Raw genomic sequence first — 563460 nt, 5'->3', positions numbered from 1 at the left:
GCCTAAATTGTTTTAATTGTTAAAGTATTCAAATAATTTCCGCTTTTATAAACCTAACGAAGATTTCTTTAAAGAGATCATCAAAACATTGTTTCTCATGAAAATAAATGTCTATCTTTAGAGCATATTGTGTATTCATAGCATTTATTTTTTAAACGTACAAGAATTGAAGTTATTATTAAATTAATATCAGATTACATTTAATTTATGTAAAAAAAATAAAATTATTATATAAACAACAATAAATTTTAAATTTGTAACAAATATGTATACCAACATTATTGTTTCTATTCAGATTTCAGAAATTTTAAAATCGATGATTCAAAAGATTTATCGACGATTCAAATTACTTAAGAAAAAAATTATCTTCCAAAAAAATTTCTAATTATTTTCTATTAAGTGGCATTCTTATTTTACATAAAAATCGAGATATAGTTCATAAAAAAATAGCGTATTTTATTATTTTTTTTTGCTAAAAAAACGCGTTTAATTGCGTGTGCGTGGTCAGTGGTCAATCTATTGGATGCGGTCATGGATTATATTTTTATTTTCTCGCATATAGCAACATTTGATTTCTTGTGATAATTGATATATTACTAGTATTTCAAATATTAATCGCGAATTATAAAGTGTAAGGAACATTTTAGTGAATATTTCGCAACTATTAAGTAGTTTTTTTTCTTTGAAGGAAATGAAACATTTTCGAGATGTCGATTTTGGGTCTGTAAAAAAATGGGAGTATATTAAATATATAATATCTATGGTATAAGATTTAGTGCATATTGAAAGAATTCTATTTTGATTATCAAATAACATTAATATATTTTTTCTTAAAGTAATTGTTTCCTAATAGTAAACTGAATATTTATTTTGATGCAATAAACTTTAAGTTCATAACTATAAATCAGTACTCCGAATAGAGAACTCTGTATGAAATCACTGCAAAAGTAATAGAATATTTGAAAAGAGATTCAGTTATTACAATGAGAATTTCATTTTAAAGTATTGAAAATTAAACTTTAAAACAAATATTGAATATCCCGCAACTTCAAAAGATAAGATAAGATATCATAAATTTTGAAATAAATATCCGCTTAAAATTATAATACTGGGCAAAAATAATAGAAACATGATGTAATAGATATATCATGATGTTAAATAAATATTGTTAATATATTTCATACGAATGTAATAAACATAATTTCATTTATGTTTACTGAAACCAAATTTATTTTAAAGCTAATATAATTTGAGCAAAAATGCAAAAGGCTGAATATTTCTACAATTTAAGTTTCTTTTAACTAAATTTTTTAAAAATTAATTAATTAATCATCGGCTTATTAAACCTATACGCATTAAATATTTTTAAAAATTTGCGAAATGTCTCCTATTTTATAACACTAAAATTGAAAAATCAGTTATTAGAATGTACTAATCATCTGGGTTTCTTAATAAAAGGTAAGAAAATATTTTCCTCTCCAACAACGTCGGCTAAATAGCTAGAATATCTAATAAACATTATTAATATAAATAGCCTTTATCTTTGGAAGGTACATATTTGGAAATAAAGAGCGAAGTTGCTTGGTTTTCCTAAAGAAGATGCTATAGGAACTGTAGGAAATAGACAAAAACTTCTAAGCGTGGACCAAGTCATTATATACTTCCCATTTCGTTGCTTTTGACATCATTTGCAAATCACTTTCTTTAAAAGCGCAGTTTTATTTCCCTGAAAATGAAACAGTCATCAATTTCTTTGTTAGAGACGTAAAAAACTGCCTTTTAAATAAACCTTGAGTGCATAAAACGACTAACAAATATCAGCATCTTTTTACAAACTTGTTAAAGAATTGTTTCCTATTCTATTTGATCTTTCTGACATCCCATTGAGCACACAACTGTCATCAGTCAAGTACTGACAGTAAGAAAAACGGCTTATGTTAATATTTAAGAAACTATCTTCAGAATTATCAGAATTGATAAGATGGAATAGAAAGTATTTACTTTCATGTTTACAATTATTTGAAACTAATCCGTTGTTTCTTAAAGCTAGAAAATAAAAATAAAACTAATTTGTAATTGTCTTTTTTTTTCTTTTAAGGCAGAAAGCAATGAATACTGTAAAAGATTACTCCTCAAAATTTATACATTTATTCAATTGTAAGGCATTGAATTCATTGTAAGTCATAAACTAGGAAGTAGTCATTTTCTTAAAGAAATGGCCTTTTAACCCTTAATATATTATTGATCTTCTGATTAATTGCATTCCAGACGCTTATTAACATTAGCAGATTATTTTTATAATCTGCTAATTCATGAATGCAATAACATATTTCTTCTTAGAGATTAAAATTTCCATTAATGCGAAATTACTGGTAACATGAGAAAACTCCGCCAATGGAGAAATCAATTACAAAGTATTTAAATACATTTGTAGAAGCAATTAATAAAATGATTAACTAAGATTTAAAAGTTAGAAAAGGATAAAAAAATTCCTCTCATCAGGCTGGAAGATAAAGTTAGATTTTTTTTACATCCTGCAACAAAAATTGTTGATGTTAGAAAATTAAGGCTTTTAAATCACTTTTAAGCACCAAACTTCTAAGATATTGCAGTTATAGAAAAATTACAAATGCAAATTGTTCCTCTTAAAGAGGCACTAAATGTCTAACTGGGTTTATTTTTCTATCTTCAATATTAGAAAAGTTATAGCGAAATGAAAATTTTAATCCTCCACCATTATCATCCCCTTTGAACTAGACGGGCCATTTGCGAACTCATCCGATAATTTTACATTTTTAACAATATATTCCGAGCCAGTTAAAATCCAAACAAAATTACTCTAGTTATCCTGTTCACGTGATAACATGGCAAAGTGTTATACATGATAACATGGGCAAAAAGTTATATATACTATATCTTAATATATATAAATTACGTGTCACGTTGTTTGTCCGCGATGGACTCCTAAACTACTAAACCGATTTTAATCAAATGTGCACACCGTGTGCAGTTTGATATAACTTAAAAGATAGGATAGACCTTTTTTTGAATTTTTAATTAGAATTTTAATTATTAATTAAAAACTAACTTTCCCGGCAAAAAAAATCTTTTCATTTTCCCCATCGCCAAATGAGTACGGCTTCAGTTTTTTTTCCCAACAGTCATGAAGCTAGGCTTAAGATTTTTCGGCTGATTATTTGAAACGATTCTATTTATTTTCTTAATGTTTGATGCATTTAAAATTAAACATTGTTAATGAATCGATCTTTCAGATTCATTCTGAAGTACTTTCGAATTAAAATAAAACAAAACAAAGGAAATTAAAAATTTCTAATCTGCATAGCGTTACCCAAACTGGAGTAGAAAATTCGCGCATTTGCTTTAGCATAATTGGCGTTGAAAATTCACGCATGCGCATTGTTTTCTTATTGTTGACAAATATTTTCAACGGATGCGGATTTGGTTTTGATGGTTTAATATGTTTCCGACAGATTATTTCAAACGATTCTGTTTATTTTTTTAGTGTTTGATGCATTTGAAACTAAACATTGTTAATTAAACGATCTGTTTATGATGAATCTGAGAAAATTTTGTTGAAAACTTCTTGAGATATTATATAAATTAAGAAAAATATTCTTTAGTGGCCATAAGGTTTAAATACTCAGCGACTCTGTTTTCAGTACTCATATTTAAAAAAAAATGCTTTGTTTCAGTAAAAAAAAATATTATTATATTTATTGCAGTTTAATCATTTCCACTTTAATTTAAAGCATAAATTCTGCGGGAGCTAACAGAAAATTAGAGAGATACATATTACGTTATGGCTGAAGGCCTTTATAATAATATGAGTGAATTATATGACTATTAAAATTTGAAGTTTTAAAATATTTTAATGAAGAAGCAATTAAAATGGGAGTTCCATAAAATATTTAATTATTAAAATTTTAACGTGCATTAAGATTGGCGAACCAGCTGGTCGCCAAAGGCGGCTAGTATATATATATATAACTTTTGAACGAAGAAATGGTTTTAGGTTCTAGAGACCATGATCGGTGAAGAAGTGAAGAAATTTTCCCGAAGTCTTGTTATGAAAACCATGGCAATAGGTAGTCTTCCTATAGGAATCAACCTAAAACAAAATGTTATCAGCTTTTGCCGAGATACGTGGCTTATAGCTGAACTATTTGTACAACCATGCTAGAATAGATAATGAATGGAAATATATTGCGACTCTTAATGAAGCACGCGTTTACAACAAAATAACTGCAACAAAAATAAGTTTATTTACTATCGAAAGCAATGAAAAAAATATATACAAACTGCATTCCGTCATTGCAAAGGAAGTTTCAGTCATAATTGTCATAGAGTTCTCCTATTAGGGGGTACTGAAAATCAACTCAAAGTATTATCAAAAGAAAATTTTCACTTCGAAGAATGACGAAGTTCGCTGTATCCTGATGAAGAATATCCTGCATTCTTTAAAGAAATATATACAATACCGGTGTCAGTCTTCATATCTTTTCAGCATATTTCTGATAAATTAATACTTCACTAATGGTCTATTGTGCCTTTGGTCAGCTGAAAAGAGCATTTTCTAAGTGCAAATCCACCATTGTGGACTCTTGTGAATATTGTGGACTCTTGAAATTGTGGACTCTTGAATATTGTGGACTCTTGAATATTGTGGACTCTTGAATGGATTGTGGACTCTTGAAAATAGTGAAAGAGGAAGTGAAATTTAACGAAAAGGCTATCTATTATGTAAATTGAGATGCAGCCTTAAGATGCAGTAAATTAAAATGCAGAGTGTGATATCGAATATTTAAAAAAAACAGTTCTTATACCTTAAATATAAATTAAATGGCCCGCAAATCATTCTAAAAACATATAAATGCCCTCCGACATTTTTTCAAACGGAATTTGCAATAGATTGCAAAAGAAAAAAAATCACAAGGGCGTGATTATTCTTTGCTGAAGACGCATAGAATCTTTTCTTTTTTTTCTTTTCTGTATGTCTCTCTGTGATATTCGAAATATTTATCACTAAAAAAATGTCCGGGTGAATTTTTTTTTCTTTCAAAGTTTTATTTAAAAAAGGATGAACATAAAAACAGATGGAGGTCAGACACAATAATCCAACAATAGGAATAATGTATTATAATTTTCACAAATAAATCAAGATGGAATTTATTTTATCAATAAATTCTTAACTATCGCAAGAAAAGCTGTGAATTTTGAGGATAATTATTTTAAAACGCAGCTGCGGATTTTTTTTTTCACTTGAAATGGGAAGAAATTTATTTTGAAAGTCCCAGAATGAAAACTCATTATTCATTTCTTTCAGGAATTGATGAAAACTGATAGTCGTGAAATAAATATGACAACATTGAAGGGATTCAATTTGAATAAATCAAGACTTGTCTTAGTGGTTAATGATAGTTCATGATTACCGAGAGTTCGATAGAAGTTCGAGTTCGAAAATTTTCTATCACATAATGGATTTTACAGGTGCACGTAAGCGTCGGGGAACAATCAATTGAAATGATAGAACGTTCTCCTTGAAATGGTATCTCAATTTTCTACTATTAAATTGAACTAATTGTCCTAATTCCTTCTAAAATAAAATTTTGAATATTATATATTTCTTTTCTCTGCTCTCATAATATTCAGCTATTTCTATTTATATAAGGATTCGTTCCTTGACTTTTCTCGAAAAATTGGGAATAAAATCGTTATAAATTACTCTAAAGTGAAGATATTAAACATATTTGAGAATAAATATATGTAAGCATTATTTTATGTGAAGCAGAATGCAGTTTGAAGACAGTGAAGATACTTTTGATTTCGTGACGTCGTTTCATTTCATTTTGAAGAAGCAAGCATATGTACAAGCGATGAGCACACAGAACGACACAGAAACGGAATGAGGAAAAAGCTCTTGGACATTTTATCCCTGGTCTTATATAAACTGAGATTTTGATAGGGAAAATATTTCTTTACAGTGCTAATATATTATTAAGATTTCGATAGGGATTTTTGCTAGAGGGCAGGGGAAACACAGGGATCTTTTAAAAAAGAATTTGTCTCGTCAGCGGTATTTTGTCTCTTCACGCGGAGTATGGGAAAGTTAGGCTTTTAGCCGATTCAGCAATTTTACAAAGCTCTCCTGAATTAATTACGTAGAGAAAGTGGAATTGGATCACGAAATAAGAGAATATTTTAGAATGAATTTCTATGGGCTAAATGAAGATAAAATCTTGGAAATTAATTAAATTGAAATTAGAATTAAAATATCATCACATATATTATATTTAAAAATTAGAATCATCTATATTGAGGAACATTAAGAAAATATTATTTTTGGATACTTGAAAATGCATGGTAAAATAAAGGTAATAATAAATAAATGTAAAATAATAAATTACAAATCTATTCATTCAATCAATTCGTTTCTATGATCAGAATATGTATACCCCTTTATCCCAATTATCCGAGATTTTCTATTTAATTATGAATATATGGAGTATTAGTGAACGTTACTCCTTCTGAGAGTGGATAGTTAATAAATGAATTTGAACACAAAGGGATTGTTTACAGAACCTTCTTGTGCATGATGTAAATTATAGACTTGTTTTCCTTCTCATCAGAACATTTTCAATCACCTTCTACGATATTACTAAAATTAGTCTAAATGAATCTGAATTTTAAATAATTATATCATAATGATATAAATATTAAAGATTCACTTCAGAATCAAGTAGCGGTAATTTTCTTTAATAGATCCATTTTTAAGCTATACTATTCATCCCAGTGTTTTAATTAGGTGTTTAAGCGTAAGTAGTTAGTCCGATCTGCACGAAAGCTCACGGATTAAATGAATGAATCGACAGTACAGGCTGGAATTATGATAGAGTCCTAAGGGCCATCACTGGCACTTCTCGTAGAAGGTATCTTCCATCATCGGTAAGGGTATCAAGCCCCAAACCGTTTCTGTACGCTACTCATTTTCACATCTGAAGTCCTCGGAAGGGGTATAAATTAGGAGTATAAAGATACAAATAGAAAATTAGGGGAATATATGAAAAGTCTAAAACGTCTATTTAAGACTATGAAAATTTGAAAGTGGAAATATTTTGATGAGGAAGTTATTAAAATCACGTTGCAGAAAGAATTCAACTGAAATTTTTAGCTGCCATTTATCTCAGCCAACCAACCAACTGTCAAAGACGTTTAGTATGTAATATTGATAAATATGTCGCTCTAGAAACTGATACATAAAATCTTACAATTCGGATTTCCAATTTCCATTTTCATTCATATCCAAACAATATTTCTTCGTTCTCTAATTAGTAAGAATATCTTTAAATGTAAGATAAATTAAAATTCCTTAGAATTAAGAAAGTCTATATCGCTTTTTTGCTAATTGCAAATATTTGAAACGGATTTTTGATTTATAGGTTACCGAACTGTTTAGTCAAAGCTCATGTCTTCATTGTAATTTTACTTTTGGAAAATGAAAATTTATTTTGATGTTTCAAAGTATTAACTTTGAAGTTCAATATTCATGTAGTATTATAAATGCTATTAAGCTTATTCAAAAATCTATTAACCTTTCTTAATGTTTTCCTAAAGTTTTGTTTCAGACCTTTTCTGGTTTTTTCTGAGTGTTTGAAAATCCCGTATAGTTCATTTTTTCAAAAGAAACAATAATTTTCATAAATAATTTGCCTATTCTGATTTTTTTAAAAATCAAACATAAGAATTTTTGAAGTAGAAAGCGTTGGTCTAGAGATTTCATGCCAAGGAAAAATATGCTTTTTTTCAATTAAAAGGCACTGAATTTTAATGACATTTCTTACTGATATGCATGCAGGCATCCTGACATAGGGGTAGCGCGTTTCCCCGTGATCTGGGCTTCCCGGGTTCAGCTTCCGATTCGGGTATGGTTGTTCTGTGTTCTATCTGTGAAGTGTGTGAATGCACACCCCTGTAAAAAGGGACTGCGCAAGCGAATGTGATGCATGAAGTACCTAAGTTTTACTCATGGCCCTAGTTGGCACTACTGAAAAACCAAGAGACGCTCACTTGGCATAATTCGCTGACAGATAACTTTAGCGGGCTTATAAAATGCCATAAGTCACAACACAACAACACTAATATGCTTGGTAATCTTGGCATCTATTGACAATATAAGGGTGTGCCAAATAAATATGAATTTTTACACCAAACGATTTAATAGTAATGAAATGACTAATGAAAACTATAGTAATAAAAATAAGAGTGTACACTTTGTCAGACTAAATAAAAAATCTTTATTTATGTTTCAATAAATTCTTTATTTATGTTTTCAAATTTGAGTAGCATCTTAGCCGTTGCAGTTCCAATGAACTGTTCCGTTGCCCAGGGAACACCACGTGGAGGTGTGCTACTCTCGTTCCCCGCCCGCCAACCCTCCCTTCAACATCCGATGACAGTCCTGATTTTAAGACAGCATCGATATTACAGTTCTGATCTTAAACTGCATTCTGCCGCTGCCGGTATTCAGCCGGCAAGTCCAAGGCCATGCAAAGTTGGTAAACTGCAAATGACTCCACAACTGGCACTCCAATAGGAGCCAGTCGTGCTGGCAACTTTAACGCACAGCACATTTCGTAAACCATGACATATTTTACGATCGGAGTCTCAGCCTTTTGAACTTGAATTGGAGCCAATTCAACAGGTAGCTCCAGAGCTCGGTAGATCTTATAAACGACAAACGAGCGCACTACAGCAACTCGGGGTACAGGCGGGTCAGATGATACATCTGTATCAAGATCCAAAACTGGATTTGAATCTACATCCCCAATAGATGGCAAATTGGGGGTAAGGAAATATTCTAGTATTTCCCAAATCGTCATAAAGACGAGGAACACAATGATGGCCGAAGCCTCATTGAAGTTCTCGAAAAGCGCACTAAGCATTATAACTCAGCAAAAACAGTCGCACAACGTTTGGTTGCAAAACAGTGAATGAATTTTTACAGAAAGCAACAGAATAAGAATCCATTGTTTATTAAATGAGATTGTTTAGAATCTATAACTTTGTTAAACAGTTAAACTGTTACATTACTGTTGACAACAATGATAAAAGTCACTGTTGAAATATTTTGTATGTATTAACAATTGAAGAATGACCAATAATTATTACAAAGCCAAAAAAAGAATAACTGTAAATAATACAGATTTGGAAAGTAAGGGGAGGCTAAAATTGGGGGAATTAATACCTAAAATAATTCTTAAATATTTGTAGAATTTTTAAATGTATTAGAAATAATGTGCCTTTTTATGGGAGTAAATTTAAAATAACTTAATGAAAAAGTGTACGAGATTTAAAAATAATATTTTGATTTGGCGTTTCAAATGAAACAATATTCTTTTCTATCCTTTACACTGATGAAGAAAGTAAGGGATAGCTAGGAGGTAGGAAGAGCTGGGGAATTGGCAGTAAAAAGAAAGGGGGAGCTGGTATTTTACCAAAAAATAAAGCATTCGTATTTTGGAAGGTTTAATAATTTTCAAATCATTTCTAAGCAGCTTTATTCCTGTGATCAAAATCTTAAGAAATTGAATCGATGCTCATGTTACATTTGGAAATAACATTTTCTACCTTTTATTTTATGTGTTGATAATAAAATATCTGTAGTTTGTTATAAGTGTAACAAGTTAGGAAATGATTAGATAAATATTAATAAACAATGACTGAAATAACTTTTCAAATTTTTTAATTTCCTTTTTCCAAACAGTATTTCATTCTAATTTTCAAAATATCTCTAGACACAGTATATAATCAGCTTTTATAAAGTAAAAGTGTTCAGAAATATACTTACAGAAATTTATATAGAAATATAAATTTCCATAAAAAGTTCTGAAAAATATCAAAAATATACTTCGCAATGTTAAAATAAATGCAATATTGATCTGTAAATTCATATCAGAAGCATTTCCTAGTTCAGTTATATTAGCATCCCTTTTGAAGGCTACATTTCGGCTACTGGGCTATTACCACATTAAGGCTATTTTAGGGTAAGAATTGTAATTTTGAACCATGGAGACGGTGAGTCGATTAGCGACCCCTTTCAGAACTGGCCCCAATAATTTAGCACGAATTAGTCAGCGTCCACCTCTCCTGAGGTCCAGACCTTGCTATTTGGTCACTACGGACAGCATATACATTTCTTGTGTCTTAGAATACAACGGTTAAAAATAAGAATTTTTGTTTTTAGATTTCCTCCTGAGGAATATGCATCTTGGAATAATTTGGACAGAATGCCTTTAGCAACAGGCCTTTAATGTAATAAATTCCTATATTTTTTATTAATTTGGAATAATTTATTATCTGAAGAAAACAAATGAACTGATATAGAGGTAATAGACAAACGTAATGCTGAAATTGGAGATTGAACATAATTATTTTAATTTTTTTAAAATCAGAAATGGAAGTTGTGAATATGGAGGAAGTACTTTTTATTCAGAATCATTTCTTATTTGTAAATATTATTTTTGATTGAATGTGTTTGCAGATTACAGAATGAATGAATTATTAAAGCTTACGATTAATGAAAATTCATTAATCGTAACTTGATGCATTGAAAGAGTTCGCGATGATCAACTGAATATAACAGACTCAATTTGAATAAATCAAAATTTATTTTGGTCTTTAATGATAGTTTGAGATTTCCGAGAGTTATACAAAAGTATATCAATCACATTCTAAAGTTTAATCTCATCCCTTATTGAAATATTTTGAACAGTTTAAATATTAAAGAAAAAATAAATTGAATAGGATATCGAACGTTCTACTTGAAAGCTATGCATTTTACCATTAACTTGAACTAGTAATCTCTATTCATTTTAAACTGCTTTTATAAATCTTAGAAATTCATTCCTCATATCTCATAAAATTAGTCGTTTCTATTTTTATAAAATGGCACTCTAGACTTTTCTTCTACAGAATTGGGAATAAATTATTCTACAGTGAAGATTATGATAACTATTTAATATCTTCACTTTGGCATTTTGTCTGCCTGACGTAAAAAAAAACCATTTCAGCATTCTATCCGTGAACGCAGTATTGGAAAATGTTGAAAACTAGGCGAATGAAATTCGGCAGTAGTGATTTTAAACTAAATTCGTAGATGTATCAAATTTACAACGAAATCCATTCATATAACAACCAAACGTCTGTCTAATTGTTTGACTGCAAGTGAACTAGATAAAAACAAAACGCAAAGAATTAATCAGACAAATTTTGGTACTTGAGTTTAGCATGTAAAATGTAGATACATCAAATTTTGAACAAAAACGTTCAAATGGTTGATAATATATCATATATGCAAAAGCAATAATTCATAATGGCTTGTAATACTGGCATGTGATTTTGTGACTTCAGTTGTATTTTTCTGTGAAATTTCGTTTTCAATCGGTGGGAAAAAGAATCTTTAAAATACACAACAGTACTCTAAATTAAGCGAAACTGCTGAATTCTCGATAAAATTCTCTATTTCTTAACTATTGTTTTCTGTTGGGATATAAAGTGTGTCTAAACTCAAAATCCACAATTTTATGCCTTTCTGGGGGAGTAAGAGTTTTATTGGAAAGTATGCAAAAAAGTTAAAGGAAGATTATCCCTGCTGATTTCTCCATATCTTTAAAAGAGCATGTTACAAAACTGCTCTAGATCTGCGTACACAGTTCCTTCTGGGTGAGGTCAGATCTTCGATTCTTCGATCTTAAATCAGCGGCAGTTGAATAAATGGCACTAGGGCGACATAGAATAATCTCTAAATTCATTAGGTAAATTCTCTTCAATTTATTTCTAATTAAAAAGTGAATTAATAATTTGAAAATTCTTTTCTTAATAAGTTGCTAACGTCAATGTATCAAGTATCTGCGAAGATTGGTTGCTTCAGATCTAACGATTTGCCTTATAAATTGTTTTGGAAAATTTTAAATCAAGGCTGTTATAAATTACAGATATAATGCCAATCTATAAAGATTATCATGTGTGAAAGTAGAATAGATTAGATAATGAAAATGAATTGCACAATTACCATTGATTCTTTCGACAAGACCCTTATAACATTTGGTTGCATTCCACTTTTGTACTCCGTTACAGATTTCCAACTAGACAACAGCTTAGGGTGAACAGGATGAGAAAGGCCCCTCAATCGAACGACTTGTTTTTACTAGTTGCCAAATAAATAAATTTGTAAATATTCTATGAATTATAAAACATTAAAGTAATATAAATATTTTATTAAATGTAATTGATCAGATTCTTATATGTTTCATTGCATTAACTTTGTGATTAGGTTATTTATAAACACAATGTGAAACATAAAAGAGAATGCCAGGCAGTCTGGAGTCACAAAGGATAAATAAAAAAATGTATTTTCATAAAGTTAATAAGATAAAAAAAATTATTGCATAATGAAATATCAGTATGTCAAAAATGAGATGAAATGCGAAATTAAATTTGCCTGTTTATCAAAAAAGGTCTTGATAATCTGTCTAGGATCGCAAAATACTTAAATTTCCTTGCATTTGTAATTGAAAGCTAGTAAAATTAATTAAAATATAAATGATGAATGTCGGAAATATCTGCAATGATTTATATTTAAATTCCAACCCCTAACCCCAAGTAACAAGTAATTTCTCAAATTTCAAAATTCTCACATCCATCTGTTAGAGTACAGGGGTTATTCCAAAATAATGCGCCAAGACCCTGAACAATATTCTTCTATACTAAATGATGATCTTGTTTGCTTTCTCATTTGAACTGAGAATGGATTCGTTCCTCTTCATCAAAGAGACATTAGGATAAGCTGAGAAATTCCTCTTTATACATGCTCTTTATTTTCGAGAATGATATTATGTGTTAAGAAATGAATATAAAATTCGATGCACATTAGTATTCTATCAGCAATTAATAACTCAAATATTTTAAATAGAAGATAAAATGTTTGTGTAAATGAAAGAAGTTTTTGAATGCTAACGAATTGAGAATTGCATTCAAAACATACTGATTTGTAATAATTGCTGCTTCTGTTTTTAAAAACAAAACTAGTCCCTAATTTTTAAAAATTCATAATATTGAATGTAATTGTAATTTATATTATTTTATGGAATTCTTAGCATAAGAAAATTAATAAAAGGTAAGTGTTCGTCGTTTCTATAAAGTGACGTCGTTTTCAGATGGCGCTGCTAATTCATCGTTTGGTTTCTAACTTTTAATTAATTAATCTTTTAAATTAATTAAAATTCAGAATGTTTAATGTTACTTATGAATAAGAAATTCTATGAAGAAATCTATGCAGCATCCAACAGAAGAAACATTTTCATTAAAGAAAAACTGTATTTCTTGAGATAACTATGTTACGAAAATTTTTGAAAACTGATTTTCTTGTATTTATATGATCATCAAAGGGTATATATATATTTTTTAATTATAAAGATGCTTTTTTAAGCATGAGAGTTAATTTACTCTCAAGAAACAAAACAAAAAAAAAAGATAATATATGCATATATAAAATGTTTATTTGAACTGTTCTCAATTTTCAGATGCATTCTAATACTTCATTTCTATTTTTTTTTGTACCTCATAATGACGCATTTCTAGTAGAGTTTTTCAATTCATACACTTCCTCCTAAGTACTAATCAGAGATTCCAAAGATTTTTGTTTCATACGCATGTATTAGCTTTCTTATCAGAAGCACTCTTGGTTCAAAAACTCAACCATGTGTCATTCTTGATGGAGAATTCGGCAAACGCTTTCAATACGTTACTTTGTAGAAGATTGAGTCTTTTTTTTTCAATAGCAGCCATAATTTAGCAAAAGAGGATATTACTGAAACCTTGAGAATAAAGAGTGCTTAACCTTCACATATCTTCCAGGTACTGAGACCTCCAAATTCAAGAAGGGAACAAGTTTTCGAGTATTGAATCAGATTTCGTTTGAGCACCAGTATTGTTCCGTTGATCACATTAACTTCTTAAGAATCTTACCGGAACAGAAAGTCCTCGTGTTATCTAGAATTCTCGAAATATATCGAAAAGTAATTATCTCTTAAAATCAGATTTAATTTTGATTGTCTACAATGCTACTCATTAAGACAAAATTTTTCAATTATAATTATTTTTTCAGGAAAAAATATTTTTTGATATTTCAATTAATAATCTCTATAAACTGCATCTTATTTCCCCTTATATATTTGAATTTAGCTGTTAAAAAACATCATATCCAGTCTCATGATGGCCACAACATAAGGGTCTTGTATGTTTAATATTTACTAGATTTCTATTTTCGGGTTTTTACAGGTTTGAAGAAAACTTTTCTTCCTTACTTATTACTGCAATGGGCAATTCTGCAGATGATATTTGCATTCTTTTTAAACGAAATTGAATCAATGAATTATGAAATGAAGCGTGTTTAGCATTTCCTGAAGAATAACTTATTATGTCTCGAGCTTGAAGCTACTATGCTGCTCATACAATTTTCCATATTAAATTATCCACGAATTAAAGTGATGTAGTACCATAGGCATCTTGTCCTTTGATAAGAGACAGGCGAGAGAAACCGAAGGAAATCACAAGATACATACAACAGACTGCTGGGAAGCATATATTGTATTTTACTTTGCCCCACACAAAAGAAAGCATATAAAGAGAGGTAATTTGTTTTCAAGACACTCAGAATGATGTGTACCATTAAAGTCTGTTCTTAAGTTACGAGTTTCCAGGTGTACTAGAAACTCCAAAGACCAGCAATAGAGGTGGGAGTTTCTTCACTAATTAAAGCTAATTTTTCTCTGATTAACAATTCTGGACATATACATATTTGGAGAGAATAGAGAAAATGCATTTATCCCTCCAACATTATTGAAAAAAGACCAATTTGAAAATGGTGGGGGTTGTGGCCTGAAGATATATGATGCTGGATAGCAGAAAATATCTGAAACATGAGAAGATCAAGTCTCTAGTATCTACGTTTTGCTCTTCATGTATATCTCTTTACAGGCGTGATGAATCTTTAATAATTCTTCAGGGATTTTAAAGCAAAATTTTGAGAATTATATACTTTTTTCTCGTATCTCATAATATTCAGACATTTCTGTTTATATACGGGTTCATTTCTCGACTTGTCTCGACAAAATTGTGGATAAAATTATTATAAATTATTGTATAGCGAAGATATTAAAGAAATTATATAATATTTCAAGAAATATAATACCTTTTATTGACGAACATTAAGAAAATAGTTTTTTGGGGTACTTGAAAATGCGTGGGAAAATAAAGATAATAATAAATAAAGGTTAATAATTTCTTATCATTACAAATATATTCTTTTCAAATCAGTTCGTTTCTATGATCATTATCCCATTATCTACTCATTATCCCAATTTTCTGAGAATTTCTGTCTAATTGTGAATATACTGGAATAATAATGAAATTTTATCCCAGTATATTCACATGTTTTTGAGAGTAGATAGTTAATAAATGAATTTGAATACAAAGGGAATGTTTGCAGAGCCTTTCATAGCATAATTATGCTCTCAAAAATTATAGACTTATTTTCCTTCTCATCAGAACATTTTCAGTCAACTTCTACGGCATTCCTAAAATTAGTCTAAATGAATCTAGAATTTAAAAAATTATATCATAATGATATAAATAGTCAAGCTTAACTTCAGAATCAAGTAGCGGTAACTTTTCAAATGGGCCATTTATAAACACTGCTGCAGATTCCTTGGATGTAATTAGATGTATAACCATAAGCGGCTATTTTAAATCGCTCGAAGGCACAGGGATTAAATTGAATGCTTGAAACGTAGCGACAGCATGGGCGGAAACTATGATTGAGTCCTAAGGGCCATCACTGGACCTGTAGAAGGAATCTCAGGTCATCGATAAGGGTAGCCCACCCCACGCTTTTACTGTACGCTTCTCATCCTTGCATCTGAAATTCTCCCAAGGAAGGGTAAAGTAGATGTAGAAAGATACAAGCAGAAAGTTAGGGAAATGTATATTACAAGGCAGAATGATGTAAAATTACTAAAATAGTATGAATTACATGCTTATGGAAATTTGAAATTGTAAATATTTTGTGAGGAAATTATTAGGATCATGTTTCAGGAAGAATTCATTTGAAATTTTTAACTGAAATTTATCGCAGCAAAATATTACATACTGACTGTCAAAGGCTGTTAGTATGTAATATTGATAGATTTGTCACCCTAGAAATTACTTGCAGATGCATATAATCTCACAATTTGGAGATCCGATTTTCATTTATCTCATATCCAGATAATATACCTTCTAATGTCTTGATACTGTCCGATCAAATAAAGGGTAGCGTTTATAGACAATTTTCTTTATTTACAGCCTTATTTACATAAAAACAACTCTTTCACATCTAGGTTAAATGAATGATGCTATTTACAGCACGAAAATTAAACAAGAATAGTTCCTAGAACAAATTCGGAGAAAACACCTTCACAAGAACAGCTAACAGGCTATTGGTGTCTCAGGCAACTACAGGGGTAGCTCTCGGAATCCACCGAATTTCCTTCGTGTAGAATTTTACTCAGAAGTCCGATTCACACGAAGCTTCTCTGACCTTTCCTCCTCTCTTTTCTTTTTTCTTTCGAAAAATCACGCATTTTATTTTTCTCTCAGACTGCACCTCTCATGTCCACATTGGTACACTTGGGCTCCCTGATACCCAATCAACAAACCTGAATGGTCTCCGGTCGAACGTGAGAATGTCCGTTGATGATCCACCTTCCAAAATGGGAAAATGAAGTTTGACACTCTCCCCTTTCGAAGACACGATTTGTTTCCCTGGGAAACGCACGTGTGGTTTCTTATCTAGACTCACACTCATTGGCCAGATGACCATACATAAAAGGAGGTCCCCCCATCTGGCAATCTAGAGGCACTTAACAATGTGGGAGTTTTACACCTTGATGATGTGTGTATGATTTGAATTGTATTTTACTCTTATGTTATCCGTATTGGTAACCAGCATGTTCATCAAGAATACCGGCTATATTTAATTTCATTTAAATCACTTAGACATAATTTCATGTCCATTCTTCGGTCAAACTGTCAAACATTAAAACCATGTTGTTTTTATAGTGCATCTTATTTTTTTTTAATTCATTATGTACAAGAGCATTCCTAAGGGAAAATGGATATCAAGCCCAAGACACACAACGTTGTTAGAAAACGTAATTGCCCGATTCATCTCTCTTCGAACTTTCTTGATTTTGCAAATTCAATTTTTATTCGTTTTGTAAACTTCACGGATATGAAACAGATCTCTTTTTTGCTTTCATTAATGGATTAAACTTTTGAGATTAAATATTTGATAAATAATAAAAATCAGTTGGAATTTCATGTGAAAAATATAATCTGTTGTAGAAAATCAGGCACACAAATAATTTTTAAAAAATATTGAAAATCAGAAAAAAATTTCACGATTATTCAAATGGTATCATTAAAAAGATATTTTTTAAAATTTTTTAAATGATATCAAATTGATGTTTGAGCAATAAGTATTTTCTCTTATTTTGGTCCAAGTTTGGTAACTAACTCTAAGTTTGACGGTATAGTCTGTAGAAAGCCAACGTAGAGAGATACATACGCACTTATCTCAGTAGGGGTGATTTCCGTAAGAGCCTTCTTCTTCTTGCGTACAGCCGACCACCCCGCCACCACTGAACGTAGCAGTATCGACAGGATTTGTTGCGGCCGACTGCTATCTTGAGCATTGTCCATCCTTGCATTGACCGATTTGTCAAACTGACATTCTCCTCGAGGTAATTGGCCACAAAGTGGTCAATTACTGTCCTTCTTCCTTATCTACAAACTCTCAAATAGGTGGTAAAAAACTGACAATTTTTGACATCATGTCCTTCTGAGTTTTAAGATTACCTGGTACCATCAGTACTGTACTTAAGTCATCATTTATAATTTTCAGATTTTTTCTTAACTCCGAGATTTCAATATATTCCTTTAAATAGGGTAAACAGTACCGATTCCTCCACAAATGCATTTATTGTCCTGCATTCTTCCAAATCTTTGGAAATATGCAGGAAATCTCCCATGTCCTGATATAATTTGAATTATCAGTGGATGGTATCTTCTTATTTTTATTTCTGGATTAGGAATAAAATCGAAAGTTACTCTTCCGTTTTTGGACATATACCATCTGTCAAACCACTGCAGCTTTATTTCTTCTCTTAATTCCCATTTTAAGACACCATTTGATTTGGGGACAACCATATCAATACCCTCTTTCTGTGCCGCCAACTTTGCATATTGATCAGCCTTTTCATTACCATATATCCCAATATGGGCCTTAACCCAATTCAACTCTATCCACTTGTTAGTTTTTACACTTTTTATCTTTTCTTTTATCGTCCATATTTCCTTATTACAATTGTGAGATGACTGTATGGCTTGTAGGATTGAGAGAGAATCTGAAAAAATTGAGCACTTCTGTCCGTCCTCCACCCTTTCACAATATTCAATGGCCATCTTTAAAGCTTGCACCTCTGCCTGGAAACTTGTGGCATGGTTCGATAGTTTCACAAGACTTTTATCGATCTCTTTCCCATAGTAGTATACTACTATTGCAGCTCCTACTTTATTTTCATCTTTTGAACCATCTGTAAAAATTTCTATTCCATCCATATCTGGGATTTTAATTTGAAAACCGTGAATAAACCATTCTGCAGGATGTTGTTCGAATTTGTCAAAATACATCTCATAATCTTTTTAGCTGAAGCATTTGTTTCCTATTTTAACTTTATTACTAGAAGTTCTTATTTGAAATTTAGTGAAAATTTCCGTTGCTCTGAGGTCCATTGGCAAATTTCCCGTTATCACTTGAAGGGCTTCTGTAGAAATGGTTCTATAAGCCCCAGACATAATGATGAGAGGGCGCCGTTGGATTGAATTTAATGTTTCTCTGATTTTCTTTAGATTTAGCCTATGTCCCCATGCTCCGTGCCCGAAAAGAACAAATGGCTCAATGGCCCCAGTGTAGATTCTTCTTAGATGGTATTTCCTTTTTCCATAAAATTTATCCGCAACTGTCACTAGTTTATATGTTAATACATCCACTTTTTTCTTGACCTTATTAAAATGTGACGTAAATGTCAATTTACTGTCCCATGTAACTCCCAAGTATTTAATTTGATTTGACACTTTTATATTGTTATTGCCCATTTTTATGTTAGACGGATCTCTTACTTTTAAACGTTCTCCAAATGTAATAGGCATTTGAATTGTTTTCGTTTCATTAAACTCAAGTTTATGAATTTTGCCCCATTTTACTAGCCTATGAATTATTTGTTTTCCTTTAATTTCCAGTTCATCTTTTGTTCTTCCCGAGATTATTAGTAGCACATCATCGGCATACGCCTGTATAAAGCAGTTCTCTGGAAGATTGATTTTAAAGGCAGAATTCATAACCAAGTTCCAGAATAACGGTCCGCTGCACGAGCCCTGTGGCACTCCTCTATCCATTATAAATTCCCAATTATTCTCTCCATCTTGGTAAATACATTTCCTTTCATTTAAGTAATCTTTAATCAATTCAAAGAGATTGCTCGGGCAATTCATTTTTATAAGGGCATATAAAATGCTTTTCCTCCATACGGAATCAAATGCTCCAGCTACATCCAAAGATATAACTGTTGTTTTTAGTTTTTGATTCATCGAATCTTTTATTTTACTCCATAGTGCATTTTGGGCTGTTTCACAAGAGTGGTTATATCTAAAACCATGTTGATCATGATGCAGTCTATTTTGTGCCGTTAATAAGTGCTGTACTCTTTGAGTTATCAGTTTATCCAAGATTTTACTTGCTGTTGTTAGCAAACAAATTGGTCTGTAGGATTTAGGATCCTCAAAGTCTCTATTAGTTTTAGGAATTAAAATTAGTTTTGCTACCTTCCACTGATTAGGGAACGCACCTAATTCTAGGTACTTGTTGTATAACTCTAAAAGTATGAATGGATTCTTTCTGTTAATTTCAGCAAGCATCTCCATTGGGATGTTGTCTAATCCAGGTGTTTTCTTTTTGGCCATTTTATTAATCGTTGCTCTTATTTCATTTATTGTGAATATTTTATCTTTTTCTTTTGTTTTATATAACTCAATACTTTTCCTCATTTTCTTCTGCTTTTTAATTTCTTGTTGGGATTGTTCCTCTTTGAAAAGGCATCTCACAATAGTTTCAATAGTTTCTTTTGTATTTTTGGTTTTTGTACTATCCTGTTTTTTGACACCGTGCAAAACTGTTTTCCTTTTCATTTTATCTGCCGCTAATTTATAAGATAGCTCAAAAGGGTTCATTCTCGTTATTTCGCTACATAACTTTTCAAAGCATTCAATACTTTTCTTTCTTAACATCCCTCTGTATATGGATTCATTCTTTTTATAAATTTCTCTTCTCTTCATTCTCTCTTCAGTGTTTTTACATCGTTGGTATCTATGCCGCAAGGCTCTTGTCAGTTTTCTTTGTTTCTTCAGTTCAGTGTCCCACCAGGGGACCCTGAGATGATTTGTCTCATTACTGTTCGATCTTTGGCTAATTCTTTGAATGAATTCTGTAAATTCTACTACCCATACTTCTTAATCGTTTTTAGTTTTTATCCTTTGCATTGCTTCTCTTATATCAGCATATTTTTCAGCCACTTGAAAACTAATTTTTCGAATTTTCCACTTGCTTAATTTAAATCTTTCTGCTGAAACAACTTTGCCACCCATATTAATTTGTAAATCCAAAAAGCCATGGTCACTCAGAGTACTTTGGATTACCTTCCAGCCCATTACTTTGTCATGCAGGTCTTTAGTTGATAAGGTGACATCAATCCAGCTTCTTCCACGTGCAGATTGAAACGTTGGCAATGAGTTTGGATCATTCCAAATAACAAGGTTCTTCTTAAAAATGAATTCTATAAACGAGCCGGCTTCATCTTGTGGTCTATGATCGGGAATTTCATTTCCCCACAGACGACTATGAAGATTGAAATCTCCGCCAATAAGTATGGATGATGTCCCCAACTGTTCAAACAGATTTCCAAGTTCTTTGCAGATTTCTTCTTTATTGTGAGTCGGTGGGAAGTATGCCGATACCATAGTAATTTCACTATTTCCCACTGATAAATTGGCTGCTACTATGTTTTCGCTAGTAAATCTTGTCAAAACAGAAATATCTTGGTTTCTTACTGCTATAATCGCCTTCCCGTAAGGGTGAGAAATTATTCCCCATCCTAGGGGAAGTCCTATTATTTTTCCTTTCATTGTATATGGTTCTTGTAACAAGTAAACATCTGGAATATTGTCCCCAAACAAATTTGGGAGTTCCTTTGTCGCATATTTACCCCGACCTATATTATGTTGAATAACACGCCAAGAATTATCATTGAAAGGCTTATTATTCATAATTCGTCTGTTTAATCAACTGATCTCTCTCCCTGATAAATACAGGGCAATGCTCCGATGTTGCAATATGATCCGTTCGAATCATAATTTTTGTTCTTTTGCGATATTCTTTACAGTTTCTGCATTCTGGATTTTCCTTTGTGCAATTTTTATAGTTATGCATTTCCAAGCACTTGGAGCAGCTATCTTCTTTTTGCATACATTTAGATCGAACATGCCCAAATTTGAGACATTTGAAACATCTAAGGGGTTCCACAAATTCTCTAAATCTATACGATCTGAAACCACACTGTAATCTTGCTTTATCTTTAATTATTAAGAACGCTTTCGGATCCAAACTTATAACCCAGTGAGACGAGCTGCCTCTTCCTTTTTTCCTAAATAGAACCCGCATATTCCCTACTATGTCATTGCTTAGCTTGATTTGATTGAGAAAATCCAATTCCTCCTCCTCCCTGGGTCTCTCACTCTTTTCCACATCATATATAATGATTTGAGGCATTCTTATCTGTGGAGTAGTAGCCTTGCATACATTTTGCAAATTTGTATGACTGTTAATAGCATCTTTTAACTTTGTTACCATTTCCGGTGTTTCAACTTGAATCAGAACTCCATTTCCCATTGCTGGCTTCAAAACCATAATTTTAATTTCCATCCCCTTTGGGCTGATATTCGCTTCTAATGTCTTTCTCATTTTAATCGATGAGTCTATTGTCTCTGCAATTGGTCTAACCACCAGTGTAGGCAGGTTTGCTTTAGGTCTTAGCAATGGTGTTGTTTTATTATCGTTTTCATTCGCGTTAATTATTTTTTGTTGAATTTGATTCCTTTCTTCACCCAACAGCTTTTTAGAGGCTTGGATCCTTCTAATAAACGTTAAACCTGGTTTTAATGGAACTTTTTTTTCCACTATGCCATCACTGTTAAGATTTTTCACCACATTTGCGAATGTTGGTCCATGATTATCATCTGTTGAATTCATTTTGGTTGCTGAAGAATTTGACAAAACTTTCAAAAATAAGTCTCTCAATTCTTCAGCCGCGTTACCTTCAATCCTATATTTACTGATAATATTTTCAAATGTTTCCAATATTCCCAATGGTCCAAAGGGTTGCTTATTTTCCTCTGGTTTTTCGTTTTCACTTGCATCCACATTCTTTGCCTTTTTAGCATTTGCAATACCATCATTTCTTTCTTTCTCTTTGCCTTTACGAGGAATGCACGGTCTTTTATCTTTAGGGCGATTTTCCCCTGTTTTCATTTTTACATTTTTCTTTTTCCGTTTTGTGGCCATTTGTATTTTGCTGTCCGTCTGCATTGACGGTTCAATTATCTCATTTGAATCAGAATCCGATGATTTTTTAAAGTCTTTATATGTCAATCCTTTAATTGGAGTTGGTGTATCGGGGATTATCATTCCCGCTCCTTTTGGCGAGTAAAATAAATTCTCATCATCAGTTAGAATATCGCTATCATCAGCAAAGTGTTCCCTATCCGTCTTGTTTATGTCTGATTCCATTTTTCCCCCACAAAGTCTAAATTTCTAGTGCAACAGAGAGTAAAGCTTAAGCAAGCTTTTAACGAAATGTTTGGAAAGCTTTCCCAATTTTAAATTTGAATTATTAGAAAAGAATGTAAAAAAAAAAAAACTGTCCAAATAAAATCTCAATATTTTTTTTTTTTTTGCACTAAAAAACAATCTAAAGTGTAACAAGAATTTCTTCTAATTAGATGCACTAAAGATCTGATATTTTCCAAATAATTTTGTTGTCAACTAATATTCAACACGTTTATGGACACTTTCCATAAATTGGAATTAAAATTGGTAAAAAAATCACAAAATAAGAGTCTGCACAGTAAAGAAATCTTTCGATACAGAAGGACAATATCCGAGTCCTGCAAATAGTTCATGCATTGAACGCAGATATCGATAGCAGTTTCTAAAATAGTAAACAAACAACAAAATGGCTACCCAAACAAGTGGGCGTTTCTGCCACAACTACACTTCAGAAAGTCAAAACCTTCTAAGATGCTAAAGAATTTTGGAATAAAATTCAAAAACCTGTTACTCTAGGGTTTCAGCTACACTTGATTATCACATTCAACAGAAATTATCCATCATTTTTCATTTTATAGCCATATTTTGAAGAGCACAAGAAAATATCAACAACGCCGATCACCCTTGAAAACAGTCTCTTCCGTAAGAGCCATAGGCTAAACGATAGTGAAAAACCCAAATTTGCTTTGGAGTCACAAAACGCTTTCATTTCAAACCGGTAAAAAGAAAATCGAAAATCAGAAGTGTAAGATTTTTATTTTAACAATTATAAAAGTTTTTTTTTTTTTTTTTTGACGAGACACTGAAAAAATATTGAATTTCTCACAATTTTATGAGCTACAGTTTTCATTTGTGTACATTGACATTCTGAAATCGTATTTCAGCCTTTTTTTTTTGGTTTAAAAATTATTAATATTATAGAGCTAAAGAAGGTGGTATACGGCGTTATACTCACAACCGAATTCAAACAAAGTGCATGTTTACATAAATAAACTCATAAGAAAGTTTAACCATTTTATTTTAAATTTGCTTCTAGATTCACTGTTATATTTCTAAATAAATATTCATTGGAAATATAATAAATTCAATGATAACATAAGGATAATATCAGAAAATCGTCTTTGAATGGATTATATTCATTTACTTATATCTGATATCAAAATTGGACGTAACAACGAATATTTTTTCCAATACACTAAAACTCCTAATGACGATTTACCAAATATTATGTTTTAAAGAAGACTATTTTGAAAAGAAACTGAAAACAAATGATTGCAAGTTCCAAATATTTAAAGAACTCTATTGTATTATGGAAACTGATAGAAACTTGAACAACTGATGAATTCTATTGCCTAGAAAGAAGAGCATATAATGCAAATCGCTTTTCTTCAGTATTCACTCAAAAATTAACATTAATTTTGAGGTTTCAAAATTAATGTTAAATTTCAGTTGAACATTTGAATATTATAAATGATACTAAGCTTGTTCAGAAATCTATTTTTACTTCATAATTTTTTAAAGGTTTTGTTTTAGAATTTTCTTGTTATTTTTTGAGTTTGTAAATCTTGTATAAATTCTTTTCTAAAAAAATCAATAATTTTCAAATTCTGAATTTTTTTTTGGGCAAATATAATGTTTTTAAGCAAAAAGAATTGGTCCTCAGATTTCATACCAAGGAATAGTAAGCCTTCTTTCAATAAATCGGCACTAAATTTCAATAGCTACACTAACTAATGTTAATTGGAATCTTGGCATCTGTTGACAATATAATGGTGTGCCAACTATATATGAATTTTTACACCAAACAAGATAATAGTAATGAAATGACTAATGACAAATATAATAATAAAAATAAGAGTGTAAACTTTGTCAGACTAAATAATAAATTCTTTATTTATTATTTAGTCTGACATAATAAATAAAGAAACATAATAAATTCTTTATTTATGTTTCAATAAATTCTTTATTTATATTTCAATAAATTCTTTATTTATGTTTTCAAATTTGAGTAGCATCTTAGCCGTTGCAGTTCCAATGAACTGCCCCGTTGCCCAGGGAACACCACGTGGAGGTGTGCTACTCTCGTTCCCCGCCCGCCAACCCTCCCTTCAACATCCGATGACAGTCCTGATTTTAAGACAGCATCGATACTACAGTTCTGATCTTAAACTGCATTCTGCCGCTGCCGGTATTCAGCCGGCAAGTCCAAGGCCATGCAAAGTTGGTAAACTGCAAATGACTCCACAACTGGCACTCCAATAGGAGCCAGTCGTGCTGGCAACTTTAACGCACAGCACATTTCGTAAACCATGACAGATTTTACGATCGGAGTCTCAGCCTTTTGAACTTGAATTGGAGCCAATTCAACAGGTAGCTCCAGAGCTCGGCAGATCTTATAAACGACAAACGAGCGCACTACAGCAACTCGGGGTACAGGCGGGTCAGATGATACATCTGTATCAAGATCCAAAACTGGATTTGAATCTACATCCCAAATAGATGGCAAATTGGAGGTAAGGAAATATTCTAGTATTTCCCAAATCGTCATAAAGACGAGGAACACAATGATGGCCGAAGCCTCATTGAAGTTCTCGAAAAGCGCACTAAGCATTATAACTCAGCAAAAACAGTCGCACAACGTTTGGTTGCAAAACAGTGAATGAATTTTTACAGAAAGCAACAGAATAAGAATCCATTGTTTATTAAATGAGATTGTTTAGAATTTATAACTTTGTTAAACAGTTAAACTGTTACATTACTGTTGACAATAGCAAAAGTGACTGTTGAAATTAACAACTAAAATGTGATCAATAATTATTATCAAGCCAACAAATGTAAGACTGTCAATAATACAAATTAGGGATGTAAGGGGAGGGAGAAAGGGAAAAATTAATATCAAAAAGAATTTATAAATTTTTGTAGAATTACTTAATGTAAGTATTATAAAAATATGACTTTGTATGGGAGGTAAATTTAATATAGCTTAATGAAAATGCAAGCAAAATATAAAAATTATATTTCAATAAAACGTTTCAAATGGGACAATAAGAATTTTTTTTTCTGACTATGGACAAAGAAAATTAGGGATGGATTGGAGTTAGGCGGGAAATGGCAGAAAAAAGAAAGGGGGAGTTAATTTTAACCAAAAAGGAACATCTTAATTTTGAAAGGTTGAATATTTATCAGATCATTTATAAATAGTTTTTTTTCTGAGCTCCAAAGCTTTAAAAACATAATAAAATTTCATGTTACGGGAACAATACTTCCGCCATTTTGTTTTATGTGTTGGGAGAAAAGTATCTGCGTTGAGCTATATGTGTAAGAAGTTAGGAAATAATTGCAGAAATATTAATGATTTTAAGCTTCATAGGCTTGATTAAATTCCTTTTTCTCTATAGTTATTCATTCTAATTCTGTGAGACATTTCTAATTCTTTGAGCTAGATTTCTAGATGCTATTTATGATAATTTTTTTTAAAAATAAAAATGTTCCGAAATATGCTTATAGAAATTTATATGGAGAAATCAAATCCATAGTTTACAATGGTAAAGTATATAAAATGTTAATATGGAAATTCACTCAAGAAGATTTCATATAGTTCAGTTATATTAACATCCTTATTGAACAACGCTAGGGTAATTTTGAACCGTGGGGACGGTAAGTCGGTTAACATCCCTTTCAGCATTGATGGGTTCCAATTATTTAAAACAGAAGGATTTAGCTAGCCCCAATTTAGATAATAGTTGCATGTTGGAAATCCATCTCTTCCCCCCCCGCCTAGAGGTCCAGATCTATTATTATTTTGTCTCCGTAGATACCATATATATTTATATTTCTTGTATACTAGGATATAAAGGTTAAAGAAAAAAAATGAATTTCCATTTTTGATTTTCTGCTGAGAGATAGGAAAGGATTTTCAGTTACTCCGTACAATATGTATCTTGAAGTAATTAGGAACTTGCCTTTAATGTAATAAATTCCTATATTTTTCATATATTTGGTATTATTTATTATATGATTGGACGCCATATTCACTCTTTTCACTCTTAGGAACTCGGCAGCATTCGTGCCAGCGAATTATGTTCATTATATTATGTCAAATTAAAAACTAGCCCTTTTAAAATATCTGTCATGTGATGTACATACATATTACCTTGAATGAATAAAAGGTGATTATTAAGTTCCGTTTAGGCATTCTATCTGTGAACAAGACTTTGGAAAATGCTTTGAACTAAGCGGATGAAATTCGGCATAGTGATTTAAAACCAGATTTGTATATCTATCAAACTTAGAAGGAAATACATTCAGATAACAACAAACCGTCTGTCTAATTGTTTGACTTCAAGTCTCCGTAACAAAAAACGCAAAGCATTTATTAGAAAAAATTTGGTACTTAAAGATGTAAAATGTAGATACATCAAGTTTGAATCAAATCTGTCAAATGGTTAACAGTTTGACGCAGGCATGCTAACGCAATAATTCATAAGTGCAATGGCTTGCGATATTAGCAAAGTTCTTGTGACTTTAATTATAGTTGTGTGTGAAATTTCGGTTTCAATTGGCGGATAAAAAATCTTCAAAATACACACCAACACGCTAAATTAAGCGAAACTGCCGAATTTTCGATGAAGATCTCTATTTCTTAACTATTGCTTGGCAGTGAGATATAAATTGAGACTTTACTCATCATCCCCGATTTTATATGGAGGGGAGGGAATACGAACTTTACTAGTGATATACAAGAACGTTTCAGGGGGACTACTCCTACTGATTTCTCTATATCTTTCAATGCGCAAGTCAGCGAGATGAGTTTATAGTGTACTATGCCTGCGAACATAACTGCTTTTGGATGAGGTTAGATCTTCTATTCTCTGGTTTTAAATCAGCAGCAATTGAATAGATGGCACTTGGATAACATGGAATAATTTTTAATGTCATTGTTGTAAGTTCTCTTCGATTAATTTCTAATTAAAAATTGAATTAATAGTTTGAAAATTCTTTTCTTAATGAGCATCTAACGTCCAAGTGCTAACTATCTGTGATGTCTGGTTGCTTTAATTTTAACAATCTGTCTTGAAAAGTGTTTTGCAAAATTTTAAATCCAGCATGTTATAAATTACAGATATAATGCCAATCTCTAAACATTATTATGTATGAAATTAGAATATCTTAGATATGAAAAATAAATTGCACGAATGGCACTGAATCTTTCGACTAGACCCTATAACTTTCCGCTGCACTTCCACTTTTGTAATCAATGACATATTTCCAATTTACAGCAGAGGGTGAACAGGATGAGAAAAGCCCGCAATTGATCAATTAAACGACTCTGTTTTTTCTAGTTGCCAAAATAAATAAATTTGTCAATATTCTATTTATTATAAAATATTAAGATAATATTAATATTTTATTAAATCTCATTGATCATATTTAGGGATTGCAATACCGGACCAAAATTTCAATACCGGTATTCGAAATTTTAGAAAAAGAAAGAAAACACAGGTGTTTCTTTGTTTTATTTGCCAGTTTTGTTAGAGACTGTAAATATCACGAAAAATAATTTGTAATTTATAAATTATAACAGTATATAATCACAAAAAAGTATAGAAACATCTTATTTATTTAAATCACAAAAAAGTGCAAATATCACTATTCAGTCTGTGATACTATTACAAATTTTTGAAATGTGATCTTAAAACGCATAATGCATCAATGGTACTGTCATTAAGCCTGAAAAGTAATTTTGTGTAAAAATTATCATCTGTCTAAAACGATCTTTTGGCATCTGCGCTAGTTGGTGGTACTGTTAGCAATGCGCGATATACTTTTTCCAAGTATTTACCTCTAAATCCCTCATCTTCAAATAAATCGATTTCTCGTCGGATGGTTTTGGATATAGCTGATTTTTGTATTGTATTTTGGTTCGTTGAAATTTTTTTATTTATCGCTTATTCTTAGTTTAAGAGACGATTCCTTTTCGCTATCGACAGTAGTGATATCATAATCTTCGATAGTAGAACCGAATTCTTCTGAATGTGAATAAGTTTGTGCGTAAAAAATTTTAAGAAAATTTACTCTAAACTTAATCAGATATGAATTGGTTATTTTCTTTCTTTCTTTCTTTCTTTTTTTTTCATTTTCATTTTTAAAATCAATATAATTATGTAAATACCATAAGACATTTTTTATTTCGGTGTGCCTTTCTTCTGTGCGATTTTTCAATGTAATATATAATTCTTGAGATAGTGATGTGTGCTGTTCTTTCAGTGACTGCAACATGAAATTTATTGTTGCATTAGCTGTTAATAAATTAGAATCTCTCTGACAGAATGCCTCTATAGTCAGTTTTATTGGAATTAGAGCTGATATAGTTCTGGATATTAAGTCGAATTCACTATCTGAAAAATTAATTTACAGGTTTAAGTCGATTATTGCTTTTTGGATTGGATTTCTCAGTTTCAAAAATCGTTCCATCATTAGGAGTAAACTGTTCCAACGTGTTTTAGAATCTAATATTAACATATATTCTGTTTTATTTTCAGTTAGTATATATTTTAGTAATATATCCTTTTTATAGGGGAACGTTTAAATATCTTAACAATTTTTCGAACTTTATAAATTATAGGAAGCAATTCTTGATAGGTAAATATTTCATCCTCATTAGCAATATCTTCTTCAACAATTACATTGTCATTATCTTCATTGTCAATATCACTCTCACTCTTACTCTTTTCTAAGCTGGAATCCGAAGTTTCTGTATCCACAGTATTTGGATTCTTCTGTTCTTTATTTTTTTGGTATAATACATCTATTACTCCTAATTGAATTCCACGTGCATAGCGCAACTGCTGATTTGCACTAATCAACTTTCCAACTTTTTTCATAATTGTTGCTCCATCAGTCGTATGGATACAATATTTTCTTTCAGGGATAATCCATGTTTCGCTAATTCAGATTTAAGCAATTAATTAAGCCATTAATTAGCTAATTAATTTCGCCCTTAGGGAGACATAAAAACCAAAACGTGTACTATTTTGTTATGTTCGCGATACCTGAACATATAGTGGAGACGATTTTGAAAATTTCTAGTAAATACCGAAAAACCGGTATTTAAACTTGTGAATACCGGTATTACAAAATTGTACAAATGTCTCAAAATACCGGTATTGCAATCCCTAATTGTAGCTGTCTTTTAAAGTGAGGATGCAGACAATTTCATAAATTAAGAATTCTGCCGATTTTTTAAAGCGCATACTGGCAATTAAAAATTGCAAAAGAATAAATATTTTCTTTTCGTATTCACATTAAAAAAAAGAAAGAAGAAAATAACTTTTAATTATAAGCTTAACTTTCTTTATTTAATAAACTTTTAATTATAATAAAGAACAAAATATTTTTAATTTAACATTTTTCATAATATAGTTGTAGTTTATGTACAACTCCACCATTGCAAAAAGTAGTAAACAAAACAGCATTAGGGTTGCTAGAAGAACGTTCCGATGGGTTGCCATATTGGCGATAAACTCGGGGGCACACTATTATTCACTTCATCCAAATTGTAAACCTTGGACAAGATCCTAATGCCTTGTATGCCACCGGTAAACAATACATACGGAATATAGATTTTTGGCTTTACTCTAGCATTTTTACTGAATCTATATAGACGTCTTTTTTTAACGATTGAAATAAAAAAAAAGATACATAACTGCAGTTGTAACCACAAGATCATATACCGAATTTCATTGATTTAAGTCAGTATATTTACATGCATACTAGAGAATAGCATTGAACCCGTTGAAAGATTTGGCTCCAATTTGATAAAAGTCTACAAATTTGATATTAATTCCACATACCAAATTTCAACAGTTCATCTCCAAACGTTTTTCATTCAACGTGTCCACGGAAAGAGCGATATAATTTCAAAAAATATATTTTTGATATCCTCTGAATTATGAAGCGTGAAGTCTCGTCAATATTTCAAATCTTGAATTTTCTGACAATTTCAATACTTTCTGTTTGTATAACTTACTGCAAGAGAAATTAAAAATAAACGATCACCTGCCAAAGTTGACTCACTTAAATTGTAAGAAATGCTGATAAATTAGATTTCAGATTTTAATCAGAATTTGTTTCAAATAAAATTCCACAACACTTGTAAAATTTCTTTTTTCAATATAGCTAGGTTTTAGAAAAACAATTCTTATGACATCTAAGAAAAATTATATGTCGAAAAAAAGTGAAGGCATAAATGAACAAAAAAGAAAATCGATGAAAGAAATAAATATCTGGTGTTCCAATAAAATATAGGATTTCGAGCAAAAAAAGGAATTGTAAGTGCTCAACAGGTGTTGTTTACTATCATCCTTACTGGTTTATATCTCTTACCATCTAATCATATTCACATGTCCCTCACATAAGAGACAAACATCGCGCAGAAAACTAAAAGCAGAATAGAAAATACAAAGTAGGATTTAATGCATGCTCAGAGAACAAAACGATCACAGTCAGATTTTTTATCTGTACATATTCATAATATCAATAATAAAGAGGAAAAAAAAACACCCCGATATATTTTCTACATATTCTTTATTATTAACGAAAATAAATAATTTAGAAATCGAAGAATAAGAAAGGAAAGAATAAACGTTTGCAATATGTTTTGTAGTTAAAATAAATGTATCCATATTTATAGTATGAAAAAAAACTTATTTATCAATAGCTATGCTTCTGTTATTATGTATATTCAAATTTTAGTTCGCAAAAAACTGTTTTTCAGCAAAAGAAAAAAAAACCGTTTGAAATATTAGGAAGAAAAAAAAGTGTTATATTCTTTGAAATATATATATATATTTTTTGTCTCAGATTCTGTCATAACTAAGTAACAGATATCAACCGTATTTCCATATCTTTCTCGCAATTCCAGACAAGATTTTAAAGGAAAGCCCCTTTCTTGCAAAATTAATTTCCTAAAAAGAAGTTAGTACATCGCTTTTGTTGTCATTGCCATGAAAATGCAACTGAAATGATTAAAATGCCGAGAGGGAAGAGTTAAAATAACATTTGAGTCTAGTTAACATAAGGGAATTGAATAATGACGGTTGTGAAATAACTAAAGTATATGACGCATCTAAAGCATATAAATTCAGTTTTTGGATACTATTAACGCGTGCTAGAGATTAATCGCCAAATAACTCTCCAAGTATCACACGATGGATTCAGTAAATCCACGCCAAAAGTTTATATTTCTTAACTATCGAACCTCAATGTCATGTAAGGAGTTCTTTGGCATGACAAATTTATTAGAGAGTATGTGAGAAAGGTTTTGGAAGAACGCTCCCTTTAGTTTTAATAATTTCAAATATGCAACTTGGCAGTATACCTAAATGACCTTTTCAACAGCTCTAATGATATGTGGCCCCATGCTGTGATGGATTTTTCACTAAGCAGTTTAGGAAGGTACCTAGGTCCACCAGATTAAGAAAAGTCAATCTGGTGGACCTTTGGAGTAAAAGCAGATGGATTAAAACTTTTTATTTTACTATTCGTAAAAAACTGTTACCTATTCTTAAAACATTCCTAAAATATGAAAATTTTAGACATGATAAAATATTTAAATGATATGATCAATTTATCACGCATAATTGGTCAAGTTCTTATATGTGTCATCATGTTCACTTAGTCATTAGAATAATTATACAATCGAATATTTGCTTCAGTAATATTGTGTACAAACATGGATGTCCGATTGTTGGGAATCATAATAGATAATAAAAAATAAATATAACTTCACAAAGTTAATAAAATAAAATATATTAACCTGAAATAAATCAACAGCATGTCAAAACGGGCTGAATTAGGAAACTAAATTGACCAATAAATAAATGACGGGTTTTATAACGTTCACTGCCTAAGGCTAAAAAATATTTAAATCTGTCACTCGTTACATGCTGACAGTACAGCTGTCGGTTATTGTTGCGGTAATTGAAAGTAATAAATTAATAGTAGTAAGTTTTTCGAATGCAAATTCACTATTACTGGGATATTCTGGAAGCTTTTGTATGTGTGATAAAATTCAATGAATATACTGCAGCTTGGTTTTGAAATTATATTCTAATATTCACAACACCTTTACAGATTCTTTGAGAGACATTTATTATTCGTAAGAGTGTGGTTAGGAAATATACAAAAAGTCATTAAAGAATAAACATAAGTTACGTATTACAAGAGTGCGAAAATTAAAATTTCAAAACGTTCGATAACACCAAGCGATATTCTTGCGATTCTTTAATTGAAATTAATTAATTGGAAATAATTAAGATTAATTAATTAATTACTTCCAATTAATAAGAATAATTACTTATTATTAAAATTAATTTATTACTTCCAATTAATAAGAATAATTAATTATTATTATTAAGATTAATTAATTTTAGATCGACATGAATTAATTGAAAGTAAGAAACCAAATGATAAATTAGTTGCACCAACTAAAAGTGACGTCACTTCCCCGTAACGTTGAACAATAACTATTTTTAATTTATTTCTGTTATGTTGGTACCCATCATACCCATCTTAATGAATTTAATTCCACTTGCTTAAATTGCTAAATGAAGATTCTCAATGAGGTTAATATCAAAGCATCGGTTTGGCCATTTCATATCTTTGACATGTCAGAGTTTAAATCATTTTTTGATCTTTTTCAATGAATAGATTATTAATTTATCGTGTTTAAATACCTAATTAAATCCATCAATCAGCGGTACTTGTAGTAAAAAGTTATTTAAGATAAAATCATTTTCACTACCTTATTAACTAAGAATAATACGGTTGGTAATTCAACAATCTTTTAACTTTTTATCTTCTGTTAAGGAAAATGAGAGCAATTTTGTTATCCTTAGAGAAATCAAATTCCAATAACACAGAAATCCCACCAAACAGAATACTCTTTTTTGTCTAATAGTGCTTCAATAGTATTTAAGATATTTTGCACATTTGAATTGAACTTCTGTGTTTTTGGTGGTCATGACATGGGCTCTAATAGACACTGAAGTGTGACAATCTTGTTTTAAGGTTTGAGCTTTGGTTTAGCTTTTTTTTTCACTTTTTGCTTAAAAATTGTTAGAGAACTTATTTTAAAATCGATATCTTACATTTATTAATCAAAAATATAAACAGCTGAAAGGGCCTTTAGAAATGGATTATGTATGAAGATTCAGCATCGATTTCCTAATGGTATTTTCCAACAACTACAGCTGCTCTCCTCCACCCCAGTAAGCAAGTGGACCCTTTGCAATGTCCTTTATTACTCCTTGTGGACAAGTAAAGTAATTAAGCAATGGGTATTTCTAAGTGTAGTTAACATTAAATTTTTTGCCATTTTGTCGTTCTGTAGAAGTCATATCTTGAGATATCTCATATTTTTTTAAATTTTTATTTTCGGAAACTAGGAAATAATTTGCAACGTCTCATTAGAATAAGATAGAAAGAAACAAATAATTCTAAATGCAAATTTAAAATCAGACGATAAAAGAATTCCAATGAAATAATACAGAAGAAGATCAACACGAAAAAAGTATTATTTGAAATCAATACTAATGACAAAAGTCGTTTGCTCTATATTTATTTTTAATCTGTATTTTATCACGTGATACTTTTTGTGAGAATACTAAAGGAAAAACACCGCCAACAATTAACGACAACAATGATTAATTAGTTTTGCTTCAACCTTTTAGAACTTTTATTTTTAGTTAATTGTTTGAGACTTTTTTTGTGACACATAAAGGAAATAACAATCACTAATAACAATATTGATTACATTTACACGAACTATACAAATTGAAGGTAGTGTAATTATAAAAAAAATTCAAACCCAACATTTTCACGAATATTTTAACTTTTTTTTCTCCCTAAATCCGGAAAACAAATTTGGGAAATCATATCTCTCTGCCTGAGAATATGATGTCTCAAAAATACTTTTGGCTAGATATATGAAATTTGCTGTGTGGTATTTAAATCAAACTTCTAGATTACTATCTACTTAAATGAGATGCAATTATAGGACGCTTGTCTGTCCAGTTGTCCCAGTACGAATGAACAAGATTACTACAAAACCTGAAAAGATATATAAATAAAGTTTGGTATTCAGTTTTAGCATATTAATTATAAATCCGTATGAAATTTTAAATAAAATCCCTCAAAAAAAGTTGATTAAGTAACGATTATGCCTATTTGCATGCATGTAAACACGTTATTCAAAAGCGCAGTGAGATAAATGAAATTTGGTATGTTATTTTATTACTAAAATCGTAGATCTGTGTGGTTTCAATCACTCGTCAAAAGTGTTTAAAATATTGCAATGCATGAAACATTGATTCTGTAAATAAAACGCTAAAGCATTCATAGCACTCACAGCTTAGCTCAAAGTGGCAATTTTTATTTTGTGGGTAGGGTATAACACTTTTACAAGAGAATATGAAAGAAAATTTCGACGAAACCACTCCAGCTGATTTATTATAAAGCCAACTTCTTTGTACAAAAAATATCATAATAAAGAAGCTTGTAACATTGAATTTATAATGTCGTTCAGATCTCAAATAATGGTAAAATTTTAGATTTATCAATTTTTTAAAAATTAAATAAAAACATTTAATTTAATTTTTTATTTTATGAGCTGATAATACTAACTTTAGAAGTATTTTTTACTATTCATATCTATTTTATCAAAGCAATGTTAATTATAGTAAAAGTAAAGTGGAAATTTCAGGTTTTTGTAATTTTGTTCTATATATATATATATATATATATATATATATATATATATATATATATATATATATATATAAGGCATTATGTATAAGCAGGAGCGACACACAACACAGAACGACATAGTAAGAAATGAGGGAAAAGTTCTTGAACATTTTATCCCTGGTCTTATATAACCTGAGATATTGATAGGGAAAATATTTCTCTATAGTGCTTATATACAATGAGATTTCGAAAGGGATTTTTGCTACACGCGCCGAAAAGGTAGGAGAACCACAGGGATCTCTTAAAAAAGAATGTGCTTATTGGACATGTTTCTAGCCCTTAACGCGGAGTGTGGGAAAGTTAGGCTTTTTGCCGAGTCAGCAATTTTACAAAGCTCTCTTGAATGAATTAAATATAGACAGTGGAATTGGATCAGGAAATAAGAGAATATTTTAGAATGAAATTACTATGGGCTGAATTAAGATAAAACCTTGAAAATTAATTAAATTGAAATTAGAGTTTAAAATATCATTACATATATATATCTATATCTATATGGATATTTCAGTTTGAACTCAGTAACTACAAAAAGTTAAAAAAAAGTATATAACATTTAATAGACAGATTTGGCATTTAAAAGAAAGATTTTTTATCGAATTTTGGGCCGAATTTCTCAGATATGAATGACTGTCTGTCTGTCAGTTTCGCATGCATGCAAGCACAATAATTCATAAACTCAAAGACTTAAATTTATGAGACTTGGCATGTCATCTTGTGACTATAACTGTAATTCCATGTCTAATTTTGGGGACAATCGGTAGGCAAAGAAGCATCCAAAATACATATTCACCCGATAGATTCAGTAAAAAATGATAGATTGATGCCAATATATCGTAACTATCTCTCACCATGACACGAAAAGTGTTCGCAGCCTTATCCAGAGTCTATACTTTTACGCTGGGGTAAGCGAATAAAAATGTATTGGAAAATGTGTGTAAAATTTTCGGGGAATTATTCCCGATTATTTTTTTATCTGTAACTGATGGTGGCTTTAGAAGTAGTTCATGGCATTTCTACCACTATATAATGAATGTAATAATTATTTGATGTTTGTGGTTTTCATATATGAGTAGTTAAATTTTTTTATTCCCTTATAATAAAATGATAAATATTGCCACATTTCCGGTCATTTACCACAAATCGAGATATCAGAGGTAAAAACGCCCCTTCCGAAACGGCCAGTCTGTGGTTGGAAACTCGTTGAGTGCTACAAGTATTTTCTTAATTTAATTTCTGTTCAATTTCTAGGATTTTCTAGAAGTTTCCAATTTATATTAATATTCTTGATTTAACTATTTCTAGATTGTTCTTCTGTTCTAAAGCTGGGCGGCAACTCTCTTGCTCTTTCCTCTGTGTTCCGAACAAATCTGCCTTAGTTCTGTTCAACGTTTGTGTTCTTTAAGTTAGCTATCACAGTGACTCCGAGTTCTGCGCGACAATATTATTTATCATTTAAAATATTATTCTTATTTTGAATTTTTATATATTAAAAAAATCAAATCAAATTCTTCTAAAATTAATTGAAAGGGTTTTATTAAATATTTTTAATACTATCAGAATTATTCAGAATTTTTTTCATCAATGTAAATCGAATTAAAAATTCTGAAGCTCTTGATTGTAAAAAGTTGATCAAAAAATAAATCTGGAAACTGAAATACTGCACACTCTCTGGTGGCATGTAGGACAAATGCTCTTTACCATTCCCATTTCAACTTTTCACTAAAAGTATTTTATTTTATTTTTCAGGGGGCAAAAACCCTAAATAAAAAAATAAAAATAAAAAAATTGATCGACATCACAGGGGGTAATAAAATTCTTGACTTGCCGAGGAATTTGTTGAACGCGGTTTGCCAAGTAAATGAGTTAAAGTGGTTTTTTTTTTCTCTCTTTTTAGTGCTAGAATTTATTTATTTCCTTTTCTCCAACGAAGGTAAGTATTCAGTAAATTCCACGAGAGATCGCAATAAATAAAGGGAGAAAATTACGAGGGATCTTTCTTTTTTTATACTTCTGAAACGTTTCAGGGAAGATTTGTGGGGCCTAGTTTCCCTTTCCATTCAGTCCAGTAAAGTGAAGATTCCATTTCACAATTTAATGCATTTTTAATTTTACGAATAATATAATCATCAATAATTCTACTATTTAGTTAGGAATATCGAGAATGCATAGTACTGACTAGCGCCTTCTATGTACGAACTCAAGAAAAGACCAGAACAAGAAAAAGCGGTGATGGAGTGACGTGAGGATATGTGATGTTATGTGGTAAAACGATATGTGTGATGTGTTTCGTGGAAAATGGCCAGAAAACTGTTAACAAACGGCCTATTTAATACTGAAATAACTTTATATCTTTTATATATATGCACGTGATGCGTGCAATTAATTACTTATTAAAACATATTGCACTAAAAGGTTGTTGCTCTTAAGAGACGTCACAGCATGTTAGGCGAATGAATAGCAAGTTCTTCTTACGTTTGTCATGAGGATTGTATCACCCGAGGAAAGAGCTAAAAAGATAAATTACACCCGTGTTTAATTACATATTGTTAAGATTTAACACCGTTATACTGTTTCTCTACCTTGTTAATATTTGGATGAGAAATTTGCAAGGATTCTAAATGGACGCTAGCCAATGAACTGCGATCTTGACGACCACTAAGAAATTTGGTGATTTTGGAGGCAAAAATATTTTTAAAAATGCAAGAATTATGGCAGTATCTCTTTTAGAGAAAAATACATTGAGATTCTCCTGGAGAATTACATGTGATATGATACCTTGTCGGAAATCTATTTGTACCCGAGATGTTAACAAGATGTAAATCTCTCTAGAGTTAGTGAAACAATAAAAAATATTTTGTATATGGTTATGAGATGAGCGTTATTAATATCCTGCTACTGTCATTTAGTAGCAGGATATTAATTAGTGATTTAGTGATTTGCTTATGCTATTTAACAATTTTTTTCGTGTACATCTTATATTTTGGAATATTCGTTGATTGAAACGTTGTTTTTCATTATCTAGCTTGTTAGACTGCATTCAATAGCCTGGTTCGTAGAGCGTTGGATTCGCGTGCTTGGTGGCTGACGCGCGTATAAATCTATCGTGGTCACAAATTCCTCCATGTCGAGAGTAATACCACTGGGGGTACTGGATCAGGGTTGATCGTCCTTGATTCAGGTCTAAATCTGTGGATGAGTGAATGAAAAGTGTGAATGAAGTCCTCCCTGTAAAAGGAGTTGTGACGTATGTGTAGCTAAGTCGTTCTCTTGGCCCTAGATGGCGCTACTATAATAAACAAGAGATGCTCCCCCATCGGCTTAAAATCGCTGTCTTCGTAACAGTGGACTTGTCCATGCCAAGTGCCAAAAGAAGCAACAACTGTTTATACACTGGATGATTTCCGCTACTTTATTAACTGACAATTCAATTACATTAAACATATGATTGGTTCAATGATAGGATGTAATAGTGTGGGTGATAGAATAGGGTAGTGACACTGTCTTATCCTTCCTTTTGTTGGATGAATCTTTAATAGATTGCTTCTCACATGGAGGCATGAAGAAATGTTGCTCGCAATTTGGCAAAGAAAAAATACTGAAGAAATTTTTGAATTAAATGCTTGTCATTTCTTGAAGTGTCATTTATTAGCAGAAGTCATCACAAGCAGACATGGATAGTTCTGCCTACAAAATAACTTGTGGTAGTGGCCCCCAATAGAAATCTTGCTCTTAAATCAAATAATATGGTTCAGATAGCTTCAATTCACTTTTTTTCATTAAACATCTAAATAGGCTTAACAAGAGGAGAGATGAAACTACATTTTCAGCAAAAGGGTGAAATAAATAACTCTATTAAGATTACGCAATAGGAAAACCTTCCAATCTATAGCTATTCTAATTAACGGTACACATTTTTCACGAATATTTTTATGACATTTTTCTGGTTAAACTTCGTTAGGTATATTTAATTACAATTTCTATTTCTCTTAATTTTTATTGCAACGCTTTGAAATTTCTATTTCTTAGTAATATTTCTTTCTTCAATAATTGCAAAAATGCACTGGCATTATAAATTTCATGCACATTTTGTGTTCTAAAGCATAAAATGGTTTCTATTTTCCCGATATTTTTAAATTTCATTTTCTTTTATTTACCTTTTTTTGTGATTGTAAAGATAGAACTTTGTGATCGGTTTTTAACAATTCGATTTCGAATCTTTTTTTCGTTAAAGTTCTGAAATTTATTATTATCGTGTGCTCATGATAATAATACAGAGTTTTATTATCTCTAGCCCTTAATTATTAATTGATATATTATTTAAGTTGGATTTTGTCTTTGTTTTTGTATGGTTAGAAATTTGAAGAAAAAATGACAGCAAATTTCAAAACAGTTAAACTGAGCTAATTATGAAATTTATCAGCTAAAAAAATAGAAAACAATTATAAACGCTTGGAAGCAAATATTTTTATTTTTTATTTTATTAGCACTTTAGAAGTAGAAAATAAATTTTAGTAAAAATTTGAATGTCAAAGCAAACCGTAAGAAATTAAGGAATTTAAAACATTATGATAGAGAAATAAAGTCGTAACTGATGCCAAAAGAAAAAAGATAATTATCTTTATTAATTATATAGACGAATAATTCACTGTCTGTATGCTAATGCTCTATGGGGCAGACTATAAGCTACACAATTTAACTCAAATTTATTTTGAAAAGTGAGAGTGAAAATTTTTCAACGGTTTCGAAAACCACGAAGATTTTGTAAAAATAACTTTCAAAAGTAATACAACACAAAATTGATGTTTTTGGATCATTTAAAATTAAGAAAAAACTTTTACATGATAGTATTCTGGTTATAATAGTGTTTTTTTAAAGATTTTAATCAATTGGAAAATATTTTTTATGTCAAGAGAAGAAAATATATCTTAACGAAGATAAATTTTATTTTTGAATGAAATTCAAATACATTTGATTGCCGATACAAATATTTTATCCTTTGTTTTCCTTCTCATGTTATTACTAATCAGATGCGGAACTTGCCCTTTTGAATTTCATTTCGATATCTTTCAAAAATAAAGATTTCGCTTATCTTTTAACATTGACTAAGTTTTAATAAGTAAAGATAAGCAATAATGGAAACTTTCATATAATATGTGTTTTTCGAAACACTACTGCTTTTTCATTTTATATAATAATCTGAATGAAAATGTATTACAAGAATGCATTACATGTTTTTAAGCAAGAAGTTTTGCTTTCTTATTGTAGACTAATCTCATTTGGCGACCAGCTCGTTCGTTGAAAATATTAATTATATTCAATTTCTGTTCAATCTGTTAGATGCAACTTCATGATTCTGCAAAATCCTCAAATATCAAAGCCCTGCTATTTTAATAGTATTGCATGCGTTCTGTTCATTGTACATACGAATTTTTCTGAAGGAGACTTGTTCCATGTCATCATAGCGCTATTATGTCCGGTTCATTATTAAATTTAGCGATATCTTTACTTCATATCTTTTATTTGTTCTGTAAAAAACATAACTATTAAACAGGATATTATCTATTAACTTTCAATAATGGAAGAAAAGTACGCAATGAAATATTTGATGAAACATTGAAAACGATTTCGGTTTTATTCACGACAGTGAAAATATTTTTGAAAAACGTACTTAAAAATAAGTTTAAAATAATTTAATCTAGATTAAAGAATTTTACAGTAATTAAATTGGCATAGTTGAAAAAAAAATGACTTTTTTATTTTTGGACTTAAAAAAATTTTGGATTTTTTTTTCTGGACTTTAAAACGATGTAAAATCATTTTTGTTCAGGAATATTTTTGAAAGTTACAGCGAAATAATGTCAAAATCTAGTTTATTATTTAATTAGATAAAATTTCAAAAAAAGCGTTCAGAGGCGCATATTCTCACAGTTCAAATTAAATCTAGGCCGAATGTGAAAACTAGGTCGAACAGTCTGGCCTGTAGACCGCCAATACACGCTCTCTCTCTCTCTCACACACACACACACACACGCACGCACGCACGCACTCTCTCTCTCTCTCACACACACACACGCGCACGCACGCACGCTCTCTCTCTCTCTCACACACACACACACGCGCGCGCGCACGCACGCACGCTCTCTCTCTCTCTCACACACACACACACACACACGCTCTATCGTTCACACACACACACTCTCTCTCTCTCTTACACACACACACATACACTACACTATAAGTAGAGATTATTTAATTCTTTTTATTGAATCAATAAATATAACTTCCCTAAGATATTACAAGCATAGATTATCTCAAGATCACCAAGCTCCATTATATATAATACAATCATTTTGGCGATATTTCGAGTTTGCTTGAGATGAAACCCAAAAACCATTAACTATTCACAGGTACCGAATAGGAAAATTTTATAACGCAATTAGTAAAACAGGCATAAAACTTCTAAGATAAGGAGAAAGTTGCATGCCTATCAAAATTTGAAATTGAAAAATGGTTTATTGGAGGAGTAATGAAACCTAGTTACGCTTAGAAGATTCTATTGAATACTTTTACGAACAGTAATCAGATAATCGCCAAAGACTTCAAGTACATATTATAAATGCGATTTAAAATTCAATTTATTTGAACTATTTCTATCGGCGTATCAATCTTTTGTGTTCTGATCTCAAGATATTTCATAAAAATTATTTTCCTCTCTTGAGTACTTTAAAAAAAAGTGGGCTTAATTTTTTTATTATAGAATTAATATTATAGAATACTATTTTGAAATGGTTCAAAATACCTACAGGAAATATTATAAAAGTTTTATATAGTACTAATTTTGTAAGTTCGTTTCTAATTATTATAATTCCGAATCAATGCAATTATTCTAATGCAGCAGCAATAAAATGTTCAAAAACTATTAGAATGATCGCATAAAACCTTTGCTTTTACACGGAAAATAATATCTTAGATTTTTCCAATTACTTATATGTTTAGTTTTCGGTTCAAGCATTACATTGTTATTAGAAATATTAATGTACCCAAACACAATATAATGCGATATAAAACTTTAATTTGGCTTCTGAAAGGATATAAATATTGATACGCCACTGACTACTTGAAAACCCCATTTCCAGAGTCAGTTTCTAACTCAGCGATCGCTTATTTGCTGAGGCAAATGAAGGCTTAATTTGAGCCGCGGAATCATGAAATGAGGTTTCCATGGTTAATATCATGTCAGAGTTCTCTAGAACGTTCCATAACTTATTTGCCTAGAATAAATATATTATAAACGTAATAGAAGCTTCGAATTAACCAATGATATTTAACTAATTCGAATATGCTTCAATGGTGACTTTTGAATTACTGAAGAGTGCAATATTTTAAGCAGAATTTTCCAATATTTCAATGTATTGTTGAATAACCGGCTTAGCTTTCGATTTAATGCTTTTGTTTCAGATGTATTTCATTTTTTTTTTTTTGCATCCTTGATTTAGGGGTAATCCAAGGAAAATAACATGGTTGGTCGATAATTATTATTTTTTAAATAAAATTTTACCATCTCATTGATAGAGTCAAGTAATTGGTTATTAACATATTGTTAAACGGTTGGGAAAATTAAGGTTTGATAGAACTGACGTTATTTAGTCGCTGTGATGAAGTTAAATTTTAACCGTACGCTAATATGTTGGTTAAAATTGTGTTTAGTATTTATTGATAAGATTTGTGATCAGTTGTAAATGTTACGGTTGAAATGAATGTTTGAGGAGATAAATAAGAAAAAAAAAATTAAACTTTGTTCAGACTAAAGCTATTTTACTGCAGTGTTAAAACTTCTTTTGAACTATTTTTCTGCATATTAAGCAGCAGTTTAAAATCAAGTTTCATATTTTTTGCTTTGACAGATATTTGCTTATATAGATATGAATAATGAAATGAAATTTTTATGAGAACGAATAAATTTTTTTCTATCTTTCTTGAATAAAAAGTATATAAAAATTTTATCTAATCGCCCAAAATTGTGATAACCCTATATGTTGATGAATACTTCAGACCTCCTTGGACGTCCTCCTGCTGGTGTGATGCGGAAGTTTGGAGAGGGTGTGCCAGCTCAGATGTTGTCCTCGTCATCTGATCACGTTTCAAAATTACGAGGTCTGTCCCGAAATAGCCATAGTGCTGCTTTAAAAGGGACGTTAATATAACTAAACTAAACTTAGACATCTTTGAATTCGAAAAACATATTTTTGGAATTATGTTTGTCTGTCCCCTTCGTCTGTCTGTGAAAGTGATGTTTTGAGCTAAATTGATGAAATATGGCATGCGGTCTTTGTACAATATGTGTATACATGTATGTAAGCGCTTTAACTCAAAAACACAACGACATAAATAATCAAACCTTTATATGTGTTTTTAATAAATTATAATTCTGTGTTGAATTTTGGATTTAGTGGGTCAAAAAACTTTCAAAATGTATAGTTGCTTTACTTCACTGGGAAGGCTTTTTTTCTTCTCCTACGCTAAAACTGTGAAGCACAAAATGCTCATGTGTTGTCCTCGAGTGCTAAGAATTTTAGCACTGGAGGAGCTTACCGCCTCGTCCATCGATAAACAATTTTATCTGAGGAGAGGATGCGAGAATGTTTTGGATAGAACATTCTTTCTGTTTTACTTCTGGAAAAAAAGGACTCCAAAATCTGAAATTTAAATTTTGGGAGGCTATTGAAATCTTATAACCAGCAAATTGTCTGAAATATGTAAGCGAATAGATAAGAAAATAATTAAATTCCATTTTTGCTAAAAATAAACACAAAAACTAGTCATAATATATAGGTACAATTCCTGATTAATAAAAATAATTTCAATATTATGTAGTTTTAAAATTTATATTTATGTAACATTAAGAACATTTCAGATTTTAAATAGTAAACCACTAAATACAGCAGCTTCTGATATACATTGAAGTGACAAAAGTCATGGGATACTAATATGGAAATATACATATAGCAGTTGTATCGCGTACAAAATGTATAAAGGGGCAATGCATTAACAGAGCTTGCATTTGTATTCAAAGGAATTCACGTGAAAAGATTTCTGACGTGTTTATGACCTCACATGGGAATTAACAGATTTTAAACGCGGAGCTAGACGCACGGGGCATTCCATTTAAGATATCATTAAGGAATTCAACATTTCTAGATCCACAATGTCAAGAATGGGCCGAGAATACCTAATTTCAGGGATAACCTTCCACCACGGACTACGCATTGGCCGACCACCTGCCCTTAATGACCGAGGTCATCGACATGTTCTTGCAATTATTAGTGTTAACAGCTAAGAAACTTTGCATGAAATAACTCCAGGAATAAATATGGGACGTGTCCATTAGGACAGTGCGGCGAAATTTCTCTTTAATAGGCTATGGTAGCAGAAAACCGATTCGAGTGCCTTTACTAATAGCACGATATCGCCCGCAGCGCCTCTCCTGGGATCGTGACCTCATCGGTTGGTCTTTCGACAACTAGAAAACCATGACCAAGTCAGATGAGTCATGATATCAATTGGTAAGAGCTGGCGGTAGGATTCGAGTGTGGCGTAGACCCCACGAAGCCATGGACCCAAGTTCTCAACAAGGCACTGTGCAGCTGGTGATGCTTGCATAATGGTGTGGGTTATTTCTACATGGAAGGACTGGTTCCTGAAGTTCAGTTGAACCGATCATTGATTGGAAATGGTTACGTTCATCTACTTGGAGAATCCATTCATAAATTTCATGCACCCAAACAATGACGGAATTTTTTGTGGATTACAATGCGCAATGTTACCAAGCCATAAATGATCGCAGTTAGTTTGAAGAACATTCTGGAGATTTCCAAAGGATGATTTGGCCACCCAGATCGTCTGACTTAAATGTCATCGAGCATTTATGAGACATAATATAGAGGCCAAAATACTTCACCTGTAACATTTTTGCAATTATGGGAGTCTATAGAAGCAGCATGACTCAATAATGCTGTAGGGGACTTCCAATGACTTGTTGTGTTCATGCCATGGTGAGTTTCTGCACTTCGCTAGGCAAAAGGAGATCCGACACGGTATTAGAAGGTACCTCATATCTTTAGTCACCTCAGTGTAATGTGTTTTAGTTAAAAAACGCTTAATCCTTTTGGAACCTTTCAAGTAAATTAACTTAAAATTTTCACAAAGATTGAAATACTAAAAAAATAAAATAAAACAATAAATAAATAATATCAAATTTAAAATAATAAAAAAAAATGATAAGTAAAATCAAATGGTATTTTTGTGGTACATGAAAAAATAAGAACATCAATATATAATTTGTAGCATCGGTTGAAGTCGTTTTCTCTTTAATCTGTTGATTGATAAAGTGCAAGTACTAGGCACATGATTTATTTAAAAAAAGATCCATCATAATTTACAGAGTAAATTAATAGTAACTCGTATCTAACCTTTCATTTTGATTTGTTCCAACGATCCTTATTTATTCATGCGGCAACTCGAAAAACTTTTCTTCTTGTTGTTTTAGTCCACAAATCAGAAAATTAATTTTCTCCGAGTATTGGAGACAAGTTCGGAACATTCGTTGATTGAGAATGACCACTAGAACCAAAAATGAATTCTGTTTCTAAGAACGTGATGCCAAAAGAGAAAGCTAAATTGTTTGACTTTTACGAAACTTCATTTAAATAAATTAACTATTGAATAAAACACGACTGAATGATTTCTTTGTGCGGTTGGTTTGATGCATCTGATCAGGGAGTTTGCCAATGGATGTTATTTAAACTTCTCAATCTTAGCTTTTCGTAAAAGACAACAAAACATATAAAATAAAGTTGCTTAAAAACCTTAAGCTTGTAAAAGTAATATATCTTTTAAGGAAATAAGGACATTCTTTTATGTCAAAAAAAGTCGATTTCTTTAATCTTATTTTCACAAAACAGAGGACATTTTAGTTATTCCGGATATGTGTAAGTTTGGAAAATTGTAAAGTACGAATGGATGTTTACATATGTAATAGAAGAACCCCGTAGGATTAAATTTTATTGCTTTTTACATTTTCCCTAAAACATTCTTTTTTTTTTCAACTTTACGCATGCATATTTCAAATTGAATATGAATATCGATATAGCATTTTTTTTAATATATTGTTTAAAAAAGAACTAATAAAACTTATATTAATGGTATTTTTACTATAAAATATGAAAAAAAAGTATTTCGTTCAGAGCAGTAATATATTTTTGAGATGTTATCTATAAAGAAAAATTTAAAGATTTTTCACGTTTTACTTTCAAATTAATAATTTTAAAATTTCATTTTAAGTAGATTGAAATCAGAATAGGATTATAGTAATATTAAATCTTTACTTAGACATTATATTAATTTAGGGACGATTCTGTACAAAACTGACTTTTCTGAGCGCATTGGCTTATAATAATAAGCTTGCAGATAATTACTTAATAACTCATTTTTAATTTGAAAAAACAAACAAACAAACAAACGTAAAATATAATTATTTTCAAGTTATATTATTACGATAACAATTTTCTATCCACACGTATTGTATTTTACATCAGACATAATTTTTGATTGAACAAAAATATTCTTTTTTAATTCCAGTTTTAAAATTCTAATTGCCATTCTGTGATCTTGAAGTTCCAAATGATTTACGTCAAGAGCTTTTCTTCTTAAAAAATAGCATTATATTTGATACTGGTAATTGCATAATTATTCGGGTTGTTTAATATAGTATAATTGAATGTCTAAATTTATCAATAAATTTTTAAAGCTGAAAAATATATTTTATTGTAGCTACCTTCCAAACGAAATGATAAATTATTTCCATTCAAAATGGTGCTATAAAATTCTGTTACTATATCTGATCTCATGGTGATTTTATCATTAGATGAATTAAGAGAGAAGACACCACAATAAAATCAAACGATAATTTCTTCGTAATAAATATTTTATTGCTATATGTACTAATAGTAAATGTTCTATCAAGTATATTAATGAATTATTGATGCTTAAAGTGAAAATCAATGAATATCGATTAAAATTTTTTTTTATCTAACTCAAATATATGACGAATTAAACATACATTTTTACATTAAATTTGTTTGGCTACGTTATGCTTAGTTAGATATGTGAATGTCTATTATGAGTTCATAATAATCTATTTTCTTGTCTTTTTTTTTCTAGAAGAAATCAGGCACTCTAGCATCGGCAATTACCAATCTTTATTCTTTTGTGTTCTTCAGCATTTCGAGTTTGTAAAAATTAGGATTATTTTTTCCGTTATTTCCGATTCCGTTATTTTTTTTTTTTTAAGACGTTAAAAAAAACTAATCCAGAAAAGTCTGTTCTTACAAATTATTATTTGTCCTTAAATATGTCTTTTCTTCTTTTTTTCCTACCATAATTTTTTCATTACTTTAAAAAAAATCAATTTTATGTTTTATAATTGCACTATTCACATAAAGGTGCATTTTCAACTACTTGTATATATGTTAATCAATCGTCGATTAAAAAAAAATGAATATTGTTTTTTGAAAAAAAAAAATTCACTGTTATTTTTGAGAATTTTCTCTGTTTCTTCTCAAAGGTAATGGGGAAAATAGATACATATACATTTTATTTACATTTATGTTAATTATTTTAAACAGAAAAGTTTTTATCGCTGCCTCCACTTTATCCAAGAAATTCTTTTCAACCACGAGTATTATTAAAAAAGAGAAAAAAGAAAAAAAAATGAAAAATGTAATTTTGATTAATTATAAGGGCGAATGGAATTTAAGGTGTATATACACACTTGAAACTTCGAAAATCGGTCAAAATATCGAATATTTTTGTATTGCTTAATAATGCTTTCTGATCCTTTAGCTTTCAAACGATACCAAGACGTTGCAAATATTCCAAATATTTCTCGAGTTATAATTATTTTTCTTGAGGTGCTTTCATTGAATACTCTAGTTACGGTTTTTTTAAAACTCATTTTATGAAGAATGATATTTTTCCACTATGTTGCTTCATTCAAACAATCATAACTCAACAAGAAATGAACCAAATACAGTTATTTATATATCAAAATAATCTGTAGGAAATATTGGATGTTTTGTGCCTCAATCAAAGTTATATTTATAGAAATAAATTTTTAATAGCAGTTTAAAAGTTAAAATTTCAGAAAAAATCGCGCTTTTTCTATTCATTGTTGATGAAAAAATTGTTAAAAAAAACTATACATTTTTATAACTTGTTTGAGGCAGACAACATGAAGACTAATATTAGGCATCATTTCCAACTAGAATTGTGTGTCTGTACAAATTAGAATTTAAGATATCATGTTTCAAAAAATAGGCTAATTATCTCATTAAATATTATTTAATTAATTAATAATTAGTGTAATATGGTTTTTTCTTACTGAAATGAGTTTAAACATATATTAATAACCTACTGTGAATAAACTCCATTTTTAAAGTTAAAATTAAAAAAAATCTTCAAGTGTGTACGTACACCTTAATTTTATCGGGATTGGAAATTAATCGAATACAGTGGTATGAGTGAAATAATTCAAGTCAAGAAGGATAAGATGGAATAGAATATTAATAAAGTCATTTCACTTTCATGTAGTTAAGAATTTGCATTTTACTTTTAATACAATTATTTGATTGTATAAAATGATTCATAAAGTTAGCGATGATGGTGATAAAAAATCTTATTTTATTCTAAACTTTGTTATCTGGATTTTTTTCACTCAAAAATTAGGCAAGAAGCAAAATCGAAACAAATAAAAACTGTATATTTTCGTCTTGGTTGTACATAAATTTTCTTTAATGTTTCTATTCATGGTATGTTTCTTTTCAAAGTCTCCTTGTTCTTACATAAAAGAGATAATAGATAGCTAGCTGGAAAAAAAAAACACCCTCGCAGTTTTTAAATAAATGATATGCATTGTCATAGTAGCAGAAACAGAAACACGCTATTTTAGAATATTAAATTCTCTGTTTCTTTTTTTTTAAGAAATATATTTTCAAATAAAAACTTTTTTTTGGATAATAATTTTCGAGTCGATGAATTTTGCTTTTCATGCAAAAAATAATTTAGCTTGGTAAAAAAAAAATCAGATAAATGGATCCAATTTCTGTGTTAATTTCAACATTTTATGCAGAATTTCAAAAAATGAAGACCTTTTGCTCTATATATTTATATTTCTTTATTTTAGGAGAAAATAAATGGAAAGGAAAAGTATTTTTCTCTCTAACAGTTCATCCTATGTTGTAGGAGAATTGTAATACCCATTACAATTATTTGAAAGGTTTCTCCTTTTATGAGATTTAGTGTATTTTTAACGACATTTCGGTGTCTTATCGAATTAGAGATAAAAAAAAAGTTAATCATGCTTATAATCGCAATTTTGTAGTGAAATCTAAATTTATTCTAAAAAAAAGCTATGAACCAAGACGAAATGACACTTTAAGAGTTTTCTTACTGCATTCAAAATGCTTGTTTCAGAGCTCAAATCGCTTAAATAGTCAGATGGAATGAAATATAGAAAGGGTTCTGTATTTCGAAGCCCTTTGAGATTGCAGTTCTGTCAATTTCAGATTGCAATTGTAGCCCTTTCAATTTTGTAGTCTTGTCTTATTATGGTGCTCCAGAATTTTATGATTATATTGAAATTACTTCAAATAGAACACCTCTGCCTTGCAGTAAAGTTCATGCTGAAATGACTCACATGGTTGTCACTGGCTATCGGCTCATTAACAAAGCATACCATAGCTTTTTGTGTACCTCCATTGAGGCGAGAAACTGCGTACTTCTTCGGCGGTTTCTCATCTTCTTATTTGAGGTTCCCAGGGAATTAGATATATTATTGAATGAAAAGACAAGAATTGATAACTCTACGGGTAGAAAGGATACTATGAATATGAACACAGATCTTATCATTTCATAGATTGAAAAACAATTTCTTTTACTATTACAGGAACGTATTTCAAATGAGATAAATTGAAAATTCTCATTTATCCCTAATTCATTTGCAATAAAGTAATCTTTCGAATATCATAAGAAGAAATAAAATTATTTAAATTGATGCGCTGCAAAAATTAATTAAAGTACTTAGGCATCTAAATGAACAGTTAAAATATTGTTAGGAGAAATGATATTTAGATATTCATTAGATATATAAGATACTTCTTCTAATCCAACACACACACACACACACACGCACACACACACACACACACACACACACACACACACACACACACACACACACACACACACACACACACACACACACACACACACACACACACACACACACACACAAACACAAATATATATATATATATATATATAGATAGATAGATTATAGATAGATAAATAGATACATACATACACATACGCAAGCCCACTCACACACAGGCACATACATACACGCTCACACATACACACATGCACTCATATATATTCATGAATCAATAGATCCATGAATTAATTACTCATCAGAACATGAAATTAATGTGAGCAACGAAAGAATTTACTGCGAAGGAGTAGTATTGTTTTCATCCTCTTAGCCTCCCTTTTCTCATGTGTTTTAGGCATTTTTCTTCTTTACTCCGGCCTATTTTGGGTTTCCCCTTTATTATTTGTTTTCTTTTTTGATATTTTTTATTGAATGTATATCTTGTTTATTTTCCTCGTATCTTTATCTTGTATATATGTTTTTTTGCACGTTTATCTTGTATATATCACAAGTTATCTTGTATCATCACAAAGTTATTAAAAACGTTATCATTTTGACACAAATGTGTTAAAATCCGACATCAAATTGGTCAGTGAGATCGCAGAACATGTTAACTCATTTATAGGCTGATTGTCCATTCGTCTCTCTATGTTATAGCTTTCTATTCGTCTATGTTATAGCTTTCAGATATATATTTGTATATCTGAAAGCTATAACATAGAAAATAACGATCTAGAAGATCGTTCATTTCAACATATCTTTCCTTTCAATATCTAACCTTTAAAATTTGCATTCGATGCTTTCACTATGTTAGGTGGGAGAAATTTTGATAAAATTGTTCAACTGTTAGTTTATCTAATTGTTTTTCTTTCCGTTCATATGTTAATGCAGAAATTGACATTTTATACAAAATCTGGGCGCCAAAATTTGTATTGATTCAGTCAATAGCAAAAAAAAATCTAAAATACATATTCGAATCTCTTGACTTGAAAGTGAAAAAAAAGTACCATATTGTCTAAGTATACAAGAGAGCCGACGATTAACGCTCCAACTGATTTAAATGGTTCTCCTAACTTGAAAAAAAGAGCATTGGATAGAAGCGTGCCAGAAAAAACAATAAAAATGTCACTCCGCGGGGGAATTTGTTGAATAGGGTAAGTCACTTGAGTGAGTTAAAGTATTTTTCCCTGTTCCTGTTGTGAGCCAGAATTTATTTGTTTCTTTCTTACGGAAATAGCAAGTTTGCCATCATTTCGATGGTCCGACCTGAATAAATACAAGGCAAAAATTTCTATGGATATTTAATTATTTCGTAAAATTAAATTATTGTTATTACAATTATTTTTAGTTTTCTGAATGATACTATGATTTTTTTTGTTCCAGAGTTAATGAAGGGTAATTTTTCTATTCAAGGGACATTTTTACAATATTCAGAAAAGTCCAGGTTGTTAGGTGATTTGTATCAAACTGATACTTTGTATTAGATACACAAAACTGATATAGACTAAAGTATCAGGTGCCCGGAATCAGTCTCTAGATTCAATTGGTAGGGATTAGTAATCTCGATCCCATTCGCTTCAAATGATTCTGTATCAATCTGATACAATGTAGTAAATTGACATAGCCTAGTTCGCCGCACTGACTCATCGACGCAATCAGCATGTATGACAGTTTTTTAACTACATATATTTCATTCATGTCTATTCCTGTCGTTTATGTAATGTAACAGCACACATACCACTGAAAAATAACTACTGTCTCCTGTGCTAATCAGATGAGTAAATATTTCCCCCCTTCTCCCCCCTCATCCAACAAGGGCAGTTCAATGTCAAAACCAAGGCCATCCACAAATCATCATTAGTATGATTTCTAAAAATATAAATCTCCATTTGCAATCACATTCCTATCAGCATCAATTGAACATTTATTATTAAATATGACTTTTCTAAAAATATTTATAATGTTTGGATTGATGAAAATTTTAATACCACATCCGAGAAACCAATGTCAATGTCAATATCAATCTGATACAATGTAGTAAATTGACATAGCCTAGCTCGCCGCACTGCCTCATCGACGCAATCAGTATGTATGACAGTTTTTTAACTATATATATTTCATTCATGTCTATTCCTGTCGTTTATGTATTGTAACAGCATACATACCACTGAAAAATAACTACTGTCTCCTGTGCTAATCAGATGAGTAAATATTTCCCCCCTTCTCCCCCCTCATCCAACAAGGGCAGTTCAATGTCAAAACCAAGGCCATCCACAAATCATCATTAGTATGATTTCTAAAAATATAAATCTCCATTTGCAATCACATTCCTATCAGCATCAATTGAACATTTATTATTAAATATGACTTTTCTAAAAATATTTATAATGTTTGGATTGATGAAAATTTTAATACCACATCCGAGAAACCAATGTCAATGTCAATATCAATCTGATACAATGTAGTAAATTGACATAGCCTAGCTCGCCGCACTGCCTCATCGACGCAATCAGTATGTATGACAGTTTTTTAACTATATATATTTCATTCATGTCTATTCCTGTCGTTTATGTATTGTAACAGCATACATACCACTGAAAAATAACTACTGTCTCCTGTGCTAATCAGATGAGTAAATATTTCCCCCCTTCTCCCCCCTCATCCAACAAGGGCAGTTCAATGTCAAAACCAAGGCCATCCACAAATCATCATTAGTATGATTTCTAAAAATATAAATCTCCATTTGCAATCACATTCCTATCAGCATCAATTGAACATTTATTATTAAATATGACTTTTCTAAAAAAAATTTTAATACCATATCCGAGTTTTGAAAATTGTTAAAAAGCATATATACATGTTGCGATCCATGAAAAATTGACTCACGATCCACAATTGAAGTTTAGTACAACATCTAATTTAACCCTTAAAAGGGACATTTTTTTTAGTCATATTATATTAAAATATTTTTAGGCTTGAAATTAGAATAGGAAAAGGGATATATTTAGTTTATTAGATAAATTTAATTTGATTAATTAATGAATTTGGTAAATTAATAATGAAGTAACAAATCAAGACACATCATTTTGTCTGAGATAAAGAACTAAAGCATCTATGTTTCTGAATTACTAAAAAAATGTGTCAGAACTTATGCCAACCTACATAATTTCATACAAAGATTGATAAATTTGGTGAGAAGCATACTTCTCACAGCCCTTGAAAGGGTTAAGTAGTATTTTTTCAACCAATCAGAAGACTATAGATATTTAGACAAACCAATTCTTCTTGCAGACAAAATTAAAATAAAAATCAAGAAAAAAAAAATAAGCAGACTCCGAGGCTTAGACGAGAGGCTCAGTTAGAAATACATTCATCTATAAAATAAACTCTCTGATTCAGCTAATTTTCAATCTTTATTCTCCTCCTCTTACGCATTTATTTTATCACATTTTGGAAAATTTTACCAAAAACAGTCTTTTATGCTATAGAAACTAATTTTCAGATGCTTTTTATGTACCTTTAATTATCAATTTTTAAAATAAAAACATAAAAGAGTGAACAGTTGAAAAAGTTTGATGGCTTACCGGAATTCTTGGGCAAATTTATTCTTTTTAATTTCTTGTATTTGCATCTTAAAAAATAATCCTTTAATTAGAATATTTCACAAAGCATTTTTGAATGAGCATTAGGAAATCACAGAATGAATGTACTACGGTCTCCAAACTAATATCGTCTTTATACCTAATACTCATGCATAGTAGGCAGCTTGATGCTTCTTTCTTAATGGAATTCCCCTTTTACCGATAAATAATGAAACAACTGAATCAACAAGCCTGAATCAAGCAACTGAATAAACTGATATCGACTCAGAAAATTACCATAAATGATTTGAGAAAAAGATAACTAAAGTTCGAGCTGAAAGAGATACATTTTTTTTCAACACACTCATTTTGTATCAAACATTTCATAAGTAGTAGTAACTACTCTTTAACGCCGGCGACAGTTGATTAATTGGGAATATTGGTTCACCTAATTTCAATTAAATATCTTATGGTGTAATCTTATGGTTAAATAATTAAATATCTTAGAGGTGCTAATTTTAAGCTTTATTTAAAATTATATATTTAAACAAAAATAATTCAAATTTGAATTAATTTTTAATTAAAAAGTTGATAAAAAATTTTCTTAGCAACTAGTTATCACGAATTAATTATCGATCTAATTTAATAGCTTCAGTTTCAACTATCTGTTCAGTAGATCTTTTTACACAATTTCTGATCATGCATGAGCCAGCTGAATTTACAAATAATGACCTAAGAATATTATCATGCTAAAGCCTTCACAACAGAGAAGTGATGTAGGTACCATTTGTTTTTTCTGTAATCTCAATGTTTATTGAAAACAGCAATTTCAATATATTTTGATATTGTAATAATTTTTCTGCTATAATAGAATTTTTAATATGACTAAGGAAAATAATTATTTCAGCAGGAATTTTAAAAAGAATTCATGTTTATTTATTCGTTTTTTTCCTTTCTTGCACACGAGCGATTTTTTTCATTTATTATTTTAAGAAAAATCTTTTGCATTAATTGTTTGTGATCGTTTCATTTATCGTTTTGCCATATCGGTTGAAATTTTTTTTAGTTTGATAAGAATTAAGATAGGTAAGAGCTAAGTGGAATGCCATAAATTTTCCTTTGTTTCTATTTTGAACTAAATAACAGGAAAGTCTGCAATCTTATCGATTTCTTGTTTTGTTTAATAAGGGGTAAGTATTTACTTTTTATTTTAGTGCTATTCTCTTCCCTTCTAACTTTCCAAAATCGGACTATTCTTCAACGCGCTGCAATAACTTATATCAGAAGGTTTGCAGTTCCATTGCTGTTATTTGTTTATTTAATTGATTCACCAGTATTTCATTTTTTTGTTAAATATATATTACAGCTGGTTTTTATTAATAGCAATTGAGATTCATACTTGTAATATTATTTAATTTCCAAAATTAGTTCAGTTAATACTTATTGTTGATTTAGATGCATTTAATTCAGTATTTTTAACTTAATATTTGATTTTCGCTTACACGAGCATTATGAGCTAAAAATTGGAGTATTCTTTGCATACAGGATCTAGTATATGTATCTGTAGGGATACTTGGTTTTAGAATGATTTCTTGAAATATATTTTAATTTATGATTAAATGAGATATTAATTTAATGTAAATATGTAATCATTCTTTAGGATTAATTCAAGTAAAAATCAGAATATTTCGAAAATGAAACAAACTTTAAAATTGGGATCAAGGACCTTTAGTTAATAAAAATAGGTGTTAATTTAGAATAATAAGTGTATTATTCTAAATTTGTTTATACTTAGGTTTAGTTTAGTTATATTAACGTCCCGTTGTAAAGCAACACTAGGGATAGTTTGGGACGGATCTCGTAATTTTGAACCCTGGTCAGATGACGAGAACGGCACCTGAGCTTGCAACCCCCTCTCCACACCACACCAGCGGGAGGGCGTTGGGCCTCGACGGATTTAACGTGCAACAGACCCCCTTACACGACGGTTCTTGGTTAGAATCGGGTCTCAAACCTGAAACCCTACGGCTGACGAGCCGAGACCTTACCACCATGCCACCACGGCCGTTTATACTTAGGAGAAAGCGGGGTGATAACGTGTAGTGGACAATTCCTAACACGATTGTTTTCCGACCATGCAAGTAGATGGTCTTGAACCATCTATTTGCATGGAATGGATGAAGGTACATGGTACATGGATGAAGGTATATGTTTAAAAAAAGTCTTGCCACTTTCTAATTTCTCTTTTTTATTCGATATCGAAAAATAATCAGTTTTCCTCACAATTTCGAGCCTATTGTTTATAAAGTAAAACTCTTTTCTAAAGCCATAAAAACTACTTGCATCTGCCAATATTGTTAGAAATGGCATTTTCCATTAGAATAAATCATTTTTGAGTCAATTTATATATTTTTAATCGAAATAAGACCTATTGAATGAATAAATTCCAAGTGGAGTAGTTCTGCGCAACATTATAATTGGTACGCAATATTATTCAGTATAAAAAAAGCTTTACCTAATGGATGTTTTTTTAATGATTCGAAATAATATTCGATATATTTAAAAGGGATTTTTATTAAGGGATCTAAATCATTAAAAAAAGCTAAAACCGATATTCACAAACCAAGCCTCTGATTTAAAGAAGAAAGAAATAGGAAACTTATTTAAAAATTTACAAGTAATTAAAAAAATATACTAACGAAAAATGAAATTACAGTTTAGAAGAAATCGAATAATAACATAACTATAAGCCTGGGTGGTATTACTAGCCGTAGGGGACAATACCAAGCAAAGGTATTTTTTAGAAAATTGGTTATATTGAAAAAAGAAAACAAAAGGAATTGTTTTCACTTCGCTTTTAATGCTTGCATTAAAAGATATTGAAAATTGATCTAATTATCAGTTTAATAAAAACAATTCTAATTGTTCTTAGAAAATTAAAATTAGGGCATTTCTAACTTTTATAATTCTGATTTTGAATAAGAATTATTACTAAATTTACTATTACAAAACCTTAGATGCACGAAAACTGTACTTATTTTTTTATTTTTTTTGTCATGCATTACAAGTAATTTTTGAAAAGACACATCATACACATTTCGTGTTTAACGTGCCCTTTCTTTACAGCAAAATATTCTTTGGTTGGAATTAATTATTGAGCCATCTGCTGATTAACTCCTTAGAAAAGAGAGTTAACTAATAACGGCAGGATATATGACACCATAATAACGACATTTAAAGGCTCTGGCCATTAATTTTAATGTCAAGCAATGTTATCTCCGAATTATTTTATACGATCGTTTTAAATTAATTGGCATACTGCTTTCCTCATGAAAATCTGTGTAAAACAGTGCTTTATATTTTAATGAGGATTCTTTTATTATATTTTCTGAAGTTTATTCCTTCTTTCTAGTAATTAGGAACATAAATTACTGTGAAACTGCGTTTTTTAGTTTTATTCTAAGTGCAGCAAATTATTTTACTGAAAGCTTTCGAAGAATGGATTATAATAACATATAGATGTGTTGAAATGTTGAATTCAGAATAACATTTAATTTTCACTACTTTAATTTTTCTTTTCTCTTTTCTTTTTTTTCAAATTAGGAGATTTTTTTCTTTTTCCTGCCGATTTCGAAATAATAGCATTGAAATATTATGGGAAATATTTACATAATTAAACTATATTAAGATTAATCGATAAAAAAGAATTATGTTTCTTTGTAAAATCACAAGAGAATTAATTTTTTTGTTTGGTGAAAAGTGGGAAGAATTTTTCGTTACGTAATTACCAATTTTAAAATTCGAGAGTCTTTTGGCATCCACCACCAGATGTTTGGGAACATTCAAATGAATCATAATTGCTAAAGCAGAGGCTAGAAAAATCCACCATCTTCTCAGTTTTAAAAAGAAGTAATGAGCGTCAACATATGTTTCCCCAAACTTCTGTTAATCGAAGTTTATCTAAATAGAAACTCGTATTTTAAAGAAAATATAAATCAACACTGTATCTATAAAGAATAATTATTTGCAACAAAATTAAGTTTAAAATGAGTGGGAATGGTCTCCTCAAAATTTTCTCGTATATCTATACTTATAATAAAGCTCAATGTATATGTGTGTGTGTGTGTGTAGGCGCTCTAAAGACCAGATCGTTCGACTTACAGTTACCAAATTTGGCACATGCGTACCTTGGAAGTCGGGAATGTGCACCTGGGGTCCCGCCAAAAAATTCTTTCCCGCCAAAAAAGTCTTTTCATTTCCCCACCGCCAAATGAGTAAGGGTGCTTCAGTTTTTTCCCCACGCAAACGAGGATAGGTTTAACATATTTTCGGACGATTATTTCAATCGGTGCTGTTTATTTTCTTAGTGTTTGATGCATTTAAAATTAAACATTGTTAATTAATCGATCCTTCAGATTCATTCTGAAGTACTTTTGAATTAAAATAAAACAGAATAAAGGGAATTAAAAATTTCTAATCTGCGTACCGTTATCTCAACTGGCGTAAAAAATTCACGTATTTGCGTTACCATAATTGGAGTTGAAAATTCAAACATGCGCATTATGTTCTGATTGTTAACAACTCTATTTTCAGTAGCTTTGTTTGCCTGTTTCATTATTAAAATTTTTAATTATTTCATTACACATTCAAACTATCTTTTATAATTCTTTAAACAATGTAATTGATATCATCAACGTAATAAATTTCTAAATTCCAGTACCACTGAAATACATACAAACAATATACATACATACAAAAGAATATTAATTAGCTATTCACACAAGACATTTATTTTCAAAATCTGACTTCATAAGAGAAATTAATATAATATTCTTATTTACAACTTTCGCTTCATTAACGATATTGAGATTCAAGTACTCTAAATCTAACTATATAAAATGAAACAGAATAAAGTTTCTGAAACTCCGAACTCAGGAATTCTATTCAAGTCCTAAATTAATCTAATCATTAATTTAGAGTATTCTGTCTCAATATAAATTAATGGAGTTCCCAATGCAATTCCAAAATAATTCATTTAATTTATTCTAATTAACGAACTCTCACTGAATCTAATTTAATTTATTATGAAGTTTAAACTACAACTAAGCATCAGAAGCTACTTTTATTATGTAGCATAATCACTGTAATCATTGACACTGGAGAATCCAGATGGCTTTTGAGCTCTGAGGTCACTTTTGCTGCAACTGTTCGCTTTTTAAACATTACAATCCGCTTCAATATCCGTCGGTCTCTTTCACTGAGTTTCTCTTTCCGCCCACTATTTTGCTTTGCCGCGCTGTGTCTATGCTGTCATGACTTTAGACACCGTACCTCTAGAAACGCCCAAAAGTTGGGATGTTTCGGTCACACTTACGGGGGATCCGACAATTTGGTCTCTTAGAAAATTTGAGAGGTCCGACATTTTAAGCTTTCGGAAAAAATAAAAAAAAAACAAGAATTGCAGAGCATCAATAAAGCTAATACTTGATATATATTACTTGAATGCTATTTATAATATATATATATATATATATATATATATATATTGTTACCGATTTCCATAGCCGGGTTCTTTTGATAGTGGGTGTTTGTTGTGAGAACACAATCAGCAGGCTTCAATAGAAAACAATGACGACGTTTATTTACACGAAGACACAGACGACGAGCACACAGGCGACAAATATTTACAGCCGAGACGAACACAGGACAGCATACTACAGCAGACAGTAGCCCACAAGCAGTAATCGTCCACAGCACACGAAGCGACTAGACAGAATCCAGCAGGAGAGGGGATTCTCGGAGCTTCGCTCTAAGGTCTCTCCAATGGCTGAACTGTTTACTGTCTCCTCGCTTTAATTGCCGACTCACTACTTCTCATAACTGGCTACTACACACAAGATACGACGCTGCCTCCACAGTAGACAACAGGATTCGGCACACAGCAGTTCAGCACTCGCTCCACACAACGCTGGCATTTCGCTGTTGCTTCGCTATCCTCTCGAAGACTCGTTACTTGTCGGCGACTCCTACTACAATTCATGAAGACGCACACACACACAGCTTGAGATTGCCGGCCTTTTATAGTTCCCGGGAGGCGGGCCTAGAGTCTTCTAGACCAATCAGGCTTATCTTGGTTCTTAATGGACGGACTGACAAAATTCTCGAAATTTCGAGCATTATCCATTTTGTCGCGAAAGTCGCCAAGCTCTGGGATCAGTGGCTCGGCATCCGACAGCATTCAGTACATGAGGTAAAACGGTCTTTCTTATGATGACACTATTCGTTCTAGGAAACAAAATTACAGGTTTGTAAATATATATATATATATATATACACCATTAATTCATCTCTTTGGAACCTTAAAATTAATTAAAAAATAACAATAACCACTTGATAATAATATAATAATAGCCGTACTGGGAAAAGCAAGTTTATTTATATTATATTAAGGAAAAAAGAGAAAAGTATATCCTGAAGGTTAACCACAATTTATTTCAAAAACAACTATTCAAAAGCTTATTAATTGTTGCGCATTGACAATCATCCCCTAATAATTCACTTTTATATTGTTCATACTTGTATTATTAAAAAAAATTATTGAATGATACTGTATGGTGTGTTTCAAAATATCAAATTCTGGCTTTCATTAGAAGGTTGCGTTCATTTGCATTCGTTCTCATTAAAATCAGCAATGCGTGTTGCTTCGCCTTACTCAAGGAAAACTCACAATTTTTAAAACTTTTACTAAGAACTTGTAAAATTTTCAACTTCTCCATAACATTGTGTTGACTCATTTCAGGTAAATTTCCAAACTTGTTAAGATTTAAATTTTATCCTTTACATACAAACTAATTCTTTCTTTTTTTATTCACTTTGCGTGTTACGTCTCTTCAATAGATTTCAAGCCAAATCTAACAGCATTCTGCCAATTTAAACTAATACAGACCGCTCTAGTTCAGACAAATGGATGTGAAACTCAACCGATAAGGAAAAAAAAAATATTATTTCTATTTTCTTATCCCATAAGAAAGTGGAGTAATAAATTTCATGCACGTCATTTGTTAATGCAATAACATTGAAAATACGAATATTATAATGACGACGGCCATATATATATATATATATATATATATATATATATATAACTGTTCAACTTGATACTTTCTTGTTAAAAATAGTGGTCAAATCTCTGTAACAGTGTGCTTCTTATTATTATAACTCTTCTCCTTCCAGCAGTCCAAGTAAGTGATTATTTATTAAATAACTATTGTGAATTTATACCATCATGTCTAATCATAGGGCGTTATTAAATGGATATTGTCTCGACAGCACAAGAGAGTGAACTAAAGTTGAGTATGTATATTTTGAAGACGTCAACTTCTCTATGAGTTTCACTTTTTTAATTATTCAACTAAAGTTCTCATAAAATTTGATCGAAAATATGAAATACTTTTTATATCCTCGATTAAAATAATTTTCGAATGCCATACATTTTTTAAAAAAAGAAATGTTATACGCCATCTATATAAAAAAGAATACATAAAAAAGAAATGTTATAAGTCATTGAACTTCAAAAGTGCAATTTTCACAAAATGTTTTAGTTATTTTAAACATCATTCTTGCAAGTGAAAATTGAATGATCTATGCGAGGAAGAAAAAAGACTTTTCAAAGTGCAAATAAATAAACAGACAGCTCGATAAACTGATAAACTAAACAACGAACGAAAGAAATAAAATTTAAAAGATAAAGAAAGCTTAATGGTCTAAAAAAGAAGTTTTTTTTTGCTGTAAAATTGTTAGAAATATAATTATCTTATAGGACAGTATATAAATTTTAGCACAAGTCTTTCCTGTCTAAAAAATAAATAGAGACATGAACAACTTTCTTTTCACTTTCTACCATTTAGTTCCGCTTGAACCAACTCTACATTAAGATAGCGACTTCAACTTCGTGGCTATAACATTTACCAGATCTCTATTTAAGAACAATAAGTATCCTCTTCCAGTTCCGATTGCTTAATAGCGTGTCCGATGCTCTTCGGGTTCTTATTTCGAGAAATGCTTTTAACTTTGCAGAGTATCATTAGCTTCTTGTTGAGAGGAGGAGTTCTGCATCATTGGGGACATCGAGGGGTTGTTAATGCTTACTACTATGTCAATCGAGTTCGGATTCATGACAAATTGAATGAGTTATTTGGGATAGCCAGAAAATCAATGGTTAATTTTAATATATTTTAGATTCAGGGTGGAATTCAATGTTCTTTTATGAATTTATCTTGTTCATAAATGGATGCCCAAAATGTTATTTTGATATTTAAGTAATTTATATTGGAATTTATCTATTTAATTGTTTAATTGTTTCAATTATGCATTCTGTAAATAGGTTAGTTCAGTTATATTAACTTTCCATTTTAAAGGAAGACTTTGGCTATTTTGGAACGAACTTCGTGATTTTGAAACGCGGTCAGATGACGAGAACTACATCTGAGCTGACACCTTCTCTCCAAACTTACAAACATCACCAGTGGGAGGACATTTGGCCCCGATGGATCTAACACACATCACTTGGAACCCTTGGGTCCCGAAGAGGAGACCTTACGACTAGGCTCTCGCGTCCAGCATTGGGTAATTAATCGTCACTTAATGGATTAAGAAAATATTATTAAAATTGCACCTGTTATTTAATACAGAAACATATCCAATGTATAAATCCAATGTACATATCCAAAGTGTATGTGTAAAGCATATTGTTTATAATGTTATAAGTCATTTGGGAAAAAGTAGCATTAAACGAGTTTTTGTGAAAATAAGTATATCTCTAAATGATGCATTCGAAAATTTAATTTTGAAAACATAACAATAATATAACGATATCGAATCCTTACCTGTTACAATAAACTCTACGTTTTAGAACGGTTCTATTCTTTATCCGTCTACTAACATTAATAAGTTACAGGATAATCGAGGTTTCAGCAGGACTCACGAAAACTAAGTGCTGACATACCATTTTTCTCATAAAAGTACTAGTATACCGAAGTCCTTTCCACACCCTACATTCTCTTTTACCTTTTTTATCTCACATTTGCATCATCCGTCAGCGTTTTTCATTCATCTAGGCGTGTCGAATCATTAACAGTTATATAAAAGTTAAAATATATGTCCATTTTGTCATTATAAGCAATTCTGTTCCTAATGGGTTTAAATGTATTTCAAACATTTAGATTACATTTTGGTTTAATACAAGAACAATTGCTATTCTGAATAAAAGAATGTATTTAAAAAAGAAAGCTGCTTAAATTTCTGAGGTTGTTTTTTTTCTGAAAATGATTTATGTATATTAAGAAGTATTTCTTAAATATTCTAACGAAACTTGTTCAAACGCGTCGTGGACTGAATGGCTCAGTGGTAGAATGTTAAGAACTAAAAGTGACTGTTCGCGAGTTCATATCTGGCTGCAGATAAATTGCCTAAAAATTATTTTGTTATTGATTTACTTTCTGCTATTTCTCGTTTGTTCTAGATTGTTTCTTTCGTCTGTCAATTGAATGTGTCTTTCTAAATCTCTAAGATTCCAGTCATTTTGTCTTGTGGATAAAAACGGATGTAAGGTTTAGTTCCTTGCATAAAGTCTCGCCTTGAGATTAGCGAGTGGTATCTTTGACTTCAGTTAACACAGGGTTCATCTACGCGACATTATTAATAGATTATTGATACTATCTAAACTAAGTTGATAATCAAGAATTTTCGAACTATTGAGTGAAACAATTTATAATATCGATTTCCACTAATTTATCGATACTATTGTTAGTTTTCTCTTGGGCAATACTATCAGTAGCCGCATTTCAGTTAATAGTTAAAAAAATTGAGAGTTTTGAAATTCGTTAATTTGAGAATATTTATTAAAAATATTCGATTCTACAAGCTTCAGCATCGATTTTTCTTTCGGTAATACTATTGATTGTTCATAGCTTTGGAGCTATCCTTATAGTGGGACATATATATTGACAATAGGTGGTTTTGTCGAGAATGTTTAGAAATAATTGGAAAGTAAACTACTAAACCGAGTGATTCGCTCTTATTAAATGAAAAAGAATTGTTTTAGAATAAAATATGTGATATTAAAATCATACCTTAAATGTATTCATTTTTGAAATGAAAAATTTAAGATATTATTTTCCCCATCTAACTGTTATTAAACATGGGTAGACTTAAATATTCTAAATGATACATGATAAGGAAATATACATCAAATATTTAATCATAGCCTTTCACAATAATTTGTTTCAACGATCGTCATTAATTCAAGTATTAAACTGAAGATTAAACTTTTCCTCTTTTCATATGTTTGCTTTGGTACAGAAATCAGAAAACTAATTTTGTCACAGACATTTGGGAACGAAAGGTCACTTATCTAGGGTAGAATTTAAAAGAAATCATCCGTGATGTAAGAAGATTGAATTTACAAATATAGAAGTATTTGAAAACTGATTCTTGGTATGAATATTAAATCGCTTGAATCTTAAGAAACTGTCTCAGTGGAATAAAAAAGGACTAAAGAATAACTGGATTATTTAACTGCAATGTATTGTAAAATGGCTGCTCATTTTATCAGGCTATATTTCATGATCGGTGATCTGAAAATGCAATTTAAAATTTATGAGCTATTTGGGTTTCTTAGTAAACTGTGGGACGATTTTGTATGAAAAGACACTTGTTACATTATCTACGACGTAATCGATACTCTGTTCTAGCCCAAGGTTACTTGTGGGTAAAAAGGTTGGTCTTACACGTGAAGAGAGCGAATATATTGATGATATCATTGAGGGAGTAATGCCTGGTCCTTACCATTTTAAATAATGGATTGATTAACAATTTTAAGATATCTTTTGGAAACAGGGAAATGTTTTAAAAAGTTTGATATTTTTGTGAAAACATTGTTAAAGAGTCAAACCATATGGAAAGAACAAAAATTTGCAGTATTTAATAATACTTTAATAATATTTTTCCTATTAATATGGCTCTATGCAAGACATATGAAGATAAATATGTCTAAAACCTTGTCCTTCCTTGATGCGTTTTAAAAATATTACTTTAATTAACATAATAGATGACGTTTAAGCAAATGAAAAGCTTAGTATGAATTTCTTTGCAATTCTAAAATAAACAATAGATGAATAAATTTTTATTTAATTTCATCTGATTTATTCAAGATATGTCTCAGAAATTTATTGAAGTTACATTATAGTCTAAAAAAGGATTTTAAAGAAAATAATTTTTATATTTTATACAATTTTTAATTAAATTATGCATACATGTATATATATTGCATCTTAAATATATTTATCACAGTTTACGTTTACACACATTTGTTTAGTTTAGTTAGTTATATTAACGTCCCGTTGTAAAGCAACACTAGGGCTATTTACGGACGGACCTCGCAATTTTGAAATATATATATATAACTGCAAATATTACGAGCAATATAAAAATCAGAATTTATCATAAGACTTATAAAAATTGTTGAATGATTACGAATTTCAGGCTTTAAGCTGAATCGATTATGATTATACATGCAGTACACTCCTGAGTATCCGTTCGCGACTATCCGGCATTTCTTTTTATTTTATCGTGATTAAATGAGTAAGGCAAGGCAATGCATTGGCAGCAATGCCAAGGCATTGGAAGCGGACATCTACTACATTTTGTTACATGCCGTGCGAAAAATACAAGTTGTGACAGGAATAGAGCAGCGTTCTGCTCGTTGTTCATCATTTTGTTAGTGTGTATCGGAGCTCAGCTGTAACCGCTGTTCGTGATTATAACTGCACAGTACACAGTACGCACAGTATTTGTAAATTCACCTTCTACGTGGCTTGAGATAAATGGTGGGTTTAGTACTCAATAAGAAGTGAGGAAATATGTATTACAGCAGTGACGGTATAAAAACTTTGTCTTTCAGAAATTGGTGGGAATTCATAGAACTCCGATTTATCCGGCGTCTTTGTTATACGGCTTATCCTTCAGTGACATTAGGCCGGATACTCGAGCATGTACTGTATATTAAGTAACTTTCATGAGAGTAGGTCTGTTTTGATATAGATAATGTAAATAAAGATTCCAAAATCCATTTCTTAAATTGCAAAAAAAAAAAAAAAAAAAAAAATCATTCTCTAGTATTTTTTTAAATAATACTTCAGTTAGTTTTCTGATATGTTAGATATAAGTTAGTTTCTCCGTAATCTATTAAATTATTTATTCATTCTTTATTTGATGACAAATTTAATGTAGAAAGATCAATTTGAGGCCAAGGCAATCAAACAATTCAGATATTAAAACACAAACGAAAGACTTATTTGAAATACTGAGATCAAACTAAAGGTTATTTTACTTTGCATCTAAGATCCAAGTTTCTATATTAGCAGGAGAATTCTGAAATGACTTTTGCCTTTCCTTTCCATTTTTATAAATGCATCGCACATCCAATAATAGCATAATCAGCAATTTAAATGTAAAAGAAAATATCGTTAATAACGTTTCTGAGCACCAAGTCTAGAAATGCCTTTTTGATTGATAATGGAGTCAAATTTATCACGATAAAAGAATAAATAATAATAAATAATAAATACTTGCAATACAATAAAATTTGTTAGCAGTTTTATTTGGAATATGAAAAAGAAAGAAGGAAAGAGATAGCTGGGCCATTATGTTAGACTAAAAGAAAATAATCCCAAAATTTAATTATTTATTTTCACTAGCTTAAAACTTCTATAATAATTAGTGGGTATACCTTATAAAAGCCTTTTATGACTTAATAAAAATCATTATTTTAAAAAAAGGATAATTTTAGGAACAAGATTGCATACCAAACTTCTATATTTTAATTTATTGCGATTTTGTCTATCATATTCATATACATACGACTGTATAACCCGACGAATGCATATAGCCGTATTTAATTCGAAATTTGATTTGCATTTTAGATGGTAAAACTGTGATGAGATCTTTAGATTTTTGTGGTTATTGTATTCATGTTCACTCGAATAGGCAGACAGACAGGTAGACACATTTCAAGTGAAGAGATTTCGTTCAAAATTTGCCGGACAGAATTTGACAGAAAGCGATAAATTATATATAAAGACACATATCAAGCAAAAAAGGTTTGAGATATTATGGTTATAGATCGATATAATTCCCAAAGTGTATTTTTTGGGCTCAGGGTCATTTGAAGTGAGGGATTAATCAACATCTCGATGCCAAATTTTATAGTGATTACTTTTTCTTTGTATTTCGTATATGATAAAGTAATAAAATTGGATGAAAATTGATTTTAAAGTCAATGCTTTAACTCAGTTATCAACTTATCAGATTATTTTGTCTCATTTATTTATTTTTTTTCATTTATTTTGCAGAAAACATTCTTTTTTTTTCTACCTGTACGATAAATGCGACACAATGTTAGCTTCACATTTTATTTTTGTTACTTTTTTAAGGAATAACGTTGATACAGAAACTATTTAGAAACATAAAAAACATTTAATATAGAATTTTGTTTTCATTCCGCAATAGAAGGGTACTTTTTGGGCATGTATTCTTTCTCATATAGGTAGTGTAGAAAATGTTTAGTAATAGTCAAAAAATTCGAACTCGACATGTTGTAGAATCTCCAAGTTTAAGATCTCCTTGAATTCGAAAAACGCATTTTTGGAAAATGTCCGTCTGACTACACGTGACAAAGGTAACTCAAAAACGCTTTGATCTAGATGAATGAAATTTGTTACACAGTCTTTATATCAAATTTGCAAATATTAATCAAATATTGAGCAAAATCCGTTCTGAGGAAGTCTGTCTGATCGACTGTTTGAATATAATTTATGACGATAACTAAAAACGAATATAACCAGAAAGAAAAATTCGATTCACAGATCTATGGTCTAGAGAACTTTCAAATTTTGAGCCAAATATAACAAGGGATTGATTGTCTGTCGGTCTGTACTTTCAGACACATGTAAACGGGATAATTCAAAGACGCAATGACTTGACTTAAATACATCAAATTTGTAATGGGATTTTGTGACTACAGTTGTAATTCTGTGTCAAATTTTTGATTTAATCGATTGGGAGAAACGCGTTTAAAACACAAAATCGATTAACTGCAGACCAATGATTAATCGCCAAGAACGACACGATAGCTTCAGTAAAAATGTTATATATTCACGCCAAAGGTTAATATGTTTCGTAACTATTGTACGCCAATGGCGTGCAAGGCGTTCTCTGGGATAGCAGCTTTATTAGATTGTATGTGAGATAGTTTTGGGGAGATTTAATAATCCTTTTATCTCAGAAAGGTGTAACATTTTAAAAATAATGTCGATATTCATTCGAAATTCTGAACAAATATATTATCCTGTATAACACACACTTTAGAGAAATTTCAAAAAAAAAACTTTGCTTAATAACAATAAAACAACGTTAAAAACATTTTTTAGATTAATTCATAGCCTATTTATTTAAGTATTTGACAGCGCATTTCATAGGTTGTTTATTATGAATAATTTTAATATTAATGCTTTTTCTTATAGAATTATATATTATTTTCTTTAGATCCAAAACACCCTGATGTTATAACTTTTCCTTCCTCTATTTTTATTTGGTATGATATCTGAATATCTGAATATAATGGCACATTTTGGGAGATCAAATAAATAAGTAAAGAAATATAAATTTTGCTATGTATTTTTTTTCTAGGGCAGAAAATAAATTGATTCAAATATTAAGAAGATAGCGATTATTTCTAATTGCAGGCTTGTATTCAATTTATTTTGGATAGAAATACTTATGAACGTCCCATAGAATTAATTAGAAGCAATGTCTGAACCGCGGTGGTCTGGTGGTAAGGCCACGGCTTCGGGACCGGAGGGTTTTCATGTTCGAGACCCGATTCCACCTTAAGAACCGTCCTGTTAGAGGGTCTTGTGTGCCCTAAATTCTTCAGAGTCAACCTTCCACCTGCTGGTGTGGTGTGGTGTGGAAGTCTGGAGAGGTTGGTGTGCCAGTTCAGGTGTCATAACCCTTATTCAAGATTGTTTCATCCTCCCCAAAAATAGCTCTAGTGTTGCTTTAAAATGGGACCTTAATACAACTAAAATAAACCAAATGAAAAATATTGATTGAAATGTGTCTTATCTCATTTTGAATACATTAACGAATTAACATTTTACTTTTAATGCAAATATGTGAGCCCAGTTAATATTCTTTTTCGTGATTTTAATGATTGATAACTAGAATGATATTCTGAAATGACATGAAAGAACTAAAATTCGAAATAATAAAACATGCATTGAATTAGCTAAGGATTCGAAATAATTTTCTTTAAAATACGTCCTTGGGAAAATGCATTTCTTTTCAATTTTAATAAAAAAAGAAAGAATGACATTCTTTTCTGAAAAATTGAAACGTCCAGATTTTAAATAAAAGAGTCGCATTTATTATTAAGAACGGAAACACGTCATTCCATACGTATGTTAAATTTTTCTACTTTTTAAAATTAAAAGTATCTTTTATCGAACATTCATTTTGCTTTTTAAGGAATCCGCTATTATAGGTCGATAAAGATATCTGTATAAATCAATGTAACGAAAATAACGGATTGGATGTCAGAAAGTTGGAGAAAGTTTTAATGATTGATTTTATTCGGGAACGGCCTTTCTTCATGTTCATCATTTTTTTTACATGATATAAATATCATTTTCTTTTAAATTAGAATGTTCCTTAAATGAAAACCCTTGAAGAATTTTTGTTCTTTTATATTCTTTAATTTTAAAATTTTAATGTCAGCTTTTTTAAGTTAAATTTTTACTGCAAATTTATAAGAAATATTCATGACAGAAAGTAAAAAAGAGTGTTAAAGGAAGAAAGGAATGAAAAATTAGGCAAAGTTGCATGACTGACTTTTGCGTATATTTTTTCCAAGAGAAAATTTACAAGTAGATGAAAGGAGAGAGAGAGAGAGAGAGAGAGAGAATGTATAGGCTGGAGATGATTATTTCGTTATAATAGAAATCCTCACTTACCCAGTCTATTTGAAGGCTGCAAAACTGTGGATATGTTGGCAGGAAATATTTCATAATATTAATAACTAGCCGCTTAAGACGACCAGTTATTCCGTCATATTAATAGTATTAATTAGTTATACCAACTAATTTTGGGAAATTACTTCGTATTACAATCAACGAAAGTATTATTCTTCATAGTATATATAAAGCATTATAATTGACTACATATGCTGAAAAAGTGCTGAAATTAAATGGATAATGAAATGAGTGAGATCACTTTAATTATTAAGACCCTGAAAAAATTTATTTAGTGGTATATCTCAAAACTGGAAGAATATGGGAGGTAGGTAACCACGGTAACGTGGCTATGGTCACAAACTTTCATATAAAATCAAAATTGCCAAAATCAGGTTAGTTATAGGAACAGGGGGGCTCATTGTTTGGGTTTCCTGATTACTTTAAATATATAGAAGAAATATAATTATGAATCAATTATCTTTTATATTTTCAATTTAACCTTCCACTATTATTATTATTATTTTTAACTTGAAGTAGACCAAGTTCATTTAATTGTTGTGAATGTACTTAAATAATATAGCATAGATAGGTAACTGATGAAGACTTAAAAATAAAATTTTTTCCAATATGTTTGTAATAAGTAGTTTCACTTAAGTTGTGCCTATATATGGTTTATAGCCATTATTTTTTTAGTCGTGGATATATTATTATTTGCCAGTCTAGTTTGAGTCTTGCAAATAACTCATATTTTCATTTTTTTTACTACGCCGGAATTGCCGACTGAAAACATCAATATGCAATAATTTAATTTGTGTATTTCCAAGATACTAGTTCCAATTTTTTAAATTTAAAAAAAAGCTATGACACAAGATATAATTTTTTATTTTGTTTATTGGTCCTGTTTTTTTAGTCCTAAGGCACTTACTGGTTCTTTTTATGGAAATGTGACCAAAGACATTTAAATATTTTTTTTTGTTCTGAAATTCGAAAAAACAATAAAAATGTTTTTACCCGCAGAAATTTTCTACTAGTAGCACAGAAGAAATTACAAAACAACCATATCCATAACACAGCTAAAGCTACTTCGAGAAGTTAAAAAAAAAATATTAATGTGCATCTGCAACAATCAAAATTGAATAAAGCCATCTCAAAATGAAATAAAATCGAGAAATTTAAAGGAGAAGCAATTTTTAGACAATTAAAAGACATTTTAATTATTATTCATAAAATTTTCTGCGACATATTTTCCGTTAATTTTGCTATTACAAACCCTATACAATAAAAACAACTCGACGAGGGCGCATCTGCATGAGTTTCGAAATGAATACATCTGCATTGCACGCAAATGTGAAGCCTCTGAAGTCGCGTTTGAATAAGTATTACTATTATCACAGCACAATGATCATCATTAGTCTAGCTAACAATAATAATTTAACTCTGTGTTCTCTAGTTTGCGAAACGCAGTTTGTAATGAAACCTTAAGTGTTTATTTATTCGTGCATTTAAACTATGACTAGCAATTCTGTATTGTGAAAATTATAAGTACAAGGCTGGAATCGGAGGGTGTTCATGGTATTTAGTATATATCGGCCATAGTTAAACAGATTTATAATGACTCGGGTTGAATAAAGTTTTTGGTCCAATTACTAAGAATAATTGAAAGACTTTTTAGCCATAAATGAAACGAAGGATAAGACATTCAATATTTAGATGGGAAATTATTTTTCACTTTCATTGATCTGATACTTTAGCAGTCCATTTTTTCTTTTTTATATACGAAAAAAAAAATGAAATCATAAAAAAATGCTTGATTTCGAATTTTGATAAGTATCTAGGTTTTCTATGTCTAATGCTTTCTATCTCTACGATTTTTATTTCTTTGTCTTTGACTTTTCTATGTCCAACAAACTATTTCTCAAACTATATCTGTCAGCGAAATTGTTAAGAAGAAAATACAACGATTTAGGCAGATGCAATTAGAAACGTTCAAATTATATTTTTCGTGTGTCTTTACACGAAAAATATAGACAACATTGAAAGTTTGAAAACCTATCTATCTGCCCATCTAAATAATCCAAACGTATTGATCACAATATATGTTTCCTATAGGATTCCTTCCATGACTGTATCAAAATTTAATTACAAAAAAATTAAAAATGTTTCAACATTATTGGACTGCTATTAAACTCCATTATATGCAGTTGTCTACTTATTAACTAAATTGCAGATTTTAAAAAAATATTTTTATATTTATGCATTATTAAATTTTTGTCTTATTCCATAAATTACTTAAAAGTTTTAAAAATTAACTTAAAATAACTTAATCTGAATTAAAAGGCGCTTTCAGCAAAATACCTAAAAACCGCTAACGATCTAGGTAGATGAAATTTAGCACATTATTTTATCACCAGAATCGGAGGTATGTAAGCACAAGGGAGGTTGTTGTGCCTAGGTTGTGCATAACGGCCATCACTGGTACAGGCCAAGACTAGCAAGAGGTAATTGTAGAGGAAGTATACGAATCCCATACTATTATTACAATGTCAGATGAAATGAAACTCGCTTTCTTATTCCGCTATTTTTTATACATTGTACTTACGCATCATCTCCTCTGGGGGGGAGGGTGTGTGGCAGATACGTGTCAAATTTTGCAACGAATCTGTTAACTAATGATCATTTATCGATATATCGATTGAAAGGAATATGAATGAGATAACTTAAAATGACCACAATTTAGATTATTGGAATTTGTAATTTAATCTTGTGAAATTGTGTCAAATTTATGATTTAAATACCAAAAAAAAAAAAAAATGGCATCGAAATGCATACTTGATTTTCTTTATCATCAAACACGTACCTTATATTGTCTCAGCACATAAATCATATTGACTCAGTAAGAAAACCCTACTGACGCAATATGTAGAGCATATTGTTTCAATATTTTCTATTTACTGAGACAACATACATTCATTTTGAAACAAAAATGACATTTGGAGTATTACTTTTTTCTTTCTGCAATTATTAATGAATAATTTTTGGATAAAAATTAAATTTTGAAAAATAAACGTTATAGTCTCTGTTCCACTCACAATTAATGATCGATTAATTTTAAATCTGAATAATACAAATATAATGATTACGATGTATATTTCCTATAGGCGTCCTTTCATGAATATGCCAATATTTAATTATAAAAGATTAGAAACATTTCAACATTATCGGACTGTTATTAAATACCATTTTTTGTATTTGTGTACTTATTAGCAAAATTGCAGATTTTCAAAAATATTTTTTACATATTCATTTTTAAATTTTTGTCTAATTTTTTATATTATTTAAATTTTTTAAATTAATTTACTTAAAAGTTACTTTGTTTATATTCTTCAGAGAACAAAAACTGAACTTGTGGTGCCGCAGGATGGTTGTCTATTTTTGTGTTTTAATCATTTATTAAGCTTGTGGCAACACCCCCGTTTTCCATTATAAAAAGCTCGCACCAACATTTTAACGGCACATCGCAGCACCAGACTCCTAGAGCATTCTTATATTTTGTTATGGTGGAGTTTTAAGGTTATTTCAATAAACATTGTTGCTGTTGAACTTTTGGCTCGCCTTAATTTGAACACGCTTAAGCCACTTTACTTTAATCTTTCACCCCATAATAAACTTTAGATGCAAACTGAAGATATTATCAGTAAATACGATTTTTCTGATATTTTACTGCATGTCAAAAATCTAGAAGCGTTTATCGAAAAAAAAAATATAATAGTTACCCAAAAATATTTTTTTGAATTATATAATTTAAGTTTTAGTGAAGTTAAACTTCATGTAAGAATCTGACTGAAAAGATAAAAGCAATAATTGTATAAGAAATCAAAAAGTAATTTACACTTACAAATGCAATACATTTTAATTAAAGATGAAAAGATTAATATCCAAAGTATTAAATATATTTTGAATATTAAAACTTATTAATCTTCAAAATAATAATAATTTTTTCACTGAGGGAAAACCCTTGGAATTCATATTCGTCTTTCATATTATAGCTGGTTACTGAACAAATATTAGGTATCAAATGGATTGACTCTCTTAAACTGAATAAACTTTAGAACTGAGTTTCAGATATATACTGTCGGAGATATGGGGAAGAAAGTTATATATATATATATAAAGAATTATTAGTAAGAATATAAAGAAATCATTAGTAAAATTCATTGTCACGATAAATCTTGATACCGTTTGAGCTGAAAATGGGTCAATAAATACAGTAAACGTATGGAAATTGAATTATGCAGAATTTATTTAATCCGAAATAAAAAAAATATTTTTTAAGAAAAAAATTAATATTTAGTTTGAAATTCAATAAGAAAATAGTTTTTTAATAATCGCTATTTTGGTCCATCACCGAAACGTCTTTAAACGTTTTCAATTTGCCGACTTCCCAGTATACAGTATACACTTTTGTTCGTTTTCGGAAATATATTTTTATGTTGAGTTCTTAAGCTCAAAAGTTGATGTGAAATTTAGTTTTATTTTGTCAACTAAGGCTGTATGTTTTCAAACAGGAAAAATTATTTGTAGCCTAACAGTTGATTTATTAAATTAAAATTAAAATTTTTTTTATTTATTTTTGTTTACTAGTTTCATGTTTGTAAATTAGAAAGCATTTAATCGATTATGAAAATTTTAAAATTATTAGAATATTTATTAATTTTATGCTTATTATTATAATAAAAGAAATAGTAAATTTATAAACTTAGCTCATAAGGGAACTTTAAAAATATAACTAACAAGATTGTCTGTGATAAAAATTGGATTCCTATAAAAACCATTTTTTTTTTTTGCATTTTTTACAATACGTATTTTTTTTAAATTGTTACTTAAGTATAATATTCTTTATATATATTTTAATGAAAATTATGTTAGAATACGTTGTGAACTTGATAATGTTGTGTTTATTTCTTTCTTGGAAATGATATATTTTTAACAGACTATTTATTATGAAACATGTCTTGCATTTTTCAAATTTTCAAGTTCTTTGATATTCAGTGTTCTTTTTAAATGTTTATTTTAAATATATATGAGAATGAAAATTAATTCGTTGTAAAACTTCAACCTATAATCGTATATTATGCTAATGTTGAATCGATTTTATTCGGAATATTTTATTCTGACTGTATCGATTTGAGATTATCACCTTATCGCGTAGCAACAAATTTTAGATTTGCTATTAAAAATAATTACTATAAAAAAAAAACAGATATTTTCGTGCTGTTTTATAAGGAAAAATAATTCATTCTTTGTGAGTAAATTTTATATTAGATAAAATATTTCCTTCAAACATAATTCTTTTATTTGCATATTGAAATTTCAATGAATTTCATTGTCTAGAAAATCACAGTTCCCTTAACACATTTGCTTACAATCGAGCTCGAAATAGCACTCGTTATGGCCACCCAGTATACAAATAAAAACTTTTTGAATTTAAATGCAAGAGAAATATTATAAAGAAGCATATATATTCTGTTTTATAATTAAACTATTAATACTTCCTAATTAAATTTTACATCAGATATAATATTTCCTTGGAACAAATTTTCTTTATTTATTTACATGTTAAAATTTCAAAGAATTACATTATTGAGAAAATTATTCTCCCTTTAAGGTATTTGTTGCAATGGAGCTCGAAATAACTATCATTGTGACCACTTTGTGTATCAATTTATATATAAATAAAAACTATTTGGATTTAAATACAAGGAAAATAATATAAAGCCCAGAGCAGATACTTTTATATAAAACAGCAATTAAAAACGCATAAAAGTAACCGTTAATAGTTGTTTGCAAATTCCGCAGAGACACATAATGAGATTTCATTGTACTGAAAACCAATTGATATACCTCATTTAGAAACATTATTCTAATATTCTTGGAAGATGCATAGCTTTGTTTAAATCATGAATAACAATGCTAATCTACATACATTTTCTGAGAAGATTATTCTAATCTTTTCAAAGTAGTTTTAGTTATTTATTTAATTATTTTAGAATAGTCGAAGGTAATAAGAGGATTTAATGAATCATTCTGAATATTATCAATATTTATTCTAATAGCTACACGGCTCAGTAGATGAATATTTTAATGAAATACTCATGTGACATTCCTGTAATGACTCAAGGGGATATTAAATTCGCTGGAATGCACGGTTGAAATGAAATACCTTGTCGACGTCTCATAATTGGCAAGCTTGTATAGTTTGCTGAATTTAATGTTTCTGCATTTAATTTATTATGCTGATCTTTAAATTATCCTATTTGAAGAATTTGTAATGCGATATCGAAAACATGTTTTCGGATTTTAATTTTTTCCGAATTTTACAAATGAAATCAAAAGAATGAATCAAAAAACAAAAGAAGTAAGATCATGGAAATGTTAGCTTTAAATAGTTTGCCATTTCTTACATTCGAGAATAAAAGGCAGAAAATAATTTTTTGAATAAAAAAATATTTAATAATAATTATTATTTATATAAATATTTTCCATTGTGTATTTTTAAACTTCGAAACCAAAACTTTTCAGGGCAATCTATACAGGCCTCCGAGGAATTATTTCATATTTTTTAATCCGTTTTAAAAACACAATATATTGAAAATGTCTTTTTTTATTTAAATAATTACTTTTTTCATAAGTTCAAAGTCAAATATATAGAACAATTTATATAAAAATTCAATTGAAATACCATTTAGATTTAGAAAGATATCGGTATTGCACTTAGCATAATTACATTTCTCTCTAAGGGAAGTCATATTACGAGCTGGTTCCCACAAAGTGACGTTCTTTAAAATGGAATCTTCGAAAACTTGTATTGAATTCTCGAAAAGATTAGAAAGATACTAAATATTCTTCATATCTAAAATTTAATTACAATTTACTGTTATAAATCGAGCATAATCAATATCAGAGAATTTAATTATGTTATTCATTATTATTTGCACAAATATTAGATTTATTTCTAATATTATGAAATTTGATTCCAAAAATAATTTAAAGCATCCGGATATCGTTATGCTTGATTATTCTGCAGATCTATCAGCTACTAATATGAGGTAGAATTGTCAAATGCTGCAATGAAGGCTACTATTCTTTGTAAAATTAATTGTTTTTTTATTTAGAATGTTGCCACAAAGGTACTTACTATTCTTGTAATTAAAAACTAGAAAAAACATTGTGGCGATCCTGCTTCCATCAAAATGACTGTATTCGAAAAACTATTTTCCTAACTGCGCACCGGAAGTACGAAGCAGTTATCTACGATCAAGCGCGCAAGCTGTGCGAATTAAAAAGATAAAATTTCCGGTCTTTCACAAAATCTGTTGTCTGTCGATGTGTTAGCGTTAAAAATTAAAAGATGTTTATTTTTATATAAAAAAAGTCGTCGCTCATTCTTTATGTGTGGATGTAACTTAACTATCCCAATTTGCAACCTTCTCCACTAAAACATCCCACATTTGGTGACCCGAAAAGTGAAAGGATAACTTTCCCAGTTTTCTTTATGCATTTAATGGCGCCATAGCGCATTTCTTCCTAATGGCGGTAAGCGTATCGTTGAATATTGTTTCTATTTTCACAGCCTAAATAATTTCCATCGGAACTTCTGTTATATAATTTGGATTGGCATTTTCATATTATTTACTCTGATTATCAGTATATTATTTGTATTTTCGTATTTCAAAGCAGTTTTGTGAAATTATATTTATAACGTGCCTTTGATTTCTTGAATAAAACATGCCAGGAGATACTCCAAATTCCGCCAACAACGACGCAACAGTTTCTCGTGTTGGCGTCAAACTTCCGCCTTTCTGGAAAGCTAACCCTGCATTATGGTTTGTTCAACTTGAGGCGCAATTCGCCTTGGCGGGAATTACTGCTGACGATACAAAATTTAATCATGTTATTTCTGCCGTTGATTCTGATATTTTGAATTGTGTAAGCGATATAATATTGAAACCTCCTGATACTGATAAATATCCAACATTAAAAAAACGTTTAATTGAGTTGCATTCTGAAAGTGAAGCTTCGAAAATACGCACGCTGCTACAAGGCCTAGAACTTGGCGACCAACGACCATCTCAGTTATTAGCTCGTATGAAAACATTGGCGGGCGATACTGTTGGCGAGCCACTCTTAAAATCTCTTTGGCTCGGAAGACTGCCAAACAGCACACAAACTATTTTAACTGCTTTGAATGAAGATTTAGCTGGTTTAGCATCAGTTGCAGATAAAATAAATGATTTGGCTGGCCATTCAAACATTAATTCCGTTACTCCTCAATCTTCGAATAATCAAATAGCCCAACTTGAAAAACAAGTCGCCCATTTGACGACTTTAGTTGGCAAGCTTACTACAACAATGCGCCAATCACGCTCTCAAAGCAGAAATAGAAATCGACCTTTTAAAAACAGTCGTAGTTGCTCTCGTGATCGCTTAAAAAAATATAAAGAACCTGCTGATGGCATTTGCTTTTATCATACAAATTTTGGCACAAAAGCAAAAAAATGTAGTTTGCCTTGCTCTTTCAAGAATTCGGGAAACTAAATCGGCGGTCGTCCACTGGCCTTGGCCACGATCGCAAAATTAATAGAATTATACTGGCCGATAAAGTTAGTAAATGGAAATTTTTAGTGGATACAGGCGCAGACGTATCTGTTTTACCACACAATTATGCTCCTAAAGCTGATTCCTCTAATGAATTACTCCTCTTAGCTGCTAATGGCACAAAAATAGCTACTTTTGGTAAAAAACGCCTTACGCTAGACTTAAATTTACGGCGAAATTTTACTTGGTCTTTCATAATTGCAAATGTGAACCAACCAATTATAGGTGTTGATTTTTTAAAACACTATAATCTTTTGGTTGATGTTAAAAGTGGTTGTTTGATTGATGGCATAACTAAATTAACCACTCAAGGCAAATATACAAACACAGATTCATTAACTTCTGGTATATCCATTTTGCTTGGTGATTCAGAATTCTATGACATTTTATCGCAATTCCAAGACCTCACTAATCCATCTCAACCAACAAAAAGCAAAGTATCAACTAAAATACATCACTTTATTGAAACAACTGGTCAACCAGTATTTTCGAGACCTCGTCGCTTATCTCCCGAGTTGCTAAAAATTGCACGTCAAGAATTTGAATTTTTAATGTCTCAAGGTATTATCCGTCCTTCTAGTAGCCCATGGGCAAGTCCTCTACACATGGTGAAAAAGTCTAATGGAGAATGGAGACCGTGTGGGGACTACCGTCGTTTAAATTCAATTACCGTTCCTGATAGATACCCAGTTCCTCATATTCAAGATTGCACTCAAATGTTTTTCAATAAAACCATTTTCTCCACCCTGGATTTGATCCGAGCTTATCATCAAATTCCTATTAACCCAGCGGACATTCCAAAAACAGCAATCACAACCCCATTTGGTCTTTATGAATATGTTTATATGCCCTTTGGTTTAAGAAACGCGGGACAAACCTTTCAACGTTATATACATCAAGTTTTGTCAAATTTAGATTCCTGCATTCCTTATTTTGATGACATACTGATTGCATCAAATAATGTAGAACAGCACAAACAACATTTGAAAACAGTATTTGAACGATTATCTCAGCACGGATTGAAACTAAACCCTTCAAAATGCGTCCTTGGGAAGCAATCGGTAAAGTTTCTAGGTTGTCTAATTACATCTGAAGGCGTGAAACCTTTACCAGAAAAAGTTCAAGCCATTTCTGATTTTCCCAAACCTCAAAATATATCTGAGCTAAAGCGTTTCTTGGCCATGCTCAATTTTTACCGTCGATTTTTGCCTCATGCCGCTCAGACTCAAGCTAGCCTACACGAACTTTTAAAAAACTCTAAAAAGAATGATAAGCGACTTGTTCCTTGGACTGACCTCACTACAGAAGCTTTCGAAAAATGCAAATCTGATATTGCAAATGCAGCTACTTTGAACTTCCATTCACCTAACCAGCAATTATCTATCATGGTTGATGCTTCAGACTCAGCCATCGGATCTGTCCTCCATACAACTACGTCTAATGGTCAACAACCTCTAGCATTTTATTCCCGAAAACTTACGCCCTCAGAACGTAAATACAGTACGTATGATAGGGAACTTTTGGCGATATATGCAACTATCAAACATTTTCGACACTTGTTGGAAGGTCAAAATTTCATAATATTTACAGATCATCGACCTCTTACTTTTGCTTTCACCAAAAAATCTGACTCTTCTTCTCCAAGACAACTAAGATACCTTGATTTCATTGCACAATTCAGCACCGACATCAGGCACGTATCGGGCTCAAAAAACGTTGTAGCTGATACCTTATTTCGTATTAATGAAATACAGTTACCAAAAATAGACTTTTCTGCCATGGCGGAAGCACAAGCATCTGATGAAGAACTTCAGACTATTTTGGCAAAGAATGAACTGTCACTTTGTTTAAAACCTCTCTCAACCGACCCCAATTCATCTAAACTTTACTGTGATGTCAAGCAAAACAAAATTAGACCTTACGTCCCAGAAATTTTCCGAAAGAAAGTTTTTCTATCTTTGCACAATATTTTCCACCCAGGTATCCGTGCCACTAAACATTTAATTTCAGAGAGATTCTTTTGGCCGTCCATGCAAAAGGACATTTCAAATTTCACCCGTTCATGTCTAGATTGCCAAAAATCTAAAATAGCTAGACACACCAATAGTCCTCTTAAATCTTTTCAATTACCTGCAGCCAGATTCGATCATGTTCATCTAGATCTCGTAGGACCTCTTCCACCTTCAAACAATTGCGGATACCTACTTACCTGCATAGATCGTTTCACACGATGACCTGAGGCAATTCCCATTCCTGATATTTCTGCTGAAACTGTTGCGCGTGCATTCATAACTCATTGGATCTCACGCTTCGGTTTTCCTTCAATAATCACGACAGATCAAGGACGACAATTCCAAAGCAACTTGTTTTCTTTGCTCAGCAAACTCTTGGGTGTCCAAAAGATCCGAACGACCCCATACCACCCAAAAAGCAATGGAATAGTCGAGCAATTCCATCGATCTCTTAAACAAAGCCTCCGATGTCATGCATCTACGAAATGGACCGAATCAATTCCTTTGGTTTTGCTCGGACTCCGAACCGCATTAAAAGAAGATCTACAGTGCACATCGGCCGAACTAGTTTATGGCTCAACCCTTAAACTACCATCAGAATTTTTTGAATCCCCTTCAATTAACGTCGAGCCTCATGAGTTACTAATAAATTTACGGACCTTGATGGATCAACTTAAACCTGTTGCTACTGCACCTCATGACACCAAGAAAGTATTCGTTCATCCAGCTCTGGACACTTGCTCACATGTGTTCGTGCGCCACGATGCTGTTAAAAAACCTTTACAAGCGCCATACGATGGACCATACCTCGTACTCAAACGAACTGATAAAATGCTCACAATTGAAAAGAACGGCAAACAGTCCACGATCAACATTGATCGCTTAAAGCCTGCGTTCTTCGAGAACTCTCACCAGTCCTCTGCACCAGCAATATCACCACCAGTTGCAGTTCCGACTTCACCAAAACCAGTACCTGAACTGTCTCCATCGAGTCCTGTGTCACCTACAAATTCTACTCCAGTACCTTATGTGACCAGATCTGGCCGACGAGTTCGCTTCAACACTCGTTACCTCTAACTTCAGTGCCTGCTGCACTACTAGAGGGGGGAGTACTGTGGCGATCCTGCTTCCATCAAAATGACTGTATTCGAAAAACTATTTTCCTAACTGCGCACCGGAAGTACGAAGCAGTTATCTACGATCAAGCGCGCAAGCTGTGCGAATTAAAAAGATAAAATTTCCGGTCTTTCACAAAATCTGTTGTCTGTCGATGTGTTAGCGTTAAAAATTAAAAGATGTTTATTTTTATATAAAAAAAGTCGTCGCTCATTCTTTATGTGTGGATGTAACTTAACTATCCCAATTTGCAACCTTCTCCACTAAAACATCCCACAACATTAATGTCGAGTAAGATGTAACATCTTAAGTAAATGTCACATAAGATAAGATGTCGGTGTCTATGTAAAATTAGTAATTCAAATTCATCCAACAGATGTTAGAAACAGAACTTGTTTGAATACGAATAAATCTTAAGATTATAAAATATTTTGCTTTGGATAATAATTGCGTTTTTACAATTTATTAATTTTTGCATTGATATTTATATATTATTCACATTCTGAACATTTAATTTAATTTTTTCGGATTAGAATTAAATATTTGTTTGTGGAGTTCTTTCAATATTCCTTCATGATTCAGTGCAAAGTAATAAAAAAACAATGTAGTAAATAAAGGAAAAGAATATAAGCTAGTATCATATTACATCAAATGAAAATATATCTTAATAGGAAAAACCCATTGCTTACAGTCATATTACAGATTTCATACAATAGTTTTTTTGTTTGATAACAATTTTCATCTGCATTTGATATGTGATTAAAAAACTTGCAATTTATTTAGGCGAATAAAGAAAAAAAAAGAAATTTTAAGAAATTCGATTTTTAATATGATATTTAATTAGCAATGGGAATACTGTTTCTACATAAAATGAAGTTTTAATTATTTCGCAGTATTTCATTTTAAATTTCATAGTTTTATCTTCGAAATACTTGAATTAAATTTGATTTAGTTTTATTAAATTTATAGCGGATATCTTTTTCTTTTTTAAGTAATCAACATTTCCCTCTTTTTAATCAAATGTAAACAATTTTATTTTTAATTCCAAACGATATATGTCCTTCCATTTCTTTAAATTCGAAATAAAATTCTACATATGTCACGAATCAATAACATGAATCAGTAACAATTTTTATTTTTCAGTAAAATGATTTGTACAGTTACTCCTTAATGAGTTTTTCCTTCCAATTCACCTTTTGGAATTTCTTCTAAAAGCTAACATTTGCTCGCTCAGCTTATGTAATTAATGGCTTATCTAATTATTTTTAATATCCGATATGCAAATGAAAAGTGCAGTTTCATTAAAAATGTATCAAACGAAAAGGTTACACTTTTGAATTTCTTTTTAAAATAGATTAAAATATTCACATAATGTTTAGTATTAAAATGATCAAGATATGATTTTAATGGAATTCATTTGATTGTGTGGTATGTATAAATTAATTGAATTTAAAAAATGTATATTTAATTTATGAGAGATGTTTACATGTTAAAGAGCTTTACTGCGTAATGTATAATTATTTAGTGAAATCTTTCGAAAATGTATATTTAAAAAAATCATTCGTGCAAATGTGAAATAATTTGGGAAAGTTTGTGATGTTATTTATTGATGATTTTCACCAAATTAGGAAAAAATCTTGCTATTTAATACCTTATTACTTAAACATTTTTACATACTTTTTTTATTCAGGTTTTGAGTTTGGATATCTGCATGCTGCAAAGGGCTGTTATTTAGATTGGATCTATATCGTAGCGTCAATTGTATTAAATATATTAGATACAAAAAGATTAAGCCATTTAGCAACCATGAAATAGCTTAGGAAAGATTTTGACGTTATTTATTGATTGTTTTTGCCAAATTAGAGATACAAGTCTTGCAATTGAATATCTTTTTTTCCTTAGACATTTTTTATTCAGCTTCCTGCATGATGCAAAAGGATATTATTTGACATAATCTTTATTGTCGCATGAATTGTATCAAATATCATATATCTAATTATTTAGCCATTTAGATCTCATGTTGTAATAAACTTACTGTGATTTGTAGTTTCAATTCTTAAAAGAAGCGCTAAGGAATTTATAGTTTGTCGTAGAGAACATATATTTAGTGTTTAAACATTAGAGAAAATATGTTTAAATATTAAAATGACATGCATCGCTTTACAAGCAGCCCCATCTGTTCAGTTACCGAAATGTCTCTTTTTTTTTTCAAAATTCTTTCTTCTTTTTCAGGTAAAAAGAAGAAGAAAATATATATTTATTCAGCCAACAATGGATATTTATGACTTATTTTCGCAACGGACATAAATGCACGGTGTCTTCTTTATATTAGGTGGGAAAAAATTTCAGAACTATTTCTTGTTGTTTGTGAAAAAAATGATATTTTTCCTGAATGTAAAATTTGGAAAATTGAGATGAATGGGGTTGCTTGTTAGGCGAAAATGTAGTGTCATATCCTTAGAGGAAACTTTTTGGCTATAGTTTCTGTAATAAATTTATAAAAAATACTTCAATGACAGTATTAGATGAAACTTTGTCTCTCTATAAAAGACACTCAGATGAAATAATAATCAGTTGATCTGAACTGGATTATATAAAGAAGACTAATATCTTTAACAAAGAAAAAGTCTAGAGAGCAGATACTATATTTAACATTCCTCATAAATTGCAAGAGGAATTGCTTATATTCTGTACTGAAAAACCAAATGTTAGAAGTCACGTTTTGAAAATTTCACGTAATAGTAACAATTCAACTATTTTTCCTAATACATTTTACTTATTTTACTTTCAAATATTAAAAAAAAAGAATTGAAGTTGATTTTCATAATCACGTGCGTTATTGATATTATAAACAGCATTTCCCACCTTTTAAACATTAACGACTGAGACTCGAGAATGTAAAAATATAATTTTGTGGGAAATGTGTCCAATAACTATTTACTACCTGAGTACACATGTGATATATCGACCATTTCACTGTCAGAATACTTTTTTTATATCTATCTAATTATACTTACAACTATAACATATTCGATATAAAATTTATGGAATTACATACATTCACTCCAATATTACGTTTGAAATATAAAAATACATTTTCTTTTATACATTAAAATAATTCAAGCTTCTCTTTCTTATCTATTCTGTATAATTTGTATTAGATTTCGAATGGAATTGAAATTTAGTATTTATCGCTACTTTAAACTTGACATTTTTCCAAGTGAAGACAAGTTTGATATAATGCGTTGCTTTGTAGCAAAAGAAAGGCATTAGAGATACAACCAAGATTAGATTGTAAATTATCCATTAAATTATAAATGGAAGTAAATAGCTTCATATATTTCTTATTTCACATTCCTCTTTTGAATATAAGCTTCAACAATTTTTGTTAGCTTTTTTCTATCTACAAAAAGCTATTTTTTTTGTTCGAAATTCACCCCGCCGTTTCCCCTTGGAAAAGTAAGAGCTCAGAAAGAAAGTTTGAAAGAGACTGAAGAAAAATTGAGATAAGAAGCATTTTAGATACTGAAAGTTGAAGTTCTCCTTTGAGAGTCTAGCTTTTTATAATGCTGATCAATTCGTACGTATATACCTTTCTTTTGTAAACATAACTTCAATGAATTAAATTATAATAGGGGAAACTATGAAGTTCTGACCTTAGATAAGTTTCCATAATTGTGAGAAAACTGGCAGTTAATAATTCCCATCCATGTTTGATTTTTTTTGTCAATGGGAAATAATTTTATTTCTGTCTGTAATGACGGACTTGACGTAAATGTTTCATATTTTTTTATTTCTCCGTGGATACGAACCATACTCTAGAAGTTATATCAAAAGTAGGAGTTCTAACTTTTAAGTCATGTGTATTGCTTCAAGCTATAATATAACATACAATTAATTTCTTTTAATATATAAAGCTTAGGTCATTTGAAAAGATTTCATTTCATCCAAATAAAGGAGATTTGAATTACTATTCCCATGATGAAAATGATAATGCTTTAGACCTAATTCATATTTATATTATTTTTAAAATTTTATTCGTAATTATCTCAACAATAATGTGCAAAAAAATGTACGAGAATTAATTGGAAAATAAGGCCCGATTTTTTATAAAATATAAACCCTCAAATATGTTTCCAAAAGGATATTTTTCATTTAATTCCTTACATGTTTTCTATTTTTCCACAAAGTTTCCATAACGGATAAGTAATTTGTCACAGCTTCCTACAAACTTATGCCTAAATCAAAGAAGCATTTATGGAATTGCATACATTCCAGTCTACGATAATCACTCAAGCTAACCAGTCTATAACTTTGTTTTTTCTTTCGCCAAAGAATATCCCCGAAATTGGAATCTCTAGGATTCCCTGTCGGTTGAAAGGATATACGTGGGAATATTTATTAAGAAAAAAAAATGTTTTTTCAGTTGACATCATCAATACACATAAAAAGTAACTATATACAATATTATAAAGATGAAGCAGGTGTTCGGTGGGGAGTATGAGTAGATCAAATCTATTGAAGTTAATATATTTTGGAGAAGAGCTTGGTTGAGAAATGAAACGGAAATTTACACTAGGTTTGGGTCTGGAAAAATCAATTCCTCGTTCTTTTGTAGGAACCACACAAGATTTCTAATTTTAACCTTGGACATCTTGTTTCTCATAACGTTGGTCCACCAGATATTTTCTAGGTCGTCTGTGAGTTTTTTGAGATGAAAAGATGTGGTGAAAGGGCAATAAGTGACATAATGAAGAGGATCGCCTACTTCATTGCTGCCATATTGATCAGATCCTTTAATATGGAATCTCTTGAAATATGAAGGGAAAGGGCCATGACCAGTTGTAAAGATAATGTCAAGCCTGTTCCAAGATGATGGGTAAAAGGACACTTTGGAGATGATTTTATAGATGTTCCTGCTAGTTGAGCCATTGTTCCCTTCTTCTTGCCATCGCTGTAGGCTCAATTTATTAAAAATGCTTTTCAGATGGCTTCTAGGAGCTGGGTATTGAACGGGCGTACCTGTAGAAAAGGCCTGTTTGGTTAGGGAATTTGCAGCCTCGATTCCGTTGTGACCCACATGTGCTTTAACCCATTCTAACTTAATAGAAGATTGGGGAGCAGAATGGCTTGGGCTTGAGGTGGAAAATGAGATGATCGCTCTTAAACTGGACTCACTATCTCCCCATATTTTAGCATTATGATCGAATTTGCTAGCCCATTTACATGCTTTCTTAATGGCCAGAAGCTCTGCCTGAAAGACAGAATTCTTTTCGTTGAATTTGCCGAGCCACTGATGAGTGATTTGTTCGTTTTGGAAGACGCAGAAGGCAAAAGCCGGTTTTCCCCTCGATTTTGGACCCATATGTAAAAATATACGTCTTGTTTGTAGGTTGGAATTCTTGTTTTAGGGAAATTCTGTATTCAAGAAGATAGTCTGAGGGGAAGATTTTTGTATGAGAGCATTTCATCTCGAATTTCTCAGGATGGAATGTTATATTCTGAAAATGGCTAGGTAATTAAAGACGACTTACTATTACATAGGTTGCTTCTGCTTGCGCTTTGATGTGAAGTGGAAGAATTCCTTCGATAACTTTTAGTGCTGCCGTAGATGTTGTACGGAATGCTCCAGAAATACTCAGGAGAAATTTTCTCTATATTGAGATTAGGATTCTTTGTTGACGGGATGAGAGAGGATAGGCCCAAGCTGATGCTCCATGTAGGATCATTCTCCCGGCAACGGTGAAGTAGAGATGACCCCTGAATTCTTTTTTCAGACCTCATGTAGGGCCAGCAATTCTGCTGAGATTTTGATATAAGAGAGTCGCCTTTGTTTTGGTGTTGAGGAGGTGAGGAATCCAGTTAAGCTTATTGTCAATGGTAACACCGAGATATTTTTAAAAAGTTTCTTTTTTATTGTTACGTTATTCCATTTAATTGTTGGCCCGTTAACTAATTTGCTTATCAAAATATTACATGATTTTTCTACGGAGATTTGAAGGTGATGTTTGTCGATCCAACGCTTGAAGATTGAGAGAGCATCTGGGCGACTGATTTCAATTTTGCTCTTGTTGATTCGGCTACAACAAAAACAAAGTCGTCTGCAAATGCCTGGAGTTGAATGTTGGGTGGCCATTTTTCTGTAAGAATTTCATTTGCGATAAGATTCTCAAAAACTGGTCCAGACCAAGATCCTTGCACGTAACCTTTGCCTTGAGATGTTTGAAGATGGACTTCTCTATTTTCTAGGACATCTTTAAGTGTTTCTGTAGTTTTTGAATTAAATGTAAGTTTATCGAGGCTTTTGCGGATGGAAGAGAATTGCAGATTATCGAAAACTCTTTGGATGTCTAAAGAAATTACCAGGGTGTGTTCGTTTTACTGTTTGAAATTATGAATTTTTTCAGTTAATTGCTGAATTGTGTGATCTGTGGATTTTCCATCCCTAAAACCAAATTGGTTTGGATGGAGCAAGTCATTTATTCTGAGGTGATGATTAAGTCTCTGCATGAGGAGTTTCTCAAGGGTTTTGTCAATGGTGGGAAGAAGAGAGATGGGCCGATAAGAACTGATGTCTGTTTTGTTCTTACCCTTCCTGTGAAACAGTTTTATCATTCCTTTTTTGAGTGGAGCAGAGAAGCATTTCAGTTGAAGGCACTTATTGAAGAGAATATCCGGGAAATTCTTGTTAATTTCCTTCAATATTATATTGTCTATGGAGTCAAAACCTGGTGCTTTTTTAGGTGGGGATTTACGAAGGACTTCTTTTATTTCGTTTTTTGAAAATGGTGGTTCTGGAATGAAAGGGCTATTTGGGATTTCAGGAAGTGCAGTATCTTGGGCTTGAGGGTAAAGAGCCTATCAGTCTGTAACCGGTACTTTCACATCGTCATCGGTGATGAAAGTGTTTGCCACTAGGGAACTTCTTTAGTGAGCGGCACAAGTGAAAATTGCTCGGTGCCAAGCCTGAACTCTATGGTAGGTATTCAATCTGTTCCCATCCAAACGATTTGATCAGAGTTTGCGCGCCGAATGGTAGAATGAGGTAAGACATCTGACATTGTCATGCATCAGAAAGCCACATCACTTATTCTGTATTGCACGTAGAATTTAGTTAGGGTAGCACAGTAAGAGGATGAATTTATTGTTGTCCCCTTTTGCATAAATTCGAACTAAGACGATTCCGTGTTAGTTCAAAAACAAAGTTGCCATAACTTTGCATGTTGAGCTTGTTTGCTTGGTATTGGCTCTTAATTGGTGAAGTCGTGTGATGCTATTCCATTGACTGATGTTTAAACTTTGGGATTATGTGAGAAACCCACGTCTTGTCCCTTATTCTCTAAAAACTGATGATTCTCCTTAGGATATTGATTCAAAAATTTAAGAGGCAAGCCATTCTTCTGACGATGTTTCTCAGAAAGTAGCTTGGAAACCTAACATATGCACAGTTGGCGAATTTTCTGCAAATTTCTTCTACCTACATTCAGAAAATCCAATGCTAATTATGAAATTGTCAATTGAATTGTTGCAGGTCTTCACGAATTTTACATCCCCGGCATTGACTAAATCTTTTGTGATCACTGATGGTCGGTCTATAATCATATTTACAATGATAACTGATTATTGTAAATATTCAGATTCTTGATATAATTCTTCTCATTTCAGCAGTGCAAGTAAATTATTTTTTATCTAACCATATCAGAATTACTCCATCTTGTTTAAATATACGGTATTGTTGAATGGCGATTCTAGCAACGTAATGGAATTTTCAACTAAGGTGAAAATTTAATGTTTCATCACCATCCATGGTATGACCTCTGCAGAAGAAAGCACTTCCTCTCACTAGAGTGAAGATAAATCTATTTTACAACGTTATGATTTTCATCCGGGGACTAAGAACCAACCACTGAATCGGAAGCTTTATCTCTATAAATGAGATAAATCTTCCCATGAGGTATTATTTATCCTACCATTGAAGTATTTATTAAATAGGCATAAAAGACGTATTTTCAAAGAAAAAAATAAATAATTTATATTTATTTGAATTATTTTATTATTTATTTTCTTTATATTAGTGTGAATATAATAATGAGAATTTATTATGTGTTTGTGAATTTTAATGCATCGTCTCTCAGAGAAGTACTATGCTTCCATTAATCAAATCATCATTTTGGTTCACACTTTTCACTTCAGTTTATTGAAGTACAAATAATTCTTCAGAGTATAGATTATTTCAATGTTTATCAATGCTTGTTAAGTACTTGCTCATCATCGAGAGCGGATTAAGCCATCTAGGGTCTTTTAGGTAATCGGAGAAGCTCATTTACAATTTCCGAAACAAGGCATTTTTTGATTAATCTCTATATAAGTTGCTTTAAGTAGCAAATTTTGACAAATTGAAATGGAATAACATTAAATGCAGATCATTGTTAAGAAATTTCGTTTTAGTATATCATGTATAAAAGAAATGCAAATGTAAAGTTCAAAAGTAATTTTATAAAAAGTAGTTAAAAAATGGCAAAACTTTAATATATTTTAAATTTTAATTAACTTTACAATCTGTCAATTTTTTAAATTGTAAAGAAATTCATTTTTTAGATTAAGAAAGTAACCTTACATAAAATTTGCAAAAGAGAATTAATTAAGAATGTTGATCGAATTATATTCCAGAGTTTAAATGTTACTTGATTTTGATTTGAATTTATTCAAGTACTTGGCGTCCGCGAATTCAACAAGAGTACAAAATTATTTACTCTAAAAATACTTTTAGAAGTTTCGACATTTCGGGAGTCCTAGGTTGTTGCCTAATTTGCCTTTTTAATAATTCTGTTGTAGTAATCATGTGTTCAAATAACAGAATATTTATATAGCATTTAGAAGTCACTGCCACATATGGACAATATTCGACATTTTACTGCACTCGATGATCGACATTTTACTGTATCACATCAGTTCAAAATATTTATTAATTATTTCTTGTCTATTATTATTACAGAAAAATTTGACTGAAACATGTTTGAATAAATGGAACTTGTATGCAAAGTAAATAGAAGAGCATATTTATAGAACAAATATTCTAACTTCGTGCAGCAGTAATTTATAATACAAAATGTATCGAAATTTTGAATGCATTTGTAATATTTGCCCAAATAATAAAAAATTTCAATTGTTTAAACTAAATTTTTATTGTTTTTTGATTGATTTAACTATATTAATTAAACTACTTTCGTATTCTTTTTTTTAATTCCATATTTTTAAATTTTCACAAATTGACTGAATTCTATTTGTGTAACTGTAATCGAATTCATATTTATAAACCATGCCTATTGTTACATCTTACAATTCTTGATCTTGCAATGTAACCTGTTTTGCAATACTTTTTTCAAATGATAGTTAAAACATAGCTTGAGGGCTAAACTATCATTACTTATTCACCCTTAAAGAGCCATAAGGACAAGAAGTAAGTACTATTGTGTAAATCTGGTCAAACGGGGAAAGAAACCGAATTTAATTTGTAGTTTAACAATTAATTTTACAATTTATCAAACAGAAACAGTTTCAGAAAAGAAGTTAGTTGTTCCATATGTTTCAATTTTTTTTCCCTTTCTAACTATATTCTTTATAAAATTTATGGCCTAAAGTGTCTGTAATATATTCTGTAATGTTTTATGTCCTCGTTTAATTTAACATTAACTATCAATTTAATTGTATTATATTGCGAAGCTTTTAATGTTATCTATTAAATTAACTCTGCAATGATGTAAGCTTTCAAGATATTAGCCCCGAAAAAAGAAATGTTATGAACCCTCTAATTTCATAAAAATATCTTTCCCAGGAGGTTTAGCTGGCTTTTAAAATTATTGTAAGAATAATTAGATCTGTATAGAAAGGAAAGAAAAAAAATATTTCAAAAAGCGGACAGAGTAATAGATAAATTGAACAAAGAATGAAAAATACTAAGAGCAGAGAAGGGCACAAGGTATTAATGGATTTAAAAAAAAATCTTATTTTGCAGCCAAATTGTCAGAAATCTAATTATCTCACAAGATTCTGCAGAAGTATATCTACTTGTCTTTTAAGAAAAATAGAGACATGAGCAAATTTCCCTTTACTTTCTTCCATTTTTTTTCAGTTATGCTTAAATTACCACAACATAAAGACATGAAACCTATTGCACGGCTGATACATTTACCATATCTGTATTTAAGTGTTGTAACTGTCTTCTCCTAGGGTCGCTTTATTTTCGATAGACTTTGATTTTTTTACCTCTACAAATGCTTTTTAAAACTGTTGGTATTATTAGTTTTACATCTTGAGGAGGAGTTCTGCATCAGGGAGTTCATTGAAGTGGGGCAGTTGTTTATTGTATCAGATTGGACTATTTGCATCTATCTATTGTATCAGGTTGTGATGATTTAAATAACGTTCGCACTTATAACTTGCATATTTCCCATGCTAAGTTAAAATATATTTATCTGTTTAGAATGGGCATTCATGAAAAGTTTCTCCTCAGTAAATGAAATGTCAAATTTTTCTGATATTTAAATAATTTATATGAAAATTTAAATGTCTCCAAATAGTGTTTGATTTAATTACGTATTCAGCAAACCACAACTATCACTTAATTAGGTTTAACTATTAACATTATTACAACTGTGCTCAAAACTGAAAAAATTCTAACCCGTTGTTCAGTAGATTGTTTATTATGTATTCATTATTTTTAAAAAAAAAAACATACTAATTGAGGTGAAAATGATGTGAAAATTACGATTTATAAGATAATAATGCTCTCGGAATTGTAATTCTGATTAAATAACTATACTGAATTCTTACCTTTTACAAGTTTGGTTTACGAGGTTCTCTTGATCCCAAAATTTTTCATTATATGCAGCAATAGAACTTTATTTAACTTGAGTGTAAACAAAGTGGGATATAGCGAACAAAACATGTTATCCCCTGGGTGGATACACAATAACAGAGCCGTCGAGAGTTAGCCACGCCCCAAAATAAAGTAATAGCATTGCTCCAACCAGCTATTTACCATTTTGTCCAGTATGCTCTCCAGCGTTCTCATCTTGGGCGTGATATTCCTTTGCGTTCCATCATCTAAGAGAGCTACATCAATAATAACACAAATTGATAATTCAAATAAAATTTACAGGATGTATTCATTTTGTCATTTCAAATATAACTCATTATGAAATGAATGGCTTTAAAATCTACCTCAAGTATAATATTAGCATTACATTTTGGTTTTATATTGAGGAAGGAGTATTCCTACAAGGAAATTGTATTTGAAAGAAAAACTGTTAATTTTATGTATCTCTTTCTATTTAAGAATGGTTCAAGAGCCAGTGTGCTGCGGCAGTTTTCTTTTCTGAAAATAGTTTATATATTTATAAAGCTTCTTTCCTGTATTAAAATTTTTAGTGGCCAATATATTACAGTTGCAATCTTTTTATCTGGAACTGCCAGTGACCTAATAAAAATAGGTATATTTTTCAACACTAATATCTAAAAGACCACCTTTTTATTGCACTTTTACGGGCTTTTTATTTGCCTAATATATATATATATATATATATATATATATATATATATATATATATATATATGTAATATTATTTGTTGTGAAGCATGATGCAGTTTGAAGACAATGAAGATACTTTTAATTTCGTGACGTCGTTTTATTTCATTTTGAAGAAGCAAGCATATGTACAAGCGACGAGCACACAGAACGACACAGAAAGGAATGAGGAAAAAGCTCTTGGACATTTTATCCTTGGTCTTAAATAACTTATGATTTTGATAGGGAAAATATTTCTTTACAGTGCTAAAGTATTATGAGATTTCGATAGGGATTTTCATTACACGGGTGGACAAGGTAGGGGAAACACAGGAAGATTTTTAAAAAGAATTTGCTTGATCAGCGGTATGTTATCTCTTCACGCGTAGTGTGGGAAAGTTACATTTTAGCTGATTCAATAATTTAACAAAGCTTCTCTTGAATTAATTAAGTAGAGACAGTGGAATTGGATCACGAAATAAGAGAATATTTTAGAATAATGTTACTATGGGCTAAATTAAGATAAAATCTTGAAAATTAATTAAATTGAAATTAGAGTTAAAATATCATTATATATATATATATATATATATATATTTACGATAAAAATATTTATGCAATATAATACCAAAGATGTCAAAATTTGCAAAATGTTAGAACATTAATTTGACAAAATCATTTGTATTTTACCCTGATATAGAAATTCTAATATTTTATCAACTTTGAATACAGTTGTTTGTACATTTCCATTTAATGACAATTTAAGCTTGCAGCGACTGTATTGTATCAGAGAATGATGTAGCCTATGCTTTCCTTTATTAAAAAAATGAAGTGCGTGTGTGAAAAATGGCAAGCTTAGTTAAAATGAATGGGAAGACATAATATTGGGAATATTCTGTATAGTTACCGTTTTCTTACGAATGAATCACTTCCATGACATTTTAAAATGTTGAAATTTGTATCACTCATATGCTCGTTTCAATGTCCTCTCTCAATAACATGACTTTCGAATAAAAATATTTTTTTTTTTAAATTTTGAGTTTATTTTAAATAAATTGTCATATTGTTCTAATTAAAAAAATGCACAAAAGAATTAATGAAAGAATATCCAATAAAATGTTTAATTAAACCCTCCAATTAAAATGTATTAAAGGTTAAAGATTTCTTAAATAATTTATTTTTATTCATTCAAAGAGACAAATAATATCTCTATAACACTAAGCATTGAGCAATATATATAATTATTTACAAAGCATTTCTAATTAAAAAAACTGAATGAAAATATGAAGATTTAGATTCCGTTGTATATATAAGTAACGCTGAAAAATGCTTAAAAATTCATTGAAAAATAAACTATAGAAATAAGTGATTCAATCTTTTCAACAAAAATAAAATGTTTTAAGAATGTATGATGATGAAGACGCACTTAAATTCACAAGTTCATGGACAGAAAATCAATGATATCGATTCTCCCAATTAGTTCGCACAGGTAAAAATTCTTTAAAAATACTGTTCCGAAATTTCCGAGGTTCGTTTGGATAGTGGGAGTTATATGGTGTGGACAACACTCAATCAGCAGGCGGCAGTAGAAAATGAAACAACGACGTTTATTTACAAGAAGACACACAGGACAACACAAAGACGACAACTATATAAAGCACACAATTATCTTCAGCCGAGACGTGCAGACAACAGCACACAACAGACTCTAATGCAGACCGTAGCGCACAACTTAATTCAGCACTCGCTTGACTCCGTCGCTGCTCCGCTAATCTCTGGAAGGCCAATTCTTTCTGTCGATTCCGACTACTCTCCGACTCCACTGGTCCACGACTGACTCTTCTCTGTCGCTTCCGACTACTCAATACACCAGTGGTTCACCACTCGACTCACCACTACGACTCTGGTTCACTCTACTCTGCTCTGCTCTGTCGCTTCCGACTTCTCCTCAATTCCCCGCTTCCTTTTATAGGTCTCAAGAGGCGGGGCTAAAAGCCTCTCAACCAATCAGGAACGTTCGAGGCGTATCTCCGTTCCTACTGGACGGATCGGGAAAATTCTAGATGTTAGGGGAATAATATATTTTTGGCGCCAAAGTCGCGAAATTCGTCGGCAAGTCGCCAAGTTTGTCGCCAAGCTCTGGGACCTCCCATGGGACCAACTATGCTGGAAAGCGGCATCGCAGATTCGTAACAATACATAATATAGTAACTTATCTAATACTTGATCACATGTAGCCTTTCATGATGAGTAGGTTCAAAGATCTCATTATTCATTTTCTTAACTGAAAATCCTTTTCTCTTTCCCATGTGTTTGCTCTGATATCAATACAAAGAATGAATCTTGCTTCAGGAAACTCATTACCCGTCGTTAAATATGAAATAAGTGAATTAATAAATTAATAAATTTATGTTTGGTATAGAAAGTGCATGATTTTTATAAAACTATATGAAAGCTGCAACAAATGATTAATTAATAATTTGAATAATAATATATTGTATATTGTTTTCTGATTGTAAATTTTTTTGTTTTGCTTTTAAGAGTATGTTCCTTAAATTAAAAAGATTAACAAACAATACAGTCTCCTGTATACACAATTGCAGAGAAACTTCTAGTGCAAATGTTCTGATCTGTAATGAGTTTTGTTATCGTAATTTCAAATTTATGAACTATTAGTTGCACATCAGTGAAGGCTTAAATGATTTTATACAGAAATAAAATTACAATTTTTATTTTATTTACAATGAAAGCAGAATTCTTTTTTAGCATTTGTTTGATAGAATCAAGATTTCTTACGGTCTAGAATGTTTCAAATTTGATAATAGAACATTTATTGAAATAATTATTTATAACAAAATTTCTTCCAAGTCAGAAAATTAAGAGATCATAACAACTTCCTTTTTCGAAATAATGTTTGATTTGTAACAGTGTAAGTACTTCCTAGCTTGTAACATTGTAGTTACTCGTAACACTGGCAGAACATTTGTAGAAATTATTGTTTCCAACGAAATTTCTTCTAAGGTAGGAAATTAGAAGCTCTTAACAATTTCATTTGTCAAAATTGTGTTTCATTTGTAACAATGTTAATAGTTTGTCTTTGTAATCTTTTTGAAAAACTTGTATTACAGAATTTACAAACATCTACCAGCACTGGAAGATATATAGCTAATAAGATTACAGTAAGTTACAACATTGATAACAGAACATTTCTAGAAATAATTATTTCCAAATAAATTCTTTTAATATATTAAATTAAAAATCTATAATGAACGCATTTGTCGGAAAAATGTAATAGTTATGCTAATGTAAAAAGCTGTTTTCGATACTTTTCGAAATAAACGTATAATTCTATTAAGTTAATTTTTCAGATGACTGCCATTCGATTTTATTTCATTCGGATTCTCCCGATTTTGAGTTCGACATGACGTTACAAGGAACAAGTTTTGAAGAAGTTTTTATTCCTTGACCTCACAAACTTGCATGTCTTAGAAAGGAAAGATTATTTGTGGTCAATAAGGAAAAATCGATACCAGCTAGGAATATTTTTGTTTTTATTCTTTAGTATTCCAGAAACTGATGATATTGTTTCTCCATACTTGAGCTGCCAGCTGCATCCCAGATGTTCAAATATCCGGATTTGCTCCTAACGCTCCCAGAAAAAGTTCGAAAGGAGGAGTATCGATTGAATGCTCTTTGGAAAGTGAATCTGCTAGTACTGGACAAATCCCCAGAATATGAATATTCTGTTTTTAGAAAAAATTGCATGTACTTTCCGCTTTACTCTCTAGATATGCTTTCACTTAACGATTTATTTATATGAATAGGTCTTTATAACAAAACAATACTTGTACTTGCGTACTTGCTAGTACAAGTGCACTCTCAAGTTAGACTACACTATACTTATATACAACACTATACTTATATTTGCTTAAGAATATAACATTATACTTAACTTAACAATACTTATATTTGTACTTGTACTATACTTATACTTGTACTTATAAATATATACAACACTACTTTTACTTGCATTTTGTATTTGCAACTAATATTTTTAGAAGATATTCTTTTATAAGATTTAAATAAATGATATTCGCAGAGTAAAATGAATTGCAACTGAAAAGAAATTTTCACAGAAAATGCAGTAATTAATTTTTGATTCCTTCAGTGTTAGAAATTTTATTGTATTTTATGGAAATTGCTGTATTTTGCAATGATTTTCTTTATTCATTCAACGTCCTGGTGAATCAGTTTTTTTGGTTTTCAAGCATTGATTGCAATTGCAGGAAGAGAGCAATTCTGGCTGCGATCGTAGTTAAACCCTCTGCTTGGCACACTTTTCAAAAATCGCCAACTCGCCATCCACGAGCTTACGCTGTGTTTTTTGGAGGAGTCCTGGACTAGATAGAAAACGAAGGGGGTTAAACTACGCTTCACCTCGATTCAGCAAGGAGGCCAGAAATCATGCTGAAGTGAAGGAGTCGAAGTTTCATAATAAAATTTTTAATATTGCAGGAGTTTTAAAGATTCTGGAAAGATAAAAACAGACAAAACAAGTTTCGAAATATTTAAAATTTAATAGCATTATAAGAATTCTAAAATATACAAAAATATAATAATACAACTTTTCTCTAATAATGTAGGAGAACGTGTATGTGTGTTGGTGATCGATGAGAGCGATTGTTAGATCTAAAGCTATCAAATTTGGCCTAAATGTTCTTTGGAAAGTAAGAATGTGTTACTTAAAGCGAATGTTTGTGCTTTTAATTATAATTTTAATTTACCAAAAATTAGGTAAAATTTTGCAGTTTTTCCTCGATAACTCACAAAAATGTTATTTTAAAAAAAAGTTTTTAGACTAAATTATAGTTCAAACAATTAATTTCCTGATAAATGATATCGAATTAACTTGCGTGCTAAGTTTTCCTGAAATTTGGTCATAGTCGAAATGTGTGTCTTTGCGTAAATTACCTAAAATTGGCTTCATTTTTAAATTGAATACCTAAATATTTTTATTGTTCTGTCGTTTATTTAATTGGGATATTTCTTTCAAAGTTGAATGATATGTAAGAAGCTTTTTGTATATTTATATTTGTATATTTTACATGATGAATAGGAAATTATAGAAAAACTTAAGTTAACAAACATAAACCGGATCATTGCGCTTTTGAGAACTGCTACAATGTCATGGGACATGATTCTATTAAGATAACACCAGGGCGAGTATTCACCCCAAAACTTACTAGCGTACTCTAATAAATTTATCATTCCAAAGACTGACTTACATGACAATGGCGTACAGTGTTTACGAACTATTAACTTTTGTCATGAATTTTGCAATTTTACTGAATCTATTATATGATACTTGACAAATTATTTGACGATTAATCCCTAGCATGCGTTTAATATTATCTAAAAACTGAATCTGCGTTTTAGACATGTTTTTATCAATCGATTGATACAAAAATTTGACTCAAATCTGCACTTGTAGTAACAAATTCTCATTTCAAACTTTATATATTTAAGTTATTGTTTTTACTTATTTCTAAAAGTACAGACCGGCAGTCAACCCATAGTTGGATTTGGCTAAAAAGTTTACAGGTGTTTTTACATTATAGAAGTTAAATCTGCTTACCAAATCTTATATATCTAGTTCTCTTTATCTTATAGTTATCGTGGTAACTTACATTCGAACAGACTAATAAGAGAACTTCCTTTGAACAGATTTTATTCGAAATTTGATAGAAATTTATAAATTTGGTGTAAAGAAAACACACCAAATTTCAGCAGTTTAGCTCAAATCGTTTTGTATTTATATTTGTCACAGACAGTCAGACGGACATTTTTCAAAAATGTGATTTTCGCACTCAGGAAGGTCTGAAAAGTGGAGATTTTTCAAAATCTCTGGTTCGAATTTTTTGACGATTGCTATACTTTCTCTATAGTTCGCATACGAGAAAAAAAAACAGGAATTTAAAATTGACAGAGTTTTAACTTCTCTGATAATTTGATGCTTAAAAATGTTTTCTTGAAAGAATTCGAACAAAAGAAATAATTTAAATCCTTTTCAGAATTTCTCCTTTTTTCCTGGTCTATTTAAACGCTCATTTTATATCTTACTATCAATAAGTTTCTTATTTAATATTTTCTTCTCTTATTAATACTTTTTATATCAGCACTTAAAAAGCTATTTCGTCTGTATCTGCTTTCCTTCGCTGTATCTTCCCCGAAATAAGAATGAAAATATATTGTTATGCTTTGAATAATCAACCCAATAATTTAAAAGCTACAGAAAAATCTGTTATGTATTTTTTCCCATGTCAAATAGCAAATAAACTAACTATCAAGATAGGATTTTTAACGGCGAAAATGCAAACGATTTATCTTTATCAGATATAATTTTTAATGTTTAATATGAGCATAATGAAGTAGTTTAAAAATTACTTCATTTATCTTATCTCATTTTAAAACACAATGAAAAATTAATATTTTATGTTTTTAACGCAAATATGTGAATTAATTAAATCATTCGATCATTCCTTTCCGTGATCTTGATGATTGATGAATAGAATGGCACCCTAAAATGACATGCAAGAACTAAAATCACAAATGATAAAATTTGCTCTTCGATAAGCCAATGAATCGCATTCATTTTCTTTAGTACGGCCATTAAGGATGTGCTTCTTTTCAAAATTTCTTGCTTCGTTATAGAGGGAAGAATAATTTACTTTTCTGAAAAATTGAGAGACTAAGGTTTTAAATAAAGGAATCGCATTTATTATCGTAAGCGGTAAAATGTCATTCTCTATGTATGTTAGATTTTTCATTTTTTTTTTAAAGTTAAAAGCTTTTTAATAGGACATTCATCTTGCTTTTTAAGGAATTCGCATGCGAATAACGATCCCTATCTAAAGAAATGTAATGAAAATAACAGATTGCATGCCAGAATATTGACAAAAGTCTTAATGACGGATTTCAATTCAAGGTTGATTTTCTTGTTTATCCTTTTTTACAAGGTATAAAGATCATTTCTTTTAAAAATATTTTTTTTGTTGGTGAAAACAATTAATTTGCAAAATCACCTTTTCTTAAATTTTTTTAAAAAAATTTCTTAAATTTTTTCAAGGTTCTTTACCTCAGGACATAATAAGTTAATAGAGAAATGTCAGGACAATGATTAGATTACTTAAATGAGATTATTTATTAAATGGTTTTGATTACATTTACTTGAAAAGTCATAAGTTTTCAAAGAGATGTACGGATAAAATGAAATTAGAAAACGCATAGAATAGAGACGATTATTTCATTATAATAAAATCCACAACAGCCTAACGTATCCAGAAGGCTCCAAAACCATTGTTGGTATTGTGAGCAAATTTTAACAATATTAATAATTAACCATTTTCATCTACTACTTGTTTTTTAATTATATTAATAGCATTAATTTAGTTACACTAATTAAATTTAGGGAATTTTATCTTATCAGAATTAGAAAACGTACAATTTTAAGTTACAGTTTCAGTTTAAACACTAAGAGAGTAGGATAAAATAAATTTTTAGACAATGAAAACACGTCGTTCTTATTATTATTCATATTTTTTTTATTATTCGTAACATTCTTTATGATATTTTCTCCTATAAAAACTGTTTATATTGTGCAAATGTTTATATTTTAATAATATATTGTCACGTAAGTAGTCTAGTGTGGAACTCAATGACACACACAAGAAGTAGAGCTAAACTAATTTATTAACTTAACTCAGAACACAGTGACTGACGAATCTTCTGCTTTTATACTAGCAGGGAAAGTTCCAGAATACTTTTCTGGAGAAAGTAAGAAAAGTCCAGAACACTTGTCTGGTAAACTAAAGAAATGTCCAGAATCTTCTGGAACATGAAATAAAGAGAAACATAAAATCAATTAATTAAATATTTACACAAACTGTGAATCGCGGGATTCGAACTCACAATCCCTTGATTATGAGATAAATTCTATGACCATTCGGCCATGGAGAGTCGGCTAACACTCTTCAATGCGGCAATATACTTTTATTGTATTTTTGTGTATACAACTTATTGTTTTGCGTATATTTACTTTCAAATAGTCGCTTCAGACTAGATAAGATAATTTTTGTGCGCACAAACAGTTTATTTTTGACATTCAAGACGGGGACGACACATAAAATAAAAATACTGAAAACTCTGCTTGAAGCACAGTACAGGCTATGGATCTTTACTTAATTTTAAACAACGTTGTCATTCACAAAGAAAAAAATTTAATGGCATCGGAAATATAATTGGTTGCCACACAAAATATAATAAAAGTAAATATACACAAAAAGTAATAAAAGTAAATATACACAAAATGTAATAAAAGTAAATATTATTTAAAAGCAAACATTGTCAAAATAGAAACAAATCCAAAAAAATAACTCCTGTTACAATAAAAATAACTTGACAATGACACATCGACACGAGTTTCAAATTAAATATATCTCCAGAGCCACGTAAATGGGAAGCCTCTGAAGTCGTGTTTCAATAAGCATTACTATTATCACAGCACAATGACCATCGTTAGTCAAGCTAACAATTATAATTTAACTCAATGTTCGCTAGTTTGCAGTGAAACGTTAGGTGTTTATTTATTCGCGCATTTAAACTGTGGATAGCAATTCTGTATTGTGAAAATTATAAGTACTATGCTGAAACTCGGAATCATAATGATGTTCCTGGTATTATCAGATATCCGATGTCACACCATAGTTAAGCAGATTTATAATGACTGGAGTTATGGAAATCTGACAGTCAAATTGTTAATAATAACTGGAAAACATTGTCTACATAAATGAAACGAACGACAAGGCGTAGATCGTAGATGATTTTTCATTTTGATGGATCAGATACTTCAACGGTTCATTTTTAATTTGTCTTCTACGAAGAGAAACTATGGAAATTATTAAAAACATCTTAGTTCTATCATCTATTTATCTAAAACATCTATAATCTAGTTTTGATAAATCTCAAAGGTTTAGTCCTTTCTGCTCCCAGCAAATTATTTTCAAAATTATACGTGTATACCTGTATGTGTGCCATTAACTAGAAAATGCAAGGAGATAGACTGATAGTAAGTTATTAGCATTATCTAGAAATGCCGGAGATAACTGGTGCAGTATAACTTTGTCTGGCTCACGTGCTTTTAAAACCGACAAACCAAATCATAGAGCTAAACAAATGAAATTTGAATTTTGGAATATGGAGGTTGCGCAAATTTTTAAAAATATTTCTGAAATTTAGAAACCTATTTATGATATTTTTTTCTGTGTATTTGTCAGTATACATTTGAATAGAATAATTAAAAATCGAGAAAAGTAAGGAAGATGAAATTTAACATATGATTTTACCACAGAATTGTTGATGTGTAAACACAAGGTATCTATTCCTGTCTATGTATCTGGGATCATCTAATTGATAATCGGCATGTCTTTCACATGGAAGCCGAGTGGGAATAACGGATATCAGCAGCCATTGTCGTAGTCCTAGGAAGATATTTGGCCTATCTATGGTAGACATTTGCGTCTTCTCGTCAGTGTGCGTTTGAATCAATATTTAAATATTGGAGATATGGCCAAAGAATGTCCTCATTGTGAAGCTTTGAGCTATGAATCAAAAGTAGGTCGATCGGCAAATGGGAATTGTAATTGTAATGTGAATCGGCAATTGTAAAGATTAAGCCTTCAACATTGAATAAATGTCCAATGGAGTCTCAAAACTTTCAAACTGAAATTGGCGAACATCGCGTACATTACGGACAACATCAAGGTTAGTGAGCAAAAGTAAACAGCCCTCCCCCCAGTAAATTAAGTATATTATAAATTGCTGTAAATTAAGCACATTAAATAACAAAAACTTTTATTTTGTTTTTCATTATTATTTGAAGAAGCATTATACTTCTGGCATTACGTAACTTGATTGACAATATAATTTGAAGAATCCAGACATCATTATATGTTGTTTATCCTACAGATATAACTATCACTAATATTAGATAGAACTGCTTTTATACTGCTAGGTCAACTGCTATTCTTTGAGGAAAGTTATCTATTAGTTTTTCGGATATATATTTTCAGAAATCATGCCATTTTTTATAATGGAAAACTAAAAATTAATGTCGTTGATGTGAAGAGGTCGAATTCATACCTGCACTTCATTCAACACGTATTGAAGAATTCAGCTAGTCTGCTCAGAATTCTGACTGCTATTCTTTGATGAAAGTTATCTATTAGTTTTTCGGATGTATTTTCAGAAATCATGCCATTTTTATAATGTAAAACTAAAAATTAATGTCGTTGATGTAAAGAGATCGAATTCATAGCTGCACTTCATTCAACACGTATTGAAGAATTCAGCTGGTCTGCTCAGAATACTGATCTTAATTTTATAAAAACTTCGCTTTGGATACGAATTCCTTTTATACAATTCACTAACGCTTTTTTTAAGTGATATATTAACATCTAATATATGATTACCCATTGAAAGTGTTTTTAGTTTTTCGGGTTTGATTTAAACTTTCGTTCGGGTAATTGGTTTAATATTCAATCATCATACAGTACTTATATTAAATATAAAGAGTTAAGAATACAATGTAGCAAATAAACATAAAACAGCAGGCACCATATAACACCGAAGGGAAAATATATCTTATTTAATAAAATTGCCATTCTTAAAAATTACATTTATAATTTTGTCTATTAACCAATTTAATGCAATAATCTTTTTTTTTATTAAAATTTTCTTTTGCATTTGACATTCGATTAAAAAAACTTGCAATTTAAGAAAACGAATTAATTAAAAGTCTTATAAAAAATGTATGAAAAAGAAAACGAAACGAATTTAAACGAATATTATGAATTTTACTTCAATATAATATTTAAATGGTTAAGGAGTGCTGTTTTTTTATAAAATGAAACTTTAATTACTTTCCTGTGTTTGTAATTAAATTTTTTTCATTTTATCCTTTAAATACATTAATTAAGTTTAATTTGTTTTTTTTAAAACTTATAGCTATACTTTTTTTCGATTAAGTAATCATAATCTCCCATATTCTTAATCAAACGTAGACTATTTCATTTTAAGTTCTACACGATACGTTTCTTTTAGTGCTAGATGTATTTCTCATATTTTATGAGCCAATTATATGAATCAGAAATTTTTTGCTTCACGTAAAGATCACTTTATATACAGTTAGACCTGTGTTTGTGCACTCTTTTTTTTAAAGATTTTATTTTTGACTGATTTTTTTATGCAGTATATGAATTCTAACTTGTTGGCATTATAACACCGTTCTAATGTTTTCTACCAATGTTCAAATGTACAACATTTTATTGTGTATGGTTATGTACATATTACGTCAATTAGATCTAATTTCCAAAATAATATAAATAATATATCGAAACAATAAATAAATCCTAATGTTTTCAAATAAGGAAAGTGATTTTTAACCAGTTCATCACAATAAGATGAACGTTTTGGATTACGAGTAGTATTGAATTATGTGCATTTTAAAAACTTCTCCATGTTTAAAATCATAGATTAAATTTAAAAAAAATATTTCCATGGTGTGATTTAATTATTTATTTTATTTGGAAAACATTTTCTCATTACATCGCAAATCTTCGATAGATTTTCTCAGTGATATTTTTTTATGCGATCTCACTTCACTGCAATTTTTTCTTTAATATTTTGTAAAAAAAGTGTTTGTTATAGCTATTTATGAAGTTTCGGAATATTTTTTTGTGTGATTTCTTTTATTCGGTCCCTATATACTTCACAAAAACAAGTTTAGCGGTACTTACATTTTAATGAGATTTTACTTCCAATTTACCTTTTGTAAATTCTTCTAAAAGCTAATATTTGTTCCCTCAATTCATGAAATTACTGGTCAATTTAAATTATTTCTTCTTCATACTCAAAATCTAATATGCAAATAAAAAATGCAATTTCATTAAAAACGTATTAAACGGAAATGTTATGCCTTTTAAGAATTTCTTTATAATATAAAGTGAAATATTTACGGAAAGCTTGGCATCAAAATGATTTAGATTTGATGCTTATGAATTAATATTAATTGGATTATATGTAGAATCTTCAAATAAATTAAATTAATAAAAAATGTAAATGTAATTCATGGGTGATGTGTCTTCATTAAAGAGCTTCGCTGCATCATGTTTAATTATTTAATGGATTGTTTGGGAAATATTCTGTTGGAACTACATAATTTTTTTTTGTGCAGTAGTGAAATATGTTGGGAAAGCTTTTGCCTTTATTTATTATTTGTTTTAATCAAGTTAGATAGAAATGGCTTGCAATTGCTTATTTCATTCTTTAATTATATTTTGAATTTTTGAATTTGAATATCATGTTTTCATTTTGCAAAGGATCTTTACCAAGATTGAATCTTTATTACAATACCATTTTTTTGAAATATTATAGCCATAATACGGGCAAATTATTTTGAAACTGTTTTAATGTGGTTTGTAGTTTCAAGTTTTAGAGGAAATAATACCTGTGGTCATTTAGAAAACATATGTTTAAAATATATTACCGCAAATTAAATGTTTTAACAAAAGACAAATAGTTCTTGCATTGCTTTTAGGTAAATGGTGAAATATCGCTGTGTTATGAAAACAACGCTACCAATTTCAATTCTTAAAATATCATAAAAGAAAAGAAGCTTTTTGTATTTAGCAGTAAATATTTTTGACTGTTCTTTTACGTCAAATTTAAATACATGGTTTCTTGTTCATAAAAGGTAAGAGAAATGGTCAAAATTGTTTTTTATATTTCTTACGCGAAAATACTTGTTATTTCTTATGGAAAGTGACTATAGTTTGATATAAGAATTTTTTAAAAAATAATTAGATAAAATGGATAGGATTAGATGAAATTTTTTTTGCTGAACAAAATACAATAAAGTTAGATCATAATCAGTTGATCTAAGACGGAATGTTAAATAAAGGCGGATTATATCTGTAATAAGGAAATAATTCAAAAACTACTTTTTATTATATCTAGTATTCCTCATAAATTTGAAAAAGAAATAGTCTATGCTGAAGCTGCTATGCTTTCGATGCTGAAGAGGCAAATGTCATAAGTTATTTTTTGAAAAATTTAAGTGACAGCAACAAATCAGTTATTTTTTATGACACATTTAATTTTCAGATATTATAAAAAAATATTAAGTTGCTTTTCATGATCAATTGTTGCCAATATTATAAACAACGTTTTCACACCTTTTAAATTTTAACGATTGAGGTTTCAGAATTTGAAAATAAAACTTTTTAGGAAACGTATCTTATAACAATTCATTTGAGCTTACATTTTATATTCCTAAATATCAATGTCGGAGACTCCTTTTTTTAAATATCTATTGAATTACACGTATAGCTAGCTATAATGTATATCGATAAATATAGTGTTTATGAAATTACATAGATTCATTCCATTGTCACATTTGAAATTTTGGAATTGCATTTTCCATCACACTTTAAGATAATCCAAATAGACCTGTTCGATAAATAAAGTGTTTAGGAAATTGCATATATTCATTCCAATATAGCATGTGAAATTTTGGAATGCATTTCCGTTACACATTAAGATAATTCAGATATACTGGTTTGATAAATATAGTATTTATGAAATCTCCTGCATTCATTCTAATATAACATGTGAAATTTTGGAATGCATCTTCTTTTATATATTAACATAATTCAGATAGACCTGTTGGATAAATAAAGTATTTATAAAATTGCATATATTCATTCCACTATAAAATTTGAAATTTTGGAATACATTTTCCGTTACACATTAAGATAATTCAGATAGACCTGTTGGATAAATAAAGTATTTATAAAATTGCATATATTCATTCCACTATAAAATTTGAAATTTTGGAATACATTTTCCGTTACACATTAAGATAATTCAGATAGACCTGTTGGATAAATAAAGTATTTATAAAATTGCATATATTCATTCCACTATAAAATTTGAAATTTTGGAATACATTTTCCGTTACACATTAAGATAATTCAGATAGACCTGTTGGATAAATAAAGTATTTATAAAATTGCATATATTCATTCCACTATAAAATTTGAAATTTTGGAATACATTTTCCGTTACACATTAAGATAATTCAGATAGACCTGTTGGATAAATAAAGTATTTATAAAATTGCATATATTCATTCCACTATAAAATTTGAAATTTTGGAATACATTTTCCGTTACACATTAAGATAATTCAGATAGACCTGTTGGATAAATAAAGTATTTATAAAATTGCATATATTCATTCCACTATAAAATTTGAAATTTTGGAATACATTTTCCGTTACACATTAAGATAATTCAGATAGACCTGTTGGATAAATAAAGTATTTATAAAATTGCTTATATTCATTCCACTATAAAATTTGAAATTTTGGAATACATTTTCCGTTACACATTAAGATAATTCAGATAGACCTGTTGGATAAATAAAGTATTTATAAAATGGCATATATTCATTCCACTATAAAATTTGAAATTTTGGAATACATTTTCCGTTATACATTAAGATAATTCAGATAGACTGATTCGATAAATAAAGTGTTTACGACATTACATATAATCATTCCAATATCACATGTGAAATTTTGGATTGCAATTTCCGTTACACATTAAGATAATTCAATCTTCCTTTTCTTATCTTTCTTTCATAATATGCATTAGTGTTGGAGCTGAGTTGAAATTCAGCATTTATCACTTCTTTAAACTTGACATTCTTTCAAAGGAAGAAAATTTTGTTGTAATGCGTAATTCCTCAGCAAAAAAAAAAAAAAAAAAAAGAAAAAGAAAAAGGGAAAAAAGGCAGTAGAAAGGCAATCATTTTAGATTATAAACGGAAGAAAATAGTTCCATCTTCGTGTTTTTCTTATTTCGTGTTCCTCTTTTGAAAACTCGCTTCAACCACTTTTTTCCTTTGACCTTCTTTTCACCAGCAGAAAGTGAATCTTTTATTTCACAAGCACCCTCCAGTACCCCATGGAAATATAAAAAGTCAGAAAGAAAGTTGGAAAGAGACTGCAAAGAAAAACTCAGATAAAAAGCCTTTTAGACGATGGAAGTTGAAATCTTCTTTTGGGAATTTGGTGTGTTGTAACACGTATATAAATTCTTACGTGTGTGCATTTTTTTTTTTTTGTAAAATTGTTTGTATATAATGAGTTAAATGATAACAGGGGAAACCAGGGAAACACGGTCTTAGAAGATATTCTATAATTGTGAAACAATTAGTATTTCGTGAATATGTTCTCTTTTGCAATTCATTTTCACTGGAGTCAAATTCCATTCTATTTTGAAAAACTGTTGCCATTGTATTTAGGTAAATATATTTTAGACGCCTTGCAATAACAGTTTCATTTCTTATTCCATTTTGGATTTGAATCTTACTCTCAAAAGTATGACGATTTAGAAGAATTTTAGATTTTAAGCAAACTACAAGCTGTAATTTGATATATTATTTTATTCAATTTCTGAAATATAGATGATTTAATTTTACATTGTTTAAAAATGTTGAATATTAGAGAGATTTGACCCAAAAGATAAATTTAAAGGAGGTTCTGTCATCTGCAGTCCTAGATCTCATAAATGAATCCAAATTTTTTATGCTTTCTGTTCATCTATCTTTATTATAATTTTTTTAAAGCAATAATTCTTAATATCAAGGCGATGATGTGCATTCAAAAAATAAGTTTAATATTATTGCAAGGCATTTGTGTATAAATGCAGTTATTGCAAAAATGATAAGTTCTGTATTAAATAATATTTAAAAATACTTTTTGAGAAAATTATTAAAAATTAGAAAAAATATCATTACAAGGAAATAAAATTGATACCGCTGAAAAGTTAATTTTTTGAATTTTATAGGGAATAAAATGTTTTTTTATTGTAAAATAAAATGCTGTAAAATTAGTACGGAAAGATGTTAATTTTAAGCTGTAATTAAAATTAGAGAGTCCAACAAAAGTTGTTAACATTCCTATTAATTTTTAAATAAAAGTGGAATTATAATTTTGAAAAATCTTTTTTAGTAAGCATCATGTATCCAAGAAGTAACTATTACTTAGACACTAAATGGATACAATATGTAAGATACTTGGATAACAGATATACTTGGATACTACTTGGAAACAAAAAGAAATAACTACTACTTGGAATAACTACTACTACTCAGTATAGCAATATAGTAGTAGTAGTTTCAGTAGTGTCCTGTAGAGTGGTTTTATGTGAATTTTAATCATTTATGTCACATAACGCAGATTACATATAATATAGCCTATTAATATTATCATGCTGAAATCTTCAAAAAACAAGAAACAAATTTGTTATTTACTATGACATCAACAATCATTGGTGATAAAAGTGACTTTTATGTTGAGATAAGCTTTCTGATACTGCAAAATTTGTTGCCAAACTAACAATCCAAACAATCAAACCGATTGATTGCACTAACGATTTTTAGTCCTGATTATTAGTTAATTGCTTGTGATTTGGTGGTTGAGTTTTACGTGAGAATTATTATTTAAAAACAGTTTGTAAATAATAATTTAAAGAATAAATACCTTTTTTAATACGATAATTTGAAAGAATAAAAATAAAATTTTAGTGATATTTTTAAAAAAAAATTAAAGCTTATTTGTTCCGTTTTCAATAACTTTCTCTTGCAGTTCTTTTTTTATTAGTTGCTTTTAAAAATCGTTTGCCCGAACTGTCTTATTGCCGTATGATTTTATCCGCATGTTTTGAAATGTTGACTGAGGTCTAACTATTTTTAGTCTTCGGTTGATATTTCATAAAATACTATAACAGCCTAGTGAGTTTCAAGCTTTTCCGATTTCTTGTTTCTCAGATCAGTTCTATCCTAATTTTCCAAATCGAGTATTTCTCAGTGCGGTAGAGTAGTTTTTGTTAATAAATTTCCAATTTTTTTATTATTATTTAATTAATTCAGCATAATTTTATTTGTTTATTTAATTTTTGGACTGAGTTGTAGCTTCTTTAACAACAGTTGCGATTTACAATTACTTTATAACACAATCTTTAAATTTTGTCAAATCATTATTTAGAGATAATTCAGATAATATTTACTTTCTCTTATATCATGTACAGAGGATGAGATTTTGACGAATCTATATCTCTGAGTTCGAAGAACACATTTTTGTCATTATGTCTATCCGTCTCTCAGTTAGTCAGATTATCTGTGAACACAATAACTGAAAAATGCTTTGAGCTATAAAACTGACGACCAAATTTGTCTAAGTCAATTTATGGCCGAATTTGTAAATTTTTTAAAATCAAATTTTGTATCAAATCCATGCACAAGAAGTCGGTCTTAATGGCGATTGGTTACAAATGATTTTATTAACTCCAAAATGCAAAACGCCCGGTAGAGGGAATTTGCTACACAGATTTACATCTAAAATATAGATTTCTATCTAATTTTTGGCCAACTCTACTCAAAACGTTGCCCGTCTATACTTTCGTATGCTTGCAAATTCAATACCTCACAATCGGAATGACAAAAAAGAACAAATTTCGATATGTTACCTTGTGACTTCAATTGCAGATTCAAATTTTGGTTCCATTCGGTCCTCAGAAAGGTGTTCAAAATACATATTCGCATGATAGATTCTGTTTGGTTTGGTTTGGTTATATTAACGTCCAGTTTAAAGCAACACTAGGGCTATTTTGGGACGGACCTCGTCATTTTGAACCGCGGTCAGATGACGAGGACGACACCTGAGCTGGAACCCCCCTCTCCACACCACACCATACCACACCACACCACACCAGCGGGAGGACGTTTGGTCATGACGGATTTAACGTGCAACAGATGATGATAGATTCTGTGAAAATTCATTCCAAAATTGTATATTCCCTATATCCATTTTTCGCTACTGCTATGCTGGGTATTTGCAGACTTACCTTTGGTCTATAATTTTATACAGGGAAAAGCGCATTCTTTTAATAGAAAGCGTGCGAGAAAGTTTCAGGAACGCCACTTCAGCTATTTGATATCTGAATTTCGTAAAAGTATTATTGAACAAATGTGCGCTTTCTTTGCATATAAGATCAATATCTGTACATGTAGTGGAATTTGATCTCAGACGATTTCATGAAACACATATATATTTAAAAAAATAATAATTGAATGCAAAACCACATCTAAATCTTAATATTCATTACTTTTATGATGGAAACAATTAAAATATTGAGAAATATAACAAAAATGAAACCTCTATATTCAAAATTCTCAATGTATTAGGTGTATCGTTTTATTTGTGTAGAAAATATTCTTAGACAGAAACTAATTATTGATTCATTTTGGCTGCGAATGATTAACGCATTAGAGAAAGAAAATGTATTAATAATGACCAAGTATGTATCTGATGACATAATAATGATACCCGAACCTTGTCGTTAAATTTAACATCAGCAGTTTTATCTCCGGATAATTTTATATGATCGTTTCAGATTAGTTAGCTTGCTATTTTTGACTTGAAAAATCTGTGTAAAGCAGTGCTTTATAATTTAAAGCAACATTCTCCGAAGTTTATACCTTTTATTTAGTGGTTAGAAACATAAATTACTGTAAACATGAATTTTTTTAAACCCATTTACTGCCTCTTGCGAGATATCTCGTAGAAAACTGCGGTAAAATCAAGCGTTTATAATTTCGCTAATCGGGAACGGGTTAAAAAAAATTATGTATATGTGGCAAATTATTCTACTGGACTGGAACTTTTCGAAAAATGTTATTCATTAAAATATGCAATCTAAATCTGGAGAAGTTAAAAATTTTAATTTTATCTAGCATTTATTTTATTTTTTAATTTAATTTTTTTTTTCCACTTACTGATTTTCTTTAAAATATGTCAAGAATTTTCTTTACTTTATTTCTACAGAATTGAAATATTAGCGCTAAATTCTTATATACAATATTTATTTAAAAGGAATGACATTAATTCTTACCTTTATAAAATAATTACATATTTTTTTTTTTGAAAAATCAGAAAAAGGATTAAAGTTTTTTTTTTTTTTTGACAGAAGGAGGAAAGAAATGCTTTGTCTTTTATTCTCCTTGCAAAATTGTCCTCTTTAAATGCTAAAGGATTTTTTAAACTCAAAAAAAGTATCGTAAAATATGTAATACAAGCAATTTTTTTTTCCACATTTCTATTAATCTTTTAGTAGAAACTCATACTATAGTACAGGAATTAAATCAGTACTCTAACTACGATGGATAATATTTGCCACAAAATTTGACTTATAAAACAGAAAGTGAACAATTAGAATCATTTTTTTTATTAATCAATCAATACTTTTATTTTTGACATGAAAATTGACAAGAAAACCCGGGAAGAATACAAAGATACAAAAGAATTTGGAACGAACATTTAACACAGCACGAAAAAGAATACAAATAAAATAAAAATCAATAATAAATAGAAAATAATTAATAATAAATAATAAATAATTAAAATGAATATTAGAATAAAAATAAAATTTCTGGAAGAGTAAACAAAGTCTATTGTTAAGAATCACTAGTAAAGGTGAATAATTTTTTTGTTGCGTTTTTCAATCCGGATTGATATAACTATTAATGTAAAAAGGGATGACAGTCACTAAGTGGTAGGAATAAATTTTTGAGCTTAATAATAATAATACAGAAGTCCAAAAATATCCGGAAGTGGACCATTCTTCTCAAAACCGTAAATCTGCGAATTACGAATTTCTCACTATTTAAATTTACATTCATTCTTTATTTACGTATTTTATTGTTAAATATTTCTAATCCTTTACTCATACATTTTCAACCTGCCTTTTAGAATATTTTAAGCAATGATTTTGATTCAAACGATAAATTCTAGCATCACTTAAATCTTGTATCTATACAAACAAAAATTTACTGATTAGTTACTCATATAAGACATTTATTTGATTTTCATAAGAGAAATATATAAAAGATTGTTTCATACAACCTACGATTTCATTTACTAAGAGCAGATGCATGCATTTAATTAGATGAAATCAAATTACAAACGTAATTCCAAACTATAAATTCTATCCAATACTTAATTAATATAATCATTAGTTTAGAATACAAAAAGTCCCATCCTAATTTAATGAAACGAACATTGCTACTCCTAACCAATGCGCTTATATTATTCTGATTAATGAAAATTTATCTATTCTCGCTGAATCAATTTGATTTACTATAAAAATTAAATTAAAATTTTGTGTCAGAAGTTTTTTTTTTTATAATACAGAATAATGCGATTGCGAGCAATTCTATCATCGATTCAGTTAGAATTGATATATCAATTTAGTTATTCGATTGATGTAGTATTTTTGAAAGTATTTATTCTATCTACAGACTCAATATGATGGGATGCAAAACCTTCACTTGCTTACCGAAAGTAGACAAATATTGATCCTCTGCTATATCACCGAAACCGCAGTCCGGGGAATCAATATGACTCAGTGATTCATATATGTTTATTCCGATAAATTAAAAATTCCCTTAAACTAGAGTTTTCAGAACAATTTTCTATAGTTTATGCCATATATGCAAATATAAACATTTAAATAATATTATTGATGACCTTTAATACCTTTAATGATGACTTTTGTATAATTGTATATTGTATTTTGTATAATTGTATTTTTTACTATTGATGAAATTACTTTAAAATGTGTATACTCTTAATGATGACTTTTGTATATTGGATTTTAAGTATTTTTCCAAGCTTTACAATCTATCATTTTGATGTGCATTTTGAGTTAATAATATTGTTACGAATCTATGATGCGGCTTCCCAGCATAGTTGGTTCCATAGGAGGTCCCAGATCTTGGAGACCATTTGTTGACGAATTTGGCGACTTTGGCGCTAAAATAGATTATACCCGAAACATCGAGAATTTTCCCGATCCGTCCAGTAGGAACCGAGATACGCCACGAACGTTATTGATTGGTTGAGAGGCCTCTAGCCCCGCTTCCTGAGACCTATATGCCGGGGTGTCGTGGTGAATTGAGTCGAGTCACTGTCGGAAGCCGCAGACAAGAGTAGTCGGGATCGACGGTGAAGAGTAGTCGGAATCGACGGTGAAGAACTGGTCTTCCAGGGATTAGCGGAGCAGCGATGGAGTCAAGCTTGTGCTGAACTAAGCTGTGCGCTACTGTCTGCAGTAGAGTCTGGTTGTATGCTGCTGTGTATGCTGTTGCATGCTGCACGTCTCGGCTGAAGATAATCGTCTTCTGTGCTGTATATAGTTGTCGTCTTTGTGCTGTCCTGTGTGTCTTCGTGTAAATAAACGTCGTTGTTTCATTTTCTACTACCGCTTGCTGATTGAGTGTTCTCCACACCATATAACTCCCACTATCCAAAAAAACCCCAGAAATTTCGTAACAATATTCTTATTGCAATTTCATTTCCAATTTGTTGCGTATGATTGTGAAACAGTCATATCTCTTTATTATTTGCATTAATCTAATTATAATTTTACTTAACTTATATAATTTTTAATAACTTAATAATTTACTTCTCTTGTACTTTAACATTAAGAGTAGTTGAATAATTCTCATTACTACAGCATGGTTACGGGAACAAAAGTAGAAACTTAATGTGCAGCACTGGCCACGGTACAACCCCCACTGTAGGAAATATATACCGCTATTGAAATTGAAATAATTTCAACCCATAACATTCAATATCTATTAAGGATGCAACAACTCTGAATTGGAAGTATTGTATTCCTAAAACTGGGATACCTCCCCTTCCGTCCCCTTCTCCTCCAGTGAATATTTTATAAAATAAGTATAAAAGGAATACGTACAAAGATAAATGACATATCTATTTGAATAATTTCTGTATTGATCTGGTATTTAAAGAATAATTTTTATGATTTATGCAAATTCTCAAAAAGATTTTCAGTCAAAATTTCTTTTATTCATCATAAAATTCAGTTTTAGTTTTAATTTCTATAGGATTTAAATACTGTAAAAAATAATATTTTATTCCCTTTCAATCAATAAGTATACTGCTGAAAATTTTATGAAGCCAGCATTTTATCTTTCTTAAATCTTTAATCTTAAGGAATTATGGAATGAAATGTTCTTGACACTGCAAAATTTAAACAGAAACTAAAAATAATATTTTCTTTCTTCTGCGAACACATCTAACCGATTTACGAAGTTTTCAATAACAGTATTTTAGGACAATCCAATCCAAGACTGATTGACGTAAAATTCATAATTTTACGTCAATCAGTCTTGGAGAAAGTCCGGGCATTGATTTGCGTTCCATCTTAAAGATGTTCAATGAATTAGCCTAAGATCTTGCAATTTTATAAGTTAGTCATATTCAAATTTTCACAACTCCCCCAGGTTTAGTCGCAATAGAATGGACCTTTCATTTTATTTAAAATCATAGAATTTCAAAGTCCTTTTTCTAATTAGGACTAAAAAAACCGAGAATCTGTAGAAAACTATAAAATTTTTAATTCGTCAGAACATAGATTGAAAAAAAATTATATTTTTATTTTCTTGAATGCGATGTCATGCAAGGAGAAAATATTGTAATCGTCCAGAATTTCAAACTCTAGATTTTGACAGATCTCCACGAAAAACACATTTTTGGAAATATAATTGCCTGTTGTTCTGTTAAGCTGTCTCAGCAAAATGATACCAAAGATTTGAGAAAGATGGATGAAATTTAGTATGTGTAATTAACACTACATTTGTAGATATTTATAAAATTTTGAAAGTAATCCCTGCAGAGGAAATGTGCCATTCCAGCTGCCCCGAGTGCAAACGAGCTCGGTAACAACTAAAAAGCATAAATAGCCAGATGTATAAAATTTGGTACACATATTTAGTATCTAAAATGTTATATACCCAAATCTTTACCCAGATTTATACCCAAATCTTTCAAACGGTTGACTGTCTATTTCTATGTATTTTTGAATGTACGCGAGTGCAAAAATTCACGAGTGTCAAATTTTGGTTACAATACGTCAAAAAAAGGGAGGGCGTCGAAAATACATCTCCCCGCACCATATTCAATACAAATGTTAAATTAACACCAATGATATATATTTCCTAATTAAAATTCGCCAATGACATGTAAGTTATGTGTGCTTCTACAAAAGTTGCACGTAATTATGCAGGGTGAGATGAATATCAGCTTTATTAGAGAACGTGTGAGTGGGATTTGCAGTGACCACTGCCTCTGCTTTCTGGTGATTCGAGTAATCTGGTATATGTAAGCCCACAGCCCTAGAAGTAACTTCTGAATTTTTCAGCTTGGGATGAAATATTCGACCTATAGTGAATAATGTTTAATGATATACATATCGCTCGAATTATATGTAGAAAGTATGCATAAACATTAGCATGTTAAAAATGCCGAAATTAATGTTCAAGTATTAATTATTGGTTTCGTAAAAAAATTTCAAGATAATGGAAAAAAATTAAAAAATGATATCTAAGCAGTTTTAAAAGACGAAATAAAGGATCTTTATTGATATTACACGTTTGAGTAGCCTTTTAGCCGTTGCAGTTCCAGTGAACTGCACCGTTTCCCGGGGAACACCACGTGGAGGTGGGCTACTTTCGTTCCCCACCCACCAACCCTCCCTTCATCGCTGCAACCGGCAAAAGTTTTTTTTTTTTTTTTTTTTTTTTTTTTTAATAACAGCATTGAGATGTTGATAACATGCTTGTTTCATAGCTTTATATGACAGCCGACGACAGTTTTTGATGTTGAAAATGATATTAAACAGCTTCCAGAAGCACGTGACAGTTTTTGAACCAGTTTCCGGAGCAGTCTTTGAACATTTGGCGGCAGAGAATCTTTGCATCAGCCAAAAACAGCATTTGGAAAACTGCCTCTTAGCGCTGTCGGTATTCCACCGGCAAATCCAGAGACAAGCAAAGTTGATAGATGGCGTATGACTCCACAACTGGGACACCAATGGGAGCCAATCGGGCCGGCAAGTTCAACCCACAGCATATTTTATAAACCGTGTATGATTTCACTACCGGTGCATCAGCTTTCTGGACTTGAGCAGCAGCCAGTTCAGCTGGAATGTCCAATGCCTGGCAAAGTCGGAACACGGCATACGAACACACCACGGCAACTCGTGGTTTAGGCGGTTGAGATGGTACTACCGCATTTGAATCCAAACCAGAATCAGAAACAAAATCCCCAGAAGATGGTGAGCGGGGAAATAGGGAATATTTTATCAATTCCCAAATAGTCACAAAAACGATAAATCCACCGACGGCCATAGCCACAGTGAAACAGTCAAGAAACGCATCAAGCATTGCTCAGAACAAAAAAACACACACTCAACGATCGGTTTCAAAACAGTAAATGAATTTTAACAGAAAGCAACAGTGTATGCTTTCATTGTTCCTTCTGCTACATTGTTTGCACCTTGTAATTTTGTTAAGTATTTAAACAGTTACATTGCTGTTGACAATAACAACAGAAGTGACTGTTGAAATATTTTTTTGTTCGATAACAATTGAAATGCGATGATAATTATTACCATCTTAACAATCGAATATATGCCAATAATCAAGCACAGGAATTTCGATTGGGGACTAAAAGTGAAAGTTTTTTTCTAAAGGAATTATATGGATATAAATATAAATATTTATTGCAAGTATGATTAGTCATTAGAGTTTCTATGGACAGTTAAAATGATCTAATTTATCGAAAATGCACGTAAAAAATGAAAATAACATTTCTATTTCACTTTATGTAAGTAGGAAAGTAAACAACTTTCCTTAAGCCTCGGATGGACATAGGAGAATACAAGAATTAGGCAGCGAAGAAGTGGAAGAAGTGTGGGAAACAAATGAAAGTGGAATTTAGTGTTTAATTGAAAAAAGAATTACAACTTTTGTAAATTTTAATATAGCAATTTGTATATCTTTCGTAATCAATTCTTTTGTTGGAAAATAACTTATTACAACTGAAAAGAAGCACAACTTTTACTTCAAAATAACATTTTTCCATTTTACCGTATGCAGAGAGTCTCAAAAAAGTAAAGCTATATATATATATATTCACAAAAAAATTTCAGGGACCCCCTCACGGAGGAAAAATGTGAATGATTAAAACATTTTTCCTCAATTTATCGACAAGGAAGCAAATTTTTTTGCTTCTACCTATAAAATTTGCCTAGATATTAAAAGGCAAATGTATCGACTTGCATCATTTATCCATACTTCTGACCAGTTTTTGTGCGAGGATTTCTTTGGGGTTTCCAGGGATAATACGTCTTGCTTACGGAGGCCTGTGCCATTTTTTCCCTCTTAATTCCAGAACTAGCCTTTTCATTGAAACCCTGACTTGCATTGAATCTGTACAGCCGAGTTAATTTTATAAGCAAACTGAACGCATTCAGTCACACACACACATTCATTTTTATTATTGTCTGGTTTATTTTACAAGAATTTTTTAAATTCCAAATGGCTTGGCATTATATTAAAATTATTTGCAATCCATTCAATTTTTATTTAAATTTTTATGAATTAAAGATCTTTTAATTGAGTCAATTACTTCATGTGATGTTGATGACAAATATTTCTTATGAGAAGTTTGTTAATCTTAATCAATCACCTGTCAGAGGAAGGTTGTGTTTCCCTTCATCAAATAATTTTTTTTCCAGAACATTCGCTTCATTTCATAAGAACATAAATAATTCCTCTAAGTACTGAGAGTTTAAACGCTTATCGATGCATGATATGGGAAAACTCATGATCTGGGTCTGATTAAGCTATCAAGTGTTACGTGATGGGCGTTTTTTGTGACCTACTTCACTATTTCCAAAGAAAAATATTTATTCATTTTTATTTAATTTCTATGTAAGCATTTTAAATAGCAAATATTGATAAATCGAAATAGTATAACTCTGGATCATTTTTAAGAGATTTGGTTTCAATGCCTCGCGTATTAAGAAAATGCGAACATAAAATTCAAAAGTAATTTTTTTACAAAATATTAAAATATTAAAAAAAATTGCAAAATATTTTTACACATTCTAAATTCCTATTAAAATTCTAAATAAATTTGTTAAAATTCTAAATTTAATTATAGGATAAGACTTATTTTTAAACCATTAAAGAATGAAAATTTTATAGAATTATAAAGTAAAGGTTTATAAAATATATAAAACATAATTAATTGGGAATTTTGATCGAATAATATTCCAAAGTTTATTATTTCAATTAAACTAATAATTAATAAGCTCAGAAATTTTTCAATAAGAGTACAATATTAAATTACCGTGTAAATATCACAAAAGAACGAGAATTGAGGGCGTCTAAGCAGTTATTTAATTTGCCTATTTAATAACATGGGGCCGTGGTGGCCTGGTGGTAAGGTCTCGGCTTCGGAACCAGAGGGTTTGAGGTTCGAGACCCGATTCCACCGAAGAACCGTCGTGTAAGGGGGTCAGTTGCACGTTAAATCCGTCGTGACCAAACGTCCTCCCGCTGGTGTGGAGAGGGGGGTGCCAGCTTAGGTGTCGCCCTCGTCATCTGAAAGCGGTTCAAAATGACGAGGTCCGTCCCAAAATAGCCCTAGTGTTGCTTCAAACGGGACGTTAATATAACTAAACTATTTAATAACATAGCTCTGTTAATTATGCGTTCATACGTCAAACTGTTTGTACAGCATTTATAAGCTCCGGACACACGGTAAGACACGACATGATTGAGAGTTTGCTGAAATCTGGCAAATAAAAAAAATATTTTTTAACCTTTCTTAATCATTTCTCCAGCAAAATAGGATTGAGATGCTCGTTAGATTCACTGAGATCTGCGTGTATAAAAGAATGTCCTAAATAAGTGAGCAATAGAAAGTTGGAATGCGAAATGTTTTAAGGTATTGTATACATTTGTAAATATTTTGTAATCATAGATGGATTATTTTCTGAGTTTATCTTTTTTCATCCTTATTTTCAAGGTTTAGTAAATTCACAATATTCTCACTCTGGAGCTGTAAACAAATTCATGTTTGTAAATTATGTTATACTTCATATGATCTGACCTTGAGATGCAACCACTTTGTAAATATTTTTCTGGTTTCACTGATGGCTTTGGTGTTTTAATAATCTACAGTTTCTTGTCCACTCACAAAGAGACACAAAGTCAACAAGTTGTATCGTTTCATTCTGGTTCAGGTGGTAAAAGAAACTGAACTGAATTTATATTATCATAACTAAAAGTTGAAGCTTTCAAAATTGACAAAATTAAAATGTGTTAAAACTTATTTGTTTCTTTCATTTCATTTTTGTTCTTTATAAATATAGTTATTATAATAATTAATAGTTAAAACTAATCCAATTGTATCGTGCAACTTTCTATAATGTCGATTAAATTAATTTTTCAATTCGACAAACGTTTATGAAATTACTCCCAAAAATTTTATGGACTATCCATTTGCAGAAATATACGTTTGCCGGAAAGTTTATATTATTTTAACTTTGCTGTGATAATAAAAAATTCTATGTAGTGAATAAAACTATGAAAAAAATGCATCAAAGAACAGATGAAAAAGTAGACAGTCCGTAAAAGTGAAAAAGTGTGGAAATAAATAATATTCAAAGGACAGAGAAGGATAAAAAAGTAATAGATAAATAAATATTGTTACGAATCTGTAATGCTGCTTCCCAGCATAGTTGGTTCTACCATCGAAAAGAATGTTTTACAGTCATCTGTATTGGACAGAGTCCGGTGTCGCGTCTGAGGTTCCAGAGCTTAGTGACAAACTTGGCAGCCATTTGGCGACTTTGGCGCCAAAATAGATTATACCCGAAACATCGAGAATTTTCCCGATCCGTTAAGTAGGATTCGAGATACGCCTCAAACGTTCCTGATTGGTTGAGAGGCTTCTAGCCCCGCCTCCTGAGACCTATAAAAGGAGGCGGCCGCAGCTGCTAGGGCAGAGTAGTTGGAATCAACGGTAAAGAACTGGCCTTCCAGAGAAAGCGGAGCAGCGACGGAGTGAAGCTAGTGCTGAACTAAGCTGTGCGCTACTGTCTGCAGTAGAGTTTCGTTGTATGCTGCTGTGTGCACGTCTCAGCTTGAAGATAATTGCCTTCTCTATACTGTAAATAGTTGTCGTGTTTGTGCTGTCCTGTCCTGTCATAATGTAATCACTGTCTGCAGTAGAGTCTTGCTATATGCTGCTGTGTATGCTGTTGTTGCTGCACGTCTCGGCTGAAGATAATCGTCTTCTGTGCTGTATATAGTTATCGTCTTTGTGCTGTCCTGTGTGTCTTCGTGTAAATAAACGTCGTTGTTTTATTTTCTACTGCCGCCTGGTGATTGACCGTTCTTCACACCATATAACTTCCACTGTCCAAACGAACCCCGGAAATTTAAATATATTATATAATTTAAATATATATATTTAAAAAAACATTTTTTTTTGCTGTAAAATTGTTAGAAGTCTAATTATTTCATAGTTTTCTTAAAAGGTATATGGACAAATCTTTCTTTAAGGGAAAAAAAAAAAAGAAATAGGAACAACTTTTTCTTCGATTTCTCCCATTTTTAGCTCTGCTTGAATCTCCACAACATAAGCACATAGAAGCTTATTGCGTGGCTATAACATTTACCAGATCTCTGTTCAAGAGCTGTAAATATGCCCTCCCAGTTTCGGTAGCTTTATTGCGTGTCTGATCCGTTTTGGTCTTTGACTTCCGCAAATGCTTTAAAGCTGTCGGGCATCATTAGCTTTACGTCTGGAGGAAGATTTCCGCATCAAAAGACCCGACGAGGGAGTGCTGTTGTTTATTGCATCAGATTGAACTGTTTATGTTTTTCTAGAAGAGAGTGTAAAGATTCAAATATCGTTCGTGTTTATAATGAAAACAATTTTCATGTTCAAATTAGGGATAAATAAGTGTTTATTTCTGAAAGACGCAAAATTAAATGTTAAATGCAACGTATTTGTGGAATTAAAATGGAATTAATTCGTCTCTCATGGAATTTTTCTTGTCAATAATAAAAATCCAAATTTAATTAATTTATTTTAAAATGTAAACATCTTTAAATAGCATATAATTGATTTAATGAAGCATTCCACAATCTACAATCGCTTGATGGATTTAGGATGGATCATTAAAACTATAACTATATTCAAAATTGAAATAAGAACACCTCGTTGTAAGGCAGATTATTAGGTATTCATTCATTTTCGAAAAATATTTTATTTGTGAATCTAACGATATTTTTAATAATGCACTGGGAGTCGTAATCCTAGCTGAGTAATTTTATTGAATCCTTACTTACTGCATTATTTATTTATTTATTTGAAATAAGCACACTAAAGAGATCCACACCACTGAATCAAAAGCACACAAGAAAAACAAGCCACAAAGTAATTAAAGCACACCTAAAAATGGAATAGCAAAGAATAAAAAATTACAAAATTCTAAACCATATATATATAAAAATAAAAACAGCCAGCATGAATCAAAAAGTAAAACACACTCAAGCACAATACCAATATAGAAATATGTGTACGCATAAATATCACATTATGTATAGTTAAAAATAATATGCAGTCAAGAATAAGAAACAATAATAAATTCAGTAAAAATAGAAAAGAAGTAAGGTCAAGCAGGTAATAATTAGGATTAAAAACACTTGGAGTCTTGTGATGGATTTCATGTTCCTCAGAGATTCTATCAAAAGTATTATAAAACTTATGTAAAGTTAATCTCTTATTATAATTAAATTTAATAAACATTTGGAAAAATATTCTGTTTCCTTAAAGATTTTACAGGTACAGCGAGATTTATAAAACTCAGAATAGGCGCAACATCCTGGCAGAGATCCATTTATACTTTTTTTAATTACAGTCAATAGAATCGCCGGGAGTTGCATTGGGCTTTAATACTTAACACACCACATCTTTTTTTCTAGAGCACATGTGGCCTCTTTTAGGTTTGGTATAGATGTAGATGGACTTTATTAAAATACAAAAAATACACTGCAATCATCTGGAAATAAATATAAAAATGAGAAGACAGAAATACATATAATATAACAAAACAAAACAAAAACTAGAAATGAAAAAAATCTAAAAAAATGAAAAATATCTGGAATAAAGAAAAAAAAATCTGGATGAATGGAAATAATAAGGAGCAGTATAAGTGAAAAAATTAGGCAATTATAAAAAAATGAGGTACTGGAGGAGGTTTTAGAATATACTATGAATAAAATCGGGGAATTAAAATCTTGCACATAAAATTGATAAGGTTAAATCTAATTGGAATAATTCTCAATGATCAATTAATAATTTAATCATGTTTACGATTCTTTATTTGGAAGATGAATTATTGAGAACTCTTTTGTACCAAAGACTTTCTAGAAAAGATGAAGGTTTTTTGAGTTGCCATGAAAGAATTAGAAAACAAGATGTCGTAAAGTGGATGGGATCGCCGACTTCTCCTCATGAGCAAAAGTTATTTTCTAATAAGTGGAGAACAAGTCGCAAACTCCCTATCCAAAGCTTCCTCAGTTTGTCCTCTTCTTTTCATATTCTTGACCGTTACTCCTTTGTCTTTCAGTTACCCCTTTGTCTCTCCCATCTTAGCGGGCCAGATCCATAATAAGTAATAGTGACAGCTCAAATAAAAAAAAAATACCATATGTATTCATTTTGCCGTACAAAAGGATCTAAATATGATATTAATGATTTCAAATATTTGAATTGTGATTTAAAATGTATTTCAAATATTTGAATTAAATCTTGGCGTTGATTTGATGCAGAGATATTTTTAGTGAAAAACTGCATGTATTAAAAAAGTTGTTAATTTTTGAGATTATTTTTTTCATTTATAGATGTGTTAAAAAGCAAAGAGTGCACCCAGTTTTTACTCGTTTGAAAATGCTGACGTATTTTTCTCAGATGATGTATGATTTGATATTCGGTATCTGTCAGCATCTGTAGCACGAATCAGAAGAATTCATGGAAAGATATGATTTCTGAAATCGGGGATATTAATACGAGATCGGATGATAACGGAAGATTTAATTAAAAAAATGAATTCGAAAACTGTTTTTGAAAAAGAAATAGTGGTTATATTCTGTTAAAATTGTAAATATTTTTAAACAATACTATAATTACAGTTTATTAAAATTATTTGAATTTTATCCTGAGATGAATATTTCTATAGTTTCTAATACCATCCCTCTCCCCTTACGATGCAATTTCTTGAAGATTTTCACATAAAATCAATTTAAGCTTACAGGATCAGAAATGATGTTGCTTTCTTTTAACCCTTTCTAGGGCCATGGGAAGTATGCTTCCCACCAAATTTATCAATCTTTGTATGAAATTATGTAGGTTGGCATAAGTTCTGACAAATTTTTTTAGAAAGACAGAAACTTAGATGCTTCAGTTCTTTATCTCACATATAATGATGTGTCTTGATTTGTTACTTAATTATTAATTAACCAAATTAATTAATTAATCAAATTAAATCTGTCTAATAAGCTAAATGAATCTCTTTTCTTATTCTAATTTCAAGCCTAAAATAACATAATATATATTTTAACATAATATGACTAGAAAAAAAATGGCTTCTTTAAAGGGTTAAGGAAGCTAAGCTAAGATGAAATTAGGAATATTTTATAATGCATTTTCACTAGTCATAGGTTACTGGTAAATACAGAACTGGCCAGAATTTTTTGAAACAGTCACTTGAATTTCATTAGTTCTGTATCAGTTCCAAGAAGCATTATTTTGAAATGATGAATTTTTCATCCTTTATATATTTATTTCAATACCTTATTTCAATGAAATGATTATTTATAAAAAGATTTTCTAATCATTTTGATAATTTTATGTATTTTATTTTGTGAAATTTGTACAATTTAATCGAATATCAAAACAATCAATAAAAAAACTCAATAAAATGCGCAATTTCTACTATTTGATTGAAAAAAGTTTTTAAATATTTGATTTTTATTCGTTTTCTACAAGAAGTCAAATGATTTCGTAAATAAAATGGACACAATGAGCTAAAAAAATAATTATTTAAAAAGTGCTTCAAGTAAAAATAAATTGGATGAAAAAGTGAAAGTTTAGATTTTGTTATCATAGTGATTGCGCTGAAAATGTCTAAACATTTTATGAAAAGTGAATTAATAAGACGAATGATTCAATCTTTTTTCTAATCAAAATACAAATACTTAAGAATATATAATATTAAAATATTGCCCATTAAACTTATAATATTTTGGACAGAAAAAATCAATACATTAACTATTTCATTTAAATGTCATTGGCAAAATTAATTATATGAAAAAATACATACTATAATGACCTATATAACATGTGACCCCATGTGTCCTTTAATAATAATTCAATTTAATGAGAGCATTAATAATTTTCTCCTCAAAAAATTGTTTTCTCTTTTCTTCATGTTTGCTTTGATGTTCAAGTCAAAAAATAACCTAAATTCAGACAACTGGAGTCGTTGATAAACAAGAAATAAATTCATTAAAATATTCGTGAATTCATAGCAAGTGCATAAATTAAATTGCTTGATTTTTGTAAAACTATTTAAATGGAGTAACAAGTAATTAAAGAATCATTGGAAATTTTAACTTCACTACATTTTATAATGATTTATTAGGATTTCTTTTCAGTTTGATTATTGCTTTTACTTTTATTCTTTAGAAATTAATTCTGTCTGAAATTTACTATCGTCTAAAAAAATACATTTTCGACACATTTTATTATAGCCTAATGTTTTATTTTTTGTTTGTAAACAACTTGTTTTTGTATTTTGATGAGTTTGTTCCATAAATTAAATAAAAAATAACAGACTTAACCTCTTCACATATATAGATTGCAGAGAACCTTCTTCGACAGATATCTTGTAATGTTCAAACCATAATTTCAAATTTATGAGCTATTTGAAAGCTTAGGTCTCAGTGAAAGGTTTTGTAGGAGAAAATGTTTGCCATTTTATTTATAAAATAATCATTATAACAACTTTATGTCTTTTGCATATTAGAATCAAGATGTTTTCCTGCCTATAATGACCTAACATTTATAAGGTAATTTTTTGAAATAATTATTTCCAACAAAATTTCACCTTGTTAGGAAATTAGAAGTGCACAGCAACTTCATCGGTCGGAAGAATGTCTCAGTTGTACCAGTGAAAGTAGCTGTTCCAGGTAGATTTCTATGGGAAGACTCCATCGCTTTTTCACCGATCATATGGTACCTAGAACCCAAAACTACCCTTTGTTCTAAAGTTTATATATATATATATATATATATATATATATATATATATATATATATATATATATATATATATATATATATATATATATATATATATATATATATATATATATATATATATATATATATATATATATATATATATATATATATATATATATATATATATATATATATATATATATGTGTGTGTGTGTGTGTGTGTGTGTGTGTGTGTGTGTGTGTGTGTGTGTGTGTGTGTGTGTGTGTGTGTGTGTGTGTGTGTGTGTGTGTCACGCTTTGCTCATGTTATCTTAAGAACAGGATAACTAGAATAATTTTGTTTGAATTTTAACGGGCTTGGAATATGTTGTTAGAAATGTAAAAATCTCGGACGAGTCCGTCGATGGGCCATCTAGCTCAAAGGGAGTGGAAATGATGGTGGGATTGAAATTTACTTTTCGCTATAGCTTTCTTATTATTGAAGATAGAAAAATAAATCCAATAAGTTAAATTATTGCCTCCTGGAGACGAACAAGTTTTGCATGTAAAGTTTTTCATTAACTGCAATATCTTAGAAAGTAGGGGCTGAAAAGTTATTTTCACACCCTAATTTTGACTGTTTCTGCCATCAACAATTGATGTTGCCAGATAGTAATTCAGATGTAAACGAATCTACCTTTGTCTTTCAGCTAGCCAAGAGGAATTTTTTTTCGTACATGTTTCGAAGGGCTAAGGCTACATAATGTTTCGAATATGTTCCGAATTTGGACGATTCATAGTTCGTAATATCATGACATTGTAAAAACATCAACACTAGACCAGTTGTTGAAATAATTATTTCCCCCAAATATTCTTCCAAAATAAGAACTTAGAAATACATAATAGGCAAAACTGTCGAGAAACTGTATTAGTTGTGCTAGTGTTGATAGTTTTATGTACTTTTTTCGGAATAAATATATCATTCTAATAAGTTTCTTTATCATGTGAAGTTCTTATGCTTTTCGACTATTCGAATGCTTGTTATAAATTACACGGTTTTCTTACTGAATTTTTTATTTCTTGAACTCGCAAATTTGCATCTCTTAGAAAAAGAAAAATTATTTGTGGTCAATAAAAAAAACTTATACGTTAGAAATATTTTTGTTTTTATTCTTTAGTATTGAAAAAAAAAAAAATACACACAGATGATATTATTTTCAGACCCGTATGCGACCAGTATAATGCTGTATCCAACATGTTGACATATCCGAAGCTGTCCTTAGCCCTCAGATAAAGCTCGAAAAAATAAAAACCGATCGAATGTGCTAGTGATGGACGAATACTCAAGATCTGAAATATTCCATTTTCAGAATGACATCGCATGTGTTTTTCGCTTCACTTTCTCTTACGTTTTTATTCGACGATTTTGTTTATGTAACATATGTCTTTGTCATAAAATTGCAAGTATATTGCTATATTATATCTGCATTTAATAAAACTATCTAGTAATATTCTTGAGAGGATAATTTTTTATTAGCTTTTAGTTAATGCTGTTTCGCAATGCAATAACAGACTAAATAGAACAAAATTTTCATTAAACGTTGATATAATTAATTTTAGAAGAATAACTTTTTAGAAGATCTATCGTAATTTTTTTGGAATCTACTATCTTTTAAAATGAATTCTTTTTATTCATTGAACACCTTGGGGAAACAGTTCAGTCTTTTGGTTTCAAAGTATTGATTAGCCCTACAGAAGAAGAATATATCAACAAAAAGGAGGCCAAAAAGCAAGCAGAAGTACAGGAGTTGAAGTACTATAATAAAATTTATAATATTGTAAGGGTTTCAAATATTCTGGAAGAAAACCAAGTAAGTCAAATGTTGAAATACTTAAAATTTAATGGAGTTAAATGGATTTTAAAATATGTGAAATAAAATAAAGTATTCAAAAATATAATGTGCATTAAATATAATAATACAATTGATTTCACGTTATAAAGAGGATAAATATATTTTTTGTATCTATTCGTGTGATTGCTCTCTGAAGGAGAGACCATTAGGCAGAATTATCAAATTTGGTGCAATTATACTTTGGAAGATAGGAATGCAGTCCTTGGAACGTGTGAGATTTTTATTGGAATTTCAATTAATTAGAAATTAAGCGAAATTTTGAGGACTTTCCATGAGAGCTCCTTAAAACATTAAAGCGAAAAAATTACTTTTGTACCATTTAAAGTTCAAACAATTGTCAGAATAATGGTACCGATTTAATTACCATACAAAATTTCCTGAAGTTTCGCAATTTAAAAAAATATTTCTTTGCATAATTTTTAGTAAAATATGTCCTTATTAAAGTGAAATTCAAAACGTTGGCGATTTTCTTTCAAATTTGTTTCTTGTGATTTTCTTCCATTATCGAATGCTAAGCAAGAAGAATTGTGTGTAATATCTATACAATTTACATTACAAATAAGACAATAAAGTTATAGTATCATGAAACTCAGAAGGTAGAGGAAAAGGGCAATTACGTTTTTAAGAAACACTATGACTGTTGGTTCTATTCGGAGATTCATATACAAAGACAAAGAAAACAGATTTAAGTTATTTAAATTAACAAGGCCTCGGTTCTGTTACAATTTGATATTTAAATTGTTATCTTGAAGGAATAAACCTAATTAAAAACTAATTAAACTCTTTTTCAAATTTTGCTTCTTTTGTATTGGCCTATCATAATGTTCAATGAATTATTTTATATTTTTAGTAATGATAATTATCTTATTTAACTTTTTCTTATCTTATTAATAAACTTTTATTCCAACGGTGAAAATCTATTTTTATAATTTCTCCATTTTTCCTCTTATTATCTGGACCCAAAATCCAAATGTAAACATAGTGACAAACTTTGAGTAATAAAGCCAATAGTTTAAGATATGTAATTACATTCGAGATTAATATTTTGAAAAACGTTAGAAGAAGGATTATATTTTTGAATATTTACTTTAAAAAGATTTAAAAAAACATATATGGAACTAAAATATACCAGTTAGAAGGCAAGGTTTTTTTTTAATTTGGAAAAAGAGGCTAAAAAGAGGTATAAAGCAAAAGTCTTCTAGCTTAGAAGCTTTTCAAATGATTTTCTTAAAATTTTGCCGCTAGATTAAGAAATATATTATCTAGCTCCTGAATTGTAAGTAAACTGTAATTTTATCCGTTCTTTAAATATTTGGGTTCGGCTGATAAATAGCACGAAATTTTCAATAATTTCGCATTGTAAAGTATTAAAACAACTATAAAATATTTCTTAATATACAGATTACCTATTCTGTAGTTCAAGAACTGCAGAAGATATTTAGAAATTATTATGCCAGATTTGAACAAGAAATATGCATTAGATTTTAATTTATGAGTTTTTTTCGTAAGAAAATTTTATCATATTCTATATTTGATAAAACAGCATCTGAAAATGCAAAATAGCATTAAAACGTATGTCAATGCAAATATAAAAATCATTGTAACTTCACAAAAAATAAACTTAAAAATAAAATTCTAACGGTTTTATAAAGAAGCCTGCTCAAATATTAAGAATATTAAACAAAAAAAAAGAAATTAACAATTTCTCAAAAAATCGATTTTCCTACATAGTCAGTCACCTACCTTAAAGCTACATAAACTCTGTTATGTACTTTTTCCATCGGAAAGAGTCATTCCAGTGAACTATAACGACGTGATTTGTAAAGTAGCAGCACATTTATCTTCGTCAGAAATAATTATAGATATTTCATGTGCATGCAGTTCAGAGATTAAAATCGTATTACATTTATCTTATATAATTTTTAAACACACTGAAATATTAACATTTTACTTTTTTAATGCAAATATATGCAATATCTCATTTTTCATTAAATGATTCTTTTCCATGACATTGATAACTGGAATGACGTGCTGAAATGACAAGCAAGAACTAAAATCGAAAATGATAAAAGGCGCGCTAAAATGAGCTAAAGATTCTCATTCATTTTCTTCAATACGTACATTAATGATGCACTTCCTTTCAACTTTTCTTGCTTCAATGTATAAAAAGTAATAATTTGCCTTGCTGGACTGAGACGATCGAAGATCAAATAGACAGTCGCATTTCTTATCAGGGGTAAAAAATATATCATTGAAATTTTTCTGCTTTTTAAAGTAAAAAGCCTTTTAAAAAAAAAATGAACATTCGCTTTACTTTTTAAGGAATCCACAATGATACGGTCGATAATGACGTTTGTGTAAATAAATGTAACGAAAATAACAGACTGGATTTCAGAACTGGAAATTCTTAATGATAGATTTCACTCAGGATATTACCTTCATTCATGTTCATGTCTTTTTTTTTTTTTTGTACATGGCATGACGTATTTTTCTTTTAAAACAAATCTTTTCTTAAATACAAATGATTGAAAAATCTTAGGCGTCTCAGTTTCTTACATTTTAAGATGGTTATGTCAATTTAAATTGTTTTTCAATTTAAAGTCTTCTTGTCAAACTTGCATAAAAATAAGAGATTAGGAAATGGTAAGAATATTTTATTCTTCCCATTCTTTATATAGGGAAAGTTGCTTGATTCAACCTTGGAATCTCACTGGGATTACCTCGTAATTGAAGATGAGAAGCTTCCAGCGTGGTGGTTGATTCTCGCTACCCTTATGGGTAAAAGAAAAGGTGGGGGTCTGCTTCCTCCCTTTGATTCCTCCGATGACGGAACGTACTTCCTTAGAGAAGGGTTGTATCGTGATCGATGATGGCCTTCAGGACTCTACCATAATTAAGTATTTAATAACAAAACTAAAGAGGTACTTTCAACAACCAGTTGTTTGTCCAGCATACTAAGATTATTACTTTGATTTTGTGAATTAACTTTTGTAAATTACATCATATCACAACCAAAGTTTTATTTTAAATTATGCTTGTCCAATAAATATGCAGCATTCTGATTGGTCAGTTATGCTTTCAAACATAAATGAATTAATTTGGCTAAAAAAATTCACCAAAATTACTTTAAATGTTGAGGCACTGTTGAAGTTTTATATTGCAATTTCTCTCGAAAATAGAAGGTTGTAAGAGGCAGACGATCATTAATAACGTGTTTATGAGGTATGGAATTTCATATAAAACAAACCTGGTGAAATCGGATTACTGATTACTGGGGATGCTTCATTGATTTTTCTGATTATTTTAAATATATAGAGAAAAATAATTGTTAACTAATTATTTCCATTATAATTTTTAGTTTAATAAACTTTATTGTCCCTTCTTTAAACTTGAAATCGGGCTACTGATTAAGGCTAGGGGCGGCTTCTTTGATTTTTTAAAATTATCTTAAATATATAGAGGAAAATAATTTTTAATTATAAAAACTTAAAATATAATTTTAATTTAATAAACTTTATTGCCCCTCTTTTAAATTTGAAATAAACCAAATTCATTTAGCTATTGAGATAATTACTTAAAAATAAATAAATTAAAAACACTTAAATATAAAAGCTGCTAAGTCTTCAACAAGCTGATAATAAAAAGATAAGTTTAATTATGTATATGAATAAGGCAGACATTAATTTAGAAATGGATATTTCATTTTTTTTTCAATTATGGGGTAATATTTGGGAGAGGAAAAAAGAAGTTAAATTTTGTCATTCACTTTTTAGAAGTGTATTTCCTCATTTTCACATTGAGCCAGAATTCCCATCGGAAATTATCTACATGTAGTTATATAATTTGTGCATTTCCAAGATACTGGTTCCAATTTCGAAAACTAAAAAGAAAGAATAATATTGATCCCAATAGTTCGTTTATGTTCAGTCCATTAGTTCTAGAGCACTTTTTATTCTTGTTTGGGAAATAAGAATAAAAAGAGCTCTAATGATTATTCTAAATTTTCACTCGCCTTTTTTCTGTTTCCCAATCTAAATTCCGACAGTAGAGATTAAACAATTTTTTTCTTAAAATTTATCTGCTAATGCCGTAACAGAAATTGCAAAACACCAATAACGCCCACAATACAAATAGAGATCATTCGGAAAGTTGAAAAGAAAAGCTTTCTGGAACATCAATAACATCGACCATTCAATAAAGTCATTTCGTAAATAAAAAAAATGTCAAGAAATACAAAGCAGTACAATTTGTAGACAGTTAAAATTGACGATTCTTATTTGTATTCATGAAATTCACTGTAACAAATTCTCTTTTACCTATGTTGAGCCTATTTATCTTACAACATAAACGAGTAATATATATATATATATATATATATATATATATATATATATATATATATATATATATATATATATGTTTGTGTGTGTGTGTGTAGATTTATTTCGTGTATCTCGGAATCGGCTAAAACGATTTGGATCAAATTTTACTATTTAGAGAAGGTATGCTTTTTAAGTGTATCTATACAGGTGTCTTTCCTGAAGAAACGACACACACACAACAAAAAAAACCCCAATTTTTATAACTAGTAACAATTGGAGTCTTTTTCTATCTGCTCTCATGCTGACATTACCATACAGCGACATTTCGTAAATTTTTGTGGTACTTGCAATATTGCCATAGGAAAATTGAAAATATGGAGATTTAATCAGTATGTGAATTGTATCTAAATATTTTTTCAAAAACAATGCGACTTTAGAAAAAAACAAAAACCAACTGCCGAGCGGCGAAGCTTGTCCCCCAGGTATAATGAATATAAGAATACAATAGCGTATCTATATGAGTTCCAAAGTGAAATACATCTACATTTAAAACAATTGTGATGTCGTGCCTGAATACATATTATTACCTACCACCATTATGACATAATAGTGATAGGTCATTAGTTAATCTAACAATAACAATTTAACTAAATGCTTTCTGGTTTGCGAAACACAGTTTGCAGTTAAGCCTTAGGTACTAATTTATTCATCCATAAATAATATCGATAATAGTTTCGCATTGCAAAATTTAAAAGTACTAGACAAGTGCTTACATTTTTTGGTTGGACGCTTAACTAAAAATCACAATATTTTGGTCTGGAAAAAGATGCAAAAAATTGTGCATTCGTTTGTCTGTAAATACTGACCATAGAGATTCATGAATAAATAATTCAATTGGAATGTGCTTCAAGTTATAGGAAAATGATAGATCCAATTCTATAAATAAGCAGCGCAAAATCATAATCATCACATATATTAATGGAGCTCAAAAAATAGACCAATAGAAGTTATCACTTCAATGTTTTATTTATTTACTCGATTAGCCAATTTTGAGTAACGCGTTACATCGTTGTTGGTGAAACTAAATTATATAAATCAAAATATTACGGACAAAATTAATTATAGACCAGACTTATTTCCACTTGGTTAAACTGAGTTTTTACAAACGACTTCAAAACACTTCTTGCTATTTTATGGGTATTCTGTATTATGGGTATTCAATTTGAAGCCAGAAAAGTAATATTGTACCAGCAACTGATATTATTTCATTACAACAAATGGTAAAACATGTTAAAGCATCTGTTAACCATTTTTTACGAAGTTCTCAGAGAATAAATGTGTCACGTTTGGTTACCTTACCTTTGGTCACTACTTGGTTATCTTATTCAGAAACATTATTTCAATTCTTTCACAAGGTACTTGCTTGCCAAAGTCATGTGTAATTATGCAAATCAACATACATTTTTGAAAACATTACTCTAAGCTTTTCAGGGAAATTATAGTTACTTATTTAATTATTGTAGAATAGTTGAAGGTACGAATGAATTTAATGAATCCTTCTGAATATAATCACAATTTATTCTAATAGCTGCATGGCGGAGAGGATGAACCATCTTAATGAAATCCTCATATGACAGTCTTGTAATGATTCAACGGAATATTAAATTCGCTAGAATGTAGGGTTGACGCTTCATGATTAGCAACCATGTAGAATGAGATGCCGTTTATGTTCCATTTACTAAGATGAGTGTTACGTGTCATCATCTGTTTTAAGAAATAAAACCTGAATTTTCAATAATTCTTTAATGGAAGGGGAAATGATGATGCAATATTGAATATTAAATTGGTTATTGATTATTAGATCGGCTTTTGAATTTTTGTTCCATTTTGCAAATGAGACAAACTTTTTTTTCTTAGTAGAGATAAGATAAAATGATCAGGTATTCAAACAAGATATTTTATTTTTACTAAATACAGGGCTCCTCTTGTACCAGTGACAAATAACAAGAAGTTCTTTGGTAATAATAAAGGAAGGAAAATTAAGCGTAATAATATTTTGGATCTGTAATACTGCTTTCCTGTAAAGTTAGTAGCGTGGTTGAAAAGGGAGATTTACAGATCTTTTTAATGGACGCTCAATGAATACTAGGACAATAAACCACTACTTAGGCGTGAAGTCTGATAAATTTGTGGAGGCAAAAATGAAGGTTTTGGATCATACAAGAATTATGGTATTATCTCCATTTAGAAACGAGTTTGGGATAGCATTTTAGAAAACTCCATGCCCTATTAGAAAACAATATCTTGTTGGGAAATGAGATTGTAACGAATGATTCTCTCTTGGTGTATTGATTTGTAAGCGAGCTCTCAACTTTACAGCTGCTTCTTATTAGCGACTTTCTATCTTTCTTTATTCGGCAAACGAATTAGATATCTCATAGAATACCTAAAAATGCAGCAAAGATAAGGCATTTTCCTTTCAGTATAATATTTAAATTGTTAAGGATACTCTGTCTCAATATAAAATGAAACTCTAATTACTTTACAGTGTTTCATTTCAAATTTCGTCCTTTTAATCTCGAAACACTTTAATCAAGTTTGATTTACTTTCATTAAATTTATCTTTTTTTTCACAATGCAATCAACAGCTCCTAAGTAGATATAAGCAATTTCAATTTTAAATTCCTAACGATATATTTTCTTCCATTTCTTTTAATGCGGAATGCATTTCTCCCCATTTCAAAAATCAATGAAATGAATCAGAAATGATTTTGTTTTTCTCAAAAAGGATTTTGCATAGATGCTTCTTAATAACTTTTACTCCAAATTTACCTTTTGCAATTTCTTTTAAAAGTTAATATTTTGTCTCCCAGATGAAGTAATTAATGGCTTTCTTAAATTAATCTTTTTTTTTTAAATGTCGATATCTAATATGCAACTAAAAAATGCGATTGCATTAAAACGTATTGATCTAAAAGATATATTTTTGAATAGTTTCTGTTTAAAATAAATTTAAATATTCATGTACCGTTTAGAATGAAAATGATCTAGATTTGATGTCTGATTGAAATAATTTGATTGGATTTTATGTAGAATCGTTACATAAATTAAAATAATTAAAATTACATAAGTTGCATAAATTACATAAGTAAAAAAAGTAAACTTAATTTAGGCGTGATATGCATTTGTCCGAGTTTTGCTGCATCATGAATAATTATCTCAAGAAATGTTTTGAAAATGCATCTAATGGGATACTTAAAAATTAACATTTGTGAAATTTCAAATGGATTTGGAAAAATTTCTGTGGTTATTTACTATTTTGGTTTAGAAATAAATGATAAATTATTTAAAACTGATTACCTTATTTCTGAAACCCTCGGGGGGGGGGGCACCTCGAGATGAGGATGAGTTGCTTCCGGTATAGTGGTTCTGCTATCCTGGAAGGTACACAAAAAGGTGGGGATCTGGCTCCTCTCATCGATGTCGGGACATACTTCTTCGGGAAGGGTTGTACCGTGGCCAGTGATAGCCCTTAGGTCTCAACCACAATTCCCGCCAGTGTTGCTGTTGCTGTGGTTCGGTCATTCAGTTTTCGTTTTCCGTATGCCTTCGGGCGAGTCGGAGAGTCAGTGATATGAATTACTTTATTTCTGAATCATGTATCTTTACTTTCTTTTTATTTCTGAAGTACAAATTTTATAGAAGATCATCGCCATATTGAATCTCTATCTCAACTTAGTTCTTATATAAATTTTAGCCGTAAAACAAGCATCGTTATATAACAACGATGTAAAAATAGTTTGGGGTTTTAATCATTACAAGAAACGCTACATGGCCACAATTAGGAAAAGACATTTAAATATCATTCATTAAATATTTTTTTAAAAATTTATAATGTTTTTCATTGTTTTACAGTAAGTAGTAAAATATTATCATTTTTCGAGCAAAACCCTCTATTTCAATCTTCAAATTTCCGTATGAAGAAAAGAATAAATTTTTCAACCAACAGTGAATATTTTTAACTTTTTTTTCGTCAAACATAAACAGGGGATTTTATGTTCATACAAAAGAATTATTTGATGCCAGTTGCCTTTGGCGATCAGATGGTTTATTGGGGATATTGGTCATCTTTAACACTTTATGCGCCACATCAGCTGTTGGTGACTAACAGTGATCCTTCCTGTCGGACTGCGTCAATCACTGGTGATTGATTATAAAGTTTCCATCCGGACATCAACAATCGCTGGAGATTAAATGTATAATCTATACTTATAATAAAGCTCAATGTGTGTGTGTGTGTGTGTGTTGGCGCTCTACAGGCCAGACCGTTTGACATACAGCTACCAAATTTGGTACATGTATACCTTGGAGGTTGGGAATGTGCACCTGGGGTTTCTTTTTTCGAATTTTTAATTAGAATTTTAATTATTAATTAAAAACTAACTTTCCCGCCAAAAAAATCTTCCATTTTCCCCACCGCCAACTTTTCCGCCAAAAAAATCTTCCATTATCCCCAGCGCCAAACGAGAAAGGCTTCAGTTTTTTTTTCTCCCAACAGTAATGAGGCTAGGGTTAAAATTTTTCGGCGGATTATTTATATCGGTTCTGTTTATTTTCTTAATGTTTGATACATTTAAAATTAAACATTGTTAATGAATCAATCTTTCAGATTCATTCTGAAGTACTTTTGAATTAAAATAAAACAGAATAAAGGAAATTAAAAATGTCTAATCCGCATAGCGTTACCCCAACTGGCGTAGAAAAAATCACGTATTTGTGTTACGTAACCGGCGAAGAAAATTCACGCATGCGCATTCTGTTCTGATTGTTGCTATGACAACGTTATCAATGGATGATTTAAATTATTTTTGGGTTAGTTGCATGCTTTTGTAAGTAAATTGTATTTATGTTAGTTATATATTTTTTGTATATGCTTATAGTTTTAAGTACATCGTTTTTTAAGTAGTTTTTTTAAAACCTGTTTTCAACCGTTTATTTTAAACGATTCGTTTTATTTTCTTAGTGTTTGATGCATTTAAATTTAAACATTGTTAATGAATCGATCTGCTCATAATGAATCTAAGAAAATTTTGTTGACCAACTCTTGAGATATTACATAAATTAAAAAAGATATTCTTTAGTGCCCATAAAGTTTAAACGCTGAGTGACTCTATTTTCAGTAATCAGATTATAAAAAAATGCTTTGTTTCAGTAAAAAATATTATTATATTAATTGAAGATAAATTCTTTCCACTTTAATTTAAAGCATAAATTCTACGGGTGCTAACAGAAAATGAGAGAGATACATATTACGTTATGACTGAAGGCCTTTATAATATTATGAATGAATTATATGATAATCAAAATTTGAAGTTTTAAAATATTTTGATGAAGAAGCTATTAAAGTAGAAATTGCATAAAATATTTAATTATTAAAATTTTAACGAACATTAAGATTGGCGAACCGGCTGGTCGCTAAAGGCGGCTAGTATATATATAAAACAAAATTTTTTTTAATAAATAAATAAATCTATCTAAATTTTTCTTATCAAAGTATTTTAATGATTTTCATTGAAACATGATAAACATATTGTGTGTAAAAAGAATGTAAAAAATTGGCGGAGACCGTATGCTTAACGAAAAGGAAAGCAATTGTCAAAGTGACCCTTAACTTGTTGAATTCAGTCAAATCTTTTAGAGATAATACGTTATCTTAATTTTCTGACATGTCTTCTGCTTGTTGTCTATATGAAACTTTCTAATGACATCAAAAATGTAAATGTTCGTCTGTCTTCCAAATTTCGCGATATTGTAATTTCACTAGTTCATTCGTCTCGTAAACTACATAGATATGAAACAAACTTCTTACGGTTTGACTTTCATATCGACAGTGTAATTTATTTTTTGGAAATTATGCAAAAAATATTTTTTCAGTTGCTGAAATGCAATGAAGCTTCGAACTATTAAAAGTGCAATATTTTTAAATTTCGAAATGGCGAAAAATTTATTTTTTGTGCTGGAATATTTTCAGGAAGAGCTGTGAGAGAAATTTGAAAATCTAACTTAATTTTTAATTAATTAAAATTTTAAAAATATCGTTCCGAGGTACACATTTTCGTCTTTCAAATTAAGTATGTGCAAAGTTTGAGGGATCTAAGTCAAACAGTTTGGTTTGTAGCGATATAATGAAAAATTAAAAAAAAATATTCCATGGTGCACATTTCCACTTTTTCAAAGTATGTCTGTGCCATGTTCAATAGCTCTAAGTAAAATAGTCTAGTCTGTAGTGACACACCAACGTACTTACGCATGCACACGTACACCAACACCCACATAAATAAATAAACGTTTCTATCTTCTGTAATCAAATGTGACCGATTAATTAAGTTTAGAATATTTCAACATTAGAACAATTAAAACTGTTATAGTCTAGGCCAATCACTCTTGAGAAACTCTGGGAGATGATTGGCTTCTTTGGGACGGTCGATGAAGTGATCTATAATGACTCGTTTTTTATAGAATAGTAATATTGAAATGTTCATAAATCGGTCAGCTTAAGTGATTGATTAGTTGTTTGGAGCTCAACTCTTTTAAAATATTTGCGTCTCAAGAATATTTTGTTAAATATGATTCTTAAGCAGAGGATATATGTAAAAATTTAAAATTCGTAACTCATCAATATTTATTGACACCATTTACATGAAATATAATTATACAGGGTGTCCCAAAAAAATGTATACACACTTTAAATAATTGTAAATTTGGGGTTTATTATAATTCGAATAATTTTCAACATGTAAAAGATTCTACAAATATCATTCTATTGTCTTGTTATCGCATGTTCTCAAACTGATGTCCGTTCTGCTCCAGACTCTGCTGACAACGCGAAGCGATGGAATAGCACACATGATGGAACAATTCCCTTGGGATATTCGTACATTCATGTTCAATGGTTGCCCTCAATTGAACAACTGTTGCAGGTTTATGGACGTCCTGAACAGTTCCATCAGCTTCAAACTTATCTCTAATTCGAGTGATGGTAACTCGTGTAGGTGGTTCTTTGTTAAACTCCCTCTTAAATTGTCTTTGCACTTCTACTGCATTTTCATACTTCCAGTAGCATTTTAGAATAAATTTCCTTTCTTCAAATTCAAGTCTGTCTGCCATCACTCAGTTCAATGGGTTCAGTTTGTAAAGAAAGAAGAAATAACTTAGTTATGAACTGCTAAAATGTGTATACATTTTTTGGGGACACCCTGTATATTTTATTTAGTCTTTTTGTTAGCATATATATGTCTATTACTAAAGGTTTTCAAATTAGCTGTTGGGTTCCAATTAGAGAAATATCTTGTACATATTATACCACATTTACCTTAATAAAAACTATTTTGTTGCATTAGTAATATAGGTATTGTAAAAGATCATAGAAAACGTTTAATTGCATTTAAAAATGTCATATTTCATATTTATTTCATTTCATACAGTCACATACTGAAAATTACACTTTTATATGTTTAATTTGCGATGACAATAAACTTATTTTTTAATTTGAGCTTTGGTCAATATGATAGCAACGCATTGATAAAAGTTAATTTTTTCCTATTGATGTGCAACGTGCAGCTTAAATTTTATTTTTATTTGAAACCTGCAGCTTAAATTTTATTTTGTGCGAAATAAATTGTTGAAAAATATAATTAAATTATTTTTTAAAAAATCATTAAAAATAGGCATTTAATTTGTCGGTTAAGAAATAGTATCGATGAAAAGATTATTTTTTGAATTTATGATGTAACATTCAATTTTGTGCTGTAACATTTTCGGAATTTATAGTGGATAAACGCCAAAATTTCGCCTAATTTTTATTTAATTCAAATTTTAATTAAAAATTTTAAAATACACACATACACACACATTATACACACAGATTTGTAGGCTACAATGTACTATAATTATTTTTGTAGATGGAATTTAGTGGATTAGATGAAATTTTATTTTTGCCCAACAGTCTCTAAGATTAGGTAACAGACAATTGCTCTGGATCGGACTATTAAATAAATTACATAATATCTTGTACCAGAGGATTATTCCAGAAAAAAATAGCCAGAGCTAGGAATTTTCACTGAAATAACATTTTCTATAAAACTATTAAACGCGTACAATTTTCTTCTCACTAAAAACATGAAAGTATCTTTTTGTGGGGTGAAAGCGATTTTTACTTCATTTGAACTAATCCTTGACGTTAATTAATGCTACTTTAAAAACTGCTCTTTGTTAAAAAAAAAAAAAAAAGTGTATGTAAATTACTGCAGACAAGAAAAATAATATAGACAAAGTATAATTATTATTATTTATAGAAAAACATGTTTACCTGATGGCACAAAAATTCTGAGGTAAAAAATATTTTATTTAAGATCTTTAAAAAAATTTCTCAACTAGGTTAATCATCAGTTTTTTAGATTCATTTAAATAAAGTATTAAAGAAAAAAAATCAAAGCAATCATTTACAATTTAATTAAAATAAATTAATTACCTTAAAAAAAGTTTCTTAAAAACATAAATGACGGGCTCGTGCCTTACTTTTTCTTGCTTAATAAATATTTTGTTTACTTCTTCAGTAACTCAAGAGAAAAAGTAAAAGGGCCTCAGTTGTGTTCTTGTTGTTTCTAATGGCATTTGTCATAGGTAAGCCCACTGACATTTAGAAGTTAGTGATTTTAAGCCAAGGGTGCTTCTCTTGTTTTCTCAGTAGCGCCATCTAAGGCCAAGAGTACGACTTAGCTACACATACGCCACAACCCTTTTTACAGGGAGGACTTCATTCACGCATTTCATTCACTCATTCACAGATCGTAATTTAGACCTGAATCAGAGAACGATCACCCCTGATCCAGTACCCTTAGCGGTATTACTTTCGACGTGGAGGACTTTGTGATCACGACAGATTTATATGTGCGCCAGCCACCACACAGACGGAGAATCTACGGCCAACGGGGTTCGAAGTCGCAACTCAAGGGACGCGAATTCAACACCCTACAAACCAGGCTATACAGGCCCACTATTAGTTGCAAACTGGATTAATGAATTATTTTTTGCGAAATTATATGAAAAATTTTTTATCATTAAAATTTTTCGCACTTGCATTTTTTTTTTATTTTTGAAATAAAGTATTCGAAGAGAAATTATAGTAGTTATAAAAATGCCCGATTTAGAGGTTAGTTGAATTCCATTATGTATAGCTTTTCTATTTCCCTCCAAAAAGTTTTCCCAAAAATTTCCCGCTTGTTTACAAACACGATGATTAGAATATAGTAGGAATTGTTTAGAATAGTGCAAATTATGCTGACTTAGCACGAATATTTCAGGATCAGTTATAAATTTTTGACTAAATTCGTCAATGTGAAATAAAGTTACTAAGATATTAATTATAAAGAATAAATAACTCAGAAAGGGGAAAAGCTAGATAAACAGAATTTGCACTTTGCAGTTTTAATTGCAGAATTGTAGAGATGGTTAAATTTTGAATCAAATCCACCAAAGTATTGCTTGTCTGACGATCTGTCTGATTGCGTGTACATATAAACGATAATTTAAAAAAAAAGAAAGATGCTAGATAAATAAAGTTTGGTATGCTGTTTTAACTCTAAAACTATAGATATGTGTCAAAGATTGCTGCATTTTTGACTTAGTGTGTATTATGCATATGAAGGAATAAACAGACCTACCTCCTGATGCAGAATTTCATTCAAAATTTGAGATGCTGTCAAATTTTGGTTCAAAGTTTGACTCTTATCTTTCTAAGATCATTTTAGTTCAAGCACTTTAGAATACTGGAACTCCAGACTTTTTTTTTTTTCGAGGATTAAAAAAAAATATATATATACTTCCTTCCTTAAAAACTGCAATGACAGCTCGTGTTTTTAAAGAGTTGTTATACAAAAGAGGCTTATGCTTAGCTGATAACTTTAAGCAAATGTATATTCAGAGATCTTTTGAGAGTTGGGGTGAGCGTCTCTAACGTACTTAGCAAATGCCACGGGTATTCGATGAACCACACTTAACTAAAAGGGGGAAGGGAGAATATAGCAGTAATTTCTGGGTGATTCAGGCGGCCCCAAAGCTTTGTTGAAATGACGTTTAGGGTCTTTCCGCATTCACGGAGTTAGTCCTTCTGTCTCACGCTTTTGCATTATTATATTTACATACGGATTAGCAAATAGACATAATTCTGAAAATGGTTTTTCAGAAATGGTATTGCCGAGGTAATTTATTAAATTCTCGAAATCGGATTTTTCAACAATTCTATTTTGTTGTACTTGGTATAAGAGGTAGCAAAAAGAAAGATTTTCTAAGTACTCTTTAATTATCCTTTTATCTTATCAAGGTTACAATTTTTTTCCTGACTCTATTCCAGCTTCAGTACTTCATAACTCAACATGATTCATTTGGGATTTGAAACACTTCTGTCCTCTAAATGATGTTTGCAGATGCTTTGCTTCATTTTTACCTTTGAAGAAATGGATTATTTTCAGAGCGGATCACAAATTATTTTCTGAGTAGATCACAAATTATTTTCAGAGTAGATCACTAATTATTTTCAGAGTAGATCACAAATTATTTTCAGAGCAGATCATAAATTATTTTTAGAGTAGATCACAGATTATTTTCAGAGCAGATCACAAAATTATTTTCAGAGCAGATCACAAATTATTTTCAGAGTAGATCACAAATTATTTTCAGAGCAGATCACAAATTATTTTTAGAGTAGATCACAGATTATTTTGAGAGCAGATCACAAATTATTTTCAAGAGCAGATCACAAATTATTTTCAAGAGCAGATCACAAATTATTTTCAGATCAGATCACAAATTATTTTCAGAGTAAATCACAGATTATTTTCAGAGTAGAGCTCATTAATGAGCGGTATCTTTTTCATCAAAAAATTGTATTATCAAAAACTTGTATGGAGATATGGAGAAGCAAAATAAATAAATCGAACTGGGTTTTTTTTTGGATAATTCATAGCTGGACACATTTTTATTCCACTCATTTACCTTGACTCATATTGAGAAAATATTCCCGCCATATTGATACGAATTTCTTTAACTGCTTTTATAGCTTTAGTTTAAGAATTAAACCCTGCAACAAAATGTAAGGGTGACGCAAAACATGAGTTTTCCCATGGAAAAATATCTCCTACAAGCATATGTTCTCCCGTTGGTATGTTGAGAAAATTTGGAAGGGGCGATTGCAACTTTTGGTGTCATCCTCGTCATCTGACCATGGTTCAAAATTGAAGGGCCGTCTCCTAAATCCCTGGTGTTGCTTTAAAATGGAACGTTTATATAATTAAACTAAACTCCCTTTCTTATGGATGGTAGTAGAATAAAGAAATGCGTTTAATAATCTTCTTCTCTATCTGTTTGGACAGCAATAACTAATCAGTATGGATTCGGCACTAAAGGGTTCCAAGTTCAAAGCCCAGGAACCGTGCAAATGGATTGTGTACATGTTAAATCAGTCCGTGTTGAAAGTATTTCCATTTGAGTGGAGTGGACGTTTGGATACGTGGGTGCGATACAGGTGTCGTCCAATTCATCTGACTATGGCTCAAAATTCATCCCAGAATACAGTGGTTCAAATTCGTCCCAAAATACATCGCATTTAGCTTCGAAGCGAGTCATAAATATAACTAAGATAATAGTTATATTCGTTTAATTATATTTATGCCCCGTTAAACTATTACAAATCTGTTTTATGATTAATTTTGTCAATATGAATAGGCGTTAGGAAAACTTGAGACATGAAAAATAATTAATATTTAAAAGTATTTTATACTCTTATCACAAACAAATAGTTGAATATTAATAAGCTTAGACAAAATTAGGTAGTTAAAAGTCATTCTATTTTTATTTTGGGCTCTTCTTCGGAAAGGGAGGATTTGGTGAATCTTGGACAGGTAGTCAAAAACAGACGCCCTCTCCGCTAATGAGGAACGTTTTATCACCCTCGCATAATTAGTGACACGGACATTTACGTAGCGAAAATCAATAATATTTAGAAGATAAATGATAACGAAACACCATCATTCATTTAGATAGTTTGACCATAATCCCTCTATAATATATATTTGCTATAGATAATATTCCAACGAAAGTTTGTAACTTAAATTCGATTAATCTATATAATATTTTATAAAACCAGTCTTTTCTTTATTACTAACAAGTAATATATAAAAAAAAACATCGAGTCAATTCCTACTTAGGTCAATTTTTTTTTATATTTTAGTTACTTTTTATTAAATAATTACAATTAATATATATATGTATATAGATATAACAGAATTATAATATTAAATGGCAAAATAGAGCTTGGCGACAAACTTGGCAACCATTTGGCGACATACCGGTGGATTTGGGCGACTTCGGCGATCAAATAGAAATTACTGAGCAAATTTAATTAATTAATTAATATCTGAAAAAAACTATTAACATCAAGTGTCATCCACTACAAGATTAAAAAAATATATTTGAACTTTGATAAATATATTTGAGTGGATGAATAGAAAGTATTTTATTAACGATTGAAAATTTGAACAAAATATAAAGAAAGAGAGTGTGAGCTAATAGTAGGAAATGAATGAAAAACAGGAATAAACAGAGATGTTTTATTAAAATTCAGAGGATTAAATGAAAGTTAAGACAAAAATGAAAAGAAGGGAAGCTTAATCAATTTAACTATCTAAACAGACTTATGTAGCATAATCGTATGAAACGGCGTTATAACCTGATGATGTTTATAGGCTGGCACACTCTCTGTAAATTGCGAAATACGACATGCATAATCTGAAAAATGTTCAAACTGTTCTAGAAAACATGCATTCCGTAACCTATTATCGAATTTGACACGAGGTTGCTTCTTGATTAGTAGTTACTAAGAAAGAGCGTTGCAAAGTTTTTGTTGGTTTTTCAATTTAAATTTATTGGAATGTGCTATGTTTTTCTCAATCTCACTGAAAAATCTCACTAATCTCACTGAAAAATCGTTTTAAATTCATTTTAAAATTTGAAAAATAAACTTTTCAGTTATACCAACAATTTTCCAGTGTTTCATTTATATACGGTTTTTTCTTTTTAATTTTAACACATTTAAAAAAAAAATATTTCACTATTTTAGTTACTGGATTAATATTCACTCTATTTATATAATATTCAATACATTCTTTGTGAGAATATAATTCCTGTTATGAAATTTTAGAAATTTAAAATTAAAAAAATCAAAGAGTATATTTTAAAAATAAAATTAAATATATGCAAACGACAATCTAACTTGACAATATTTGTAGGCAAGCATATTAGCTGTAAATTGCGAAATATGATATGCAAAATGTGAAAATTGTTCAAACCGTCCTAGAATACAGACATTGGAGCTAGAGTTGCCTAATTTGTCACGCAGTTACTTCTTTGGTAGTAGTTACTAAGAAAGAACATTACAATGTTTTTATTTTTTTTCAATTTAGATTTATTAGAATTTGTTATATTTTTCTCAATAACTTCTAACATAATATTGCCAAAAAATCATTTTTAATTCATTTTAAAATTCGAAAATAAACTTTTCACTGGTACCATATAACTTTTCAGTGATTTATTTTTATACAGTTATTTTCTATATGGTTTTAATACATTTTAAAAAAATAGTTTACAAAATTTATTGCTTTATTTATTGGATTAATATTTATTCTGTTTAGATGATATTCAATGTATTTATTGTGAGCACATTATCCTTGCTATAAAATTTTAGAAACTTAAGATTAAACAATTAACTTAAAGAGTATATTTTAGAAATAAAAATAATATTTATGAGTAAAACTCAAAATATTATCATGTTACTTTGCTCCAAAATAGTGTTTCGAATCTTCTTAAATTATTTCGAAAACTGATTTTAAAATTCCTTTTCCCCACGTTAAGATTAAAAAATAGCTAAATTGTGAAAGATGAAATGTATTCAGAAATTATTCATAGAAACTTTTCTCGCAATTCTTTTAAATTTTCATTCGTGTAATAAATGCACCAGATATAAAAGTCGTATGGTGCTTTGTTTTGCATATTAACTGAAATAGTATACGCATAATTAGATACAAATAGGTCAGTTATTAACATTTTGTTGTCAATGTTAATAACTGATTTGTTAATTTATAGATTGTTAAACAGTATTGTATGTGCCTTACTTTGACACGGATTAACATTTATATCTCTTCGTCAAATTTAGATTTGTTGGAGTGAATTTTCGTCATATGTAATCATAACAATTTTTAATGCTGTTCCTTAAAAGCAATTCATGATGGAGTTATTTAGAGAGAGCGTACATTTTATTTTAATGAAATGTTGCCAGCAACCAATTCTTATGAATAAACTGACATCTGTCCTTTTTGTCAAGACCACACTTAAAATTTAATTAAGGATTTTAATTTAATGAAAATAGTTTATAAAAAAACCTTTATTGATTTATTATAAAGCATATTTTTATTTCATTTATTTCTAAATTAGGTTTTTAAATTTATAATTCATTACAAACATTATGGAATATTGAAATCAATTTTCCCCTTAAATTCTTTGTCAGATGAAGCTCTTAGTATATAATCAAAATTCAATTTAATTATTTAATTTTCATTAAATAATTAAATTTATAGATCATTAAAATCTAAAAATTATTATTTAATTGATAATTAAAGTCTGAAAATATTAAAATAATGCAATTTCATCACGATTGCACATATATGCAAAATTTCAGAAATATATTATATCAAGAAGTAAACGAAAAATGGATAGCAAAATTCTATTTTTACAAAATTCAAACTAAATAAAAGTATATAAAACGAACCGATGTTCACTTATTTTTTAATTAATTGAAGTAAAAATATTACGTAAAATAATTAATAACATTACAGTAATTAATTATACCTTGTTTAAGCATGAATTCAACGAAATATTTATGAATATGCAAATAAACTATTTTAGAAATAAACTGCAGAAATAGTTGTACTTTATCATTTGTTTTTAATGTTAATGTGTTATGTTAATGTAAGTGACAATTTACAGTAGAATTTCTTTATCCTTCATTGAGCTAATTAGTGGCAAATGCAAAACTGAATTTGTTTCGGAATTACATGAACCAGTTCGTCCAGCATTATTCTAATTCATTTAACAAAAACTAGATTTTTTTTACTGATTCTTTTTATACATGTATGTTTGTGACTAGGACATCAAATAAAAAACATGTCCGATGTCTTTTGCATGTTATGTTAAGAAAAAAGAAAAAAGGGTAGTCAATCTCGTACAAAGTATTTATTTATTTGTAACTTTGTTTTCGCTGATTAGCAAATAAACGAACTAAAAAGAAACTTTTACCAACAATTCTAAGGGTGACTGATTTTTATTTGAGCTAAGAATACATTTTACACAAATTTGCTCCTATCTTCTTTAAGTCACCGATATTTTTTATCGTGAAGATTATAATGAATGAACTAAAGAAAGAAAAGTTAGCTATAATGGAAATAGTTTTAAGAAATAGGAAGTCATTTAAGTCATTCTTGTGCTAAAATATAAACATTTTTTTCCTTTTAATTATTTTCTGCTTTTTGTTTTTGATTTATAATATTTGTTATAAATATTAGGAAAACCTTCAGCCATTTTTTTTTTTTGCACATTCGATAAAAGATAGCCCTACGAGTATGAACAGAAAATTTAGTTCTTTAGACATCTTTTTTTTATTGTTCTTTCTATAAACCGTTTTGTACTTATAACAAAGTTCCAAAAATAAACTTGAAATTTTCTTTACATTATTCATTATCTGAGAAATTCATTGTTTTATAATGAGGAATTAAAAATTATTGAATCATATGTAGATAAAAAAACAAAGTTTTGTTAATTTTATACCAGTATAATCATAAGTAAACGTTTTAAAAAATATAGGATTTCACAAAAATACTATTCATTCTCGGATTCGGAAAACCCTTCACCTTGTGTATGCGCCAGGAAGAGTTCACTTCAACTAAAATGGGTGAGAGGAAAGAAAAAGGAGATGTTTAGATTTAGTAATTGAGATTCGGATTTTTCGCGGAATCAGGAGGTGTAATAACTGCTAATCTTCCGACGTACCATCCATTAGAAAAGTACGATTGTCGAAACGTGATTGCCTCGGGAATCTGAAACGATAAGTAGATACTCACCTTTCGGATATATTGAATAATATTATGTTTAATATTCACCTCTAAGTATTGAAAAGTTTAAAGGTGCCATCGAAGTCTGTGAAAGTATGGTTAGAGTAATGTCCCTTTTAGAAACTACACAAAAGAAATTTTGGAAACAATCTTCTAACTATGAACCCAAATCAGATGACGACCACGTCATCTGGACCACGCTCACATTCTAAACTTTCATGCTTCAATAAAGGCAGGACATTTATTACTCAAAAACTTATTAAACATGCACCCACGCCCGTATATCTAGTGGGTCTTCAAAGGGGCCAAGTCTCGAGTCTGTTATTTTCCGATTTCGTGGCTGAAATTTTAGAATTAAACTACTGCGGATCTACTATAATTTGTAAAATTTAATAGATTATTGATTGATAGGTAAAAAACTATATGTGATTACCACTACATATCGGTGCTAGTTAACACCAATACATATCTTCCCTTTGTTTTATTTATGTGCATTTCAGGAAGTGATGGAAAAACTTATCGACTTTTTAATTGCTGTTGATTTGATAAATATTTCAAACAAAACCGATACACTCGTAAATTACTTGGAATCCTCATTGACAGTGAATATAAAAGGAAATTGATAATAATAAGATATTTTATTTAAGGTGTACGTACACACTTGAGAATTTTTTTAAAAATTTTAACTTTAAAAATCCAGTTTTTTTACAGTAGGTTATTAATATATGTTTAAACTCATTTCAGTGAGAAAAACCATATTACACTAATTATTAATTAATTAAATAATATTTAATGAGCTAATTAGCCTATTTTTTGAAACATGATATCTTTAGTTCTAATTTGTACAGACACACAATTCTAGTTGGAAATGATGCCTAATATTAATCTTCATGTTGTCTGCCTCAAACATGTTATAAAAATGTATAGTTTTTTTAAAATAATTTTTTCATCAACGATGAATAGAAAAAACCGAGATTTTTTCTGTCATTTTAACATTTAAACAGCTATTAAAAATTTATTTTTATAAATATAACTTGGATTGAGGCACAAAACATCCGCTATATCATACAGATTAATTTGATATATAAATAACTGTATTTGGTTCATTTCTTGTTGAGTTATGATTGTTTGAATGAAGCAACATAGTGGAAAAATACCATTCTTCATAAAATGAGTTTTAAAAACACCGTAACTAGAGTTTTTAATGAAAGCACCTCAAGAAAAATAATTATAACTCGAGAAATATTTCGAATTTTGACAACATCTTGGTATCGTTTGAAAGCTAAAGGATCAGACAACATTATTAAGTAATAAAAAAATATTCGATATTTTGAATGATTTTCGAAGTTTTAAGTGTGTACATACACCTTAAATCTTTTATATTCCTCCCCCCCCCAAAAAAAATCCATGAAAATAAATTTTAATTATCGCATAAATGTTATAAAAAAGTTTAAAAGTAGTTGTAACATGTGTTCACAAAGAAAACATTTTTTTTAATTTACTGCATGATTTGCTTGCCAACATGTTTTAAAAATTAATCATTTGGGCACATAATTGTTAAACACCTTGATGTCTTAATGGTGATATAATTTTTGTGCAAAAGAATCCCACTGTTGATTTTTTAGTCTCTACATTTGCTGTTTAAAAATTATTAAATAATTGTACAATGATTGAATGTATTTCTCCTAATATTTTATATCAAAAATGTTCCAGTCCTTTTTTAACGATTTTATTAATATATTCTTTTCTTCCTGAGATAGATTATTATATTGTTAACTGTTACCACTCCAACGATTGCATCTCAGTGAATAATTATGAAACGTGTATTATACGATAGTCGTTTTTTCCAAGATCCACTGATTAGTAAAAAAGAAAAAGAGGACAAAATGAATTAATTACCCAAAGTTACGATCAAATAAAGTCACTTTTCGTCATAATTACCTTTAAGATTCCGAAATTTGCCATATCGGCAGATCAGATTTCCGCTCCCCCTTTCGAAGAATGTTGCCGCCATTGATGTTAGATGAGCCTTAATGTTCTTTTGAAGCTGCTCATTAGTTTGAAAGCTTTTTGATTTGAGACTTTCGATTTTTTGAGGAATATCTAAATGTTTACCTTTCAAATTTGCAATTGTGACACTCTTGTAGGACATCTAATTGACTTAGTTTCCAGCCTGTTCCTTTCTTTCCATTTCTTTTATTTGTTCAATACGAGAAACAAACTTCTGTTGCGAGAGGCTTGTATCCTGGCCTACTTTTATTGATAATGCAACTTAGATTCAAATTATTTTCGTCCCTTCCCTGAATTAAAGAACTGATTTGGTGATCAAAGCATTAGCAGCTTCAAAGGAATGTTAAGACACATATTACATTAATGGTGAAATTATTTTTCGGACAAGGTATAAGAAACCTAATCCTCTGATGTAAAAAATGTCATAATATTCTTAGCGATTATATTGGAAAGTAAATATGTTTGTAGAGGGATCAGAAATTTAATTCGCTGATATGACAAATGCCTGAATATCCATGGCGATGAGGATGATGATGTCGTGTCCGCGTTACAACGGAAAAGAGATGCAATAGCTTCTGAGGGTAAAGACACCTGAGGCCAGAAGTCTGACTTCTTGTTCATATGAAAATGCAGTGCAAGCAAGTGTGCACTCACACAATCGCTTGCACAACCCCTTTTTACATGGGGGCTCTTTCACACACCTCACAGATAGGACACAGAGTGAAGAACAACCACGCCCGTCCCAGAACCCGAACCCAGAACGCCCAGATCACGGAGAAAACGCGCTACTCCTAGACCAGTACGCCGGAATTCATGACGATTATGTTGTAAAGTAACTATATTTGTACAGGGATCAGAAACTTAATTTTCCTATATGACAAATGTCTGAATATTCATGGTGACTATGATAAAGTAATTACATTTGAATGAAGATGAGAAACGCAATTCTCCGATTTGACAAATGTCTCAATATTCAATGCGATTATGTTGTAAAGAAACTATATTTCTACATACATTTTCATGAAAAATTCGCTTTTTCGTTACTGTTTGCTTTTTTTAATGGTTCATCGCAACTGAGGAAAAAAAAAAAAAAGAAGCCCTAATAATTAGTTGTATAATATATCGAATTACTAGAAAAATAATGTAGGATTACCAATAGCAATTTTAGGCTGAAAATCGCAATTTAATGGTAAACCGGTTTACGGGCACTGCAACTCTTAATTGCTGTTCTTTACTTTATCGTATACGTAGACTAGAGAAAGTATAGTATTCGTCAAAAAATTCGAACTCGAAATTTTGATGGATTTTCATATTTAAGACATTTTTTATATTTTTCTGAATTTGAATTACACATTTCTGGAAAAATGTCCATCTGTCTGTCTATGACAAACGATAACTAAAAAGCGCTTTCAGTTGGACAGTTGAAATTTGGTGTACAGTCTTCACACAAAATTGGCAATTTTCTTCAAACATATTTGAATAGAATATGTTCATTTGTTCGAATATAAGTTAACACGATAACTTCAAATCGAGGAGAGCTAGATAGATAAGATTCGGCACACAGGTTTAACATCCAAAATGTAGACACCTTTCAAATTTCTAGTCAAATACGGTTACAGGCTGATTGTCTGTCGGTCTGTACTTTCCTAAATGCATTGATTTAAATATATCAAATTTGGTATGGGATTTTCTGACCAAAAGTGCGTTTTGAGGCAAAATTTTGCTTCAATTGGTTGAGAAAACGTGTCTGAAGCACAAATTAGATTTTTTACTATCATTGCAGATTCGATAAACTCAATTAAGGGATTAATCGTTAAAAAGGATCAAAATCTGTAAAAGTGCTTAATTCACTCCAAAAATTAATATTTTGCAACTATTGTAAGTTATGCCATGCAAGGCTTTCTCTGGTATGAAAGTTTTTTAAATTGTATGTTGAAACGTTCTGCGGAGGCTACTCCAGCTGTTTTCCTTTTGTCAGAATCACACATTTGACAAAAAGTTGGGTTAAATGGACTTCTTCCACTCTTATCCCTCCCTCTCTTATTGCTATTCGAGGAATCAATAAATCATTAGATTTTAGATTAAGAAAACAATAAAGTTTTGCAATATTATTACAGAAAAGTACTTATCGCTTTCAATATTTCAAGTAAAGTCAATCCAATAAGATGAATATTTTTAAGGAATTCTTTACTACCAATAATGTTCGAGTGCTTTAAAAAAAATCATAATCAGACGAAGTTTCCTGATAAGAATAGTATTAAGGTAAAAAGCAACGAAACGGTACGATAATTGTCTGTCGTTAATTGCTCATTACTTCTCTGCCAGCGCATTTACTTAATTGCGAATAAGGAGAACTTTTATTGATTGGATGACAAGTAATCCACTTCATACAATTTCCAGTTCATTTAACGAAAATTGCATTCGCTTATTGGATAATTCGTCTTTTTTTTCTATAGGTTTAGCTGATGAGTAGGATTAAAAGGAATGAGCCGCCACTTGTTTAAAATTTCCATAATAGTGAGAAAAAAGGCACAACGTTTAATATTAATCCCTCTACAAATGAGTTTATCCAATTTAGATAAAAGGAAGCTTTCAGTGACACTTTATAAAATGAAGTTGATTGCTGATTGAATATTCGTGGCATTTGGTTGTTTGTCGTATAGAGAAGGTATTAAAAGGCATAATTATTTTGGAAAGGATAAAATATTTCTATGTTTTCAATATTCATTAATACACGAGCATTCTCTTGCACTGTGATTGCCTCTCATGCTATTTAATAAAGTGGAAAGAGTCTATTATATATTTAATTACAAATATTCAGTTATACAAATATTCATTCAAAAAATTTTAATTACACATTTCACAAATTTTTCATTGATGTCATTGATTGATCAACGATGAAATAAGTAGCATATTATTTACAGAGTAATACTACTTACTTATGTTTTTTTTTCATTATTATTGTATATTCGTTGTAAATCTTTTCTCGTGTTTTTATGATTTTGTTGTATGTAGAATCAGGAAGGATATTTGGGAAGAAGGAGTTATTGGGAACATTTAATGATTTCCTTTCTATCAGTGATAGAGACGATGAATTGAATTGGGAAGGATATTTGGGAAAAAGGAGTAATTGGCAACATTGATTACAGTACACATTGAATGATTTCCTTTCTGTCAATGATAGAGAAGATGATGAATTGAATTGAGAAGTGTATGGGAAGAAGAAGTAATTGGGAACAGTCACTCAGTACACATTGAATGATTTCCTTTCTGTCAATGATAGAGAAGATGATGATCTGAATTGGGAAGGATATTTGGGAAGAAGGAGGAATTGGGAACATTGACTACAGTACACACTGAATGATTTCTTTTCTGTCATTGATAGAGAAGATGATGAATTGAATTGGGAAGTGTATGGGAAGAAGAAGTAATTGGGAACAGTCACTACATTACACATTGAATGTTTTCTGTGATTGATAGAAGAGAAGATGATGAAATGAACTGAGAAGCATATGTTCTGCTTAAGACATTTTAGAGGAAGAAATTACTTTTCATTTGTATAGTGTTATCTGATGACGCTTGAGCACTTTAGTTGCAATTGTATTTAGAAAAAGAAAAACTAAAATTATTGTGATGTATGTTATCTATGTTTCACTGCGGTTATATTTATGATAAAGCGATTAAATATATTTCTTGCATCTGTAGGATAAAATGGTTATAAGAAAATTAGTTTATGAATTTCCTTTTTTGAAATTTAGTCTGAGAAACAAGCTGGCGCTCTAAAATTTCCCCGACAATTTTCATCACGAGGATTGGAAAAAGATTGCAATGCAACAAAAACATATATTTGGAGTAATTAAACAATAATGTGACAATACTCTATAGAAAACTAAAATTCACTTTTTTATGTGAATTTACTTTTTAAGAAAAATTTAATTTAAAAAAATGCGCAAGATATTTCAAATTTATATTAACATTACTTTTCATGACTTTATTTATGTTAGTATAAATTTTCTGCATGGACATTTTATTTAATAACAGCACTAATTTCAAGTGTTTTTTTTTACTTTGCCAATTGAAAGATTCACTTAAATCTCATTTTATGAAATAATTTTTTTTATTTTTTTAAAAACTTATCAAACAACTAAATTAATTGAAGTAATTTCAATCTAATAGGTAAGAAAAATCACCGTTTGCTAAAGAAAACGATTTGTAACAGATCCATCGTTTTAAATTCCATTCAATTTATTATTTTTGATTATTTATTGAAAGTACAATTTATATAACTCTTCTCTTTTCGAAAAAGCGAATTGCAGCATCACACTTATTGTTTATGGTCAATATGATGTTTGAGTACTACAGGTATATTTTCTCAATAACAAACCAGAAAAAATGTTTGAAGTTATGCTTAACATATTTTTCAATTCATATCGTATTCTTTCAAGTCATTTAGTAAGACGGTATTCATCCACTTTTCATTTCATCTTATAATTTTACTCTTCATGTTATTTATCGCTGAAAAAGTATGAATAAATTAATATTAAAATTATGTAAACAATAATGATACAAAAATAAATAAGTAGGTAATAAATGGAAATAAATATTTATATTTTTGAGCAAATATATTAAAAAATAACTGGAGCTTTTTTTTTTTTTACCACTTGAAATTTTTGAGTAACTTTTTATCTTTTAAATATCAGATTCTTAAATTTGTATCAGAGCAAGGAGAATGAAGTAAAAAAGATAAATAATTTTTATAGCCTTATTTTTCCTTGCACAATCATTAAATGAAACGACCAAAATTAATAATAATTTTTTTAAAGTGAAAAACCGAAATCATAACAATATCAATAAAATATCTTTGCAAATTTGTGAAACATGTAATATTGATTAATGTGTTTCATTCCAACAATATCAATAAAACATCATTTAAAAGCTGTGAAATATGTCATCTTGATTATTGTGTTTGCTTAAAAAAAAGGACATTAGTTTCCCTTTGTTTGCTGAGTGCACATATTCAAAGATATTACTGCCAATTTAAGGATAGAAATCTGATGAAATAATTTAACATTGAAATTCATCTTTACTTTCTGGCTCCCGAAAAGTGAACATTTACTTTACAATAGCGCTAATGGCCTTTTCCCCTTGTAGGAGGATCATTGATCATGTACCGATACTGTCTTTTCGAGTGCAAAAAGAAAGGGAAGAAGAGGTTGGTCTCATTTTGCTTTTTTCCCGCTTATCTGTATTAACAAATTTTACCAGACGGAAATCTTTCTTCGAAAACCTCCATTAAGATGATATATGACAGATAAGAATTACATATATATATATATATAAAGAATAAGGATACTTCTGTATGAAGAAACGGTAGACGTAATTTGATCATTTTTTACTTTGTCGTATACTAAATATAGAGGAAGTATTGTAATATACAAAACTCGAGATTTTGAGGAATCTCCATGTTTCAAACCTCTCTGAGTGCGAAAAACATATGTCTGTGACAAAAGATAACTCAATACAGTTTTGATCTAGACGGCTGAAATTTGAATACGATCTTTATACCAAATACTATCGAAGTTTGAGTAAAATATGTCCAGAGGAAGTCCGTCTGTCTGGCTGTTCGAATATAACTACAAAACGATGCGAGATAAATAGGTAAAATTAACCACACAGATTTAATATTGTTACGAAATTACCGGGTTCGTTTGCATAGTGGAAGTTATATGGTGTGGAGAATGCTCAATCAGCAGGCGGCAGTAGAAAATAAAACAACGACGTTTATTTACATGAAGACAGGACAGGACAGCACAAAGACGACAACTATTTACAGTATAGAGAAGGCAATTATCTTCAAGCTGAGACGTGCACACAGCAGCATACAACGAGACTCTACTGCAGACAGTAGCTCACAGCTTAGTTCAGCACTAGCTTGATTCCGTCGCTGCTCCGCTAATCTCTGGAAGGCCAGTTCTTTATCGTCGATTCCGACTACTCTTCCGGCAGACCGCCTCCTTTTATACGTCTCAGGAGGCGGGGCTAGAAGCCTCTCAACCAATTAGGAATTTTCGAGGCGTAACTCGGTTCCCAATGGACGGATCGGGAAAATTCTCGATGTTTCGGGTATAATCTATTTTGGAGCCAAAGTCACCAAATTTGCCCAGTTCCCAAATGGTTGCCAAGTTTGTTGCCAAGCTCCGGGACCTCCGACGCGACACCCGGATTCCGTCCAATGCAGATGATTGTAAAACATTCTTTCTGATGGTGGAACCAACTATACTGGGAAGCAGCATTACAGATTCGTAACAATATCTATAGCGTTGACACTTGCCAAATTTAGAGCTAAATCCAACCAGGGGTTGACCGCCTGTGAATTTGTACTTTCAAAAACATGTAAATGCTATCATTCAAAGCCGCAATGACTTAAATATATATCACATATGGTATGGGAGTTTGATACTACAAATGCAGTTTTGTATCAATTTTTTTATAAAATTCGATTGAGAAAAATGTGTTTAAAGCGGAAATTCAATTTTTGGATATTGTTAACCTATGCCAGGGATTAATCACCAAAATTCACACGACAGATTCAGTAAAAATTTTAAATTCCTGCCATATGTTAATATTTTGTAACTATTATACACGTTTTTGGAATTTCATTCGTTTGTCTATCTACGTTGTTGTTGTTTCTGATGGCACTTGCCATGAACAAGCCCGCTGAGTCGAAGCCAGCGGTTTTAAACCGAGAAGGAGCGTCTCTTGTTTTAGTAGCGCCCACTAGGGCTAAGAGTACTATTTTGCTACTCACGCATCACATTCGCTTGCACAGCCCCTTTTTACGGGTGGGAACATTCACACATCTCACAAATAAAACAGATGAAGAACAACCATTCCCGAACCGGGACTCGAACCCAGGACGCTGAGATCACAGGGAAGACGCGCTACCCCTATGCCAGGATGCCGGTTTGTCTGTTTATGAATACGATAATTCAAAAGCGCTTTGAGTTCGGAAGTTGAGAGAAAGTTTAAGGTCTTTACACCAAATTTATAGATTTCATTTAAATTTTTGATTAAATCCATTTAGAGGAAATATTTGTTCAATTATCAAAATACAAGAATAATCAATAACTACAAAGCGTTAGTAATTAAATAAATAATATTTCCCACTTAAGTTTTGGCATATAAAACGGAAATCTTTATCAATGCATGAATTTAGGCAAATAAAATTTGGTTTACAATATAAACGGGTATCAGATTTAAACTAAATCTGTCAAATGGTTGATCATATGGCGGTTAATAGTATTCAAAAATTGACTTTATGTTTTAGAGATGTTTATTCCATAAGAATGAAAACAGAATTTGATAAAGAATTGCAATTGTAGTCACAACGTTGCATGTCAAATTTGATGTATTTGAGTGTATTGTGTTTTTGAGTTATCTCGCTTTCAAGCTTCTGAAAGTACAGACCGACAGAAACTCTATTCCTTGTTGGATTTATCTCAAAATTTGGTAGATATCTACACCGTAGATACTATATCTGTGTAATAAATTTTATTCATCTACCCTTTTTCGTTTTGTAGCTATCGTGTTAAATTATATTCGAACAGGCGGACAAACGAACTTTCATATAATGGAATTTTCTCACATTTTGATAGAAATCTATAAATTTGATTTAAAGACCATAAACCAATTTTCATCCACTTAGCTCAAATCGTATTTTTTTTTTTTTCTCAGACAGACAGACATTTTACAAAATGTGTTTTCGAAATTAGAAAAGTCTGAAACGTGGAAATTCGATTCATCAAAATCTCGAATTTGTGATGATTATAAAACTTTCTCTATACTTCGTATACGAGAATGTAAAAAAGGTGAAATTTTTATTGATATTAAAATTAAGGGAATATCATCCCTAGTTTTGTATTACCTCACTTATACCTTAATATGGATAATAGGAATTATAAAGGGAATAAATAGGGATTATAAAGTCCCAATGGTGAATTATCTGATTCATCTTAATATGACCTGTTTATTTAAGAAAACGAGGTTCATCCCTACATTCTTTATGATTATTCAATCATCATCCCATTTAGAAACTACTCTGTTTATGTTTTTTTCAGTCAGATCTCATAAGTCGACCTGTTGGATGAAAAGTAGTTTCGTTGTTGTTGTTTCTAATGGCACTTCCCACTGACTTTTAGAAGTCAGTGATTTTAAGGAAAGGGCGTGTCTCTTGTTTTTTCAGTAGCGCCACCTAAGGTCAAGAATACGACTCAGCTACACACAAGTCACAACCCTTTTTACTTCATTCATGCATTTTATTCACTCATCCACAGATCGCAATTTAGACCTGATTCAGAGAACGACCACCCCTGATTCAGTACCCGCAGTAGTATCACTCTCGACATGGACAACTTTGCGACCACGACAGATTTATACGTGCGCCAGACGCCACACACACACACACGGAGAGTCTTCGGCCGGTGAGGTTCGAACTCGCAACCCAATTGACGCAACTCCAACGTCCTACCAATCAGGCTATCTCGGCCCTAAAATAGAATCACATCATCAGTACCAGATTTGAGGATCAAATATGCTAATTTGGATGTGTGAGATAGATATATAATTTTCTATATCATATGGCTCGCAATAAAACAGAAGTGACACCATTTTTGCTTAAGTAAATAGTCGTATAATAAAAAAAAAAATCACATGGATTGCTTGTGTTTGCCTTATTTCAGGAGCAGATTGGATCTGCGATATTAATCTCGTTATTTTGAGCTTTTGCTAAATGATAAAAACGTTGAGTTCCAAAATAATGATTAGTGAAACGAGTCGACAGATCCACAGGATTATAAATTGCATTAAGCAAGGAAATAATACATTCTGAGAAAAGCTTTCTGGAAAGACTGACTGAAGTTTATAAAGAATAGATGAATTATTGAAGACATCTGTAATACTCAGTATGGAGTGCTACTGTATGCAACAGAGCATCTTCCTAGTAAATATGACATTCTGGAATTTAACCTGTTCACTGCCACGTTTTTTGTCTCGGATTCAGATCTTTTATCTAATTAGATGGCCTCCTTCTTTGTTATCTCTTAATTATAATCATACTTATTATAACGGAACCATTATTATAATTATACTTAATATAATGGAACCATTTAATTAGATGGCAAATGCGGAGTAATTAGATAGCAGATGTGAATCACTGGCGAGTCAAAAGGAAACTAACATGCTAAATAGACAGATTAAGAGCAAGAATTCATGAGTATTTCAATACGTAGAATTTCTAATCCTAAAGTATTCTTCCTAAAAAAGTACAGAAATCTTTTTCACTCCATTTTCTCGTATGATTTTACTTTGAACTTAGCTTTATCATGCAGTGACGCTATGTTAATAACAATTTTGCTCTCTATCTCTTTTTGTTAGACCAATGAACAACAACAACAAAAAAAAAATGGACAGATAGCTACATTTCTTATGTAAATGCAATATGTCAAATTGTAAATATCTGTTCAATGACGTTTTCGAATACTATCCATTTCATATTTACACGAACGAATGAATAGAAGAGCAGTCTACTTTCAGGGAATTTTGACTCAGAATTTCATATTTGTTTACAACTTCCGTGTAATATCTATATTTAAAATTTAATCTCAGTTTTCGAATTATGAATCCTAAATCCACAGAGAGACGCTGAAATATAAAAAAGAGTTTTAAGACTGAAAGAGGTCTAAAAGTTGAAATTCTTTAAAATCTAGATGAATGGGTTTTTTTCCTTTGGATTATGACAATCTCTCTTACGCTCTTCCTTTTTAAGAAAGTAAATAAATATAAATTTAAAAAAAAGGTAAGAAAATAAATATAAATTTTAAAGAAAGATAAGAAAATAAATATAAATTTTAAAGACAGGTAAGTAAATAGATATAAATTTTAAAGACAGATAAATAAATAAATATAGACTATCAAAATAACTTTGTGTGTAACAGAACAATATATACCGGAAAAAAATGTAAGAAAAAAAATCAACATTATCCCCATATTCTTTTAAGTCTAGACATTTCTATAAACGGCCAAGGGAAATGACAGGCCAGACATATGTTATTCCTTTCCTTGAAGCATTTTGTCATATATGAATGAACTACCTCTCCTGTTGCTGAATACCCATAAAGATAGGATGCTCGAGACATCCTTCTCGAATTAGACCCCTGGGGTGGTCCTGCCAACTCCAAATGGTCACTCCCTCTGAGATTCACCTTACCAGAGAATGTCTGGATTTCAGAATAGATAGCTATAAACACAATGAAGCTATATCATATACACCCAACTGGAAATGCTGAGAAATGTGGGGACAATTTTGTTCACAAAGAAGATTCTCAACTCCATTCAACTATTTTGAATTCTTTTATTTAAAAATAAGTCTTTATATTACTAAGTTTTGCGTCTGTTATTACATAATCGAACCATTTTTCTCATGTGACTTAAAGCAATTTAGAGAATAGTCTTTAAAATCGGTGATATTTTTGTTGCATTTTTTTTTTTCGTTTAATAATTTCAGATTACACATTTGCAGCGTTGAAATATATAAGAATACTAATCGCCTTTTGCGATCACTTTTTTCGTCTGTTACATGGGTTATATTTGCCTGTTAAATCGTTAAAATAGAAATTTATGTCCCTGATTCCATTAAATTGCCAGACGTGTTAACTTTCTATATGAAGACGTTACTTAAAGACGTGTTACTGGAATTGTTTTACATTTATTTTGTTCATTGTGTGCATGAACCATTTAAATAAAGACCAGTCCCATGGTATCATAGTGCTTTTAAAAATATAAACACTCAGTTTATCTATTTTCTAACTGTCGCGGTAATGCATTTTCTGTTTTCTATCATGTGAGAACATGATGTTTTTTTGGCTTGAGGTTTTTGAAGCGATTTGAAGGCAACAAATTGTTGAAACCTCAAAATGCGTAGGCAACAAATTGGCAATTTATCCCTTTTTTATTTTCGATTCGGCTTTCATAGTGAAAGCTTTTGAAATATTTATAGTCTGCTAATATAATTTTATTTTGGAATCGGCTTTCACATTACAGCTTTTGAAATATCTATAGTCTGCTAATGTAGTTTTATTTTGGAGTCGGCTTTCACAGTATAGATTTTGAATTATCTATCGTCTGCTGTTGTAGTATTTCCCTTGGAAACCACAGCGTTATTGCCTAACTCTCTCAACGTTTTTTAAAAATAAACCAAACATTTTAAAATGTAGTTTGTTTAATCCATAAAGATTGTTGGTTCAGGGATAATTTCAACTAATTGAAAAAAGGTTATTAGAAAATAATGTAGAAGGTTGTCATATTTGGTGATTTATCGCCAACTAAAGTTACAACTTGGTTTCCAAATTATACATTCTCTGAATTCTTACGAATTGTCTTAATTAATTTAAGTCATTAACCAGTTTATACCAGTTTGAAACAATCACGAGACTTCGATATTTTGAAAAACGATAGTTTTTTTTTTCCTTTCAAAATCGGTCGAGCTCCCAAACTTTGTTTGCCAGCTAGAAAAATTAAAAGTGAAAGTTTAAATATATATATATATATTAATATACTTGAAACATAATTTTTTCAGTATTAAGATGATTTTTGTGTTTTAATATTTTTAAAAAAATGTCAAAATTTAGCGAAATTTTAATTAATTAAAATACTAATTAAAAAAAACGACCTGACGCTCACATTCGCAACTTTCAAAGTATATTTGTGACAAGTTTGGTAATTTTATGTTAAATGTTCCGGCATGTAGAAAGCTAGCGCACATATATTTATATTCATTATTAGTAGAGTTTATAACTTTACAGAGGAGAACCAATTCTTTTTTTTTTTAGAAGAACTTGCATCGATCCTCAAGCTTTGCATCTGTGTAATGGCTATGAAAACTTAACTTATCATATGGTAGAATCTTTTTTTACCCTGTTTTAAAACAAAATCAACGTTGCGTCTGGCCTCATAATCTTCGACTAGGATCAGATGGTAAGGATGGCGCATGAGACGATAAACAACTTTTGGAACTTCCATGTCAAACAAGGAATCTGTTTGCAGACTGTTGCATGAAGTTTTACATCCTTTTAGTAAATTAAAATGGTATGGGAAAAAAAATTATACCTAGGGAAGACATTTGATTTTTACAATGAAGTTTAATGTAGAGGTCAACATACGAGCTGAAGTTTTGAAGAAACATATTTTCGATCTAGAACATTTTGATTTGGTGATAAGACGCCATCTTATCACCTATTGTTGTCCCTCATCTCCACACCAAAATATTCAATGTCCCTTTATCTGACGATGAAGTTAAAATTATTGAAAAATTGTGCTCGTGGGCTGTAACTCTATCCCAATGTTAAAAGCAAAAATTTATATTTTCTAAAACATCAGTCATATTTAAAACGTTTATAATCTTTTGAGCTCTTAATTGCATCAAATAACCTCTGGAAGTCTTTGATAAACACTTGAAGAAGAAGAGATGATGAATTTTTGATATTTTAAAGAGGTAATAATCTTTTTTAGAGATGCTCTATTTTTTCCTTTTGTTACACACTCGTACTAAACTAATTACCTAATTAATAATTCAATGGTTATTTAGAAGTTAGACATTAAGATGTTTTGACGGATGGTGATAAGTTGATATTATCGCACATAAACTTGACAAAGATTACTTTGAGAAAAAAATACCTTTCAGACTGACTGAGAAGTATTAGTCAAACTATAAAATATCATAACTTTCGGTTTTCAAGAATGGGACAGAAATGAAGTATTAATCTTGAATGCAGGAAATCTGATACAATTAAATCTGAAGATCTGAGATTCAGAAACTTTTCAACTTATCACTTAGTTAAAATGTTGCCACTGAATGTCAATAATTTGTAATGTTAATTTCATCGAAGCATTTTGATGATAATTGCAAATTAAAAAATGATATTATCATTTTATTTTTAGGTTCTTTTCACTATATATTTTCATTTTCTTCCCTATTCTGTTATTGCAATTTTCTTTGTGGAGGGAAGAATAAAGCACGCAATCGAATACACGATGAGCTTACGCATTTTAATTTTTAAATTTTCGATTATGAAGACAAAATTTAAAAATTATTTGTGGAAAACAATATACTTTTCTATTAATCTATGAATAAAATCAACAATCAGCTTTTTTTCTTAACAGATGAAAAGCTATTTCTTTTATTTCTTTTGTAAAAGAGATAATAAGATAAACAATAGCAAATGAATATCTAACTAGCTATAATGTATTGTATACGAAATAAATTTTCAAATAAATCTTATATGAAATTTCCACAATTATCTTTTTGAAATTCAAACCCGGTTTCAATTGAGATAGTCTTTAGTCTACGTTCAATTTCTTAATAATTATTTTTAAGAAAAAAAATGTTTTGAATTGCATATATGAAACACAAATTTTATGATACATTATGACCAAAAAATAATGCTTTAAGAAGTTTTAAAATTTATTTTCTAGAATTAATTTCGGAAAAGCATTGCTAAATACTATTAGTAATGTACAGGGTTAGCATAAAATAATGACCAGGTTTCAAGAATTTATATTTTCAAAGATATTACTTATAATATAAATAGGTATGCATGAAACGTCTCAAAATTTGTTTTTTAACATCGTTTAACAAGTGGTAATTTTCTGGACATATTGAAAATATGGTTATTACCACAAATACATGAGTACACTGCGAAGTTTTTAAATCTTATGTTTCAAAAGGTGGTGGGGGGACACACTATCCCATTGGGGGTTTGGATGTTAGCAGACTATCTAAATCAAGAATTTTCACAATACTGGATTGGACGCGCAGGTAAACAAGTAGAGGTAGTGGACGCTACCCTTCGCCACATGATTTCTATATCGTACCTAATGTGATTTTTTTTCATGGACTATCAAAATTGCAATGATTTTGTCCTTATGCAATCATTTTCTTAATATGTCCCTACTGCCGAAAGTTGTTAATGAAAATAAATAACTTGACTTCGGATTTGTCCAGTCATGAACGGTTCACATTTAGAACATTTTTAACTAAAAAAAATTTTTTTTCTTTATTTCTTGTATTATTGATTATATTATGTGAAATTTTTTTGAAAATATAATAAGGCTATTCATTTATGTTAACTCAGTATTAAAGATATAAATACAAAAAGATATAGATATAAAAAGATATAGATATTCGCAGACTGTTATTAAGTATCAATACAGAATATTGGAAAATTCCAGCAAACTGATATAATTCATATTTTAGAGCAGAGTTACTTTTTTTTTGATTATATCAACCTCAAAACAAATAATTTAATCTAAATGCGTGGCATTATCTAGAACATAGATACATTTTATTTCCTCTAATTGTGTTTTATATTATGTAGGAACAAAAAAAACAGAGATACAGATGCTAAGATGCAATTCAATGTTTGTTTTATTGCAAAGATTATAAAATATTAAAATTCTTTAAAACACTAAGATCGAATTTTTTTACTATTATAATATAATAGAAATAAATCCTTTTTCTCCATTTTCTGCGAGAAAGCAATAACCATAGCAAGTCTACACTTAGCATTTCGAAATTCTTAATCTTCCACCACCTCCATATTCTCAGCATTTCCGGACGATACAAGATACCTAGTTACATCGCTAATGAATAGGGGGGGACCAGAGGGAAAAAAAGCCAAGACATCTTATAACAGCATTACTGCATTATTCAAGAAATAATGGACTTTAAAAAAAAGGCTGTTATATTTCTTTAGTCATCTAACCTTAAGGTGGAAGACAGAAAACGAGATACAATTCCTCAAGTTGAAAAGAAAAATCTTATATCCTAATTAAGTAATCATGAAGGCCATTCACAGATCTTTCTTTCTTTCCAACTCAGTGCCCGTTTTTTCCCACGTCTTTTAACAGTCCTCCACCCCCTCTGCCGGAGACCCCCCTCTCCCACAGAGAAAAGGTGGCGCTTTTGCGAATCGTCTGCTACCTTACTTCGCCGGCACAACACAGCCGACCGCTTCAGAGGCGAGTGTCGTGTTATTGTTTATGGTCTGCCAGCACGTCGGCATAGTGATTAGTCGTGTTCAGAGATTTGTATGACAATTCGGGATGGCCGAGTCCGATCCAACAAGTGATCCCTCCACGATGACTACGGATGAACCCTTCTCTTATCCGTATTATTTTCCTCCCTCCACACACGTGATTGTTGGATCTTACTTAGTGGTGATCGGTAAGTACAATAATTAATCGTTTGTTTTTACGAAATCATAAATCGGCAAACTTATATTATTTCTGCGTGAGTAAGTCAAAGTAAAATATATGTGGTTAAATTTTTACCTGAAAAAACTTTTAAAATAAATGTTTTTATGAAAATTTGTTGTAAATTTGTTTTTACGAAATAATATATCGCCAAACGATATTATTTCGATGTAAGTAAGTTTTTAAGTAAAATGTATGTGGTAAAATTTTTAGTTGCAAAAACTTTTAAAATAAATAAAAGCTCTACTGAATTTATTCTATATTATTTCTTTTTCTGTAAGAAATTATAACATTTACAAAGTTTTCATTCAGTTTCAACGAAGACAATAAATAACTTAAAAAGAATTTGCTTAGATGTTTTGGTAAGAATAAAAAATAGTATTTGGTAAATAAAAGAATTCACCGTTGGTTTTGAGGAAATAATATACCGACAAACGATATTATTTCGATATGAGAAAGTGAAAGTAAATATATGAGGTTAAATTTTACGTAAAAACTTTTAAAACAAATAGAAGCTCTACTGAATTTAATCTATATTATTTCTTTTTCTATAAGAAATTGCAACATTTACAAAGTTTTAATTCAGTTTCAACGAAGACAATAAATAACTTAAAAAGAATTTGCTGGGATGTTTTGGTAAGAATAAAAAAATAGTATTCGGTAAATAAAATATTTCATCGTTGGTTTTGACGAAATAATATACCGATAAACGATATATATTATTTCGATATGAGAAAGTTAAAGTAAATATATGAGGTTAAATTTTTAGTTAAAAAACTTTTAAAATAAATAAAAGCTCTAATAAATTTAATGCAGATTTCTCATATTATGCAAATATTATATTAATTTAAAAGTTTTAATTCAGTTTCTAAGGAAGGCAATCAATAATTTCAAAAGAATTTTTTTAGATATTTTGATAAGAGTAAAAACTCTTAAGTTTTATTTGCATTATTTTGTATTTACATCAAAGATAATATGGTTTTAAAAACTTCATTGCCGTAATTTAACCATAAGTTAATTTTGGATTTTTTTTTCTTCTTTTGCGCTTAACAAATACAGAAGAGAAACTGTTCAATAATATTTTTCTGTCTAAAATTTTAGTAATGTATATAAAGAAAATTCAAATTATTTAAAGATAATTAACTTTCTAAATATTTCGTTTGAAGATTTATATACAATTAATTCATATGGGAAATAATTTGAATCAAATATATCTAGTGGAATTTAAACGTTCAATTTAAAAATATATCCAATAATTCCAAGTTTGCTGAAGGAAATGACATATCTAACGAATGTTTTTTAAATGTAACAGAATTTAATACAAATATTTTTTTCTTGTAATTTACATCTTGTAATTGCAAAAATAGAATAAAATCGAGGCCAAAGTGAGTCTAAATTTTTTTTTCCCTTGAAGCAGTTTTATTGATAATACTAAACGAACTTTTTTTCGAACAATCATATTTTTATAATCCTTTTCTAACATGGTAAAATATTTTCGTTCTTATGGAAATTCGCATTTTTATAGTAACTAATAAAATGATTTATATTAGAGGGAAAGTTTTTTTTTTGATGTCTTTGAAAAATTATAGAGGAAAAATACCAGCAAGTTTAACTAAATGCAGAATACACCGAAATTTATTTGCGATAAAACTCGAGTAACTGGACTAATTACCCAAGATAAAATATTTTTTCAGCAACCACTATGTTGTTTTAAATTTTTCTTGAGTATACTTTCTTAAAACAAATAAGAAAATTCGTTAGATAAAGGATTTTTGAGTTTTGTGAAGAAATTGGGTTCGAATATTTAAGCCAAGTTTTAAATAAATAGATCATGCCTAAAATTTAATACTTTTGCCATCCATTTTTTTAAAAAAATAAATTTAATAGAGGAAGATATTTGATTCCTTGAACCATTAGTAGATATATAAATATATTTTATATTCATAACGATATAGTATTTTTATAATTACAGGTTAGAAATTCTTTTATTATTCGTTGGAAGAATTACATGAAATTGGTAGATATGTCAAGTATACGATGAATACTTAATTAAATCAACACAACATCATATTTTCGAAATAAGAGGTATCATATAACTTGATTAAAAAAAAAAACATCTTTTTTAAATCTTTCAACTGTATTGTTTTCTCTGCTATCTAATTTGACTTCACCTTTCAGGAACGGGATGTCTTATTGATCCATCTAATAAACTTTAGAGAAGTCTTAGTGAATACTTGATTGATTCTAGTAAATACTAGAATACTTGAGATGTTTGCGGGAAGTTTGGGTTTATTACAATTTTTGATGTGTTCAAAATGTTTTTTATCCAATTATAATGTTTTTGAATAATTTAATTTTAGCTTAAGTTTAAAGATAAATAATTCGATGTCCGTTTTGACGTAAGGGCATGACGGTAAGAGAGTTAACTCTGGTTCAGATTCTTATTAAAATGTTTATATGATCAAGGATAATTTCATCAAGTATCATCAATTACGATCAAGTATAAGATATTTTTCACATATCTTGAAGATGAAGATATAAGCAAAAAAAATCATTCTATATAATTGAAAATGTTTTTAAAGTAGAAAAAAAGTTAATATTGTGTAAGCAAGAACTAATCTTTTATAAACATCAAAATCTTATAAAGAAAATTTTTTTCACTATTGCATTTAGTTTTAAACATAATTAAAGCATTCTTTATCATTATAAGATTCCTGTAAAATTATATTTTTGTTCTGATTTGACAATAATGTTAAGTCTTTCTCTACGTATTTTGTGAACATTTTTCCTTGTTTATTTAATGGCTAATATGATTTAAGTTGAATTTAAAAAGACATGGACTATCATTAGGGTTCTCTTCTATAATGGAATCTGGGAACACATCCAAAAACAGTTTATTTTTTTCTGTAAAAGGGAAAAAAAGAAAAACATTTAAAGCATTTCAAATCAAGCATCTGCATGAGCATTTTAAGTTATTGCTTTTTGTTCTCTTTGGACACTTAACAATGAGCGTCTATATGGCGACATATGTTTAGTGCACGCTCTATGGGTTTCGATTTTCTGGCTCTTGTTTCTTTTCTTCGAACTGCAGTTCTCGTTTTAAGCTTATTTAATTTTCCAGTGGCCGCCTTAAATAGTTTTTTCAAAGTCTTTTCTTTTACTTCCAGTTTATCTATTTTTTTTTTAGAAACTAAACGTTTATGTGAGATTTTTTATTCATTTTTTTCCCATTTTATCTGTATTAATAAAAATGTATATCTATACGATAATACATGTTTTATATATGTACTGTAAATTTGGAGTTTTTGATATTTGTTACTCTTTTTTCAAACTGCTATTTCAATATTACTAATTATTAAGTCTTTAAAAATGGTTATAAAGATATTATATTTTTTCAGTGCCTCTCCTTTAACTTTCAATTTTTTTTTACTAAATGTTTATATAAGACTTTTTACTCTTGATTCCTTTTTACACATAATAATAAAAGTCTATATGACAGAATATGCTTTAGGAACGTTGCATGGTTCGATTTTTTGGTATTTGTTTCCGTATTTCAAACTGCTCACTCATTCAATTTTACATATATCTGATTTTGTGAATTTATATTGTGCCTCGTTTTTTTCTTTTCATTATTTAATGAAAAATAAAGGAAAAATACAGGAATAATTATTATGATATTCTTTTATAATTTTAAAACCATCATATTATAAAAATTTTAAATTCTTTCATAAATGATTTGACTCTATTTGACTAATATTTAATATACAAGTCATTTGACTATAATTTGACTAAATTTTTCAATTCACCACACTTTTTATGTAAAAAAAAAATTGTAATCTTTTTTTTTTTAGTAAAATTTTTTGCCATAATCACGTATTTGAAAAATAAGTAACAAATTGATTCATTGCTAAAAGAAATATCTTAACCAGAAATTTCTAGAAATTCAAAAAAAAAATTCTTTTTAAAAATTGTTATCTTATTTTATTGATTATTTATATTCTTTAAAAAAATGTATGTATAAATTTTCGTTAAAAAATGAATGAATTCTGGAAGTAGATACCATTTGGCCTTTTGGAATTACATTTTTTTGACACACTTACATCGTGGCCCATATTTTAACAAAATTTGTTTAAACGATTCATTTTGGAAATCTAAATTGTTTAATTTTACTTTAAGAAAAGCGACTTTTGCATGTTATATTTTTGATCATTATTTAAAATTATTATAAAATTTTATTTAAATATTGTTTTGAAAACTCTATTAAAAATTATGTGTAATATGATAAATGCTTTACTTTTTTACAGCAGTTTTGTGCTTTGTTGACTTTTATACTGCAATGAATGAAGCTCATTTTTAAACGGCTCGAATGCAACGATAAATCGATGTTTTAATTCATTCCCCTTTAGTTTCAGCATAACTCTCAAATTGAGATTAGTTTCTTCTGGTTCCTATAAATCGTTTGCAATGATTGAATTGTTAATAATCTTTAACTTTTATTTCAAATTCATTCAAAAAGTGTGCAAAACACTCAATTAAAATAAAAGCAGCGAATAAGCTTGTTAATTTAATTTCAAATCTTAGTTTCTCGATACAAATTCGACATCAAATATTTTTCTCATTTTAAGTTATTTACTTCAATTATTCTACAGTACTGTGCAAATTAATTGGAACAAACACAAAAATGTTCACTAATTAGTATAGGTTAACTTACATGCACGGTATAGCAACCTAACACAAAATATGCTCTCCTCTAGCTTGAATGAGATCCTGTACACGCTTTGGCATTGATTCCACTAAATTAGAACATACATTTTTGATTTCGTCATCACCAAACCAAACTTTTATAGCATTCTCAATCAATGTTTTATTTGTTGAGCATTCCATTTTACTCAGACGTCTCTTTACAATGCTCTACAAATTTTCGATGGGATTTACATCAGGAGAAATCAGGCCAATCCAAAACCATTATTTTCTGTTTTTGAAATGAATTCGTTGTTAGCTTAAAAGTATGGCATGGAGCAAGATCTTGTCGAAAGATACCAACACTACCAGCGAACGTTTGCATCATAGGCACAATTTTACTTTCTATTATAGAAATGTATTGTTTAGAGTTCGTCATCCTTTCAACTAAATTAGGGACTACTAAGCTTCCAGGTCCTTCAGAAGTAAAATAATCGCAAAACATCTGTTTCTGAGGATGCTTAACTGTTTGAATAAGATGTTGTTCTTTGATGGGTTCTCCACCACTTTGCCTGACAAATCTTGGTCGAAACCCTTGCACAAGAAAATGCGTTTCGTTGTTGAATACAACCTTCTTCCAATCTTGTGCAGTCCAGGATTGATATTTCCTGTCCCAATACAAATGTTGTTTTTTTTTCATTACAGGCGTTAATAACAGTTTTTCGGTTGGTTTTCTTGCAAATCTCCCAGCTTCACTAAGCCTTCGTCGAACTGTCGATGAATCTACGCTCACACCAGTAGCTAATAATTCTCTCCGAATATCTCTACTTGTTTTGTAAGGATACATTGTACTATTTCGTACAAGAAATTTGTCTGTTAGAAGTGTGGTCTTGCGTTTGCGTCCACATTTACTCTTTCATTCTGGAGACACTGTCCCAAAATTCTTTTGCTGATTAATGATCCTAGAAACACTGGATTTTCCAACTCCAATTACTGCAGTAATATCCCTCACAATCATAGAAGTATGCTGACTAAGGGTAACAATTCTAGTCCTTTTCCTGGGAGTGATATCCAATTTTTTTATACAGGTCAGAAGGAGAAAATTCACGCAAGCGACCACTTTTTACAGCAACTGAAGGGAAAATTTTCATCATGTCCTGATCACGTGGTCAAACCAGTTTAGACTAGTCAAGAGTTCTAAGAAAATGCAGTTGTAAACGGTTTGAGGCAGAAAATCCCTGAGAAAGGGACAATTTTCTTAAAAAATCTGTTTGTCCCAATTAATTTGCACAGTATTGAATTAATTAAATACGTACTTTCAATTTACAATTTAATGTGCAACATTTTATTGCTGAATTAATGTGAAGCATGATTCAAATAATTAGTTAATTAATGAATACTAGAAAACAATTGCTTTTTATTAAGAAAAACAGTTATATAAATATATTTAAATAAAAGAAGAAAGAAATTTTAAATACAATTTTTGAACTTAATTTTTAACCTATCAGTGGGAATGGTATCGAAACTGTATCACATATCCTGTAATAAAGATATTATTCCCATCTTCTGCATACAATTGTGAATGTTGTACAAGTCCATGAACACCACGGGTGCTCAGATTTTTATTTTTAGAGTCTCGTCCATGAAACTTACGTGTCTCATAATGTAATAAAGTAACTCTTTATTTGAGTATTAATCGTATGCCATTAGCCAAAGAGCCTATTTGCGGTGTTTAGCGATTTTTTTTTTTGAATTTTTTTTAAATCGTTTGCATTTAATCATTACACACTTGTCAGAAAATCAAATATTTATTTCTGATGCATTTGTTGAATGATTAAAACCAAAATTTGATACAAAATTGTAATCACAAAATCACTTACCGGGTTTCATTTATTTAAATCATTGAGCATTTGAGCTACTTTGTTTACATGCAAGCAAATATACCGATTGGCAGACGGTCAACCCTTAGACGAATTTAATTCAAAATTTCATCATGACCTGCATTTTAGATGTTAAAACTACGCACTTAATATGATCAATCTAGCTTTTTACGTTTCTTTATTATCGTGTTCTCTTGCACTCGGACAGCCAGACAAACTTTCTTCGAATGGAATTCGTTCAAAATTCAATATAAGTTTAATATAAAAAATAGATTTTAAATTTCATTTTTCTAACGTAAAGCATATTACAGCTATCATATTAGACATATAGGATTTTAAAAATGTTTATTTATTTATTTATTTAAGGATATCTAAAACATGATAATTCATCGAAAATTCGAGTTCGAAACTTTTGACCATAACCATACTTCTTTTTTGTATTTTTCACATATCAGAAAATAAAATTAAGTTAAAACAATGACAGTGTACTTAATGTTATTAAAACGCTTTCTCTATTAAATCTAAAAATGAAGCAAAATATAAGGCAGGCATTTATATGGCAATTACCGCAACCTGTAGTGAATGTTTTTAAAGTCATTTTCTTATTTAGGTGAAATTACATTTTTTACTCGATGTGGAAAGAAAATGAGATGTATTCGGCTTTCTCTCCTTGAAAATGTAGAAAATTGGGATAAAGGTGTTGTTCCTTAAGGGGCTATTTATAATATTATTTTTATGATTACTACCATATACTTGTGTGTTCGAAAATATTTTTTATAGATAATTAAAAACGATATTATTATAATCATTGTGAAATCAAAAGAAAGGAAAGAAACTTGATTAAAGTTACGGTTTAACAGCAACCCCTAGATCTAAAGAATAACCTAGTATATAAGTGTGAAAAAAATCAAAAAAGAGGGAGGTTAAAATACCATGTGTACAGAAAAAGTCTTAGTTGCTAATGAAGGCATTTAAAATCATTCATAGTTCTTCATGACGCTTTGTCTTTTCTTGTAAAAGCTTCATAATCTCCATTATTTGTGCCAAGGACATTTCATTTTGGGCTAAAGTGGAAATACTTTCTTCTACGCTTGGTGAAATAAGAGTTTTGTCATAGAGTTTTCAGTAGCGTAATGATCTGGATTCTTTTGTTTTCAATAACACTAAGATCATGAGGACATATGAGGAATCTGTAGGGATAGGTAAAAAAGGACAATTTTCTTGTGGTGAACTGATTGAATTTTTAGCTTAAAGAAGCTCGGTTAATATTAACACGGTACACGAAAATGAAAAATTTAACCTTTTGTTTTCTCAGGATTTTATCATCGATACTGCCGAATTTCAAGGAAATATTTAAAAAATTTTTTTTGAAGATAGGATTTAAAGAATCGATTTTTGTGTTCATAGTGAAATCGTGAGGAATCTGTCTGCATAACTGATTATAAAATCGCATTTATAACAACTACTTATTGAAAATATTAATGTTAATTCACAATGAATATAGCTTCTTGGTATTATTTTAAGGAAGAATTTAAAAACAATGTAAAAATAAGAAATACTTTCATCAATCAAAAGAATCAGAAACGATAAAAGACTCACGAAATTTTATAAATGAATAGTTTATGCTTACTCGATGAACAAAAATGTTCAAGATTTATTTTACACACTAAAAAGCAATACTGGCTCGGGAATCTATTCAATGACATATTTTACAATTTTCGGAGTAATTAAAAAAAAAAACAGTTTACTACTCACCAGCAAAGTTTTTGTATTCAATTTTATTTCTTATTTAAAACTTTGCCTTATTTTGAATGGGCAACCAAAGAGTTTGAAATGTTAATTCAAGGAAAAATACTGTTGAGAATTTATAATACAGTTTTTTGCCACGTTAATCCTACAGTAAGAAAAATAAATGCACAGAGATTTTAAATGGATACTGAATGGATGCCAGATTAATTGATGCTCGATGTTGGCGACAAACTTGGAGGATTAAACTAAAAGGAAGGAACCGACAAAAACGAAGGCTCTGGAAAATTTAAAATTATTTCTTCCATTCTCTATTAGGAGCCGAGATCTATAGATCCTTCTAGATAATTCCATGGAACATCATACTCTGGTGGGATACAACAGTTCTCAAAAGAGGATTCATTCTTTCGTAGGACTGATGATGGCAGAACGAGCTCTCTTATTATTACTATTGAGAATTGTTATCTTTCAGTAATTTTTTCTCTCAGTTTGTCTGATTATTGTCTACAAGTGGATATATCTTAACTATTTTAATTAGTTGTGATGATTACTCATGGAATAAAACATCGTTTTACCTAATATAGCGTTCTAGATTTGATATATAGTACAGCTACTGGATATTTTAAGTAATAATGTCAATTAATATTCAGTGGAAGGAGGGACACATGTCAAAAAGTAGCGTTTACATTATTGGAACGTTTATGGGGCATAATAAAAACAACGTGGCCTTATCAAGATCACGTGATTAAACAAGCTTCACGCAAATGCACTACTTGACGTTAAAGTTTATTATATCTTACTATTTATGTTACATGAAGCCCTTTGATTTATGTTACATGCATAAACAAGACATTGCAGATTTTTTAAATCGTCATTTTAGCATTCAAATACATGTTTCCTTTTAATATTTAGAGTCTCTTTTTCTTTACATCATTCCTCTTCTTCTTGAAAGTTTTTTTTTTTTTTCATTTTACGATTATATCTTTAAATGAACTAACACTTCCTACTTTTCATTAAAACATTTAACCTTAAGAGAACAGGAAAGATTAATATGTGGTACAATTTCATTCTACAAGAAACTTCTATTTAGAAAGTAAATGCGTAATGATCATGATTAAAATATAGACATTTAGAACACAGTGCTCCATCCCCCTTTAAAAATATATTAGGACAAATAAAAGATTCGTATATTTGCGTATATTTGACAAAAAATGATGAATGTATTTAAAAAAAATGGAAAAAATGCGTTACATTTGGATTGTCAAATAAGGATTAAGCAAAAAAGAGCCAGAGTAATTACTAAAATTTTCTCACATTTTATTCTAGTAAGAATATTACCCCACCCCCTTTCCCCGCATAAAATCTGCAGACTTTGAGCAAGGCTCTGAATTCTCTCACATTTTTTTTTTATCAATAAAATGAAAATCTAAGCACTCGTGACAAGTCCGCACTTGAGCTTTTTGTAGGGAAGAGTGTAGGGAAGAAAATCGAGTATGTATTTTAGAAACCCTTTTTCGACCAGTTAAAGCAAAACTTCAACCCAGAACTGATGCAGTATTAGTAATAAGAACGTATATGACTAATTAATCATAATCAACGCAAGTGAATTATTAATCATCATAATTTCAACATAATCAGCTTTTGCGTTTGTCTTTAAGTTTCTGCATTTATATACATTTAAATCACAGAACGGCAAAACATCAACTGCAAATGGATTAGGTTCAAAATTTGATATTGATCTGCAATTTAGATGCTAAATCAGTGCACCAAATTTCATTTGTATAGCCTTTTAAGTTTTACCTTTATCGTTTTTCTTATGTACTCGAACTAACTGATAAATTTCCAGTGAATGTATTTCTTTCAAAAGTGTTAAGAAATCCTCAAATTTGGTTTAAACATTACAAACCAAATTTCAGTAGTCTAGTTCAAAGCGATTCTGAGTTATCGTGTTTAAACCAGATATAATTCCTACATGTCTGAAACGAGATAACTCGACAAAATTTCAATGTGTCTGAAAGAGATAACTCTCACGTTAATTCCGTTAAAGCTAAAAGTCCACCCGCTGGTGTGTTGTGTAGAGGGGGGGGGGGTGCCAATTCAGGTGTCGTCCTTGTTATCTGACTGTGGTCCAAAATGGTGAGGTACGTCCCGAAATAGCCCTAGTGTTGCGTTACAACGGGACGTTAATATATAACTAAACTAAATCGAACAATTTTTTTCTTCGTGAATCGATTGATTCTTTATGGTATAAATAGTATGCATGTAAAACGATATTGCACTTGGCTTAGTATTGTCATTTTATAGGGACTCTAAATATTTATACTTCAGTTATGATCATGTTAGTTAGTCAGTTAATATTCAGTTATGTATATGCAATTAAATAAATAACTATATAAAATAAAGCTAGATCCGATATTGTAGTATGAAACATCGCAACGTATTAATTTTTTAAGCTGTCATTTTGCATATAAAAAATAAAATTTAATGATAATCTATGGTCTAGTTCGAAATATCGCAGTACAATAATGTTTCAGGCTTGCTTCGTTTTTCTTTATTTTATTTTCAAGATATTTTTATTTATATAAAAGTGCAGGTAAAATATGTAATTAGTATCTTTGGAGCAAGTGTGTATATAAATATAATAACTTAAACAACATAGTTTTAAAAAAGATACCATAAAATATTTTTAAAAATTATAAAAATAAAAAAGTATGCAAAAATTAAAGAAAAAAAAATCTCGAGTTTTTTTTTAACTAAAAAAAGATTTTTTCCTAAGGTAATTAGCGTGATGCTATTGAACCACAGATTGAGTACTCCGTCCCATCTGATCATAAGACAAACGGATTAAATTTGAACGACCGGACCCGCTGCAACAGCACAGAGGGAACTAAGGTTGAGCCCTATGAGCCATCCCCGGCCACGGCACAACCCTTTCCATAGGAAGCACGTCCTGTCGTTGCGGGAGGTAGTCGACTCTCCTCACAATTTCTGTCCCCGTCCGGGCGGCGAGAACCAACCACCATGCTGGAAACTTCTCATTCTTACATTTGAGGTGCTCCTCAGTAAAAATATGATGCTATTGAATTTTTTTTTAAATTTTGATGAAATATTATTAAAAAATCTAATTAAAAGTTTAAAATATCCATTCGTAGAAAGCATCTACTAATCAATAAGTAACTACGCATCAAATTTGGTAGCTTTAAGTTCAACAAAATGGTCTGTAGAGAGTGTTGGAGGACTTTTGCATTATATTTCATGTCACGTGCTGCAATTTTTGCTTATACGTCCCATGACAAAATGTGCAAATGATACGTCAGCTAATGCGCATTATCTTGTTACAAGAATCGGAATGAATATGTACATTCAAACAGATGCAATGTAATGAATATTTTAAATTTGTTGACTGTGCCAAAATAATCCTTAACCGTGAAAGCTCATTTAATTTGCATAATAAATAAAATATTCAAGATAAATAGATTAACAAGAGAGATAGGGAGTTGGAATGCATAAATATATTCATTGACTCATTAAATAATAAATTTCTCTAATGTGTTGATAGCTAAAATGGTTGTTACTAGAAAAAGTAAGTTACTAATGCGACATATTAAAATGAGTAGTGTTTTGCGATGTTCAAAAGTTGTAAATTAAAAATGTCGAATATTAAGGTAGTTAAATTTAATCCTTACATTTGTATATATATATATATATTGTCACGTAGGTTCTTTAGTGTGGAACTCAATGACACACTCAAGAAGTAGAGCTAAACCAATTTATTAACTCAACTCCGAACTGAGAACACAGTGATTGATAGATCTTCTGCTTTTATACTAACAGGGAAAGTTCCAGAATACTTTTCTGGAGACGGTACGAAAATTCCAGAGCACTTGTCTGGTAAACTAAAGAAATGTCTAGAATTTTCTGGAACATGAAATAAAGGAAAACATAAAATCAAGGAATTAAATATTTACATAGACTGTGAATCACATTGTTCTCTAGCGGGATTCGAACTTACGATCTCTTGATTAAAAGACCAGTGCTATGACCATTCGGCCATGGAGAGTTGGCTGCTTCGTTTTATTGCGGCAATATATATATATATATATATATAATGATATGACGCCCATTATAATAAATGAAACTTACGCTCATATACATCGCAATGCAAGTGCAAAATTTTACTATGAGATTTTGATAGGGAATTCTTTAACATGTATAGCCTTAGGGAAGGGAAATTTCGGTACCTTTAAAAGAATGTTGCAGAATTAGGGATTTTCATCCTTTCACTCAGAGCGGGAGCTGAGAGTGAAAGGATGCAGTTGAATTAATTAAATAAAAAAGTAGGAATTGAATGAGGAAAAAAGAGAACAATCCAAAATATGGGTTTAAGATTTAAATTGGTATTAAAAATATCATTACACACACACACACACACACACACACACACACACACACACACACACACACACACACACACACACACACACACACACAGATGATATAATGATATGAGTTTTATCATATATAATGATAAAACTTAGGAACATATGAATGAAACTACATCGGTAAAATAGAATGAAATAATTTATTTGTTAGTTACTTAAGCTATGTTCCTTTTATGCTAAATAGGTTGCAGTTTTTAAGTGTTAAATTCCATAAAAGGAACACATGTGTGTACAAAAAAAAATACGAAGATGTAACAGTAGCAAGACGATGTTCCATTCTATTATCTGAAGCATTGTCGACAGCCCTTTGAGAAGTGTTATATTGGGACAATGATGGATAGCATCAATTACAGTAAATAATTATCTCATTATACGCGGGATCTATTACTGAGCTTTACGGTTCTCCAAGAAACCGAAACGTCTTATGATCCATAATTGGAGGAATCATTCAGTCTCTTTTGATAGGCAACAAAGTATGGCATGTGAATGTTAAAAGGATTTCATTCTCCTACTCTTATATCCATGCAAATAATATTGGCAGGGGACGAAATAACAACAAAAAAAATTTTGTATTTTTCAACGATATGCATAGATTTATTTCTTGTATTTCGGAAACGGCTCTAACGATTTGGATCAAATTTTATATTTAGATAAGTTTTTGCTTTTTAGGTTTATCCATATAAATGTCTTTCCTGAAAAAACGTCATCTTATACACAAAAAAAAATTATTACTGATTATTAGAGCCTTTTTCTATCTGTTCTCATGCTGACAATGATACATAACGCCATCTCGGACCCGATTTCAACATGGTAAAACTGAGTGCTAGTACAAAAGTATAAGCAATGATAGATAATCTATAAAATGAATACTGTAATACAGCAGACTGTTTCGAATAATATATTAAACTAAGCTCACTTATGGTATTTTTTATTTTATTTAAATGACTATTTCATAAGTAGGTAAGATTGAAAAATATTCATATATAATCAGTATGCGATTCGTCTCTAAACATTCTCCCTCTCTCTTTAATAATAAATAAAAAAAACCCTGTCGAACGTAGCTGGTCTTCCAATTATTTGAATAAACTGTCCACATATCAAGTGTGATTGCACAAATGTAAATAGATTTCAATTTTTTTAAGGGTTTTGTTTGTAACTTTTTAAGACAACAATATATATAACTCCTTTCTTATTTTCGAAGATTAAAATGCTCTATTGAGATTTGGGTACAGCTTTATTTTTTATTTAAGTGATAAGCAATGTGTTGAGAAAACAAAACAAAAAATAAATATTTGTCTTACATTAACTCTTTGTACACATAAGATGTAGCATTTTTATCTATAAAATTTGCAAAGATATTTTTATATCTAAATTATTACAAATTAAGTAGGAAAAATTTATTTTAGGAACGCAAATTTATTCAATACAGAAAAAAGGGTCATATGTAAAATACTTGTCAAGTAGTATCATACATTCATCAGGACTTTAAATAAATTTTCTAATCATGCATAATTTTGTTCACTTGATCCACAACTCCAGATTTGACTTAATAAAGAAGGGAAAATAAACTTTAGAAATAGAACGTTCAAGGAACCTAAGAAAATGAAATGTAATTTCCAACAAGAAGATAAAACTCCTTGCTGGCATTTGTATAAGTTATATTAAGGTTTTCTTAAAAATCGCACATTTCATTAACGAGGGACGTTTTGAAATGATGAGGATTTTTTCTGTATGTAATCGCAATCCCAACAATGCATACATGTATACGAAGAATATTGTTAGAAGAATGTATATGGACATTTTCAATTAATGTACATCCCTTTAATAACTTATTATAATACGCATATTATTCCTGAAATGTACAACTAAGGGTTTGTACAGACACCAATCAAGTTCGAAAAAGCAATATAAGTCAATAAATGTGTGTTTTGTCATTTCTCTAAATTTTGTATACAGAAATATGAAACCTTGTGCATAGATAAAATACAAAATACACATTTTATGAATTGATACTTTTACTATAACGGGGTGCTGTGTAAAAATCTATTTTTTTAGCTTTTTATTATCAAACCTCCATAGAAGAAAAAGTGTTCGTACAATCATCTTCCTTATTCAACGAAACGATAACGGGGGTTGTATTAAAATCTAATTTTTTTAGCTTTTGATTATGAAACCTCCATAGAAGCCAAAATGTGTTCGACCAATCGTCCTCCTTATTTAAAGAAACTTTGAAATTCTAAGCATATGTCTAGGTGCAATATTTAAGGAGATAAAGTTTGCTCTTATTTTGGAGGGGGTAGTATTGTTTAAAATAGTTGGCTTATTTTTAAGAATTGGAAAAATTATAAATAATATAAAAAAATTTGCCAAAATTATAAAAACTTTGGCAAACTTTTATGTTAGACAGTCTTTTAAAAGAAATACAATGTTTCTATCTGTATATACGCGATGTAATTTATCATAAATCAAGGAAAAGTATTTATCTTTTTATCATTATATTTTTAGTGATACATTGAAATTCAGAAAAAAAATGCTCTTCTTCTTTTCCTCTTATGTTTATCAAAACAGAACTATATAAAGAACCTTTGAGAAAAATATTTTATAGATCAAGAATTTTTTATATCATGTTATATCAAATGAAATAATTTAATTCCTTTGAAACTTTGGATTAATTTTCATTTAGAGCTAAATAATATTCGATTTCTTTACTGAAATATCCATACAAAGCAGGCGAATCATTTTTTTTCTATCCAGCAATTATAGAATTTAATTTCGAATCTAAAGTGAAGTCTAAATTCATTTTAACCATTGATAATGGATTTCGAAATATTATTTTAATTATTCATTTATGCATTCTATTAAAATGAAAATAATTTTATAAAAAAGTAATTAATAGTATTTCATTATTTTTTAAACTTCAGTGGTTTCTTTACTCATTAAAATTTATAATTATAAGCTTTAGTATTAATACAAAAAATTCTGTTTAAAAATTTTAAAGGAAATTTAAAAATGGCCTCAGTCCAGTCAGTAATTTAAATGTAAAATAAATCTGAGTATAAAAGATATTTTTAATTAAGTGAAGTTTTATTCTCAAAGATTAATCTCATGATTTTTTATTATAAAAATTGTTTACGAGTTGAATTTTTTGAGTCTAGCCTTAACTATCACAAAATTATAGTTGTAAAATATATTTTCATATAAAAGTTGTGAGAACTTATTTTTTATATAAAAAACATTATTACTAAAAAGCACATAATTCTTTTATGTATGTATTAACAACGTTTTCTTTCTTTATAACAAAGAATTGAAATTTTTTTGATGTTAAAATTGCAAAAATTCATTTTCAAAGCTGTTAAATATGGTATCCGCTTTTGGATAAAATGTTTGAAGCAATAATAAACTTTAACTATTCTGTATGAATAATATGTAATGGTTAAGGCTAATACTTTCATTGCATTACAACGATATTTATGAAGCCATCCTTTCAAGTTTATTGCGAAAATAAATAAATATTTCTTTTCACTAAATGGAAATTTAAAGAGGCTTAAAATAGCTTCACTGTTTGTTTTTTTTAAATTAAAATATCGTCTGCGAATATGGTGATTATTTTTTTTAAAAACGATTTACAGAATTTACTGGGTTATTTATATATGCTGTAAAAGGAAACTATTTATGAAGGAGAAACTTAAGAATTTGTTTATTAAATTATATTATTTTGCAATGTTTATAAAGACAAATGATTTTTCTTTGCATGTCTAAGGGCAATAAAAATGTGCATATAAATTTTTCTAAATAAAAAAAAATCATATAATATATTTTTTAAAAGTTGAAATCCTGATAATTTAAATCTTTGTGAATGAGAGCAGGTTAAGGGAAAAAATACTGAAAACTAATTCTGTGGCAGTTTTAATTATAATTAGTTAACTGAAAACCTATTATTTAGTTAATTTAGTGAAATGCTTTCAACCTGTGGATCAAAAATGAAACTAGAAAAATAAATTGTATAATAATTGTATGTAAGAGAATTATAAACAACATATAATGCATAATGACGCCTTAATGCATTATATGTAACATAACATGAATGCAATATATAATGCATTTTGAAGAGTACATTTCATACTAATATATATTATTTTTATACCTAATGCTATAAATGAAATTTAGCCGTTCAATTCTAATTACATATTTTGTTGTAACTATTTGCTTGGAAATATTTCTAATGAATATATTATAACAATTGTAAACAGTTTTCTAACAATATTAACCTTATTGCTGTCAGGATGTCGAAGATGAATGTATGTTTGTGCATTTGCGCTTTCCTGGACAGATCATTTGGTCACAGCTATCAAATGGAGCACTGATATGTAATGATATCTCTTAATCTAATTTAAATCGTAATTAATTTCCTTTTATCTTAATTTAGCCTGCATTAACTTTATTATAAAATGTTCCATTATTTCCTGAGCCAATTCCCACATTTTTAAAATGCGATCTAGAAAACTGATGACTTTAAAAAATATAATGACTTATAATGACTTATAATAAATGACTTATAAAAAAATCTTCATGCTTACAACATTCTTTTAAACATACCTAAATTTGAGATTTCCTCAGAGTCAGAGAAATCTCTACCAAAATTTATTATAATCACTGAAGATAAAAATTTCGATCTCTTGCTCTTGTATCGCAATGATGCATCTTTAACCACTTTTTCTTTGTACAATTTATGCCTCTCAGGCATATATATATATATATATATATATATATATATATATATATATATATATATATCAGCATATTTTGTTTGAAGCTGAATGCAAGTTCGACAAGCAGTGAAGAGACTTTGTATTTTTAATTTCGTTTTATTCTCTCCCGGGAGACAGGCAAGATTTATTTACAAGAAGGCGCGGACAGGACATGTCCACAACAGTGCGGAACGAAAGCAGAAGTAAGGAAGGGACGAAACAAATGATCACTAGTCTTCAATAACATGGTATTTCTTGCCATGCGTCGATTGAATACTCGTGTTCACCTTGGCAAGGGCAACTGATGGCACAGTAATTTTTACACAGCTTCAGTTGAATTAAAAGTGGAATGAGATCAGGAAAGAAAAGAATATTTTAGAATGACTTTTACATGGGCTGAATTAGGCTGAAAAATTAAGAAATTAGTTAGGATTAAATTAAGTTTTAAAATATCATTACATATATATATATATATATATATTCCTAATTTTGTCAATTTTTTACAGATATTTTTTACTTGATTACCAACAATAAATTACATTGTTGCTCTGAAATTCAAACTACTTTCACTATTTCATTAAATATTGAATCGCCTGATTTTCTTCCATTGTGGAATCTAATAAAGAAAGTTTCTTTTTTTCGATCGATGTACTTTATAAAAAGAATAAAAGGTGAAGTCGCAATATCGCTAAATATTAGACAGTTGAACCAAACATTTATATATTTAATAATACCATGATTTCGTGAGACTAATCTCCATTAAGAAGGCCGAGGTGGCCTGGTGGTAAGGTCTCGGCTTCAGAACCGGAGGGATTCAGGTTCGAGACCCGATTCCACCGAAGAACCGTCGTGTAAGGGGGTCTGTTGTACGTTAAATACGTCATGACCAAACGTCCTCCCGCTGGTGTGTTGCGGAGGGGAGACGGGGGTGCCAGCTCAGGTGTCGTTCTCGTAATCTGACCGCGGTTCAAATTTACGAGGTCCGTCCCAAAATAGCCCTAGTGTTGCTTCAATCGGGACGTTAATATAACTAAACTAAACTTCATTAAGAAGGTTCATGAACAAAATAAACAGAACATATATAAAACATTTAAAATAATACGGCTTTAATGCTGACAGTTGATGGAATCATAGACATGAAGTTATATCTAAATGATTTAACTGAAATCAAATACAACCAATATCTCAGGAGAATCATATTTTTTCGCAAAGCAACTAATAATATATAAAGATGTCTTGTGTAATCAAAATGAATATACTTATATCGCGCTGTTAAAGATGATTGCATTTTCATTTATGTAGAAAACTGTTATTTACTGGCAAAAGCAAAAATCTTCAAAAATTTGCTTTTTGCAATGATCTTTCGCAATTTTTATTTCGAAGTTTTGATAATAGGATAGTTCTCGTCTTTTGAAAATTTTAGGAAATTCATCTTGTGTTAACTTTAATTCAAAATCTGGCCAATTCCTTGATTCCAGTTTAACTGCCTAGTAAATTCCTTCAAATTTTCGGAATTTTGTAAAACTATTGTTGTGAATCTGCAATACAAAACATGACATACATTAATGCTATAGATGTTAAATGAGTGTACCGAATTTTATACATCTAGTTATCTTCGTTCTGTAGTTATGCGTTAACTTGTATTAGAAAAGTGGCACAGGAAGACTTCAGCAGAACGGAGAATTTGCTCCAAATCTGGCAGAAATCTACAAATTTGATTTGAAGTTCATATATCAAATTTCATCCGTCTAGCTTAAAGCGTTTTTGAGTGATCCTTGCCACAGATTGACGGACATTTTCCACAGATGGGTTTTTCCGAACTCAGGGAGGTCCAAAATGTGGAGATTCGTCAAAATCTCATGTTCGGATTTTTTGACGAATTTGATACTTCCATATTAATCCTTCCTTTGCCGAAAATATGATGCCAACAAAAATTCTTATTAAATGCCAAGCTAATGACATCTAGCTTTGGCGATAAAAATGATTTTGGAAAATTTTAGAATAATTGCCCCTTTTTCTCTATTTGGAACCGAGATTTGGAAATCCTTCTAGAAAATTCCGAGTGACATTAGTCATTGCTGGAAATTCTATTTATTTAAATACTAAAAACTCAAATGAGTCAGTTTCTCTGGAGGTTAATACTAGAGCTAGCTAATGGGCTATTAAATATATGCTACTGATAATGCTGTTACTGTTATTTAATCAAAAATTTGTTGCTTGCTTGCGTTTTTAATTTCTATAAATGTTGTTCTTTTGTGTGTAACCTGGCTGTGTTTTATTAACTGTATTTTCTGTTTTCTCATAAGAAATTCTCATATTCCTAGACTGATGTTTTCTCCTTTTAACTCGTTGGACAAAGTTCGCCGTACACTCACCAGATGATTTTCGTAATCATGTATCAAATATATTCACGATGACAGTTTAGAAATTTTTATGTAATATTTTTCTTTACCGAAAAATCTCGAATCTGAATATTTTAACGATTACAATATACTTCGTATGCAAGAAAGTAAAACCATTCTCATTGATTATTTGGCACACTGTGTATGTGTTTAGTAAAAACTATGAGTTTCTGTTGACATTTGTGCTTCGTAATATGATACGGATTGTTATTTCTGCTATAAAGGCTACAGCTGACTTTAATGCATTAAGCAAATTAGGTTTGTGAGATATAGCTTTCAGATACACGCAAGTGCACAGATAAACAGACATAATTCCGTAAAAAAAAAGAAAAAAAATCCAAAATGATAATAACTTTTGAAATCGTTTTAGGCAATCTATAATACTTTCTTTATGTGCACTGTGTTCAACAGATCTCCAAAAATAACGATAGGGCTGTGCAAAACTTTATTTTCTAATATGATTTTGAAATATATGATTTGGAAAAGAAAACCCATTACTGAAATTTCTGAAAACGTCTTCTCTACCGATTCTATTAAGTTAGCAGATGTTTTTCTCATAATTCCATCAACAAAGAATGATTCAAATCTTGAAGAGATGGGTCGTTTAAAAATCGTGCCTATTTACTTACCGAGAAAAATAGACTGTTGCCACTCTATCTAAGGGTATTATTTCATAATATAAAAAAATGCTTTATAAAACTTTTTTTTGTTTGATTAATTAGCGAATTTCTTAGGAAATTTATTAAAGATAGTTGATATTTTTTTATATTGCACTCATTTCTTTAATTATTCTTTTATTTTCAACATTCCTGTTCGGCAATATCCTGGTATATTATGTTTTTATGAATATTGTTCTATTTTTTGGGGATCCTCAAAATATAGAAATAAATAAAATTAGGCATATTTAATTGTGGGATTTTTTTCAAACACTATCAAGAATCCGGCGTATTTTATATTAAGCATCATCAATTAATTAAAAAAATATGGAGTATAAATTTTGACCACTTATATTTGACATCTAAACTCAAAATGAGAGGTCAATTTACAATTTTAGAACCAGGAGTGTCTTTTTTTTCTACTCATTTAATTCATTCCATTTTTGAGTTAGTCAGCCTGCATATAAACAAATTGATCGAGAGACAGTCAACTAATAAACAGATTTGGTTTAAAATTTAATACAGATCTATAACTTGATAATAAAATTATATACCAAATATAATTTGGCTATTTGATACAGTTCAAATTTATTATGTTCACCGATAGGTACTTATAATTCTAATAAATTTAATAATATTTAAGAAAAATATATATACTTATTTTTGAATGCTTTATGTGAACAATTTTCTGTCCTTAATTTATTATTGTGGCTATTTTGTAATAATATTTTGGTCATGATGATTTCTTAAATATTTATTAAGGAAAGACAAAAAAAAATTATATAAAAAAATGGAAAACTATCATCGCAAATTTCATGTTATCATGTGAGAACATTTTTATTCTTTAAGTCATTGCTTGTCTTAATCAAATTAAATCATTAACCAGTTTAAGCTGGATTATGAACAATCACATGGCTATCAGATTACGCATGCGTCAATATTTAGAGAACGATGTTTTTTTTTTTTTTTCCCCTATCCTCAAAATCTTTCAAGTTTCAAAACTTTATCTCAAAGCCAGTTTTTTTTTTTTTTTTTTTTTTTTTAAAGTTGAAATCCGGTTTAAACTGATTTGGAATGATCACGTAACTGTTGTATTGCACAATCGTCAACTTTAAAAAAAATCAATGTTTTTTTGTTTTTTTTTCCCCCATCACAAATTTGTTCGAACTCCAAAACTTTTTTTCTAGCTAAAAAAATTGAACACTTTTCTAGCTTCTCGCTTAGGAGAATCGGGTACATGGCGGACATTCGCGTCAAGATGTGACATTTTGTTGGCGATAATTCGGCAAATGTGACAATCGTCTTTATCACTCCTAATATTCCTAAAAGAAAAAAGTTGATGCCTCAAAAACGATAAATCGCCAGTTTCCTGCTCGTGCATTTTGTGGATTCTAAAACTTCAAACTAAAACAACGTCATGTTATCACTTGATAATAATATAAGGTCACAATTTTGAATATCAAACACACTCAAACACATGCAATTTATGATTCTTTGTAGTGCACATTGTAAGGGACCTCTTTTAAAAAAATCAATTTAATTTTATATTTGAAAACATATTTAACATTTTAATGATTTATTTTAGATTTACATATCTTTATTTTAGTAATTTTGTGAAATATTAACTACTTGTTTGTTTCAATGATTCCAGAATATTCAGCGTCCAAGTTTGTACTCAATATTAATGGAGCATATATTCGATTTTTTTAAAAATATTCCAATAATTACGTAAATGTAATGTAGCATACAAGAAACCTCACCAATTAAACTTGATAAGGTGTTAATATGATCCCTTTTTTTATTATTCATAAAATTTATTTTCCGACTATTTAAATTAAAATATTTTTTTTAATCAACCTGCTTACCTCCCCTTCCTAGCCTAGTAGTCCTAGACATCGACCTAGTTGGAAATCCTCATTACGTACAGCTACATTTTCGATGAAACCTCGAGAGAAATAAATAAATAGCGTAATCTCAAAAAAATTCCAGAAAAATGTCTTGTTCGATTCATCCCAATACCCCTCCCACTAGTGGTACGTTTCTCAAATAATTCTAATAATAGATACTCAAAATATAAAAATACTTAAATTTACAAAAATAAAGAAACAATGTTGAAAAAAGAACAATTTATAAAAGAACAATATATAAAAGAACAATATATAAAGAACAATATATAAAAGAACAATATATAAAAGAACAATATATAAAAGAACAATATATAAAGAACAATTTATAAAAGAACAATATATAAAAGAACAATATATAAAAGAACAATATATAAAGAATAATATATAAAAGAACAATATATAAAGAATAATATATAAAAGAACAATATATAAAGAATAATATATAAAAGAACAATATATAAAAGAACAATATATAAAGAATAATATATAAAGAGCAATATATAAAAGAACAATATATAAAAGAACAATATATAAAGAACAATATATAAAGAATAATATATAAAGAACAATATATAAAGAATAATATATAAAAGAACAATATTCCATGAAATATTTTTCATGACATATTGTAACTTTTTTTTTTATTAACAGCTTTTCTCAGAAAAAAATTTCTGTTGGAGCATATTTTAATTTAATTACTTTGTTTTCCAACAATTCCTTCACGAAATGAAAGAAAAATAAATTCATATGCCTTGATTTATTGGGAGAGCTAGAGCTGTTAATTCCTTGAATAGCTGCTTGATAATTTGAATCTTAATCACAGCATCATTTATACTTTATTCAAATTTCACATCAGAAAATAAATTTATAATCACAATAATGCATTTAAAAATTGCAGAAATAACAAATAACTGAACTTCGCATCCTGAGAGACTAACACGCTTATGTTTATGACATATAGAGGAAATCAATAAATTATTTTATAAAATTACGCTACCAGAAAAGGGTTTACCATTTTCTGCGATTTTCCAACTATTCTCAGAACTAGTATTTAGAGCATCAGATTAGTTATCATACAACAATTTCTTGCTTATTGTGCCCATCAAATATTTTAATACTGTTTTAGTTAAGTTGTAAAGTTTCTTCTTATTTATGATTAAACTATGAAAGATAGATCCTTTCGAAAATAGTCATAATGTTGCTTTGAAAGGAAAGGGGCTTTAATATAATTAAACTAAAATTAAATGTGGCAAAGTTTGTATCTGTAATTTTTCTTCAATAAAATATTTCAGCATCGGCCCATTCACTACGAGTGGTAGCTGGGAAATTATGAGGAATTTCTCCTTCATGGAAAATTTCAAATACTTCATCCACTGATTTATTGCACTCCATTTTGAAGATTTTGGAGGATCAATATGGAAAATTTTGTTTTAGATCACTTCCTGTCTAGTTCATGGGCCTCCTAGCTGAAACATCTCATTCCAGAGAGTGGCACTTAGTTGCTCATTTGATATGAATATTTTTCAAATCATTGCCAGATTCAGTTTTTTCGATCTTCTGTTGGATCCATATATTTGCTTTTATCTCTTATGATTCCTGCATTTTCCTCTTCTCCGAACTGCAGTGCATGTAAAAACAAAAGTGACAGTTTAATGCAACAGCGTCAGAGCTTTTCTGGTTCTATTTTTTTATTTCTTTTTCTCTAAGAATATTTAGATTCTTTGTAAATATTATGCAGTCCAATATTTTTCGACTCAGAAATACCTGAATGTTTAGAGTCCAAATAATTCTGGAAGTTTTTATATATGGAGGTCCACTATTTTTAGATTCTCATCTGCTTGAATCTATAGAACCGAAATAAAGTAATTGTTATTTTAGATTTTCGGCTTCAAGCCACACAAAAGTTTTTTTTACAAAGATTTCTAAAGAACTATAACAATGCTCTTCTTTGTTATAATTCAATGTTATTATTGCTCTGTGTTATTTTGCAACAAGGCTTTGGTCATGGTCTTTTTTAGACGGCACCAATACTAAATTATTTATATATAAATAAATAACAAGTAATATAATTATTTTTAAAATTCAATTCCTACTTAGGTCAACGAAGAAAAATCTCACAGCTTGGCGACAAACTTGGCAACCATTTGGTGACGTGGTGACGAATTTGGCGATCAAATAGAAATTACTGGAAAAATTTAATTAATGAATTAATATTTAAAAAAAACTGTATTAACATCAAGAGTCAGCCACTACAAGTTTAAAAATATGTATTTGAACTTGAGCGGATGAACAAAAAGTATTCTATTAACGATTGAAAATTTGAACAAGATATACAAGAATCTACCACAACATTTTGAGCATCATAATAAAATAACACCATAGCACTAGCTGGTGGTAGATTTAAGTATTTTATGGCTCTAATCACTTTACATTACGAATCCCTCTTTTTTTTTTAAAAAAAGGTTGAATTAGTTTAATTATTTAGTATTTATTTGAAAATATAGATATTCATATATAATTGTTCTAATGACTTCAGAACACTCAGCATCCAAATTGTACTCAGTATTACTGAAACAGATATTTGACTTTATAAATATTCTAATGACTTAGTAAATGTGATGAAACATAGTGTAGCCTGGCTATTTGTACCTGATAAATTGCCAGTATTATACAATTTTTTATCATTTATATAATTTGTTTTACTAACTTAATTGAAATAAGTTTTTTAACCATCCTGCTCAATTCACCTTTCCAGCCAAGCAATCTTAAGACAGCTGCCTAATATTTTTTTGCTGTTGGGAATCCGCCATTGCATACAATCCGCAATGAATGGCACGCGTGACGAAATTGCGGTAAGCGTACTCACAAAGGTATTCATTGGCAAAAAATATTCTATTAAAATATCCGCTTGTCTTATCCTAGCAATTTTTATTATAATCATTAGGTATATTGTAATTATTTCACAATTCGTTAATTACTAAATAGTGCACTTCACGAAACAAAATTTTATTAATCGATGCATTGATTGTCAAGCTCTTTAAATATTAAAATAAAATATTCTCCACGAAAACTCATAAAAAGTTTTTAAAAATTCAAAACTCTAGAATGTAAGGAACTCGTAAAATCGTAAATCCTATCTTCATAAACATAAAATTAGACAAAGCTAGATAAAAAAAAAAAAAAAAAAAATACATAAAGATATGGAGCTCTTATTTTTCCTGCTCAAAATTGTCAAAAATATGAATTTTTAAAAAAATGTTGGCATTGAATTTCTTTTTACATACTCTGCGTTCCAGAAGGCAAAAGATACAGGCATAAAGTCAGAAAAATAAGAAAAAGATTTTTCCGCTGAGTCCTATTTGACTTACATGTTAAGGACTATTAAAGGATCTAGTTATTTCTCCCTAGTCACATTTTATCACATAATAAACGATGAACGGTCTATATCGTGAAGGAAAGTGTTCTTCCTTACCTCCTATAGAAACGGACATTTCTCACGAAAGGAAAAATCTTCAAGCAATTTTATTCAAATGGCAGCCATAAAATTAGGCACTTAGAGGGTGTTTTTAAACGCAAGGCTTCTCTTTAAATGCTAAGGTCTTTTTACTTTTTATTTTCTTCGTTCTCGTCTCAAAAGATTTGCTAAATTTCGATCCATCGCTACATGCTTTCCATTTTCATTGCTTTCATGTTTTGATTTTAGAAGTTTGCATCATGTTTTCAAAGGGTCATTAAAGCATTTCAAAAACCCTCATTTATTTTTGAGCATTTATTTATTTATATTTCCATTTTCTTTTAAAATCTGATTTAACCTACTGTATTTTTGTAAAAATGACGTTTTTTCTTTTTACGTTCTCGTATACGTAGTATGTAGAAAATGTAATTACAAAATACAAAAATTCGAATTCGAGTTTCTGATTAATCTCCATGTTTGAGACTTCATTGAGTTCGAAAAACACGTTTTTGGAAGATGCCCGTCTTTCTGTGAGAAATATAACTCAAAAAAGTTTTGATACAGAAAGATGGCATTTGGTATATGGGCTTTATACAAAATTTGTGGATTTTTATCAAATTTGAGCAAAGGCCACTGAGAGGAAGTCTGTCTGGCTGTTCGAATACAATTTAACGAGATAACTACAAAACGAAAAAATCCAGATAGACAAAATTCGATACACAAAATGAACATCTATATTCTAGACGACTATCAAATTTTGAGCCAAATCTAACCAGGAATTGACCGTCTGCTGGTCTGTACTTTTAGAAACATAAACGCGATAACTCAAAGATGAAATGAACTAAATATATAGCAAATTTGGTCCCCGATTTTGTGACTTTAATCGTAGTTGTGTCTCAAATTTTTGCTTCTGTCGATTAGGAAAAACGCATCTAAATCACAAATTTGATTTTCGGATAATATTAACAGCATGCCAAAGAGTAATCACCAAATAATTCGCTAAAGATAATACGATAGATCCAATGAAAATGCTAAATGTATATAAAATATTAGTATTTCGTAATTATTGTACTCCAATATCATGGAAAACGTTTTCTAGAATAGCACCTCTATTAGAGTGTACGCAAGAAAGTTTTAGAAAGACTACACCCGCTGATTTCCTGATGGGTTGAAATTTCGTACACGGATACATTTTAATGATAGTATGATATTTTCAGAATTTAATTATCAGTTAAATAATTCATAATTAAATATTGATTGATTCCATAAAAGTAAACGCCACCTATGGATGAACTTGAAAGTAGAAGTGAATAGTGACTATTTGTATTAATTTGTCGTGTAGTTTGTTTAGTACATATAGTTTCATAAAAGGTCTGTAGTATAATTAATCAATATGAAAACTGGATATTGATGTGTTTCGATAAGCAAAATAGATAAATCAATCAAAAGAAATAAAACGTTCTTCTCAAGAACTTATTGTAAAAATTTTGATGCATTTCGCTTATGGCAATGAAATATATCGTTCTATAGATGGCAGATACGATGCTTACATTGCGGGAGTAGATTTACCTTAATTCTTCTTTAAGAGGATATTTTCGTTCGCTAAGTTTTATTTTCTTTTGAAGGTGAAAATCTCCTCATAATCGGCAAGAGTAACGAATGATTTGTGATTATTAATATTTTGACATTGCGATATTATACTGGCTCTACTCATTCCACAAAAAGTGGAGGTGATGAGGTCAGCGTTTTGAGAAATATCATCACCAATTTATTTTATCTCCACCTGTGTTAGAGTTATACTATGTCCAGATCAAAACGTTTAACCTTTAGATTATATGCAGATAAAATCTCAAAATCCCCTTTTAATTTCTCGCGTACGAAGAACAGAGTAATTATAAAAAAATTGAATTTGAGAATTTGATGAATCACCCCATTTTAGACTTTCCTGAGTTCGAAAAAAACATTTTCGCCATTTTGTACGTCTGTCCGTTTTTCTTTCAATCTGTGATCAAGATAACTATAAAACGGTTTGAGCTCAACGGACTAAATTCTGAATATACACAAAATGTATTGAATTTTATCAAATTTTGATCAAAATCCATTCAGAGGCTGTTCGAATATAAGTTAAGATGGTCACTACAAAATGCTGATAAATAAAATTTAACTTCCAGTAACCTACACAATTTTAGCTTAGTTATATTAACGTCCCATTGTAAAGCACCACTAGACTATTTGGGACAGAACTCCTAATTTTAAACCACGGTCAGAAGACGAGGACGACACCTGAGCTGGCACCCCCCATCTCCACACCACACCAGCGGGAGGACGTTTGGCCCTGACGTATTTAACGTGCAACAGACCTCCTTACACGACGGTTCTTCGGTGGAATCAGGTCTCGAAACTGATACCCTACGGCTCACGAGCCAAGACCTTACCACCAGGACACCGTAGCCTTACACAAATTTAGCATCAAATGCGTAATAATCTATAAAATTTTGAGCCAAATTCAATAAGAGTTTGACCCGTCTGGTCTGTCGTTTCAAAGGTATAAAAAAGCGATAACTCAAAAATGCAATGATGTAAATATGTAAAAGTTAGAATGAGATTTTGTGACTACAGTTATAACTCTCTGTAAAATTTTAGCACTTATAGATTGGCAAAACATAAATTCGTCTTTCTGATACTATTATCTGCGCACCAGGGATTAATCGCCAAAAACTCCCGCCAAAGATAAAAGATAGACTTAGTAAAAAAAGCTAAATTCAAGCCAAAGGTATACGAAAACATTTTGGAACTATTATAAGTTAATGCCATGCAATTTTTTTTCCTTGGAGTGGGGTTTCACATCTTTATTAGTGAGCATGCGAGAAAATTTTGTAAAAGCCACTCCCGCTGGTTCAAAGGGCTGCCGTGCCCTGGGAGCAAACTCGGTTTCGGAACGGGATGGTTTCAGCCTCGAAAAACGATTCTACGAAGAACCGTCTTGTAAGCGGATCTGATGCAGATTAAATATGTCGGGACAAACTTCTTCCCGCTGGTGTGGTGCGGAAGTTTGGAGAGGTGGTTGCCAGCTCAGGTGTCGTTCTTGCCATTTGACCGTGGTTTAAAATTAGAAGGTCCGTCCAAAATAGCCCCAGTGTTGCTTTGAAATTGGACATTAATATAATTAAACTAAACCGAACCCTTTGGTTTAAAATGAGGGTTCTGAAAGAAAAAATAAAAATGGACTTTTTTTTTCTTATTAATTTCTTATATTCTTACACCTCTAACATTGCCTATTCTTGATTTCCACATTGGAGGTAAATCCTTCTATAAGATATGTGATGATAAAATAACACAAGAATCTAAATCAATCTAAAGATGATTAGAGCACAAACTGGTGAGTATTGCTTGGCGAACAAAATCTTATTGTTACATTTTTCAAACGTGAATTTCGTAAACCAACTGGAGGATTCAAGCCAATATCTCAATGAATGAACGGAAATTATGAACTGTTATTTGTTTAGGGTTAAATAAATCGAAATAATGAGAGACTTAACTGTAGCATCGGGACGAGCTCAAAATGACTTATGATATGGAAATCAGTATTAAATATTAAATTGTGCCAAACTGATTTGTTCTGATGCACGGTATTTGCACTGATCCACGCTTGCTATTAAAATGCAATAAGCTCCTTTTGATACAACGTATTAATGACAACCAAATTCAAATATGGGTAATATCTTCCCACCGAGAAATGAATAATTTTTGGAAAGGAATTTCCGTTCGAGTGGAAAACAGGAGTAACGTCGCATCCCTGGGAATGAAGCTCTGTCGTGCATTCTTCAGGGACAGAGCAGGCCATTAATATAACAGAAGAACAATTCATGGGACGAATCATTTGTTCCTGGAGAACAAATGGGGATCTTTATTGGGCTTTTGCGCCTGGATTATTATGTCCGTAGCTTTTTATTACGAAGTTGGAAGTTTGAAAAAATAAAAGAAGCAGGAAACAAAGAAGTAGATGAATGGATAAATGAGTTTTTGTATATGTTAAAGAAGCGTCTAAGAAATGTTTTTGTTGTAATTAGAAAAATTGTCGCAATGTGGTTGACTGTCTTGTTCGTGTTAATTTTTTTTCAAGCTTTGAAGATATTTATATTGGATATAAACTGGGTAGCTGCCATATTGCATTTTAAACAATGAATAATTCGTATTGCGCTTTGTTGGACACATAGTTGATTTTTGTTTAAAAGAGAAACAATGTTGTATTCTTCCGACTAGCTTCAATTAAAGCTATTATTTAAAAAAATAATTGACATCATGATTCATGATTTTTTTCATAACAAGTAATTAAATGATTCATCTCTAATACATCTTAACTTTTACAGAGAATAGGTCACTCATTAGATAGTCTGAATCACAGGCGTGAGTCACATAGCCTCAATGGGAGCCAACTAGTTAAGTACTCTCATAGTCATCTGAATGAACTATGGTACAGGTTACAAGGCGGTATCCACAAGTTTATACTAAACCGACATCTATTGATTTTTGTGATAAAAAGGATCGGGGATATTAAAATTGTTTGTGCAGAAGTTATGAAACTGCAAAAAATAATAGATTTTAATAATTTTGAATAATTATGAAAACTTATAAAACTATCAAATAACGACCTACTAAGAAGAGGGATTCCGAATTTTGAATTAAAACTTTATCCCTCAACATCTAGGAATAAACCCTTTAGGCAGCATTAGATAAACTTAGTATGATAATATAAAAATTATTGAAACATCTAGGAATAAACCCTTTAGGCAGCATTAGATAAACTTAGTATGATAATATAAAAATTATTGAAACATCTAGGAATAAACCCTTTAGGCAGCATTAGATAAACTTAGTATGATAATATAAAAATTATTGAAGCATCTAGGAATACACCCTTTAGGCAGCATTAGATAAGCTTAGTATGATAATATAAAAATTATTGAAACATCTAGGAATAAATCCTTTAGGCAGCATTAGATAAGCTTAGTATGATAATATAAAAATTATTGAGTTTGTGATACTGCAAAGACAAACGTTGTTAGATAATATATTAGCATGATTTAGATGAAATGGCATTGCTTAATTATTCAGAAAAATAGAAGTGAATGAAAAATGAAGCAAGGATATGCGACTTTGGTCTATATTTAGAGTACGTGCCTTTCTAGATAAGAAAAAAGTCACTGTTAATATTTCAAACCCTAAAGTTGATTAAAATGCAATTAATTTTGAGTTTGAAATATTAATAGTCATCTTTTTTTTTTATCCTGAAGAACATGTACTTTAAATTTTTAACGAGCGGATAAAAAAGATAAAAAATGCAGTTTTGAAAAAAATAAAAACGTTCTTTTATCTATTCATCTATATCTATCAATTTCTCTCTCCCTATATATATATATATATATATATATATATATATATATATAACATGATTTTAAAGGGAGCAGTCATTGAGTTCATTAATATTTTTATTCTTTCTATTTTTAAATGAATAATTCAATTTAATTTTTATCAATAAATCTTTCTCCAAGTATTTTGGAAGCAGAATTAGCTAACAGAATAGGAAGCAAGAAAGTAATAAAAAGCGACGGTAAGAAAATATTCTGAACTTATATTTTTTTAGAGAGGAATTCATCGACTCAGCGTATTGATTCCATGGAAAATGGAATGATCCTCACAACATAGAAGTTACAGTTATAGTTAAGAGCTGGTGTTTGAATGATTAGAAATTTATATTTAGAGAATAATTTATTTGAAATTAGTATATTTAAAATTTTAATATATATGAGTTCTGAAATTAATTTGATCCTAATCTTTCAAACTAGATTTTATTTTAACTTTTATATCGAAGTTGCGCTGATTTTTTGCCGTCTTATTCTTCAACCTGCATTTAACGAAAAACAAAAGCTGACTCCAATACATTCCCCTTTAAAAACTTGACTAGAAATTCGCTTTGGAAGTTATATGAACTCAAAAAATATTTTTGCAAAAAAGTCCGTCTGGTATGTGCGTGGTGCAAAAGTCCAACAGGCCCAGTAAAGAATGGTGACGTTTTATTCTACAATAAATCACGAATACACAGTAGAAAAATACATCTGAAGCACACACAAGAATAGATTTCGCAGTAAAAAACAATGCACAAGCAGCAAATCGTTACTAAACAACCACAACAGCACAAAGAGCTTAGGAATTAACACTCAAAGGTTGATCTTTCATTCAATTATAAGTTTAAATTTGGTTCTACTGTGAATCTTTGTTTTTATAATTCTTGTGATAAAGTACTGAATATTCTAGAGAAAATCCTGGCATTTGAGATCTTACGGAGATATTATCAATAATCTAGAATATTCGGGTTCCTTCATTTCTGTTGCAGCTTTTGATGCCGAATTCATCATAAATAACCGCCAGATCTGCCTCCAAACTGCAGGTCGTTCACTCGGCATTCATTCAGCAGCAATGAGAATATTAGTCTCGAATATTCGGGTTCCTTCATTTTTATTGCCAAATTCGCAGCTTTCAATGCCGAATTCTGTCATAAATAGCCGCCAGATTTGCCGCCAAACTGCAGGTGAGACAAACTATACAGGGAAGCAATGTTAGAGATTCGTAATAATAATCACACATTCTTTTATTCCCTTTTTTAAATTTTATTTCTTCGGACTACATCTCTCTCGTGCAGCTTATTTTGTAGTGCAGCTTATTTTGCAAACTACATCTAAAAGAACTTGGATTAAATTCAGCATTCCAAATTAATGTTATTATTCGTTGCATATCTTGAAAGATATGGTATTTTAGAATAACATGAAAAAACACCTAATTAAATTAAAGGCTTAATCACAGTTTTCACGTGAACTGACACTATTGTGTTTTACCAGGCCACAATAGGGTATGAAACTGAGAAGAAAAAGCTAAAAGGTTTAAATATAATTTTTTTTATTTCTTATTTTCTAATACTTTGTATTTTTAAAATTTGTTTCCACCACAAGTATTGAAATTTTTATTCAAATGTAACTAAATAATATCGTGAATCATTATGGATCCACAGTCTGCATAAAATTTCTGTCACAATTTCTGAAATTTTAAAATTATCACAAGTTTGAATAATTAGGGACATACTTTTATAAGACTATAATTTGAAATTCTTTTATCATTCAATTAAAAAACTTCAACATCATAATTCAAAATGCAGAATAATTTTAACAATATGATATGACATTGATATTTGTATCATTTTTCTAAAATTTGGTAGCGAAAACTTATGAAAATTTTCGGAATCGAATGGGAAACAGTATTGATAAATGATTACTGGTATAAATGCAAGGTTATCGATACGTAAAATTCATTTCAAAATGTTGCTTTGTAACTTTTGGGCTACACAATACAGTCGTTTGGCACTATCCTACCATGCACTAGTAATTTTCAAAGGAGGACATATAGTACTATCGAGAGAGAGTTCTGAACTGAAACTTTCGGTTTAAATGTCATTGACTTCAGGATATGAGTAAGAGATTTTAGATTAATGTCTCTTCTTTAAAATATTTCGAGATGCGACAATTCTTTAAATGATATTAAAAAATTTCGTGATGTGACAATTCTTTAAATGATGTTAAAATATTTCGGGATGTGACAACACTTTGAAATTCAGAATAGTAGGGAATTATGTTGAAAAAAAAAAGGGCTGTGTGTCTTATTCAGCGCCGTAAGTAATCCATAAGACAAATGTCAATCAGTAAATTTTGTATTTATGTCATTAAATTTCCTATTCTTTTACTTTGTACCGTATGGTTCATTTTAATTTAAGCGTCTATTAATTTTTTAATAAAAGTATAATATTTAAATATATTATTTAGATATACTTTTATAAATACATTTTTTTAAATAAAAGTATATCTAAATGAAGGGTTGGGATAGTCTGCTTGGTATGGCGCTGGATACGCGTCCATTGGTTTCCGAGTTCGAAACCCGCCGGCCGAAGACTCTCCGTCTATGTGGTGACTGGCACACGTAAAAATCTATTGTGGTCACAAAGTCCTCCATGTCGAGAGCAATACCACTGGGGTTACTGGTTCAGAGATGATCGTTCTCTGATTCAGGTCTAAATTACGAGCTGTGGATGAGTGAATGAAATACATGCATTTAGTCCTCCCCGCATAAAGGTTTGTGATGCGTGAGTAGCTAAGTCGAACTCTTGGCCCTAGTTGGCGCTACTGAAAAAACAAGAGGCGCTCATTCAGCTTAAATCGCTGGCAGATAACTGCCAGCGGGCTTGTAAAGTGACACAAGTCACAACACATACATATCTAAATGAAGTAAAAGGTAAAATTTCGAAAATTGTTTAGACCACTTTTATAAATAAACTTATAATGACAATTTAAAATCTTAACATTGAGTGGTTTATGGGACAAATAGTCCGACTAATGCAGTCTAGCTTATCAGGACAGCCAGTATGCTTCTAAAACAGTAAAAAAAAATCCTTAAATTAATTAGTTTTTTTTTGTTTGTTTGTTTTTCTGTTTTAAACGATAAATAACAATTTGCAGAGACGACTTTTAATTCGATGATCATTTTCAATTTTAGAGCTTACTTTAAGGCAGATTTTTAAAACAAATCATTTCAAATTTAAATACAAAATAAGAGCCTTTTGAAATTCACGACCGCATTTATAACCTTGAATATGCTTCTACTTGTTTTAGTTTATAAATTATTTGCAATTTTTGTTTGGCATTCTTGCTATTACTTTCAAAAAGTAGAAATGAATTAGAGGTAGTTTATTTTCTATTTAAAAGTTTAAGGAATTGTAATTTACTGCTTTCTGGCTTCACTTCTTTATGTGTTAAAATGAAGAAAGCAGATAAATATATATATTGAAACGAAACTACCCAAAATCAAAACAACATATTTTCACTCTAGAACAAATTCTCTCAAATGCCATAAAGTGGAAAATGAAAGCTGCTCTACTATCCTACTCTCATGGGATCGCAATTTTTGCAGAAAATCTGAACTAATAAGAGAAGAAGAAGAATTTCTGATCTAGCAAAGTTTTTTTGGTTCGAAAGAAAATAAATCATTTAAACAGATAAAAGAATTAAAGGCTTCTTTTCTATCCATTCTCACCATTAGAATTTTAAAATAAACGAACAAAAAAAAGTCAAGAATGTTTCCTGAAATAAATATTCTCTTGAAATTAGGCCTTTGTTTTTAATTTTGGTAAGGCTGTTAAAAATAATTATTTTCAACTCGGAATGTAAATTGCTTTTGGTAGAAAATGAAGAAACCGGAAATGGAAAATGTGCAAATTGGGATACACACTTATAGTTTCAAATAGAATAATATAGATAATTGACTGCGCCCTTCCATTTCAACTTGTACTCCCCACTAGGGAGATTATATTTTACGCTCCAAACCAGATTTAACTTGCACCAGGTCCAAAGATAAGATGGATCTTTGGTGAAGTTAGATTTCGAACTGAAGATCCTTTCATCTGTATTATCTTATTATTAGGTTGATTTAATGACTGCAATGACTGACATTTTGTTATGTCTTTAAAACATATTGTGGCTTATAGTGCAGTATATGACCTGTATATTATCAGAAGAAGCTGCCGGATACATACTAAAATATTTATTTATAAGCATAAATAATTAATTTAAGTAAATTATTATAACATTTAAAACATGCTAGACTCTCAATATGAAGATCATACAGATTTCCAGATACATAAATTGCTGAAAATATTGCAGAACACTATTACTACTAGAAAATGGCAACTTAAAAAGGGACCAAAGCCCAGAAAGAGAGTGAGCGAGAGAGAGAGAGAGAGAGAGCTATCATCGCAAGTAAAAATTTTCTTTATAAAATATTTAAAAGAATTTTATTTTATCTATTAAATATCGACTGCCGAAGCCTGATGGAGTTGCCAACAGAAGATTTCAAACTAGACAGGCAGAATAGGTGATGTTGTAGACTTTCAGAAAAGGTGATGATGTAGACTTGCAGAATTTATGGTGATGTAGACTTGAAGAATAGATGGTGATGTAGACTCGCAAAATGTCTGGTGATGAAAACTGACAGAATAGCTGGTGATGTAGACTCATAAAATGGTTGGTGATGTAGACGTAAAATGGCTGATGATGTAGACTGACAGAATGGATGGTTATGTAGATTGTCAGAATGGTGATGTAGACGGATAGAATGATTGGTGGTATAGACGTACCGAATGGATGGTGATGTAGACTGACAGAATGGATGATTATGTAAACTATCAGAATGGTTGGTGATGTAGACGGACCGAATGATTGGTGGTGTAGACTGACAGAATGATTGGTGATGTAGACTTACAGAATGGATGATTATGTAAACTGTCAGAATGGTTGGTGATGTAGACTGACAGAATGATTGGTGGTGTAGACTGACAGAATGATTGGTGATGTAGACTGACAGAATGGATGATTATGTAAACTGTCAGAATGGTTGGTGATGTAGACGGACCGAATGATTGGTGGTGTAGACTGACAGAATGATTGGTGATGTAGACTGACAGAATGGATGATTATGTAAACTGTCAGAATGGTTGGTGATGTAGACTGACAGAATGATTGGTGGTGTAGACTGACAGAATGATTGGTGATGTAGACTGACAGAATGGATGATTATGTAAACTGTCAGAATGGTTGGTGATGTAGACGGACCGAATGATTGGTGGTGTAGACTGACAGAATGATTGGTGATGTAGACTGACAGAATGGATGATTATGTAAACTGTCAGAATGGTTGGTGATGTAGACTGACAGAATGATTGGTGGTGTAGACTGACAGAATGATTGGTGATGTAGACTGACAGAATGGATGATTATGTAAACTGTCAGAATGGTTGGTGATGTAGACGGACCGAATGATTGGTGGTGTAGACTAACAGAATGATTGGTGATGTAGACTGACAGAATGGATGATTATGTAAACTGTCAGAATGGTTGGTGATGTAGACTGACAGAATGATTGGTGGTGTAGACTGACAGAATGATTGGTGATGTAGACTGACAGAATGGATGATTATGTAAACTGTCAGAATGGTTGGTGATGTAGACGGACCGAATGATTGGTGGTGTAGACTAACAGAATGATTGGTGATGTAGACTGACAGAATGGATGATTATGTAAACTGTCAGAATGGTTGGTGATGTAGACTGACAGAATGATTGGTGGTGTAGAGTGACAGAATGGATGATTATGTAAACTGTCAGAATGGTTGGTGATGTAGACGGACCGAATGATTGGTGGTGTAGACTGACAGAATGATTGGTGATGTAGACTGACAGAATGGATGATTATGTAAACTGTCAGAATGGTTGGTGATGTAGACTGACAGAATGATTGGTGATGTAGACTGACAGAATGGATGATTATGTAAACTGTCAGAATGGTTGGTGATGTAGACGGACCGAATGATTGGTGGTGTAGACTGACAGAATGATTGGTGATGTAGACTTACAGAATGGATGATTATGTAAACTGTCAGAATGGTTGGTGATGTAGACTGACAGAATGATTGGTGGTGTAGACTGACAGAATGATTGGTGATGTAGACTGACAGAATGGATGATTATGTAAACTGTCAGAATGGTTGGTGATGTAGACGGACCGAATGATTGGTGGTGTAGACTGACAGAATGATTGGTGATGTAGACTGACAGAATGGATGATTATGTAAACTGTCAGAATGGTTGGTGATGTAGACTGACAGAATGATTGGTGGTGTAGACTGACAGAATGATTGGTGATGTAGACTGACAGAATGGATGATTATGTAAACTGTCAGAATGGTTGGTGATGTAGACGGACCGAATGATTGGTGGTGTAGACTGACAGAATGATTGGTGATGTAGACTGACAGAATGGATGATTATGTAAACTGTCAGAATGGTTGGTGATGTAGACTGACAGAATGATTGGTGGTGTAGACTGACAGAATGATTGGTGATGTAGACTGACAGAATGGATGATTATGTAAACTGTCAGAATGGTTGGTGATGTAGACGGACCGAATGATTGGTGGTGTAGACTAACAGAATGATTGGTGATGTAGACTGACAGAATGGATGATTATGTAAACTGTCAGAATGGTTGGTGATGTAGACTGACAGAATGATTGGTGGTGTAGACTGACAGAATGATTGGTGATGTAGACTGACAGAATGGATGATTATGTAAACTATCAGAATGGTTGGTGATGTAGACGGACCGAATGATTGGTGGTGTAGACTAACAGAATGATTGGTGATGTAGACTGACAGAATGGATGATTATGTAAACTGTCAGAATGGTTGGTGATGTAGACTGACAGAATGATTGGTGGTGTAGAGTGACAGAATGGATGATTATGTAAACTGTCAGAATGGTTGGTGATGTAGACGGACCGAATGATTGGTGGTGTAGACTGACAGAATGATTGGTGATGTAGACTGACAGAATGGATGATTATGTAAACTGTCAGAATGGTTGGTGATGTAGACTGACAGAATGATTGGTGATGTAGACTGACAGAATGGATGATTATGTAAACTGTCAGAATGGTTGGTGATGTAGACGGACCGAATGATTGGTGGTGTAGACTAACAGAATGATTGGTGATGTAGACTGACAGAATGGATGATTATGTAAACTGTCAGAATGGTTGGTGATGTAGACTGACAGAATGATTGGTGGTGTAGACTGACAGAATGGATGATTATGTAAACTGTCAGAATGGTTGGTGATGTAGACGGACCGAATGATTGGTGGTGTAGACTGACAGAATGATTGGTGATGTAGACTGACAGAATGGATGATTATGTAAACTGTCAGAATGGTTGGTGATGTAGACTGACAGAATGATTGGTGATGTAGACTGACAGAATGGATGATTATGTAAACTGTCAGAATGGTTGGTGATGTAGACGGACCGAATGATTGGTGGTGTAGACTAACAGAATGATTGGTGATGTAGACTGACAGAATGGATGATTATGTAAACTGTCAGAATGGTTGGTGATGTAGACTGACAGAATGATTGGTGATGTAGACTGACAGAATGGATGATTATGTAAACTGTCAGAATGGTTGGTGATGTAGACGGACCGAATGATTGGTGGTGTAGACTGACAGAATGATTGGTGATGTAGACTGACAGAATGGATGATTATGTAAACTGTCAGAATGGTTGGTAATGTAGACTGACAGAATGATTGGTGGTGTAGACTGACAGAATGATTGGTGATGTAGACTGACAGAATGGATGATTATGTAAACTGTCAGAATGGTTGGTGATGTAGACGGACCGAATGATTGGTGGTGTAGACTAACAGAATGATTGGTGATGTAGACTGACAGAATGGATGATTATGTAAACTGTCAGAATGGTTGGTGATGTAGACTGACAGAATGATTGGTGGTGTAGACTGACAGAATGATTGGTGATGTAGACTGACAGAATGGATGATTATGTAAACTGTCAGAATGGTTGGTGATGTAGACGGACCGAATGATTGGTGGTGTAGACTGACAGAATGATTGGTGATGTAGACTGACAGAATGGATGATTATGTAAACTGTCAGAATGGTTGGTGATGTAGACGGACCGAATGATTGGTGGTGTAGACTGACAGAATGATTGGTGATGTAGACTGACAGAATGGATGATTATGTAAACTGTCAGAATGGTTGGTGATGTAGACGGACAGAATGATTGGTGGTGTAGACTGACAGAATGATTGGTGATGTAGACTGACAGAATGGATGATTATGTAAACTGTCAGAATGGTTGGTGATGTAGACGGACCGAATGATTGGTGGTGTAGACTGACAGAATGATTGGTGATGTAGACTGACAGAATGGATGATTATGTAAACTGTCAGAATGGTTGGTGATGTAGACTGACAGAATGATTGGTGGTGTAGACTGACAGAATGATTGGTGATGTAGACTGACAGAATGGATGATTATGTAAACTGTCAGAATGGTTGGTGATGTAGACGGACCGAATGATTGGTGGTGTAGACTGACAGAATGATTGGTGATGTAGACTGACAGAATGGATCATTATGTAAACTGTCAGAATGGTTGGTGATGTAGACTGACAGAATGATTGGTGGTGTAGACTGACAGAATGATTGGTGATGTAGACTGACAGAATGGATGATTATGTAAACTGTCAGAATGGTTGGTGATGTAGACGGACCGAATGATTGGTGGTGTAGACTGACAGAATGATTGGTGATGTAGACTGACAGAATGGATGATTATGTAAACTGTCAGAATGGTTGGTGATGTAGACTGACAGAATGATTGGTGGTGTAGACTGACAGAATGATTGGTGGTGTAGACTGACAGAATGATTGGTGATGTAGACTGACAGAATGGATGATTATGTAAACTGTCAGAATGGTTGGTGATGTAGACGGACCGAATGATTGGTGGTGTAGACTGACAGAATGATTGGTGATGTAGACTGACAGAATGGATGATTATGTAAACTGTCAGAATGGTTGGTGATGTAGACTGACAGAATGATTGGTGGTGTAGACTGACAGAATGATTGGTGATGTAGACTGACAGAATGGATGATTATGTAAACTGTCAGAATGGTTGGTGATGTAGACGGACCGAATGATTGGTGGTGTAGACTGACAGAATGATTGGTGATGTAGACTGACAGAATGGATGATTATGTAAACTGTCAGAATGGTTGGTGATGTAGACGGACCGAATGATTGGTGGTGTAGACTAACAGAATATTTGATGATGTAGACTGACAGAATGGTTGGTGGCATTCCAGTACGAATCATTTCTTCTAAAACAGTTACAATATCACCGCAGTTGAGTCTATGGATATACAAATTTTTTTAGTACTTACGTTGATTAATTAGTTCCAACAATTGAAATTATCGAAGACTTAATTACTTCACATAATAAGCGATTTCTTTTTTTAATGAATTTGCTCAGAAACCATTAGCGAAAGTCTGATTTTTCTTATATAAAACGCAAGCCATGTTCATAGCTTCGTATTGAATGGTCCTCATCCCCCCCCCCAGATATAGTTGCTATTCCATATTAAATTTGTCGAATGCATTGTGTCACTTTTGTTTTTGGAATACATTGAATAACCTGCAGTCTGATAGCGCACATATTTGCTTTTATTATGTAATTATCAACATTCTCAATGTGTCTTATTTTAACAACTGTTGAGTGAGTGCTGATATCTAAAAAGTAAAATAGATAAAATATATATAACAAAACTTTATTGCAGATTTTCGGATGCACAAACGATATATTTTTCTTTGTGGAAACAGTGCCAATTGGAATGGAAATCAACATCTGGAACTAATGCTTCTCTCTGTAGTCTATTTTATACATTATAAAATGTATTTTTACCAAACAGGTCGCCAAAAACCACTGTCTAGATAAAGAAAAGTTCTGAAAAATGTAATTTCGAAAGGAAATCCCAGGTATTGGAAAGAAATATCGTTTAAGAAAGTACAAAGTGTTCTTGAATTTTTAAATAAGTCTGATAACAAAATATAATATTAATAAAGCCACTCGCTTTCACATATTATTTTGTTACTTTTCAAGAATGGAGATTATAGTAATTATTTTCCTTTAAATCCATTAGTTATATATGGGCTCAGATCAATAATAAGTTTTCATTTTCTCAGAAAAGGAACGCTCTAACTATCCTGCAAACAAATGCTAAATTTAAAGCATTTTATTGTACCTGAAGAACAGATTCCAAAACTGTTAATTCCTTCTTCTGACAGCGTCATTTCACTGAAAACCCTCTTCCAGTGTTTCACCCAAGATGTTACAAGAGTCCCTCTTCATCGATAAAACGGGATATTAATTCCGGAAAGTAGGCTTGAAACTTATTTCACGGGGGGTGGATTGTTGAGCCGCTTTGTGAAGCTGGTGTAAATGACTTCCTGAAAGTATTTTCATTTCCTTTCCTTTTGGAGAGAAGCCAGAGTTTTTTGGAAAGGCAAATAGGGAGTCTTTTGATGGGACCATAAAGTTAAAGCATGCTTTACTTGTATTATCAAATATGGTTTTGTTGCTTGCAATGCGTCGAATTTTGCTAAAACTAAACATACTTATTGCCTTCATTCGATTCAATTTGACTGGAAAATATTCTATTTCTTTTAAGCGATCTTTTCTTCATATATATTTGGATATTCTTCTATGCTTTTAAAAATTCAAAATAATTTTAAGTTACTGGAATTGTAAAATTTAAAGTTGTTTGAAAATTCATTGAAATGACTTTGAGTGTAATGAGAGCTATTATTGTATTTGGCAATTCCGGGATTTTCAGCTATTCTTATAAAAAATGAAAAGAAATAGTTTGTTCAAAAAAAATATTTTAAATTTTTTAATGAATAATAGTTTAAATCTAATGGTGAGAAATTCTTATATTTTTGAAAAATGAAAAGGATGATAATAGAAAATAACTAAATATTAAAAAGCATTGATGCATTTTTCTTATTATTTTCTTGGAGTATACTTTTTGCAATGATTAATTTTTTTATTACATTTATAAAGATTTAAAATTTTCTAAATAATATCACTATAAATAAATGGTAGATATTTTTCTTCCATTATATTTTTCGTGCTAAAAATTATATTATTAGCTGCTTTGCAAGATGTTTTTGGGAACAAAAATATTTCCTAATTCTGAGGAATTTGCAGGGGCAGTAAAAAATTTACGATATCATTTGGAGTCTATTTTAATAAATTGGAAAAGGCACTTGAATCAATATTCACCAGATCTGATTGTGCTTAGCTGCTTCATTACCTGAAAGAGAAAAAAAATGGATGCTGAATTCCATACAGTCTTATGTATTACAACAGAAGATCAAGCGCTATATCACCAGGAGCATTCTATAGCTTAAGTAAACAAACTTAATTTTTACTCAAAGAAAATAGTAATGATTGATGGATGGTATATTTTATTTGTTTAGGAAACTAAATGGTATGAACAAGCATTGATAACAAGAATTACGTTATGATTTGAATAAAGAAATTTATTAATTGAGTTATTGATGGAAATAAATATTCCAAGCATCATTCGTCAATATTCATAGAATATCATTTAAGAATATTCCTTCCAAATTGTTCAAACTTCAAGTTTTCAGTGAATTTCTGCTTCAGACATTTATTCTGGAAGAATGTGAATAATTCACTCGAAGAGAAACAATGTACGGTGCCTCTTAAAACAATTGCAACTCTTGAATTTAATTTAATTAAAAGAGTAATTCGACTCGATATAACAAAAGATTGACAGTTCTAAAACAATTAGCTGCTGATAAATAATGCGGAACAGTAATTGATTTATGAGAATTGCAATGAAATACTAGGCTCGTTTGCGTCGAATTGTTTTATTTTAACAATTCTTACATGAGAGCTCTGAAATGGAAATTTGGCCATTTCATTAGATTTAATGAGTTTTAACGGAAACGAGTTTTCTTCCAGAATAATTTAATGGCAGTATTTCTAAACATTAAAGAGTCGACTCATCAGGACGGTGTTAGAAAAATATGAGAAGGGATGAAATTCAAAATAAAAAATAAAACTATGTTAAATGAAGAAAAGAATTATTTCAATTAAAAGAACAGAAACAAATGAACACATTTTATTCAAGAACATAATAGCAGGTAAATGAACAAGCCCAAAATTATTTAAAATTAAGTAATTATTAATAATGTATAAGTTATTAATAGTCGAAATTTGGGAAATTCATTGGGATAGGTATTTTTAAATCATATCAGGAAACGAAATGCATAGCCATAGATATAGCCATGCATTCATAAAGCCTTTTATATTGCTATCGTAAGCAGATGGACGGATTTTCTGAAGATTTTTCTTTCAAAATTTGAGACAAATTTATAAGACTATATATCAAATTTCACTTATTGTTCAAAGACCTAAACACAAGTGGACAGACAGACTGATAAACATAGTTCAAGATATGTTTTTTTTTTTCTGATCGGGAAGGTCTAATTTGTGTAAACTTATCAAATTCTCAAGAATTGTTTTTATGATTATAATACCGTCATTTTGTGTATTTCATATGCGAGAAAATAAAAGGGCAAGTTCATTCAAAACGTTTTCACAGTTTTTTTTTTTTTTTTTTTTTTTGTGAAACGTTTGAATGCGCCACAAAAATTAATTTTATTGTATAAATATATTAAATTAAATTATAATTCCAAAAGTTATTTTAATTTTTAATTAGTTATAAGAAAAATAATAAGAACTAAACAGTATGTCGTTAAATATAATGCGTTAACTGTTTGAATTTTATTTGAAATTTTCGCTTTCAATTTACTTATTTTTTTTATTTACTTATTCTATTACTTATTATAAATCCAACAATCTTTATATTTCTTTTTAGCATCGTTTCAATTATTTCAATTCAAGCTATAGCTTACGATGTGTCTAATACATTCAAACATTAATTTCTCTTAAAGTTAAATTATATTTTTAACTGATAATTCGATTTCCTGATGTTTTTAGTTGATAATGTCCAATGTTTCACTGTATTTATATTGTACATGATTCACCAGGCAAATATTTTACATTTTGTAACACATATTTGAAATCTGTGTCTCTGACTCTAATCAGAGGTAATTGAATGAAGTATGTGTAACTGAATCGCATTGCAATTCTCTTTCCAGTGAAAGCGAAATTTGCAAATACCAGAGATAACATCTGCGAAGTGCTTTCGAACTCCCTCATTGTTATCCAAACGATAAATATCGGTAACTATATCCTCATGATGAAGGATCGATTTCCACATGCCTGGATCTGATTGGATTCCTAATGGACAGCTCATACAATCGGTGCTTTGCGTTTCCTAATCCCTTTCCGAAATTTTAATAGGATTTACTGAAACGAACATTTCGGTCGGAGTGCATGCTGCAATCTGTTGCGCTGAATCCAGAGTTTTGTAGCTTTTCGTATGTGGTGAATAGTAATAAGAAAACGTGATTAATTGGAAATGACAGTTTCTTGGAGAAAATAAATCTGCTTTTTTTTTACTTTCTCGTATATGAAGTACAGAGAAAGTACTAAAATTGTTTTAAAAAAAATTCGAAATCGAGATTTTGACGAATTTCCACGTTTGATATTTCCTTGAATTAAAAAACACACACACATTTTTTGCATTATTAATGTGTGTTTATGAACACGCTCATCCAAAAAACACTTTGAGCTAAAAGGATAAAATTTTCTATATGGACTTATAAACAAAATTCTAGATTTTTATCTAATTTTGTATAGAACTTATTCATTCCAGACTCAAGTAAACTGTCTGACGTTTCGAGTACAATTTGAATTTGATAACTACAAGACGCAAAGAGGCAGGCTAACAAACATTAGCACACAGGTATAACATCTAAAATATAAATAATTCACCAATTTTAAATTCAATACATCTAACAGCTTACCCTTTGTCGGTCTGTACTTTCGTATGCATATAAATGGAATAATTAATAAATGAAAGGCTATGTTATCTTGTGACTGAAATTGTAATTTCATGTCAAATTTTGGTGTTAGTCGGCCGGCAAAAGTGTGTCCAAATTGCATATTCTGGCGATAAATTTAATAAAAATGCTTGATTCACGTCAAAGATCAGTATGTCGTAACTATCGTTCACCAATTCCGTGCAAAGTATTCGCTGCATTACACACTCATCTTGTGAGTGGAAAGAATATAAAACTTTTACTAGGAGTATGTTTAGTTTAATTATATTAACGTCCTGTTTAAAGCAACACTAAGGCTACTTTGGAACGGACCTCGTCATTTTGAACCACGGTCAGATGACGAGGGCGACACCTGAGCTGGCATCCCCTTCTCCACACCACATTACACCAGCGGGAGGACGTTTGGACACGACGGATTTGACGTGCAACAGACCCCTCTTACACGACGGTTCTTCGGTGGAATCGAGTCACGAACCTGAAACCCTCCGGTTCCGAAGCCGAGACCTTACTACCAGGTCACCGCGGCCCTTTTAAGAGCATGTGAGAAAGTTTCAAGGAGATCACTCCCATTGGTTTTTATTTATTCCAACAAAATTGGTTATTCTACAATCAGTAACAAATTAAGTAGATAATATGTACGTAATTTTGAACCGTGGTCAAATGACGACGGCGACACCTGAACTGGCATCCCCTTCCTCACACTACACTACACTACACCACACCACACCAGCAGGAGGAACGTTTGGTCATGAAGGATTTAACGTGCAGCAGACCCCCTTACAAGACGGTTCTTCGGTGGAATCAGGTCACGAACCTGAAACCCTCCGGTTCCGCAGCCGAGACCTTACCACCAGGCCACCGCGGCCCTTTTAAGTGTATATGAGAAAGTTTCAGGGTGATCACTCCCATTGGTTTTTATTTATTCCAACAATATCAGTTATTCTACAATCAGTAACAAATTAAGTAGATAATAGGAAAACAGCTTCGAAATACTAAATGAAGAACTGCAAGATCATTACGCCTGGATATGAACTTTTATAAATTAACATCAAATTTCAAAGTTACACATGGAATATTTTTAGATGGACCTGGTCATTTGGAATCATGATAGTAGGCGTCTCTAAATTTTATCATCGCACACATCAGGACATGATGACCACATGGTTATAGGGCATTCTATCCAGATCAGATTTTACGCAACATAGATTTTATATTTAAATACGGTATATTTAAGACTGCAAATTAATCTTTCTTTTGTGGTACAGTCAAGAGAACTAAATAAGTATTTTCGACACTATTTTTACAAAAGATTGGAACCAAAATTTGACACAAAACTGAAATATTTAATATCAAGATAATATACCACATTGCATTTATTCAAGTCCTTGCATTTTGAAACTATTGATTTTTACATGCTTGGAAATGCATCAACCATTATATTACCAACTCTAGAACCCAGATTTGTTTCAAAATTCGATAAGTATCTACTATTTGGATAAATCTGATTATTAAATGTGTCCATCTTTGTGTTTTCTGATTATTGAATTCACTGGTTATTGGACATACATACAGATGTACGAAATCTTCCTTTAGGTAATAATAACCTGCGAAAGAATTTTATTCAATTTAATTAAAATTTACAAATTTGGTGTAGAAACGATACTACATACCGAATTTCAATAATTTAGATCCAAGCAATTTTGAATCATCACTCCGACAAGCAGAGACAAGCAGTACATTTGCTGATTCAGGGAAGTCAGGAATGTGGAGATTCTTTAAGATCTCTAATTTGAATTTTTTAAAGGCTTCAGTATTTTCTCTTTGCACGCTATATATATATATATATATATATATATATATATATATATATATATATATATATATATATATATATATATATATATATATATATATATATATATATATATATATATATATTCTTTTTCTTGCTCTGTATCAGCATATCATATGAGAAATCGCATTTTGTAAGAATCAGTATCCTTTTTTTGTACATTTTAGAAAAAGAACCATATACGATTAAATTTCTCTTATTGAAGGGAATCCATTAGTTTTCGGAATCGGAGACTTTCGTAAATCGGATATCGGAAGATTTTGTAGATCTACAATATTTTTCGATACATAAAATATGTTTCGAAGACCACATTTCTTTGGAATAATACCTAATATTATTATTATTTAGATAAATACTATATATCTGCACATAGAATGATTCCGATAATATTTAAAATTTATTCAAAATGAGCAATATAATAAATTCTTATTTCTGTGAACTTAATGGTGAAATTTAAAGTTTTTGGTCAAAATTCACAATGTTTTTATAGCTTTATTTTAAAACCCATTTATTTGGGTTTCCAAATCTGTGTTTGTTTTAATTCTACGATGAATAGAAACCGAGATATGTGATTTTTTTTATAAACCACTGTAGCTGAAAATGAAATCGGAAGCTGAACGTTATCGAACATTTTATCAAATGCACGTCACTCTGAATTATAATTTATTTTATAATATATTCTATCACCAAGTCAAGCATATTATAATACGTTTTGAGTAGATTTTATGCTGAAAGTATTGGCAATTACATCTGCTTTTGAACATTGGTTAAGTTTACGAAGCATTTTTAGAACAAGACAAATGGAAACTTTGAATGAATTTTTTTAAAAATTTGGATTTCGTAAAATTTTTATCCTCTAAACATGATATCTTAAAAACTTATTAATATATTACGTTGAAATTTTGCATGTATATTGCCTTAAGTGTTCCAAAGGCAATGAACTGGGTATATAACCTTGAACTGAGTAGTTTTTGTTTTAAAGCTTCCTAATGTAATTTTGAATAATGAATTTTGTGAAATTTTCTATACAGAAATACTCGATTAGCTATGTGAAAATGCACATTTTTCTTAGATTCTAGCTCATTCCCTTCACCATAGCTGTAAGTATGTTGTGTATAAAAATAATTGGAACATGTGCAATAGAATTTTTGTGGAGCGTTTTGCTTTTTGCTGTAATTGCCGCTATTTTTCTACCCAAATTGTCGCATTTTGCAGAATCTCAATTGGCACAGAATTTCCTGATCAATATTTTTCATTATTTGCAATCACACTGATCCAGAAAATGAATTTTAATACCTCATTAGAGGTATTTTTTCAAACATTTGTCTCCAGAGGTAGACAGATACCTTAAATGGTCGAAACGTTGCAACAAAATAAATATCTGCTCTTTTTCTTTTAAGGAATTAGAGAAAGAGAATAGCTTCATCGATCAAATACGAAATACGAATATCGCTTCATCGATCCTATTGAAAATGATTTGATTCGTCACATTAATGCTCTATAATAAAATCATACACCCCACAGCATTTAAATAGAATTTCAATAAAACAGAGATAGATTTCAATATACAGATTCTATTCCCAATATAATTTCAATAAAACAGAGATAGATTTCAATATACAGATTCTATTCCCAATAGAATTTCAATAAAACAGAGATAGATTTCAATATACAGATTCTATTCCCAATAGAATTTCAATAAAACAGAGATTTAATATACAGATTCTATTCCCAATAGAATTTCAATAAAACAGAGATTTAATATACAGATTCTATTCCCAATAGAATTTCAATAAAACAGAGATTTAATATACAGATTCTATTCCCAATAGAATTTCAATAAAACAGAGATAGATTTCAATATACAGGTTCTATTCCCAATAGAATTTCAATAAAACAGAGATAGATTTCAATATACAGATTCTATCCCAATAGAATTTCGATAAAACAGAGATAGATTTCAATATACAGATTCTATTCCCAATAGAATTTCTATAAAACAGAGATAAATTTCAGTATACAGATTCTATTCCCAATAGAATTTCAATAAAACAGAGATAAATTTCAGTATACAGATGCTATTCCCAATAGAATTTCAATAAAACAGAGATGAATTGTCAATTTACAGTTGATAGAACAAATTTTCATTCTTTAAGCAGCCTAAATTATCGTTAGGAAAAAAAATAGACATACATTTTTTTAGATAATATGAATTTACAGTAGTGAAGGTCAAAATACAAAATCTCCCATGTTTACTTCTTTAAATTCTCTCAGATCAGCTCTTTATGGATCTTCTGAAGATAGTTTCAGTTATAATGTCCCGCGTTGAAGCAACACAAGGTTATTTGAGCATGGATTTTGTTATTTTGAACTGTGGTCCGATGATTACGGAGACACCTGAACGGGTATATCCCTCTCTAAGCCTCCGTACCACACCAGAGTAAAACAGAAGAGAATTTCAGTAATCTGTAAATATGTTACACTGCCACCATGTAAATAAAGCGGGGTTAAAATTATATTAAAATACTCTTACTCTTGTTTCTTTCTTTTATAAGAAGTGTACTGCGAGAAAATACTGTAATCGTCAGAAAACTTAAAGCTCATTATTTTGAGAATACTTCTTATCAGACCCCCCTCAGTCCACGAAATAGATTTTTTTGAAATTGGACTATACTATACATACACAGTATACCAAAATGTTTTCAGCTTGACAGATGAAATTTGGTATGTAATTTTTACTCCAAATTTGCAGTTCTCTATCAAATGTTGAAGGAAATCCACTCACAAGAAGTTTGTCTGTCTGGCTGTGCGAATGAAATGAATACGATGATTACAAAGCATAGAGAGAAAATTTGGCATACAATTTTAACGTATAAATTGTAAATCTGAATCAAATTTTGAACCAACTGTGAAGAATGGACCATCCTTATCGGTCTGTGCCTTTGCATTCATTAAAATCGAAAATTCGAAAAGGAAATAACTTAAATAAATGACATTTGGTGTGTTATTTTGTGATTCAAGTTGTAGCCCTGTATTATGTTTTGGTTTTCATCGCTGGAAAAATGTGCCCAAAATATATAATTGGTTTGTTTTACTATGCCATAAAATATAAAACTTTTATACGCTGAATTCTGAGAATTCATGGCATTCGTAGTCTTTTGCCAAATGCCATATCTTTTTTTATGTTATTTGAGGAAATGGAGAGGACGCTTTTATTGAAGTGTACCTGATGAAGTTTTGTTTAGACCATTTCCACTGATGTTTGAGAAAGCGACAATGAAGAAATCAGAAATCTTTGCAACCGTCTATGGCCATTCTCTTCGTATTCAAGCGATTTCATATTAAACAATCGGATCACAGTGGCTGCATTGTAGGGATGACGAATATTTTCAGAGCGGTTATTACGTAACCAATATCAAAAAGTCACAAATACAAGTGATCAATATTTTTCAAAGAGGGGTGTGATTCAAATCCTTGATACGATCTTACTGATGATATTTCGATTACAGGTTTTGGATCACGATAGAAAGTAACAATCGATACGATATCACTGAAATTTGCCGGAGCGGTGACGATACGATCTGTCCAATGGAAGCTCTCGAAAGAAATATGTGATTGGATGAAAAGTGAACGGACCGGTTATTGGAATTATCGTATCGTATCATTGAATTGTATATCACTGAAATTTATCGCAGAGGTGATTTCACCGAAAAGTGCGAGGCTGCACTGGAAAGTGCGAAGTCACCGATATTCGTATTTGATGATGCAATATTCCATACAGATCATTTTTTATTGCTCGTGACATGATTGACTTTGATTACATGTACTCTGTTTACTGCTGACGCTATCTATTGGTAGAATATAGGACTAAAGTAAACATTTTAAAGAAATGACATATATTTTTAACTCATCTTTTCCAGAAAATGGTTCACTCTAATAAATAAATTAAATAAATAGTTTTGAGAAAAAAAAATTTAAGAAGTAAGCTGGAACAGATAAATTAATTCAATCACACGTTAATTAAATTAGTAAATTAAGTATTAATTACAATTAATGAATTTTATATTTAATATTAAGTAATAATTTTTAATTAATAATATGATTGAAATAACAGATATTTGGAAGGCATATTTAAAAATAACAATAGCAATATTATTTGTTTTTCAAAAAATCGTGGATTATGCATCTCTACTGCATTGAAGTAGGCGATCCCCTTCATTATGCCTCCCCTCCTTCATTCTAGCTGCCCTCTCATCACCTCTTTTCATCTAAGCAAACTCACCCATGATCTCGAAAGAATGGTGGATCAACGTTTTGGGAAACAAGATGCCAAAAATCAATATTAGAAATTTTGTGCGGTTCCTGCAAGATAACGAAGAACTGATCTTCCTCCCCTGAGACCCATGCCCTGAATAAATTTTTGTCTCGATCCTCAATCAAGCCCTTTCTCCAAGAAATATTAACTTCATTAAAATTCCTCAACTCATACTCCACTCCGAACACATCGCTTTTCATTATTGTATTGTATGTAGTTATTATTTTGTGTACCGTATGTAAATGTTAAGATATTTTTTCTTCTTATTAACAGTTTCTTCTTAATAACAGTAATAATTTCTTCTTGACAACAGGGAATCCTAGAGTATCCATGTTCTGAGATATTCTGTGGTGAAAAGAAAAGAAAAGAGCCTTCATTCTTTTGGTCAAAATTTTAGGCCTTCACGAATGAACAGAACAAGTGGAGTTAACACTTTATTTACATTCCACTTCAGTGATATCTTCTTTCAAGAAAGAGAACTTCTTTAGTCGGCAATGTTGAAATATGACTAAGAAATATCAAGTTGAACCTTCTGATTTCCGGTGATAATAGATGCGTAACGGAAATAAGAAACCAAATATCGAAATCGCTTTCCATCATGTGACAGAACTTAAAACCTTAAGAAAGGGTGGTGAATATGGAGGTTCAAGTTTCTCAGGAAGTATAAGGTGCTATTCGAATAAAGTTGTCATGAAAAAGAGATATTTATTCTCAGAAGTAATATATATAAGGTTTATGATATTTTTATTGTTCTGAAGAGCAGTTGCGTTCGGAAGCTTCAGTTTTGCATGAGCAATTTTTTAAATAAGACATTCCATTTATTTCAAATACTAGCCGCCTTTGGCGACCAGCCGGTTCGCCAATCTTAATGTTCGTTAAAATTTTAATAATTAAATATTTTATGCAATTCCAACTTTAATAGATTCTTCAGCAAAATATTTTAAAACTTCAAATTTTGATAGTCATATAATTCACTCATAATACTATAAAGGCCTTCAGTCATAACGTGATATGTATATCTCTAATTTTCTGTTACCCCTCGTAGAATTTATGCTTTAAATTAAAGTGTAAAGAATTAATCTGCAATTAATATAATAATATTTTTTTACTGAAACAAAGCATTTTTTTAATAATATGATTACTGATAATAGAGTCACTGAGCGTTTAAACTTTATGGGCACTAAAGAATATCTTTCTTAATTTATGTAATATCTCAAGAATTTGTCAACAAAATTTTCTCAGATTCATCATGAACGGATCGATTCATTAACAATGTTTCATTTTAAATGCAACAAACACTAAGAAAATAAAATGAATCGTTTAAAATAATCGGTCGAAAACAGGTTTAAAAAAACTACTTAAAAAACGATGTACTTAAAACTATAAGCATATACAAAAAAATATATAACTAACATAAATACAATTTATTTACAAAAGCATGCAACTAACCTAAAAATAATTTAAATCATCCGTTGAAAGTGGTTGTCATGACAACAATCAGAACAATGCGCATGCGTGAATTTTCTTCGCCAGTTAGGTAACGCAAATGCGTGAATTTTTCTATGCCAGTTGGGGTATGCTATGCAGATTATACATTTTTAATTTCCTTTATTCTGTGTTATTTTAATTCAAAAGTACTTCAGAATGAATCTGAAACATGGATTAATTAACAATGTTTAATTTTAAATGCATAAAACATGAAGAAAATAAACAGAATCGTTTGAAATAATCCGCCGTAAAATGTTAACCCTAGCCTTATTACTGTTGGGAGAAAAAATAACTGAAACCTTACTCATTTGGCGGTGGGGAAAATGGAAGATTTTTTTGGCGGAAAAGTTAGCGGTGGGGAAAATGGAAGATTTTTTGGCGGGAAAGTTAGTTTTTAATTAATAATTAAAATTTCAAAAAAAGGGACCCCAGGTGCACATTTCCGACCTCTAAGGTACACATGTACCAAATTTGGTAGTTTTATGTCAAATGACCTGGCCTGTAGAGCGCCAACACACACACACACATTGAGCTTTATTATAAGTACAGATTATGGAAGCAGATATAAATTTTCAATTTTCTTTACAAATCGAAGAGTTCCGGATTTGAATTCAATTTCTAGAAATTACGGGTCTTTATGCTTAGCAATGGATGAATTATTTTTTAAAAAAAACATGTTGATGACTTGACATTTTTGAAAATCAGCTTTTAAAGAATATCGACAATCTTTAGACAAAGAAAAATAAGGTCATCATATTTTGATTAATGTCGTTTAATCAGTTTCAACTAAAAGAAATAAAAACAATAAGAATTTATTTTTATTTTTTTTTATTTTTATTTTTACTTTCTCTTATATATGGTATAGAACAAGTATAGGAATCGCCAAAAAATTAGAAAGAGAAATTTTGACGAATCTTCACCTCTCTAAGTTTATAAAACATTTTTGGAAACTGTTTGTCTGTCTGTCTGTGACAATGACATAAACACGCTTTGAGCTAGAATGATGAAATTTGGTATACAGTCCTTACACCAAATTTACAATCAAATTTTGTGTAAAATCAATTGAAAGGAAGTCCATCTGTCCTTCTGTTCTAATATAAGATAAGCATGATAATTATAGAACGAAGAACTAAATAGATAAAATTCTGAGATTTAACATCTATAGTGTTAAAACGCCTGCTAAAATTTGATCCAAATCCTCTATGGGTTGATTAACTATTGATCTGTCATTTCAGAAATATGTCATCTCGATAATACAAAAACGCAATAAGTTGAACATATCAAATTTGATATGGGATTTTGTGACTACAAGTACAGTATTGTTGTTTCAATCGGTTGACAAAAATGGGTCTGAAACACAAATTCAGATTTTTGGATGCTATTAACTGCATTCCAATGATTAATCGCCAAGTTTAGTTTAGTTATATTAACGTCCCGTTGTAAAGCAACACTAGGGTTATTTTGGGACGGACCTCGTCATTTTGAACCGCGGTCAGATGACGAGGACGACACCTGAGCTGGCAACTCCCCTCTCTACGCCACATCACACCAGCGGGAGGAAGTTTGGCATGACGGATTTGACGTGCAAAAGACCCCCTTACACGACGGCTCTTCGGTGGAATCGGGTCTCGAACCTGAGACCCTACGGATCACAAGTCGAGAAATTACCACCAGGCCACCGCGTCCATGAATAATCGCCAAGGATAACACTATAGTTTAAGTAAAAAATGATAAATTCAAGCCAAAAGTTAATATATCGTAGGCCATTGCTGTGTAAGAGGTTCTCTGGCATGAAAAGCTTATTAGAGATTAAAGGAAAGTTTTAGGAAGATCAGAACCACTAGTTTTAAGTTACATTATTTGAATTTGAAGCTTCATTATTTCAATATCTTTCAATTTTTCCTTATTTATTTATGTAAGTATCATAAGTTTTAAATTTTGCTAATATTCTCTACTCCTAATTATAGTCTAAATTCTGATTTTCGAAGTGTCAATCTGAAATTCTAGATACTTTACTTCTATATCTATACTTATAATAAAGCTCAATGTGTGTGTGTGTGTGTCTGTGTGTGTTGGCACTCTACAGGCCAGGTCATTTGACATACAGCTATCAAATTTGGTACATGTATACCTTAGAGGTCGGGAATGTGCACCTGGGTTCCCTTTTTTTGAAATTTTAATTAGAATTTTAATTATTAATTAAAAACTAACTTTCCCGCCAAAAAAATCTTCTATTTTCTCCACCGCCAACTTTTCCACCAAAAAAAATCTTCCATTTTCCCCACCGCCAAATGAGTAAGGCTCCAGTTTCTTTTTTCTCCCAACAGTAATGAGGCTAGGGTTAATATTTTTCGGCGGATTATTTTAAACGATTCTGTTTATTTTCTTAATGTTTTATGCGTTTAAAATTAAACATTGTTAATTAATCCATGTTTCAGATTCATTCTGAAGTACTTTTGAATTAAAATAACACAGAATAAAGGAAATTAAAAATGTATAATCTGCATAACGTTACCCCAACTGGCGTAGAAAAATTCACGCATTTGCGTTACCTAACTGGCGAAGAAAATTCACGCATGCGCATTGTTCTGATTGTTGTCATGACAACCACTTTCAACGGATGATTTAAATTATTTTTAGGTTAGTTGCATGCTTTTGTAAGTAAATTGTATTTATGTTAGTTATATATTTTTTTGTATATGCTTATAGTTTTAAGTACATCGTTTTTTAAGTGGTTTTTTTAACCTGTTTTCAATGATTTAAATTATTTTTATGTTTGTTGCATGCTTTTGTAATTAAATTATATTTATGTTAGTTATATATTTTTTTGTATATGCTTATAGTTTTAAGTACATCGTTTTTTTAAACCTGTTTTCGACCGATTATTTTAAACGATTCATTTTATTTTCTAGTGTTTCATGCAGTTGAAATGAAACATTGTTAATGAATCGATCTGTTCCTGATGAATCTGAGAAAATTTTGTTGACAAATTCTTGAGATATTACATAAATTAAGAAAGATATTCTTTAGTGCCCATAAAGTTTAAACTCTCAGTGACTCTGTTATCAGTAATCATATTATAAAAAAATGCTTTGTTCCAGTAAAAAATATTATTATATTAATTGCAGATTAATTCTTTCCATTTTAATTTAAAGCATAAATTCTAAGAGAGGTAACAGAAAATTAGAGAGATACATATCACGTTATGACTGAAGGCCTTTATAATATTATGAGTGAATTATATGACTATCAAAATTTGAAGTTTTAATATATTTTGATGAAGAATCTATTAAAGTTGGAATTGCGTAAAACATTTAATTATTAAAATTTAAACGAACATTAAGATTGGCGAACCGGCTGGTCGCCAAAGGCGGCTAGTAAATTAATAAAATCAAAATCAAAATGACATAATTTAAAATTATTTCGAGCTCACCTTATATGAAATTCTAGGAGATTAACCTCTGATTATAAACATGCAAGGCACTAGCAAGAAAGTATCAGTTTCGAAGTATCCTTTTAGGCCTAATGAGAATGCGATGAAAATATTTTTTCTCGGTACATAAAACTTTTTAGTGCTCTTCTTATATTTCATATTTTAAAACCACATTTCTGCTGATAGAATAAATGAAAGATTATTTTTCATCCTAAGAAAGGGGTTTCATAACTTACTTCTACATTTAATCATAATGATACATAACAAAACCCAAAATCATAAATTTCGAGAAAATTCTGATGCTAGGTATTTAATCTGCGGCTATAATAATAATCATGGTAATTAAACATTGTTTCTCCAGACAAATATCCCTACAAATATCTTTAGAAAAGCCATTATATTACCTACACGATTCTTATCCGAAATTTTCTCTGAAAAGGTTCCTTTTCTCAAAGACATTATTACTTTGTCGAAGGCAATGTTAAAGATGTTTCGTTTAGGAAATGATAAAATTGTTTCTTCCTTACTAGAAATAAAGGAAAATATATCATAAGCAGGAAATAAACACATCCATGAAAGCTTCATTTTGTTTTTACTTTTTCATATACGAAATATAAAGAGAAAGTGCCGGCGTCCTGGCATAGGGGTAGCGCGTCTTCCTCGTGATCTGGGCGTCCCGGGTTCGAGTCCCGGTTTGGGCATGGTTGTTCTTCTGTTGTTCTATCTGTGAGATGTGTGAATGTGCCCTCCTGTAAAAAGGGGTTGTGCAAGCAAACGAATGATGCGTGAGTGGCAAAGTCGTACTCTTGGCCCTAGTTGGCGCTGCTATAAAAAATGAGAGACGTTCCCCCTCAGGCTTAAATCGCTGTCTTCGTAACAGTGGGCTTGTCAGTGGCAAGTGCCATAAGAAACAAACAAACAATAAAGAGAAAGTATTATAGTAGTGAAAAAAAAAAAAGATTCAATCGCGTGGTTTTGAAGGATCTTCACTTTCAGACTTCTTGTAGGTTCATTTTGGAAAAATATATTTTAGGAATTCCGTCTGTCTGTTTTAATATGATAACTAAAAAAAAAAGCGGCTTTGAACTAAATGGTTAAAATTTGGTAAATCTTTTTAACATTCATTTCATAGATTTCTAAAAAAAATTAATCGAAATTAATTGACTTGTTGTCCATGGATTTCAGATCCTGCGCTGTCTGTCTCTTTTAACACGATAACTAAAAAACGCTTTGAGCTAGATGGTTGACATTTGGTATATGGCCTTAGCACCCAATTCATAGTTTTCCCCAAGTTTTTAATAAAATCCATTGAGAGGTTGCCTATGAATCCCTATACAAAAGAAAACGATACCAATAAAATGCAAAAAAAGTTAACTTTAGCTTTAACATCTAAAATGTTTTTTTCTCAAATTCTTTAAAGCTGTAGATCTGGTTTCAATCTGGCAAATAAAGGCATACAAAACACGTACTTGGTTCTATTCACTCTAATACGAAGCACAAAACGTACATCTCTGAGACTGTAAAATTAAGAATCTATGCACTTAAGGTTTCACGTCCTTGCCTAATTTCCGCAATCTGAGGGAAGAGCGAATGATACCATTATTAGATACTATGCAGTAATGTTTCAGAAACATTAATCCTGTTGTTTAATATACATATATATTATTGCCATAGGCTTACAAAAGGTTTAGTAGACTTAATTTCACGTAAGATCTGAGATTGATGTTAAAATATTTCATTTTGATATAATGTAGAAGTTTGGGGAGTAAGGCCATGATTAAGGTTTTGATTTTCTGACTTTTCTTCTTACCTGAATGGATATGACGAGATTTGTCACAAAAAGCACGCAGAGACGGAAGATTAATCTAGATAATGTAAATAAGATAAAAATATGACTTATATTATCACGTTCTATAACAGACACTTCATTTTCTCCACCTATTCTAAAGAAAGTGTTTACGAAACAAGTAACGATAATCAAGGTAATATTAAGTGAATAATGAGTTCCCTAAGAAAGAAAAACATATTTTGTATAAAATGCAATTATACTAATTAATGACTAACATAATTAATGTATTAAATATTAACTAATTAAAATTAATATATTAATTATAATTAATGTACTAACTACTCAATTTTTTATCTTGATTTTTTCCTACTTTTTAAACTTTATTTCATAAATTGAAATCCTTAATTGGGAGTGTAACCCATAATCATTACTGCCGCTTCTCCCCTGGAGGAGTATTATTAAACAGTCTTCACAGATTTTCTACGCAAACACTTTTCTCTCTCACTTCTCATTAAAATGAGGACATTTTGTGCACATTGACAATGTAAAAGACAAATATGGTTGAGTTTAATTGATTTCATTCTGTTCTTTACACTTAATTCAGTAGAGAGTAGAATTTATTAACACCTGAGTTTTCTTTTAATTCTTGAATATTTAAAATTTAGAGGACAAATTTAAAAATTACATAAAACTGTCAAAACATATTATGAAAGTGCAAGAAAAAAAATACCAAATCAATGTTTCAAGCGTTTTAAAGAGAACTCAAAAGTAAATTTATTTGGTTTTATTAAGAAAGCATTTGTGATGTCTCTTCTTACAAAACCAACTATCATAAAGAAAGCATTTTTAAAATATTAATAAAAATCCAATATTGATTTTCCTTTGATGCTTTCATCTGAATGTAGATCTGAGTGGAAATATTGAATATTAGAATAAAAACACACATGCATTTGCAGAGATAATCAATAAGACGATGTTTCTGCGAATTCTTTAAAACATTTAATATGCAAATAAAATTGAATAAAACTTGATATCGAAACTAGGCACTCAGCCATTTCACAAGAAATATATTGATGTACCTCTCTTTTAGCACAGTTATTATTTATTTTTCGTTTGCCGCTGCAAATTTAGCAACGTGAAACGAATTATTTCTCATTCTTTCTGGAAATCTTTCGAAACGTTCTGCAATTGATTCATTTGTATTTTCAACTTGTTTCCTTTCTCGTCCCGATTATACGAGGTGCATTTTTTTCCCATGCTCAGGTGGACTATAAAAATATAAGAGTAGAAAACAAAAATGAATTTATTATCAAAACTTATGCATAAACATAATTATTTTTCAACAATCCCGCCTTCAAGATTCAGACATTTGCCATATTGTTAAAGCAGGTTCCCGATTCCCTCTTTGGAGAACGTTACACCATTGCTGGGAGATGGACCTTAATATCCAAATTAATCTGGAAGACTTGGGATCGTTACACAGTTCGATAATTGAAGGAAGGTATGATCATTTCTCGGCTCTGACTCACTTCTCGATGCAAGAAGTTCAGGATGATTCGATAGAAACGAATATTGGAATTCCAGTTAACGAATTGGACGATCAGCATAACAAAATTGCGATTCTAGAGGGTAAATAGTTAGACATTACTGTTCAATTTTTTTTTTCATAAAAAAAATTAAAGAATTTATGGAAATATTAAGGCCAGTCTCATAGGATTGGCTGCAACGTTTTCCGAGGGGGTAATGGGAAAACCTGTCCGAACAGTATAAAATATCTTTAAATCTTTAATGGCGAATATGCTGAAAAATGAATATGTTTCTACATGACTGTTAGTTGTCAATTCAATTCTTTTTCTAGTGTTCTTGTTGTTGTTTCTAGTGGAAGTTGTCATAGACAAGCCCACTGACTTTAGAAGTCAGCGATTTTAAGCCAAGGGTGCGTCTCTTGTTTTTTAGTAGCGCCATCTAGAGTCAAGAGTACGACTTAGCTACACACACATCACAACCCTTTTTACTAGGCAAACTTCATTCACTCATCCACATATCGTAATTAGGACCTGTATCAGAGAAATATCACCCCTGATACAGTACCCCCAGTGGTATTACTCTCGACATGGAGGACTTTGTGATCACGACAGATTTATATGTGCGCGAGACACCTCACACACGGAGAATCTTGGGCCGGCAGGGTTGAAACTCGCAACCCAAGGGACGCGAATTGAACGCCCTACCAATCTAGCTATCCCAACCGTTTTCTAGCGCTGTTACTTTTTTGTGGACCATCCGAGCTTTATCAATCCGAATTTCTATCAATCGATTGAGATTCACTTTTGATTCATGAGAGAGTGTATGTATGGGAGAGAAAGAGAAGTATCATATCTAAAACTTGGAATGACAAACGTTGATTCATTACAGCAAATAAAAAAAAAAGAAAGAAAGAAAGAAAAAGAGGGGAATGCATCTTTCTGTTAAAGACAGTACCTTAGCGAATTTTCTATTTGTGGAGAAAAAGAAGTTTTGCCTTTGAAATTATCATATCTATCTGCATTGAGAAGTATATTGGAACACAAGAAAAGAAGTATATTTATTGAGTGAATTTGATACTGATATGATTCTGGAAACGTCAGCGATTGTTGCATTGAAATTCAAACCAGGGGCCTTTCCGAAACATTTTCTTAGAAAAGTGTCTATTCTGGCTGTTATCCCCCTTTTTTGCATAAAACTCGTTGATCTTTGGAATGACCATGAACGCCACAAGTACTCAGATTTTTATTTTTGAGTTATTGTGTTTACATGCATGTAAAAGTGTAGCTCGAAAGATAGTGAACATTTTTTTCGGATTTGGTTCTAAATTTGATGCAGATGAAATATCAAATGTTACATTTGTGTGCTAAATTTCATCTATTTAGATTTTTATGTCTTCTAGTTATTGTGTCTCTTACTCAAAACACTAGCTAGACAGACTTAATTTGCAAGAATTTCGTTCCAAATTTGATAGGAATAAATGATTGATTTACACAAAATGATTACAAATCTTATATAAACACCATCTACAAAATTTCATCCGCCCATCAGAAAGCGGTTTTGTACTATTGTCTTTAAAGATGATTCCAAAAATGAGTTTTTTCGATCTCAGAAAAATCTAAAACTGAGGTATACGTCATTCGACTTTTTTTTTTGTCAATCATAATATTTTTTCTTTTTATTTCGTATACGAAACAGCTAAAACAAGTCTTTTTTTGGCTGCATTTTTGTAAAAAATTATTTAAATAATTTTTTCTGTTACTTGTGTTTAAAACAAAGATTCTAATTGTGATATATATTTTTTGTCGCAGAATATTTTTAAGTGAGCCCTTTTAATTATAAATACCTTTTGAAAAACTATTTGCATCATACATTAATACATGCTTATGACTTCTTTTAATTGAAGGGTAGAAACAGATGAAAATTCCTTATTTGATAAACGTTGGTTATCTCAGAGTTTCAAGAATAGCAAACTACAATTCATATTGAAGTAACATTAATATTTATAATTCCTTATTTAACCAAAATTTATTCCAGGGTTAGCAGTTCGAAAATTTTTTTTATTAGTGTCTTCTCATTTTGAAATTGTCGATCTTTTAAACTAAAAACCAAACCAATACTATCACTTCACATCGTAACATGAATCCATAATCACTGCGAAAATTTAAACCTCTTTAAAATCAAGCAGAATAGGCAATTAAATATCTCCAAATAAGACACCCTCTTTTAATAATGATTTAAGTGATTTTTCATTGCCTCAGTAATTTTAATTCCCCTGATAATCCCCTGGTAATGAATTATGAAAGCACATTTAGGAAGCACCTTGGTGTAATTATTTATTGCTGTTATCCTTATGAACATACTCGAATGACATCACGTTCCAGCAATCCACTTGTTTGAATTTGTTCTCGAGATATCTGCTTTAAAGGATAATTTATTGATTACGATTCGTTAATTCATTTGACCACAGTATAATGTTTTATAAAAAAAATGAGAGTTTTGCTCAGTTTAAAAATGAAAATGAACAAATTATTGGAAACAAATAGTTTATATTAATGGTATAAATAAAAAGTGAAATCTCGTGGTTGATATTTTTGAAAAGTCGAACAGATTGTCAGTATCCAATTCTTGCCAAAAGTTCATCAATTATCGAAACAAAAGTTCAAAAATTTGGTATCTAATATTTAATCAGTTTCCGACAGAGCAAAAATGTTCTCCTTTCTTTTCATTTCTTTCAAAAACGTTTATATTTTACTACCAGACGTTTTCCTTTGCATAACATTATAGTTTATTGTGTCTATTCAATGATAAATACCTTATTCTTCTCAGTTTAATACATTTTATTTGTATTTTAGTCTGATGTAATCTGCTTTAAAGTTAACGTTTTTAAATAATAAAAAAATATTTTAAAAGGGTATTTTATTTTGAATACAAGTGGTTTTCTGTTATTAGCAAGGATTATTAAAAAGTAATATTTTATCTGTACTATCCCAATAAAATGCAAATATCATATATTATTTTATTTTATTTTACAATTTGTCGAATGCTAACATTTTCCATCGCGTCTCCATTACAATAATTTTAATTAATTTTGCTTCTTTTCTAATAAATCTGGAATTTTGAAAACTTAATATGAACATTTCTTCTTCTGTTTATATATTTTATAAGTGGTCACATTTTTCTATTAACAAAAGTCTCTGTTCTGATTTTGATCAAATAATTAATTTCTAAATTGATAGAAAAAGTACATTATTCCATTCGGTCAAGTGTTCTAACTCTATCGGTCCTGAAGAGCTACAAACAGCCGTTCAACGAAATTATGGTAGGCGCCCAGGGTGCCTTTGTAAACTCCCTTCCTCCTCGTTAGCTATGATTGAATATCTAAGCTGCTTCGTTGTCAAATTCATTCGTCCTGATAGTTTTGAGGGACAAGAAAGTTTTCTCTCAAAAGATGTTTGAGCATAATTTTATTTAATAGCCATTACTTAAGCGGAATCAACTTTTGTCCATCAGTACGTAAGAACATGGGCTGTCATTTCGGTTTTAGTGATGGTAAGGAATTCTTATCTCTGAAAGATAAACTTGCATGTTTCAGTCGTTTGAAATAAGTGGAGTTGAATAGTCTTAAGAATCAGAAGATTAAATTGCATAAAGAATTATATTTTATATCGTTTGGGTTAATAAATGAAATTCCTGAAAATATTTTGATTGTTTGGCAGTTATTTCAATTCTATTCATCCGGAGCAGACAGTGATCCTAATGTAAGCATCCGAATATCAGTCATTTTGATGATTTCAGACAATTTCAAAAGTTGAATCTAATGTTTTGTTGATTGGTTTAAAATAATGAAATTCAGAGCTTTATAATTAATACAGTTTTTTTTTTCGTAATTTTCAAATGAAAGGGCATAAAAAATGCTCAATAATTAAGAATGTTTGGCTAAATATAATGAATAGGGCAGGGACATTGTAGATATTTAGATTTTATAATTCATTTGGCAATCAATTTATTGATGCAAATTGCATTAAATATTTTTATACCATTTTAAAAATTCCTTCCTGTGAGAAAAATATCTGTAAAGGATATCTACAAAGGTTTGGAAAATTAGTTTCTGGACTTGAATGATTAGAATGGTTATTGTTTTGTTTAAATTTCTTTCTGGTATATTGTTTCACTTTCTTTCCTGTATATTTATTGCCTTGTTTCACTTTCTTTCCTGTACATTGTCTTATTTCTGTTTATTTCCTGTACATTGTGTTATTTCACTTTCTTTCCTGTATATTGCCTTGTTTCACTTTCTTTCCTGTACATTGTCTTATTTCTGTTTATTTCCTGTACATTGTTTTATTTCACTTTCTTTCCTGTATATTGCCTTGTTTCACTTTCTTTCCTGTACATTGTCTTATTTCTGTTTATTTCCTGTACATTGTTTTATTTTAGTTTCTTTCTTTATATTATCTTGCTTCAGTTTCTTTCCTGTACATTGTCTTATTTCTGTTTATTTCCTGTACATTGTTTTATTTTAGTTTCTTTCCTTATATTATCTTGCTTCAGTTTCTTTCCTGTACATTGTCTTATTTCTGTTTATTTCCTGTACATTGTTTTATTTTAGTTTCTTTCCTTATATTATCTTGCTTCAGTTTCTTTCATGTACATTGTCTTATTTCCGTTTCATTCCTGTATATTTGTTTGGTTCAATTTTAATAATTAAGATTTTTTATGTTGCCTTCATATGTCTTTTGTGGGTCAGACTTACGGCTTCAAAAATGATATTCAAAAACAGTATTTTTAAATAGCAATAGCAATTTTGGCGAAATACTCATTTTTGAATCACTTTTTCCGCATTTTTAAATCATTTTTCCCAACTCATTGCATTATCCTTTATTGATTTGGTTTCTCATTAGAATTGAAGGTACGCTTAATGAACAATAATTTTCCTATTTAAAATATGTAATTTTATAGTGAAAGAAAAATTATACTCTAGAAGTAAAGATGCAGCAAAACGAAGCAAATCTATTTTTACTTCCCTTATGAATAAAAGAAATTTCATACATTTTTCACGCAAACCATTTGATGGATGGCGGTTTGAAAGCTTCCGAACATTTAGAAAACATAATGCTTTCTTGGAGAGTTCTCAATTTAACTGCATCAAACTTCGAAAGGCTGCTACTCAGTAAATGAAACGAAGTGAAGGGAAATTCAACCATAATGTGTATGTAATGAAACCGGTTCTAATTTTAAGCACTTTTATGAAAATTGTTACAACTTTAAATGCATTCGCGTCTCCTTCATTATAACTATTTCTTTAATAGCTTAGTTATTTATTAATATTATACATAAAAATCATTCAGAATTTTGTTTTATTTTAGCTCTAGAAGGATCTTTTTAAAAATTAGATTGTTGTTACAACTTGCCCTGTTGCAGACATAAGGTAAATTGTAACAATAAAAAAAAGAGCTATTTAAAATTATTTTTTACCATAATTTTATTCATTACACTGCTTAAGACACTTAGTAATCATTATCACTTGGTATAGTAATAATAATAATAATTAGGTACTTTCTATTAAAATATGAAGAAATTATTTAATCTAACAGAGTAGAAGTCAGTCTGTAAAAAATTGCAAGGGACGCAGAAAAAGATGCAAACTGCTTTCTATCGTAAATATTTTGTATCCACATTTTTAAACCCATTTATCTTCCTCAGAAATGATATTTGGTGAATCATCGGTGGCCTGTTTGTAATGGATTCCATGACTGAATGTTCCTGATTCGATATCTGATTTCGCAGAAGAAATACAGTAAAAGCGGATTTGCACCACGATAAATCATTTGGGCATGAACGTCAGCGCTCTCATGCATCGTATTATTTGTATTTGTAAGATGATTTATAGTTATACCAAACAAAGGATAGACTGCTTCAGCACATTAAGCATTGAACATATCGGTCATTAAACTCGCAGGCAACAGCAGTACATTTTAAATGTTTTGGTTTTGGTGCCGGATTGTCCCTAGTTAGAGATCTGATTTCATTGACGAACTGTGGCGTAAGCTGATCTGGAATACGCAAAATTCTTCGGGACCCAAAGTATTCCCACTGTTGTAACGGGAAGACTTAAAAGCGAGGTGCCAACTCAGGCACTCATCCTGATAATCTAAACGCTGTTTAAATTACGAGTCTATCTCTAAATAACCCTAATGATGATTCAAAACGGGATGTTAGTGTAATAATACTCTAATATATCATCAGAGTTCTTGAACATATTTACACAAGCTAGGGCAAAAGCAGTTTTTATTTTTTAGCATCTTCTTCACCCTATTTTTTTCTTTGCTTTCTCTTTAGGGCATTTTTTTCTGATATATTTTTCTTAATTTTTTTTCAGAATCTTCTTCGTTCTTTTTTCTTTCTTTGTTTTCTCTAGACTTTTTTTCCTTAAATTAATTTTCACTTATCTTCTTTTTCTTGTTTTCATTCCTTATTAATGATGTTGTTATGATATTTTTTCGTTGATTCTTTTTCAAGTAGGTCAATTAGGAAGGAAGATTTTTTAAATATATATATATTAAATGAGTCTTTATTAGTATTCTTCTAAGATGATTTCTTAGGTCTTCGAAGGTACATGTTAATTTTTAAAGTAAAAAGTCTAATTGCATGAATCAAACCTAAATTAAGATAAATCTTGCAATGTATGACGTTACGATCTCACCCGAGATTTTATTACAAATTGCCTCAATCCATAGTTTCGGATATTTTTGTGGATTAAGAAAGAACTACTGCGATCAGAAAAACCTAAAACAGTTTTTTAAAAACTTAATATATATAGGTGAAATAAATAAATAATTATATTTTCAGTAAAAATCGAGTAGATTATCTTAAAAATTTTAATAAATAGTTTTCCCCATTAACTAGATAAACCGGAGTATATGTTCAAACCCTTCCCCTATTCACTTCGGTTGATCGCTATTAAAATAAGGTCTATGATAAGGATCATATTTAGAGAAAATTTTCATTAAAAATTTAAAAACTCTGTATATACTGTGTGTTACAACTTGTAACTTTGAGAATTAGTTCCACGCTCCCATATTATCTACGGACTGTAAAAATGTTTTTTTTTATTTATTTATTTTCTCGTGTATAAAATATACAAAAAGAAAGTTTAACAATAGTTAAAAAATTCAGACTCGACATTTCGATGAACGTTTCAGATCTGCTTGAGTTGAAAAAATATTTTTTAAATTGAATCTGCACTTCCACTTTATTTGTCCATAAAGGTGTTCATTCAAAAACGTTTTGAAATGAATAGATGAAATTAGATGTATCGTCTTTATGTAAAATGTGTAGATTTTCATCAAGTTTTGAATGATATTTATTTAAAAGGAATGTGTATTTCCGGCTGTCTGATTACAAGTGAATACGATGGCTATGAAATGCAGAATTAGATGAATAAAATTTGGTGCACTGACTTAGCACCTAAAATATAGATCTGTCTTAATTTTGGAATCACATTTGCCAAAGGATTGAAAGTTTGCCAGTCTGTCAGTCTTAGGTGCTTACATTCTCATGTTGATAAATGGAGTAATCTAAAGATACAATGACTTAAATAAAGAGAAATGGTATTTGATCTAATGATTACAATTGTAGTTACATGTCAGATTTTTGTTTTAATCTGTAGGAGAAATACGTCGAAAATGCATATTAGGTATTTGCTTTCCTTTTCTTGTATGCGGTTATACGTATGTGATAACCGTAAGTGAATGGTTAAATACCAAAATAAATAATAATAAAAAAAATTGCCCAAGATCTCACTCTGATAATTTTTTCATAACTATTTTTCGTCATCGGCATGTAATGAATACATGAGTACTACTTTTCTTTATTATACAAGAAGCATAGTACATAACCTTCATGTATTGGACTCTGAAAAGAAATATTTTAGTACTCACCTGTTACAGGTACTTTAGTACCTGTTGACCTTGCCCAAGGCTTAAAATTTTAGGTGGGCTTAGTGATTGGGGCAATACTTTCATTAAAGATAAGTTTTGTGAATTTCATCTCCATTGTTTTATATTTTAAACTGTTATAAAAATAATTTTGTGTTATAATATACTCTGGAGTTACCATGGAAAACATTTCTGATCAGTAGTCAGTTAAAAATCTAATAATATTTTAAGAACCTTTTAATAATAGCCACACATTATCTATAATTAATTACTTCCTAAACTAAACTATTAAAAATCTAATAGGATGTAAAACCTTTTCATAATGAGCGCCTATTTCTTATAATTAATTATTTCCCTGAGTATAAGGGTCTGTCCTATAAAACATTCCGTTAGTTTGTCACTGTTTCCAGATGGTATACCAGCTTATATACGTTGTTAGTTTGGAAATGTCAAGCCTACTTGATCGCATGATCCCTTTACATTGAAGCTATTGATAGCACGAACGTACCTTTAATGAAACTGTCTATGTGTTCGGTTTGTTATGAGCAATGGATTCAACTCCGATACAAGTCAAAACGAACTAACATAGGATATCCTCTAGTAAGACCGACGTTCATTTTGACTGACTGATCGCAAACCGAATTTATGTTTGATATTAAACTGAGAATAAAAGGTATACGGAAATTAGAAATTTAAACCATTGTGCATATAATTATTGTTCATAATGTGAATTTATATATATTTATTAAATGCAACCTTGGATCACTTGTTAAGTAAGGAGGCGAGCTAAAAATTATTCCACAAGAGTATGCAATTAAAATACTATTCTTAAAGAACAATAAAATAAATTATTGCATTTAAAAAAATTGATGCATTTTTTTATGTGACTTTCTAATAAAAAAAACAACCGAGTGTTTATTATTTGAGAGGAGTTTTTGTCGCATCAACTTGACAACAAACACAGAACAAAATAATAATGAATAGAAGAAAATCAAATCAAGAGAGCCAAGGCGAACTTCATATGAGAAAAAGAACTGAATAGAGAAATAAAAACGAATGAATAAAAATTATTAAATTGTGACTTAAAATCTAGATGATTGTAACGCTTGTTTTGCATCCATAACAGCCCAATGATTGCTCAATTCAGAAGAAGTCTATTTTCGTTTTCGGCTTCAATTGTTGCGTGTTGAGCAGACTTCGATACTTTCTACGGCTGTTTTCCGTGTAGCATCAATTTTTGCATCTCCTACTCATTAATTCATTGCTTTTTCTTTGCTAAATTTCCCCATTATTATTGTTTATCGAACTCTTAAAGTGGAAATGGTTAAAAAAAACAATGTTAAACAATTATAGTAAAAAAAACAAGATTTCAAAATAATTTCTGGGCTAGCTGGGAAAAGATATTAACATGGTTCTGACTGTAATGGAAACGAACCGCTATTGAATGACTGCGCTATAGACAAAGATAAATCTTGAAATTAAATAATATTTTAAAATTTGAAACTCTTCTGTGGTTGTAAGTACAGAGTCGCAGTGATCTTACTTATTAAGGAAATATGTACTTTTAATCTATACTTATAATAAAGCTCAATGTGTGTGTGTGTGTGTGTGTGTGTTGGCGCTCTACAGGCCAGACCGTTTGACATACAGTTACCAAATTTGGTACATGTATACCTTGGAGGTTGGGAATGTGCACTTTGGGGTTATTTTTTCGAATTTTTAATTAGAATTTTAATTATTAATTAAAAACTAACTTTCCCGCCAAAAAAATCTTCCATTTTCCCCACCGCCAACTTTTCCGCCAAAAAAATCTTCCATTATCCCCAGCGCCAAACGAGAAAGGCTTCAGTTTTTTTTTCTCCCAACAGTAATGAGGCTAGGGTTAAAATTTTTCGGCGGATTATTTCAATCGGTTCTGTTTATTTTCTTAATGTTTGATGCATTTAAAATTAAACATTGTTAATGAATCAATCTTTCAGATTCATTCTGAAGTACTTTTGAATTAAAATAAAACAGAATAAAGGAAATTAAAAATTTCTAATCCGCATAGCGTTACCCCAACTGGCGTAGAAAAAAATCACCTATTTGCGTTACGTAACCGGCGAAGAAAATTCACGCATGCGCATTCTGTTCTGATTGTTGCTATGACAACGTTATCAATGGATGATTTAAATTATTTTTGGGTTAGTTGCATGCTTTTGTAAGTAAATTGTATTTATGTGAGTTATATATTTTTTGTATATGCTTATAGTTTTAAGTACATCGTTTTTTAAGTAGTTTTTTTAAAACCTGTTTTCAACCGTTTATTTTAAACGATTCGTTTTATTTTCTTAGTGTTTGATGCATTTAAATTTAAACATTGTTAATGAATCGATCTGCTCATGATGAATCTAATAAAATTTTGTTGACCAACTCTTGAGATATTACATAAATTAAAAAAGATATTCTTTAGTGCCCATAAAGTTTAAACGCTGAGTGACTCTATTTTCAGTAATCAGATTATAAAAAAATGCTTTGTTTCAGTAAAAAATATTATTATATTAATTGAAGATAAATTCTTTCCACTTTAATTTAAAGCATAAATTTTACGAGGGTAACAGAAAATGAGAGAGATACATATTACGTTATAACTGAAGGCCTTTATAATATTATGAATGAATTATATGATAATCAAAATTTGAAGTTTTAAAATATTTTGATGAAGAAGCTATTGAAGTAGAAATTGCATAAAATATTTAATTATTAAAATTTAAACGAACATTAAGATTGGCGAACCGGCTGGTCGCCAAAGGCGGCTAGTACCGTAATAAAGAAACAATTAAATATTATAATTTCTTCACCAGCTTTTGGTAAAAGAGCTACATATAAAAAAGCTTTTAATTTAGACTCACAATTGCATAACTATATTAAACTAGTAGCATAATTAAATTAGTTAAGCATAATTAAATTAGTTAAATGTATGATAAATAGGTGTGCTGTTGCTTACAAATGTCATATAAACAAGAAAAATTATAAAAACACAACACACATTTATCATTTCACATTTTATTAAGATTGAAACTGAAAATATATTATTTATTACCAGATTATTTTATTTATTATATGTTTTTTATAATAAATGATATATGATTTTTTTTAAGGATTCGCTTTATTTGTATTTTTAGATGCCTGTATTATAACAAAAATAAATGCAATGTAGATAATCCATTTTTATTTGTCTAACACCTAATGAATATATAAAAACTTTGACCTTGTGTCATAGACAAGAGTATAGGAATAAAGCATATGCATCGTAAACAAGAATATGTAAATGTAATATACTATTTAATATATAAAATTCTCTGTACTTATATAAACAGATGCCAACAGACAGACGGTACAAAAAGTCTTTTGTTTTCCAGCAATTTTCTTTGGCCGTAAGCGCTTCTAAAAATAGTTTTCCTCGAATTAAACTAATTCAACAAACGCTGTTTACTGCATCCTAATAGAACCTAGTTGTTAGTTTTTGCTGCACGTTCATGACTACTGACATTGGAAACTCCCAACATTAACAATGCCTCTGTTGTCATGCGATAAAATCACATGAAAGTGATGGACATACTTTCTTAAGGATGTAAAACGAATAAAAATAACTACGAAGCGTTATAAAGATAATTATAAGATAAAGCGCTTGATTTATTTAAATCTTATAATATATTTCATGAAATATTAATGTCTTTATATGGGCTTCAGATTATTCGAATTTTTTTTTTATTTATTTATAATGTTCCCTATTAAGATTTCCTATCCCAAAGATTTGAATAAAAGAGAAAACGAGTAAGGACAGAAAGGATTTTTAAAAGGAAATGGGAAATTAATCGGGAAAATCTATCCATATTACATGAAAAAAAGTAAAATATAAGTAGATAAATACAAATTCAAGCCATGTAAAAGAACGATATTGTTCAATGAATTAAAAGATGAAAAAGAAGTCGGAAAGTCAATCATACAAGGGGTGTTCAAATGAAAAAGTACGAAACGACACTGTGGGTATAAATGAGTTTATTCAAAGTATACACCATAGACCTGAACAAAACAATCCCATTAATTAACGAGCCGAAGGATTCCTTGTTCCCAGAATTCCTGTGGCCGTGCGAGACCCAGTCCTTCACAGCGTTCTTGAGTTCGCCGTCCGAATTTAAGCGCTTCCTTTCCAGATGTTTTTTTAGAGGACCAAAAATATGAAAATCACAGGGTGACATGTCCGGACTGTAGGGCGGATGGTCTGGCTGCTCCCACTTGAACTTGGGCAGTTGACTTGCGTGTATGACCCTGAAGACGTGGGGACTCACGTTATCCAGGAACAGAACCACGCCCTCCGTGAGTAGCCCGATCATTTGTTCTCGTAGTCTTCGGAGTGTCTCACAGTACACATCGGATTTAATGGTTCTTTTATGCTCAAGGAATTCAACAAGTAGCAGAACTTGGACGGCGAATTCAAGGACGCTTGAAGGACTGGGTCTCGTCATGGCCATAGGAATTCTGAGAACAAGGAATCCTTCGGCTCGTTAATCAATAGGATCGCTGTGTTCCGGCCTATGGTGTATACTTTGCACAAAGTTTTCATTTATACCCACAGTGTCGTTTCGTACCTTTTCATTTGAACACCCTTTTTAAATTTGAAGTTATCTCAAACCCTCTTCAAGTTTTGTTTTTATCGTATTCACATTAGACTCAAACCTTTCCAACAGATACATTTCTTTACTAGTCAGGAGAAGTAGTCACAGCCGACAACTCTCGAAATTTCTTAAATTTTGGCATAATTGATAAAAATTCTCTAGGTTGATTGAATTTTTTTGATCAAGACATTTTGAACTTCTATTCTAGAGTTGCATGTTTAAGTTAATGATCCACAAAACTCTCTTTATAGTAAATATTTTTATTTTTTTTTTAGTAATGAAGTAAAATTTGATGTTTTTCTTTGGACGGATAAAAGATATTTCCTTGTATAGTCAACCTTCTAACTCTCCGACCCGCCCTAAGGCACACGGATTTAAACCATAAAACTGAATGACCGGACCGCCTCAACAGCAATTGGCGGGAACTGTGGTTGAGTCCTAAGAGCCGTCACCGGCCACGGTACAACCCTCCCCGAAGGAAGTACGTCCCGTCATCGATGGGAGGAGCCAGATCCCCCACCTATTAGTGTACCCTCCAGGGTGGCGAGATCCAACCACCATGCAGGAAGCATCTCATCCTCATTTCGAGGTGCTCCCCCGAGGTTCTATTTCCTTGTATATGTAGAATTCCCTAAAAATGCATATAGACATTGAAGGAGTATTGCATGGAGAATTAACCATATATCAGATATTAAGTTTCCGTACTCAAATTTAATGAAACTATGCAAATTTAGAATCTAGTCATTCATGGAAATGGCCGAAATGCTGGTTTTTATTATCCAAGATACTACTATAGAGTGACTCCGACTTTCATTGACAAAATTCTAGAAGCACTTATAGAAACATAAGACCACAAATACAAAGACTGAAACCATATCATAAAGAGTTACTCCTACTATACTTAGCAATTGAGGTAACTTGAATGATCATCGTTGGTTACTGTCGATAAGTATCGAATGATAACTAAAGATAAGTATTCATCGTCGAACTGACAATAAATACCTAGCGGCAATGACTGAAATTCAGCCATTGCGGTTAAAGCGAGATTCTGCTACTAATACGGTCACCAATCATCTTCATATGTTGGAACAAATAGGTGACTATACCAGTAAGTTAAATAAAAGAAACGGATATGTAATGAAATACAAATTCGCAAATATAAATGCAAATTCACCATTACATGAAAAATAAGATGCAAAAAATGCATAGTTTTGAGCATCAGTTTTTAAATACAACTCTAAATTCCCAAAGGTTGTTTGTACTGCCGCATTGAAAAGAGGCAGTCGACTCTCCATGACCGAAGTCATAGCACTGATCTCTTAATCAAGAGATCATAAGTTCGAATCTCGCTAGAGATAATGTCATTCACAGTCTGTGTAAATATTTAATTCCTTGATTTTATGCTTTCCTTTATTTCATATTCCAGCAGGTTCTGGACCTTTCTTTAATTTACCAGACAAGTGTTCTGGACTTTTCTTACTGTCTCCAGAAAAGTATTCTGTAACTTTCCCTGTTAGTATAAAAGCAGAAGATCTATCAGTTCCTGTGTTCTCAGTTCAGAGTTGAGTTAATAAATTGATTTAGCTCTACTTCTTGTGTGTGTCATTGAGTTCCACACTAAAGTACGTACTTGACAATATAATGTCCCACTTGCCATTATATATCGTATTGCATAGGATTTTTACTATTGTAAATCATGCAAATTTAATGTCGTGTTATTATACATTAGTGTTCCATTAAATCAGCATTTCGAATTTTAACTATTGCGTTTGCTTCCTCTACTTACTATGCAGTAACGAATACCTTTGTTTTGTTAATTTATGTTATGTTGCAAAAGTTGTTGACCATGAAGCACGAAAAAACGTCAAGTACATCGCTTGGTATTTGGATGTGTTGTGTTGAAGTAGTTCTCAATTAATTGGTAGTAGAGTGTCTTGAGTAATGAACTATTTTTTTTACTTGATTTTTCGGCAGAAAAAAGACTTTATTGAGGGTGATAATATGTAAATGTACGATGCCGCATGTTCATTCTAATTTTATGATCGATAGAATTCAATTAAATTTTTTTTAATGGAATCATAAAACAAACTTAATTACAAGAGAATATTGTCGCAAAAGGAAATTCTACACATAGTCAGCGTGGCTCAGTTGTAAAGTACGCGCATCCAACGGACAAGGTCAAGGGTTCGAATACCAGCCAAGTAGTATTTTTTATCGTTTTCTTGATTTTGGAAAATGCAGTCTAAATTCAGGAAGTAATCCTCTTAAACGACTGCACTATGAACGGGTACTATCACCAGAATCCACAGTAAAATGGGTTTTACCCGGCGGCTGTACCACACTTGTCACGAAAATGCAAAGAATCATAGGTCACAAAGTAATACTAAATCAAATTTATTAGTTCTAAGCAACTCGTAACTTGTAGGCGAAAAACAGATTCCACTGCTTGTGGAACTCAGCCTTAATAGAATAATCTAGAATTATAAAGAAGGTTATAGAAAGTTCTAGAACATAAACAAATGAATAATAAACAATTGAAATTAAAGTTCAAACTAACGCGATTTAGCAGGGATTCGAACGTTGTGCGTTGTGCGTTGCAAGCGCGTACTTTTGCCTCTGAGCCACGCTGACTATGTGCAGGCCTTCCTTTTAAGACAATATGCGATAGTAATTATTACATTATGAAAACTGAGGTTCAATTTATTTTTATTTAATATTTTATTGAATGCATATTTAGAATTTTTAAAAGGCCTCCTGAATATGAAAATAAATCACTACAAAATTTTATAACATTCACTGTATTAAACACACATTTGGACAATTATTCAGAGGCAGATAAAAACAAAAAAGTAACCTGTAAAAATATATTTTCCTCAGTAATTACCAGGTTACAGGCCTCTTATTCTAGAAAAATACAAAATTTCCCTCAGAAATTCAATTAAGTTCCTTCGGTATAGAACAGTTTTTGGCCCTTCAAACGCAAAACATTTTTGCAACAAAAGGTATACAGAAATGGCAAAAAGGGTTTCACCTAAAAAAATCAATTTTGTTCTTGAATTATATAACAATTATTTATAGGCCTTCAAAGAACAGCATATTAATATTAAGAAGAACAGCAGAAATGAAGATGTGGAAATGGGAGGACACACACAAACTTACACAGTCTATTTGACTACAGTTAACATTCTTGAAATTATCATTTATATCAAATAATATAGATTAGAAAATAATTTGCAATAGTTTTAAAAGATTCAGTACAAGCTTTGTAATATTTAAAAAAAAAAGAATTTTTCTAATTTCATGAATGAACAAAAATAAAATTAAAAAGGAATTAGAAGAAAATAAAAACAGGTTTAATAATAAGGTAGTTTTAATTAATAATTAGATCCAAATAGCAATATATATATTTGTTCCGAATGACTTTATTTTAAAATTCCTTAATGGTAACAAAAAGAGCACAATTTAGCTACCAAAAGGCAATAAATCAAATATTTAAATCTCAGGCAAAGTCTATTTGCAGTAACATAGTTTTTGTGCAATAATAATCAAAGAAGCTAAATAAAACTCTAAACTCAACATTTCTAATAAAAAAATATAGTATGTAAAATATCAATACGAAGGATTTACAAATACAAAATTTAAAAGAATGTAAATAAAAATGAATTAAACCGCATACTGTTTTTTTTTAAATTCTAAGAAACTTAAAAAACATTTCTAAAAGCTTGCAAAATGCTTAGCTTTCTAATTGGAATAAAACAAATTCATTAAATCTGAAATAAAAGAAAATATTTTGCAAATGACAGAAATCTTTTTCTTCCCCCAATGCACTAAGTAAATAATCAACGAAATCTTTGTTTGAACAGTTCCTACTTAATAGAATCGATGAAGCAGCAGAAGACAGAAACAAAAGAGTCTAAGTACAAAAAAGGATAAATAATAAGATGGGAGTCTGCACTTAACTTTTCAATAAATGCAATAGTAAAAAAATTCCATTTAGAAAGCAGTGGTTAATAGAGGAATTAAAGGTTGTTTAACTTCTTTGAAGCCTCTTAAAATAAAAAAAGAAACTATATGATGGAATTCAGCATGAAAAAACACTATAAACAAAAAAAAAAAAAAAAAAATTGATAAAAAGCAATTTTTCAAAAAGCAGATTTTTATCTGTTTACTTATTTATAATTCAATAATAAGATTGTTAAGAATATTATGGAATTTTTTTTATGAAATACATTTTTATTCGACATGGTATAAATATTTAATTAATTAATCGATTAGATGGTTTACAAATATTAAAATAATACTATTTTGATGGATTTTTCTATTGTTTTCTAAGAAAGTTTCAATTATTTTATATTATCATCAACGTGGATCTTAAATATTTAAACGATTTGGCTCTGCTAATGGTTTTTCTATTCCATAGAATGCTCTAGTCTTGCTTCAAAATGAGTCGTTTATGTAATTAATTAAAATGAAACTATTACGTGTGATCTAGTTATATTAATAAATAATATTATACCAAGTGATTATTAAAAATCTATCCCGATATATGAGATCGTAACTATCATAGCATTCACAAGAACGGAATAAAAAATTTTTCAAGGTATTTTGAGGTATGCGCTTAAGACGTATATAAAAGATAAAGTTAAGTTCTAACAGTTATAGTAATATAATTTCAAAATTTTCAAATAGCAATGACACTTTTTTTTATTGAAATGTGTTCACCATAGCAAAAAAATAATAAATAGCACTGGAAGGGTATTTGTAGCACTAAAATCATCGGCGAAATTAAGAAGAAAAGAGAAAACTGTGGTGTGCCTATCAGAGACTTGAAGTTCAACAGAATTCTTTCGGGAAACATGCTTTGGTTCTAGGCACCATCTGCCGAAAAGAAAAGTGTCTTCGTATATGAAGTAGGTCGAGTAAAATGGAATTGAAGGAAATGATGAAAATATGTATTTCCCAATCTGTCTTCTTCCAATTCAAAAGTGAGAGCCCCACAATGAGAACATTCTTTGCTGTATCTCCATTATCTAAATATTGAATCATTTTTTTCCACATTTTGCCGACAGCGTAGCAGCTTCAAGTTCAGCCTTTCTTTCCAAATTAGTAGATTCCCCTTCAGTCTTTCTTCGTATTTTTACTTCATCTCTTAACGCTGGACTCCTTTTTACTGTTTAAAAAACAAGGCGAGGTTAACAATTACATTGCTCAATATTCAGCTGATTGCTAACCGAGAGACGAAAAATCCCCGTTACATGAAAAATATAAACAAATCGGAAAGCTCATTAGTGTTGCCACAGATGGTATGCCTAAAAGTAGAATGAACAAATAATATTGCTGTAAAGTCGTTTAGTGTTAAATAAAGCTTTACTTTTCTTTTTCTTTGTCACCATTTCACTGTCAAGTGCAATATAAATACTTACTACAACGTAATAATAATTTTCCTTAAATCTTTCAAACAATACTGGCAAAACAAACCTCATATTTCATAAATCAGGTGGCTAGCTATCAATCACAAAGAGAATAAAACGTAATTTTTCCACAAAACTTCTTTATATAATAGAAAGACTAAAGCAGAAATATAATAATCTTTGTGGTCTCGTAAGTTTTGAAATAAGTTTCATAATCAACCATTATCTCTCTATATAAATAATAAAATGAGAAAATAATTTCGATTTTAATGAAAAGTAGTTCAAAAATAATCATTTCTGATAAACATTAAATAGAATAAAATTAATTCCCATCTTCTGTTTTAATTAGATATATTGCGCTTTCTATTCTTCCGTCCATCTATTTATTCAGAGATGAAAAATAAAATGTGGATACTCAAAGTCACACAGAATGTTGTTTCATTTAAAAATTATCTCTGCTCGTGTCAGCCCTCTTTCTTAACGTAAGAAGATGAAACCATCATCGAACCACGGGTTAACAATAGAATTTGCATAAAAATGCAAATGACAGAATGTAAAGGTGGAAATTGTGTCCGTTGGAAGAAATAAAACCAACGAGGATCTTTGCAAACTGCGGGGAAACTTTTTTTCCCATCAGTTCTAAAATTTTATTCTAATTGCTCCATCAAATATTCAAAACTACTTTCTGAACAAATTTGAAGTAAATTGAAGCGGACATGTTATAAAATTAAGAAATGCACTTGAAATTTAAAAAAAAAAAAAAGATGGTGCTGTGATATCAGAAATTTTAAAAGTTCCGAGAATTATCTTGTTACGAGGGGATGAAAAGGGAATATCTGTTTCGTATTTTCTCTGAGGTAACTGCGATTATTCATTTTTGCCATCTTTTAAACAAAGATGTGAGTGAGAGTTCTGTTTGGCACTCACTCAGATGGCAAAAGGAGGATTTTTTTGGGGTTATAAAGCATCAACTTAATACTTTACACATAAAAATAACATACACACAACTTAACATACATACTTTACACACAACTTAATACTAAATACACAAAACAAATGCAGATTAGGAATATCAGATGTTAGTATTTGGATTTGGATTCAACTAAGTGATCATCTCGTCCTCATTCGTTTTTTTATTAACGTTTCTATTAACTCGTTTTCTGATGAATAAAATCTATTCAGTACAAATTTTGCAATCGATTTTTAATGAACTTTCTGAAACTTTAAAGTCTCGAAATGTTGAACGTAGTTCGGCACTATGTTCAAAGATTTCTTTGAAAGTTAGTGTTCGTCAAACACGAATATTTGTCTATTTTCGAAAGCTAAAGAATTATAAGAAATTACCTCCTATCAGTATAGGCACATGCAATAGATTAAATGATTGTCTTCGCAACTCCACAGAAGTGGAAATGAAGTTTGGTTCATAATGGGCATCATGGGCCAGGATCAACCTCACTCGTAACAGATGCGTCCTGCCATGGGTGGAGCAATTCGAGACCATAGCCTTAACGTACACACACCAGTATATCCCATTACCAGAAATCCCATTCTTAAAGTGCCTCCTAGGTGAAAAAAAAGTCATTAATCATTAATCACACTTGCATCTCCTGAAGACATCAGAGGTAACATAAATGGCTGTCTTCGCATTAACACTGCGGAAAGACTAGGGTTGAGTCCTTGTTTCTATAATCCTCCATAGTACAAATACCCGAGGATGAAGTACGCCTGGTCATTGAAATGGGGGTGATTCAACACGACGCCATTGCTATGCTTATCAGAGAAACAACCAAAAAAAGCATAATGAATTTTTTAAGGCTTCTCATCCCCATATTTGTTTGATTGCTTGGTTAAGGGGGTTTACTGACGCAAAAACTATTTTTGATGATGCAGCGCCAACCATAAGGTATATGCAAATGTATGGTTCTTAAAAAAGAGTGTGGTTATACTTTAAAAGGTTAATTAAAAATTCTTGGTTAATGTTACAAATATATTTTGTTTTGTATTTATTAATCTGCGTAAAAAATTACTGTATAGACTTTAAAACATTAAAAAAAAACAATATTCATACAGAATAGAAGAAACCAACCATTTTTAAAATGGTGAAAAGATGAGGACGATGGAGGCACTTTATGAAGGTTGAGTTTTAAAATAATGCGAGAAGAGTGAAAACATTGAATTCGTTGAGAATTAAAACGTGGGAGGTATTCTATTAGAATACGCCGAACTGTCATTAGGCGTTGGCATATTTGTACGAGAGGCCCAATAACAAATATCTATTTGTCAGACTAGAATGGCCTTTTTAACGGGGTAATAACTGTATCCTATTTTCTGCCTTTTACAAACTGAGCTAAAAGTTCGACAGAGTATTTGATAGAATGAAGTTTATTTACTTCTTTAAAGTCCCATTCTTTTTACTATTTTAAATTAAGAATGGTTTATAAATATCTTTTGAATTGTTAAAAGGAACATGGTGGTGGCGGAATTCTCTACTTAATCAGCCAATTCATTGGGTCCCCATATCTGGAGTGATCCCTTCATGGTTCGTCAGAATTCTATCGAACAAAAAATTTCAACCCCTTACAATTTTATCTCTCTTTTAACTGGATGATTTACCTACAAATGCATTCAAAACTTTCACCTTAATTTAGCTTATATCTTGCAGATTAAAGTATAAAAAAAAAAAAAATTATCTACCTATTGCAATCACGAGATAGCAAAAACACAGTTTCTATTCATACATGCATGAACAAATAAACGTCATTTTTAAATGAAAACGTTTTAGATTCCAGAAGCCATGATCAAAAATACTCTGAAGAAGATTTCCGTAAAAAATGTCATGAGAACTATAGCAATAAATAGATTTTACAAAATTTAATCTCTCTAAAGATGTTCGATATCATGCCGAAATAAAAATTAGATTTCGTAGTTTATCAACTCTAATAAAATTTAAAAGCAGTTCGGCCTGGATGATCATTTTTTTTCAATATTTCTTTTAATTGCATTTTTTTCTGATATCTGTCATCATTTCCAATTTAGAATCATTATTAAATAGTCTAAATTTTATTTCCAATAACGAAAAATTACATTTTAAAGAAACTAAATTTCTTGCAATCGGTAAAAGTCAATCCAATAATGATACTTGATAAGTTCGATTCGAAGAAATAAAACTCCCGATAATTCAGTTTCAAACAGCAAAACAAAAAAAAAAGATTCGAGAACACAATTACAGAGAATCTAGTAAACCATTTCTAACTCAAAAGAAAAGACGGAAAGATAAATTGTCTTCGAAAAAAAAAAAAAAATGAACATTCCGAAAGTTTAGGACAAAGAATCATTGAAGTCCAAATTTGGTTCTTAGTTCTTTTTTCTTTAAAGATAGTTTCTATCCATTTCATTTCAGTTTTTCCGGTTATAAAGTAATAAAAGCTCTTTTAGAGATTTTGATGGCATTAGTAATCAAAAACAGCAAAAATGGAATTCAATGTAAGAATCATTTTCTGAAAATGGGATACGAGATTCTGCTATCTGACTGCTTTCTGAAAGGCAATTTATTATTGTATTTGAACATAAATTTTATGTTACAGGATGAAATGGAAAATATTACGTTTTTGGAAATCGAAAATATTTGGATGTGTGTTATAAGATGATTAGATATGAGCATATACGATCAGAAAACGATTTTCAACAGTTTAAATACACTTTCCCATTTCCATTTCTTGAACAAGAGTGGTTGTAATCACATTTCGTTTATAGATGTGTTGAAACTTTATCAATATTTTTTTTTAAAAATAGAATAGCAAATGTATGAAAAATACAAAGTTAATTCATTAGTATATGAACACAAAAGAAGGAATAATAACATTATATTAAAAAAATGCTTGAAGCCCAATAACGCAGTAAAAAATGAATAATTAATGGAAATTGATTTTAAAATCCAATGGAAAAATTTCTTCATTTTAATTTCTTAGAGATTCTTATTCATAATGCAATTCAAGAAGTCTTTCAAAAACATTTCTCATTGAAAGTTGGAACATCAAAATGAATTTGAAAAAAAAAATGTTTTAAAGCATAATTTATCAAATTTTTACTACTTTAAATTTAAAAAAAGAAATATATCCAAGCTGGGTGCTATGTGGCTTGCGAATAGACTTCGAAGTGTTTATTTAAGGTAATATTGTTCTGCAAAATATTATAGAGAAAATATTAATGCTTTGTATTTCCTAAATAGTGTTATTACGAATCTGCAATATTGCTTCTTTGCAATGTTAGTTCCCAATGTTGTTTTTTTAATTAATTTTCACCTTGTTAGTAATTAACAATAATGGGGAGAAAATAAATAAATTAGCATAATTATGTTAGTATACCATGATATTGCTTTCCTGCAATGTGAGACTCATCACTGAAAATTCAGATTTACAGAGATTGTTATAAAAGATGCCATGTCAACAATTTACAGCCTTGTTGATGATTTTGGCATTAAAGATAAAAATTCTAGAAAATGTTGTCACTATTTCTCTTAGGAGCCGAAATTCAGATTCATCTAGAAAATTTAGTAGCTTTTCACTGAGATCGCAGAGCGAGCTCTTTAGTTGTTTGTACTACACTGTCAGTTGTTTGTAGTACACTGTTTAGTTGTTTCTGTTTAACGATCAGCTATATTAGTGTGTACAATTACTGCTTTCTGAGTACGCTCGAATGTGTTTTTGCTGTACCTACTGTGCTCTATGCTTTTCACGGAAAGCATCTCGATACATTAATGACCCCACTAAATCACGCTTCCAGTAGACGATTTCCGTAACAATTTGCTATAGCTTTGCATGCAATATGTTGCTAAAAAATGACAGTTAATACTGTATGAGGGAAGAAACTATACATTAAGACAGTTTCTATACTGAAACTTAAATTCACAAAAATGTTTGATTGCATAATTAGACATATTTCTCAATTCATTTCTGTACACAACTTGTTAATTTAACTATATTGCTTGACTAAAAACATCCTGTTTAAAATTATTTTTTAAAATGAATATAAGTATTTTGATGCTGGAATTTCACTGTGTTCTTACTCAGTTGGAAAAGACTTTCTAAGAAATAGCACACTTTAATACTGAAAACATAGCTACACTGAAGTATACATATATTCAAAGGCCTTGTTATTAAAGAAGATTCCACCTTTCTAGGTTCCTAACAAATTATATCTTCTCTGTTAAGACACTAAACAACCACTCCAAAGAAGTAAAGTAATCTAAAATTGCCAGGAATCCTCTCTTAAAGTGTAGTCTCCTTTGTCTAATTAAAGACATGAAACAACTCATCAAATTCTAAACTATTCCCAATTAGCAGTTCATGTTTAGAATTAAAGGATAAAAAATATTTTAATTGGAGCAAGTGTCTTCAATTCTACTGCTTATTGCTTCATTAAAAACTGAAAGTAAAAGTCTGAAAAAAATTATCTAGGTAAATATTCCTATTAAAAATTTTGGTCCAATATGAATTTCTTTCATAATTTATTTAAATCTTGAATTTTCTTTTAATTACATTTAATTCGTTAACTAAGTTTCTATTTTTTGCGTTCAGCATTTAACTACATATAAATCCCCATTTGATTTTTGAGTTTATGTATTTGAGATAGTTTGTTAGATTCAAGAGAACGATTTTAAGAAGATAAGAATTATGATTTTATTATTGTAAATAAATGCATTGGATCCATTCAAATTCTATTCATTCAATAAAAGTAACTTGCAAAAGTTGGGACAGAAAAATAATCATGCTTATAAACAAATTATTTATCAATAAAATCCTTTTCGTTCAATTGCAAGACAGATGAAATTATTTCCACTCTTAAGGAGAAATTTGCGCTGTGCATACGGGTCCATCTACGTCTGTTTGCTGTATTTTAAGGATACCAGCGAGGGTGGTATCCCTAAAATGTTCTCGTATATTCTGCATTAAATTTATTATGCCCGAGAACGTCTTACATGATCGTGGCGTACAATAGATACGATATATTGACTTTTGACATGAATTTTGCAAATTTACTGAATCTATCATGTCACCTTTGGCGAATTATTTGACGATTACTCCCTGCCATGCGTCAATAGTATCCGAAAGCGAATTTATGTTTTCGAAATGTTTTTTTTCAACTGATTGAAACAAACTTTGACCCAAAGCTGCACTTCCCACGCATAATTTGATACATTTAAGTCATTTTGTTTTTGAATTATCGCGTTTACATGTTTCTAAAATTACAGAAAACACTCGGTAAACCTGCCTTTGAATTTGACTCAAAAGTTGACAGGTATTTACGTTATATATATTAAATCTGTGTACCGAATCTTATCTATCTAACTCTCTTCTTTTTTGTAATTATCGTCTTAACTTATTTTTACTTCTTGTACAAGCGCGTAGAAACGTTTCGATAGAAGAATTAATCCCTTATTGTAATAAGCACGTTTGATGAATTTCATTTGAATTCCCTCCAACAGGTATAGAATTTTAAAAGATTTAAAAAATTGGACAGACGGACTTCCATGGAACAGAAAGGAAAAAAGATTCTTCCAATTTTGTTCTTCAGTTAGTAAAAACCATTCAATCCATTCGAGCTTTGCGAAGGATTCATTTTTGTCTTTCGTAATCAATGAGTATCAATTAATTATCGTAGAAACTCTTCTCTGATTTATATTTTTGTTTTGAAATTTGTTATGTAATAAATCAAGTTAATTTGATTAGCTGAAATAAAGCCTTTCCCTGTTACGAACACCTGCATCTACAAATATTTAAATGAACCTGATTCGTAATTCGGTAGAATACAAGATTAGGAATCAGAGGATTAAAGCTAAACACCTGTCTGCGAAGATGTCGGATCTGTGAGTTTCATTAGCATGCAGAGACTTAATATCTGAGTTTCAGGAGTTGCTTTTAATCCAGCTAAATCTTGATCCGAGTCACTAAGCTGAGTTCTGTCCTTTATATGTTTCAAAGTTACAGAATTTCTTCAAACCATTATTTTAGCCATCGCATACAGAAAAGTAATTCTTTACGTTCTTTATAAACATTTGTTTCGTTTTACTAATTAAAATACAAGTAAAGGGATTTATGCTTCATTTTAAAGAGGCGCACGTGGCTTCAAATTAAGATGTTGTTTACATGCAACTGAATGGAGAGCTTTTAATCCCTTAGAAAGCTGTAAATGGATACGTGTCACCGTAATAATTTTAGAATGAAGCATCTCCGAGTTCGACAAGGGTTTTCTATTTACTCATTACTTTTAATCCTCTTTCAACATTAAATGCAAATAAGCAACATTAGTTTTTAGTTTTCGTAATAAAGAAAGACAATATTTTAGCAATTTAACCAAACAAATTAATTAAATTGAGAGTGATGAAAAGAGAATTAAAAAGAATGAAAGATGAAGGACTGTGTCACTTAATCCATTCTAATTGTTTGACAAAGTATTAAAAATTTATTTTTTGTTGAAGAATTATTAATATAAAGAATATTAAGAGATTGAAATTTATTTGAAATAAATTAATATATCTGGTTAATTCTGTATCAAATATTTTGGAAATATCTCGTGAAGATAAGGCATAGATACGTTCATCTAAACGAATTTTTATAGGAGTAAAACATGGAAATTAAGAAATAAAATATAGATTTTATATACAAATCTTAATATAAACAGATATTAACATTACTATGTATATGTGTATGTATGTACGTATGTATTGTATTATATATGCATGAATATATATTTATGTTCCATATTTCCTACTAAATGGAAGAGACGATTTCTGCCAAACATTGCATGCATGTTTTTCATGGCCAAAGGAAGAATACCATAAATTTTTCAAAGTGCAAAAGTCAATTAAATGGTCAATAAATTAGAAATTACTCAAAATTTTGAAATTTTGCAGCAATAACATCAATGTTTATAATGAGAATTAGTAACAGGGAGAAGAAATGTTAAGAGTTTTGAGCAAATGAAGCAATAGCATGTTCATAATAGCCGTTTCAGGTTGTGAAAAATTAATCATTATTTTGCCTTTCTTCTATTGAAAATTCAAATAGAATTAATCAAAGAATTAATTTTAAAATTAAGTATCTTACCTTTTCAATGATTCCAATCTTATTTTATAAGTTTTTTTTTCAATTTTTATTGTTTCTTTAGGAAAGTAAACGCAGAAAAATTTCAAGTCAGCAATTTAGTTGGTAAACTAAACTTGCTGGACAACTTAAAGATTTCTACCAAACCACTAACATTCTTTTTATCACTGTTTATTTTTTTAAAAAATGATTTTAAATTTTATTTCAATGCATAGTTTTCAAGATGGATTTGTAAATTATAATATTTTACAAAATTTATTCACTATATTAAAAATATTGTACATAAAAGAATTTTAATCTGAGTGGTATAAGTTTTTGTACAATAGAGGACATAACGATAATCTTAAAAACACCAATTTCAAATCAAAACTTTTCCAAAAGTATATTACATGAAGTCTAAAGAAACCATAAAAATGGAGATGTGTTTCTTTTTCCTTGAAAGAGCAAAAAAAAGTGTTTCATTGAAGAGGAAATTTGACGTTCTTTCCTGTTACATATAATTTTACTATTGTTTCCCTTCATTATAAATATTTTTAGACATTCTATTTATAATGATGCAATAAAATAAATCCAATTCGACTTTTCCCTTAAAGGTGATATAAATGTTTTATCAGTAGAAGTTTTATTTTTGCTTAATTGCTGGAATGACTTCTATATCAGTAAAAATATTAGATTCCTCTCCCCTCTTAAACTAATCTATTTCTTCTCTAAAATCGTTACTGATCATTTTACTTCCCTAACTTATTCAGTCACTTCCCATGAGTGATAGGTATTTGATTGCTTATGAGAAAAGTAAGAACAGAATTTCAATTTAAATTGTGGTCAAATAAGCCGTAAACATTGTTTTCTAAGTCTATGGAAAAGGGAAAAAAACCTTCCTTGTTTCTTTGTCGAAACCTCTGTATTAGAAGAATTTTTATTTTCAGATTTTCTTTACAAAAGTATAAAGCACTTTCTGTATAATAAAGATGAATTTCATCCTCTAACAAAACATTTGCAAGTTATCATTAAAATGCAAAAGAACAACATTTTCAAGTTACCGTTAAAACGCATAGAAATAACATTTGTAAGTTACCATTAGAAGCGTATTAAAAATAGTCTGTGATATTTGATACAAGGAATCTAATTATATAAACCATACGATATATCCTTAAGTTTTCGGCACTCTGATATCCACTATCTTAGAAATTTGGTGTCAATTTCAATACTTTTATTAGATACTTCGCCAGTAAATAGTCCAACAAGCTAACTGGAATAGAATATTGAAAAAATATAATGAAATCATACGATCTGTTCCAATTTTGTTTAATGTCAAGCTAAACTAAATTGATATTTAATTTTAAACACACCCAATTCCTTATTTTTACTTAATGAGGTAGCCATTTTTTAGTAATTAAAATCTCTACCAACTCAGCTCGATGAGATCTTCTGAAGTGAATATTTCCAAAGAGTATAGCATTTAATTACCAATTAAACTCTCTCCGTAAATAATTAAAACAGGTGCGTCTGAGTTGTACTTAATTTCATTAGGAATAAATAACTTAATTGGCCAATTATTTAATATTTTAGAAATGAAATTTTAATAGCGGAGTAATTTAGAAAATAAATGAACTCGTTTAAATACATAAATCCATTTCAGACGATTCTGAAAAATCGTCTGACAAATAATATGCCAAATTAGAAAAAAATGATTCGGAAAAGTATGCGAAATTTGTCCTAAATTTTATTGAATAATTCGAATTGTCTTACATTTAATTATAAAATTAACAGACTAATTTAAAATACTGACGGGAACTATTGTTTTAAAGAATTGAGATGAAAAAAGACAATTATCAGCTCTCCTCTTTAAAGTAAACATCGCTCTTTGTTAATCAGAATAATCCTGATATTCACTTTTTTACTCTAATTTATTGTGTTCTATTTTGTCTTGTTCTTTACTTACCATTGAAAAACTCATAATAATATATTATTGAAAAGAAAAAAATCAGTGCTCCTAGATTTATAAAATTACGTTATTTTTCAGGTCATTTTATCTCCAGCAATCTTGAAATTAAAGCCATCCAGTTAAAGTATTCTGACAATCTTTAAAACATCAATCATCATTAAAGAATTAAAATACAAATAATATCAAGTTTCTTTAACTTTTCATAAAGACGCTTCAGAGAAACAGAAAGCAAAAAGGGATAAATAATGTGTCAAATAATGTACCTTTTTTATATTTAAACATTAAGTGAGCAATTCTCCAATATGTGTTAAAGGCGAAATGAGTACTTTGAATTGTCCAAAAGAGCCAATGGAATGACTGATGATTTCTTAACGGTTTTTACAACATTTTAAATTTTAACTTTGTTAAAACTTCTGGGCCTATAACCAACTGTTATCCTTCTAGGCTTATAATCAACTCTGTTATACTTTAGGGTAAATTAACCCAAACTTTAGTAAAGCAAGCAGTGGAATTTTTGTGTCAAGAAGTCATAAAGATGAAAGCAGTTTCTTAAAAAAAATGACTTTTATTAGAAATCAAGAATAATGTCAATGTGCTCGTAACTGGAGCACTCAAAATAATAAGTTGAATAATAAAAAAATTAAATTACCAGAACTCAGATTCGAACCGTCTAAAATAACTAAAATGTTGAAGCAACATACAGTTGCGTAGCCAAAAAGTCGACTCTCTCTCTCTCTCTCTCTCTCTCTCTCTCTCTCTCTAAAACACATTTCTCCTACCCTCTCTTCTCTCTAAAAACTACGACACGAGCCGAAATTAAAATAGTCGCTCGATTTGCATTTCGATTGTTGCCAACACAAAACTCGCAAAAAAGGTCGGGTTCGAATCATCGGTTTGTTTACTTTCATTGAGATCATGGAACGGGATTGGAAAAACAACACAAGGACCATAAAATTCGGATCCGAAAATAACTTTCGCATGGTTTTTCTTTAAATGTCTAACAAACTTTTAAAACATTTAATACTTTCCAGATTTACTTTCTAAAAAATATAGGCAAATTAAGATGACCGATGGTATTTAATTGATGAGAGAGAGAAAGTATTAAATTAGTTGAAAAATATAACATTCGTGGGGCTTTTTTTTCGATTCCTGTTTTTAACATTTTTTTAAATTAGTTAAACAGTTTCTGTTTGCTTCATTATTTAATTCTTCTATATATAGTTTTGTTCAAATGCAGCAGTATCCCTATTCCTTTTCCTAATCAGCATTCTGTATAGGATTTGACGGTTTTTTAGAGTAAATTTGTTTTATTTGAAAACCGGTTTTTAAATTTAGAAAACAAGTTTTCCGGAAAGCCTGGATATTTTCTTTAAAAAAAATGAATTTTATCGGTTGGGACCTATTTGTCCAGAATCTGAAGGCTTAGGGCGACGAGATACCAGTTTATTAACAAGTGAAGGTATATTTGAATTTCTGTTAAATGAACTAAAAAATTTGAAAACTGAAATAAGTTTGAAATTATTATATGAAGAACGAATTCAAGAAAGAAGACAAGTGGAATTATCAACTCTTTTACTCTATTTGCAAAATCAGCAAATCATTCCTAGTTCAGCGAAGAAATCTAGTGTACTTTCTTTAGCTTCAAAAACCAAAATTATTAAGTTATCCGGAAATATATTGAATAGAATATTTTCAAATTCTTATGTGGAAACCAATTCTGATGAAGAGAAAATCGAAGAAACTACTCATCAGAGTAATGCTTTTTTTAAAGAAGCCACGAAAAAATCAATTCATAAGTTTTTTTAAGGCACTGAAGAAAAACTTACAAATCCAAAGACACTGAAAGCTGAATTTTCATTATTTGATACAACGAATAAAAGAACGAAAAACTTAGATTTGTTATTTGATGCCATGAAAACTGTAAAATCAAGCTCAGTAGTCAGTGAGCGCGTAGTTTCAATTTCAGGCAATATTGTGTCCAAAATAAAAACAAGACTTAGCCACTGTTACGTGGATATTTTTTGTTTTCTAAAATCTTATTTTCTTAGCAGAAATTAAAATGAGTGAAAATAATATAAATATGATTGGAAATGTTTGTTTGAGTTTTCGTTATTTTGTATAAGTAATATGTACATGTCATTCTTAATTTTTTTATATATATATATTTTGATTTTTGACATTGATTTCTTTTTTTGTTGTTGTTATTTTATATAAATTAAATAAAATATTTTCCCCTGTTCTATTTTTTTTTTTTTGTCAAAAATAAAATTTGAAAACCGGCTAAACCCGGGTTTTTGGAAATATTAAATTCGAAAACCGGTTTTTCAAAAAGTTTGTTTTTGTATAAACTCTAATTCTGTATTAAATCACAACAAATATCATCATGTGACACAATCGAATTATGGGATTTCAGTTGTGAAATGGAATGTTTTTGGATAAGATGACGTATGAGCTGCATCAAATCAGACGCAGCCATTTTAAAAAGTTAAGAGACAGTTGCGAATCAAAGCTTTCTGAATTTTTGCCGTTTCATTATATACAGTTGAAAAAAATATTATTAATGAGAATAAGGAAAAATATACGCTGAGTTTAAAAGAATCGCATTTATCATTATTATTGTTTTTCTGTGGCTCGTTCTGTCATAATTTTTCTTTTTCAAATAAACTCGTCTGTCTGAAAAAAATCAGCCGCGAGCTCGCCATAGCCATACTATAGATGAACTTGAATTTTCATTTCTCTGCAATAGTGACATTTTATGAAAATTGTTAGCAGTGAGATACAGTGCAGGTCATGCTTACAACAAATTCTTTTCCATCTCTTATTCATATAGCAACATAAATTATGTTGTCACCTTCAGCAACTAATATGTATATTTTAAAGCGGTCGTATAGTTTCACGAGAATAAATTGTAGAATTTTCTATGCATTTTTATTCATTTTTTGTTCTTTTCATAAAAATGATCCTTGTTTATTCTTTTCTCAAGGTAGATATTCTATCTATATTTGTTATGTGGTTATCCTTTATTTTTCCTTTAAACAAAGAATGTTAAAAGGAAGAGGAAAAAGTTTCTCCCAATTTTTAATAGATTCTTTTTTGAATCTTAATGTAGATGAGAAACTTGAAAGATACATAAATGAAAATACTATGCATAACTTTTTGAAAGCAAAAACTAAAAAATTAAATAAATTTTAAAAAGTTCTAATTCAATAAGTTACTAGGAAAATTATTCTTGTTGAGAAATTAGATTTAAATACAAGTTTAAATTTAAATAAAATTTTAAAATTAAAAGTAATAAAATTTAAATTTAAAATAAATATTATATATAAACTTTTGAAAGTAAAAAGTATAAGATTAAATATATTGAAAACATTTGTAATTTAATAAATTGAGCTAAAGGGAAATGATTCTTATAAAGAGAAGTTTATAAAAATTAAATACAATTTTCCAAAAATCAAGTATTTCTTTCAGATTTAATTCTCCCCAAAAAGAGCACCTTAAGTACAGTATATGACAAGGATATTTATTTTAAAAAGTCTAATCAGATTTAGAGAACATATTCGTATAACCAAAAATTTATACACAAAATATTGTATTTTTAAGTGTTTATTAATTTGATTGAAAGAAAGTTTCTTTGTCAAAATGAGGAGGGGTATTTCGTTTATTTCCTTCCTTTTCGAGGAAGGAAATGAAGTCTAGCATAACATGAATATTAATATTCATTATCAATGGCTCGTAAAATGTATGTTGATTGCATTATCGATTTTTTTAATTATCACGGCTTAATTAATATTCGCTTTAATTTATTTTTTACACAGTTTCAGCAATATTGGCTAGTTTTGATTTCTACGATAATAATTTTCAGATTGTATTGAAACAGTTAGTTGTTACAAATAGACGACAAATTCAAATTAATTCTTAACGAGAGTAATTATTTTAATGCAATTAACTAGCGATATGCAACATTAAATATTTGTTCCTCTCACTAAGCAAATGTTATGTGACTTTATACGATAAAATGTGTGGAAATAAAATGAAAGCTGATACTCGGAAATTGTCTTTTACTGATAATAACATAATGAATGCAATTTAAACAAATATATATATATATATATATATTCTTGAACATTTTTTTATTTCCTTCATTTGGCCATTTTAGTAATTATTTATCGTTTGGAAAAAATTCCTTTTGAAACTGTCATTTTTAAACTTAAACTTTTGTCATTTTTAAACTTAAATTTTAAGTTTGATGAAGCGTAGTCAAATAAAAAATATTCTTAACTGTATATTAATGCTTTTCCAAGTTTTTTTAGTAATAAAGTCATTTTTTAAAACTTTTTATAAATGTTTTTCTTTATAAATGTATTTTCATTCTATATGAAAATGCCGTGTTTTATTATTTTTAGTTTTGGCAACAATCCAACTTCAGAAAGAAAGAAAATACTACAGATTGTACTTATATGTAATTATTTGATTATTTGAGGATACCATTACATAAATCCTAGTTGCACATATTTTTTTTATTATAAAAAAATGGAGAAAACATTTATTTTTATTATTTAACATAAAATATTATTCTCAATAAGATAAAAATAACGATATTTAATGAAGTCTTCTTTTACAAATTGGGACATAAACCATGGCTTTAAAAATTGTAAAAAAACATGAAATAACATATATTTTTATTATAAAACAATATACGAAATCATAATGAAATACGTACTGTTATGAACGACAAAAATTCGATGCATCTAATTTAATTACAACACGCACTCATTAATGCGTTTTGATTTGCATAAATGTTCCACATTTATTTACATATTTGCCGTTTCTCTATAGCATTGCCAAATAATTGAAAAACTTTAAATAAAATATTGAACTGTATGATTGACAATATCTTAAACTTTTCAATGTTAAAATAAATCCATCGTGCATTGAAACATGAACAAAAGGTGGGGCAATTTTTATTCATCTTGTTTCAAAGAGTTAAGCAGCTAATTTCAAAGTATCTGTGTTGATTGTATAAGCATGGACTAAGTAAAAATAAGAGTAAAAATAATAAACTTGTAATATATATATATATATATATATATATATATATATATTATAAATACATGGTGTTATTTTTATTTTTTTTAAACTTTCAAGTTTCAAACGATTGTTTTTAACATTTGAATATTTTATTAATCTATTAACAACTAACCTTCTTTTCTGAGGACAATCTCTTTTACATTATCGTGATGAAACCGATTTTATTCTATAATTTCTTTGTTTCCCTGTATACTATAATTCAATATGCATTCTCTAACTTCTAAATAAGGTTTCAATTGAAATTTACCATATTTTGAGGTCAAAGTGAACTTGAAAAGTAATCTTTGAACCTTTTTTTGATATAGATTTTTATATATGTTACTGTGAACGACTGAAATCTGGAGAATGTCGATTTTTACAGGTGAATGTCAACATTCACGTAGTCGCTTGGTGTATATTCGAAATATTTGCTAAATATCCTTATTTCTCACTTACAGCGACAAATGTCGACATTCATCATGCAGTGATGATGAATTTGGAATATGGTGGAGACTTGCGTTTTCTTCTCCGTATTTCAGGTGCGATAATATGTCATAAGGGTGATGTAAATTTTTAGTCTTTCTTGCAGAGAAGAGTGGCCAATCATGAAGGGATGGATGTCGTCATTCTGTAGAGGAATTTTCACTGCAGGTCTAACCTGAAGAATTTAAATACCCTGATAGATTTAAAGGGCAGTTCAGGATTTTTTTCTTCTTTTAGACATGTAGCATTAGATTTTAACTTGAGGCGAAAAAAGGATACTCAGTATTACTTGCCTTCTTAATAATGATAGCAGCTGTACTTGATAAATGTTAAGCATTAAGATTTTAGTTTTAAGTTTAGCCAACAATGAATCAGGCCATTTATACCGTAATTGACTTTTCTGCTATAACCATGTCAATCACCTCCCCAGAATTACTAGAATAAAAATATTTTTGCTACGTTTATTAATCATATTTTAATATTAAAGGGTCATGGTATCCAAAAATAATTAATTTTTTTGTAAAAAAAAACTGTAATAATATTTAAACATTTATGTATCATTTAAAAAAAGCGGTTTCAAAACATTCCCATTAATTTTTAAGTATTCAAATTTTGAATTATACTCTTTACATTTATTTTTATATAACGACAAAACTTTAACAGAATATACCTTTGTTGTCACTTTTCGATCTTCACCAAAGCATATCTGTGCTTGTCGACATACGACCGTAATGGCTCGAATGTACAAAACTATAATCAAATCACCGACGGCCTTTCATCGACGCGTTTGGTAGGTTTTGACATTCACCCGTGAACGTCGATGTTATAAAATTTCGGTCTTTCACAGTATCATGTATTTCTAAATAGTTTTCTACCAATGTTTTTGGTTATTTTTCTTTTGAACAAGAATATATAAAGCATTTTTTCGAGAATCAAGTTTATTTTACAGATATCTCAATCCAGAAATTTTAAATATAATTTAAAAAGAATTTCTTGAAATTATGGCTTTTAATTTATTTTGAGCATTTGGGGGACAGCTGTTGATAAATATATCGTTACAAAAATATTTGAATTTATCATAATTTAAAGAATTTAAGAATTTTACTGAAACGAAAATCATAATTTTACTATTAGGAAAGTTACCAAATTCATAAAATTCCTTTAAATCTATATAATCGAATTACTATTTTTCATGAAATTTATCACGAATATAGAAACTATTTTTTATAATTCGGAAAATATTCACAATTTGACTAAGTTTTCAACAGTCTTCTGAAATGTTATGATTATTTAAATGTGACATTGCAAAACAATATTGAGTGCATTGATATATTTGATGAGATCAAAATTTGTCATCCAGCTTTCCATTTCCTTATATTAGAATTATTTATTTCAATTTTATCCAAATTTCATTTCTATTTTGAAAATTATATACTTTATATAGAAAGAACTTACTCAAGATTGAAATTATATATATAAAAAAAAACTACTCGATATTTATCATTTTCAAAGAATTACTTAATTTATTTGACATTATATGATGATATTATTAACGAATTTACTAAAATACGTGTAAAAAATAAAATAAAAAACTTCATAGCAATCTTATTCTAATAAGTCGCATATAAATTTGCGTTTTATAAATTAACAAAAAACATTTATTTTTGTTTGATATATTAATGATTATTTATATGAATTGTTAATAATTTAATTATTTATCATTTACACCTATTTCGCTATTATAAAAATTTGTACAATAATTAATTTCAAAAGTGAGTAAAGAATTATTACAATATAAAATGAGTCAATTTTCCACCTGGAGTTTTTATGCCAGCCCTCTTTACTCATAAATGGCACTGAAACTAGTACAGACGATTTGTCAACCGTTAAGTTTCATAGATCAATAAAATGTCTGCAACCGTGATCATATCTCATTAACCGTAGTACTTACTCTCTTGATCATAACTGTAACTAAATGTATCTATTAATAACTATTAAATATAATTGATTTCATTAGACTCAAGTGGTTCTGTTAATGGAGTTCTAAATGAATCCTCTGTTGCTCGTTCAAATTCAGAATTGATGAAGGAATATTGAAAATGTAATGTATGGAGAAAAATATATTTGCCATTAGTTATTCAGTCACGGATTTCCTTTTTAGTTTTCACAATTTTTTTGAATATGGGTTCTACAACGTCTGCAACATGACAAATTTAATTTAGGAATTTTTTTTTCCAAAACACAATTTGATTTACTTACAACACGCAGAATTATTCAGTCCGTAGTGTAATAGATAGTTTTGTAATTGTAAAGGTATCTCTGTAAGTATTTTTACATTCTATTTAGGATTACATTATATTGCGTATGATGTAAAATAAAAATTTAGAATTAACACAGAAGATTAGAATAAGTGAACAATGAATTATAAAAGAACCAATATTTCTATTATGAAAATGACAAAAAAAATATATAATTCCATTTCGTTTTTGACAATTTCCAATTTAAAAGTTTATTTAACATTTTTCATTAATTTTTAATCTAAAATGTGTATTCGGTATTTAAAAGCCAAATTGAATTTTATAAGAAATTCGGAATTTGTTATTAGATGTTTAATTTTTCTACTTCTTCAAAATTTATTTGGAAAAATTAACAATAAATGTTTTAGGATAAAATAACACGTTATATGAATAAATGCTTTAAATTTAATAAGTCTTTGTTGTTAATTTATTCTTTATTTTCTTATATCCTTTTTTTAAATTGAATTTAGAAGTGACTTTTTTTGACGAAAGTGACGTAAAGAAATTTTTTTACTAAGTGAAATAGGATAGCAATTCGGAAAATATATGATTTCAAAAATATTCTTAAATTTCATCTGAAGATTTTGATTATTTTATAATATACAGCTATTAAAAATTATATATATATATATATATATTTATTCTTTCTTTAAAAAAAAGCAAACTAACCAGTAAGTTCTTAAACCACAAAAATAAAATGATAATACTTAAAAATAATAATATTCAAATGAAAAATAGTTTTAATTCTAAAAAATTTTTTACAAATTTCTATTTTTTTAAAAAAATTATGAAATTCAGAACAATAATTTAAGTAAATATAGCCTGTATACTCAGAGGAATTCATCAAAAATCTGTGCTAATCTGAAATTATAAATAAATAATAAAAATATCATCACCTTTGTGGCGCTTGGCATGTTTGTGGAAACAGAGGTTTCTCTTCGGTGATTTGAGTTAAAAAAAAGAAACAATTGGTAGTCATATATTTTGTTTCATTGGATGAAAAAACCAACTGTGGATAGATTTGTTAATATTTTTCCTTAAATAAATGTTTTTTTACTCTTCTTTTCCCATATTATTCTCATAAGCCATGATCCTTTCCCATTTCTCATAAGTCAAGAAGCAAAACTTAATATAGTCGATTCCCTTGTATCTTTATTTCTTGTATTTTTTTCTCTAGAAATTTGTTTTTTTAAAAAAAAGTTTATTGTTCTAAAAAATTTTCTGTTTTTAATTTAATTTTATTTATTTTCCAATTCGTCTTCGTATTAAAACATATTTTGGAGCAAAAATAAAAAGAAATAATGATATGGATAACAAAGTGAAAAATGTATATTGGAAACAATGCAGCATGATAACGTTTTATGATTAATTTATGTATCTTTCAATTTCAAAATATACAAAAAATGTATTTAATATCAACACAATGTTAGAGTATATAAATCCAATATCTAAAACAATGAAAAGCATTATTAAAATTATTTTATTTAGAAAAAAAGACTTTATGAAACAAAGTCGGAATAATGGAAAAGTTTATTTATTTGAATTTTAAAGAGGTGTAGAACTGTTTTTATGCAATAATTTTTCAAAATTAATGATTAAAAACATCAACTGTTAATTCAATTTGCAATTAAAAATTTAATTAAAATTTTTTAAACTCTTTTTTTTAGGAACCTTTAAATCAAAAATTTACTGCCCACAAATTTTGATAGTTCTAGATCCAGTAGAGTATTTTGAAAGATTGTTCAACATACACTCGATATCACACATGTTACACGATATTACTTAACCAATAGTTTGCCATCCTATAAATATTAGCTGGATAATAGAAAATCATATTCATCTAAAAAGTGAAATATAAAAAATATAATAAGATATCTAATGTATTCATCAGAATAAAAGAAATTAAAATATTCCACCAGGTTGTTAAAACTTTTACTATTTTTATACTCAAGACAATATTGTTTGTGGGAATGAAAGATTAGAAAGCAGAGATTATGCCCCCACATATGTATTGGTAGAATCATCTAAAAGTTGTCTATAGTTATAAAGTATTCTTTCTATGACATTTTGTCACTTTATGTATATATATAAAAATTCTAATTGAACCTAATTTATCTAAAACAGTAGCACATATCGGAAAAGTAAAATATTAAGTTGAATATAAAATAAAACTAAGAGTAGGTTTCCTGGTAATATAACAATTTTTGAATGTTTAAATGTAACATATTACACAGTAATACTTCAAAAGCCAATTGAGTTTATGTCAAAGAATATCCAGACAGTTGGGTTCCCTCTTTGACTGCTTTAATTAAAAGATTGTGAAAATTATTCAATTTCATTCCTTATATCCCTGCTCATATAAAGCAAGCTATTAAACACAAAATGTATTTCCATTTCTAAATATATAATGTAAAGCGTTTAATTGACGAAATTTCGGAGGCATTAATAATAGTAAAACAATAATTAAAAAATGCATATATATTCTAAAACGACATAAAAGGATTGCACAATCTAATATTGCTTTTAGTAGGTAACAAATTATAAGAAGACATAACTGAATTTTTAAACTTATTTTCCTGAATTTTTTTTAAATTTAAGTGAAAAAAAAAGGCTTATGGTAAAGCTATTAATAAAGATACATTAACTTTTTTTAAATTATTTTAATACTAACTACCTTTGGTCATTAGGTACTTTCTAAGCACATAAACATTATTTAGCAAATCATGCCACCTAAACTATATCTTATCAAAACAAAAGAAAAACTATTTTAAATTAAACGAATCAGCAAATCATTTTGATTGGTTAGCAATGCTTGCAAATTGGCAGAATCATTCCAGTTACTAAGGCTAAGAACTGTGCCAAAGTATAATCCTGTAATATCTCTTAAAATTTCAAGACAATGGGAAGTGGACAGATGAAAATTGATGACATATTTAAAGATCAGAACTTTCATATTAACTAAAAAAAATTATATCAAGGCAGTGAATGTGACTGGAGAATTCTTTTAAAATTTTACTTTATAGAGAATGCACTCTGAACTAAATTTTTAAAATTTCTAAAAGTGTTATTTGTTGGAAGGCAAGTGACCAATGATGATGTATATAGGTAGTATGAGCATTTGTATGGAACACAGCGTCTTGTAACTTCAAACAAAAGTTGGTTGAGTCATTGTGACTAGGGGATGCTCTAAAAGTAATTTACTACAGATAATATGCAGTAAAGTAATGTTTTTGGAACTGCTTTCGAAGATGAAAAGTGTTAATATGCAGACGACCATAGATGACATATTTATATGCCATGGAATTTTATATGAAATAAAATTTAGCAAAATCAGGCCAGTGGGGAGGCTGGGAAGGTTAATCATTTCATTTTACATGATTATTTTTAATGTGCAGAATATTGTATTGTAAAGTATGTTTTACTATTGAGTCATAAATAGATAATGCTTATTTGTTTTTCCTGATATTGAAATCATTTATTAATTTTTTTTTACTTCTTGTCACTCTTTCTCTTTTTAATTTAAAGATTTTTTTAATCCAATGCGATAATGGTGCTAAGACTCTGCATTTGTTAATCCATTCCACAATTAGAAATTAATTTAAATCTAACAGGATAATGAATTTCAATTTATGCCGCTCAAATGCCCATGCTCATCCGCAAATTCCACCAAACGTAGAATTTTAGTGTTCCAATTTCGAGAATAAATTTCAAGAAACTCGTACTCTGTAGATATAAAATGGAACTTGCTAGGGGTGGGGGACATCTGACAAATCTGGATCATTTGTCATAAATAACAGAAGAATGATGCATTGAATCAATAAATCGAAAAAGAACTGCACCTTATTTTTTTTTTCTCTGGAGAAGAGGAATAATCTGGTTGGAAGAAATTTCTTAGAAGAACTGAAAGGTAATTCATTGGGGAAAATATTTATTCATATAAGCATACAACTGCAAGTAAAAAACTATCATTGAGACTATCAGTATTGACGTTTTCGGATTCTTATTAATTTTCCTCAATGTTTTCAAGAGAGCATTTAGAACTACGACATAGAGCAGGTAATTTTATTGATTTTACAATATTCATCTTTCTTGGGGCTTTTAAATTTATTTAAATTAATTCATGTAAAATATTTATCGTTGGCAATTGCTATAACCATTTGATTCATACCTGGGATTCATATATGGTACATAATTAGAGGATACTTCTAATCTAATTTAGATAGAAGGTATGAATCGTAGGTATGATTCTTGATAACGAATCTGTTAATTTATCATGTTGATGAATTTCTTATGGTTGATGATGTCACTTTTACCGGCCTCTAGCAAACGTCATCAAATGAAATATTTCTAACAATTCTTCCTTATATGTAAAAGTATAAAATATTCATCAACTTCCTCTGTGGAAAGGTAACGGATTGAAACGTGGAATTTTCAAGGGAAATATTCCATAATTTATTAGGAGACATTATAGGGAGTATTTTGTGATTATATATTATTAAAAGGATCGTACAATGAATTGAAGGAGGGGGAGGATCACTAATTGACTATCTGGGGAATACTGACAAATCTGAATGACCGGACTGACACAACATCATTGGTGGGAACTAAGGTTGAGACCTAAGGGCTATCACTGCTCACGGTACAAACCCGTCCATGTTAGGTATATCCCGTTATGGGTAGGGGTAGCGGACCCCATACCATTTCTGTAACTCCCAGGGTGGAGAGAACTTACCAACATACCGGAATTTTCTCACCTTCATATCTGAGGTTCCCCACTGTGGGAAGAGTTACTGTGAAAAGATCAACAAGCTTGATCACTGACTACAATGCTTTTGTCCGAAAAAAACCCCAAAACATTCATTGTAGAAGTTTATGGTTATGTAAAAACATCAATTGTAGAAATCAACTCACACTGTCAAACAACTATCTATTACAAAAGAGCAGCAAAAGCACAAAGCTTAAAAATGCAGATAGAGAGCTCGCTCTCAGTCAGCACTTCAGAGAGTGAATTTATATAACTGATTCGCCGTCGTTCTCGCATTTTTATGAACTCCGTGGAAGAGTATCGAATTTTCTTGAAGACTATGAATCTCAAATGCTAATAAAAGATAATCATTATATTCTTTCCATTTTTGATGCCAAAGTCGCCATATTCGATTCGATATCCTCAAGTGATAGCTAAGACTGTCGCCAAGATCGGAAGCCGTTGACTCGGAATCCTTTCTGCATGCATTATAGCATGCATCTGTAAATGTAGTATTATGAGATTAATTATACAGGGAAGCAATCTTACAAATTCGTAACAATGTGTCTGCGATAGTTGAAATATGTCTACTCTTATTCGCTAAATGATAAATTTGCTCATCTTTCTTTAATTTTTGTGGCACTTCATTTCTCGCTATAAAAATTCCCCTTCTACAACAGCGGTTCCCAAATGTTCAAAATCTTTGGTTATAAGAAAATGGAATCAATTTGGTTGATATCACATTTATCAAACATAGTTAGCCCCGCATGCTATCTAACATTCTAAACGCAATTCTTCGTAAAATGTTTTATGAAGTTTCGATATATTTTTTTTTCTTATAAAGATTCACAGCAGTTTCAAAAATTGTATTAGCAGAGCGCATTTCCAAGGTAACAGGTGATTCCATTAGTTTTTCAGCATACCATCCCTGGCAAAAGACTCAGTTAAACCACAAGTACCATTCCACTTAACAGTGTTTCTACTCGACAATTTTGAAGGCTCAGTTTTTAAGTTCTGCATTTTATCTATGCATCTGATTTCTGAATTCGCTAATTAAGGTTTTTTTTATCTGCATACAAATTAATTGTTACAAAAAGAACTCACAATTTTAATATCAAATGGACCAGCTGATATGGATCAATTGGATTGCTTGTCAGCTGTAAAATCTACAATATTGATTGTTGTTTTTTTTTTTTTTTTCCAAATAAAGCACAGAGTTCCGAATTTTATTGCTGCCATCGATTTAGTAGAATGTAATTTTCAAATAGTATAACAAAGAGAATCATTTAATTATAGTAATTATTTCAACTGGAAAGCAATTATTATTTTTTCTACGCTTTTTTTAGTTCGAACTTTTCTATAATTTTCTTACTGTACAGTGTCATTTCATTTAACTTGTTTTAACTTTCATTTAAAGATGATATTTACAAAAGAATTTTTTTAACAATTTCCTTATATACTGGAGATTTGATATTGTGTACATACATGTATGTATTCTAGTTAATTATATATTATTATAACATTTTAGGAACATACTTATCAACCATATGATTAACAAATCAAATTATAAAATTACACCTAAGCGCCAGTTAATAATTAATAAAAATTTATCTTTCTAAAATAATTATGTATAAAAATCAATAATAAACTTATTAAAGAAAGCAAAATATCTACTTTTTATTATACTGTAGTGATCGTAGCGCCATCTTTCATTCATGTCATCCTAAAGCGCTACCTATCTACTTTCCCTAATACAATCTATGTTTATACTTCGCCCGGGGAAATCCCCTTGTATGTATGTGTGAAGTGTTGTTCCGATGGTTGTTAGTGAAATAAAGAGTTTATTTTTATAATATCGATGAAATGCTTTATACAGCACTCTACATGAACATTATCACAATACTAATCAAACTGAGTTTTTGAAATCAATTTTTATTTAAATATTTGGCATCATTATTAAACAGTATTATTAAAAACATATTTATATTACTGTGATGCCATGGAACTTGAATCAATTAGGATAGCCTCTATAATGCACTGACCAGAATAGATATGTCTATTAAAATAACATGGTTTTGATATCTGCCATAATCTGATCCTTAAAAATATTTTCTTGGGAAAATTAAGAATGGACGGATAAATGATGTAATTCGAAAATAATACAAATCATTCTTCTCTGTTTACCAAATGGCAGTCAAAGGCGGCAAATAACTAAAACATAATTATTTACTAAGCATTGACGTTGGTACCTAATAAACTGATATCTGCCTTGTGTTTGTTTCCACTTAGTTATTTATTTTTAATAGCTGTAATTGAAATATTGCTATATTAACATTTTTCACTCAAATTAAATAAGTTTGATTTCTAGTTGTGGTTCTCTTTTTTTCTTTTTATTGTAAATATTTTTAAAATAAATTACAATTTTTTACTCCCTAGCAGAATTTTAAATATTTATTATATTCAATTTCTGAATTATGTATATAATGATCCTAAACTCTCAATTTTTTTTGAGTTCAATGATTTGCAAGCTATGAATAGGAAGATGAATTTAATATAAAACCTGAGAGAAAACATTAGCTGAAATGGATTGTTTCACAACACCCAGGAATTTTGAGTCTTAGGATTTGATTTCTTGTTACAATATATGGTTGCTAAAACTCGGCATTTTCCGAGTTCAGTTGCTTTCAATTTGTTAAAAACCAAACAACTCTGAAAGAGAACATTAACTGCTTTTATGTCCAACTGAAACTGCCTTATTTTAAAGTCTGTATCGTGACTGAAAAACACTTTCAAGGAGAGTGGCTGATCGAAAGTAATAACTGTTGTAAATTTTCACGAACGTTCTACTTCCACTATAATAAATCGAAGTGAGAAAGTAAAAATCATTTATACATAATCTATTTCCAATATTGAAGAATTTGATATTTGTCAAATGATTGCATCAAAGTAATAAATATATATTTATTGAATGAAAGAAAACAGAGAATTGGAATTCTATTACTGATTTTTATGTCAAATATATAGGCAGGAATAATTATGTTCTGCGGTTCTTTCCATGCATTACGGTATCTAAAAGAAGTACCTTTTTTTAACCTTCTTAACCTTCTTTGGGTACCTTAAAGAAGCAGTGAAATGCTTATTTTTTATTAACCATTTGAGGCGCAGTGTTCCACTACATGGAACACCTGAACACCTGACTTCTCTCGCTTCTAAAATCATTAAATTCAACTATAAATAGGAAAAATAGGTTTCAGATTCACTTTTAACCTTCTTTTTTTATAATAGATGGCAATTTAAATCAAGCTGATCAGTAATGTTTAGCTATAGCACGTTATGTAAAAACCTATTTTTTTCAAGGAATTTCGTTAATTTTCTCTAGTAAAAAATAATTGTTAAAAAAATAATTTCAATCTTATTTCGTTGGCTGCATCTTAAACTATTTTTTAGATATTTTTTTATAATAAAAATAGTCATTGGATAAAACTAGGTGTTCAGCTGGAACATTGTGCCGACTGTGTTACTTGGAGGATCACTATGCTGGAAAGAGAACAACCCGTATCTTCATTTTCTGTTCTTTTCTCTTTTTCGTGGAAAATGAACTCAATAAAAAAATAGTGTGTTAGAGGGTCAGAATTCTTGGAAATGACCACCCCTCAATATGGGCACGAGATTTTGTGGGGTTTTTTTTTCTATCAGCAGCTTAGTCAGAATTGCACGGAACTCCTGCTCTTTATTTTGAGTTTAAAAATTGTCTTCTAATAGCGAATCTGAGTCTGCCTCCTTGTGGTGAACCTTCGATCATGCTAAATCTGTTCCACGATTATAATGCAGTGTTTTTTGTTAAATTTAAATTGTAGAGATTTTGCTTATTTTCACGCTTTACTGCGATGCAAGTACAATCTTCACGAAATTTAATATGTGTACTCCTATAGTCTTAAATAAGTTATCTAATTTTTTTTTGTTTCAGTTTAAAATTTAAAGGGTAGTGTGCCGCCAAAGATTAATGCAGGTGAAGAGAAAGATTTTTACTGTATTGTCTAAAATGAAAGTAGAAGGATCACTTAGCTTTCATTTTGGAATCTCTGTTACAATGATTTAAGAAGAAAAAAAATGTAGTTACTACAGAAAAAATTACGCATTTTCTATTTAGTTAGTTCTTTTAATGGCTTTTAAATACTACAAATTGAACAAAGCTTTGTTAAAGAAGAATTTTCAACTTCTGTATCACTAAGACATAACACACTTAGGAACAATAATTAGCTGTGAGAACAGCTGTTAGTCTTCTCAATGTCAAGATAAAAATTGTCTAATTTTGTATAATCATAACTAAAGACCGTAATTCGAATTAAAGATTTGGATGACGCCATGCAGAACTGTTTCTGGAAGTGAAAACTAAGCCCACATCCCTAAAAAGGCATTTATACAATTGGTCACGGGGGAGATAACATTTCTGTTGCGTAAATGAGAGCATTTCTAGGAACTCCGGCAATCTTGAAAGTGGGGAACAAGACGTCAGTTTGTCAGTTGCAGACCATTCCTGGCTGTTCTGCCTTTCCATTATTATGGGTACAACGATCACAAAGTTGTTCCAGGGTACAAGTGTAATGGTGCTAACCAGGTTTTTTTTCTCCCTGAAAGCAGTCTAATGTAGTTTTATATGTTTAATTCAATTTCTATTTTCCCTAATTAAAGCAGGGTTTCAAATTTGTCTCATTTCTATTTTATGACATGGGTGAAATAATTCATAATAATATAAGATGCGAAATTTTATTTCTTATTATTATATTTATAATAATTATTATTATATTTATTGTTATTATTTATTAAATCATTCACAAGACATAAGTTATATTTCTGACATGGGTAAAATAAGAATAAAATATGGTATTATATGGGTAATAATTAATAGTTTTAATTAATCACTATATAATGATTGAAAGATTTATATAGTCTATCCCTTATTTTAATTTATTACAGTCACATGCAACAAATAAAAAATTATCTTAAATGTTAAACATTAATAAAGGATTCGGTCAACGTAATTGCATGCATACTGACAAACACGACTCAGAATTGTCTATAGTCCGTACTTCCCCTTAAAGGGGGTGCCGTTCTTATTGTGTTTTCGTATTTGATACAAGATTCAAACTTAAATTTTAGTTCATTTATTGATTTTAAATCATGCATAATTTGAAAATCAATTCTAACTTGCATGATTAGTTTTATAAATTTTTAGTTAAAGTCTTTACTGTACGTTATAAATATGTAGTTTAAGTACTACTCTACGATTTCATATCGTCAGGGTCAAATGATAATTTAAAATCGTGTTAATATTCATAAAAGTAATTTTTGTTACTTTCATCTTTGATTTATCTTAGAGTTTAATATTATCCACAAAAGTGAGTATAAAAAGCAAAATAAAATCTCTTCTAGGCAATATAAACGCTTAAAAACGACTAAAACTTAAGTGAATAAAACAGGAAAAGTGGTCGAATTTCTTCTTTTTTTATTTATCTAATATAAAGGAATATCTTCAAAAAAGAAACATAACTCTTTTTCTTATCTGCAGTTTGAAATGAAATGCTTAATAACTTTGCAAGAAGAAACACTGAGATATCTCCCTATCAGAATGAAATAAAATGTAGTAAAAAAACTTCAATTAACGAAGAATTTCTGAATAAGGTGAATCAGAAATATAATCAAATGGAAATAATTTTAATTAACGTAACATTCGTTTAAGCTAAAAAATGAATCAGAAGCAAGCAGCTTCTATTTTGATGATAATTATGCAAAAAATGTGATTAACTTTCTCATTCCTAAGATCGTCCGAATTTGGTCACCTCAGAATGTTGGAACACCCAATTTCTTTTTCGAAGGTAAATAAATAATACCTTACACTTCATCAAAAATCGCAATTATAGCACGTGCTGTTGTTGTTTCTAATAGCACTTGTCATAGACAAGCCCACTGACTTTAGAAGTCAAGGGGTATCCCTTGTTTTTTCGTAACGCCATCTAGGGCCAAGAGTACGACTTAGCTACACCTATGTCACAACCCTTTTTTCGAGGCAGATTTCATTCATGCATTTCAGTCACTCATCCACAGATCGTAATTTAGACCTGAATCAGAGGACGATCACCCCTGATACAGTACCCCTAGTGATATTTGTGACTACGACAGATTTATCCGTGGGCCAGCCACCACACACACGAGGAGTCTTCGGCCGGCGAGGTTCGAACTCGCAAACCAAGGGAAGCGAATCCAACGCCCTACCAATCACGTGTTGTTAAAGACTTATATATATAGAAAAAGATCTCGCTTAGACACTGATGGATACCTAAACAAAGGGATATGCTCCGACAAAATCTACATTTGTAAAAACCTCTATTTGCGGAAACCCTCGATCTATTTTGTTGAAGAGAAAGTAAAAATGAAACAATAGGTTGCCTTATAGAATGAATTTTACTGAAATAAATAATCTGAATGTACAACAATTTGAAAACCAGTAGCCACTCAAATATGTTTCAAATATAATAATCTAAAATGCATGAAATGCCAGAATTCTTATTTGTTACTCTTAAAATACATCATTTTAAATGAACTGCACATAGGGCAATGCATAGCTATGCATCTGAAAAACTAAGTTGGAATCTGTATGTCTGTTTCTAAATAATAAATTTTAACTATTTTTGTTTAAAATTAAGTAAGAGAAACTGTCAAAGTTAAGGTTATATTAGCTCAGAGGATCATCTTATTTGTTGATATATCATTGATGCCAGACGCACTTTTAATGAGAACGCCCGACCTATGAATCACCCGACTTTGTGACAAAGTAAATAATTCAAAATGAAATGATTGGTGCAATGATGGATATGTAAATGGTAACTACATTTCTGCAAAGTCTCAAATTGAAACAATCCTTTGTGCTTGAAATTTTAAATATTCATTTATGATAGATTATTTAATAAACATTAATCGTTAAAAAATTAGGTAAAAAATTCAAATACAATCATTACAAACAAGACTAAAATATATTTGTGTATTTCCTTGTTTATTATAATAATTACTGGGAAACGATGATAAATACCGCATAAAGTTTGAACATACTACTCTTGTGTCCATGTCTAGATCAAGTGTATTATTTTCATTTTTCAGAGGTATTTATAAATAATAAAAATGAAGCCGAAACGTGACTCAATTTTTATCCAATAACAAGTAAAATAATTATCTCACGAAAATGTTGAAAACGAGAGTCTTGTCATTGTCTTTCTAATGAAGTTGATTAAATGACTGATCAATGTTTTCTTTCATTTCCACATTTTTTTCAATAGTCCTAATAAGTGTGCAAGGTCATTCAAGGGTATTGAGTCCACTTCCTACCAGAAGACAAGATCTACGAAATAAATGAAAGAATATCATGCAATATTATTTCAAGGTAGGAAAATAAGAACCAGACAGAATGGTGCGTCAAGTCAAGGGAATAAAAATCATCATATGAATAATTTTTTATTATCGCCATTACAATGCTGGGCAAGGGAAAACAGAATCTCCAGAAATAGCTTGTAAACTGTATAAATTAGACTTCTGAATACATTTTTTTCACAAATACTATATACCAAATAATACCAAAGCATGAGAGTGTCTTTAATCTTTGAATCCTCAGCTCAATTTAGTTTGGTATCCCAGAATACTGAAATGCCCGAGTTTATCTTTCAATGATAAGAAACATCCCCCTCCAACCACTTAAACGAGTTAATCGGGATTGTTATGAAAAAAGCTTAGCTACTCCGCTTAGCTGATAGCTATTAAGCAAATATATTCTCGTATATCCTTTGAGTGTCCTTATAAAAAATCCTTGTCTTCCTCCTCCATTTGGAAGAGTCGTCTTTGACGAACAAAGCAAACATCATGGGTATTCAATCACACTTAAAGAAGGGGGGGGTGACAGTGATATCCGAGAAACTCTGACCAGCTCCGTTGAATGGGAGTTTATGGCTTTTCCATATTGATAGAGTTGATGAAAGTAAAAGCAATTCTTTTATAAATAGAAAAACTATTTTTTCCTTTAATGCTTCCAATCTTATCGAGAGAAAAGGATTTAAATAATTTATATAAAACAAACCATATAAGTATTCTGATAGATGTAATTTGGGATTTTTTTGCGTACATGATAAGGTTTTGGCTTTGGAGCCGTATGGTACTAGATTGGAAATCCGATTCCACAGAAGAAGCATCGTGTAATAGGTTTTACTGCACTTTTAATCCATTGAATTCAAATGTCTTAATGCTGTTGTGATAAGGAAGACTGTTGAGCAGTTTGTTGGCTCAGATGCCACCCTTGTCATCTGCTCAAGATGTTGTCATGGTGCTGCAAAATGAGGTATAAATATAAATAAACTATCTATGTCTTTTTTTTAAAGTGTCGAGTTAAACCAATTAATTATATATATGTGTTTAGTAAAGAAAAGTATTGTTTAAGTCAAATGTATATTTAGATGTTGATAATTATTAACTGATTTGTCTGAAATATGAACGGATGTTGATAAAACGCATCCACTCTTAAAAATTTTACTTTTATTCTATATAAAAAAGATTAATTTTACGGAATAAACAATTAAATTCATTCAGACTTCTGGAGAAAAACAACAAACATCTGTGAATGAATGTAATTAGGGAAAAAAACCAATTAAAATATTCCGTATATTTGATTGCAAAAACAATTTCTTGTAATGTTTCTTGTACGTTATAGAAACATTCCAAAAATATCCATTGTTCTAGTGATTTCTTTTAAAAATTACACAAAAGAATTCGAATTACAACCTAAAAAAACAAGTATCCCTGCCAATTACTATTTTACGGTTTTCATTTCGAAAAAAAGATGAGAATTCGTTCCTAAGAGTCGGATCACCATTTGAAAAAAATGTACATGGATAAAAATATCTTTATTTTATCGCTCGTTATTTTTTTAAAAAATATTTCATTGGCTCAAATTTGAAAAAATTTTTAAGGAGGAAGAAAGTGATAAAAAAATTTTGTGCTGAAAAAATATATTTCATTCAGTCTCTGGTATTTTCAAGAATTTTTGAAGAGACAGTATTTGTTAATATTCTTGTAAAAGCGCAAATTTCTTTGTACGAAATACGCAAACGATTTAAAAATGATCTTGGGAAATCCAATTATTGTTTGGTAAAAAATACATTTTTATTTTTTTTAACGAAAATAATGTTAACATCTTTTATTTTTTGCTGCTGTTATTATAATTTAGGATTTGATTGAAACTATCCATCGAATATATGTGCTTAAGTATTTCCTAAAATAAGATGCCTCTTATTTCCCTCACTTTAAGCGTTGAAATTTTTTAATTTATTTTCAATTCTATTTTAAATGAGATTTGTTCTAATATAATTGAAAATCCAAAACTCACTTAAGCAAAATTCCTTATTATAAGAAGTTTCCAAGATCAATTTGTTACTTGGCACCCTGATATAATTTAGGCCAGTGTTGGAGAGTAAGGTTTACTGGACATTCCTAGAATCACCGTGGAATAAATGTCAGTATTAATATGTTATAAATTTCTTATTATTACAAACTTTTATTTACTCGGCTTGTTTAATATTTATAAAGTTTAGCCATCAAGTTTTTACTCCAATCCTGCTGTGCTATATTTTAGAAATTTCGCCTACTTCTATATTCTTGATGGCAATATATTGTTCTATTATTTATAGAGCTTTTAATTAATAATCAATCTATGAATTTAATTAAATCGTGATTCCGTATTCGTGGCGCCATCTTGTAGTGAATCTGAGAAACATCAAATTTCAAGATTTCTTATTATTTATAATAATGAATAATGATTGAAAGACCAAAGAGTAAATAATGATTAAAATAATAAACATTTCACAACCGAGAGCGCAAATAAAAGTTCGTTTTTAAAAACTGATTTTTCTAAACTCATTTTTATGTGCTTTCCAATGGTGACATTATTCTTAAAATGAGCAAAATCCTGGATGTAAGAAAACTACAGAGAAAGACATTCATAGAGGGATGAGAGGTAATCCATAATGTCAAATTCTCCAGGAGAACCATCAGATTAGGAAAATAATGTTAAAATTATTTATAAAGATGATTTTAACATTATTAAAATACATTGAGTAACAAAAAAAAAAAAAAAAAAAAAAACCCCTCAAACCTAAAAATCATACCACCTCAAAATCTTTTCATGATTATGGATTCCCTGAACATCTGCCATGATTTACACGTAGTTTCATGGATTCCCTGAACATCCGCCAGGATTTACACGTAGTTTCATGGATTCCCTGAAATTACGTGTCCAGTACACTCACTGGCAGCTTGCCATTTCAGGTACAATCTGGGCTGTAAAATTATTTAACATGAGAATGCAGTTCTGGTGAAATAGATTTATTTATCTTATTAACCGGAAATTTTTGATAGTAATTATACTGAATTTTATTTTAGAATATTATAGGCATATTTTTTATGAGTATAACTAATTGTAATACAAAATGAATGTACAATAAAGCAGATGAAGCTGTGGAATAACCTAAACCAGAAGCAAATAACAGTAAAAATTAAGAGTATCAACAATTGGCAGAGTGCCAAACCTGGTCTGTGCTGGTCTTGCCAGATATCACTTAGCTTAACGAGAGGAATCTTAGGTATCATTACCTCAGTATTGCATGAGAACTTTCTCTGCAACCTCAGGGTGCATATCTTGCATTCATCGACTAACATTTTGGTTATTCTGTTTTTGTTTTTTTTTTCATTGTTTTTACTTTGCCATTCTCGTTGTACATCGATCTCTCAATGTAGAAAAAATTACCAAACAGACTTAGAACTTTTTTAAAAATAATTTCAGGGGTGGGTCTGTTCAACAAAACCCTCTGCGTATATATTAAAAACCCATTGATAATCAAACATGCGTCTGAGAGCGATGTATTGAAGTTTCGAGAGAAAGCTGAAGGCTTAGATGTCATCTTCATTGTTTCACCATTCTTCAATCTTATGAAATCCGTCACAAAATAGATTTTGATATTCTTCACAACGAGGCATTTTATCTTTCTAATGTCATAAAAAATATATTGAGCCAAAATTCCTCAATTTCTGTAGCAATACAATGCTAATTGTAGTCAATTATTTACATACTGTGAAAATTGCTAATAAGAATTAATAATTTTAGAAACCTCTAAGAAGTTATTAAAAATTTTAAATTCTTAATGTTACTTTAACAATTAAATTAACAATAATAATTATTTTGAGATAGTAGTACGCCAACTCCAGAGAAGTACAAAAAATGGTACACGTTTTACCTTTTTTGTGTACGAAAAAGGAATCTAAATATCTGAGTACATAATTCAAACTGCAGTGAAGTGATTTGACGATTAATCTTTCATCAAACAAATACTATAACAAATCAACTTAACTTTATCTACTAAACTAAAGTCATTTTCCTTCTTAAAGCAGACTTTAAAATCCCCTTTATACTATTTTTGTAAAAAATTTGCATGCTTAATAGGTTAATATGACTAAAATAAACTATATTAAATTAAACTAAACACGGAAGTTATACATGGCATTTAGAAATCATCTATCTGGAGGGAAAAAGTTTATTATCATGCTATTTTTAAAATAAAAAATGATTATTTTCCATTTACAGAATCATTGCTGATTTTTTCCCCACATCGAAATGCATTATTATAGATTTGATGATGTTTTAATTTTCCTTTTTATTGCGTAATATCCACTGAAATGAGTTTTGAATAATAGTAAGTTTACTGTTGCTAAATGACTGCAGAAAATTATAGAAAATCTATCTTTAAACAATATTTATTATTTCAGAAATTAAAATGTAAATTAATAATTAACGAAGAGAACATTCAAATAGAAAATTTAAAGCTCAACCTATATGAAAGCTTTTATATTACATAAAAATAGTACAAAAATATGCTAATATTCCCTGTATTCAACAATAACAACAACTCAAAACTATTGTAGTAATAATAGATCATTTCTTGGAAAAATACATCAAGAAAATATTTAAAAAAATATTTCAAGGAATAATAAATCGTGGAATATTAATTTTTAAATAATTAAGAAACAAGTCCCTTGAAATACAGATTTTTTTTAGATTTTTAATCATTGTCATGAAAGAGAAAATATTGCAAAGAATTTTCAAACACACAGTAATATTTCCGTTTGTTTGCTAAAAGAATGCAGTTTTTGTTTCAGCGTTGCTTGAAAATTAATCAAAATGATTTAATGAATAATTTTTTTAATATAGTACTTGTTTCTGTGTTTTTCCAGAAAATGAAAACCCAGATCGTTGAATAATTTATGATATATACAAAAAGAAAGAAAGAAAATTTCATTTAGTTTGTCTCTTAACTTGGGATATTTTTTTATAAAATATTATTATTTTGTAACTTATTTGATAAATGAATAATAAATAAAGGAATATGTTATATCAGAAATTACTTTTTAAATTTGAAATAAGATTCATAGTGATAAAAACATAAATTGTTTTGAATTAAGAAAGTTACTCATTTATTATTTCCCTGAAGATTTATAAAAAAAGATGACAAATGAAATCGTTTGTTTAATATGATCTTTAAATCTTAATTTCTGTACGGAAATTTTATTTTTAAAATACAAATAAAACATATTTATTCTTTTCAAACATGATTTAATAAATAAATGAATAATGTTATTTTAATTATTTTAAGTTAGCAATTCATAAGAACTGTTTTTTTAGAACTTATCGAATCTTTTCAACACCCATGTGGCGTTGTTTTCCACGTAAATAAAAATTATTATAGGTTAGATTTAAATAAAAAAGGATTACTAATTTTTTATTAAAAAAATTTATTTGAAATATATACAATTATTGGTAATTATAAAAGCATTAATCTGAAGGAGAAAACTGAAGCCATCTTGGAATACAACGTTAGATCAGAAAGTTACATGTCCATTTCATCGTGACTTTAACGTCACGTGTTCTTGAATGTAAAACAACAGCATTATTTCCCTGCAACATTATGGGGAAAAAGATGAAATTTCCTAGAATGCAAATGTAATCACTATGATTTTCAGTTGGCATGATACCTTAGAAACGGAAAGGCAGGAAATTATTTTTATTATTATACCACCGGAAAGGAACCTAAAAAAAGAAACTCGAACCTCTGATCTAGAACAGTGTAGCATGGTATTTCTCGATGATCGATTCGTCTGTCTCCGTGACTGCTCGTTAGCTAAAAAATAGGAGTCTGCAAAAATATTTATCATACAATAGCAATCAAAAACAAAGCTATTTCAACCAATTCTAGCTTAAAACTCTTAAAAGCTAACCATGAAATTTGATGTATCCCATTTATATTAAATAACTAATATGCGTTATAAATTCCTTACAGTTTATTCAATAGAAAAGATAATTCTGCATATACCAGTATCAGAACATTACTCCCCACACACAGACTTTCATCTTCGACCAGGAAAACTGATAATGCTTGTCTAAAAATTAATATCAAGTATATGTATTATGACGAATTAAAAAACTTAACCGTTCTTTTAAATTTAATAGCAAATAATGATAATTTTATTTATCCATTTGAAAGGCTGTATAGGTTGGGTCGTTTTTGATTCATAGTAATTCTTTCAGTTATAAATGTCCACTACTAAAAAAATCGATAAAATTTCAATGATAATTTTTAATTAATTTTTATTCAAGATTTTCCCATTTTTGATTAAAAATGAATCAAAAGTTTCATATTTTGTCTCTGAAGTATAATACTTTAGTATTTTATTATGAGGTCATTTCAAAAAATCATTAAAATTTCATTGATTAAAATTTTATTTCTATAAATTTTTTATTTAAATTTTAACCCACTTAAAAATATTTGTACAAAAAGCCTTTTCACTGTTTTAAATATCTTAATTATATCTTATGTTATTAAAATTATATTTAAGGTTATTTAATTATATTTATGTTTTAAATATTCATTTAAATATCTTACACGAGCTTCCCAATTGCATTAAACACATTTTTATGATTGTAAATATTATTACTACTATATCATTAAGATGAATAAAATAAAAATGAAATCTATGATCGCAAATATCAAGGTATCATGTGAGAACATTATTATTTTGTATTATTTGTCCTAATTAATTTAAGTCATTAACCAGTTTAAACTGGTTTAAAAAATCACGAGACTTCTCTTTCTGTCTCTCTCTCTCTCTCTCTCTCTCTCTCTCTCTCTCTCTATATATATATATATATATATATATATATATATATATATATATTAAACTTTCATTTTTAATTTTTCCAGCTGGCAAACAAAGTTTTGGAGCTCGATCGATTTTGAGATGAAAAAAACCCATCGTTCTTCTAAATAACGACGTGTGTGTAATCTGATAGTCTCGTGATTGTGTCAAACCAGTTTAAACTGGTTAATGACTTAAATTAACTACGACAATTCGTAAGAATTCAGAGAATGAATAATTTGGAAATCAAGTTGTAACTTTAGTTGGCGATAAATCGCCAAATGTGACAACCTTCTGCATTATTTTCTAATAACCCTAAAAGCGAAAAATGGATGCCTCAAAAGCGATAAATCGCCAATTTGTTGCCTACGCATTTTGAGGCTTCAACAATTTGTTGTCTATGCATTTTGAGGCTTCAAAAACCTCAAAACCAAAACAACATCATGTTCTCACATGACAATAAAAGTTTTTTAGTTTCAAACTATTATTTAACGACAGTGTTTTGGGACTAGAATTATGGACTAAAAGTTAGAATCTCTTATATATATATATATATATTTTAAAATTTTATACATATTATAAATCATTAATTTCATTGATGGATAATAAATTAAAATTTAAAGCACTTTTCTTTTTTCCCTTGTTGTGGAGAAAGATTATCAGAAATCCATCGTAAGAAACCCACATGTATTAAGACTTCAATAATCACGTCACATGATAAATTGGCATGGAATAACAAATCTTTCATCTGCGCCCACGAAACTATGCCGTGTGATTGATTACGGCTCAATCTTTCTGCGACGATTTTCCAAACAAACCTCCTACAATCTGAAATAAATGGAACAGATTATCAGACCCCCCCCCCTCCCTTGCGTCACTGGAGAAATGTTTTCTGGTAACATGACTCGAGAAAATAAATCTAGCGATAAAAGAGATTCTTCATGGAAATAAATGACCCAATAAGGACTATTTAATTCGAGTTGAAAAAAACTTAAGCGTAAGCATTCAGATGAATAAAAATTATTTTTTCTTTTGTACTAGAAAGATAGAATTTAGATAACACTGAGTAGTGAAAATGTAGAAATTAGATCATCATAAATCAAATTTATATTGATCCAAACAATTTTGAATCTACTACGATATTTTAATTTTCACACAGTTCAGTGTTAGAAGAATTAGACGAATAAAAGTCTGTTGATTACTTTATTCTTTAGTGTGTCGCAAAAATTGTCACAAATAATTTTCATCTAAATGTCTTTTATACAACAATTATTGCTTAAATACTGTTACAGTTTTTACCGCATCTCCATGAAATTTTTATTTATATAAGAAAGATAGAATTTTGATTAGTAGTGAAAATGTAGAAATTATATCATTACAAATCAGATTTACAATGCTCTAAGCAATTTTGAATCTACTACGATATTTTCATTTTCACACAGTTCAGTGTTAGAAGAATTAGACGAATAAAAGTCTGTTGATGACTTCATTCTTTAGTGTGTCGCAAAAATTGTCAGAAATAATTTTCATCTAATTGTCTTTTATACAACAGTTATTGTTAAGATACCGTTACAGTTTTTACCACATCTCCATGAAATTTTTATTTTTACAAGAAAGATAGAATTTAGATAACACTGAGTAGTGAAAATGTAGAAATTATATCATTACAAATCAAATTTACAATAATCTAGACAATTTTGAATGAACTACGACATTTTCACACAATTCAGAATTAGATGAATGAGATGAATAGGTTAGTTGATTACTTCATTCTTCAGTGTGCCACAAGAATTGTTTTTAATAATTTTTGTCTAAATGTCTTTTATACAACAGTATAAAAATATTTAGATAAATGTTACAGTTTTTACCATTAAATTTAGCCCATTTACTTTTCAAAACTAAAGTAACACGCCGAAATCCAAAAATTGCATTAAATAACATTTTAAGTTGTATCTTTCAAAAATATTATTTAACAAAATTTAATTTCATTTTGTTTTAAAACATAAAAATTTGAATTACCAATATACGCCATCCATTTCATTTTGCTAAAGAATTTTCTATAATTTCAGCTAAATTTTAAGGTTTTAATTTGATATACCATCTGTAATATTTTTATAATTATGATGAAAAATCATACTAACTTCATTTTCCCTTAATTTTGGTGCTATTAAAATTAAGATTAAAAAATTACTTTCTTTAGACATTAATTCCAAAGTATTTTAGTTTAATTTCACAAGAACTCTCACAAATAAATTGTTTTATTAAAAAAAACTATTAATTTGTATTAATATTTATTAAATACTATTAACTTTTATTAATATTTTTTTAAGTACTATTACATTTTATTAATATTTAATAAATACTATTAAATTTTATTAATATTTATTAAATGCTATTACATTTTATTAATATTTATTAAATACTATTAAATTTTATTAATATTTATTAAATGCTATTACATTTTATTAATATTTATTAAATACTATTAAATTTTATTAATGCATTTTATAAAAATACTCTAATTGAATAGAATGCTATCCAGTGAATTTCGAGTGAATTTATAATTATTGTCTATTTTAATTTATAGATTCTTGAAATCTATTTAATTTGTCAGAATCTGTTGATCTAAAACACTATTAAACTTCAAGTTCTACTATACAAAAAGAAAGGAACTAAATCAGAACTTGAAAAATAAAATGAATTCAAAATGTCTCAAAAGCAAATTTTTATGTCAAACGATAATTCGAATTTTAAAGGTTGTAAATCATAATTTTCGATATTTATTTGCAATAATATGCAAAAAAATAATAATAAAGTGAATCGTAGAAACTAGACTCTTACATAAGAGATTAACATTAATATAAAATTTATGCTTTGTGGTCACATAAATGCCGTCTTTTTCACATTTTAATGTAAATAAATAAAGGCGAAAATGGCTTTTAATGTTTTTCCTCATTCAAGTTTTTCGTTAATTAAAAAAATCTATAGATTTTTATATGAAGTAGATTCATATTTTGACTTTGTCACTTTGCTTATGCTTGTGAATATATGCTTGCATACCGGAAGGAACCCTACTTTATCTTTAGCAAGCGTCCCAGTATTCTTTTACTGGCTCTTCACGTGTGCAGAATGTTAATAACATTTCAATTAAAGATAAAGGTAATTGGTAAAATTAAATTGGTACATACATTCCTTTAAAATTAAAAAGCTAAAAACTGATAATTTATATATCTCATTTAATTAGTTCGTGTTGCCGAACGAAAATAAATGTCTTTTATATTTTCAATATACGTAAAGGTGAATGTTTATTTTTCCCATTATATTTTCATTGAAATTGTAAAAGCTAATATTCATTAAATCAGCTTAGAAGCTTGAAATTTAAAATTTAAGCTGATTAGACTCTTAAAGAGATTTAAGCGCTTTGTTTTGAAGTTTTCAGGTAATTACTTTATTTAGATCAAAAAACAAATTCCTGAGCTCTAGAGCTTTTGCAATATTTTCTTCCAATTGTCGAATGTTTTAAATGCTGAGCTGAATTCTAATTAAAATGTCGTAAAAAAAGAATTTCTAATTTTTTTCTATGCTTTTTTTCTTAAACTCTAATATCTACCATGAAATGAAAAAGAAAGTTAAAGCATTGAATAGATATTTTTCCTAATGCTTCTAATTAACGTTGTGTTAAAGAAAATGAAATTTACTGAATGCAGTATCTTTGAATCAGAATGAAAACAGCTTTGTTTGAGTTTAATTATTCCCTAGAGAACGTTTAATCGGTAAATTTGCTTGTCTCAAAGAACGTTCTGCTCATGACAGCTAATTTAGTTGTCGAATGCTTTAAACACGAAGAATTATTTTTTTCTTAGTATAATGCTTGCTTTTCTTGCTTAAGATGTTTAATATTTAACATGAATGATAAGATAAATATATACAAGTGATTCAGGATTTATTTTCTAAATTTATGAAAATTTATCTTAATGATAATTAAAAAGCAGCACTAATTATATGATTGCTTGCTGGATGATTTACTTTTTTATCACTTTTCAATATAAAAAGTGATTTAAGAATCTAAGAAACCAGTTTTATGAGTGCTTTGGTATCTAATTAAATTCAAGCAATTAGTTTATATTCTTGCATTTTATGTAATAATTTTATATTTAATAAATATAACTTAAATTATTTTTCAAACAAATTTAAATTTAGAAAATATTTTCTCAGCTATTACTTTATTTATTATTTTTTAAATTAATATTTTTTCTTCAGTTTGGTATTAGATTCTAAGCAACAAACGTGACAAAAACAGTGTATTAATATTATTGATTTTTCACCTGTAAATTGTTTTTAAAATTCGTATTTAATGTACTTAATATAACACTTTAATATTAGGGTATTTAAAATGCTTTGTTCCAAAATAGTTCAAATTCTAATAATCCAAGGAAGATTCTAATAATAAGGTTAGGTTCATTTTATTTTCTTTATTTCAAATATGTTATTAAGATGTCATTTTTATGCGTGTACAGATATTAGGTTTTTTTTTACCAGTATGAAAGGGGTTTGGGGGTGGAGGTTTTAATTTTAAATTTATTCTTTAATTCTCTTGTGTTACCTTGAAATTTATAATACATTTATTTTGTGCATCAATTTATGTCAATAAATTGTAAAGACATCCATTAACATATGTATTGCTATTTTTTTGTCACATATGAATTGTTATTTTATTTCTATTTCAAATTACGTTTTTCTAAGATTTAATTGACATTACAATGCAGTAATATAGGTTAAAAGTAAGCAGTAATTTATTGTAAATAAAATGCAGAAATGTCTTTTTTTCTGTTGAAGCCATGTGTGTATAAATATATGGACATACATTTTGAAACCAGGAATACACAAAATTTAGATTGAAAGAAGATTAATTGATAACATCTAAGATGGATGTCCGGTTTCTCTACAAGCATGCATAAATTGTGCCAAAATTCCAAAAACTAGCCAAACTCTGTGATTTTGGCTGACTACAATAGGTGATTGATGATTAAGATTATACAATATATGATTGTTTTAAAATGGATGCCCAATCTCTTGACAAGCATGAGAAAATTGTGCCAAAATTCCGAAAACTAGCCAAACTTTGTCATTTTGGCTGACTACAATAGATGATTGATGATTAAGATTATACAATATATGATTGTTTTAAAATGGATGCCCAGTTTCTCGACAAGCATGAGAAAATTTTGACAAAATTCCGAAAACTAGCCAAACTTTGTCATTTTGGCTGATTACAATAGATTGTTGATTAAGATTATACAATATATGATTGTTTTAAGATGGATACCCGGTCTCTCGACAAGCATGAGAAAATTGTGCCAATATTCCGAAAACTGGCTAAACTCCGTCAGTTTGGCTGACTACAATAGATGATAACAAATAGCCTTTAGGGTCCAACGAATCATTTTCACAGTTACATTTGGAAAAAAATCACATCTACAAATTCAGCTTTGGCAAATGGACATTAATAATAACTCGGCCCTTTTAATAATGTTTAACATAGGCTTACAGATGCAAAAAAATTAAATTATCTAATCACAAACTTCACCGAAAGATGATATAAAGTTATTATTGTTGAAATTATATTTAAAATTAATTAATATTATTCTTAACTATAATATTTATCGTAATTTCGTATTAAAATACATGTCATTTAAATTTATGTTGATGTGTTTGAAATTTTTCAATTTAATTAAAAAAATTTCAAAATTATTCTTTTTTTACATTCTAGTTTTTTATTTGCCTTTTTAACATTAAAATGTCATCATATGTATGTATTTGAATGTTTAATATGCGCCTCAGTCAGTCACCATTTTTGATATTTTTCAAATGAGAAACGACGCTGGCAAAGGATCGAATAATGCAGTTTTTTAAAAATCAAAAATAAGTAAGGCGATTTAAATGCTATTAGAAAAACCTGAGAAAATATTCTTTTTGTGAAAATTTTTTCTAGGAAGGTCCAGCGCTAGTTCTTACTTATTTTTCTTTTTTAACCCTTTCGTGCACCGTGTAGTCATTTGGATACATGTTTTTATTCCTGTTTATAAATTTCACATGACTGTTCCAAAGGGTAATAATGAATGTCTGGCGTTATGGAAATCCTTTTATCAATGCGTTTTGGTAAAAATTTGTAGAAAAGATTGGTGGATGGTAATAGAATTAAGCAGGTAAATTGGAAAAAAATACCAATATGGCTACTGTATGAATAGTTATACCATAAAAATACAATCAAGATACTTTTTTTCCTCCGTAAAAATATATTTAGGTAAAATGGGACTTTTATTTCTATTTCAGAATTGTTATAATGTGATTTGTGTCACTGTTTAATTTATAATTTAAACATTCGGCATATTTTTTTTTAAATTTCATGAAACAAATACTTACATTTTTAAATAACTTCCCTGAATTATATGCAACTATTCAAAACACACATAATTGTTTTGTTTTTTTTGTAAAAAAATTTTAAAAAGTCATGCATTGTAGGATTAAAAAAATGTATTGCTGCTGTTTCTGTTCAGATATATTTCCTTTTTTAAAACTGTAACTAAGTTCTTAAATCGGAAAAAAAGAAAGAGAAAGAAAAAAATTTATTTTCAAGATCTTTTGCATAAGATTAATTTGTTTACTTGCTTTCGTTTCTGTAAAATTTGCTTCCGTATCACGCTATTTATCTTCAACAAACAAAACAATTTTTTTCGTTTATCTTTTAAAAACATTTAAACACGTTTCTATTCGAATGCAAAATGTGCAGACGTATGTAGCGCATGAGTTACAATACAGATGCCGAAAGTTGCAAGTTTACGAATCTAAAATAGATTCGAGCTATTTTTGTACTCAGGAGATTTCTGAATTCTAACTACAAGATCCAATTTCATGCGGACTTACTGATTTTGATAGATTACATAAATCTTTCAGACTTACTGAATGGGCTAAAAAAATGTGTCAGTAAATATAATAAATAATAGGAGTGGTCTCTCCAAAACTTTCTCGCATACCTTCTCATAAACTTTTCAGGCCAGAGAACGCCTTGCATAGCATTGGCGTACAATAGTTACGAAATATTAACCTTTGGCGTAAATTTAGCATTTTTACTGAATTTATCATGTCATAATTTGAGAGTTATTTGATGATTAATCCCTGGCATGCGTTAATAGAATCCATAAATGAAATGTGTATTTTAGGTTCATTTTTCTCAATTGATTGAAACAGAAATTTTGTATAAATCTGCACATTTAATCACGAAATATTATAACAAGTTTGATATTAAGTCATTGCGTTTTTGAATTATCGCGTTTAAATGTTTTTGAAAGTACAGACCGACAGCCTGTAAACCGTAATTGGATTCGTCTCAAATTTTAACATGTGATTACATTATAGGTATTGAATCAATGTACCGAATTTTAACTATCTAGCTTTCTTCGTTTTGTAGTTAGCGATTTAGTTTAGTTATACAAATGTCTCGTTTTAAAGCGTCACTAGGGCTATTTTGGGACAGACCTCGTAATTTTGAACCGCTGTTAGATGACGAGGACGACACCTGAGCTGGCACCCCTCCACACCACACTAGCGGGAGGACGCTTAACCCGGACATTTCACGTGCACAATAGCCACTTATACGACGGTTCTTCTGTGGAATCGGGTCTCGAACATGAAACCCTCCGGTTCCAAAGCCGAGACCTTACCAGCAGGCCACCGCGGCCTTGTACTGAGCGGGCTCAATTATATTTGAATAGACGGACAGATGAACTTCCTCTGCATTGATTTTACTCAAAATTTGACAGAAATCTGAAAAATTGGTGCAAGGACCGTATACCAAATTTCTTCGGTCTAGCTCAAAACATTTTTAAATTATCTCTGACACAGACAGACAGACATTTTCCAAAAATATATTTTTCAAACCCAGGGAGAACTAAGACGAGGTGATTCGCCAAAATCCCGAGTTTGAATTTTTCGGCTGTACAATACTTTCTCTATAATGCGTATACGAGAGTGTAAAAATACAGCATGTAACTTTCGGGGGTTTTCTTTCTTACCCTGGAGCTAACCACGGTGGGAAGCAATATTGCAAATTCTTAACAATATCAGTTGGAAATTAAATGTATTAAATTCGGTTTGTCTTGAGTAAACCAGAAGGAGTGGTAATTTCAAAGACAATTAAACAAGAAAATATGACGCAAAGTATACTTTTTATAAATAGTCGCATATAAATTGGCCAGTCTAATCATAGACTAAAGCTACTTTCTTAACTGCATTGGATAACCAGGTAATATAATAATTATATTTTGTGCAGCTTTTGTCAATAAATGTACTGGAGAAAAAACACGAACTCTAAATTTTTATAAAATTTCCTTTAATTAGTCATATTCAGTAAGTCATATCACTGACTCTCCGACCCGCCCGAAGGCACACGGATAAAGAAAACTGAATGCCCGGACCACCACAACAGCAACACTGGTGGGAACTGTGGTTGAGTCCTAAGGCCATCACCGGCCACGGTACAACCCTTCCCGAAGGAAGTACGTCCCGTCATCTATGGGAGGATGACGGGACGCACATCCCTCATCTTTTTGTGTAGCCTCCAGGGTGGCGAGATTTAACCACAATACCGAGTGGTCAAGATCTAACCACCGGAAGCATCTCATCCTCTTTTCGAGGTACTTCCCCGGGGGTTAGTCATATTCAGTAAAACATTTTAAACTCACTAATATTTTTAACAAAATAATTAGTTTTACAACCAAAAATGATCGAATATATCTCTGTATAGTTTAGACAATCCAAGGTCTCTTCGAAGTCGCACGGTGATTGCGTATTTTCGTAAAGGCATCTAGATATAATTTATATAAAATCGTCTAAAAAAGTAAGATTCAAAACTTTTTAACTAGGTCAGTTTTAGACACAAAAGTAATAAACATTTTTAAAAAACATTAGTGTTTTAGGCAAACTTAATCGAACATGACTTACATGACGGGAAAACAATCTAAAAATTTAGACCTTCGAATTTCATCTTAGAAATACACTTACTAACTTAAACGGCACAAAATATTAAATTATTTAAGTCATTTAGAAGATCTTTCCAGTAAATATTATCGCTAAAAGGATATTAAACTATTGAACCAAGATTAGAATGAACATCCTGTCTGTGATAAAATGATTATTAAAATTTTGATTTTTTTAATAGCAAGACTAAATATTCAATATCAATGCTTAATATAAAGGTTGTTAGTCCTTGGAAGTTATAAGTAATATGAAAAGTATAAATAAAATGCAACAATGCTTTATTTTTTTAAGATATAATAAAGTATTTTTAAAAAACACCAAATTTAATGTCAGAAATATTGATATTCTAAATATCCGTTTCTTTAGTATTTGGAATATTCAAACATACTTATTGAATTGATGCCATTCCCGAATTTTGCAAAACTAAGCCATTATTCTATGCGACCAAAAATTCAAATTCTTTTTATATTACTAGAGAGGAAATTGCTGAGATCCTGTTTCTGAATGCCTGTGATGCTTTAATTTATTCGAAGCAAAATACAGATTCAATAGTTTACAAATATAATTATCGGAAAAATGTCAAGAACAAACAGCTCTCTGCTACTTATAAATCATGTTATATTAAAATTCGAATTCACAGACCTGCCATATAATTCACACTAAAAGTTGTATGTTTACAAATGAATTTTAATGGTTTTTAATTACAGGCGAAGCAAAAATCTTTGTTTCGCTTTGTCTGAGCGGCAATTAGCTGTCTAAAATCAAGGATGAAATATTTAATAAAACTTTATATAAACGTGGTTATACTTGGCTTGGGAGATTACATATATTTGGAATGTCAATTACATTTTAAATAGTCACTTATGTTATATATCAGAGATATTTTATTTTCGCACACACTTTTTGGCCCAATATTGAAACGAAATATGTATTATTTATTAGTAATGCATAAAGAAATTCTTTCATTGAGAAGAAATTAGAAAGTTAATTTTTTTTCCTGTTACATACGAATTTCCGTTTTCCGTAATAATTTTTTTTTCTGGTTCTTCCAGTGTTACTAAATGATATAGGATTATCTTTTAGTAACATTATTTTAGATAGCTTTCCTTAAAAAAAAAGGTTTTATTTAGTTACATTACAGTCTCAGCTTAAAGCAACACTAGGGCTACTTTGAGACAGGCCTGTAATTTTGATCCCCGCGCAGACGACGAGGATGGCATCTGCGCTTGCACCCTCCTTTCCAACCTTCTACACTACACATGCGGGAGGATATTTGTCCCAGAGGTATTTTAATGTACACCAGACCCCCTTACACAACGGTTCTCCGGTGGTATCGGGTCTCGAACCGGAAACCCTCCGATTCTAAAGCCTTGACTTTACTACCGGACCACCGGGGCCCCAGTTTTATTTTAGAGATCCTTCTTTAAGAAAATACTTGATATAAATTCAAAAGACTCCCAAATTAGTTAGTTTAATATGTAAAAATATTTAAATACACGAAACAAATATGAATATTATAATTTAATATTTTTAAAGTATTTTTAATCTTAAAGCAAAATAAATAAACTAAAATAATGGTTATTCCATTGAAGATGAATATCTGTAAAGTTCTTGAAAATTCTAAAATACTTGAGAGAAAAGAAGATTTTGTAAACTATTTCTGGGCTTCCAAAAACCAATCTACCAATTACGATTTCGAAACTGTTTTCATTTTGTTTTCATTTCTTCACCGAAAACTCAATATAAGCGGATTATCTTTCAGAAATAAATTGCGAATGAAATATAAAAACAATTTCAGTTCACTTCACGCTGTTAAGAAAATGCATTACAGCATGCCTTTCAGAAATTGTATTACAAAACAATTTGACACTGTAAAAGCATAGCTCATTGTGTTTTCTAACTCAAATTCTTAGGTAAAAAGTTTTTCAGTTACTTTTTTTTTTTACTTTTATTTTAAAGTAAGTAAATTGTCAGTTGGTTGCTATCACATCCATACTTATTGATTTATATTACTTACTGTAATAAGTCCATTGACAAAACTATGTAAAATACAATTTTATTCACTTAAGTGTGTAAAATAGATTTGAGTCATGTCACTGAAATGTCGCCAGCAAAGTAAAAGACTTTTATAGGGAAAAATTCGGTCTATAAATTTTGGCGTATCCCCGCATTTCAAGACTCCTTGAATTTGATAAACAAATTTTCGGAATTATGTCTGTCTGTGAACATAATTCAAAATCCCTTTCAGCTAGACACATAAAATTTGATATATATTCTTTATACCATTTTCCTATACTGCTGTCAAATTTCCAATGAAATCCATTCAGATTTACTCTTAACTGGGGAGGTGAAATTTTAGAACTTAACTGGTTAGGTGCGATCTACGAGACCGCATTTTCTTTACTCTCAAATTAAATTTTCTAATGAATTTATTAGTATGAAAATCTGCCAATATATTCTGCAGATATTTTTCTTGATATATAAATATTGTTGCGAAATTTCCGGGGTGCGTTTGGATAGCGGGAGTTATATGGTGTGGATAACAGGCGGCAGTAGAAAATGAAACAACGACGTTTATTTACACGAAGACACACGAGGACAGCACAAAGACGACAACAACCTTTTATAGGTCTCAGGAGGCGGGGCTAGAAGCCTCTCAACCAATCAGGAACGTTCGAGCACAGAAGACGATTATCTTCAGCCGAGACGTGCAGCATACAACAAGACTCTACTGAAGACAGTACCGCACAGCTTAGTTCAGCACTAGCTTGACTCCGCCGCTGCTCCGCTTATCCCTGGAAGACCAGTTCTTCACCGTCGATTCCGACTACTCTGGTTCACGACGACCCGGCAGCTGCAGACTGCTCCTTTTATAGGTCTCAGGAGGCGGGGCTAGAAGCCTCTCAACCAATCAGGAACGTTCGAGGCGTAACTCGGTTCCTACTGGATGGATCGGGAAAATTCTCGATGTTTCGAGTATAATCTATTTTGGCGCCAAAGTCTCCAAATTCGTCGCCAAGTCGCCAAATGGTCGCCAAGTTTGTCGCCAAGCTCTGGGACTTCCTATGGAACCAACTGTGCTGGGAACCCGCATCACAGATTCGTAACAATATGTTTAGAAATCTTTCAAAATATATTATCGTTGAAAAAAGTAATTGCGTTGGAACATGCATTTTCTACTCTAATTACATCTTACAACAAATAATATTCTTGAAAAAAACATATTACTTTTTACTTCTAAATCATAATTATTTTTCCAGTATACGAAGGTATATAGAAAACAATATAATGGAAAATTCAACAATGATATGGGGTAAAATTGATCCTTTTTTTTATCAACTTATGTGACTTTCGTAGCACGGTTTTCGAGTGCATTTTAAACATACAGGTTAATTATTAGTATAAAAATCAGCCTATAAATTCTGTAGATATTTCTTTCGATATATTAATATATTTTATAATTTTTTTCAAAATACATTATCACTAGAAAAATTAATTATGTTTGAACACACATATCAGAATCAGTCGAATGCGAACTTCCATCGAAAAAATCTTCTGCATAGTTATCCTCATCATCAAAACTACTTTCTGCCTCATTTAGAAGTCTCTGGAGCTCTGCTTCATAACGAGGATATTTCGAGGATCAAGTTTTAAAGCCATCTGCTAAGCCTCGTACAATACTGGAACACTAAAAGGGAGGTGCGGTCTGACAGACGTCGCACAAAGAAATAGCTGAAATATTTTAAAAAGCATCCGCTGAAACCGGTTGAAAAAGTGCACGTGTGCTGAAGATTGCGAAGCAGGATGCTACAGGGTCAATCCATTCGATTAAGTTAAAAATAGAATAGGGGTGACCGAAAGTCCATCATTAGCGGTCTGACAGACCACACCTCCCCAGTTAAGGGCTAAACCAGTAACTTTATATCTCCACAAAACTTGATATCTACAAAATTTAACGAGCTAGATGGATAAAATTTAGTAAACTATGTTAAATTTGGAATGCTGATAGACCACTATCAAAAATTGTATCAAATTCGTCGAAATGCTGACCGTTTCTCAATTTTGTCACGCATTTAAAAGCGATCATTCAAAATTGTGATGACTGAAATAAATGAAATTTGGTTACTAAACGAAGAGTTACTAAAATTGCGGATCTGCATCAAATTATATATTTAATTTTTTTGATGAAAAGAAGCCTTCACAATTCATATTCAGTTTTTCTTTTATATTCTATGACGGGTAACATTTATATGTGTGGGACTCTGAAAATAAAAATCTGAGTACTCGTGAAGTTAATGAGGATATTGTACCCAAATTCCACAAAACGAATTGAAGAGAATAACGCCTTTATTAAAGAGGGTGCGAGAAAGTTTCAAGGAATTAAGGATATAATCCAAGGATAATATAACTAAGCTAAACTAAAACAGTATCTCGTAATCTCATGTTTTCTGTATAATGTTTGGTTTATATTGAATCATTAGAAGTAAAAACGACTGATAGAATTAATTCCTATTAAATATATCGCTAAAAAATCATCCAGCGGACGTAAGATAAGAGAAATTCAAAAAGCAGAATATCATATAACTATGGTTTATACTACAAGAAAATACAAAATACAAGTAGCCTAACATAGGCGTATACAAACAAAGCACGTGCAGAAGTCATGCGTGTATATATATATATATATATATATATATATATATATATATATATATATATGCAAGAATCACCATCACATACGCAAGAATCACCATCACATACGCAAAAAGCAAACCGTTATTCATCAAATGACGTCAACAGCACAAATGCGTTCAGGTTATAGCTAGAGAACTGCCTCCGCGATCAACATTCTTAAGAACGTGTCAACTCGACTGACAAGCATTATTTCTGATCTGCTCCTATTGTTGTATATATGTTGTATATTGTTGTTCCTATTGTTGTATACATGTTGGTTTTCTAAAAGGTAATAGAATTTTCTAGAAGGATCAATTAATTTCGGCTGCCAATAGAAGCATTGCCAAAACTTCTTATATTTTCGTAAATTTCTATGTTTATAGCCAAAGGCGATAAATATTTCGCCAAGCTGCTAATTGCCGCCAATTTTTTCGCCATGGTAGAAATCATTGACTTGGCATGAATTCAATATTCATTACAAATGTCTGTAAATTCCTCTTCTTTACTTTGAGACTGGCTGCCCTGGAATACCATATTTCAAATTCGTTGTAATATTTATTCAAAAAATGTATTTGTTTTAATATAATATAATTTAATATATTTTTATGCAATTAAATGTAGTTTAAGTAAAGAAAAGAAACTTCATCAATTATATCAAGCATTTAAAAGAACAAAAGCATGTTAAATGATGCTTTTAAATACTACTACAAAAAAAAAAAAACGAAATTTACGATGAACAATTTATAATGACGAATGACTTCAGAAACTTTAGAAAATGAGAGAAACTCTTTAAATAAATTTGTTTCGTTGAGATATTTTTAACGGAGGGAAGTTTATTACTTTCGATACAATCTATACTTTTTGAGTCTTTAGATTAATAAGTTCGCCTCTTCAAAAAATATTATTTTTTTAAACTCCTACGCATTTTTATGTAAAAATAAATCTGAAAGTAAGATTGATAAATTTTTTAATTATTTTCAAACTTATGATGCAAAAATGAAATCTTTTCCTTTAGAAATATTTGCAAAATCTCATTTCATTTTTAAGTATAATGAATATTTTATTTTAATAGACGCATTTGGAGATTGCATATGACAAGTAAAAATATTTAAAAGGTCCAATTTCATAAGCGTGCATGTTTTTTTTTTTAAATAGATTACTTTAAATAATCATAAAAGTATAATATTCTCAATCAATTTATTCTTTTTTTATGTATGTTAAAAATTGGAAGAACTTGCTTGTCATCAGTATTTTTTTTTTCTAACAGCGCCAAGTAGGAACTAATCAACTTTTAAAATAAAATAATCTGCGTGATTGCTTTCATCATTTTGGATTGATAGCTTTTTTTTTCATGCAATTTCTAAGAGCATTTCGCTTTGCGCCGCGGTTCCTGGTGGTAAAGTCTCGGCTTCGGAACCGAAGGGTTTCAAGATCGAGATCCAATTCCACAGGAGAACCGTCATATTATCGGATCTAGGACATGTTAAATCCGTCGAGTCCAAACGTCCTTCAGCTGATGGTGTGTGGAAGTTTGGAGAAAAGGGTGCCACTTCAGGTGTTTTCCTCGTCATTTGGTCAAGGTTAAAGATTACTTGGTCTGTCTCAAAATAACCCTATTATTGCTTTGAAATAAGGCATTAATATAACTAAAATTAAACTAAGAGTTTTTCATATTTCTGACGAGAGAACGTTTTATTTCTTTTTTCATAATGAGATATCCAGTAAATTTTTTTAGGGAAATTCTATGACATTTTATATTAGCATGATATCGTCTTTTGCTCCCTTTTCAATAGAATAAGGTTAATATTTGATTGAATCATTAAAAGTTTTCAATAATTCATGTTCGTTATCATCTGAATTTTTTCTTTTTTTAATTTGAGAAAAACATTTTTTTAAAAAAATACATGTTTTAGATCAACAAGAAATCTAGAAATAAAATTCATAGGCATTCTAATATTAATTATTATAATATTTTTGTAGCTTTGCCGTAAACAGAAACAAAATTTTTTTAATAAACGCTGGTCTACAATTTTAATATTAATTGTAAATTGTAATAATTTGTCTTCTTCAGAAATGAAGCAAGCTAATTCTTAATAATTTTGCCACGATGAGTTTTAAAGTGACAATGAATATATTGAATTAGATCAGCTTCATTATTTATATTGATTATTACAAATTACAAATATGCATTTATGCGAAATTCACCAAGCATCAACCATTGATATATATAACTTTTTAAGGCTGATATTGAAATGGTCAAAAATTGATAAAAAAAAACTTATATTTGTAATTTGTCGTTTTTAATGATGTTTATAGTCTGATTAATTTTTGTAGGAGAAATAGAGCTTTATTTATATAAAGTGTATTGTTCCAAAACAGTTTTACTAAATGTGACTAATTGTATAAAAATTTTAAATTCGTGCTTTTTTTCAGCGTTATACTTATTGAATCAAATAGCATAGCATTTTTTTACTAAATATCATATAAAATATTTTTCTAGGTAGCAGTATGTGGGTATCTATAAGAGCTTACAAAATAACAGTCGGGTCTCAATGAAATTTAACGTCTTTTCTAAAGTGTACATAATTGGAGTTTTACTTTATAAGCAGTCTTAAATGAAATGCTCTGTGTCAAATACTAATAAAGTTGTAGAAAGTATCACAAAATTTTGTATCTTTGAAGGTAATCAAAATTAGTTCTGGCGTGGTGTTCATTTATATTAGCAATATTTGAAATCGAAGATAGTAATTTTTATTTTGGCCAGCAAAATGTAAGAATTTATTTCCCGATTCTTCTATTAGTTTATTGATTGGATTCTCGCAGAAAAAGAATAGAGAAAGTATAGTAATCTCCAAAATATTGGAATTCGAGATTCTGACGAATCTTCACAATTCAGACATATCCAATTTCAAAAAACACATCTTTGGTATTATGTATGTCTATTCTGTGAATATAATAACTCAGAAAGACGCATGAAAATTGATGTATCAACTTTCGGCAAAATTTATAGATTTCTTTCAAACTTTGAAAAAATTTGTTCAGAGAACAAAGTTCGCCTGGCTATTCGAGTACAAATGAGTTCTATAACTATAATGAGCCAAATACAAAAAGACACAAATTTAGTATTCTAATATATAGATTTTTATCAGAGTTGAGCCAATTCTGATAAAAATCTACAGACAGACAGATTTACTGTCTGTCTGTACTGTACCAATGACATTTGGTATGTTGTCTTGTGATTACAATTATAATTTGTGCCAAATTTTCATTTCAGTTTATTAGAATAGAGTTTCTAAGTTACATATTCTCTCAGTGAATTCAGAAAAAGAAGAAAGGAAAAGGGGAAAATATAGATTTCTTAAGAAATTTGGGTTTGATAGCAATTGAAAAATATGTTGTGATGATGTGATTTGCAATTTTGTAACCAAAAATCAGCATTCCAAGAAAAAACAAATTATTTGGAATAAAATTATTCAAAAATTAGAATAATATAATAAATCATTTTTAATTACACGATGGTTATTTTCACTTTAATATCTCAAAAAATAATAATAATAATAATAAAAATGTTTAATGGGACTTGAAGATCTGATGAATACATAATATTTTTCCGAATTAAAATATTTTATAAGTCATAGTTAAGAAAATAGTTTAGAACTTAAATATTTTTTATAATCATGTGTAATTATAAATGCTGTAGTATAAAGTTTCATATCTATGTAGTGTAATGAAATTCTACTTAATTTCTTCAGGTGAAAAGAAAAACATATGTGTTACTGTTTATATTTCTAAAAGCTTACAGTTTTCAAATCTTTTCAACTATCTTAAATAATGAAGTATCATTTAATTTCTGAGACTAAATTTTAAAAATCAGTTTTTCATAACTTTAATATAAACCAGCTCCTTAAAAAAAGATTCGTTTTGTAAGCCAGATTCCATAGTTTTTTCTGAAATTTGGGGAAGTTCCATAATTTATTTTAATTTAATATTTATTGATAATGAGAGAAAATGCTTATTGTACATTTATAGTCCGATATTTTTTTCTCAAAAGAATGTGTAGTAACCGAAATAGAAGTAATATTGGCTGTTCAAGAAATTGACACAAACACACTTTGTTAATTAATAAATAAATCCATTTATTTCGAACAATTTCTTTCCCCATTCAAATCTTTCTTTTAAATCAAAATTCTAGGAAATTCTATTGTTCAAATAATTCGTTTAAATGAATAATAAATGCAGTAAAAATAAAATTAAGAATATTATTCACCTGTTTAGTTTTAAATTAATTCATACCTTGATCCTTCTTTCCTTTGAAATACATATAGAAAGAGAAATCAAAAGCGGTGTCATTTCAGATTTAATATTGCATTTTTTTAAATCAAGAATTCATTGTTTGAACGGATTAAGATCGCTTGGTTTTCTTTTATTTTCAAGGAATTAATTACTTGAAAGCGTGTATTGTAAAACACATTGTATTATTAGGAAGCAGAAATGTTATGATGTTATTATTTCAATCTTGGATTCAAATTTAACAAGGAGTTAAACTGAATTTCTTTATTCCTTGTGCTTTACATATAAGAATATGTTTGTACTTTACTTATAGTTCAAAACTATTATTAATTATTATTACTTTTCTTTGGAAAAGTAACATTCGTTTTTATAACTCTACAATTTCATCAAGAAATCTGATAAATATAAAGATTCAACTAGAAAATTCTTTACTGAACCTTACTAAGACAAAGATAATATTAAAATAAATTAATATTTTCAGCTGTGTTTAAAGAAAAATATTTAATCAGAATAATAATTATAAAATTGCTGTGAAACATCATTTAAAAAAGAAACTAAATAAAAGAGAGAAAATATATACATTTATAATGCATCTATCAAATACATTTATAATGTATCAATTGGCACAAATCAAAATAAAAGGTTTACTAAAATCAATTCCATTACAAATCAGTTTAAAATAACTGGGAATTCTACTCAAAATTCATATACAGAATTTTAGAATCTATTCCTACAAAGAGTATTTTTTTCTCTATTTTACAGTAGAAAACAATTTGATAGTGGGACTTCTATTCATAAAATTGTATTCTGTTTTTGCCTCTGAAAACAACAGAAATTTAACATACGTTGTCAGTTTCTATATTCCTAGTAAACGAATTCCTGGAAAGGCTATTGATTCAGATTGTCCAGATTCTGACATGATTTGATCACCATAAAATTCAAGTCTATCGACTATGAATCTTCTCTCTTGCTTCTAATATTCTCTATTGGATTTCCTTCTAGATTTCTACTCTTGAGTCGACAACATATTCTCCTTTTCAGATACCTCATTGAATGCAACAATTCTTATTTAGGGCTGGATGCAACATTTCTTACTTTAAAAAAAATTATAAGTAAACATTTATTTCCTTAAATATTACATCTTGACGTGTGGTTCTATCAACAAAGTTTCATTATTAAATAAGGATAGATAGCGTATTATTTAATTTTAGTTTCTGTGGAAACTAATAATTAGAAGTTAAGAAAATTAAATTTTTACGTAGCTCCAGAGTGTAAAAATGTCAGTTAAACAAATGTTTCCGATTTTATGCATTTAAAAAGTTTCATGCTTCTATCTGAAAAATTTGGAAGAAAATTAAAAGATAAATTTATTGATTTGGATTAAATTCTCATACCCCAAGATAATGTTTGACGAAATCTTTCATTTCAAATTTGAAGGGTAATACTCATATCACAATAAGTAAATGATCAGAATTAAAAAATGATAATGCATTTATAAATTTTCATTAAATTTTGAAAAATATTGAAATAATAAATTAATTGAAGTATTTACAAAACATCCAAAAATTAATATTTTCGATATAGAGTTGCATTGTACTAATAAGCATAGCATACCTATGCAAATTCATCATGATTACATAAATAATCATTATTTCAGAGCAAAACGTTTCTCATTACTGAAATGTATCATTTTTTAGGAAAATTTAATTTCACTATTGCGAGCAAAGGATTTTATTTCCTGTTTCGGAACTGTACTACTTCTCTGAACTGTTTTCAATGCTGAGATTCTCGAGTTCCTCTTTATTTCTTTATGAAGTCGATGTTGAATTATCAACCATCAAATGTATGAGTGATTAGCAAAATTCTTTTATTCATGAAATGTTTCTTCACTGTTTTTAAATATTCAGAATACACAGATTTTACTTCTTGATTTGAGAGTTTAAACAGAATTTCAGGGCCACAATGATATTACAATAGATTTAGAACTGTCACTATCTCAAATTTTGCTTAAGTCTGAACCTACGCATACATTTTATAATTTAAAATATTTTTAAACTAATCCACATCTAGAGATTTGTTTTTACAAAACGTTTTATCAGGATAGATCTTTCATAACAATACCTTAATGAATTTATCAATAAATGAATAATGCAGCATCTCCATTTTAACATTAGACCTTCTGTTCATGATACTTTTTTTTAAATGTATGATATTCGCTGTATTATTAATTTTCTGCCGAAAAGTGATAAAATATACTCTTCTCATGTATTCAGCAAAAAGTTTTTATCGACTGCTTTTATTTTATACAAAAATATGGATATTATTTTCACATCAAAAGAAATACTTTCTTCGTTTTCTTTCTATAATCTTGAAGCACAACTTTCTGACAGAAATGCATATACACAAATTTTTAAAATCTTTTGATGTTTGTAGTTTTACAAGAATTGTTTTCAATTCCCTTTGGCAGGTTTCAAGAAAAACTCGGAATACTGAAAAAAATCAAGTACAACATGCAATGAAGTATAGTAGGCAAACATTCTTATATAGTTATTTTTTGAAATTTGTTAGTTTTTATTGAATTAATCAGTAAGACTTTCGCATTTCGCATAGACCAGGAATTCTATGGCTTGCATACATGAAAGAACAAATGCAACAAACATTCTGAAAAATAGTTTCGCAGTATACTATAAGTTAATTTACAAATACAATATTTATTGTGGATATGTTAGTTGATGAGAACGCAATTTTAAATATGAAAAAGGCAAATATACTGTGAAACATGAAATTTATAAAAAAATAAATTATAGCTCAAATAAGCTATTGTTGTTAAGATATCTTAATATCTTGCATATTAAGTATACAAAAAAAAGTGTTGTAACCGTCAGGAAATTTAAATTCGAGGTTTCGATGAATTTCCACGTTCCAGATCTCCCAAAGGATGCAAAAACACACTTTTGGAATTATGTCTGTCTATCACCATATCTCTTTGTGAACAGAATAACATAAAAACGCTTTAAGGTAGACGACTGAAATTTGGTACACACCAAAATTCTAAATTTCTTTAAAATTTTGTAAGAAATTAATTCAGAAGTTTGTCCGTCCGAGTAGTCATACCACTGAATCTGCGACCTGCCCGAAGGCACACGGATAAAGAATACTGAAAGACCAGACCACCGCAACAGCAACATTGGTGGAAACTGTGGTTGATTCCTAAGGGCCATCACCGTTCACGGTACAACCCTTCCCGCAGAAAGTACGTCCCGTCGATGGGAGAAGTCAGACCCTCACCTATTTATATACCCACCAGGGTGGATAGATCCAACCACCATACCGGAAGCATCTCATCTCATTTCGAGGTGCTCTCCTTCGGGGGTTTGTCCGGCCCAGTATACGCGGAAACTATAACACAAAACATTAAGAGCTTGATAAACAAAAAGGGGAACACAGCATTAGAATCTGGAATGTAGATCCTTATCAAATTTAGAACCAAATTTGCTTAAAGATTTGACCGTCTGTCTATCTGTTTCGTATCCATGTAAGAGCGATAATTCAATAACTCAACGAATCAAATAGATGGAATTTGATTTTGTGACTACATTTATAGTTCTATGTCAAATTTCGTTTTAGTGGGTCGGAAAAAATGTCCAAAGTACATACTCGATTTTCTGCTCCCTGTGTATTGATTATTATATATATTAACCACAGGCGATCTGTTAATTGACAAAGATCGCAAGCTAAATTCACTCCAAAGATTCGCATTTCTTATCTATTCTCCGCCAACGCCTTGCGGTTAATACACAAGTATAAATTTCCTTTAATATAGTACAAAGAACCAACTCTCATGTGTGAAAATAAAAAAAGTGATTAATTGTGATGTTCACGGCTTTGGGAAAGGTACCCAACTTTTACAGAAGGAGGAGGAGGTCTCAGGGGTTCATCAAATATTCTAATTATTCTGTAGAATCAATAAATTAAATTAAAATCTAAATGATCTATGGTTGTTAAATGTTTCGAAAACATTTTAAGTATTTGATAATATTATGAAAACTAAATTATGTTAAAATGTTTGCATCAATTCATGCTTACACGATTCACACATTCAGAACTTAATAACATTTTGATTTTTGAATCGTTCATCATTTGAAAGTAGAAAAATGATACCAGATCATCACGCATCACAAGAAAACTTGCAATTTGATTTTAAATAACAGCTAACATTTGCAGCGGGAGTTTGTGATTCATACCATTTGATAGTGAATAAATAACTCGACGATGCATAAATAATGGAAATCATGATTGAGTTATTTATTCATCGTTAAGTCCTGACTGATGTTATCACAGTGAATTTTTCTGTCTAAACAGAAAAAATGATGAGAGATTAAGAAAAAAAGATGTGTGTTCACGGCATATCGTAAGAAAAAAACTCCAGTTAGTTAAAGTGTAAAAAAAAATCAAGATATTTAATAAATAGCGAAAGAGAGAAGAAATTCCTGAATATTTAATGAAAAATATTATTGTTAAGATTTTGAGGGGCGATATAAAAAAAATATCTCCTTAAAAAAGGAATATATGAAGAATGATAGTATATTCAAATGAAATTTTTTTCTTTCTTTTAATTATTTTTTTCTTAAGTGGGGGGAAACATATTTGTCCCAAGGGACCTGAGTATTTCCTGCAAACCCTCTGTGACTCACGCCGCCATTTATTACCTTTACTTAACACTTTGAATGTGGCCTTGTCTATTTTTTCAGGGGTCTGGAAAATAAGTGTAATATGTATGACTGTGATAGTAATAGAAGATTTTCCTTAGAAATAATTTTTAAAAAGATTATCTCACAATCAATTCTAAAGTCTGATATCTTTTTATAGAATTTTGATGGATATCATATTCTTTGGTAGATTATAAAAACTATCCACCCGCAATCCATCAATAAAATCTTACCATCTTCAAGGGTCTTTTCGTTGTCAGAATATAATTATTGGATTCGGACAAAAAAAATCAATTTTAAAAGTCCATAAGTAGTTATTAATTTCAGTTAAATGCATCAAATGAAATAACTCTCCTTCTCAAGATATGCAAATTATCTACTATTACGAAAAGTAGTACATAATTTCTCTTGGATGCATTCAGAAACTCACGTGAGTTATGTGAGTATAAAATAGAAAAGAGGAAATAAATTTTCAAAAACAGCACAGATGACAAAATGAAATGAGAATTCGAATATTCAAAATAAAATAAAAAATATTTTCAAAAAGGGAAGAAGGCAAAACTAACAATATATTTTGGTACATCCTGAGAAATTGTAAAAAAGATCTTTATTTTGACAATATATATATATATATATATATATATATATATATATATATATATATATATATATATATATATATATATATATATATATATATATATATATATATATATATATATATATATATATATATAAACTAAAATATTCTGATTCATAAATTCACGAATTGCCCTATTGGTTGACAAATCTTTGAGGGATAGTGAAGCTGATTAATTCCTCATTTATTCAATTTCAATAATTAATAAGGAAATTTCATTTTTGATAAATTAATTATCTTTAAATATATTCGATTAATCTGAAAGATTTTTTTTGTGGGAAATATTTATCTTAAAATCCACTTTCTTTCACAACAAACGAAAAAATGGTTCTATAAAGATATACGTTTAAAATTATTTTCAAGATATTTTCATTAATTTTAAAAGTAGCTAGTGATTTGTTTTTGTATTCTAATTATTCAAATATCTGTTACAAATAATTTTTATTGTGGAAAAATTACAACACGATTATTTTAAAGTTTATTTAAAGTGTAGGATAAATTCGTCCCTCCATCCTTCAAAATATGAAACCATAAATATTAAATCAAATATTGGCTACATGACAGAAAGTTACAAAATACTTTTAAAATGTCTCACTTTTATAAGTTTTAATGAGTGTTGCATAACGCTGAAGAACCGTAATGTGATATTTTTAGTTTCACTAATTAACAAGCCACAAAATAAATAATTAAGCTGGAAAAGCTTCAAGGACATCAATTCCAGGGAAACAAAGAACTTTGTGGAAATTTAATTACACGAGGGAAGCAGTGTTTGGTGAACAGAACTCGTCTCTTTTTTCCAGCGTTAGTCCACTACAACTAATTTAGCACTGAATGACTTCGGTGGAAATGATTGTTGCCCTCCAGCACAACATTCGGCTCACTTCCTTTTTAAATTTATCTCATAACGAAATAGAAGGAGAAAATTTGCTATAAATAACCCCGAAAATGGGAAAAAATATATTAGTGCTTTAAATAATTCATGAAGTAGCCTTTACAAAATTGGAATCCAAAATTAGAGTAAAGTTAGTAATATTATTTATTTTTTAATAGTTTCTTTTTCCCCTCAAGGAAGCAGAATACATAATAAGAAAGATGACTTACGAAAACATCATGTTAAAAATTTCTGCATCTGATTCTATCCCCGTTTCATTTATTTATAGCAGGTTTTATTTCTTTTTGCTGAAACATTTCCATTTCAGCTGTAAAACACCCCTCACGGCGCTTACTGATAAAATGAATCTAATGCAAAAATACTCACAAATAATTGGACATGATCGTTCCATTTATTCCATATTCGTTTTTTATTTCTTAATTTTTTATGCTGATATAACATGAAGTATATAATAAATAATGAGGGAAAAACCACATTATTCAAAGATATTTCTGCGTGAATATGCCATTATTGTTAGTAATTGGGGGTTCTGTGAAGAAAGAAATCATTAAAATGAATTCTATTTGGACAGATTTTGAAAATGTTCCAATTTCTCATCTATTATTATTCACAGAAATAATGTTGCCATGTGCCAGATGTCAATAATTTGTGCCATCTAGAAGTTCACTTTAACAACTTTCGTACATTTCGTTAAGAATAAAAATGTGAATTTTCAATTTAGGACTTTTGTTTCTCTGACGGCAAAAGTCTGTATTATCTGCTTTGTATTATTTCTTACGATTCACCTTATCATTAGGGATTGCAATACCGGTATACCGGGATACCGAATACCGGTATTTTGAGCCATTTTACAATTTCGTAATACCGGTATTCACAAGTTTAAATACCGGTTTTTCGGTATTTACTAGAAATTTTTTAAATTGTCTCCACTATGTGTTCAGGGATCGCCAACATAGCAAAATAGCATACGTTTTTGTTTTTATGTCTCCCTAACTGGCGAAATGAATTGTCTAATTAATGGCTTAATTAATTGCTTAAATCTAAATTAGGAAACATGGATTATCCCTGAAAGAAGATATTGTATCCATAACGACTAATGGAGCAACAATTATGAAAAAAGTTGGAAAGTTGATGGGTGCAAATCAGCAATTGTGCTATGCTCATGGAATTCAATTAGGATGTATTATACCAAAAAAATAAAGAACAGAAGAATCCAAATATTGTGGATATAGAAACTTCGGATTCCGACATTGAAGACAGTAAGAGTGAGAGTGATATTGACAATGAAGATAATGACAATGTAATTGTGGAAGTTGATATTGCTAATGAGGATGAAATATTAACCCATCAAGAATTGCTTCCTATAATTTATAAAGTTCGAAAAATTGTTAAGATATTTAAACGTTTCCCTACAAAAAATGCCATATTACAAAAATATATACTAACTGAAAATAAAACAGAATATATGTTAATAATAGATTCTAATACACGTTGGAACAGTTTACTCCTAATGATGAAACGGTTTTTGAAATTTAGAAATCCAATCCAAAAAGCAATAATCGACTTAAACCTGCAAATTAATTTTTCAGACAGTGAATTCGACTTAATATCCAGAACTATATCAGCTCTACTTCCAATAAAACTGACTATAGAGGCATTATGGCGGAGAGATTTTAATTTATTAACAGCTAATGCAACAATAAATTTCATGTTGCAATCATGAAAGAGCAGCACACATCACTATCTGAAGAATTACATATTACATTGAAAAATTGAACAGAAGAAAGGCATACCGAAATAGAAAATGTCTTATGGTATTTACATAATTATAATGATTGTAAAAATGAAAATGAAAAAGAAGAAAAGAAAATAATCAATTCAAATCTGATTAAGTTTACAGTAAATTTTCTTACAATTTTTTACCCACAAACCTATCCACATTCAGAAGAATTCGGTTCATTTATCGAAGAATATGATAACACTATTGTCGATAGTGAAAAGGAATTATCTCTTGAACAAAAATTAGAATTAGCGATAAATAAAAAAAAATTCAACGAACCAAAATACAATACAGAAATCAGCTACATCCAAAACCATCCGACGAAAAATTGATTTATTTGAAGATGAGGGATTTAGAGGTAAAGACTTGGTAAAAGTATATCGCGTATTGCTAACAGCACCACCAGCTAGCGTAGATGCCGAAAGAGCGTTTTCGACAGCTGGTCATTTTTACACAAAATTACTTTTCAGCTTTAACGACAGTACAATTGATGCATCATGTTTTTTAAGATCATATTTCAAAAATTTGTAATAGTACCACAAACTGAATAGTGATATTTACATTTTTTCTTATGATTTAAATAAATAAGTTGTTCCTTTACTTTTTTGTGATTCTTTATATACTGTTATAATTTATAAGTTCCATATTATTTTTTGTGTTATTTACACTCTCCTATAAAATTGGCAAATAAAACAAAGAAACACCTTGTTTTCTTTCTTTTTTCTAAAATTTCTAATACCGGTATTAAAACCGGTATCCCGGTATTTAGATCTAAAAAATACTGAATACCGGTATTGAAATTTTGGTCCGGTATTGCAATCCCTACTTATCACGTTTTATTATCTGAATCTGAATTAATTCTTCTTATTTTAAACATTAAATGCATGCTAAAACACAGACGAAATGCGAAGCATAGAAACGCACTTTCTGTTTAATAAACTGTGAATTTCAGGCAAAACTTTTGTTATATATATATATATATATGTGCGCGTGTGTGTGTGTGTGTGTGTGTGTGTGTGTGTGTGTGTGTGTGTGTGTGTGTGTGTGTGTGTGTGTGTGTGTGTGTGTGTGTGTGTGTGTGTGTGTGTGTGTGTGCCAAAACGCAGATTCTGAATCTTTACAAAATCTGATCCAGTTCTTTCCTCCTCGTGAAAAAAGTAGCAAATCCTTATATAAAATGCATTCTTTTATATTATGAATAAACTGTAAAATCCACAGGAACATTTCTTATGCGAAATGCTCTAATATTCTACCCTAAAGGAACTCTTTTTTTTCTTTCTTATATCAGAATGCTTTCCAGAACAAATATCGTGAAAGATTATGGAAATCCTAAAGGATTTTCCTTTTCCAAAGCATTAGATAGTGTTTCTTAAAAACATTCTCTTTAGAAATAAATCCTAAAGGATTTTAGAGTTATTTTCAGAATACAATCAATCAATTCAACTCCTCCGATAAGCAGCTTTGGAAAGATTTTTTTATGTCCCACATGAAAAGAGAAGATTATGCAAGCGACGACGAACAATTTTATTCGTCACGGTCGCAGTTTTAAAGATTGACGGATTTCTGTTTAACAGCCAAAATGTTTTATTTACCTTCCGATGACATTTCACCCACATTTTTTAAAAGCCGCTTTTCTTTTTTATGTATTTTTTGGTTTATTTTCAAGGAATGTTTTCAGAATTTGGCTCAGATTTTTAATCCTGGAGATTCTAAAATTTGTATGGCATCCATAAGAATCTTTCTGATTATTAGGGGTTAATTACTGAAATCAGTGCAATAAAGGCTGTTATATTTTAGTCCTGAAATATTATAATAGGCCACATTGTGCTGAGACACATTTCGATATATTTGAACTTTTCCTTTTTAAAATATCGAATTTAATTTAATAATTTTCTTTTTAGAATATCGAATTTAATTTAATAATTTTCATTTTAAAATATCGAATTTAATATAATAGTTATTTTTTCTTTTTAAAATATCGAATTTAATTTAATAGTTAACTTTTCTTTTTAAAATATAGAATTCAATTTAGAATAACTTTAGTTAATGAAATGGTTATTTAGATTTATAATTAGATGTTTTATTTGTTTTAATGGAGAAATTCTAATAAACAAATATTTACAAGTGTTCTATGATATGCATGGCAGACATAAAAAAACTTTCTAATTATTAAGGGTTAATTTCAGAAATTAGTACAATAAATGTTGAAGCTGAAATGCGTTTCGATATATTTCTTTCTTTTTCTTTTTAAAGTATAAAATTTAATTTAATAGCTAATTTTTCTTTTTAAAATACAAAATAAAAGACTAAACATTTTTAGTTAGTAAAATGGTTTTTTAGAGTTTTGATTTGATGTAATATGAGTTTTAATAGAGAAATTTCTAGTGAACAAATGTTTACAAGTGCTGTTAATTTAATAGAATTTCATTTGGTACAACACAGATACTAGCTTCTAATGCTTGTAATCTTTAGACGTAGTCAGCAGCGCTCTGTTTTCCGGAGATGTGGAATTAGTGGAAAAAGCTAATAACATTTCTGCTGATCCATCAGATGGAACGGTTTGTTGATTGAGAAATTTCTGTACAAATCAACGACAGAATCTTTTTTTTTTCTCCTGGTGTTGTAACTCGATCTATCTATATATGAGATCATCTGCTTGTGATTTGACTCATAGAAAAGAAAACTAATTCGCGGCATACGTTACTGAATTACTTCATGGATTCACAAATCACTGGATATTTCCGTAACAAAGCATCGGTAGAAATGGTACTTATTTAGGTATTTCATTAATTCCATGTAAGAAGAAATAAGTTAAACAGAACTCTGATGTATCAGATGCAATGCCTATAGTCCTACGATATCGTAGGACTATAAGCTTTGCAAGCTGTGTGCATTGTGATGTATATTGTCGTCAATAATAATTTTTCAAACATTTTATTTTTTAATTAATTTTAACTAAAAATTCAGTTTTAAAGGGTTTTTTTTTCTGAATAAAATTTTTACATTCTTTATTTCCATTTGTTGAATGGAGCTTTCACCCTTATTCTGTTAGACAGCTTGTTGTTAAGAAAAATTCGATAAGGACGCTTGTAATTTAGGACAAATTCGATAAGGACATTTGTAATTAAGTATAAATTCGAAAAGAGCATTTGTTGTTAAAGGCAATTTTGATAAGGGCATTTGTTGTTAAGAACAATTTCAATAAGGACATTTATATTTAAGGACAAATTCGATAAGGATATTTGTTGTTAAAAACAAATTCGATATCTCAAACATATATTTGTTTTTTATTAAGCTTATAATCAAAAAGGAGTACCGAATATGGAAAGAGCATGGGATTATATACAACTATCAAGAATGCTTACAATGCCACGATTTCTAACGCTACATTTCGTAAATGTTATGAAAACTTTTGCAATTTTAGTTCACAAAAACAGAGAAAATAATGAAAGAGTAAAATAAATTCATATGCATAGACATTACATTCGCTGCTGCAGGTATAGTAGATACACTTTTAAGAAAAGTTTTGAAATTTTGGTGTACTTATTTGTGTTGAAAGAATTTTAACAAACCCCCATTTTTAAGCACTGTTTCTCTTTCTTGTGATATAATTGAATGTATAAAGATATATTCGGAATATTAAAAAAAGTAAAATATAACTTACAGGGTAAAATGATATCATTTATTTGTTTATGAAAATTTGAATTTAAAATAATATTTTGCTAAAACCTCTATTAAAAGCCAAATTATACAAGATACTTAATTGAAATTTTTAACAATTTTTACTTCAAGAAGTCAATTGTTTGATTTATTATTAATAGTACCTGGCTTAGATCAACAATTTTTTAAAAAAAATATTTAGATACGAATCACATATTGATTACATTTCAATATTTTTCAGTCTTGCCTCAACTCACACCCAGCAGCAAAATCTCACAAAATTTACAGGCACCATTAGGTTATCATCATTTTACAACAACAGGCCGCGGTGGCCTGGTGGTTAGGTCTCGGCTTCGGAACAGGAGGGTTTCAGGTTCGAGACTCGATTCTACCGAAGAACCGTCGTGTAAGGGGGTCTGTTGCACGTTAAATCCATCCTGACCAAACTCCTCCCGCTGGTGTGGAGAGGGGAATGCCAGCTCAGGTGTCGTCCTCTTCATCTGACCGCGAGGTGTCGTCCTCTTCATCTGATCAAAATTACGAGGTCCGCCCCAAAATAGCCCTAGTGTTGCTTCAAACGCGACGCTAATATAACTAAACTAACTATTCCAACAATGCAAGTACCACCAAAATTTACGAGATCGAGTTATATAACATTGCTAGCAGGAAAGCAGATAGAAACAAGTTTTAATAGTTAGTTATAAAAAAAATGTGTGTGTGCAAAATCGCGTTTTTTCAGGAAAGACACCTATATAGATAAACTTAAAAAGCAAAACATTATCTAAATATAAAATTTGATTCAACTCGTTAGAGCCATTTCCGAGTTTCACGAAATAAATTTATATATATACAAAAATTGCTCGTTTAAAGTTATAAGATGAACACTCAATACCACATTCAGATTCTTATTTGTTTTATCGCATTGGTTAAGCAATAACCAACGAAAGGTAAACCAGATTTTACCTATATTGGCAATAAATAAAGAAACAAAACGTTCCTTTTTCCTAAATTATCACCGCATATATGGAAACTTCAGAGTAGAGAAAGAATTCTTCCCTGACTTGAATAGTACTTTTAGTTTAACTTACTTCGCCTTCCAAATAAATATAACATTTCCAATCTATAATTACTATTTTATTTTTGGGGCTAAATATACTCTCCAATTTTGTCCTGAAAATTAACACCAAGCATGGAAACCGATGCCACTAACAACACCTTTATTACCAGAATTTCGTAACCTTGAAGAGTGCAAAAGTTTTTGCCAAATATATCTGTTTTCCTGCAGCGCCGAATGTCCTCATAAATCGGAAACCGTGCTTATCTCGGCGGGAATCGATATCTTTCTTGAGAGCAATTAAAGTAGCAGCTCGACTGATTTTCTTTCTAGATGTGAAACCTCATCATTCGCATTGTTCCGCGAATTTTCATAATCTGACAGACGATAGGAATTGTAAGAATTCCTCAAAAGTGCTGCGACATAGCAAACGATATTTTTAGTATTTAGTAAGTTTTTAAATATCGTTTTCGTAATTAGATTCCGCTCGGTGTGACTTTTGTGCGTTTAATATTGGCAACGATTGGTGCAAAGCAATTTTTTCATCTTGACTGAATGGATAAAGTTGGAGAAAAACTTTTCAGGCATCCATAAAGTAAAATTAAATGAATAAATAAATATTTCGTTTTATAATACTTTTAAATATAGGATAACTGCCGTATCAAGCATACGGAAGTTGCTGAATAAATTGTGAAGATTTTAAGGCTCCAAACAGAGCATGTTAGAAAACTTTTAGCTTTAGATAATTGGAAAAAACTATTTCAGATTGGTTATTTTTTCAATTTGTATATAATAAAAGTACAGAATTAAAAAAAAAGAATTTCTGGCATTTTTTAATTTTTACTTCACAAAGTACGTAAAGAGAAAATATTGAAGGCGTAAAAAAATTCGAACTCCAGTTTTTTTGGCAGATTTTCATATTTTAGATTGCTTAGAATCTGGAAAATACATTTCTTTGAAACTATGTATATGTTATGCATTTAATATTCTACTAGAAAAATATATAATTTCACTCGTAGTAGTAATATTCCTATTTTAAAGATTTTCTTAAATATTTATTTTTTACTACTTACTTTAATTACGGATTTAATTGAAAATATGGGTGACAAAACAAAACCTTAAAACTTTAATAGAAATGGTATAAGTAAATATGAATTTTAGTCTCATTTATAATACAATTTAAATTTGAATGAATGTTCAAGAATTTTTTTATGATCACAATGTATTTTAATTTCTTTACAATATTGACTCTTTTTCAATAAACATATTATTTCCTACTTTTTGAATTTCTCTCTCTCTCTCTCTCTCTCTCTCTCTTTTGAAAAAAGATAGTTAAAAACGTTTTTATAATTTTTTCTTTATATAATTTTATGTCATAATTCATGCTACAAATATTATGAAATATAAAAAATTATATTTCTACATTTAAATTCTGTACATGCTATATACCTGTTATATCAATTTTAGCTAAAAATTTCGATTGAATATTTTGTATTACTTGATCTTAAGGGCTTCTTCAGAAAAATAGTTCTAAACTTCAAACTTCAACAGATATATAACACAAACTTTTGTACAAGTCTTACGCTATTCTATTCGTTAAATTATGATTTTCTTTTTGTTTGGAGATTTATAGATTCAATTATTTATAGTAAAAAGCAGCAGTATTTTTTTATTTTTCACCATTTCTTTGAAAGCTAAGTCTTAAATGTAGATACAATAAAAAATTTAAAAATATTATTCAAAATATACTTTATATTGAACTCCAGTCATCACGGAAAATAAATCTAAACTTAACATCTTAATCATCAACAACTGGAAAAAAAACAAGGATGAAATAGTAGAATTTCAATAGAAACTATGAGAGTTTCACTTCAACAAGGATGCAACTTGTTGTAAAATATTCTTTATTTATTACTTTTTTTTTAAATTAACAATAAATTTGCAACATTGATGCATATTGTTGTAAAATATTCTTAAATTGTTTTTTTTTTAGTTAACGATTGGGAAAATATACGGCAAAAAATTTATATAATGAACAAGAAAGTTTTTTTTGCCCAGTAATATTTTTGACATATTACAGAAAACATTTTGTTCTATAATATTTTGGAATAATGCAAAAATAACTTAATTTTTAAATAATTTACATTCTAAATAAGATTTAAAAAGTAGCTTCAAAGTATATATATACACACATACACTTATCTTTATTAGTAGTAGAGGTTCTACTAATAATTTTTATATTTGTACACTAATGTGTACAAATATAAAAATGCTCAGAATAAATTTCAAAAATCTTGTATACGAGAATATGAATGAAAAATTAATTTAAAAAATTCAGTTCATACAATGTAATATAAGATGAATTAAATAAAATTACTTAAAATAATGTTTATACATATTGAAAAGGGTGATTCTTTTATGTATTGAATAAAAATATTTTTAGATGGCATGTTATGCTTAAATACCAAAAGACAATTAAATATGAACGAAGATACACCTCAATTCTGACTGCGATTCTCATAGTTCTGAATAATTTTCTTGTATTTAAATAAGAAAGTAAAAAAATATTTTTACAAACTTGCAATCCTCTTCTGATGGAAACAATTACGGTTTGATACGTTTCATCGTTCTCAGGAGAAAATTGCGGCCATCGCAGAAAACTCTTTATTATGAGACAGGCAATTCATCTCCGGAAAACTTGAAAATTCTCATCTGAACAAAGGAATTGCTCTCAAAGTTTCATTTCTGGAAGCATGCTTCGCGTTTGCAGATATCATTTCTCTTGTCTTAAAAATAGCGATAGTTTCAGAGGATGATGTATTACGAAATTCCGTAAAATAAATGGCTTTGAAATGGAGAGAAGATAAAACAGTATCTACTAAGAGTTCGGTTTTCCAAGATGACGTAATATTAAGGCTATCTGTTTTGTGTTATGCTACACATAGTTACAAAACTGTTACATTACTCTCTTAGACAGATAGTTTCACGCTAAAAAAGAGTTCAGTTTTTCAAATATTTGAATTGATTTCAAGTCAATTACATCTGTTTTTGTGACAAAGCGATAAAATGGGAAGAAATATGGTGATTTTTGGCGATGAAAACAGTTCAAGAAAATACAAGAATTGTTGTGTGTCACCATTAATACGCTTGGTTTCGAAGTTCTTTTAAATTTTTTGATGTCCTGTTCATAAAGCTATATGAGGTTTCCAAGGTGCTAAAACGATTGCTGCAAATCAAGTGATTTTTTCCTATAAAGAGTTTAGAGTTCGCCTTTTAGATAGATAGTAAAAATGCATTGAATGATAAAAAGTCAAATAAAAAAATAATTAGTCAAATAAATAAATAAGTCAAATAAATAAAATGCATTGAATGATAAAAAGTCAAATAAAAAAAATAATAAGTCAAATAAATAAAATGCATTAAATGATAAAAAGTCAAATAAATAAATAAGTCAAATAAATAAAATGCATTGAATGATAACAAGTCAAATAAAAAAATAATAAGTCAAATAAATAAAATGCATTGAATGATAAAAAGTCAAATAAAAAAAATAATAAGTCAAATAAATAAAATGCATTAAATGATAAAAAGTCAAATAAAAAAATAATAAGTCAAATAAATAAAATGCATTGAATGATAAAAAGTCAAATAAAAAAAATAATAAGTCAAATAAATAAAATGCATTAAATGATAAAAAGTCAAATAAAAAATAATAAGTCAAATAAAAAAATAATAAGTCAAATAAATAAATAAGTCAAATAAATAAAATGCATTGAATTGTAAAAAGTCAAAACATTGAAGCCAGACAATATAGCTAAACCATGGCAATAGAGTGCAGTCAAGAATATTGACGAAAGAATGACCTTTTCATTAAACTCTTATTTCAAAAGTTGAGGACAATATTATAGTCATGAATGAAGCCTATCTGAAACCAGTGAAAAATCTTCGAACTCAATAATTAAAGTACGAAATGTGGGAGTACAATAAAGTATGAAATGGATGTACAATGGAAACCTATTTCTGTTATCTGTGTTTCTTGGAATAAAACGTCGTTTTCCATTATTCTATGTTTTGAACTTTTTCCATTGTGCATCCATTGGACAATTTTCGTAACAATATTTTTTATTTCTATACATGTCTTCTTAGCACACATAAACTTCTTTCTTTGTGAAAAAAGCAGAATTACTCCCTTTGTTTCAAAAGAAGAGATAGGAGATATTGTTCATTCCAAGAATATTATGTCTTGTTGAAAATGTTTTAACTCCTTCCTATGTAAAGATTAAAAGCTGAAACGTGCTCTGGTTACCAATGACGGATAATGTCTTTGAGTAATCTATTTTGTCTTCTTTATCTTTTTAGATGAAGTATACTATTTTTTTAAATATTAAAAAAACCATCGAGACACTTTTCAGTATTGTTTGCGATTGCATTACAAATTGCACAGAAATTTTTTCTTTCAGTCATCTCGTAAATTAAATGGAGGAATTTCGAAATAAAAAGAAAACAATTGAACAATGGGGAAATATTTGCAGTATATATTACACTTCACCATAATATAATTGATTACTAGACTATAATTAGGGTTTCATTAATATCTGAAACATTTTCTTATTTATTCAATTTTGTTTTCTTGCTTATATTATCATCATTCGTACTCATTATCATTATTAGAATAATTCCAATCAATGATTATTAAATGAAGCATTTGAATGTGTGTCAGTGTTTCTCTGCTTTGTGCAGACAAATCTGAGAATCATGACATTTAGTTTACACGTAGTCCAAATAATAATTCAAGGCGCTTCAAGGTCCAAACTTTAAAATTTAGTACTAGAAAATACCTTGTTTGATATTTCACTTTGACTTGAGTGATTTTTTTTGTGTGGATTTACCTATAGTGTCTTTATTGATTATCATAGTAACAAATCGAACAGGAGATAAAAAAAAATAATTGTTGTCTTAAGGAAATTCTACCTGAGTTAATTTACCAAATTCTCAGAAAAAAATCAATTTGAAGAAAAATTTTAAAATTGAAACTGAAATCCTGCATCACACTTTCTAATCGCTTATTCTAGATTTTTGAAGTCATTATTCAAACTAATTAGTACAGAAATTAATTTATTCTCCAATTTAAAATCGGAATGATCAATGTACTTTCTATTATTGATTTAAAATTAAGTTTTACCTGATCGGTTCCGAAATTTCCATTCCTGAACCACGGCAGAAAAGCGGATTCGTGGACAAAGATTTACTTTTTCTCTAATTTGGCAAACAGCCAAATTACCAAATTGAGAACTATGAAAGAACTTAATATTAAGTAGAGATTCTTCGCTTTTTCTTTATTTTCTGCTGGAAAATAAAAGCAACATTGAGCATAAGTGCAGCAATTGATCGATTATATAGGAAATCCTAAAACCATTAAGATATTAGAAAAAATAATTATCAACTGAAAAAGATTAATTTGTCTTTAGAATTCAATGGCATTGACCCAAAGTGCGCTAACCCCAACTTGTTCGCTGTCATTAATCGTGTCTGGTATTCGGATTACTATCTAATATGTTTTTACTTCTTTGATATCTCTTAATTTGAATAGAGAAGAGAATGCCTAATTAGGTAACAGGTGTGAATCACAGACTATTCACATTGGGAACAAAGGTATGGAGCATTGAGATATAAACTACCACAGGAGTATTCTACTCGCATCAAATTCAGCACTGAATGAGAACTTTTTCCATCAACCAAATATGGGTGACTCGGCACTGAATGTGCTAAAGGAGTCACTCAATCACTCACAATGAAGGACCTTAACCTTGTCCAGAAGGAAGAAGGAGAACTATTTCAGGAACTATAGTAAGAAATACTGAGGGAACCAAATTATGCAGTTACTGGCCATACGTCAAAGCAATAAGGAGAACTCATAACCTAAATGATTCCTGCTCCTATTAGCATGAGAGGTAATATTTTCTGTCATAAGCCGACAACGTTTAATGGTCAGTTGCTCTATATTTCTACATTGTATATTTTTATGCTGCAGGAAATACAATATTGGCTCTTTATTGAATAACTAAATAAAGTTTGAATTCTTATTTCATAGAACCATATTAATTGTAAGTTCTGTTGAAAACTGTATATTCTGTTTCGTTTGTTGTTGAAGTTCTGAGGAGTGTCAAATTTTATGTTTCACAATCAATGTTATACGCTGTTACATTTATGTTATTATCATCTGTTGGAGAATCATAAATATATATGAAAGAATCGATAGAAATGAATGTATATTTATATCCTCTTTTATTGTTTTTTTTATAAAAATTTATAGATATTGCCAGATATTTGTAAAATTAGGTACGCTTGTTCTTAAAGATAAGAAGAAGAGCATTTTCAGTTTCACAATGTCCAAAGAATTATTGGAATATAAAATAAACAACAAAGCCGGCGTTCTGGCCTAGGGGTAGTGCATTTTCCCCGTGATCTGGGTGTCCTGGGTTCAAGTCCTCGTTTGGGGTAATTGCTCTTCACACTGTGTTCTATCTGTGAGATGTGTGAAAGAGCCTCCCCCCTCTGTAAAAAGGGGTTGTGTAAGTGAGTGTGTGAATATCATCTTCATTTGAGCTAGACGTCGGACTTCTCCCCTTGGGTGGTCAGGGGCCCTTACCCTCAGCTGCTACTGCACCTCCTTTACGTGGTAAGGCGGACACGGCTTCATCATCAATGAGTAACAAAAAAAAATTAGGCAGTTTCGGGTATTTCTCAGTTTTACCTTAATAAGAATATTAGCTCACAACGATAATTTTTACATCGTTTTATTCTTAAGGACTTTTAAAATAGTAAAATAAATTGATTTTTTACTATTTTTCTTTTCTATACGTTTGCGCTAATCATAATAATTTTTTTAAAAAAAATTTAATTTGAAAAATAATTGTAGTGATGTTATGTTGACCAAGTTTCATCGCATTCGGTTGAACGGTAAGGCAGCGCAAAAGGTACGAACAAACAAAAATTCATTTTTATATATTAGATTATAAGCAAAGATGAGGGGAGAATTTTTCCAATTCCTGACCTAGTTACGCACAAACATACAAAATATATTAAGAAAATATACGCTTTCATATATCATTCTTCATTTACTTGTATGATCAGTTTTACAAGTATTTAAGCACAGAAAAGAAATTACATTAGGATATTTATCCATTTTGTAAATGCACAGAAGAATTTATTCACATTTCTGAGAAAGTAAACTGAATGAACTTGTTTTTCTTGACAAAATTTGTGTAAAAGCACGTGGATCGATAAAACTAATATCTTAAATAGAATCTGACAGCGCAGTTTCCTTTCATTCAAACTAAAAATTACTTCAAGAATTTAAAATATGCATTTTTTCAAACGAAATTTCAACGAATGGAAACTGTTGCTGATTAGATGCTGAATTTCTGGGGGTTTTTTTTGTAAGTGAGTCAACATGTTATGCAAAAAATTTTACGTACCAGAAATACGTCGGTTGCCAATAGCAACCTGGTGTATGTTATTTACGTCAGTCAGTGTTGATTCAGTATTTGGTATTGGTTTGCTCTGACTAAAAAAGAAATTTTTGCTTATTCTCAACAAATAAGTTGTGCTGTTGCTGATGTTTAAATAAAAAAAATAGTTTCCTGGTTTTGTTTTTAACTTCATGTCAAAGAGATTTGATGTAAAATGATAAACTATTTTATAAAGTCTAGAACTAGTCTAAGAGTCCTGGTTTATTTATTACAGCACCAGTATTTTTAAATCCAATTAAGTTTAAAAATAAAATCTAAGTTTTATGAAAATTTCACTATATCTTTTTCTTTGTAAATATACCTGTGCCAAAACTCTCAATCATATTAGAGAATTAAATGACATATAAATAATTTATTAATTACAAAGAAAAATATTAATTAACTACCAGAACTTTATTTGTGCAGAGTGTGATTTCTAAAGAAATTAACTATAATAAAAACCTGATGGATGAAGAATACTGACAAAAGAAACTGAAATAACAAACTTGTAGGCGAAGCAAATCTCAAGAGTGATCTCCTGAAAGAAATATGAAGTGATTACAAGAATAACAGAAAACTCGCCAAAAAAAGGTGGCCAAAGCGTTTTTCATTACTCCTGAATTATTAAGAATTAGGAAAGAAATTAACTTTCTAAGATGAAAGACAAGTACTCTTTATGACCCAAATTAAATTTTTCAATTCATTTTTTCTGATCTACTCAAGTAATATTCTATGTTTCTTTCTGTTTTATATAAATCATTTTTTATTTATAGTTAATACAGATGTTATTCCTTTAAAAATGTTTTACCCTGTGAGCGAATACTGGTTCGAATATAAATGCTAAACCAATGAGTCATTAAAATTTGCTTCCTACCAAAGCAGCATTCTCTTAGATATTTTAATTTCTTGTTAATCATATTGTCACGTAGATACTTTAGTGTGGAACGCAATGAGACACACACAAGAAGTAGAGCTAAACCAATTTATTAACTCAACTCTGAACTGAGAACACAGTGACTGACAAATCTTCTGCTTTTATACTTGCAGGGAAAGTTCCAGAATACTTTTCTGGAGACAAAAAGAAAAGTCCAGAACACTTGTCTGGTAAACTAAAGAAATGTCCAGAACACTTGTCTGGTAAACTAAAGAAATGTCCAGAACACTTGTCTGGTAAACTAAAGAAATGTCCAGAATCTTCTGGAACATGAAATAAAGAGAAACATAAAATCAATTAATTAAATATTTACACAAACTGTGAATCGCGCGATTGGAACTTACAATCCCTTGATTATGAGGTCAGTGCAATGACCTTTCGGCCATGGAAAGTCGACTGACTCTTTTCAATACGGCAATATTTACCCATTAAAAATGGAGGAAGTTGTGATGGTCGAGAAGCAAAATCTCCCCTTCCAGATGGCATACAACCATTTTCAAAACTTGTTTCCCCTATAGCCCCACCTTGAATATGGGTTTCATTCATATAAATTTTACATTCAGAATTAAATATAATCCCACTCATAAGACGATTAGGTGTATGAAGGAAATTATGGTCTACCTCAATATCACGGTTCAAAATTACCAGATCCGTTATTTAATAACTCTTTTGTCATTTTAATACAGAACATTATTTGACTAAACTAAATTGATAATAAACCATTGTTCGTTTGTTCCACTGTATACGGAAAAACTAAGTGAATAGGAGATCTTAGAAGAGAAGAGTAAGTTATACAATAGGTTGCCAAGAAATCCCAGACCTCACAATCCAATTATTTGGCAATGTAAATAATAATAATTGGAAATGGAAGCTTCCTATCTCTTGGATTTCAAGAAAATAGAATATTATAAACATTAACTGAAGTTCTTTCAAACTAAAGGAATATCATGTTCATATATATTGTTAAGAATTTGTAAGATTGTTTTCCAACGATGCATATCTCCTGGTAAAGAAGATGAATTTATAGACAGCTATGATGATGTTCAATGCATGACGAATCAATGATCCGCTGGGTTGAAGAAAAATTTGGCGAAAAATTGAAGATCCTAGAAACTGCAAGAATCTTGGTGATAGCAATCAGAAAACGTGCTTTTGTTGACTATTTATAACCTTTTATGCCCTGTTACAAAAATTATAAAATGCTGAGTGATGAAGTTGAGAGTAATTAAGTTTCATTCGAGCAATGAGCATTGATTCGAACGATAATTGATTTCAACTCAAATGAGTTGCCAGCGGAGAGTAGCAGATCGACAGGCTCGAATAGTCCTACAAAGTCTCTCTCCCGAGTTCTGTTTGAGTGTTTTATGCTGCAATAGTTGTTTACTACAGATTTACGGTTCGTATGCATTTGTTTTGTGTACTCTTCATCTGTGTTTTATTATTCTGAGTTCATACTTGCATGTAAAATATAGCATATTTTACTGAGTTTGTCATGCATTGTTTATCATACAACCCACTATCCCGGATCTTAATTTTAGGATTTTGAATTTTTCGTAGCAATATTCATGTACTTTAATTATTTTTTTCAGACCTTACAATTTCGTAAATGTCCAAAAAATGTTAACTGCTGGGAAACGGTCAGTGTTAGAAAAAATATTCACATAAAAAATAGCAGACATAAATATTCTCTGGATTCAATAAGAAGGCATAATATTTTAATTTCTATTTTGAAACGTTCTCATTTAATAAGATAACCAATAAAGGATTGTGGAACAATAATTGACTTCTTTTATAAAGTCCCCTTCACTTCTCATTTTAGTTTCTTTAATTCAACTTTTTTTACGTTTTCAACATTTCTATATATTTTTCCTCTTACCTTTCGGAATTTCTCAGATATTCCTTATCTAACTTATTGATATATTTATTTATTTCGAATGGAAATTAAATTGTTAACAATACCGTTGTTCTTCTATCTTGAATAAACCAATTACCTATGCCAAAACGAACAGGACTCTTCGAAATGTTTGTTACTAAACATCTCACTTTCCTAATTGGATTAATCCAGAAATGTTGCGATTTCGTCTTAATTAGAGGCATTCAGATTTCCCGGTAAACATCTATTTGCCCTTTCAAGAAAGGCTGAAAGGAAACCCGCAAAGCGTAAAGGAAACCATTCAACTATCTCCAGAGGCAATTAAGCAACTTCTTTTTCAATTCCTTCCCAAACTCGAGAAAGTCGCCACTTTTATTTTCTCATTCGAATAATAATCAGCATTAAATGACTGCTTATATCCAATAAATGGAAATTAAGACAATAATCTAACCTTATTGGTTACAATTTGGTACATATCATGATTCTAAGACATTTTCTTTGCATGTGTTAAAGGAAATTTGTGTAAGGATTGTTGTTATATGTGTTACTTTGTTATGAAATTCATTTCCTACAATAAAGTTGATTAAGCTATTCATAGTCATATAGCAAATGTATTAGCATATATTATCTAACACCAAGCTGATTGTACTTTTTTTATGCTATTATGTAATGTAAGTTTTTTTCTGCAAGATTATGAATAAATCTTAAAATTAATTAGTGCAGTGCATTTCACTTGTATCATGTGACTATAAATTAAATAAAAATAGTATCTTTAAATTTGGTCATTTTGATAAAAGTGGATCAAAAAACGTATGTATTATGTAGTTTAAGTTATATTAAGTTCAGTTATATTAACGTCCCGTTGTAAAGAAATACTAGGGCTATTTTGGGACGGACCTCGTAATTTTGAACCACGGTCAGATGACGAGGACGACACCTGAGCTGGCACCCCCCTCTCCACACCACACCACACCATACCATAGCAGCGGGAGGAAGTTTGGCATGACGGATTTAACGTGCAACAGACCTCCTTACACGACGGTTATTTGGTGGAATCGGGTCTAGAACCTAACACCCTACGGCTCACACGCCGAGACCTTACCACCAGGTCACCGCGGCCCGTGTATTATGTAGATAAATGCATTTAATAAATTTTACAAAATGTGTATTTTATTCATTTTTATTTTACGAATTACCATAAAATTTGCTATAAAAATAAAAGCTAATATGTCCATACCTTTTGCCAAAAATGCTTTTGTGCCTTCTGGACTGTAGTTTTCGGGTTTCGTTTGGGTATCGCTGATTTTTGATATTTGGATTTTTAATATCTCTGATCTTGGGTTCTTGGATTGTCAATTGGTGAACCGCGTTTACTGTTCTATAAATATTTTTAAATTATTTTAGAACTTTTTTCTGTTGTCTGCGTTTTGAGTTGTGTAAATGTTTGGCATTTTGTCTAAAAGTACAGAAAAAAATTCAATTCATAAAGTTGGCATTGCCCACAGATGGTTCGAAGTGCATGACAGAGACTTCTCCTGGCTTAATTGGCCAGCACATTCCCTTGCTCTCAATCCAACTGAGAATTTGGGGAATGGGACCCAAGTGACCATCCGGTAGATGGATTTGATACCATCAAATCTTAAAGAATTGGAAAACCCAGTTCATCGAGTATGGTTTCAATTTCCTCATGTGACTTGTCAACCTCTCATCGAGTCTATACCAAGAAGAATCCGTGGAATATTAAAATCAACATGATATGCAGGGTTTCATCATAATAATTTGGCCACTCAGTGTATAAGTAGATAAAGGTGTTCTATGGAGTCGTCTCTAATACCTATGTTTACTCATTTGCCCATGTCCTACCATTGTAAAACCCCTAATATCTGTATCTATGGCGAATACTTGCATTGAATGGGTACATAAACATTTCTTTCTATATTTTTTAATATTTTTTTTTATTATTTATTTTTATTTTTTCGCTTTTATGATATATTTCTTTATTTTTGTTAGTTTACTGATTTTTGTTACTGTTATTACTTAAGTACTAAGCAATGAAAACTTCTGATTATATCGTTATATAAATTAATCCATTTCAATAAAAATTGTATGATGGCGTTCAATTTATGAAGTAACATATAAAAGAAAGCTTAAAAACAGATTTATGAACCAATATCTGGTAAAAAAAGATTCTTAAACAACCGAAAAAATGATGAATTCTTACAATAAAAGAATGACCGTTAAGGTGAAAACAGAAATTTGATAAAACAAGCTTATTGCCGGAGGGTAGACGTAAAACCTCACTAAATAATCTTTTAATCCCCTGAATGGAGCAATTTCTTTCTTTATCAGTATTTTAAGTCTACGAATGATTTTTATTAGTTCTGTTGTTGGAAGCGTTTCTTTTTTTTCTTCATGCCTTTAAATTAGTTTCTCATCACTTCAGTACTACCTTTAAGATGACTTATGAAATAAAAAAGCTGTTTAACTACTATTGAATGTATTTGAAATATATTTAAAAATTTCATATTCTGTAATTTAAAGATGAAATTATAATGAAAATGAAAACTTGAAATTGTACATAAATTGAAAAATTTTAATCTTTTTTTTTTCTTTTCCGTTGATATCTAATACGATTAAAAAATTTTGCAAGTTAAATTCACATAATAGCTCGAATTGAAGCCATTAATAATTTTAATAATAAAATAATCCTGTTTTGAAGATTCGTAAATCTGTCACCGTGCTATAAAGTAAAATATTCTAACAGAAGAACTGATTCTTTCTATCTTTCTTTTTTCTAAATTCAGTATATAAAGATATCTTTGCTATTAGATTAAAATTGCATATATTTTCCAGAATAATAATAAAAAAACCCAATTAATCAAAATTTAAAGAGTTATCTCTTGTTGATGTAATTATTGCGAATAACTTATTGTCTTTTATCAATTTAAATATGTCATTATAAGCCACTTTTCGCATTATAAATTATGCTGAATTTAAGATATTCGACTGTAAATCGCTGCTTAGGAGAATTCAGTTGTTCATCTATAACTATATTTATAATAAAGTTAAATGTGTGTGTGTGTGTTGGCGCTTTACAGGCCAGACCGTTCGACCTACAGCTACTAAATGTGGGATATGCATACCTTGGAGGTCATGATTGTGCACCTAGTGTCCCTTTTTTTGAATTTTTAATTATTAATTAAAAACTAACTTTCCCGCCAAAAAATATTCTCATTTTCCCACCGCGAAATGAGTAGGGCTTCAGTTTTTTTTCCCCGCTAAAGAGGTTAGGCTTAATAGATTTTCAGCCGATTATTTCCAGCGATTCTGTTTATTTTCTTGATGATTGATGCATTTAAAACTAAACATTGTTAATGAATCGATCTTTCATATTCATTCTGGAGTAATTTTGAATTAAAATAAAATAGAATAAAGGAAATTAAAAAATTCTAATCTGCATAGCATTACCCAACTGGCGTAGAAAATTCACGCATTTGTATTACCATAATTGGCGTTGAAAATTCACGCATGCGCATTGTGTTCTTATTGTTGACAACTATTTTCAACGGACACGGACTTGGGTTTGAAGTCTTAACTTGTTTTCGACAGATTATTTCAAACGACTCTGTTTGTTTTCTTAATGTTTGATGCATTTAAAATTAAACGTTAATTAAACGATCTGTTCATGATGAATCTGAGAAAATTTTATTGAAAACTTCTTGAGATATTATATAAATTAAGAAAGATATTCTTTAGAGTCCTTAAAATTTAAATACTGAGCAACTCTGTTTTAAGTACTCATATTAAAAAAAAAAAATGCTTCGTTTCTATTAAAAAAATTTCTTATATCAATTGCATTTTAATTATTTTCGCTTTAACTTAAAGCATAAATTGTACAGGAGCTGACAGAAAATTAGAGGGATACATATTACGTTACGGCTGAAGGCCTTTATAATGTTATGAGTGAGTTATATAACTATCAAAATTTGAAGCTTTAAAATATTTTGATGAAAAAGCTATTAAAATAGGAGCTACATAAAATATTTAATAATTAACGTTTTAAACAGCATTAAGATTGGCGAACCGGCTGGTCGCCAAAGGCGGCAAGTACTATAATAATTTTCAAAATTAATTCTAAAGAATTTTCAAAATTAATTCTCAAAAGCGTATGACGTCTTCCTATATCTATGTTAAGCGCCCATTAATGTTAAACCTTTCTTCGATTGTTGTGAGTTATAAATTAATTATAAAGCAAACTTTCAATTATTTTGGAGTTTGAAAATGAAATCTGAATATATATTTGAGTTCAAGAGGTTGCCAATACTTAAACTTTGCTTATTAACTCAATTTTATAAATAAATATATGATTCTCTCATTTTATCCATTTTGATATAATTATGTCTGAAAATAGTTAAGCATATGAAGTATTTTTGAACCGACATAAAAGTATCAGTTTTAGAAAATAAAGTAAGCGCATATAATAGCATTTCTATTAAAAATTTATTCTTACATCAAAGTTCAGATCACTTCCTTTATTACGCCAAAGGACAGCAAATGATTCAATCACCAACAATAGCCAACTGCCGTTTTTGATAAACACAATGCGATATTAGTCTGCAGCAGAATAGATTATAGTTGAGCTACCTGCTATAGAGACATACAGTCTTGATAAGAAAATATGATGCCATTCTAGGTAAAGGCGATAGAGACATACTATATTGATAATGCGTCAAGTAGTGACGTGTTTTCAACATCGATGATTTTACTTTGATATTTCCCTAATCTCTTACTGCACTAGAGTGTGCTCCATTTGCCAATAGTTTATAAATTTCCCTAATCTCTTACTGCACTAGAGTGTGCTCCATTTGCCAATAGTTTATAAATTTCCCTAATCTCTTACTGCACTAGAGTGTGCTCCATTTGCCAACAGTTTATAAATTTCCCTAATCTCTTACTGCACTAGAGTGTGCTCCATTTGCCAATAGTTTATAAATTTCCCTAATCTCTTACTGCACTAGAGTGTGCTCCATTTGCCAACAGTTTATAAATTTTGTTTACAAACTTTTTTTATACCTACGCATATCATTTGAAATCTTTGTCTCAAATGCCGCACAACATCAAGCAGCATATAATTAAAAAAGCAACAGTTTGTATAGAAATACAAGCCACATTATTAAAATAAAAATTCCACTCACCACATTACCTTCAAGCTTGTATAACATAGTCACTACTGGAACACTTTTGTGCTGTTGTAAGTTGACACTCTATGGAAAATTTTCGAAACTGTTTGATTCTCTAACCGTTTTTAAGAATAAAATTTTTCATATCTGAAGCTTATTTAGATGGAAGGTTATATTTAATTTAAAAAAATAATCAATACTATTTTGGTAACATAGATTATAAAGATGATGTTGGAGATTCATTAGAATTCCGTTCATAGTTGATAGTCATAAAATTTTCATTTGAATATCAATCTTTTTTCAATGTTTTTATTTCAATTCAGAAAACATAAACTTTAATTTAAAAGAGATAATAACAGGTATTTGAAACTCATATGATAAATTTTATTTAAATCTATAACTTACATCACATAAAATTGTAGAAACTATTGTTAAATAATAAACAATAAACTATTTTTCCAACTTTCAAAAGTGAAAGAAAAAATGAATTCTGCAAAACATTCCCGTTATAAATTCGTGTAAAATGAGAGTGCATCTGTGCGTTTAGTTCTGACAGTGATGGAAACGTCTGCTTCATATTTCCAATACAATTTAAAATAAAAGGAAGAAAACAAATATGAATTATCACAATTCTTCAATATAAAGAACCAAAAGAAAGCTCAAGTCTCAACAAGATAGAGATGAAAAGCGGTAAAATATTTAGTATTATCAGAATTCTCCATTATCTTCAATATCTGAGTCCATTGATTATAGTTAGGAACCTTCTCCACAATACTTTCCTATATAAGTAGATGCTCATATTTATTTGAGAATATTTTGTGTTCTTGCATCAATATTTTCACGTTAAATACCCAGACGTCTGGACTTAGACATTTTTACAATCCATAAAATTGAAAAAGATGCAGCAAATTCGTATGTATGTATATATATATATATATATATGAAGGTGGGATTGGAATGTACCTTCATGCTATTTTGGCCAAAGTTGAACATTGTTTTTTCATGGTATGTTGGCCATAAGTTTACATTTGACACATTTTTGTCACAATATTTCAAAAATAATGAAAGTCTGTCGACCACAATTCGAAAATTTTAGAATTGACCCTCTAGATCGTGTGATTTAACACCATTGGATTTTTTATGGAGTTATTTGAAGTCAAAAGTCTATGCCAACAAGAACGCGTGTATTGAAGGAGGAAATTCAACGCTGCATCTACGAAATTCTTCTACATTTATGCAAAATTATCATGGAAAATTTCGACAAAACAGTGCACATTATATATATATATATATATATATATATATATATATATATATAATTATAATATTATATTTAAATATCCGTTATTTTCTTATCTTATTGTCTTAACCCCAAATTTTTATTTAATTATTTTAATTATTTCTACCATGCTCTCCAAAAATTGATGATTATTGCAATTGTAGGGTTTCGGTCGAAGGGATAAAAATTCCACAACGCCAATGATACCTAAGATTTCCTTTCCTAAATCGACACATAATATAAAAATTCCAATACAAAATCTCTTAGTAAAAGCACTAAGGAAAAAAGTTTCACATACTTTCCACTTGTGCTCTGATGCGAACTGTCAAGTTCCTCCTTTGTCCCAATATATAAATTAAGTCCTCCAGTGGTTTGGTTTGAGGTTTTATAGCACAAGAACCAATATGAAGGTTATAGTGCGCCAAACAAGTTTATTCAAAATTTAATAAAAACAGTTTCTATAAAAGTGATATAAAAAACATTGGTAAAACGATGATAAATTACAAGAAGTCAAAACGAAGCCATAATGGTAAGATCAAATTAAGGAATAAAAACCTGTCGATTTTAAAAAGACAAAAAGGTTCCCATGTGGATCTCTACCAAGCAACAATGGCAAAGTCACCGCTGTTGTTTTGAAGTAAAATAAGCGCTGAGCATTAAAATAAGGGCATTCAACAAGGATATGATAAGCTGTTATTCCACAGTCACAATGTGGGCATGTTGGCAATTGATCATTTAATAACAGATTTCTATGTGTGAATCTAGTGTGGCCGATTCTCAGACGAGTTTAAACTGTGTCATGTTTTCGATAATTCAAAGAGGGCCAGTTTTCTATGGTAGGCTTGCAAGTATGAAGTTTGTTTAGAGTTTCCGAATCTCACTGAGTCTGCCAGTTTTTGTAAAGACAGATTTTTGCCTGATTCTTCAAATTGCATGCAGGTATGGGGGTTTCTATAAACGAGTTGTGGATTTGGCACTCCTATCAGCCTGCTCATTCCCACATATTCCCACATGGGATGGTATCCAGCAGAATATGACTGTAAAGCCACTAGAGACAATCTTATAAAATAGGTCTAAAATCTTTAAAATATTTGGAGCATGATTTTGGAGCGATTTTAACGACTGTAAAACACTTAAAAAATCACTGTAAATAAAATAGTTTCCACTACGTCTATTTAAAATTTTCAATAAAGCATGCAAAACTGTAGTGGTCTCAGCAGTAAAAATGGAGCAACCTGAAGAAAGTTGAAAACATGACATTTTATCTGAAAAGACCACAGCAAATGAGGCATGGGTAGATGTCTTAAATCCGTCAGTGTAAACCGGAATGAAAGACTGATAATGTGACCTGTGTTCGGGGAATAATTTTTGATAAACAATATATGCTGTGTCCGATTTGTTAAAGTTTTCAAAAGGATTAAGAAAATAAACGATATGGATTCTCCAAGGAGGGGATACTGTTTAATGGATGTGGGGAAAACTCTAGATGGTTCATATTGAGTTCTGATAAAACAGCGCGCACTCTGGTTAAAAATATAGGTTCAAAGTTCTTTCTAGCTTCTTGCAAACGAAGGAGAAAAGGTCGAAGTTTAAAATCGTAATATGGATGGCAAGGATGAGACTTAATTCTAAAATAATAATGTAAAGAAAGCATTTGTCTTCTAAGGTGTAAATCTGGTTCATAACACTCAACATATAAACTTTTTATTGGAGAGGTGCGGAAAGCTCCAGAACATATTCTAAGAGTTGCATGCTGAACAGGGTCTATTTTTTTCAGTATGCATTTCCTAGCTGAACCATAGATTGAGCACCCATAATCTATTTTTGAAAGGATGGTAGCTCTATAAATCCTCAGCAATGAAATTCTGTCAGCTCCCCAAGATGTATTAGAAAGAACTTTCAAGATATTTAAAGCCCTCTCACATTTTTTTTTCGTAAAAAAGTTAGGTGGGATTGAAACGTCAGCTTTTTGTCGAAAGTGATTCCTAAGAAACGAATTTCATTTAGAAAAGGAATTTTTTGGCCATATAGAATAATTTCAGGGTCTGGAGGAAGATTTCTCTTCCGACAAAAATGCACTCCCGCTGTTTTTGCCGTTGAGAAAGTGAAACCATTTAAATCTGACCATTGTTTAATTTTGTTTACAGCCGTTTTCAGTTGCCTCTCTATAAAACACATATGATTTCCCATACAAGAAATGTATAGGTCGTCTCCATAAAGGCATCCTTTGACATATGGTGGAAGCTGGTTTAAAATGCTATTAATCTTTATAATGAAAAGTGTGGCACTTAAAGCACTGACCTGTGGGACACCTTCTTCTTGGGTAAAAATATCAGAAAATCCATGTCCTAGTTTAACTTTAAACTGTCTCAATCGTAATTTTTTTTCTTGAGACATTTGCCAGTGGAGAAAGTTCCTTATATGTCTCGAAATTAATTCCCAATATGTCTTCTTACACTGCAAGTAGTGTAAAAATGATTATTTTTAAACTGCAAGTAATGTAAAAGTGAATACAGATCCAGAATAAATGTTGATTATACTTTTAAATTGGAAACCTTGAAAAAAGGATTAAAAAAAAATATTATTTTTATCAAAGGTGTTTTCAAAATACCTAATTCATAAAAGTGTTTGATTAAAATACAACTATATGTTTGAAATTAGTCAATTACTTTCATTAGATTGGTTTTTAGAAATATATAATTTTTGATATCATGATCATTTTTCAATAGGGAGAATTGTGAAGCGGTTACATAATTCTACTACCTTCCCTTTTGATACAACAGATGGCGTTACCTTATTAACATCAAGTTATATTTCCCATGATCCTTCTTGGGAATCATTATTAGATGGTAATCTAATTGAGTGCCGTGCATTTTCGTGTTCGTGGTTGTTTTGTCTAGTAAAATTTGGTGCTTATAAAATAAATATCTGTTCACAAAACTCATCTATTATCTTCATCTACCTCATAATGAAGTTATAAAGAGTCTCGTCTCTCATCAATTGCTTTGCAACTCAAGTTGAAAAGTAATTGTATTGGATATGTTTATATTGCAGACAAGTAAAGATTGATATTGATTAAAATGTGCCAACAATTTATTGGCATTATTTAAAATGAATAGACAAGAAAAATGTAAATTAGCAATTTTTAAGAATTTGGAAATTTTTAAATAAATTATAAAAATTATTATGAATGATAAATGAGCTTTGAGCTTTCATTATAAATGATGAATGATAAAAAAACAAAAAAAAATTCGATTCATTGTTCTTAAGTGAAAGGTTCACTTCACATAATTCCCCAACAAAATGAATGTGAGTATACAATCTCCATATGCAAGAAACAGAAACATCTGCTTCAAAATACTTGTTAATCTTTAATTTATATTACGTTAAATTTGAAACCACCATTTACTTTTCTAATACCAAAATGACACGAGTGAAAGTCATTATTACTCGAAGCAAACTCAAATAAAAAGTGTTTACTTTAGACTGTTGAAAGGAATTGGGAGAAACTTTTCCATTTTGCTCGCGATGTCGTAACTGAGCAATAAGTTGAAAAATATTACTTTCCTAATTAAAACTATGAACTATGGTTTTGACTTGCTCAAATACAGCTGTAACATTTCTTTGCTTTAACTGGTTTTCTAGAAGGCTGTTAGACTAGAACTTTTAAATTTTCATGGAGCAGTTTTCAATGCTTATTATTACTGCGCTTCGAAAAATAATTAGTTTGCTCATATATGGATAATAAAGCAATAATTCTTTCATGCAAAGTTAAAAGTTAACGAAAAGTAATGAAATAAAAAGAATTTTTTTTTTTATTTCATCCTTTATATTTATTTTACGTCATTTATATATGACTAAGGTGAAAAAAGTACTCTAACTTATTAATTGTCCACTGTATGTTTATTATGACACAGGTATTGTTACTAATTATTTATTATTCATGTTATAAATCATGTGAAATGCACATAAAATTATGACATATAAGATATTATATATTACGTAACTTTTGAGGCTATGTAATAAATTATTGAGTGAAATCAATTTTTTTTTATTTTTATGCAACTGTATATGAACAATAATTTTAGTCTTTAATAACTTTTTCAGAAAAAAATTAAAATATTTCCGTAAACCATCAGATATAAAAAAAAAATTTAAACATATAAAACATTTAGAAATATTATAGAATTTTCTTTCAACACTTTAATAGAAAACTAATAACTTAATACTTAATATTCAGCTATTACTATCTTTATTTACTAGATCTAAGAAAATAATGCAGCTGGTATCCTTTTCTATACATTATATCAAAATTCTCAAAAATAATTTAATAAAAAAAAATGCTAAAGTTTTTAGAAACTGTGAATATTATATGGAAGAAATTTATTTGATAATAGATGTTGCTTATCTTTATTCTAATTTTTGGGGTACTGCATATTAACTTTTTATTCCTCTAGTAAACTATACAGATATTAACCAGAATCTCTATTCCTTAATTTTCAAAAATGGCAGAAAATCCCAAATATTGTTGGAAATTATAATAAAATACATTTTTAAAAAATTGCTAAAAATCAAGAGAAGTTTGCATGAGTATTAAACTAGTATCAATAAAAAAATAATAGCTTTTAAAACGACGTATAGTTCATTTTTGTGCAGTACTATTTCTGAAAGTTATGGGGAAAATGCCGAAATTTCTGTTTAATTTTTAGTTAATTAAATTTTAATTAAAATTTCAAAAACATTACTCATTCACACACACCAAAGTATTTGTAGGCAAAATTTAGTAGCTCCGGGTCAAACAGTCTGTCCCGTAGAACATAAAACATTCTATTTTATTGTTAGTGAATATAAGCTCATTTTCTTTTGACGTGCGTACCATCAAAATTTTCCGCTCTTATGAAAACTGGGTTTAATCCTCTCTTCTATAATCTAAGAAGGAATATTAAAATTTTCAAAACATGAACATTCTTCTATAAGAAAAATAACAATTCCCTCCTAAAACTCGGCCTGTTTCAGAAAAAATCTCAAATGTATCTAATTAACAATGAAAGACAATCCTTTGTTTTTCTTCTCAGTGCGCGGAGTAGAGGAATTGTTCGATAGGAAACATTTTCCACCCATAAAACTCCCCCTCATGCGATGGATGAATCATTTATCATCGCCGGAACTGAAGATTATGTCATCAGTCATTTATAAACAAGAGAAAGGTGTATCTCCCTGCCGAAAGACCATCCTCTAAGATCATATTTAATAAGTTGGAAAAGTTATCTGAGAAGAGCTTTTGTCATTTCCTCGTCTTCCCTGCACCACAAGAAGTATAGAAACCTTTTCTCTCATATTTTCGGATTATATTTCTAACCATTATCTATGAAAAACTGAAGAATACGAGAAAGTATAAGGGACTAGCCATAAATAATAAAAATAAATATGTGCTTACTTAGAAATAAATTAATACCAGTGATGTCAGAATGTCAGCAGGTGGCTTGTCCTACAGTTACTAAACTAAGGTCATATATAATTTGGGAGGAAATGTTCTCCTCAGAGGAAGAGTTACTTTTTAAATTTTAATTAATTGAAAGTGAATCGAAATGTTAGTATTTTTCAAAAATAGCTTCTAAATTATAATAGACCAAAAAATTGATTTTCATCTTAAAAGTTAACATTTCATCTTTTCAGTAACACCAAATTTTTATAGTACAGTTTTTTCAATTTACAACAATGTATTTTTAATCATTTTTGCTAAATTCTGTGAAAACCAGCTTTCAAATTATTTTGTTTATCCAATCTTGGATTACTTGCATTTGTGCGTTACTCATTAACTGTCACCGTAAAGTTGATGTTTTTTGTAAACGTTTCTTTATTCAACTCTAGTGATGAATAAATGATTTGAACCGTACACTCGCCCATTTATTATGGATGTCAGATGCATTTTGATTTCTTAGTTTTTTTAGAGTTATTTTTATGTTCATCATATAAAGACGCATTTTGCAGTGTTATTGATATGCTGGTTACATAATGAATTATTCTAAACCAGAAAAATGGAACAATTCAGACCATTTTCATTGTTGATACTAAAATTTCGGTTTGATTTTTTACTTTCTCCTATATATACTATAAGGAAAGTATAATATTTGTCGAAAAATAGAACTTAAAGATTTCAACAAATTTCCATGTTTTAGACCTCCTAATTTCCAAGCGTTTTGGGGAAATGTCCGTCTGTTTGTCTATGACAAAGATAACTCAAAATTTGTTGTACAGTCTTCATACAAAATTTTTAAATTTCTATGAAATTTTGTGCAAAACCCGTTTAGAGGAAGTCTATCTGTCCAGCTGTTAGAATATAATATAATTCGATAATTATAGAGAAAGAGAGCTAGATAGATAAAATTCGGTACATATATTTAATCTCTATAGTGTAGACACTCATCATATTTTAAGCCAAATTCAATGAGTGTAGGTCTGTACTTTCTGAAGCAGGCAAAAGCGATAACTCTACATCGACTTTATAAAACTTTGTATGGATTTTGTGATTACAAGTGTAATTTTGGGTCAAATGTTTGTAACTATTGTACGCTAATTACATGCAAGGCATTTTCTCGGATAACGTCTTTACTAAAGTTTTGGGATGACCCCCTTCCGCTGGTTTCAATTGTTTATGATCGAGATAGGAAGAGATGGCTTATTTTTCCATCATAAGCAAGTTTCGGATAAGGCATACGTTTGATAAAATTTTGAAAATTTTGATGCATTTACAATTAAAAATTAACTTCAAAACCAAGAACTAACTAAGATGTTTTAAAGTACTTCTATTTTTTAAACACTGTTGATCTAATTCTGTGATATTCTTGTATGTATAAAGATATAGATAGAAAATGAATAAGATGTATAACACAATAATTATAACGGTTTAAGATTTCTAAAACAACATGCCACTTGTTTATCAAAATTTGAAGGGAAACAATATCTTGCCGAAGAAGCCATTAAAACAAAAGTTACCCAAAAATATCTACTTAAACTTTTAGCGCCATTAACTAACTATTCACCAAACGCCTTTAGATAGAAAAGTATACACAACCAAATAATTATCTGGAAAAGACAGCTATAAAATAATGAAATTACACATGAGAAAATACAATTGTATAAAATTAATTAAAGTTAAAAGCATAACATCCAGTTCCTAAAATAAAAGATATACAAGAAATTGCATCAAACTTACGCAAAGCGAAATAGTTGAAATTTTCACCAGTATCAAGTTACTATTTTTAAGCAAAAATGAGTACAGCACATATTTTATATATTGGATTAACATTTTACATTAAGCATTCTAAGAAAACATTTCTTCCTTTTAAGTATACTCAACTTAATCTTCTTATAGAATAGTCTTCGAAAGTATTCCTCCTTTTAAAACACTTATGTTTAAAACGTAAAGCAAAAGTGCATATTTTAATAGTATAGTTTTCTTATATAAGCCATCAAAAATGTATTAATATTTCAGTTGTTTCAAACAGTTCATCCGCATTTGCATTAAAAGCAGTCTTTAGATTAAACTTTTGGAAAATATATTGAAACATCTGAAAGCCATTTGAATCAGTTAATCCTTTTATATTTATATTCTTATTTTATCTTAAAATGGCTTCAAGAATTTTTCCCTTATTAATTCAAATGTAACGCTGCAATCTCAATGTGAAATTTTAAAGCTCAATGATTTAATTTTATTAAGTTAAGATTATCTCTTAAACTCATCGCAAAATGCATGTGGTAGTTAAATAATAATTTGTACCATTCAGAACTATTTATATTTTAAGAGATCTGGCCACAATCCTTACAGAAAAATTAGCAGCTGTTTTCTAGAATTAAAAATGGCTGTTGCTATGGGCTTACAGTTTATCCTTTACTTTTTTCATGCTCTTAATCACTAATTTAACCTGTTTTGAAAGAGATTAATGCGGTGATTACGTATATTTTCCGGTTTTAATTACTATCAGTAATAGTTATAGTAAGTTTGATAAATCTTTTCAATCTCCAATTAATTTCATTTATCACTGATAAGTTGAATCTACAATAAAATGATTATTCAAATATTTGAAGACTTGAGATTTTACAAATTTATTATCACATATTTTTCGTATTAAGTTTATATTTTGTGAGCTTACGTGTTATTTTATGAATGAATTTCACTACATGAAATTCATTGTTTATTTAAGCCAATATTTTTTGTTATATGTATTAATATTCATTATAACTTATTCTTTATTTTTATGTTTAAAATTTAACGTATATAATAGGGATTTATTTTTATGATTAAGTACCAAGTTATAAATTACTAATGAAGATTTATTACTACATTAATGAGTTATATTTTGGCATTAATAAATGTTATTTGGTCCTTAGTAAAGTTTTAACCATTTTTTATGTATGCTTCATTAGACTATCCCTATTTCCCATAATTGCCATTTTCTATTGCAATCACCCATATTTTCTTATAAATAAATTAATATTTTACTTTCACTAACCGCTCCAATACTGAAGCAATCGTGCTATAATATATATAAAATACAAATGTTATTGAATTTATATTAATTAATTTAATGATTTCCATGCTATTTCAGCGTCCTTAGTGATAATGTTTCTCCGCTTTGATTTTATATAAGAAATGAAACAATTTGAATGAAAATAATTATAACTTGTATCATTCATATTTTCAATAAAGATGAATTCATTCAAAGTAAATGTTTTACTGCCAAGAATTCTTAATTTTTTTAATATAATGTAAAGTTAATATATTGACTCACTATCCACTGTATTAACAGATCCGTATGCTTCGATTTATTTGTTCTATCTTCCTGTAAAAAAAGCGAAATATACGTATTTTGAAGTTGTAGAGCTTTTATATTTAATCCATAAGCGATTTTAACTTCAACCCTAATTAATTTCTGCCCTAAATAATATGGATAAAAATAATTTTATTTTCAGCATTTGGCATATATATATAAAAGTTTCTATGAGTTCTTCTTTTAAAATATAGCTACAAATAATTATTGATCATGGCAGATATTGGCAGATTTCATTACAAACTGTTAAAACTCTATTTAAAATATTAAAAATTAATAATATTTAATAATTAATGAATCAATGTCGGATGAATGTGTCATCCACTACAAGTTTTAAAAAAATGTATTTGAACTTGAGTGGATGAATAAAGAGTATTTTATTAACGATTGAAAATTTGAACAAGATATATAAATATATATATGGAGAGTGTGAACTAATAGTAGGAATTGAAAAGTTGCATAGCAAAAGCAAAAGTAAAAGTGACTAAAGAATATAACTTCAATATTTGCAAGGATGCGCCAGTCTTTAATGCAATTAAATATCGAAATGGGCTGAATATTTTACTATTTTTATAAAATTATAAAGAAATTATTATGAAATGCAATAAAATTAATTTTAAAAAATTGATTAAAATTAGGAAAATAGCCATTGATAATTGAAATTAATATAATCGAAAAGCTAATTTTTTGAATTTTAAAATGACATTAAAAAGGATTTTTTGCATTGAGTTTTTTAGAAGTTCTGGAGGAAGAATGCAAATCTTCCAATCCCATTTCACCGCCTTTAGAAGGCAAGGCTTATTTTTTATAATTGTTTTATTTTTCCTCTCATACTGTACATTATCTTCTTCATTTATCCAGTTTTTCTTATACTCCGGATATCTTTCATTCTAGTTTTTATAATTTTTCTATTAAGTTGTATGCACTCGTAATTTGTCATTTGAATATTTCTTTCCAATTGATTGCTGTTTGATGCTTTTCGGTTTTTTTTTGTTTGTTTTTAAGTTTACCTACATTCATATCAAACTTAAAATGAGCCACTCAACCTCTAGAAACGAGAGTGTTTGTTAAGATCTTAAGAAAAGTCTTTTTTTAATAGCTCCCCTCTTATTTAATACAAATCTAAAATCTTGGAATTCATAAGTAGCGCAGCTCCCATTCTCTCCTTATATCCCAATTTCAAGCAGATGAAATAGAAAAATTCTTGGCATCGTAATAAAACTGCTCATTTTGCAGTAATCATCTTTATGGTAATAGGAACTTCCCATGCAGGAAGAGTGCCCCTTAAAATCAAAAGAAACCACCAATCAGTCAGTTGTTGCTGTATGTTCATTGAATAAGAGTGACACGTAATTACTCGTGCTTCGACAGAGACGAAATGTTGAATGTGGCTGAGAATCAATGTGCAGCTTAGTGTTTTTGAATGTTTATGAGAAAACTGTTAAGAAGTATAGCTCATTGTTGAAGATTGAAAGAATTTAGTTTATCACCCAGGGGGAAATTTCGTAATTGAAGATGTGAAGCTTCAAGCATGGTGGTTGGTTTTCGCCACCTTGGTGGGTACAAAAAAATGTGGGGTCTGACACTTCCATCGATGAAGGAATGTATTTCCCAAGGGAAGTGTTGTACCGTGGTCGCTGATGGCCCTTAGGATTCAACCACAGTTTCCGTCAGTGTTGGTATTGCGGTGGTCCGATCATTCAGATTTTTTCGTGTGGCTTCCGACGGGTCGGAGTAGCCTGTTTAAGGTTTATCAACTGTAAACATTTGAAAATTGAATTCTGTTTGTGTAGCGACAGTTAGAAGATGCAAGAAGCGAATAGTTATTTTTTAATAGCGCTAAGATGTCTCGAAGCTTGATTCCATTAGAGAGGTTTATATGTACAATAGAGAGAACAAGTGTAAGTCTTTTAAAATAACAGGGCATTATTATCTGTCATCGCTTAATAGTCAAAAATATTTTCTAAAATATATCTTGAACATGAAGTTACGCATAAGAGATTTACATGAAAATAAACAAAAGCAATAGTCACCCAAAGCAAATTGTTGTTAATATTGTAAAGCAATTATTATTTCTATTATTTGTCTGAAAAATGTTCATCGCAAATTTATTCTTGATGCTACGTTGTCTTTGTATTTCTTCTGGTTCTCTGACTAAGAAAGGAGTAAATTAAATACGCCCTTAATTTGGTTATATTTCATAATACATATAATGAATGAACTAATATGCAGTACTTTTTTGTGTATGAAACATTTAAATTTTAATAATTAATGTTATATTGGCAATATTAGTAATTATTTCTTTCACGTGTAAAACGCAATAAACTTCTTATCGAAATGTATTGTCCAAAACGGATTGCAGTTTGTATGATTTTTTTAAAATTCACATAGACTATTAGAATGACTATCACAAAATATTTATTATTGCTCGCTTAGCCATTTTTTTTTCGATTCTCCCTTCTTTTTACCGCTTGAGAAAGATGGAACAACAACAACAAAAAAATCAAATTTTGCAACTGTAAGTTTTAAGAATTGTACCGATATATGGGATGTTTCAAGGAGTTCTTGAAATCAAAGGTTTTTAACCTCATAGCTTTGCGATTGATTGAAGAAAATAGCATTACAATTCAAGTAAATTGCAAAAATGGAAATAACTTAAAATTTACAGATGCATTTATAAATGAGGAAACCATTTAAGTATCAAATATAAAAAAATTATACTTTACGAACGTAAAAAATATGAAGAAACAAACAAAAAACATTTTAAGTAAAAAAGAAAACATTAAAGACGGAGATATTAAGCCGGAAGGTTTTACGAAAGATTTACCAAACATAAAAACAAATATTGCTTTTTTATATCTCAGCTTACTTTTTACCTCAGAGAAGAAAATTCGAAACTTTGTATAAATAAGCCAATTATCAGAATTGACGAAAATATAAAAATATATTTATATAAATAAACCAATCTATTAAAGTACAGTTAGTTTCTTATTTCGTTGTTATGGAAGCGGGGTATTCAGAGTTTATTACTAAATAAAAAATGAAGCCAGCTGTCTGGTAGAAAAGAGTAACAGCCAATCGAAGGATTTGTTTTGCTTTTAACCCTGTCGAAATGAGAAATCGATCAAAGATATCGATTTCGAAATGAATCAAGATCTCGCTATAAAGCGGTTTCATATGCAAGAGGTTAATTCCAAATCTTTTTTTATTACTTTTCAAAATAAACAGATTACTCACAGACTTGTTTCGAATGGACTTTTCGATTCGCGAATCCTTTCATTTGAGAGTAATCCCTTTGTTGCAAGTTTAAGAAATCGTTTTGACAAGAGAATTGCAGGGTTTTTATGTAAATGAGGGGTTTTTTTTGTTCGAAGCTCTTTAAGCAAAATCTGCTGCCGCTGTTTGTTTTTTTATTAATGTTTTGCTTAAATAAGAGAGGAAATTTTTCGAAGTATTGTATTCCAGTTTCGAAAACATACTGGGTCGATTCATACAATCGATTTTTAGCATTTGAATTGTGCTAGATGCTTCCATATAACTGAACTTTGTAACTGAAATTATGGATAAAAAGTTAACTAACTCATTTTGAAAATATGATTTCAGCGTTTACTAAGCATAAAGAAAAGAAAATATTGTTTATTAAATGTATCTTTTTTATAAAGAAAATAAATGTCTACTACTAATAATAAAGGAAAATGTATGTGTGCTTATGTGTGTGTACGTTTTGTAGATCTACAGGACATACCGTTTCGTCTGGAGACCATTTATGGCACAAATATACATCAAAGGGTAGGAATATTCATCTTGAATTAAAAAAAAAATAATAATAATAAAATTTAAGCAAGTTCGGGACGTTTAAAAATGTAATAAATATAGTGTGATTTTTAATTTGAAAATATTTATATACTGTGTGAGCAAAGAATCCGTTAAAACTTTAAAAATTCATAAAACCCATAAAATTAAACAAAATAAAAAACGGTTTGCAGATTTAGCATCGATAAGTCACAGAAGTCATTTTAGGTAAAAAAAATAATTCAAAAATCAACCGATAGATGGCGTTTTATACGTAAGTGAAAGAACAGACACGCAAATAATAATAATATTATCAAATCATTTGTTATTGCAATATGTGTTCAACATGTCATTACAACAAGTGATTACTCATTGCAAGCTTGTCACAAATCCTGCAATCCAGAGTTCAGCATGTTAGGCTGTATACATGACATCTCTCAGGGGATTGAATTTTTCAATTCCGACAGATTGGGTCTGGACGGGATCGATACACCGGGGATTTTAAATTTTCCCATAGCTAAAAGTCTGATGGTGTCATATCTGGTGAGCGAGAAGACCATGGAAACTTGCAACGTCCACTAATGATTCTCTTTTCCCCGAACGCCTGTATCGGAAATTCTTTGACAGGAATAGCAGTGTGACTTATTACTCCATCTTGCATAAATGTAACAGCAGAAAGCGCGTCTTTTTCACGCAAACATGGAGCAACAGTTTCTAGAAGAAGCGTTAAATAACTCTTTACTATCACCGGTTTCCACTCATTTACCCGTTTACTTTCACCTTTTCCACTTCTGACAATGTGTTTCAAAGAAGAGGGGGTCCTATTATGAAGGAACCTGTGAAACCACATCCACACTGTGACTTTGGGGGAATGCATTGGTTTCTCAGCGTGCACTCGTGGATTTGACGTCGCCCAGATGCGACAGTTATGTGTACTATCGTCGCCAGGGACCGAAAAATGAGCTTCATCTGTCCACAAGATGTTAAAGACCCTGGAAGGATCTTGTTCAATTTTGGAGAGAGTTCACCTCGCAAATGCTTCTCTCTCTACAGTTCCGATGCCAAAAGTTCATGTCAAGACTGTTTGTATACTGATTAAGAACTTCATGAAGAATATTGGGTATCAAGGATGGTGGTAATACCAAGCATCTGCCAGCTTCTCTTGCACTGCTAATCCCTGCCGCGGTTTCGGAAGCTAATATTTCCATTTCAGCTGCAAAGCGCTCCAAACGTGTTTGCATTAAACTTGGTCTTCCGAAACCTACACGATCTTCCAACGATCCAGTTATATCAAATCACTAAATAAGCTTTTTGAGGCCTGTCACTGTTAAAGGTCCTTTTCCAGTTTTCACATTTTTCTGAAGTTGGAATTTACGCAGTGCAACAGTCGCTGATTCCTGGTTCAGGTAAAACAGCTTCACCAACAAAGCTTTATCTGTTTCACATAGCATCCTTGTTTATTTACATAGCACGCAAAGGAAAACTGATTCTGGATCAAGAGCATAAGTATGTATAATCGGCTATCTCATTTGCATATTTCCCACTAAGTCGTTCATATCAGCGCCACATATCTGCTGTTTTTTGAATTAATTTTTTTATTTCTTAACTTAAAAATTCCCTTGATATGTCGATGCTAAGTTTGTTTTTTCTTTTGCTTAAATTTACGGGTTCTATGAATTTTATAATTTTTATGGGCTTTTTGCTCACCCGGTAAAAAACTAATTTTAATGTTATTTTGGAATTTAATAGGAAAATTAATAAAATAATTAAAAAATTGCAAGTCTGTTTCGTACGAAATTTTTACTGAATTTTGAATAGTTTTTAAAAATATTTTTCTGACGGAATTTTTTTAAAAAGTTTGTAATGTTGCACTGAAATGTAAGCCATTTCTATTGTTCCATAAAATATTTGATCACATATATATATTTTTTCATTTCTGAAAGATTTTGCTTAATACCCAAGTAATTGACATGATTTATAAGAAAGTTTCATGAAGATTAGAAGATGGATAAGTACATTTTTAATAACACTGTGATGTGTTGGGATTTGACTCTATTGGGATAGTTCATGTACAGAGTAAACAGAATGGGTGCAAGATCATTAGAATAACACGACTTTAATGTATATGATCGTCTGATCTCGAAAATAATTTGTTGGTGGAACCATGAATGAAGATTCTTGCCCATGAAACGCTCTCGTCATCTGATCTGGGTTAAAAATTATAAGGTCCGTCCCAAACCAGCACTAGTATTGCTTTCAAATGGGAAGTTCACATCATTAAATAATAATTCAACAATGTGACTCGCCCGTGTTTTGCAACAACTATTTATTTGTACTGAATTATTTATTAAATTAGATGACCCCTTCCTTTATTATAAAGGGATGTTATAGAAAAAAGGGGGTCACCTAATTACATAGAAGGTCTGAATATCAGGCGTGAATCGTGGCAATGAATATGTAAAGAGAATCGGTATTATTTGATTTATCATTTTGTTAACTTCTCTTCCCATGAATACTCATCTCTTCGAACTCACAACCATACTTTAATATTAAAATATTCTTTACTTTCGGGATTCTCACCAACTTTGTATGATCAGTTCTGAAGCAATCTGCATATTTAATTTATAAACCAAAACTTTACAGGGATATTCCCTTGTTCCCATATTAACCCTGATATATTCGGGGCGGAAATTGCTTTTTAAAATTTATTTTATTTGCCTCAGAATCGGTTAGCTTTTCTTTGTTTGCACATATTTCGGTTCAAAAATAAATATTAAATATATCTATATATTTATCTAAAGCATACTATGATCGTATTGCTTGGCATGGCAAATTATAGAAAAATAGAAACTGAATATTTAATAATTAAAACATTATATTTAATTGTGTAAACCTGCGTTATGGCTATTAAAACAGTCAATTATAATTTTTTTTCATGTCATTTTGTTTTATAGAATTATAAAACAAAATATTTATACTAGAGTGAATATTATAGGTCAAAACTCAATTGTTTTAAAATTTTATCTATATATTAGAAACATAATTGATTATATTAGTCTGTCGTCTATACAAATTATGCATGTATGCTGCACATTTATTGATATGCACTATTTTTCGATTACAGAGATAAAAGCCCTAGTAAGTATACATTAATACTTGAAAGGAATGCATACTTTTTTTTTGCTTCCTATTTCATCAAGCAAGATACCAACAGGGCACTATAATCGCTTAAAACTTCATTAAATATAAATAAATAAATATCGTCTGAAAATAATGTACATTTAAAACTCTAAAAACAACGAATTTAATTTTTCATTTTTATACCATTTCATAATTCTGTAGAAATGTATAGAATGCATATCGTCTCAAAATAATGTATATTTATTCTAAAAACAAAGAATTTAATTTTCCATTTTTTATAATATTTCATCATTCTGCAGAAATATACAGAATGTATATCGTCTCAAAATAATGTATATTTATAACCCAAAAACTACAAATTTAATTTTCCATTTTCATAATGATTCTTAATTCTATAGAAATGTATAGAATACATATCGTCTCAAAATAATGTATATTTATAACTCTAAAAACAACGAATTTAATTTTTCATTTTTATACCATTTCATAATTTTGTAGAAATATACAGAATGTATATCGTCTCAAAATAATGTATATTTATAACCCAAAAACTACAAATTTAATTTTCCATTTTCATAATGATTCTTAATTCTATAGAAATGTATAGAATGCATATCGTCTCAAAATAATGTATATTTATTCTAAAAACAAAGAATTTAATTTTCCATTTTTTATAATATTTCATCATTCTGCAGAAATATAGAGAATGTATATCGTCTCAAAATAATGTATATTTATAAACCAAAAACTACAAATTTAATTTTCCATTTTCATAATGATTCTTAATTCTATAGAAATGTATAGAATGCATATCGTCTCAAAATAATGTATATTTATTCTAAAAACAAAGAATTTAATTTTCCATTTTTTATAATATTTCATCATTCTGCAGAAATATACAGAATGTATATCGTCTCAAAATAATGTATATTTATAACCCAAAAACTACAAATTTAATTTTCCATTTTCATAATGATTCTTAATTCTATAGAAATGTATAGAATGCATATCGTCTCAAAATAATGTATATTTATTCTAAAAACAAAGATTTTAATTTTCCATTTTTTTATAATATTTCATCATTCTGTAGAAACATATAGAATGTATATCGTCTCAAAATAATGTATATTTATAACCCAAAAACTACAAATTCAATTTTCCATTTTCATAATGATTCTTAATTCTATAGAAATGTATAGAATGCATATCGTCTCAAAATAATGTATATTTATAACTCTAAAAACAACGAATTTAATTTTTCATTTTTATACCATTTCATAATTTTGTAGAAATATACAGAATGTATATCGTCTCAAAATAATGTATATTTATAACCCAAAAACTACAAATTTAATTTTCCATTTTCATAATGATTCTTTATTCTATAGAAATGTATAGAATGCATATCGTCTCAAAATAATGTATATTTATAACTCTAAAAACAACGAATTTAATTTTTCATTTTTATACCATTTCATAATTTTGTAGAAATATACAGAATGTATATCGTCTCAAAATAATGTATATTTATAACCCAAAAACTACAAATTTAATTTTCCATTTTCATAATGATTCTTAATTCTGTAGAAATGTATAGAATGCATATCGTCTCAAAATAATGTATATTTATTCTAAAAACAAAGAATTTAATTTTCCATTTTTTATAATATTTCATCATTCTGCAGAAATATACAGAATGTATATCGTCTCAAAATAATGTATATTTATAACCCAAAAACTACAAATTTAATTTTCCATTTTCATAATGATTCTTAATTCTATAGAAATGTATAGAATGCATATCGTCTCAAAATAATGTATGTTTATTCTAAAAACAAAGAATTCAATTTTCCATTTTTTATAATATTTCATCATTTTGCAGAAATATACAGAATGTATATCGTCTCAAAATAATGTATATTTATAACCCAAAAACTACAAATTTAATTTTCCATTTTCATAATGATTCTTAATTCTGTAGAAATGTATAGAATGCATATCGTCTCAAAATAATGTATATTTATTCTAAAAACAAAGAATTTAATTTTCCATTTTTTATAATATTTCATCATTCTGCAGAAATATACAGAATGTATATCGTCTCAAAATAATGTATATTTATAACCCAAAAACTACAAATTTAATTTTCCATTTTCATAATGATTCTTAATTCTATAGAAATGTATAGAATGCATATCGTCTCAAAATAATGTATATTTATTCTAAAAACAAAGAATTTAATTTTCCATTTTTTATAATATTTCATCATTCTGCAGAAATATACAGAATGTATATCGTCTCAAAATAATGTATATTTATAACCCAAAAACTACAAATTTAATTTTCCATTTTCATAATGATTCTTAATTCTATAGAAATGTATAGAATGCATATCGTCTCAAAATAATGTATATTTATAACTCTAAAAACAACGAATTTAATTTTTCATTTTTATACCATTTCATAATTTTACTGAAATGCATACAATGTATATCGTTTCAAAATAATGTATATTTATAATCCAACAAACAACAAACTCAATTTTTCATTTTTATAACATTTTATAATTTTCTAGAAATGTATAGAATTTTTAGAGATACATCGTAAAAAACATTGTTCCTTTTCAAGATGCGGATGAAATACGAAGGGGCAAAGTTATTATTTTTTGTTTCTATGGAAAATAGGCTTATGAATGCATACGAAAAGCAATTCACTTATATTATTTCTTATTCCAGCCAATGTTCGCCACATTTTATTCCGCTTAAACATTATTCAAATTCTAGACACTGGTAAAGATAGGAAAAACTTTCCAAAACGCATCGTAATCTAGAGCTTCGAAGTGCATTCGACTCACGTAAGCTTGAATACTAGATTTTCATTCATTGCTTTATGGTAGATTTAAGATCTATTCCTTTTTCAAAATCATAAATTCATATTAAGGTTCCAAATGTCTTTTTATTGCTGCGCTTCTTGATTCCTGCAATCTATATTTTTATTATGGAAGATACTTCCAAGACATTTGAAACTGAATGGGTTTGCCTGAATTGTAATCCATCTTTGAGAAATTCTTGTTCCTCTTATTGATACATTCTCGTATTGGTAGTTAAAAATAGGTTTTATTTCAACATGTGTGAAAACACCTGTTTTTAACTAATTAAAATCATTAATATTTGCATGTTTAGATGTGGAAATAAATTATGTTACACTTAAATTCATCAATTCAGTAATGTTTCTAGTTTTTAATGATTATTTAAAAGCTGCTGAAAGGCTTCGTTCAACACCAATAAAATTTGCCAAAAGTATGCTTATATAGCCAATAAGATAAAACTCAAGGGCCGCGGTGGTCTGGTGGTAAGGTTTCTGCTCAAAACTTGAGGGTTTTAGGTTGTAGACCCGATTCAACTGTAGAACCGTCGTGTATGTGGGTCTAGTGCACGTTAAATCCTTCCTGACCAAACGCCCTCCCCCCGGCGGGGTCTGGAAGTTTGAAGAGGAGTGGTGCCACTCAGGTGTCCTCCTCGTCTTCTGACTGCTGTTCAAAATTATGAGATTCGTCCCAAAATAGACTTAGTGCTGCTTTAAAACGGGACGTTAATATAACTACACTCATAATAAAATTCATCATCTGTTTCGCTCTGAAGAGTTCAATAACACTTTCCATTTTGTCTATTAACAGTTGTTTTTCCTTTTAAATGGTTAATACATAATTTTTTTGAAACTTTAAGTTTATAATTCGAAGCTTACCAATTCGGGACTTGATATCAATAAATTCCAGTGTTTATGCTTTCCTCATGTTAAATCCATCGAAATACCCGTCTTACCTTCAGAGACATAATATGGATGCTTCTAGAAATATGAAGCATCTTGGCTTCTAATAGAAATATCATAAACATTTTGTTGAAAAAATCGTCAAATGTTTGATAAGTTTGTTGCTGAAACTGAAGTTATTGAGCTGTCACCCATTCAGCATCCATTAATATATCTGTCAAATTATCTTTCATATTGTGATAATAACTGTACAGGGAATCAATAATACAGGTATGTAAAATATGTGCATATGCATTTGGCAATTATTTTACTACATTATTTTTAAAATTTTACTCCCATACAATGCCTTAGTCATTAATCAGTTAAATGTATCGACCTCTTCGGGAAATGCGTATCTAAATTGTGTCGCAAAAATTTAGTCTTGTCAAACACAGAATATGTGTAATATAAAATTATGTTGTAATGAAATGACTTTTATTTTTTATTTCAAGAACCATGTTTATTTATTTACTTAAACTAACGTACATTCTTTGCATATGAACCACAAAAAATGCCGCCTCTTGAAACATGTAAAAAGGATACAAAAGGATCCTCATCCTGATACCAGGTTACTTATTGAATAGTCTAAAACAATTTATAGTTGCCTAATTGCTTCTGTGATGGCTAAGCGATACAATTAAGAAAAACAATTCATATTATATGCGGTTTTCTATAATAATTATTAATAATCTTTTATTTGTTCCTTTGATTTCGACTTGGCCTCAAAATATTTTAAACATCTTGAAATTTATGAATATGTTTGAGTTTTTACTAAAATTGTAAATGAAACTTTATTACTCCTGACGAATAAACATTTCATAATGCAAAATGTACTTTTTCCATGACTCGTATACTTGTCAAAACCGCTTAACTGGTGAATAAATATGTCAGATTTTCGACATATTGAAATTTGCTTTAAACATTTCCTAACACATTTTAACATTGCCGCAAAATATCTATTAAATTCACTTCTAGATTTTAACATGCATTCACTACTCAGTTCCATTTGGATGAAACTAGTAGTCTCTATTCACTTCAGAATAAAGAGAATTCCTTCGAAACCCGCGTCCTTCAAACCAATTTGTCACCGAACCCATCACCAAAGCCCATTCATTCGGAAACACTGGTGATAAAGATTACTTTGAATGGAATGGGATGTGTGCTTCCATCTCAATGGCCGCAATTAACAAAAACTGAAGTTTGATTTGTAACACTTCCTCCATAGAAAACACTTTGTTTTATTTCGCGTTTTTATCATGCTTTGTCGGAGAAAGTGACAGTCAAAATTCATCTGTTGATGTTGTAATTATTTATGCTTAAAGATGATGCCAACACTCACTGTCCTATTATGTGCACACATCATATGCCAATCACTGCAATATACTGCTTAATTTAGCGAACCTATGCGAAAGTTTGTTATCACCCATCAAATATGTATAAAGTTTTCACTTCAGAGTTTAGTTATATTAATGTCCCACTTTAAAGCAACTCTAGCACTATTTTGAGGTGGGTATTGTAATATTTAATCGCCGACAGATGATGAAGAGCACAATTAGGTTGACTTTCCCCTCTCCAAACTTTCGCATTATGCTAGCTGAAGACCATTTGGTCCCGACGGATTTAACAAGCACCAGACTCGCCTACCTAGAGGTTTTTAGGGGAGTCGGGTCTTGAACATAGAACAGTCAGATCCTGTAGTTTAGATATCATCATCGGGTAACCATGAGCATTTCTATTAAACTTGCATATCCAAGGTCAAATTATACAACTGAAGGGTTTGCTGCAAAAAGGATATAGAACCAATTAGAGGAATTTATAGTTACATGTACTATCATGTGGTAAAATAAAAACTTGTTCGTTTGGTGCCAGAAAGATGTAAATCTCCAGTCGTTAGCTCTTGCGTTAACTCAAGCGATGGAGCTGTTTGTCTCATTAGTTGTTGCAATATAGAGGTAGCTCCTGGTGCTACCGCCAGTTTTCTGCAAACTTGAATAATTGGAGCTACATTTTTGCAGAAAAACCTTCAAGTTTCGAGCCACTTTTGTTTGTTAATTCCAAAATATTTTTTTTTAAAAAAAAAAGAATAAAATGGCTTGTTTTAAAGCAAAAACCAATAATCGGATTTTTTTCTTTGTTGTTGTTCACAGGGCTGTGGCCTGAATGAAAATTTTTAGCATACTCTCAAATAAGGGTGTTTAAAATTATGAATCGTGGCCAAACCGAGAACGCCATACTATTATTTTCAGTTCTGCATGTGAATGTACTGTGCTTCATAGAACAGTGAAGAAAAACGAATATGAATTTTGCATGTCAAAATTATTGAGTTAACTACAGTTGTACTATGAAGATAGTATACATAATTTCATTAATTCAAGTCGTTGTATTTTTCACTTATTAAGTTTATATTATTCCAAAATACCGACTGACAGGAGGTCCTCCCTTTGGCATATTTATTTTAATACTTGTTAAAAAATTCTATAAAATGTATACTAAATCTGTGTAACAAATTATATCTATTTCTATACGTTTTCTAGATGTCATATCACTAGTAAATAACAGACAGATTTCTACTAAAGGATAAAATCTATAAATTTGGTGTAAAAACCACACAAAAAAATTTCATTCGTCTCTATCAAAGTGTTTTTGAGCTAACGCTTCATAGACAGAAAATATAATTCCAACCAGAAGGAGTGAATTTTCAAAAGCTTTTTCGCATACTCTCCACTAAAATTTTTATCCCCCCCCCGCTTAAACATATGGGCTTTGGGTAAGCCCGCAAATGACTTGCATGGCATTGGTGAAAGATAACTATGAAATAGCGTTCGTTAACATGATTGTAGCATTTTTAAGGGTTCTAGCGTAAGAGCATGTTCCAAATTGATTTAAAAATTCTACATAGAACTACAGTTGCAACCACTAGATAATATATAGAATTTCATTTATTTAAATCGTTATATTTGAATTAAATTATTTAGTTTACAGGTATGCAGAAATACAAACGAGTAGACAAATAACCGCTTCACAAATTTCGTTCAAAATTTAATAAGAATCTATATTTTATTTTACTGAAGTGTCTGGTATTGAAGTATTGTGTGTTTCTTGCAGGTCTGCTGGGTACCGTGGGCAACGGCCTGGTGTTGGCTATGTTCTTAAAATTCCGTGGTCTCATCACTCCCACGTCTCTTCTACTCATCAACTTGGCTGTTTCGGACCTCGGCCTTATCGTCCTCGGATTTCCCTTCTCGGCCTCGTCCAGCTTCGCGGGAAGGTTAGTCTCTTTCATTTATGTCCTCTATACACATTCGTCCTGACAAAGGTGAGATTATGTAAAAGCACGAATATAGTTATAACATTTTGTGGCTTTCATTTCTCATACATCAACTTTATTCATTCAGTTAAATCGGCGAGAGTAGTCATTTCAAAACATTCTTGGATATTCTCTAATGCAGGTGTTATCTCCCTCCCACCCTCGCATAAGATTGCGTATGCTCATGAATACTTTACGTGGGTTTTGCAAGCAATAGCTTTGAAATATAAGATCTTTGTCAAAAATCTAATATGGTGTACTTAATCTATCATGGGACATTTGGATATTAACCTCAGACATAAAGTTAATAAACAATTGTCCCAAAGCGAAATATGTATTTTGGACACCATTTTTTCTAAAACTTTGAAATCAAAATTGGACATAGAATTTTAATTGTAGTCACAAAATCATGTATATATATATATATATATATATGTATATTATAGGAATTTTGAACTAGGGTAATAAAAACCATGGTATTTATTACAGGAATTATATCGCCCAAATCACGTATAGTTTAATTTCATATACACTTTTTTCATTATTTCCTTCAAATGTGATAATGCATTGCATTTTGTTGACGATAATTATAGAAATTTATTGAATGCATTACTTTCAAGTATGCGTAATAAAAAGAGGAATAAAGAATATCAGAATGTGACACAGCACCCGTAAGATAACTAGATATTCGCAGACAATTTATGAATTTCAGATGACACCATTAAAATGTTCACGAGGATTCCAATCAATAGCTGAGCAAGACAAATAAAATAATTATATATGAATTCCTACTTCAATTCGAATATAAAAAATAACTTGCTGAAGGATATCTATGAACATTAAGTTATGCTTTAAAGAGTTAAATAAAATCAAGTAAAAATAATATTTCAGACGAATAAGAACATTATTAAATACGAAAAATGAATTAATTTCCTAAGGAGTTTCTAAATCTCTATTTTTCTATCCATATATATATAGACAATTAGTAATAAAATCCAAGTTAATAGGAAAAAAAGTATCAAAATTAAACCAAATAAAATAAGAATCTGTCCTGAAGACTTTCTAAAGGGTCACCCTCAGGCAAGGTTTCAAAATAAGGGATTTTTCTTGTGAGGAATCCAGACATTTTGTCCAACAGTATTGATCCCTTGTGACCCGAAAATCCCCTGAAATTAGGCCTAAGAGATACACCATTTTTACAGAAAAGAAACAAAACAGTAAATTAAAAGAATACGACCATTAATAAGTAAAAATACAATAACATAAAATAACCATATAATAACTCTCTTAACCAATTGTGAAGACAAAAAGGAAAGCACATACCAGCAGCAGGCAAAATTTTTTTTTTACAAAAGCTGCCTCATTCTTGTTTCCCGCGCCCTAAACTGTTTTTTCTAACGCCATTCAAGGTACAAATAATTGGAGGGTCTCAACGCCATCTATTGAGTTAGTTAATATGCAACGGAAAGTCTATTTTTATTTTAGGCAAAGGATTAATCCCAAATCCTCTTTTTTTATTAAAAAATTAATAATGCAGTAGTTTCTGTAAAATTCATTATTAGTTAAATTTTTTAGGAGATTATTTTTTTGCTTCAATATAGGAAATTGTGTTATTACAAACTCTTTTAATCCTGTTAAATTGTGAGAAACTTAAATTTTTGAAAATTTTAGAGTTTAGATTATTAGAATGATCATTACAAAGCTTAGTTATTTTAAAGTGAATTCATCCCTTTTATCTTAGATACTAACTAGTGTTTTATCATTAGCTATTTCGACTTTTAAATCCAGAAAGGTAGCCTCAAGTTGATTTATATATATATATATATATATATATATATATATATATATATATATATATATATATATATATATATATATATATATATATATATATATATAATAAAAAATTAATCTGAATTTGGACGTTTTCCCATGATAATTTCCGAAAAGATTATTCCATAAAAGGGAAATTTACATCGTTTTAAATTTCAAACAATTATCTTTTTAATTATATTAAATAGATGAGCAAATTTTTCCTGATTATTAGCATTTTTTAAAATATTTTTTTGTCTAATTTTTAAAAAAGCGCTTCATTGCCCTGGAATTGAAACAGTTTTCATTATTTCATCAATAATTTACCGAATGGTTTTTCTTTCATTACTGAAAGTTAAATGGAACTGTTTAACATCTGTGAATTTTACAAGATTAAATAGGAAAGTAAAATTACAATATCGCCATATTTAGAGGATAATTTAACTAGATAATTACGTCTTTAACAATGCTATAATGTCTTGGGCTGTTTTATATTAGAAAGGGTAACATAACCAATAAGCATAATATATTTAAGAGAATTAAAAGAACACGTCTTTTATGCCAGACAATTTGATATTATCATGGACATGAAATTATATACAAGCTATTTAACTCGAATTATATCACCGGAAGACCAGCTGGTTCCCAAAGCCAACTAATAGCTAATATATTTAGCGATATTCAATGCGAATGCCTTTATATCTGAGATAAAGTTCTATATAAAGTAAGGTGGTTTCAAACATCTTGTTTTAAAATGAATACCGTACTTCAAAATATATGTGTTTATGATGGAGTCATTTTATAATAGAGTGTTGAAAGAAACATTTTGAATCCAAAAGAAATAAAAGTACGTTCAAAGTAAATCAAAAACTTCTTTCGAATTTGAAAAAAAGAACACTTTTGAATATTAGAAATTGCACTAGAACTCAAGAGATTTCAAATGAACAAAAATATCTTACTTCATACCATCTTTATGAAAAAAGAAAAGAAAAAAAAACCTTTTAAGCATTACTACTCTCGTTTTTTTAAATCAAAAGGCGCCAAACGATTTCTTAAACTATCCATGGAAATGTTTACATTCGAAAGAAACTTGAATTACACAGATTCAAATTTTCGCTTTTCGCTATAGAAAATCATTCCACTCTTCAGTTTTTGTTGGATTGTAGGAAATATGAATTTTAAGTTAAGCATCAAAATTTCATGAGATTTATCTCAGGAGGAAGAAATTCAAATGCTTTGAATGCAAGGTTTGACTTTTTTAGTATTAAAACGGAAAATTTATTTCTTGAAACAATTTTTAATATTGAGAGAAGTAGGTTTCTGGGATGGAAGCTTTTTTATATTCCGTAAAATAATGCTTTTCATTTGATATTCCATGCATGAATTCCAAAAGGTTTGAATCTACATATTGATTTGAAAGTGGAAAAAACAATGAAAGGATAGAATCGGTTTATTTGTCCAGGTGTTGCCAAATACAAAATTTGAAGATGTAAACATCAGGTTGTCTGATAAATTATTTGTTAGAGAATAAAACCAAAAAAAAAATAAAAAAAATAAATAAATAAAAAATAAAAAAAAATACAGACTCACTTTATAAATATTTTTTTATTGATTTTCACAATTTAAAGTAAAATAATTAAGAAGATTTTGTAACTTTTATTATATAATATATTAAAAAGTACAGTCCCAAGAATCTTTTCTTTTCGTTTATAAATAAGAAGAACGGTATATAAGGAAAAGAGTTTCGAGTCAGATCACATCTTTTAATATTTGTCGAATTGATTAGGCAAAAATGTTAATCTTAATGATGCTTTTGAAATTGAACTTTCTTATAATTAAAGTAATATGCAAAGTACATAATGTGCAAGAAAAAAGGATACAATTGTCATACAGCATAAACTTTAATGCATTAGAAATAAAAATTTTGTTTATCTTGCAATTACAGAAAATAGTTTATTTTAGAATTCTGTGTGGGCTCTTGTCTTTATTCATATGGATAGGTTGATGATAAATGATTTTAACCCCTTGACCTTCGAATTTATTTAACTTTCTAATTAGATAAAACAACCCTTTGGGAACATTTATTATTAATTTAATTTATGTAATAGAAGAAGAGCATTTGAGGTATTGAAGTATTGAAGTATTTTTAATTGATTTTTGCATTTTAAATCATTTTACTGTAGATTTAAAATTAAAAATTCAATAATTTAATACAGGAATCAGATTTGTCATTGTGCGCGAAGAGGTTACGTTTTGATAAATTGAGTATAAAATGCGTGTGAAAACACGAAAGTCCACTTCAATCAAAAATTAATAAAAAATATTTTAAAGTGCTTTCATTTAAATTCTCATATTCCATGTTTTCCATGAAAGGAATTTTGTGATAAAATTGTTCTTTAATTTCGTCAGCCACTGAAATTCTGAAATTTTGCATATTTTTTGTTTCCCGATAGCAGTCGACTACTTAAATATTAATTTTATAGCTATATTAATTTTTAGATTTCATGTCGTATTATACAATCATGAATTATGAAATACTTTACAAATTAAAAAATACAAATAATAAAAAATTTAAACATTATTTAATTGGCACTGCAAAAGGTAGAAATTATTTTCTTATCGACAGTCAAGCAATATAACAAAAAAATTAAAATACAATGTAATCATGCGAAATAAATTCTTAAATATTGAATACAGAAGTTTCAATAAATATAAAATTCATCTTTAAATTTTAATTAGTTGAAAATTCTCTTGGAAAGATTTCCATCAACAAGGAACAGTTAAAAATTAACATTCATAAATAAAATTTCCCAATACTTGTGAAGCAAATTTGGAAATAAACATAAACGTTTCTGCAACTTTTTGACAACGATTGTGACAAAAGTGTCTATGGATGCTCCCAATGTATCTTAATAGTTTCACAATTGTGACAAACTCTCGAAGTAATGTCTTTTCGACTATATCCTATGACAAATTCGGGTAATGTTTACATTTCTTTCGATTTCAGATTAAAACTGTTTTGTTCACTTAATAAAAGGAAATTCCGCGAGAAGGAGAAGTTGCACAGATTCTGAATCAAAATAGTGTTTTTATTTGAACCTAATTTCCTTTTAGAAGATTTCCTTGCTTTCCTTCCTTGTAGATAGTTTTTTTTTATTGAACATTTATGAATCCCCCGTGCACCACAAAGTATCACACGGGGCTTACAGAAGTAAGTATATAACACATAACAAAAAGAAAAAGAAGAAAATTTAATAGTTATGAAGGATTACAGATGTCAACAATTAATTTACAGTAATTTTGAAAAGCACTTCTAGTGGAAATAAGTTGGTGAAACTCTGTAGGCCAATTTATATTCATGTGCTTGAGAGCCAATCTTAGGACCTGTCTTTCTTTGACAAACTTGGAACATAGAAGGAGCACATGTTCAACGTTTTCCTCCCCACCAATATCACAATCGCAGGACGATGACGGAAACAAATTAAATTTGTACAAGTAACTTTTAAAGTTACCATGACCAGTTAGAAATTGGGTTATTTTGTAATTAGTATAAAAATGATGGCATGACAGTCTCTTATTAATGGATGGAAAAAATTTCTTTGTTAAACTCCCTTTATTTGAAAGGAGATATTCTTGATTCCAAGACTCCATCATTTTTTCTCTCGTAATCTTCTTGTAAAAGGATTTGGGAATATTAACGCCAATGTCGATTTTGCGCTTAGTGGCAGCTTTAGCAAGCCAATCGGCCCGCTCATTTCCATAAATGCCCGTGTGTCCACGAACAAATGCAAAAACTATTGAGATATTTTTATCTTTTGGGCTTTTAATTTGCTTTTGGATTTCAACGATTATGTTGTTAGACGAAGAGATACACTTCAGAGAATCCAAGGATGATAGAGAATCGGTACAAATAAGATAGTCTGAGATTACATTATTTTGTTTAGCGATACGTTTATGGTTGATCCATAGATAGGTTGGCTAGTTATTTTACTGAAGTTTAATAACTCGAAAATTATGCGGCAAACATAAGGTATGAAAGAAACCGGATGAACCGGAAAGAAACCAATGCCACAAATGATGTATTTTTTGGATAAAAATGTTGATGCCGTCTGAAATTTCAATTTGCCAAAAAAGTAAAAAGTACATTTCATAGAGAAAAAAAAAGAACCAAAATATTCTTTGGATGAAAATTTCGAGACATTCATATGCGTCCTGAAGGGAGTAGATTTGTTTCTCTTCTTACGATATCGAACAGTGTTTGGGCTCATTGCACGGTGATTAAAAACTATCACTGGCTCTGGAAAATCCAGCATCAGTGCTTATTTTTATCCAGCGTGTATTCGTAGAGTTTCTTCTTTATGCATAGTTCTAGCAGAGCAAGTACGTTCAAGGTTAACTTGCAGAGACAGTAGTCAATTTTTAAAGTAGATTTACATGCAGCCAATTATAAGATTCTAGTAAGTTCCTACGCATGCGCAGAGAGAAGATTGTGCAGGCACCGAAAGAGAAGTGTTTGTCACGACGAGCAAGTACTGTTCGTTTCAGTATTCCGAGACTACACTTTTTGACGATTCTATTTTCGCTAAAGGGTCAGATCAGAAAGGTTGAGGGTATTTAAAGAATTATTTGTCATTTCTTGACATTGATTTCCGCTTCATTAGATACTTAATATAATTAAATGTGAATGAGAATTGTCTACCATTTTTTATCACAAAATTTTATCTAAATTTCAATAGCAAATATAAAAAAGGATTCTTTAACATAAAATTATTATTATTTTGTAAAATTTATTAAATTTTAAGAGAATAAATACACTTGTTCATCATAACTTAATGTGCAGGTCCTTACTGTAAATAAAATTGCTCTAAAGAGTTTTATGGTGAATTAATATCGTTTTTTGATAATATTACATGTTATGTGCTGCTTTTATGTTTCTTAAGTACTCGTATAATCTATTTTATTGTTAAATGTAAATGTTTTTTTTCCTTTCATCATTCCTTTCTTTTGATTAATAAACCCATTCCCATTGGTTAATAACCACGAACTCCTCGAATTTGACTAAATAAACCCACCCTGACGCATGTTCAAAAGCGCAGAAGGTTTCCGAATACAAGAATGAATAGTACTTGCTGTTGCACAACGCCTGCGCAAGCGTGATCTTACTGGATCGACTGGAACTAGCTAAATGTAAACCCTATTTAATCCCACGACCAAGAAAATGATCGCTTGATCTCTAGCAGACAAATTACATCGATCGCTAGTCACCAGTTGAATAGATACTCTGGAGACAGTGCATTACCCATTCTTATGGGTCACTACACATTAGAGACATACGTATTCTTTTTTACCTTCCATAAGAAGCAAATGAAAGTTAAATAAGAGAGTTATCCTTGGAAAACTCTTTTATCTGCCGTTGATGAATGGAAGAAAACAGCACAAGGATTAATAATGTACCCTTAGGAATCGCAGGAAAAGGACATTTTCATTCAGCTAAAGATATTAATTTACTGAATCGAACCCTGTAGACATAAAAAAGAAAACGGTTTAAAATTTATTCATTATTATAAATTTTCGATCACTTCAGATGATTACAATCCTAACTAACTCCTATAATTAAAATTCTAAGTGTATGATATATTTAAAAACTAGTTTTTACAAGCCTGAAATTATCAAAAATAAGACTTTTACTTTACATAAAAATGAAACGACTTTTCAGATTATTCAATTTTCTACTCTTTCCGTGAAATATTTCTTTACTCAAAATTCTATCTCACTCTATTAATCAATTCATAATCATATTTATTTTTATTGTAAAGAATAATGTCACAACCTGGAAAAGCTTTTTAATTTATGGTAACTAAATCAAGTTCAACTGAGCCGAAAGTGCATTGAATGCTCCCTTTTTGACGGTTTTCTGCATGATAAAATTCTAATGGACGAAATGAAATTTCCTTCTCTTATTTTTCCAGTTTGACAATTGTTTTCGAGTAAAGTTTCCTTAAAAGACAAAAAGATGTTTTTTTTTCTTTACATATTCTCTCCAGCATAGAAGTCTTTCTCTTTCAAAAAATGCTAATTTCAAATATGATTCAAGATAAATCAAGACGGTTATTTAATTCTTTTACAGACGAACGCGTTACCGTCTTTATCACAGACGCCACTCGGAGCACTTAATTGATTTTCTCCGAAACAGAAGAATAAGTTATGTCTCTATTTATACTAAAGATTTCCCGTTGTTACTTTTTTGTTTGCTTAATTATAAAAGTGGCGTTACGTTGTGAAAGAATTTCAACCAGACATTAACTAATTTACTCTTTGCGGAGTTGTTTAAAGGTATATTTTTACGACTCTTGGTAAAAGATTGCGATTCAGTCGACACTGAAAATAATTAAATCTAAATTATATCATCTTAGAGAATTCGAAGTGCAATTTATATTTTTTAAGAGATGGCGTAATTGATTTATCTACAATACAGCTAATTGTAACCATGTATAAACATTTTAGGTTTTATTTTATAGTTCTATATTGATTTAAAAATTCACAAGTTATAAGTTTATTTGAATTTGTTTATTTTCTCGTATACAAAGTATAGAGAAAGTATTGTAAACGTCAACAAGTTCGAACAAGTTTAGTTATATTTACGTCCCGTTTAAAGCAACAAAAGCTATTTTGGGACGGACCTCGTCATTTTGAACCGCGGTCAGATGACGAGGAGGCCCCAATGGATTTAACGTTAACCAGACCCGTTTACATGGCAGTTCTTCTGTGGAATCGGGTCTCGAGCATGAAAACCTTCAGCTCCGAAACTAAGACATCACCACCAGACTACCAAAATGTTACGAGGAAAGGTATTTCTCTTCCAGAAATCCCATACAGTTTGTTTCCTTTTTTCAAAATATGCTTTTATCGAGTTATTTCAACCAAAATTTTGCTCTTAAGTATAGTTTTCTGAAATTTTCCGGAAGTAAATCATTTGCTATTTATTTTTTTCTGAATTAAGAGAAATCGTTCATAGATAGATGTGACTATACGATTGATGCATAGAAATATGAAATGTTAAATCGTTCAAATGAATAATGTTAAATCGTCAAATGAATAATGTTAAATCGTCAAATGAATAATGTTAAATCGTTCAAATTGATATTTTAAGGGAAAAAACCTTGTTATGAAATTTCGTGGAATTTAAAAGTACGGTTTAAGTTAACTTAGCTTAAAATTAGATTTTAATACTTCAAAGACTCTCATAGTTTTCAAAATGAGAATTGCACAATCGAAAAGACTATCCATTAAAATTCCAATCACAGCCTATTGAAAAACTGTTAGAAATGAGATGGAAAATTTTAAAGTTTTTAAGATCTATTAATTTTCTTTGTTCTGAGTTTGCAGCCGACCGTTCTTACTTAATTTCACTATTTCCTTCATTTTTGGAAAGAATTCTTTTGCTTTCCAACATAAAGCTTTGTTATGGAATTAATATCAAATAAATTATCAATCTGACAATTATTATCCAGAACTTCCGATATTCACTTTTTCCGAAACTCCAATGAAACGCGTAGGGTATTATGTTGTTTTCTGGGTCTTTTTTCTTGTTATTAATTATTTTGTTTCCTCCTTTTACCTTAATTTTCTTTAAATTATGAAGCTCTATTTATGATTTGGGTGATTTTTATTTATTTAGGGGTTAAAGTGTTTTGTCATGTGGATCTGTTATTGATATGAATGACCAAAATGTCCTGTAACAATCTTAATAAGACTATAGCATACGTTTACAGTAATAGTTATTAGAAGTAGAATATAGCCGATTATACTCATTTTGAACTTTTTAAAGAAAAAGTTTCAAATCACTTTCACTTCAGTTACAGTTTTTAAATTATACATTATTCATATAAATTATCTTGAAGTTCCCCTTAATTTTGATTAGTTTCACTATATCCCACAATAAGTAGTTAAAAACCTAAGTTTTAATTGATTTTTAAAATTAAAATCATTTATAAATAAATGATAAAACAAATCCATTGCATTTTTTTGAGCAAAAAATTTTTAAAAAATGTGCAGTAATATTTATGATGAAGAATACGAATTTCATTTTAAATTGCGAACTTTTGAAAATTTAAGTAGTGAAAAGAATTTAAATAATTTAAGAATGAAATTTCAATAAATATTTGAAGTCAAACAAAGCAATAACATTTTTTTTTATACAAGAGAGCAATTATTGAAACAATTCAATCTTAAATAATCCTGAGTTCATGCTTTTCTTAAGTTTTTACCCTCACCAATAAATATTATTTTGAAAAAACGATAAACGAAATTGATGATCAAAGATAAAATTTTAAAGTGCTTGTTTACAAATTAGGCGTAGAGGAGGGATTATTCGACCTCAAAGTTTTTGTGGAGGCTCTTTTCTTTGATCTCCCTAAATGGTTTCTCTCTCTCTCTCTCTCTCTCTCTCTCTCTCTTTTTTTTTTTTTTTTTTTTTTTTTTTTTGTACAATTACGTTTAAGTGTTTATTACTGGATGTTATGAGGATGTTTTGAGTTTTATGACAGTCTCCAGACAGTTTTCTTCTCCTAAGTGTTATTTCTAAAAAAATGTAACAATTATAGAAAAGAAAGCAGCATCCAACTGTCAGTTAAAATTTTAAAGCAGACTAGAATTCCAGTTTGACATGTCTTAAGTTGAAAATGTTTAAAATTGATTCGTCTGTCCATCTATTATTTCTTTGGAAAAAGTAACAAAAATAACAAAAATAAAAGAAAACCAATACATTTATTTAATATTGCTACAACACGCGTATATATAAACGCCGTTCTAAATCAATGAAAAGTAAAATAAAAAAGTAATTGTAATAGTATTTTGAACAATTTATTTAAAGTAGAAATTATACTGTAGAAAAATAAAATTCTTCTCGATGAAATGTTTCCATTTAAAGTTCAAAATGATTAATAAAAACAAAAGAAAAATGTTGCCTCGTTGTTGGATAAAAACAAATTATAAATAGGGATTAAAATAATATTCAGGGTTGTTAGAGAGCACACTGATCAGTTTTGCAAGCGTATGAAACCTTAAAAGTTGATATATAATATCATACACAGTAAAAATGCTGCTGTTGGAGCATTTGAAACACTCTTAAAGAAATACTTGATAATAAAATACACGTCTTCGAAAATTCTTCATATATTTTGCACTAGATAAAATTTTAAGCCAATTCCTTTCTAGAATTTTCCTGTAGTAAAACAGGTTATCAATCAGAGAAAAACACATAATTCAGCAGGCTGTTTCTTTTTTCAACATGGGAAGTCATGATTTGATTTCCTTTGTATCTTGGATTGGAAATATCTTCCTGATGTAAGATAGTAAAAGGTTTCACAGCTTTCGATCATCAAAAGCAGATCACGTTCCACGTTTTTGGAAAATGTGGTTAGAATTCATGAACATGATGAAAAGAATTTTTCGCATCATAAACGTTTCAGGTTTTTCAAAACAATAAAAGTTTCATTGGCCTTACCTTTAAAACCATTTCATAAAATATATGTATGTTTTTTTCCTTCTTTTTCTTTTACTTCATTTTTTTTCTCGAAAACATTTATAGCAAGCGAAATAAAGAAAGCCCAAATTTTAACAAGTAATATATAAACCAAGTTTTGATTTAATTCCTATTTGGGTCAACAAAGAAAAATTTTATATTAGTTACTTTTTATTAAATATCAAAAAATATTAAGTATAAAAAAATATTGTTTTTCGCAAGAATTGAACTCTCATTCTTCACCTTCAAGTGAAAAATACTGAAATCCTTGCATTTTATCGATTGAGATACTGCCTGTTGATTTCAATTTTCATTACAAACTGTTAAAACTCTATTTAAAGTATTGAAAATTAACTTAATTTAATTAATGAATTAATATTTGAAAAAACTGTATTAACATCAAGTGTCATCCACTACAAGTTTTAAAAAATGTATTTGAACGTGAGTGGATGAATAAAAAGTATTTTATGAACGATTGAAAATTTGAACAAGATATATAAATATATATAGAGAGAGAGTGAACTAATAGTAGAAATTGAAAAAAAAGTCCAAAAAACACATTTTTGGACTTTCTGTGTGAATGCAAAAGCTCTAATGTTCTTTGATACAAACCAATGAAATTCGATATGTGGACACCATATTTTGAACAAATTCCATTCAGTGAAAGACAGTCTGTTTGTCCTCCGGCTCGAGTGCAAATGAGCTTGCTAACTATAAAACGCAAAAAATACATATATAAAATTTGGTGCACAGATTTAAAATCTGAGATTTAGATTCTTATAAAAATTTGAACCAAATCTGTCAAATTTTGGCAATCTGTCGGTCTGTACATTCGTATACAAGCAACCGCAAAGACTTAAGTAAATGAAATGTGGTATATGATTTTGTGATTACAACTGTAGTTCGATGTCAAATTATTTTTGTTTCATTTCGTAAGAAAAATTCTGCCCATTTGATTTTCGTGTATCTGTATATTAACCACATGCTAAGGATTAAATGCCAAAGATGGCACTATAGATTCAATAAAAATGTTAGATTCACTACGAATATCTATATTTTGTTACTATCATTCGTCAATACCATGAAAGGCATTTGAAATCTTGACGAACGCCCTCAATTTTATAAGAGAGAAAGGGTATATCACATTTATTATAAAGTATGCGAGAAAGATTTGGGGAGGCAACTCGACTGGCTTCTTAAACTAGCACCTTTTCAAGAGTCTTAACATTTTTAATTTCTTACTATAAAGCTTTTTTCCCTTTTAAAATTTAAATTTTCCCTTATTTAATTAATTTCCTATATTGTGGTAATTTTAATTTTGTCATTTAATTTGTATAATAACATATTCATGCTTTTACATACTTACCGTATCACTATATTATATATCATTGTTCTGGCAATGTCATTTTCTTTAATATTTATGAATTTAACCTCTACTAAAGCAATCGAAAAATCAATTTTTGAACTTACAATACTGGAAGAATGGTACTGTAATATTTAACCAAGCTTATTTATAAATTTCTCTTTAGTTCAATAGTATTAGATTTTGCTTCAAATATTTATTGTGAATTTACTTTTATTTTTAAAAACCCAGTTCGTCTTTTAAACTCTTCTATTTCCCAAAAAAATGCTTTATGCATATTTAAATTAGAATATAATAATGTCAGACATATTTCTATTTCAATAAAAGAAAATTGTTGTTTTATTAAATGTACCAACTGCTTTAATAGGAATTAATTTTAAAGTCTGAGTCAAACTGATTCCACGTTTCCTATGAAAGGGTATGTGAATTAAATTTAATTTCCAGGGCTAAATAATTTGTTGAGTACTAGATGGACGCTCTTTTGGAAGACATCGGCTATGATATCAAATAGTTATTTCAAAATCATTTAAATTTATTACATTCATTATAAATATTTATATTAATATTTAAACATTATATTTATACAATATATGTATTAATATTAATATTTATTAGCATAAATATTAATATATAGATAGTAAAATTCTTTTTATGTAGGGGTTATGAGGAAGGAATATAATAATAATAACATCACTCCATAAATATAAGGTTATGGAGGGTGTAACTTAAGGCTATTTAACTACTATAACCTTGAATTTATTTAAGCAGTGTCGTAAACAATTATAAGATTATTTAAAAAGTATCGTGAACACCAAGTGAAAGACAATTCACTATCCTTGAGGATCTTTCTTAGTTTTCGCCAGGCAACCTACATCAAAATTTAATTTTTAAAATAAGAAAAATTAAGGAATATTGATCAGTATCGGGTACATGAGGTTGGATTGCTCTTCTGCGACACAAATTTTGGTAAAAATATGTTGCTAACAAGAACAATAAGGACACAAAATTATACAAATACACATGACAATACAATCACAAAGTCAAAAAAAAGAAGAAGAAGATGGGCCAATTGGAAGATGAGAATAAATGCTATTTACAAAATACAATAAAATAAAAGTGTAAAAATGACTGAATGAAGAAGAAAGAATGTGGAATAAGAAAAGGAAGTATTTACAGGGAAAAAAATAATTATGTCTTCAATTTTTTTTTAAATTACAGAGCATTTAGTTTCCATAATTTATCACATTAAATTGCAATTTATTAAGGATTTAGCTTTTCTATTTAAATAAAAATTCGCTATTAATGGAAAGAAAAAGGAAATGCCCAGGGATTGATTAGAGAATTTTACGAGAAAGACAAAAATGATTTTTTTAAAAATCAAATGATAATTTAAAAAAATAATTTAATAATATAAAAGTCAAACATAAAAAACAAAATAAAAAAAAGAGATTTAAAAAAGGGATACATCTAAGAGCATAAATATACAAACAAAATAAATACAGTATTTAAAGTATAAAACTTTGGTGGTAAAACCATGAGTGGGAAAAAAAAATCAAATAGCTTGAACACGTACAAACAAACCTCGGTGGTTTATACAAACATGAGTTTATATTGAGTAAATTTTATTTAAAACCATCATATCCTTCACAGACGTTTCAATTACTTGCAAATGGTGAAGTTATCATGTCAAGCTTTTTAACTATAACTTTTCATTAAATATTCCTAGTAATTGCAAGAACTATATATTCGTATCAGCAGTAACTATAATATAAAAATGTAGCACCCTTCATTCATTTGTTGTGGGTCATTGAATATTTTTATTCTTTGTTCTTTGCAGGTGGTTGTTCGGTGAAGGCGGCTGCCAGTGGTACGCATTCATGGGTTTCTTATTCGGCTCTGCACACATCGGCACCTTAGCTCTCCTGGCACTAGACAGATACCTGATAGCTTGCCGGATTAGTCTTAGTAAGAACCACCTGCTGCTCTACCTAGCTGCCCTCGCACTCTTCAGGATTCAAGCGTCGCCATCCCCTTGCGGGGACCAAACGGTGAACGTAGTCGTAGAATCCCCAGGTCTCCCCTTTTGTAGAAATCACTAACCTTTCCAAGGAAACAAATTATCTCCCCAAGGCCTTTTGAATTGAAAAACGGCATGCGGTTAAAAAAATTCTTGTGGTCCCCTTTTTAATTTACAAGATGATGTGCTTACTACGTTCTCGTTTTAATGACGCTAATGTTTAAGAGAATCGATTTTAATTTTTAATCTGTCCCTATTAGTTAAAATATAATAATTATTAAAATCATCCTTTACTTATATACAGAGACATAATCCCCTAGAATCAAGATTACACTTCTTTTTGTTGTCGTTTTTCATATAAATTATTGATCAGAACATTTTACTTTCGAGCAGGATGCCCACTCTAATTTTGACCCTATAGCTAATTTATAAATCGTTAAAATTCGCATGTTGTTTTTTTTTTGGGGGCGGGGGTGTTCTAAAGGATTACGATGCTTCAAAATTTTTCATTTGAGGGTTATTCAAAAATTGTAAACAAGTCAACTGTTTACAAAGACAGTTTACAAACCGAAGCACAATTCTTTCGATATTTCTATAAAGTTTAGCTGGAAGTAAAACAAGATTTTCAATTTAAGTTAGGCTTAATAACTAATTTCTAAACCGTTACAGATATGCGTGTATTTCTAATCGAATACATGATTTAAGTAATGAAATTAATTATATTTTATAAAGTTAAAGTTAAAATATGCATTGTTGAAGAAGTTAGTGTATATGAAATAATTTGTACAACCTGCAGTACTATGAATATAATTAATAAAATATTCATAACATTTTAACTTTTCTAGTAAAAAAAATCCTATAGTTCTAAGATTAAAAATTACCAAATTGATGAAAACTCATAAAAATTTACTTTATCATTTGCTTAAATTAATAAGAACAAATTCACTTTCAGAAATTTTTTACATTTAGAATAATCGTAATAATAATCGAAAAGGATAAACTGAGGCTGTTTGAATACTAAAACCACTGAGTTCCTGTAGTTTAAGAGAAATTTAGCAGATAATTATTCAGGCAAATCAAAAAGAATAAATACGGAAAAGGATAAAATATTTTTTAAATTCCAAATATAGGATATAATTTCCAAGACTAAATTCCTAGTTTTTATTATTTTGCTCCAAAAGCAATCTAGTGATTATAAAATAATTACTTATTTCATGTTATTTATTTTTTTTAATTTAAAACATTTTTTTAATATTTAATGAACAATTATTAGTCCAGATCAAGAGAAAAATACAATGTTTTACAAATAATTAAAAAAACTCTGGCAGTGTTACAATGTTTAATATTTAAAGATTTATAATATAGACTTTAACAACATTTAAATTTATTCATTTATTGCTGATGTTTAAATTTTCAATAGCTTTATTGCAAATAAGAATGAGAAAAATGATATTCGATAAGAATTTCTTATTTCCTGCAACTCTAGCATATTCTTTGTCAATATTTAATGAAGAAAATGAAAGTTAAAAGCACTTGAATGAATATAACTATGAATCGGAAAACTTTTCCTTTTTATTATACTTTCCTTCTGTAACCGATTGAATATCAAAATTTTATATTCCGCAAAACACGTGGGCGAAAAAAAAAGGTATAACGTGGTCTTTCGAAAATTATTCCTTAAGCTCATGAAAAACTTTTCAAAATTCTAATAAAAGATTTTTAATACTTCAAATGATTTTTTCCGTGTAATACAAGATTAAATCTTTTGGCGAATAAAAAAGATCTGCATTTAAAATATATTGAGATTATTTGTTTTTGAAAAAATATGAAACTTTTATAAATCTTTTATTGTACTGACGTATTTATTTCTTCTGCGTGAAAGCAAATATTTCAATCTTTTCAAGATTATTCGATTTTGGATTAAATAGAATATTTGAATGAGAAATGTTTTACTAGTTTTTTTACTACTTACTTGACACTTGGATAATTAATTTTCGTGTGCGCATATTCTTGTTAATATTTGAAGCTATGAATCGTTAAAGCCTTTTTTCACTTTTGACAATTTTAATCCCTAAGAGAATTACAATATCCAAAAGATGAATTATTGATATTTGAAACAGCTCATTTGAACTTTTTTCATAGAACAGGAAATGAAATAATTTTAATTTTTGTAGAAATTAGCAAAGCTAATATTTTGTTTAGTCTCCAGTATTTTGAGTCCTATTTAGTAAAATATCCATATCATATTAATTCTTTTAACAAAAAAAGAAGCAAAAAGATAGCACAATTCTGTAATTAAAAGTGGCTTACTATTAAGCTCAAAGCGTGATAACTCATATAAGTTTTTATCTCGTGCTAAAAAGGAAAATCGTTTTCCTTAAAAGCTCTTTCCTTTTACAGAATATTTGAAATATTAAGTAAAAGAAGATAGATTATTTTGTTTGAATACCAAAACCACTTTCATGCAGTTTGATAGAAATTTAACTAAATATTATTTAGGCATATCAGAAGGAATAAATGTAAACAAAATATAAAATATATTTTTACTAATTTCAAATATAGGATATGATTTCCTAAGCCAATTTAAAATTCTAGTTTTTGTTACTTTGCGCCAAAAATAGCCCAGTGATCATAAAATAATTAATTACTTCATGTTATTTAAATTTTTGAATTTAAAACTTTCTTTTAATGTTTAATGAAAAGATTGTCAATCCAGATCTAGAGAAAAATACAATATTATACAAACAATTGAAACTTTTTTCGTTTTCTAATATTGTTGCTATTATTAATATTGAAATATTAATACAGCTTTAGCAGCATTTGAATCGATTAATTTAATGCTGATGTCTAGGTTTTCCTTTATTTTATTATAAATAAGAATAGAAAAAAGGGCAATCGATAAGATTTTCTAATTTTTTGCAACTGTAGCATACTCTTTGTCAATATTTTATAATGAAATTTGAGATTAAAAGTATTTGAATGAAATAATTATGCATCGCAAAACATTACCTTTTAATTACACTTTCCTTCAGTAACCGATTGAATCTCAAGATTTTACATTTTGCAAAATCCGTGGACGAAAAAAAAAAAAAAAAATGTAACATTGTCTTTTGAAAATTAATCCCTAAGTTCCTGGAACCTTTTAAAACTCTTACAAAAGATTTTTAATACCTCAAATGATTTTTCTATGAAATTCAAGATTAAATCTTTTGGCAAATAAGACAAGAGATTAATAAGAATAATCTTTGGGCAAATAAAAAAGTTTTGCATTTAAAATGTATCCGGATTATTTGCTTAATGAAGAACGTGAAAATTTTTATAAATATTTCTTTAAGACTTGGAAAATTGTGCTGATGTAGTTATTTCTTGTGTTTAAAAGCAAATATGTTAATCGTTTCAAGATTAGGCTGCTTCAGAATTACACATAATATTTCAATGAGAAATACTTTATGATTTTTTAGTACTTACTTGAACCCTAGATAATTAATTTTTGTGTAAGCATATTCTAGTTAATATTTGAAACTATGAATCGTTGGGACATCTTTTAATTTTTTGCTTTTGATCATTTTAATCGTCAACAGAACTAAAATAAACGAAAGCTGAAATATTGAAATTTAAAATAACTAATTTGAACTATTTTTATACAATGAGGAAATGAAATAATTTTAATAAACATCATAAAAAAACATATTTTTTTACCTGTTATTGATTTGTATGTGCAATTAATGATTATTACAGTAAATCTGATGAATCTTTCTTAAATATATCTAAACTATTTTTAATATAAAGAAATTAGAACATCAGAAAGGTTTGGCATCTAAATATAGTTAGTTTATTTCTTTCCATTAGCCCACCATATGCGAATGTATCATGGGCTAAATGTATATATGTAATAGGCTAAATGTACCACACACACACACACACACACACACACATATATATATATATATATATATATATATATATATATATATATATATATATATATATATATATATATATATATATATATATATATATATATATATATATATATATATATATATATATATATATATATATATATATATATATATATATATTAAAGAAATAACCCTTATCCGGGACACCTCTGACGTGAGAATGAGAAGCCTGGTGATTGATTCTCGCCACTTGGGTAGTTACAGAAATGGTGTGAGTTCGACTACCCCTTGTCGATGACGGGACGTGCTTCTCACTGAAAATTTTGTACTGTGACCAGTTATTGCTCGTAGGACTTAACCTCAGTTTCTGAAAATGATGTTGCGGAGGTTCGATCATTCAGATTTGTCCATGTGCCTCAGGGCATGAAGATAATTACACATTTACTATTCAGACCGGCAATGAGGCACAGATAAAATATAAATCTAAGTGACAGAATCAGCGCAACAGCATTGGTGATAAATGAGGTTGAATCGTTAAAACCATCATCGGTCACTGTACAACTTTTCGAGTGGAAAGCACGTCCCGTGATTTGTAGGGTATATTCGATCTCACACCATTTCTACACACCCGGAGGGCAAGAACCAACCACCATACAGGAAGCTTCTTATCTTCATTTCTGAGGTCCTTCCCGGTGAGAATTGTCGCGAAGATAAAGGAAATTTTGTTTATTCTTCTAGAAATGTAAATCTATAACAAACATTGGAATGAATTTATCATCGCTTATTAGCTCTTAATATGCCTATTTTTGTTTTATAAGAAATCGATAATTCACTGTCATAGTACTCTAGATAAATTAAATTAAACATTGTGTTGAAATATCCAAATTGTGGATCTAAACCTTAAATTGTAGTTAATAAAAAAAAATTCAAAATAAATATTGATGCTCATCGTTTAAAGACAAAGCTAAACATGAAACATTTCATAATAAGGGAATATAGAGAAAGCAAAGGATGCACTTTCTTTCTTATTATTAATACAAATGTAGATTTATAGGATCAGTCATTTTAGAATGCTTGCACTAAATAACTGATATTTAGAGATCAAGACTTATCTTTATACAGTTTTTAATATTACTTTTTTTATATTTGCAACTGCCAATCTTAGACATGGGCTTTTAGTTACAGAAAGTATTCAAATGTGGTACATATTCATGATTACAGTTAGTAAAATTATTCACATATCCTTACGAATATAACACAAAATGTTTGATTCTTGTGAGACCAAAATTGTTTAAAATATTAATTCTTGAAATTTTAGCTGATTCAATTTATGAGAAAATCGGTTAAATTGAACTATGTAGCTTAAACTAGTCAAATTAAGTAAAATCGACACACAGAAAATGAAAAATGTTCAGGAAGACTGGAATAAATGGCAGCAAAATATAAGTGACTAGAGGGGCTATAATGCGCATACAAATCAGAATTATGCAAATTAGAATAATGTCGCAGTCACACACAAACTGAATCAACTAGAATTTTGATATAATAAGAATTTCTACTCAAAATAAATAAAACGGCGAACGCAGACGATTGTTTTAAAAATCTTCCAAGCTATTTCCTCACTCAGATTATTGTAACGATGTTTTGAAAATAATTCTGAATATATTATGCTCAAACTTATGCAATTTTTACTCTTTTTTTATATGGATTATAAAAATAACAATAAGATTACAAAATTCTATGATGCTGATATAATAAAGCAGATAAATACTTTAGAAATAAATAAATAAACTGTATTTTTTTTAGAAATTTTCTCTTTACTTTGCTCCTATTTATAAAAAATTAATTTAGTTTAGTAATATTGTGAAATGTTTATAATAAACTTTAATAATTATAATTAATCGCCTCTGGCAACAGTTGACTTAATCAGAATATCGGTTATATTTGATTTCGAACGAATAGTTTAAATTTATCTTCATGTCCCTGATTTCTCCAAATTGTCTGACATGTATGTTATTTTAATTGTATTACTTCAACATTTATGATGGAGGCATTCATCTAATATCATAACGCTTTATCTAAATATCACTATAGTTACTTATAGTTAGTTATCCCTGTTCACTAAATATTACTATATAAATGCTATAGTTTCATTTTTTATATTTATTTTGTAAACTACACATATGTTAAAAAAAAGTCTTTTTTTTTTCTTAGCTTTCAACAATGGAAGAAAATCACACTATAAACTATTTGATAAAACAATGTAAACTGCTTGAATTGAAGGGGGGGGATACAATCAATTGTGCGAAATTAAGTTTTAAAAAAACATTTTACTTTTACTACTAAATTAAATTTTTACTATTTACACGGCTATTAAATTTGTATCATCAGTTGAGCAATGTGTTTAAATTTTGAAACGAAGTAAATTTCATTTTTATGCAATAATACTTCCGGAAATTACCTTTATTGGTATTAGGAAGCTCATCGTTATTAGCAGTAGAGATAAATTTGAATATATGTTAAAATCGATGAAATAATTAAATTGTAAAATGATGCGATGAAACTGTGACGAGGAACAAATATAATAAACGCATTCATTCAAAATTTCATCCCTTAAAAACAATTGTAAACGGCATATTTTCATACAGCGAGAAATAATATCAATTAAATATAAAATTTCTTGAGAATTTAGTAAAGTAAATAAATATATAAAAATTGTAAAATTGTAAACGGTACCTAACGGAGATTCAAAATTCAAATTTAAAGGAGCATAATATAATATTGTTTTTGATAATTTAATCGCCCATATTCATTTATTAATTTTAAAAAATTGTAAAATGATGCGATGAAACTGTGACGAGGAACAAATATAGTAAAAGCATTCATTCAAAATTTCATCCCTTAAAAACAATTATAAACAGCATATTTTCATACAGCGAGAAATAATATCAATTAAATATAAAATTTCTTGAGAATTTAGTAAAGTAAATAAATATATAAAAATTCACGAATTCCACACAATATATGTAAGACCACTTGAAGAAAAAGCACCTAACGGAGATTCAAAATTCAAATTTAAAGGAGCATAATATAATATTGTTTTTGATAATTTAATCGCCCATATTCATTTATTAATTTTAAAATTTGCCATTCATTTCACAGCAATAATACCGGGTACAGAAAAAAAATATTGAATATCATCACAATGCATATAATAATTAAAACAATGAAACACATTGTTTCAAAATATACTTTTTAGTATTTTTTTTAAAAAAACAATGAATATTTAAATAAATTCTACCGAAATAAAACGATTTATTTTTGAATCTTTAAAATGCCTTAAAAATGGTTTTTGGGTAATCACCAAGTTATAAAAAAAACTATGATTTTTATTGATTTTTTTAATTAAAAAATCTTAATGAAAATTTTAAAACTTCTTTCTTAGGGATAAATTTCTACCCAAAAGAAAATACGAGCAAACATGGGTCAAATAATAGCACTGTAAAAAAGTTTTTACGAATTTCTGATCGAAAATATCTCTTCAAGTTAAAAATAATTTACTGATATGATGACAGCCTATAAACAGGTTAAAAAAGGAGCCCCCAGGATTCTGAAGAACAATCTGGTTTTCATTTCTTGAAAGTTAAAATTAACACCAGAAGATTAAGCCAAACGACAATTGTAAATCAAAAATCTGTAAAATGTTAATAAATCAGCAATAATAAAGCACAAAAATACTTTTATACATATGTATTTAATGTAGGAAAATTTTATTTTTGATTGGATTTGAAAGAAGCAAATGATAATCAAATGCAAAGAGACAGGTCTATTTTTTTTTCTTATTTCTTACTTATAATGAAATTATCCTTTTTCTCAAACAATAAATATCCATCAAAAATTATCATGTTGCATTTTTAATATTCCAGTAAAGTTTTGATAGCAAAAAAAAATATTTTTGGAAGAGTTTGTTTAGTGAAATGAAATAATGAATTTAATAAAAAATATCCAATATTTAATAAAATCTCTAAGTTTATATAAATGAAAAAAATTCTAATTTGCAGCTATGATACGAATAATTCCAAGTAAATTGGCAAAACCATTTATTTTCTTGATTAGATTAGGAAAAAGAAATGAAAAGACTATTGGATACATTTATGTGTAAGTTGTATAAAGAAACACGCACGCATTGTATTATACAGTTGTTCGTGACTATGAATAATTAACATAGCATTTTTTTTAGCTACAATTAGATTATAATTATAATGATATTTTTTCTTTGAACTCTGATAGGTTTTGCCATATGAAATCTTTTCTTCCAACTAATTATAACATGCTTGTAATAAACTACTAAACTGTTAGTACAAAAAATAACTAATGATAAAATCTGGATTTAAAATATCATTGTATTTTTCTTTCATTAACTTTGTTACATTTTTTTTTACAATTTATTTATTATTCAATCATTAAAAAACAGTATTGTCATGCCAACTTATTATAGTTAAATAAGAAAATTATAAATTTTTCTTATTCTTTTCTATTTTCTAATATATGAAATATAGAGAAAAATATTCTAATCGTCATAAAATTCGAAATGGAGATTCTGTCTATTTCCACATTTCAGACCTCTAAGAGTCCTCCAAATCCATTTTAGACATTATGTCTCACTGTCTCAGTCAGTCTGTTTATGAGCCTGATAATTTAAAAAAAACTTTAAAATAGACAGCTGAAAATGGGTACATATAATTCTGACCAAATTTGTAGAATTCTATAAAATTAGAAACGAAATCCATTCGCAAGAAGTCTATCTATCTGATTGTTGAGAAAGAAAGGCAAGGAACAAAATAAATAAAATTTGGTATACAGTTTTAACATCGAAAATATAAATGCATATCGAGGCTTGAACTAAATACTTCAAACGGTTGGCCATCTGTCGGTTTGTAGTTTCGCATACTAGTAAACGCAATAACTCATAATTTAAATTACTTCACCCTTTAAAGGGCCATTTTTTTCTAGTCATATTATGTTAAAATATTTTTAGGCTTGAAGTTAGAATAAGAAAAGGGATTCATTTAGCTTATTAGATAAATTTAATTTGATTAATTAATTAATTTGGTTAATTAAGAATTAAGTAACAAACCCAGACACATCATTTTGTGTGAGATAAAGAACTGAAGCATCGAAGTTTTTGTCTTTCTAAAAAAATTTGTCAGAACTTATATCAACCTACATAATTTCATACAAAGATTGATAAATTTGGTGGGAAGCATACTTCTCACGGCCCTAGAAAGGGTTAAAACAATGAAATTCAGTCTGTTATCTTGAGACTTTAATGGTAATTTTGTATCAAATTTTGATGTCTCTTGCCAAACAAAAAGGAGTCCAAAATAGATATTCTCGTGATAGATTCAGTAAAAATGTTTTATTCACGCTTAAGATCTATATTTCGTAACTATCATTCTCCAGATTCACGTAAGGTATTTCTGGCCTTACCCAAGGCTTCAAATTTTTGTGTGGTGGAAGTGGCCTAAACTTTTCTTGAAAAATATGCGAGAAAGTTTCAAGGAGATCATTCCTGCTTTTTACTTTTCGTCTACGATGTATACAAAGATGAAGAATTGAAAGAAGCATGAAAGAAATTCGGACTCCAGGTTGGTTTTTCAATATTTCAGACCTTACCGAGTTTGAGTAACTCGTTTTTCAAGTTGTATCTGTCTGTGAACAAGATTACTCAAAAATGCTTTGAGCTAGATGGATGAAATTTATGTAGGATCCCGACACCAAATTTCCAACTCTATATCACATTTTGAAAGAAGTTCATTCAGGGAAAATCTGTCTATTTCAATCGGGTGTTTGAATATATTAACACGATAACTATAAAACGGAAACAAACAGATTGATAGAGTATTGTGCATATGTAAAATATAAATCAATATTTAAAATATAGATATAAATCAAATTAGAAACCATATCCGTTAAAAGTTTGATAATCTGTCGGTCTGTACTTTCCAAAATTACAAGTATGTAAACCTGGTAATTCAGAAATGCAATGGTCAAAGTATATAAAATTATGTATGTCATTTTTTTTTTTACTACAGTTGACGTTCTGTATCAAATTTTGATGGTTGTCACTATTTTGTGAATAAAAGATGCCCAAATACATATTCAATTTTCTGGTACCTCGGCAATAACCCCGTCATAGCGATTAATGGCCAAAAAAATCGCCAATAATGTACGCTAATAAGTCAGCTCGTAGCTATTTTTTGTCAGTAATATGCAGTTAACAATGCGCAAATGCATTTTATAGATTATGCGTGAAGATTTCGGGAAAATCACTCCCCGGAACATAGCCTAGGTATCTTTTCAAATTTTTGTCCGTATGTCATGACTGCTATGCATTTAAATCAAATCTCAAAAAATAAATTGAAGAATAGACAAATAAAGACAGTACCATGATTCAGACAAAACGTACAAATATCTTATATTTGTTCCTTGAAGAATCAATCTTTCATCGTTTTTCAGGTTATTGACAACTAAGTTTGTCAATCAAAATACCCTCGACCCTTCTAAAGGAGCTAAGATCTAAAGATCTAAGGTTTAGATAGAGACTAAAACTTCTGAAGTAACATTGAATGCAACGTCTTGTTTTCACCATCAATTTTTTATTGAAGAAGAAACATCTATAAAATGCTTTTTTATGTTAATAAAAGATGGTTGTGAACTTAAACGTTGAGGATAACACTCATTGCATTTACGAGAAAACTGTGAGACAGTTGGTGGCCAAAATACTTTATTTTTAGACGAACCTGGGTATGGTGGAATTTTATGACACAAATCAACCCAGCGAGTAAAAAGGACTTTTTATAGCCACGTTTTATGGCCAAATGCTTCTTTTAAGTGTGCGTACAGCTGATTTGTAAATAAATTTCTAAACATTGTGAATGGAAATACTACTTTGTTTTATGTAGAAATAAAGTACAATGGCAATTTTCCATGTATATCTTTTTTTTTTTTTTTTTTTTGTAAACATTATTGCTAAGTCTGTTTTTACAAAAAGTAAACAACAAATACTTCACTTTGTTTATACATAGGCGTCCTTTTCCTTTTACTGTTTCCGCTTAATGTTATTGAAATAAATTAAAATTTTGATTTCAACAATATGATAAAATGCCACGCTTTAAATTTTTCGCTAGATCGAAAAATCACTTTTTTCGAATAATACTACTTCCATATATAGTAAGTCTATCTAATGAACAAGATAATAAATAATAATAGTGAAATATAGAGTAAATTTTGCATTTATAAAATTGATTATTTCACTCGGATATCTACGTTTAAATATTGTAAGGTATTTTTTTTAAAGTTATTTAAGAAGCTCACAGATAAATAATAAATATTATTATAAATAATTTTTAAATCTCATCTGTTACTTTTTGTGAAAAAAAATTCAATATGATGAAGTATTATCTAAAGTAAACCTTCCTCAGAATATTATTTTAAACAGATATTCTCCAATATCATTGTTACTGAAAAATACTTATATTAAGTGATTAAGGTAATATAAATTATAAATGAATCTGAAAGAGAGATAGCTTAGTTTTCTGAATCTTTATTAACGAATCGGTTTAGAATAATTTCATTTGCAGTTATTTTGCTATATAACTATTTTTCTATCAGGAGAAATGTTGATTTCCGTCAAAAGAGAATTGTAAAAAAGATGGCATCAATTTTGTAAAGTCAGTAAACCTTTAAGATTTTTTTTCTTCATATACTTGTCAATCGTCTGATTTATATAATAACTCAAATGCATCTTCTTTATTTCCTATTGAAATAAAAAAGTAAAAAGAAATGTAGAAATATGCCTTTTTTTATTTCATTTTGGCAAAATAAAATAAACGATAAATGAATGAAATTAATTAAAACAACTATAAATTTCTGGAAAAAATAATTGCACATTTCTTAGGTTAAACACAGAAAAAATACATTTTTCTGAGTTCAATTGTTTCTTTTTTGTTTTATAGGCATTAATATGCTGCGAAAAAACATTATTTTTAGGTATGAGTACTTTAAAGATTACTTGATACCTAAAGAGATTACAGCTAAAAAGTAAAAGAAGAAAAAGAATTTTTTTCCCTCTTTTATGCATTTAAATATCGTTTGGCCGTTTTCTTAATTAAAAAAAAATGAAGCATTCATAAATAAATCTTACTGAATTTTCAAAAAAAAAAAAATTATTATTTCGTTCCGTATGCTTTTATTTGCTTTTTAAATGCTTATTTATTTGAAAATTTATTTTCTTATGAATTATTTAAATTCTAGGTATGCATTTTCTTTAAACGGTTATAAATACGGAATTATAAATACTCACACTTACTGCTTATTTAACAAAATCTGAATAATTCTTTCATGTCTTATTTTTTCTTAAAGGAAACAATTACCAAAATGCTATTGAAATTTTTAGTTCTAAAATTTTATTGGGATTTCTTGTAGTCTCAAAGCATAATTAAATTGTACTTAATATTTCAAATAATTTTAATTATTGTCAGAATTATAAATATATTTACAAAACAGAGAAAACATTCTATTCTATTCCAAAAAATTTCCATTAAATTTCAGCTTTAATTAAAGGAATACATTTGTAATTTGATAAAAGTTTTAACGTTAGAGCCTATCTAGAATACCCAGATATTTTAAATACAATATAGAAAAAATTCGAATGTGTAATTTTTCGTAAATTAATTATAATGTTATAAATATCCTTTTTTAAAGGGAGTGGAATTACTTCAAGTTTGGAAAGTAAGGCTCACACAATTGCATTCTATATATCTTTATTAACTTTCTAATATTTATATGCTGCGATATTTTCTGTCTTGAAACAGGCGACATACATTATTAGAAAGAATATAAGGTAAATTGTTGCATATAAAGCTATCAAATTTTGCATATAGTTATTTCTCTTGTTGCAAGTGTTCACTAGTGAAGGAACCTAAAAAATTAGACTTTTAGTTAAAAATTAATCAATATTGTAATATTTTTTATTAAATCTGTAACATATTATTGCATGAAAAGTATTTTTACAAACATTATCTTCCCATTCTTTAAGCGTTACATAACAAAACTATTATTGAATATATATTGTGAGTGGACATGTTCCTGAACTTATAAAAAAAAATACAAATAACAGGAGATCTTAGAAATATTTACAAAAAAAAAAATTCCTAATACTAGTCGTCTCAGCCTGATCTATTGTTCACAACAATATGATTCTTTGCCCATAACGTAAAGCTTCATTTACTTCCTTTGGGTGTTCTTTCATTTCGGCAGTGATATTATTAATGATGTCATTTGTCGATTCTATTGTTCAGATTTCTCTGGCCTCAATTTCTATTTGTTGTTGGAAGTCTTACAGGAGGTAATGTCATCCATTATTGATCGCAAGTACTGTGGATACATTTCCTGTTGGTATTGCTTTATCTTGCTTTCATTTCGAGGACAAAACATATTGAATAATATTACGATAATGAGAAATAACTAAATGAAGGGTTTTTTTTAACTTGTTTCGAGGCATTGAAAGGTTAACATTAACAGTTTATACGAGATTAACCACTACTGTCTAACATTATATATTTTTCTTGTGCAAACAGAAAAGAAGCGTATGGCATTCAATAATATAGCATACAAAATCCAGTTGTCTTTACAGACTAGTTTCTTGTTGTAATGTCTTGTCTAATTTCTCTTCAAATAAGAAAATTTGTTTGAGTTTAATTTTAGTTAGATATTTATGCTATATGTTACAGTAAATATGTTTAATCCGGGGATTATTCCTAATTCAATCTTTGAACTTGGTAAGCGTGGTTTATTATTAAATATTTATGAAGTTTACCAGTACGTATATAAACTCGTTTAGAGAATGTAATAAAAGTTCAATTTTCAATACTTTTTACTATTATTTTTCAGTACCTTTAACGTCATGTATTAATATAAATTATGCTAATCTAATTGTAGTAATCTATGCTAATCTAAAATATTTGTTCTAATGAATAAAAAATACAAAATCGCCAGCTTTCATTTTTTAAAAATGGAAATATTATTGTAAGTTTTAATGGTTAACCATCATTATGAAAATTTTAATGCTTTTTCAAAAATATTCATTTTTTGAGATTAAGTTCATTCACAAAATAAAACGACCTTCATATATATTTTGATTATATTATAAATACATTTTATAATTTTTTATTATAAGCACTATCGAATCTTTGTATCAATTTTCCCATATTAACTATTTGGTATCGCCACTTGAATGAAATCAAATTCTAAATCAATGAATCGACCAACAGTTCTGAAAATATTAAGATAGTTTCATCAGAAACAGCCACACGATTTCAAAACTCATATAGATCAGGAAAAGAATTAAAGACCGATTACGCAATGGCTTCTGTACAAACTTTAAACAAATAAAATAAAATAAAGGTGCTTAAAAATTAGCAACCTTTTGAAATAGAGAAGGAATATTGGATGCATTAGATATCAAATAAGTAATGCTTAATATGCTATGTGTAACTTAATTTACCAAACAAATTTCCATTTACTAATATTTCATTTGTATTGCTTTAAAAACTTTACGTAAATTTGTGATCTATCCTAAAGTATGAATTTGTGATCTATCCTAAAGTATGAATTTGTGATCTATCCTAAAGTATGAATTACGAGAAAATTACGAGAAATCTTAAAAATTCAACAAATCCCATTATTTTCTTGTTGAAATGAGATATGCTTATTAATAACTAAATTATTAGGAAATTGAATACAGATATTCTTCATATTCTATTGAATATAAATCGTACCTTATCGTATGTATTTCATTTATTAATTCAATAAAACAAAAAAACAGAAAGCACAAAACTTCAAACGAGGAGAGCGACCATTAAGAATATTCGTAAACAACTCTTGGATGCTTTACAAAATGATGCAGAACAAACTCAAGAAAGTATATAAACAAAATACTTTTTAAAAGTTACAATGAAATTGCCTAAGCTAATAAATCTCGGCATAAGATCTCTTGTTAGTGCATCTTTTGTTCAATCTATAACCAATTACACACCATGCTTTACAAGAATGTTAGGAGTTATGAATTGTATAGCAGCTGTGATTTGCTACTTTAAATTCTATGAAATAAAAGATATAGTTTATATACATAATCTATCATATATATCCACAAGAAACACTTCCAAAAATCTGGAGATCCATGACGTGAAGACAAATTGAAAATTTCTCATATATTCATTAAAAATCAAGCCTACCGCCATTTATCCAATTTTGGGAAGAGAAATGCTGTGAAACAGACTTTATGAACCATTGAAAGGAGTATTAAAAAAAGATCACCGTTCAAAGTTGTTTTTTTTACAATTTTTTTTAATCAGTTTAAGATTTGTCAAACACATTGTAGTTTTATCTATCACATTATAAAACAAAAAATAACTGCTGTCATTAAAAACAGAAATAAGTTTTTCCGAAAATATAAACAATATGCAGGCAGTTTTCATTAAAAAAATGACATAGTTAATGTATTTTGTTTCTATGGTAATCAGTTAATATATAAAACATTTATTTTTCTAAATAAAAAAATGGATTTACGAAACACTTGCATTTCTAGACATTTTAAGAATAATAATTGGCACAATAAGACTGTTGCACACTGTCTAATAATTTGCCCAAATATCTTTTCGGTTCCTTGATAATAACATCATGAAAGTTACATTATACAGTTTCATCACATCCAAGCACGTAGGAAAGATTAAAATATTAGTCTAAAGAATATATTTATGTGGCATCACATCAAAGAATTCAGGACTTTCGTGCTATAAAGATAATTTAATTCACACTATTTACATTTTAACTACAACATGGTGCGCAGTCAGACAAAAGGTTTTAAAACTTAAGAAAAAAAAAAGAATATAAATAGTGTTTCCAGTCATTTTCACATTCCATCTTTGATGCCACGTTTTAAGTAAGAACTCCTTGGAATATATACTTAAACCACCCGAATCTCTACTGTGTTAACAATATTTCTTCATCCAAAACAATAGCAAATTCACTACAAAATTCAAAACTTATGATTCAAGCTACATTTATGGAATGGTTAAATGTTTACTCTGAAATGACTTTTTTTTTCTTTCTCAACACTAGAATTAGATAAATTACTTTATATGCTTTTTATTACTTGCAGAAACATGCACGACTTTCGAAAGTTTGTAGAAATGCAATATGTTTTGTTGATAATGATGTTTTAATAGCAGGAATGTCGCATGTTTGTTTTATATCTTCGAAAATACAAACGTTGCTTCATGTTTCATGCAGAAAAGGAAGAAATATTTTCCCAATAACAGGTAATTTAAGCTGTTAAGCAGAGTTCGTTGTTACCATCATACCCAGACGGAGCTATAAATGCAGAAATGATGTACTTGTAAAATAATCGCGTGACCAAAGTTTTATTTATTTATTTATTCTTGATTGTAATCGTATGAAGAGAAGTATACAAAGTCAGACATTGCTTAATGTTAGCATGAAAGATTGAGATAATGAACATCGACACATTTCGTTGTATTTCGCTCTCTTTGTCGAACGATGGGATGTATTAGCAATTTTTTAATAAAAGATTTGTTGCGTTCGTGCATCAACAAAAATAAAATGCAGACAACGTACTATAAAACTAAATATTACATATAGATAATATTATCAAATTTACATCAGCTTATTTTCATTCAACATTCTAGCATCGTATTTTAAACAACAAGTTCCAAAAGTATCACTGTTGCCAATCTGAATTTTACAACTATTTACAAAATAAAATTTATAATTATTAAAATAATCGTTAGCTACTTTTAAATAAAATATTTACGATTTATGCCGCAACATATACTCCCCTACCAGTAACGAACGTTACGTTAGAAAGTAGGAAGTAAATATTTTAGTAGTAGCATAAAGGAGGAAAAAAAGTCAACATTTAAATTTTGAATCTCAATGGCGTCTTAATGATTCTACCAGTTCGAGATTGTCTTAAGGCTGGTTTAAGATCAGGTTGAGATACAGTTTCCTTGGTTTGAATCTTAGCTGGTTGGGACGCAGGTGTAATCTTTACACAAGTTGGAGTTGCAAGCTGCTCTTCAGGATTTTCTTGTGGTAGTAGATACGCTGGCTTTAATCTGTCTATAGTTACATTCACTTCTTTATTCTTTATCCTCAGAGTAAAATATTTTGGTGTACGGCTGATAACAAAATATGGACCTTCATAAGGGGGTTCGAGTGGCTTTCGTACTCTATCAATGCGAAGGAAAACGTGAGAAGTTGATTCTAAATCTTTGTGCACAAATATTTTTGGATGACTTTTTCGTTGAGTTTCTTTTGGTCTCATCAATTCCATAAAATTTTGTAAATCATTTACAAATGTTCCTGGTGACATATGTGGTATATTTGCATCAAAGAATTCTCCAGGAAGTTTGATATTCTCTCCATACACCATTTCTGCTATTGTATAATTAGTATTGTCGTGGATCGCAGTTCGTAAACCCAAAAGTACTGTTGGTAACGTTTCACTCCAAGATACATTATTGTGGGCTTTTAAAGCAGCCTTTATCGATCTATGTAGTCTTTCTACCTTTCCGTTACACTGCGGGTGATAGGCTGTAGTATGTGAAAGCTTAATGCCGCAGATTCTTGACAGAGTTTGAAATATCTCGGATGAAAATTGGGTTCCACGATCAGTAATAAGCTTCCAATGTACTCCAAATCTTGCTATCCAGTTGTTATAAAAAGCTTTTGATATTGTTTCCGCAGAGATGTTTTCCAGCGGAATAGCTTCCATCCAATTCGTGTATCTATCTATACATGTTAGACAGTAGGTGTTACCATTTGAAGGTGGTAGTGGACCTACAATATCGATATGTATTTCTCGAAATCTTCCTGATGGTTTTTGAAATTCACCCAATACTGATTTTGTATGGCGGGTTATTTTAGACTTTTGGCATGGAATACACGACTTCGCCCACTGCTGGACATCTTTCTTAATATTTGGCCATATAAATTTTGAAGAAATTAATTTTACTGTTGATTTAATTCCCGGATGGGACAATCCGTGAAATTGATGAAATATCTTCATGCGAAAATGTTTTGGTATATAAGGTCTAATATGCTGTGTTGAAGTATCACACCATAAATATTTTCCAGATGGAAGGGGATATTTTTTAAATGACAAACTTGTAGATTTTTGACAGGTTCGAAATTCATCATCTTGTACTTGTTCCTTGGCAATTAGTTCATAATCTATTAAGGCAATTTCCTCAATTCTTGATAAAGTATCCGCTACCACGTTACTTTCTCCTGTAATGTATTTAATTTCTGTTGTGAATTCTGAAATATATTGAAGTTGTCTAATTTGGCGTGGAGATGCTTTATCGGATTTTTGCAAAAATGCGTAGATTAATGGTTTGTGGTCAGTATACACTGTGAATTTTCTTCCTTCTAGAATATGTTTGATATATTTAATGGATAAATAAATTCCGAGAAGTTCCCGATCGTATGCACTGTAATTTTGTTGTGCGTGGTTAAGCTTCTTGGAAAAAAATCCAATTGGTTTCCATCTACCATTTTCAAGTTGTTGTAGAACTGCACCCACTGCTGTATTGGAAGCATCTGTGCACAATGAAAGAGGTAATTCAGGATTTGGGTGAGATAGCACAGCAACATTTGCCAAATCTTTTTTACATTTTTCAAACTGCTCAATGGCTTCCTTGTTCCAAGTTATTTTCCGATTATCTTTTTTCTTTGCTCCTTTTAAGTATTCGTGTAAAATGGCTTGAGTACTAGCGGCGTTCTTCAAAAAACGACGGTAGAAATTAACCATTCCAAGGAAAGTCCGTAGTTGATGAATAGTTTCTGGCAGTTGAATATTGAGAATTGCTTTAACTTTTTCAGGAAGAGGTTTTGATCCTTCACTTGTAATTAAAAATCCTAAAAATTCCAGTTCTTTAACTCCAAAAATAGATTTAGAAATATTAAGTCTCAATCCATATTTTTGCAATCTATCAAAAACTAATTTTAAGTGTTTTACGTGTTCTTCTTCTGTAGTCGACGCAATTAAAACATCGTATAAATATGGGAAAACAAAATTTAGTCCTCTAAATACCTCATTGATAACTCTTTGAAAAGTGGAAGGAGCATTACGCAAACCAAAACTCATTACATTAAATTCATACAAGCCGAAGGGTGTTATAATAGCAGTTTTTTTCTTATCAGCTTCATTAATCGGAATTTGGAAATATGCTTTATGCAAATCAATTTTAGAAAATATTCGAGTATTCTTTAAAATGTGGTTGAAATCTTCTAATCGAGGTATAGGATAACGATCTGGTATGGTTTGAGCGTTTAAACGTCGATAATCCCCACATGGTCGGAAGGAACCATCTTTCTTAGGCACCATGTGAAGAGGGCTGGACCATTGTGATTTAGATGGTCGAATAATATCATTTTCTAACATGTATTGAAATTCCTGTTTTGCTATATGTAATCGCTTGGAATCAAGTTGTCTAGCTTTGGAATAAGTAGGTTGTCCTTTTGTTGTGATAAAATGCTCAACATCATGTTCAAATTTAGATACTGTTAAATTAGGTTTAGTTAAATTTGGATATTGTTGTAACAAATTAGCATATTTAGAAGTTTTATCCAAAGTACTAATAACATCATCAACAGATATTGTTGTTACGTGGTGTCTAACGGACAGATTAGTTATTCCATCAATAAGTTGTTTGTTATGAATATCTATTAAAAGCTTAAATTTATTCAAAAAGTCAGCTCCTATTATTGCTTTATCAACTTTAGCTAATATAAAAGGAAATTTAAATTCTCTTCTAAGTCCTAAATTCAAGTTCAAAATTTTAATTCCATAAGTAGGAATTTCTGTTCCATTCGCCGCATATAGTTTAAAATCATCTGTTGTTTTATTTCGATGAGTTGCAGGAATAAGACTAACATCAGCTCCTGAATCCACTAAGAACCGCAGTCCTGTGTTTTTGTCCTTTACAAATAAACGAAACTTGCGGCTTTCATTAATATCAGCAACAGCGGTAGCCGCTAATCCTGTTGCATCTTGGAGTTTCCCGCCTTTTCGCTCCAAGCACATGGCGAGTAACATTTATCAGGTCGGCAACGATCGCCAAATTTAAAATGATAAAAACAATATTTACCTTTCTGGTTAAATCGCTTAGTTGAACGACTGCGGCTTCGAGATATATTCCGGCGATGATTTATAAATTTGGATCTAGAACGGTCATTTATTTGCAGTGAATCAATTTTTTGTTCTAAAGCAGCTATTCTTGCAAATAAAGCATCAGTATAGTTAACATTTGGCGAAACAGCACAAACTTCCTTTTCCGATTTCATCTCATGAATTTTATCAGCCATCGTAGCCAGTTTGTCTAAACCTTCTTCACTTACAAGAAGAATATTTCGAATAAAATCAGGCATTTTATCCAGCCATAAAGATTTCAACACTTTTTCTGAAAAATCGTCCGCTCCTAAATTTTTCATCTTCTGCAAAAGCTGACTTGGCTTGTTATCGCCAAGGTCTATTCCAGTAACTATGCGCTGAATTCTCTTGTTTTCACTTTCTTTGAACATATTTAAAAGTCTTTCTTTCGCCAGGGCATATTTATTAGGCTTAGTGTCCTTAATAATATCCCATATATGCTCAACATATTTCGGTTCAAGCTGGGAAACCAAATAGTTGAATTTAGTTTCTTCAGTAGAAATTTTATTTATTTCAAACTGAGCTTCAATTTGATAAAACCAAATGTCTGGTTTTTCACACCAAAATGGTGGAATTTTTATGCTTACTTTATTTGCTTCGGCATCCATAACAGTAGTTGTTTCAGTCGTAGAATGTTCGCTATCTGTTGTAATCGTAAAACCAGGGTCACCAATTGTTGCGTTCGTGCATCAACAAAAATAAAATGCAGACAACGTACTATAAAACTAAATATTACATATAGATAATATTATCAAATTTACATCAGCTTATTTTCATTCAACATTCTAGCATCGTATTTTAAACAACAAGTTCCAAAAGTATCACTGTTGCCAATCTGAATTTTACAACTATTTACAAAATAAAATTTATAATTATTAAAATAATCGTTAGCTACTTTTAAATAAAATATTTACGATTTATGCCGCAACAGATTATTCAAAATAATTAAATGAATTCGAAAGACCGTAAGAACAACAGCAAGAAAAATGTAAGAAAATAGAGAAATTTTTTTAAAGTTTTGTTTGCTTATTACTATGAATAAACAATTTTGCCTTCGTACAATTCTACAAGCATCGCTTTAAATAAAGATTTTTAACGAGTTTTAATAAATGCCAGTAAATGATCCTTTTGATTTTAGGACTTATTTGGTGACATTGGCGGAAAAAATAAATGCTCCTGAAAATACAAGAATTTTGGCGCCATCTCTTTTAGAAACTGAGATCCGTCTAGAAAATTACATATTCTGTTAGGAAAATTATAAAAGACGAAATACTCACAGTATGATTCATTCTCTGTAGCTGTTCTAGAAGCCAAATCTCTCGTTGCGCACTTTAAATGCAATTACTATTTTCAAATTTTTTTGTATGTTTGTGTGTGTGAGTTTTTGCAAGTGTTGTTCATATGGATTGTGCTTTGTTGGAGATATGCTGTGCTCCCAATATTAGTTTTCTGTAACAGTGTGTAATTATTGTTCTCTTTGACTTCCCTTGGTCATGAGATAGTAAATTTAACTACCAAGCAAACCATTTTTATGAGTATCCTCAACTATTTCACTGTTACACTCAAAGGTACTATTAAGATATAGTTTATGATATATCTCAATGAAATTTAGACATAAAAAGTAGCTTCAACTATCTCATTCCAAAAATCATTTGAATTCAGGTTTCTTATAAAACTGTAACGATTGTGTTTCTCTTTCATGAATAAGAAAAATTCTCTATCCCTCAAAGATTTCAATGACAATCCTTATTCTTAAAGGGTAGATATACAAGAGGCTTAACTGATAGCTATTACTCAAATTAGCGTTCTCTCATCTTTTGAGAATTCTCAGAAAACTTAACTATCCACAAACTTTTCTAACGAACATAACAAGCGCCTTTGGTATTCAATTAAAAAACACTTACGAAAGGAAGAGAAATTTTGCAATAATATCAAAGCATCGCAGGTACCCGTAATTTCAGTGAAGGACCATTTGGGGCCTTTCGATATTGATAGAGTTAAAAGATTTTGTTTGCCATAGCCAGAATGTGCACATGGTTGCAGAATCCTGAAGAAAAATTGCAACATTTGATATGAACCACATTAATGTTTTTAAAATTTAAAGTTTTCATTAATATTATATTACAGTTTTTTTTCTTTTTATAGTTTTTCTTATAAAGTACTTATAAATATTTGTATTGGATGCAAATGAAGAACCTCGCATAATTAAACTAGCAATATTCTGTATTCAACTACTAAAGAGATAATTATTCATTCAGTGGTCAAATCGGTTGACAAAATCATGGTAACATGGGAATTATGATGAATGCCTCCCATCTTCAGTGGGGTCTTGGGAGGGCTGGGTGGTAGGGTCAAGGGTTTGGATACCAAGGTCATCTGGGTAGACAGAAAACCATTTCAGAAATGCATGAACGAATAATTCTGAAATACAAAAGACAACTGTATTCATTTTGAATTTAAAAAATGAGTTATATGGCACATAATTCACTTGCAGTACTCAAGCTGTCTCCAGGCAACTATTCAAGAAATTCAACATTCTCCAGGTAGACATAATAACTGACAACAAGAAAATTCCTCTATTAGAGACATCGAAAATTAGTACCAGGGTAGAGGCGTGGTAATTCATGCGTCTTCTTGATTATATGGAGTGGTTTATCATTATAAAGTCCATCCAAAAATAAATTTGATTTTGCTTCAAAACAAGGTATTAATGTAACTAAACTAAATTCCATATTCAGCAAAAGCATTGTATGTAGCCTCGAACAAAGACCCTTTTAATAGACACGAATATGACCTAAAGTGTTTTCTACATTTTTATTCAAATAAGTAGTAAGAAACTAAAGCTAATAAATATTGAAAATTAATTTTAAAAATATAAGAGAAAAGAAAATAAATAAAACAAAAAAGTGAGTATCCACAGTGTAATCTACATTTCTAAATTGTTTCTGTATATAAAGTTATACTTACAGATAAAGATGCCGAATATTTGCATGCAATTTTATACCAAACAATACAGTAAACAATAGTTTTTCGAACTAATATATACCGAAAAGAAAGCTTTATTCTATTCTTTCCTTTGACTAAAAAGAGAAACTATTCAATCTTAGGGAAGAGAAAAAAGACTCACAATACTGAAACTTTAGAAATAAAATTGCAGTTTAACCTAATACAATGTCCGTTCTTCCGTAACAATGAAATAGAGAAAGACACCTCAATTACAAGCTGTCGCTATTTAAGCGTCATAGTTAAAGGCGCCTCGAGAAGTTACACATAGTTATTACTTTTTTAATATCTGAATTCCTAGAATAAAAAAAAAATTGGATTATTGAAAAATTGAAAATATTTCTATAAAATAGTTTTTTTTGTCCTTTTTTTGTATTTGAATGAATAAATGAAATATAAGGAAAGTGAAATTCATGATCTTATGGATTCCCATCTTTGTTCCAGGAGGAAAACTTACGTATCGGAGATATTGCCAAATGTTGTCTGCCATCTGGGGGTATGCGTTCTTCTGGGCTGCGATGCCTCTCTTAGGATGGGGAAGGTAAGCCATTTTATTTCTGTTTTTCAGGTGTTTTTTTTCTTGCTGAGTTTGTTAAATGATTTTAATAAAGTGCTTGCATTTCTAATTAACATACAGGATGATTTATAAAGTAATATACAGTTTCAATGCACTATAAATTAAGAAAAATGTAAGATATTAGATATCTCTTGTAATAGAATTGTATGAGGTTATTTTAAGTTTTGGTAGAGACAGTAGCAGATGTTCTATGTGGGATCTTATAGAAGGGGCCATACACTTTTCGCTGAACACTGCATATAACAAATTCACCTTAAGGGAATATCGCATATGTTGCACTCTGAATTTGTGATTCTCTCTCGCCCAAAAGGGAACATTGTGCGTGTATATCTTTCCATTGATATGAAATGTTGCTTCATGAATGAAAACTAAGTGAAAATCATCATTTTTAAAAGGAATCTGCATATTGGCACAAAATTCAAAGCTCTTTTGTTTGTCAAAGTCATTCAGATTAAGCAACATCTGCGCAACATGTGGAATCATTGTCAGCTTATTTCTAAAGATTCTCCCGACGGTGGACTCAAGAAAGGGAGAAATCTGCATTCCAAGACATTCGCTGCTTTGATTTTTCCATGCATCATTGAATGACACCTTCTTGCGATGCAGTCAATCACTTACACCTTTGCACAAACAGCAAGTGGTTTTAAATTTTTCATGCCATTGTAAATAGATTTTCCAATTGGAATTTCTTTTCCTCAAATGCCGTTCCACAAAAGTTGCGGATTCCGTTTTGTTAAATTGAAGAACACAGAAAGCCTTCTCCAATGCAGCAGCCTCTATTTCGACTGACACAAGCTAATGCCTATGTGGTGGTTAGTGTCTTTGATTGTTACTGATTTACATCATCTGGAAAGTGTATACTTATTTATGAATAATCTTGTATATTTCTTCAGAAAGTCAGTGTATTTACTGATTCGCACTTTAAAACCAGGATATTACAGAATACTAAAGTTTTCCACTTGCTTCGTTTATCTTAATTTTATTTTAAAAATTTTCCCTAATAATTAAGCTGAAATAATGTATATTTCAAAGTTTTTAAAATAGTTGAAGTGCGCTTATTTATACAACCAATAAATGAAACTTTAAATAGTATTGTCGTAAAATATATTTAAAAATATTTTTTAAATGTCATTGCTATTAGAGAAAAAAATGTATATATATATATATATATGAAATAAAAAATGCTTAAAAGTATTTATATACAATTATGCATTTATATATAAAAAGGATTAATTGTATATAAAGTTAACTTGAAAGTTAATTTTTTGTAATTTTAAAGTAATAGAAAAAGTATTTTTTGCAATAATATTTTCTGAAATTATAAATTGAATGTACAAAAGATTAATTGGTTTTAAATTGAACATGTAAAACAATATCGAAAATAATTATTATATAACAAAAATATTATGTTTGTATATATTAATAGCTGTGTCAATAAAAAGTGACTTACGCTTTACTTTTTCCTTCTGTGACTATCAATAAAATCTTTATTCAAGTCACGGTAGTCACTGTTTACTGACAATGTATATTTCGTTTTGGCAATATCAGTCACTGCTGATAGTGGTATTTTTCTTTTTAAATATATACTTGTATTAATTGATCTTAAGTGATTTGGAGATCATGAAAGAATGTACTTCAATATTTTCATTCTGCAATATTGCTTCTGCTCAAAGTTTGATAATAAAGAAAATAAGTTTACAGATTTTTTTAAATCAGTCGAATGGATGATCAAAGTTTGGATATCACAGTTTGGTTGAAGAGGTCCACTGTTCAGTATCACCGGACATCACATTTTGTTTGAATAAGTTCACTGCCCACTACTAATGGAAATAAAATTCCTAATTTAGTTTCCTTGCTATTTATGCTATATTGTGTTTTTTCATTTATTCCAATTGATTTATTTCTTTCTATAAATTAATTTACCACCAGCACTCTAATAAAACCAATGGACGACAAAGGATAAATGATTTGCTGTTTGTCTCTGTAATTTGGATAGTTGCAAGTGCAACCTTGTACACAGACATGATATCGATTTTTATCGATATTGGATTCCGTATTTTCTTGTGAAATAAAACATCGTTTTCCGTTACTGAGTTGTTTGTTAGATTTCTCACCGTACATTCATCGGACAGATTTTCCGAAACAGTATCGATTAAATCGGATAGAGAGGGCTAAACACGTTTGACGTTTATGTGTTAAATTGTTAAGAATAATTTCGTAGATAAATGCAGGCATTACAAAAATGTGAGTTTATTTAATTGGTAGTTAGTTTAATAATAAGGTTTTATTGTTGGTTCTGTACACTCTCATGTTTTATTCATTGATTCTATAATTGCGGGTGTACAGTGATGGAGATTCAGTTTTGTGTTTGGACGGTTGTGGTTTCGAAACCCCATTTGGTGAAAGATTCAGTGTGTACCCGATGTGGTACACATTAAATCCCAGCAATGATAAAATTTGAAATGAACTGTAAAAAAAATTGTACTTTAATGTACTGTAAATCTTCTGTCGACAACAACAAATTATCATGTTATAATAGTTTGTTAAGCGAAAGATGGATTATAATAGGCACTTTTGCGAATAATTCACTGAAGGATTTGGAATTTTTCATGAATATGTATCAAATTTCTTTAAAAAAATTTTAAACCAAAATATATTATTTTTTTTTTAAATAAAAGTTATGTAATTTTTAAAAATTTTAAAATATTCCAGGACAACATAATTTTTCCCCCTTATTATCTAGCATGAATTTATTTGTGACAAAACCGGACATAATTTTGTAATTTCAATTAAATGCTAATTTTTTAAAAGCATTTCTATGTACACATATTCAATTTACGTAGGATTTTTATGTTTTTCTGAACTAAAATTGACTTCAAACTTTCTAAAAAACTCGGAATATAAAATACATAGCTTATTTTCTTTAGGCGTTTAACGAAAATAATAAGGATTTTCGATAATAAAATAATTTGATAATTTCGAAAGATAATTTGATAATAATCAATAAATAATAAGATAATTTGATAATAATCAATAAGATAATTTGATAATAATCAATAAGATAATTTGATAATAATCAATAAGATAATTTGATAATAATCAATAAGATAATTTGATAATGATCAATAAGATAATTTAATAATAATTTGATAATAATCAATAAGATAATTTAATAATAATTTGATAATAATCAATAAGATAATTTAATAATAATTTGATAATAATCAATAAGATAATTTAATAATAATTTGATAATAATTAATAAGATAATTTAATAATAATTTGATAATAATCAATAAGATAATTTGATAATAATCTATTGTATTTAATTTTTCTCCAAAATTGAGACACGTGAGCAATTCAAAGATATTTAAATCGAATTACAATATTATTTAGAGAAAAGTCATTCACATGTGCTTTTTTCCCTCTAGGCTCTTCAAGTATTTATTTTGCTTAGCAATACATTTTATAACACTATTTTAGTTGAATATAAATATATATTTTAGTGAGAAAATGATAAAAATAAAATTTCATATTCCGTATATTTTTGCTAAATTCAAAGTCCACTGTCCCTTTAAAATATATTAGGTTTTATAAATGAGCCAACTCGTTAAATTGGGCCTATTCTCGCAAATAAGCTTAGAAATTGGATGTTCACGAGGATGGTAAGATAAAGGATGAATCCATTTATGCCCATATTATTCAGATTTCATCATCTAATTCATTGTTTGTTAGATGATTTTCCTGCATGTGTGTGTGTGTGTGTGTGTGCATTTATAGGATAAATATTTTAAGTAAAGAAAATAAGAAAATAAATTTCAACATTAAATTTATTTGTTTAATATTTATTTTTCTACACTCCAATTCTAATGTCTCCAAATGATCCCTAATTGAAATAACTTGACAAAAATACCCCTAAAACTCCAATTATGACCCTTATAAAAAGAAGTATATATTGCGGGCGTGGATCTTATGAAGATTCAGAATGAGAAGCAAATATGACAGCAAATACTTCACAAATATATTGTATTATATTGCACATTAAATAATATTCCCAATATTGTGCAAAATGGTGCAATATTATGTATTCAAAATATTGAACAATATTTAACACCCTACTGGGTTACCTGAATATTACTCTCCAAGAGAGTAGAAGTGATAATAGAAAAAAAACGAACTAGACATCACTATTCTATGCACGGGAAGATCCTACCGACGGTTTGTGTCATGCCATTTTAATAAAAAAAATTTATTAATCAGTATTTGTTGCCTTATGCGATTGCTGGTCGATCTTTTCAATTTGAAAATAATCAAGTATACCTTAGCAAAATACGTAGCATCCGATGGATTTAAGTAGCCAGTTTCGTATATGAGTTAAATTATAAACCAAGAATTGCATACTATTACAGATGATTTGGGGGCAAATTTGTTGTAAAAATATGAATTTAGCAAACAAAAATTACAATAGGCCTCATAACTTTCTAGAGAGTGAGACAATATTATCTTGGAATGACTTTCCTCAAAAATGTAGATTTAAATTAAATTTTGAATTATGCTTTACGATTTTGTCCATCGATGAAATTTGTATCGCAAATACAAATGAACTTCACTCTTGAACTTCAACAATGCGTAGGAACATATAGGAAATATCAACAAATGAATATTTATATTTTGTCTGCGTGTTACGTTCTTTTCTATAATTTCCTTTATTATAAATAATGTATAAATGGAATAAAAAGATTTACAAATAAAGATTCTAGTCGGTGAAAAGCATTCATGCTTGAAAAGAGTTATTTTAAGAATTATAACAGAGAATATAAACGTGCCCAGTAATAAAATTTAAATAATACCCAAGTTCAGGGACATGTATACATGTTTGCCAGTTAAAAAGATTCTATTTTGAGAATATGACTACTAATAAAAAAATTCGCATAAATAACAAAAATCCGTAATTCAACTATTTTAAAACTTCGAATTCGAAAAAGAAGGTTATCCACATACGCTAACAGCAAATCATGTTTTCAATGCAAACTAAATGATAATGAGACTGTTACGGAATATCACAGGGATTTTACACTTTCTCTTAGTTTACTGCTGATCTTCATTTTCGCCTTATATTAGATATATATAAAATTTTGTTAATTCAAAATAATATATATATTTGAAATACATTATAATAGCTTCGAATAAAGATAAAAGATAAAGCGGGAAATATATTATAGCTATAGGGACATGTATTGGGAGCGGCATAAATTCGTGCAAACTTCAAAAAATCATAATAAAAAAAGTAATGCTCGAAAAAAATTGCGGTTTGCGGGAAATGTTCAGAGAGCCTTTGGATTTCGTTATGTATGTATTTAAATGTATTAAAAAATGTATTTAAAAAAGACCGATTGATGGCGCTCACATGGTCATACCTAGACGGTTTATGCAAATCAGGAAAACAGAGCACAGTAACATTGTAGTACATTTTATTTTAAAGCAAAAGATGCTGAACATAACCGCCACCACAAGGTATTATGCAAGTGAGGCGTACAACTACGCCTATTACAGCTGCGTGTAACAGGCTGGCATCGATGCCACTAACGGCTAATTGAATGGCAACTTTCAGTCCCATCAAAGTGGCAGGAGAGCCCCGGTAGGGATACCACGAGACTTCAGGTATCCCCACAACCAAAAGTCCGCTAAAGAAAGATCTGGCGATCGTGAAGGCCACTCATTCTTACATCCTCTGCTTATCACTCTGTCCTCAGTGAATGTGTCCAGGAGGAACGTCTTAACGGAACTAGCAACGTGGGTGGGGGGAAACCATCCTGCATGAAGGTGACGGAAGATAACGCACGTCTTTGCTGCAAAGCAATCATAATGTGGTCTCGAAAAGGTCTAAGATAGAGTTCTACAGTAACAGAACAGATTTTCCAATCGGATACAGGATAACGCTCTTCAAAAAAGAAAGGGCCTAGAATGAAGGATGCAGTGAAACCGCACCAAACAATCACATGTGGAGAATGTAGTGGTTTGGTCGTATACGCACGAGGGTTTGATGCTGCCCAGATACTACGACTGTTTTGCGTATTGACGTCACCATGCGATGAAAATTGGGCTTCATCTGTCCACATGATGTTCAGTAACCGTTATGGGTCACTTTTCATTTGTGCGAGCACCCATGTTGCAGAAGCTTGTCTTTTCTCGCAATCTGTTGGCAACAACTGGTGAAATGCCTCTATCTTGTACGGATGCAGTTTCAAGATTTCGTACAGAATGCGTCGGATCGACCTTTCCGGAATTCCTGTTCTTTTACCTGCTTCACGTGCACTGGAACTCCCCGTTGAAGTCTCGGCTGCCACATTTCTCATGGCCCTTTGGACAAGAAGGACGCGGTCAGCGCTGAAGTATCAGCGCTGGTCTGCCACTTCGTGGACGATCCTCTAATCTTCCCGTTTCCTCAAAACGGCGAACGAAATTCTATATCCCATTCAATGAAATTGGGGTTTTCTTCGCTTTAATTCCTTTCACCGTCCGTTACTGTCGCAATGCTGTAGTCGCGGATTCATCGTTCTTATAGAACAGTTTAACCACTAATTCTCGATCCGGTAGCGATAGCATGCTACTGGCGCGAATGACACATCCATTTCCAGCCTTGTGTTTTATAGCTATACTGATTTGCATAAGCAGTCTCGGTATGACGTGTGAGCGCCATCTATCGATCATTTTTAAATAATTTTTTTAATGGAAATGAGAAAATCCAAAGGCTGTCTGAACATATTATCGCTAACCGCAATTTTTTTCGAGCATTACTTTTTTTATTATGATTTTTTGAAGTTTGCACGAATTTTTGCCTCAACCGGTATATTAATGCCCTCATTATGAAAACTAATATTTGTAATATTTTTTCAAGTTATTTAATGTTTGTATTAGAATAAAACAGTAAAAATAGTCTCCCCAACATTTTCTCGCATACTTTCTGATAATCTTGTCATGCCAGAGAACTTCTCACAGGACACTGAGGTATAATAATTAAGAAATATTAATTTTTGGCGTGAATTTACCTATTTTATTGATTCTATCTTGTCATACTTAGCGAGATATTTGACGATTATACCCCGACATGCATTAATAGTAACTGAAAATCGAATTTGGGATTTACATGCGTTTTTCTCAACCTATTGAAGCAAATGCTTTACACAAAACTTCATGTGGAATCGCAAAATCCTATACAAAATTTGAAACATTTAAGTCATTGCGTTTTTGAATTACACAGGTTATATATATCTGAAAGTACAGCCCAACAGACAGTTGACACCATAAATGTTAAATACCGAATTTCATCCATTTAGCTCTCTTTGTTTTGCAGTTATCGTGTTAGCTTATATTCAAACAACCGAACAAACGGAAATCGTCTGAACAGATTTCACTCTAAATTTCATAGAAATCTGCAAATTTAGTGTAAAGACCGTATACCAAATTTCAACCATCCAGCTCAAAACGTTTTGAGTTATCTTTATCAAGACAGACAGACGGACATTTCCTAAAAATGTTTCTTTCCACCTCTGATCTAAAACTTGGAGATTCGTCGAAATTTCGAGTTTGAATTTTTTGACGATTACTAAATTTTCCCTATTTTATATATCAGAGAAAGTAAGAAATGGACATGTGATCAGCTTGCACTTAAAAATGTATAGCTTGCATTTATAAAATACGATAATAGCTCAAGATTGTGAGATAAAATTACTTTCATATTAGATTCATATCGCTCTCTGTTGAAAATGACAGCCGTTCATTGATTGCTTTGATCCCCCGATGAATGTCCTGCTTACCGAAAAGAGCTGACTCCACGCGATGAATTGAATTTTGCATAGCCTGCAAAGTGCCAAATGAGTATGCAAAGGATTTCAATGTATCGTGAAACCAATTAAACAATAATACTATTGGGTTATAAACTTGTGAACTGGGAATATGAAGCCAGTTCTATAATTCCTACCCCACGCAGAAAATATATTATTCATACTGAAAACAGATTATGGTTATCAATTTCAGAGCAATTTTATAGGAATAATCCCTTGTCTAGACTTATATTAGGAGTGATGCGACCTAGTAACAGAGTCAGGACCTCAAACTTCTTGAAAGCTGTGGGTTTGACATCCTTTTCCATTAGGAATTTGCCATGTACTTTGGTTTGAGATTCTTATGCCCGAATTTGCAAGGATCAATTGTTCAATGCCGGGCTTGGTGAAAGGAATGTTTTCTCAAATAGCGTATTTATCGCTTTTTACTTTCCAGTATACGTAGTAAAGAAAAAGTATAGTAATAGTCAAAAAATTCGAATTAGAGATTTTGACGAATCTCCACGTTTTCAGACCATTCTGAGTTCAAAAAACACATTTTTTGAAAATCTCTGTCCGCCTGTCTGTGTGTGACAGAGATAAATCAAGAATGTTTTGAGCTACACAAATAAAATTTGGTATATGGTCTTTACATCAAATGTGCAGATTTTTATCACATTTTGAGTAAAATCTGCTCAGAGGAAATCTGTCTGTCTGTCTGTTCGAATATAAGTTGCACGATAAATATAAAACGGAGAGAGATGGATAAATAAGATTCGATGTACAAATTTATTATCTATAGTGCGGATACCTGACAAAAATTGAAACAAAATCTACAACGGGCTGATTGTCTATCCCGTTGGTCTGGTACATTCAGAAACATGTTAACGCGATTATTCAAAACCGCTTTGGTTAAAATGTATCAAATTATGTATGTAATTTTGTGACTACAAGTGCAGTTTTGTGTTAAATCTTTGTTTAAATTGGCAGAAAAAAAAAGCGTTTAAAGCACAAATTCGATATTGGGATTCTATGAACCGCATAACTAATATCTCACCAAGAATGACACGATAGGTTCAGTAAAAGTGCCAAATTCACGCCAAAAGTTAATATTTCATAAATATTGCACGCCAATGTCATGCAAAAAGTTCTCTGGAAAAAGTTCTGTATTAAAGAGTATTCGATAAAAAATATCATTTGATATCATTTCCGCTGGTTAGAATATACGCCATGACGAGGTTCCAAACCACGGAATTAATTTTACTAAATTTGAATTGCAGTGTTGTTTTAAAATAAGAAGTTATTTCTGAAATCATAAGTAGAATTGTCTGAGATCATTGAAACATCATTTAGTTCATTCCAAAAATTAATCTAAAAATTCTAATGAAAGCAATTTTTAAAAATGTTTGTTTTATTCAGTTTAAAGATGATTCTTAAAACTTTATCTGAAAAAAAACTTTGTTTTATAATGCTATGTCGACTAATGTTCAAACAAAGGTTATCGATTCATTTGAATTGTAATTGGATGATTTTTCGACGGGAAATACCTAGATGAATTCAATTAATCATCAACATTTTGCGACTCTATGCATTTGCTTTCAGCTATGAATTTTTTGTTGAAACACATTTAATTTTTAAAATCTGTTTTATTTTACATATTGATAAGTTCCTTTTCGAAATTCAACAGGAAACCCTTGGACTATTTCTACATTTTTGAAACAATGAAACGCCAGTAAGTATTGAAATGAGTCTATAAAAACTTTTTGAGATCAAAATTACATATCAGAAACAGCAAGAAGCAGATCTTTAGAATTACTTATTTTTATCAGACTTTTAAATAACTAACGTTTTCACAGATAAGATAATTATGCTTCAAATCAAATCCGAGTTGTGAATCCTGAGTTTTTGAATTATAAGACATAATCAACAGTTTTTATTTTTTATTTTTATGGCATTGGGAATTTGCCTTAGCATGCATCTATAATTTGTAAATTTATTTCTAAATATTGTCACAAAGATGTAAGGAACTAAACCGTTAATGATAAACAAAACAATTAGATTTATTAGAACGAAACAACTCACAACAGCGTTAGACGGCGAACTTACCCATCACTGATGAGCCACAGCTTTTATACACATATAGAGTCTTCGAGAACAATTCAATTTTAATATTTAAGAAAAATCTAGAAAATTCCATATTTTTGATAAGCAATAAAAACATCTTTAATAAAAGAATTCCAGTCTTCGAATAAAACATCGAGACTGGGATTCAACCGTGGTCCAACCAAAGAGATGATCTGCTAATTGAGCCACAGGCGACTGCTGGTTATTTTGATTTGTGCGGCAATATTAAATAAAAATTAATGTTCTTATCATTTTTTAAAATTCAATGCTTATTACTGAAACGTTATCAAACTCTATAGAAAGAATTGTTATAGAGTTCATAACGTCTCAGTAATAAACATTTGATAATTTAATAACAACTCTATAACAATTCTTATTATAAAATTGTTGTTAAATTGTTGTCTGTTAAATTCTCTTATTACTCAAGCTAGCTTTTAGCATTTAAATCTAAACAATTATTGTTTCATTTTTAGAATAACGCAGTTATAGAAGAAAATCACGTAGATTTGCATAAACCAATACAAAATTAAATCTAAGTACGACAGAGAAACAACTTGTGTCTTCAATTGTATAAACCGTGAGATAATGGAAATCTATAAATACGTTTCTTCTTTTCTTTGATATGCTCATATTCATCATATCAGTGGGTAAAAAATTTCTATACGATACATCATAGGTTAAGAGGTAATGAATACACATGAATAAAGTAGCGTTCACACGAGGCCGACTATTGCACGCAATAGAAAGCCACGCCTACCTCAGGAAGATCACGTAGCTACAACGGGACAATGTTGAATAGTTTCCTAACAAGACAACCATCCGCCATTATCCCATTGGGGTCACGTGATCTTCTTGAGGTAGGCGGGGCCTTTTACTGCGTGCAATAGTTGGCCTCGTCTGAACGCTGCTTAAAAATCTAATTTAGATACGACGAATCATTCACTCAATGAAAATCAATTTTCCAATCAAACAAATTAATAGGCTTAAAATTAAAAATGAATCTAAACACAAATTAAAACAGCTAATTAAAATGATTGTAAAATTCTAGTAACAGGAGTGACTTAAACACAAATTATGCAACGTTCACAATTTTTTCCATTTACAATAATTAGTTATATGACAAGCTACGGCCAAATCATTGCATCTGCAATTTTTTTTTTTATACCAGGTAGTCTTTTATATTTATCTTGGCTAATTAACATGTAGAAATACTTCTTTGTTTACAATTACGAACCAAATCTTTCTTAATCAATTTTTTAAAATAACATATTGTTTCATTAAATTTCATCATAGTGTTTTTCATTGTTAATCTTCATTGGTTGCTTGAACATTTAAAGTTTTTACATTGTGTAGATTTTAATATGTAATCAAATTTACCATGCTTAGTTAATATTCAAAAACATAAAGGAACAGGCATCGATATACATATTTATCTTATTCATAAGATGAAATTCTTGAAAAATGTGATTACCATTTTCGATTTCAGGTACAATCGAATTATGCAGTAATTCTTCCTTTACGTTTTATATAGTACTCTTGTATAATGAACTAAAAAGGAAATTTTTCATGACCAAAATAATAATTAAATTTTTGATTTAATTAAAACCTGGATTACTGCTTTCAATGCGCAAATAAAATTGTTGCAATCGATTCAATCATTTCATAAGCCGGTGCATTTTTTTCTATTTTAAATGAATGATAATTTTTGTCAGTTTAAATGACCATTAAAACGGAGACATTTTTTAGTACTTACTTTTATTGTCTTGGAGTTAATTAAATTACAAAACCCAAAGCATATCTTATTGTTATGCAGCTATTACTTACTTAAAACCTTTTTCAAGGTTTTAATTAATAAGAACAAATATATTTTTGAATGGAAAGGATAAATGCTGGATGTAAAGAATTTATTGAGTACTTTTATTGGAAAGTACTATAAATTAAAGAATAAATTTTTTGGCGTGAAATATAATGTGCCTAAATAGAAGAAAATGTCATCAATGCATTTTTAATTGTATCAGATAATAAAGATAGGGCTAAAGATATAAAGATGGATAAGATAGGGATAAGATAATAAAGATATAAAGATAGATAAGATAGGAATAAGGTAATAAAGATAAGGATAAAGGTATAAAGAAAAATAAGATAGGGATAGTTAAATAAGGATAGAGATAAAGATATAAAGATAGATAAGATAGGAATAAGGTAATAAAGATAGGGATAAAGGTATAAAGAAAAATAAGATAAGGGTAATTAAATAAAGATAGAGATAAAGACATAAAGATGGATAAGATAATAATGATAGGGATAAAGACATAAAGATAGACAAGATAAGCATAAGATAATAAATACAGGGATAAAGACATAAAGATAAATAAAATAGGGATAAATATATAAAGATATATAAGATAGGGATAAGATAACAAAGACAGGGTAAGATAATAAGGATAGGGATAAAGATATAAAATATAGACTAACTCAAAAAACATTTTGAAATAAATTATTTTAATTTCTAATATTCATTTAAAATTGATTCGCAAACACTAGAAGTTTGAAAACCTACTTAATTATACAAATTTTATTTGTATTTCTATCAAAGAACTGGCATTAACTGTTCTTTATATCTCAACGAGTGTTTTTTGGTGAGGGAAGCATGTAGATATCTCCATGTTTTGATCGTTGCGACCTTCAATACAGAAAATTAATGATGCTACTACAGTAATGGATGTCCATTCATCTTAGGACAACCAATTCAGTCAACTCTTTCTGAATTTCGCTTAGACCCGAACGACACACGTAAGCACTCACAAAATAATTTCTCACATCTAAAGAAAATCTCTTTTTCTTTTAATTATGGACAAAGCTGTCATAAATGGCCAGAAATACATAAGGATAGTTCCAATAAATACCACAAATGGAATTTCGATATTTTTATTGTAATGATTTTATGGAAAGTGGAGATTATTTTAATACTTTACTGAGTGGTTGTTGATCATTTGATGTGACAGGTGCAAAAATGGATCTTTTTCAAATCCTCGGGATATATATTAAAAAAATGATTTTTCCTTACGGTTCGAATCAAGTGTGAACTATTTACTTTAACATCTTTCATGATTCTGAATTTTAAAAAATGATAAAAAGTTTTTCACTTTCTAAATGTTTACAGTTATACTACAGAAAATAATATAAAATCCAAGCATTTTCGAAATTTTCAATGAATATACTAATTTTAGTTAAAATCTGACGTTAAATGAAAGGCGCCATCTGTTAAATATATTTGAAAAAAAATTAATTGATTTTGCAATCATAATTTATGAAATGTATTAAAGACTGAAAGGTACAAAATAAAAAATATTACAAATATATTTAAAATATATTATAAATATATTAAAAAATATTATAAATTTTATTAACAATCTAAAAGTAGGAAACAATTGTTTTAACTAAGTTCGCGAAGCAAAACAATTATGAACCGTTTGAAACAATATTACCTGAAAATTAATTCTCAATAGATAACAAAAATTTGATTATTTAAAAAATAATATACAAAATTAAAAATATATTATAAAGGTAATTAAAATTTACATTCTCCCAGACTTTCCTCACACTCTTAAGATGTAACCAAAATTTAAATTAAAAAAAAATTCACTGTCCATTTTTGACACACTTATTTAGGAGTATATTATTTTCTTTCTTAGAAATTATTATCATAGACATACTGTTTTGAATTCGTAATATTGTTTCCCTGTGCAATAAGTCTGCTGTTAAGGAGCATAGTTATACAGTAATCATTGCTTATCAGGTGTATAGTTAATGATTCACGAATTTTGAATCAAATTTGGCGACTATTGGATGACTTGGCAACACTTTTGTGACTTTGTGGCGAAATTGGCGTCTTTGATGACAGAAACAAAGAACAGAATACTTCAGAATCTTGGAGATAGCTACATGAGTTCCATCATTCGATTTCTAATGATTGTTCTAGAACCTTCTTTGCCCTATCACGGAAACTATCGAAAATCAGGAGATGCGGAATCCGTCAGTCGTATGGAAAGAGACAGTTTAGTTGTGTTTAAAAGAATATTCCACAGTAATAGTCAAATCATGAGAGTAGTTAAATTCTCTTTGTGCTGATACAATTGTTTAATAACGATCCCTTGCTTTTGTGCTACTGTTTACTAAGAGAGCTGCTCTTGTGTTCACTTCGGCTGTATTTTGTTATGTATGATTCGAGTTTTTCTGAAGAATAAAGCTGCGTTGTTATCTTTCCTGTTCGTCTTTTCCTGTTGAAATTTTCACAATACAACTCACAAACGAGCTGTTTCTTTATTATTATTATTCCACTGTAATATATACAGAAAAATTGAAAAACTCTTCGGCAAATGAAGGAGTGTGTTTATATAAAAGGAAGTCACTTTGAAGATAAACCATGTCATTAGGAACGCAAAGAGGGCATTTTATCAGTTAATAAAATGAAAGAAATGAATCCATCAAGTAAAAAGCGTTGGATTAAGTTTTCTAAGGGCTCTTAGCCATGTCGGGGACACACCTTTCTCCTCTCAGACTCCAAAAACCATAACGTATACATTCTCGCCTGATTTGAATTTAATTTCTATGTAAGCAGTTTTTAAGTAACGTATATTTTGCCAAATTAAAGTAAAAATTTATTTAATAAAATTGTCATCCATAGATTCAGTTCCAATACCTCAAGAATAAATATATTAAAATCATTTTTAAATTTCATTTAAATTGTGTTAAATAAATCAACAAAGTTTTTTTAACAGATTCTAAATATTTGAATGCAAAATTTATCGGAAATGTTATGTAAATCAGAAAGCCAGCTGAAAAAAAAGCATTGATGTGGAAAAGGCACAACTCTGAAAATATTGAAAAAATCCTAAGTTTAATTTCAATATTTTCAAGTGCATAAACATAATAAATCAAATTAAAACACACCAATAAATGATCCACGAAAATATCAGTCACGACTCATTAAAACAGTGTTATATTCTTGACCCTAGATCATAATGACAGCGAATTCACAAAATTAAATATTCGACTTTAATATTGTCTGAAACAATTAAATTGAAGTCGATGCATTAAACTATTTCGATCTAGATTTTTTATACATAGATGACTATCTATAATATCTTATGCTGTGATAAATATCGAGGCGATAATTATTCAAATTTTGCTATATTTTAAGAGAAAAAAACATTTTTCTCAAGATCAAAGACATTTTTTAAGCATATAATCTTAGATGTAAGATTTACTTTTAATTATGAATGATTAAGTTTTATTTTCTGTATTTTAAGTTTTTGCACAATTTTAACAATACATTTTTTTATTTAAAATATGTATCATTTATCTTTTTGGATTTAATCGTGTTATATCATAAGAATTGAAGTTATGTTTAGTTAAAAAAGCGATGAATTGGGAGAATAGTATAATGGATACAGTGCGTTAACCAATCAAAATTATTCCATGAAAGTAACGTGCATGTAGAGGGTTAATCGTGTTACGATGTTATGCCATTTTGAATTTGTATTCTTCTAAAATTAATCAAATTTTATGATTTTTATATAATATGGTGGATCCTTCCATTTCACTTAATTCACATTATAAAGAAACACCTGTCAAGTTCGTGTTTTCCGTTTGTGATTTCCTGTCATACTATGATTTTTTTCTTAATTTCCTTCCTATTCTTTAAGTTTATCTATTCTGAATAAACGCTTTCGGTAATTTCGAATAAACCTATAAAACTTATTCGGTTTTTATATTTGTAATTTTTGTTACGAATTTTATAGATTTTGCCCAAGAAGAATTTTTCTCCTTCGACTATGACCTGTGTTAACTATTTTTTTTTCATTATTATTATTACTGCTCCACTAAAATATCAATCCTTTGCTATCCCGCATTTATTTACCGAAGACGAATTTGTCGGCACCTTATCTATCGGCATAGAGTATTTATGTATTATGGCCTGTCTACGGGATACGGTTATTTCTAAAAGACGATATTAATTATAAAATTTTTAGGGTTTCTATATTGTTTTTTCTTTTTGCAAGATATTCTTGAAAAATAACAGTATAACTTTAACAAATCTCCATTGCATTAACTTTGTTTAGTTGTTCATGAGATATTGCACCAACTGCACATGATATGGAAGCTTTCAAAGAGAAAGCTTCAAAGAACAAGTACTGCATTCAAACAAGTTCGTACTAAAACGGCATTGAATAATTGATCAATTTTGATGATAATATTTACAAGTTTAATTATTACTTTTAAACTAATATTATCTTAACAAAAGTAAGGATTCTGCGATTCTTCATTTATTCCTTACTAAACGTTATTAGAGATCAGTTAATTCACTAGGATTTACTGTTAGTAATAATTTTAATTACATTATTTGTCTAATTTGATTTAATAGTTTCTTGAGTAAAGCATTTTTAAACTTCAAGTTTTAATTGACATAGAAGTCATTTAATCTAGAAGCCTTACACTTATTCATGTTTCTTCATTAGCCTTATCCTGTGCACTGTGCTATAAATATCCCTAAATTTTTATGTATATATTTTTTACATTCAATTATATTAAAGAAAAGAGCAAGATTACGTAAGAATTTTCGGCAATATTTGATTTTGAAGTTAAATCTTTATTATAAAAGCAAAGAAATTTTTAAAATATTTATTAAAAGCAAGCTTTGCATGGAAAAAATATGCCAAATCGTCAAATCTTGGTCCTTAACAATAGGTAAGTGAACCAGAATGAAATATTATGGTAACATTGGAAACAATTTGAATTTCACTTGAAATACTGAACACTGAAGTTGAATACTTAAGTGTTAAATATTTCACTTAAACTATTTTTTAAATTAATTTTAAAATTGAAACTATTATACTCATGAAAATTTATATCATTGAAACGATAGTTTCCTGAATTTTAAATTATTATAAAAAAAGACCTTTTGTACTGTTATATCTTCAGATATTTTAGTGGGAAAATTCTCAAAAATACCTATAATTAAATAAAATCATTATTAAAAATTTTTTAAAAATATTGCCCGTAGACGCACGATATTCTGAAGTATATACAAGGTAATATCTAAAACAAACCAGAGTAACAAAACTTCAGTATTTTTTTTTTTTTTCGTAAATGTAGAGAAACGTTTTCTGAATTCAGCCAGCCCAATAAGAGGCATCGTCTGTAAAAGTATTTAAAGTACTGATCGCCGTAAATATTTTTTGTAAGGGTAGTTTCACACATTGCCCATTTTTTTATGAGTTTTTCTAATCTCATTTAAGCATGCGGCGCGAGATTGTGAAATGTTGCTTTCTGTTTAAGAAATATGTCAATAGTCTTGATGTTGAACGAAGACTTTTTTATTGGAAAAATTCAAGTGCACGGTTGATTTTCTCGTTTCAAAAATAATTTTACCAGAACTAGTTTTTTCAAAGTTGTTAATGATGAAAAAATATGGGTGTCTTCAGAGCTGTACTTTTTTAAGCATACCATGTTTCTACTTAACATTATTTTTACTTGCCGGTTAGAGCCCGAATTGCACAACGACTCTTCTCATTCTTAAATCTTCCGTTAAGATTCGCTAAAAGAAAGTTTAAAATATTCAGGATAACTCTCCCAGACAATAATACAAAATGTTCATCAGAATGACTACTGTTTTTACTTTCCAAATGAGACACCTTTTCTCTAATCATTAGAAACAATATTGCAGGCAAATACGTTCGAAACTTTATCCAAAAAACATAAAATGTTAAATAAAAATTTCTTGGTACACTAAAAACTTTTGTAATACAGTTTAATTTCTAAATTTCAAGCTTCCTGTTGTATTGAGTACAATATTATGTCTACCATTGTGCCAGAATCCATTGTTGTAAAAGCGATGATTTGTCTGATCACCACACATACAGATATTTCCTTTAGTAAAATGTCTATATTAACTGATCGAAACTCGTTGAAAAGTATGCCCGATATCTTTCCTTTTACAGGTATGGCATGGAGCCGAGTGTGACCACCTGCACCATCGACTGGCAACATAACGACTCCAACTACAAGTCTTTCATTCTCGTGTACTTTGTCCTGGGTTTCATGGTGCCACTGGCCATTATTACAGTCTGCTACTTTGCCATCGCCCGGCGGATCCGGAAGAATACCGTCACCAAGCAAAGAGGGGTCGTCCACGATCAGTGGACCAATGAGAGATCCATCACACTTGTAAGTACTCTTTGCTTGCGGATATTCCATTTCGGATTGAAATATAGAGTCTGCATCTCCAAATACAAGCCATTGTATTGTAAAAGTGCATATGCGCAATTTCATCCATATTCATCTTTTTGAAACCCCTCTGCCCATGTAAATAAAGAGTACAATACAGGTTTAAGGTGTACGTACACACTGGAAGATTTTTTTTTAAAATTTTAATTTAAAAATCCAGTTTTTTCACAGTAGGTCATTAATATCTGTTTAAACTCATTTCAGTGAGAAAAAAACCATATTACACTAATTATTAATTAAATAATATTTAATGAGCTAATTAGCATATTTTTTGAAACATGATATCTTAAATTCTAATTTGTAAAGACACACAATTCTAGTTGGAAATTATGCCTAATATTAGTCTTCTTGTAGTCTGCCTCAATCAAGTTATAAAAATATATAGTTTTTTAACAATTTTTTCATCAACAATGAATAGAAAAAGCGAGATTTTTTCTATAATTTTAACTTTTAAATAGCTATTAAAAATTTATTTCTATAAATATAAATTCGATTGAGGCAAAAAACATCCACTGTTTCATACAGATTCTCTTGATATATAAATAATTGTATTTGGTTGATTTTTTTGTTGAGTTATGATTGTTTGAATGAAGCAGCATAGTAGAAAAATATCATTCTTCATAAAATGAGTTTTAAAAAAACTGAAACTAGAGTTTTTAGTGAAAGCACCTCAAGAAAAATAATTATAACTCGAGAAATATTCCAAATGTTGACAACATCTTGGAATCGTTTGAAAGCTAAAGGATCAGAGAACATTTTGAAGCAATAAAAAATATTTGATATTTTGAACAATTTTTGAAGTTTCAAGTGTGTACGTACACCTTAACAAAATGAAAATTTTCGTCCAGGTGAAGTGTGTGTTGAATCGGAAGACTTGTCCTTTGAACATTTATTTTTAATACTACAAAAATTTATTGCTCATATTGGTTTTTACGTGTTTTTGTATCCATAAGTCTGCGTACGGTTTGCAGTGATATTTACCCTTTGTGCTCAGGGTGGTATGTAGAGTGAGCCAGTGTGCATGTCCACACTGAAGCCACATTAAAACCATCAAAGTTGGAAAGCTCAAATGTCTCTAATCTCTAATTAGCATTCTCCTACAGCTTCTCCTGTTTTTCTTTGACCTTGAAACATGTGATTCAGTCTGGTCGTACATGAAGTCTATGAAAAGTTCTATGGCGCATTCCTGCCTATCCTTAGACGACAAAAACCCTTCAGAGCAATATGCCACTATCTCAAAAAATGTTTCATGGGTCCACTGGCCATTATTACAATCTGTTATTTGTCATCGTTCGGCTAGTCCCTAAGAACACCATCACCAGGCAGAGAGGATGGAACGCGAGAGGGGAAGGAGTCGTCCGCCATCACTAGGCTAAAGAGAGGTCCATCATCCTTGTAAGTAAACTTAGCTTACAGGTACTTCAATTCGGATTGCTATGCAAGATATTATGCAGTGAAAGTCCGCATTGTAAAATACAAGTTATTTTAATAAAAATTCATATGCACAAATTCATCCACATTTTACAACAACACTCACTTTGGTTGGTTGCCTATCTATATAGAAAGGCTGATTTTGAAGTCCTATCCCTGTTATATACCGATATAAAAGGTATAAAAATTACAAAACTTTAATATAAGTCTTAAAATGTATGACTAACTTATATTGAATTCTCATAAAGTACTTAAGGGGTTTAAAAATGGCATTAAATTTTCGTGGGATCAGTTCATTATATCACTTTAGATACGTCAATCCTAGAATTTTATTCTGATATTCCAATCTTGGCAAGGAAAAAAAATAACCCACAGCTTTAAATGGTTTGAATTAATATAGCATTCGTGGTAATGATTAATGTGGGATAATTGGTTGAATTGGTATTTATTTTTGTCCATAATTTCGACTTTTAAAAGCAGTCAGAAAAATTGAAAGTTAATCAATCATTTTTAACTTAAAGAGTTTCAGAAACAGGCTTTTTTTATGATTAGTTCACGAGGAGCTTTCGGGCATGATTCGACTCAATTCATGCATGTACAAACTGTAAGTATTCCTTTTTCTTATAATAAATAGTGCGTTTATTTTCTTGCAGCAGATGGCGTTAGACATTTCTTATGATAGATGGATGTTAAATAAGAATCCGCAGATTAATCCCTTGTAATTTTGGACTTCTTATTTCCTTGTTTCAGCGTAAGGATGTAGCACCTGTTGCTGCTGACCTAAGCCAGGATTACTAAACAAATATGTATCTGAATGACTTATATGAATATTGTAGAGGCTCTAAGAATTTTTAGGCATACAGATTTTGTTTCTGCAATGTGTAACTCATTGATATCATAGAATTTGTTTTGAAATACTTTAATATTTCGTTAAAGATTTAAAAAAAAACATAGAAGGTAGTTAAAGGAGTTATATACTCATATTTTTAGGGGTTTTGTATTAGTTATTACAATTTATTTATTATGTAAATATATTTCTTATTTTAATGAATTATAATTCATTAATTGACTCTTACTTATTACTTAGTGCAATTAAAATTTTAAATTTCTAATTAAAAGTCAAAATAACATTTCAAAAAATAATTCTGCGGTGCATATTTCCATGTTCAAAATTATATATGTGCCTAATTTGGTTGACCTAGGTCTAACTAGTTTCTAGGTCTTCTTTGGCTGTTTCTAGGTCTCCCTCTTGTTCAACACCAAAAACATAGGCACCCATTCCTTTTTATTAATAGTAGAATTACTGTGAGAAAATTATTAATACACTGCATGATTTTTTAACAAAAGTGGAATATAAGTGCCTGGAATGGTAGAAAAATTCAATAATTTATTTTTTAAAGTTTATTAATTAGTAAAATTAATATGTTTATTAAAAAGCTTAATTTTTTGAGTCAATTACGTGATAGGCAATTAGCGTTATTCAATATTTTTAGATTTTTCAAAATTACATCGGAAATACAAATACAATAGTGTTGTGGATATAAAACATTAAGAAATATGAGAATATTAAAATGCATTACTGTTGATAAGGCATTCAAATTATCATGAGATATTAATAAAATATTTTTTAATTATTCCAGATGTCATTTGTGTTGATCTTAACATTTATAATCGCCTGGACTCCTTATGCTGTTCTCTGCTTGTGGACCATCTTTGACCACCCAAATACGGTGCCCCCTTTCTTGACTTTGATCCCTCCGCTCTTCGCCAAGGCGTCCACCGTCTTCAATCCTTTCATCTATTTCTTCTCCAATCCGAAACTCCGCACCGGGATCGTCGCCACCCTCTGCTGCTGCAAAGATGTGCACGTCGAAAGCATAGAAATGCCAGACTCGCCAGAAAGAGTGCCAAGCAATATCGATGCCACGTAGAGATCTGCGCCAACAAACATGCCAAGCTTTTAGAAACGGGATATATATCACTACCTTCTTTTTTACCTCGAACGAAACCTTTTTAAGCCAAACAAAGAAGCCAAAAGAAGAAAAATACGCGCCAGAAATGAGATAAACTAAAGCTTTTGAATGCTAGAATACAGCCTTTCATTTTGTATTAAAAATGAAGCTTAGATGAATTTCTAAGATGTCTGGAAGAGTAGATAACGAAATAGGTGCCAAACAATAAATTATATTCGAAACGTTTCTCTCCTATTTCATGCTGCAAGGAGCTATCCATAAGAAAAAGTTTTAAAAATATGTCGCCAAACGTGAAGATTATTTTCTTTTTTTAAGAATCGACAAGGAATCCAGAAATGTCTTTATAAAAAGAAGCTGAAATAGTCAGTAAAATAGAAAGTTCTTATTCATTTCCCTTTGTGCTCATTTATCTCAAAAAGAAAATGAACTAAGAATAATTAATACTAAACAGAAACCTCTTTTCATTTTGGAGTGATAATTATTCTTCGGCATCAGTAATGAAATTTCCATATTATCTTGTGGGACAAACGCAAAAAATAGCATACCATTTAATTAACTATAAGGGAATGTCAAATAAGTAATAATATTTTTTTCGCATTGAAAATAGAAGCTTCAAGCACCAAGACAAAAGAAAAACCAAAAGATAATTTTATTGCCCTTATTATTTTCTGCCAGATATTGAAATCTTTTTATTTGTAAAAAAAAGAAAAGAAAAAAGGAAACATAGTAATGCTGTTATATGAAGTCACCAAGAATGGCGTTTTTGAGATATTTCTGTTAGCTTTAAAAAGACATTATAAAATTTTTTCCTTGTTCATCTTAGTTACGAAAACGGATAAAAAATTCAATTTATGAAGTGATAAAGAAACTCGAATTCTACTCTTATTTTAGAAGTAAATATTCTTTGAAAAATACCCATGTTGGTAATTACAAAACTATGAAGCAATTTTATATATGAATTCAAGTAAGAAGATAAGTTAGTTCATAACATTTATATCTTTAAAATCCTAACAAATGAAAAACTGTTATGGTATGGAATGTCTAGATAGATATACTAAGAATTTTATCTATGCCATATCATAGTTCTAATTAATCATTATAAGTTCTATTTTCAAATATATATCTGTTATTAAAGCCAATGATATGCCAAATTGGTTTATGTAAAAAATGCTCTGCGTTAGGATTACAGAAGAAATATCATGAAATCAAAATTTACTTCAGAATATGTATTACAAGAGTTTTTTAAATAGGTGTTCAAATATACAATGTATTTTGAATTTCTTAAAAACATTTAGTACACTACGTTTATTAAGATCATAATATTTTGATTTTATTGGTGTCTAATTAACTGAACTTAATGATATATCGCATTCCATCAACTTGAGTTTTCCTTGTCATTGTATAATCTAATTATTTCTTTTCAGATGAAATTATTTATGAATAGAATTGAGAATCATTTAAAGAACGGAAGATACTAAATTTATAGTGAAGTCAAATAATTAAGAATTTCAATATCTATTTGAAATGCTATATATAATTCGTATGCTTTATAAAATTCGATTGAAAATTATTCTGATTCCAATTTTCAATGATTGTAATAGCCTTCTACTGTACAAATAATGACTAAGTAAGATACTCACGTTTGTATGTCATGTAGTTTCCAAAAGGTTCTACGGTAACTGAACAATCAAACCAATCATTACTTCAATATCCACTTCAAATTTTATTGAGTCGAAAACTGATGAGTTTTACAACGTCCGATTGAAAATGACTGTGATCCAAGTACTTTATGATGAATGGTCCAAGGTAAAATTTATTTTTTAATTTCCGTAGTTATATTTAGAGCAGAAAATTTGTTCTAAGATAAATGGTTAAATGAGAATGGTCATGGATAAAAATTTATCTTTTCTTAAAAGTTCTTTTATTCTTTTAATCTGTTAGCTAGCTTCAAGGAAGCAAAAACTTCCAAAACGAGAATCTAAAAATATTCTTTCATTTTACTTTCTAACCTATAAAAGTTTTTTTATGGAAAAAATGAAATTTATAGATAAAACCTTTGGTGGGTGGATCCACACTTATTTCTTTTCGTATATGTTACAAATGAGAAGAAGGCAAATTATTTCTTTCAAAATTTTCAAAATATTTTAAAATTTACAGAAATAAGAAAGTAACGCGAATCTAATAAAAGTGTAGATTTTTAAAATGTTTGGAATGATACAGCATATACCTAAATTATTAAGATTTAATTTACCCGTAACTGGAGACGATAGTCAAAATGACTCCGCATTGTTCATCAGCTCAGATTATCACGTGGTATTTTGTCCTTGAATGCAATCATCTCATCAGCACCTTCAAGTTGTTCTTTCAACATTATATTGACAAAATCCGAAATATGAACACGTGCGCATAAGCGAGTTATTCTTTTTCAAAGTTTTAGCTGTTATTTAAGGAGTCATTGACTCCATGTTTTTGAAACTTCTTTTAATTTGAATAATGCAAAAAGAATAAAGAAATATTCTTAAAATAATATTTTAAAATATTGTATTCTTTATTTTTGCTTGTTAAATTCTAAGGGTTATTAACATCAGTGTAATTCCGTAATATCTAAATGAAGTAAATACTCATTAAATGATTGTTTATGTTTTCCTTATAACATCTTTCCAACATTTAATATTATAATATCTAACATTTTTAATATTAATAATATTAATATTTTGATAGCTATATGATTACCAGAATGCAAAAAAAATTCCAATACTATTTACAAAATACAAAATAATAATAATAATAATAATAACAACGGAGCCATTTTGACTCTATGTCTCTGGCAGCCTAAGGGAATTCTTGTCTCCAGTTACGAGTTAAAAATATAAATTTTACATATTTGCTGATCAATTTATTAAGAACAGTAGTTGGATCTAAATTAAAATTGATAGGGTGCAATCGAACCTTTTAGATTCCAGTAATTTTTTTGGGAAATTTGGGAAGTAAATTTTCCTTGTCTTCCGTAGTTTATTATTTAACGAATTAATTAATATAACGTATAAATATAATTTCAGACATTCTTATAAAATCGCTTTTCGGTCGAAGTGTTTGTAACTAGATGAGTTAAACTAAAAGCTAATTTTGAAAAAAAACAAGTGATATATTTCAGATTTATCAATAAAAAAATTAGAAAAAGCAATACTCAAACTTATACTTAATACTACAAATTTAATTCCAGATGATTCATAATGAAGAAGTGTACTGTTTTAATGCTCTATAAATCAAGAACAATATAAGATATTATATGTCATCTGTAACAGAATTGTATGGGGTTATTTTAAATTTATTTAGAGACAGTCGCGGATACTCTATGTGTGACTCTTTAGAAAGGGCCCTACAATTTTTTTTCTGGACTCTGTACAGAACAAATTCACCTTAGGGGGAATCTTGCAAATATTGTACTGTAAAATTTACTGCAAATATTGTACTGTTTGTGATTCTCCCTTCCCCAAAAGAAAATATTGTGCTTGTATACCAACCAATTGACAAGAAATGTTCATCATCAATGAAAACTAAGTGATCGGCAAAATCATCATTTTCAAAACGAAGCAGCATATCGGCACGCAATTTGAAGTGATTTTGTTTGTCAAAGTCATTCAGATTTTGCAACACCTGCATTTCGTATGGAATCATTGCCAGCTTCTTTCTCAAAATTCCCCAGACAGTGGACTGAGAAATTTGCACTTCACGACTCACCTTCTGCGATGACTTCTCTGCAGTCGTCCAGGACTTATCCTTTGCACAAACAGCCCGTAGTTTAAATTGTTGATACCATTGATAGATAGATTTTCTAATTATAACTTTTTTTCCTGAATTATGATCGAAAATGCCATAGTACAACAGTTGCGGGTTCCATTTTGCTAAATTGAAAAATACAAAAAGACTTCTCCATCGCAGACGCCGCCATTTTGGTTGACTAGTCACATGACAGACATGCTACTGCCTATGTGACTTCTGTCAAGGGCGAGACACAAACTTTAAGAGTACATTTACCTTGCGATTCGTGTCTTTAACTGTTCCTGTTTTACGACATCTGGAAAGTGTATACTTCTTTATGAATCACCCTGTATTTAGAGTTGATAAGTTTGTCATCAACCCTTGTCATCTTGGAACAAGAGAAAAGAAAAATGTAAAAATCTCATTTCTTTTTTTAAAAAAAATTATTGAAAGCAAATATTTTAATTAACTACTAACAATTGTCTAATTAATAAGCTTTGTTACATAGTAGTTTTTTCATCATTTTAATTGAGAAAATCCCTCTTTCTTTTGGCGGATATATTATTTAATAATAATAAAAGGGAATAACCTTAACATTCTGGGCATCCACAGTGGCTGCATAAAGGTACCGGAGTAAAAATTAGAATCTAAATTCATACGAAATAGACCCAATATGATTATTACAAATACGGAATTCTCACGAGAAGTTATCTCTCGTTATGAGTGACAAGACCCTTAAATTGTGTACATAATTATTAATACATTCGAGTGAGAAGAACAACTTTTTTATCTTTCTACTTGAGATGTCCTCCAAAGGGATAAGACAAACTTGGATCAGAATAACTGGAAGTGATCTCAATGTATGTATACGTATGTTATGAGATGACATAAATATATTTGAATTGTAAAGCCAAAATGAATGTGGAGAATGTACAATCAAAATATGTATTTCAAAATTTTTAAATGTAATAATAATAGCCATAGAATTTTCCAATTCTGCTCATGATTACCAAATGTAAACTTTTATAAATTTATACATTTTAAAAGTTAATTGCTAACAGCTGCTTAATCTCTTTTCAAAATTTACTTTATGGTTCCCATTTAAGGCAACAAACACATTTGCAGCATAATTCTAATATGAGACCGAAGTGTTCATTCAATGCGGTTTTGAATATCGTGTTGCTTTTTTGCATAATTGCTTGTTAGGATTAAAATAATGCACAAAAGTTCCCATCACATCAACTAAAATCGAATTCAATACTAAAATATTTGAAATAATAAATTTTAAGCGCATTAAAAAAAAGTTTATTGACGAGTTATCAAAATATTAATTGCAGAAAAAAGTTACACTAAATTCTGTACATTAAAAAAAATGCATTCAAAAATTCTATCATAAAATTAATTTAAAAAAGAACTGCACTAAAATATTTATACAAGCTAACCAACGAAAAAGTAATACAGAATGTTTTCAGTAACTGAAAATATCGAAACTCTGCTCTAAATAGTTTTTACATTATATACCAAATCAATAGTGGCTGATTATAGGGTCTTAGTGTCAGACTGGGGGGGGGGGGAGAATTGTAAGTTTGATTCCCTGATTGTTCAATTTAAGCGAGATTATTATTATTTTTTTTTTTTTGATGTGGAAAGGGTAAGATGAAAGTTAGCTTAGATGTCTTAGTTTCAAAATTACGTATCTGTCACTTACTAGTATTATTGTTCATCACAGAAAACGGGAAATTAATTTATGTAAAGTGAACTAGCCATCGTGATATATACTATCGAAGAAACGAATGTTGATATTCACAGAAAATTACATTTGAAATAAAAATACATCAGAATTAAGTAAAGAAGCTTTTGTACGATTGATAGTGCGAAATTCTTAGGTATTTGAACAAAAAATTGATGAGAATTAAATATCAAAGATTGGCGCAATATAAATCATGTGGCAAACGTTATTTCTGATTCTTATTAACGATTAAATTATAGGAAAAAAAGGGAATTGGGAAGCATTGTAGATATTACTCGGTTGGCAGAGCTTTAAATAATGTAGCAACAGTATTTCTCTGATTCTCAGTAGCAATTCAAGACTCAAGAATGGAAATAAAATAGTAAAAAGATTTTAAATTAAGGAGTATGTTGTTTCTTGTTTCCGAGCGTTATACCTTCAGAAGCTTTTGAGGGAATGGAAAAGCTTTGGATAATGTTAAAATTAATAGACATTAAAATAGAAAGTCGATAAGAATTAAAGAAGGAATGTTTACCTCTATAAGGGTAATATAATATTCTGACAAATATTATTCCTATTATTCTTATGTGAAGTTTAAATAAAGAAAAGAAAGAATTCAATATACATGATATTGTTTGGTTGACCCAGTTTTAAATACTGTAAAAAAATTAATTCTTTGATTATCAACAGCAATTCAAGGAAAAAAATATATTTAAAAAAATAATATGTTGTTTCTGATTCCCGAACATTATACTTTTAACAAGGAACTATCAAACATGGTGAATCAATCTAAAGTAAATAAATATATCGTTATTCTAATCAATCACTGAACTGCTCTCTCAAAATATTATGTTGTTCTCAGTAGCCTTTCAAGTAAAGAAAAATATTAAATATGTAAGATATTGCTCTGTTGAAATCACCTTAATTATTTATAATGTAACCAGAATTATTTCTTTTATTCCTAAGGGTAACAACAATTCAAGAAAAAAAAAAGCAGGAAATAAAAAAGAAGAGAACATTTGGTTTCTTGTTTCTGGACGTCATGCCTTCTGCAACTGTCAGATATTGCAAATCAATCTAAATTAAAAAAATATATCATTATTCTAATCAATCACTGAACATCTGTTTCAAAATATTATTTGGTTCTCAGTTCCGATTGAAGAACAGAAAAAGAATTAAATATTCAAGATATTTCTGGATTGACACAACCTTAGATAATGTAACCAACATTATTACTTTTATTCTTTGTAGTAATTCAAGGGGAAAAAATATGAAATAAAAAAAAAGAATATGTTGTTTTTTGTTAACGAACATTATCTCTTCAGCAAGCAGCTGTCAACCATGTTGAATCAATCTAATCATCAGTCTAAAGCAATTGAGGTTCTATAAATATATTGTTATTCTAATCAATCACTCAACAGCTGTCTCAAAATAGCCATTAAGACTGTGCTTACGTGTGATGGAAAAGATTCGTATTACCCTATTACGGTTGTTCGCCTCTTTTCCAACAGTTAGAATAGTTACGCGTGGTCAGAATAATAAATGCCTCTTCTTGGCGGCTTTCGCCCTTTTTTCCAGGTATCGACTTGGCAAAAAAAGGGTGGATGAAATACTGCAGAAAGGCAAGCGTGATTAGTTGACTCTCTGAGCCAAAAGTTTTGTTTCAGGACTATATTTCTTTAGTGGAAGAACATTCGTGTGCAGGTAGCATCAGGAATCGCACATAATCACAATCTGCAGAAATATTTATTGCAGAAATACAAATAATTTTTCGAGTTGTCTAATAAATGTAAGGAAAAACAAAATATTAATTTAAATAACACTGATTTTTTTTTATTTGTTGACTACTGATTAGATATATGCATCATGTTACTTTACTAACTTACAGCAATCAAACAGAAACAGTGCATGTTCAGATAATGATCAGTTTTTATTGTATCCATATTTATTTGAAGTATGCAAATAGAATATGCAAATTAAATAAAAAAGAAAAACGTTTCTTTTTTTTATCATCGTCTGATTACAATACACATCAGTGATTGCTATGCTTATTTCTTTGAATTGATGCTACTTTAATTCTTTTTTTTATAATTTAAAGTAACTGATTAATTTGTAATAGTTATTTTATAGAGCTTAGAAAAACCGAACAAAGTATTCAAAATTTTAAATGATTGTACAATTATAGTACTAAGCATAGAGAGAGAGATAGCAAATAGCATTTCTACCTCCTCCTTTAATTTAACTATCCAATATCTGAATGCATTTTATTTTTCGTTTAATTTAAGAAAATGCGTCTTTACTCTCCCCTGAGATTTTAACGCAGGCCATTTCAATTTTTTGAAGCAGAAAACAATATTTCATTTCCAAAAAATATGTATTTTATCTCCTCTTTTCATAGTTGAAACAATATTTAGTGAATAATGATTTCAGTTACATCCAGGAAATAAAAATGCAAAGAAAATATTAAAAACATAACAGAAACATTATAAAAAACATTTTTCTTTACTTAAGTCTGTTTTTTCCCCTTAAAAAATGTAACTGAAAATACTTAGTTTTTCCTACTGTTACGCGAAAGTAATTTCTTGATATATTTCAGACAACTACGTAATTGAACATGCAGAAGTATTTTATCAAAAAAATATACAGACAGTGCTTCATTATACGCCATAATTTTTTCCGAAATACTTTTTGTAGAAGAAAACACAGATTTGGCGACGATTATGTGATAAAAAATATCTTTATCGATCAAAATATCCATTTTTTTTTAATTTGACAAAAAAAATCGTGGATTTTTTTTTAGAAATAGTTATCTTATTTATTCTCTTATTTCTTATAAGGCTTGCATAGCAATTTCAACCCATTATCGAGTTTCTGATAATTTTATATCAATTACCCACTTCTTGTCGTGAATTAATTTTTTTCTGCCGTATTAAGTGCTTAATTAATTTGACATAAAAACCATATTTTGAAAGCTTCGGATTTTTAAATAAAACTCCATTTTGTTAATTAACCTTCTAATAACCTTTCTTCTGTAATAATGTTTTTTTTTTTTTTTTTTTTTTTACCCTGCCTTTTAATATTTTTCCGTAAAGGTCCTTTATTCAGATCTCAAAAAAAACTCGGGGGCTTTAGCTTTTGACGTTAGCATCGCAAGATCTTGGGTTTTAAAAACATTTCCACTAAAATTGCATCATTCACTCGGATTTAGTGCATATTAAGTCCCTAGAGATTAACATTTCCAGTTGTTGTAATTTAGAATATAACAATCTTATTTTAAAGATTTTGTCAGAACCCGTCCTCTTAATTTAAATATGATTTAATTCAATCATCAAATATAATTATTTAGACAATGCTTTATACACATAAAAAATCATTATTTGACAAAAAAAAGATACGCATATGCAATATAAATCCTCAAAGCAATAAACATTTCGTTTAATACTTTTATCAGTCTAATAAAGTTTTAACATCACTAGACGTAACTAAATTAATAAGCTGTTTTGAAATAATAAAGCGTCATTTTGGGATCTTTAATCCTAGATCTTTATGATCTTAAAACCAATCAACTAATCAATAGATATATCTTACTGTCAATGTATGGCAACCGACATTCTATATAATGCCTTGACATTTTTTAGAAAGTGACTTGATATTTTTCGATAAAACTTTCATTTAGATGACATGACTTTTGCTGAAATAAATTGTCTGTTATCTTAAAAAGTGTCATTAAAAATTTTTTGTTTAAAATACAAAAAAATAAAAGTTGTACAAAATAATTATATTAGTATAGTATACCTTCCTATAACGAAAGCACGATAATATATAAACACAGTTATTGCATCCCGAGAAAAAATAAATCTAACCCTAAAAATACATCTAATTTTATTCATGATTGAAAAGTAATCAAGATTTATGCATTTCACACTTCGCTGATTGTCATTGGACATTGTATAGAATGCCTAGGAAATGCGTGAAATATTAATTGCTTGTTTCATATTGTGCCTAAAACTGTCTAAGCATTCTGTAGAATATCGCATTTCAAATCTCGCCGATAATATCTATAAGCACAAGATTACGCAGTGGTGGTAACGAATAGAATTGTCCACCGAATTTATATCCCACTCTTCCAAACGTATTACATCACCAACAAGACATCAGACTCATGATGGCATATTTAAAGTTTAACAAATCCACGTACATGAAGATCCTTGAAAAAATCGGATTTCAGATACCAGATCCCTCATAAATTCGAAATCGAAATTGTTTTATCAGATCACTGTATCTCATATTTCGAAAGCGAACACTTTTATTAAAAATTTATGTACTTCATTACTAAAAAAAGGCTGTAAAAAGGCCCCACTACTTGTATTTAAACAGATCAATATTTTGTTTCCTCCCCCGTCCTCATAAGTTGCAGAAAGTATCTAAAATAGAAGAATTCTTAATCTTCTTTTAGGAAAAAAATCGAAACCATTTACAGAAGTTTCCTCAAACCGTAAAACTTAAATCTCCATACCACGTCACATCAAGAAAAGTATCAGACCTAAAACTGAGTGGCATGCTGTCCTAATGCCATTATTCGCTTCAAAAACTCTGAGAAATTCTTTGCGGAATTTTAGTCTCTCCTATGAAATAAGATGCATTCAAAATCGTATTTCCTCCTACTTTCTTAAGGCAGTTTAAATCTTTGTTAACAAAAATATGAACAAAATCAGTTGAATAAATTCAAAAATAAAAGAGAAAGGTTATTTTTGAATTAAATTGGTCTTTCCTACAATGATTTTTTTCTTTTAGGATAGTGAAGACATTGATTTATTATGTTATTGCATTTCAGATGAAGTGTAATATGGCACGAAAGTATTCCGTTTAAAACTAGGCTTAACTTTAGCTTCATTGCGTTTCTAACAAAATTTAACGATAAAGATAATTGAAACTGGCTGGAGTTGTCTTATTGAGGATTTCTCGCATACTCTTTAATAAAGATAAAATGGAATTATGTATTAAACGCGTTTTTCCTCACCTATTGAAACCAAAATTTGACATAAAACTACACTTGTAATCAGAAAATCACATACCAAATTTGATACATTTAAATCACTGCATTTTTGAGATATCGCATTTACATGCTTCTGAAAGTACAGATCAACACACATTCAACTCCTTCTTCGATTTTGCTCAAAATGTTATAGGTGTCTATATTATTAATGTGAAATCTGTGTATCGAATTTTATTGATCTTGTTCTTTTCGTAGTTATCGCTTTAACATATATTAGAACAATTGGGCAGACAAATTTTCTCTGAATATAATTTGCTCAAAATTTGATAGAAATCTACAAATTTGATGTAAAGAAAATTTACCAAATTTCATTCATCTAGCTTTAAAGCGGTTTTATTAAAGACTTAGTCAGGCAGGTGTGAAATGTAGAATTTCATCAAAAATTCGAGTTGGAATTTTTTGACGATTGCAATAGTTTCCCTATATTTCTTATAAGAGAAAGTAAAAATGCCAAATTTATAATATTATCATTCAATCCCATCGGAAATTTTAAATGAAATTGTTTTTATATGTTAGAAGATATTCCCCAAACAAAAATATGAATATATTTAAACAGTTTAATCTAAACTAACAGATACAGATATTGTCCGTCATCTTTATTGATGTGTAGATTTTATTATCTACACTTTTTCAGAATCTTTATTACTGAAGATAATAGTTACATCAACAAGCTTTACTTCACATTTTAAATTGCTTTCTTCATTTTCATTCAGATTCTGATACCTTTTCTCTTGTTCCTTGATGGTTTCAAGTCCCACGCTATTTCAATAAATAACATAATTAAAGAATATTATTAACATGTGGAGTATGGATATATAAGAGAACTGTAAGTATGAATACGTTGAGCTAACTTTAGAATAAATTTCACACCTATTTTATGATATAAATATCAAGAACAAATTTGGAAAAAGAGCTTAAGAAATCAAAATATCTGAAAGATTTTCGGGCTTACAGAACTGCCCATAAAGTAAAATTCAAATTTAAGCTATTTAATTCATGATCTGCAATTTGTATCTGATCCCTGTGAAAGAGACTGAGGGTCAATTAAATTGGACTGACTCTGTAACTGATAGAAACTGTAAATTTTATCCATTGTTTTTGGAGAGAATGTTTACGCACAAGAGGAATGAAGAAAGTTTGCAAGTTATAAAAAAAATTGTGTTATAATATTATTTTATATAATTTAAAATCAAAATCAAAATATGTAAATTATTGCAATTCTATTTTTTATGTGTGTAACATAATTAAACAGTATGTATTTTTATGTATTTTCCGTGCATGATATTTGATTTTTAAAGAAATGAATGCAGTTGAGCACCTTACTATATCTTCAAGAGAATATGTCATAGTATATGGTTGCCGTTAAAATAATAGAAGAATCGTTTGCATGAATTTATTATGTAAATACTCTGTGAGTTGTATTTCATAGACCATCCATATTTATTTCCTCACTATATCTTGATGATAGTTTACAAGTTGTTGTTCTGATAATAATCCAAGTGTTAATGTAAACAATACAAATTAGAATAGGAAACATTTTTAAAAAAATTCCATTTGTATATACTTCAGGATGAAGAGCAAAAATATTTTATTTTGTCCATTTAATTATTTCAGGTTATAAAAAAAATAAGATAAGTTCTTATCTCTAATCATCTGATAAAAGCTTATCATTTTGTGACAATAGGTTTAGTTTTGGAAATCTAGAGTAGAGCAGAAGTTGACAAATTTTTAATAGCAATGCATGACGTGTTTCCTGTTCTTAATGACGTCCACTTCCGGGAATTAAACTGTCTACATGTTTTCATAACGAGCATTCTGAGTACAAAGGCAGCAACTGTAAGCTTTATATGTTTATTACAACCAATTCCAGTGTGCTATATAGAGTAATTTATCTATTTTAATTGCCATTTTTAAAACAGAAATATTTTATAAATTAAATAAATTCTCATATTACTTAAATAATTAGAAAGTCATTATATTCATTCTTTTCATGCAGTAAAAATGTGTTTTTTTATAATTAGCAACGATTTGCAATAAGCATTTGATATATTTTGAGAATAGTTCAGTTTATGTGATTGTATGATCTAGTGGTGAACGTCATTATTAATACCAGATATAATCTTTGTATGGTGTTAATATGAAGTTACTTCCTTAAGCAAAAAGCGTACTGGATTTCAAAATCAAATTGGCGCGATTGGCATATTTATATACAGCATGAACTGATGAAAAAGGAAATTTAGCGATTAGCACCTTGAGAATTAACTTCCTTCAGAGTTTTAAGAATTCTTAATTAAAAAATATAGAATCTTTAATTGAAAACAACATTTTGATGTGAGTCAAGATAATATGCTTCTTTTTAATAATCAGATTTTGAGAAAGCAAATCCAATAAAAATCAATATGTATATATCTCTCATAAGATTTAACAAAAATCTATGTTGACACTGATTTCAAAATTAACATAAACGGAAAAGATTAAACTTTGTTATAAAAGATAGTTTTAACTGAAGATAGCTGACGAAAAGCATTATAATGCATTAGTATTTTAATTTATTATCATTAATCTACTTATTATTTTTCAATTTTTTTTGACATTTTGAGACCCTATAAATAGATTAAGCTTTAACATTCAAATGGAAAAATAATTACGAAATTTTTTTAATAATTAAATAAATAAAATGAATTTTGTTATACTCATTTTTAAAACTCGTGTAGCATAAATTCTTGCACTTTAAACTAACATAATAAAATTTATACAATGAACAAAAGTTGATACATTTATTAATTCATCATTAATTAGTGCAGCTTAGCTGTATCGAATTATGGTCTTCGAATACCCATCGAATTATTTTATCTATAAAAGTAAAATAGCCTAAATTATGTCATTCTTAGATGTTACAGTTCAATACAAAAAGCCGAAATATGTCGTTCATAGATGTTATAGTTCAATACAAAAAGCCGAAATTAAATTATTCATAGATGTCACAATAATCCAATGCTAAAATTCCATCATGGAGTCCAAAACGTCAAGCGCATTTTAGACTCCTAGTTGTATAAAAGTACTTACAGATTACATAAATGGAGACATTAATTGTAAAAACATGAATTTGTCAAGGGCAAAAACGGACAAATTATGCAGAGTAGAATATAAAATGATGTAAAAGTCTCATTGTTCTTTTGTAATTTTATAGTTTGGTATATATGAATGGAAATGTATTTGCAAATCACTCTGTTATATTTTTTTGCATGCAATCCAATGCTTCATTTTAAATTACATTTCCACGATGTAGGATAATTGTTATTAGAATAGATATCTTACTTGAATGAGTGGACTTTCAACAAAAGGACTGCAATTATGACTTTAAAAAAAGCGATAATTTTAATTGAAAAATTATTTTTAATGTATATTAATAAATTCATTAAAAACATTAAATCTGCAATTCAACTAAAATACTATAAGAGTAAGGTATTATAGAATACACATACTACTATAGACAAACAGTTCTTGGAACAAACAACAGTTTTTGATTGGAGGTACAAACATTTAAACTATGCTGTATCAAAAACATTTTTCTTATGATTTCACATCCTCTTACTGCAACTTTCCTAAGATTGTTGAAAGCTTTTTGGAATCCAATATCATAAAAACATGGTTGCCTTATCATCTCAGAATTCGAAAAACATCGTTTTCCTACATTCTCTTTCAGCTTGTGATCACGAGAATGTTTAGCAACCTGATGCTTAATCATCAGCTGTCAAGCTGGAATTTTGTTTGACAAAACATTTTTTCAGCCAATTTTTAAGGATATTTAATATCTTATAAGCAATGATATATTTCAAAAGTAAATTATTTATTTGTAATTTGTCCAACTTTTTAATCAAAATAATTTCCACTCTCTCTTCTTTGTTTTTATCACTATTTTAAAAACATACGAGCTTTATAATAGAATTTGGGACGGTCTTTTACTTGTAATTATATAATTATTATTTACGATTCTTTTTCATAAACAGTTTTCAATGAATAAAAAAGTTTTAGAATATGTTTTTAAAAAAATTAAATACGAAACTTGATTATGGTAATCTAGATTTTAACTGAATATGTTACACAACCAAGAATTTCTGTCTTACTTTCACATCGTGAAAAAAAAAAAAAAATCCTTTTTTTTTTACTTGTTGCTACTATGATGTATCATTTCCAAGAACTTTTGTGTATCAGTTTCAAGAACTTTTTGACTTTGGTAATATTTGTTAAGTTGTCAAAATTTTTTTGAATTCTTATCCAATAGGAAAAATAAAAATTATGTAAATGTTCTCTTTATATGGTAAGCAAAACACTGGCCTTGCTGCAGACTTTAAAATAATTTATATAATAGAAATGCTATATCTATTATAAACATTATATTTAAAACAGACATTATATTTAAACATTATATTTTTTCAGAAAAGTAGTCATTGATATTAAAGCGTTCTTAGATCATTTTGCTTGCTCTTCCTGATTTTATAATCATTTATAATGTCCCACCAAAAAAATTGATTTGCTTCTAAAAATAATTGCCTAATCCTCTGCTTAATGCATTCTTAAATTTTGGCATGTATTGGAAGTAAATTTTATCTTTAACAGCATTTATCCCAAACAGTTTTTATTCGATGTCCAATTTTTTTTTTAGTTGGAATATGGCTTTATTTGCAATCCTTTCTTTGTTTGAAAAAAAATTGCCTAAATTTTTGTAGTGATTCCACTCATTCAGTCGGCAGAAATTTTTCAATTATGTACTCTGTTTACTGCCATCCTTACAAATATAATTTTTATTATTATTATATTATATCGAGTAATTTAATAGGAGGATGTCTATTCTAAAAAAAGTGTTAAACATATCTATTGATTTTATTTTGTTTCTGAAATGTTGTAATTAGTTTAAATACAAAAATGATAGATTTAAAATCAGAGAAATCACATGTATTCAAATGGCATTCGAAATAAATGCATATATGGTGTTTATATAATAACATAAAATCTCTTTTCTTATTTTACAAACTGTAACTTGCAGTTATGACGCATTTTAATATAAATTTCATGAAATTTTGTCTCGTTATATGATACTTTTTTTGTGATTATGGGAAATTTAATGTTGGTGTATTGTAATAATTTTATAAGTGCATGATATGTTGCTTTAACACGTTTTCTTATCGTTTTTTTTTTAATTAGCTGTCGATTCCTTTTTCAAAATTTCTTTTAAAGCAACCAAAATAGCAATCACTTCTGAAGATTATTCTTCAAAAAAGGATACAGGGGGTTTCTAAAATACTGTTTGCATACTTTGTTTTACAATTTCATATACAATAATTTTAATGAAAATTTCTTCACTCAGTTATTTTAATGCATGAATTATATTGTTGTAGGAGTATATTTTGATGAATTTGTAAAGCATAGAAAATTTAAGATGAAGAGGCAATTTTATGTTTTTTTTTCCAAGTTAAGTGGATCTTAATCCTGAGCTTTTTTTTTTTTTTTTCAAGTTTTGTATTTATTCTAACCGGATTTATCCGGAAGATTTCTTTTTAACATTTGGTATCTTATATATTCATCGTTCAAGATTAGTTAAATTGGATTAGATGAAAGCAAATTTTGGAAGTAAATGGGTAGATTTAACAATTTACAAGTTTATGGTTTATGAGACAATGTAAGATTTGAAAGATAACGGATAAGAATTGGACATTTCCAGTGATTGATATATTTCTATATTTATGAAATGGAAAGGAATTCCTCGTTATTCAAGAAAATCCCAATTCGAGGAATTTTTTTCCTGCTCACGTTTATATTTTAAATATAATTTTTCGAAATGTTATTATTATTTTTTTGTAATATTAATAAATAATTCTTTGGTCTTTTTAAGCTACAGTTTAGATTTTTTCCAATGTCTTTTGAAAAAAAAATCCCCTTGGGAGACACCTCAGACATGGGGATGAGAGGTTTCCGGATTGGTGGTTGGTTCTCTTTTAGGTGAGTACAGAAACGATTTGAAGTGACTACATCATACCTACGGGACGTGCATACTACTGGAGGGGTAGTACCATGGTCAGTGTTGATCCTTAGGACTTTACCTCAGTTCCAGCCAATGCTGTCGCAGTTTCGGTCAATATTCTTCGTTATACCATCTGGCGGGTCGAATTAGTCAGCTACGATTGCCCTTTTCAACAATTACTGTTAGCAGAATATAACTAATTATTTATTTAGCAATCCCACTTTCAATTCTATATACAAAAAAAATTCCGAGTATTTTTAAATTCGTACTATGTCTTTTCTACCAATAATACTAGTAGCAAATCAACTGAACATCTGGCATCACTCAAGGGCGTTATTAATCAGTAAACCCCAACGGTTCTTAATGCCTGAGCCCTACCAAGAAAGGAAAGCCGGTTATTTTAAATTATAAATTATTTTGAGATTTAACATTTTAATGCATATAATTATTGATCCTAATACAAAGAATGCATACAGTGTTTTAGGATATCCTGTATTTGTGACACTATTTTCAACCATTCCTGCCTACAAACGAGCTAAATCTTTCCATATGACTATCGCAGCTCTTATTTGCATTTCTTTGAGATAAAAACGAGCTTCTAACTTTTTTTTTTCTAAAACTTATTAATGTACAAAATGTTGCTAAAAGATTTTATCTTAGTTTTTCATGTTTTTTGAGTCATAAATGTAGTGCTATGCAGTGAATGTATTTGTTGAGTAGAATTTGTAGTCAGTGTTTTTAGACATTCTTAGAAATATGTGAAATAAAAACTGTAAATTTTAAAAGCATAGGAAAAATAGTTCCTTCAGGAATTACTTTAATTTTGTTTTTTATATTCATAAATTTTGTTTTTTATATTCATAAAAATCACATAAATTGGTAAAAATTGCTGTCGCATAGACATGAAAAAAATTTATGTGGAATTTTATGAATTAAGTATTTAAATAATTTTATATTTATGAAATTTGAGGTTTTTTCCCTGTTCGTTTTTTCTATTTAAATGTTTTATTTTGTGTGATTTCAATAAAATTTTTATCTTTTTAATTTTAAACAGCTTACAGAAGAAAAGATTTTTTCACATTACCTCTTTTTCTACTTTATCTAAAAAAATAACAAAAGAAAGAGTAAATAAAATAGTAAGATTTTTCACTTTATGACATGTTTAATATCCTTCTTTAAATGCATATTTTAAATATTTCTTTCTTATCATAAAAACAAAACAAAATAAAAATAGAATTTGTGATTAAGCTGTAAGCAATAAAAATATATAAATATTAGAATTGCATTTATTCATTTATTGCTATTTCAGTAAATATTTAATATATTTTATGACAATAATTCAAAATTATTTCCCAATATTTCATGAAGCAATTTTCTCTGTCAATATTTTCATTTCGTTTTTTTTTTTTTTTCTTACTGAAATTCTTCAATTATTTTCGAAATTTATAATATAATTGTTAGTATAATGTATTTCTTTTCTCGCAAAATAAATCGAAGTTTTAATCAAATTCATTCAATTGTTTTTAATATGATTAACATATCTACATTTCAATATATCTTTTAAAAAATTATTTCGACATATTTAAGTATTTCATTATGAATCGACCTTTTTCTTGCATGATAAGTAATAGCATGTGCAGATTTAGATATGCAGTTCGTGTATGTCGCACTTTTAGCCTGTAACTTTAGTAGCACAAACATATTGTAAGCTATATTTTGTTGATGTTGTTACTATATTGTACAATATTGTTAGACCATAGAAAAATATTGTGTTCTGCATGAGAACTAAGAACAAAATCATTGAATTAGGTGCATAAAAGATCAAACATTTTATGAATACATTTGAATGTTTTGATATTGTATGTAAACAATCTATATCCATATATATATATATATACCTCTCAATGTGATGCCATTAAAAAATTGTGATGTTGCCTAATGTATGTTATCAAAGTTATGGTGGTGGTTAATGAATGAAATAAAAATCTTTTTTTGTATTTGTTTCCATTTCTTCTACATTTAAATACAACAATTTTCAATTCAATAAATTTATTTGTAGATTCAGTTAATTTATTTAGTATTTTATATGTCCATAATATATTTCAAATTGAATTTATCTCTCTTAAAACCGTGGCCTACTGATATTCGTTGATCGCTATTCACAGCTCATTCAATTTAAGCAATTCTCTTCTTTATTTCTGGATTTATAAATAACTCATAAATAGGGAACATGAATTTTCTTGTGTTTAAGTATTTAGAAATACTAATTAATCTATGCACAGGTAACATTTTCAACTGCTATAATCGTCACTATACGATCTTATGAGCACCTTCAAGTGGTGGAAGCTTATAGTTTTTATCACAACGGCCGGGATAACCTGGTTGGTAGAGCGTTTGATTCGCGTTCTTTAGGTTGCAAGCTCGAACCCCGCCAGCCGAAGATTCCTCGCGTACCTGGTGGCTGACGCAAAGTCCTCCACGTCGAGAGTCATGCCACTGGGGGTACTGGATCAGGGGGGGATCGTTCTCTGATTCAGATCTAAATTGCGATCTGTGGATGAGTGAATGAAATATGTGAATGAAGTACGCTATGTAAAAAGGGTTGTGACGTGTTTGTAGCTAAGTCGTTCTCTTGGCTCTAAATGGCCCTACTGTAAAAACAAGAGACGCTCACCCACTGGCTTAAAATCGCTGTCTTCGCAGTCAAGTGCCAAAAGAAACAACAACAACATCACTGCGCAATAAGACTCTGACATGGAAGTTTCCAATGCCAAGCATCGTGCATTTACATTCCAATACGTGTAGCTTTACGATATAAATTTTCGTTCATCGGTAAATAATCATTTTTTACGTTTCATTTTTTGAATAAACAAGTTGTAAGAAAGCAATCCCATTATTGCAGCAATCGTTACAAATTTTGCGTTATTACATAGCAATTTTATCCATCCAAGTCGTTGCAGTTCTTGAGCCATCATGCCGACAGACAAACCTAATTCCAAAAATTTATTTTTTAGGTTCAAAGAGATCGAAAACATAGAGATTTATTAAAAATCAATATTCAAATATTATGACTATGACAATATTTTCCCTTTTTATATCTGGGGGTACGGCAGTGCCCCCGCCAAGTCGAGCAAAAACAAGCGGCACGGCCGTACCATCCTTTTCTCGAAGCAGTTCAGGCCATTTTCCAACTCCAATAACTTCGTTGTGAATAAAACTAGAAGCCTGAATTTTCAATGGCCAAGCAGGCATTATATAAACACGGTATATTTCAAATTTCATTAAATTGAACCAGTAGTTTAAGAATTATAACTAGTCAAATTTTGTGAATTTTGTCACTGACTGACTGACTGACCGATCATCAAAACTCTAAGGCACTTCTAGCAGACATAGAAGCTTCAAATTTAGAATACAATTAGTGTTTAGTGTATAAATCAAGGAAAAACTAAAATATGCATATAATAATGGACTGATGGATACATTTCTCGAAGTTTCGAGCATTATCCATTTTGTTGGCAAATTCGTCGCCGAGTCGCCAAATGGTCGCCAAGTTTGTCACTAAGCTCTGGGATCACTGGCTTGGCATCCTACAGCATCCAGAAATAAAACTTACAGCTGTAGATAGCATAGATTGCCCCAGATACCTAACAAAAAGAGCTCGTGAATGCATAAAAAAATATGAAGACGATGCTTCTATGACTGCAGGCCTGGAAGAGAACATAATTATAAAAATAGGAGTAAAAGTCATGTTAAGTCGAAATATTGGCGTACTCCATCCATACAAAAATGACTATCTACAAAAAGAAATGAGATGCCATGAAAAACATAACTTGTAAAAAAACCAAGTCTCGAAACTCAGTTTTTCTATCGTAAAAAGTTGTGAGATCCATGTATTACCAAGTCGGTCAATTTATTCAGTCCCTACTTAAGGGTCCTCCTGTCTTAAGTTATTACGTAATTAGCTAACCTAACAACATCTTATAGTGGCCATATCAATATTAAAAATCTTTTATGGTTTAAATAAATAGATTGACTTGGCAATCGCACTAAACAATCTAATTTAATATAGTATGTTAATGTAATCTAATTTAATGTAAAGATACATTGTGTTTTCATGCGATGGCCAAGTCAATCTATTTATTTAAACCATAAAAGATTTTTAATATTGATATGGCCACTATAAGATGTTGTTAGGTTAGCTAATTACGTAATAACTTAAGACAGGAGGACCCTTAAGTAGGGACTGAATAAATTGACCGACTTGGTAATACATGGATCTCACAACTTTTTACGATAGAAAAACTGAGTTTCGAGACTTGGTTTTTTTACAAGTTATGTTTTTCATGGCATTTCTTATACACGAATAAAAACGTCAAACGCGAATGGATTTAGCGAAATTCGATAGTTGTATAATTCAGTTTAAAATCTGATTATCTACTGCAATATAATAAAAGAAAGTGGAAAGTTACATATTCCTTTGCTATTGGTTGTTTCACATAATTTTGTATCATAATTATTATTTTATTACACAGTTATTAATGCATTCAAAATTTGGGTTCAATTTCAAAAATACCTCATTCTTATTTTTAATTCACATGTGAAATTATCTGATTTTAAAACAATTCAACAGAAATAATGGAGGGTTGTTTAAATGTATTCTGCTTGCGTGCCTTGTAATTTTCTACCGGTACGTAATTCTTTCCGATTCTCATAAATCATTGAAACAGTGGGATTGATAAATATTCCGCACACGAGGTGGTTATTCCACATTTATTCTAAATATATTCATTTGGCGGAATAAAAGTAACATATTAATGTGAATTTAAATAGTTTCGATATTTTATGCTCAAGGTCTCTCTAAATATATACTATTTTAAATAACCCTCGCGTTTGAAATTAATTTTTACTAATGCTAACACTTTTCTGAAGGAAATTCAGTCACTATTTTGTCCTTAATATGTTACCATTTACTTGAAATAGTGTTAATTAATAAAGCAAAATTATTTCATTTAACTATCAACTTTTTTCAGTAATGACAACTTTAGTGTTTATACAAAGTTTTTATTACAAGGAAGCGTGATTTAGAAGCTGTTTATTTCTTATTTCAGTATCGCGAGACTACCAGATTTCCATGATTCTAACTCACTAAATGGAACATTTCTTGAATTCTTCGGCCTTGATTTTTGCACCATTAGATATCGTTTCATTCAGTTTTTTTTCCTCCATATATATGTGAGTCGTGCCGTCTCTGAGCTACTGTTTTATTTTAACTCAAAACTGCATATTGATGACTTATATGGCTAGTTCAAATTGCAATATTAAATATGTTCGATACTAACCACTTTTGTTAATCTTAAATTTCATCAAAAAATTCAATAACAATTTCAAAAAGGAGTATCTTAACGTAGAAAGTTATTTTCATTTTGTAAAAAAAAGTGAATTATCAAATTTTAAGAACAAAAGTCTTCCATTTATTCACTGTAATTTAATTTTTAAGATCCTTGCAGTAAATAAAAATTGTTTTTAAGTTTTTTATTCTGCATTAGTGTCTTTTACCGACAATATTGCGAGTTAATCGCAGTATTTACGATGTACCTTAATACTCCAAGCTCACATTATTGTTAAATGTAAACATCTCCTCCTCTCAACTTTTTACCCACCCCTATTTTGATTAAATAAACGCATCCTGAAGCAAACGCAAAAGCACGGAGTCACTTCGAATCTGATAATGCACAGTATGCTTCTGCTCAGAGATTTTCAACTAATATGTAAATGTAATAATAAAAAATTTTAGGACAATGTTAGTTATATTCAATTTCGAATAAATTGCTTAGATATAATTTCAAGTCAAGCATTCAAACAGCATTGTTTTAATTATCTTAAGTTCTTTTTTTTTCTAATAAATGAATGCAAATTAGTACTATGACATTATAGGTGCATCTGTTTTCTAAATTTTCCCATAACTGTAACTTTACTCTTTAAAAAATTTTACAAATCACAAATATATTAAACACAATCCTTCTTTCTAGCTTTCAACAATAGGAGAAAATCACGCGATTAAATATTTCATGAAACGATGAAGATGATTTGAATTTTAGGGAAATGATTTAATTTATTGTAGTAATTAGGCAAAATAATATTTTTAAAAATTGCCATAATTCATAAAAAAATTTGCATGACTATTTAATTGATATAAGTAAAAACGCAATAATAAATTTTGAAACGATATAAAATTCACATTGTACAATAGGGTAGAACGAAAAGGAGATTATTTTTTTTTTAGATTTTAGTTTGCTAATATTGCAAAAAAGCTGCCTTTTAGGTTGAAAAACATTTTTTTTAAAAAATTTGGTTGCAATATTACATTTTCTTGAGGTGCCGCAAAGAGTTTAAAATTTGTAAAAAAATTGAAAGAAGGGAAATTTTTAAAAAGGGCCTTTAAAAATTTTTCTTAGATTTTTTGTTTAGTAATAGTGGAGGAAAATTAGTTTTTAGGTTCAAAAAGAATTTTGAAAATTCTGGTTGCAATACAACAATATCTCGAGGTGCCACAAAATGCTTAAATTTTGTTAAAAAAAATTGAAAAATTATAAACTTACATAAAATATTTTTATGAATTTTTCGTTCATATAATGTTTCAAAAGATGAATTTATATACATATATAAACGTTACATTTGAAAAAAACTTACTTATTACAAAGTATAATAATAAAAACAAATATTTTTATATCAAATTTTGAGTTTTCTTCTTCTGTATCCTTAATGATTTCAAATGTTGCAGCTGCAAAATATTTGTTTCTACTTCATTGCCACGTTAAACGTTTTTTTTAAATTAAATTTTGGCATATGCATACATGAGTCAATTTTTGCTTTTAATTTTCCTTCTCTTGCCATTAAACCACAGACATTTTGACCCGACTCGGCCATCAGTTTTACAGCTCTTTCCACTGTTGCATGTGACAAGGAAGCCGGCGAAAGTCGATAACCGAGTCTTCTATACTATCTGGTTCAGCTTCAGATGCTTTCTGTATAACGTCTTTGAGAGAGTCACTGGAAACATGTTTTAATAAGGGGAGGGGGAGGGGTAGCAGTTACGTCAAGCCATGAGATCATGTCGATGTAATTCTTTGCATCGAAGTTTATCTTTGAAACTTTAAACTTCCTGATTCTGTCTTTACTTTCTGTTCTTGCTTTTAAAACACGTCGTAAACCAAGTTCTCTTTGAATTTAACGTTCATCACTTAGCATGGACAAAAAGATATTTTCTGAAGCATCAAAGTACCCATTTCTTTGAATAATCCGGTCTATAACGTTCTTGAGATCGTCAGAGAGATAGCGTGAATCTGAGATAAGGTTAAAAAAGATGTTTGGAACCATAAGTACATGAACATTTTAACAATATTAAACCCCACAGGCACTTGATAATTTTGTCTTTTGTTGTCTACTTGATGGATCTGATTCATTTGCCTTTTTTTATAAAGAACACTGTTGTTCTTCAGAGTTGTTATTGTCGCCAGCAATCGTTTCTGATGCACTAGTATTTTTTGTCGTTCTTGATAAATTTAACTATCCTCTGTAGTTATTTACTCTTACTTGTTTCTTTCTGCAACAAAGCGCTTGTAGTATCAATATCAATATTACCTATAACCATTTTCCTGTTAGAGCGTTGATAGTTTAGAACCGAAACTGGTACTTTCTTTTTCTTTTATGAAAGTCGGCAATGTCAAATAAACTTCTAGCTTCTTCTCTAAAGTCTGTGAGATTCGAAACAAATTTATCTGAACATTTTCTGCTTTTAGACTTTAATAAATTCCTGTATTTAGCATGATAATCTTTTATCATTTGCGAAATTCTTTTGCTAGAAGCAACTGGAATGGAAGCTCTTGACCCTATTATTCCATTATGGGCACTAAAGTTTCACATATTTCGAAGAAATATCCTTCTCTGAAGCAATTTTGAGGTTATGTCTAATATAACAATAGCACTAGATTCGTAAGTAGGGAGTTCAATTTCAAACAAATCATTAAGTTTCCCAAAAATAAAACACTCCGATATTTGGCCTGTCTTCACTAATTTAGATTGAACCACTTTTACTCACAGCAAAGCACACAAACTAACAAATCAGTTACACAATAAATGGAGCGAAGAAGTCAACTCAACTGATCTCGACAAAGCTACTGATTTGAAACCAGCTCTGTCTTTGTCACCGAAAGCAGACAAATCTCTACCTTACCTCAATAACAATCGCTCAGACGACGACTCAGTACCATGCCAGTGCAATAGTAAAACTGTTTTTACACTTTCATTCATATAAATACACCTATTTAAAGCTTTTTATTTCATAATCGAGGCAAACAACAATCCTTAAAAAGTTGCAAAAAGTTTGTTTTTATGAAAATTTAATGCCTTTGAGACACCTAAAGATGAATTCTAATATTTTTTAATAATTTTTATTTATCTTATCTGTACCAAAAGGCAACTTTTCGGCGCTATTACAAATTAAAAATCAAAAGTCGATTATTTCGTAAAAAATAAATTAATGTAGCAAAAATTTCAGTTTTATGAAATTTTAACGTCTTTGCGACACCTAAAGACCTTCTGCAATATTTTTCATATTTATAATTTATTTTATCTGCACCAAAAGGCAACTTTTCCGCGCTACTATTCAGCTTTATTTTTAACTAATTATATTTTAATAAAAATTTTAAAAACATTGCTATGAGTTTTACATTTTATCCTCCAAATATATGTCCCAGATTTATTAGCTGATGATCAAAAGAACTAGCACGTAGAGAGCCAACACATACTCGGCAAATAGACACACATATACACATTCGCTTCATTGTTAAATAAAAAAGATATTATGCTCTAATTTTAAACTATTAATTCGATTTAAATTACTTCCATAATAAAACTTTATTTATTTATTTTAAAATTTTACATACTTTATAAGTACTATTTAAGTTATTACAGTTTTTCATAAATTTAATATCATACGTAAATATCAGAAATATATATGTAATATCCAAGCACTAATTGCGAAATCGTCCACATTTCATATTGCTGTGACAATGATTTGTTTCAATTTTTTTCTCTTCATTTTCTTGGCTAGTGAAAAGAATAGATTAAGAATAAGACGGATTTGTTTGAAAAATTTTATGAAGAATTTTTTTTAGCCTATTGCTAAGATATGATAATGAAATAATCCTCCCAAAACTATTTTTACTAGGAAACTTTACACTAATTTTTAGAGTGTGATGCATATACCTCGTTAGTAGTCAAGAGGTTAAAGTTCAAGACCACTAGGCATGCCATCAATGGTCAACTGCAAACACTTCACACTTAGCCGCGGTAGTTTAATAGCAGCAAGCTGACAGAAAGTGAGGATCCAAATTCGAAACGGTATTCCACAGAAAAATCTATGGAGTATAGAGTTTGGTGCACATTAAATATGTTTAGAACCAAACGACTTATATTGCTGTGGAACAGAGGAGGCCAGCTCAGGTATGTCCTCATTTCTGACTGTGGTATAGAATTACAAGTTTCGTCCCAAAAATACGCGTTGTGTTGGTTTTAACATGATGGTAAAATAATTAAATTAAACACGCAAACCAACTTACCATCTTTGAGATAAATTTCAAAACCACTGACCTTTTCTATGAAAAAGGACTATGGAATTATCCAACCGCAAATACTGTACCAATTTCCTCATCTTTCATTTTGTATGAAATTTCATGACGTCTAGATGAGCATCAATGGCTGCTGCTCTCCGAAACTCACTGTTTTGAAACATTTTATGAAACAAATATTTGAGAATTATTCCCCAGTCTCATTAATTTTGCTCATTTATTGTTTATTTTGCAAATAGTGTTTAACATATCAGAATATGGTATATTTATTTTGCATGTATATATTTAAAACATTACTTTCGTTGTTGCGATATATATTTTATCAATGTAGTTTTAAAGGATTAAAAAATCATTATCAATCTAGTATAGTAATCATTATTAGTTATTATGAGGTAAAAAGATCAAACTTTTTTTATATTTAATCATTTTTTTTAAATCTTAAAAATTTTTGTCCCATAGTTGTTTAAGAAAGTAGATTCATAGATTATCAGCTTTTAAACTGAAAAGCAGGGAACAAACACAATTCGCAACTCAGAGCACTAATAGGATGGACAAACAACTGGCCGTAGAAGGCTGTTAGTTATCAATAATTTATGACTGTAGTTGTAGTAATTTTTCAAACAAAGAGCGAGCCAAGTTATGTATTTTTAACATTGAATAATTTAAACTTATTCCTTGAATGATAATGACATTTATACGATCGTAAAAGACCTCATTTCTCTTTGCAGTGCATTAAAATTATGTATCAGGAAACATATTTCCTGTAAAAGGAAAAAAAGAAGAAAAATAAATAGTACAGAAGGCAGCGGCAATAACATTAAATTCCAAGAATCATATTTTGGAACTTCGGAATGCAGTATCGATAGTAATTAAATGCGAGAATTTTTCTAAATGAAGTAGTATTTCTTTTGGAATTGGACTTTTTGTTTTGTGATTTAAATAGAATCCATTGCATATTGCTGCTTATTTCTATTCAAAAGATTTATATTAACTGATTTTGATGCTTTTTATGTGTGAGTTCCCTTTTGAGTTAGAATCGATTCTATTTATCTGAATAATTCGTTAGAATCGATTCGATTTATCCGATTAATTCGATTTTGAGTTAGAATTTTTGAAGTTGGAACAAAATTTCGCATTATTATATTACGTATTCAAATTAATTGAGAAAAATAAGTAATTCTACATTTTAAGAATTCAGCTTTTTATATAAAACAAAGTTTAAAATTGAATTGAATTGCGCACAAAAATTTGATTTAGATTCTGGTGGCCATGCAGTAGATTGTTTGATTCGGGAGTATCGCTGAAACTCTATATATTTTATTTTTTTAAATTTAAGAATGATTTTTGTGCAATAATATGTTAAACTGCTGTTGAAAAGAATACTGAAACATTGATTGAGTGTTAATTTAAAAACTAATTAGAATTGTGAACAACTTTTATCAGCCGGCATAATTAACCAAACAGTAACTACGTACCAAAACCTTCCTATTTTGTTAAAAGTGTAAAACAAAATTTATGTGTGCATGGCTTAATTTAAAGGTCGTATGCCATTCTATAAGTGTTATTTTGTTAATAATTTATCTTTATATACTAAAATACATTGTGGTTTGTTTTACGTTGAACGTAATTCACCTTTTAAAATGTTACAATTTTGTTTATTTATCTGTATCTCCGTAAAAATTTAAAGTACTGATTAAATGCACTGAACAGATGATTGAAGAGTCATAATGAAGTCACTAAACGCTCATTAACGTACCTAATATTTAAATTATGTTTTATCTATAAACTTAATTTTTTTAAATGATTACTTTATAAAATTAAGAATACAATAATGAATAATGAATTAATTATCTGTATCTTCGTAAAAATTTAAAGTACTGATTAAATGCACTGAAAAGATGATTGAAGAGTCATAATGAAGTCACTAAACGTTCATTAACGTACCTAATATTCAAATTATATTTTATATATAAACTTAAATTTTCAAATGATTACTTTATAAAATTAAGAATACGATAATGAATAATGATTTGTGAATTCAGGTTCACCATTACTATTAGTTATTTATTTTAAAATTTATTTTGGTTTGACTACTATTTGCATTTTTATTTATTTATTTTACCGAAATCAAATCCATATTTTGAATATAATTCAAATTTTATGATTTAAGGAATAAAAGCGCGGTATGCTGATTTAATCGTTATTTACATTATAAATTGCATTGGAGATCACGATGAAATTATGTTATTCAATAAAATAATATAGTTCATCTATAAATCACATTACAATTCGTATTACATTACCTGCAACTTGTTATCCTTACCCTGCTTTTATTTACACAATCGTCAATCGTAGATATCTACTTATAGTTACAAAAATATGATTGCTTGATATTTTTATAAGTCACTTGATAAAAATGTTTCAAATGATTTAAATATTCACTGTGGTATGTTTAACCCTTTAAAAGGCCATTTTTTTCTAGTCATAATATAGTAAAATAATTTCAGGAATGAGACTGGCTTAAAGAAAGTGATTCCTTTAACGTATCAGATAAATTTAATTTGATTAATTAATTTATTGTGTTAATTAATAATTAAGTAACAAACCAAGACACACCATTTTGTGTGAGACAAGGAACTGTAGCATCTAAGTTTCTGTCTTATTGAAAAATTTGTCAGAATTTCAGCCAATCTACATAACTTCACCCAAAGATAGATGAATTTGGTGGGAAGCATACTTCCCACGGCCTTACAAAGAGTTAAGTTTAAAAAAAATCAATTCATGAAAAATCTATGAAATCTTTTATATCTAGTCACCCGATTTATGTAGTTTTATTTAGTAAATGTTTACACGCATCCTAAAGAATATAACACAAAAAATTTTGAGTCGAGTTCAAAAAAGTTCGGCAGAGTTATTCCACCTTAAAATTTGAGCAGACCCGGTTTGTGCGTGGGTATGGATTATGCGTCCGGATAAATTTCAGGCCTATGTAAATGGGAACGTGTGATTGCGATTTGCATGCATGTTGTGGCACCGCTGCTCGTTTGTATTCAGCTGCCAGTCATTCTGTTCTTCTTGGATACTTTCTTATTCTCAGGGTGTCCATACTACTTAATTTGAAGAATTCAATCTACATAAATCAGTCTAACATGGAAATCCTCATAAAATGAGTCAGCTCAAATCTTAGGATAAAATATCTACCAATTCTTGGCCTTCAAAATCAAATTCATCCTTACACTATCGTAACAAATATAAGGTTAGTGGAAATTTTTAATAAATATGATTATATCGGGGGATGGTATAAATAGATAGATTTCATAATTTTTTTAAAATTGATTTTTAATTTCAAAAGGTATCAATAATTTGAAGGTTTACCTCATTGAAATATTTTTGTAATTAGAAGCATATGTCTACGACTGGTGGTTGCAAAAATAATATCCGGGTAAAGATACATTACAATATAATTAATAACAATAATAAAAATAATATAATTGATACAACAATAATAACATAATTCATAACAATAATAATAACAATAATTCATACAACAATAACCATATAATTTACAACAATAATAATAATATAACAATATAATCCATAATAACAATAAATGTTAACTATAATTCATATAACTAATTCATAATAACAATAAAAGCTAATTTAATACTGTAATAGCATAATATAATTTAACTCTTTAATTGCATATCTATATTTATAATAAAGCTCAATGTGTGTGTGTGTGTGTGTGTTGGCGCTCTACAGGCCAGACCGTTTGACATACAGCTACCAAATTTGGTACATGTATACCTTGGAGGTTGGGAATGTGCACCTGTGGTTTCTTTTTTCGAATTTTTAATTAGAATTTTAATTATTAATTAAAAACTAACTTTCCCGCCAAAAAAATCTTCCATTTTCCCCAGCGCCAAACGAGAAAGGCTTCAGTTTTATTTTCTCCCAACAGTAATGAGGCTAGGGTTAAAATTTTTCGGCGGATTATTTCAATCGGTTCTGTTTATTTTCTTAATGTTTGATGCATTTAAGATTAAACATTGTTAATGAATCAATCTTTCAGATTCATTCTGAAGTACTTTTGAATTAAAATAAAACAGAATAAAGGAAATTAAAAATGTCTAATCCGCATAGCGTTACCTCAACTGGCGTAGAAAAAATCACGTATTTGCGTTACGTAACCGGCGAAGAAAATTCACGCATGCGCATTCTGTTCTGATTGTTGTCATGACAACGTTATCAATGGATGATTTAAATTATTTTTGGGTTAGTTGCATGCTTTTGTAAGTAAATTGTATTTATGTTAGTTATATATTTTTTGTATATGCTTATAGTTTTAAGTACATCGTTTTTTAAGTAGTTTTTTAAAACCTGTTTTCAACCGTTTATTTTAAACGATTCGTTTTATTTTCTTAGTGTTTGATGCATTTAAATTTAAACATTGTTAATGAATCAATCTTTCAGATTCAGTCTGAAGTACTTTTGAATTAAAATAAAACAGAATAAAGGAAATTAAAAATGTCTAATCCGCATAGCGTTACCCCAACTGGCGTAGAAAAAATCACGTATTTGCGTTACGTAACCGGCGAAGAAAATTCACGCATGCGCATTCTGTTCTGATTGTTGTCATGACAACGTTATCAATGGATGATTTAAATTATTTTTGGGTTAGTTGCATGCTTTTGTAAGTAAATTGTATTTATGTTAGTTATATATTTTTTGTATATGCTTATAGTTTTAAGTACATCGTTTTTTAAGTAGTTTTTTTAAAACCTGTTTTCAACCGTTTATTTTAAACGATTCGTTTTATTTTCTTAGTGTTTGATGCATTTAAATTTAAACATTGTTAATGAATCAAACTTTCAGATTCAGTCTGAAGTACTTTTGAATTAAAATAAAACAGAATAAAGGAAATTAAAAATGTCTAATCCGCATAGCGTTACCCCAACTGGCGTAGAAAAAATCACGTATTTGCGTTACGTAACCGGCGAAGAAAATTCACGCATGCGCATTCTGTTCTGATTGTTGTCATGACAACGTTATCAATGGATGATTTAAATTATTTTTGGGTTAGTTGCATGCTTTTGTAAGTAAATTGTATTTATGTTAGTTATATATTTTTTGTATATGCTTATAGTTTTAAGTACATCGTTTTTTAAGTAGTTTTTTTAAAACCTGTTTTCAACCGTTTATTTTAAACGATTCGTTTTATTTTCTTAGTGTTTGATGCATTTAAATTTAAACATTGTTAATGAATCGATCTGCTCATAATGAATCTAAGAAAATTTTGTTGACCAACTCTTGAGATATTACATAAATTAAAAAAGATATTCTTTATTGCCCATAAAGTTTAAACGCTGAGTGACTCTATTTTCAGTAATCAGATTATAAAAAAATGCTTTGTTTCAGTAAAAAATATTATTATATTAATTGAAGATAAATTCTTTCCACTTTAATTTAAAGCATGAATTCTACCGTTTTCAACCGTTTATTTTAAACGATTCGTTTTATTTTCTTAGTGTTTGATGCATTTAAATTTAAACATTGTTAATTTATCGATCTGCTCATAACGAATTTAAGAAAATTTTGTTGACCAACTCTTGAGATATTACATAAATTAAAAAAGATATTCTTTAGTGCCCATAAAGTTTAAACGCTGAGTGACTCTATTTTCAGTAATCAGATTATAAAAAAATGCTTTGTTTCAGTAAAAAATATTATTATATTAATTGAAGATAAATTCTTTCCACTTTAATTTAAAGCATGAATTCTACCGTTTTCAACCGTTTATTTTAAACGATTCGTTTTATTTTCTTAGTGTTTGATGCATTTAAATTTAAACATTGTTAATGAATCGATCTGCTCATAATGAATCTAAGAAAATTTTGTTGACCAACTCTTGAGATATTACATAAATTAAAAAAGATATTCTTTAGTGCCCATAAAGTTTAAACGCTGAGTGACTCTATTTTCAGTAATCAGATTATAAAAAAATGCTTTGTTTCAGTAAAAAATATTATTATATTAATTGAAGATAAATTTTTTCCACTTTAATTTAAAGCATGAATTCTACCGTTTTCAACCGTTTATTTTAAACGATTCGTTTTATTTTCTTAGTGTTTGATGCATTTAAATTTAAACATTGTTAATTTATCGATCTGCTCATAACGAATCTAAGAAAATTTTGTTGACCAACTCTTGAGATATTACATAAATTAAGAAAGATATTCTTTAGTGCCCATAAAGTTTAAACGCTCAGTGACTCTATTTTCAGTAATCAGATTATAAAAAAATGCTTTGTTTCAGTAAAAAATATTATTATATTAATTGAAGATAAATTCTTTCCACTTTAATTTAAAGCATAAATTCTACGGGTGCTAACAGAAAATGAGAGAGATACATATTACGTTATGACTGAAGGCCTTTATAATATTATGAATGAATTATATGATAATCAAAATTTGAAGTTTTAAAATATTTTGATGAAGAAGCTATTAAAGTAGAAATTGCATAAAATATTTAATTATTAAAATTTTAACGAACATTAAGATTGGCGAACCGGCTGGTCGCCAAAGGCGGCGGCTAGTAATAAATAAATATTAAATTGATTGAAATTAATACTAAAACCAACAAATTTCCAAAATGTATGGAATATTTATTATATGTTTATATATATATATATTTAAAATGCAAGAAAATAAAAAATTGGGGAAGGAAATTCATTTAAAGAAAAATTTAAATGAATTTTATGAATTGAATGAAAATTAAAGACGATTAAAACCAGCAATTTTTATTTTCATTTTTTAGAAAATGATTTACTTATTTACTTATTATTATTTATTAAGATCATTATAACTTTAAACATTATTGCCAACAATTTTAAAACGTATTAAATTGATTTGACGAGATCCGTCATTTAAAAAAATTATCATTATTCCAGTCAATAATTAAAACGAATAATAAAGCAAAAAAAAATGTAAAAGCTTTTAATTACAAAATGCCTATTTAAAAAAAAATTAATTTTACGATATTATTAAGCTTAAATCTGTTAATGATTAAATAATTCTGTTTTCTCAGTAAGCAATGTATTATGTTCTTTATATTTTTGCTTTATTTTTATAAACTGGATTTTGATTATGTATCTTCATGCAGAATCTTAGAAAATTTATTTTACTTGCAATGCAAAGAATTTTTAAATATAAGAGGTAAAAATTAGTCATAATTGTAAGCAGATTATTAATCATCAGTATACTTTAAATAAAATACTTTTAACCGAAAGTTTTAAATCGTTAAAAATACAAAAAAAAAAAAGAAAAAAAAAAAAAAACTATTTTCGTCCCAATTTAAAGCTCCGATGGCTATTTTTGAATAAAAATGATTACTAATATTAAATTTAAATCCTTCTCTGGAAGTAATAAATGATGTTTAAAATATTAATGTTTAGAAAATATGATAACAATATTTATAAAATCATTCTTTCCTGTATCTCATGCATATAAATAAATATTTCTTCATTTTTATGGAGGGAAATTTAAAGAGATCGCATATTACTTCATTTCGAGTATGTTTTTTTTTTTTCAAAGAAACCGTCTGCGTATAGGCGATTTTTACTATTTTCAGTAAAGTTTTGTCAATTTATTGAATTATTATAAACATTTAAAACGAATCGAATAATTTGATTTTCATAATGAATTATTTAGGAACACAATCCATTATATGTTTATAAAATCAGACGATATTAAGACATTTAATGCTCTAAGTTTTTTTTTTTTTTTTTTTTTTTTTTTAGAAATTCTCTGCGTTTAGGGCGATTTTATTGTTTTAGTTTTGTCAATTTATTGAATTATTATATATATTTAAAACGAATCGAATAATTCGATTTTCATAATAAATTATTTAGGAACACAATCAATTATATACTTATAATATCAGATAATTTAAAACACTTTTAGAAATTTTTTTGGCAAAATTAAAGAAACTTCATAAATATGTAAGCTTTATAATGCATTACTTTTTTTGATAGAAAATATCTGCAAACAAATGTGAGGAAAATAAATAAATTACTTCTGATCTTGAATACTTAATTAAAATGTAATTAGTTAATTATAAAAGCTGAATAACGGCTATTTTAATAGAAGGATTTTATCAATATTCGAATACTTTTTGAATAAAATAATTGTAATTCATTAATCATGACATGTAAATGTTAAGAAGACTGTAGCGGCCACTGATCTGCTCAAAAATTAGCATTGCTGCAAAAAATATTTATTAATATATGCCTTAACAATAATTAGCGTGAAGGTTAATTTTAAAGCTAAATATGAAGTTGCGTCAAAAAGGATTAATCAGAGATTAATATTAAAAATAAAAATTATCCTTCATCTTGCTGATAGAAAATTATATGAATACTGAGGTGAATCTTCAGTAGCTAAAAATATCAAAATTTAACCCCCCCCCACATACACACACTTCTATCTTCACCCAATCAACTCGATGACTTTCATTCAAAAATAAATACGAAATAAGATTTAAATACAACGTTTATTGCTTTCTTTACATACATGAGAACGCCGTTCTCAAACCCCTGTAACCGTGTCCATTCTGGTCACTGAACGGTTTGGTAGGAATTTTACAGGAATGTTATTTAAGTACCAAAATATTTACAGAAGAAAAAAAACTATTTGCAGAAATTACAAGCATATAAGAAATGATATTGAATTGAAATCACTTATATAGATTTTCAACTTAGATAAATTATCTGAAATAATAACATGCGGAGTGATAAAATGTGTAAAAATATACATTGTGTTCCTTTATATTTATGACATAGTAGCTGAGAATGCAGTTATAAATATCAGATGTAAAATAATTTGGTAAATGGGAACGAAGAGAAAATCTGATTGAAATGTATGACAGGAGACTGCGGTGCTTGTTTTTTTTTCCTTAGTCTTTCTGAGTATGACACTTGATGTTGAGAGCTAGTGAAGCAAGAATATATCTCTATTTTCACTTATAAATTTAATTATCCTTTGGATTTTTTTGCCTGGAAAGGGAGTCGCTGGCGATTCTTTTCAGCCATTTTTGTTCATAGCTTGGTGATGGTTTTTTTCATATGCCAAGGGATTGTGAGGATGCATTCCGTAGCATAATGAAGTGCCATGCCAATCCCACCACAACTGCACTGGCCACTCTCAAACAGATTGAACCTTTTGAGGCAGGCAGGAAAAGGGTCATGTTCTGAGAAGAAAATAATATCCTCTCTGATCCGCATTTTTGTTGACTTGTTAACACCAAAATTGACACACATTTTTTTGTGACAGGTGTAGACATAAAATAGCTTTTTGAATTTCATTGATTTAAGTCATTGAGTATAAGAGTTGTAGCTTTTAAATGCTCGCAAAAATACAAACAGCCAACCGTTTGAAGGATATGCTTCAAAATTTGATAAAAATCTATATTTTAGATATTAAACCTGCGCATTAAATTTTATCTTCCTAGATTTTTTTTGTAGTTATCAAGTTCTTTTGTATTCGAACAATTGGACAGATAAAATTTATAAGAATGTATTTCTTTCAAAATTTGAAAACAATGCACAAATTTGATCTTATTTCCTTGCATCAAATTTCATTCATTTAGTTCCAAGCGTTTTTGGGTAATCGAATTCACAGTTAAGACATACTGCCAAAAATAAAATGTTTTTTTTAAACTCGAAGAGGTGTGAAACGTGAACACTCGACAAAATCTTGAGTTCGAATGTTTTAATGTCTGAGATTATACATTCCATATGAAAAATGAAAAAAGAACACTCAATATATTAATTTTATTTTCATCGAGAAGACAATAAACGAAACCTAAACTCATAATCAGAAAATCAGATAAAGAAAAAACAAACCATTAAAGAAAAAGGGATAACTTTGCATAGCAATGATAAAAAAAATCAGTTGGCCATTCTCCAAATCCGGTCGGATCTAATTGCATCTCTAATGCCCCTATATTCAAAGGGAAATAGGGTTGCCTTAAAAAAAGGATTACTTCTGATAGATCTCCCAGTTGCGAGGGATTTGGAGGCTTCGTCTGCTTTCCGAGTAGCCCTAGTTTATTTTTCTCCTGCTTAGGCAGTAGCGGGGGAAAAAAAGAGTAAAAGGATTTTATCTTGGTAATTTTTTTCACTATTTCAAAAAACATTAAAATCAAGAAATTTTATAAAAAATTATTTTTTATGCACGAATAGTTTGAAATTCAACTATGAAAAGTTTATTTTTCATGCATTATTTTAAGTAGTTTGAATTGCCTCCATCAAACATCTAAATAACACTATAATTAAAGTAATTACAGTAATATTTCTTCAGAGCAATGATAAATGCTTAGGATTATAATATATCATCTGAGGTATGAAAAAAAATATTGTTTTACTAATTTCAGATTACTTATTTTTTTATATTTAAATAAATTGATTTGTTATTAAATATATTTCCTTTATCCTGAAATAAATCTTCACCCCGAGAGTCACGTTCTTTTACATATTTCTTTTATCTTATCAAAACTTCTTTTATAAATATTATATTTCTATAAATATGTTTTTAAGAATAAATTTTGCACAAAAAAATAATAAATTCTTAATAGCTTTAATGTGTTTATTCTCATAATCATTAGCAAACTCATAATCTATTTATTGATAATTAGCCATCTTACCATTATGTCTTTAAAACGAAACAAAAATCCCTTTTTCCCACCATTAAATATTTATACGATATTTATTTTTGAAGAAAATGTATAGCATTAATAATAAACTTTAACTATTCTTCATAAATGAAAAGTTATAGTTATGGGAAATCCATTCATAAAGTGACTGCGGTATAAGAACTCACCAAGCCAGATTTACTTTACATGTAAATAAATATACCTTCCTCGGAGCCGATGGAAATTTAAATTGACGATCAAACACCTGCACTTCATCGATATTTTTCTTTGTAGTAAAAGTCTGGAAAATGGTTGTGCTGGTTCAGATTCAAAAGTGATATACTATTTTATAATAAATTTTTAGTGAATTTATTTTAAATTCCTTATTTATAAGCCTAAATTATTTAAATATATTAATTAAAATATTTTTGTTTTGTTAGATATAAATGGCAAGTTTGTAAGAAGTAAGAAAAAAATTTCTTCAGCCGGAGTCATGGAAATCAGTACTACAGGTGAAAAATTTTAAGAAAAAAAATCGATTAAAAAATTGATTTTATGCATACATTTTAATTGAATTTTTTTTCATTCTTTTTATTAATGAATTCTTAAACACAGCACAGGAAAAATTTCGCCACTTTGAAGCATATTTATTCAATCAAAATCCTTTATCATTATTGCTGAAATATAATTAAATTAATGATTTTATTTACTTTTAATTATATTATTCTAATTATACTTTTATTAATCTTTATTATGGTAGAATGCAATTCACTGACTGACATGTATAAATTAAATTTATTATTTTAGCAGTATATTTTAATGCTACTAATATACTTGGTCTCATTCAATTTTGATGAAATAAATATCTTCAAAATAAAAAAAACATACTATTTTAAATTAAATTAAATTGGTTGATTATGATTAAAACATGTTGAAATATTTCTTGAAAAATATGCGAAATCGGACCATTTATTAGTCTGGGACTATGTTATTTTATCTCTCTCTGGAACATGGAGGAGAATTGTACTGACCACCCATGATATTGGTATTCAAGGATGGTTATATATTGATCAATTCACATGATCAATTCAATATTGATCATGTGCAATCATATGGAATGCAAATCGGCGAAATCGGCTGATTAGAAATTTTATTTGCAAAACTTGTGAAGATTTTTCCTTCTCAAAGAAAGTACATTAAAGTTGCCCCCCCCCCATTTGAGTTAAAAGTTGGAGGGAGGGGGTGAACAGACAGCCATTGATAGCATAACAAAGGTTGAAAATTTTTGTGTGAAAAATTAGAAAAATGGGTTCAATGTTTCTGGCTAGAAGCATGTTCTCTGGTTTTGCCAATTATTTTAAATATAAAATTTTGGGGAAAACATCCGGATATCGAATTAGGCTTATTATATTGTTACGGATTCCACTGCTACTAAAGTCCGTAAAGTCACTGGGTTCGCTTGTTAGTGGGTGTATGATGCGAAAACACAATCAGCAGGCTTAAACACAAAGACACTAATACAAAGTCGACAAATACGCAGGACAGCACATAGTAGCCCACAAGTAGAAATCGACCACAGCATACAAACCAGCCAGATAGAAATCAGCAGAAGAGGGAATCCTCGGAGTTTTGCTCTACGGTCTCTCCAAACTGATGAAATTCTACACTGTCTTCTCTCTTTAGCTGTATCCAACTGCCGACTCACTACCGCACGACTGGTTACTCCTCACTTGATGCTGCTTCCACAATAGACAACAGGACTTGGCACTCAGCCCAGTTCATCAATAGCTTGAGCTCCACACAGCGTCGGCACTCCGACGTTCATTCACTATCCTCTCGAAGACTCGTTACTTGACTCCAACTGCGATGATTAATTGTAGCTTGAGATTGTCGTCCTTTTATAGTTCCCAGGAGGCGGACCAATCAGGTGTATCTCAATTTCTATTGGATGGATCGTTAAAATTCTCCAAGTTGGATGCCAAGATAATGTATACCAATGGTCGCCAAGTTTGTTGCCAAGTTCTGGTATTACTGGCTCGGTACCCGGCAGTATTCAATACAGATGATTGTAAATCTGTCTTTCCGGGGATAGAACTGATCGTGCTGCGAAGCAGCATTGCAGGTTTGTAACAATATTTAATTAAATGAATTTAGTATAACTGGAATTTCGATGTCATCCAAGCAATTAAGCATAACATGACAAAATTGAACAGTTCTAGTATTTACCTGCTTGATTAGCACCATTTTGTTATTTAGAAGAATATAGATTATATTTCGAAACATATTTAATTTTCGTTTGATATATATCTAGAAAAGTCTGACAATTTTAGATCATTCGAAATCTGAAATAAATAAAACAAGAATTGAAACACCGCTATGAAGTAAACAACTTCTGAAATAATATGGTTTTATTTGAGTTTGCGATGCGTTGAATGGTGGGATGGATAATTTATATCAAGATTTAATTCATTCGTTTTGATCTATACATTTGTTCTATACAGCAATAACAATACTGAATGGAACGTAATGACCAAAGTTAAACATATGTTTTGAAAATTTAACAAACTTCTATGAATTTACTATTTTAATTTTATTAATTTCATTTATATGCTTGAATGATAAATAAACAACTATTAATTACGGAAAATGATGTGCAATGTAATTTTGAAAAACTCTGTGTTTTTATTTATCTATTTGTTGAATAAATATTGTAATTCCTTTCATAATTACCTTGTTAAATCCAACACATACTTGTAAAAGATATCTAACAATCGAATAGAAAAAATTAATTGCATTCTTTCGCGTTCATTTGTATTTACCTAAATTTGAATCAAAATATATTACTTAAGTCAACACTGGATTTGATATCTATTTTATTCGTATTTCACAAGTTGAAAACAGATGCGACGAATTTTATGAAAGAATTATATGAGGTAACTAGTAGGCAATTATGTGTAAAATAGTTCATTTTAAGAGCAATATATGATACAACAATTCCACTACTAAATCTGTAAATTCACCGGGTTCGTTTGTGGTGGATCTATGGTGTGAAAACAATTATCAGGCCTCAATAACGAAGACAACTTTTATTAAACACGAAGACACTAATACAAAGATGACAAATATACACAGCCAAGACGAACACAGGACGACACACGGCAGCTCATAAGTACAAGGGGTGTTCAAATGAAAAGGTACGAAACTTCATAACAATGTAACCGTTAACATATTTGCCTATGTCGCTATGGGAGAACGTAGCGAGACATCTAGGGATGCGATTGGAGTCTCCGTGTAGATCGGAGCATGCGCAGGAGAGAACAGAGGCTCTTATAAAGAGCTCCGTCCATTTTTCTTCTAGAATATCCGTTCATGCAGCGAAAATGTCATGCTTGCATCAGTGACAAAAACTTAAATTTCAAAGACTTCCTGTGATTGTTAAACTGATCATTTTGGATAAGGAATCGTTTTGCGCTGTTTTCTGTATTGTGCCCTTACTGTTTCTTTATGAATCTCTAAACTTCATCGTGACATTTTTAATCTTGCTATCCTAATGATACGCTTCCTAACGAAATTCTTTGCTTCCCATCCAAATATGTTCATGAATTTTGGAGTCATCTTGCCAATACCAGTCGTGACCAATACCAGTCGTGATTCCAATGCCCATTATAAATTTTTAACTGCGAGTTGCGCCACGGTTGATTTTGATGAAATCAGGATGCCCTGCAATTCCATCATGGTAATCCTCCCGTTGATGTGGTGCGGTGTGGAGAGGGGCAGTGCCAGCTCAGGTGTCGTCCTCGTCGTTTGATTGCGATTCAAAATTACGAGGCCCGTCCCAAAATAGCCCTAGTGTTTCTTTACATTAGAACGTTAATATAACTAAACAAACTAAACTAAACTAAACCATTATGGTATTTAAACTTGTAATATTTTCTCACCTTTTCTCTTCTTTTTCCCTCGAATCTAAGAATGGCTCTTCATATTCGTGCAGGTTGCCAGGTGACTTTAATAATGCTATGCTTTAAATGAGGTAAATATATTTATCGTTATTCACTTTGCCTTGTGATTGGAGCCCAATGCAACTCCCATCATCAACATCAGCAACTCTCTCATCTCACTTACATCATAATATGGAGACTCCGACTACAACAATATAAATCAAAGAGGAAGAGAAGAAAAAATTCATTTTATGCACCATTTGAGTTGAAACCAACAGTAATAGTCTCCCCAAAAGTTTCCCTCGTGTCATCATTGGCGAGTTATTTGGCGACTAATCCCTGACATGCAGTTAATAGTATCCGAAAATCGAATGTGTGCTTCAGACATGTTTTCCTCAACCGACTGAAACAAAATGTTGACGCACAGCTATACTTGTAATCGCAAAATTGATACCAAATTTGATAAATTTAAGCCATTGCGTTTTTTAATTATCGCGTTTACATGTTTCTGAAATTACAGATCGACTGACAATTTGTAGTTGGATTTCGCCCAAAACTTGATGGAGAGTCTACATTATAGATGTTTAATCTGCGTATCGAATTTTATCTATCACGCTTTTTTCTTGTAATTATTTTTTTAAATTACAGCAATTAATTCAAACATCCGGACAGACGGACTTCCTTTCAGCGGATTTTGCTCAGCATTCGATAGAATTATGCACATTTGGTTTAAATACCGTATACTAAATTTCATTCTTCTTCCTCAAAGCGTTTTTGAATTATCTTTGTCACAGACAGGCAGACAGACGGACATTTTCTAAAAATGTATTTTCAGAACCCAGGAAGATCTGAAGCATGGAGATTCGTCAAAATCTGAAGTTCGAATTTTTTGACGATTACTTATATTTTATTATACTACGTATACGACAAAGTAAAAAAAATAAATGAGTTAGAATTTTTCCAAAGAGAATTTCGAGTAGAATAAATATCATCAAAATCTGGGGTTCGAATTTTTTGAGTAGAATAAATATCATCAAAATCTGGGGTTCGAATTTTTCGAGTAGAATAAATATCATCAAAATCTGGAGTTCGAATTTTTTGACAATTACTTATACTTTCTCTATACTACGTATACGACAAAATAAAAATAATAAACGAGTTAGAATTTTTCCAAAGAGAATTTCGAGTAGAATAAATATCATCAAAATCTGGAATTCGAATTTTTTGACAATTACTTATACTTTCTCTATACTATGTATACGACAAAATAAAAATAATAAACGAGTTAGAATTTTTCCAAAGAGAATTTCGAGTAGAATAAATATCATCTAGTCATTTCGAGGTAGTTTCTCAAACAAATGATGCAAACTAAAGTCGTTGTTTGTTTAATGGTAATCTAAAAGAGAAAGAACATACATAAACACATACATAATAATGAGACATACAACATATGCATAATAAGGAGAGGAACCAGTAAACTTTTGTCGAGCAAATAAATGGAAAGGAAACCAAACTACGTTTAAAGTGCCACTCACATAAGTACCATGCATTAAATATCCCCTCACATATTGACTTTGCTTTGTAATATCCACACAGTTCTTCATTCGTTATTAAATTGCACAGAGCTGCTTTTGATATAATACTTTCTTACCCATCTTGTCTCCCTGGCAACAAAAATCATACGTTAAGAAGAGCTTTTCACCAAAACGCTAATAATAACTTAAAGAGAGAAATCTCCATCTTAGCGGAAAACTCGGAGATGTGCCGCATCTCTGGAAATGAAAGTTTGTCATGCGTTCCTATGGGAAGCCGCGAGCCATTATTGCAGCATAACGACACATTCATGGGACGAGCCATTTGTTTCTGGTGAATAAATGGAGATCGTTATTGCGCTCTTGGATTATTATCTCTGAAACTTTTGATTTCCGTGCAGGACATTTAAAAAAGAACGGACACAAAGAATTGGATTAAAAGTTAATTAACTTTATGATGCTCTTGAATACAAACTTTACTTTTAATTTAAAAAGATGCCACAATATGAATGATTATCTTGCTAGTACTTTCTAGTTTTGCTGCTTTTGAATATGTTAAAATTGCGTTGGTTAATGTAACCTCTGAAGCAATTACTTTAGTCTTATAACTTTAAACGAGTAATTCTTGTATATACAAAAACTTATTTATTTCGTGTATCCAGGGCTCTTGGATCAAATTTTATATTTACAAAAAAAAATCCTTTTTAAGTTTATTTATATAAGTGTCTTTCCTGAACAACAAAAACACACAAAAAATTATAATTAAGTACTAAAATAAATATATTCAGTTTCTGCATCGAAGTGTAGGTAGTACAGCATAGTGGTCAAATTCATATAACTTACGGGTGTGTTGCGGATTCTAGGTTTAAGACGCGCTTTTTCCTTTGTTTCTTACTGATTTATTTATATTTAATATTTTTGCTTTTTAAGTTTATCTGTATAGGTGTCTTTCCTGACAAAAATGCAGTTTTGCAAACAAACAAACAAAAAAAAAGACATTTTTTTACAACTAACTATTAGAGCCTTGTTCTATATGCTCTCATGCAATGTCATATAACATCTTCTCGGACCCGATTTGACCATGGTAAAACTGAGTGTAAACACAAAAATATAAGCAATAGTAGATAAATTGCAAAATCAATACTGTAATATAACAGATGGTTTTCGAATAACATGTTAAACTGTGTATTCGTGATTTTTTAAAAATTTAAATGACTGGTTCATATGTAGGAAAAAATGAAAATTATTCATATGTAATCAGTATGTGATTCGTATCGAAATATTTTCTCAGAAAAATACTATTTTACGAAACAAAACCAAACGAAACGAAAAAAAACAAAAAAAAACTGCCGAGTGAAGCTTAGTTTTCCAGATATTATTAATGTAAATTCATGAAGTGCGGAGGAATAGTTGTTAATTACATTGCATATGTATAATGGTTATAGTACATTATAAAATATTTATGAATTATATAGTCATATATCGCTTTATGAACACATACCTTACTCGCATTGCAAGAAAAATAAAACGGGAATATCGCAGAAAGAGTAACAATGAGACATCGTGATGTCACATGTAGGATTGGTCAATATCTCGAGTAGCAGTCAGTTTTGAGCGCTTTATATAAAATGAATGGATGAAATTTTGATTGGAAAGCGTTGTCGAACACGATTCCGAAGAGCATATGCTCGTGAAGCCTTAATCGACGATACTGATCTCTGGCCAGAATTATCGGGCTAGAGATGGATAGTAACGACATCGATAAACTGGTGGAAGAACATAGCCGGAATTACCGAAGAGCTTAAGGAGTTTCATTTTGTATCACAGCAAAACGTTATTGTAGTATTTGGACGGAAGAGATGGAAATAAAAACCTCAACAGAGGAACAACCTTCCAGTGAAATAAAGGAAATATTGAAAGCAGAGGAAATAGCTCCGTTTATTGAGACGCATCACCCTAATCAATTAGTAGCTATGCGCGCTACAAATTCATTTGGCGATAATCCTTAGTGTCCTTTTCGCCAAATTTTAAAGCATAACTAAAGACAAATGTCATAAATAACTTCCTTGTGAAAAAACATGTATTACGTATTGTAAATTATATTATTATCATGTGAGAACATGACGTTGTTTTGGTTTGAGGTTTTTCAAGCTTCAAAATGCGCAGGCAACAAATTGTTGAAGCATCAAAATGCGTATGTAACAAATTGGAGATTTATCGTTTTTCAGGCATTAATTTTCCGCTTTTAGGGCTATTAGAAAATAATGCAGACACATTTGGCGATTTATCGCCAACTGAAATTACAACTTTATTTCCAAATTATATATATATATATATATATATATATATATATATATATATATATATATATATATATATATATATATATATATATATATATATATATATATATATATATATATATTACGAAATGGTACGTATTGTCCTTTTTTACATAGATTCCTATGGAAAAATTTGTTTTGCTTAACGAGTATTTAGCATTACGAATGAGGCTTGGAAACGCCTTATGCTTTAAGCGAGGTTATTTAGGAGCCAGCTTGAATGCTGTTAGGATTGTAATGCAGGTTCTCTAATACCGATGTTTATGGCTTTTCTGGCAAATTAATAACATTCATGAGATCCAAGAACCAGGTGAATGAATAAATAATGCGACATACTGTAGATTTTATCTCAAGGCATTTGATACTCTCGCAAAATTAATGTGTCAATTAGTAGTGTATTTCGTGAAAGAGTTTTGTTTTATAAATCATACTATGTCAAGCAGTAATTTCACAACGATAAAAATGCCATTTGGCAAATATAATTGCTTTTTAATTTAAGATTCTACTGCCTTCATATAACGTTATATTATAGATATTATGGCTGGAAAAAATAAAACTGAATTCTTCTTTGTTAATTTGATATTTTATTCTCACAATTAGTATATGTTCTTTTTTTATATAACTTTGTGCTGAAGTTTAATATTTATTTATTTACCACCTCCGATTAAATTGCAATCTCCTAATGAAAATATGAGTAAACATTTAATTAGAATCATGTATTTGTGAGAACTGAATTACCTTCAGTTAATTATTAATATTTATGGATTCTAATTTTTCACCATCTAGCGAAGAAAAAAATGACCAAAGTTCTCGACAAATTTTAAGATGAAACAAAAACATATATGCTCCAGTTTTTTCATGCGTGTTTTTCATAAAAATTATGAAAAATTTCTTTGATTTATTTATCTAAATTTAATTAGAAAAAAATTAATTTTATTTATTATGTTGAATAAATTTTTTTATTAAATTGATCATGATCTAATATTATTTTCAAAGACCATTAGTAATAATAAGCGCTTTACACTATAAAGAAATTGAAATGAGTAAACATTCCATTATAAAAGTTCGTATTGTTGAAATTAATGTTTAGTCAACGGGAGTAGTCTTCACAAAACGTTCCCGCATATTCTCTAATAAGCTTGACGTGCCAGAAAAGGCCTTGCATTTCATTGGTATACAATAGTTACGAAATATGACTCTTTGGCGTCAATTTAGCATTTTTACTCAATCTATCGTGTCATTCCTTGGCTAGTTTTTTGGCGATTAATCCATAGCATGATTTAATAGTATCTGAAAATCAAATGTGTATTTTAGATGCATTTTTCTCAAACGATTGAAACAAAAATTGGACACAAAACGGCACATAATCCCATACCAAATTTGATATATTTAAGTCGTTGCGTTTTTGAACTATCGAGTTTTTTTGTTTCAAAAGATACAGACAGTCAAGTAATAGTTAGATTTGACTCAAAATTTGACGGGCCTCTACGCTATGTATGTAGGGATTGTAATACTGGACCAAAATTTTAATACCGGTATTCGGTATTTTTTAAATTTTAATACCGGGATACCGGTTTTAATACCGGTATTAGAAATTTTAGAAAAAGAAAGAAAACACAGGTGTTTCTTTGTTTTATTTGCCAGTTTTATAAGAGAGTGTAAATATCACAAAAAATAATTTGTAACTTATAAATTATAACAGTATATAATCACAAAAAAGTAAAGAAATATCTTATTTATTTAAATCACAAAAAAGTGTAAATATCACTATTCAGTCTGTGATACTATTACAAAGTTTTGAAATGTGATCTTAAAAAACATAATTGTACTGTCATTAAGCCTGAAAAGTAATTTTGTGTAAAAATGACCAGCTGTCGAAAACGCTCTTTCGGCATCTACGCTAGTTGGTGGTACTGTTAGCATTGCGCGATATACTTTTTCCAAGTATTTACCTCTAAATCCCTCATCTTCAAATAAATCGATTTCTTATCGGATGGTTTTGGATATAGCTGATTTGTGTATTGTATTTTGGCTCGTTGAATTTCTTTTATTTGTCGCTAATTATAATTTTTGTTCAAGAGATCATTCCTTTTCACTATCGACAGTAGTGACATCATAATCTTCGATAATTGAACCGAATTCTTCTGATTGTGGATAGGTTTGTGGGTAAAAAAATTTTAAGAAAATTTACTATAAACTTAATCAGATTTGAATTGGTTCTTTTCTTTTCTTTTTTTTTCATTTTTAAAATCCTTATAATTATGTAAATACCATAAGACATTTTCTATTTCAATATGCCTATCTTCTGTACGATTTTTCAATGTAATATATAATTCTTCAGATAGTGATGTGTACTGTTCTTTCAGTGACTGCAACATGAAATTTATTGTTGCATTAGCTGTTAATAAATCAGAATCTCTCCGACATAAGGTCTCAATAGTCAGTTTTATTGGAAGTAGAGCTGATATAGTTCTGGATATTAAGTCGAATTCACTATATGAAAAATTAATTTACAGGTTTAAGTCGATTATTGCTTTTTGGATTGGATTTCTCAGTTTCAAAAATCGTTCCATCATTAGGAGTAAACTGTTCCAACGTGTTTTAGAATCTAATATTAACATATATTCTGTTTTATTTTCAGTTAGTATATATTATAGTAATATATTCTTTTTATAGGATATATTACTATAATAATCTTAACTATAATATATATTACTATAACTATATTACTATAATAAGTTTAAATATCTTAACAATTTTTCGAACTTTATAAATTATAGGAAGCAATTCTTGATAGGTTAATATTTCATCCTCATTAACAATATCTTCTTCAAGAATTGCATTGTCATTATCTTCATTGTCAATATCACTCTCACTCTTACTCTCTTCAAAGTTGGAATCCGAAATTTCTATATCCACAGTATTTGGATTCTTCTGTTCTTTATTTTTTTGGTATAATACATCTATTACTCCTACTTGAATTCCGTGTGCATAGCACAACTGCTGATTTGCACCAATCAACTTTCCAACTTTTTTCATAATTGTAGCGCCATCAGTCGTTATGGATACAATATTTTCTTTCAGGGATAATCCATGTTTCGCTAATTTAGATTTAAGCCATTAATTGACTAATTAATTTCGCCTGTTAGGGAGGCATAAAAACAAAAACGTATACTATTTTGCTATGTTCGCGATGCCTGAACATATAGTGGAGACAATTTTAAAAATTTCTAGTAAATACCGAAAAACCGGTATTTAAACTTGTGAATACCGGTATTACGAAATTGTACAAATGGCTCAAAATACCGGTATTCGGTATCCCGGTATACCGGTATTGCAATCCCTATATGTATGTTAAATCTGTGTACCAAATTTTATCCATGTAACTCTCTTCATTTTGTATTTATCGCATAAACTTATATTCGATCCTCTGGATAGATATTTCACTCAAAATTTGGTGTAAAGACCATTTACCAAATTTTATTCATCTAGCCCAAAGCGTTTTTGGCACTGACATAAACAGATGTTTTTCAAAAATGTGTGTTTCGAGGAAGGTCTAAAACGCGGGGTTTCGTCAAAATTTCGAGTTCAAGTTTTTTGGCGATAACATTACATAATTCTTTTCTGTGTTTCGAAAATAAAAGCAAAATTTTGCCTTTTATAGGAATTCTTAGTTCCACACATTTCCAAATACCCATATAATATAAATGTACCAAATACTAAGGATAATATTTTCTCATTGTTCTGATTTTTCTAAAGAATTCTAATGATTTTTTTTTTTGAAAATTTGAAATGTCAAACAGTTATCAAGCTGGAATAGTTGCATTTAATACATATTCAAATCTATACAGATCTTCAGCTACCGCTGGCGAACTGTTCTTCCGATAGTACAACACAACAATAGCATTCGATCATTGAAGAGTTATTTTAAAAGGAGTATGTATGATACCCTGATATCTGAATACAAATGCCCTTATGTCATATGTATTCAAGTAGCAGAATATGTATTCAAATATCAGACGCCCTTAGGAGGTAAGAGATATCAAAGAGAATAATATGACATAAGGATTCAAAATTGCGATTACAATATTTCGAAGCAATATGCGAAAGTTCCCCAGGTTAATATCAAAAATGAGACAAACAAAGAATATGTATCCTGCCTTCAAATAATGTCAAAATGTGAGAATTTCTTTAAAAGCATTATCGTTGAAAATATGAGGAAAAATGAAAAATTTCCGTACTTTATGCAAAAATTTTCCCACGATATAAAATATCATTTCTTATTTAAAACATTAAATATCTTCTATCTTGTCATTGTCAGATTACTTCATAAACAGTGCATTCATAATAAATTGTAAAATAAGAAAGGGAACTTTTCATTAAAACAGATTCAAATAATTAATTTGATTTCTGATTTTAAATTATAAATTAAAAGTAAGAAATAAAAATAATCGTACCAAAATTTACGGAAAACAGTAAAGCCATAAACGCCGCTTAGTTTAGTTATATTAACGTCCCGTTTTAAAGCAACACTATGGCTATTTTGGTACGGACTTCGTAATTTTAAACCGCGGTCAGATGACGTGGACATCTGACATCTGAGTTGGAACCCCCTCTCCCCACGACACCAGCGTTAGGACGTTTTAACGCACGCCTGATCCGCTTACACGATGGTTCTTCGGTAGAATCGTGTCTCGAACCTAAAACCCTCCGTTTCCGATGCTGAGACCTTACCACCAGGCCACCATGGCCCCCTGCGTGAAATGCCGCATAGAAATTGGTTAATTTTGAATCTTACTTGATTAGATATAATCAAATACATTTCCTTTGCAGGGGATTTTGAAATTATGAAACACAGTATCAAAACAAATAGTGATGTTCATACAAAAATTAAGTACCCATCATGCGAAATGCAATAATTTCCAAGTAATAATGTGCCTACTGCTATCTCTAGTTTTCACAAAATGTTGAAAAGGATTATATTGTCTTTCAACTTCTTTACTTTTTCATTTACGAACGATTCATTTACGATTTTTTCATTTCAAAAAGAAGAAATTGTACATTGAAGGACAAGAAAAATTGGTACAGCTTCCTAGTATCATGTAGATCCCCCATCAGCACGTAGAAATGCCACAAAAAAGATATCACATGGACTCAGCGAACGTCTGAAGGTATATTGAGGTACTGATATCAGGAATTCATTTATAGGAGTGCTATGTGGTGGAGAAATTCTCTGAATAGCACGCTGTAAGGCGTTACATATATATTCAATAACGTTCATAACTAAGCATTCAGGTATTTAATCGAATTGTATATAGTCAAAAGAGTGTTTTTGGAGCCACTCGATAGTAATTCCCGATGTCTGGAAGGTCAAATTTCCTGATGAATTTATAGAAATCCGACTAAATGCACAAACAATATGATAGCGTGTAAGAGAATGAACATGGCACTTACTACTTCTCACTTGTCAGATTCATCTTTTGACGTATCAGTGATTCCATATCATGCTAAATGTACACTCCTTATATTATCCCAGAAGTCCTATTAAATTGGATACTTCTCTATTAGCATGTAAAGTCCGTAGATTCATGAGGTTGTCTCCAAGTCACTACATGTCCATCAGCCAGATGCAAATAGAAACAGGATTTGTCAGACAAGGCAAAGTGATTCGAATTATCGACAGTCCAATTGGGTTTTCCAATTGGGGTAAAGATTTGTGTCGTGCACTCAAAATGGTATACGAATGGGACTATAGTTCCGAAATCCCATATCAATGACGGATCGTTGAATAGTTCATGAATATATACTCAGATTTAATATTCTAGAGGAAAATTAAATATGTAAATTTTAAATAATTTATAATATTAATTTCATTTATTTTCATAAATTCTTAATATTAACGAATCATTTTCTGCAAATAAAATTTAATGGAATTATAAGAAGAATCCCGTTATTCCAAAGAATTCTTTGTTGGGTTTTGTATTCAGGAGAGCAGGCTTTAAGCTGAGGTAAAGCTTTAATATTAACTGCTAGTGTTAATTAAGTAGCAATTTATTGTTTGCTTCTTGTTAATTTTTACAAATGATATCATTTGTATACATCTTGGTCAATAATTTTGCTATTCGTGTTTCATAATTTTATGTGGAATAAAGCGATTTTTGTATTATCTAACTTGTTGGACTTTTTTTTTAATGTACATCCCCTGACGATTTAAATAACAAATGAAGCATCGATGTGAAGCTGCAATAAAAAATAAAGGCTACCCTTCTAATTACTAATTATTCACTGCAATCATTAACATCTAATGTATCTTGATCATTATTATATCTTAACTTCTTTTGTATTGCAAATATTTGAATATTTTTTTACTGAAATCGGTATTACATTCTGTTTAAAATGATACATAAGAGTTTGCATTTTGTGAAATATAACATTTTTTTACAAACATACAATTTTAGACAAATAATTTTTTTTAAATGTTCATAATTTTGACAACCACTGTATAAGAAGAAAAAAAGTTTTACAATTATATAAAAGAAAAAAGTAAAGTCTTAAAGTTATCAGATTACTTCAATATTAAAGTAATGAAATCATTCCTTTTTGACTATCGTAGAAAGCATCAAAACCAGTAAAAAACACAATATTGCATGCTTGGAATACCATAATATACAGAAGAAAATTAAATATGAATTTTTGAGAATCCTTTTTTTCCCCGAAATCTATAACAGATGTATAATATTCATGACAAAATCATCGATCAATTTTTATTTGTTTTAAATTTTATTTATTTGTTGAGGATTAACCATTTGACTGACTGGAAATAACTTTAATACAGATCTGACTTTTTTTTATAAAATTATGCGCTTAATTTCATTTATCTGGCAGTTTCTTATATGAACTGTCTTTTTATATAGAGAAGAACCGATAAAGAAATAACATTTCGATAAATGCGTTTTATTAAAAATTAATATACAGGGTGATCAAGAAATAACAGGAGGTGTTTGGAGCTCTGTAGTATGTTATGTAGTAGACGAAATATTACAAAATTTGGCCACCAGACACTATAAAGTATGCGGTTTCTATTTATCAAAAAAAATCACCAAAAAAACGCCGATAGTACCAAAAAAAACATCAATAAATCCTGGCAGTGTAAACGCATAATGTGTGGAAAAATAATGCATAACTTTCAATGGAAACAGTAAATAGTAACACGCCATATACCAATGAAAAACATTTATTATAGCAACTTACAAATTTGGCTCAAGCTGACCACCAACTTGATGTTCCAATAATTGCATGCGACACACGAGGTTTTCGACGGTGGCTCGCAGCATATCGGCATTTATTCGTCTGACATGTAACGTTATTTGATCTTTTAAAATAGGAATATCAGGAATATGTCCTTGATATACAACGCCTTTCAAGTGAAGTAGAACCACTCCACAACCAGAAATTGCCAAGATTCAGATCAGTGTCATCATTTAATGGATGTTATACAATAAAATTTCAGGATCTTAAGCAATATCTTCCGCACCGTCGAAAATGTGATATCTGTTTTGTCGTGATATTGAACGTTCACTGCTGGTACCCTGCTTATTAGCTATCGCCTGATCCATAACGGTAGTTGCAACTTCTTCCTGCTTGTTAACTTTACTTCCTCGGCATGGTTGCCCACCAAGAATCTACGTTGTTTCAAATGTTTGAACCAATCTTCGTAAGTTAGTAATGGTCATCGGTCCTCTAAGTAAATGTTTTAACCGCCGGTATTCACGAAGAGCAGCACTGGCATTTTCATCCCGCTGATAAAACAGTTTGACTAATAAGGCAGGTCCACCTTGTGACAAAGATATCGATTGGCGAATTCTTGCAGAATGACTTGAATTCCAACAATCCTTCCTTTTATCTTCGGTATCGAGTCACAAAGTACCCGTATATGCAAAATACATAATAGTGTTTTCTGTCGCAGCGCCAGGATTTCCCTTATCGGGGTTTTTTGGTGCTAATTTTTTTCTTGATAACTCAAAACCGCATACTTTAATGTGTATGGTGGCCAAATTTTGTTATATTTCTCTCGGCAGATTGAATCTTTCAATCCCGACAGATTGAATGGACGAGCTCGATACATCGGAGATTTTAAATTTCTCCATAGCTAAAAGTCTGATGGTGCCATATCTGGTGAAAGAGAAGGTCATGAAAACTTCCAATGTCCACTAATGATTCTCTCTTCCCGAACGACTGTATCAGGAATTCCTTGACTTGTTGCTCCATCTTGCATAAAGATAACAGCAGAAACGCATCTTTTTCACGCAAACATGGAACAACTTTTTCGCGCAGAAGCGTTAAATAACGCTGAGCATTTACTATCACCGTTTTCCACCCATTTACCGGACACTCTGTTTCAAAGAAGAAAGGTCCTATGATGAAGGAACCTGTGAACCCACACCACACTGTGTCTTTGGGTGAATGCAGTGGTTTCTCAGCGTAAACTTATGTGTACTAACCTCGCTAGGGAGTGAAAATGAGCTTCATCTGTCCACAAGTTGTTAAAGACTCAGGAAGGATCTTGTTCAATTTTGAAGAGAGCCCGCCTCGCAAATGCTTCTCTCTCTACAGTATCAGATGCTAAAAGTTCATGGCAAGACTGTTTGGATACTGATTAAGAACTTCATGAAGAATATTGCGTATCAAGGATTGTGGCAATCCGAAGCATCTGCCAGCTTCTCGTGCGCTGCTAGTCCATGCCGTGGTTTCGGACGCTAATGTTTCCATTTCAGCTGCAAAGCGCTCCAAACGTGTTTGCATTAAACTTGGTCTTCCGAAACTTACACGATCTTCCAACGATCCAGTTACATCAAATCACTAAATAAGATTTTTGAGGCCTGTCACTGTTAAAGGTCCTTTTCCAGTTTTCACATTTTTCTGAAGTTGGAAGTTATTCAGTGCAACAGTCGCTGATTCCTGGTTCAGGTAAAACGACTTCACCAACAAAGCTTTATCTTTTTGGTGTAGCATCCTTGTTTACTTACATAGCATGCACTTGAGAACTGATTCTGTATAAAGAGAGTACGTATTTATAATCGCCTGTCTCATTTGCATCTTTCCAAATAAGTCGTTCATACCAGCGTCACCAATCGGCTGTTTTTTTAATTATTTTGCTTTCTTACCTAAAAAAATCCCGTAACTTATAGATGCTAAATCTACAAACCATTTTTTATTTAATTTAATTTTACGGCTTTTATGAATTTTTAAAGTTTATATATATATATATATATATATGTGTGTGTGTGTGTGTGTGTGTGTGTGTGTGTGTGTGTGTGTGTGTGTGTGTGTGTGTGTGTGTGTGTGTGTGTGTGTGTGTGTGTGTGTGTGTGTGTGTGTGTGTGTGCGCGCGTGTGTGTTTGTGTGTGTGGTAAAAATTACTACATAAAAATTATTTTTACCATGCCATTTAATTTTAAAAAAATAATATATTTGGTTTTAAAGATTTTTCAAGATATTTGATGTATTTATATTTTAATTCTTGTACATAAAAAATGTCATATACCTAAGTGAATAATTCACAAATAGAGTCCTCTTGAAAGCCATCCTTAATGTTCGAGTAAAAAAATAGATTTCACTAAAGGAAATAGCTAATTCCACAAACATGCAGGGTAAAGCTTTTTACAAGTCAAAGATTCTCACATTGTATCATATGGTAATTATGAGAATTATGTTAGATAATCACGATTTATCGACGATAAATTTCGTTGAAGTTCCCAAACGAAAGTTAATTATAATTACTTGATAATAATAATAAATTATTATATTACAAGAATGTGTTTCTAATATATATATTTCTAATATATTGAAGGATCGATTTCTGCAGGACTGCAAAGTATTGGACTCTAGTGAACAAGATATATAATTTGTACTCAATTGTTCAGAATCCGTTATTCAAATTCTAAAAGGAATTACCAAAACGAACTTTCCGGGACGAAGTGCCTGCTACATTTAAATTTCTCATCTCTCGATACATACAATAAATGATGATTTCTAGATGGGGATAAAATAAACTCTTTGTGCTGATTTGGAGAAAAGTTAAGAAATTGCTTTATCGTCAGAAGAGTAAATTATATTATGGCATAACTATTTGAACAAAAAAACGTAGATTATAAGAAAAAGATTAAATTTCAGGGAAAATTAAAGAATTAATATCTCAGTAAAAATTAATATTACTGAAAAGTGAATATTTTATTATCTTAAAAATGAATTTTGTATATTAATATCTAACAAATAATCATGTAGAGTTATTGATTACTAGGCAATAATAAATGTATTTTAATGTTAATAGTTTTCCCTTTCATTTCATTTCATTTCAAAAACTGGCTAAGCACTTCCAAATATTATTGTTTTGTTTCATGATTCTAATCGTATTGTTCCGAGTTTATAGATGAATGTCATCTAAAATAAGAGGAAGTGTTTTCCTGTCAACTTTATTCCAGTCTCGTAGAGCATTTTGTCCTTAGTTTCAGGCGTACTAAAGAAAAACAAAAATAAATTTCAAGATTAAATATTTTATTTTTACTGCATTTTGTGGCATTAGCTATAGTTTTCAAATGTATATCAATAAACAGAGCAACGAATAGTTCTCTTTTTAATGCATTTCGTCTAAAATATTGTATAAAAGTGAACTATGCTGATTTCAAGATCACATGATAATTTTTTTTTAATTGTTACTATATTTTTCTTTGCTTTCTTACCGTATTAAAATACATATTAATAAAAAGAGAAACACGCAATCTTCTTTTTTGATGCATTTTGTTAAAAAATTAATACAAATCTACCATTTTAATTCCAAGATCACATAATAAATGTGTATTCATATTCTTATTGCATTTTGAAACATTAGTTAATACTTTCAAATATATATTAATAAACAAAGCAATTGACATTTCTCCTTTGATTCATCTCATCGAAAATATTTTATATAAGTCACTAATTTTATTTTAGACCACATAAAAAATATCTACTTTTATTATTAATACATTTTGTGGCTTTAGTTACCGGTTTTATAGAAATAAACAGAGTAATAGACATTCCTCCATTGATATATTTTGTTGAAAAAATTTTTGAAACAAAATTTTTGTGTAATAAAGGCATACCAAATTTGTCAATCAACTGCGTTTTTAAGTTAGTCTATTCACAGATAGACCAATGCAATTCCAAAAATCAATTTCTCTCATTTAGAGAACGAAAAAATCGTCAAGATTGATTAAATACACGATATAGAGTTTTTGCAGTCACATGAATTTGTAAGTGTTTTTAATACCTCGTATATAAGAAGGTAAAAAATGATTAAAAAAAAAAGAAAAAAACAATAAAATATTTAAAAAAACTGTGACCTCTAAAAGATAGCGCAACTTGAAAATACCTAGAAATGGATTATTAAGAAAATTCAGAAAACAACTTTAATATGTTTAACGTCATTTTAGAAAATAATAAAAAAGCAATAAAATATTTAAAAAAAACTGTGACCTCTAAAAGATAGCACAACTAGAAAATACCTAGAAAAGGAATATTAGGAAAATTCAGGAAACAACTTTAATATGTTGAACTCGCCATTTTAATGTGTCTGACAGCCGAAATATAAATATTATAGCTAACCGAAAATAATATATGTCCCTTTAACAACAGAAAAAGCAAAATTAATGCTCTCACATTTAGAACTCCTTTAACCAAATTTTCAGTGTTATCGAGATAGACTTCCCAAAAAGGAGGCAAAACATTGTGAAAAAGAATTATTATCGTGTGAGAATATGATGTTGTTTTGGTTAGTGGGTTTTGAAGCTCGAAATTGCGTAGGCAATAGATTATTGAAACTCAAAATAGCGTAGACAATGAATAAAGCATAAATGGCAATTTTCATCAACCTGTTTTAATCGCATATATTTTACCTGCTTTTACCAGTATTGAATTATTTTTATGTTTGCTTCTTTGAAAGCAGATGCATTTTTAAAAGGTTGGCGTAGAACTATGACATCATAGCTGTTATTTTATCTCAAAATCGGTCGAGCTCCAAAACGTTGTTTGTCAGCTAAAAAAATTAAAAATGGAAGTTTAAAAAAATTATATATATATATATATATATATATATATATATATATATATATATATATATATATATATATATATATATATATATATATATATATATATATGTATACACAAAGGGATAGAGACCGATAGAGAAGTATCGTAATTGTTTCAAACTGGTTAATGACTTAAATTAATTTAGAGAAATAATGACAAAAAATAATAATGTTCTCACTGATAACTTGAAATTTGCGATCGTAAATTTCATTTTTCTATTTTCTTTCGATTTATTCGATTATTTTAGACAGCTACAAATTTCGATTTCGCTGATCATCCATCAATTCTGAAGCACCTTTTATGATAGGTATTTTTAGTGCAATCTTAGTCTCTGAAAAACAAAAAACTTGATCTGTAAAGAAAATTGTGTCGCAAAATTCATAGTGGCACTTTGTAGGCAAATAGTTACTATTGCGAAAGAATTTCGTGAATAAATAACAGAGATTAATACTATTAATGTATTAGCTTAATACCATGCGAAATTCACAAAGCATTCAGCTATTGTACCTATATCCACGCATAAAATTGAGTTTTATGACAACAAAATGGTGCAACAGCAGCTATAATTCTATGGTTTGAGGACAAGGCAGAAAGTAATTGTCTCTTTTAGATAACTTTCGACATTTTATCGCTCTTTTCAAATCGTTTAATTAAATCACAAAGAATTCGGTTCACTTAAGTTAATCACTGCAGAATTAGGTAGTTAATTGAGCATAGTTAAGCAACTTGTAAATCATCTATAGCTGCTCAAAGAACTTCCTTAACTTAAAATTAAAGAACTAAGCAGAGACGATCGTTAAAATAATGAAATCAGCCGTGGCTTTATTTTCAAAGCCTTTAAAATCCGACATAGAAATGCCAAAATTCATTACAAATATTTCCTAAAGGTTTCACTGTGTGCAATAATCGAAGTGTGGATTCTAAAATGAGGCTTTGAATTGCTCTTCAAAAGCAATTGTTGTAAGCGCAACAAAATAACGGAAATTTATTCCGTTATTTTGCAGATTATTACTGCAGAATTAGGTAGTTAATTGAGCATAGTTAAGCAACTTGTAAATCATCTATAGTTGCTCAAAGAACTTCCTTAACTTAAAATTAAAGAACTAAGCAGAGACGATCGTTAAAATAATGAAATTAGCTGTGGCTTTATTTTCAAAGCCTTTAAAATTCTTAAAATTCTTGTCTTCAAAATTTCTTCTTCAAAAATGGAGAATAATTGAGTTTGAAATATTTGTATAAATAATTTGAATATATCGCAATTAAACACGATTAATATTTTAAAAATGAACTAAAAATAAATTTAAAAAAATTGAATTGCAATTAATTCAAACCATTGAAAAACACAATTTGAACTTTGAGATGATCAATAATCACTTTTGTGCCATAATAATTTTGAAAGATATGGGGGAAAAAAACCATGAAAATTTAATTTCATTTTTAATTAATAATTTTAAATAAAAAAATTAAAACTATCTCGAAGTTGCCTATTTTCATCCTCCGTAAGATATTCATGCTAGATGTGATAGCACTAACACTAACGCTCTGTTCCGTGAAAAGCTAGCAGACATGTATCTTTATTAATAATAAAGATAAATATGACTATCTGTCTGCCCATGTTGGTGCTTTACAAGTCAGACAGTTGGCTCTGATTTACCAATCAATTAATTTAAATCTTCACACTACAAACATCTAATAAAAGGGGCATATTTTTTAATTCCGATATCCCTACGCTTACGTTTAAAATACTATAGCCAATAAATTGTTATTGTTTACAATAAGATTATTGAAATATAATTATTGAAAATAATCTTATTGTAAACAATAATTAAAGTAGTAAATGCTTTATAAATCATGGGAAATACTGTATGCTTATTTTTTGCACAATTTGTAATGAGAAAAACAATTAAGGCGTTAATTTCTTCATTGCTGTCATATAGCATGATGAAATCAAATCATGGGATGTCATGTCACACTACAAATATAACAGTTTTGCGCACTTTGTAATGAGAAAAACAATTAAGGCATCAATTTCTTCATTGTTGCCATATATCATGATGAAATCAGGTCAAGGGATACCATAGTCGCATACAAATATAAGTGCATATGATTAGACAAGCTGTTATTCATTTACATTTTACATATCAATTATTTATACTTGCATTATGAATTCCACATTTAATCTGTGCTTCGATTGTTATGAATACAAAGTTCAGCATGAATTAATTCAATTTAAATGTTATACATGAAAAACAAATCACATTATGTATTTTAGATTCATTTAATTATGAGTACTTTGTGTTTTTTTATTAGTTATTTTCATCTTTGTTTGTTTAAACATTTTAATTAAAATGAAAATATCATAATTTAATGAAAATCTTTCATAGGGGCTTTCTATGATTAACGTAATCAAAACCAATTTCAGATCAAATTATTGGTTACGATTCCTCACTAAACTAGAACTAGTATCTAAAAAATATGTAATGCGACATATTAATTTTAACACGTCCGCACATTGCAATTATTAATCCTTCACTCTGAAAATTACCGACCTCAACGTGACATATACCAAACTGATAATGAAAACTTAAACCACTTTAAAATTAATTAGAATACTAAATTATATATAATCTAATAAGATTACCTCTTTTGCACGAAATTTAATTCATGCAGCAAAATAATTTTCTTTGCCTCAATAACTTTAAATACCTCAGATAATTCGCTGATAATTAATATTAATGAAAAGATGCCTACCAGAATTCCTGGTGTAATTATTTACGCTATTATCTTCATGAACGTTTAATTCAAGCTTATAATTGTTTGGAAATGACATTGACGTAGCTGCACTGAAAATTTATTCAAAAATATGAGAGATTTTTACAATAGAACCCATTTAATATGGTAGATCTTTGCTGTATAAAAGAAATATGCTAGACTCTTCAAAATTTGATAAATTATATTTATGATTTTTTTCAATAGAATTTATAATTAAGAATTTCGATTTATAATTAAGAACAGTATACACAGCAGCTCTACTCCGTCGCTGCTCCGCTAGTCCCTGGAAGACGAGTTCTTCCCCGTCGCTTCCGACTACTCTTCGACTCCACTGGTCCACGACTACTCTCTCCGATCTGGTTCACGACGACGACGACTCTTTCGCTTCCGACTACACTTCGACTCCACTGGTTCGCAACTCAATTCACCACCACCCGGCAGCTGCCGGTGCTTCCTTTTATAGGTCTCAGGAGGCGGGGATAGAAGCCTCTCACCCACTCAGGAACGTCCGATGCGTATCTCCGTTCCTACTGGAAGGATCGGGAAAATTCTCGATGTTCCGGGTATAATCTATTTTGGCGCCAAAGTCGCCAAATTCGTCTCCAAGTTTGTCACCAAGCTATGGAACCAGCTATGCTGGGAAGCAGCATCACAGATTCGTAACAATATCCTTTGTACCACTCCTGAAAGCTTTTTTTGCTGCTTGAACTAGATATATAAACAATCAATACTCATTTTTAATTAAAACAAAATAGGGTCAGAAAGGACACGACACTCTAATACGTAATGAATAAAAACAATACAAAAAAAGTATCTAATGGTGCGGAAATCAAGGTCAAAGATTGACGAAGAATTCCGGAAATGATTCATTTTTCCGCATCTCCACCCTTAATAAAGTAGAGTCGTCGAAAAATGGTCACCTTGGTATACTGAAACGAACAGTCATTTATAATCATCAAAAGTTATCTTTGATGAGGATTCAAATTCTCTTTGATTCTTGGTCCGTATTTTTTTAATGTGATCCATACCGGTAGTCTATTTGCTTGTTCCATTACTGCACAGTGATCTTAAATGATATTTAAAAGTGTTTTTCAAAAACTGCAACAGCATAGCTAACTATAAATCACCTTATTTACACAAAATGGAGTATTCCTCAACATTAGATTGTGTGTTCTGACCATTCCACGGCAGTATCGTCCATGTAATCTGACGAATAGAGAAAATTAGCCGATTACCTTACTTTCCTACTCGAGGTGCAATCACTTTGGCAAATTACGCGATTTTTATGTAAGCAGCATAAACTCCTTTTATCACATGTATGTATATATTTAAAATACAAAAATAAGATATGTAGCGTTGTAAGGTGTCTTATTTAAAAATTATCCTTCATGTAATTATTTCTGTTAAACTTTTAAGCAAACTGCATACACTGCCTCATATAGCAAGGTGAATTGGAAACTGGAATTATTTTACTTTTTCATAAATTAAAATCCTGTGATCGGGAATGAATGTAGATTCAGTGTGATTGCTTACCAGATATTTTGTGATCAAAATTCGAGCACTTCACGTTACTTTATGGCTACCCCGATTACGATGAAAATAAAGTTTCAAATATCATTAATTGATACTCTATTTTGTAAATACCCATGCTAATGAAACATTTTTGAAGTTCTATTAGAACTATTTATTTCAAATATAAGATACAGCATCCATAGTTATGACTTTATATGCAATATAAGTTCAATTGTGACTTTATATGCAATGTAAGTTCAGTTGTGATATTATATGCAATGCAAGTTCAATTGTTATCGTCTTTTACAAATTTTACCTTATACAATCCATCATTACCTATAATCTTATATTAACCTTATTATAAGGTTATAGTAACGACAACATGCGACAAAGAATTAACATAAGGAATATAGAAACTTTAATTAAAGGAAGGGATATTAATTAAAAATTAATCTTGAACTTTAATTCTAATTAATTAAAAACTTAGTTTTTGCTTTGCGAACATATCTTTTCCTTTTCTATTTTTTTTTTCAAAATAAAAAATGCAATTAGCAAATAACTTTTTTTTAAAAATTATAATAATGTAAACATGAATCACTTCACAGCGCATCATTAAATAAAAACATACCCTGGAAATTTTGAAAAAAATATTCAAATACTGAAAGCGCGTAGAAATAAAAGTCAACCGCAATATTTATCTTCTTTTGTTTAAATAATTTTAAGTCATAATTAATCATGTATTAAATGATTTAGTTGATGATTAACTAAAAGCTTTTAAGAGCAAACCAGAAAAAAGTTCATTAAAATAAATATTTATTTTTTTAGAATCCTTTCTTTCATAGTTGTAAACTATGTAAACGTCATCAAAATTTGAAAGATTTCTACTCTGTAAATACCAAGGGAGTGAATGTTAATGAAAATTAATTTTCTTAGTGCCCTTTCTTTATTAATACTCTTTATATAAATTTTTTTCTAGAGAAAGTTATTAATGTTTAATTCGGTTTTCCTTTATGACTCAAAATGCTTAACCTTATGAAACAGCGTCAACAGACGATTAAGATAAGATTAATGTTTGGGAACTATTATCTTTTTGAAGCCATTCTAAAATTTTAATTAATTCACTTAATGGTTAAATGATTGTTATATTAAGTATATAAACTTTAACTATAAAATTTTATGTCTTGCTTACTAGTTTATCTTGAGATTTCCTGATCTCTGTACATATATTTTAATTAAGACTATTTTCTTCATATGATTAAACTTCATATGATTCGAAAATCAATTACATTTTTTTCTTGTCCATTGTTTGACCTAATAATCGATGTACGGATTGGCAATTAAAAGAACTTGAATCTCAAGCAAGAATCTATGATAATTATTTACCATTTCTTGAAGTTTTAAAACTTTACATAATATGCAGACAAAAATTTATAAATTTTAAAATTAAATACACGAAGTTATGCAAAAGGGATCCAATTAATATTTATGAAATTCATGATCGGCTTCACTTATATACAAACCGCTTGGGGGGCATCTAAGATATAAGGCTGAGAATTTTCCGGAATGTTGGTTGGTTCTCAATATCCTGGTGGATACAGAAATGGTTATGGGATCGGCTATCTCCTATCAAAGACGGGACGTGCTTCGGAGGGGAGGGATTGTAGCATGGCTCGTTATATTTCTTAGAACTTAAGCTTAGTTACCGCCAATGCTGTTGATGTGAAACGGATATTCAAATTTATCCTTGTAACTAAGGACAGTTAACTAGTGATTAACTTATATCCATGTACAATAAATTATACTTGAATTTACTAAGAAAAAAATTCAAGCGCAATTTATTGTAAAAAAATAGTTCTAATGCTGCAATAATTGCATTTGGAAAAAAGACCATCACATTGTTTTCTTTAATATTTTACGGAAATGATCGGACCTTAAAAAAATTATCTTGTAAAATTCCTGCAATAATACGAATATACGAATGTATCTGAAGGAAACTGAATATAAAGAAGAAGCATTATAACTAAGAGTAAAAAACTAAAATTAATTCTGAAAAATATTTTAATCAAAAGTGTTGTGATTAAATATTACATTTTAAATGTGATTGTGTGTGTGTTCGTGTGTGTGTGTGTGTGTGTGTGTGTGTGTGTGTGTGTGTGTGCGTGTGTGTGTGTGCGTGTGTGTTTGTGTGTGTGTGCGTGTGCGTGTGCGTGTGCGTGTGCGTGTGTATGCGTGTGCGTGCGTGTGCGTGTGTGCGTGTGTGTGTGATTGTGTGTGTGTATGTGTGTGTGTGTGTGTGTGTGTTGAGATTTTATAGATTAAAATCGTATCCATCGAAGGACTAACAAGGACTTAAAGGATTTTCTTTTTGCTGGCGAACGCTTCTAAAAAATAAATATCCTTTAGTTCAGCAGATTTAAATGGAACTATTCATTTAATCCTTCTAAAACGTCGTTATTGATTTTCTATTGTCCTTTCAAGTCTTTTTCTTACAATTCGAAACTCCATCCATAACAAAGATGTTTTTTTAAATATTATAAAAAGAAATTTACAAGGAAGAGAAAAAATAAAAAAATAAGATATTACTTATTTTTTTACCTTTGTAAACTACATATATTAATGAGCATAACTATCAAAATTTCAAAAACACTGTGTTTTTGTATTAACCCTTAAGCTGTTTTTTATTATCTTATTTAATGACACCATTTCAGGAATGTGTTATGTAAGAGTCTATAGAATACTTTATATGTTTTTATATGCAGTTTTGAATTGAATTGCAATGATTAAATTTATCTTTTAAATTTCAAAAGTGGTTATTCATTGTCCTTATAACACACAGTTAAGGGTTAATTCAAGAATACATGTGATGTACAACGCGAATCTTTGCAAGAATTTAAAATTGGACTTTTATTAAATATACCCAAACTACTTTCATTCAAGACTGATTGATTTTCAGCTCTTGTTTTTAATTCTAGTGAAAGATTTGAAGGAAGCTATGTTCAGAACTTATGTTTCAGAATTTTATTCTAAAAAGAAAGAGAGAAATTGTTCTATTATAATAACTTGAGAAACTATTTGAACGAGTCTTTATTTGAAAACCAGTTTGAAGCTTTTATAATATTTCTTGGTTGAAATCTATGCAATTTCACATCACCAATAATGTCAAATTGCCAAAATAGTCTCTGAAGTAAGCAATAAAATGAAGAAATAACTGATGGGTTATTAGGAGAAAACTTTTGCTTGATTGTTTGGATATTGGCGATAAATTGGTGGAGCTCATTAGAATAGACTTCAATCCATTTCATTTTTTTGACAATCACTGAGTTGCTTGAAGAGAGCTGTCCTCAATTTATTATTATACGATCTCCTATAGACCTATATAAAATTTCCACCTTGCTTTTTATATTCAAATACGAATCTTTCACCAAAATTCTTCACCATACAAACCGATCCGAAAATATCTACACTTAAATTTTAGAGCCAAATTGCAAGTGAATTGCAGTTTTCTTCTCCACGTTTCAATATTTTGCTCATTAATAATGTCTGCCTGGTGTCTGAAAATTCTTTAAAACATGCTTCTTAGTTTGGCATTTCCTACTGCAGTAAAATAGTCTTACTGCATTACTTAGAATTTACTGCAGTTAATTCCTTTTCAATGGAAATATTAAGTAGAATAAATTCCATTGAGTATTAAAGGAATAAAGGAAATTATTTTAAATCTATGCAATATTTCTGGTATATGAAAGAAATTATTTAGTATAATAAAGAAAAAGATTTAATAAAATCATTTTTGGAATTTATAAAAAAAAAAAAAATCCGGCCATTATTCTTGAAACTCACTGCGAAAATTGTGAAAATGAGAAGCAATCGTATAATATATCTAATCTAGTAAGTAAATGGCAGAAGAAATCTTTGTTTGAACATCTTCTGATGCACCTCATATATTCTATTCAATGTAAGAGAAGGTAAGAAAAATTGAATAAAAGATCAGCAAAAGATACACAATAGATACGGGAATTTACACAAAGAACAATAGTAAAATAATGAATTAATGGTTGAAAAATTCTGTAAAATACTTCATGAAATAAACAAAGAAAGTCTAGCTTTCTAATGTAAAAACCGACATTTACAATTTTTTTTTTTCAAAATTAGAAGTATTTTTATAACTTAATGCATTTGAAGAAATTTGAGTAAAAAAGTTTAATCAATTAAATAGCAGATGAGTTTCTGAAAACACTTTAATTAGTGTACTAAAAAGTAGAAATAGGAATTATTTCAATTTCATTATTTTCTAATTTGTGATTTCTAATTTATAATTCATTATTATAAATACTATAGAAATTTCTAGCAATTTTTTTAATTAAATTTTCTGTCAACTGATGCCATTGCTTCAAATCAAAATTAAATTTAATTAGTAGTAAATTACTGCTAGTAAAATAAATTACTATAATATTAAAGTAATTTAAAAGAAGAAAGTTTACAAAATTACAAAAATCTTGCACCTTAGGAAAAAAAAAAAAGAATCAAATATAAGGCCCAATCTTTACAAACATGAAGCAGAAAAAAATTAAATAATTTTTAAAGAATAATTATATTGAAGTATTAATACTGTGAAGTGATATTAGTTTGAGTTGCCTAACTAGGCAACTCAAAGATATTTCTTATTGATTCTAGATTATAAAGCCTAAAATAAAATATGGCCTCATTTTCTTTGCTAATTCAGTTTTTATATCATTCTCCAGTCTTTCTTTATACATAATTCATAAATGAAAAACAAAAAGCAGACATTCTAAGTCAGTCAAAATTTGTCTCGATTTTAAAATATTAGAATTTTATCGACTTAATTTGTTACCATAAGAAAGCAAAAATGTCAAAGTTATATGCTATCAAAAAAATTGCATAAAAATGAAAATGTTAAAAGAATTTGTACGAAAAAGTAAATGGTAAAAGCAAAAAGTAAACAGTATACATATGAATAAAGAAAGAAATTCGAAGAGGATTTATTCAAAGAACATTTTTGCATTCTTTTATTATTCCTCCCATTTCGCAATAATTGTGTCATCAAATATTCAAATCAACTTTGTGAAAAAGATGAAATATATTGGATCAGTCAGTTTACTGATATATCTGTATTTAAAAGCAATTATTTAAAAGATAAAAGAAAAACATAACATTTCAATATGTTTTTAAAACATTTAATGCATAAAATCTGCAAATCAAATCATTGATATTTTTTCATCATAATGAAATAAAAATTAAGATAAAGAATTCCTTAAAGAGTTTTTCACTGCATAATTAAATATTATAACATTTTCTAAAAGCTATGAAAGTAATTTTGTATAATGGAAAAGAAATCAGTTTCTAGCATTTGACTTCACAAGGCACTTACTAGAAAGAAAATATAAGGTACTATGTGAATTAATTTTCACTTTGTATAGCATTTGATTTCACAAGATCCTTATTTTAAACAAAATATAATAAAAAAATATGTAAATTAATTTTTACATTCCATAAAAGAGCAAATGCAGAGTGAACTTATTTCCGAGTAATATTTAAATCAAAGTTAAAAAGCCGAAATTTATGCGGAAAAAATTAAAACAAAGTCTTTAAATTATTAAAAAAATATGTAAAGTTCTTTCCAAAAAGTTGGGGTGGACAAATAATTGAAAATTGAATTTCATATTTTATTTTTTTCTATTAAAGTAAGAAAACACTATTAAAGATAGGTCTCAAGTTATTTGCTTTAAATTTCTAAGATAATAATAGAGGATCTCTGTATCATGATTGCATTTCATAAATTTTTAAAGTTTTCAAAATAGCAAAAATGGAATATAATAAAGAAATAATTTTATGAAAAGGAAATTCCAAATTTTTTGGCCAGTAGTGATTTTCAAATAATGCAATTTATTTTTGTGCTTGTTTCTAAATTTCATTAGATGTAATGTAATTTTTAGATATCGATAGTTTTCAGTTCTGTTTTATTAGAATATTGTATATGAAATGTTTTATGCAGAAAAAGAGAAGCTTTCTGTAATTTTTAAACATAACTTCCTTATCTTCTGCGAAAGAATCTGTATAATTTTTCAGTTTTGCTGTTGGCCTTATATTTGGAAAGGGAGATTTACCGATATTCGTAATAAATAAGGGATTAATGATAACCCATCTTTGCGACAGACGTGACAAAGAATTCGGTGACTAATGAGAAGAATGAAGGTCTTGGAAAATGCAAGAGTTATGGCTCCATCTTTATAAGGAACAGAGATCTGTCAGTTTTTCCGGAGAATTCCATGCGATACAAAACTGTGTTGAAATGTTAAATAAATATAAAGTACTCAAATAACTGAATCAGAATATCTTTCTAGTATTTTATTTCCAAGAGAAACTGATAAACTAGAGATACTAAGCCGCATCAGTATTATTTAATTGGTGATTTGCTATATTCTGTCTCTCTTATTAAACTCTACAAGCGCTCTCCTTTGATGGGTTCATTTTGAATCTGTCTTTGCTAATTGCGTTTCATGCTTTCTAAACAATTTATGGGATAAAGTGTCGTTTCCCATTATCCATCGTGTTGAATTGGATCCACTATATATCCAGCGAAATATTTCCGCAACGATGTATTCTTAAGACATCGCCAAAAATTATAAAAATTGCCCAAACGAAAAACAAAAAATAATAATAAGCGACTGGTGTAAACATGATTTGAAATATTTTTAGACATTTCCTGGTGTTAGAATTCGAGAAAGTCAAGGTTAAAAAGCTCTCAATTAAAATAGTTACAATCACATGTTGTGAACAGCATCTAGGAGAGTAGAACATGGAAAAGGGGCTAGATGAATTCTCATCTTCTAAAATGTATTACAAATTGTATACATTTGTTGTATATATATTGTATACATATGTATACATACATATATACATTAAATGTATTTAAATATTGAAATCAATTGGTCCCATTTGGGCAAAATATAATTTCTAATAAACGAAATTTAAATAGTCTGGAAATGAAAACGAAAGAATTTAATTTTTGCATATTGATAGTTCTTCTCTCCACAGCAAATCTTATAATAAGGAGAAGAGTTTTAGAAATATTTTATTGAAATCTAAATAGATGTGAAAACAAAAAAAAACCTGGCCTTCTCTACAAAAGTGAATTGTTATACATTTGTTACACACTCACACACACACACACACACACACACACACATATATATATATATATATATATATATATATATATATATATATATACCGGGTGTGGCATAAATTCGTACGAACTTAAAAAAATCATAATAAATAAAGTAATGCTCGAAAAAAATTTAACAGGATTGCCAATACTTTACTGCACGAATAGTGGAAATCCAAATCTTACTTTAATTTTTAGGCACCCGTTAGCAAATTGAGATTCATGAGAGGCATAAAAGTTTCAAAAAATTCTTTCAGTGAACAAATTTCAAAGTAACAATTTTCCGAAAAAAAAAACTAATTCCATTCGTGAGATATATATAATTCTGAGAACTTTCCAATAAATTTTCAGTAAAACTTAATTTTTATAATGATTTATAAAACAATAATTATTAACTTCCGATGAAATTTTATTAATATTTTTAAAACATAGGAAATAATTGCACGTCAGTGTCAGAAATAAAAATGAATTCAAATTTCGAATTTTTTTTTCAGAATTCCTCTCCTATATAGAATCAAGATATTATTTTAACGGTCTATATGTGTTGTAACATCAGCAATAAGCCCTAAAATTCCTTGGCAAAGTTTCGAGAACTGATTTTGAAATTTGTAAAATTTTAATAAAGCAAACTTATTTTAATTACAAAGGATGTGATTAAAATCTGGATTAACTCCTTCTAAAAACGTTCGAAAATAGTTATATTTTTGAATATTTGCCTAAAAAAGATTTACAAAACATCTATGAAACCAAAATATACCAGCTAAGTGGCAAAGTTATTTTAATTGCTGGAAAAAAGTGGGTTTTGGCTAAATTAAGGTATAAAGCAAAATTCTCTTAGCTTAGAGGTTTATAAAATTATATGCTTAAAATTCTGCGGATAGCTTCAGTAAAATATTATCTAATTCCTGCAGTAAAAAAAAAAAATAAACTGTGTTTCCATCCTTTTTTTCAATATTGTTGTTCAATTGATAAATAACGTGATTTTTTTATACATTGTGGAGCATTAAAATAACTATACACTATTTGAAAATTAATTGATTGCTTAATCTGTAGTTCCGGAACTGAAAAACATATTAAGAAATTATTATATCAAATTTAAACAAAAAAGGTATATTAGTTTTTAATTTATGAGGTTTTTGGTAAGAAATTCTATCAAAGATTCGAATTTGAGAAAATAGCATCTAAAAATGTAAAAATAGCATTAAAACGTATGTAAATACGAATACAAAAATACGTTTTATTTTCCAAAAAATAGTCTTAGAAACAAAATTCTAGAGGTTTTATTAAAAAAAATGTTCAAACATAAAAATATTAAATCAAAACTTTTCATAATTTTACAAAAAAAAAAAAATTCGACTTTTTAACGTAGTCGCCTACTTTAAGAAAGAAATTTTCAGAGAAATTTCAAAAGAAATTTTATAACTCCTAAATTATAAGCAATTTTTAGTTAATTTCTTTTGAAAATTGGCATTTACGCAGATCATCCTATAACTAATTCTTCTGAATGTATTTAAGTTATTGTTACTATATACAAAATAAATTGTGTTAGAAAATAAAAGATTTCTAGTAACTAGTAAGATTTAGAAATGTTCATAATATTTTTAAACAAACTCAAAATTTTTATTAAAAATCAATCATTTTTTCATTAAAAGAGTGGAAAATAAATAAATATGAGCCGAAATATTACCTTCTAGTTCATAATATAGTACTTATCAAGTATAACATTTTCATAATTTCATTTAAATATATAAGAAACATTTTCCAAAAGTATGTTTACCTGAAATGGAAACAACAGAATAGTACTTTTCTAGAAAACTCTTTTAAAGGTTTTAATATTGTGCAAAAAGTTTTATAATCTTTTTTAGAATTCGCCACATTTGTAAATCAGATACTCTTGTACTAAATTTTAAGCTAATTTTATTTCTCATTTAGCTTTTTACTTTATTTTTGAATAATATTGTTGGAAGGAATAACTGACCAACAACTCAGTGTTTGAATTCTTTCTTTATCCATTCCCAAGCAGTTTTTAAAAATTTGTGCATCGAGAGACATTTTTAAATACTATTTTTCTGAGAATAGGTATTTTTACTTTCCAGTACACGTAGTATAGAGGAAGTATAATAATCGTCAAAAAAATTTCAACTGGAGATTTTGACGAACCTTTACGTTTCAGATCTCTCTTGGTTCAAAAAACGCATTTTTGGAAAATGCCTGTCTGTCTCTGTCAAAGATAACTCAAAAATGCATTGATTTAGAAGGTTGAAATTTGGTATATAGTTTTTGCCCCAAAGTCGTGGATTTCTATCAAATTTTCAGTAAAATCAGGAGAAGTCCATCTGTCTGGCTGTCCGAACATAACACATACTATAATTACAAAACGAAGATTCCTAGATAGATAAATTTTGGTGCATAGATTTAACATTTATAGTATAGACAATTCTCAAATTTTGAGTCAAATCCATTATGGGTAGGCTGTCTGTCGGTCAGTACTTTCGAAACATATAAACCAGATGATTCAAAAATACAATGATTTAAATATATCAAATTTGATATGAGATTTTGTGACTACAAGTGCAGTCTTGTGTCAAATTTTTATTTCAGTCAGTTGAGAAAAATGTATCTAAAAACAAATTCGATTTTTGAACTATATTAAAACATGCCAGGGAATAATCACCAAATAACTCGTCAAGGATGACACCACAATTTTAGTTAAAATATAAAATTCAAGCCAGAAGTTAATATCACATAGCCATAGTACGCCAATGCCATATAAAGTGTTATCCGACATGAGAAGTTCATCAGAGACTATGAAGAAAGTTTTTGGGAGACCACTTCCGTTAGTTCCATGCATAAATGTAAATCGTATGAATGGAAAATTAAATAAATTTCGAAGTTTTTATGAAAAAAAAGGATTATTTTAAGATAGTCACACAATTTAATAGAATTTCATATCAAAAACCTAATTTTTATTTCATAAACGTTATTATTCAAATAATTATGATATAAATATCGTTACTATTATTACAACTTTCTCTTAAGTATGTGATGCTACATTTCAGGTGTTAAATAAAAGATGATTCATAATATTTTCCTTTTAAAACTCATGTGTCTAATGTATGAATATGGGCTTCTAATAACCATTCAGCTGTAACGGATTAAAGATTAAAACGTAGTTTCTTTTTCTGAAAGGTATTGAGATTATTTCTGTCAAAATTCGTGCATCGAAGACTTAGTATAAAGGCTAAATGTTTTACCCAGCTTTCTTCTTTAGAGAATAGAAAGCATTGAAAATGTAAACAAGCGGATAGAGTTCCATTGTTTCCTGAATCCAGCATTTCTAGCAATATATGCGTTTCGAATCTTTGTACTTTTAAATATGTATTATGCTTCAAATCTCTTTGTTGATGTGCAGAAAAGTTCTGCACTTGAAATTTTTATGGAAGGAATGCAAAATGGTACAGGTGGCGATATTACAGCCGTTAAAAATGCAGAAAAGAGATTATGAAAACTCTATTTTACGGAGAAAGGCAAACAATAGGATTAACCTAGAAAGCAGCAATTCATCAGATCAAAGAAATATATTACGTTTAATATCTCATCTTCCAGCAGTATCTTAATAATAAGACTTTAACATTCTACAGCGTATTTCCAGATGCATAAGATCAAGGTTGTTCGTGTTAACATGGAAACAAATTCTAATTCCCATATGGGTATCAAAATAAAAGAGTCAGTGCATTGAAAAAGTAAAATTTTCACGAACTGATTCTTCTATTTTACATATTGCAAATTTTTCCTCCTCGGCTGAAGACTGCGGTGGCCTGCTGGTAAAGTATCGGCTTTGGAAACGGAGGATTTCAGGTTCGAGACTCGATTCTCTCGAAGAACCATCGTGTAAGTGGGTCTGGTGCGCGTAAAATCCGACGGGGCCAAACGTCCTTCCGCTGGTGTGGTATAGAAGTCTAGATAGGGGGTGAAAGCTCAGAAATCGTCCTCGTCATCTGGCGGTACTTCAAAATTACGAGGTCCGACCCAAAGTAGTCCTATTGTTTCTTTAAAAACGGGACGTTAATATAACTAACCTAACCATCCTCCACGATTATTAATTATCACCCATATATTAAGCAAATGCTGATGTTTATGTTCTTAATCTTGTGTATCATCAAGCACAGTGTCGGCGTCCTGGCCTACGGATAACGCGTCTTCACGGTGATCTAGGCGTTCCAGGTTCGAGTCCTGATTCGGGCATGTTTGTTCACTCTGTGAGGTGCGTGAATGAGCCTCCCTGTAAGAAGAGATTGTGCTAGCGAGTGTGTGTGTGTTATCTTCATTTGAGCTAGAAGTCAGACTTCCGACCTCGGGTGCTCAGGGGTCTTTACCCTTAGAAGCTAATGCGCAAAAATTTGGCTTGAAATAATCACACGACAAAAGAAAATCAAACGCAGTGCTTTATTAACTTCCCGATGATGTAGACAATGAACATATTCATTGAGTAATAATTTCATTAAATATTCATTGAGTTTTTTGTATCATTTAGCACAATAGTTGATTTACACACAGGAAAATAATCTTACTTATCTTCATTACTACTTCTACGATCATCTAAAACCGTCTTCCAACGAGGTAAAGGATGGGTTACGGAGTTCTTGAGCACAATGATAAATGTACTGGCATGAAATCAAAATTACTTAGCAGGTGGTTGTGCAGTAGCAGTTACATTGAGCAATTGACTAGCAATTACATTGAGAAGTAACAATAAATTATTAACAATATTTCAATATACAGAAAGCCAGAATTTTATGTAAAGTTTTTTCGGCAAAATCCATTCAGAATCATGTCTGCCTGGTAAAGCTAAAATTAGACTTTATATGTGGATAACCGTTCTTCTGTTAGTTTTATTTGAAACCTTTTGTGGGGTTTTGAATAATACATGGCAACCAAAGTGGGTCTGAAACTTCCTGCATGGCTTATATACTAATAATGTGTAGCCGTCAGCGTCTTATCCACTCTACTATTCAGGCCTCGGTAAAGGCATCACATTATTGGTATATAAGCCAGGCAGAAAGTTTGGGGGACATTTTCTCGAAATTCACTGGTTATTGCGCTTTAATACTTTCGTGAGTGAACATTCTAAATGTATACTACCTTTATACTAAATCTCATCCCGAACTGAATTTTTAACCTCGTGCCCTCCCCTTGTGAGTCTTATCCCCTCTTTACTACTTTTCAGTCGTAAGCGATACAAATTTCTGTCTTGTTTTCTACAAATATCAAGACCTCTTCGAGGCCATTCAATAACTAAGACCAAAATATCACTCGTCAAAATCAGCCGCCCTCATAACTGTAATACCCTACAGAACCAACGAATCATGCTTTCACAAAGGAAATCAAAACCACAGGACCCAGATAGAAGCTAAAGATTTCTGCTTCGACAATGTTTGTTTATATGTTTGTACACTCCTGTAGATGCTTGCAATGTTATTTATCAATTTCTTACTCCTTTTTCTTCTCTTCATTTAGTAATCTCTATATAGTTTACCCACATCTAAAGGCCTCAAAAATGTAAGGTGGCTGCGCCTGTAAATATCAACATTTCTCTGTAAGCTCACTCCATTGTCTCCATTTGGTTTTAGATATTCTTGTTCCCTTCATTTAATAATTAATTCACTAAAACATTAAATATAATTAAATATAAACGTGCAGGATTTGACACCGATGAGATTCTCTGTGGGGATTCCTGGATGGTTTGTCATATCTTCCTTTTTCACTCCCCTTCTTTTTTTTCCAATTTGTGCTGATTCAACTGGTTAGATAACTCAATGTTATAAGCACCCGGGGAGGAGCAGGATGGCATTATGTAATGTCTTGCTTTCTACATTATTTGATTATTTTGTAATGCCACCATTCTATTGGCGTGGAATAAAGCGACCGTGAATGCACAAATTAACAGTTGCGTGCTTTTTTGCACACCCGGCAGTGAATAAACAACTAAGTGTTTTCAGAACATAGACTGGGACATATATCTTGAGACTATAAATTTTAGGATAACATATTTTGAGATGCACTTAAATATTCTTAGTTGAATTGAAAATTTCTTAAATATTTAATGTATTTAGTGAAATAACTTTTTCATTGATCTTGCTAAAAATCATTGGCACGAATACTATTTTTTTTCAACTCTTAACATATACAGAAAAGTTTGGAAAGAAAATTTAAAAAAAAGTTTTGCTTCTTTAATTAGAATCGCTCTTGCGTGAAAATAATAATTAATTAATTAACAATATCTTATGATTCCTCTTTTTTTAAATATATATTTACTCATGAAATGAATTAGGAAGAGAAAAAATTATTTAGATACTTGTTTATAAAATTTTTAATTAACTTAAAATTAGAGGCAGTCGCATATATGAATCACCAAAAAATTTAATTTCAAGAATTTTGATCGAAATCGACGAATGAAATCTTACTGAAATTAAAACATTTAAAATATTTTTCAATTTACGGCTCTGTATATTTATCTGTTTTTCAGACTTTCAACTGGTATTTAAATTCCCTTGTGATTATAAAGAAAAAGTTCTTATTTATGTTTTATAATGTGCAATGCTTACCAGTTTGTATATAACAAGTAATATATAAAACAAAATTAAGTCAATTCCTATTTAGGTCAACAACAGCAAAAAAAAATTGTAGTTTCTTTTTATTGAATAATTACAATTAATATAAATATGTATATACATATGACAGAATTACAATATTAAGTGGCAAAATAGAGCTTGGTGACAAATTTGGTGACCATCTGGCGACATGGCGACGGATCTGGCGACTTTGGTGGCCAAATAGAAATTACTGAACAAATTTAATTAATTAATTAATATTTGAAAAAAACTGTATTAACATCAAGTGTCATCTACTACAAGTTTTAAAAAGTGTACATGAACTCGAGTGGATGAATAAAAATTATTTTATTAACGATTGAAAATTTGAACAAGATATATATATAGAGTGTGTGAGCTAATAGTAGGAATTGAAAAATGATACTCTTAGATACATTTGACTCTTAGGTGCATTTAAAAAAATTAACTTTTAAATAAAAATTTGATAAAATGAATTGCACTTTAATAAATTCTCACCCTAATGCAACTCTTCTAAACATGGCATATATTAAAAAAAAATTATATATTTAATGTGTTTGCTGTCAATAACATATGGTGATTCGTTTGCAGTAACAACAAAAAGAACTCCTGTAATTCTTCATCAGCTTACTTTTGCTCTCAAGTATATTAGATATTTTTATTTTCTTAGCTATTTTAAGATGTAAATTAACATAGGACATATAAAATAATCGTAATAAGTAATGCAAATTACATGGTATTATAGTAAGGTGCAGGTGACTTACTTGCCATATGATAGTGGCTGAAAATTTTTACAGACTTCTACCATCATAAACAAATAAATTATGTCATATCATTGACTCTCCGACTCGCCTGAAGGCACCCGGATAAAGAAAACTGAATGACCGCACCTCCGCAGCAGCAATACTGGCGGGAACTGTGGTTGTCCTAAGGGCCATCACCGGCCAAGGTACAACCCTTCCCGAAGGAAGTACGTCTCGTCATCGATGGGAGGAGCCAGATCCCCCACCTTTTTTGTGTACCCTCCAGGGTGGCGAGATCCAACCACTATACCGGAAGCATCTCATCCTCTTTTTGAGGTGCCCTCCCGGGGATTTGAAACAAATTATAAACTCATTGATGTCACTCACTTTTGAAATATATATCTATACTAAAAATAAAGTTGAATATGTCTTTTTATGTTTGTATGTGTATGTGTTGACTCTCAAACCGTTTAATATACATGTGTGTGTGTGTGTGTGTGTGTGTGTGTGTGTAGAGGATGGATGGGATATACCCCCTCGGAACGATTTATTTTGAAATTTTTATTAATTAAAAATTAATCTGAATTATCGCATTTTTCTACGATATAATCAGAAAATGTTACTTCAGAAGAATAAATTTTACACCGTTTCAAAATTAATATCATTAATATCAACAACTAAATTAATATCATTATAAAAGAAAATTCTTTTATAATGATATTAATTTAGTTGTGGAGCCAATTTTTGCTGAATTTGGAATTTTTTAATAAAAATTTTTCGTAATATCAAAATATAGATTACATTTTTGCCCTAAAATTCAAATTTTCATCAATTATTTAATTACTTGGTTTTCTACTATTGTTAAAATCTAAAGAAAAAGGATTCTATTTAATGTAAACTACACAGATATTAAATAGAAATTAAAGACAAATAAAAAAAAGGGTTATAATATCGAGAATTTTAGAACAAGATCTCATAATTAAGTTTTAATATATTCTCTCCGTTATAAATGTTTATGTACAAAAGGAACAAAACTTAAATAAGACAATTAAAATAACGCGGCTTTGATGTCAGGCAATTTAGTGAATCAAGGACACGAAGTTATATCTAAACAATTTAGCTGAAAACCAATATAACCAATATTCGTGGTGAAAGAACTGGTCGCCTCAGGTGACTAGTATGTGAATATTGTATTACATTCAACTACGTACTTGACTTAGATTGAGTACTTTTTTTCAGCCTCAATAAGTATGAAATTTTATATTTCTTAACTAATGATATTATCAGTGATATTTCAAGTTGAGCATAAAGAGAAATACGCTCGATATATCGCTGCTCCTGATTAAATAGTCCTATATGTTTACCTAATGTATTTAATTTTAATGTTTTTAAAGTATTAAGAACTTTTAATCACTTGGGCAAGCACAAGAAATATTTCGAATTTTCGGTGAATGTTTGATTAAAAAAAATATTTTACTCCAATCCTTAGTAATTTCCCTATAACATTTATTGCACCTAAAATCAAAATTTCTTTTTAAATGCTATTCCACCTTTGTCCTGTGGTATTTATGTATCCTACTTCCCGCAGGTAAAGAAAGCAAAAATAATTTGTAAATTCGATTTGTTTCTAACTACAGAGTTCAATTCAAATAGACACTGATACTTCTGACCACAAAATTAGAGGACAATCCTTTTGACTTCTTTCTGAAACTCTATAAGGTTAGTCGTTTTCGGCAACTAATTTGTTAGCTCAGATTATTGATTTTCTGAGCTGTTAAATGATTTATATAGACTACATGCATATTTTAAAAATCATTTTGTTATTTGAAAACATGAATTCTGAAAAACATGAATTCAAATGAATCATCAATTTACTTCACTGCAAATTTATTTTGTATTTATTACAAAATAAAAGCTGACATGATCATTCTACTGCAGATTTTATTAATGGCAAAAGCACACAATCAAATGTTTTGATAGATGAGTTTTGATTCCATCAGAACATTTAATAACTTATCAAATCAATTCTGTATCAAATTGATTTTAAAATTATTAAGAAAACTTATATGGAAATGAAATTGATATCAATGAAAAAATAATTTTTGGAGTCTTAAGGTAATACAAAAACCATTTTTGGAAGATACTTGTTTTAAAAAATATAAATTCCATAGTCATTTAATATAGATTACTCATATGGTGACAGTTAAGTCTATTGTTGTACTGGATTAAAATTTCTATTTGATACTATTTCTTGATTTCTTTTATATCTTTTCTCATATAACTAAATGAACCTTTTGGTGACACAGAGAATACCCTCCAGAATCTTTCTAAAAATTGTGCTTCCTTAATTAGCTAAGAGAAGGTTTGAATTTAATGCAGCTATACGTGTGTGTGTGTGTGTGTGTGTGTGTGTGTGTGTGTGTGTGTGTGTGTGTGTGTGTGTGTGTGTGTGTGTGTGTGTGTGTGTGTGTGTGTGTGTGTGTGTGTGTGTGTGTGTGTGTGTGTGTGTGTAACTGACAAGGAAGAACAATATATGATGAACTTTGTGTTATAATGCACATTTCAAACTTCTGCTCAAACAAAATCAAAACGAAATTTTTTCTGAAACGAAGTTTTTCTAAAGTTCGTGATTTAAGGGTTTTATTAAGTATAGAGGAAATAAACTTCGTAATGTAAAAGGTGCAATGAAAAAGTTCATAGGTCTTGATTTAAAATAGTAATAAAACTAAGGGTCGCTGCTCTTGAGATACAATAATAATCTACATAAAGGATCAATGCTCTTGAGTTGCGATAATAATCGGCATAAAAGTTCAACGTTCTTGAGTTACAATAATAATCAGCTTAAAGGTTCAATGTTCAGCTTAAAGGGCCAAATGAATAATCAGCTTAAAGGTCCAAATGATTTGTGCATCTTTTATTTTATATAAATTCAACAGTTGCTTACTTTCTACATTTCTTGCTTATCTATGCTAATCTAAGACAGCTACAACAAATGAGTCAGTACCTAAATAAATAAAAAAAGATTTGATTGGGACAAATTATGTAACATAAATTTATATATTATATAAATATAATTGAAGATTTTCATGATTAATTATTATGAATAAAATGTCTTTTAAAAAATTATTAATCTAGAGTTAATTATTTATAAGGAATTTACTGATAAGCTCTTTATCTCAATAGTTTAAAATTGTTACTTATAAAAGAAGCTCAAACTATTTCATGTGGTTTCTTTTAACATACTATTCGCTATGAAAAATTAATAAGCATGTCATTTAAAAGTACTAATTGTATATGAAATGATAAATATTTAGTTTTCATATATTTAAAATATCTATATCTTCACACAGAGAAAATAAAAGAATCATTTTACAAATAAATTATCAGTATATGGTTGAATAGGTAATGTGGAAGGCTTTTAAATAGATTTTTCGAAGAAAGGTTAAAGAGAAAAGAAAAGAATTAAACAAATATTGTAAATTTTCTTCTCTGTGCTACAACTTTTACATTCTTATTCTTATGGCTTGTAGCATCAGTGCGTTATTTATTTAATTTTATACGCACAGAAAATTTTTAAGAGTGCAAATGGAAATTAATTTAGAAATAAATATCTGTAAAAAAGTATCAAACAATTGCTGCAAAAAAATATGAAAAATTATCTATTTCATTTTTAAACAATATTATTTAAACTATTATCATGTTTGAAAAAATTAAATTTGAAATAGGTTTTTTTCACTTAGGAGGTTTTAAATTATACACATTTGTGAATTACTAAAGGCAATATACCATTTTAATATTTTCAGAATTTATTATTTTAATTAAAACAATTAAAATTAATTAACTGACAATGATTCGTACGTTTCAAACCAACTGCAAAATAATTTTTAAAAATTTAATCTCAGAAGTCCATATTATTTATAATTATGAATTATAAATTAAAAGTTTAAAAAAATTTTAATAGCAATCCTATAACTTTATATTCTAATAATTTAACATTCGTTTTAATTCATATTTCGAGGCTCTTTGTCTCAAATTGTGGATTCTGAGTAGCAAAAAATGATTTGTTGATTTCTTCCATTGACTAAACAAGTCAAAGGGAACTACTGTGTTTGATTGTTGTTGCTTTCTTATCCTTATAATCTTCTGGAAGTAATGACTTGAGAATCACTGGAATGTGTTAGTATTCCTATAATGAAACAATTAAAAAAAAAGGGTAAGAAGAAAAATGTGACTAATGTGATTTGCTAAGAAATCTTTATTAAGAAGTCTGAATGTGATTTGCTTTAGACTAGTGATATTTTTAAAAAAACGTGCAAATTTTCATACCACAAACATCTAACAGTAAAGTAAATTTTGTTACAACATGAATTTCGATAAACAATACGGACATGATTTATTGAAAATAAAATAATTTAATTGATAAAATATTAACAAGCTATGGCTTGTTACTTTTTTATACTTATTTTTATATAAGTAATGAGATACACGAATAAGATTTTATTAATTTCTTTCTTGCTTCTAATCAAATAAATTCACATGATTTAGATATTTACTTCTAAGTAATAAAATTTACATTAAATTTGCACGGCACATGTAATAAAATATTACGTTAGAATGAACAAATTCCATTCAAATATTAACTGTAACGAGTATTTCCCCTTAAAAATTACAATTACATTTAAATAAAAAAAATGATAATAAGTTTTTCTTTCGTAATTTATTTTAGCATTTATTAGTGCAAAAGATTTTATTAAAATGGAATAAATTCATTAGTAGGGGAAATTTGTTATAAGAGTATTTACATGATTAGCGTCAGAAACCAGACATTAATCATCGAATAAATCTAATTTAATGTTAATCAAGTTAATTTTCTACGATTCCCCAGTAAGTTGGAACTCGTATCTGAGCAAATAGCTTGACAGATTACTTTCAGTACCATTTTATTGTACAATTATGAATCCTTGACCCTTAAAGCTACTCCAATTCGATCCATCCCATACATCTATAATGACGATGAAATCTTAAACCACTTTGAAATTAATTAGCAAAGTTAATTATATATCCTCTCATAAGACACCTTTACTTAACAAGTATTTAATTCACGCAGTAAGTGAATTTTTCGTTACCTCAACCATTTTAAATACCTCTGCAAATTCGCTGGAAATTAGAATGAATGGAAAGATGCCTAGTAAAATCTCTGGTGTAATTACTTACGCTATTATCTTCATAAATGTTCTTGAGTTAAATTTAGGCTTATAGTTGTTTAAAAGCTACATGACTACGTTGAACGATAATTTTATTAAATATAGAGGCAGTTTTAATGTGGTAGGTCAATTTTTGTATGATGCCAAATAAGCTGAACGTTTCAATAAATTATATTAGTTAATTTTTACTTTGTATTTATACTTAGTATATAGAAAATATAGAAATAGTAAAAAAAAAATCAAAATCATGATTTTGACTAATCTCCACGTTTTTAGACCTGCCTGAGTTATAAAAACATATTGTTAAGAAATTTCCGGGGTTCGTTTGGATAGTGGATATATGGTATGAAGAACGCTCAATCACCAGGCGGCAGTCGAAAATAAAACAACGACGTTTATTTACACGAAGACACACAGGACAGCACAAAGACGACAACTATATACAGCACAGAAGACGATTATCTTCAGCCGACACGTGCAGCAACAACAGCATACACAGCAGCATATAACAAGACAGACAGCCAGTAGCACACAGCTTTGTTCAGCACTAGCTTCACTCCGTCACTGCTCCGCTTATCTCTGGAAGGCCAGTTCTTTGGCGTCGATTCCGACTACTCTGCCCTAGCAGCTGCAGCCGCCTCCTTTTATAGGTCCCAGGAAGCGGGGCTAGAAGCCTCTCAACCAATCAGGAACGTTCGAGGCGTATCTCGGTTCCTACTGGACTGGTCGGGAAAATTCACGATGTTTCGGGTATAATCTATTTTTGCACCAAAGTCGCCAAATTCGTCGCCAAGTCGCCAAATGGTCGCCAAACTCTGGAACCTCCGACCTTTCCGAGGGTGGAACCAACTATGCTGGGAAGCAGCATTACAGATTCGTAACAATATTTTTTAGAAAATGCTCCGTTTATCTATCTGTGACAAAGATAACCGAAAAACACTTTGAGCTAGAAGGATGAAATTTATACACCAAAATTTTCAGATTTCTATTACTTTTTGTTCAAACGAGAAGAAGTCCGTCTGTCCGACTGTTTAAATATAATTAAAAACTGTAACTACGAAACAAAATAACTAAATAGATAATAATCGGTACACATACCTAACACCTATAGTGTAGTATCCAATAAAATTTTGAGCCAAATCCAATTATGAATTGACTGTCAGTAGGTCTGTACTTTCACAAACATGTAAACGCGATAATTCAAAAAGGCGCCTTAAATTTATTAAATTTGGTATGCAATTTTGTGATTAAAGGGTAGCTCTGTGTGAAAATTTTGTTTCAATTGGTTGAAAAAATGGGTCTTAAACGAAAATTCCATTTTCGTATAATATTAAACGCATACTAGAGATTAATCGCCAAAAACCTCGCCAAGTATGTCACATTATATGAGTAAAAATGCTAAATTCGGGCCAAAAGTTCATATTTCGTAATTATTGTACTCGAGCACCATGTAAGGCATTCTCTAGCTTGACAAATTTATTAGAGTATGCGAGAAATTTTTGAGAGACTACTCCCGCTTATTTACACAAAAAATTAAATGTAATGGTGCAGTAGTTCTTTTTGCAACAATGAGGAATACCATATTTTTTATCATATTTTACGAAAATGCTTGCACTTTACCTTACAGTTTTGTAGTTGATCGCTAAATCACTACTGAGCCCAGACTGAAGGAAGCTAAAACATAGACATATTAAAAAAGAACAAAAGTCTGAAAACATAAATTTGAAATAAATGTGTAGGATTAAATATTAAAAGAGAGCATAAATGCATAGAAATTATATAAATAAAAGTCGTCGATTAAAGGATTTACAAAGCTCTTTGTTTTTCCTTTTAATCTTTTTGCTTTCGAATATTTTGAAAAATAAATACCATGCAGTTCATCAAATTTTACTAAAACAATTTGCTTAACCTTTCTAAAACACCGTTATTCTATTTCTGTTGTCCTTTCAAAACTTTGACTTACAATTGGGGAACTCCACCCATAGTAGCCATAAAACTTTTTACGAAAAAGAGAGGAAAATAATCAATATATTTATAATTAAATCTCAGTTTGCTTATTTGTTTGTACATAACAATATTCCACACTTGACAAAATTGGAAAAAATTGGACAAGCATGTCCCTGAGCCTCTTGGCGGATTAAATGCGCTATTAAAAATTTCCTTCATTAATTTCTAAAACTTTCTACATCATAAACACGCAATAAATAAATGTCTGATTTAAAATGACATTTCATAAATTAAGACACCTTAGATTCGAACAACACATACCCATAATGAGTGAAATGGGAGGGGGGGGGGGGGTTAGAATGACGCTGAGTGTTTCTGCTGTAATTCTGGGATATATCATTTCACAAAAATTATTTTGATTTATAGAAGATAAAATTTGAAAACTTAGCTCTTCAATAACATGAAGTTAGTTTTTGAAAAATTATTTTTTAACAGCATTCAGTCTTTTTAAAATTAATTTAAATTCAATTTATAATTACTCTTTTCCGCTAAAATATTTGGCATATTTTAGTATTTAATCATATTTCTCACTCGCCCGCTTTTTTGTTAAAGTATTTTTTTTTTTACTTTTGCTTTTATTTCTTAGTACCATTTAATATATGAGATCAATAAATTACTTTTAAATTCTAGAATTTAAAGTTCTTGCAACTTCTTTTACTGTTTGCTTTAATCCTGTCTCAAATTTTAGCATTTTTTAATCTGAGATCAATGAATAAGATTATATTTCCTTCAATATTTTTTTCAATATTTATTGACTCTTTATACATTTGAACACATCAGCTTCAAAGTTCTATTTTAAAACATGTCTCCGAACATATCCTTTTCCTTTATACTCTCTCGTGTATTGAATATAGAGGAAGTACTGTATTGTCCAAAAAAATTCGAACTCGAAATTCTCACGAATCTTAATGTTTTAGACCTCCCTATGTTTGAAGAATCACATTTTTTTTTTGGCATTATTTCTGTCTGTCTGTGAACGATAATTCAAAAACGCTTTAAGCTAGATGAGTGAAATTTGTTATATGAAATTATGACCTGAAATTTGTTGTACGATTTCTATCAAATTTTGAACGACATCATTCTTAAGAAGTCTGCCTGGCTGGCTGTGCGAGCATAACTGAGTTTGATAACAACAAAAAGTAAAGAGCTAAGTAGACAAAATTAGTACGCATATTTTACTTCTAAGACGTTGATATTTATAAAATTAACGAACTAAATAGTCAAGCGGTTGAACGTCTGTCGGTCTGCCCATTCACATACATGCAAATGCAGTAATTCACAAATGCAATGATTTAAATCAATGACATTCGGTATGTTACCTTGTTACTATAACTATGGCTTTGTGCCAAATGTTGGCTCATTTGGCAAGAAAAAGATGTTGAAAATACATGTTATTTCAATAAAAAGCAAGGTTCATGCCAAATATTGGAAATATCGTTTTTTCGTAATTATCGTTTCGCATAGCCATGCAATGCAGAATGACTTTACCGAGAGTCCACAAGTTCATGCCATGGAAGAGACTTGATAAGACCTTTGTTGAGTTGAGTTGTTTTGAAGGTGATAAGACTTTTGCAGAGCTGGCGAGAATGTTTTGAGGGGTCCACTCGTGCTAATTTGATTCTTATTTACACATTTTGACCTCTTTTTAACTTCGTAGTATCAATCTGCATTTCGATTGTTTTTTTCCAGTGAATCATTATTATCCTAATATCAAATTTCAAAATTCAAATACAGTATTGTGTATATTCAATTGAATATTAAAGATTTAAGTTTCACGTCTTCTTAAGTAGTATAAATCCGAATGTAAATACAAAATCTACAATAACTCCTAATAAAATAATAAACGAAACGAAAATACTTTGAAACACTATAATTTCAAGTGCAATATCATTCAGGTACTAGACATTGCATAATTATTCCATGAAAATTATTTGCTTGAACGAATTTGAATTCTGTAATAATTGGGATTATATTACACTTTGCAATTAACATTAAGAGATCTCTATGTACCTGTCTTAACTATTAAATAAAAAAATAATAATAATTAAATAAATAATAGCAAAATATCTTTCAGGGTGTCTTCACAAAAAAATTGATATTCTCTTCTTTTCAAATCTTATCTCTTAAAGTTGCCAGTATCAGGTTTGAAACTTCAAATATCTCCCATGAACAAATATCTGTTGCAGAATTCTAAAGTGGGAACTCCAGTAAAGTTTTAGGCAGTATGTTACAAATGGTAAAGTTAAAGAGTGATAGTTTATTTGAAATTGAATTATTGAATTATTTAATTTATTGAATTATTTATTTATTTGAATTATTTATTTATTTGAATTATTTAATTAATTTCTACTAAAATTAGGATTGCTGTTCTGAATCATCATAAGGTATTTAATATAAGGATTCAAAAATTGACGATGTAAAATTAAATACATTTTCTTACATTTTTTCTTACGTATTTATAGAACAAATAAAAGCAAGCGTTGCCGCAAGTACAATGTCTAGTAAACAATAAAATATTAATTGAGATTTTTTTTTTTTTTTTTTCAAATCAGATAAAACAGAATAATATATTTGTTTCAGAAGTATAACAGTCTTTTCGAAACTTTATAAACATTTGCAAAGCTAACAAAATTTCAATAAACTGCATTTTATTTTAACATTTAAACTACTTTTTTATTATCTAATTAAATAGCGCCTTCTATTTCAGAAATGTTTAATGCTTACTGAATCATTTAATAATTAATGTAATGCTTGAGTGTTTTGGGATTAAGTATAATTTTTATACCGCATTATAGTCTTTTAAAGATTAAATTCAGTTCATAAGTTAAAGAAATGATAATTCATTGCCAGTATGACACAAATTCAAATGATTAATCCAAGTATATATGCAAAATAGTATATGTACTTTTTTTTTTAATTTTTACTTGTACCCACTGCTCAGTTTAAGTAGTCCGTTTTCACCTGTAGTTCAAATATTTGAGTTCATATAGAGAAATCAGTTAATCAGTTGAATCGATGTTCAGATCGTCCATATTTCAAAATTAGGATTACAAGCACAATACAAACAAATAAAGTAAAAATATCATGGGGTAGAAAAATGATGCTGGGAAATATTCAAACAGAAAAAAAAATATCTCTGTTAATGCTGAATGAGAATTGTCTAGGAATCTTTAAATTCCCTTATCTCAGTTTCGAAACTAATTCAGTATATTACGAGCATTTTCTTATTGAAATCCACTTTAGACTATTTTTTTCTGTCGCCAATGAAGTTAAATTGCCAAGTCCAAAAATTCCAAGGAATCTAAATTCACTTATTTCTGTCAGTTTCAAACCGGATTTAGGGTATTACGGTCTTTTTTTATTGAAATCTACTTTAGAGATTTGAAATCTACTTTTTTTTAATCGCCAATAATGTTAAATCGCCAAATGCAAAAACTTCCTAGTAATCTAAATTCACTTATTTTTGTCAGTTTCAAAATTGATTCAAGGTATTATGGTCCTTTTCTTATTGAAATCTACTTTAGAGAATTTTTTTTTCTATTGCCAATGATGTCACGTCGTCAAGTGCGAAAAAAATGATATCTGGTAAAGCAAACAAAACAATGAAGTAGTTATCAAAGAGTTGCTAGAACTTGGTTTGACATATTGGCTGTAAATTCAAGGAGAATATTAAAGTAGACTTCAACCTATTTTTTTAATAACTCAGTGAAGGTTATGAAGAGAACTGTCGTTAATTTATTATTATAATCTGGCTCTAATTACATAAAATTTCTATTTCACCATGCTCAAATATGAATCTTTCGCCAAAACATCACACTGTGAATTCCAATCCGAAAACATCCATTAGCAAGTTTTAGAGCCAAAGTTTCAATAAATTGTAACTTTCTTCGAAATTTTATTTCTATGCTCTTCAAAACTTTCTCCAATTTGAATAAGTTTTAAAGACTTTTTGATACTTGCTTTCTAGCTACGAATCTGCTACTGCAATATATAAATATTATTAACCTCTTCTTAAGGGAGATATTAAATAACATACATTTTACGGAATATTAAAAGAATAATGGGAAGTATTTAAAACTAACCAAATATTAATCATATATGAAAGGAATTATTTAGAAATAAACCGAAAAAAAAAACTTCATTATTTTTTTTTCTTTATTTATGAGCTCAATTAGATCTCTATTCTTAAAACAGGATCAAAATCTCTAATAAGTAAGAAACAGTTCTACACTACAATTAATCTATTAAGTAAATGATAAATTACTATTGTATTTCCTGTATTCCCTTAAATACAAGAAAAGGTAAGAAAAATAGCAAAAGCAGGCAATTGAAAATGGACTGCTTCTTGCGTTTTGATACAAAATATATGTAAAATAAAAAGGGCAATAATAAATTAATGAATTAAAGGTTGATAATGTTTTATCTCATAATTTTTTTTAAAAAAACATATATCATTCTTGTATAAAAAATTGTAAATAAAAACATTTACAACAAATTTTTCAAGCATAATGGTGATTTTTATGATTTTACTATTGTATTGCTTGAACAGTTTAAAGTTAATAAGCTTAATAAACCAAATAAAATATGATTTCAAAAAAAAATTTAATTTTTTAGTACATTAAAAAACAGAAGTAAAAATTATTTTATTTTGCTTTTTAATTTTCAATTTATACTTCATCCTTATGAACATTATGGAATTGTATTACCAAATTTTCAGTGAAATTCTTTATCAGTTGGTTTCATTGGCAATTAATATTTAACTGAATTAATAAAATTAAGCTTTTCAAATATAAAAACATGGTAATGTCAGCAAGAGCAGTAATTGGGGTATTGGAATACAGTGAATAAAGATTCAAAAATTCCATTTTAATATGAATAAATACAAGAAAAGTCAAGCAAAAATATTTGAAATGAATAATAATATTTAAATATTAGTAATGTTAAATGATGTCAATTCAAATTTTGATGGCAAACGCAGCCCTAAGACATTTCTCCTTGACGTAGATAATAAAGCTTAAAATAAAATATGCTTTAGGTGTTAATCTTAACTCAACTTATGTCATTCTCTAGTGTATCATTATGAATAATGCATAAATGAAGAATTCAGCTTGATCTTAAATTTTCTAAAATTTTATCAAGTTAATTCGTTAACACAGCAAGGCAAAAATGTCAACGAATAGCATGTTATTTAAAAAATTCACATACAATAGAAAATGTTAAAAGTAGAAAGAAAGGGAAGAGTATATGAATAAAGAAATAAATAAAAGATTATCGTTATAAAATGCAGCGAAACCCCATTCCTTTATTGTTCCTTATATTTCGTAATAACAGTGCCATTAAATATTCAACTTCGCTTTAAGAACAAGATTGAAACGGACTGAAACAGTTGTTTTATTAATATGTCTGCATCTGTAAGTAATGGATTCGAATTTGAAAGAAAATGTATTGTAATTCAATTGCAATTTTTAAATTTGCTTTCTAAAATCTTAAAAATAAAAATTTAAAACTAAATTGCTACTGTTTTTCCCATTTTAATGCAATAAGTATCAAAATGAAGATTTCGTTGTAGATTTAGTTTCAATTTATAATGAAATATGTCGACTTTTCAAAATGCAAACCATTTTCTAAAAGCCATGAAAATAAGTTCATTGCACACTGAATAAAAATCAATTTCTAGCATTTGATTTTGCAAATGCTTTATTTTAAAAGAAAATGAAATAAAGTACCACGTAGGGATTGCAATACCGGACCAAAATTTCAATACCGGTATTCGGTATTTTTTAGATCTTAATACCGGGATACCGGTTTTAATACCGGTATTAGAAATTTTAGAAAAAAGAAGAAAACACAGGTGTTTCTTTGTTCTATTTGCCAGTTTTATACGAGTGTAAATATCACAAAAAATAATATGTAACATAAATTATAACAGTATATAAATAATTACAAAAAAGTAAAGGAACTATTTATTTAAATCACAAAATAGTGTGAATATCACTATTCAGTCTGTGGTACTATTACAAATTTTTGAAATGTGATCTTAAAAAACATAATGCATCAATTGTACTGTCATTAAGCCCGAAATGTAATTTTGTGTAAAAACTACCAGTTGTCGAACACGCTCTTTCGGCATCTACACTAGTTGGTGATACTGTTAGCAATGCGCGATATACTTTTTCCAAGTATTTATCTCTAAATCCCTCATCTTCAAATAAATCGATAGCTCGTCAGATGGTTTTGGATATAGTTCATTTCTGAATTGTATTTTGGTTCGTTGAATTTTTTTTCATTTATCGCTAATTCTAATTTTTGTTCAAGAGACAATTCCTTTTCATTATCGACATTAGTGTCATCATAATCTTCCATAACTGAACAGAATTCTTCTAAATCTGAATTCTGTTCAAGATAGGTTTGTGGGTAAAAAATTAAAAAAAAAATGCTATAAACTTAATCATCTTTGAATTGATTATTTTCTTTTCTTCTTTTTCATTTTCATTTTTAAAATCATTATAATTATGTAAATACCATAAGAAATTTTCTATTTCGGTATCCCTTTCTTCTGTGCGATTTTTCAATGTAATATATAATTCTTCAGATAGTGATGTGTGCTGTTCTTTCATGACTGCAACATGAAATTTATTGTTGCATTAGCTGTTTGTTAATGAATTAAAATCTCTCCGACATAATGTCTCTATAGTCAGTTTTATTGGAAGTAGAGCATATATAGTTCTGGATGTTAAGTCGAATTCACTATCTCAAAAATTAATTTACAGGTTTAAGTCGATTATTGCTTTTTGGATTGGTTTTCTAAATTTCAAAAATCATTCCATCATTAGGAGCAAACTGTTCCAACATGTCTTAGAATCTATTATGAACTTATATTCCTTTTTATTTTCAGTTAGTATATATTTTTGTAATATGCCATTTTTTGTAGGAGAACGTTTAAATATCTTAACAATTTTTCGAACTTAATAAATTATAGGAAGCAATTCTTGATGGGTTAATATTTCATCCTCATTAGCAATATCTTCTTCAACAATTACATTGTCATTATCTTCATTGTCAAGATCACTCACACTCTTACTCTCTTCAAAGTTGGAATCCGAAGTTTCTATATCCACAGTATTTGGATTCTTCTGTTTTTTTGGTATAATACATCTAATTGAATTCCATGAGCATAGCACAATTGCTGATTTGCACCAATCAACTTTCCAACTTTTTTCATAACTGTTGCTCCATTAGTCGTTATGGATACTATATCTTCTTTCAGAGATAATCCATGTTTCGTTAATTTAGATTTAAGCAACTAATTAAGCCATTAATTAGCTAATTAATTTCGCATGTTAGGGAGACATAAAAACAAAAACGCATATTATTTTGTTGTGTTGGCGATCCCTGATCATATAGTGGAGACAATTTAAAAAATTTCTAGTAAATACCGAAAAACCGGTATTTAAACTTGTGAATACCGGTATTACAAAATTGCACAAATGGCTCAGAACACCGGTATTTGGTATTCCGGTATACCGGTATTGCAATCCCTAGTACCACGCAAATTAGTTTTTACCTGCCATAACGGAACAATGCAGCTTTAATATTTATATCAAAGTTATGATATAAGCCGACAGAATTAAAGCGAACCATTTTCAATTGTTAAAAACATCCAAAATGTTCTTATTTAAAAATTGTAAAAGACTGAAGAAAATGAAAAATGACTGAAGATTAAATTTCGTATCTTATTTCTTTCTCATAAGGTAAGAGAACTGTATTAAATACATGTTTCAAATTATTTGATTTCAGTTTTTAAAGCAATAATTAAGCTTTCTCTAGATCACGATCGCGTTTCATGTAATTTTAAAGCTTTCAGCAAGAGCAAAAATAGAATTTAATTGAAGTATAAAATGAAACTCCAGATTCTTTCGTCAGTTATATTTTTCAAATAATTGAATTTATTGTTATACTTCACTTAGAGAAAGGAAATTTTTGGATATTGAGAGCTTTCGATTCTGGTTGATAAGATTATTATAAATAAAAAGTTTCATACAGACAAAAAGAACACTTCGAGATAATTTTATACACACATATATATATATATATATGTGTGTGTATATACAAAAGTATTAGAATCAAGTTAATAGGAAAAACAAAAACCAAATAAAAATTAAACCAAAAAAATTATTAAAAAATATTAAAAAAGAGTGACCCTTGAAAAAGTCTTCAGGCCGGATTCTTTTTTAATATTTTTTAATAATTTTTTTGGTTTAATTTTTATTTGGTTTTTGTTTTTCCTATTAACTTGATTCTAATACTTTTGTATCAATTCATCTGTGTTTTAGAAGTAGCTGCAATTGCGCTCTCTAAATACTATGAAGTTCCTTTTTGGTTTTAGTTTAAATAGGTAATAAATTTTAGTTGCGATTTCGAAACTGTTTTGTTTCGTTTTCATTTTAGTTTCGTTTTCAAACTTTTTCTTACTTTAGATTGGTTATGTGTGTATATATATATATATATGTGTGTGTGTGTGTGTGTGTGTGTGTGTGTGTGTGTGTGTGTGTGTGTGTGTGTGTGTGTGTGTGTGTGTGTGTGTGTGTGTGTGTATAAGTAACCAAAAATATAAGCATTATGAAATTAAAACATATTATTAAAACAATCAAATATTAAAAATATTTCGTAAACGAAATTAAATTATTTCGGAATCGAACTAAAAACTAAAAAAAAAAGAATAAAAAACAGAAAAAAACCCATTGAATTTAAAGAGCCAAAATGCAGCTACTACTAAAACACAGATGAATCTAGACAATTAGTAATAAAAAAACCAAGTTAATGGGGAAAAATCAAAATTAAACGAAATAAAATAAGAATCCGACCTGAAGACTTTCTCAACAAGGTCATAATGTTTCTCAACACAGGTGGATGAAGGTCGTATTATTACAGGTAATTTAAAAATTATAGAATCCAGCTCTTTAAGAGAATTAATGGAAAGCGGAACTAAATTTAGATTAAGAAAAAAAATAAACCATAATAAAATCTTAATTTCTATTGGAAAAGATTTGGATATTTTTATTGCTAAATTATCTAGAAAATACCATTGGCCTGCGGAAGGTTTTGGAGAATGGAAAGTGAGAATTTTGAAGGAAATAAAAATAGAAATGAATTCAGATATTGACAGATCTAAAGAAAGTGGGTTTTATTTTAGCAAAACATTAAAAAAAGAAATGAAAAATTTTAAAGAAAATTTGTTATTACAGTAATAGATTAATCAGCAAATAATTTCTGTTTAATTTGTAAATATTATTATAAAGAACTATTAATTAATGAATATAACTCTAATGCAATTTATATTTTAAAGAAACGGGGAAAAAGGAATTAGATAAAAAAAATGCTAGCTTTCGCAAAAAATACCAAAATTAAGACTTGCTCTCTAAACTATCCTCATTTGTTCCTAACAGTAAAATTTCATAAAAAAACCATTAAAATTCAGATTCGTGACTTGTAGCACTGGGATTTATAATTAATATACGGGAAAACATTTCTTTAAATACTTAAAAATTATCCTGGGCAAAATCAAAGATGAAGATATCTTTAAAATTAATAGTAACAAAGAAGCATTAGATTTTCTTAAAGATAACAACATTAATAAACTTAATACTTTTGATTTCGAAAATTTATACACCAATCTATCCCATGAAAAATTAATAAATGTCTATACTTTTATATATGACGAATATTTCAATGAAGGTGTTATTCCTAAAAATAACTGTCAAGAATTATGTAATTTTAATATTACCGAAAATTACGTTTTTAATGGAATTAATTTTTATAAACAAGTAAAGGGCATTCCAATGGGAACAGCTTTCTCAAGTGCTTTAGCTAATATTTTCTTACATTACTATGAGAAAAAATAATTAAATATGATTTAATAAACATGTAGAGGTATATTGATGAATTACTTTTGATAAACTTAGATAATACCAATATGGTGACAAATTGCTACCGAAAAGATTTAAGTCTAACAGAAACAAATAAAAATCAGCTGGAGGCCACCTTTTTGGATTTAAAAATCGAAATAGCTATTGATAAAACAATAGTTTGTATCTACGATGAAAGGGATGAATTCAACTTTAAAATAACGAAAGTTTGTAATTTCATTCTAATCTAAACTCTCAAATTTTCAAAAATTTAATTTTCTCATAATTTAACAGAGTTTGTAATAACAGAATTTCCTATATCGAAGCATCTAATAATCTCATTAAAAATTTAACTAATAATGAATTTCCCAGACACTACTGCAATATTAATTTTTTAATTAAAAAAGTGATGATTTGGGATTAATCCTTTACCTAAAATAAAAATAGACCTTCCGTTGCAAATTAACTAACTCAATAGATGGCGTTGAGACCCTCCAATTATTTTTACTTTGAAAGGCGTTACCAAAACAGTTTACGGCGCTGGAAACAAAAATGGGTCAACTTATGATTTTTTTTTTACGTGTTGCTGGTATCTTTCCTTTTTGTTTTCATAATTGGTTATGAGAGTCATTATATGGTTATTTTATGTTATTGTATTTTTTCTTATTAGTGGTCGTATTCTTTTAATTTACTGTTTTGTTTCTTTTCTGTAAAAATGGTGCATCTCTTAGGCCTTATTTCAGGGGATTTTCGGGTTACGCGGAGTCAATATTGATGGATAATTTTAGTCTGGATTCCTCACAAAAAAAATCTGTTATTTTGAATCCCTGCCTGGGGGTTACCCTTGAGAACTATTAACTTGGTTTTTATTACTAATTATATATATATATATATATATATATATATATATATATATATATATATATATATATATATATATATATATATATATATAATCTCTTTTAAAGATTTTGATGACAATTTTGCTGTTAGTTGTTACAAAAATGAAGATTTGGGAAATGCAATATAGCTCCTTCTCTATAAGGAACAGTGATCTAGTGATTTTTCGGGTGAATTGTATATAAACACGATTCTCTATCGAAAAAGGTATAGTAATGCAAGGATCTCAAGTGATTGAATCAAAATTTCCCTTCTGGAGTTGAGTTCGCAGGGGGAATTAGTAAGTTGTAGACGATAAGCGTAATTGCTATTCTTTAATTAGCGATTTTCTGCCTGTTAATGCTTTTCTTCAGGTATTCTTCATTGCATTTGAATAGTTTCTGTAACTTGTACTTCGTGTTTTCTAAAACATCCAAAAGATAAATTGTCGCCTTCCATGGTATAGCTATTTCGATTAAATTTGCCGAACACCGAACCGTCAACGCTCACAACAATATATTCTTCAGAATGGCCATAAAACATGAAAATTGTCGAATCAAAGAATAGCAGCGACAAATAATCGCCAATGGTAAATATAAATTTAAATACCTTCAGACGATTTCTGATTTTGCAGGTCCAAAAGTTTAAAATCTCATATGGAATAGTTTCAACATTCTCGGATAGAATAGTTTCTAAACACAAATTGTATATTACATTCGGATGTAGGTAGACTATGAAAATGTCAATATAAGAATGCTCAGCTTTTACAATAAATTATAAAGCTTAAATAATTTTATTCGATTTCCGATTTTGCAAATAGAAAAGGTCAAAGTCTCGGGTAGAGAAGTTTCTAAACACGAGTTATAAATTACATCCGGATGTAGGTAGAATATATATATCATTAAAAATTGCAAATAAGCTATTTTCGAAGAAAAATTTCAATAACAAATCCTTTCAAAATATATATATATATATATATATATATATATATATATATATATATATATATATATATATATATATATATATATATATATATATATATATATATATATATATATATATATAATACAGAGAATTCGCTGAGAAATTTGGAATGCAATTTTTACAAGTACATACAAGGTAATAGTTACCAGATTAGAAATTGTTTGTTAGTTAGATGCTTGACGTTTTTCAAATTCATCGAAGAGTTTTGAAATCCTAAGGCAATGATTTTCTGAATAAATTTTGATAATTTTTTCCGTTTTATTTATATTTATAATTTTAAATCATACGAAATAATTAGGATGTGAATATTCTTTGGAAGTATAGATGGATTTTCTTGTCATACATGCATTGAATAAGAACTGAATTTGTATAATTTGGTCTTTAATGGTCTCTCTGTAATAAGAAACAGAAGCAAGCCCTGAAATTCTTTTAAGAATATTTCACACCCATAACATGTTTTTCACTTTTGTGAAACTGGAGCTTATTCAAATAATAATAGTATAAGTCTCATACGATTATTCATTTTCCGCTTAGTCATGCGGTGCTACAAGGCAGGTGTTAAATTACACAATATTAGCACTGTTATTCTAGCGTCAAATGCATGAATGTAGGCTTGAAATAACTATTCAGCTGTAACGGATTATTAATCAAGACGTAATGTTTCCTAAGAGGTAGTGAGCTTCATTTTATGTCAAAATTCATGCATCGAAAGCAAATTCCAAATGCTAAATTTGTTTACTCAGGTTTGAGTTTTAAAGATTTGCAGGCATTGAAAAGGAGAAGGAGGAGATAGTATTCCATTCGTTTCTGAAATCCAGCGGCTGTCACAATGTATGTAACTCGATTCCTCTTCGTGCTTCTTTTAGTGCTCTGTGCTTCAAGTCTGTTAGTTGCCGGTCAGGAAGATCCTCCGAATCCATTTAATTTTAAGGACATAATGGATAAGACGATTCAGCAGATTGCTGCTATGGGGGAACAGGCAAGGCAATCAGTGATGTCTGTTATGCAAAATGGAATGGATCAAGTAAATGGCCTTCTGCAGAAAATTCCTCAGATGTCAGGATTAGCGCAGTGAAATGTTGAGATCTGGTCTTCCAGAAGTATATCTATAAAAGAACTTTCACGTTTTTTCTCGTCAAATTTTACGACTTTGGAAAATTATTTTCTACAGCCTCGATTTTCCTGTTATTCATATCAGCATTTGTCAATCCATCCTGAAAATAAACTCTGCTTATCACAATAAAAGAACCAGTACATTAAAACAGTGAAAAATATTTGAATTGATGCATGACATGTTGCAAGGTTTTTTCTCTTCAACTAAAAAAAAAATCATTATGTCCTTTATTTGAGCAAGTGACGAAATTTCCGTTTAAATGTTTCTTCCATCAAACGCAGTGCTTCCTTTATTAATATTTTGATGATACAGATATCACAAATTCACAGCAGTTTTGCCTTTTTGTCGTCTGTATCAATTCTGGACTGCTAAACCTCCCACCTATATATTCAGCAAGTGGTAATATGTGCGTGTTTCTGAAATTACTGAGTTATTTATTACAATAGAAGATTTGCCACGCTTTAAATATTAGAAAGAAATAACTGTTATATCTGCATTGCTACTTCTGTAATCTAAAGACGGTCTTTTAATAATACTGCACGCCAGCTACATTCCGCCTTATAAAATAAACGAATGGCCACCAACTCCTTACCACCGTTAAGCCACCGCCTGGTACCCCAAGTCTCTTCTTGCATCGCTTGCAGTGAATTATTGCCCAACAAATGGTGTGGCAGAAATGAACTGAGGAGAAATCATGACTGATTGGATATCCACCATCCAATCTGCGCCATGCCTATTCTGTCTGGTTTTCAACAATGTTCGTCTATTTCTTTATATCATTATAACCTAGATGATTCATAAAGTGATCATGAATTCCCAACTTAGCAGTTTTAAGATTGATTTTGTATCTTCTGCAAGCGGACATTGTAATAGACAAACAATAAATAACTAGTTGTTTCTCGAGACATGAAACTTCGGCATATATATTGTGACTCTAAAGGTACATTTTATGACTCTCTATTTTGAAATTTCTATGTATATTCTTAACTAAATTAAGAATTTCTTAAACATTTCATGCTTTTCTTCGTATATCCTTTTTCATAGATCATTCGAAATGTCACTTGTTCAAATATTAGCTTTTCCATCCTTAGCTGTCAAATTGAAAAAAAAAATTAGAAAAACTGTGTTATTTGCTGAAAAATTAAAAATTGCTTTTTTTTAATGTTATAAGACGTTTTCTTGCACGGAAGTGGTAATCGGTGTTAATAATTTCTTATAAATATATTTCAATGTATCAAATGTACGTTTACTTATGAAATGATGTATCAAAATAAAATTAAAAAGAAAAAATATATTTAGATGCTTATTTATTATTTCACTATCATTTAAGAAAATTACATATTTTATTTCAGTCGTCAAATAATTTGGCTTACAGAGTTTTCAGCAGTTTGAGATCTTCCTGTATTTAAAATATAGAAATTCATACGCTGAAAATATTTTCCAATGTTCAGGCGTGTGTATGTGTCTAAACTTTAAACTTTTTTATTAATCAATATCATTATTATATTGATAAAATTCATTTATATGTGTTTTGCTATACTAGTTCATATATAAAAATGATAACTCTAAATATATTTAGAAAAATTTCCTAAAATGAATTTCACATTAGAAACGACTCTAATGAAACTCTTAAGATGATCGTATATTCAAAGATTTTTTTTCTTTAATTTGTATGCTGCCAATAATAATAATTATTCGTTTGCAATAATATAATAATAGAATTGTTGTAATTTTTCATCAGTGCAATTTTTATTAGTACATTCATTGATATTTCAAACTTTTATGTTCTTAGGTCGTTAATTAATTTTTAAGAATTTTGTTTATTTGTTACCTACTTAATATAGTTTTTATTTATTTTATTTTAGTAGATAATTTTTTTATCACTCTTAACTAAAAATTTAACTCAAAATAACTTTTTTCAATTATTTTCTTAATATTAGTCAGCTTTTTTTATACATTTAACCTAAAATTGTGTAAGAGCAAACGATGCAGACTTTGTGAGCAATAATTACATCATATAGAAAAAAAATGTATGTACAGTGAAATTATTAGTTAACATTTTATTATATGACTAAAATATAAATAACCATGATAAAATACTATTCATTACCCTTATTAAAAACTAACTGCTCCTATCAATGTCATAGTTTCTAGTTAAAAATATTGTTTTCTCCGTCTTCTGAGTTATTAATATGGATTGAATTTATTTAAAATTTCCCGTTATTACTTTATCAAAATGATAACTAAGAATTTTAAATGTCTTCCTTGTATGTGTGTGTGTGTGTGTGTGTGTGTGTGTGTGTGTGTGTGTGTGTGTGTGTGTGTGTGTGTGTGTGTGTGTGTGTGTGTGTGTGTTTATATATATATGCAAAACTCTCGTTTGAATACTTTGAATGAAACAATGAAATTAATTTTTTATTTCATAACAATAAAATATTATTACGGATTGTAGATGTACATATACATATTTGCCTATGAATGAATGAATTCTCTCTAATCTTTGAACTCTAATATATATATATACACACACACAAACTTGTGCAGTAATAAAATTGATTTAATTTTAAAAGATATTTTTTTCATTTTTTAGCAAGTGCAAATTTTATTGTTGTAAGACAATAAATACTTTCTTTAAATATTGCTATAAAACGTCCAAAATGTGATTAATTTTTATTAATAAATATTGTAAGGAAAATTCAGAGTTTTGGAAGTTGCGGATAACTTTCCTTTCATTTTTCAACGCAAATTAATTTTTCAAAATTAGTCAATCAAATAAATCGTCATCGAAATTGACACAAAAAATAAAATTGTTCCTTCTTTTTTATATTAATCCTGAAATCAATTATTTTTAACTAGATATTTTCAGAGCCTGAGAAGAAATGATTTTTATTCGGTGTTAATGAACACTTCATTTTTTTCTGTTTGATGTCATCATGCCACAAACGATTGATCGGGTACCGCAATTATGTGTAAAACTGTAAGATGCCTCCCATGTTAATTGATGAAGAGATAAAAATTTTATTAAGAGTTAAAAAAAGTAACTTAATAGTTAAGAAAATTATATTGCCAAAATGATTCATATATGCTTTATCTCTTATCTATATAATAATAAAAGAGAATGTATATGTGTGTTTGCTTGTTTGTGTGTGTACGTTTCCATGTATGCATGTATATGCCTTTATGTGTTGGCATATGTCTATCTTTTGCATGCTCGGCATAGTAATCGGCATTTAATAAACAGTTGGTTATTTTTTTTTAAATTACAAAAATTTTAAACCTGAGTTACATTTAATTCTACGTTACTATGCAGAACAAATCTCCAATGAAATCATTTTACTTTCTAGTATCTGGATTGCAGAAAGAAGGAGTGCTGCAATTGACAATATATTTCAAACTTATGAATTTGAAGAATCTACATTTCTCAGATCACAACCCCTTGTTTTTATTCACAGTTCACTAAATATCGATCAGTTTCATTTTAAATCCAATAAGTCAAAAATTTATGAAGCCAAAATGATGAAATTTAGCATTGTGGTCTTTATAAATTAGCATAAAACTCTATACAGATGAAATCTGGTATTTGTATCTTCACTAGAATTGTAGATAAGTGTAAAACTTCTATTCATATCCAGTAAAGGCATGACTGTTTATTCCCTATTCGAAGCTATATGAACACGATATCCCAAAAAACTCAACAAGATACATAAATGAAATTTATTTGATCAAATCAAAAATTTTGCATCAATTTTTCGACGTTATCCGTCAATTAGAAGACCTTCAAAATGCATATATGATTCTTTTAACTAACTAAAAAATTCAACGCAAAATGTACCATATTACAGAGGTATAGAAAGAGTCAAACAATCTTGTATTTTTAATATATGTTATTGTATTCTTGCCCAGTAAATGGCCATCGGTTTATTTATTTTTATAATTAATTGTACACATTCATGTACATTTCATGTCATGCCTATTTAATGATAATTCGCCGGGAATTCGAAAATACTGATTGTTTCCCAATTGTTTCAATCTATTCCTCGTTTGAAAGCATTCATTATGTGGTATAAAATTGGAAACTAAACTTCTGCGCCAATATTTGGACATCATCAGTCAATAGAAGGCTTTCAAAATGTATACATGATTCTCTTGATTTCCCAAAATAACGCAAAACGTAAACAAAAGCCACATTATGGAAGTATAGGAAAAGTCTAACATCTTCTCAGATTCAAAATTGATTAGTAGATTCCAACTCAGCGGAATCAATTGACTTATTTTTTAATAAAAATGTTTTCCAAATATTTCAATTTATTTATCCTTTTAGAAATAAATTGAAATTTCTTATTATTGGAAAATGAAATTTCTTCTTATTTTTTATAAATTCTTTCTTAAGTATGGCAGATTTTTATTGGCCGGCCAGTCCAAGATAAATATTATACAACAAGTGCCTAGAATTAGGTGCGTTCCCTAATCAGTGGAAGGTAGCAAAACTGATTTTAATTCCTAAAACTAATAGAGACTTAGAGGATCCTAAATCCTATAGACCAATTTGTTTGCTAACCACAGCAAGTAAAATCTTGGATAAACTGATAACTCAAAGAGTACAGCACTTATTAACGGCACAAAATAGACTGCATCATGATCAACATGGTTTTAGATATAACCACTCTTGTGAAACAGCACAAAATGCACTATGGAGTAAAATAAAAGGTGCGATGAATCAAAAACTAAAAACAACAGTTATATCTTTGGATGTAGCTGGAGCATTTGATTCCGTATGGAGGAAAAGCATTTTATATGCCCTTATAAAAATGAATTGCCCGAGCAATCTTTTTGAATTGATTAAAGATTACTTAAATGAAAGGAAATGTATTTACCAAGACGGAGAGAATAATTGGGAATTTATAATGGACAGAGGAGTGCCACAGGGCTCGTGCAGCGGACCGTTATTCTGGAACTTGGTTATGAATTCTGCATTTAAAATCAATCTTCCAGTGAACTGCTTTATGCAGGCGTATGCCGATGATGTGCTACTAATAATCTCGGGAAGAACAAAAGATGAACTGGAAATTAAAGGAAAACAAATAATTCATAGGCTAGTAAAATGGGGCAAAATTCATAAACTTGAGTTTAATGAAAGGAAAACAATTCAAATGCCTATTACATTTGGAGAACGTTTAAAATTAACAGATCCGCCTAACATAAAAATAGGCAATAACAACATAAATGTGTCAAATCAAATTAAGTACTTGGGAGTTACATGGGACAGTAAATTAACATTTACGTCACATTTTAATAAGGTCAAGAAAAAAGTGGATGTATTAACATATAAGCTAGTGACAGTTGCGGATAAATTTTATGGAAAAAGGAAATACCATCTAAGAAGAATCTACACTGGGGCCATTGAGCCATTTGTTCTTTTCGGGCACGGAGCATGGGGACATCGGCTAAATCTAAAGAAAATCAGAGAAACATTAAATTCAATCCAACGGCGCCCTCTCATCATTATGTCTGGGGCTTATAGAACCATTTCTACAGAAGCCCTTCAAGTGATAACGGGAATTTTGCCAATGGACCTCAGAGCAACGGAAATTTTCACTAAATTTCAAATAAGAACTTCTAGTAATAAAGTTAAAATAGGAAACAAATGCTTCAGCAAAAATGATTATGAGATGTATTTTGACAAATTCGAACAACATCCTGCAGAATGGTTTATTCACGGTTTTGAAATTAAAATCCCAGATATGGATGGAATAGAAATTTTTACAGATGGTTCAAAAGATGAAAATAAAGTAGGAGCTGCAATAGTAGTATACTACTATGGGAAAGAGATCGATAAAAGTCTTGTGAAATTATCGAACCATGCCACAAGTTTCCAGGCAGAAGTGCAAGCTTTAAAGATGGCCATTGAATATTGTGAAAGGGTGGAGGACGGACAGAAGTGTTCAATTTTTTCAGATTCTCTCTCAGTCCTACAAGCCATACACTCTTCTCACAATTGTAATAAGGAAATATGGACGATAAAAGAAAAGATAAAAAGTGTAAAAACTAACAAGTGGATAGAGTTGAATTGGGTTAAGGCCCATATTGGGATCTATGGTAATGAAAAGGCGGATCAATATGCAAAGTTGGCGGCACAGAAAGAGGGTGTTGATATGGTTGTCCCCAAATCAAATGGTGTCTTAAAATGGGAATTAAGAGAAGAAATAAAGCTGCAATGGTTTGACAGATGGTATATGTCCAAAAACGGAAGAGTAACTTTCGATTTTATTCCTAATCCAGAAATAAAAATAAGAAGATACCATCCACTGATAATTCAAATTATATCAGGACATGGGAGATTTCCTGCATATTTCCAAAGATTTGGAAGAATGCAGGACAATAAATGCATTTGTGGAGGAATCGGTACTGTTTACCACTATTTAAAGGAATGTATTGAAATTTCGGAGTTAAGAAAAAATCTGAAAATTATAAATAATGACTTAAGTACAGTACTGATGGTACCAGGTAATCTTAAAACTCTGAAGGACATGATGTCAAAAATTGTCAGTTTTTTACCAACTATTTGAGAGTTTGTAGATAAGGCAGAAGGACAATAATTGACCACTTTGTGGCCAATTACCTAGAGGAGAATGTCAGTTTGACAAATCGGTCAATGAAAGGATGGACAATACTCAAGATAGCAGTCGGCCACAACAAATCCTGTCGATACTGCTACGTTCAGTGGTGGCGGGGTGGTCGGCTGTACGCAAGAACAAGAAGAAGTCCAAGATAAATATAATTTCTTTGAGCGTTACTTATGCAGCATTGCATACCATCATACATTAAAAAAATACCATGGAAAATTACTGGGTTTCGCTGGTCTGCAAATTAAAATGATTTAAGTTGCAGACGAGTTTCACAATTATTAATCGGAATTCATAGTGTGAATAAGTATGTTTATATATTTCATAATCGTAGTAGAGGGGGAATTAGATAATAAGAAAGATTTGATACCACAAAATTCACTCGTCTTCAAAGCATTTTATACTTCAGTCAAATATAAAGTTAAAAAAATCCTAATGCAGTTGTTATTTACAGCATGAAGAAGTGAGAGATTAAACTTTTTGGAATTTTCCATATATTTAAAGAATCCTTCCGCGCCGAGTCTCTTAACTTTCAAATAATCATTTAGTTCCCAAGCAAAGTCAGCACAATATTATTTGCAACAATATTATTATTTACAAAACGTGTTACTAAAAATTTATCATCAGAATTAAAATGAAGAGATTGCTTTTAAAGCTATCACCAACCACTCCCATAGTCCTTCACCACACACTGATTCGGGTAAATAATCTTTTACTACTTGGACCTATTCCAGTGCATCAGGGTACACTCACATAAGCAGTTTAACGCTTTCTAAGGTCGTGGAAAGTATGCTTCTCACCAAATTTATCAATCTTTGTATGAAATTATGTAGGTTAATTAATTAACCAAATTAATTAATTAATCAAATTAAATTTATCTAATAAATTAAATGAATCCCTTCCCTTATTCTAATTTCAAGCCTAAAAACATTTTAACATAATATGACTAGAAAAAAATGGCCCTTTAAAGGGTTAATTAGATATCACTCAGTCTAATTACAGCTGTTTCGTGCTGTCTTCCTGATATTGAGTCAGAAGTAGTGGTCACCCAAAACCTTTCTCTCATACTCTCTAATAAACATGTGTCAGAGAACGCCTTGCATGGCACTGGCCTACAAATAGTAACTTTTACAAAATTAACTTTAACAAAAATACGAAATATTAACTTTTGTAGTGAATTTAGCATTTTTAATGGATCATTCGTGCCATCCTTGGTAAAGTGTCTGGTTAAGAGTATCCGAAAATCGAATTTGTTCTTTAGACACATTTTTCACAATTGATTGAAACAAAAATTTGACACAAAATTACACTTGTAGTCACAATACCTCGTACCTAATTTTATATATTTAAGTTACTGCGATTTTGAATCATCGCGTATAAATGTTTCTCAAAGTACAAATCGACAGATAATCAATCTATTGTCGGATTTGGCTCAAAATTTGACAGATGTCTACACTATAGAATTTTTAAATGTCTTTCGAATCTTATCCGAAATCATGCTCTCTTCGTTTTGTAGTTACCGTATTAGCTTTTATTCGAACACCCGGATAGACGAACTTCCTCCGAACAAATTTTATTCAAAATTTGTTATAAATCTGCAAATACTGTATACTGTTTAATATATATGACGTATACCAAATTTTATCCACCTAGCTCAAAGCGGTTATGAGTTGTCTTTGTCACAAATAGACAGACGGTCATTTTCCCAAAATGTGTCATTCGAACTCAAGGAGGACTAAAAAGTGGATATTCGCCAAAATCTCGAATTCACATTTTTTGTCAATTACTATATTTTCACTATACTATGAATACGAGAAAGTAAAAGTCAACAACTATAATTTATCAAAAAATTCAGGATATTTGACGTCACACAGAATAGACCTACCACATTAAATTTCGCTCTCTATTTAATAAAATTATCTTTCAAAGTAGTTCCGAAGTGCCACTTTCAAAGAACTATAAGCCTATACCTAATGAGTATAAATGTTATACGGCTATTTTTTCACAAAAATCAAATTTGTGCTTTATACGCGTTCTTCTCAGTAGATTAAAACAAACATTTAACAGAAAATTATACTTGAATGAAAAACTCGCATCAAGTTCGATATGTTTAAATCATTGCGTTTTTGAATGATCGCATTTACATGTTTCTGAAAGTACAGACAGACATACAGTCACCTATAGTTGGATTTGACTCAGGATTAAGAGGTGTCTACACTATAGGCGTTAAAACAGCGTACCAAATCTTATCTATCTAGATCTCTTCCTTTCTTAGTTATCGTGTTAAATTATATTAGACAAGCCAGAGAAGAGCTTCTTCTGAACAGATTTTTACTTAAAATCTAATAGAAATCTGCAAATTCCGTATAACGACTACACATCAAATCTTATGCGTCTAGCTCAAAGCGTTTTTGAGTTACCTTTTCCACAGACCAGCTGACGAACATTTTCCAAAAGTGGTTTGGTTTGGTTATATTAACGTCCCATTTGAAGCAACACTAGGGCTATTTTGGGACGGACCTCGTAATTTTAAACCGCGGTCAGATGACGAGGACGACACATGGGCTGGCACCTCCCTTTCCACACCACACCAGCAGGAGGACGTTTGGTCATGACGGATTTAACGTGCAACAGACCCCCTTACACGATGGTTCTTCGGTGGAATTGGTTAAGAACCTGAAACCCTCCGGTTCCGAAGCCGAGACCTTACCACCAGGCCACCGCGGCCCCCTATTCCAAAAGTGTGTCCTAACTCAAGGAGGTCTAAAACATGGAGATTCGCCACAATCTAGAGTTAGTATATTTTTTTTGAAGATTACTATACTTTCTTTATAGTACTAAATATACGGGAAAGTAAAACAACCCATTAATACATGAAATATATTTAAGGTGTTATAAACCCAAATCCTTATTCGTACATTCATAATTACCTTTATCAAAATTCAGATTACACCGTTCAAAAATTCTCGTAAATAATTATTTGATTTGCCTGAAGACAAATTTTCTGTTTAAAAAGATTTACAGTTTATATACTGTTATGTCTTATTTAAAGTGTTTTCACACCGAAAATAAATGTGGCAGTTCTGCTGAAAAAACTACTTAGGAAACTCGGTAAATAAATTCTTTGTTAAGCAAAACTGCAGTGAAATGTATAGAAGTATTCCAAAGTTTCTTAATTAAAGTAGTTTCCTCGTTTTCTAACTTCTAAACACCTTTTATTTCATCCTCAGAGACACCAGACAATCTCTTAGAAAAATAATTTCAAATAGTCAGGAATCTCCTCTTAAGGTGCACTCTCTCTTGTGGAATTAAAGATGTATAGCAAATATGAAGCTCGAAACAAGTTAAACTATTCCCAATTAACACTACGTGTTAACTGCTAAAAGAAAGAAATTCATTTTAATTGTAATAAATGTCGAGTTCTTATGTCGAGTACTCTTTTAAAAACTGGAAATAATCGTCCAAAAAAGTTTTTTTACAAACAGAATATTAATTATACAAATTTTAGAGAAAAGAATGCGAATTTTCTTCAAATATTCCTAGAAAAGCTCTAGTTATGTTTTTAACACAGTTTAAAATATGATCCACGTTTTTTATATATTCACCATAAGTATTGTTGTTCTGATTTGTTGGCTATAATATAACAATACTTATTGTTGATGTTGGCTATCAGGCAACAATACTTATTGATGATGTTGGCTATCAGGCAACAATACTTATTGATGATGTTGGCTATCAGGCAACAATACTTATTGATGATGCTGGCTATCAGACAACAATACTTATTGATGATGTTGGCTATCAGGCAACAATACTTATTGATGATGTTGGCTATCAGACAACAATACTTATTGATGATGTTGGCAATCAGGCAACAATACTTATTGATGATGTTGGCTATCAGACAACAATACTTATTGATGATGTTGGCTATCAGACAACAATATTTATTGATGATGTTGGCTATCAGACAACAATACTGATGAAAAATGACTATTGCTACAAGAATTTTGAAACCAGAAAATTTCATCATCACTTTATGAAGAAAGAAGAATTCTGTTCTTCTCAAAATATTCGGTGTCTATTTTGACAACAAAAAGTTATTTTAAGAAGTTGCCACAATTTGATGTATGGTTGTTTTGATATATTTTAAGGATGTTTATGAAACTTTTAATAATACTATTTACGTTTGTAAATCTCTATTTGTGTAATGTTGGTGGCTCGAAGATTATTAAAAGGGCATTCCAATTCTCGTCAGTATTGTCGAGTATTTCAATTAGTAAAAGCATCCATTATCCCATTAGTCACAACATTTGTGAACCAACTTTGAATGTATCGATATCTTCAACTGGAGTTGCAAAACGTTATGTCCTTTATGTAACCTAGATTGGAAACTGAATAGTATTGACCAATTTGAAATCATGGAGCCAAGGGAATTATAAAATTTCTCCTTTCGTTAACGAAATTTTTAAAACAATCGAATGTAAATATATCTGCATAGAATAAGGTATATTTTGCAATAGAAAATTTTTAAAACACGAGAATTCACTAGTAAAAATATTAACATATCATATTCAATTATATATTCAATATTCATTATCATATTCAAACTTTATAATAACTTTGTGTATGAATGCCTTAACCGATATTGCATTAAATTTAAGTAAAAATGCTTTTAAAAATGATTTTTTAAGAGTTGAATTCTCCCTTTTTAAATATTTTCAGTTTCTTCTTATTTATTTTTAATTATTACTATTAATTTATTTCTATTTTATTACTATTAATTATTACTTATTTGTAATTTATTTTATTTATTACTTTTATTTTTAATTTATTACTATTAATATCAAGGAAACATGAAATCAACTTTATACTCAGATTTAACCAGACGGCTCTCCTTATACAAAATAAAAAATTATTAAACTAAGAAATAAAGTAACAATCAAACTCTCTATTTTAAAATAGTGTATTGTCATAAAGAGTAAACAAGTGTACAAAATTTATCTGCAAATGATTTAAAAAATTGATTGCAAAATTCCGTATTCACAAACACGAAAAAAGTCAAGGTAAACAAAAGTATGAAAAAAATTTTTTAAAGAATTAACTAGAGAATCTATTTTAATGATTTTCTTACATGTATTCAGTATTGCTGATTAAAAGAATTATCTAGTTTTTTTATATATATATTGTTCTACTCCAAATTCCTTTTAATAATTTCGTTGGATATGATCCATATTGTGTAGTTGATCATGAGATGTTTCCATTTTTTTCAAAGATTAATTTTTTTTACAAAATTCTATTAAGCTCTATATGTATTTTTTATTTTATTTAATTAACTCGAGCAAGAACTTTTCTGCTGGGAACTCTTTTATTTTCTATCATTTAAATGAGCTTCGCTAGTAGTTTCGCAGAAAATACTTTTAGAGGATTAGAGCTAAATACTTTTCTTCGAAGAAGTCATTAACATTTAAATTACAAGAGCCAATATTTAAAGTCCATGTTTCGCGAGTTATCTTTAATTCAATAATATACTATTTTAAACTCTATGTGATATTATTTTACAGAAATAGGTTATTTGTTATTTAAAGAAATAAGGAATTTCGAATGTGAAAAAATTGCACTAAGTGGAATAAAATACTTTTTTGATTTATTTATTATAATGATAATTATCAATTAAATTTGGCTCTTTCTCAAATCAAAGTGTTTGACTTCAAATTAGGGCATTATTTGAAAGAAAAAAAAATCTACTGCTAAGTAACAGCTGCGTTTGAAGGACTTAATCCTTTTTAAGACTTCAAAATTATTTTGCTAAATATCCTAGAGGAAAATATTTCCAATAAATTAAGATTACTCATTTATTGTATAGCCCATTATTATAATAAAGCATTATAAATTTTTGAAATGCAATTTTTGATGAATCAGAATTTTTTCACACTGATTTTTTTTTTGTGTCTGCTGTGAGTTTAATTTTCAAATCACGTAAGAACTTATCTGTTTTATTTTGAATTCTCTTATGACGTCAGAATTCTGAATTCTAATTAAAGTATAAATGACTAAAAGGAAAATTAAAAGAATTTTTATTAAATATTTATTTATCTTGTTAATTTCAAAAAGAAATATGGTGATTTGTGTGTAGTGCGTGCGCGTGTGTGTTTATATATATATATATATATATATATATATATATATATGCACATTACGTTTCTATAATTTATATTATATAGAAAATTATATAACTATTTACAGATATTAATATCATGGAAAGTGTAATTTATTTAATGTATGGATAGATATTACAAGATATCTTATATATCAATAAATATATAATATATATTTTTAAACATAGTAGATATCATATATATAATTATATCTATAGATAGCCCTGACGTTATTCTTAAATATACTTAGAAATTAATAACGAAATTTTTTTAATTTTAGAAGATATTGTTTCAAAATGTCCATGGAAATTTTTTTATATCTATCGAATGCCGTAAAATATTTTCATCAAAATTCATTGGTAGCTGTTTGAATATTTTTGGTTAAAGATGAAAAATGTATTAAAATATTATAAAATTTCAAATGACTTTATGCGTATTAAAATAGAACAAAAGTATATCTTTGCCAATTTTTAGATAGATATTTTAATTCTACACAATACTTTACATGGATAACTTTAACGAATATAAAAATTTTATTTCAAAACTTTAATTATTTGACTTCTTTTTTTTAAATTTTTTTGAAATATCACTATAGTAGTCTTTTTCGAGGTCTACAATAAAAAAAATTCTAAGATTGAAAAATTATATATTCATACTAAATTATATCATTAGATGTTTATGCACTAAACAGAAGATTTTCAGAATTTTAAAAATGATTTTTTAAGAGTTGAATTCTAAAGACTAAAAATTTAGTGTGCATTCAACTTTATTTTGAGAAAAAGCAAAAAACTTAATTAAATAATTTATAAAAAACAGGAGCACAACTAAAACAACTTATATTTGTTAGTATACATTTTTGTTAAAAGAATTAATACCTTTTGTAAAATAAATGCAAATACATATATAGTATTTATAGATAAGAAAACAAAACTATGGTAGACTGCAGTTGCCTAAATATAAGCTAGAGGGAGTGGCATCATAATCTCAATTTTTAATAATCCGTAATATTAAACAAGCGAATAAATACAGCTAAATAATTATTTTAGCAAACAATTACTTGCAATCTAATTATTAATAAAAGGTAAAAATAAAAAAAGCAATTTTAGTCGATTTTTTTTTTCTAATTTTCAGCGTCTACTGTACCTTTTAAATATATCAAAATATTTTTTCGATTCTATTTTCTTGACAACAGACATAAAACCAAAATATCACTTATTGATAAGATGTTTTTCTTGTTCAGAAAGATATTATCTTTAAATATGATTAAATAGTAGGTAGGAAATATTTAATTAGCATTTTACTATCCAAAGAAAATTCTTATCATAAAACTGACTTTTATATACTTTACTTTACTTCACATATATACTTTACTTTACTTCACGTCAATTACCTTTTCGAAGTGTAAATTAGACTATTACAGATTTTGAATTATATTTTTTAATATTTATTACATGAAAAATAATTTTCTGTATAATTTTGTTATACACATTGCGATAAATAAACTTTTGTTATTTCAATGTATTTTTTAAATGAATCTGACTGATCCCGAGTTTTTGTTAACTTGATTATCTTTAAGTTTAATGTCTCTCTCATTACAGAAAATATACTACATTAAAAAAGTCATTGTTTTGAGCTTTCGACTATCTTAACAAAAGAGAAGCAGTAGTGGATAAAGTTATTTTTGAAATATTCAGAAGTGCAATTAAGAATTTAATTCCTAAGTAAATTAAGAAATGCAAAAGATATTGTTCCAAATATTATCAGGAAGTTAAACTATAGATTCTTAATTTTTATCATAAATAATTATATTCTGTATTTAATTGAAAGAAGAATAATTGCAGACAATAACTATTTTTTTCAATTATGGTTAAAATTAAAACGATAAATTTTTAACTTTAGCAGGTTGAACTGTTATTTGATATTTGCTTAGAAACTGTATAACTTTTTAACAACAAGCACATTTGACCTTTTCTTTTAATAATATTTGTTATTTAAATATATGGAAAAACAATAAAATATTCCAATAAAGTTTCCATAAATAGTAAAGTTAATTAATTTTATCTGGGAATTAAAAGAAATTTGAAAGTATTAACTTATATGAAGAAGATTATATCTAATTTTGCCTTTGTCAAGGAAATATATGTAGTCTGTGAAACTTGTTTTTCGAATTCATTACCAAGTAGACGCACTGGAATGAAATCAAAATTTAATTAAATTAATCAATTAATCTATCGTTAAAATTTGGAAAACATTCTTATAGTGCATTTTCGTCGCTACCACGAATGTGAAAAAACATTCAAAACTCCTTTCTTCAAGAAGTCAACAGGAAACCAATCGCACAATTTTATCTTTACAGCCACGAAAGAAGCAAACTAAATAAAAAGATTTACAAATTAGACATTCTCTTCAGCGCTTTCATATTATCATCTCTTATAACAAAACTTTAATTTCCGTTTTCCTTTAATATTTTAACATACATTTTTCTAAAAACTACAAAAAAAATGTAATTTTGTCCATGCATTTTTAAGACTGAACTTTTGTATTTATCCTCCAAATAGTAAATGAAAATTTCTGGATTGCGATTTATTTTAATTAGTACTTGATCGTGCTTTCTAATAAATAATAAAGCTTTGCTACGGTCAACCATGCCTTTTAATTTTTTAATTTTTACGTTGTCAAACATTAAAAATACTAGCTGATTTTTCTAAATAAGTAATAAGTGCATGATTATGGCTCAATTCCGATGAGAAAACTTAATTAAAAACGAATCCTCGTAAACAAATAGTTTGTCAGAATAATTGATTCTGTTCAGAAAAGGCGACTGTATTTCGGATTCCCAATAATGCCTCAAACAAGTAGCTTTCAAACTCAGCCATTTGAATTTTAATGTTGAATAATTCATAAACAGCGTATTCTAGAAACATTTTCGAGACCTAATTCTTTTCGAGAAAATTGTAACAAAGATAAAATTGTTTTTAGACTTATTTTATGACTTATTTTAACTTATTTTAAGGAATGTAAGATATTATTATATTCTTTTTAAAAAGTAAAAAAAGAAAAAAAAGTTTTAAAAAAATTATAATCCCAAACATCGAAGCATAATTATGTTTGTGACTTGATTCGTCTATTTTATTTCAAAATTTGCTCTCAATTATATAGCAGTGTATGCAAAAAATATATTGTTATGAAATTGTAATAATGCTTCATTGAGCAGTTAATATCAGTTTAAGGGCAACAATTTAACAGATATTTAAGGAATGTTGAAGGAATATTACCTTCTGGATTCTTGGCTTGGCAAGGATTCTGAAGTCAAAGATAAAGGTTCCCGAATATTCGAGAATTTTGAAGATATCTCCATTTGACTCGAGATCCAGAGTTTGTTCTAAAACATTCAATGCACTGCTGTGTGGGTTATAAAAGCAGAAGAGAATAGAAAAGAAAGATTAGTTCAATCGAGAGAGAGTTTTCTCTTTCGATTTTTCATTTCCAATGCTCTTTACTGACTTCGTGTGTTGGGACTGTTTATTAACCATTTGTTGCTTTTGTTTTGTTGATTTCTTCAAATACTGTTTTTGTGAACTTCGTTTGTATTTTACCGCCGTTGTTCCAAATAGAATAAAACATCATTAGTTGTTGCTGGGTCCGTTAGAATTTTCAAAATATACCAAACATTTTCCATAACAATATTTAATACCATTCGCAATGTTCTCTATAAATCAACTCACAGATTCAAATTAAAATATATATATAAAATAATCTTAAAAATATTTTTAAAATTTATAAAAATTAGGAAAAAGCACTGCAGAAGAAGAAAATTGAATCGATATCACAGTAAAACTTATTGTTTGAATTTAAAGTGATGTTAATAATTAATTTTTTGCAATAACATACTCGAACTTCATTGAAAAAAAAATTAGAATTTCCATTAATTTTTAAATGAAAATCAATTTAAGTTTGGAAAACCATTTCCTACTGGAAGCCTACTGTTCGAAAATTAATGGAATACAAAATTCTATCATTCTAAACCGAAATAGTCTGCTCAGTAGAGAAGTTATAAATTTAATTTATAACTTTCTCATACATTTTGCATCACGCATGCCTCAATGTAAATGTAGTATGCCATCCTATAAATATTATCAAGTTAAATGTGTTTTTTTAAAATGCTTTCATTGATATTTATAAAAGAATACAAAAAGTGGAAAAAAATACATATGTCAAAACAAAATCCTAGTAGCGTGAGCATCTCTTGAAAATATTCTAAAAAATTGTTGTTCTATCCATATTTTGCACATGTTTAAACATTCAATAAATTTTTAACATTTTTTTTTTCTGTTCTTCACTACGACTTTTTTTATAATTGATTTGTCATTTCTTTTTGTCGAATTCATTATTAGATTTGTAATTTTTAATCAAAATGTAATTAATATGAATAATGAAAAAAATTATGTTTTAAATATATAATCTCATTAAAATATTGTATTTTCATCGAGAACACATGTGTGCAAAATTTAAAAATTCTAGTATATCAGAAAGTGAAAAAAATCTATAAAAAAAGACAGTCTTTACGAATTTCATATATAATGTGTAATAAAGAGGAAAAAATAAAGGTTTTTAGCGAAAAAATTATGAAAATAGGCTCTAAGTAAGAGGAAAGGATTGAAAAAAAAACTAACAATAATCAAATTTAGACATTCAAGCTTATTGTTTAACAAATATCAACACTCATTAACGATTAATACTGAATTTCCTATCTGAAATTTAAAGTTTAAAAAAATTTAATTCATTTTAAAAGTTTATTAAAAATATTTTGAAGGAAAGCAATATTTTAAATCAAGATTTCGAACAATGTATTCATCATTCAATTATATTATTGTTATCTAGTAAAATTATTATGGATTTTTACGGAATTTTGTAGAATGTTTCCTAAATCAAAGATTGTCCATTTTGATAAGAAATAATGCAGTTTTATTCTAAAATTAAAAGGAAATCTAAGATCACAAATTTCAAGTTATCGTGTGAGGACATTATTATTTTTAAATCATTATTTGTCTTAATTAATTTAAGTCATTAACCAGTTTAAACCGGTTTGAAACAATCACGAGACATCTCTATCGGTCTCTATCCCTATATATATATATATATATATATATATATATATATATATATATATATATACTAGCTTTTACCCTCGACTTCGTACGCGTGGAATTTATAGCATCAATGGCTTTATCTTTTGTTACTCCTGCGCATGCGTGAATTTTAACGCCAATTGGGGCAACACAGATGTATGAATTTTCTACGCCAGTTGGGGTAACACAATATAGATTATAAATTTTTAATTTCCTTTATTCTGTTTTATTTTAATTCAAAAGTACTTTAGAATGAATCCGAAAGATCGATTAATTAGCAATGTTTAATTTTAAATGTATCGAACACTAAGAAAATAAACAGAATCGTTTGAAATAATAGTCAAAATCATGTTAAGCTTAATCTCATTGGCGTGGGAATAAAAACCCTGAAGCTTTACTCATTTGGCGATTTTTGGCGGGAAAGTTAGTTTTTAATTAATAAACAATTAACCACTCAATTAAACGGAATAAATAGCAGCATATGTCCGATTCCAGACTATAATCTATCTCTCAGCTAAATTTCATCTAATTCTGTTCAGCCGTTCAGGCGTGATTGATAAATAAACATCCATCCATCCAAACTTTCATATTTATAATAGTAGATAAATATAATTTTTTTTCTATTTTTTTTATTGAACATTTATGAATCCCCCGTTCACCACAAAGTATCACACGGGGCTTACAGAAGTAAGTATGTAACACATTACAAAAAGAAAAATAAGAAAATTTAACAGTTATGAAGAATTACATATGTCAACAATAAATTTACAGAAATTTTCAAAAGCACTTCTAGTGGAAATAAGTTGGTGAAACTCTGTAGGCCAATTTAAATTCATGTGCTTAAGAGCCAGTCTTAGGATCTGTCTTTCTTTGACAAACTTGGAACATAGAAGAAGCACTTTTTTAACTTTCATTTTCAATTTTTCTAGCAAAGCAAACAAAGTTTTGGAGCTCGACCGACTTTGAGATGAAATAACAGCTATGATGTCATAGTTCTACTTCAACCTTTTAAAACCGCATCTGCTCTCAAAGAAGCATACGCACTAATAAAGCAATACTGGTAAAAGCAGGACAACCTTTTAAAAACGCATCTGGCTTTCAAAGAAGCATACATAATAACAATGCAATACTGGTAAAAGCAAGTAAAAAAATGTATGCAATTAAAGGATGATGATGAAAATTGCTATTTATGCTTTATTCATTTCCTACACGATTTCGAGCTTAAATATTCATTGCCTATGCGATTTAGAGCTTCAAAACTCTCTAACCAAAACAATACCATGTTCACACATGATAAAAAGAAGGCAGAAAATACGAGAAGCAAAACACAGTCGAATCGTACACACTTGAAGATGGCAAATCCGTAATTAAATAATACCACGTCACAGCAGTTCTCAAAGTAAAACCACAGGAGAGATCCGTATGCGATCAGCACTCTAAAGAGAGAAACCACTGGATTGACTTGCCTTAATTCTCACACGTTTATAAAGATCTGTCAAGGTATAGAATTTTGCAGACGAATATAAGAATCTCAGCACTGAGTAGAGATATTTTCATAATTCTCATATTTTCTGGAACTTTCTTGTTGCCAAAGTCACCATGTTTTCTGCCAGAGAAGGAGATTGTTGCAATGTTCATTCAATTAGGTTTTCATTTATCACCCACCAAAAAAAAATCTGTAAATATCTCATCCTTATTATGAGGATAATTGTGCAGCTAAGCAATATTGCAGATTACAAAAGGACAAATTTTAATAGTTGGTCGAATAAATTAAAAGTGATTATAAAAAAAAACCTTTGACGATTTATAAGTCTCTAATGATCATAAATTTCAAGGAAACGGAATGAAGCTTTAAATTTGGATAATTTAAATTATGATCAAGAATCATGTGAAAAAAAAATTATTATGTTCTCGTATTTATGTTCACGCGACAAATATTCTAAATTTTCCAATCGAACATTTATGTTCAAGAATCATGTGAAAAAAAATTATTATGTTCTCGTATTTATGTTCACGCGACAAATATTCTAAATTTTCCGATCGAACATTTATGTTCAAGAATCATGTGGGAAAAAAATTATTATGTTCTCGTATTTATGTTCACGTGACAAATATTCTAAATTTTCCAATCGAGCATTTATGTTCAAGAATCATGTGAAAAATAATTATTATGTTCTCGTATTTATGTTCACGCGACAAATATTCTAAATTTTCCAATCTAACATTTATGTCTTTTTTTATTGGAATTTAATATTCGTAATAAAAAAACATTTAAGAGAATATAAAGGCAAGTGCAGCATGAAAGTACAATGCAGACTAAGAAAAATGTGAGAACAATAAATTAGGATTTAAAAATAGCAGAAAGGCATGCAATTTATGATATTAAACAAATTTGTGGAAGAAGGTAGACTTCAAATATGGAAAAAGGTTTTTTTTTATTTATTTTTATTTACTAAATAGATGAAGACTCCATGCAGCCGATACCACTTTTGTGTCCCCGATTTCATGTCACCCAGTCCATGCTTATAACATTGCCCATAAGTGACTTGTTTTTGAATGTTTGTATTCCACATTATTAGGATAATTCACTTATTTCGAATGAAATGTCTTTTACTTTATAATCTTTTCGAACGCTATTTGCAATCAGACAATTGTTCAGTTTCGAATGAGACAGATGTAACTTTTACGATCAGCATGTTTAGTCTACTTACGTAATTCTGTTAGAATGAAATAAGATTCTCCCGTTCTCCTTGAAACGTGTTATGAGTAGAAAGTGATTGCCATGTTAGAATTACACGTATCAAATGTACACATGCCCAATGCAACAAAATTTATTTCTTTATGACTTCTAAGGGAAAACCATTTGTCTAGGAAATTATCTGATAAGCATATGACTGCAATCAAAAGGTGGCAGTAAAAAGTATGTTTTATTTATATACTAGCCGTCTTTGGCGACCAGCCGGTTCGCCAGTATTACCACTCACTACAATTTTCAATTAAATATTTTAAGTAACTGGTCTCTTAATAGATTCTCAAACAAAACATTTTTAATCTTCAAATTTTGATAGTCATACCAAACTTATACTGTTGTTTAGATCGTTTCGTTCAATTTACTATATATATTTTGCTAATTTGTTGTCATTTCCGGTAAAACTCCAACTTTAATTTAAAGTGGAAATGATGAAATTGCAATTAATGTAAAGATAGTTTTTAATAAAACCAAGCGTTTTATTTTATTTATCATCTTTATTGTTATTTATTTATTATTATTATTATTAAATATGAGTATTGCAAACAGAATCGCTCGTTATATAAGTCTTATGTGAACTACAAAATATTTTTCATAATTTATGTAATATCTCAAAGAATAATTCAACAAATATTTCTCAGATTCAGCATAAAATTCAGTTTTTAGTTTTGCTTTCAAGAGGATTGAAATGAAATCAATAATAATATTTTGTGCCAGCCTATAAATATATTTCAAAAATTATGAAGTCTAAATTTAATGCAGCAAGGTATCATATTCTGAGAAATTTTCTGGACACACCAAATTTTAAATAAATGAATGAAGGTTTCTATTTTCCACGATCAACTAAGACTTATTTATGAAGTTTTGAATGTTAAAAATTTAGAAAAACTCAACCTTTTCATAATCTTAGGCCAATTAATCTTGAGAAACCTTCGCGATGATTGGCGTATTTTCTTTGAAACGATCAATAGAAAATCTAAAATTATCCTTTTTTTATTGAATAGGGATATTCAAATTTTCATAAATCATTCAGTTTAAGTGATTGATTTAGTTGAATGCAAATTAACTCTTTTTATTTAAAATATTAGTGTTTCAAGAACATTTTGTCAATCGTGATTTCCACAGTAGAAGCTTTATGCAAAATCAAAAATTCTTTATTTATTAGAGCATTTATTGAATCAAGTTACATAAAATATAATCATTTTCCATTTAGATCATTTTAGCAGATCTGTGTCTTACTAAAGGTTTACAAATTAGCTGTGTGACCCTGATTTGAATGGATATCCTGTTCATATTAAACAAAACTTGACTTAAAATAAAACTGATTTATTGGATTAATAATATAGTGAGTGTAAAAGATCATAAAATAATTTTTCTTGAATTTATTTATTAGAAAATATAATATTTCATATTTGTTTCATTTCCTACAGACACATGTCGAAAATTATATTTTTGCAGATTTCATTTTCAAAAAGATTTCATTTATTTTTAGTTGGAGTTTTAATCAATGTGATGGCAACACATTGAAAAAAGCTCATTTTTTCCCATGAATGCGAAACGTGCTCGTGCAGCTTAATTTTTTTTTTATTCTGTACGAAAAAAATTGTTGAAAAATAGAGTTAAAATATTTATTTAAAAATTCATTAAAAATAGAAATTTAATTTTAAGGTTAAAACATTGGAATCATTTAAAAGATAAATTTTTGATCTTTAACTTCATGTAAAAGTCTTTTTTGTGCGGTAATATTTTCGGAAGTTATAGCAGAAACACGCCAAAATTTCGCTTAATTTTTAAATAAATAAAATTCTAATTAAAAATTCGAAAAAATAACCCCCAGGTGCACATTCCCGGCCTCCAAGGTATACACGTGCCAAATTTGATAGCTGTAGGTTGAATGGTCTGGCCTGTAGAGCGCCAACACACATACACACACATTGAGCTTTATTATAAGTATAAATAAATATTCGAGAAATTTTTTGAAAACTTTTATGATATATTCTCACAATTTATATAAATATATGAAAATACTCATTGATTGCTTTTATATTATTGACTGAAAATAATTTCGTTTCCAATGAGATAATATATTTCACTTATACAAAGATATTTAACTTGGTATAAATAAGGGTTTTGGCAAATATACAGTAAATGAGTAAAGATTATAAATTATAGCTTACAATACTATTAATTCCATAAAAATATTTGAAATGTTTCAAAAAGTCAGTAATAACAATTGTTTCTAATTATCAGGTGCTGTTTCTCATTATTTGATATTTGAAAAAAGTTTAACGTTTAGTTTAGTTAAATCTACGGTTATTTTGGAACGGACCTCGTAATTTTGAGCCGCGGTCAGATGACGAAGACGACACCTGAGCTGGCAACCCCCTTTCCACACCACACACCACTAGCGACAGGACGTTTGTCCCGAACGGATTTAATGCGCACCATACCCTTACATGCTTACATGACGGTTTGTCGGTGGAATTGGGTCCCAAAACTGAAACCCTCCTGTTCCGAAGCCGAGAGCTAACCAGCAGGCCATTGCGGCCCCGAGAAACGTTTAAAGAGGTAGAAAATGTTTCATAAATGAATAACGTTCTGATTGCTAATTCATTTCATCTAATCATGTTTAGATCAACGTAACATATCGAAAAACATTTGTCATAGCGTATAATATTTGCCTTAAAGCTTTTGGAGATGATATTTAGAAACTCATAAAAGAAAATTGTCAAAAATGAGTTGCATTGTGTCCAAAGCAAATCATGTGTTTTGCATCACAATAATGCGCCTTCTCGGTGTTCCATTATCATTCGTGATTTTTTTTATTAAAAAAAATCAAGAAATAAATATCTATGAGTTCCAGTATTAACCAGATATTGCGAAATAAAACTTTTTTCTTATTTCCATAGTTGAAATTATCTCTCTGTTTTAGACTTGAGTCAACTGAAGCAAAAACAGAGAACGGGAAATTAAAATTAATATGCGCTTTGAAACTTGGGGGTAAAATGGCAGAATTCCACAGGAATCGGTAGGAATTATTTTGAAGAAGCTATTATGTATATTGATCAATTATTTAATGTCCTTCTTATAGCAATATTCTGAATAGTTCTTGACGATAGAAAAGGTAATATAACAGAATTAACACTACAACTTGAGATTCTTTTACGAAAGTGATAATATATTCTAAATGTTCTTCTTCGAAAAAATGAGACGTTCTTGTAAAAGGTCTTAAGTCAAATCCTTCAGAAATGTTATATATACCTTTTTATTACTTAACAAAGAGCATTATTAACAAGAAATTAACAAGAATTTCTTCCTCAATGCCTAAGAAAAATTATTATGTATCTTTTATAAATGATACATATTCTAATACATAATGATAACACCTAAATGCTGCTTTAAAATATTTTCTTGGAAGGAATTTTTACTTTGCTTCTTTTTGCCGGTCAAATTCAATTTCGATTGTTTTCATCTTTTCCTTTCCAAATTATATTAGCTGCATCTCAGTTTTGAATTTAAAATTATGTTCATGTGGTATTTAGAGATAAATCTATAAATTCGAATAATATTAAATATAACTGCATCATGCTTGCGGTTTTCTATTTATTAAATTAGAAAAATCATGAAGAATCCAATTATAGTGCAGAATTCATGATATCCTTGGCAGATTTTCATTTGTTCGAATGTCATAGAAACATAATATGAGCATTTAATTGAATGTTTTATAATTGAACTGAACTCGTCAATATATATTTGTCGATTCATTTTTTTTCTTTAATAAAAATATACAATTTAAAAAATCGAATGAATCATTCATTTAGAAATTTACCAAGAATAATTTTGTTTATAAATCCCAGTTGTAAACAAAATCATTTGTAATTGTTAACATTTGTTATAAAATTGTTATCATCATTTGCAATTGTTATCATTATTTATAACTCTTAAAATGAACGGATGTTATCAAAATTAGATTTGATAACAACTGTTACTGTTTGATAACAGTTGTTAATGTTAATAATAATTTTGTTTCAAATCCATTTTATCTTTATTCAACCTCAAGATCTTCACGTATCTCCACTACTAATGACATGTTTTAAAATTTGAAATGCTTTCCACGGCACAATGTATCCATGTCTTGCAAAATATTTTGTCCCTAGTGAAGTATTTGAATACGAATTATAAATTATAGCATTTAATGGTAATAAATATAAGGAAATTAAATCTTATTTAGTAAATTTTAATGAGATATTCCATGTCAAAATTCTTTCAAAGTCTTAAAAAGTCTTTTAGATTTCTTCTCATTATACACATTAAGAAGAATCTAAGCGATGGAAGTGATAAACTCAATTTTCTTTTATCGACTATTTTCTTGTGAGCTTCATTAAAATTGATCTCGTTAGAAAAACTATGTGGCGAAACCTCCGTCACATGAAATAATAACCCAAAATCTTCCCACCAATTCTTTAATTTTCTCCCTAATAATTGAGTGGCAGTGAAATTAGACAATTTCGCGATTCCTATATGATAATTAAATACATTCTCTCTCACTTATATTTCATTAAGGGTTTGCCTCGCTACATTGATTGACTTATGTTTGGTAATTTACGACGACACAATTTTGCCTCAATTTATTGGACATTCGAGACAGTCTGCTAAGATTTGAAGCTAATAAACGAAATTGCTGTAGTAGTTGTAGATGTAATAGTTATTTAATGATATTATACCAAATGAATGTGGTTACATCCATCGTTAACAAAATATTCGCTTTGTGGCAAAAGCACATGATTTTTTTTATCTGCTTTTATTATATTGCCAAAAGATATGCTCGTCTAGACGGGCTGCTATCAATATCTCGAATATGATTGTTGCAGATTAACTAGGGAAAGATGTAGTAGAATATATCATGAACACTGGGAGAGTGCTTCAATGATAAAATACGCTGGCCGCCTTTGGAGACCAGTTCCTTCGTCCAAATTATTTACTTTTTATGCAGTTAAATGATTAATATGTAATGATTTTTAAAAATTTCCTCTTGTCATGTGATGCGGATGAAAAATATAAATACAATTCAATCCACTTAATACAAATTAAAAGTTCATATATCGCGAAATAAAAGCAGAAATATCTTATTATCTTATTTATCTTATATTATCAGAAGTAAATATTTACTAAACGATTATGATCCAATTACATTAAAAAAATCATGTACCGAATTTGATTCATTTAAATCATGTTAATCACTCCTGTTTAAATGATCGCTTTTACATGCTTCCGAATATTTAGATGGACAGACTTTCAATCTGTTGATGCATTTGGTTGCAAATGTGTCAGATGTCTGTAATATAGCAGACTTAAAAGTCTGTGCACCGAATTTTATCCATTTGGTTCTCTTCGTTTTGTAGCTATCGTGTTAGCTTTTATACAATACATTTTGCTGAAAATTTGAAAGAAATCTACAAAGCATGAGGTGTCAAGACTATACACCAAATTTCATCCGTCTATATCAAAACATCTTTGTCGCAGATAGATAGACAGATGAACAGACATATATATTCTGAAAACTTGTTTTCGACTTCAGGGAGGTCTAAAACGTAAATATTCGTGAAAATTTTGAATTCCAATTTTTTTTCGCGATTACAATGTTTTGTGTGTGTGTGTGTTTTCCGTATAAAAGAAAGTAAAAGGCGCTGAAAAAAGAAAAAAGAAACAATTTTCAATTGCCCCGTGAAGTGGCAGCATGATGAACGTTCCAGATCTCAGATTATTATATGGAAATTTATCCAAACTGTATACGCTGTATGCGCTGTATATGCTGCTCAACGTATGCAGCGCATAACAGATACTGTATACGCTGCTCAACGTATGCAGCGCATAACAGATATTGTATACGCTACTCAACGTATGCAGCGCATAACAGATACTGTAAACGCTGCTCAACGTATGCAGCGCATAACAGATACTGTATACGCTGCTCAACGTATGCAGCGCATAACAGATACTGTATACGCTGCTCAACGTATGCAGCGCATAACAGATACTGTAAACGCTGCTCAACGTATGCAGCGCATAACAGATACTGTAAACGCTGCTCAACGTATGCAGCGCATAACAGATACTGTATACGCTGCTCAACGTATGCAGCGCATAACAGATACTGTAAACGCTGCTCAACGTATGCAGCGCATAACAGATACTGTAAACGCTGCTCAACGTATGCAGCGCATAACAGATACTGTATACGCTGCTCAACGTATGCAGCGCATAACAGATACTGTAAACGCTGCTCAACGTATGCAGCGCATAACAGATACTGTAAACGCTGCTCAACGTATGCAGCGCATAACAGATACTGTATACGCTGCTCAACGTATGCAGCGCATAACAGATACTGTATACGCTGCTCAACGTATGCAGCGCATAACAGATACTGTATACGCTGCTCAACGTATGCAATGCATAATAGATACTGTATACGCTGCTCAACGTTGGCTTTGTTACCAGTGGTATTTCAATGATTGTAGGATCATTTTATGGTTCCGATTCCAAATTTGTCATTATTTTTGTAATTTGGAACTCAAGCTTTCTTGATAAATGGGAAATGACACTTCATTTGCACTTCCTATACAGCTCTCAAATCATAATGAAATAGTATCATATGAAAGTCAATAATAAAACTAAATCGATACGAACTTAGTTCAAAAGAATAATATATAAATAAAAAGATAGTGCAATACAGAAATCACATGAAACCAATATTAAATCAAGATAAAGAATAAAATTTAAATTAAATAAGGAAATAAATTTCAATAAATCAAAATGGCGCATTACATTGATATCTTATGGAGCCTCTCTCTCAGCTCCTCGCTAAAATAGCTCCCATTAAATGAACATTTTTCTAAATGACTATGCAGAAAATGCACCTTTGTGCCCATATTAGTGCCCTTCAAAATTTGCATGTATGTTTCTTATTAATTCTTCCAAGTTTTTCTTGTTCTTAACAAAATTATTTGGTTGATTAAGTGTCATTTTAATAATTAAAATGACACTTAACCTCTTAACTGTTTTGCCGAGTTGCCGAGTTAGTGCATCAATTTATTGAATTTCGATAGTTATAAGTAAAAAATAACGATTATTCATAACGATTATAATTCAATATTAAAATTACTTCGAATACATAGATAAATCATGTTTTCAATGGATTTCCATTTGAATCAAAATAAGAAAATATCTAATATTCTTATTAGATAGTAAAGAAAATAAAACAGTTAAGTGGTTAATGAATCAGAAGATTCAATATCAGTCATAGCAGCTCAAAACTTTTAATCTTTAACGATGTTTGGAATTTTGAGGCATCAAAATTAAGCAACGATTTTAAAGACATCGGCAATTTCTGCTTGTATCTTTGCAATACTCTATTTACAAAGTAAACATTTTAACCCAATCCCCATCTCCAATGCACGAATTTCACGAATTGTATCATTATGCCTATTTTATAGGAAATGGTGAGAAAATTAGCTTATTTTTATCAGTTTAGTGGTTTTGTGATAACTATAAGCAGTTACTCCAAAAGAAAACATTAAAATTTTGATTATTTTTAAATTAAAAATATAATTAAAATTTTGAAAAGTACTTTTATAGCAACCATCTACTTCCGAACATGTAAGTATGGGAGAAATATAATAGCTGTAGATTCAAATACTTTTATACAACTATTCCATAATGCATAATCTTATTATTGCTGTTGCCTGTCTATAAACATTATCAAATTAAAAATAACACAATTTTAAGAAAAAAAAGGGAAAGAAAATAGTTTAATTATTTGCAAAATGCGTAGAGAATGTATTAACGAATATATTAATGAACAAAATTAAAACGAAAAGTATTTCCGCTATATATAAAAATCAAAAGCACAAAAAAATATCGCTCTATCAATGAAAGAAAAGTATAAACATAAAAAAGGAAATAAATTGCTTTATTTATCAATTACGAAAATGAAAACTGTGAGTTTCATACAATATATGCCATATAAAATTAATTGGTCACTTTGAGCTACATAAAAAGATATGGAAATAAAGCAAAAATTTCGCATATATATCATAATTTTACATTATTGGAAATGATTTTTTTTATTAAAAAGTTAAGACAAAACATCAGTGTAATTAATTATCCATATTTATTTCAATAAAATTTATGTGCAACTCGTTCTCTAATTAACTCACTCGATTTAAAGCAGTGTTTCCATTTCAAGTAAATGTACTGCATATAAAATATTTTTAACGCATGACCAACCATTACGTGTTAATGGAAACAATTTATTAACAGCAGATTTCGAGAGCAGTCATTTCGCTCAGATTATTGGTTGCTTATAAAAACCATTTTTAATTAAATATTTTGTGTAACTCGTTTTTAATAGCATCCGCAGCAAAACATTTTGATAGGCATATAACTCATATTTTAAAATCTTTTGGAAAGTTCTGTTCCTTGAGCAATGTATTTTCTTAATTTGCTGTCTATATATTTATACATAGATTACATATTTATATTACTGTCTATACATTCACACGTATATGTATATTTATATTTCTGGCTATATATTTATGCATATACTATATCTTTGTATTGCTGTCCATATATTTGCAAGTATACTATATATTTATATTGTTGCCCGTATATTTATACATATACTATATATTTATACTGGTGTCTATATAATTACACGTATACTGTATATTTATATTGGTGTATATACATTCACATGTATATATATATTTATATTACTGGCTATATATTTATGCACATACTATATATTTATATTGCTGTCTATATATTTATACATATACTATATCTTTATATTGCTGCCCTTATATTTATATTGATGTCTATTTATTTACACGTATACTATATATTTATATTGTTGTCTATACATTCACATGTATTACATTCACATGTATCGCATAAATATATATTACTGGCTATATATTTATGCGTATACCATATATTTATATTGTTGTATATATATTTATGCATATGCTATATATTTATATTGCTGTCTGTATATCGCAACAGTGTTTAAAAATGTAAAAATGAAGCCACATGACCAACTTTTGAATTTTTCAATTCTGAAGTTAAATTTAGCGGTAAATAAGACAAAATTTCGAAAATGTTATTAAAAGCATTCATTGCTATGAGTTATAGTAAAAAATATTCAACATGAAAAAAAATTCATATCTTTTTCACCAAAAATAGATAATAAATAGAACGAAATATATATAGGACTAGTATGTGTGTGTGAGAAGACACTTTTGAATTTTACTTCGATTTATTCCATCCCGGGAGACATAATTTACGTACAAGGAATAAGTGCTAAGAAGTGCATCGCGACACAAGAGCAGAAGAGCAAAGAGATCGAAATTTTCCATTCAGTAGTTTTTACAGTGAGATTTTAATAAGGATTTCTTTGACAAGTGTAGTCATAGAATAAGGAAATCTAGGTATCTTTAAAAAAATGTGGTAAACATTAAAGATTTTTATCCCTTCACTCGCAGCGTGAAGAAATGCAGAAGTAGGCAGATTTATACAGCGCGTGTTCAATTTTTCCAATAAAAAAAGTGGGAATTGGATCTGGAAAAAAGAATGAAGATTTTTTTAGAATGAATTAAAATGGGCTAAATAAGGATAAAAATTTGGAAATTAATTAAGATTTAAGTTAAATTAAGAGATATCATTAAATATATATATTAAAATAGAAATAAAAAAATTTCGTAAAACATTAAATAAAGAATAGGAACAAATAATCTTCGAAATAGTTACATTTTCTTCTGATATAGTTACATTTTCTTGCATTTTATGATGCAGTAAAAACTATTTTTGTGCTATGATATTGTCAGATGTCATGGTGAAAAAACGTCAAAATATCCACTAATTTTTAATTAACTGAAATTTTAAAGAGACTTCTCCGAGGATCAAACTCCCGCTCTCCAAAATAGGTTTTCTAAATTATTTCATTCTGAAGCTAACGATCGGGCATACCAAGGCCAATACACATATATACAAACTTTCGCACAAGCATTCATCTTTATAAATAGTAGCGATAAAATCTCTTTGTTGAATGCTATTGCCAAAACCAAGATCAAATCAGATAATTTACTTCTGACTTTCTAGACCATAAATCTTACCAAATGAGTCTATTTATAACTATTAAAGGTAATTGAAAAGGAATTCAGGATTGAATTATATTTAAGCGGCAATATGGATGGGACCCGTAAATGAAATGTCTGCAACTTGTATAAGTAAATTTAACGTCAGAACGTCGAAAATATATATTATAGTGTGACATATATTAGGATTGGTAAATGTCAAGAATTTTAATTTATTTTTTGCTTGGGAAGGTGTACTTTAATCTAACGGTTCGGATAACATCGTGAATATATTTAAATGCATTTTTTTATATATATATATAGTCTGCTATTTTTGTCAGAAAAAAGTGATTAAAAATTTATCTTATTGCAAAATATGTGGATCAAAATTATAGAATGTACACTTTAAATTTAATAATTTATTATCTCAATTGATGTGCTGCATTTATGTTTGCAAGTTTTTAACAGATTTCAGATGAATTTTTCCTCTCCAATACTTTGAAAAAAGGTTAAAATATTTATATTAAATCATTTTATAAAATTGCAATAAATAAATGTATTAAAGTCTTTACTTATTTCCTGAAAACCATGTAGCTCAATAAAATCATCCTTCAAATGACCAAAATTGAGAAAATTAACTTAAATTAAAATAGCATTCTATTTTTCAAAAAAATTCCTTCCCGAACCTCTTTCGATTAATTAATTGGCCAAATAGGAAAACTTTAATGGCGAAAATGATAGAAATATAAAAAGTTTTCAAACATTTACAATAATTAAAAAGAAATTTCTTTTAAGGGCGAAGGAGTGTCTTTAAAGAAATTTCTAGTATATTTTTAATTTCTTTAATAGATATTATCTTTAAAAATGGATTAAAGTAAGATAAAAATAACATATACAGAAATTAAATTTACGTAATTTAGAAGATAAATTTCTTAATTTTGTCTAAAAATCTTTTTTTGTGCTGTAATAATTTTGTCAAAATTTCAATTAATTTTTAATGAATGGAACTCTTAATTCGCACTCCAGACTGTGTCTGTGACATTTTGTAACTTTCGTTTTATCGGTGGGTCGAATAGAAAGCCAATGATCACATTCACATTCTTCCTTGTTATTAAGAATATTAAAAAAAATTATAAACACCGTCTGGATTTAAAAATCATGAATAATTTGTAAAGTATCTAAAAGCTTGCTGTATTTAGTTTTTTATATCTAATTTCCTTAATGATTAAAAACATTATTTTTCTACCTTTTGTACTGGGTTCTTCCTAATTTTGGACAACAAGATTAGAAAGGAACCATGGAAGAAAATGTCTTTTCCGAATCCACGCTTAGTTTAATAAAAAGTCTTGAAAGCCTTTTTGTTTGGAATTATGAAATCATCCCAACTTTTATGCCTTCTAATTTGAATGGCAGTTGCTTTACAGATATTTCACTGAATATAATCCATAGAACCGAAGGACATAATGATAATTAAGGATTCAAAGGACAGAAAGACATAGTTATTTCAGAAGCACCAATTTATTGAATAAAACCGAATAAAATATTATTATTTGTACCTGTAATTCTCTACAGATAATACTCATTTCTTTCTGGTGAACACTATTTTATTTTCAGACACATTTTTTGTGCCACTTCATGTAGACAATTACAGATTAGGACACCTTTCACAATTGGTGCCACGTCTAGGTGCTAGCTTCGTTCTTACACACTCTACGTTCTGGTACAAAAAAGGAATTAACAGAACTTTGTACTCGACAGATACGCCATCTATCGGCGTGAAGCTGTAACAGTACCATTTAGAGCATTTTCTCAATTAAAAGTCTATACCCATGTCGAATCTTTTAGAAATTAGCTATTGGGCCGTGGTCCGAATAGGCACTATGTGAATAAAATCTTTCAAGAAATATTAAGGTGAAAAAATTTTTAAAAAAATGTTTTACAGAGGAAGAGATTAATCTTGAAGAGAGAAAATAAACAAAAGTATAAAACGAGAGAAAAAACAAGGATTGAAAAAAAAAACACTCTTTTAACCTTTTTAATAGGTTCGAGTCCAGAAAAAAGTTTGCGAATGGGAAAAATAACTCCCAGGGTTTTTTAGAAACGCTAACGTTGGTTGAATGCTTTTTAGTAAAAACAGTTCAATACAAATAAAAGAATTGAAATACAGTAATGTGCGAATTAATTGGGACAAACACAAAAATTTTCACAAATGTTGTTTAATTAACATAGGTTAACTTACATGCTCGGTATAGCAATCTAATACAAAATATGTCCTCCTCTAACTTGAATGAGATCCTGTGCACGGTTTGGCAGGGATTCCACTAAATTAGAACATAAATTTTTGATCTCGTCATTACGAAACCAAACTTCTATAGCATTCTCAATCATTGTTTTCTTTGTTGAGCAGTCCACTTTACTCAAACGTCTCTTTACAATGCTCTACAAATTTTCGATGGGGTTTACATCAGGAGAATTACAAGGCCAATCCAAAACCGTTATTTTCGGTTTTTGAAAAAAAAATCGTTGTTAGCTTAGAAGTATGGCAGGGAGCTAGATCTTGTTGAAAGCAACCAACACCACCAGCGAACGTTTGCATCAAAGGCACATTTTTACTTTCTATTATAGAAATGTATTGTTTAGAGTTCATCATCCCTTCAACTGGTACTAAGCTGCCAGGTCCTCCAGAAGTAAAATAACCCCAAAACATCTGTTTCTGAGAGTGTTTAACTGTTTGAATAAGATGTTGTTCTCTTATGGTTTCTCCAACGTTTCGCCTGACAAACCCTTGGTTGAAACCCTTGCACAAGCAAATGCGTTTCATTGCTGAATATAACCTTCTTCCAATCTTGTGCAGTCCAGGATTGATATTTCCTGCCCCATTTCAAACGTTTTTTCTTCATTTCAGGTGTTAACAACTGTTTTCCGATTGGTTTTCTTGCACACCTCCCAGCTTCAATAAACCTTCGTCGAACTGTCGATGAATCTACGCTCACACCAGTAGCTAATAATTCTCTCTGAAGATCTCTACTTGTTTTGTAAGGATGCATTGTACTATTTCGTACAAGAAGTATGTCTGTTCGAGGTGTGATCTTGTGTTTGCGTCCACATTTACTCTTTCGTTTTGGACACACTATCCCAAAATTCTTTTGCTGATTAATAATCCCAGAAACACTAGATTTTCCAACTCCAACTGCTGCAACAATATTCCTCATAGTCACAGAAGTATGCTGACTAAGGGTAACAATTATAGTTCTTTTCCTGGGAGTGTTATTCAATTTTTTAAATATAAGTCAGAAGGAGACAATTCACACAAGCGATCACTTCTTACAGCAACTGAAGGGAAAAATTTTTGACATGCCCTGATCATGTGGTCAAACCCGTTTAGACTAGTCAAGGACAGTCGCACGTTGTAAGAAAATGCAGTTGAAACCGGTTTGAGGCAGAAAATCCCCGAGAAAGGAAGAATTTTCTTAAAAAATATGCTTATCCCAATTAATTTGCACAGTACTGAAAGCGAAATATTAAATAGTGATAATCAAACACGTGTTTTAAAATTTCAAAGTGCTCTCTAAAGCAGCTTTTAAAACTGCAATAGAGAGTCTAATTAAATGGATTATGCACCAAGCCACATCCTGACAGACATACACAAAAATTAATTTTTATCTTTGCTTATCTATCTATACTAATAATAATCCCCCGGGGGCATCTCGAAATGATGATGAGAAGTTTCCGGCATGGTGGTTGCATCTCGCTATCCTGGAGAGTACACAAAAAGGTGGTGTCTGGCTCCTCCCATCGATGGCGGGACGTACTTCCTTAGGGAAGGGTTGTACCTTGGCCGGTGATGGAATTAAGACTCAAACACAGGTCCTGCCAATGTTGCGGCGGTCCGGTCATTCAGTATTATTTATCCGTGTGCTTTCGGGCGGGTCGGTGTATCAGTGATATGATTATACTAATAATAAAGAATGCGTTTGCATGTTTACTCTCTCAGCTCAGACCGTTTGACGTCAGTTACCAAATTTCGCATATGTATACCTTGCAGTGTGCACCTTATCAACAATTTTTTTAAATTAATGAGAATTTTAATTAATTGGTGAATTTTCTCGTTTTTCCAAGATAACATTCTAAAATGTTATTGCAGTTCTAAATATAAAATTTTCTTTTTAATGATACCAATGTAACAAACGTTCCAATTTCTTTAAAATTTTGAAAAATTTTTGAAATATTGTTTTTCTAATTTCCAACAATATATTACATTGTTGTCTTGAAATTCAGACTGTTTTTCATTACTTCATCAAATATTGAATTGTGTGATTTTCTTCCATTGTTGAAAGCTAATCTAGAAGGATATTGCTAAATAGCTGCGAAGTCTACAAGAAAAATAAAAAAAGTGAAGTTAACAATATCACGAAATAATATTATTAACGTTATGATGTTATGATACTGTAATCATTCGAAAGGTTCACGTTCACGAGAAACAGAACATAACTAAGATAATCAAAAAAACATGGCTGTGATGTCAGACATTTCGAATGAAAACATGAACACAGAGTTTTAAAAAATGATTAATAAAAAATCAAATTTAACCAATACTTTCGGTGAAACAGATGATTGTCTGAGTCATTTAGTATATAAAGAATAAAGATAAATGCGTGTGTAGTCACTCTACAAACAAGACCATTTGACTTTCAACTACTAAATTTGGTATATGTATAGCTTGTAATATGGAAAGGTGCATTGTTTTTTTCTATCTTGTAAACTACAAAGACATTAAACATAATTTTTATTCTTTAGCTTTCAACAATGGAAGAAAATGACACGATTAAATATTTGGTACAAAAATGAAAACGGTGTGAATTTCAGGAGCACAATGTAATTTATTGGTGGAAATTAGGCAAAAAATATTTTTTAAAAATTGCCAAATTTCCAGCCAAATTCCAACAACTATTAAAATAGTAAGATTAAATAGACAATTTTTTAAAATTTTGAAGTGGTATAGCACTTTTATACAATAATATTTTCGAACGTTATTACAGAAAAAACTCCACAATTCAACTAATTAGTTAAAATTTCGAAAGAAATTGCTATTTTCGCTGCTAAATCATTTCTATTCTCTAAGATATATGAGTGCCAAATATGGTAATTGTAGTTCAAAAGGTCTCACCTGCAGAACGCCAACACACACACACTCACATACACAAACGCCCACACACACACACGCAGATAATATACACATTTATCTTTTTCATTAGTAAATGTAGGGGTAAGAGACGTGATAGATTTAAAAAGAATGTCAGACAATTGTTCTCGAGACCAGCAACAATCATTTCCACCCGCGTTATTCAGACTTTAATTAGTTGCATCAAAGCTGGAAAAAGAAGCGAGTGTTTCGCCTATCAAACGCTGTTTCCCTCATCAATATAATTAAATTTCGGGAAACTTCCTTTGTTTAGCGGGGATGGATGCCTTTGAATTATTTTCTGATTAATCAATTTTTTGGATCTTGTTAATTAGCGCAACTGAAACACCATTGCATTACGATGCTCTATTTCATCGAATGTGAGGTGAGACAGTACAAAGATCTTTTAATCTTATGGAATTGTCTATTTGCTTCAGTGTTTCTTTTAAATGTGATTTCTTTGTTTAGTAAACTTCTTCAATAATATTCAATTAATATGTTAATTAGAGGGATTTCAATAATCTTGAAAATCTTTGTAAATATCCGGAAAATTTTTAAAAAAATTTGATAAAGAGAGATCTTATTTTATTGTAATATGCCAACAATTGTTTTTTTATATAGGAAGTCAGTGGAATTTGAAAAATTGCCTAGACAGCAAATATAATAGCTGCAGTTTAAGGTGATCACTTTGGGACCTAAGCAATAAAAAGTTGGGATAATTGTTGGATTGATGCAATAGATTACATTTTTATTACATCAAAAGAAAAGAAGAGGAAAAAAAGAATAACTGTTTATCCTCAGAGCATCTATAATTTATTTCAAAAATAACAATAGAAAATTTATTTAATTGTTGTTTATCAACAAATATTTCTTCACAGTTTACTTATATATTGTCTGTACTTACATTTAAAAAATAAATTGTTGAACGATATTGCATTCCGGAATTCAAAATATCTAGTTCTTTATTTATTTTGCGATCGTTGGTGAGTTTTCTTCTTCACTTTTGTCCCCCGTGAATCATTTAATTGATTGGTTTTACTCGCAAATTCTTCATGCTCATGATTCTTCAAAAACTTTGTAAAGAAGAGACTTTGAAAATGTCAACCACTCAGGAACATTGCGTTAGGTAAGATTTTATATCCGTAATTTTTCAGTTTTCATATCTGTTAAGAATTTTAATTTCAATAACACTCAAATGAGTCCATTTTTTTTTTCAGGCTGATAATGTTAAATTATACAATAATCACATTTAATGGATATTTTTTGTAATTTGAATACATTGTTTTCATAATTCATTCACAGAAAATTTGGTTAATATCTGTACAACAGATTTTAAGGCAGACGTGGGAGTGTAGCAATCAGTTTAAACGATCTAATCCAGAAAAAAGAATGCGAACCCCGCCCCATGGAAGAAACGACTCCCAGAATGTTCTTTAGAAATAAAGCAAATCATTCCAGGAAAGTCAGTCTTTAAGGCTGGTTGAAAATGAAGAATTGGTCAGTTCTTTATTCGAAAGCTGATAATATTAAACGATACAATAATCACACTAAATAGATACTTTTGTGTTATTTGAATATATTGAATATGTTATGATTATGAATATGAGAAGTTTGATAATATAAAGATAATGATAACACTATCTCATATTAAGGTGTCCGTTGCAAATATGATGAAGCTGGTTTCTGAAATCAGGGAAATGTTTCCCTTGGGCCCATGAAAAGCCAGCATTTTTCCCAACGAAGAAAGGGAAAAATGAAAACATGATCAAGTATTAAATCATAATTAGTAGTAAAAATGCGGTAGCTATGAAAACTTGCTATTTTTTCAGTCAACGATATATTAGAAACAGTTAAAAAATATGACGTATATTCGCAACATCTCTTATTACATACGCGAGTTCGCAAATTGTACAGACTAAGTCTATGGCAAAGGATACCGACGTGCTCTGATTGGTTTAAGCCTTGGCATCTTTTTGGCAATGTTTTGCACTCATAATTGACTAGTTTTGTTTATTTGGCTCAAACCTTGTACCTTTCATTAGTTTTATAGAAGATACGAGTGAATATCAACACGATCTGATTTTTATTAATATAATTGTTTTCTCTAAATATTACTAGTAATACTACTAATACTAATTAATAATAATAATAAATATTACTAATAATACTAGTAATACAAGTAACTAATGTTGTTTACGCTCAGAAGTATAAAAACTGTATGAAAGTAATTACTAAACATATGATCCAGCAATTAAATAATTCTTATTATTATATTTTTATATGATTTTCGTGCCTTTATTAGATAATTTATGCAGTCATTGAAACTTGTTGCTGAATGTTTGTTACTTTCCCATCAACTTCATATGGGGAGATGATTACTTAATGCCCAAAACGTTTAAATATGTAAGCTTTAATGAAATATGTGATTTCGTAGCTAATTTTTTTAGTTATATCAAAATAATATTAAGAAGACACACATACAAAAAATATTTTTAATAAATTGTAATTTTTATATTTCCTGAATTTAGGTTTCAGGATTTGATCTTTTCTGCTGTATATGTGTTCCAGATTAATATTACATGTAAACCGTAAAAAATAGGGGGGGGGATAAATTCACAATTTTTTTTTATTTTTATAAAAATATATTTCGGTATGGCATCTTTTTGGCAAAACATTGCCAAAAAAGATGCCAAGGCGTAAACCAATTAGAGCACGTCGGTATTCTCTGCCATAGACTTAGTCTGTACAATTTGCGAACTCGCGAAAAGATTTCTTGTTTACTAGGCAGTCAAGAAAAGTAAACGTTCACGTGAATGTGAGCGATCAGTACAATTTGCGAACTCGCACGCATCGGTAAAAATTTTTAAGCTAGCGGACTTTGAAGTGTTCACTAAACAGACATTTGGAAAAATTTCATGATCCTGTTTATCCTTTATTTCTTTATTTGACTTGACTTGTTTTATATTTGTAGACACAATTTTGTAATCAATATTTCACTTACTTTCTTATGCGTTACAACACTGAAATTTTGTGTACTAACGTATCTTCAATAACTACACCTATTTTTAATATTTTTCAAAACTATACTGTCATCTAATGGGTGAAGTTAATTCAAATTTGATTCCTTACTAGTAGCGCCACTTTGATATTTTGTGACTTTGAACTGAAAAAAAAACAGTTCTCAGACCCTGTTTGTAACTTTCCATATGCACAGGAAATACATCAAAATATATGGCTTTTGATATTTCGGGTCATTGTATTCCTTTAAAGGAACGCCTTTGTCCATATGCACAGGAAATACATCAAAATATATGGCTTTTGATATTTCGGGTCATTGTATTCCTTTAAAGGAACGCCTTTGTCCATATGCACAGGAAATACATCAAAATATATGGCTTTTGATATTTCGGGTCATTGTATTCCTTTAAAGGAACGCCTTTGTCCATATGCACAGGAAATACATCAAAATATATGGCTTTTGATATTTCGGGTCATTGTATTCCTTTAAAGGAAAGCCTTTGTCCATATGCACAGGAAATACATCAAAATATATGGCTTTTGATATTTCGGGTCATTGTATTCCTTTAAAGGAACGCCTTTGTCCATATGCACAGGAAATACATCAAAATATATGGCTTTTGATATTTCGGGTCATTGTATTCCTTTAAAGGAACGCCTTTGTCCATATGCACAGGAAATACATCAAAATATATGGCTTTTGATATTTCGGGTCATTGTATTCCTTTAAAGGAAAGCCTTTGTCCAAAGTTCACAATCTCTACTCACTGGTTTCCAAATCCATTGCAGTGTATCACGTCTTAGAATGTGAGATGCATTTCAGCTGGTGTGGTGAAAAATATCAGTTATGTGATCCTATCAAGTGTAAAAAGTCCAATAAGATTCGAAATCATTTGAAGCATGTATAAAAGAATCTATATTTTCTTTTATATATGCTTCACACTTTTTCTTTTGTACGTGCTTTTATACACATATGCAACACATATGTTTTTTTTTATTTAATGCTTTCCCTATTCGTGTAGTAAGTATCCTATATGAAGTAATACAAACGTTTCAGAAACATGTCGAATGCAGAAATAAAATGTTTTTAGAAGGCTACTCAAGCTTTATTTTTTGTTTTGGTTTTCAAATGCGAGAAGATTCTTTTCTGTATAGAAAACATGGCTTGAAAATATGAAAATATATAAAAGACTATTTCTAGTTTATCTTCAGAAAGCAATATTACTGAACTCGAAAAGTAGATCCAAATTTTTGCTCCTGAAAAGTTATGTAAAATATTTTGTATGAGAAAATCATATTTTTAAAAATTTCAATAAATAATCCATATAATGAGAAAATACATAAAGTGTAATTGCAATAAAAAGTCATCAATTGCTCATCGTCTACATTGAAATTGTTTTATTGGATAAATGTCGTTTTCACTTTTTCGTATATAGAAAGCATTCGTTTATTTTGTACAAAGACATTGCTGTAATCATCCAAAAATTTGACCACGATATTTTGATAAATATTCACATTTCAGGTTTCCAAGAGTCCAAAATACGCATTTTTGGAATTATGTCTGTTTGTTTATCTACGAACACGACACTCAATGAACTAGAGAAAAGAAATTTGGTGCCGGTGTCTTACCACTAAATTTGTAGGTTTATATCGAAACTGGGAAGCAATCCATCAAAGGAAAATGTGTTTGTATGTATGTCCATATGCAAGCTGATACGGGAAAAAAACGAAAAGAACTACATAGAGGAAATATACTTTACATATTTATCCTCAAGAATGCTAACTTTTGCATCAAATCTGTGAAAAGGAAGACCAATTGTTAGTCTGCATATTCTGTGTTTAGCTATCAAGAGAGAAACTACGCCCTTTCTCAGCATTAAGTAAGATTTTTGAAGTTCAAAGGTTTTCCTGTCAACCGAAATTTCTCTTAATATGAGGGGGAAATATGATTTCTCTTCTGTCGGCTGTGCTTCTTAACTAAGAATATTAGTAAACCTCAATTCTTCTTCGTTTCTTATACTATACCAGCTGTCTTGGTGGAAAAATTAGTTTTGTGTAATTGCAATTTTGGTACTTATCTAAAAAATGCAAAAATGTCTCTCAATTTTTAATTAATTAAAATTTTTAAAAATTGCTCTGAAGAGTACATTCCTACCTTACAAAGTATATCCGAACCAAATCTGATATTTCTAGCTGAAAAAAATTTGATCTGTAGAGTGCCAACACACACATCCTATGTTATTATTAGAATAAATAATACATTGTTCCATCAACAATGTGTTACATAATAATACATTGTTATATTAATAAATAATGCATTGTTCCCTCAACAATGCGTTACATAATAATACATTGTTATGCTATTAAATAATACATTGTTTCATACAATATGTTAATAAATAATGCATTGTTCTATCAACAACAGATGTTCCCTCAATCGCCTGGTGATTTAAATTATGTCATTTGGTACTTACTGTTAATAAACTCGATTCCCTGATATGTGCAGCTACAATTTATAGTTAATTTGACCTTTTAAGTCAGCTGACTTCAAATTTATGAGAAAAATGTACTTAATATTTTTTTATTGTACAGTTTTATGACTATTACTTTTATTTCTGAATCTCATTAGGATCATCACGAGCTTTATAATTACAATAATTTCATAGAAAAATTTCTGTTAATTCTTTGTTGGAAAACATTGAAACATAATTCACTTATCTTGAAAGATTTAAGGGCCGCGGTGGCCCAGTGGTACGGTTTCAGGTTCGAGACCCGATTCCCCCGAAGAACCGCCATGTTGCACGCTAAATCCGCCAGGCCAAACGTCCTCCCGCTGGTGTGTTGTGGAGATGGGAGTCCCAGCTCAGGTGTCGTCCGCGTCATCTGACCGCGTTGCAAAATTACGAAAATAGCCCTAGTGATGCTTTACAACGGGACGTTAATATAACTAAACTGAACTTGGAAGATTTCAATTAAAAGTAATGTATGAATATAAGGTTTTCTAGAAATCAATTATATAACATAAATGCGATTATTTATGATTGTTTTAATGACGCCAGACACCTGCAGAATGAAGCGATCAGTCACCTCTAATGTATTAGCTTTTGTTTACTTAAAATATCTAACATTGAATTATAAACTAGGTAATATCGCTTCTAAATCCTTAAATGAAACGCAATCATTTAAAAAGTACGAAATGAAATCGTTACGATGTATGTGATGCTGTAGCTCTGAAACTCTTCCGAAGTCTTTTTTTTTTTTTTTTTTTTTTTTTTTTTTGTGAGAAAATAATTTGTGAGAGAGAATATAAAGATAGGGAAAAAAATTGAAATGTATCTATTTTTGTGTTACTTATCCCGTATTTATAAGCCATTTTCTTCTGGCTATTTAGCAAATTTGTGTATATTTTAGACTTTCAACAAGAATCACATAAACTGTGGATTTTATTACATACAATTTTTCAGACTTGCTTTAGGTTTTCGTAGAATCTCAATTTGTTCTTACACCTACGCTGCAATAAAGGATGCACCTAGAAACTTGTTTTTGCAATACCATAAGACAATCGAAATCTTAGATAAAGTAGAATAATAAACAATTTCCATATAAGTAAGATGATCAAAAATATTCTTTTCAAGAAAACCGAGGATGTTGCGGGGCGGTGGTGGTACATGACTTTTGTCGACGTCTTTAGAAATCATAAGCTTTCATAGAAAATAAAAACTACCAAAATGAATTAAAGAAAACTATTATATATATTAAATAAAACTATTATATTTAATGATTAGAATTCTCAATACATTATGCTTTTTTTTTCAAGAGACTGAAGTAATCTATCAGCTTCGATACTTTTCCAGATAAATCTTGGGTAATCCAATGATACTCATCGATATTAAATGCGTCATTTATTCTCATAGGATAGCATTTTTTCTGCACTATTTATTTTAGCAAATATTTTCTAAAAAAATTTCCTCTGTATGTAATGCGGAAAAGAAACAATAATCTGCTTTATTTATTTCCACTGCATTACGTTTGCTTGAAAAGTTGTTTGGGAAAGGTGGAGCCTTAATCAATCATATATAGATTTTTTCAGTCCTGTGTCTGCTGGTGAAAGATTTGTTATTCAGTGCAATCGATCTATCATGCGACGTCTGTTATTGACGTTTTAGGACACATGGATTTGACCTTACTGATTTCAGATATTCCTCTGAAATATGTTTCACGTTTTGTACGCACAAAGATTTTAATTTGTAAATGTAAAAGATCATAGCAGGATTTTAGCAAAGCATAGAAGGATTTCAATCCAATTTCTCAGTTTGTTAAAGTCAGTAAAGTAATAATAGCGATTCATCCACTAAGAAACGAAGTAGTCTGTAAAAGCTATTATTATGATCAGTGTATGGTGAAAGAGGACAGATACACTGGTTTAAAGGACAACGATGCTTTGCTTCACAAGAAAATGCAAAACACAAGTGCTAAAATTTATTTGAGGCGTATACAAAAAAAAAGCTCATGAGTGAACTCACACAACAAGCAGACAGAAAGCAGTTAGATAACTCACTCAACGATCTAATGAGGATCAGTCTCAAGACATCACACCGCTAGGTGGACGTACACACTAGAAGATTTTTTTTTTAAATTTTGACTTTAAAAATCCAGTTTTTTCAGAGTAGATCATTAATATATGTTTAAACTCATTTCAATGAGAAAAAAACATATTGCACTAATTATTAATTAATTAAATAATATTTAATGAGATAATTAGCATATTTTTTGAAACATGATATCTTAAATTCTAATTTGCACAGACACACAATTCTAGTTGGAAATGATGCCTAATATTAGTCTTCATATTGTCTGCCTCAATGAAGTTATAAAATTATATAGTTTTTTTTAACAATGTTTTCATCAACGATGAATTGAAAATGCGAGATTTTTTTTGTCATTTTAACTTTTAAATAGCTATTAAAAATTTATTTCTATAAATATAACTTTGATTGAAGAACAAAACATCCGCTATGTCATACAGATTATTTTGATATATAAATAATTGTATTTGGTTCATTTCTTGTTGAGTTATGATTGTTTGAATGAAGCAGCATAGTAGAAAAATATCATTCTTCATAAAATGAGTTTTAAAAAAACCGTAACTAGAGTTTTTAATGAAAGCACCTCAAGAAAAATAATTATAACTCAAGAAATATTTCGAATATTGACAACATCTTGGTATCGTGTGAAAGCTAAGGAATCAGAGAATATTATTAAGCAATAAAAAAAAATATTCGATATTTTGAACGATTTTCGAAGTTTCAAGTGTGTACATACACCTTAAAAAAATAAAAATGTCCGATTCATCTGGCTTCTAAATTTCTCTCTATTACAACACATTTTTATTCGTGTTATAAACTACTTCACATATATTAAATACAAATAACGTCAGGCGACCAGATAGTTAGCTGAATATATTTGTTGTATATGATTTCAAATAAATGAAAAACAATAAATATCGTTCAGATAACTTCATGTCCATGATTCTGCCAATTATCAGACATTATGAAAGTGTTATTTTAATAATCTTAGATAAATTCTATTTATTGTAAATACAATACAAACTTTTCTAATAGAGACAGTAAAATAACTACATAACTCTATGAAAAGTGTATATATCCGGTTCAACTCTTTTCTAAATTTCGAGACATTGTAGTTTCATTTTTTATTCATCCTGTAAACAGCACAGATATTAAACAGAATTCCTCTTCTTTAGCTTTCAACAGTGAAAGAAAAACCTGCAATTAATTATTTGATATAACAATGAAAACCATTCGAATTTCAAGACAACAATGTAATATATTGTTGGAAATTTGGCAAAAATTATTTAATAAAAATTGGTAAAATTAAAAAAAAAACTCCTCCACTTATCAAATTGGTATGATTATAAAGACAAATTTTTAAGTTTGAAATAATATAGAATTGATGACTGTCTAATAATATTTTCGGAAGATATCTTTGAAAAATGCCAAGCTTAATCAGCTAAATTTTTAATTAAGTAAATTTTAAATTAAAACAAGAATATTTCCAAGATTCACGTTCCCATTCTAAATGGCATAAATGTGCCAAATTTTGTAGCTGTAGGTCAATCGACATGACCTGCAGAATGCCAACACACACACACACATATTGAAAACAAATTTATTTTCAGACGGTAATATAAAATAAATAATAAATTACTGAGTGCTATCAGATATTTATACACATCCTACACACACACACACACGTCCATTTTCTTTATTAGTAGAAATAAACATTAACGGAGAATAAACGTTTGTTATTTTATTAAAATAAAGTTATTTAATACTATAAAGTCGATTATTGTAATTTTTATTAAAGAATTCACTTAATAATGCAAGCGTATCTCTACTAATAATATTGATGAATACATGTATATGACAAATGCCCTTAAGCTTATTTATTAGTTTATTTCATGCTAATTTAATATTGCCACATTCAAAAATGTCAGGCGACTCTCCATGGCCGAATGGTCATAGCGTTGATCTCAAATTCAAGAGGTTGTAAGTTCGAATCCCGCTAGAGGCAATGTGATTCACAGTTTATGTAAATATTTAATTCCTTGATTTTATGTTTTCCTTTATTTCATGTTCCAGAAGATTCTGAACATTTCTTTAGTTCACCAGACAAGTATTCTGGAGCTTTCCCTGCTAGTATAAAAGCAGAAGATTTGTCAGTCACTGTGTTCTCAGTTCAGAGTTGAATTAATAAATTGGTTTAGCTCTACTTTTTGAGTGTGCCATTGAGTTCCACACTAAAGAACCTACGTGACAATATTTAAAATTTTATTATAAGTTTAGTGCTTTTCAGAAGATAATAAAATAAAATAAAAGTCTAATATATATCAACTCTATATATTTTCAAAAAGTAAGAAAAAAAGAAATGGAATCTAATCATATCTGATATGCCTTCCATTTCCATTCAGTACCCTTTTCCACAGTGAAGTGATGATATAGTACCTTCTCTTGGATTCAGCTTTCCAATAATTCAAAGATCAAAAATGGATGGAAAATTTAAAACGAATTATGGAGCATGTTTTCTGGGTTAACCGAGAATTTCTTCGATTCTTCTATCTTTCAGGTAATGAATAATGCATGGTTTCAGAAAAAAATTATAATTGTTGGGTTGCTCCACATTAAACGTTTGATTTAGTGCAAAAAAAAAATTGAAATGACTTTTTCAAAGATTTAAACTAATTTATCTATAAAATATTTGTTAGTGGAAAATATAGTTTTATAAATAAAATTTTTGATGACTTGACTCTAAAACATTAAACCGTATTAACTCTTATTATAGAAGAAAATTTTATTATATAAGAAAAAATATGAAAGAATGCTAAATGTTTTTCTTTGATAGTGTATAATTTATATTATATTTCCAAATTTAATATAAAACCTGGATGAAAAGTTATATAATTTAAATTACCTAATATAGCAGTTGCATTACTCTATCTCCTCATAGATGGCGATTAAGCACGTATCCCATAGTTCATTGCGATTGTAATTATAATGAGATGATTATTCTGAGATGCTGTTCTGTTAAGGTATGCGGGCGTTCATGTCTTGTCTTTCGTATTTGTGTTTGTTTTGTGTGAAATTTGATCATTAAAGAAATTTTCCCGAAAACACACGTCCTCTTGCTTCCACTGCACGAATCATAATGATCTTCATTCCATCTTTATTACATGATTCTAAATCTTATTGCTGTTACTGTCCGTTATTTTGGTTGCTTTGGAATATTTTCGAAAATATAGCTTGATTCCAAGTAACCGCAACTCGGAGATTATTTTAAAAATTTATTAAAATGAGCGTAATCTAGGTAAACCAAAATTACAATAAATTATGTTAATAATTCTAAGCCAATGATTTCAAAGTCGTATTTTAAAAAAAAAGACTCAATTTTAGATTTAAATAGACCAAAAAGCACTCGAATGTTTTTGAATTTCTTTTATGTTGTTTGTAACTTTTTTCTGTTGACCATTTGGCTTATATCCGCCTGTACCGAACCGATTTTGAACATGGAAAAACAAGAATAATACCGTTATAACTGTTTTCTGAAGGAGTTAAATTTTATTCCTTTTATTATCACACTATAATTTAGAATATCCAAAATATTACTTCACATTTTAGCTTAAGTTATTATACCAAGTTAGCCTAAGAATGATTTATAAGATTTCGATGTTTAAAAATTAAAAATCGGAGCAAAGTGTGAAATTTTATTTTGTTTACTCAAAGGAATTATCGCTTTTCGTTTAGAAAAGTTCAAAATTAAATAAAAAATTTCTTTTAGATTAAACTATTTAAATTTATTTATGCTTCTTGACATGATAAAAAGTCATTTCAGGTGCAACTTAAACTTTATACAGTCCTAAAAGTACACAAAAATATAACCCAATGTAAATCATATTAACAGTAATTAACAGTGTTGTGACATTTAAAATGATGATGCTCATATAATTACTTTAAAAGTTCCATTTTTTCAGGATTTAATAAAATATCTCAGTTTCTTCCTCAATAAAGAAGAAACAATAATTTAAATCTCAAGGAACCTCAAATCTCTTATTTAAAAGTTTTTTCAGCGTCATAACTTAATTTAAATGCGTATAATCATTTTTAAAAATAAAATTCAATGGTATATAACGATAATAAACTGTAATCATCTCTTTTCAAATGACTTGGTTAGAAATAATCAGAATATTAAGAGCATTTCAGAAGATAATTCCCAGCTTTTTCTTGGGATGCTATTAGCTGAAAATCAATTTTAATGAAAGAATCTGACATTCAAATGTCTTTCCGTTGCAACACAGGAAATTATGTCAGAAAGATGATGTATATAATTATTCTGGAAATTCAATTGTCTTTCAAAAATATAAATCATAATAAATCCGTCAGCAGTTGAAGTTTAAGTATTTGTAAATTATTATTAATCGTCCTGATAAAATTAAAACAATCGCAATTAAAATTCTGTGAATAGTTAAGTGTTTACCATTGGCAATGATAGTTTATCTCTAGGATTATATACAGAGTGAATCACGGTGGTGGGAGACTAAGAGAAGAGATAGAAAATTCCTGTTAAAAAATGGTTAGAGGATGAAAATAACATAATAAATGGCAGGAAATGCCAATTTTAAAAGCTGCAAGGCGTGCAGCACTAGTCCTTTGCTTCACCTGAAAAAAATTAAGAATGTCCATCGCCATTGCAAAAGTCCTAACACTGAATATTTTCCATCTACAATTCATGCGACAAAGCTGCGAAGCCCGTGTAAGAAGAAATATAGACTACGATAATTTTGCAATGTTTTTTTGATATGCTGAATGCTCTAAAATATTGTACAGCTTCTTACATTTTTTTGGGCATGTATGACTCGCATTTGTGCAATGAATATAAAATCTCTTTATTTTTTTTATTTTCACATCTTTGAATGCCCTTTAGGTCATCTGGATAGCATTTTAAAACGCATTACATTGTGATTATGGTGTGTATGTATTTGCACCTTCTACCTCATTCAAAAGTTTACAATAGTTTTTAATCACCCTGCATATTGGAGAGTGAAGGAATCATTCATATTTTGAGAATTGCTGAAATATAGCATTCCAGGTTACACATGCATTATGATAGCAATTTTCTGTCGAACATACTATAAATGCTATTTATATTTTGTTCCACATATAATATTGTTACGAAATTTCCGGGTTCGTTTGGATAGTGGAAGTTATATGGTGTGAAGAACGCTCAATCACCAGGCGGCAGTAGAAAATAAAACAACGACGTTTATTTACACGAAGACACACAGGACAGCACAAAGACGACAACTATATACAGCGCAAAAGACGATTATCTTTAGCCGAGATGTGCAGCATACAACAGTATACACAGCAGCTCTACTCCGTTGCTGCTCCGCTAGTCCCTGGAAGACGAGTTCTTCACCGTCGCTTCCGACTACTCTTCGACTCCACTGGTCCACGACTCAATTCACCACTGGTTCACGACGACTACTACTCCTTCGCTTCCGACTACTCTTCAACTCCGCTGGTTCGCGACTCAATTCACCACTGCCCGGCAGCTGCGAGTGCTTCCTTTTATAGGTCTCAGTAGGCGGGGCTAGAAGCCTCTCTACCAATCAGGAACGTTCGAGGCGTATCTCCGTTCCTACTGGACGAATCGGGAAAATTCTCGGTGTTTCGGATATAATCTATTTTGGCGCCAAAGTCGCCAAATGGTCGTCATGTTTGTCGCCAAGCTCTGGGACCTTATATGGTACTGACTATGCTGGGAAGCCGCCTCACAGATTCGTAACAATATAAATAGTTAAGATACTTAAACAAACATATGTAGTAATAATATATGAAATTGATTCAAACATAGTTTTTGACAATAGGGAAGAGTGTTGTTCCTTTAATCACTTCTAGTTGTGATGTCGGAAAAAAAACATTTGTGTGTTTATTACAAAGATAAACATCAACTGCTTAATTTAACTTGTTTCTATTTTAAAAGAGTGCTTACTTTAATGAATAAAACCATTTATTGATTTCATTGCTAAAAACTAAGAAGTATAAATCTTACTTTTTGATTCACAGACGCTGATTTTTTTATTTTTTTATTCAAACGCTGATTTTTTTATTTTTTTATTCAAACGCTGATTTTTTTTTCCTAAAAAAATGAATGATAGGGGTTTAAATGTGAAAATGTAGCTTTGAACACTTTAATATATTGTTCTCTTGACCAGATCAGTCTTATAATGTTTCTTATTTAGAGGATATTAGGGATACTTAATCCAAATCATTTTATTGGACTGTGAGGAAGATAGTATGCAATTCTTGATATACACATGGTTCAGAAGGCCTGTCATTTGAAATTTCTAGGAGATAATTAAATATGGTTTGGAGGTGAAGTAAAATTTTTCTATTCATTTCTATTCTTTCCATATTGACAAGTAGAACTTTTGTCAAAGAAACTTTGATGTAAAGAAAATAACACCATGTGCAGTATATACTTGATTAAGATAAAATTCACCCTCAAGTCGGTAATAAAAACTTACCAGAAATTAAACGTAACCAATATTCTTGGCAAACCAGCTGGTAGGCAAAGACGACTGGTATGTAATAAATGCAAAACAAAGCAGATTTAATATCGGCATTCTCAACAGAAGTGTGAAATTTCCTTTTAAATCATTAAAATATTAATATTGAAAATTGATCAGAGTTACGATATTTGCATCTACGAAGAAAGCGTTAAAAGCTATGAATGTACTTCATGTTTATACTGTTGCAATTGTTCAGTATTTAATAAAAGGCCGTTTATATATGAGGTTTATCAATGCTTTATTTGTGCCCTACTAAAAATGCATTAGTGAGAAATCCTGAACCCTTTCAAACCCTTTTAACCCTGAACCTTTTTAACCCAAACCCTTTTCTTTTTTTTCTTTCACCAGAATGATGTGATTTTGAAAATTTAAAGCGTTATTACAATAACTAAACTTTTTCTATGAAATGCAAAACCACTTCATTTTATTTTCACTTTCAATTTTAGAAAAACTGAGCAGATATATTCTTCTACTGCAGTATATACTGGTCAGAACTGAATCTTAACAGTAGATATGAAAGTGGATCTGAATTTCAGAAATAAAAATAAATAATAAATGGAAAATAAATAATAAATCCTGCTGCATAAGTTAGAATTTTGCAATTCCCTTCTCAGAAAATAAACTTTTTATTTTACCTCCGTTTCTATAGAAACGATAGCTTTTCAACTTTAAATTCGAACATTTTGACTTTTTTATGAACTTATTTTATTTTCCTTCTTCTAAAGTAGAAAGTAATTCTTTTGATACCTGATAATAAAAAAAATGAAATGAAACGATAGGAAAAGAAATCATGTTGCAACGATTATTTTATTGATATCTTTTTTATCTCCAGTTCATAATGGTTAAGAGTAATATTTTAACTAATGTAACGTGAAGAGTTCCTGGCGAAAGAAATCGATGAAATAGAAATAAAAATGATTGCAAATAAAAATTCCTCAGTTCCCTTCTTTAAAGATTTTTGTTTTATCTGCATGTAAATGAAAACGATGAATTTTTACATGAATTTCTGCTTTTTTGTAAGGTTCCTGTCTACATTCATCCAATTTTAAATTAAATTCGTTAAAAAATATAATAAGGAAAGAGAAAGGATGAAGCATTGAGAGAGTATTGATAACAAAACAAATCACTGTTTAGTTAATGTTAAACTAGTACTAATGAACACTAGGGTTATTTTGAGACGGACCTAGTAATTTTGAACCGTTGTCAGATGAAAAGGATGATACCTGAACTGACACACAATCTCAAAATTCCCACACCAGGCCAACAGAAGAACGTTTGACCCCGACGGATTTAACATGCATCCGCTTACACGACAGTACTTCTGTGGAATCGGGTGTCGAATCTGTAACCCACTGGTTCCGAAACCTACTTTACCACCAGGCCACCGCGGCCAACACACTATTGTAAAATAGTTTCTAATTCAAAGGAAAAAATAATTCATTCGAAACACTATTTCTTCTTCTAGGTAAATAAAAAATACATATAATAAGAATAAGAATAAAATTACAGAATATGCAACTTATGATGATTTTACTTCTTTAAGAAATGTAGGTTTATACTGTATGTCTCAGCCCAAATTTCTAAGAGGCGTAGGATATGCCTACACGAATCTGTAGCAAATAGCAATACGAGGTCGGAAATGCTTACAAGATTCGATGAGTGACGAAGTACGAGTGCAGGAGTTTCGCTAGAAAATCATCATTTTAGAAATCCAAATTCAGATTCATTGATCATGAACAATGACGTCACTACTATTTACATTGAATAAAGCATGATCATTAACTTATGACGTAGCGATGAAAACAAAAGATCGAAATGCCGTAATTCTTACTAAGCTTGTAAAAAAATCTTCATACAGACGTAATATTAGATTTTAATTAATGAGATTTTTCTTAAGAAAATCCTATCTTATTCTATATTTGCGAAAAAGGCATCTAAAGATATAAAATAGCATGTAATGGAATGTAAATGCAAATATAAAAATCAGAGTAACTGCCTAAAAAATAGACTTAGAAACAAAACTATAGTGGTTTTATAAAGAAACCTGTTCCAGAATTCAGGATATTAAAGAAAAAAATATTAATTTTGCAAAAATTGACATTTCAACGTAGTAATCAGTCAATAATATATGGAATAGTTCCAAATGTTAAACGAAAAAAAAAATTGCAAAAAAAAAAAAAAAAACGACCAAAAATTTCAGATCTAAAAATCGCCCAAAAGTGATAGTCTGAGGTTTTGGACTGGAAGGCTAAGCTAATTTGCTTAGATATACAATATTAATAAATATGAAACATATCATTAACCACTAATTCGGATTTTATCAGTTTTCCGCATGCTATTTGTTTGGTTATTACTGATTATAGGTAGAGTTTCATAAAATTTATCTTAAAATGAAATCAAAAGCAAAACGTAGAAAACTTTTTGTAGCAACAATGTAATTACACGTTTAATAGATTATTAATATAATGGTAATAAGGAAGCATATAGTTCGACAATTTCAACTACATTATCAAAAATATAACTGGAATTTGTATGTTGTTGAAAACTGCGAATCATATTTCTTTCTCATTTTTAAAAAAGTATCCCACCTATAAGAATATAAACACCCCACATTTCTTAAAGAATATATGGAAATTACTGCTACTTATCATTTAATGTTTATCCAAAAGGAAAAATTATATCAATTATGAAAGACAAAATGCCACTGTGCTTTAACAAATAGGAATAAAAATGAATTAGGTCTGAAAGGTCACCTTCAACGAAAGATTCAAACAATGGATTTTTTTCCGTTGAAGAATTGAGTGTGGTCCACAAATCGACATTTCGCGATATTGCACGTTTGTGATATTTATTAAGAGATTCATAAGCTTTTTAATGAGTATTAAGGGAAATCATATTGTAAAAACAAAACAAAATCAATTGCTCTCTCTCTCTCTCTGAACCAGCCTTTTGATTTGATTTTGATTTTCTTTTCCTTTTTCATTTATTTCTGTAAAATTCGTTAGTTGCTTGACTGAATTTTTCTAATCTACGTCGCATGACAAAATGATGAAATTCTCTTTTTAATCTCGTTGACTTACGTGAATTTCATTAAAAGAACAACGATTTTCTTTTTAATTAATTTTCTTAACGTGAATAAACACCGACGTTAATGAAAAATATTTCTAGCTGATTATAATTCTTTTCGGGAATTCTCTATTAATTGTTTTTTTTTAATTTCTGCTTTTATTTTTATAGCGCGACCCTGTAGCATTCTGGCGTAAATGCTATCGGTTCCATATCAAAGCCTTATACTTAAAATCATATAAAAAAATTATTGCTTATTTTTTTAAGACAGATATTTAAAAAAAATGAAACCTCTTTAGTTCATCTTGATAGGATTGGTCACTACAGAAAGTATTTTGTACGAAGTTGTTTTTTTTTAGGTTCATTATAAAGTATGCCCCGAAATTAACGAAATATTTGAATTTATCACCATTCGTGCAGTAAAATGTAGGCAACCCTATTAAAAAAACATTTGACAGCTGATAGCTTAAGTTCCACAACCACAGTTCACAACTTTCAGAATTGGCCCCCTAGATCTTGTGATTTAACACCATTGGATCTCTTTTTATTGGGTTATTTGAAATATAAGGTCTGTGACCACAAGCCCATAACCATGCGTACATTGAAGGAGGAAATTCAACGCTGCATCAACGAAATTTAGCCACATTTATGCAAAATGGCCATGGAAAATTTCGACAAAAGAGTTCATTTTTGTCAACAAAGCCGTGGTGGTCATTTGCTCTATGTGTTATTCCATACATAACTCTATCCTGTGCACTTTATGATTCAATAAAAATATAACAACTAAGAAAAAAAATCTGTTTTTTTTTTTTTTTTTATTTATTTATTTAATTCAAATTTTGAGTTAACACGTTGTTCTATCGTGTAACGTTCCATTTTTACTAACTCTAAACTATCAGCTGTCAAATGTTTTTTAATAGGGTTGCCAACACTTCATCGCACAAGTGGGGGGCAAATTGAAATCTTGCATTAATTTTGGGTCACCCTTTATTAATGGTAAAACTGTTGAATGTAAAATGTTTCGCTGGATAATTTTCCCCCTATTTACGCGTAACTGTATTTAAAGCAAATTTGAGAAAAAATATTATAAAAGTAGAGTTTTTATGAAAATTAGAGCAATTAGTTGTACCATTTAAAGAAGAAAGAAGATATGTGTTTATGAAATTCAAAATAAACTTCGTTTCAAAGAAAGAATGACAAAACCATAATTGAAATCAAAGTGATTTTTAGGTTATGCTTAATTTTAACTTAATTGATTATTTTAATTAAAATGAGAGATTTAGTGTCAATTGTTTTTATTCAATGTTTTAAAATGTTGCTTTCAGGTTGTGATTATTTTACCGGAATCCTTAGTGTTTCCCAATGTCAGTCGTCATAAAATGAAAAGTAAAATACTCATTCTGGAATGCTACTGTTATTGTCAACAACAAATCAGTTAGATTAAGAAGCTCGCAACGAATCAGCTTTTTGGGGTCAACATAATTTATTGATTTTAGAACAGAGCTCTTTACCAATTGTACGTAATAAAAACAATTTGATTGTTGTGGCCCTAGAAAAATAAAAAAGAAAGATTGGTCTAAAAAGGATTGATATTTGTAAATGGTTATTGTGGCTTCCACTTTTACGATTGCGGTAAATGTTGCTAGTGTTTTTGTTTTCCGAACAGAAATGTTAACTCTATCGTGACCAGACTTGTGAATCTCTTTTTAAGAATGCGGGCTCGATTTTTATACCAAAAGAAATTGTTTTTGTAACATCAACTAACTCTTTCAAAACAAGAAAAGGTTTCAGTAATCAATTGATGTGGGCATGATTTTTCTGATAGATATTTTTTTGATCATATAAATGAAAATTAATTTCTGGCAAACTTGCAACAAAAATAAACTATCTGAAATAAAAATTTCATTGCAAGATTTAAACAGTTGTAGTGTTTCAATCATAATATTTTTAAATC

General features: G+C 29.6%; 1 protein-coding gene across 1 annotated transcript; it reads left to right on the top strand.

Moving 5' to 3' along the window:
• Nucleotides 1–167034: 167034 nt before the first annotated feature.
• LOC129963554 (visual pigment-like receptor peropsin) lies at nt 167035–412835 on the top strand. The gene is made up of 6 exons (XM_056078012.1): nt 167035–167216; nt 352201–352363; nt 366938–367065; nt 390764–390860; nt 408847–409072; nt 412204–412835. The coding sequence occupies exons 1-6, from the start codon at nt 167096–167098 to the stop codon at nt 412492–412494; spliced, it is 1026 nt and encodes a 341-aa protein (XP_055933987.1). The 5' UTR covers nt 167035–167095; the 3' UTR covers nt 412495–412835.
• Nucleotides 412836–563460: the final 150625 nt, after the last annotated feature.

Source organism: Argiope bruennichi, chromosome 3 (assembly GCF_947563725.1).
Source record: "Argiope bruennichi chromosome 3, qqArgBrue1.1, whole genome shotgun sequence".
In the NCBI taxonomy this organism is placed as follows: domain Eukaryota; kingdom Metazoa; phylum Arthropoda; class Arachnida; order Araneae; family Araneidae; genus Argiope; species Argiope bruennichi.
Note: the sequence above shows the minus strand (reverse complement) of the source record. Positions and strands in the feature narration are given on the sequence as shown.

Excerpts from the sequence above, each read along its gene's own strand:
- LOC129963554 (XM_056078012.1), top strand. The coding sequence starts at position 167,096 with ATGGCCGAGTCCGATCCAACAAGTGATCCCTCCACGATGACTACGGAT. Across the intron at positions 352,364-366,937 it reads TCGTCCAGCTTCGCGGGAAG|GTGGTTGTTCGGTGAAGGCG; the intron begins GTTAGTCTCTTT and ends TGTTCTTTGCAG. Across the intron at positions 367,066-390,763 it reads AGCTTGCCGGATTAGTCTTA|GAGGAAAACTTACGTATCGG; the intron begins GTAAGAACCACC and ends TCTTTGTTCCAG.